The sequence below is a fragment of the Monodelphis domestica genome, chromosome 5 (assembly GCF_027887165.1).
Source record: "Monodelphis domestica isolate mMonDom1 chromosome 5, mMonDom1.pri, whole genome shotgun sequence".
NCBI classification, from domain to species: Eukaryota; Metazoa; Chordata; class Mammalia; order Didelphimorphia; family Didelphidae; genus Monodelphis; species Monodelphis domestica.
This window is the reverse complement of record NC_077231.1, coordinates 240801210-241361000: the sequence shown is the minus strand read 5'-3', so window position 1 is coordinate 241361000 and position 559791 is coordinate 240801210. Positions and strand designations below refer to the sequence as shown.

The 559791-nt window shown below is 36.4% G+C and overlaps 2 protein-coding genes and 1 long non-coding RNA gene across 12 annotated transcripts; 2 read left to right on the top strand and 1 right to left on the bottom strand.

The window, feature by feature from the left end:
• Positions 1–34429: 34429 nt before the first annotated feature.
• GTPBP4 (GTP binding protein 4) lies at positions 34430–66427 on the bottom strand. Its single transcript, XM_001365322.4, has 17 exons — positions 66221–66427; positions 60646–60816; positions 59321–59424; positions 59089–59225; positions 50139–50239; positions 48615–48707; positions 47975–48166; positions 47824–47889; positions 47409–47498; positions 45542–45652; positions 43945–44022; positions 43749–43800; positions 42348–42448; positions 41187–41384; positions 39476–39541; positions 37285–37428; positions 34430–35220 (listed from the first exon to the last, which is right to left on the bottom strand). Exons 1-17 carry the CDS (start codon positions 66266–66268, stop codon positions 35068–35070), a joined length of 1905 nt encoding a protein of 634 aa, XP_001365359.1. The 5' UTR covers positions 66269–66427; the 3' UTR covers positions 34430–35067.
• An 85215-nt stretch (positions 66428–151642) lies between these two features.
• LOC130454624 (uncharacterized) lies at positions 151643–174604 on the top strand. 3 transcript variants are annotated; one of them, XR_008912382.1, is made up of 5 exons: positions 151643–151878; positions 154525–154688; positions 166958–167094; positions 171206–171383; positions 173664–174604. It is a non-coding gene; the product is annotated as an uncharacterized LOC130454624 (long non-coding RNA). The 3 variants fall into 3 exon arrangements; XR_008912380.1 differs by having other exon boundaries at positions 151647–151878; positions 154536–154688; XR_008912381.1 differs by lacking the exon at positions 166958–167094 and having other exon boundaries at positions 151809–151878; positions 154536–154688.
• Positions 174605–195505: 20901 nt separating this feature from the next.
• LARP4B (La ribonucleoprotein 4B) lies at positions 195506–424750 on the top strand. 8 transcript variants are annotated; one of them, XM_007504702.3, is made up of 17 exons: positions 195506–195526; positions 327216–327350; positions 368843–368990; positions 369226–369378; positions 377518–377587; positions 378829–378965; positions 381755–381858; positions 383781–383891; positions 384667–384720; positions 384803–385012; positions 404374–404480; positions 405040–405291; positions 405985–406030; positions 410181–410345; positions 418665–418789; positions 419446–419557; positions 420698–424750. In XM_007504702.3, exons 2-17 carry the CDS (start codon positions 327270–327272, stop codon positions 421019–421021), a joined length of 2199 nt encoding a protein of 732 aa, XP_007504764.1. In that variant the 5' UTR covers positions 195506–195526; positions 327216–327269; the 3' UTR covers positions 421022–424750. The 8 variants fall into 8 exon arrangements, with proteins under 8 accessions (XP_007504764.1, XP_056655971.1, XP_007504763.1 ...); XM_056799993.1 differs by lacking the exon at positions 195506–195526 and adding an exon at positions 272468–272489; XM_007504701.3 differs by lacking the exon at positions 195506–195526 and adding an exon at positions 273935–274301.
• Positions 424751–559791: the final 135041 nt, after the last annotated feature.

Here is a 559791-nt window from a genome sequence, read left to right as displayed (position 1 = left end):
TGAAATGAGCAGAATCAAGAATTAAAATCAACAATGTAAAGAGAAATAATGCTGAAAGTAATGAAAAAAACTGGACAACCAAGTTTTGAGACAGAAGAGATGGAATCGAATGCATAAAGAAACCTATATTTTGACTACGGTGATTAATCCCAATATGAGGATTAATTTTGTTGGTGTTAGAAATCCTCTCAACACTGTTTTTGGAGGAGAAATGAGGTTGGGTTTAGCAATAATGATGTCTTAATGGCCATTGCAATATTGTAAATTCACACAAAGGAAGAGAAGTTCAAATAGCATGACAAATATTTTGAAATGAAAGTAAAGAATTTTATACTTAAAGAAAATGGTATGATGCTAGCATTCCTGGTTTCATATAAAGTCCACTTTTTTGTGTTTACATATTTTGTTTTAGGTTTGGAAGGGCTTTTTATGTTTATTAGTAATAAACAGTCCCCAACAAGTTGTAATTCACATTGTCTATTGAAGATGTTTTATGACTGACAACCTGCCTTCCAAACCATCATATTTTGTTATAATAGAAATTTGGAAATTTTCATTACAATAACTTGTCTGATCTCCAAAACTTGGCTCACTGATTCTAGTTCTTTTCTGTCCCTTCCAACCCACCTCTTTTAAGAAATAGAAGCCTGATTCTTACTCTTCCCCATGATCTTTCTTTACTGCTACTGTCAATCCTACTTCAATAGGTTTTGAGGTTTTCTCATTACCTTGAAGGATATAAAGTTCAACTTGTTTACCTTGACTTTCATCTCCCTACATTTTGACACTAACTCAGTCACTCCAGCTACTCTCATCCACTGAAGACCACCAGCATTCTAACCTTTATTCCTTTCTCTTGAGAAATTTGCTTCCCTCCCCTTCATTCATAGAAAAAAGTTCCTTGAGTGAGTTGAGGATCCTTAAGTATACCTTACTTTGTCTAAAAGCTTTTTTTATGCATATAATAAATATTTGTCAATATAAAAAAAAAAAGAAAAGTGATTGATGTGCCTGTGTGTTTGGCGTTCAATGGGTGTGGGGCATCTGAATGTGCCTCTGCTGAGAGAGAAAGGAGGGGGTAGTGGGTAATGATCTTTAGGTTTTAATTCTGTGAATATGATCTATGGGGAATTATTCCAGAGGGATAAAAGTGAGACATATGTATGTTAACCCTGTAAGTATTTGCTCTTATATTATTTTCCTGGAACTAGGAAGAGAATAATAATTCTAGCCAATAGTAAGGGAAGTTAGTGGGAGAAGTCACATAGAGGGGGTTCAATGGGTGTCTCATCTTTTCTGGGGACCGCCTTACAGTCCTCAGTTTCCAACTGTGGCCATGTCAGACAGCGTGGATTTGATGGCTTCCCACATCCACTGAGGGAGACATATTATCATCCTAAATGAATCTACCCACTGTAACCGCCAAAATGTGGTTGCCAAAACTGTAAATGTTTAAAATTGTAAAATACCAAACTGTCAAGGTTTTGGCCAAACTGTAAAGGATAATTTTAATGTTTTGTCTTAATAATCTAAATAAGTGTTTGCCATGGAAAATTCTCAAATATGAAAAATACCCACGTCAGTTGGGATTTATGGAGATTTAATTAATATAAATGAAGGAATTAAGGGAAGGAGAGAGAGAGAGAGAGAGAGAGAGAGAGAGAGAGAGAGAGAGAGAGAGAGAGAGAGAGAGAGAGAGAGAGAGAGAGAGAGAGAGAGAGAGAGAGAGAGAGAGAGAGAGAGAGAGAGAGAGAGAGAGAGAGAGAGAGAGAGAGAGAGAGAGAGAGAGAGAGAGAGAGAGAGAATAGTAGAAAGGGCCTAGGAAGAGCGAGTCAGTCTTTATCACTCACCACAAGATCGTCTTCAAGCAAGCTCCAAACCTCCGAACTCCAACTCCAACTAACTTCTAATCCAAAAACTACAAACTCTAACTCAATAAGTCCCTTCCTTTTAAAGAAATTTTCTCTTATGTCACCTCCTCTAAATTTTCAGGTCTACCAATCACAGTAGATGCTTTTTCCCAGGACTGCCCATTCTTAGGTCACATCTTCTTTTGTCCTCACCTTCTCTGGTTAGTTAAAATCTACTGAGTACTTCACATCTCTTTTGTAAGCTTGCCTTTTGTAAGTTGCTTGACCTTTTAGGTACTAATTGTAGCTGTAATACCACTTCAAATCTGTTTCCTGCCCCCACATATCCCTTTCAACATCTCACTGGAGTCATAATAATCCAAATGAGTCAGAACTTTGTTCACCCCTCTCCATTAGTAATAGAGGAGAGTTTCTTCTCCATTTTCCCTCCTCTTTTACAGTTCCCAGGTGACATGAGCAAATTTGGGGTTTCCAGATTTCAATTTGACACACACCCCTTGTGGGCAAAGGCTGAACATCACTGACCTCACAAAAATGACAAAAGGGTGTTGCCTAAGAGAGTTGGACCCTGTTACTAAGGATGGAAAACATGAGGCATACTAAGTGTAGACAAATGACATTTTGGGGGCACATCCCAAATGCAGGGACACATTGACATTGGGTCAGAAAGCAGGCACTTGACTTCTAGAAACATTTTAACAAACAAATACTACTCCATTTCCCAAAGTCTCTTTTTCAAATTCAGTGTGTCCTGATGTAGGCTTTAGTGTCCTCTCTTTGGCAGATCTCTCCTTTGTATAGTCAAGTCCTCTAAATGTTTCATTGCTGCAAGAGTAAACATGAGAAATCTATAAACATATTCCCCAATAGGAACTGATTGACTCCCAGTATGTTTACTCACTATTACATATAGTATTAAAATATGCTGCTAATTTTGATCTGATTTGAAATGTTATCAGGCTTTAAAAATACTTGACATTGACACTTAGGTGAATATTAAAAGTAATCTCATTAAATAGTTTTTAACCATCTCTTATTATTTCTAGTAAAAATATTTATGCCAATTACAAAAATATGTAAGCTATATACTTGATCAGGAAAGATTGATTTACCCTACCAAGGTAATCTTATAGAAAAAACAATATTAAAAATAGACAAAAACTAGACTGTGGAAATATGAAAGCAAAAATAAAATCCACATCACAGGTTTATCAAGGCTAATGCATCTGAAAATGGCCCTTCTCACTGTTTGTGGGGGAAAAAATTGCTTGTTAAACCTGTTAACTTGGAAATAACACAGAATTACCAAAGTAGTCAGAAAAAAACACTGTTTAATCGGGATAGGGATAAATCCAATATTTGGCCCTTTACTCAGAGTCTGGTGCCACAAATTTTACAGGGTTTATACCCTGGACTTTGGGGACATTATCTTTGGGAATGCCATCACATTAGATGATGACTCCAAGGAACAAAAGAATTTGGGGAATCTATGTATCATTTGGGGGATCCAGGGGCAGGGAAAGATAATTGATTGACATTACAATGGTTACAAGGACATGGGAGTGTTCAAACTATACTGACAGAATACAATCAAGCTTGGGAAAAGAATCATAGCTAGAGGCTAGGATGAAAGGGAAGATGCTGCTTACAATGGATACTAAAAGGGTGGTCCCTGCCCAGGTGTGGGTCTTCTTGGGAAAGGGTCTCTGATCCAATGGGAGAAGCTACTAGGATAAAAGCATATTTAGCATTTGTTTAAACCTGCCAGCTCCATCTAGACCAGTATTATCATTTACTTTAAGGTCTAATGTTCAGTCTGAGACTAGCTAAGTCTGAAACTTCCCTTGGAGCAAAATCTCACAGGAACTGGGACTAACTTGGGTCTCTAGTTTGCAAACTAACCCTTAAACTTGGGGTTCTCTTAGATTCCACATCAACAAGCTAATACTAGGCAAAATTCTAATTAAGTATCTTATTATAAAACCCCCAAATCATTTTTAAAATGCTTGCATAACAATTTCAGCTTCAAAACAATTTTTTAAAATTAAATTCAAAAATTCTCAAAATTAAAATACTTCTTACTTTCCATAAATTCAACTTTCTCACAACCCCCCCCATAGAGGTTGAGATCTTAGAATCTAAAAAACCTATTTTCATTCACTTTTAATTACTTATTTAGCAATTATAACCATGCTCAAGTGGCTTAGACATTATTCCTATTAACTATATTAAATCCCTTTAACTCTTGTATATTTCCAGGAAGCCTTAGGAATGAGATAGCATGAAAGAAATAATGTTGCAACTGAATCACAGCCAAAGCAAAAAGTCAGTAAATAGAAATTATTGTGGAATTTATTTTCTTTTTGTGGCAATATCATGGAATATGAGTTAACTAAGTTGTAGTCTTACTAATTAATTTTTTTGGACACAATTTTCAATTTCCCAAGCCTCTATTCCTTGACAAGAAGGGCTAAATTTACCATTGATGGGATAGCTTACCTAATGTGAATCACTTTGTTGACCATAAAACAATATGCCAACTATAAAGTCATGGGTTATTACAATATTAAAGCAAAGTACTATACCCAGCCAAAGTCTTTAAGCATTTTGTGTAATACATACAATAGATAATTCTGGTTCCCCAAAACATATATGTTAATAAGGGGAGTAGGGGGTGGGAATGAAAATGTAGGATGTGTTTTTATCCTTTTAATGGGTTATAGGCATATCTAGTGTCCCAATGCAGATCTCTCACTAAAGCTCCCACTTTCTGTTAGAGATAGACAGCATTTCTCAGGCTGGTACCTAATTTGCCCCACTTTTTCCTCTCTTTGACTTTCTGGTTTCTACTTTGCCTAGGCTTTACTGTGTACAGAGCCTTGTGCCAGCCACTAGATGAGATAGGAAGTTTTGATAAGACCCAGTTTCTGACCTCCCAGAGTTTAAGGGATATGAAAAGTACACAAGTTACTACAGGGCAACATAATAAAGGTTAAATGCAAAAGAAAGCTAGGAGAAAAGTTCTTGGAATCCCAAGTGGAACTGAGCTGTGAGTTCTAAGTGATAAGAAAAATCAAGAAGAACAATTGTTTAATATTCTAATTTTGCTCATTTAGCCTTCTCTAGTAATGATCTTTATTTATTTATTTATATATGTAGATATTTAAAACCCTTACCTTCTCTCTTAGAATCAATACTGTGTATTGGTTCCAAGGCAGAATAGTGGTAAGAGTAAAGTGACTTGCCCAGGGTCACACAGCTAGGAAGTGTCTGAGGTGTAAAGATTAAAATTTTGGGGAACCTGAGGCATGTAGAAATTAGTTTCTCTCTGCAAAGAGTATTATATTTTTATGAGGTTTATTAAAGGTTAAAGATTAAAGAAAATGCACAATAAGAAAGCACATGCCTAGGCCAGAGAGGCCTAGACAAGATAACCTCACATCATGAAAGAGTCGCCTCTGCTCCAAAACGGAAGTCGAAAAGAGACCGAGCCTATTCACAACCAGGTTTAAATACCGCATCTCGCTCTCGGCCCAGGTGAGAATTCAGTGAGATTAGAGGGCATTCTGGTGAAGTGGAGCAAGGATTTCTGGGGATTGAAGTCCTGGATTCGAGTCTATTTTTACAGAGGTCAGATTTGAACCCAGGACTTCCCAGCTCTAAGCCTGGCTCTCAATTCACTGAGCCATTCAGCTGCCCCCCTTTTAATGATTTTTATAAAAAGACAGTTTTAGAACAAGATTAAACAGAATCAATTAAGGATCTATTGTGGACATTTAAAGTAGTCGAATGTTGATTAAGGGTTTGGGCAGTAGAGTAAAGGAAAGTTTCTTTGGTTCTAACTCTAGATCCCTTAAGATATGGGGACTATCAAGTTCCAACTAAACAAGTTCCTAAAAATCTAAATTCTAACTGTGAACAGACTTTTCAGAAATTTGCCATTAGAATCACAGAATAGTTTCCCTAATGACAGATTAAAATATGCTTTCCAAAGGTTACCAAAATCACTTGTAGATTTAACTTTAGACATTTCTTCTTCTGGTTCTTCCTGTATAACTTTGATCCCACCATGCTCCTCTCACCCAGTCCTCCCAACCATGAAAGTGACTCCTTGTTCCTCAGTAGTCTCTTACCAAAAAGTGGGTGACAACCCCAGAGGTGACTGCCCTGCCCCAGGCAGTGCTAAGCAAATTGATGAACTGCAATTGGTCCCCATAAAGTGGAGGAAGGGAGAGGAAGTGATGTAGGAAAAGTATTATAAAAAGTCCTGAACTTCCTGTCCAAGGGGTTTTAGGCCTCAATCTTTGACTTGAAGCTTCGGCTGGGGACTTGGACATGGGACTTTGGCTCTTGAACTGCTTCTGGTAAGACTGCTTCTGGATCTTCTCCTTTGGAGTTCATCTTGGGTGAGTGAGTAGATGACCCTCTTTTCCTGACTTCTGGAGAGATTAGGTCCAGAGAGGCCTTACTCTCTTGGAGGAGGTCATGTGGGTGGAACTCCTGTTAATTTACCACTGGGTCCTCCAGCTGAGTGTTATCGAGCCCTCCCAGGGTTGCTCCAGACACCAGAGTAACATTAGTATAATAGACTAGACATTTTCTCTACCCTCTTTTTACATTTCTCTACTTTTACTCTTTCCACTTCTTTGTAAATAAACTACTGAAAGTCATTTTGACTTGAGCTATAATATTTTAAATCAGTGACCATCATATTATTTTAGAATTCTCACATATTTAATCAAACCCTAAATTTAATTCCTTATATATCAGAGCAGGTATTGTCTTTTGATTCTTTTTGTATCCCCAATATCTAACACAAATCTGTCACATAGTAAGTAGGCATCTAATAAATGTTTATAGATTGAAAACTCATGAAAGCCTTAGTTAATTTCTCTTCCTATAATTGGTTTATTTGATTGTCTTTCTTATATGCCCCACTGTGGATTTTGGGGGATATTTATTAATCTCATATGTCTTTTCAGTCTTCTTTACATATAAGTATACAGTCATGTTTCTGGTATTTTTGTGGCCCATTCTCTTTGCCTCAGTACTATAAGAGAACTTTGTTGACTCATAAAAGGGCTACAGTTTTTGGCCTCTGGATTGTGTTTTAGGTGAAGGGAGTGAATATGGGTGGCACAGTATATAGAACACTGGACTTTATGGCAGAAACACTCATCTTTCTTAGTTCAAATCCAGTCTCAGACATTGGCTATATGACCTTGGGTAAGTCACTTAACTTGGTTTGCTCAGTTTCCTCATCTGTAAAATGAGTGAAAAAAGAAATGGCAAACTACTCCAGCATGTTTGCAAAGAAAGCTACAAATGAAATTGCAGAGAGTCAGATGTGACTGAAAAATGGCTGAACAATAAATGGGATCCCTGGTGTTTTTGAGTTTAGAAAGTTCAAAGGATTCTTCAAGCTCATGCTTTAGAGTCTAGTTTGTAGCCAGCACATAATTGGTGCTAATGTTTTGATGTAAAAAGTGACAAAACACAGGCAAATAGAATGCCGGAGTATATCTACTACTATTATTTATTAAGTTTAAATATTTTTTATATGAAGAATGGAAGGATATCATAAAATAGTATGATAAATCACTTCAAAAAAAGCTATAAAATGATATGATTCAAAAGAGACAGAGGTCTATGACATATTTTATCACAAATTTTTGTTCTGGGAAAAAACCACTAAAATATATAGGAACAAAGTTATCCTTAACATAATAAGAAAGTACTTGTTTGAAACAAAGTAATAAGAATTAATGTCCTAGAGAAGCATTAGGAATTTTCCACTAAGAATAAGCCTGAAGCAAGTCCATCTACTTTCAATGTTACTACTAAATATAATAACCTAAAGAAAATTTAGGGAATAAAAAGAATAAAAAATTGGAGTGAAATATCTCTTTCCAGGTGATATAGTTTAGATTTCAATAACTGAAGAATTTCAACAAAAATCTAATTGAGAAAACAGCTTCAGTGGTAAAAGAATAGAAAACAAATTGAAATATTAGTAACAAGTCTATAGATCAATAACAAAATCTAGAACAAATTGCTAGAAAAATATAACTTATTACATATCTAATATTTAAGTACAAACCCTCTAAGACGCACATAAGACCTACATCAAGTATTATAAAATAATGGGAGCAGAAAGAGAGGTGAAATGGAATAAATGAGATAATATTCTTTGTGTGTGTAAATCAAATCAAAAAGATGACAACGCAATACAATATAAAGACAACAGGGAACCTGAAATGTGTCATCTAGCATCTTCTAGGTACTATTCATGGTCTCCGCCTCCAAATCCTTTCATCTTCCCTATCCTTGGTTCTTACTTTCTTATTGTTATAGATAAACTTTGTGTTCTGGCATATCAGGGTCAACTTAATAAGACTTGGTGGACATGAGATGAATATCCTAGAATATCCTTCCATATCAGGCAATTATGGCCTGACATTGATTCTGTCTCTAAATTGAGCCTAACTTCTTTTCCTGGCTCTTTGGTCTTATTAGTCCCCAATAAATAACTTAACAAACATAGCTCCAGCGTACATTGTACTTTGTAGTTTACAAAGAGGTTTTCTCACTCTGAACCTCACAAAGACCAACCATGAGTTGAGAATTCATGACCAAAGAGACGACTCACCTCCTGATAAAGAGGTGATATTCTCAGAGTTCAGATTGAGACATATTTTTTTGTTAGACATGGCCAATGACGAAATTTGTTTTGTCAGATAATACATATTTGTAATAGGGGGGGTTGTTTTTCTTCCTTTCCCAATTGGCAGGGGGTGGTGAAATAGAAAGATAATCTTGCATCTTGGCTTGTCCTGCAAAACCTCTCTCTCTTCAAGTCTCTACCACAGTGGGGAGGGGAGGGAGGAAAGATGGGTCTTTCAGAGTTTAGTGTGTCAATGAGTGTTTTTAAAGTGCCAAGTGAGAGTAGGTGGGACATCATGTGATTTAATTAGAACAGAGAGGAAGAGGACAGTTATGTGGCACAATGGAGAAAATCTTATACCTGAAGTTAGGAAACCTTGAGTTCAAATGCCGTCTTAAGCACTTACTAGCTATGTGATTCTAAACAAATCACTTAACCCATGTTTCAGTTTCCTCATCTGTAAATGGGAATAATACCATCCACTTCCCAAAGTTGGTGTGAAGATAAAATAATATCTGTAAAGCACTTTACAAACCTTAAAGCACTACAGAAGCACACTAATTAATATCCATCGTTCTCATCAACATCATCATTATTATTATACTCTCCTGGCACAGGAAATGGTGAAGGGACTAAGAATGATGATGAATTATCAGCTGGTTTGGGGGGAGGGGAAGGTAAGGGATGCCTCAGATACCAAAAAGAAACAAACAAAAGCCATTCTAATCCAGACTTTATTAGATGGTGCAATGGATAGAGTGCTAGACTTTCTAAAGTACAGGAAGACCTGAGTTCAAATCTGGTCTCAGCTATGTGACTCCAAGCAAGTCACTTAACCTCTGTCACCTCAGTTTCCTCATCTGTACACAATGCCCTGCACATTGTAGGCACTTAAATGCTAGTTTCCTTTCCTTCCTTTTAGTAATGAGTATTCTCTATGTTAACGATGGAGAATGGAAAGATCTCATGTCTTATTCTGTCCTACAATTAGGAAAGCTGAATGAAGGTAGGATTAAAGAGAGGAAGCATGGTGGCACAGTTACAGAAAGGAAGAAATTGTAGAGAACACTTAGGAAATTGTTGCAAAAAAAAAATTATATCTTGAAAATGAAGATTTATCTACTTACCTATCCTAGAGGCTGGAATTTACTTTATACTGGTTTTTAAATCTTAAAGTCAGTCCTACAAATGTTAATGAGTTAATATAGCATTAGTCTTGGGACATAATAGCCTTTTATAGCTTGGAGATGATCACAGAAGAGGTACACACTCATAAGATATTCTCATACTGTCCTTTTATTCTGAATCCCCAAATGTCCACATTCTTATCTATTTTGTGAGGTTGGGAAGACACTAAAACATCATCTTGTGTAAAATGCTTCTCTTTGTGCTTTTATCTAAAATGGTAAATGGGGCTACATTGCCTTGTTTAGAGAAATAGAGGGGCAAAAGTAACGGCAAATATGCAGAGCAGTCAATTAATTACAGACAAATTAAGAAATGTGGCTCATTATCCAAAGAGAATAATTGTATGATTTCACTATTTCTGTGAAATCTGGGTTTCTGGTCCTATCTGACACCATGCAAATGAGAAGAAATGAGGAACAGAAAGGAGGCATTGTGGTCTAGAGTGAGGTGGGAATGTAAGGATAATTTAGGGTTGTAACCTAATCTAAATTAATTTTGGTCACCAGGGAATATCCCAAATAAAATACCCAAGTCAGTTTGGAAATTTATGGTGGTTTAGTTAATATAGAAGGAAGGAATTAAGGAGAAGAGAGAGGGGAGGGTATAAGATTTCTCCCGCCTGGCCATGCCAGGGGGAGTTCAAAGTCCTCTGCCACAAGGTCTCTGAAGAAAATTAGAGGCTTTCTAGAGGATAGTGTTTGGAAGGTAAAGGAGAAAGAATCAGCCTAAACTCTGAGAGAGCTCAGTGAAGATGCCTCACCTGAACTAGGCTACTCAGCTTCCTCCTGTATGGTATCAAGGAAAACTCACTGCTAAACTCAGACAATAGTAGCCACCATGCCAGGATGCCAAAATGCTCAGCATGCTGCCACCCACCACCTCTCTGCCACCAAAGAAACCAGAGAGAAGAAGTGACGCGAAAGTTTTTACATCACTTTCCTGTGTCTCACATGTACCAATGGTAGCTTAAGCTTGACTTAGGACAGTCCAGGGATCTGTCAACTGTTTCTGATTTGCCATTTGCTAGCACATGTCTGTCATAGGCCATCTTCCTAAATACTTAACCCTTAAGTAAGGATGTAGAGATTCCTGTTTTTGTTAGAGTGGAGTAATCTAAAGTTCACAGGAAAGGACCTCAGATTTCATATGTTTAGGGATATGTTTATGGAATGAAGATTAAAATATGAGTTTAAATAAACTTTAATAAAATTAATTAATTAAATTATACTAAATAATTAAATTAAATAAGTTTAATAAAACACAGCAGATGTGGAAGGTATTGAGATTTGTTTGAATAGAATAGTTTGGCAGATTTAAGGTGGGAAAATTTAAAGGAGGAAATAAATTAGGCAAGGAGTAAGTAGTCCATGTTCTAGAATTTACTATACTATCTCTCTTCATGAGGTATTGATAAATTTGGGGATCTTCCTGATACAGTGCTAGCCTTACATAAAATTGTATGTTAAGCAAAATATGTCTTTCCCATTCTAAGGCATTCATTCTGTATCTCTTTTCTCCTTCTGTCCTATTTTCTCATCTTCCCCTTTAGACGTTCAATGCCATCTATATTTTCACCTATATTGAAACCTGCTCTCAGGGGGGTGGGGAATGATATTAGTTTGTGTGAATTTAAACATACCATTTCATAATTGAAGAACAATGAGATAATATATGTAAAGTACTTCACAGACCTTTAAGTGCTATATAAATTAGTTACATAATAACTATCATCTCTGATTATAATAACACTTGTATCTATTTAATTATCACTTCCATTTACATTATGTCATTTTATCCTTACAGTAGAAATTGTGTGACAAAAGTTGTGCCACAGGGCAGCTGGGTGGCTCAGTGGATGGAGAACCAGGTCTAGAGATGGGATGTCCTGGGTTCAAATCTGGTCTCAGATACTATCCAACTGTGTGACCCTAGGCAAGTCACTTAACCCCCATTGCCTAGCCCTCACTGCTCTTCTGCCTTAGAACCAATGCACAGCACTGATTCAAAGATGGAAGGTAAAAGTTTAAAAAAAAAAGTTGTGCAAGTATTAGGATCCCCATATCTAAAGTGGCAAAACAGAGCCCCAAAGGGATGAGACTGAAGCAAAACTTGGTTCATATCATGTTAGTCCCCAAAAGAAGAGTTGCAAGAATGCTGTCAGATAAAGCAAGATAAGAATTCACAATTAGAAAGTAAGGACAAGAACTAGATAAGAGGAAAGAATCTGAGGAGGGCATAATCAGGTCAAGAAGACACATTGCAGGTTCTTGATTATATTGCAGTAAACCTTTAACTGCTACCTTCTTATTTGTTCTCTTTCATCTCTTTGAATTCTGGGAACTTTGGACCCTGTCTCACATGATAGTGTTTCTTCTCTTACTTTAGAATAGTATGACAGTCAGATCAAAGACTTAGGATGGGAAAAAGGCATCCCTATATGTATGGCTTATAGAAAGTTTTATAGGGGGCAGTTAGGAGGCTCAGTGGATTAAGAGACAGGCATAGAGATGGGAGGTCCTGGGTTCAAATTTGACCTCAGATACTTCCTAGCTATGTAACCCTGGGCAAATCACATAATCCCATTGCCTAATGTAAAGATTAAAATTTAGGGGAAACTAAGACAGGTAGAAATTCGTTTCTCTCTGCAAGGAGTATTATATTTTTAGAGGTTTATTAAAGATTAAGGATTAAAGAAAATACAGGATAAGAAAAGCACGTGTCTAGGCCCAGAGAGCCTATTCACGACCACTCACATCTTGCCTGCTAGGTGGAGAGCTGTGTCTGCTCCCAAGCAGAAGTAGCAAAGAAGCCGAGCCTCTTCACAACCAGGTTTAAATACCCCATCTCGCTCTCGGCCCAGGTGAGAATTCAGTGAGATTAGAGGGCATTCTGGGGAAGTGGAGCAAGGATTTCTGGGGATTGAAGTCCTGGAATTGAGTCCATTTTTACATTCCTCCATTTGATCCTCTGGGAAGAAGGACTTCCCCAAAGGATTATAAAAACATAATCAATTTAAAGATTACAATAATTTGAGGATAAGAGAAAAAACAAAACAAAACAAAACCAATAATTGCTGGACGCATTGACAAAAAGCCAGTTAGGGGGCAGTCTCCTTTGGCATGAAAGTATACATACAAATAAATGTTCAATCAACTACACCCAAAGTTCAATTTGGATTTCTTGTGGTCTGGAGGTTTCTTCATGGTGTCTTCTCCAACAGTTCAGTTTCTGGATTCAGGGAAGTAGCATCTTTCTTTACCTAAAATTCTTCTCAAAAGGAATTTAAACTTTGCAATTTAAATAATGATATACACTAACCCTTATCATTCTTCTCCCTAGGAACCACTACATAGTGTCAATTCGAAGACAGAAGGTAAGGGTTTTTTTTAAAGTGAGGAAAAAAAAATTCTTCTAGAAAGGATCTCTATATGGAATTTCTAAATTCAACCTGACCTATCCTTTGGATATAATTCACAAGAAGTTTCCTTAAACTCTATCAGGTTTTCATAAGTAAGCTCAGGTTCAGCAAAAGTACTCCTATTTCACCTCTTTTGTGAGGGTAAATATTTTGTTGATTTTTCTAATTTTTAAAATGGCATATTCAATTCACTAACACTCATTATTATTGTTAAACTATAGTACTGAGTATTCCCTATGTTAACTGTGGATGAAGGAAAGAGCCTATCTTTGCACTTCCCTACAACCAGGAAAGCTGAATGAAGACAGGAGCTAGAAAGGCAAAACATGAGCTGTAGCAATGCAGAAAAGAATATTGCAGGAAGCACAAAGAAAATCAGTGTAAAGACAATGAATGACATTTTAATTTATATATTTACCCTTTTTCTGTTGTGCTAATTTATTTTCTCAGAGAAATAATTTGTCTTCATATTTCTTTGTCTTTATCCTAATCTATAGATTCATTATTTTCCTTGGCTCATACTTTGTATTTGATTCTAAGAATTTTTAGTTTAACCACTCATTATTTAGGATGTCATTAAATCACTTTAGCTCTGTAACATTTTTGTTCCCTATATTTATTATTTTATTGCCTTGTGGTTTGTTATATTGCATTATAAGGGGTGGCATGACATAGTAGATACAGCAGTGGCCTCTAGGCCACAATGATCTGGGCTCAGTTCCCCCTCTGACATATTGGAAGTGTGATCTTGGGCACTTCACTTTGTAAAAAATAGACTCGAATACAGGACTACAATCCCCATGAGCCTTTGCTCCACTTCCCCAGAATGCCTTGTAATCTCACCTGGGCCGAGATCGAGAAGGTATTTAAGCTGATTCAAAGGCTTTTGAGGCTCTCTCTTGTCTCTCTTGGCTCTTGGATTTCCGCTTTGGGGCAGGCCTGGCTTTTTTCATAATGTAGGTGAGGTTGTGTCTAGGCCACTCTATGGCCTGGACACGTGTTTCTTATCCTGTATTTTCTTTAATCCTTAATCTTCAATAAACCTCTAAAAAATATAATACTCCTTGCAGAGAGAAACTAATTTCTACCTGCCTCAGTCTTCCCATCTCCCCTAAATTTTAATCTTTACAACTTTAAGTACAACTGAAATTTGCTGTAAATTGCAAAGAATGTGCCAATCTGAACTGGTAGACGGAGTTTTCTCATCTAGGAGTTCCCTATATCAAGAAAATCACAAGTTGAATCCCTATGTTCTATAAAGAATATATTTAATATTTCTAGGTTTTATGTCTATTGTAATTTCTCTGTCAGCACATGGTCTATGGTAAAAGTGTTATATGGTACTGAGAAATATTTTTTTTATTTTTAATGTTCACATTTAGGAGATTCCATAAGTTATTCAGCTCCAAATAACTCTAAAAGGTTGTTCAGTTCTTTGTTTTAATTTTTGTTTCTTTTGTTAGATTTGTTCAGCTCTGCGAGAATCTAAAGTCTCCTACAATTATTGTGTTAGTTTCTATCTCTTTTTTCATGAATCTAGATGCTATGTCATTTGATGCATGTAAGTTTAGTACTGAAATTGATCCATTTTCTATGATTTTTTTCAGCATAAAACAAAATTAAAGGAAGTTGTTGACTCACTTCATACCTCTAACACATATTGGCTTTGTGACCCAAGGCAAGTCACTTAATTTCTCAATGTTGTAGGAAATTTTCTAAGTCTAAGTTGCATAATGGTTGCCATTATTCTACAATTAGCCAATCTGTTTCCCATACTGAAGAAATCATAGGTTATGACTCCCCCCACCAACTCTGGGAAAAAAGGTTAATTAAAACATCAAAAGGCAGCTGACATGAGTTAATTTCAAGGATCAATATTAACTACAGAGGACAGATAACAAGAAATGAGTCAAGGGTGACAAGGATGCCAGGTGTTGCATATACTGATAGATGATTGTCACTGTTATCAGTTGGTTTTGCGCAACTTTTATTTTGTAACACAGGAGGATTTGTTGGGAATTGCCTATGGTACAAAAACAAATGGCATAAACTTCAAAAAAACACAAGAACTGCTATGAAAACTGGATAGGATATAAATTTAAGGTAGAATCTTTAAAAATAAACTGAAATCAAATTTCAAATGAATTTGAAAAACTGACAATGAAAAAGTTAGATCTTTCACAGCTGTGGCTACAACAAAATAGGAATTAACATTTTTTAAGGGAAATCAATTATTTGTTCCAAGATGCTGGTAGCATCCTTTTTCCATAAATCTTGAGAAAGAATCCCTCAATATGTTCCCAAGCATTTACATTCCAGAACAATATTCTTTTATGTACTGTAAAAGAGGAAAATGGAGGGATACTCTTCTCTCTTACTAATGGAAAGGGGTGAAAGGTTTTACCCTACTGGATAGATGTGTTTCTCCAGTGAGAGGTTGAAGGGTGATGTGGGGGAAACTGAAGGAAGATCTGAGGAAAAGGCTATGTCTCTCCTTTCCTCAAGTTTAGCTGACAGTGCTGTGGCTTATTCAGAGAGAGACAGAAGAAATCTGTTTACCGTTTTGCCCAAAGATACACCACAAACTGTATCCTTGAACCTTGAAATGTGGGCTCAACTCCTGGGAGAGATGTTGAATCCCAGACAGTCCTTTCAAGGGAAAGAGTTTTGATTTTGATCCATTCCCCAAGAGCACAGTGACAACAAGCTGGATCTTTGCTTGTCACAGATGAAACAAGATTTCACCTTTGATCTTGTTCCTAACACCCTCAACCTCTAACTTCACAAGAAAATCCCAACCAACTTAACTTGACATGAACTGAAATTTGTTTTGAGAGATGGGAAAATAAAGGGAGGAAAGATCAGGGAGCAGGATGGAGGGATAGGAAGCCCTAGTAGGTATATCCTGCAGTGGTTGGCCTCAAGCCTTTTCCCCAACACCCTGCCTCTTATTTTTTTTATAGTACCCCAACAACCTAAAGTTACTGTGATTTCTCCAAGGGAGGGTAAAATGGGGAGAGCCCAAAGGAGAGGGCAGTTTGATTCTGACCAAAGAGTCCAACTGCCTCCTTGTCAGTCTTGAGTGGCAGGTGACCAGTAAAAGGAGGTTGTGGAGGATTTTCTAGCTGGAGACAGGTATATAACAAGGTGGAAATCAGGTTCTTTGTCCTCCTAGCTTCAGATATTTCTCTGACTCTCAGGAAACACTCCTCACAGCCTTCTAAGGCTGGAAGTGAATCTGTTGCCCAGAATTCTCTCAGCTGTCAGTTCTTTCTCAGAATTCTCAACTGACTCTTCCCTGCCCCCAGGCTAGTCTCTCCATCAGACTCCAGGATCCTATTAAGGTCTCTTCTCAAACCTTACAGTACCCATGGTCCAGTCAAGTTTCCCTTTCCATCTTTGTTTTCTCTGCTGCCATTTCTATTTTTTTATGCAGCACATTGGGATGTGCTATTTTCAAGTCCAAAATGTTATGGTTCCTTTAGCATTGACAGAAAAAAAAAGTTTGTTATAGAAATCTTGACACATATTTTCCATTTTTATATGTTTTTATCCTCCTTTCAGTTTCATCCTTCACCAGCCAGGTGACTTGGTTTAGTTGTATCTTTCACCAAATGTCCTATAAACATTTCTGCTTCACTGCTTCTTCCTATTTATGATGCAATATTGCTCAAGTTTACACCAACTTTCTCCATAAAATTTTGTCACTTTAAATTTCCCCCTTCTGCAATATCTCTGCATTTTGTAAATAGACTAAATGATTGCTGAATGAAGTATTTTCTAGCCTAGATGATCACATTATAGCTATCAATTTATATATAAAAATTTACATATTATATTAAGATAATCAGTGTTGATATCTGTTCTTTCATCCTCTAGCAACTAGTGTCATCCTCCCAATGTCAAGTTGTTGCCATTTACTCTATATTGTAATTGTTATAGTTTGGAACTGATTCAGCTTGGATCCCTGGCAGTTTAGGTCCAATACTATAATGAAACAAAACACTCATAAGTCATTCTATAGCTAACAAAAGTAAATTTACTTTGTCATAGCAAGGAAAGGATATTTAATAAAGATATAGAATTCAGCTCAGATAGACAGTACTCCTCACTTTAAAACAGACATCTTTATGAGTGGGACAGCATCTGGTGACTTACAAGTCCTTAGGATAACCACCAGTATTGAAGGGCCCCTGCTCCACTTGGGCGAGCCCTTTTTTGGTGGGTGGTGAAGAAATCATAGGGTAGGACTCTCCCAGTCACTCTGGGGAAAAAAAGAAGTTAATTAAAACACTAAAAGGCAGCTGGCATGAATTAAATTCAAAGACCAATATTAACTCCACTGGATGATAGTCCATACAGAAGAGAGTCAGGGTGACAAGGGTGCCTAACACCACATCAATATGTTCTGAGGCCACCAAGGAGCACCTGGTAGTTTTATCCTTAGGTACCAGTGCTAATTAAGTCCTGGGGTCAGCTTTCTTGCTTCTTAGAGAAATAACTAGCCTTACCTACCTGAAAGAAGAGGATTAAAAGAATTTTGTAGATTTTAATGTTATCATAATTTCTTGTATATTCTGTTTCATATAGTTTATCTTCTTCATTAGAGCATTAGCTTCTTAGGGGAAGCTATATGGCTCAGTGGATAAAAAGTCAAGCCTAGAGATGGGAAGTCTTGGGTTCAAATATGACTTCAGATACTTCTTAGCTGTGTGACCCTGGGCAAGTCACTTAATCCCAATTGCCTGGCCTACCCTGATCTTCTACTTTGGAAGTGAAACAGAAAAGAAGAAATAAAGAGACACAAAGAAACAAAGAAAGGAGAAATAAATGAAAGAAACAAAGACCTATTAGAACAAAAGCAAAGGGTTTCTTTAAAATAGAAGAATGATTCAATTATCAAACTACCGAAAATAACTGACCTAGAAATCAAGTCAAGGAAAAACAATTTAAGAATCATGATGATCATATAAAAAGCATGGATACCATATTTTGAGAAAACTTCCTAGATCTTTTAGAACCAGAAGACAAAATAAAAATGGAAAGCATCCATTGATCCCTTTTGTGAAGATTGGGTTTAGTTATCTTCTGATTGTAACAATGAAGATACTTAGTCTGACAAAATCAGGAATGTCTATACCCATACTTAAGTATTCAGGAGGATGGCCTTTGATAGACATGTGCAGAAAACAGCTGACAGACCCCTGGGCTGTCCTAAGTGAAGCTTAAGCTACCATTGGCACAGATGAGACACAGGAAAGTGATGTAAAACCATCCATATATTTCACATCACTTCCTCTCTTCAGCCTCTTTCCCCGGAGAGGTGGATCTGGCTGGTCACTTCCTGTGAGCAGATCTGGGTACCAGTTCGATCCTGGAACTCGAGCCTGGAGGAGCTCCCTCAGACAGCTTCCTTGAGATGGTCATGTGGTGAGTGATAAGACTGACTCCCTTTTCCCTTGGCTCTAAGGGCCTTGAACTCCTGCTTGGCTCAACCTGAGCTGGAGCAGTTTAAGTTAAATCTTTTCCTCTCTCTCTCTCTCTCTCTCTCTCTCTCTCTCTCTCTCTCTCTCTCTCTCTCTCTCTCTATCTCTCTCTGTGTGTGTGTGTGTGTGTGTCTCTGTGCCTCTCTGTGTCTCTCTCTTAAGATTTTTCCACTATATTAATTAAAAGTCACCATAAATTTCTAGCTGACTTAGGTATTTTATTATTGAATTTCCTTGGCGACCAAATTAATTTACATTTTTAAGTCACCACCCTAAAAGTATCTTTTACACTTTCCAAAATAATTCCTAAATTGAAAACACACAAAGATGTCACAACCCAAATCCAGACCATCTAATTAAAGGAGAAAAATTGCAAATAGCCAGAACAGATAAACATACAGGCATGATAGCTTTGTGCTAGGTCTTTGACTTCTCTTTTTTTATTTCTGAATCATATTTTCTATTTTTTTTTACATTCTTCTCTATGACTAACTTTTCAATGAAGCCATTCAATATAAAAATGTGTTGTTTTACTTAGAAAATATTAAGTTATTTATAGAATTTCTCTGCCTCCTCATTCCTTGCAGCTGATATACTATGAATGGTTTATCTTACCTAAGTTTCATATTCTCAGAAAAGTTAGCCATGCTCAGAAACTGTCACAGTTTCTAATGGAGTGGTTTACTAGACTCCCACTTTAATACAGAGTTATTATGGAAAAGAAAATACCTTTAACATAAATTTAATCATAGATAATTTCACCTCTCCTCAATTTATTTCCAACCACCTTCAGCCCCTCTTTTTCTACTTTCACTAATAATATCATCATTGTGGGTCACACATCATGTTCAATTCATCTTCACAAGCATCCATTGAAATAAATTAATAGATACAAATCATATCTCTCCCTTGACTAATAATAATGATGTGTTGATAATTTGGCAAATTATAATCCTTATTTAGATAAAATATCGATTCTTTGAATAATAACAGTATTGAACTCAGCATTTCAAATGTATTCTACTTTTGAAGACAGAACTAGCAAGATTAAACTTGGGTTTTAATGGAAGCATAACTGAAAAATGATAGGAACATAAAATTGACAAAAATGCAAGAATATTTCCTTGAATTCCCACTTCATGTCTGTTCATAAGATATTTTTTCTTATTTTTATTGATTTGTTTTTAACATATAGTTTTCAAAAATTTCAAGTTCCAAATTCTTTCCTTCCCACCCACCCGTACACTGTCCATTGAGAAGGCATGTCATATGATATTAATTATACATGTTTTCATAATATATTTAAATTACTTTTCATTCACCTTTGATGTTAGAAGATGCTCTTACAACTGCTCACTTGGACTTTGTGAACTGAAGATAGTTTTGCTACTATATATATAGTTACCATATTTTTTTCATTTTTCATTTTTTAATTTTTTTCCATGGTCACATATGATTCATGTTCTCTCCCTCTCCTCTCTCGAAGTTGACAAGCAATTCCTCTGGGTTATACATACATTATCTCTCAAAACTCATTTCCATATTATTCATCTTTTGAAACCAAAAACCCCAAATTATATACCCATATACCATATCTTTTAAGTATTGTACTGCGATCCCAGTTTTAGGAACTCTGGCAGGGTTTCTTCACAAGTCAGTGAATACCTCAGTATTCCAATGGATATGAGATTAACTGAAGGAAATTATTTTTAACTAGAAGAGAAGTCTTAGGAAATTTCAGCTCTCTTAATTATTTGAAGGGCTCTCATGTAAGAAAGATTAGACTTATTCTTTTTGGCCTTGGAGGACAACGGGTAGAAGAGATGTTGGTCTTACCCTCTTTGGCTTAACTTCAAGTAGAGGGTAGATAACCAGTTGTCAAATATGTAATAGTGGGTATTCTTTTCACATATGGGTTGGACTGGATGGCTGCTGAAGTCCCTTCAGACTCATAAATACTGTTATTCTGTTATTGATATAGGAATGTTTTCTAATGATACAAATCCCAACTCATCTTTATCATCTTTAACTATGTGATCCTTGTGCATGTTCTCCCATAATTTCTTCACAGAGATTACAGTCAACATGTTCATCCCTTTTGTAAACCTTAAAATTTCACAGACTTATGAATGTTAAAAATTTTACTCCACATTGAGGAATCCTCCAATTCCCTACTTGAAATAATTCCCTACCAGATAGTGAGAACTCTACTTGAATGTGAAAACTCCTTGCTATGGGAGGATCTCTACCCCATCCCTACTTGGGACTGCTTTAGGGGAGAAAACTCCTTGATATGGGAGGACCTCTGTTCCACCCATACTTAAGAATGCTTTAGGGCAGAAAACTCCTTGCTAAACAATGAAAGTACTTGAAAACCATACTTATAAAGGAAAGGAGTTCTTTGAGCCATGCCTATTTTTGGAATTGATACAATGGGATGCTAAGTGCCTATAAATGTGGTAACTTGTAAACTACTTAGACCTAAAAGGTGAAAACTTACTCAGAGGTTTTCTCTTAATGAAATTAGTCGACACAGCAGCATTTTTTTTCTGACTTACTAAAGAGATTAATCTACTCAGCTGTGAATTCAAAATGGGCTGTCTTTTGGAAAACATCTACAGTGATTGGTAGATGGAAGAACTTAGGGGAGGTAACATAGGAGATTTTGCCCTTAAAAATAATAGCTCAGAGAAGAGCTGGAGATCATTCTGAAACATTCAGATTGAGGAGGACTGATTCTGAAACATTCAGATGGAGGAGGGAGCTGGTAAAAGCAGCTGAGATGATGCTGGCCTGGTGTCACTAAAATCCTTGTTTAGACAGACCTTGTGGTGAGTGTTAAAAGACTGACTGACTGATCTCTCTCTCTTAAAACTCAGGTCTAGGCCATGTTGGCTTAAGGCCCTTCATACTTATTTCCTTTTCTCTCTTTCTCTCTTTTCTTTAATTCCACATTTGTATTAATTAAAATCTCTATAAAACCCAGTTGACTTGGGTATTTGAATAATTGGGAATATTTCCCTGGCGACCACCTTATATTTGATTTAAAACCAAGACACTGTAGTGAAACATATTTTCTGTGGTCAAATTTACTCACCCTCCCTTATATCTATCACAATTTATATCTTCCACCATTTTAATCACTACAGTTTAAGACCATTTTAAATCTAACACTTTCCTCTATATGTTTTTTCACATTTTATGATTATTAGTACAATGATGAGACTTGTCACATGACTAGCTCACCTCTTTTCCTCGTAATACATTTCCTTGTTAGTATTCATATCTTTTTTTTTGAGAACTATAAGGATGATATTAGAAATTAAGTCTTATTATAATAGTTTGGAAATAAGAAGTAGAGAAGCTGGCTTGAGAAAGAATTGGAGTTTGAAACAGCTAAGACAGAGTATCAATTTCAAATGTTAACTGTGTGGGAGGTCTAACGGTTTTTCTATAGCAGTTAGGCTTTCTGGGTGTGGCAGTTACTCTGAGGGAGTTGGGGTTACTCTCTGGGAGGTAATGGGAAGTTACGCTTTATCAGAGTGCTGGAAGCAGGTGACATCTTCTTTTCTCTTTCTGCTCACTATCTGAGGTAGAAGGAAAGGAGGGAAAAACCTGAAGGAGCCTAAGTGATTTTCCTTTTCCAACTTGGGAAACACTAGTGACCATCTATTGCTATTTCATAAATTGTTTTTTATATCTGAGAAGACCAAAGAAATACCTGGTCTTTGGTTTGGGCTCTGAATCTGCTAAAGCTCAGAGTCCTAACTTGGTTCTTACTGAGGTTCAGCCAACTAGATTTTGTTATTTTTATAACTTGGAGACAAAGTTGAGTCATATATTTTGTATAAGGATAATAGTGTTTAGTTTATTGAAGAATAGTGAAAAGTTGGTCAAATCAGGAAGGATCAGTATAGCCTGTGGAAATAGGAGAAGCAGTCCCTTGAAGAACCAGGGAGTTTTATTTGGGTGGAGTTAGATTCCCTTAGAGTTAGAAATCCTTTTTTTATCCTTATACTCTCAATAAATAGTTTATTTTTATATAACAAGAGTCTCCTTAGCATCCTTGTGCCTGGTCCTGAAGAGAAGTTCACTTATGAGCTTCACTTCAATTATATAAACTAAAGATACTTTGTAAACACAACAAGCTGAGTGTCTAATCAGCTTATAATCCATAATAAATTCATTCATTATTATTTTTACAGGCCATTTTCATTAGATCATTCTACTTGTAGTCACCATGAATTCTCCAATTACCTTTTATGTTAGCCATAACTTAGATTCCTTGGAGATGACATTATTCTAAGATTCTCAGCCAAAGAGCACTATTGGTATAAATTTTGTCTTTAAAAAAAATAGACCTTGGGGGAAGCTGGGTAGCTCAGTGGATTGAGAGCCAGGCCTAGAGATGGAAAGTCCTAGGTTTAAATCTGGCCTCAGAAACTTCTTAGCTATGTGTCTCTGGGTAAGTCACTTCACCTTTATTGCCTAGCCCTTACTGCTCTTCTGCCTTGGAACCAATACATAGTATTGATTCTAAGACAGAAGGTTAGGGTTGTTGTTTTTTTTTAAATAGGCCTTTGTTCTGGGAAGCATTTTGATATTGCTATATATTTAAACTGCTCAATTTCCCAAATGCAATCTATCCTTCCTTTCCTATTCAATTCTGAGTCTGACACCAAGCTCAATGGCTTAGTTCACTGCCATAAACCAATGCATTAACTTGATGGATTTGTAACACAATAGCAACTCTGTGTGTCTGTCTGTCTGTCTCTCTCCCCATCCCAAATCAAAGGAGTTAATAAAGCCTTGAATTACCTCAATGATGATTTCATCCTTTAAAAGGTAAAAAAAAATAAAGAGACAAAAATCCATAATGAATCTAATTCTCAGTAATAGATAGAAAGTGTTTCCTGGGACAGAAACAATGGAAACCTTAGGTTTAAATGACCACTTACAATTAGAATTGGTGATAAAGAGCAAAGCCAAGCATGTCCTCTAGATTTAGAGGTAGGTTGGGGGAATGAGTCAAAAGTGGAACATGGCTACTGTTCATGAGAAAAAAACAAACCCTAAAATATGAAACAGTTTTAGAAAGAAATGTATTCGGTTATTTGGTAGAGTAGAACATGCCAGAAAGGAGTTGTGACTCTGTCTTGTACAGAATTTGGAACGTTTACATTATGTAGGATTTTGACACACAATTATGTGGACAGAGTTAATCAATCCTACTGAGAGGGCACCTTGTAGATAAGGTTGATTGAGATGGATATCCGTAAAGATATACATTCAATAAAATTTGGGAAGAAGCTAAAACACAAGCTTAACTGGATCCAAAATAAATCCTAGCTGTGGAATCAGGACCTGAGGGAACCCAAAATTTCTCATAACCATCTCAAGTACTCCCCGAGAAATAGTGAGTTATGGTGACATTCTGGGTTCAATCTCTCATTACATAAAATTAGATTTAAACAGTATAATAAAAAATAAGTTTTCCAAACAACAAAATAAATGATAAATAATAAAAGCAAGGTAAGTACATTAGATATTGATACAGATGTGGGGAATAAGTCGAAAGGATATGTGTCATAAGAAAACAATTCCTAATAGAGCTCTCAAAAAATAAGCTTATCCCAGGTTCCCCTTCACTACAGATTTGCAAACAAAAACTGGATGGCTGTTAGACAAGTGTGCTGTTGTGGCTTTAAAGTTTCCTTCCAATTCTCAGATTTTGTTATTCTGAACTCTCGGCCATACTTGTTGTCTCCCTTTTAGAAATGTATCACCACCTCTACAAGGAGGCCCTCTTTTCACTATTAATGACAATTCATCTACAGTGCCATTGATAATCAATATCATCCTTCATCGAAGAATTGAGTACAAACACAATCACGTCAAAATTTAACATACCCAGATATTTAAACAAAATTGAGATTATAAAATATTCTATTTAAGTAAAAATATAACACACATAAAAATTGTAGAAAGCATGATGGCACTAGTCAAATAATCATCCCATTGGAAACCAGGTTTAATTTGCTTTTCTCTGAGAAGAGAAATTTTAAACACAAACACTTGTTGATACACACATTTACCAAATCCATACAATCTTTCACCATAATTAACTTAGGGGCTGAAACATCATCCATTGTTAACCAACTGTAAAAAGTTAAGTCAACTGAAACTTTATAATCCAAAAACCAATTTCAGAGGAACAATGAATTCCCAAGGTAAATTTCTTTTCTCACCTTTTCACTCTAGTCCACTATTATTATGGGAAAGTTTTCTCCTTTTCAAAGTATTAGCAATTAACTTTTTCTTTATAAATATAGTGATGAAAAGTTACATTCTCATATTTTCCCTGCTAAAGCATGACAAAATACTTTCCTTAAGGTAAATTAACCAATGCGATATTGTGTATATGTATTTCAATAGTAGACTCGATGGGCATGTGTCTGAGTCTACATTTACCAACAAACCACAAAAAGCTCTCAAACTCATCATTTTTCTAGGAGAGAATACCAGTTCCTTGCAAAAATATAAACCAAGGTAGTGACAAACTATATAATCAATTCATATGTCTCTACCAAATCTACACAAGTTTCTAAGCATCTCTTTAGGACACAAGGTCTTTCTACCTCCCCTAAGCAATTTGCAGCTGGATTCTTGTATATGTAGTGTTTCCTCCAATTAAAATGTAAACTATTTAAAAACAGGACTTCTTAGCACAAATACAGTGCTTAGCATGCAATAAATCCATCTCTGTTGTATTCCCTGTAAAATACAATTTACATAGCAGAATAGGATGGTACACATCTGTAGTCATTGCTTCTGGAAAGACTGAAAGCAGTGGATCCCTTGAGTTCGGGAGTTCTGAGCATCTGTAGGGCTTAAAAACCGAATGGACATCTGTTCTAAATCCAAAACTAATATACCAAGTTCTCAGGAGTGAAGGGCAATCAGGCTGCCTAAGGAGGGTCAGCTAGACCTGACAAAAGCTTCCCTAACTATTCAGTATTGAGATTAAACCATGAGACCCTACTCTACTTTCAGTATGGATGAGAAAGGGAGATCCAATAAGAGTGAAATGAATTCTATAAAGAGGGAGCATGTATTAAAGAAGGAAGGAAGGAAGGAAGGAAGGAAGGAAGGAAGGAAGGAAGGAAGGAAGGAAGGAAGGAAGGAAGGAAGGAAGGAAGGAAGGAAGGAAGGAAGGAAGGAAGGAAGGAAGGAAGGGAGGAAAGGAGGAAGGAAGGGAGGGAGGGAGGGAGGGAGGGAGGGAGGGAGGAGGAAGTTACAGGACAAACTCAATTAAATAGAACTTTGGCAATATTTTATACAAGTTGCTATTTGATTCTGGACAATCATCTAGACATCTGACATACTTACATAAGATACATTGTGACTATTTCCATTGTATTTCTTAAACAATTGCTTTGAATAAACTGATAATATGTCTCACATTCTTCACTAATTCGGTGTATCTATGTGAATATTTTCCTAAACCCTAACATTAATGATGTAATTTATAGAGCTGAAATGCTATGCCCTATGGCACTATAGCTCCTTCCTGTGGTAAAATATATATAGCAATGCCTTTTGATAGAAATAAGCATAATCATAATTAAAACTAGAAGGGTTATCAAGAGAGTATATTTTCTGATCTAGAAAAGTTTTACGTCTTCCTTTTTTTAATTGGAAATGAATTTTCTTATTTCAAGTACCTTAATTTGTCCATTTAACAAAATATCCCCGTAGTCTAGGAAAATCCTCATCCCTCTTACCTCAGTTTCCCATCCTGTTATCCCAATAAACCCCCTGACTGAGAAAGCAACTGGAGTATCTTTATAGTTTACTCAGGAGGGAGGGAAGAAGCAAAGACTTCAAGAAGATTTGGGAGGTGAGAGAAGCAAAAGGGAGAGGTTGGTTAAGAGAGGGAGTGAGGGAGGAAGGGGGTTAGGAAATAGATTGATCCATCATCAATCAGTAGGGATCAATAGGCAAAACCCTAGAGTAAACCCCAGAGCAGTGTCCGCTGTGTACCAGCATCTCTGTGTGTGGGGGGCATCCCCCAGCATTTCTCTGTTCTACCCTCCATTACAAATAAGCAGCCTCAGGTTCTTATAGCAGTCTCTCTAGTCACAGCCAGCCATAGAACAACAGTCATTGTAAAGAAACAGGTTCCCCTCAGTTTACCTCTTCCATTTCAACAAGTAATAGTTTCTCTCAGTTTACTTATTTTATTACAGGTGGTATGTCTTTTTTGAGGATCCTCAAGAAAAGATAATGCATATGCTGTTTGTTATCTCTCTATAAATAAAGAACAGAATGAAACAGAAGGCTAGTGGGAATATAAGGTACACCGCTGCATTGTTGGCGGATATGTGAATCAATACAGCTATTTTAGAAAGCAATTTAGAATTATGCAAGTAAAATGACTCAAATTTCCTTATACTCTGACCTAGAAATTTTACTACTAGATTTATATTCAAAATTTATAACAGCACTTTTTATTAAAGCAAAGAATTGGAAGCAAAATAGATGCTCACCAATAGGGAATGAGTAAACAAATCATGATATGGAAATGAAAGAGAATATCCATTGTGCTGTAAGAAATTATGAATCTAATGAATAGAGAGAATCATGGAAAGATTCACATGAAGTGACAAAGAATAAAGAAAACAGAGCCTAGAAATAAATGTACACAATGACTGCAAAAAATAAATGGAAAGAAAGCACAAAATAAAATGTAAATGTTGCTAAATAACAAAGAACAAGTAACCCTAACCCTACCAAGAAAAAGGTGCTTCATTTTGTTGTGATAACAGAGCGAATATGGATTCCCATGAGTACCAGGGACTAGGAGTTTCGTCAAAGATTATTGTCAATTGAGCCAAGGAGTTACTCCCTCAGCAGGCTAGAAAAGCTGTAAAAAGACAGTCTCTCTTCTGAATGTGTTGTTTTTGGCACTATGGGCTCTCTCAGTAATGGAAGGGAAGGGCTTCTCTCTCTCTCCCCCTACCCCCCAGTGGTCACAGTGCCTAGGAAACACATGGAAAACTGAACATAGGCTTCATAGACAAGTCTGGGACTGGATCTCATATTCCGACTACTTCTTCTGTTCTATACGTCTTACTCTAAGTCCAGAAAACTGCAAAGCAATTTTGAAAAATGGAGATTTTGAGCTTCAAGGGTCACTTGGTGAGTCAGAGATACTGGAAATTCCCAAGTTAGCACCATTGCCAGCCTCCCTTCCTGATGACACCCTTCTTATGGAAGGTGACTAAAATCCAGGATGCTGAAGGTAGTAGTAGATGTGTTTCCTGAGCTACTACCCAGGATCTTTTAAGTTGCCAACTAGAAAACTAGAAGTGATGTGCAATATTGCAAAAGGGGCGATGCTATCTTGGGGTTTTTCTCTAAGAGAAAAAGGCACATATTTCAAAGAATAGTCCAACAAGCTCAATTTTTGCTAATAAAAAATTTCTAGAATGTATTATTAAAGGTATAGGTTGGGAGGACTTGGAATGGAAAGTAGTGATTTTTAAGAGCCAGCATATTCAACCAAAAAAAGGCATGCCGGGCTAAACTAATTTCCTATTTTGACAGAGTTCCAGGAATGGCAGATTGGCAAAATACCATAGACAATGTACCTGGGTTTCAGCAAGCTATTTGGCTAACTAGTTGGTCTGCCTGCCAAAAGCTTATTCCCACTCTAGCCTATCCTCCCACTTAGCTGTCAAAATGATTTTATAAGCATAGATCTTACCATGTCACTTCTACTCAATAAACGACAGTGGCTCCCTATGTAAACCTTAAAATTTCTTAGACTTTTAGATTTTTTAGACTAAATATTGGAAATTTCACCATTGGGAAATTTCATACTTGAAAAATTTCCTATTGAGAGTGGGAACTCTATTGGAATGTGAACCCCATTGTCATGGGAGGTTCCTCCTCCTCCCTTCTTAAGATTACTTTAGGACAGAAACCTTTTGCTGAACAATGGAAAGGGCTTTGACCTATGCTTAAGCATAGAACAGGAATTTCTTTGAGTCATGATTGATTTTAGAATTGATACAATGGAGATACTTAGAATGACAGAACCAGGTCTTGGAAATTGCAATCTCCACCCTACTCAGTCCTAACAGGATTTAGGAAGGGCTGCAGCATAGATCAAAATTTAATTATTCCAATCTCTACCCTACTCAGGGTAACAGGATTTAGGAAGGGCTGTAGCAAAAGATCAAGATTTAATTATTTGAGAATATGACCTTCAACAGACATGTGCAAAGCCACAGACCTCTGGGCGGTCCTGGGTTAAGCTAGAGCCACCATTGGCACAGGGAAAATGATGGACAGTGATTGGTAGATGTGAGAACTGAGGGGAGGGAACTTGGATGGTTTCCTTAAAGATAGAGGGGTCTGAGGACTGGGGGGGGGGTGGTTGGAGAGTTTTGGCTCTGAGTGGTTGGAGAGGTGCTCTGAGAAGCTTGCTCTGAAGGAAGCTGGAGGTGGAGGCCCTTAAGACTGTTTCTCCATTTTGGTCACGTGAGTAATAGGGACTGATCTCCTTTATTTGCCCCAGCTATCTAAGGGCTTGGGCCTTTTGGCCCAGCCTAAACAGAAGGGGTATTTAAGCCCTATTCCCTTCTCTCCCCTTTCTCTCTCTCTCTCTCTCTCTCTCTCTCTCTCTCTCTCTCTCTCTCTCTCTCTCTCTAATTCCTTTCTTCCTCCTGTTTGTAATTAAACTCTATAAAAGGTTGACGGCTGACTTGAGTTTTCATTTAGGAATTACATAGCTGAATTCCTTGGCAACCTTAAATTAATATATATCAGTCTTTTAAAGTGATTTCCTTGTCACACCTATTACCTCCAGGATCATATATATATATATATACAATTTATATTTATTAATATTATTTATTTAATATATTAGTATTAATAAACTTTAGATGTTTTATGTATAGAGTTCAAAACATTTAATAAACTAGTTCTCTGCCCTCTGCCTTTCTTGTTTTCTTACACTTCATACCACACTTTTCAATTCAGTAATACTGACCTTGTTATTGGATGAAAAAGACATTCCTTCTTATTCAAGAGAATTTTCTCTGGTTGACTGTCATGCATGGAATGTTCTCCCTTCTCTCTGCCTCCTGGCTTCCCTAGCTTCCTTCAAATCCTAGCTAAAAACCCATCTTGTGCAGGAAACCTTTTTCAATCCCTGAGAACTCTCTTGTCCTCCTGTTATTTATTATTTTCCTATATATAGATCATTTATATAGAGATATTTGCATTTTATTGGGAATTCCTTGAGGGCAAAGATTGTCTTTTTTCTTTCTTTGTAACCCTGGCACTTAGTACTTAGTAAATGTTGACTGAGCAAATGGATGGGGGTGGTGGTGGGGGTGGTGGTGGTGAATAATTTGAAAAGGTTGCTTCAAAATGTGTTAAATTCCAGTTGAACTGCTAGGATGCAGGAGAGTCTTGGAAGGAGCCATGGAAAACAGCTGCTGACTGCTTAGAGCCATCTGCTAGCATCTCTATTTCTGAATAACCTTCAATAAATCCAGTTATTATCAGCATAACCCCTCTCCCAGCCCCCAGGGGGAGAAAAGCAAAACAAGAGTGCTTAAAGAATGACTGAACCCAAGGAGCAGTGATTAATGGATTGATGTCAGAATATATAAGTCTTTGAAAGAATGCCCAAGTGATGTGTCCTAGACTCTGTGCTAATCAACTTCTTTTATTTGGATGAAAGAATACATGTGATTCTTGTAAAATCTGTGGATTAAACAAAGCTGTTGCTGATAGCTAATACATTAAATGATGACAGAATCAGGATCCAAAAAAGATGGCAGCATGTTTGTACAATGAGCAGAATGGAATAAATGGGATAATTGCAAAGTTTCATACACTTGGAATCATAAAACCAACTGTGAATATAACCTTTAGGAGGCATGGCTGATTGACAAAGAGGGTTCAATATTAAATCCTAGATTCCCCTTATCTTTGTAGCCTCTGGAGCTGCAGAAAGTTAAAACAGAGAACTCTAGATTTATCTGAGTGCTTTCTTGAGATATTTAAAGTTCCAAGGAACTGGCCTAGTGTTGTGAAGATTGTATTTAGCTACTTCCTGATTGTAACAATGAAGATACTTAGTTTAACAAAATCAGGAATGTCTTGGGAACTCTAAATTACTCCACCCTACTTAGACAGTACTTTAGGGGAAGATAAAGTTATAATCTACTGATTGAACAATGAAGGTACTTAACTCTTAACTTATAGTGAAACTAGAACTTTAAGCTAAGTCTATTTTAAGATCTTAATACAAAAAGGTATTAAGTAGCTATAAAGGTTAAATTAATCACAAGAAGGTTAAGTAACTCACAAAAGGTGAACTTAACAAAGGAATGTTAAGTAACTCTAAAGATATAATCTAATCAAAAAAGATGAAAACTAAAAAGAATGGGCATTTAGAGGAGGAGACACAAGAGTGAAAGGTCTATATATTTGGCTCATTTCCTCTCTCTGGCACCTTTCTGGTGGTGGAGAGTTGGCTGGTGGCAGCATGCTGGGCCTTTCGGCATCTTAGCATGGCTACAAGCTATTGTTCAGTTCAGTGGTGAGTTTCTGGCTGAGTTTTCCTCCTTTACTTTCCAACTTTATCCTCTTAGAAGCCTCTAATCTCCTTCAGAGTCCTATAGAGGTGGGGATTTTAAATTCCCCCTGGCACAGGCCAGGCAGGAGAAATCCTATGTCCTCTTCCCTCCTTCGCCTTAAATTCCTTCCCTTTATATTAATTAAATTACCATAAATTTCAGGACTGACTTGGGTATTTATTTGAGATTTCCCTTGGTGACTAATTAAATCTAGATTTTAAGTCACAACCCTAAAATTATCTTTACAATATACATGTTTAAGCAGATCCAATTGAGTGTCCCATCACATCACACCCCTAAGTGCCTGGCCTCTCTCCCAGAGGACCACCATATTTCCACAATGCTTTGTCCTTCATTCACTGAAAAATCAGTTCCTGAATCTCCTGTGCTTGGGAATCATGAATGAGTATATCTGAAGATTTTGAAAAGAGCTCAGGAAGGAGATCATGGGAGGTGACCCTGGCACCACAACCCAACCCAACGAGGTTTGCCAACATGAATGTTTTCCCTTCACCTCCTTCAGTGTCAACTATATGAATAATTTTATATAAGTGAGATGTAAACAAGATAGAATAAAAGATGAAATATTTTATCCTAGAGTTAATAGAAAGCCCCTGGAGTTGAGTGACTAGAAAGCCAGAACTGCAGTGGAGGGAAATCACTTTGATAAAGGGTGAAAGACGGGAGGCAAGGAAGAACTATGGGGAGGGGATGACGGTGGTTCAGGCAGGAGGCCATGACTGCCAGGGTGGTCATGAGCCTGTGTAAAGGTGAAAATTGATGGTTGGGCAATAATTTTATAAAATTATGTGGTCGCCAATATTAATTATATCTTGAGTCAGAAATTTATTACAAATATTTACAAAATGGAGAAGAAATAATAAAGTAGAGAAATGTGAAGAGGTTAGAGAGGTTATGTATCCTATCAACTTAAATGTTTAATCTGGTTCTGCTTAATCCAGGCAGAGATTAATTAGCTCTCAACCAGGAAGGCTGGTGATAACACCACCATGGCCTCCTCTAAGATGGAAGCTAGTCTCTCCAGAAACTAGAAAGGAGTCAATCTTTCACTCACCCAAAGAAGTAGTCCAGGAATCAGAGTCCAAATTGAAGCTGAGCTCCAAGCCCTCAAAGATTCTCCCAGTCAGAAGACTATCTCCAGAAAACAATCTCTTCAGACTATCTTCTCCAAGACCATTTCCTCTGAGGGAGTTCGGGGCTTGCTTTTATGGTGACTTCTTGTCCCTGCCCCTCTTCACAGGGACCAATCAGTTTCCAAATTGTCTAGCACTACCCAATAGACAATACAGAATTGTTTCACACCTGAGATGCAGGCTTTGGCTTAAGTGGGATCCATCCACACCTGCCCCTCCTGGGGAACTTCAATCCCCCAAAAGAGAAAGAGCAAGAGGGGGAGAGGGGGCCATGCCAGGCCTTCCCCAGGGGCTCATCCCTTCTTCTAGCAGACAATCCTCAACCCTAGGGAGTGGTGCAGTGGTTCTATGGATGGAGAGCTAGGCCTGGAGGCGGGAGGTCCTGGATTCCAATGGGAACTCAAGACATTTCTAGCTGTGTGACCCAGGGAGAGTCCTTGAACCTATCTCTTGAAGCCAAAATGGGAACGATAGGAGCCCGTCCCTCCCAGGCTTGATGGCATTTATAAAGCACTGAGTATGGTGGACATGCTTGTTTCCTTTACTCCTTCTAAATGCTTGCCATAGTCTGGCCTTCATTAAGCAGAGGGCTCAGGACTGGGAATCTTGTTCCTCATTAAAGCAGGGCACCATCTGGTCAGCCGCCTCTAACTTGGCAGAGCACATTCCTTCCTTGTGTGTCCTAATAGAGAAGTGAAATAAATTCCTGAGCAGAAATCTCGTTCTCTCATCACCTCTCTCCGACATTTTGCCTCTCTCAGATAACTCCCCAAACTTCTCCAGCCACTGGGCTCTGAAGTAATAAAATGGGCGAACGAGAAAAATAGTGACGACTTCCCGTGTGCCAGTCTAAGAGAGAATTACTGAAGGAAAGATAGTTTAGATGTTTTTTGAAAGACAATTCTGGAGCGGTAATGGCATATTCTGGAGGTATGGGACTAGGTCTAACAAGCGATACCCAGAGAAGGGGCACTAGTGTAATGTCTTCCAACACTTCTTAAGTCTTCTGTAGATTAGAGGCTCGTCAAAAACAATCCCTTAAGGGGGCAGCTGGGTAGCTCGGTGGATTGAGTCAGGCCTAGAGACAGGAGGTCCTAGATTCAAATCTAGCCTCAGACACTTCCCAGCTGTGTGACCCTGGGCAAGTCACTTGACCCCCATTGCCTAGCCCTTACCACTCTTCAGCCTTGGAACCAATACACAGTATTGATTCCAATACGGAAGGTAAGGTTTTAAAAACAAAAAAACCCTTCAGGGACATGGAGGTAGCTCAATGGTTGGAAAGCCAAGACTACAGACGGGAGGTCCAGAGTTCAAATCTAACCCCAGACGTTTCCTAGCTGTGTGAGCCTGGGAAAGTCACTCAATCCCCAGGGTCTAGCCCTTACTGCTCTTCTGCCTTGGAACCAATAGTACCGATTCTTAGATAGATGGTAAGGGTTTTTTAAAAAGCAGCAGCATTTTATCTTAAAAGAACCAAATGCCAAAGAAAGAGTTCCTGGGAGTAGAAGCACAAACTAGACCCACTAGAGCCCTACGAGAAGGCAGCTATTCAGAGGGACAAAAGAACAGCAGGCTAGGGGGGAGATCCAGCTGACCCCAGCTCCAGCAAGGGAGTCTGTATCTCAAGGCTTTCTGAATGTGGAGGACTAAAGCCACGGATATCACAATGGGGGTAAACAATGGAGGCAAGGCTTCTTCAACTCTTTCTGGGTGACAAATGAGGGCTGATGTCAGGAAACATCATGAAGACTGAAGGAGGGACAAGGTTAGAAAATTCTACCTGGGTCTAACCTCTAGAGCTTTTCCCCAAGTTTGGGCTACCCTACTCCCTTCAGATTATATGTATATATATAATCTGAAGGGAGTAGGGTAGGGTAGAATATATATATATATATATATATTCTAACAAACTGAACATACTTTTCATTAATATGTGACAAAAGATTAAAAAGAGACCAAAAATTCCTAGGAAAAACTATAACCAACTTTAGATTTTTAAAAGTAATTTTAAGCTTTATTTAAGAGCAACCAATATTCTGTTAGATTTAAAAATGTCACCCATTCAAAATTCCCTTCCCATGGCAGAATGTATTTGATTATTTATAACAAAATGTTTTATAAAAACCACATTTTCATATGCAAAAAACTTTCTTTGCATTAATGTTATATTTAATAGACTCACTGTATAGAAAGATAATTGCACAAATGATATATAGTCCTTGCAACCACAGAGTTCTGACATTTTAATCCAATCCTCCCAAGTACTTTCCTTACAGATTATAAACCTTTCCATATATCTAAAATGACCATGGATTTACAGGAATCTTGTGGCAATATTTTTGAGGCAACCAGGCAGGCATATTGTATCTTGAAAAAGAAACATTAATATACAACTTTCAGGCCAAGTAGTTAAGTTTTTCTCTGTTGGGAATCAATAAAAGTCTACAGACACTACTCCAAAGAAACAGTAAGAGATCCATCATATTGACGCAGTTGTCTATTCAGTCCACCAGCAGAGCTCCTTGAGTTCCTCAATTTCCAAACCAATACTCCAGCTCTCGGAGGCCACGCTTAGTAAGAAAACAGACAAGACAGTACAGGAGTTTAAATCCCAAAGGGTATTTTTATCTTCTGTCTTTTGTACCAGATTTCCTCTTGCCAGACAATAAATGTTTTGGTTTCATATCAAACACATGTCTATCAGCTTCTCCCTTTCTCCCCAGGCGATTCATCTTCTTCTGAGCCTTCTTCATAATGGTTTTAGCTTTCTTCACCATCTACAAAGAAAATAAAAGATATTTTAGGTTATTCCAAAATCCGCTAGGCTCCCTTCTTCTAAAAGAACCCTTAAACCAATTAATTTTTTCATTCAAAAGATCTACTTGAATTAATGAGTTCCAAAAATTTACTGTGTACTCTTCAAGTTTTCAGGATGTCTCTAATCCTACTATTTAAGGAGTTGAGGAATATGCTCATGTTTAACTTAGCCATACACAATTCAGTCCCCCTTTCTCCTCTGTCTCTCCCTATAATATAATAATATAATAATCCTGATTCTTCTGGCCAATCCTCCTTGTTCAAGTAAAAACCACTCTTCTCTCTCCCCTTCTCCTCAGTCCAGAAGCGGTCTTGCTCTATGGTGCCTTTCATTCCAGCTTCTCAATCATAAGCAGTTTCTATCTGCTACTGGCTGATCTGTGTTCCTAAACAAGGTATTTCCTCTGAGTATGATCTGTAAAATAAATGGGGGACGACGGGGGAGCCTAAAAGATCCGAGTTTCCTATCAGCACGAACACGATCGCTCCTCTGGCACTACGGAGGTTTTCTTCCCCACCTCAAGACCAGCCATGCATGATTTAGCTGTTTCCTTTACATTTTCTCAATTCATGACGGTTCAGCTGAGATGCAGCTCCTTGAATTTCACACTGTATCCAAGGTACAACAGTGCTGGGTACAGAACTTAAATTATATTGTCTTCTTCCAATGACTAAACCCAAGAAGCCCTTTTAGCCTGGATCACAAGACTGCTCAGAACCCGTCTTATTACACACAAGACCTGCAGGTTTCCAGTAAGCGGCGTTTATGAAGCCACGTTTGGTCTGCCCCAAGACTCCCCTAGACTTACTCCATTGTCCGCTGGTGTTGCCTCACCTCATACCCCCAATGCGTGCGGGTCTTTGCCCCGGCTCTGCCTTCGCCTTCCCCTGGGTTCCTTCAAGACTCAGCGCAGATCTGACCCCCTCCAGAAGGACTTTCCCGAGGAGGGGGAAGAAGGGAAAATGTACTACCGCTTTTCCACTTTGGGACAAATCTAACCATTTAGGAAGTTCTTTCCAACAGGGAGTCCAAATTCACACCTTGTCTCCATTGCTTCCAGATAGGCCCCTCTGGGTCAAATGCAGTCCATCTGGCCCCTCTTCCACAGGAGCCCCCCAAGAGCTGCTTCCATGGCCCGGCCTGGCCCCCTCCCTAGTTTTTCTTCTGTGGATCAAACCCACCCGATTGCTTCAAACACGTCCTGAAGAGCCTTCCCTAGCTTGACTGCCCTAACGTGCACCCTGGACAGAAAGACCTGTTCCAGAAACAAAGCAAGTGACTTCTCTTTGCACTTCTTCAAGATGCTTCACCACTTTACGCTACCAAAACAGTGTCTTCCACAGAAGATGCTTTATTTTGTTGTTCAGTCATGTCCGACTCCTCATGACCCAGACCAGCACACCGAGGCATTCCAGGGGACTTTCTTGGCAAAGAGAATGGAGTCATTTGCCACTTTCTTCTCCAGAGGATTAAGGCAAACCACAGGTAAGTGACTTGCCCAGGGTCACACATCAAGTCTGTGCCTGAGATCTCTCCACCAGGCCGTCTAGTTGCCCTGCCATTATTAGTCATCTACTGAATCTAAGGCTTAATAAGGGTTAATGATCGATATATCCTACCTACAATTTAAAAAAGACAGACTAAAACTGAGGAGAAAGAATTCTAATTCCCAACCTCTAACCTGGAAAATAGATGATGAAACACACAGCTCTTACTTCAGTGGAAAGATGGGAGACAATTATGGCCTGAGACAAACCACATCAGCCACGGTAGTTATGATTTATTTAACTGGTTTTTTTTTTAAAAGAGAGGATTCAATGGAAGTAGATTTATGTCCGTAAAGAACAGCAATATATTCAAGCCTGGCCTCAGACACTTCCTTGTGTGACCCTGGGCTGACAAGTCACTTAGCCCCCTTTGGCAAGACTTGCCCTTTTGTCTTAAGAGCTGTTACCAAGACAGAAAAAAAGTTTTAACTATAGTATAAAACAAAAGGACTATGACTTAAGACAGCGGCACCCACCTTGGCATCTCTTAGACCAGAAACATCACGGGGTGTGCGTGAGCAACTGCGACTCCGGCTTTTAGAAGTGGGAGGAACAGACTCCTCGCGTTTGCGTTTCCTAGTAACACTCCGAGATCTTCTGGCCTGGGTGGCGTAGTGGCTCTGAAATGTATAAAAATCAAAACATAGTTTAGAATTTCATGCTCACAGACAAAAACCAACTACAATTCTTTCTCGGTCATCCTAAAGGAAAATATATTTCTACAATTACATGTTAAATTTGTTTAAAAGTTGAAAATAAAGGAAACAGCAAATAACCAGTGCTTGGTCAATTATTAGACAAAAGTTTTGAAGTTTTCCAAGCAACATGTAAATATATTATGTAACTAAATGCAGATATTTTTCTTGTAGTCTGGAGAGAAACTCATTCTTTTTTTTTTTAACCCTTACCTTCCACATTAGAATTAATACTGTGTATTGGTTCTAAGGCAGAAGAGTGGTTAGGGCTAGGCAATGGGGGTCAAGTGACTTGCCCAGGGTTACACAACTAGGAAATATCTGAGGTAAATCTCTGGGCCTGGCTCTCCATCCACTGAGCAACCCAGCTGCCCCTGGAATCCATTCTTAACTAAAATGTTTATGCATTATTTTCTTTTTTTTTCTGAGAATGTCTTTTACATGAGTTAAACCATAGGACGTAAGATCTGAAAAAGGATCTTAGAATTGTATTATTCTAACTTTTTATAGAAGATAAAGCTGACTAATCTAGGTCACAAAAGAACCAATAAATCCTCCTTCACTTGATTTCCAGTGCAAAATTTTAAAATTTGCAACAAGACCTTCCTTATCTGCTCAGAATGGGTCCCTGAGGCAGGTTCTCCCAATAGAGGACCGCAGAAAAAACATATTGAAGCCAATACAATAAATAATTAAGGATGATAATACCAACTCATATGAAGATTAACAAGTTTTGCCATAATAAAGGTATTTAAGTCTCAAGCACTATGATAGTCCTAATTTTGTTATAAAGTAAAAATATGCATTGTATTAAAGAAAACCTTAAAATTAATCCAAAAGTCAACAAAACACATGTAATAAAACTAAAATTGACTGTATATAATATCAAGGTTTACAGAATATCTTAAAAATGAAATGCTATTATGTTCTAGTTTATTTCCATATTAATTCCAACTTTAAAAAGGATTTTTTTGAGGAAAAAATCAATTAAATCAATTTAATAAGATAGTATTGTGATGCTTTAAAAGAATTTAAACTCCAGTCCAATAATTACAAAATGAACCTTAAAAGTGTATTTTAAGCATTTATTTCTTCAAATGAATGCTCTGCATAGCCCATTATATGATTCCACCTACACTTAGTTCTGCAGCAATAGGAATAACAAATGGTATTTATATTTCAATTTTCTTCATGGCTTCTTTACAACTTCAATGCCATCATAATGAAGTACATAGAGGACTTGAGTTCATCAATCAAGAAACATTTATTAAATATCTATTACATATGTGCTAAGCACTGAGCTGAGCACTAGGAACACAAAAAGAAGCAAAAAAACAAACAAACACACACACACACACACACACACACACACACACACAAATAGTACCTTCTCTCAAGACATAATTTATCTATCAGGCAGAAGATTTGCCCCTAAATTCTAATTGTGGCTTTCTCTCACACATTAAATAGCTGAACCATCTAAAATAGAAGGAGTCACTGTTCTGTTCAGTAAAATTCTGTGTAGCACAACCAACAAGTCCATATTAAGCACCCACTAGGTGCAGCTGGAAACCAATGACTACAGTGCTAGATTTAGAGTGAGGGTACTTAATCTGCATTCAAATTCTGCCTCAGAAAATTCCTTAGCCTTATGACTGTTTGGAAGTTATTTAACACACCTCAACTTCAATTCCCTCATCTATTGCACAAAGATAATATTACTGACCTCACAAGATTGTTGTGAGGATCGAGTGAGATAAGAAATAACTGCTAGCTATTATTGTTGTCATAATCATTATTCTGTATTTAAAACCAATTTTGTGGGTCTAATGGAAAACCATTCTCTCTTGTCTTTTTGTTCCCATTGAAAGAAAATACCTCTATCTCATTCACATTTCTTAAAACCATACTTGGCTTTTTATATAATGATACTATACCCACTCTGTAAACCAAACCACCTATTCACACTTACATCATCTTTATCATCCATGTCAAGGCCAAGGCTGCGCATCTCATTCTCCAAGGTTTTCCTCTGAACCTGAAATATAAAGTAATTAAGGATATTGCATTGCATCTTTAATTCAATTTAAACAGAACAGACAGAACAGAAGACAGTGCTAACCTATTTCTTAAAATCAGAGCATGTCTTCAAGGTCAAGAGGGAAAAAATGTGTGTCATTCTTTAAAAGTAATGTGTGCTGTAAATTCTTCCATATCATCTATTTCCCATGAATGGCTAACATTTCATAACAACTATGAACTTCTGAGGTTGCATATGGGGACAAGTGGCATGGCACAGAAGAAAATAAAGTGTTGGCTACTTAACAGGAAGTTCTGATCAGGAACCAGAGGGCTGTGGAGGCACACGTGAACATTTCTGTCATATTAATAAGCTGAAGGGGGGGGAGGATCAGATAAGAAACATATAGTAGAGGAAACTGAGCCCAAAGAAGTTAGCTGATTGACCGAGGACACACATAAGCAATAAATGACACTAGGCTTTCCAATTCCAACTCTAGGGCTCTACTACAACACACAGCAAGAGGTCCATTCAGCCTGATATATGAATTGGAGGTTTGGAAGCATGCGACTCACAACTGAAATACAGTACAGATACATGGGCTGAAGGAGCACTTCATATAAAGAAAATAAATTCAAAAGAGAAATCCATGGAACCAAGGTGCTCCTGACCACCCAACTATGAAGATACAGAGTGAGTTCAGGAAACATCACAAACCTGGTCCTGAAGCAATAGGGAACTTCGACTGCACTTACGGTAGTGTGTACTCAACACACTTTCTCTGCTAAAAGCACAACAGCTAACAAAAATCCTTAACTTGTCTGAACGACTTCATTTCTCAATAGGTAGAAGAAATAATTAAAAACTGCTATTGTGGAACTGGTTCTGGCCAATGAAGAACTGGTTGCTATAGGAGACATGATGCTAATCCTTGGGATTAAGTGACAACTCCATGTTAGAGTGTGTAATAAAGAAGAAAAGCAGTCTGACATGTTTGGCAGATTTGGGGAGAACAAACTTCTAAGCATCCTGACAGGACAGGTCTGATCCTAATAAAGACAAATACTAAAGAATGACATAGACCTGTAAGAAAAGCACTAGAGGCACTAATCGTTAGAATGAAATGAGTGGTAATGAAAGGAAAAGCCCACGCAAAGAGATTTTTCAAGTGTCCTAGGAGCCAAGGAAGATCAAAAAAGAAATAGGGCAGCTATCTGAAATTAATGGAATCCTTCTAAGAGATGATGAAAAGAAAGCAAATTTCAACTATTCTTATTTTTATTCTCTTTCCTCTCTTGAGGGAAATATTTCATATTGGAAAGGACAAAGCAAAAAAAAATTGCTTATCATAAGTTAAAACCCAAGATAGATGAGGTAATGGTGGGGAAAGAACACCAACCTGCTCTCAGTGAGTAAAATTTACCAGACCAAGATTAGCTACAGCAATCAACAAGCATTTTACTAAGCATCTACTATGTTCTAGATACTATTAGGTGCTAAGGATAAAATGAGAAAAATAAAACAGTCCACACTCTCAAGGAGCTTCCTTTGTATCAGAAGAGACAATGTATGCATGTAGAAGTATACTAAAAATTAACAGAAGGTAATTTTGGAGGAGAGAGGGGCACGAGTAGCTAAAGGAATCTAGGAAGCCCGTACTTGCCTTCTTAGCAGTGCGAGGCATTCTGGGTCCTGACGTATCCTTTTCTTTGGATTGAAGAATTTTCAGTTTCTTTTTCTCTCGAATTTGTTTGGCCAAACGGTGGATTTCCATCATTTCCTCATCTTCAGTTTCAGATTCACTGTCATATTCTCCTGCAGCTTGTCTTAGTTCTTCCTCCTTCTCTAACTCTTTCAATTTCTTTGACAAACAAAAATTTATTTTGCAAAAATTAAGATTTGATTCAAAATAATGCTGGCAAATTTTGCTTCAGAACCAGTTTCCCCAACATAAACATTTAAAGAAACACAAGAAATATGCATTATAGTCTAAGCTTATCACAGCAATCAAGCCAGGCTTTACCCTTTATTAAAAGAAAGGGGGGGGGGGGAGGAAAGGAGTATATGCACACATAGGTACATCCTTTTATATAAGCTACACCAGGTCCTATCAAAATATCATTTGACAATGTCACCAAACCTATTTTTTTTTTTAAGATTACTGGAAATAATTTACTTCAATAGGAATACGTTACGTTTGGAATCCTTTGGTTCTTGTTCATACTCTGCTTTATCTCAGACATTTCAAACCACTACAAACAGAACACTTCAGTGCCCTTCAATTCAACCTAAGTATTTTCTACTTCTTCCAAATTGATGATACAAGGATAATTAATTCACATTTCAAATGATACTTTAAAAAATTAAAAGGAAGATAACTAGATATTTTAGTCGATAGCAATATTAATAACATGGCATAATGAGACCAGATGTGGGTCACCAACAGCCAGTTCATATAGCTCTATGGGCAACAGAGGGTATAAAGACTAATTACAAATTGATTTCAATAAAGCTATGGTGATCAGGAAAAAAGGACCAATCACATCCACAACTGTTGCCCTCTTATGGACAGAACGTTGGAGGTAACTGCTTTAGGAAGAGGTATACAAAGGAGAATCTTTAACAAAAACCAGTGCAAAACACTAATATTATTATTATCTAAAACTCAGAGACATTATGTGATTTTCTTACAGTCAAAATGTTGGAGACAGTAATGCTTACTTTTTAGAAACCAATTTTAAAAGATTCAACAACCATATTTACTTTTAAATAAAGGAATACTAAGGGGAAAATAACATGCCCATTTAAAAAATGACAAACTCACCTCCATGATGTCTGGGTCAATATAATCAGCTATGTTATGGCCTTCCCAAATTTCTGGTATTTTATCGTGTTTTTCAGATGAATTCATTAGATCCCAGTATTCTAGAAAACATTTTGGATAAAAGAAAACCTTATGATACTTACCACTATATAAAAATATATGCTTAATATGCTAACCCATAGCTTTCCTAATGGAACCTAGATCATTTCAAATTGGGGCAAATTCCCTGGCATGTTTCACCTTTTCTACAAGCACTCTTTCTTACCTAACTGCCTAATGGAGAGTGACCATCTCTCTCACTATAATGAAAAGGTAGATGGGGTGGTACACTCAGTATTGCTTCCAGATCACATTTCCCATCATCTCAAGCTTTCTCTTCAATACTCTTTGCTCTTCCTGGAATCCTCTTATCATCTTCAATAATTTCAACATTCATGTTAAAGACTCTCAGATCCCTTGGCTCACTGCTGATGACCTCTACCTCCACTTCACAAGCATCGGTCACAGTATCACTTAAAACTACTAACTACTAAGATTAAGTCAGAAATTCCCCTCAATAACTACAATTTCCCATCTATCCACCTGATCACACTCCTACTGAACATGTATCTTTTCACAGTTCTGGACTGTTCCCTATTCACCCAACCCATAATCCCTGTTTATTATTCTTTTTGCCTGCCTCTACTTAGATACAAAGATTTTTGCAAGCATGAATTCAACTCTGTACTCTCATCTTTCCCACAATATCTACTTTGCTCATCCCCAACATGAAGTCCTATCACTGTATTTCTCTATTTTAGTTTCTAAACTGATAAGCACTTCTGGATAAAGTTATAAATCATCCAGTGTGTCCTAAATGATACTGGGAAAGAAAGATTTACTGAATGACTCTTCAACATGCTTCTAATTAAAAAAAAAAAACTAAACTAAAAAACCCTTACCTTCCATCTTAGAGTCAATACTATGTGTTGGTTCTAAGGCAGAAGAGTGGGTAGGGCTAGGCAAGTGCCTTGCCTAGGATCACACAGGTAGGAAGTGTCTGGGGGGTCAAATGTGAATCCAGGACCTCCCATTTCTAGGCCTGGCTTTCAATCCACTAAGCTGCTCAGCTACCCCCTTCAACATGCTTCTAAAAACAACTGTTCCAAACCTTTTTTGCTTGCCTTCCCAAATCCAAGCTACCTACTCCACAGACTAAAAGAACTCAACTATTCTCCTGGAATAGGGGGGCTTTCTGATGAGTTTCCTCACATGCTTGTCTCAAATTTTAGTATTGATCTTCTTGGGCAAGAAAATAAAGTTTCCTTCTACAAACCTCTATTTCCCGCTTTTACTTTGGCAGGCACAATTAAAATCTAACTTAACATTTACATATTTTATTACTATTTGTACTGTACTTACTCTGAAGATCCAAAATGTAATCATCTCCCATTTCCAGCTCAAGATCCCGTTCCTAAAATGAGAAAACGAAAAAGTTATATTCAAAGTTGGCAGCTTCTTATAATCCAAAATAATCAACCTTATTTTTTCTTTCAGGTCCAGAATGTTAGTTATGATACCAAAAAAGCTCTTTTATTTAAAATATAAAGTAACATACCCTTTTCTTTTTGGGTGCATCAGTTTCCATTCTCTTCTTGCGTGCTACTACACCCTCAGGAATGAATGGGGGCCTCTCCTGAAAACAAAATTTTGAAGGAATATACTTAGACATTCTGAAGAATTATAATTCATGAATCTGATGGCACACTGATGCACTGTAAGAATCAATAATCTGAAAAATTAAGCAGTATGGGAAAGAAATGACAAAAAGTTAAATAAGCAGAACCAGAAAAGTAATAAACAACATCCATAACAATGATCATTTTATAATACCTTTAAGATTCACAAATTCTTGCCTATCATTTTTGTGGTAGATTGATTTATTTTAAATTTATGATTTATTTTATGTTTTATCAAAGCAAATACTATGAACCAGGCATTGCCCTAAGCAACAGTGATACAAAAAGAAAGATAACACAGTCCCTTCCCTCAAGGAACTATATATGCTATCTCAATCGATCTTCACAACAATCCTGCCAGGTGGGTGATATTATTATTTCTATCTTATAGAAAGGGAAACTTGAGATGGAGTGAAGGGTTAAGTGACTTTACCAGAGTCCATAGCTAGTAAGAATCAGAGGCAGGATTTGAATTAGTCTTCTGGACTCCCAAACCAAAATTCCATCTACTATACTACCTTGTTGTTGTTGTTCTCCTTCAGCTACGTTAATCAGTTCATGAGCCCATGGACCATCCTGTCCATGGGATTTTCTTTGCAAAGATACTGGAGTACTTTGCCATTTCCTCCTCCAGGGGATTAAGGCAAACAGAGTGACTTGCCCAGGGTCACACAAATGGTACGTATCTGAGGCTGAATCTGAATTCAAGTCTTCCTAGCTCCAAGCCTTAACTTAGTACTCTACCCATTGAGGTACTACCTATGTAAATTAATAAAAATAAAAACTACAACCCAAATAAAATTAAAATGCTATGTAATTATAATGACCAAAGCTAATTCCAAAAAAAGACAAAACAAGTTCTGCTCCTTCCCTTCTATGCAGAGGTAGGGGAATATGATTGAGGAACCTTGCCCATACTTTCAGATTCAATATGTTCAGAGTTTTGTGGAACTTTTTTTTTTTTTTTAATAAAACCCTTACCTTCTGTCTTGGAACTGTGTATTGGTTCCAAGGCAGAAGAGTGGTAAAGGCTAGGCAATGGGGGTTAAGTGACTTGCCCAGGATCACATAGCTAGGAAGTGTCTGAGGCCAGATTTGAACACAGTACCTCCCACCTGTTGCCTGATTCTCAATCTACTGAGCTACCCAGTTACCCCTTTTGTGGAATTAAAAAAAAATTATTATAAAAGGTGGTATGCTACATACAGAAGTATACTGAGAAATTAAGGTGATTTAAAAACAAAAAATAGAAATATTTTTTCTAGAAATGCCTTGCTATATTTTCATAAATTTCTCCTGGATTGAATAAGTATCAATTACCTGTCTGAAGTCAATTTTCAAACCTCTTTTTCAGGCACTGGGGTCCAAAATTATAAAACTCACATGACTAAACAAAACAAACCACTGCACACATCCACAGTCAATGACTAACATGATAATCTTACTCCCGATGTCCTTTTCTTTAAACAAGCTTACCTTATCATCTCTTTTGCTAGGCATGGCTAAATGCAATCGGTTCAGCACATCATTCACTTTATTTCCTTTCATTTTGGTTTCAACTCGATGAGTCAAAAGTCTATCACAAGCCTAAAACATATTTAAAAAAGGGCAAAGTCCAAACAAGAGGCTAAGTTAAATACTGTGCTGACACATCAACAAAATACAATTCAATATGGAAATAGGCCTTAATCAATGATACATATAAAAGCTTGATGGCTACGGGAGGGGAAAAAGAGGGGAGGGAAAGAACACGAATTATGTAACCATGGAAAAATATTCTAAATTAATCAGTTAAATTCAAAAAAATAAAATTAAATTTGGTTTGGAAATGAAAAAAAAATACAATTCATACTTTCCACTACAATTAAATCAAAACACAAGCAGTCCCTAGCTTATAAATAAAGTGGTTTTCTTCAGAATTCAAGAATATGCTTCCCCTTAGAAATGTTATAAATAGTAGTTAGGTTATAGCAAAATACATAAAATCCTGTTTAAGAAATTTAGTTCCTGAACTAAATACAAATGATATGTTGTTAGTTAAGTGAGGAGAGAGGATACAATATAGAAAGGTAGTGGGGAACAGTTGCTTCTCCTTTTGAAGTCTCAAAAAAATGATAAATGGGTTTTTGACATCTTCACAGATCTCTTCTGGTACTCCTCTCACCAAGTAATTTATGTCCTCTTGCTGTACTAAGACCCCCCAGTACAAATACTCAACTAAGCCCTCTTTGTTCCCAAAATGTTCCCCTGCCCTGAAGTTTCCCTATTTTTCATTTAAACTCTCATTCTCTCCCTGAAGATATCAGAAAGGAAAAAAAATCTAACTGAATTCAAACAAGGAAATTAAATGACTGCCTTTTCATCTTCCCAGAGCTTTTTAAGGGTAGTTCCCCTAAAATGATGCTGTTATATTTTTCCTTTCCTCTACTTGTAAACACTAGTTTCTCTGAAAAACTTTGCTTTTTTTTCCCTCCTCTGCTACAAGAGCTGCCATGGCAGTCTTCAAGGAATAGGGCTAAGAGAACAGGAGAGGAAAGACAACACAGATGGGTCACTTGTACTTACTGAGACATTTGTAAAGTTGGAGTGTGCCTGCAAGTTGAAATCTGTTGATTTTTACTTACTAATCACTCAGCCAGAAAAAAAACCCAGATTTTGGGTTCCCTTCTTAGTTCTTTGATATTTCAATTATTTTTTTCCCCAGCATTTCTTTTTTTTTATTATTTAGAATATTTTTCCATGGTTACATGATTCATGATTTCTCCCCCTCCTGGAGCTGACAAGCAATTCCACTGGGTTATACATGTATCATTGTTCAAAACCTATTTCCATGTTATTCATATCTGCAGCAGTGATCTTTCAACATCAAAACCCCAATCGTATCCCTATAGAGCTATGTGATCAATCATATGTTTTTCTTTTGCATTTCTACTCCCACAGTTCTTCTCTGGATGTGGATCAATGATTTTTAAATTAAATTTTTAAAAAAAATTCCCACTGATGCCATTACTCTCTCTACATGATATAAATCCCAGCTCATTCCCTTCTTCTTATTTAGTTTATCAGTGGCCTAAGTATTTGACTATTACAGCAAATTAGAGCATAGAAGTTCTGAAAATAGGATGAAAAACTGTTGCTGCTCATTTATGCTAAAACTGGCTAAAATTATTTGTCTAAACAGTGAGGCTTCTCCTACCTAAGAAACAGCAGAGATGTGAAAGTGCTTTAAAAAGTTAAAAATACTTCACAAGTATTGTAGCCAACCATCTTTAAGAAGTCTAGAAACTGAGTTTATATGTTAAAAAAAAAGAAAAAAGTGATATTCCTTTAAGGAGACACTGACCTCTGTTTTAACTTTTATAACACCTTCTTCAGTTAAGGTGCTCGTCTCTATAACAGGAAATCCTTCAGCCTCCAAATCTGCAAAGATTTTCTGGGAATACACAGAAAAACAGATTACTAGTAAGATATTTCCAGTTTATTACCTAACATGGCAATTCTGATTTGTCTTCAAAAAGGTCATGTTATTTATTCTGGAGAGTATATAGTTGTAAAAATGCCACATTTTCAGAAGCAGCAATTCTCTAAGTACAAATATTCATTTTATTTTTTACAATTTTTAAAAAAACTAATCAAATCACTAATTATTAGGTAAGAATGAGGTTCTCAATTCCAAGGCATTTTCTAAGAAAGAGTAAACAGAAGTGAAAATGTTCTGAGAAATGAAAATGCCCCAAAATAAAGGAAAGTATTATTACCTGGTCATCTTCCGGAAGTTCAGATATTCTCTTGACATCACATTTGTTTGCTACAACTATAAGAGGCTAATAAGAAAAAAATAACAAGATCAGTATCCTGTTAGTGCATACTGTAAAATTAACCTTATCTAACCTTAATTATCAAACGTACCTTATTAGCAAAAAGTGGTTTAATATTTTTAAAGAGTTCCACTTGTTCTTCAAGATTATGCCCACACTGTTCAGACACATCCATGACATACAGCACAGCAGCGCGAAGGTGGGCCAATGCTGTTATAGCCTGCATTTCAATGGTGTTCCTATCTTCCAGAGGGTGATCCAGAATCCCTGGAGTGTCAACCACCTTAAAAACAAGATGTAAATGTTCCCAGATCACAACCTTCTGTGGTGCCTGTACTTTCATATTACATAATCTCAAACCTTAGAAGTCACTTAGTCCAGCTTCTCATCTCATGCAGAAATTCCCTTGACAATATTAGTAAGTGGTCATATGACTTCTGTTAAAACATATTTATTTAAAAGGATTTTACCTCAAAAGCCAGCCGATTCCCTTAACATGCTGATGATTTATATAGAGTATTTTAAAATCCCTAAGTTTCATCACATCTATGCACCTATTCTCTCTGTGGCAATGTTCTCCCCATCCCCAGTAAACTAGTAAATCTAAGTATCAGATTCTATATTCTATTCTATTTAGATCTAACCAAGATAAAATTTAGTAAGAAAGCCAAGAGCTTTGTACAGAGCACTAGCATGTAAATTAAGTCCTTGGTTGATAAGAGTTTTCTCACCTGCCAGCGCAAATATCTATAATCCATGTGTCCTACAAATAAAGATTTAGTAGTAAAAGCATACGGCTGCACATCCACATCTGCTCTTGTCACCTTAAAATAAAGCACAATTAACATTTAGTTTCACTCTCCCAAAAAGAAAAAATTATGTACTTTTTTCCAATAAGCAACATAAATGATACATGTAAATTACTCATTTCAATTCATAAAGTGACATAATTTGTATAATTACAATAACTTCCATTTCCCCCTACATTGAGATTTATACCAGATATAATGATCAAAGTAAAGTTATCATGGATTCATGTCAAGAGTATATAATCAAAGTTGAGATGGCCCTAGACAATATGCCAAAAACTTCAAATTCCCTTCCCATAACTTTGATGATAGCTCTTGATCTTACATGGGTCTAAGTTCTCTGAAATATATTTTCTTAACAGTAGGTCACAAGAAATTTCTAAGTTGGTATTTTCTTTTTGGAGTCTCAACTTATTGCCTAGATCATAAGCCATACACTTATTTAATTTACTCTTTTGAGACTCCTGGAACTTGCTTATTTAGTATATTGAAACAGAATAAATAATGCCCAGTTTGACTGTCCAATGGTTTAATTTACCACTTCAATATTCTTAAAGGGCAACTGAGTAACATGCCATTGAGGTAAGAAATTTAAGGCAAATTTAATTGAACAGCTGGTAGGATTTAGTGCAATAACTACAATATTTAAAGTAAAAGAACTGGGGCAGGTAGGTGGCTCAGTGGTTTGAAAGCCAGGCCTAGAAACAGGAGATCCTGGGTTCAGATCTGGTCTCAGACAATTCTCAACTGGTTGATCCTGGGCAAGTCACTTAACCCCCATTGCCTATCCTTTACTGTTCTTCTGCCTTGGAACCAATACCCAAGTTTTGTCAAGTATAAGTTTATGAAAGCAATTTTCTCATATTGATCTGATAACAGAGGTAATATATTCTTAATCCCATTTTTCTTTCTTTCTTTCTTTTTTAAATCCTTACCTTTCATCTCAGAATCAATAATGTGTATTGGTTCTAAGGCAGAAGAGCAGTAAGGGCTAGGAAATGGGGGTTAGGTAACTTGCCCAGGGTCACACAGCTAGGAAATGTCTAAGGACCGATTTGAACCCAGGACCTCCCGTCTCTGGACCTGACTCTCAATTCAATGAGCCTCCTACCTGCTCCCAATCCCATTTTTCAATATGGAAAAAAACAAACAAACAACCCCCCCCCCAAAACTGCAGGTTAGACCAAAGTCATACTTGTAAATTTTAGACCTAAATTTCAAACCTACATTCTCCAACTCTAAATCCAAAGCCCTTTCCTTTATATCACACTGCTTAATATCTATAATCACAACACTGAGAAATATAATATTAAGTTACATCGAAATTTTTCATACTGCTACTGCTATCAATGCTATTCTAGGACACTGGTAAGACTTCTTTAGCTGTTATAACTGGGACTTTAGTTTTATGTTAACAACAATAAAGATAAATGACAACATACCAACCTTATTGATGAAACTGGATTTTCCAACATTTGGATAACCACACAAAAGCAGAGTCCGGGTATTTGGGTCAATAGTGGGCAGACGAGATAAATGCTGGCGCACTATTAAAAGTTTAAATTGATTATGTTTAGTTATATTAATAAGTAAAACAAGCAATTTAATATCCTATAAAAAGTATCAAAAATGTAAAAACTTTGAAAAATAACTAAACTCCAAATTATATTAAAATACCCAAGAAAAAGCTGCTATATAATAAACAAAATTATAAATATGATAAATTAGGAAATATATTTACTAGAAAATTGCAAGTAGCCTTTTTTTGAACAGGTACAAGATTTGGAAAAACAAAAGAAACTTCATGTTTTAAATAAATTATTATAAAAGCTAAGAAGAAGGGATATGAAATTGTGAGTTAGAGGTGGTAGTTAAAAAAACCTGTTTCACTTAACAGTGTTTTCATTAATCCAAATAATAAAGACTTTACATTTACCAAAAGGTTTGCTATTAACTTCTAAAGATATTAGTGATACTGCTCTTCAGCATATTCCCTAAAATCAAAGCCAGACAAAACTATAGTAGCACTTTCTGCTTGAGGCAAAGAATTTTAGACAAAGCTGGTGCTCATCAAACAGGGATTAGTTGAACAAAGTATGGTATGTGAATGTAACAGATATTTATCATGGGATAAGAAATAACAGAAAGGATTGAATCAGACACTTCATATGGTTAAGACACAGATAAAAAGAGTAAAACAGTCAGGAGAATACTTTAACTAATGGCTACAACACTCAAAGGAAAACAAGTCTGAAAGACTGAGCAATGTAGTAACAAATCACTGACTGCAGAAGTCTGAAAAAGCATGCTTCCCATCTAGCTGAGATATCTTGACTACAAATGCAAAAGGAGGCATAAATTATAGACATTAACTTGTCTTATTCATACTATGCTTATCGGTTATGAAGGAAGAACTGAAGGATGACAGAGATGCTTAAAAAAAGAGGGAGGATCAATTATTAATTGAATACTTTTAAAACACACAGAAGAGAGTAGAATGAAGTTCTGAAAGGAACAAGGACAAGCAGGGCTGTGCTGATACAATCATTAAATTTTATTTTTTTTTTTAGAGAAAAAAATCTATGTGATAGAGGTTCAATATAAAAACCTCTTTTTCTTATGCTACTTGAACATGGAAATGTCCACATTTGTTGATAAATGTTAAAATTATGATTAAAAAGGAAAACAAAAAAAAGTTAAGATATTTACAAGGGTAGCCAACTTTATCAGAGTATTTGAACTCTTGAAACACTATTCTTATGTCTAACCTCTATTCTGAAATCTTCCTGCAGTGAAGTAGGAGTTCTACAAGAAGAACAAAGCTGGGTCACACATTGATATGTTACCTGTGATTTATCATCCTATAGAAAACACTGCTTAGAGCCACTAAGGCAATCTACATCCATTGTTTCCATCTTGTAAATCATTGCCAATGCTTGTTCCTGAAAAAAGCCTACCTAATCCTTTAGCCTATGTCAAATTCCCTATAAACTGTGCACCCCAAATCAATAAACTTTGTCACCGCCCAGCAAAAGGATGTCTGCATGTCTGATCTGTCAGTCTGGCGGCTGTTCCTCCTGTAATCCCAAACCATTTCTCATATCCCGACTTGAGGACCCATGAGCTCTTTGTGGAGTGGGCCTCAACAACCCCAAGTAGCTCTTCCCTAAACTTTCCCCCAGTTAGAGCCAAACATCTTATCTTCCCACAGGTTCCACGGCAGTGTCTCTCTTAACCAATCTAAAGACGTCACTCACCCCCCACCCCCACCCCCCTGCCCCTAGCCCCCATCCATATGGTTATTTTAATGACAAAATCATGCTTAAGCAAATGCAAAGCACAAGCTATGCTCAAACTATTCCTTAATATGTCAATTGCAATGGAACAAGTTCACTTATTCAAAACAAGTGTTCTAGCAGAACTGCCTATACCGTGATCTGTATTAGTAAAAGAAGCCACCAATGAAACATGAACTAGTAGATCCCATTCCTCTACACATAAGTGCAGATGGTTTGAAAGTCTGATGAGTGATTGCATCCGACCCTCTTGTGATGGGACTTCCAAACTTAGCTGCTAGCTCAGTCGGAAAATAAGATACAAGTCATCAAAAGTCTAAACTTTGCCAGCTTCGGGCCTACTAAATGAAATTCAGAGTAAGGTTCTAGCTGCAGAAATGACAATTAAAATAAATTAGGAATTAGCTTCCAGCACATTATTTATATTTCAACATGTCAAGCATCTATAATTTGTCACTGGGTATAACCTCCTACATCAATGCAAACTGCAACACTTCTTTGTTGTAGTAGAAGGTTTAGGGGAATTGTTGAGGCAAAAACAAAAAAATGGGGACTTCCGGTTAAGATGGCGACTTAGAGAAAGCTAAAGTTCAGATCTCCGGAAAATCCTTCCCGACCGACCGATCTCAAACTATAAGCTCCTGAGGCGCCAAAATTCAAAACGATCAACAGCACAGACCCTGGGAACCCTCCTCCTGGACCTGGACCCGGATCAAAAGGTACGGCTCCCCTTAAAAGCCAGAACCGGAGATCCCTCGGACCTCAGGGATAGGAGCGCAGAGTCCAAGGCTCCCGGAAGCCGCAGCCCGGCCTGGCTCAGAGAGCAGGGTCCTCGGAACAACAACCCTCAGGGCCTTCTATCCGAGTCCCAGTGAAAGTCACTGCCTGGAGCAAGACAGCCTCACGGGCTGGATCCTGCTATCCAAGTCTCAGTGAAAGTCCCTGCCCTCAGAGCTTGGGTTAGCTGCAGCCCATCCCCCCGGAAACAGCCTCACGGCCAGCGATTCTGAAGGCAACTTCCGGAAAGCAACGTGGTCCGACCCTTCCATTCCAGTTCCAGTGAGGCATATTCAGTTTAACCCAGGGAAAGCTCATAGAACCATCTGCCCAGGACTAAAGCCTCTGAACACCAGACAGAGATAAGAAAAGCTAATCCTCCACATTCAGAGATGGCAAACTCCACAGAAGCACAGAAGCCCCAAAATACCAAGAAAAATAAGAAGAAAGGGGCGACTTTGGACACATTCTATGGAGCCAAAATACAAAATACAGAGCAGATAGAAGATAATATACAAGAAAATGCTCCAAAACCTTCCAAAGGAAATGGAAACTCTCCACAAACCTATGAAGAATTTGAATCAGAAATGACCAAAAAGATGGAAGCCTTCTGGGAGGAAAAGTTGAAAATAATGCAAAAGAAATTCACGCATCTACAAAACCGGTATGATGAAACTGAAAAGGAAAACCAGGCTTTAAAGGCCAGAATCAGGCAGCTGGAAGACAACGATCGTGTAAAAGAGCAAGAATTAATAAAGCAAAGCCAAAATACCAAGAAATTAGAAGAGAACATAAAATATCTCACCGACAAGGTGATAGATCTGGAAAATAGAGGGAGAAGGGATAATTTAAGAATAATTGGACTCCCAGAAAAGCCAGAAATAAACACCAAACTGGACATGGTGATACAAGATATAATCAAAGAAAATTGCCCAGAGATTCTAGAACAAGGGGGCAATACAGCCACTGACAGAGCTCACAGAACACCTTCTACTCTAAACCCCCAAAAGACAACTCCCAGGAATGTAATTGCCAAATTCCAAAGCTATCAAACAAAAGAAAAAATCCTACAGGAAGCCAGAAAAAGACAATTTAGATATAAAGGAATGCCAATCAGGGTCACACAAGACCTTGCAAGTTCTACTCTGAATAATCGTAAGACATGGAACATGATCTTCAGAAAGGCAAGAGAGCTGGGTCTCCAACCAAGAATCAGCTACCCAGCAAAACTGACTATATACTTCCAAGGGAAAGTATGGGCATTCAACAAAATAGAAGACTTCCAACTTTTTGCAAAGAAAAGACCAGAGCTCTGTGGAAAGTTTGATACCGAAAATCAAAGAGCAAGGAATACCTGAAAAGGTAAATATTAAGGAAAGGGGAAAATGTTATCTTCTTCTTTTACTCAAACTCTCTTCTATAAGGACTACATTTATATCAATCTATGTATACTAATATGTGGTGAAAATGTAATGTATAAATAGGGGGTAAAGAAAGACCAAATAGAATAATCATTCTCACACAAAGATTCACATGGGAAGGGGAGGGGAAGAAAACTCCTATAAGAAGGAGAGGAAGAGAGGGGGGGGGGGGTGTTACTTAAACCTCAATCTCAGGGAAATCAACTCTAAGAGGGAAAAACATCCAGATCCATTGGGATCTTGAATTCTATCTTACCCAACAAGGGTAGGGAGAAGGGAAAACCCAGGGGGGGAGGGGGGGAGGGAGAACAAAAAGGGAGGGAAAGAGAGGGGGGAGGGGGGAGGGAAGAAAAAGGGAGGGACTAAAAAGGGAAACATCAAGGGAGGGGACAAGGGGGACTGATTCAAAGTAAATCACTGGACTAAAAGGTAGAGCCGAAGAAGAAAAGGTTAGAATTAGGGAAGGCAATCAAAATGCCAGGGAGTCCACAAATGACAATCATAACTTTGAACGTGAATGGGATGAACTCACCCATAAAACGTAGACGAATAGCTGAATGGATTAGAATCCAAAACCCTACCATATGTTGTCTTCAAGAAACACACATGAGGCGGGTTGACACCCACAAGGTCAGAATTAAAGGATGGAGTAAGACCTTCTGGGCCTCAACTGATAGAAAGAAGGCAGGAGTGGTAATCATGATATCTGATAAAGCCAATGCAAAAATAGACCTGATCAAAAGGGATAGGGAAGGTAATTATATTTTGTTAAAAGGGACTATAGACAATGAGGAAATATCATTAATCAATATGTATGCACCAAATAATATAGCACCCAAATTTCTAATGGAGAAACTAGGAGAATTGAAGGAAGAAATAGACAATAAAACCATACTAGTGGGAGACTTAAACCAACCATTATCAAATTTAGATAAATCAAATCAAAAAATAAATAAGAAAGAGGTAAAAGAAGTGAATGAAATCTTAGAAAAATTAGAATTAATACACATATGGAGAAAAATAAATAGGGATAAAAAGGAATACACCTTCTTCTCAGCACCACATGGCACATTCACAAAAATTGACCATACATTAGGTCACAGAAACATAGCACACAAATGCAGAAAAGCAGAAATAATGAATGCAGCCTTCTCAGATCACAAGGCAATAAAAATAATGATTAGTAATGGTACATGGAAAACCAAATCTAAAACCAATTGGAAATTAAACAATATGATACTCCAAAACCGTTTAGTTAAAGAAGAAATCATAGAAACAATTAATAATTTCATCGAGGAAAATGACAATGGCGAAACATCCTTTCAAACCTTTTGGGATGCAGCCAAAGCGGTAATCAGAGGTAAATTCATATCCCTGAATGCTTATATTAACAAACAAGGGAGAGCAGAGATCAATCAATTGGAAATGCAAATGAAAAAACTGGAAAGCGATCAAATTAAAAACCCCCAGCAGAAAACCAAATTAGAAATCCTAAAAATTAAGGGAGAAATTAATAAAATCGAAAGTGATAGAACTATTGATTTAATAAATGAGACAAGAAGCTGGTACTTTGAAAAAACAAAATAGACAAGGTACTGGTCAATCTAATTAAAAAAAGGAAGGAAGAAAAGCAAATTCACAGCATTAAAGATGAAAAGGGGGACAGCACATCCGATGAAGAGGAAATTAAGGCAATCATTAGAAATTACTTTGCCCAATTATATGGCAATAAATACACCAATTTAGGAGAAATGGATGAATATATACAAAAATACAAACTGCCTAGACTAACAGAAGAGGAAATAGAATTCCTAAATAATCCCATATCAGAAATTGAAATCCAACAAGCCATCAAAGAACTTCCTAAGAAAAAATCCCCAGGGCCTGATGGATTCACCTGTGAATTCTATCAAACATTCAGAGAACAGTTAATCCCAATACTATACAAACTATTTGACATAATAAGCAAAGAGGGAGTTCTACCAAACTCCTTTTACGACACAAACATGGTACTGATTCCAAAACCAGGCAGGTCAAAAACAGAGAAAGAAAACTATAGGCCAATCTCCCTAATGAATATAGATGCAAAAATCTTAAATAGGATACTAGCAAAAAGACTCCAGCAAGTGATCAGAAGGATCATTCACCATGATCAAGTAGGATTCATACCAGGGATGCAGGGCTGGTTCAACATTAGGAAAACCATCCACATAATTGACCACATCAACAAGCAAACTAGCAAGAACCACATGATTATTTCAATAGATGCAGAAAAAGCCTCTGATAAAATACAACACCCATTCCTATTAAAAACACTAGAAAGCATAGGAATAGAAGGGTCATTCCTAAAAATAATAAACAGTATATATCTAAAACCAAGAGCTAATATCATCTGCAATGGGGATAAACTAGATGCATTCCCAATAAGATCAGGAGTGAAACAAGGATGCCCATTATCACCTCTACTATTTGACATTGTACTAGAAACACTAGCAGTAGCAATTAGAGAAGATAAAGGAATTGAAGGCATCAAAAGAGGCAAGGAGGAGACCAAGTTATCACTCTTTGCGGATGACATGATGGTCTACTTAAAGAATCCTAGAGATTCAACCAAAAAGCTAATTGAAATAATCAACAACTTTAGCAAAGTTGCAGGATACAAAATAAACCCACATAAATCATCAGCTTTTCTATATATCTCCAACACAGCTCAGCAGCAAGAACTAGAAAGAGAAATCCCATTCAAAATCATCTTAGACAAAATAAAATACCTAGGAATCTACCTCCCAAGACAAACACAGGAACTATATGAACACAACTACAAAACACTCGCCACACAACTAAAACTAGACTTGAACAAATGGAAAAACATTAACTGCTCATGGATAGGACGAGCCAATATAATAAAAATGACCATCCTACCCAAACTTATTTATCTATTTAGTGCCATACCCATTGAACTACCAAAATACTTCTTCACTGATTTAGAAAAAACCATAACAAAGTTCATTTGGAAGAACAAAAGATCAAGGATATCCAGGGAAATAATGAAAAAAAACACATATGATGGGGGCCTTGCAGTCCCTGACCTAAAACTATATTACAAAGCAGCAGTCATCAAAACAATTTGGTACTGGCTAAGAAACAGAAAGGAAGATCAGTGGAATAGACTGGGGGAAAGCGACCTCAGCAAGACAGTATACGATAAACCCAAAGATCCCAGCTTTTGGGACAAAAATCCACTATTTGATAAAAACTGCTGGGAAAATTGGAAGACAGTGTGGGAGAGACTAGGAATAGATCAACACCTCACACCCTACACCAAGATAAATTCAAAATGGGTGAGTGACTTAAACATAAAGAAGGAAACCATAAGTAAATTGGGTAAACACAGAATAGTATACATGTCAGACCTTTGGGAGGGGAAAGGCTTTAAAACCAAGCAAGATATAGAAAGAATCACAAAATGTAAAATAAATAATTTTGACTACATAAAACTAAAAAGCTTTTGTACAAACAAAACCAACATAACTAAAATCAGAAGGGAAACAACAAATTGGGGAAAAATCTTCATAGAAACCTCTGACAAAGGTTTAATTACTCATATTTATAATGAGCTAAATCAATTGTACAAAAAATCAAGCCATTCTCCAATTGATAAATGGGCAAGGGAAATGGATAGGCAGTTCTCAGATAAAGAAATCAAAACTATTAACAAGCACATGAAGAAGTGTTCTACATCTCTTATAATCAGAGAGATGCAAATCAAAACAACTCTGAGGTATCACATGTTCTACATCTCTTATAATCAGAGAGATGCAAATCAAAACAACTCTGAGGTATCACCTCACACCTAGCAGATTGGCTAACATGACAGCTATGGAAAGTAATGAATGCTGGAGGGGATGTGGCAAAGTAGGGACATTAATTCATTGCTGGTGGAGCTGTGAACTGATCCAACCATTCTGGAGGGCAATTTGGAACTATGCCCAAAGGGCGACAAAAGAATATCTACCCTTTGACCCAGCCATAGCACTGCTGGGTCTGTACCCCAAAGAGATAATGGACACAAAGACTTGTACAAAAATATTCATAGCTGCGCTCTTTGTGGTGGCCCAAAACTGGAAAACGAGGGGATGCCCATCAATTGGGGAATGGCTGAACAAACTGTAGTATATGTTGGTGATGGAATACTATTGTGCTAAAAGGAATAATAAAGTGGAGAAGTTCCATGGAGACTGGAACAACCTCCAGGAAGTGATGCAGAGCGAGAGGAGCAGAACCAGGAGAACATTGTACACAGAGACTAATACACTGTGGTATAATCGAACGTAATGGACTTCTCCATTAGTGGTGGTGTAATGTCCCTGAACAACTTGCAGGGATCCAGGAGAAAAAAACACCATTCATAAGCAAAGGATAAACTATGGGAGTGGAAACACCAAGAAAAAGCAACTGCCTGAATACAGAGGTTGAGGGGACATGACAGAGGATAGACTTTAAATGAACACTCTAATGCAAATACTATCAACAAAGCAATGGGTTCAAATCAAGAAAACATCTAATGCCCAGTGGACTTGCGCGTCGGCTATGGGGGGTGGGGGGGGAGGAAAAGAAAATGATCCATGTCTTTAACGAATAATGCTTGGAAATGATCAAATAAAATATATTAAAAAAAAAAGAATAAAAAAAATGAAAATAAAAGATCATAGGCAACCAGGAAAAGAGCTTCTGAATTTAGGTAGGCTGGTCTTCAGATAATTAAAGGCTTATCAGTGCTTGTAGCTCACTGACAACCCCATGTAGGACTTTATTAAAGACAGTTCAAATTCAAGAAATTTAATTTAAACTTGGAAATTGAAAGTTTAAATAAAAATTGGTTTACCTATGTCTAACACATACCTTGTTCCAGATATTCCAGACTCTGTTTCTGTCTCTTGATAATTGTACACATACGCCCCAGGGCAGCACGTTTGAGCTGCTTGCAGCGGTATAAAGAATCCCCATATTTCATAAGCCGCACATAATCTTTGGCAACACTTAACAAAAGAAAAAGTTATTGTGAGATTTGTTCACTTTTGACAAAAATTTGCAGGAAACATTAAATACTAAAGAAATAAATGAAATGCCTTACTTGTCCACTAGATTTTTGGCAATATTAATTTGTCCCAAGGCCAACTTGTAATGGTCCTTGTCATAAAGAACATTCATCAAATCAGCATAAAATGGGTGGATATCCTATAACAACAACAAAAAATTAAATGCCATTTAAAAAATATTTTATCACCACTCTTTCCCCCTAACTAACCTAATAACTCCCTCTGTCAATTTAAAACTCCTCGTCTCTCCTCCTCATCCCTTATGTATCCCATTACTCTTATCATCCTTCACTCCAATCAAGGCAATCTGTATAAGATCCTAAATTAATCACTATAGAATCCTGGAAGACTGTACTGAGGTTGTTAAATTTTCAACCAAGTCTTAAAAAAGAAAAAGTTCATAGATAAAGGATAATCATGAAGTATGTACAGAAGCATGATGGCCAGAACTAGAGCATCTTTCACGATTATGGGTTCTCTCATCACCTGGTTACTCTCTTCTCCTTCTCCCCTCTCAATTCCAGTTCATGTATCTTAGCTTACAACTATCCACAACAGGATCTTTTTATTACATTTATTATTTTGTTATTATTTTATTATTTATTACATCCTCTCTTCCTACCATCATAATCATTCATATTCAAATATTTCCCCCATTTTAGAGATGAGGATATTTTGGTACAAAGAGATTAAGGGACTAGCCCAGGACGGCAGATTTAATAAGTGTCAATGGCACAGAACGCCTATCTCCTTACTTCCAAGTCCAAGGCTTTCTTTAATATATCATCCTATAGCCTTGTTTCCAATCAAGGCCAAAAAAGGATTTGTAAGCTAATATTTTTACTGGTCACATCCTTCAATGCCACCAGAAGATATTTAAACAAACAAAAGACAATTGTTTGATGTACTAAATCACCCTTGCAATATGACTGTCATAGTCATACCAATAGAATGCCTGATCATTAATGGTGAACCAATCCAGCTGTGTCTGAATCTACTTCATTGTCCATTCCAGCAAACATTTTGACTTTGGTTCATCAATTCACTTAACCTCTACCTCAATTATAAGAGAACAGTATCACATCTCAGAGTTACCCTGAGAATCAGATAAAAACATAAATTACTTTGCAAATTTTAAATGTATATTAATGTCAGCCATTAATAACACAGGCCAGTTAAACACATTTTTTAGAACTTTTAAGTCTATGGTACTTTTCCAAGTTGCTTCTTAACCATGTAATTAGCAAATTTTATTCTGCATTTCTTTCAGACTTTATAAATAAAACTATGTTCTGAAAAGTGAATATACTTTACTGTTAACCAAAAAACATAAAAGAAACTAAATCATAGAATTACTTACATCCAATTTGGGGAAGTCAGTTAAAATCTGAGTGAGTCTATCATGGTAATTCTGCTGAGTGTATTTTACTTTCCTCATGTAAAAATGTCTAATCCGGTGGATTTGATAATGTTTATGAATGACTGTTGGAGTCTTTCTCTGTGTCTTCGATAATGTCAGGTCTATGAAGTCCTGTAATCAAAGAATTTATAGGACAAATTCAGGAGAAAAATTCTTTATGTTATACATTTAGCTACTCCCCCTCCCCCCCAATTCTTACCTTCTGTCTTAGAATAAATGCTGTGTATTGGTTCTAAGCCAGAAGTGGGGTAAAGGCTAGGCAGTGAGGGTTAAATGACTTGCCCAGGGTCACACAGCAAGGAAGTGTCTGAAGCAACCTAGTTGCCTCCAGGGGGAAGGTAGGTGACTCAGTAGATGGAGAGCCAGACCCAGAGAATGGAAATTCTGGTTTCACATCCGACCTCAGACATTTCTAGCTGTGTGACCCTGGGCAAGTCACTTAACCCCAATTGCCTTGCTGTTATGACTGACTCTTCTCCCTTGGAACCAACACACAATATTGATTCTAAGATAAAAAGGTAAAGGTTTAAAAAAGAAAAGAAAAATACTTAAAAGGTAAATAGCTCAACATCACTTTTAAAAACTAAAAAATATTCATTTAAATATTTATAAAACACATTACATTACTGATTTATCTACAAGCCTTATAAAATTTGTTATGAATATTCTAGATCTAGAAAAAGAAAGTTGAAACAATACAGTATTTTAATTTCTCCTTTGACATATCATTTTTTGACAGTAGAATACAATGCAATATTTTCAAAAATATGGACTAGGATGCATCCTTTATGCCTATCTATGGCTTTTATTCTTAAGGATATGCTTTGTGATATAATTTTAATTACACCTTCTCAGCACATGACTCAGTGCAAGACCAAGACTTGAATTCAAAAGCAGGTTGTGTTTTTCTGGTTATATTAATTTACTCATTTGCCTGAATTTCCTTTTTTGTAAGATGAGAACGGCTTAGATGAGTCAGCCTCGCAGTCTCATTCAGCTTTGGGTCTAATGATGTTATGTTCAAGTCCAATATGGACAAATGTATAACAAAAAAATAAAACAAAACCACAAAGCAAGTTTTACCTGATTTAGTAAAAGTATTAAATTCAGAATAAGTTTCTCTCCTAGTTAGGCCACACTTTAAAAAGATCATTGAAGGAAAAAACCATGGCAAAGGTATCTCCCATGACATAAAAGAATTAGGGATATTTATTCTCTGATTACCGATTACGGCTTTGATTTCTTCATCTGAAAACTGCTTATTCACATTCTTTGACTATTTGTCAACTGGGGAATGACTTGTATTCTTAAGAAATTTGATGTAGTTCTTTATATGTTTGAGAAATGAGACCTTTATCAGAGAAATATCATAAAAATATTTTCCTAGTTTGTTGTTTCCCTTCTAATCTTGGTCGCATTGGTTGTTTGTATAAAACCTTTTTAATATATATTATTAATTATAACAGTAAATAATAAATTATTAATATATTAATATTGTATATTATAATCAAAACTATTCATTTTACATCTTGTAATATTCTCTATCTTCTTTGGGCATAAATTCTTCCCTGTTCCACAGATCTTACAGGTAAACTACCCTCTGATCCCCTAATTTACTTATATCATCCTTTATATATCTAAATCACATGTCCATTTTGATTTTATCTTGGAATAGGGTGTGAGATATTGATCTAAATCTAATTTTTTCCATACTGTTTTCCAATTTTCCCAGCAATTTTTGTCAAATAGTGATATCTTGTCCCAAAAGCTGGGATCTTTGGGTTTATTGAATACTATCTTGCTGAGGTAATTCATCCCTAGCCTATCTCATTGATCCACCCTTCTGTCTCTTAGCCAGTATCAGATTGTTTTGACCACCACTACCTTATAGTACAGTTTAAGATCTGGTACTGCTAGGCCACCATCCTTCACATTTTTTTTCATTAGTTCCCTTGATATTCTTGACCTTTTGTTTTTCCAGATGAATTTCGTTATTTTTTCTAGTTCTATAAAATATTTTGATAGTTTAATAGGTATGGTACTGAATAAGTAAATGAAATTTAGGTAGGATTGTCATTTTTATTATATTAGCTCAGCCTACTCCAATTGTTTGGATCTAACTTTATTTGTGTGAAGTGTAATTGTGTTCATTTAATTCCTGTGATTGTCCTAGCAAATACCTTCCCAGGTATTTTATACTGTTTAGAGTAATTTTTAATGGAATTTCTCTTTCTAACTCTTGCTGCTGGTCTTTGTTGGAAATAGAGAAATACTGATGATTTATGTGAGTTTATTTTGTATCCTGCAACCTTATTAAAGTTATTAATTATTTCAATTAGTATTTTAATTCATTTTATACTGTTATAACATCCTACTTAAGCTCCTTCAATTTCTTTTTCTTCTCTTTTTGCTAAGGAATGTTTATTCTGGAGAAAATTTTCATCTCACACTCAAATGGAAAGGAGGAAAAGAACAGCTGTAGTTTAGAATGTGGAAGAGAGGTTCTACTTAACAGAAAATATTTGGAAGTCACTTGTTTCATGTTTCATATGAATAAAATTTGTATCATTAAAACACTCATTTTTGTGTGACATACATTGAAAAATAGTGACAACTCTCTCCTAATTATGGACAGTAAAAAAAAAATCATAGATTTACAAGGTAAACATTATTTGTGCATCAAACCCCACCCCCAAATTTTAAAGGGGTTTCAGGGTGTCTTTATTAACAATAATTATACTTTTAGGAAATTGTTTTTAGTTTCCTATAGTTAAAAAGCCCCCAAAGATGGAGAATGGCTACAATTATTACTAAATAACAACTTCTATTTCAAAATCATTAAAAAGCTTCTAACTACTTATTAAAAATTCATTCAAAAGTGTTACATCTATCACAAAGAACTTGTACTACAATGTAGATATAAAAAAACTATGTTTCTTATTCCAATCACTTAAGCTAATGAGATAATGGTGCTTGAGCAGTAAATATACAATGTATCATATTCATTTAGATAGGAGGATTGAGAGGAAAGCACAAGGGCCAAAATCTGACCTAAATTCTAAATGTTATTAAACAGGTATGGCTCTAAAATGAGAAAAATGCCAATCCTACAAGAATCAAATGTGCATGTCCCTTGACAAGCACAAGAGCTTCAAAAACAAAGTCAACAATTTAGAGACAGGAGATGTTAGAAGCTACCTAATTCCAACCTATACTCCACTACTATTGACAGATGAAGATACTGCGGCCCAGAGTGGTGGGTGACATGGCCATTGTTTGAAACTAGGTACTGAAACCAATCTCAGTGCTTTTTCCACTGCCCCATATCACAAGTGTCTGGAACAGATATGTGCTTTATGTAGAGTAGATAGACACTCCATAGAATTCTTCACATGAGGAACTTATAAATCAGGAAACCTGACAGATGCTGGAGATACAAAATGAAAATAGCCTAGGGAGGATACATTACTTATACACATTCAATGCCCAGAAAAGAGGTTGCAAATCAATTATTTTTTTTTTAAATGTATATAACAGGCTGATTGAATCTTCTCTCACATTTAGCATATACACAGTTGGGGGGGGGAGACAGAAATCTCTCCAATTGGCTCCCCCCCCCCCCCCTTTAAACTCTTTCCTTCCTTCTATCGGTAAGGGCTAGGCAATTGGGGGTTAAGTGACTTGGCCAGGGTCGCACAGCTGGGAAGTGTCTCAGGCCATATTTGAACCCAGGATCTCCCATCTCTAGGTCTGGCTCTCAATCCACTGGGCCACCTAGCTGCCCCCTTCAATTGGCTCTTAAAAATTATTCTGTGCATAATGCATATATAACCAAGATCAAATTGCTTACCATATCCAGGAAGGGGCTGGGAAGGGAAGGAGACAGACAATTTGGATCTTATGACTTCAGAAAACATATAGGGAAAATGATTATTACATGTAATTAGGGAAAAAAATCTCACTCTGAACAAAAAAGAATTACTCTGAAGAAAGATTTTGACACTACACTGATGGGGTTTCTGCTATTTTGTGTCTTGTCTATAAATGTAGACATTGAGCTCCAGAAAGCAGGGATTTTTTTTTTTTTGCATTTTTGTCACTTTACGCTTAATGCCTAACATACAATGAATGTGGAATAAATGCTTGCAGACAGAAAATCATCTCTAAAATTTACTCAACAAGTAAACTGATGGAAACGACCAGACCCTGGACTGGCTGATCTCCAAGTGCAAACTATTGAACATTATCTTCTCCTTAATTTCCTATAAAACACAAAAGAACAGCTTTTCTATAGGGTGGTGTAAGGAAAGAGCTGCACCTGGATGAAGAAGGCTGGGTATGAATCCCAGTTATGCCACCTCTGTGAGCTTGGGCAGCTCACTTAAGCTCTACTGGACTCAGTTTCCTCCTCTCTATAATGAAGGAGAGGATTTGGATCAAAAGTTATTTCTTATCCCTCTATACTGTCATAAACCTCTCTGGCAGTCTGATGAAACCCATGTACCCTTTCCCTGAATTCATATCCCTCCATTCATAATTGGCACATGATAACTTTCAGTTAGTGATTAATGAAAATAAAAACTTGTTCTTCCCACCCAACGTCAGAGATCCCCTGAAGTCTATCCATAGACCTCATGTTAAAAATAACTCCTCGTCCTACACAATCAGAAACGTTCCTGCTGGTTCTAAAATTAAAATCCTAGAAATACAGCATTCACAACAACATTAGGCAAAATCTGTAAGGCCTACAACGCAAAAGTTTTGGAAGAATCACATTGCTTACCAGGAGCAATTACAATATTAGGATACCAGTTATAATAGCTGGCATTTCCAGAATGCTTTAAGATTTGGCAATCACTTTACAAATACTGCCCAAGTTTTTTTTTTTTTAAATATCCTCACAACAACCCTGGACAAGAGATACTATTATTATCCCCATTTTACAGGAGAGAAAATTGAGTTTAAGTGACTTGTCCAGGGTCAGGTGGTCAAATGAGGGCCTAAGTCACCCGCAAATCCAGCGCTTAATCCACGGCGACAAATTTACCGCTCATCAAAAAAAAAAAAAAACCCAAAATCAGTTAAAAACTGTGAGGAGGCGCTCAGCTGGCACGGTATCAAAACCTCCCAGTTCCCCCTCAAGACTGCAGCAGTGGGGCCAGCCGAGCAAAAGGGCATGCAGAGAACAGCGAGCCGCGCCTGACAAACGAGAATGAAGCCTTTCACGATTCGGCTCAGCCCGACGTAACTCCGCTTAAGCTCTGTCTGGCCCGGTCCGGGGGTAGGTTACGGCACTAGGCCACAGACGCCAGCCTCCTCTAGTCTCTCTCCTCCCCTCCGAGCCAAAGTTGGGAGCCGGGCCGCTGCGCACGTGTCATCCACCCGGAGCTGGCCACAGGCACGCGTGTGTCTGCGGCTCCTTCCCAATGGGATGCAGGGAGAGCGCTAAAGGACAAGCACTGAAGAGGACTTGAAGCAACTGGGCAAGGGTGAAGGAGAAGCAACTGGAAGTTACCTTGGCTGTCGGGACCACCATAATCTTCTTGAAGTTGTACAGCGCCATGTTGGCAGCCGGCTCGCAACTCAAGGAGCCGGAAACAGATCTCACAGGAACTTAACAGCGAAAAGAGCCGGAAAAAGGCGGGACTTCCGCTGACGTAAGGACGTGTCGGGAAATTGAGTTGAGCAGGAGACCTTTCTAGTGAAGGGCTGTTCCGAGTAAGACCCTCTTCCCTCAAGCTCCTTTGTTTCCCGGCTCCTCGGCGCCACCTCGTGCCCAGGGACTGTCCCGGCACGACCCTAAAAGCGCAGAAAGACCGAGGCAGTAATGAAAATACCCTTCCATTCGCAGAACTCGTCCCACTGAGGGCACAGAAATGAAGGTTCGGCCTTGGCTAGTGAAGACGGCCCCAAAGAGCCCCTCCTCCCTGCCCCAGAAGTGCCCCACTCCCCGGCGACCTACCCGAACCTGGAGCGAGCAAACGTGATCCCGCAGGCCTGGCTAACTCGAATTCAGATTAAACAAGCATTTACTGGGGACTCTGGTATGCGAGACTCCAAGAAAACCCTTTTGGGAGTGGAAGGAAAAGATATTCCAAGAAGATTACATCCAATTCTGGGGTAGACGGGACATCGCAATACAATGCTTTAAAATTAAAAAAAAAAAAAGTCATTTCAATCCTGTAGGAAGCTCTTCTGGAGAGAAACTTCCTAGATGGACACCATTATGGCTCAAGAATTTTAATGAGCTGTCCCCAGAGTTCTGGGAAATGAAATACTTTGCTTGATGTCCCTTGTTTAGCATTTGACTCTTCCCGACCCCATGGACCATAAGAAGTCAGGCCCTTTTATCTTCCATTCTCTCCCTAAGTCTCTCTGAGCTCATGGTTGCTTCCATGGTACTGTCTTTTTATTTTGCCTTCAATCTCTCCCAACATCAGGTTCTGTTCCAATGAGTCCTATCTTCTCATTATATGGCCAAAGTTTTTCAGCTTCAGCATTTGACCTTCCAGTGATTCATTTCTCCAAGTACTAATTGTACTTAGACTGGTTGTCTTGCTCTCTAAGAGACTCAAGTATCTTCATCACAATTGAAATACTTCTGTCAGTTTAGCTTGCCTTACAGTCCAATTCTTTGCTACTGGAAAAACCATAGTTTTCACTATACAGACAGTTGCACAAATGTAGTCAGTGCTAGGACAGTAAATTCTGGTTTTCTTGACTCAGGGTAGCCTGCTATATATTAGACCATTGCTGCCTCTCACATATGAAATACCCAGATAACTATAATTCAAGATAGGAACAGAGTCAAAAGAGATCCAAATTTGTTCTAGAATTTAGGGAAATTTGGGAGGGGAAAAAGTTCAATCCAGGAAGCAAATCAGAAAGGGCTCTGAGCTAAGGCTTGAAGTGCATAACTTTGGGAGAGGGACAAAAGATATATTTATGATTTTTTTAAATATATGAACTTGGGAAGAGAACATTAAGTTGCAAAAGTCAAGGAAAGCAAAACAGGAGTTTTTAAGCCTTAGAAAAAGATAAGGAGAAAGATAAATGAGACTTTTAATAGGTATTCAATACAGAATTAAACCAAGTAAATTCTATGTATAAAGGACAAACAGGTCCAAAAGTGTAGAATGATATTGGGGGAGGGAAGAAGTGGGGGGAGGAAGGGACTAGTCCAGTTTGGCTTGAATGGGTTCTTCAGGCCCTTGCAGCCCCAGATATATGATTCTAAGAAACTGAAGTGGAGAAAGATGTAATGATAGGTCATATTAATCCTCAGAGAAGACAATGGAATCAGGTGAAAAGCAATTCACTGAGTTTGAAGCAAATGAGTGGATGGAAAAAAAGACATGGAGATTTTGAGATATGGAAGAAGGAAGACAATAGAGCACATGATCTGTTTCTCGGTAGAATAGGAGACAAAGTCATGGGGAACAGAAAGGTAAGAATGGGACTTCTGAGATAAAGGTTTGGAACAACCACAACTGAAAGTGTGAACAGTTAAAATTAAATAAGAATGTAAATAAATTAAAATTAAATAAGAACCATGGGGGTTTGGGGAATGGAATATGTTAGGAAGGGAGATAGCAATTGAAGAGATCAAGAAAGTCTCCATGGAAAATGTGGTACTTGAGCTGTATCTTGAAGGGAAAGGATGCTATGAGGTGAAAGACAATTGCATTCTAGGCAAAAGCAATAGTCAGTGAGGGGCAGCTAAGTGGCTCAGTAGCTAGAATGCCAGGTGTAGAGACAGAAGGTCCTGGATTCAAATCTGACCTCAGATACCTCCTAGCTATGTGACCCTGGAAAAATCTCTTAACCTCCCTTGCCTAGTCCTTACCTCTCTCTTCTGCCTTGGAACCAATACACAGTATTGATTCTAAGATAGAAGGTAAGGATTTTAAAAAATAGTCAATGCAAGTGCTAGACTGTAGAGGGCAGGAAAGAAAATGTAATAAGGTTGGAAAGATAGGCTTGGGTCAAGTTGTAAAGGTTATTAAAAGGTATTGATATGCATGATGCAAAGATGTAGAGAAAACAGTTAGAACTTTTTAAGAAGCTTAGAGTCTAGTGGAAAATAAAATGTGTATCTGCTAAATAAAAATCTAGACTCCTAGATGGTAAATGACCTATGAGTAGTTCAGATAAATACTATGAGAGGTAGATAGAGGGAAAATCTGGTTCTTAGAGAGTTAAGACTTCTCTTGGCCCTGACACTTATTAGTTCTGGTGCCTATAAGTCATTTCACCTCTCTATGATACAAGGTAATTCTTTTATATCTTTCCTATTAGCTCTCATATTCACCACAGTGGTTCTTCCAAACCTTTTCATCCCTTTTATAACCTCCCCTGGATCCCTTTCCTTTATCCTATCAGCTGAGATGTCCATTTTACTGAAAAGACTTTATTGTCCAAATTTTATTGGCCATTTTGCTATAAGCTCTATAATAAATTTCTTTAATAATACCAAGTTCCTTCTTAGATAGAAACTATTGATTTACCATATGTGACAGTGTAATACATATCTTAAAGAATTTGGAACCTGAATTATTAGCCAACTCTTAAGTGAATAGCTACTATCACTTGAAAAGACACCTAACAAATTATTTTAGGGAACTGAAAATGGGTCATTTGAGAATAAGACCACTTTCCAGGCCACTTGCCTTTAAATTGTGCAGCCAGAAAAGTATGCCTGTGAATGTATGAGTCATGACTCATCTCTGGTCACTTAACTATAACCTTAGCAATGAGGCACTAAGCACTAGACACCAACTGCATGTTGATGAGAGTCGACATTCTTCTCCATTCTACTCATGCTTGTGCCATTCCTGTGTGAGGCTTTTCCAGTAGCAGGTGTTTACAGTGTACATCTCAAATCTGCAGGAAGTAATCTCCCTTCTGGACCTACTATTGGCACTGTCTATCTCTTGGGAAATCTAGGTTCTTGAATACCCTTTCCAAGAAGAACAGCTGGAAACGATCCATGCAGCTGAAGTTAGATTGCTAGTTTATAGCCTATCTTGGACCATTTCCTGGAAATATCCAGTTACCAGAAATCCTAACAGTGTTTCTTGAGACAGTCAAAGGTAAGACTGAGTTATATGGTATGTTCCTTTGCAACTTTTTCTAATAATTGCTGACTATGAAAGCTATCCAAACTCTTAGATATTCTTCTTTTTCTGGGTTCTTTAAGTTATACAATTAGGCTTCTTTCTGATCACTTCCACACACATGCGACCTTTTTATTCTGATTGATGAATATGATGATAGATTACATCTCCTGAATGACCTATGCCAGAGAACTGCATATGAATGTCATACCTAAAAGGAGGCTTTGTGTTAGGATTTAGTAAAATAATCAGAGGCTAGTTTTTCAGGTGTTAAAAGGGGTGAAGCCTTCATTGTCTGACTTCTCTAATCTACATTGTTATCTCCTTAAAAAAATTATTAGAATCTCTATCATTTACTTTGATGCTTATTATCTTGTCTTGTATTGTCGAATTATTTCACATATCTATGTTTTACATCCCAAAGAGAATTCTTCTACTAGAGAACAGGACAATGTCTTATATGCCTTCATAGGATTAATCACACCACACAGTAGGCATTTAAAATGGTTTATATCTGGTTTATGTAAATTGTTGCACAGACACTATCTTCATAGGAATAGAGTTAATATGTGTGATTTTATTAGTATAGAGAAACACTAAGGAAATGATGCCTTCTCTACAACGTGTGGTCTTAAAAAGTTGCCTAAAGCAACAAGATACAATATGGGTCAGAAATAGAGATCAGAAACCCAGGTCTCTGACTAGTTTTCAGTCTTTCTTGTTTTTATAATCATTTGGAATTTGAGAGAGTCTATGTCTCCCACTGTGGTGACTTTATTAGTCTAAAGGCTTCAAAATTCTCTGAATTCCAAGGGTACAAGATAGGGATTCCCTAAAGGGCCATATGAACTCAATTAAGCTTGTACTAAGCTTCAACTAGACCTTAACAAGCAGACACATTTCACTCACATTTATATGTCAGGTTGATGAACTTATAGACCTGGTTTGATAACATTTCATCAGCCTACAATGTTTATACACCTCACACAATTTTCCCCATCAGCACTATTAAGAACTGAAGTAGAACAAGTCTATTTTTGTCTTAAGACCTTTGACCCATTGTTAGCTTGGACATTGTCTACAATAATATTTCAACCACTGGCATCCAGCAGTGTAAGCAGTATGTGCAATTCCATTTATACACCTCCATGTAATTTATAGCTTTTTAAATGATAGGTTCAAAGAAAATTCACTGATAATCATGACTGTGTGGATAGCCAGGATGTTTTGATCAAGTAACTAATCACTATATTTTTCCTTAGTACACTATTTAGATGTCAAGTTCACAGCTAGTTCAAACTTAGAATACTCCTCAGGCATCATCTCAATTTTGTAAAGGAGCACATGGAAATAGAAAAGGCCAGGAATTTACTTCTTCTGAAACAAAGGCAAACTATAGCTAGAACCCAAGCATAGTAGTAGTGTCTCCTTATTGTATACATAATTTGCTTTGTTCTGTTCATTCCTCTGAGCAGCTAATTGACAGGTAGAGTACTGGTCCTGGTATCAGGAAGACTCATCTTTCTAAGTTCACATCTGGCTTTAGACACTAGCTGTGTAACCCTGGACAATTCACTCAACCCTTTTTGCCTCTGTTCACAAAAGGAGCTGAAGAAGGAAATGATAAACCACTCCAGTGTCTTTGCCAATAAAACCACAGATGGGGCCATAGAAAGACTAACATGGCTAAAGCAACTGATCAACAAAAATTTACTTTCCTAGGCTTCTCCATGTGATAAGGGAGTTAACTTGCTTCTTGTCCTCTGTTTTTGCTTTCAGACTATTTTGCACCAACCTCTTCTCTACTTTTATCACTCTATATCCATAATCACAATTATTTACCAACATTCAGCATACTCTCTTCCTCAGGATCACAGTGTTGCCTCTAAGATATTTCCTTTGATATCATCTGTAACATGTATGTTTATAACCTTTGAGTGTATGGGGTGCTCATGGAGGAGTAGTATCTCTGGTATGGAGGGCTTGTTGTGCCCTCCTAGGGCAGCTCTCCAGCCTCTGACCCCCACCTGACACCCAGCTCTCACTTGTGGCTCCCAATAGCATGCGGCAGCGGCCATACCTCGGGCAACGGCTTCGACAGGCCGGCTAAACCTTGTGAGGGTAGCTATCGGGTCATAGACCCCTGGTGAACCAAGGCTTTGCTCACCCAGCATGTGAAGACTGCTTCAGCTGAACAGACGGAAGAAACCAATAAGAAGGTTCAACGGCTGAGAGGGCGACGCAGCAAAGCACTGTGGAGTGCTTAGGGCGTGTTGGAGCACAAAAGACAACACGGCCATCCAATGCAGCTGAGGAAGTCTCCAGGTGTAATGATTTTTCGTGCCGCTGGACCCAGGCTTCCAATGCCAAGAGAGTGGGACTGTCTCTGTGCATCGACTTTTCCACTTAAATCTCCTTCACACACAAGTGTCTTTGTGCACACTCATCTACATCACAGATGAAAGCGCACAAAGACAATCATCATCCTCGGTTACCGAGAGACTACTACTAATAACTAAACTCTGACCTCATAGTTTTATAATCTCTTCTAACTCCATTGTGAATTTCAAAACGATTCCACCCTAATCAGACCATTCTTTAGAAGATCCGATTTAGCTGTTTCATGATCAATAACAATAGAGATTCTTGGAATAACAGAATCAGGTCTTTGAAACTACATTTCTCCTCCCTTCTTAGTTTAACAAGATTAGGAAGGTCTGCATTAAACTCAAGATTTAATTATCAGAGAAAATGGCCTTCAACAGACATGTGCAAAAAAAAGGACAGCCCTTAGGGCTGTCCTAAGTCAAGCTTGAGCCACCATTGGCACATGTGAGATGCAGGAAGTAAGATAGAGAACAGCCTCTGGAGTTCTGGTAACTTCCTGTGGAGAGGGCTAGAGTTCAGTTAGATCCTGGAGCTTGAACTTGGAAGAACCCCGAAGACAGCTTTCCTTCAGACTGATTTTTTCCAAGGCCTTTTTCCAAAGCCTTAATGCCCACTTTGTCTCAGCCTGAGCCAGAGTGGATCTGAGTTAAACTCCTTTCCTTCTCTCCCTCTTCCCTTCTCTCCCTCTCTCTCTCTCCTTCTAATATTTTCTTCCTCCTATTGTAATTAAATCACCATAAAAATTTGGCAGCTGACTTGGGTATTTTATTATTTGGGATTTCCTTTGGTGACCATTTAAATTTAGATTTTTTCAGTCTCAACCATAATATTTACCCTTTACACCATTGATGGGGAAAAAATCACAAAATTGCAGATTTTATCCATTATATGTTTATATTCAAATGGATTCTTATTGATGTTCTATATTCTTTTTTACCTATTCCAAATATTTCCTTGAGCTTTTATTGCCATTTTTTTGTTCTCTCAAAAGATGACCTCAGCAACTACCTTACTAAATTAAGGCATTATAAAGCGCACTTCCTCAGTTCCCCTCCTCCTCACCCTGTTCCTCTTATTTATATCTTCACTAATCTTGAATCCAAGGAAAATATGCCTTTCCTGAAAAAAGCTAGTCTCTTGATTTTGAATTACACTTCTAATATGTATATGACCTTGGGTAAGTAATTTAATCTCTCTGAATCTATTGCCTGATCAGTAAAATAGGGATAATATTCATACTACCTACAAGGTTGGTGTGAAGAAAGCGCTTTCTTGTTTGCCTAAAAGTACTGAACAAATATTAAAAAATTAATCATTATATTGTATCTCATTAAGATAGTAATAATCTCCACCAACCTCTCAAGGGTCCTCCCTCCATCAGTTTTCTCTCTACTTTCTTACATCTTCAATTTCTGACTTTTTTTCCCTTCTGCTGATATATAGGCTCAAGTCTCTCCTAATGTCCTAAAAGGCATTACTACTTCTTAGAGGTATATAGGATGATCAGGGAAGGCTAGCACCTCTGCTATGAAGGCTTGCCAAGCCCTTCTCAGTGGTATTAATCCATTTTGAGTGTCCACCTTTCACCCAACTGTCACTTGTGACTTTAAGAAGCCATAGTATGCACAGAAATCAATTCTCAATAAAACCATCTGGGCCAGGGGCTGAACCAGATTAAGGGTAACTGATAGGCTTCAAACCTGATGAGGAGAATGTCTACCCAAAGCATGTAAAAACTTCCCCTAGTGAAATGTTCCAATAACCTTGAAGGCAGCTAAATTGGGCACTGTGAAATGCCTAGAGTATGTTCAGACATTGAAAATGCCATGGTCATTCACAACATCCTGGGCCTTACCAGTCCTGACTTTTGTCTTGCCACTGGACTTTGATTACTCTGGGAGAGAGAAAGGCCTATGACTTTGAGTAACAATACCTCACTTAAATAAAATTCATGCACAAGTTAAGATATCTATAAACCTTAAAATTTCTTAGACTTATGAATGTTGGAAATTTCACCATTGGGAAATTTCATACTTGGAAAAAATTTCCTACTGATAGTAAGAACTCTATTGGAATGTGAAACCCCTTGGCATGGGAGGATCCTTCTCCTCCCTACTTAAGACTACTTTAGGACAGAAACCTTTTGCTAAACAATGGAAAGGGCTTTGACCTATGCTTAAGCATAGAACAGGAAGTTCTTTGAGTCATGATTGATTTTAGAATTGATACAATAGAGATACTTGGAATGACAGAACCAGGTCTTGGAAAATACAATCTCCACCCTACTTAGAATAACAGGATTTAGGAAGGGCTGCAGCATAGATCAAGATTTCATTATTTGAGAATATGACCTACAACAGACATGTGCAAAGGAAACAGACCTCTGGGAGGTCCTGGGTTAAGCTAGAGCCACCATTGGCACAGGGGAGACATCGACAGTGATTGGTAGATGTGAGAACTGAGGGGAGGGGACTTAGATGGTTTCCTTAAAGATAGCGAGGTCTGAGGAGAGAGAAGGGGAGGTTTTGCTCTGAGCAAGGTGGCTCTGAAGGAGGATTGAGGAGGTTGCTCTGTGGGAGGACCAGGAGAGAAGGCTGGCTGCGAAGGAGGAGAATTCTCTGGAAACATTTCTTGAAAGGAGGCTCTCTTGAAGGTGGAGCCTGAGGTTGGCATGAGAAGCCTTACCTAGAGAGATCTTGGGTGAGTGATAAAACCAACTGACTGATTTATATATTCTTATTCCTTTCTTACTTTCTCTCTTTTTCTATTGATTAATCAGTGTATTATAAATTAAATTTCTCTATAAAACCCAGTTGGCTTGGGCATATTCATAAATTGGGAATATATTCCCTGGTGACCATCTTATATTTATATAAAACCAAGACACAGTAGAAAATATATTTCAGCGGTCATAATTGATATATATATTTCCCTTGCTCCCAAACATTTTAATTATCACATATCATCCTGTGATTATATTGGTCCTCTTTAAAAAAAAAAAGGGCAAATAACTACCTCTTACCAAGCCTCTTCTCAAGCTATTGTCACAAATCTCTTCTTTAATTGCTAAACAATACTATCTAAAATATCAGCAATTGATCTCCTACTTTAAAATTCCAGTGAATAAACTTTTCTTAATCTTCGCCTTCCTTTTTTTCTTTGCAACCCTTGACACTGGACCATCACTATTCCTTGGTATTTTCTAATCCTTTATCTTCATTAACTTGTTGTCCCACCTAGTTAGCTTTATCCTTGGCCTTCTTCAATCTCTTTTTCTACCTACTACTTTGATGATGTCTTCTCTTACAACTTCAACTATTACCCTATATAGACAACTCCAACTGCCAAGGAAAGCTTTTAAGCAGTGTTGATGCAATTTTATCTGTGTACCAGGGAGACCAATCTAGAAGTTATATACAGGATGGATTGATAGGGAACAACAGTGATGGTACATTAAGCTCCATGTGTCTATAATTAAACTCTTTATTTTCCTCCAATCTCTACCAGAATTCTATCTTTTCTATTTCCTTCAATGACATCACTATTCTACTAATCAATCATGTTTATAAAGTCAGGGTCATCTGTGATTCTTCTCTGTGAATCATCTCACATATTCTATCATCTGTCAAATCCTATTGGTTCAAATATATCTATTTCTTATATCCGTCCCTTCATTGTGATTGCTATTACACTAGTTCAGTTATACTATTGAAAAGACCCCCTACCACGTTTCTCTTCAAACTATTCCTTTCATGTTACTGCCAGATCAACTATTCTGATAGGCAAATAAAATTGTATCATTCCATTGCGTAATAACTTTCTTTGGTTTTCAAATTGATAGCAAATGTTCAACTTGACTTTTAAGGTATACTAATCTAGTTCCAACCTATAACTTTCTAGCTTTATCTCATACTACTCACTTTCATTTATTCTGTGCTCTAGACAATTGGATATTATCCTTAACATATATAATGTTTTTTTTTACCTCTGTTTATTCCATTCACTATGCCTGAAATAGAATAGTGAGATAGTACTAAATAGAAATAGAATAGATAGATAGAACACTGCATCTGAACTCAGAGAGACCTGAGTTCATTTTCTAAATTCAAATCCATCCTCAGATATTTACTAGCTATGTACCCCTGTGCAAAATTACTTGACTTCTTTGTGCCTCTGTTTCCTCATCTGTAAAATATCTGTCTAATAACAGTACTTCCTTCACAGGGTTGTTATGAAACCCAAATGAAATACTTTTTGTAAAATGCTTTGCAAATCTTAAAGTACTATATAAATGCTAGTTTTTAAAACTAGCTCTTACAGGCTGGTAGGTGACTCAGTGGATAAAAGCCTAGAGATGAGAAGTCTTGGTTTCAAATGTGGCCTCAAGCACTTCCTAGCTGTGTGATCCTTAGCAAGTCACTTAAACCTAGTTGCCTAACCTTTATCTCTCTTCTGCCTTGGAACCAATACTTAGTACTGATTCTAAGACAAAAGGTAAGGGTTTAAAAAAAAAGTCTAGCTGTTAGAATGGTCTCTTTTCATCTCCATCTCTTGATATCTTAACCATTCTTCTATCGGGGTTCTGATACAGAGATATTCTAAGGATAAGGGTGTGGGTTTGAAGCCATTATCAAAGATTAGATTCTACCGAATTTTTGCTACAGATTCATCCTTTTGTTGTTTTTCCTCAAAGTCTTCAACAACATATACAAGTTCACAAGATTCACATACCAAAGGAAATACAATAGAAGATACATTTTAAAAGATACCGCAATGCACCTAACTCCTATAAATGCACTGGATCCATTTCAACCTGTCTTTGTGCCTTCATTTTATCTTCATATTGACTACTATACACAAGGCATGTTGAGAGCCCCAGCAGTGGAAATCCTGCTTCTCCCTACCTATATATATATTCTGCCTGTCTGAAGGCTGCTCCAAGGTAGGAAGAGTGGAGCACTTCTTAAGAATATTGAGTATAACTGCTCCCTACATTTTATTATCTCCTATGTTGTGCTAACACATTCAAGACACAGATCAAATTTCATCTCTCCCAAGAATCTTACCTGAGCATCTCAAGCAATTTCTCCCTGATCTGATCTCATAGTCTTTATATTCCTATTCTGCATTTACCATATTCTCCTTTGTATTCTATGGAGTTTTATAGACATATTAGTTCTTTTATACATGGTAAATTCCTTGGAGATACAGATAATCTTTTCTCTCTTTGACAGTTCCTGATATCTAATAAAGTGAGTGTCTCATGTAATAGCTATTTAATGTTTGTTGAGTGAATAAAGAAATGAATGAACGTATAAGTGAAATCATCAAAGCAACCAGGTATTTAAATCTTAATAAAGATTTTAAGGCTCTTGGTTTCATTTTCTTCAAGCTAATGGATTTACTTAATAAATCAAAAACATTGATTTATTGTTTTGCCCTGTTTGGGAGTTATTAGTTTCATAGTACTAGGAAAGTGATAAGGTAGATTCTGAATGAGGATCTGAATTGCAAATAATTGCATTGCCAGATTTATTACTGTAGTCATAGTAAGTACAATAGTATAAAAGACATCCATACATTAATATTATTCTTTCTCTAAATATGGATTTTTATTTTAAACTAGAACACGCTGATACAGGATGATTCTTTTCCATACTAAAAAAATTATTAACCATGGCCAGGTTAGTATGGATATGGGACATTTTCATGTGTTAATTCATATAATAGTGACATGAATCTTAGTATTCGTATTAGCAAAAAAAATCAGTATTTTAAGCATTGCAACTATTTTACAACTCCTTCATGATCTCAGGATATATTGTTCTAATAACTTTTTAATGAAAAGTATTGTGCTCTTTCCTTGGGGTCTTTTTGGAACAGTATGGGTGCTAAGGTCCATATATTTCTATTGTAGGACAGTTTCCAAATTGTCTCAAATATCTAGGGCAAGTAAACTTAGAATTTCCATTACATACTTTAATTAAGAAAGAATCAAATACTGTTCACTTAATTGGAGAAATAAGATATGTACACAGAAAAGCTAAGGATATACAGAATAAACAGCCTCCAATTAAGAAACACTCTTAATAAATGATTCATGGAATTAATCTAATGCTTCTCATGTCCCTCTTCTGCTCCAGCTTAAAATGTTACTACGTTGTACCCAGCTGAATCCTAGTTATAAAAGTCCACATTTATTCCCTCTTGGAAAGAAGATGTTTTTATTCTCAACTTAGGAGCCCTACTAGTAAACTTCTCTCTTATTGGGCTTTCACTTTCAAGGAAGCTTGGTAACATAAGTGTAAGGGTTTCTCACATTCTTATTACAGAAACTGCAGAAAAGATGAGAGCTATGTTCCTAGGATACTGAGTGATAACTCAATTATTTTTGCATGAAAAATGTTATTATGGATGATTAGATTCTGTGGTACTTAAAATCTAGATAAGCTACTTGATCTAGTGATTATAGAGTGGACAAGTAGTTATACAATTTTAATCCACCCTCAGATAACTTCTAGCCATTTAACCATAGACAATTCACCTCACAAAGTTGCTTTTTTCATCTATAAAATAAGGATAATAAATGAGTTGCAGTAACTTTCTCACAAGGTTGATATGATAGAAGGCCTTGATAGATCCTGAAGTACTTTTTTAAAAATTCAATTCAATTTTTTTCAGTTCTGAATTTTTTCTTTCCCTACCCTCTCGCCATGCAAAGGCAAAAAAGAGGGAGCAGCTAGCTGTCTTATTGAATTGAGAGCTAGGCCTAGAGACAGAAGGTCCTAGGTATGAATTTGGCCTCAGATACTTCCTAGCTCTGTGACCCTGGGCAAGTCACTTAATCTCCATTGCCTAGCCCTTACTGCTCTTCTGCCTTAGAACCAATATATAGTATTAATTCTAAGACAGAAGGTAAAGGTTTTTTTAAAAAGGCAAGAAAAACAAAATCTATTACACATATATTGTCAAGCAAAATAAATTTCCACATTAGCCATGTGAAAGAAAGAAAGAAAGAAAGAAAGAAAGAAAGAAAGAAAGAAAGAAAGAAAGAAAGAAAGAAAGAAAGAAAGAAAGAAAGAAAGAAGGAAAGAAAGAAAGAATATTTTTCAATCCAAGCTTTGAGTTCAATTATCTCTCTGGAGGTGGATAGCATGTTTTATCATAAGACCTTTGGAATTGTAATTAGTCATTGTGTTGAGCAGAGTGCCCAAGACTTTCAAAGTTGTTTATCTATACAATATTGTTGTTACTGTGCAAATTGTTCTCCTGGTTCAACCCACTTCACTGTACATTAGTTCATGCAAGTTTCCCTAGATTTCTTTTAAACTCTCCCCTCTTTAAGTATTATATACTATGTTCATGAGCAAATTCTGATTTTTATTTACCTCAACAGTGTGGGTATTTCCACCACCATTTACAGATTATAAGCCATCTACTCTTTATCCTATTTGATTCTTGTAGATATTTTTCTCCTCTATATCCTTCCTAACGGGTCTATTCAATTTTTTGAAAGACTTTCTCTAGTTATTTAATATTTTAATATTAACCTTCCCTAAGATTGCAAGTGAAAAACTTGAGTTGTCCAGTTTAATTACATATCCATCTCCTTTTCAGTCATACATGTCTTTGATGACATTTATATGCTACTTGATACATGTAATTGAGTGTTGGCATTTGGTAATATATTGTTGCCTACTTATGTACATATTTTTTCCTTCCTACAAGAAGAGAAGGATAGAAAGTATAGGGGAGAGGGGGAGATGATACAAAAGGACTATCTAGCACAGTTCTTTTGAAATAATGTCATCCAGTTCAAATACTTCTAGCTACAGTAAAATGCAGATTCCTCTGTTTCATCTTTTTCCCCCCTTGTAGGAAAGAGGGCAAAGTGATTATGGAGGAAAAGTTCAGTTAAGGGGAAACCCTACTCTTAAATAGTAGCACTATTGACTTATTAGAGAATATATTGATCAATATCAGTACTAAGTTAGAAGAAATGATAAATATGTTGAGCAATTATAACACTATTAAAGTGACCCATTCAAATGGGCAAACAACTGAGCCCAGCAGAACCCAACATCTGGGGGGACTTCAATGACAACTACATTAAAGGGAGAAAAGGACTTCCAATAATGAAGAACTTTGAGCTAAGCCTTGTCACGTGTTCTCTCTAAGCTTGATCCCTCTAGTCCAAAAGATTTTTTGTGTGCAAGGCAAAATTACTCCCACTTTGTAGTTTCTGTATTAACTGTAACAACTGTCTTTGCTCCATCTCCTTAGTAAATATCTCTTTCTACAAGTTAATTAACTCTGTCTGGCTAATGACTAATAAATAGAGAGCATACCATATAGAGCTTAAAAGCAACAGTACTATACCCCTTACCTATACCCCAGGAACTGTGAAGATTACCTCTAGTATTCTTAGACGAAGGGGAGGAGTTTGTCACCCTTTGGAAACCCAGCTCACCAATGTGAATGGGAATTAGGAGAAGTAGCCCAGGAAGAATGCTACATCAAGACTATATGAGCTTCTTTGGTAGATGCAAAAACAGAAATAATGTTTATATGTATAAATGTATACATGTATGCATATGTGTTTATATGTATAATCTTATATTATAACATCATAAACATATATATGTATATATATAAATCAACAAAAGTTGGAGAATGTCCATAACAAAGTACAAATGAAAAAGGGGTTTCCCATAAATGGAAAATTCTCCTAATATCCAGATTTGTGGGTGTTTTGGGAGCTGTCTAGCAGTCTCTCTGAAGGCCCAGACTTGCTTCATCTAGATGTGATGATCCAGTTGATTAATGGAGATGAGAGATACTGTGTGCTCAGGCGCATGTGCATAGATGTCACACAGTGTTCTGCCATAGCATGAAGGTTCATTTTTTATATAGGCTGGTGATTATATACTTCTTTGGCACACAATCAATTTTCAACACATGTGTTTACATGGAACTTAACAACAGATGCGAAGTCCAAGGAGATAGTCAATGAAACATTGTTGCTATAGATGAATAACATAAAGAGGGTGATCTAGAGGTTAGTTCTCCCTGACCTAGGAGAATCATTGTTATTTTTGGTCAGCTTTCACAATCAATCACAATTTCTTAGGAGATGGATAACAAAACATTTCGTAGCTAGGTACAAGGTTAGAAGGTAATTTGATAACAGACCAGATTTGGCATTTACCTCAATTTACAAATTCTAGTTTTCTTGTGTTACTTTAAAGCACCTGGCAATGTTACCTGGTTTCTGAACATAAACAGAATTCAGTGGAGTGTGACTTAAAGGTGATTGATGTTCTTGGCTTGCCTAGCTTGTAATGGGAGTGAATATAACTCTGTGGAGAGGGAAAGGAGGGGGGTAATGGGTAGTGATCTTTAGGTTTTAATTCTGTGAATGTAATGTTTTAGGGTAATAATCTGGGGGTATTAAGGTGGAATATATGTTTATTCTATAAGTCTTTGCTCATATTTCCTTTATATTGAAGAGAGAACAATAATCATCCATTATTAAAGGAAGTTAAAGAGAGAGAAGTCACAGAGGGGGATCAGTGGGGGCCTCATTTTCTGGGGGCTGCCTTGCAGTTCCCATCTCCCAAACTGTGACCTTGTCAGCCAATGGGGGTATGATGGCCTCCAGCATGGATGGCATTGGCTGACCCCAAATTACTAGACTCTTTTAAATGGATGTCATTTCATTAAAAAGATTTTAACCTGGCGATCCCCATAGGAAAAAGTAAATGGATAAAAAGCTGCTAAGGATGGGAAGGATGTGAATGAGTTGCAGTCTGTACCAGTAGAAGATATACTGATTTCAATAAAATCATGAATTGATTGAAACATTGAAGTGAGAACTACAGATTACACAGTAAAGTCAAGGAGCTAGGACTAAAATTTATATTTGCCACTTTGCAAGGAAAGTGCTAGGAAAAACTAAAATAAATAACAGCTCTAAGAATTTTAACATTTGGAGATACTTGGAAGTCAAATAGTTGAGGCAGACATTTTCCTGATTTTAATTTCTTAAAGAATTATGCGTCTTCTGGTTCACAGGCAAATACAATTTAACATAATGTATCCAAGTGTACCACTAGCCCATAATGCTTAACTTGTTAAGCTTCCATCTCAACATAGAGATGCCCAAATCTATAATTCCACCTTTAACATCTTTCCAAAAAAACTATGTTTTCTTTTTTCTTTCTTTCTTTTTTTATACCTTATCTTGCCTTAAATTTAGTACTGTGTATTGCAAGGCAAAAGAGCAGCAAGGGTGGCAATAGAAATTAGTAGACTTGCCCAGGGTCCACACATCTAGGAAGTGTCTATGGCCACATTTGAACCCAGGACTTCTCATCTCCAGGCCTGGCTTTCAATCCATTGAGCCACCTATCTGCCCCCTTGACTTATATTTTCAGTGAGCTACTTAATGTGAATCTTAAAACTGCTCAGACTCTACCTTAGAACATTTGGTTAAGCTATTCCCCATTTTAAATGATGAAGGTACTTGGTCAGGAATGTATTGGGAACTGTCACATTACTCCACCCATAATTAGGCATACTTTAGGGGAAGATAAAGTTATAAACTACTGATGGAACAATGAAAAAAGTCCCTAACTCATACTTATAGTGAGACCAAAACCTTAAGCTAGGTCTATTTTTAGATCTAATACAATAGGGTGCTAAGTACCTATAAAGGTTAAATTAATCACTAAAAGGTCAAGCAACTTACAAAGGGCAAGCTTAGCAAGAGGTGTGAAATTTTAGTCTACCCAGAGAAGGTGATAACAAAAAAAAAATGTGAATTAAGAATGGTCAGTCCTGTGGAAAGCATCTACTGTGATTGGTAGATGTGAAAATTTAGGGGAGGTGACATAAGAGAAATTTCTCTTTAAAAGGAGCTGGCTCTCTCAACTTGAGGTTCAGTTGGAGCTTGGACTAGTTGGAGTAGCTGGGCCTCTGTAATTAGTTGAGTTTGGAAGCTGAATTGGAGGGTATCTCTGAACACTAGAGTTTTGCTTGGAACTATTTCCTTTTTTTCCCTTACTATTTCCTCTTACTCTGTCTCTCTCCCTTCCCTTAATTCCTTCATTCGTATTAATTAAAATCTCCATAAAACCCAGCTGACTTGGATATTTCATATTTGGGAATTTCTCCCATGGCGACCACTTATTTTTGATATTAAAATCAAGACACTAAAATTATCTTTACAGTTTTGGCAATTCACAGTCTTGAACCCACATTTTCGTGGTCACATTAAGCTAAATGTTCAATGACATCTCAAAATCAACATGTTTTGAAACAGAATTTCCAACTTCCCCCCAAACCAAGTCTTCCTTCTGACTTCCCTATTTCTGGCAGTCATTCACCTATGCTTGAAAACTGAATATCACTTTTACTCCTCTCTTCCTTACTCCCTGTACCTTATTTACCAGTTTTCATCTCTAATATCTCTCAAATCTGTCCTCTCTTTCTCCTCAGTACACACTCTCATGTACTAGCAATCACCAGAATACAGGCTCTAATTACCACTAAATCTAATACTGCAATAGCCTCTTAACTGGTTTCCCTACTTCCAATCCACTCAAATTCCTCCTTCATACAGCTGCTGGATTAATTTCCTTATTCACAGATCTACTCATGTTACTCCCACTCAAATTTTTTCTGTGACACCCTATTGCTTAGCAAGTAAAGGTCATATTCTTTAGGCTGGAATTCAAGTCCCACAACAACATGATATCTCTACATTTGCAACTTTGACTCTTACCACACTTTTTAGGTATTGGGTTGCAGTTAAATTACAACAAAACCTTTGTACATGCCCAGGGTCACTTACTTCTATGTTTTTATCTATACTATTTCCCCTCTTTAAATGCACTTCCCTTCAACTCCTGCCTTTTGAAAAATCATCCATTGTTTTAGACCCCACTTATTTGCCACCTCTTTGGGAAAGTTTTCTCTGATTGGTCAGGAAGAAATTTTTTTTCTTCTGATTTCATGTGGTATTTTCTTTTCTGTCTAATGTTCTTATTATAGTCTAAACTGCTCTATAGTTATATAATAATAGTATATCATCTATCATAACATTTGTCCATATATGATAAACTGTTAGCTTGTAAACTCTATGAGAGAAAGGACCATGCCTTAATTAATATATTTCCCTCCAGCCTCTGGCTTAGTCCCTTGTACATAGCTGCTTAATCATTGGGCCTTGGATGGATTTGTGAATGAAAGAAAAGAATCCTATAATCATTCAACTGTTATTTGGACCATCTATCTTATTATGTAAAAGCATGGGAAACTATAGGATACAAGACAAAAGAAAGCAAAAATCTATTACAAAATTGAGTATTCTTATCTAGAGGATTTGCATTTCTTGGACCTAAAATACTCCACTTAAAATGGAATTGACATCTTAATACTAAGAGTATAAGTGATGGCAAATTTATTGTTGTGCTACATTACAAAAAAAAAAAACACAACAAAATCCATGATAATGCTTATTCTACAAAATATTCCTTAAAGGCACGGATTATGACTGTTTGCATTTAATTTATGTTGTACTGCTCCTGGGTATTTAACACACTAAAAGTGTCAAAAAAGAAAATCTTTAAAGTTGATAATGATTTTTAAAATGTGGTGCAATGAAGCATATTCATTTTGTCAGAAGGTCCTGAACAGGAAGACAATGGAATCCTAAAAGTATTCTTTATCTGTTTAAGAAACAGCAGGTGGTGCTTTTGAGTCAGAACACTTCACTTTCACTTTGCTAGTGCATCGGAGCCCTAGAAACTGTAACAAGTTTACGATTAAAATATAATAGGTTTTTTCCTACTGGAGGAGATTTTGAGATTCAGCTGGACAACCTTCCTCATGTTACAGTAGAAGAAATAGGCCCACAGTAGGAAGTTACTTGTACAAGGTCACAGCCATTAAGGCTTTGATGCCAAAACCAACAAGCTTTCTATCCCACTGCACTGGCCTTCTCTGAGAAAAGTGCAAAGCATTACATTCAATAACAATACAAGCAACAATGGAGTGGAATTGCGATTTTAATTTTTTAAAAATTTGACAGCTCCTTTCACAGGCTAGAAATGTAGTCTTTAAAAGGCACACAGTGTGGGGCAATTCAGTGGCTCAATGGCCTGAGAGCCAGGCTTAGAGATGGGAGGTCCTGGGGTCAAATTTGACCTCAGATGTTTCCTGAGCAAGTCACTTAACCCCCATTGCCTAGTCCTTACCCCTCAAAGCACAGTATTGATTTTTAAGGCAGAAGGTAAGGGTTGGATTTTTTTTTTAATGGATTCACTACCTTCCCCTCTAATGGAAGGCTGGAGTCATGAACTCTGAAAACTCCATGTATGGAGGAAACTCAGCACAAAATATTTCATTCCTAACCTGGCAGCACCACTCAGGGATAACTCTGACCTCTTCACCAGGACCCTTAATTAAGTGCCTTCCCCTTGCCCCACCCCATTTTTCGTCTACCTTTTGTTTGTTGTTTTCTCCCATTATATTGTAAGCTAATTGGAGTCAGGAATTGGTTTTCTTTTTCTTATTTGAATCTTCAGTGCTTAGCATAGTGTCTCTCACACTGGAGGTGCTTTAAAAAAGTGTATTGACTATGACTATGACTAACATGATTTATTTTAAGTTTGGCAATATATAAGAATTTGCCGTGTACATGTTTGCTCATCATGGTTTCTTTTGACAGTTGCTTTTCAATTATGGGCTAGTTAAATGTGAATTATTTAGAGTAAAGGGTGCTCAAGGAACGTGCAATAGTATAGTTTATTCATTATACAAATATTTTCATTCATTATTCAAATACTGATGGCACATCAAATGAAGCAAAGAGTTGTGGTTCCCCCCCCCACCACCAGTTAACAGGGATGCTAGTATCTGATGGCCATTCCTTCTTTTTTTCCTGATTGCATTTTCTAATAGGACCTTGCACACTGTGGGCATTTGGTTAATCTTTGCTGGATTGAAATAAATGTCAGATGCCAAATCATTGGTTGACTTTTGGTTCCTATTATATAGGCAAGTGCCACACTCATGGTACTAAACTATTGAGAATATTATAAAAAAGAAATGGGGGGGGGGCAGTTAGGTGCCTCAATGGATTGAGAGCCAGGCTCAGAGATGGGAGGTCTTGGGTTCAAATTTGACTTTAGATATTTACTAGCTGTGTGACCCTGAGCAAGTCATTTAACCCCCATTTCCTAGCTCTTACCACTCATCTGCCTTGAAGCCAATACACAGTATCCAATATGGAAGGTAAGGGTTTAAAAAAAATAAATGTAAAATGATTGAAGCACTCTGATATAACTACCTTAATTCACAAGTCTGGTGTTTTGCCAATGGTTAGATGTTAGGATAGCAAACCTGCGTGTCAAAAACCTGTTGTTCAAGAATGATAGCTAGAACTGGAAGAATCAGGGAATAATGTATGTAGAGCTGAAAAGGACCTTTGTGCTATCAATTCCAACCTCCTCATTTAACAAAAGAGGAAACCAAAGCATAGATTTTATAACTTGCCCAGAATCACATAGCTAGTCAATATCTGAAAAGGTGTTTTAATCTATGCCTTCCTGCTCTAGGACTAGTGTTCAATCCACTATGCCATGCTTAGGAACTATTTAATCCAGTCTTTTTGTTGTTAGCAATGAAAGTACAGAGGTTATAGAAGGGTAATGATATACAGAGGTTTACCCAACTAGTTATTCATAAACCAGGGATTAGAACCCATATTACATGACTCCACTATAGCATCCTTTCTAATACAGCATGTTGTTCTTGGTCCTCAGGGTCTGTTAACCATTTCTATAAATACATGACTTCTCTTGGATCTCTTGATAGCTTAATTTTTTAATTTTTATTTTCTACAAAAGAGAAGAAAGACTTCATTTCCTAATTGCTAAAAATTTTGTGCATAAAGTGGTGTTTTAATGAAAGATCTCATTCATCTTCTCAATACACATAAAATTAGCCCTTTTAGCACTCTAATATGCCTTTCTAAATTATGGCATACCACATAGCCTCAAAAGAATTCAGGTATAATTCAGCCAGAGGGTAATAGGTGAGCATATGGTGGACATAAATAAGTTGCACTGAGTAACCAATGAAGAACTGTACAGTAGAAGTGCCATCAAAGAGATGTATGTCCAGAAAAGGAGGTGGGTCAGTCATGCAGCAAGAGCAAGGGACAACAGATGGAAAGCCATGAGTTTTGCTGATAACATAAAGAGATCTAAAGCAAGCTTCCCAGCAGAGCAGGCAGACCCCTCTGTGGAGGATTTATGAGAGTACATGGATAAGAGTCACACAGGATGAAAATGAAGTTATAGAAAGGTTACCATCTGCTCCAGTGGAGGGAATACTCACTTTGGTGAAGTCCACTGATATCTTAAAGCATTCTATCATCTATGACAAATGAAAGGAAATTAGGCAATAGGCTAAATTTTCCAATTTCTTCCTAAAAACAAGACCATAGATGATTCCTCCAAACTAAAAAAGAAATGGATCCCTAACTCTTACATGAATATCCCTGCAAGCTAGATATTGACTTTGAAAATGATATATTAACATTATATGCATTCTATTATACTTTCAGTTTATTCTATTAAGTATTTCCCAATGAAAGTAATGAATGCTGGAGGGGATGTGGCAAACTCGGGACATTAATGCATTGCTGGTAAAGTTGTAAACTGATCCAACCATTCTGGAGGGCAATTTGGAACTATGCCCAAAGGGCGATAAAAGACTGTCTGCCCTTTGATCCAGCCATAGCACTGCTGGGTTTGTACCCCAAAGAGATAATGGACAAAAAGACTTGTACAAAAATATTCATAGCTGCGCTCTTTGTGGTGGCAAAAAATTGGAAAATGAGGGGATGCCCTTCAATTGGGGAATGGCTGAACAAAGTGTGGTATATGTTGGTGATGGAATACTATTGTGCTCAAAGGAATAATAAAATGGAGGAATTCCATGGGGACTGGAACAACCTCCAGGAATTGATGCAGAGTGAAAGGAGCAGAACCAGGAGAACATTGTACACAGAGACTGATACACTATGGTACAATCGAATGTAATGGATTTCTCCATTAGTGGCAATGCAGTGATTCTGAACAACTTAGAGGGATCTATGAGAAAAAACACTATCCACATTCAGAGGAAAAACTGTGGGAGCAGAAACACTGAAGAAAAACAACTACTTGATTATATGGGTCAATAGGGATATGATTGGGGATGTAGGCTCTAAATGATCATCCTAGTGCAAACATCAACAACATGGAAATAGGTTCTGATCAAGGACATATGTAATAGCCAGTGGAATTTCATGTTGGCTATGGGAAGGGTGGACAAAGGGGAGGGAGGGAAAGAATATGATTCTTGTAACCAAGGGATAATACTCTAAATTGACTAAATAAAATTTCTAAAATAAACAACCAACCAAATAAATAAATAAATTAATAAATAAATATTTCCCAATGATGTTTTAATCTGATTCCAGCTGGACTCCAGTGATGAGACTGTAATATCGCCTGCTGGCCTTGGGTTTGACACCTCTTTTCTACATATTTGGTCTAGAAAAAAGAACCCTACTGTCAGCCATTTTTAATATAAAGATGGGAACACTCCATATGTATTGTCTCTGCAGCACACTTAAATACCTCCTAAAATAGCCTGTATTTGTCTTTAAACCAGAACGTTAACCAAATTGCTAAATCAAAGAATTGCTTTTTTTTTTGAAGAGCAATAGTTTATTAGTTTAAATGAGGCCCTGTGCCTTATAAATATTAATGAGTAGAAAATATTGACCAGGCCCACTCTCAGGAAATGTGGTCAAGGGAAAGAGCTTAAAACCTAGAGACAGAAGTTTTGGGTTAATATTCTTCCTACGTTTGCTATTTGTGGGACTCCAGGCAAGTCATTTACCTTCCTTCCATTTCAGTTACCTACTCTGTAAAATGAAAAGGTTGGACTAGCTAGATCTTATGGTCCTTTCCTGTTGTTGATAAGGATTTTATTTAGTTTCATTAAGAGCAGGTCGTTAGGTCAGAGAAATGGTTTGTCCACTTTTATGCTGTGCCCTTTAAGAGGGAGAACCCACAGAACTTGCAGAGGCCTTTTAAGAGGTCTACATAAATGAAGCTGGGTTAAGAGTTCTGGGGCCTGTCTCAGACTTTCTTGGGAGCAGGTTGCTGGATCATTTTCTCTGAGATCTGTTTTTTATTTTGAGTGAGTTACTTTTGAGAAGTGTGATTAACATCTAAGAAGCTGAGGAAGAGTATGTTTGGTCTGAGAGCTCTTCCCTGAAGGGAGAAGCAGTTGGCACTCTCTCTCTCTGACTTGGATGCAGGGCCTGTGTCCAAGTTTCTCTTTCAAGAGAGTCTAACAGTCATATCTGACCGTTGACTTCAGACAGTTTTTGATTTTTCATGGCTTATTTTAAAGAGGCTAATATAAATTTAAGTTCATTGTTTGAACATAGTTTAGTAAGTTAGATCTTAATATTTTAGTCAAAGAGTATAGTTAAGTGCAGGTCCACCTTGGTGGACAAGAAGAAACTCCATGAGGAGTTAGGTTCTGGGAGGTTTATTTAGATATTATAGAATAAGGTAAATAGATATTATAACTAATATACCTATCCCTAAGTTCTAGTTTCTATCCTCCTTCTTTCTTTTTCCTACCTAAATCATAAGTAAATTAGTGTTGGATTAAACTGCATCTGGCCCTCCATTCACCACCTGTGGATCAGTTTAACCACTGACAGCTTTTTTATACATACAACAACTCAGCCCAACAAAATAACTATATTCAATATCAACAGGAAGATCAATATAACAGCTTATCAATAATAGTTTGGGGTTTCAATATCCAGCTATTATTTGCTTTTAACACTGTGCATTCTGAAAAAATGCAAAAAATCATCCATTCTTGTGAATTTAAGTACATCATCATTTAGACAAAGGCAAAGCTAACTAATAAAGAGAGTACTTTAATTTTTAATAGTGGAAAACACATAGTTTCCACTATCTTCCTACCTATATTTTTATAGTAATTGGTGTGGATGGTATTTTTGAAGTCAACATTCATCTGCAGAAGTTTGTAATATGGTTAAATAGATATTGACACATGGAGCCAGGAAAATGATTTTATTTTATTTTTTTAAACATTATTTTATTTGGTCATCTCCAAACATTATTCATTGGAAACAAAAATCATTTTCTTTTCCTCCCCCTCCTTCCCACCACCTCTCCCCTAGCCGATGCATGATTCCACTGGGTATCACATATGTTCTTGACTCGAACCCATTTCCATGTTTTGGGTATTTGCATTAGAGTGTTCATTTAGAGTCTCTCCTCAGTCATATCCCCTCCACCCCTGTAGTCAAGCAGTTGCTTTTCTTCGGTGTTTTTACTCTCACAGTTTATCCTCTGCTTGTGGATAGTGTTTTTTAGATCCCTGCAGATTGTTCAGGGACATTGCATTGTCCCTAATGGAGAAGTCCATTACCTTCGATTGTACCACAGTGTATCAGTCTCTGTGTATAATGATTTCCTGGTTCTGCTCCTTTCACTCTGCATCACTTCCTAGAGGTTGTTCCAGACTCCATGGAATTCCTCCACTTTATTATTCCTTTTAGCATAATAGTATTCCATCCCCAACATATACCACAATTTGTTCAGCCATTCCCCAATGTAAACCTTAAAATTTCTTAGACTTATGAATGTTGGAAATTTCCCCATTGGGAAATTTCATACTTGAAAAAATTTCCTACTGATAGTAAGAACTCTATTGGAATATGAAACTCCTTGGCATGGGAGGATCCTTCTCCTCCCTACTTAAGTCTACTTTAGGACAGAAACCTTTTGCTAAACAATGGAAAGGGCTTTGACCTATGCTTAAGCATAGAACAGGAATTTCTTTGAGTCATGATTGATTTTAGAATTGATACAATAGAGATACTTGGAATGACAGAACCAGTTCTTGGAAACTACAATCTCCACCCTACTCAGAATAACAGGATTTAGGAAGGCCTGCAGCATAGATCAAAATTTAATTATTTGAGAATATGACCTTCAACAGACATGTGCAAAGGGAACAGACCTCTGGGCGGTCCTGGGTTAAGCTAGAGGCACCATTGGCAGAGGGGAGAGATCGACAGTGATTGGTAGATGTGAGAACTGAGGGGAGGGAACTTAGATTGTTTGCTTAAAGAGAGGGAGGTTGATGTTCTGGAGGAGGTCTGAGAGGAGAGAGGTCCTGGAGGGAGAGCTCCTGGAGAGGTCTTGAAGGAGGCAGTGGAAGGTGAACTCAGGAGGAGTCAGGAGGAGAATTCTCTGGAAACATTTCTTGAAAAGAGGCTCTCTTGAAGGTGGAGCCTGAGGTTGGCATGAGAAGGCCTTACCTAGAGAGATCTTGGGTGAGTGATAGAACCAACTGACTGATTTATCTCTTAGGACTGAGGTCTAGGCCTTATTGGCTTGAGGCCCTTCGTTCTTATTCCTTTCTTACTTTCTCTCTTTTTCTATTGATTAATCAGTGTATTATAAATTAAATTTCTCTATAAAACCCAGTTGGCTTGGGCATATTCATAAATTGGGAATATATTCCCTGGCGACCGTCTTATATTTATATAAACCCAAGACACAGTAGAAAACATATTTCAGTGGTCATAATTGTTATATATTTCCCTTGCTCCCAAACATTTTAATTATCACATTTTATGGCTCCCACTCTCTTATCTACAACTATTTAATGCTCAAAAACTAATTTAAATCTAACACCAATTAAAGGGCAAACCCTCATTTTCTAATTTTTGGCCACCACAAAGAGTGCAGCTATGAATATTCTTGTACAAGTCTTTGTGTCCATTATCTCTTTGGGGTACAAACCCAGCAGTGCTATGGCAGACAGTCTTTTATCGCCCTTTGGGCATAGTTCCAAATTGCCCTCCAGAATGGTTGGATCAATTCACAACTCTACCAGCAATGAATTAGTGTCCCTACTTTGCCACATCCCCTCCAGCATTCATTACTTTCCATAGCTGTCATGTTAGCCAATCTGCTAGGTGTGAGGTAATACCTCAGTTGTTTTGATTTGCATCTCTCTGATTATAAGAGATGTAGGAAAATGATTTTAAACCACTCCCTCTTCTCTCTGTCTCTGTCTCTCACATGCACACATACCTCATAATGAATCCTTAAATATTATATATGCCTTCTATGTTGTTTCAATTAAAATTTGCGTTACTTTGATTAATAGATTATTAATTCTTGGGGATGAGGTTATTGTTTATTCAATAAATAATATTTAGAATGATCTAAGCCTTAATAGAGTAAGATTTCATTTCTATAATCTATCCTCTTAACAGTAGGGAAGAGATAATTTACAAGTACCAAACTGCTTCTGTCAAATATATCCAGATGTTCTTGACAATAAGTTTATAAGAAATGTGATAGAGGAATAATCCAGAGATTTTGAATGACAGAGCCTAGAAGAAATGCAAAGGTTTCCATCTACAGTGGGGGATGGTTGAGAAGGCTTGGAATCTTGAGAGAAGAGAGATTCCAGGTAGGAAGCAGTTGATCTCTCTATCTTGAGACAGCAAAGGTGACAGTCTGACCAGAGATTGTCTCCTGAGCTATTCAAAATCCTCATTGAACTTAATTCACCATTTCCCCCCAAAGATACCAAGAAGTGTGGCAGAAACCTGAGAAGAATAAGGAACAGCATAACAAGATCTCACACAGCTCCTGTGTCACCTTGGGTCTGGACATTGGCTCTGCTGTGACAAAGACCAGGGGTCACAAACCTGAACCTCTAAGAAGCCAAGCTGACAAGCCTGAGTCACAACTATGGGGGTGGGGGGGAAGGATATTTTAGACAGACAGGGATTTCCTTTCCCCTCTTTGCTATAGAGCCTAACCTTCAGACATCTTTCTTATTTTACCCCTAAATCACAATTGTTAGAATAAAGTTGTCAGTTATCCTAAATTGACTTCCTTGTCATAGTGGACGAGGGAGAGAGCTGATTTCGCTGTCTTTCCCCAAGGGAAGAGGTTGACCTATTAAAATTAGCTATTAGAGGGCAGTAAAGGCAGGGTTAGTGGAGAGACACACTTGAAGAAGACTGAAGGGGGAAATTCATCTCACCTTCCTTCTACCTTCTGGGCATTTATCATCAACTCTTTCTCCATTATACTCAAACTAACCCCTAATACAGAAACTAGTATAAATGAATTTAATGTAAGCTGATGTCCTGAACAAAAAATTTAAGAGCAAGTTACAAGATGAATCACTTTGACAATTTTTATGTAAGGTTTAGTATTTGCTCTCAGTTAGAAAAAGCAATACAAACAGGTTGGGATAGTCTAAGTGAAAAGAGCTGGTGATTTATTCTATATAGTCAATGACTAAACAGTTGTATGTTTGTCCTTTGTAGCCTTGACTTATCAAGATATTATATTACCTTGGTACTGTACTCTCTCCTTGACATATCAGTTAGCTCATTTTGGCTTTTAAATGTTTGAGCAATTCCTTTGTGCTCTTTCTTAGTTGAAGATCCCTGCTTTCAGATTTTATATGTATGCTTTTTTCTCTTTTTAAAATTAATTTTACCTTCTATTTTTATCATCCTACCATTCCTACCTTCCACTTCATCTTCCATTAACAGATGACAGTATCCAAATATATAACAGGAGTATAAGAAAAGGAAAAAAATTATGAAAAACAAAACAAGAAAAAATCCAGTAGTTAATTATAAATGATTCTACAAACTTATACTTTGGTCATTTGGTTGATTGTTAAACCCACCCCATAGATTAATTTTAATAAAAAAGTACCACATCATCTCAGCTTTCATTATCCTTTTGATCCTATGCGCTGTGTATTTAAAATTAGTTTGTTGCTATTATTATTTTGTTATGCATTGTTCTTTTGGTTTTTCTTTCTTCACTCTATCATTCCATAGTTATTCCTGTATGTTTCAGTTCTTTAGTCATTATTTCTTATGATACAATAATATTTCATTATCTTTTTGTACCATAATTTGTCATGTGATGCAGTAAAAGCATTATATATGGAATCAGGAAACATGAAGTAAAACTCAAGCTTTGCAACTTACTACCTTCTTCTGAAGGAGTTTGGCCATGAAAAAGAAGAGAGATAGCACATGATAACTACTATTGGAGATGGAAAGAGTAAGTGATGGTTTCTTGAAGCTGAGGATAACATAGATGTATTTCTAAGCAGAAGGAAGCAGAGGAAAATTAGTGAGGTAAGAATGATATTTTTTTGAAATTTTTATTTAATTAATTAATTTAGAATATTTTTCCATGGTTACAAGATTCATGTTCTTTCCCTGCCTTCCCCCAACCTCCCTCCTGTAGCTGACGTGCAATTCCTCTGGGTTTTACATGTGTCATTGTGAACAAGACCCATTTCCATACCATTAATATTTGCACGAGGGTGATCATTTAGAGTCTGTATCCCCAATCATATCCCCATTGACTCTTGTGACTGAGCAGTTGTTTTTCTTCTGTGTTTCTACTCCCACAGTTCTTTTTCTGGATGTGGATAGTGTTCTTTCTCATAAGTCCCTCAGAATTGTCCTTGATCATTGCATTGCTGCTAGTAGAGAAGTCTTCCATTCTATTGTGCCACAGTGTATCAGTCTCTGTGTACAATGTAAGAATTATATTTAGACATTTAAGTAGAATTTAAGTAAGAATGATATTTAGGGTGATCTGTTGTAAAAGCTGGGATGGAATGGGACATTCTTTGCATATAGTGAAGTTTGCCTTTACAAGGAGAAAAGACACCTCTTCATATAAGACAGGACCATTCACAATAGTGTCATTTAACTTTCATTTTTGAAAACCTCCCATCTGTCAACACATTCTTCCCCTTTTCAGTTTCAGGACAAGGGATTATACATCTTTTTATTCTGAACACTTTGAAGTCTACTGTTCTAAAGACGATAGTACGTATTAGGCCATCCAGAATTCCCTACCATGATCATCACAAACTATAAAATGGCATGTTCATTTTTTTCCATATTCCAATCATTTTCACTTTTCACATAAATGTTTGCTGATTGATTTGCATTCCACTTTACAAACCAGTTCCCTTGTATTGGTCAGAATTAGGTGCAAAGTGCTAGTTCTTCTTTTTTGTTTCCTCTATATTTATAGAAATGGATTTCTCAGTAAAACAAGCCAATTTTTCAGAAGTCATACTTCCCATCAAAATAAAAAAATTCTTCTAGATATAAAGGAAGGTGAAGTTCTCTGATCATTACTGTCTTGCCTTCAATTTTATTCTCTGTCTAAGGAACATATCCATTATTTCCCTCTGGCTGATTGGTCTGCAGCATATACTCAAAATAATATTCTTAATTTTCCTTCCTTTTGTTCATTATCCAAGTTATCTCCACCATATTTCATATACTAAGTTGCAACCTTCAACTAGACATTGAAATGCCTAGAAACTATGTCCTTTATATTGTAGATGTATATTGTTAGTCAGAAGTGGAAAAAGGCAAGAGAATATGGATAGATCATGTCCAAAAAATTTGATCAGTACTACTTGATAAGTAACCCAAATTTCATCCTCTGTTTAGGGTTAGTCAATGGTGTTATCTTTGTATTGGATAGAGAGATTATTGTGAGTTTTTAGGAGATCACATATCCCTTAACAAGATCACAGAGATCCCTTTGTTCATACTACTAGTCTTTCTCTGATTTGTATCTGCTATTACCATAAGAAATTTTTTCTTTATTAAACACTGAACTTCAAGTCAGAACTAACCCATAGTACATAAAGCATAATAAATAGTATATTGGGCAAAACTGGCCAGCTTGGAGTGCTTCTAGACTTATTGGGGAAGAAGTGGTTGGTGCATGATCATTCTGACCATCCAAAATTGTCAATTCTATTCTTTTTTTTTAAAACATTATTTTATTTGGTCGTTTTCATACATTATTCACTGGAAACAAAGATAATTTTCTTTTCCTCCCCTCCCCCCTTCCCCCCCCCCCCCCCCCCCGCCTTTCTCTCTCCCATAGCCGACGCATGACTCCACTGGTTATCACATGTGTTCTTGACTCGAACCCATTTCTGTCAATTCTATTCTTGATATCTTGTGGAAGTCTTTTATGTAAGTGCTGAATCACCAGAAATTTGGAGACATGCATATACTTCTGCTGTTAATTATCAGACTGATAGTAGATGGTTTGGGAAGTCCTATTGCCTTCCCCACTCCAAACTCATCCCAGCTGCTTATTAGAGAACAGCATTGACATAATTATGTGTTTATTTTCTTGTGATACTTATGGAGGGAGATTTTTGTTGAAAAGCAAATTAAAGTGTGATGTGGCATTATGTTTGAAAGGGAATATAGTGGATTCTGGATAGACTAAAATAGTTTATATGACTCAAGGGATAAGGACAAGAGAGCAACTAATTGGAAGGTTTGGAAATGAAACGTTCCAGTATTTTAGAAAAACACAAGGAAGCACTATCTGAGTATGGATTCCAACCTACTTTATATTTTGTATCACCACTGGAACCCCCAAATTAATTACCTGAAGTACTGAAATGTTGAGTGCCTATGAATTGCCTCATGGGTTAACTACAACAATCCTCAGAATCTAGCTTTTAGTATGTAGCTAACCCTGACTTACTCAGCCTGGTGGGCAGACCTCAGAGCATTTTCATTTCTCGGGAGGGGGGCGAGGGGGGGGGAGTATGTTTATGCCTCTGTAACAATGAAAACAGAAGGGAAATTTTTCTGCCACTCTTTATTGTAATAGCACTATGTTTTCAGAAAAATGAGACCCTGGCTACTTACAAAATAATAGTAAGTTACCAGAAACACCCTGAAAAGATTATGGCAGCCAGCCTAATAGGCCAAAAAAAAAAAAAAAGAATAGAACTTCAGACAAGTTTTTTTTTTCTTTTTTCCATTAAAAAATCACATCTTTGCTTTATTCTTATTACTTTGGTTCTTGCTATAAATTAGACAACCTTAACATTATTGAAGATGTGGAATTCTCTCCCCTACCTTTTCTGTCCTGAGCATTTTTGCTTTCTATTTCAAGATTCTGTTGTGACAAAATGAATTGATAAAATATTTCATACTAAACATATGAATGTAGTTCATTTATAATCTACCTTCAAAATAAGTTTTTTTTCACTGTCAAGTATAGATATAATTTTTTTGCAATAATATCACATACAGATAACCTTTTTTCTATATTCCTCCCTTAATAGTTACATGATATTTCTGCAACTAGTCCATCTACAAGTTTTTTCTTGTTACCCCCACAGCCTCCCCAAAATGACAGCATCATCCACAGGACACCATTCCAGGAAAGCTAGAGCCTTTGTTTACTCTAGCATTTCATAGCCCCCACCCCTAAAAAAGTATACAAATATTTTTATGTTTAATAGGCATTATTGGAGTAACTAGGTAGCCCAGTGGGTGGAGCACCAGACCTGGAGTGAGGAGGACCTGGGTTCGAATATGACCTCAGATACTTCTTAGTAGTGTGACCCTAGACAAGTCACTTAGCCACAATTGCCTAGCCCTTACCACTCTTCTGTCTTAGAATTGATACTAAGACAAAAGGAAAGGGTTTAAAAAAATAATAATAATATGCATTATTAACACTTTTTAAAGTTTTAACTCAAGTCTTGATTTGTGAATTGCCAACTTCTGAGGTGTAAATGTGCAAACTGAAAAAAAAATTTTTTTTTAAACCCTTACCTTCTGTCTTGGAGTCAATACTGTGTATTGGCTCCAAGGCAGAAGAGTGGTAAGGGCTAGGCAATGGGGGTCAAGTGACTTGCCCAGGGTCACACAGCTGGGAAGTGTCTGAGGCCAGATTTTTGAACCTAGGACCTCCCATCTCTAGGACTGGCTCTCAATCCACTGAGCTACCCAGCTGCCCCCTTGAAAATTTTTAAAGTGCCTTCACAAACCAGTTAAATCTAGCTCCAGCGCACATCCTACTCAGAACCCATTCCAAGGTGGCCTAAAACTAACAAGAGATATATTTAAATAATTATCCAATGTCCTTGAGATTTGTTTCAGGGTCACTGACAAGAAAACTGGAGACCCTCAAACCAATCCAAGTTTTCCAAAGGTTGAGTGAGCCATAATCAGACTGTGCCTCCATATTAATACAGAACTGCTTCAGGCATCCCAATCCAGACTCTTCTCTAGGATGACCCAAAGGATTTGTAGACCTGATTCAAGCTCCTGTAATGTGGGGCCAAGAAGGGGCTAGAGTAAAAAAGGTGGATACTCTCCCACTTCCAAAGCATATTAGATTTTTCCTATATGTTAGTTAAATAGAGGAGTCAGTTGACAAATACTCCTGGAGAGAGTCTAGGCTCCAATTAATAGGCAAGTGACAGGATCATAGTTCTAGAGCCACAAAAATTTTAGAGATCTTCTAGTCCAACCCCTTCATTTTACAGATAAGGAAACTGGGGGACAAGAGAAGTAATAGTATTTACCCAAGGCTACATAAATTACAAATTGCAAAATTAGGATTCCAACCCAAGTCCTTCATTCCAAATACACTTTCTATATTATGATATTTATAAATAACTTAAATGGACTTACTAAAAAAGATATAGATAGATAGATAGATAGATAGATAGATAGATAGATAGATAGATAATTTAAACAAGCCCTACAAGATGGTATTTGGACCATGAGGCAATGGCCCAAGTCAAGGGAATCTTTACTTTTCCCTGGAGGGCACCAAAGAAAAGAAATTCTTTTTAATTTTAAAGTATTTTATTTTGTGCAGGAGCAGCTCTGTTCCTAGAAAAGTAGAAAAAGGCAAAGAGCAGTCACTTTGTCACCCATTAAAGTGTACAAATCATAGTATCTTAGAACTCAGTCTTCATTTAAAGTTCAACAATCTCCAAGTAGTAATCATCTAGCCTCTCCTTTAACAAATTCTGACAGTGATAGGGCTCAGTAACATGGCAGCCTATTCCATTTTCAGATCTCTCTTCTGCCGTCAGTACTTTGAAAACCTGTGATTTTACAATTGTAGATCCTCCTTCTACCCACACAAATCATGATCCCATTACTCCTAGTGGAGGAACTTTATGTTTTGCTGTGGAAAAACAAAAATGAAAAGCTCTTACTGTTTGTTAGGCCTGCCTCCAGAAAATTAATTCATAGGATTGTAGATCTCAAACACAACTGGATACAAGAAACTGATGATGAGCGCAGGTAAGTGGCTTGCCAAGGTCAAGATGGAAGTAAATCTCAGAAGCAGGATCTGAAACAAGTCCTCTTACTCCAGAGCCAATGAATGCCCTTTCATTTGTAGCACATTAATTTCTTATAGGATAGAGGAATTGATCTTTGACCAATCCTCCAAAGCCCAGAAGATAATCACAAGGTGTAAACAAATTTCTCCACAAATTGGAAGAGGAGCTTGGAATTGGGCTGGGGGGATGAAAATTGGCCAGTACTCTAGAGGCCTGAAGTTAAAGCCTGGGAGAGGCACAATGATGTATGCTTTCCCTGGTATTGGAGAAGCTAAGGCTGGAAAATCATTTGAGCTAAGGATTTCTGAGCTACAGTAGGGCTAAAACAAATTGAGTGTCCACATTAAATCTGGCACCAATATGATGAGTCCCCAAGAATAGCTGTCAAACCTTCCTTGAAGATCAATAGTGAGATTCAGCCCTTGAATGGTCATTGTACCTCCAACCCCAGGTGAGATAGGGAAACCCAATCTCAAAAAACAAACAAAAGATAAATAGCTAAATTACTCACCATATAGTAAGGTAAGTTCTAGGGCCACAGGATTTAGAGAGAGAATAAGTCTTAGCAAAAAAAGCCCTATTTTATGAATGAAGAAACTGAAGGCCAGAGATATTTTTTGATTTTCCCAAGAACACAACTTGGCTGATCTGGTGCTCTGATGAAAAGAAACACCATTCTTCACTGGGTCTGTTTTCAAAGTCTGGTGCAAACTGCCAGAGATTACATTCTGTTGATATAACCTTTGAAAACCTGGAGTTGCCTTTATGCCATAAAGTGATGTAAGAATAAAGTTTTAAGGGAACAATTCTAATTGCTATAAATAAGAAGTCTCTTCCTTGAGTTAAAATATGCCTCCCTCTGGTTTCTACCCATTTGTTCGGGTTCTGTCCACAGAAGCTAGGGAGAATAAATCTAATCTCTCTTTTCCCTGATAACTCTTCAAATGTTTAAAAATGGTTATATCTTTTCTTCCCCAAGCTAAATAGTACTCCTAACTTCAATAATAATAATAGCTAATAGTTATAGAGACTTAAATTCCAGTACTCTATTTACTGTGCTGCCTACCTGCTTTTATCAACATATAAAGAACATATTTTTTCTTAAGCTTCTTACCATCTTGGTCAAAAGAACCAAAAGAGTATGTTATTATTGCTCAGGACCAACCCCCCAAAGTAGAATCTTTTCATGTTTCCTCTATTAAAAGTTGGGAAAAATCATGTTGTTGATTAAGGAGAAATGATCAAACCTGAGTTTCTATGTATAGAATTTACTGTTCTGAACAAATAAAACTTCTGGAAGTATGAATCTAATACACATTGAATAATGGAATGTATGGCATGATACACATGATCCACACATAGGCATATGGGCACTTATTAGTCACTGAGACTCCAACCTGCCCTCAAGCTCAAGTTCTCTTAGGTTTCTAGGAATAACTCTAATGAAGGGGAATACATACCCCTTATTCCTTCCTTTATCTCTCAAACCCCCATCAGTATTGTTCCATTTATACAAATCCAGCTATTTATAATGATGGTAATGTCTGATTTTTAAACACAGCTTTATTTAGCAATAAGGCAAAATAAATAATAATTACATCACATAAACTCATAAAAAAACAAATTTGGGACTAAAAAGTATATCACTAATAAATGTATCCAGGCAAACTTAGATTACACTATTCTACCAAAGTGCTCAGTATCTGTGAAGAGAGAGTGTCTCATGTTTAAAAAAAAGGGGAAACATGACAGAGAAATGTGTTTGGGGTAACTAACTACTCAAGACCATTGCCATTGCTAGGAACATCTATGCTCTACAGGAAGTTATTTTCTAATTGGTGCCCTTGCTCACCTCCCACCAACTGGGAAAATCCTCATCTCTTCTACTATTAAACCAACAACATATTTACATTCTCTTTCAACTTACAATCACCATCAAAAAGGTGTTAAGGAAGTATCTTCTTAATTCATTTAGCAGCTCACTGTCATCTAAAAAATTGCAAAGCTTATCAAGCTGGCTCTCTTTGAAGAATCCAAACAAACCAAGTTAGCTATTCCCCAACCAAGATGCTCTGTTGACCTATCAGTTGGTAGCCAACAGACCTTTCTGCAAAACAGTACAAAGTCTCATTCCCTTCTGCTTTTCCTTCTTAAACTAGAGGTGTCAGCAAACATTTCTGAGAAAACTCTCTAACTCTAGGTGGCACCCTTCACTAAAGATCTTGTCCAATGAGATGGAGTCTTTTTCCAACCAGTCAGGAATATCAACTGAAGCTTCTGACAGCTTCTGACTAGCTACCATCTTCACCCCTCCAATTTAGTGGACTTTTTTTTTAGCCCTAGTTACTTCTATAACGGTCAATTTTCATTGACCAGGTTCTTTTCTCTACTCCAATTCCAATGGCTTAAATAACTAAATCAACAAGGATTTGCTAAATAGTTACTATATTCCAGGAATTGTGCAAATTGCTAAAGATAAAAGTACAGTGAATGAAACAACCCCTACTTGCAAGGAGCTGGATGGTATTGTGGAAGAGTGAGAGACTGGAAAAGCATGCAACAAGACAGGAAACAGCTGAGTGAAGACCTGTCAGTCAAATGAGAAATATTCTGATTTGGAATGTTACCGGGAGAAACAGTTGGAAGGAAAGGAACAGACCAACTGAAGGGTTATGCCTTTTAACCTTGAAGACAGAAAGGAGGTGGTCTGGTAACTTTGAAGGCAGAAGAAAGAAGGACAAAAGTCCAGATATCTCTCTGACTTGCTCTGTTGATGATAGTGACTGAACTTCCAGACCTATCAGCCCATTTCTCCCAATTGAACAGAGACTCTTTGTAGTATTAGGGAAATCCCCAACCCTCTTACCTCCATTCCTTATCCCTTCCTGTCTTCCCCAAATAAACCCCCTATTTAAGATAAAGAAAAGGTATTCATTTGAAACATCATAAAACTTACCCCTGAGTTGATTTAGAAGAAGAAGAAGAGAGATGAAGAAGAAGGGGGGAAGGGAAGAAAAGGGAGATATATAGAGAGGGAGGAAAGCAGAAGAAAGAAGATAACTGCCTGATCTCTAGTTATCAATTACCAATCAATATAGTCCCTTATTTCTACTTATTACAGTATTTGGAGATACACTTTAGTTTTAGGAAGTAAAAAGTCAAAGAATTTCCTCTATGAAATAAACAATCTTTATTTAATCATCTCATGGTCTACAAAAAGCTAATTGTTCATTTTTTAGTTTTTCTTTCTTAAGAATTAAAAGTTACCCCCAAATGAGCTAAGCATCCACAAAGTCCTATACCTCTAGCCATTCCAGAGTATTCAAAGAAGTCCATATTAAAACTCTGTTACTGACAACTGCAAGGTTTTTTGTACTTAAATTATAATAGGATTTTTTTAATAAATAAAAGGTCTCTAAATGCCCCCTTTAAAAATATCAAATGGTTCACATTCAAAACAGGTATCATCTGGCATCCATTATAATATGATTCAGGTCTTTATATTTTTGCATAGTTCATCTTCTGTCCCTTTTGCAATCCAATTGTCAAACCTAACTGAAAACTGAGTCTCTTTACACGTGGAGTTTAGCAATTTTTAATCTAACAAAAATTCTTTTCCTACTCATTTCAGGTACCAAATTGTTCATATATGAAAGTGTCATTACAATATGTCCTTTACCAGTTGATTTAATTCTTTTGTCTTCATGCAAAAGTAATTTTCCTGCACCTGTTAGCACCAAACTATTCCATATAAAGGGACAGTCTCTTAAAGGGTCAGTACCTTGCAGTAATATACAATAATCATAAGACTTACAGCCAAAAAGAACCTTAGACAGCACCTAGTCCAACCCTTTCATTTTACAGATGAAGGTAAAGCCTCTAAAAGTTCAGTGCTTTCCTCAAAGTCACACAAGCAGGAAACTGAACCTGGGCTTTCTGAGTACAAATCAATACTTATTTCCATTATGTCACCAGTTATTTTGGTGTAGTGATTGGCCATAAAAAGAAAGCAGCAACACATTGGAATTAGCATTACTTTTATACAGCCAAACCATTGTTTTGTTTTGTTTTGTTTTTATCTTTTACTGAGAAGTATGGATGCCTACCATTTACTATCTTGGTAGTATTTCACTAGCATTGATAGCCAGGTTAAAAGACAATTTCTGCTTCTTCATCTCCATATCCTGAGACTCCTGGCTCCAAGTAAAATGTCAAACCTGCCCCTCCAATCCTTTCCTACAAATACAACCCAATGGGACTAAGAGGTCCTGGGAGATCAAGAGTTTTAAAGCAATGAAAATCTTGGCCATGAACCTAAAAGCGAGGCAACACCAGATGGTAGAAAGAGAACAAGATCAAAGGTTCTGGCATAAAGGGAAAGGACACAATTAAAATAGGTTTGCAGTTCCACTGTATTTAGAATCCTTAAAATGGTGAAAAGAAGGAAGACCAAATCAGGAATCCTTCTGTTTCTTCTAATTCAAATTCCTTAAATGCCCCCAGGTAGCACAGTGGATAGAACACCAGGCCTGGAGTCAGGAAGACTCACCTTCATGAGTTCACACCTGTTCTCAACACTTACTAGCTATGTGTCCCTGAGCAAGTTACTTAATCCTTAGTTGCCTTAGTTTCCTCAACTGTAAAATGAGCTAGAGAAAAAAAATGGCAAGCCATTCCAGTATCTTTGCCAAGAAAATCCCAAAATTAGGTCATGAAGAGTTGGACACAACTGAACAACAATAAATCCCCTAAAAATAACTGTACTGCAACATTGAGTGAGCAAAAGGTCTTTTGTCTCAACTTACCCCATTAAAAAAAAATCCCTCACTTGTCTGAATTTCTTTTTTTTTTCTTTCACAAGGAGTGAGTCAAAAAGTAAGGGAAAAGTAAATATTTTAGAGAAAGTTAGTAGAAAATTCAGCAGTGCTGGTATGAAGAGGGTGTCACTGTGCCAGAAAAGTAGTGGATTTCACAGTTATTCCTCTTTTCTCTGTTTATCTTCTGTGCCATCACAAAATCCTGATATAGTCCACTGTGCCTCAGCCAGACCAGGTACCAATTCTGCAGTGAATGAATTATCTAAGTCCTTTGTTTCTACTCTTCCTCTGATTTTTATTTCACTGATTACTGGTTAGCTGATGAGCAAAAGAAGAAAAAGGCAATAAACCTCTTACCAGTTAATTTGATTCTTCTTTAATATCTATGGTAAAAAAAAAAGATCCACACACAGTTAGAGCCCAATAAATAACAACAATAACTGACATTTATTTGAACCTCACAACAATCCCATGAGTTAAGCCCTGCAGACATCATCCTTGATATTATAGAAGAAGAAAGAACGGGTAAATGAGGCTAGGTGATTTGCCCAGGACCTCAACCTCAGTAAGTGTGGGAGGTGGATTTTGAACCCATTGCTTAATTCAATCTGCTCTAATGTACAGCACTCTATTTACTATATCACACTGCCTCTTGGTTAAAAATCTTAAAACAAATTCATTAATTAAACCATATACCCTGTGATAACAGTAAAAAAATTTTTTTTAAACCTCTGGAAACATCAGCTGCTCATTATGAAAAAAACTGATATGTCCCATCCATTTAGATAGGGGAGGGGGAAAGTTTCTGAATGTTTTCAAAGTTCTCTAGTAGAAAAAAAATTTTTTGCCTATAAATCTGTCCTGAGAAACTTGCTACAGGGACAATGACATCATCATTCAGGTGACTGAGTCTAATCTGCTGAATGAAAAACACAAAAGGAGATGATTTTAGCAGGCTTCCCAGAATAACAGGAACAGCATCATTGGTGACTTGAAAGAAGCACAAAATGATCCCTGATTGAGGTTTCCATTTTAGCACTTCTCTCAGTTAGCACACACTTACTTTATCATGTTACCTTTGGTTAAATGTTTGATCTGTAGTTATCTCAGGGTTGAGATAAGCAAAGCTATAAATATCCCCGGGAGTCATTGCTATGAGCACTCTTATCTGAAAGGTGGTAGAGAAGTGGGGCCAGATATGAGGGCAGGAAGACTGTGTTTTAAGAGTTAGTTGTTTGATAGTCATTTAATATGCATTAAACACCTAGGAGTGAATGGGAGCTGGACCAGGAACAGGAAGTGGGGAGAAACAGACCACAAGAAGGAGAATTTAGAGGGAAAGTTATTTTAGTCAATCCTCAGATATTTATTTGGTACCTACTCCTATATGCAAGATGCCATCAGAAAATTAAATAAAATGATTAACATGTGAAATATAATGATTATATGACATATGTAATTCTAATCTTAGTTTTTTTAAATAATATTTTCCACAAATACATGTAAAAACAATTTTAGCATTTGATTTTTGTTAAATTTGGGTTCCAAATTCTCCCTCTCACCCTCATTCTCTTATTCCCTTTCATCCCTTCTCTGACCTTGATAAATAATTTGATATAGATTTTACACATGCAATTATGTAAAACATTTTTCCATATTAGTCATGTTGTTGAAGAGATCTAAAAAAGGAGAGTGATGAGGAGAGAAAAAAGGAGAACAAAGTAACTCAGCTCAACCAAGAGAGAAAGAGATTCTTAGATTTCATCCAAGGTGGAATTCCCCAATAGCTCTAATATGGCAAGTTGGAGATAGGGACATGAGGGAGACTATCAATTCCTTTCATGTTAGCTTCTCAGTCTTTTCCTTTAGCATTCTGAAATAAGGTTGACAACTTCCATTTTTTTCTCTTGAATCTGGAAGTCAGAAGTGCCCAAACTTCTAAAGAAAATCAGCAAACTAAAGAAAAACTTGAAGCTTGAGTAGAAATAAAGAAGTCTCCTCTCTCCCCTCTCCCCAATTCTTCCCTTTATCTCTTGCAGTATAGGACACTGATCTTTATCAATGAAGAAAGAGTCCCAAATCAATGGGCTTTGGGACTAGGGTTACAAAAATAATATTCCTCTATATTCATATACCAATTTGTTCAGTGACTCCCCAATTGGTAGACACCAACTTTGTTTTCTGTCCTTTTCTACTATACAAAATGCTGCTATGAATTTTTTTGGAATACATGGAACTCTTTCTATCTTTCACCTACTTGGGATATTGATAATTCAAATTCTAGAATATCTAAAATCTTTGAAAGTAGGGACAACCACATTTTTGTATTTCTAACTCTACCACCTATACACTGCCCACCAGATGAAAGGCATTTAATAAATGCTTGTTGACTGATTGAGTCTCAGGAGATCTTGCTTTGACTCCATGAATTTTTCTTTAGTATAAAGCAAAGTATGTTATTTCACAACATGAAAAACATGGGAAAATGTATTTTGATAATATATGTACAACCTATGTCAATAGGAGGAAATAAAGTGAAGAATGGTATGTTTCAATCTGAATATAGACTCTGTTTCCTCTATGGTGGTAGATATCCTTTTTCATCATGAGTCCTTTGGAATTGTCCTCGATCCTTGGCTTCTTGATAATACTTAAATCATTCAAAGTTGATCATTGTTCATTATTGTTATCAGCATGTACTACATTCTCCTGGTTTTATTCGCTTCACTTTGTGTCACTTCATATGTCTTTCCAGATTTTTTTTTGTGATCATCTTGTCATTTCTTATATCAAAATAGTATTTCATTAGAAGCATATACAGAACTTGTTCATCCATTCCACAATTGACAGTATCCTACACTTTTTTTCTCTTTTAATTTCCCCTTGAGCATCAGGAAGTTTGTTTTCACTTGTGATCTTTCATTACTATCCGCTCCCTTTACTCCAACCTGTTTCCCCATTGAGTTTGCTGTGTTTCTAAATCAAACTGTATATGTGTGTGTTTTCAATGCTTCTTTTCTCATTTCAGATAAGAATGAGGTTTATCTAATGCCAAGTCTCCTTACTTCTTCCTCTTTGTTTGTACATTTTTCTCATGTCTCTCATTTATGAAAAGTAGAAAGTTCTCTCTTTTTTTCTTTCTATAAAACTGTATTTTTCCCTTTTCTCTTCCTTCTTCAAACTCTCAGAACAAAACCAAATTCTACTACCACCACCACCACCTCTATTTTTCTTATTTAACTACTTCAGCATCTTTTGAAAGCATTTAAGTTCTGAAGGAACACACTGCTTCTTCTCTTGATGGGCATATTAGTTCTACATCATCATACCAATTCTGCTAATTGCTCAAATAAATTTACCTTTCTAGGTTCCTCTGGACTCTGGTATTTACTTGGCTCTGTTTTTTTCATCAGGAATCTTTGAAAATCCTCTACTCTTTTAAATCTATAGAATCACACTCAGTTTTGTAAATTAAATTACCCATCATGGCAACCTTATATCTTTTGCCTTTTGGAATAATGCATTCTGAGAACTCTGGTTTTTAGTTGATGCTACCAAATCTTCTGTGATCTTGACTGTAGTTCTTGGAACTTGAACTCATATCTAGATGATTGAAAGATTTTTAAAAATTTTATTTGGGAGCTCTTTATTTTAGCTATGACATTACTTGGTAGATTTTTTCCCCCTGCCTTTTCTTTACCCTATGGTTTTCATATATATGGAAAGTTTAAATTTATGATTTCTAAAAATACAGTGTCCAAAATTTTTTTAATCTTGGTTTTTAGGGAGTTTAATGCTTCTTAAATTCTCTCTGTCTTGTCTTCCACAACAGTTGGTGTTTATATCTAGTCTTAGAATTTCATCAATTTTTCCATTTTTAATTTTTGTTCTATGTTTTTAAACTAGTTTTTATAGTGTTGATTTTTCTTTAGTCCACATTAGTTTTGAGGGATTCCATTTTGGGGAGTAAGGTTTACTACTTGGTCTTCCATGCTAGGCATTCTCCTATTTCTCCTTAAGAGATATAGATTTTTTTTTTATCTTTTGTCGTATTTCTTTTAGATATGTAGGTAGTTTTTATGGAAAATGCACCTTTTCCCTTTGAATCTTTGCTGGAAGTTGTTTAAAGTTAAATTTACAATAATTTTTGGTACTGGGTGGTATTTTCTTTAATTTATTCATCCCTCCAACTTTAGTTCTGGGATTGGGTCTTTGTGGCAGAGCCATGTTCTGCTCCCCACTATCTTCTTAGGGAGGAATGTGGGTTTTTTCTGGGTTTCATGGAACTAACTTTCTACCTTCCCAGGCTCAGTCCTATCCAATATCAAACTTAAAGGTGTAGAGTGCTAGACCTTTAGGATCCTCTCTGGTGTCTTGGGAAAGAGTGTTATGGACTTCTGAGCCTCTTAGCCTGGGCCAAGCAGGTTTGAGTATTGTGGCACTATACTGATCATTGCCCTAAGGCAGGGGTCCCCAAACTACAGCCGGTGGGTCACATGTGGTCCCCTGAGGCCATTTACCACACTTCTGGAAGGAGCACCTCTTTCATTGGTGGTCAGTGGAGTACTGTATGTGGCGGTGCTGCAAAGCATTGCTCACCTACAGTACTACTTCCGGTGACATAATCCTTTGCATGGCACCTTGTTCTGAGAGTAACTGAATGATAACAAAACACTGTGCAAAGGATTATGTGGCTGCACAATGGAAGATGTCAGCATGGTGAGCAGAGATCTGGGGGAGGGGATTCCACACTGTGTATACTGCTGCCCAGTATTCTGGTGGCAGTGATGGGCCTGTGCAAGGTGTGACAGGCCCATCATAGCCAGCGCTGCAGCCTCTGCTATCCCAGATAGTGGTATACCATTTTTTTTTATATAGTCCAGCCCTCCAACGGTCTGAAGGACAGTGAACTGGCCCCCTGTGTAAAAAGTTTGGGGTCCCCTGCCCTAAGGATTCCAACACCCCCCAACTTGGGAATTTCTGACCATCCAGTGGATTTCTCAGGAGAGCCCACTACTCTTGCTACCTCTGAACATAGAGAATTACAGGAGAAGATATGCAAGAGGTTGGTGGCCTGCCTTGTGTTTAGTTAGCCATCTTGGAAGGAAGTTATACGAGCTAGCTACTTTTAAGACCTACAAATGAATGTCCAATTTTTGCTCATCCATTTATCTTGTTCCTTTTCATTTCCTCAGAGAAAAGTGTTCCTAATGGGATCAATGAATATTAATACTCTGTTTACACATCAATGCCTTATGATAACTATTATCTATTCTTTGGCTTCTATGACTAAATCAATTTTATAGGGAACCAAATTCCTTTTCTCTTACATATATAAAGCATTTTTTAGCCTTTAAGATAAGATATAAATATCCATTATTATTGTCATCATTATTATTGCCATTCATATCAATTGTCTGTGAGTTTTAGATTTTTCCCATCTTGCTTAGTCTAGCACCCAGGAATGTACACACCCACACTACACTGGCATGTGCTAGCAAGTGACAAATCAGAAACAACTGACTGTCCCCTGAGCTGTCCTAAGCCAAGTTTGAGCCACCATTGGCACATGTGAGACACAGAAAGTGATGTAGAGAACTGCCTTTGGAGTTCTCGTGATTTCCTGTGGGGACTGCCTGGGTGTGAGTTGACCCTGGAACTGGAGCCTGGAGGAGCTCCCTCAGACAGCTTCCTTGAAGTGGTCATGTGGTGAGTGTTAAGACTGACTCCCTTTTCCCTGGGAGCCCCTTGGCCAAGGCCTTGAACTCCTGCCTGGCTCAGTCTGAGCCAGAGCAGTTTAAATTAACTTCTTTTCCTCTCTCTCTCTCTCTCTCTCTCTCCCTCTCTCTCTCTCTCTCTCCCTCTCTCTCTCTCTCTCTCTCTCTCTCTCTCTCTCTCTCTCTCTCTCTCTCTCTTTCATAATTTCTTCCTCCTATTGTAATTAAAACACCATAAATTTCCATTCTGACTTGAGTGTTTCATTTGGGATTTAAGGAATTAAATCCTTGGCAACCAATAATTCTTACATTCAGTCTCAACCCTAAATTTACCCCTTACATGTCTACTGACTTTTGGCTCTAAAAAAAAAAAAGATAAATTTACCAACACTGAAGACTTTCAAAAGAATGTCCTGAGAGGCTCTGAAAGATAGATAGAAGTTAAAATTCCTTGGTAATGTGTATGTTAACAAACAATGGTTCCATTTGCAAAGTATTGAATTTCTACTGTTGATAATAGTGCCAGTATTTGTTGTTGTGGAATTAGGAGTATAAACATTGTGTTCTATGAGATCTAGAAAGGTTTGGTTTGGTAGCTCCATCTTGATCCATTATTTGATATTTGGCTTAATATTCAATAAATACCAGCAAAAACTCTATGTGATGACCTAGCAAGGTATTAAAAAGCTATCTCTAGAGGCAGAAATCATTAAAAAGAAATTAGGAAGTGACTATAATTATATATTGGTATAACTTTACATCACTCAAAAATAATTTTCAACTCCAAATTTAACTGCCTAATTGAAAGCAGATTTAAATTTAGCTATATGTTCTATTGTATCTTATACAAAGAGATTTTTTTTTAACTCTGGTATTTGAATGGCCTATAATCTCATTAATGTGAGTACTCCCTCCAGTGAAGCAAATCACAACTCGACCATACTCTTTTGTCCTGTGTAACTTTTATTCATGTCTTCCTGAGAGAGAAAATCCTTGATGGAACTTCTTCCATCTCTCTTGGCATTGTGTAAATACTAGTGCAGTGCTCAGATTGTTCATCTCTCTTGTTCTTGTCACATGACTTGCCCCCTTTTTTCTGAATTCATATATCTCTTTGGCGATGTTCTTTAGGTGTTTCTTTTTGTAGGTCTTGGAGATCCTCATGCCCAATTCTCACCTTGTTATTGATAGAGAAACTTTCTTTCATGAACAAAGTTACCTTTGTTGGTAGTTTTCAAGGCAGCTGGCATGATTTTTTATTTATGAACAAGGAATATCCTATAGGAAGAAAGAATTTAAAGCAGTTTTTTTGGGCCACCACATCAAATCATTCTTTGTAGAGTTGAGAAAATAGGCATGTTATTAATTCATTTAGGCATTCATTTTTGCTGAGAATATGGTCAGAGATTTTCCCAAGTCTTTGGTTTATTTCTTTTCATTATTTTGAGAGTTAATTCTTTTGTTAACTTTGGAACTAGAAGAGTGGGGGTCAAAGTTTGGCAGAATCCATCCAGAGAAAGCATGTGAAAATGGAATTTCAAAGAATGACTCTAAGTGTACTAGAATTCCTAAACTTGTCAGTGGAATTGATATTTGACTGTTAGGAATTAATAAAGAGGATATATTAAATTTTATTCCAGAATGCTAAACAAATTAATTTCTTTCTTAGCTTAATTTACAAGACTATTATATAAGATTATAAATTGCAAGATAGTTGCATATTTGCATTGGTGGAACAAGTTAACTCATGCAGAAGATCACAAATCTGGATTCCCTCCACCCCCAAAAAGTTAATGCTGAGTGACTTGGATTGAATAAATGTAATATGAAGATTTAGGTAACCTTAGAATCACAGAATGTGGAAGATATCAAGAACTTTTACATAAGAAATGAAGAAATTGGACCAGTAATGGTAAGTTATTTTGCCAAAGATCAGTCAGTCAACAAATATTTATTAATTACATATGCCAGTCACTGTGCTAAGTGCTATTGATACAAAGAAAGGCAAAAAGTGCCCCCATCTTCAAAGAGTTTACATTCAAATGGCCAGAAAATGAATAATAAGTATAATATGACACATACAGAGGAGGTGGATGGTGATCTAAGACAGGAAATCTCTAAAAGGTGGGGAGACCAGGAAACATCTCTTCTACAAGGTGGCATTTGGTTGGTTGATTAGTTATTGCCCTTTGGACTCAGAGACCCAAAATGACATCACTGGTAATATCTTTTGACTTGGTCATAAACTGGATCCAAGTGAAGAAGTGTACAAAGTCAACAGCCTTACTATCTCTTCCAGTGTCATTCAAATCCAATGGCAAGACAAAAATCAAGATGACTGGTGATAGCTCCGTATGCAATGGATGAAATTACTTTCTTATGATGATTTTCCTATTGTCTTTTTTTCAACCATAAAACCACATAAAGGGAAGATGATATATTCATAAAGATGTCAAAAGAAAGGAATTCAAAAGAGCCATATATACTCTTTCAGACATGGGTAGGAGAGCCTGATTCTTGGCCAGAGAATCATTTCTCTTCCCTGTCAAGGTAATTCTCTTCCTCTCTTTTTTGCCTCACCCTTTAAAAAACCCCCTTTTTATAAAAAAAGTCAACTAAAACTATCTGGCACAAAACATACAGAATGTTTCAAAGCACTTTAAATTTCATATTTGTTTCTTCTTCCTAGAGTCAATGCTCTTGGGATAGCAAATTGGGACATGTTCCTTGAGTTTAGCCAATATAACTAGAGCCCAAGAAAATCAGTCAAATTAGACAAAATAGAGGCAGAAAATCCATGCTATAAACTGAACATTCCACTCGTTGATTCCAACGTTGATATGTGACACCAAATGCTAGATAAAGGAGGAAAAAAATAGTCTCTTCTACTGTTGTAAGACTGGAGGTCCAATCAGAAGTGCTTTGATTTTTTTTTAGGATATAAGTAAACACTTAGGAGATTAAATATTTATTATTTTGTGACAGCAACTCAGTATTATTCTAAGTATTATTGGGATTTAGATCTTTAAATCATCAGGTACATACTACAATATTCTTTTTGCCAGGAAACTATAAAAAAATCCTTACTGGTGATAAGAAGCTATTTTATAATATTATGTTATCTATACTAACTAAAGATCTCTAGTTTCTTCTTTCTTCTCCCCACATAGTCAGCCTCCAAGAAAGGCCTTGATCAAATGACTAGGGTTGCCTCTTTTAACAATGAGGTTTTCTTTCTGTAATTAATTTCCTTTTGTAGCAGGGTTATGCCATTTCAACCCATCCTATTTCAAAAGTGTTACTCCCATCGTTGAACAATAAATCTGTGATTTCTAAGCTGAATGTGGATCTCAACATATAATTATGCCTGTCATAAAGAGCATTGATCTGAGAGTCAGAAGACTTGGATTTGAGTTTTAACTCTGGCACTTGTTAGTAGACTGTTCTTCAAGCATTCACAGGGCATTGTAAGACATGGTGGTCCTCCATCTTATCTCAAGCACTGTAGTTGGGAACACTGATCTCATTCAAGCCAAGTGATGTAGGAGTAAAAATGAATAAATACTCCTCGTATTTAAAAATATATAGGGTTTTTAATGCTAAATCAAAAGAGAGGGAAAAGAAAAAAAGGTTCTTTTACTCAGGTGAGCAGAGCAAAGAGAGCCAGAGATTCACACCTGTAGCACTTTACCAAAAGCACAAGCTCTGAAAAAAAGAGCCTCACAGCATGGGTCTCAGCCAAATTTATCTCCTAAGCATCCTTATGTAAAATGAGGACATAATTTAAAAGGATGCTGGGAATGTAGCTCAGGTGTTACAAATTTTCCATCTGCATAGTGAGCAGCCATATTAATCTTCCCACTGAAATGCCCTGGTGGACTCAGGGTGGCCCTGGACTGAGGAAAAGAGGGAAAGAGAAGGTAAGAATAAAATATCATCCCTCTAACAGGGCTTCCAACCCAAACATCTCATGGAATCCAGGGAGTCAGAGGAGGGACAAAGAGAAGGCTGTGTGATTTAAAATCTGTTACCCTAAAAAAAATAACTACATATCCCAAGAGCCCACTGACTTCCTGTCATTATGTACTTCCTGTAGACAGAGGATAAAGGGCGTGGGCTTTGGAGGCTCCCTCTCTCTGATATAGAATCAGCCTTGATGGTGGTGAGTGGGGTTGACTAAAAAAGACTAACCAGCCATGGGCTCATGGTCTTTATTTAGTATCTTCTTTATTCCTTGATTTCTAATGATCATTAATAAATCTCTTAAAATATAATATTATTATTGAGATTTAATTTTAACTTTTACAAGGCAAGGGGGGAATATCTCATATTTGCCACACAATGAAAATATATAATCATTTGAATTATTTATGAATCTTCTTTTGTATCTAATATATATCTGAAATTTTACAGCATACACTTTGAGAAACACTACTCTGAGTTATAGAAAGATTGTTATATATATTGGTGGAGGGAGTTTCCACACCAAAAATGTCACAGACTTGGATTTATCCATGTAAATATAACTACAAGTCCTTTTCCCTTTGATTGTTACCAACCTCCATTTTTTGGAGGAATCTAATCCTTCTCAACAAACATTTGCCTACTAGTATAACAACCAGATGCTTCTCTACCTGACTACCTGAAAATAAGATGTTCTTGCCCACCTAGTCTGAACTGGGACAGTTCAGAGTCTCTTCAAGAGTCTGCCTAATTGAAGTCATGTAACTTCCAGACATACTGGCTTTACTCAATCTGTGTTGCAAGGAATCACTTAAGTGAAATGCTCTGGGCTGAAGATAGCTATTACACTGGGGCTTTTCTAGCCTGATTGAATTTCTCTTTTGTATGTCTGACTTTCATCTAATCATTAGCTAATTGGCTATTCCGTGTCCCTGAGACCATGGATTCTATTTCAGGATAAATATTATATCTCTTCTAAAGACAGCATTGTAGAGTGTAAAGAATACTTGATTTGGATTCTGAGAGCCTGGGTTCAAATCAGTACCTGTGTGACTTTGGAAAAACCATTTCACTTGTCTCTCGTGTGTAAAATGAGGAGTTTGATCTAAGCTAGATGGACTTGGTGATCCCTTCCAACTCTAATTCTATGAGCCCATAATCCTCCTGGTGCAATAGAGATCGCCCTGGGTTCTTGAAGGCTAAATCATTTAAACACCATTTCTGCCAGGTCCTCTACCAAAAGGTCTTCAAGTACAGGCCGAGGAACAAGCTTTGATCTGCTTGATTTCTGGCCTAGGTTAGCTCACCTCTCCCTGGGCAGTTTCTCCTAATTCCCCATTCTTGGCAGCTCCCTCCTACAGGTACCAGACTTCAAGTAAAAACAGGATTAGCTTTAACCTCCTCCAGCTCAGAATTCCAGAGCTCAAACATTCTACCAACCTCAGCCTCCCTAGTGGCAAGGATTTTGTGCATGCTGCCATACTCAACCTAAAGATTTTTTAAAAACTAACTTTGATTGTCTACTAAGGCCAAAAAGATCGTGACCTCTCTATAAGGAAGCAGTACTCAAATCAACAGAAATACAGATCCTGGAAGTTTGGGGGATTAAGATCCAGGTGAATAATCATAAAAATGAGAGACTGCATTATAATAATAATAAAATAACTAATTGTAAATCTGGGTACTAGTACTGTGCTAGGCTCCAGTTCATGGAAAATGCTGGCCAAAGATATTTGAAAGGAAAACAAATGGGAATGGATGTTTAAGCAAAGCATCAACATATTCTGAGTGCTTAGTTTCAGGGATGGGAGACTTTGCTGGATAATAGAACATTTTACATTGTGTTTTTGTCATATAGATCTTTCTGTACTTTATATGTCACCAAAGATAAAATGTAGGAGGTATTTGACTTGCTTTTAGTGGCATTGTAAAAGGTTGGTTTTGAGTTTTCTATCCATTTAGAGGTTCTATTTCTGTTGGTTTGGGTGTTCAAAATTCTGATTGTTAGCTTTGATTTATTTTTTATTTTTTGGCCTTTTCTTTACAGCCCACATCAACTCAATCCCATTTAATAAGCATTAGTTTTGTGTCCTCTGGGCAAGCTCCCCTGCTAAACTGGAGATATAAAGATATATGGAGATATAAAAAAATTTTTTGCATTTCCAAAAATGCAAAATTATCTCTGCTCTTGAGGAATTTACTTTCTTCTGGGGAACACAAACAAATAGGCAGATAGGTAAATACAATACACCTGGAATTAGGAGAGAGTTGATATCAAACAATATTTAGACCTCTTATTTTCTTTCTTGTAATCCTAAAATGCATGCCTTCCCTCTCAGTTCCCATTGTTATCATCCCAACCTCCCTCATTAGCAATATCAATAGTGTAAATCTTGAAATCTCTCAGACTTGTAAATGTTAAAAATTTCCCCATGGGGAATTCTTAATTGGAACAAATTCCCTACTGAGAAACATTCCCCATTTTGATGTGAGAGCTCACCAGGATCAGAAATGGGAGGACCTCTACTCCAACTGTACTTAAGACTGCTTTAGGAGAGAAAACTCCTTGCTATGGGAGGACCTCTACTCTACCCGTACTTAAGACTGCTTTAGGAGAGAAAACTCCTTGCTATGGGAGGACCTCTACTCTACCCGTACTTAAGATTGCTTTAGGAGAGAAAACTCCTTGCTATGGGAGGACCTCTACTCTACCTGTACTTAAGACTGCTTTAGGAGAGAAAACTCCTTGCTAAACAAATAAAGTACTTGGATCCATGCTTATGGTGAGGCAAGGAGTTCTTTGAACCAGGCCCGTTTTTAGAATTGATACAATGGGATGCTAGGTACCTAAAAGGGTCGGGCAAGTTTTCTCTTGATGAGATTAGTTGACTCAGCTGTGTTTTCTCTTGTTCAGACTTACTGAGGAGATTGGTCGACACAGCAGCATTTTTTCTGATTCAGACTTACTGAGGAGATTAGTCGACTTAGCAGGAATTTAGATGGGCAGTCCTTTGGAAAGCGTCTACAGTGATTGGTAGATGTAGGGACTTAGGGGAGGTGACATGGGAGAAAAACCCCTATATAAGAAAAAGCAGAATCTCTTGAGGAATTCCTTTTGGATATCCTTTTGGAGGATCTCTGATGAGGATCGCTTGGGAAGAATCTCTTGAGAGAGGCTCTGGAGAAGGGAAGCTCTTGGAGGACAATCTCTAAGGAGGTCTCGCTGGAGCTCCTCTAAGAGGCCTCTGTCCCTCTGAAGGCTCTGGAGAAAGGCCCTTTGGAACAGTATCTGGCTGGAAGGCTCTCTGGTGAAGTCAGCTGAGATGGAGCTGGCCTAGTGTCACTAGAATTCTTGCTTAGACAGATCAGTTAAAAAACTGACTGATTTCTCTCTTAAGACTCAGGTCTAGGCCATATTGGCTTGAGGCCCTTCATACTTATTCCTTTCTTACTCTCTCTCTCTTTCTTTGATTACTCATTGTATTATTAATTAAAAATCTCTATAAAACCCAGTTGACTTGGGTATTTGAATAATTGGGAATATTTCCCTGGCGACCACCTTATATTTGATTTAAAAACCAAGACACTGTAGTGAAACATATTTTCTGTGGTCAAATTTACTCACCCTCTCTTATATCTATCACAATTTATATCTTCCACCATTTTAACTCACTACCGTTTAAGACCTCAACCATTTAAAATCTAACAGTTTATGGCGACCTCACAAAGTTGGTGAGAAACCCTCAAAAGACTTCTGTGAAATCTCTTTCCTTTATCTCTTTGCTTTATTACTTGCCTATCAGTCAGTTTTGTTTTCTGTTTTAACTTGACTTCAAAATTACAGTCTTAAGTATGGGTAGAGTAGGGGTCCTCCCATAGCAAGGAGTTTTCTCCCCTAAAGCAGTCTTAAGTATGGGTAGAGTAGGGGTCCTCCCATAGCAAGGAGTTTTCTCCCCTAAAGCAGTCTTAAGTATGGTTGGAGTAGAGGTCCTCCCATTTCTGATCCTGACGAGTTCTCACATCAAAATGGGGAATGTTTCCCAGTAGGGAATTTGTTCCAATTAAGAATTCCCTGATGGGGAAATTTTTAACATTCAAAGTCTGAGAGATTTCAAGATTTACAATCCCCCCTGATGATCATTGGGAGACTAGTCTCCCCATTGATCATTTAACATAGTCAATTTGTAATCCTATATGCACTTCCAGCTATAGATATACACGATATTCAAATTTCTAAGAGGAATTAGAATAGTGAGAGGGGAATAGTAAAGAAAAGAAAGCAAAACCAATGTTTTGCTAGGTGCATTGACAGAAAGCCAAATTAGGGGCAGTCTCTTTTGGCATAAATGTGTACATTTACAATAAATGTTCAATCAAAGTTCAGTTCAATCAATCATATCCAAAGTTCATTCTTGATCTTCTTGATGAAGTGTAGGTTTTCCGGTATCTTTCTGCAACAGTTCATTCTCTGGATATAAAAGTTTCAAGCTTCTTTCTTGAAGATCTTTTCTCGAACAAAATCAAAATCTTGAATTTTTATAAAAGTACAATCTTAAACAAAAAATCAAAATTCTTGGATTTTTATAAAAATACAATCTCAAACAAAAAATTCAAAGTTGGAAAATTATTGTCCTTTACACCATACATGCCAACACCAAAATTCCCAAATGTGGCTAGAACCAAATTAAAATGTAATTGAGAAATATTTAGCAAAATAAAAATATGCTACAATGTGGAGAGTGTTCATTTGTGTTTTTTTAAAGCAATGTGTGCCTACAAGGATCCTAAGGGCAGCCAAATTAATCTTCATTATGCACAAATTTGTTCACCTTTACTTTTCCACTCAAAATCCTACAATCTCTCCTGAAAAAAATTTCAAGTATACAGCCTGATATTAAAGACTGGCTATAATCTGACACCACTCTATATCTCTTGCCATTCTTTACACAGTATCTCTCTTTGACCTGTATTGCATTAATTTTCAGCTTTTGACTAAAAAAGTCCATCTCCACTAGTTGAAATCCTATTTGTCTTTTAAAGCCCAACTTAGATGTTGTCTCCTATATGAAGCTTCCCTGGCTCCTAGACAACACTAATCTTTCCTTCCTTCATTAAACAGGAATTATTTTGCATCTCACTTGCCATGTAGGATTTTGTATTACTATAGTTATAAATCCATACCCTATCCCCACACTAGTCTAAACACTCCATTAAAATTAAAACCATCTCTCCTACTATCCATACTAAGTAACGGATGGATAAGTGCTCAAGTTTCTTTTTAAATAATCAGTAATGATGATTTTCCACAAAATCAGCCTGACCTCTCTCAGTTTTTCCTAGTTTTCCTTTATTTTCATTTTAAATGAAGCACTTTCAGAACTGACAAAGAATTTATAATAATCCTGTTGTCAATGTTCTCATCTCTAAAGTTACCCAGAGAAGGAAATAACCAACCACTCCAATATCTTTGCCAAGAAAACCTCAAATGAATTCACAAAGAAACTGACACAACTGAAATGCCTGAACAACAGCAAATTAGATGGTGGATCAGCAAGCACAGATCATGACAATAGTCCTTGTAGGACTTTGTAGAGTTTATGTTATAGATCCAAGTTGCCTCCTTGTGTTCAAACTTGATCTTTTCCCTTTGTTCTCTTAATTTGGTGTGTGTGTGTGTGTGTGTGTGTGTGTGTGTGTGTGTGTGTGTGTGTGTGTGTGTGTGTGTGTTTTGGTAACTCTTCTCTCAATGTTAACTGTTCTCAAAGGGATTGGAATGGGAAGTCAAAGAGCTCAGTGGAACCAGCTTAGGTCTACCATCTTATTCATGTTTTGTCCTGACTCAGCTGTATGACTGGGACCAGGTATTCACTTTCTCCATGATATCCTGCTGTATCATGGAGGAAAAAGAAACTTTTCTCATTACAGAGAAAGAATAAAAATGGATAGTAGTCCAAAAAAATATAATCTGCCTTGAGATTGGTATATCTAGCTCCTTCTAGCTTCCTTAAAATGTATTCAGTGTCAATCTCCTCTCCTGAATAATTACTTTGTGTGTGTTTTTAATCACATTTCAAAAATAGAATGAGAAGGATCCAATTATAAAAATACGATAATTTCAAAATCTGCCTTCTTAACAGATGAACACTCTTTAAAGTTGTAAGCTAATGGTCTCAAGCAATTACTCCATCTCCTAGTGACAGATTAACTGTGACCTTTCATCTGCAAGTAAATTATGTAAATTAGTGTTTTCATTAAACATTAAATAATTCTTCTGCAAAGGGAAGAGTGAGGGAAGTCCTTTGTTGCTTATTCTTACTATATTCTTAATATTCATCAAGTGCTTTGTCATCTCATCCTCTAGTATCATTAGAGGAGGAAAATTAGGAAAGAGTAAAGAAATTTGATTTGGAAAAGATATTGAGAATGATTAAGTTACCAAAGATCATTATGTTTATATTATTATAGTACTGTATATTATAGTACTGTCCCCAGTGAATAAACTAAGGGGTTAGAAGATACTTTAAGGATTACTTACCAAACTACTTTGGTGAAGTAAGAGAACTCAATGATCTTCAATCCTAATTCCCTGTTTCCACTTATCAACACCAATAAAAATTACCCACCAGACTTAGTGGCAAGATAAATATGTTTTTTGATGAGTTGATATTTGTTTCTTATTAGATTCATAAGTAAATCATTCAGACTTTTCAGGAACAAAAAGCAGGGTCACTATTATATTATAAACCTGATAATTCCTCAAGTGATTAGCCCCTGGAGAACCTATATAGACTTACCTTCTAGTCCAGGAACTACCATTTGAAAAACACTGATGTAGTCTAACTCCACACCAGCCCCTCTTTGTAGATCATGTCAAGACCTTTCCCAACACATAAGAATCTCTCTTAAGCAGTGGAGCCCAGTAACAAACCCCTTCAAACAACATCAGCAAAATGAGACATAGGGTAATTTAATACTACTAACAACATTCTTTTAGATTTATTCATTAACTGTTTATGATAATTTGTAATGATAACTTTTAGCATAAAAGGCTCAAAATCAAAATTATATTATTATGAAACTAAATTTTATTTTACCTATAAACATGAAAACTCTAAATGTAGAATTCTAAAACTTAAATTATAAAATGAGCTTGGTGGCAACTAAGTGGCTCAGTGGTTTGAGAGCTGGGTCTAGAAACAAGAGGTCCTGGTTTCAGATGTGACCTCAGAAACTTCCTAACCACATGATCCTGGGCAAATTACTTAATCCTCATTACCTAGCCCTTACTGCTTTTCTGCCTTGGATTCAATACACAGTATCAATTCTAAGAAAAAGTTTTAAAAAGTAATTTCATACAGTCTCAAAAGCTTATTAAAATATCAAGTTTAAGACTTGATATCAAAGTTCTTCATTTTACAAATTTTGTTGAAACATAACATTTTATTGAATTAAATTACAACTTAGAAGATATTTAGCATAATAAAATAATCATGTACAAACTTCATTTCAAATGTTTAGTTTTTATTAGGGAAAAAGTTTGTAATGTTTGGCTCAATATCAGAGAAATAAAATATCAAATCCTGTTCCATACTGAGTTGATTTAAAATAAGAATAAAGTGAAAATGCTTGCTCATACAAATATGTGGTAGAAATAGTAGGAAAATATGATAAACTCTCTTGCTGAGAGGTAGAAATTAATTTTTAAAAATTTAGAAATCTAACTAATCAATGAAAATGAATATCTAGTTAAAAGCGTAAATGTTTATTTTTCTACTGACTATTGGCAAGTGACAAATGTACTTTAAGTTCAGTTGTATATATTGCTTCATTTTAAACAATATGTACATATAAACTAACCTTTGCAAGGAAAGAATCTCTTCTAATATGATTTTCTTCTCTTCTGTCACTGGCACACCAACTACACTCTCAGAAATTCTTTTGAATCACTGATCAATGTTGTCAACCAGTCCAACAGAAAACCCATCAGATAGAAAAATAATAACAAATGTGGATAAGTTTAAATCAGGAAATAATCTAAAAGCTAAAATGATAGGCCAAACATTTTTGCAAAATGTTTCTACAGAACATTTGTGATGATTTGTGATGCTTTCAAGATGACTTGTAATGCAAATGACCAGCAATCATGGTTTTCAAATAGCTTGATGCTTGGGCCATAAAAACTTGAATAAAAACACAGCTGATGAGGTATGATTGCTGCATACCAGAAAGGAAGGAGGGAGTTACTCTGGTGTATTGTACACAATGGAAATGAGATTATGAACAAATAACTGACCATCCACTGGGAACTGTTTTGTGCTCAAATGTTGAATCCTTATTGTAATTTGAAAACAATTTGATGATAGATTAAGAAACTGCAAGAACATGTTGTGCTTAGTCAGAAGCAGTCAGGGTTTGATATAATTGCTGTGCAAATACCAAAAGTCATTGTGTATATGATCATGATTGTTTCAAGTCATTGCATATGCATGTTCATACTCCATATATTTTCCATAGAGGAAAATATAATTCTAACAATTGTACAATTATTTACTACTTAAGGCGGCTTGGACGATCTTCACCAACATCTTTTGGGGTTTGCAAGCTACTAAATGGGAACCACTGCTCTAGAGAACTCCCAAAGAAGAAGATTCATTTATATACTTATATATAAATATATAAGTGACAAATTCTTATTATCTCTTTCTCAATGTTCCTTATAAATCATTAGCTTCTGACATTGCAACATAAACATGTTGAAACTAAGTAGATTATAGATTATTATGCATATTTAATATTTTCACATAGAGTATAAAATTCCATTATGCTAATTGTTTGATGATTTTTAAAAGCATTTGGCTACATGAAATAAAATGCATATTGAGAGACTCAAGTTATTACCTATCCATATACAGAGATCATTCAAGATTTCTTAGAAGTTGTAAAAATGTTCAGATTTTTCTGATAATAAGTATCAGGTGAATCATGAAACAGAGAAATATATCCTTACCAAAAAAATGCTTCGCCACCATGATCAGCATGCATCTGAATGGACAAATGGACAATAGGTAATAGAAATGGACAATGAGCTGAGTCCAGAGTTGAAAGGAAAAAGAAAATAGTGTGGACTGCTTTTGAGAAATTGCAATGCCCTCTTATTGATGTTAAGCTTTCCATAACAGCGATAGCTCATCTTTTCATTACAAATATTTTACAGATATTGCTGTATGATAGTAAGACCTAATATACTACTGCCTCTGAAGTACTAAAGAAAAGCATCATAGAGAAGGTCATAGAAAGACGAAGGATATGAATGAACTGTAACATAAACTAATGAGCAACTGAAAAGAAGAACAAAAGTGAAAGGTATCATTAAAGAACTGAATGAAAGAAAAAGAAAATGAACTGGTCACACTATGAATGAAGGTAGACTACCAGAGTTCTTAAATGGTACCCCTGAAATGTCTAGAAAAAGCAAGGAATGCCTCCAGCAAATTGGAGAAATGGAACATTGGGGAAGATTTGGGTAACAAGTTGTCCAGAATGGACAGGCATGGAAGATGGATTATGGCCTGCATCATAATAGAAAAATTTGAAATGAGAGGATCAAAGATCCATTTAAGTGTAGTTTATTTTATATTAGTTATACTTTAGAATGGTGCCTTCCTAATGGTATTGTAAGGAGATATGTTGTGCTTCTTGTTGATATTCAGGAAATGATGCTAATCTCCATATATCAACCATATATTTATAAAATGTCTTTTAGGGTGGCTTCTGCAGATGTTGAATCTGAGCCATATTATACTAAATCTTGTGTGCTTCAGTTTCTGGAGGTGACATTTTCTGACCTTGTTTCCAGATTCTAGAATGCTTCCTAATTAGGGTTTGCGAAAAACCCTATGCTTTGGACTACCAAATCTGGCCCTGATAAAATTATTCAAATCCTCTTAGGTACTTGGCCTTCAATAAGCATAAGCTACCAAAAGGTGGTACCTTAATTATGGTTAGGGGGGTCAGACTAATTGGGTACTTGGGGGCAAAGGTGATTAGTTAGAAAAGTATCTGATTAATTAAGCTTGGAGATTTATCAGGACATAATGGATAAAATGCTGAACTTTTAATCAGGGAGATGGTTTAAAATCTTGCTTCAGAAACTCACTAGTCATGTGACCATGGGAGAATCATTTAACCTCTCTGAGTCATATTTTCCTCAATTGTGAAATGGGAGTTATAATGGCACCCACCTGTCAGGGTTTTTGTAAGTCAATAGTGATATTTGCAAATAATTTTGAAAATCTCAAAACACTATAGACATGTAAGCTACTGCTATTATTATTTTTTTAAATATAATTATGGGGGCAACTAGGTAGTTCAGTGGATAGAAATCCAGGCCTGAAGATGGAAGGTCCTGGGTTTAAATCCGACCTCAGACACTTCCTAGCTGTGTTACTCTGGGCAAATCACCTAGCCCCCATTGTCTAGCCCTTACAACTCTTCTGATTTAGAACCAATACATAATATTGATTCTAAGATGGAAGGTAAGGGTTTTAGAATTTTTAAAAACATAATTATTTCTTAAATAACTAATGATCTAGAATGTCAGTTCCAAAATAGAAATAGAAAATGTTTTCTCTAGAGTAGTAGTTTTACTGAAAATAAGAGAATTTTCAAGTTGATGAAATTATAGTAAAGTCAAAGCAAGTTGAGAAGCTAAAGATATTTCTTCATTATGTTTATTATTATATTTTCATTATCATCCTTAATTTTCTTATTACTTTGTGTTATTGGAGACATTCCTGCCTGTATTGAACCTAAGCAGGATAATTTAGAATGGTTTTATACAAATAGAATGTTGAGTTTTAGAAGCTGAATGGCAAAGCCAAAATTCAGGAAAGGAAATTAGAGTTTGGTTTGGCTCTTTTCACTGCTAGTAAACTTTCTTAAGGTGTGTTTTTTTTTTCTTCAGATTTTAGTCACTACTTACATTCATGAACCACCAGTCATAGGGGATTCATAAGGATTCCTCTAAATGGAAAAAGGAAATTAGACATGTAAAGGTCAAAGTCTCCCAACCCAAAATAGGAAACCTGAAATTCCACTTTTAAAAACTGGTACTTCCTTGCAAGGAAAAAAAAAAAAAAGCTTGAGGTTTTATGTGTGCAAAGCTAAGGGCTCAGATGAAGCTACCCTAGTTTTAAGGTCTTTTCAACTTGGAAATGATATTTTAAGCCAATTCATTCCATGAATTTATAATCAATAATGTATGAGTTATGAGAATCTTTTTTATATTTTTGTAAACATTATGCATTATAGCACACCAGTTAAAATTCCTTAACTAACTACTGTTCATCAGTGATTAGTTTATAAATGGATAGGGCTTTTATTGATGCTTCTATTTTCCAAGCTAGAGATTTGTGGATGTAACTGATGAGTACTGTCCTCATTAAGTCCTATGTCCACAACCAGTTAAGAGGCAGGAGTTTCCATGGAGAGTAATGCAGGTGGTAGCAGTGGGAGCTGTCCAGCTGCAGCCAATTAATATGGGTTGTGAGACCAGGCTCAAACAGGGCTGGGCATTGAATACACATCTGCCCAAAGAAAACCGAGTCATAGAATTTAAAGTTGGAAAAGATCTTAGAGACAATCTAGTTCAACTCCCTTATTTTAAAGATAAGGAAATGAAAACTCAGATTTAAGAGACTTATTCAAAATCACCCAGGCACCAGTCAGGATTCAGAGCCAAACCTAAGCTCCATCACATCTCTTTACTTCTTCCCCTGAAGCTGTAGTCTTGATTTTGTTGCTGCCTTTGCATTTTATCTGACCACTATTTTTCACCTTTGCCCCTTGTCTCAGCACTTGTTCACAACTCTAGCTTATCCCATGATGTTTCCTCTCTGAATGGGAAGCACACATAGGTGGCCGGTGATGTTATAGCTGTTTTTTTAACTTTTGATTATAGAATTCCTAGCTGGCAGTTTGGGGCCAGTGCCAATGCATAAGAATAGTTAAGCAGCTGACAGATACTGAGCATGCAAATTGGTCATCGTCAGAGATACCAGAGCCCACATTCTGAATACCACTGTATGTGACTGTCTTGTGTTTGGTATTTTGGCCTCAGTCCTAGCTTCCTCCTTTCTGAATCCCTTTGTTGTTTTTTACTTGGACTCCTCTGATTTATCCACTACAATTTTCTTCCCTGTTTTTAGATCTCCTTAGCACTAATCCCTGATTCACACTTCAGATAACTCCTTGTTAAAACTTAAACCTCTCACCTTTCCCCATCCCAATTCCCTTTCTACACTGGGACAGAACTTCAGGACAGAAGTCCCAGTATGATGACACCCAATATAAATTTATGTTTTTACTTGAATCATGCTTCAGGTAAAACATCCCAGACTTTATGTTTCTGCCTAGAAACTGATATTTAGTATCCATTCTAAGATAAAAGATCAGGGTTTAAAGTGGTAAGGTGGTAGTAGTGTATTAAGTAGAAAGGGGTGAATAAGAGTAAGGTCAATGTCCAGTAGTTGTCAGTGAAAACCAGGATTAACTTTGAGAATCTCTGCAAATTTTACAGCCCATTTCACCCCTATTATATGGTTCTTCTATATTGCTTTGTAGTCATTTCCTCTTTTTTTCTCATTTAATTTTTTTCTTTTTATCATAAACTTAATGATAAATAAGAAACATATGCATAAAGAAGACAAAGGGAGCCAATGTAAAACTGGACTGTTATATATAGTTTATTTTTTAAATTATATATATTAAATTGAACAAATTAGTAACAAAATTGCCAGTGTGTTCCTGTGGCCTCTTCCACGCTTTTTGAGTTTTTCTTTAATGTTCTTTTCTTTCTTTGTTTTGTATTTCTGTAGCTATTAACATTCCCCCTTTCTCCCCTCTCCTTTCTAACAATTAACTATTATCAGATAAAACAAATCATGACTGACAATCTATGTCTAATTCTATACCAAGTTCATTATTTGTCTATCGAGAGGCAGGTTTCATTAGAATGTAAGTATATTGTTTCATTCCTTATTTTCTGTTTCACATAATGAGGTAGTCTTCTCTTTGCCAAGGTAAATCCTTCTACATGCCAAAGTGATTGATCCCATTCCATCCCATCTTCTGCAGTAGATTGCCTGCCTTCTGGCTTAGCTTCAATTTCTCCCTATCTACTAGCTGCTTCCCTCCTACTTGCTAATGTGCCCATGTCTTCTCAATCCTCAAAAAATAAAAAATAAACTTCTCTTGATCCATTCATCCCAGATATCTATTGTCCCATATCTCCTCTACCTTTTGTGGCTAAACTCCTTGAGGTCATTTACAAAAAATGCCTCCTCTCACTCTCTTCTAAATTATCTATAATCTAGATTCTAACCTCATCATTCCCCTGAAATTGCTCTCTCCCAAATTACTTGGTTGTTGTCCTTCATACTCAAAGAGGACCAAAAATGTCATCACTATATTGGGATCAATGTGCAGTATGTCTTACTGGCTGATTAGACCAATACAAGCTTGGAAGGCTCCTTCCACAGGTCGGGCATGAATGAATAGTCTGTATGAACATTTAAGATGGAAATGTCTCTAAATTCACAAATATCTTGTTTCTTTTAAGTTACTAAAGTAACAAAGTTACTAACAATCTCCTAATTACCAAATCTAGTGGCATTTTTTTCCATCATCTTTTTTATCTCTCTACAACTTTTGACAATGTCCATCATTATCTTTTTTTAAAACCCTTACCTTCTGTCTTAGAATCTATACTAAATATCAGTTCCAGGCAGAAGAACTGTAAAAGGCTAGGCACTAGGAGTTGAGTGACTTTCCCAGGATCACACTTCTAGGATGTATCTGAGGCAAGATTTGAATCTAGGACCTCCTGTCTCCAGACCTGGCTCTCTATACACTGAATCGTGTTATGAATAAAAATTAATCTTGGGGATTTTATATTAAATTTATAAATATTTATTAGTAAATAGAAATAAAGGGAGAAGTAAGATTTCCAGCTATCTAGAAAAGTCCCCCCCCCAGATATTTAATTCACACAGCCACATAACTGCTCTCATCATTATCTTATTTTTCTTAAATTTAAGTTAATTTATTTAGTTAATTTAGAACATTATTCCTTGGTTACAAGAATTATATTATTTCCCTCCCTCCCCTCCTGATGGAGGTTCTCATCATCTAACAGTCGAACTATTGCAATAGCCTGATGATGGGTCTGCCTGCCTCAAGCCTCTCCCCTTTCCAGTTCATCCTACAATCAGCTGTCAAAGTGATCTTTCTAAAGTAAAAGATCGTCACCTGCCCCAGCCCCAATCAATTAACTGCTGACTTCTTAGCATTTTCAGAATAGAATAAAAATGCTGTTTGGTGTTCCAAGCCCTTCATAACCTGTGCCTCCTTTCCAGTTTTTTTATATCTTACACTCCACCACATACTCTACAATCCGGTGACATGAGCCTTCTGGCTATTCCTAGGACAAGACCCTCCATCACTCTACTCTGGGTATTTTCTCTGGCTATCTCTCATCCCTGGAATGTTCTCCTTCCCCTTCTCTACCTTCTGGTTTCCCTAACTTTCCTTTAAGTCCCAGCTAAAATCTTAACTTCTACAGGAAGCCTACCCTAAACTTCCATAATTCTAATGCCTTTGTTCTATTATTTCCAATTTATCCTCTATAATTTCTTTATTCATAGTCATTTATGCATTGCCTCCTCCTATAGATCATGAGCTCCATTGGTTCTAGAAAACAAATGCTGTTTTCTTTGTATTCCAAGGGCTTAGCACTTAGCTATTCCTGGCACATAGTAGGTGCTTAATAAATGTTTATTGAGTGGGGGCAGCTAGGTGGTTCAGTGGATAGAGAGCCAGGCCTGGAGACAGGAGGTCCTGGATTCAAATATGACCTCAAACACTTCCCAACTATGTGACCCTGAGCAAGTCACTTAATCCCAATTGCCTATCCCTTATCATTCTTCTGCCTTGGAACCAATACTTGGTATCAATTCTAATTGAATGGCTGACTGATCATCCCCAGTGCCTGGCACATAGTAGATACTTAATATATCATTTACATATTATTAATACTAAATAAATACTTGTTTGAGTCAAATCAGTCCTCTAAAGTCAATTATTCATATCACTGATTAGAATTCTGAATTCCTTCAAAATTGTTTTCACTTTCATCATCAGGATCATTGTATATAACATTCTCCATGTTCGCTATTCCATTCCACATTGGGTTATATATGTATAAGCCTTCTCAAGTTTTTCTGAATTCTTCAGATCCATCATGTCTTATTGCACAAAAATATTCCATTTCATTCAAATATCACAGTTTTCTTAGCAATTCCCCAAATGATGACAATTCACTTTGTTTCCAGATTTTTTTATACCAGTTATACTGTCAATAAAGTTTGTACAGATGACTCTTTCAGGCATTTGACCTCCTTGTGGTATATGCCAAGCAAAAGCATAGCAACTTCTCAGGTGTTTTAGAATTGGAGTTGATAGCTTGAATTTCTTCTCTTTCAGGCTAGCACCTGCCTTTAAAATACCTAAGGATGTACAATACTCTTAGGGATAAATGGAAAGAGAAAGAACCTTGTGACTTCCTATCTACCAGGGCCTGGTTAGTAGGGGCCCCAAGAAACTTAGGGGAAATGGAGGCTGCAGCAATACTCAAGAGGGGATCAGGAGGTTGGGTCAGAGTTGACTAACCTGAAGGTGAGGCAATGTTCCACAGCTGGGACTCTGAGGGAACTGGTAGTGAACTAGATGATGAAGTCATATTGATTTATGACACCCACATCTATTTTTTGTTCCATTTTTGCCCCACCTCCCTGAAAAAACCAAATCTGTAGGCATTGACTAGTATACTTTTCAGAGAAATGAGGATTCCTAAAACATCAAAGATTCCTGAAATGCTTTAACCTTATTGGATGACTGTGGGACCCAAAGGCGTAGAACTGTGGAGCATTATAAATGCTCAACTATTAAGCATTTCACAAAGAGATTCAGTAGGTCTGAAAATTCGTGATGCATTCCACCACTTGGTTGAGTATTTAAAACTAGATATTATGTCCAATACATGGCTTTGAAATTGTTGACATGTGGAATAGGCACTAATTCATTTCTATAAACATATAGAGGGGCAGCTAGTAGTAAAGGGAATAGAGTGCCAGCTTAGACCCAGGAAACCTTGAGTTCAAAACCAGCCTCAGACACTTACTAGCTATATGACCCTGGGCAATTCATTTAATTCTATTTTCCTCAGTTTCTTCATCCATAAAATGAGCTGGAAAGGAAATGGCAAACCATTCCAAGTATCTCTGCCAAGAAAATCCCAAATGAGGTCACAAAAAAGTCAGATAGGACTGAAACAGCTGAATGTCAACAAAACATATATTATTTGCCAATATAAATTATATTTATGGGCCATTTTCTTTTGTTTGTAGAGAAAAAAGCTAGTTGGCATCATAATAACTGATATTATTTATATAACTCTGTAAAGTATGCAAGGTAACTTTTCTGATTATTTCATTTGAATCTCATAACCATTCTCTAAGGTAGGTACAACATAATATCATTTCTCTCATTTTACTGATGAGGAAACTGAGGCCCAGGAAGGTCAAATGATTTACACAGCTGGTAGGCAACAGAAGTGGGATTCATTCCCATCTCTTCCTGATTCCAAGTCTAGCAATTTATTTACTAAACCATTCTATCTCCATAGTATAGTGTCCATAATATAGTGGGAAAAGCTCCAGATTTAGAGACAAAGGACCTCATTCCAAATGCTCATTCTGTTCTCAAGTGCCCTTGAGCATGTATCTTTAGTGTCAGTGCAATGTAGTGGAAAGAATGCAGAAATTAAAGTCAGGAGGACCTGGACTCCTATGCAGCCCTTGACATTCTTAAAGTATAAGATTTGCAAGACCATAAGCAAGTCACCTAACCTCTTTTGTAAAATAGAGATAAAATTAGTAGGGCTATTTTGAGGATCAAATGAGATAATATATGTAATGCATTTTGTAAATCAGGAAATGTTATGTAAATGTTTGTTGTGAAGTTACCTAGCCTCTCTGGACCTCAGTGTCTTTTTCTGTGAAATGAGAGGGTTGAACTAGATAATCTGTTCATTTCCTTCCAGCTTGAAATTTATGATCCTATGTTCTTTAGTTCCAGGATATTTTGAAGAACCAACTATTATAAGAAGTCCTTTGTTTAGTTTTTAATGCCCTTCACAACCTGGCCACTTCCTACCTTTCCAGTCTTCCTGCATTTTACAACCCTGCACACAGTTTCCAATCAAGCTCTATTTCGGTGACCCATTACTCCCATCTCCTGCCTTACCTTTGCCCTGGCTTGCTTCCATGCCTAGAATGGTTTCCCTCCTCCTCCCCTCTGCCTGTGAGTTTCCCTGACTTCCTTCACAACTCCACCTTCTGCTAGAGATTTGTCCTGCCCCACACCCTAGCTGCTAATGCCTTCTCCTTTGAGATTAACTTCCTTTTACTCTGTATATAACTAATTATTGGTATGTTGTTTCTTCCAGTAGAATATGAGTTCTTTGAGAATCAGGACCGCTTCTGCCATTCCCTATATCCTCTGAACTTTATGAGAGCCTAGTAATATAAATAACATAATAAAGACTTAACAAATGCTTGTCTTCTGACTACCCACCCCACACAGCAGCAGAAGTCAGTTCTTGGTTTTAAAGCATCCTTTTGATTTTCTAAGAGCCTCTAGTGAAGCTAGCCATTTTTAATTAAGTAGGTAAACCAGGTTGAAAACACAAGTGTCAATAATGGTCTAAGCTCTAATTTGCTGATTCATAGACTTTAGCCTTAGGGACTACACAACTGCCTTTCATGCATGAGGCAGCAGCTGTCCAATTTTTAAATAGGCTCACTGGTACATTTGCTAAATAAAAAGCAGTGTATGTGTGCATGGATTTACATCATAGCAGCAGTTCACAGAATCCAAAGCCACAATCAGAGGAGAGAAATAACCCACCCTACTCTCTACTTCCCAGGCCATAACTGCTCTGACCTTTTCACAAAAGGAACCCTTGACCACAACAACATTTAACCTCCTGGAATCCTGACCCAGGAAAACTAGACTTCTGGTTCCCAACAGCAAACAGAAAATTGCAACAAGGCCCAGCAGGTTTTGTTTTCATCTAGATTTTCATGAATAATTTGTCTTCCTGTTCCTTCTCCTTCCTGTTTCTCTCCCTCCCCCAAGAAAAAGAGAGGTATTACTCATCCAGATATCACAGTATACTAGACCAAGGTTCAATTCTTAGTCACCCAGAGCATTGCAAAATTTAGTGGATTATTTGCTGGCAATCGGTACAAGACAGACCATATTTTTTAATGGTTCTCAAATCAGCATCCTGGGACAAGTAAACACAGAATGTTTACAATGAAAATCTGCCATCCTCATAGAAAAACTCCCCCAAATCAAATCAAATTAAATAAAAATTGTGAGATATGAGTTTAGAAAATTTCTCTACTTTTGTAAAAATTGTGAGCTAAGTGTATTTATTGTTTGTTGTTCATGGATTAGCTTGAGGAAAACTCTGATGATCCAGTGTATTGGGAGCTGGAGCCATGGATGATTATATAATTTTGTTGCTTTCTGTATAGGATTATGGTTAGTGAGCTTGCTGCTGTTGGAAAGGAACCAACTTGGCTAGATAATAAATGAACTAAATTTTTTTTCCCTCCTTTCTTCATAGCACTTGGTAAAAACACTACACATAGTGTGCTCTCGATAAATCCTTTTGACAAACAGCTAACCCGTCCTCTTTGGCACTGATGTTATCCTGATGTTTTCCACCTTCCTCCCACTTAAACAGTTAAAACCACTCATAGGATTTGAAGGGCCCCAAAGCAGTGTTACACAACTGACTAAGAGTGACTTTGGGGCTTACAGGATGTTATATATCATTTGTAAATGGCCAGTGAGGGTGTTTCTTGGGTGACTCTACTGTGTACACATCCCAAAATGTGCAAACTTGTAGGACAGATTATTTTTATGATTAAACATGAATCAAATAAGTTGAAGCATTACAAATAAATTCATGCAAATTGGCATACCAGATTATTTGATATGTTGATCATGTCTAAATAATACTCTTTTTTTTAAACCCTTACCTTCCACCTTAGAATCAATATTGTGTATTGGTTCCAAGGCAGAAGAGCAGTAAATGTTGAATTATGGGGATTAAGTGACTTGCTCAGAGTCACACAGCTAGGAAATGTCTGAGGTCAGATTTGAACCTAAGACTTCCCATCTCTAGGTCTGGCTCACAATCCACTAAGCCACCCAGCTGCCCCTCAAAACAATGCTCTTAAATGAAAACTGAGAGTAAAACAAAATCACAAAGTCTCTTCATGGCATCTTATAGCTACTTCAGGCACTCAAAGCCTACAGATCTTTAAAGGTTAAAAAAAATTAGTATTATTAGGTGCCAATGCTTCTTTGAAATTTAAGTCCAGATCCAGGCTTCTGACCATAGGATTCTGTATTTGTTTCTTCTCTAAGATTGGAACTGAGAAGGAATCTTCCAGTTTGGTTACATTGAGACTACACCTTAGTTATTATTTTATATTTTATTATAATTAGTCATCCCTGAGAGATAAAACAACCCATCAAATTAAAGGATTACAGGTAGGGAGAATGGAATGGTTCTTGTCTCCATTGTTTCCTATATCTGGGGAAAATTGCTAGCTCACTGGCAAACTTTCCTATGGGTTAAGACTAGTTTGATGACTAGGGCAGGTGGGAAGAGGAATTGAGGGAGAAGATTGTGTTGTTTCCCAATCCTGCCTTCAGTTATCATTTTCTAGGTCAGGAGTAATGTAGAAGAAACCCAAGTATTATTGTATTAGATCTGTTTAACTCTCTAAAAACTCTGAAACCCAGTTGGCTGTGCATACCAACTTCAGTCCAGCTCCCCCTCTGGACACAATACTTCATGTTCAAGATGCCGCCTCCCTCCACCTCCATGCCCACGAGGCCAGTAGGCATGGCTTTTCCTGAACCCTTCACCCCATGTCACTCAAACATCTTTGTTTTAATATTGTTGACTTGCAGTAAGCACAGATCTACCCATATTCTGGCCAAGCTGCCATTGGAAGGGCTCCTCCATTTTCTTGGTAACAGTCCTATAACTTGCATGTTGGTCACTTGGTTTATCCGTGGCAATGGTGAGTTAGCCAACACTAATTTCTGCATTCCTGTGGGCTTCTTGTGGCCACCTTCTTCCTGCTGGTATTGGACAATGTCCACATTTCAGCCCCAAAGATGAAGAGCCCTCATTTCTCCTCTTTGTCTCATCTCAGTGTCTTTCACATAAGGAGCTGCTTAGCTGCTGTTTGACTTCAGTTGCCTTCCTCTGCACCCTTGGGGACATGCTTATAATAATACTTTCTTAAAATAAAATGTGGTGGGGATGCCTGATCAGTCTTGCTACAAAAGCTGGCAAGATGAATGTGAAAGTTGAGAGGATCACTCCTGTATATCCTGGGAGCCTGAACCAGCCTTTTTTTTTTAAGGCCTTTTTTATCCCAAGTCTAATCATTTGTATCATAATAGATTGCTTTAATACTTCTCAGAAATGATTATTGGTAATAATTCCTGTAAAACTTATTATTTGTAGATTATAAAGAGGCCAGTGTATATATATTAGAAAATATACTATATGTAGACTCAGGAGACCTACATTCTCACCCTGCTTTTTATATTTACTAACTATGTAAAGACTCACTTTCCTTATCTGTTAAATGGCAATCATGTTGATACTACTAACTTCCCAGGAAAAGACTTTGAAAACGTTAAAATGTCTTTGTGAGGGTACATTATTGGGAGTAGTATATCCATAATTATTGCACAAATTATTGCACAAAATTATTGTTTTTCCACAAAAGAGGCTTTAAATGAATTAAATGCTCTCAAGATTTCCCATTTGGATTTCATGTTTTCCTTTCCTTTTCATTTTATTTTGAATTAAAGATTAATACCTATGCTCCAGAGCATAAACTTCCATTGGGGCAAATGAACCCATCTGGAATGATGGTGAGATCTAATATCCCTAATTCAATACAGACCCTAACCATAAAGCAAATCTACCAATGAAAGGTGATGGAAGCTACATTCACAGGGGAGAAAAGATTTTGTTGTGCCCTGGAGTGAGTAGTGTTAGCATACTGACTGTCCACATGTGACAAGAACACATTTCCCTGTGGAGGGCTATTTATTTAGTATGTTAAGATGGTATGTTGGAAGTGATCCCTGGGAAGGAGATTAAGGGGCAGTAGTCTTATATTATAAGTATCTATCTATAATTCCCAGATAAATGCTGTTGTGTAGTGAATCTTTCTCACTTTAATATAGTGGGTCTATTAATAAGGTCTTCTAATGTAATATTTGTCTCTGAAAATCTGCTGATTATTCATTAAAATCTGTGTATCCTCTTCCTCTTCTGTATTCCATCTTCCCTCTACCATATATCTTGAGGGTGGGGAAATGAAGTCTATTTGGTCCATATGTGTTTGACTTTTTCCTCTAGGGAATATATAGGAGGACCTCCAGATTCCTGTTTTCACTGTGATCATCTGATCCAATGGTACAGTCAGCACTCCCCTTGACTTGATGGAAGATCTGAGCCATGAAATGAGGTTTGAGGAGCTAAATCTAAAATCCTTCCTACAATTACATTGTGGTGAGATTTTGACTGCAGAGTCATGGGGTTAGAACCAGGGGGTGTTGTAAGCTTCCAGGATCAGTTTCAGGGGTTAGGAAAGATTTCCTCCTACCCTACAGAAAGAAGTCTGAAAGGTCTCACTTCTGGGAATGAGGAAAAAACCCCAGTGGATAAAATCTTTAAATTTTGGTTTCTTTCTTAGAAAGAAATTCCTGAAAGAAAAGAGTGGAGAGAAAATAACTAGGATAGCCTTCAGCACTGCCCAATCAAAAAAAAAAAAAAGTCTGAATAGAAGACCTGTAGAAAGAAGATACAGAGACTGGAAAGAATAAAATGTGCATTAAGGAAATGCACTCCATCTTGCTCCTTGGGTTATGCAGAGATGTATTCCTCTCCGACAACAGAAGGGATAAGGATGAGCATTAGAAAAGGGACACTGTCAGGAAATCAAGAGTCAGAGAGATGCCCAATATTGCTGTCCACTCTCTGCGGATCTCTGTGCTTTAAGAACAATCAGTGTGCTAGAATTTCCATAGGGAATATGTAGACCTGCAATAAGCATTTTTGGAGAGAAAGCTTGGTTGAGACAGAGAACACATTGGTGAGGGATAAAGTGATAGGAATCAAGATGGTTTGTGGGAATGAAATAAAGAAATACTAGGTGACCTAGAGAAACAGACCCCTAGAGTGTTTGGCTTTGGGGTTCCTCCCTTCTGTCACCATGATTATGTGTAGAAAGCATCCTGGGTGCTGGTGTCAGGCCAAGTCATGCCCAGTATAGCTGCTGAGTACACAGAACAGTGATTACCAGCATGGGGCACAAATGATGACAAAGCTGAGATGAGATCAGAGGCAGTAGAGTCCTGCTGTCTGCTCCCTTTTCTGGTCCTTTGAGAAGGGTGCTAACCACCTCAGTGAGCATCCATGATGTAAGTTTAATCTTTTTTCATGGATCAATCCATCCAGGAAACACAATTCAGAAGGATATAGCAACAGGGAGATTTATCAAAGTTCAGTTTGCAAAACCATTACTTTGCTGCTTGTGATTACCAATATATTTTTCAGCCGGGTGAACAGAGCATCAACCATAATCCAACAGAGACACAATGTTCAAAAACTGCCTTTTGATTCAGGATTTGTTGTGATTGAATGCTAGTACATGCTAGAGACACATGCATTCTAAAAGAAAAAAGTTGTTATGCCAGACCTAGCAAAATATGCATCTGCTAAAAAAATAATGGTTAGTGTCAAGATGGGGTTCAGATTCATGATTTTAATAAACATTGAAGTTATCTCATTTATTCAGTTGAAAGGGACTTTACTGATAATTTTGGAAAGGCCTGTGGCAATCCGGTGATTAATATAGCATGGCATCATCACCTAGAAACTCAGGCTTCATGGTGACACTTAAGTTTTCAGACTTTGGGCATTTTTATTTATTCACTTTTATCCACTACTGATTTTCAACCTGGGATTTAAAAAAACAAAACCAAACAATTGTGGCATTGAGAATGAGAATACATTTTTACTACATGAATCAGGGGTGCAACTATTGCAAAAAGTCCCTTTGGCCATAAAGAAATAGAGTCTGTTTTCTGTCATTGTGTTTTGTCTATTCCAGTGTCAGACTTGTATGTTTTCTAAATGAGAGATCCAGTTTAGTGGTTTTAATGATATGCCACATAATCAGATTAGGCATCCAACTGGACACCTGTAAAAATCTAAGTGGGATCTTCTAAATGGAAATTTGTGAAAAGAGAAATTTTCCTGCTTTAGCATTCTTTTAGAAATACTGCCAGTTGTTGACAAAGGTTTATCACTTCACTTCATTTACATGGAATAATGAATATAATCATTATATTATACTGTTGAAGCTCTTAACCACCATCCTTTTTCATTAACATCATTCCATGGATTTGGGGGAAGGGAGGCCCCAAAGTTCTAGAGAATTTCATAACTTTTAATACCATGATAGATACCTGGAATATACTTTCATAGAGATCCATAGCTCTATTTGACTCTAAAATTAATTTACTCTTAAAAGAATATTTTCTAACAGCCCAAGACAGTGTCTGGTACTTTAAATAACTGGTTTCAAGTCCTCAAAACTTCCTTTTCAGAAGAATATCAGTTTTAGGGGCATCTAGGTCCCCTTTCTACTCTTCTGTCTTAGAAGACAAGGGTTTAAAAATAGAATATCAGATTTTAATTAAGTTTACCTTCTTTAAACATAAACTTTTAAATACAAATTTATATCATGTTAACAAACATATTACTTTTAAATAACTATAAAAAAAGAAACAATTTTACTGCAGAGAGGCTATGAGAGAGAGTAGAAAGGAATGTTTCAATATAAAAAAAAATGTAGTCAGGAGTAAAAATTTCCAAGATGCTGGAAATTAATGTTTAAAAATCTCAGAGTATTTTTAAAATATCTGTTAAGTACTATATTATACAGAGAATTGGGGAATATGGACTCCTGACTATATCAAAGTGATGAACTCACCCCACAAATATAGAATAACAATTCAGTTTTAAAATAATCAGAGAGAAATGTCTGGGGACCTTTAAAGGGTTATTAGCTTGTCCATGGTCAAACAGCTAGTAGAGTATATATCATAACATACATCAGGATTTGAACCCAGATCTTCTGTCTGCTATAGACTATAACATGCTGCCTCTAATTCATAGACATAGGTATACAGAGACATGTATAACATGAAATATGTGAAAGAGGAATTGGGAAAGTATGCAAAAGCCAGAGGGAAAGCATGCAACAAGACAAGAAAATTAAAACATTTTTAATTATGTGAATACATATGTCTGTTTTTGAAATAATAAGAAAGGTGTATTAGGTCATTGTGTACAATGAAGTCAATATTAAAGAAATCTTTGAAAATTAGAAAAGAATAACTTTTCCATAGGATTTTATAATTTTAAATGGGCCAATCATTAGATGAAATTTAAGAGGAATAAATATAAAGACTGAGGTTGAAATAATCAACTATATAAATTAAAAATGGAAAATATCTGTCTAGGCACTAGCCCTGTGGCCAGTGGGTGAGTGGGTCTTTATGGACAGCAAGCTCATGTTTGAGTCTTGCTGCCTGGAGAGGTTGATCCAGTAAGGAACTATTCCTTGGGAGTCCTAAAAGTTACATTAGTGAAAGTATATTTTTCATTGTATTTATCCCTGCTCAGATATGTGGAATATTATGCTCAGTTCTGGGTACCATATTTTAGAGGTATACACCTTAAAATTTCTTAGACTTATGAATGTTGGAAATTTCCCCATTGGGAAATTTCATACTTGAAAAATTTCCTACTGATAGTAAGAACCCTATTGGAATATGAAACTCCTTGGCATGGGAGGATCCTTCTCCTCCCTACTTAAGACTACTTTAGGACAGAAACTTTTTGCTAAACAATGGAAAGGGTTTTGACCTATACTTAAGCATAGAACAGGAAGTTCTTTGAGTCATGATTGATTTTAGAATTGATACAATAGAGATACTTGGAATGACAGAACCAGGTCTTGGAAAATACAATCTCCACCCTACTTAGAATAACAGGATTTAGGAAGAGCTGCAGCAAAGATCAAGATTTAATTATTTGAGAATATGACCTACAACAGGCATGTGCAAAGGAAACAGACCTCTGGGAGGTCCTGGGTTAAGCTAGAGCCACCATTGGCACAGGGGAGACATCAACAGTGATTGGTAGATGTGAGAACTGAGGGGAGGGGACTTAGATGGTGTCCTTAAAGATAGCGGGGTCTGAGGAGGAGAGGAGGTTTTGCTCTGGGAGGTTTTGCTCTGAGCAAGGTGGCTCTGAAGGAGGACTGAGGAGGTTGCTCTGTTGGAGGACCAGGAGAGAAGCCTGGCTCTGAAGGAGGAGAATTCTCTGGAAACATTTCTTGAAAGGAGGCTCTCTTGAAGGTGGAGCCTAAGGTTGGCATGAGAAGCCTTACCTAGAGAGATCTTGGGTGAGTGATAAAACCAACTGACTGATTTATTCATTCTTATTCCTTTCTTACTTTCTCTCTTTTTCTATTGATTAATCAGTGTATTATTAATTAAATTTCTCTATAAAACCCAGTTGGCTTGGGCATATTCATAAATTGGGAATATATTCCCTGGCGACCATCTTATTTTTATATAAAACCAAGACACAGTAGAAAACATATTTCAGCGGTCATAATTGATATATATATTTCCCTTGCGCCCAAAACATTTTAATTATCACAGTTTATGGCTCCCACTCTCTTATCTACAACTATTTAAAACTCAAAACTATTTTAAATCTAACAGTTTATGGTGACCACGAATTTGGTGAGAAAATCCTCAAAATATTTCTGTGAAATCTCTTTCCTTTATTTTTTTTTTGCTTTATTATTTGCATATCAGTCAGTATTGTTTTCTTTTTTAAAACTTGACTTCAAATTTACAGCTGCAAGAACGGGTGAGTAAAAAACTTTTTTTCTCCTTAAATTAAGCTGTTTTAAATCTCAGCAACAGGACCCTAAAGTCCTGGCTGGAAGAGCTGTTTCTAAATATCCTTTTAAGGAACAACTTCCTAGATTAGGAAAAAAAAACCCTGTGGAAAGTTTGTTGCTTTGCCCTGCTCCCCATGTGTTTTGTGAAGACTGTTAGAGAAATAATTACAAAATATATATATATATATATATATATAAATGAGTACTACATTCTTTGACATTTATATGGCAGCTGAAGAATTAAGGGCATTGAGGAATGCAGGATACCTCCAAATTTTTATATTAATAGGTACTGTCATTTTTGTACTCCTCAATACTATATTTAGAGATGCTAAAATAAAAAATATTGAGGATAAAATAGAAAATATTGAGGATAAAATAGAAAAAATTGAGGATAAAATGCAAGCCCAATTAGAAGATCTAAAATGTTTCTTATAGGATCAATTGGCAAACACCCACTCTACCAGAAAGAGACCTGTTTCTGAACCTTTGAATGAGGAAATTTCCTTCCCTGAAATAAAGATGGAAAACACCTTCCCTATAGCCCAGTTAACAGACTTCTTCTCTCATGTACTGCAAATCTTGACTGAATTTAATCCCCAAAACCCTTCCCCTGCAGTCCCAGTTTCTCATGTTCCCTCTCCTACAGAAAACCAAATTCCAACGCAAAGGAGATCTTGTCCTCCTAGAGAAACCTGTCCTTGTCAAACTGACCCACAGGTACAAAATTCAACTAGAGACCTGTTTCCTCTAAGAGAAGTATCTGAAATGGGACAGAATGGGAATGTGGTGACTTTAAGACATAGGGTACCGTTTACTCCCCAAGAAATAAATGAATTTACACGAAATATCCCCACATATGAACAAGATCCTTTTCTAGTAGCAAAAAAGATGGGAGACATATTTTTTCAGTATAATCCGTCTTACAAGGATGTTGAGAACTTGCTACAGGCTTTTTTAACTGAACGTGAAAAAAATAAAATAATTGCTCATGTCAACAAAACCCGGGGGTGTAATGCAGCACATTGGCGGTCATAATTGATATATATGTTTCCCTTGCTCCCAAACATTTTAATTATCACAGTTTATGGCTCCCACTCTCTTATCTACAACTATTTAAAACTCAAAACTTTTTTAAATCTAACAGAGTGAACCTTGACAAATTAGATCACATCGACAGGAGGGTGAGCAAGATTGTCATATGTAAGAAATTTTAGACATTTAGCTTGGCCTCAAAGAGCAGATGTCAGGTCAATTGATAACCAGAGGCAAAATTACTTACTATCTAAGTTATTATACCCCAAAGCTACCTCCACTTGTAGAAGAAAATTAATACTACAAATGAGGATTTGACTAGATGACCTCTAATACTCTTTTCTTTTCTTTTTATATAATAATGATAATATATAATTAATAAACCCTTGCTTTCCATTCCAAGGTAGAAGAGATAGAAGAGAAATAAGAGCAAGATAATTGGGATTAAGTGACTTTTCCAGGGTCACATAGCTAGGAAGTGTCTCAGTAAATATTTGAACTAGAACTTCCCATCTTCAGGCCAAGTGCTGTAACCACTGTAACAAATAAAACAGTATTTGGCTAAACTGTTACAGATAAAAGAGTAGTTGGCTAAATTGTGACCGCAGAAATATGGGTTCAAGACAGTGTCTTGTTTTAAATCAAAATATAAAGTGGTCACCAGGGAAAAATTCCCAAATATGAAATATACCCAAGTCAGCTGGGTTTTTATGGAGATTTTAATTAATACAAATAAGGAATTAATGAAAGAGAGAGAGTAAGAGGAAACAATGAGAAAAGAGATAGGCCGGCCTAAGTTTTTAAGCCTTTAAGAGAGAGATCAGTCAGTCTTTTATCCACTCACCACAAGATTTGTCCCAATCAAGATTCTAGTGTTCAGAGAGACACCATTTCAGCTTTGGCCAGCTCACTGGAGATTATCTCCATAAAAACCCAGCTGACTTGGGTATATTTCATATTTGGGAATATTTCCCTGGCGACCACTTTATATTTTGATTTAAAACAAGACACTGTCTTGAACCCATATTTCTGCGGTCACAATTTAGCCAACCACTCTTTTATCTGTAACAGTTTAGCCAAAAACTATTTTATTTGTTACAGTTTATGGCAACCACAAAGGGACAGAGATTCTGATAATGTTCTTAACTCTCTTTTAATGCTTCTCATAAAAGTTATGATCTCCCCATGACTTCCCTCTATAAGTTCCTCTATAACCTCCCACTGAGTATTTAGTTCTTCATTTTGTTGAATATTAGAGGGAGCAATTGGTCGGTTTGATTGAGAAATGAGTTCTTCAAGGCGATCCAATATTACAATTACAACAATCAAAAACTCAAGGGAAAGTAGTATGTCGATTAGATTTTGCCATAAGTTCCATGGGCTGAGCCCTTTCAGAGAGACAAGGAATTCTGTATTGACAAGTTTGGTCATGGAGCTGATGAGCCAGCTGTTAAGTAAGTTGCAGACTAATGCTTGTACTAAAAAAAGAACAAAGTATTTACTGAAAAGCCAGTTGTTAACTAAGTTCTGAACTGGCTGTAACTCCATATTTCTAAAGTAACACGTGGGAAGCAGGACAAGGCCAAAAGCTTTTTCCAGGTTTTTCTTAATCCTAATTTAGGCAGTTGTTCCCTAAAGGAAGGAGAATAATTTTTTTTTTTTACTCACCCACTCTTGCAGCTGTATTTTGAAGCCAAGTTAGCATGTTTTAAAAGACTGACTGATAGATCAAGTAATAAAGAGAGAAAGGAAATAGATTTCACAGAAACTTTTGAGGGTTTTTTTTTCACCAACTTCGTGGTCAGCCATAAACTGTAACAAATAAAATAATGTTTGGCTAAACTGTTACAGATTAAAGAGTAGTTGGCTAAATTGTGACCGCAGAAATATGGGTTCAAGACAGTGTCATGTTTTAAATCAAAATATAAAGTGGTCACCAGGGAAAAATTCCCAAATATGAAATATACCCAAGTCAGCTGGGTTTTTATGGAGATTTTAATTAATACAAATAGGGAATTAATGAAAGAGAGAGAGTAAGAGGAAACAATGAGAAAAGAGATAGGCCGGCCTAAGTTTTTAAGCCTTTAAGAGAGAGATCAGTCAGTCTTTTATCCACTCACCACAAGATTTGTCCCAAGCAAGATTCTAGTGTTCAGAGACCCACCAGTTAAGCTATGGCCAGCTCCATCTCCAGAGAGAGTTCTCTGAGAGAGAGAGACCCTTGCTCTCAGCTTCTCATCTCCTTTTAAAGAGAATTTTCTCCTATGTCACCTCTCCTAAGTTCTCACATCTACCAATCACAGTAGACATTTTCCAAAGGACAGACCATTCTTAATTCACACCTGAGCAGACTAAACTTTTGAGTAACTCACACCTGAAAAAACCTCTGAGTAAGTTCTCACCTCTTTGCCCTTTGTAAGTTTACAAGTTGCCTGACCTTTATAGGTACTTAGCACCCTTTTGTATTAGATCTAAAAAATAGGCACAACTTAAGAGCTTTTGCCTTACTATAAGTATGGGTTAAGTATTTTTCATTGTTCAGTAAAGAGTTTACAACTTTATCTTTCCCTAAAGTATGCTTAAGTATGGGTGGAGTAGAGTTTTCACATTCCTGACTAAGTCCCTTCATTGTTTAAAGTGGGGAATGGTCTTAACCAAATCTTATGAAGTAGGGTCTGAGAATTTTTGAGATTCACACCACTAAGCCACCAATCTGTTCCTCCACATACCATTTTCAACTATAAGATTCTATGATTATAGAGCTAAAAGGGACTTAGAACATCTTAGTCTAAGTCTTCTTTTTATAGATGAAGAAACAGATTCATAGAAGTTGTGTCCTATCAAAGATCACCTAGATAGTTTTGGCAGAACCAGGGCTGTCTCAGGTCCTCAAGCTCCAGCCTCTTTCTAGTGTATTTTTCTGCCTCTGACCTAATAAAATAATTTTGGTTTCCTGGAAAACCCTTGTAATGAAGAACAAGCAGCTCTAATTCATTTGAGATACTCAAAACAAGTGAAAAACAAAAAGGTCAGAATTCTCTCTTTCTCCTTCTCTTATCTCTCACTTCCCCCACCCCAGCTTTTGCTGCAACAGCTCATCCAGCTGATACCATTCGAATGCCATAACTGATCTTGAAGAGCTGCCAGTGGAACTGGGCATGAAACACCACCCAGTCAGTTCTGTGTTTGTATTTTTTAATACTGTTTCAATTAGTTCTTGCAAATACCAAAAATGTAACTCTGACCCACAGCAGAGAAGGGAGAGGAAGGCCATCAAGCCAAAGGCAACACTTGGAGCAATAACATATATCCTGTAATAAAACTAGTGGCTTGATCTAGAAATGGTATGACTTTGTTTCCTCCCTTACTTTTCACCTCCTCTTGTCATGCTCTTTGGCTCTAATTCTTTTGAACTGTAGCCCTCCCTCTCTCTTGACATGTGGCCTAATCTGATGGCTCCAACTAAAAAAAAAAATGAACAGAAGAATAACTGGAACTAAAGAAAAAAAGAACCCATTTAAGATCTTTTAAGTTATAAAACAGAATTGCCAATGAGAACAACTGAAGCAAACACAGTGATTTTCTTCTACTCCCCTTTTCTAGAACTTGAAAGTAAATAAACACTTTAGTTGTTTTCCAGGGCAAAATACCTACCAGGGTGCATAAGGGTTGGTGATGGCTTTAAAAGGATACTTGGAGAAAGACATTTACAAACTACTTAGATCATCAGTTTTAAGCAATCAATTCTAATGTTTCATAGAAATTATGGAATCCTAGAACCAGAAAGAACTCTAGAGATCATCTGTTTGAACATCTTCAGGCGTGAGCTCTACATGCCCAACACTACTCCAGTTGCCTTCTTCTGCAAGCAATTTAATTTGTCAGTGTCTGGCCTAAAATGTGCCCAGCATGCTTTGCACGATTGTACATTTATAACCTATATCAAATTGCTTATATTCTCAGGGGCAGAGAAGGGAGAGAATGATGGAAAGAATTTAGAACTCAAAAATTTTTCAATATGAATATTTAAATTTTTTTACATTCAGTTTGGAAAAAATTAAATATTATTTTTTAAAGTAAAATTTTCCTAGTACTGAATACAATGCTTTAGATATGCTCCTAATAATACACAATTCAGGGAGAACACTCATACTGGACCCTATACTTTCTATTACTTGAGGCCATAGCACATTGCCAATTCAAATTGTGCTTGCTCTTTACCTTTAGATTTCTTATCCTATATTTCAAGATTTATCATCCTATATTTATGCAATGAATTTTTGTGACTGGAGGCAGGGTTTTAAATTTATCCATATTAAGTTTCATTTTGTTGTTATGAGTTCATTATAGCCAATGAAGATGCTTTTTAATGCTGAATATCTCATCCAATATATTCATCACAGGTTTCAATAATCTGCAAATTTATCAGAATACTTTTAGTGCCATGTGGTTATTAAAAATATTCCAAATAACAGGGCTAAATACAGAGCACTGAGGTAGAGTTATATAGTTTCCATCATCTACCATTCCCCCATTTTGAAAAATTAGATCAACATTTTGACCATCTTGTCTTTGAGCACCTCTCTTTGTCCCTGAGTATACAATTATTAATATCAATATTATTGCTGTTTACATTTGTAAATTCTTTCAGTACCTTGGAATATAATTCAAGTGTGGGGACTTAAGTTTAGTTAAAGTAGCTAAGTGTTCTCTTACTATTGCCTCACTTTTTCCTAAAATATAATATTAATGATTTAAAATAGTGATTATAAAAAGAGGAAGTGATAAATTATGATTTAACTGCAACCAATGAATTCAAGTGACATCGACTGAACATTAAGCTAAGTTACTGAATGGACTAATTACTTGCCAAGGTGTTGTCAATAATCTCTGGAAGATTTTTAGATCATGGAAGAACTGTTTCAGCATTGGATAAAGCAAATGTCAAGAGTTATATTTTTAAGAGAAGAAAGTAAAACCTGACAAACCAAGGCCAACAAGGTCGGCTTTTTTTCCCCCCTGGCAATGTTCTGCAAAACACTGTTTTTTTGCCTCATTTTACATTTCTTTTGTTTTTCTAATAATCTTTATTTTTCATCTAATTATATGTAAAAACAATTAAAAATTTTTTTTGAATTCCAAATTCTCTGCCTTCTTTCCACCTTCTCTTCCTTTTCCCCTCCATAAGACAATAAATAATCTGATATAAATTTTACATGGGCAATCATGTAAAACATTTTTCCATCTTAGTCATTTTGTGGAAAAGGTCTCAAATTTTAAAAAAAAAGAAGAAAGTGAAATATAGTATGTTTTGGTCTGCATTCAGACTCCATCAGTTCCTTCTCTGGAGGTGGATGGCATTTTTCATTGAGTCTGGGATTTTTTTAGATCTTCATATTGCTGAGAATAGCTAGGTCATTCACACTTGTTCATCAAACAATATTACTGTCACTGTATTGTAAAGATTAAAATTTAGGGGGAAGTTGGGGCAGTTAGAAATTAGTTTCTCTCTACAAGGAGTATTATATTTTTAGAGGTTTATTAAAGGTTAAGGATTAAAGAAAATTACAGAATAAGAAAGCACGTGTCTAGGCTCAAAGAGGCCAAGACACAACCTCACCTACATTATGAAAAGAGAGGCATCTGCTTGGAAATGGCAACAGGAAAGAGAAGAGAGCCAAAAGCCTTTCCAATCAGGTTAAATACCCCATCTCAATCTCGGTCCAGGTAAGAATTCAGTGATATTACAAAGCATTCTGGGGAAGTGGAGCAAGGACTTCTGGGGATTGAAGTCCTGGATTGATGTCTCCATTTTTTACATGTAATGTTCTTCTGGTTCTGCTCACTTTATTTTACATCAGCTCATGTAAGCCTTCCAGGTTCTACAAAACATTATTTTAAAAAAAAAACATTATTAAAGAAATGACCTTGAGTATTTAAATAGGGAAGTAGTGGTCATTAAAAACCAGCATGGCAATTTTGAACTATGCCCAAAGGGGACTAAAAGACTGCCTGCCCTTTGATACAGCCATACCACCACCAGATTTGTACCCAAAGATATAATAAGGAAAAAGACTTGTACAAAAATATTTATAACTATGCTCTTTGTGGTGGCAAAAAAAAAATTGGAAAATGAGGGGGTGTCCATCGATTGGGGAACGGCTGAACAAATTGTGGTATCTGATGGTGATGGAATACTATTGTGCTAAAAGGAATAATGAAGTGGAAGAATTCCATGTGAACTGGAAAGACCTCCAGGAATTGATTCAGAGTGAGAGGGGCAGAACCAGGAGAACATTGTACACAAAAATGGATACATTATGTCACAATCGAATGTAATGGACTTCTCTACTAGCAGCAATGCAATGATCCAGGACAATTCTGAGGGACTTAGGAGAAAGAATGCTATCCACATCCAGAGAAAGAACTGTGGGAGTAGAAATGCAGAAGAAAATATTTCCTTGATCACATGGTTCAATGGGGATATATGATTGGTGATGTAGACTCTAAATGATCACCCTAGTACAAATATTAATAATATGGAAATAGGTTTTGAACAATGATACATGTAAAACCCAGTGGAATTGCTCATTGACTATGGGAGGTGGGAGGGAAGAGGAGAGGGAAAGAACATGAATCATGTAACCATGGAAAAATATTCAAATTTAATTAATTAAATCATTCTTTTTAAAAAACCAGTATGGCTTCATCAAGAAGAGATCATAAAAAAAAGCTAACCTTATTTCCTCTTTTGATAGGGTAAAACCAGTTTAGAGACAACATAACCATTTGTGACTGAATGAAATCATAGATCTGTCCCAAAAATTTAAGCTAGTAGATCCAGGAACAAGGTAGCTATAAGTATTTTTAAATTTCAGTAAACATTTTATGTCTTTCATACTAACCTTGTACAAAGTTGGAAAGGTGAGGACCATATAATATAATTATGTGGTTTGAGAAATCGATTGACCAAAAAGTAGTCAGTAATGAGTTGATGTCAACCTGGAGAGAGTTCTCTAATGGAAGAACATTGGGATCTGCCCCTGGGCCTATGCCAGGCAACATTTCTTTTTTTTTTTTTTAAACCCTTACCTTCCATCTTGGAGTCAATACTGTTTATTGGCTCCAAGGCAGAAGAGTGGAAAGGGCTAGGCAATGGGGGTCAAGTGATTTGCCCAGGGTCACACAGCTAGGAAGTGGCTGAGGCCAGATTTGAACCTAGGACCTCCCGTCTCTAGGCCTGGCTCTCAATCCACTGAGCTACCCAGCTGCTCCCCCAGGGAAAATTTCTATTAATGATTTATACAACTATGTAATGAAGGCTTACTTGTCAAATCTGGAGATGACATGAAATTGGGAGAGAAAACTAGCACATTGGATGACAGTCAGGAAACAAAAAAACAAACAAAAACTCTAAAAGGGTTTGAATAGTGACCTGAATCAAATAAGATGAAATTTAGTATGAATAAATACAAAGTGATCCACTCAATTTCAAAAACTCCATTTCAGAAGAATAAGATGGGAATATATATGGTTAGATGATAATTCCTGTGAAAACTATAGTAGACTTCTAACTCAATGTGAGTCAATAATATGATATAATAGAAAAAGAAAGTTAATGCTATCCTTGCCTGCATTCATAGAAATTTAACATCCTGATGGGGGGAGGACAAATAATTCTTCTATACCCTGCCCTTATAAAACCACATCTAGAGTACAGTGTTCTGTCTAGGATACCAAATGTTAGAAAGACATAGATTACCAGAAGATTAGAACTAGGTTGGTAAAATAGCTCAAGAATACATGAAAAGATTGGTTGAATGCATTATTTAGCCTGAAGAAAAAACAATTTCATAGGGACATGGTAGCGGTCTTTTAAGTATTTGAAGGACTATCATATGGAAAAGGGACTCTGTGACTCAAAAATACTATCACCGAGTATATACTCTCAGAGGTAAAAAGCAGAATAGAACATCGGATACAAACATATTTACAGCAATAGTAGCAAAGAGCTAGAAACAAAATGGGTCTCCATAAGATGGGCCAAATATGATGGATTTAGAGAAATTTGAGAATATTTGTTTGAACTGATGAAGAATAAAATGACAAGAACTAGGGAAATGATGTGCATGTGACCACAATAAGTAAAGGAAAACAATTCTGATAGGCTTCTGGATTTGTGGTCTCCTCTTTGATCAACATTCTGATTATGAAGCATATGCCTCCTTTTTTCTTGTGAGAAAAGATGAATTGGAAGTATGGCATGAGACAGATGTTTTCAGATATAAACAATATGTTGATTCATTTTGCTTGACTGTACATATTTGTTATAAGGAAAAGCATCTATGGAGGGGGAGTAGGACTAGTGTTAGTGGGCAGTGTGTAAAGGGAATCCCTTCCTCCCAGGATCATGAACTTTCTGTTCATCTAAGCCAGACCATTAGTGACCCAGAAATAGAGGTGATGGGTCCAGGACAGAGAGACTTTGATTGGTTCCTGAGATGTGGTAGACCAATGCAGAGGGAAAGGATGTGACATGGAGAAGGAGGTCTATAAAAATGAGACCATAGAGGAAGCTGGGCTTTTTTCTCTGGAGATTTTTGGCTGGGAGCTTATCTGCCATTTAGTGTTGGTGGCTGGGGTGGAAGACACTCTTGTGAAGTGATAAGATTAGGGTGACAGACTAGGAAATATTTTTTCCATTTCCTTCCCTCCTTATTTCTTTCTTATATATTAAAATTAAATTGTTACAAGCTACTATCATCCTTGTGACTTAAGGTTAATTATTTTTATAAATGGTGACCACAATAATCCTTTTTTAAATTAATATTATATTTCCAAACAAATGTCTAAATATTACATTTAGCATATTACATTGTGTATAATATTAATTTTCAATATTACAGCAGTGATGGAAAGACAAAAAAGAAAAATGAAGAAAACAATGTCAATAAGGCATATTTTATAATACACAGGAGAAACCAAAAATAAATTCAGTAGAGGACACAAATAAATAGGGCAATTTTGCTCATTTTTCATAAATACTTTCTGTTAGTAACAACTCTAATACAGAGAGCAAGGGCTAGGCAAACAGGATCACACCGTCATATAGCTTGAAAGTGTCTGGAGTCATATTTGAACCCAGGTCCTTCTAACTCCAGGCCTGGCACTCTATCCATTATGTCACTTAACTTTCCCTTTATTTAATGTATTTTTAATTTTTATATTTTTCCATATTACATGTAGATAGAATTTTAATAGTTTTCTAACTATTTTCCCATGTCAACATGGAATCTAGAAACCTCAAACTTGTAGCCTTGTAGGATCTGATGAACCCCAAGTTTTAGGACTAGCTTGTAGGTGGAGACCCCAAATTGTGTCCTTGTTCCCTGTTCCCATGAGAATTCATCCTGAAGGGAGTCTCAGATTAACAGTTTCAAATTGAATAATAGACCTAAGGTAAATGACAATCCCAGTCAGGTAGGGATAAGCAAAACTGAGTGCCTTCTTAGTGTAGTAGGAAGTGCATTAGTCTCATAAGGTGAAGGTTGTGAGTTCCATCCTCGAAGGGGACTGTGGTAAGATGGGAAAAGCTCCTGAAGGCAAAAAGAGGCACTCAAAAAAAAAAAAAAAGCTTAGCTTTACTTAGCTCTACCTCACTGGGATTGTCCTTTACCTAAGGTCTATTATTCAGTCTGAAACTGTTCATCTGAGATTCCCTTTAGGGTGGATTCTTATGGGAAGAGGGAACAAGTACAAACTTTAGGGTCTCCACCTATAAGCTAGTCCTAAGACCTGGGGTTCATCAGATCCTTCGGGGCTACAAAAGTTTGGGGTTTCTAGATTCCATGTTGACACCCAATTACATGTAGAAACAATTTTTTACAATTATTTTCTGACATTTTGCCATTCCGTTTTTCTCTCTTCCCTTCTATCCCCACAGGCAGGAAATGGTCTGTTATAGGTTATACTAGTGCTTTCATGCAATATATATTTCCATATTCCCCATGCTGTGACAGATGCCACATATCACACATTTAATATTTACTTTTAACAAAAATTGTGTGGAATAGAAGTTCCAAGTTTTTTTTCAATTCAAGCTTCCTTCTTGTTTTCTTGTATATTGGAGTCCTATGTGAAATTATTATTTAATTATTAGGCAATAAAACTGTCTAACATTAGAATGAAATCTCTTAGGAGAAAGTTTATTTCCCCTTCATGGGAGGTCTTTTTTTCCCTTAAATTTTTCAAAATTCTGAACTTAACAAACACCAAATAAAATGAACTTACTATATACACTATGGAATTCAAAGAATGCTTGCATATGAAACTGTAGATCTCTTATTTTCAGTATGCTTTTCCTTTTAAGCATATTATATCAAACTAAAACATAACTTTCAAAATCAGTTTGGCAGAAATTAGTCACAGGCCAACATCTCCCACCACATGCCAAGTTAGGTTCAAAATGGGTGTATGATTTCAACATAAAGGGTGATGTCATAAGCAAATTAGAGAAGCATGGAAAAATTACCTATTGCTCTGTGGGGACAGGAAGAGATCATAACCACACGAGAGACAAAGAGGATCACATAAGGTAAAATGGATAATTTTTATTACATTAAATTTCAGTTTTTACACAAGGCCAATGCAGTCAAAAATAGAAGGAAATCAGGAAACTGGGGGTGGGGTGGGGATTTACAGCAAGTTTTTCTGATTAAGGTCTCATTTTTAAAATATATGTGGAACTGAGCCAAATTTATAAAATAAGAACCATTCTCCAATTGATAAATGGTCAGAGGTTATGAATAGGAAGTTTTCAGATGAAGAAATCAAAGCTATATGAAAATATGCTCTAAATCCCTAATAGTTAGAGAAATGCAAATTAAAACAACTCTGAGATACCACTTCACAGCCATCAGATTGGCTACCCTGACAGAACAGGAAAACAAACAAATGCCATAGAGAATGTGGGGGTGGGGGTGGGGAAGGCACACTTATGCATTGTTTGTAGAGCTATGAACTGGTCTAACCTTTCTGGAGAAAAAATTGGAGCTACACCCAAATGGGCTATAAAACTGTGCATACCTTTGATCCAGCATTATCAGAACTGGTCTGTATCCCAAAAAGATCAAAGAAAAGGTAAAGAATACATATGGACAAAAATATTGATAGCAGCTCTTTTTTGTGATGACAAAGAATTAGAAACTGAGGGGACACCTGTCAATTGGGGAATGACTAAACAATTCATGGTATATTATTGTGTTAGAATATCATTGGGCTTTAAGAAATGACAAAGGGAATGGTTACAGAAAAACCTGGGAAAATTTACATAAGCTGATACAAAGGGAAGTGAGCAGAACTAAGAAAACATTGTATACAGTAACAGCAAATTGTAACAATGACCAAATGTGAAAGACTTGGCTATTCTGCCCCATACAATAATCAACAATTCTAAAAAAAAAAAATGATAGAAAATGCTATCTACCTCCAGAGAGAGAATTGATGAAATGAGTACAAATTAAAACTTGTTTTACTTTCTTTTTTTCCTTTTATCTCCCTTTTTCCTTTATTTTCCTACAGCATAGTTAATGGAGAAATATGTTTTACATATTTTTCATATGGAAAATAGGTATCATATGTCTTGCCTTTTTAACTGGTGGCAGGGAGAGAAGAAAAAGAGAAGGAATTTAGAACTGAAAATTTTGTTTAAATGCAGAGATAAATGTTGCTTGTAAATTTTTAGCAACCAGCTCTCTGAAACACATGGCACGCTTTTAAGTTTAATCTGTTATTAACACCATCATTTTCATAAGCCTAACCAATAAATAAATTAGGCTTTGATTTATAGTGTATTGGTTCTAGAGAGTCAGTATGAGCTGGCTCCAATACATCTTTGCTTGTATGCCTTTTGAGCCTCTTCTAACTCTTAGATTTGGTCATTTTTAATTCATATTCTATCACTTCAACACTACAAAGTGCTTTATAGACCTCATATTATTTGAGCTTCACCACAACACAAGGAAGGAAGATAATGTTATCCCTACACTATGGTTGTACACTATGGAGGTTGACGAATATCTAGTATTACTTTTTATATTTTAATACTTCATGAATTACTGATGAGCTAGGTTAGTCTCCTCGGACTACAGATAGACAGTTTTTATTGGGTCAATACTTAAAGCATAAAGCATTTCTGGCTTGGTAAAATCTACCAGTGAAGAACTTTTATTCCGTTAGCATAACCTTCAGAAATCCAGAATCACCTCCATTCTACAGCAAGGTATTAGGGTAGCACTTTTATGCATTTATAGTATTTACCCTACCATCCCCAAACTCCAATGGATAGGTCATCTCATTGATGCAAAGATTCTCTTTGACAAGGCAAAATCATAACCCATCTTTGCCTGCTTTGTGATTCTCACGTGTTCTCCCTTATTTACCCATCATGCAGGAAGCCTTCCTTATGTGTGCCTAGCATCATGAGGATCCCAATGTAGCAGCTATCCCTCACCATTGCTATGTGACCAGCCTCTCTTTTTGGATATGACATTTCTTTGATGCATTCTGTACACAACTTCTCCTACATAATTCCCCATTTGTAATGTGTTTCAGCCAGCTCCCACTCACCACTTGCTTATCCATTGTTTGGGGGATAACCTTTAACTTCAGTTCTTCTGAGACTGTATGTCGTATTTTAAACTCCTAGCTATACAACAAAACTGGAAGAATACTGTTATTTAAGGGGGAAAATGGGTCTTTGTTTAAAGAAGAAGTTTAGGGTCATTAAAAGGACTTTGCAGTTTCCCATAGTCAATATAACTCCTCTCCTCCTATTTATTTCAGGTCCCAGTTCATATTTTCTGCTGTCTAAAATATATATGCAATACTAACAAATGAGCTGTACAGGCTCTCCATCCAACAGCTGTGTCCATACAATAAGTATTATTCATGCATTTACATGCAGCTAGGTGACTCCATAGTGCACAGAACTCCTCTTCCCAAGGTCAAATCTGGCCTCAGGCCCTGAGCAAGTCACTTAACCCTTTTGCCTCCATTTCTTCATCTGTGAAATAAGTTAGAAAAGTTAATGGCACATCACTCCAGGATCTTTGCCAAGAAAACCCTAATGGGATCCCAAAGAGTCAGACATGACTGAAAAACAACTGAACAACAATATATTTTTCCATTTGTGGGTAGTTAGGTCAAACTTCTTTTTTAATTATTATGCATCTCACCAAAGATTCCTTACAGGGTTTCAGAGCCTCATGTAATCAACACAATGTCATTGGCAAATAAAGAGCACTCAGAAGACGTCAGTACCCATGATGCTCTGATTTATAAGGAAACTCTTCAACTTGGATGGTCTGCTCTCTCATCCTTGATCCTGGCAAACACTTAGGCTGGGTGAGTGCCCTGACTGCCTATTTTATTTGTTTTGCTTGACTATATATATATTTATTAGAAGATATTTATTTTTCTCTTCCTTTTTTTCAGTGAGGTAAGGAATAACAAGAAGAGAAAAGAGTTTCTGTTCTTTTTTATTTTTTAAATAGAGAGATAGGGAATACTACAGATATAAAATCCTACATGCACTTTCACAAGCACACTGTAGCATTAATTTTACTTAACTGTTTTACTTTTTCATAAGATATCTTTTAAGGATAATCTGTAAATATAATATGAAAACAAAACACTAAATGCATCATTTGATGTTAATAATCAGAAAGATTTAGAAAAAATTTTTTTCTGCTGTTATAGTTTTTAAGCAATCTCATGTAATGCTGATATGTTTTGGGGTAATAACTGGTTGCAGGGAAGCTGTTAAGACAGTATTTTGCTTTTCTAAATAAAATTATTTTTTGTGTTCAATAATCAATAAGGCCAGAGATCCTATTTTGTCTATGTCTCTCATTCAGAAGTGAGTGGTGATAAAAATGTGATGTGCTGTGGAATATCTTTGCAGTAGGCTGCCTGTTCCCTTTTCATACCCTTCCCAAAGATGCCCTGAATGCATAGTATTTATTTACTCTACTGAAATAGAGTCCATGGTCACAGTGATATTTGATAGTCAATTAGCTAATGATTAGATGAAAGTCAAACATAAAAGAAGAGAAACTTAATCGGGCTAGAAAAGCCTGGGAGTAATGCCTACCTCTAGTTCTGGAACACTCTAACTGTCATGATTCTTGACTACACAGATTGAATCAGACCAGTATATCTGATAGTTACAAGACTTCAGCCCAGTGGAATCCTAAAAAGGCTTTGAACTATTGCTATTTTCAGCATGGGGAGGGAGACATGCTATAGTTAGATAGGAACACGGGGAACTGACTGGTAGGCGAAGAAGAGGCCTGCTGAAAGAAGCCCAATACTTCTAGAAATGGGGGTCACAAAGGAAGTCAATTACAGGATCAGGAGTTGAAGCCAGGTCATCTGATTTGAAGTCTTTTGTCTTTTCTGTTAGAAATTTTGTTGTTGTTGTTGTGTGGGGAAGGTGAAAGAATCTAAATCTCTGATTTCACTGGTATAGAGAATGCCTTCTACCAATCAATTACTCGATCAATCATTTAGAAAGCACCTACTATGTGTCCAACACTGTTATAGCTGGAATTACCAAAATGTCCTCAAGGAACTTACATTTTCTTGAGGTTTGCATTATGTACACATATAAGCATATATTGGGTGGGGGGGGAAGGATAATGTTTTTAACCAATGATTTCATCAGTATAGAGAGCCCAGGAGAGTAATTCCTTCAACCAATGGAAATCAGGACTTGATCTGCAATTTATAGTCTTATAGAATTTTCTAGGGGTACTGAAAGTTTATAAATTTGCTCAAAGTCACACAACCAATATGTGGCAGAGGAGGGACTGGAACCCAAGCTTCCTGATTCTGAGCCCAGCTCTCTATTATGTCTTTCTGCCTTTATATTTTGTACATGTACAAAATAATCTCAAGGTCATGGACAGCTGCTGTACAACTTATGTCACTAGTGACACCGAAATCCATTAGATAATACAGAAATCAAATCGAGTTCAGTTCTTTTCTCTCTGCCATCAATTAACATTCTACCATCAGTAATTCAAAGGACCCCTCTGCTTCTAATCATCTTTAGGATCCAGCTTTTTTTATTCTTAACATTTTTCACTAGGCTCAGCTCTTCCTAGATTGTGGTATTTAACTTCTTCTCTTTCCTTGGTTAGTTATTCCTGTTTTCATCCTTTACCTATATACTTTTAAAATCTGCACTCACAGAAAGAGTGCCCTGTGAAAACACTGAATTTCTTAGATGCCTCCCTCTTTTTATCTTAGTGGATTATATTGCTAGAATGTTTTTTTCTTAGAACATTTCATGTTTCTTGAACGTAGGTGACATAATCATATCTAGCTTTCATTTGAACCTTTCAAAATCTGCTTTCTGAAAAGTTATAGTGGGGTAGATAGTGGATAGAAAGACAAGCCTTGAATTGGGAAGACCTGGGTTTAAATGTGGCCTCACACACTTCCTAGCTGTGTGACCCAGGGCAAATCACAACCTCATTTGCCTAGTCCTTGCCTTTCTGCCTTAAAATTGTTTCTCTAATATTTCGGTGCGGGGGGAATCTATAGTGTGTGTGAATAGTAACTGACTATGCCCGACATTCTCTTCCTTAGCTACCACAAATTCTCAGATGATAGTGACTTCTTCCCAAGGTTTTCATAACTTCTATTTCAGCAACAAGTTATTTCTTGTAGGTTAGAATTCAGCACAAAGCAGCAGTTTCCTCTATTGCCACATCAGCCTTCTGAGAAATTAACTAGCTCACAAGACAAGATGTGTTCAGATGTTCTGCTTTTAGCAAGGAACTTTCCAGCAAATTTATATGAAGACTTGAAACCCCCATCAGTACACAACTTGCCTCTATGCTGGTTTTATGATCTCTGTCAGGGTTGTATAACTCATACCTTCTCTCATAAGGGCAGGATGCTCAAAGGCAATTAATCACACATGAATGTGTGAAGGATCTGTGAATGTGTGATTTGTCAGAACTCCTTCAAACATATCTATATAGATTGGTTCTAGGGAGATGTCTAAGGCACAGAGAGATTAAGTGACTAGTCCAACATCACATATTTGAACATGAATCTTCCTTATTCCAAGTATAACACTTTATGCTATCTCTATAAATAAACTTCATTAAATTATCCTAATTGAAAAAAGAAAAGCCAGTTTGAATAAATGAAATCTAAATATAGAATATTTCCTTTCATTCATTTTTTAAAACTCTTACTTTTTGTCCCAGTAACAACTCTAAGACAGACAAAGGGAAGGAAGTGACTTGCCCAGGATCACACAGCTAGGAATTGATTGATGACACATTTGAACCCAGTTCCTACCAACTCCAGGCCTGGCTTTCTATCCACTGTGCCACTAAGTTGCCTCAATTATAGAATATTTTCACAGAAATGCATATGCACTTCTTTCTGGTATACAGTGCAATCAGAATGATAGATTGTCATTTAGAGATGTTACCAACTTGCTTTATCAGTTAGATTAACCTGGCCCAGAATGAGGGATATGATGTATCATTGTATTCTGCTCTGGTCATGCCAAGACCTTCAGAAGGATTAAAGTAATAAAGGAAGAAATAGGAAAGGGAAGAGACTTATCCTGCTTCATTCTGACTAGGACTTAAAGTCCCTTTCAACACACAATTCTGCCAAATGCTTTACCAATGACCCCCATGGCCCCTGTACCAATCCTTCACAAGGATGGTGATTGAAAAGCAAAATCATTAGTCTGCAATATGCTTCCTAAGATGGGTTTCTTACTTCATCATCTGACTTTCCCATCTCCAGAACCTGTCTCTGATCAGTAGGCATTGGCACTGTTCTATGATTAAAACCTCTTATTCCTCTGATTGCTGCAATACAGAATGCACTTCTGCCATGGCAAAAACCCAGTTCCCTAGAACTTCTCGTGCTCTTAATTCTATTTAGCTTAGCCTTACCCGTTTTCAGTGGGTATCCTCTATTCTCCTTTGTCTCCCCCTTCCTCTATACACTATGCAAATCCTATTGTGTTATAAACAGACTTCCTTTCCTACTAGATCTTTTTTTATCGTACTGTTTCTATATTAAGTGTTCGGGGAAATCTGGATGCTTTTGGAAGATACTTCATTTCTTGCCACCCACCCCAGGGCAGACTGTTCATTGTCTCCTCCCCTCTACTCCTACCAACACATTAGGCTAGCAGGAAGAGTAGGCACACTCTACCACCCACTTATAGAACTTCCATCAGTCACCATCACTCAGCAACCTTTCCTCCCCTGCAGTTCATTCCATCCAGTTATACTACCCCATTCTGATCCTTTTTACTATCTTCTCCTGGCCTCCAGAAGTCTGTAGTTTCCTTAGGCTTCCTCTTCCCTTCAGTCCCTATACTCAATCCTGAGGATTTTAGTATCCATCTTAATGTCCCTAAAAACATCCTGTCTCCCAGTCCATCAAACATCTCAGATCCTATGGCCTAGAATTCCACTTTGCCTCATTCACCCATAGGAGTGGCCACCGCATAAACCTCCCCATCATTCAAAACTGTTTTACCTCCATGATTTTGAAATTTGGAATTATCCTTTCTGACCATAACCTCCTGCACTTCATCTTGTCTAATGTTTTACTTCTCCTAAACCCATTCTTTTTCCTTAAAGAGAGAAATTATGTCATTCTATCCTTAACTGGCCTTCCTGTCAATCACTCCTGTTCTGGACCCTTTCTTTTCTCCCTTCATGGTCTTTTTTCTTCTTTTTTTCTCTTTTAAAATTTTCATTGATATTTTAAATTTTTGTTACATTTTTGGAATTGGCAAATATACTGAGGAAATTTATTATTTCACCTATTTAGTGGGACAAATATCTACTCAAGTATAGGTTGAACAGTTTTTAACTAACATAATTCTTCTGAGAGATCTATGCCTATACATTTGGATGGTATCCCCTATTTATTTTTATTTTTAATTTTTATATTACTTTCATTTCTGAATGTATTTTTACTTCATTTCTATTGAATGAATCATATTTTATAACCCCAAATGAAAAAAAAATTTAGAAAAGTTAACTGACACATTATCCAAGTCTGACCAACCACACATGTAGCATTTCACACCCATCTTTACCTCTACAAAAAAAATTTCCTTTTTTTTTTGTAATGACTTATGATTTGATGGGTATAGGTAACTCCCCATGAAAAAACACCTTCTTTCAGGCATACCAATAACTCTTGTCCAAATTATAACCTTACAAAGTTGCTTCCCAGCACTGGGAGGTGAAGTGAATTACCATAATCTTATAGCCTTTGTTATGTCAGAGGCAAGACCAGAACATAGATCTTCTTGGCTCTGAGGTTAGCTTTAATGTTGCTTCTTCCTTCATAGCCACGTTTAACTATATACTACCCTCTCTTTTTGGATCCCTTGGACTCTTTTCCTTCTACTGTTCACATTATCTGCCTTTTCTACTCCTACCTCTTAAAATAATAGATGTTGCAAAGAAACCATCTGAGTACACTCCAACTTGCGCCATCTTATCTCAACTGGTTCTTCCCTGCTGCAAGGCAATTCTTTTAATTCTTCCTTGATTGGATTTCTTCCATTGTCTCCCCAACTGCTTTGAGTCCAGTATGAGTGAGATATGATCAGTCTCTTCATTCTTCTATTCCATCCCTCACCTTTGCTATCCTATAAAGGTATGGTGTGACCAGAACAGAGTCCAATTACACTAATATATCCCAACCCTATCTCAAGTCCCTAGTATTACTTTCTTCCTTCCTCAACTTAGTATGACTCTTCCTCTCACTCATCTAAAAGAATTGGTCATCCTTTGTGAATTCTTGCCCTCCTCACCTCAAAACCTCCTTATAACAGCATCTGCTGTCTTCTCCTTTGCTCTGTCCCTCCATCTTGCTAAGATTAACATTCCTACTCATGCCAGATTCTACCCTTTTTCATCTTCTAGGTGAGATTGGCATAGTAATTATTCCCAGTCTCTTTTATTTAACATCTACCTATGAAACATCTACCTATTATTACCCATTTCCCCATTTCCAGTAGATAGACTCAGATCTCTCCATCCTTAAAAAGAAAATACCTTTACTTAATCATGCTATTCTCCTAAGCTAATGTTATGGATCTCACATCTCTTTTCCTCTTAAACCCCCTAGAGTTATCTATATATATCTATATATAGATATATATAGATCTATATATATCTATATATAGAGTGCTTGAGGCTTCTACTTCCTCAGCACCCAGTGCCTTCTCAACCCTTTGCTTCCAATACCTCATCCACAACTACTCCCTGAAAAGTTACCAGTGATCTCATAATCATGAAATCTATGGACTTTTTCTCACATCATCATCTTTTTGCAGCTTTTTATCTTGCTCAACATCCCTTACTTCTATATCCTCTCTCTATTTGGCTGCCATAATACTGCTTTGTTCTGTTTCTCCTATTTGTTTGACCTCTTCTCAGTTCTGTTTCATACTAGATAAATCATTCATCTCCTGCCCTGCTAAGTACGAGTGTGTTCTGTCCTGGGCCCTCTTCTTTTTTTTTTTTACACAGTCTCTTGATGAACTTAGCTGAACTTAGCTTAGATTCAATGATCAACTCTAAGTACAGGTGACTCAAAAATCTATATACCAGCCCTAAACCCTCTCCAGAATTTCAGTCCTAGATCATCATGCCTGCCAGATATTTCCATCTGGAAGCCCCTGTGGCACCCCAGACTCACCATATCCAAAAGTGAACTTCATTATCTTTCCCTTAAATACTCTCTCCCAAACTTTATTCTCTCTCTTGAGGATACTCCCAAATTGCCAATCACAATCAGCTATGAATCTTCCCTTCCTCTCATTCAAATAGATCTAGTTTTTAGGAAGTTTTCCTTTAAAAAAATCTAAATTTGCTGCTTTTCAAAGCTTCATTTATTGCCCTTTGGGGAAGGTACCATCATTGCAGCCCCATAGAACCAGCAGTCCCAGTCTCTCCTCTTCCTGACTCACCACTGTTCACTCTCACCAAAAAATAAGTCAGTTAGACAGCCCCACCACTGCCATGGCATTCAAAGACATGGGCAAGGCCTCCATGGAGCCCAAAGTGACCATTCACTGGATTGGAATCACTCTCACCAAAGCAAAATTAAATCTCTTTAGAAGGTGTGTGCTGACCTAATTAGAAGAGCCAAAGTAAAGAACTTGAAAGTGAAGAGATTTGTTCAAATATCCATTAAGACACTTTGAATCACAACCTGAAAAACTCCTTATGATGAAGGTTCAAAAACTTGGGATGCATTCCAGATGAGTCTCCTCATTGATTTGCACAGTCCTGGAATTGTTAAACAGATTATTTCTATAAGCATTGAACCAGGTGTAGAGGTTCAAGTCACCATTGCAGTTGATTAATCAATCATCTCTTTTAATAAATTGATTAAATTTTGTTTTATATCTTTGGAATATAATCAAACAGATCTACAATTCAACTTAGTCTTAGGAAGTGGTTGTGACTTGTCTGGATTTTACAAAGATGGTGTGTCAGATGCTGGATTTTGGGTTCCTGTGACCAGATTTTTGTTTTGTTTTAAACTTTGGTTTCCCATAGATGAGCTTTTAAATTAATTCAACAAAAATTTAACCTAGGGCAGTCTGACTTAAATATTTCATCATAGGAGAGTATGAGTAAACTATTATGATTATGATTTGTATTAAATAGATATATTTCTCTTTCCTGCCCCAACTTAATTGATCAAATCAGTTTCTATTACCATCATTTCAATACATTCTGAGTATATTTTCCATTATTCTTCAAATAAAAACTTCACCTATTGTTTCAACTCTTGCTCTTTGGAGACAAGCAAAATAAGTTTAATTCCTCTTGCTCATGATAGTCTTTGAAATATGTGAGGATAGTCCTCATGTCCTACACTTCCCCAAATTCTTCTCTTCTCCTGAGAAAACAGTCCCAGCTCCTTCATCTGATCCTCAAGTAGCATGACCTCAAAATCAGTGGAGGTAGATTAAGTGGGTTCAAATCCTACCTCTGCCACATACCATTCCCTGTTACCCTGGGCAAATTATTAATTTTACTAGGCCTCATCTATATAGTAAGAGCCTGGCTAGATGGATTCTAAAAGCCCTCCTACCTTTAAATTTATTATCCTACCTATGATCTTGCCATTTGCCAACTTTCCAATGTCCTTCTTAAAAAGCAGGCACCAGAACTGAACTGAACAATATAGGATGTGAAAAAATAAAAGCAAACAAATAAACAAAATAATACCAGATAAACTCTGATCACAATAGAGTGGAATTGTCATCTACTACATTGTGGTACATGATAGGGCAGTTAGATGCAGGTGGTAGATAGAATACAGGATCTGAAATCAGGAAAATTCATCTTTCTGAGTAAAATCCAACTGTAGACATTTACTAGATACATGACCCTGGGTAACCACAACTCTGTTTGCCTCAGTTTCCTCATCTTTAAAATGATGAAATTGTAAACCATTCAGTATCTTTGCCAAGAAAACTCAAATGGTGTCAGAAATAATTAGACGCTACTGAAAAATAGCTCAGTCACAACAACATAGTGGTACATCAGAAAATGTGACATCTGGGGAATTCGACAATATGGGCTTAAATCCTATCTCTATTATGTACTAACTGCATGACCCAGTCCTTAATTTTCTCATCTGAAAAATAAGACTAAGTTAGATGACTTCAGTAGTCCCACCTACATAGAAATCTTTGATCCTATTCTTGGTTGTTCTGCTTCTCTTAATTCAACCTAACATTACTTTTCTTGACTATCTCATCAACTGTTGACAGTTGGCTCTTGTTGAGTTTTCAATCCACTAAAATCCAGAGATATTTTTCAAACCACTCTCAAAGTATAAAACTACCATTTGTACTTATGAAGCTGATCTTATGGACCTCCTAATTATGATTCTCGTCTGTCCTTAAAATTCAGCTTATTCAATTTGGCCAAGGTTCTAACCTGTCATGGTCTTTGATTCCTAATACTGTCATCCATTATATGTGCAAATTTGATGAGCATGCCATCTCTGCCTTTTTCAAAGACCTTGATAAAAATGTAAATAAAACCAAACCTACAAAAACAGCACAGTGCCAAGCACAGATGCTTAGGGCATATCATTAGAGAACTCCTACCAAGTTAAACATATTACAGACTATTCTTTGGTTTTGCTCATTCCAACAGCTTTAAATTCATTTAATTGCACAATTCTACTTTTCTCTATATTTTCCACAAGAATAACTTGGAATTCTTTCTTAATCTCTGCCTTTAGAATCTTTCTGTTCCTAAAAGGTTCAGCCTCAAGGAGTCACTTCTTTCCATAAATATTTTCCTTGTGGCCTTAAATACTCTCCATTTTGTATGTTATTTCCTCAACCCTCTTTATTGCCTGCCATGTTATTTATATTTGTGTTGTGTCCCCCAGTATAAGTAAAGTCCTTGAAAAGCAGATGCTACTTTGGTTTGTTCTTAGATCTGTTCTCTTTTATGCCCACAAAATAAATTTTTGTTGCATTGAAATTTATTCAATTATTTATTCACCATTACAGTGATAGCTGATGATCCTGGGCAAGTCATTTAACCTTGGTTGCCTTAGTTTCTTCATCTTTAAAATGAGATGGAGAAGAAAATGGCACCACTCCAATTTCTTTGCCAAGAAAACCTCCAAAGAAGTCATGAAGGGATGGACTTGACTGAAAAATGACTAAACAACAAATCTATATGTAATAAGGAATCACAGTTTTGTAAATGAGCCTCTGTTCTACTGCTTACATGGAAGTGCCCTTTTGAGTTAATGTTTGTAAAGTTCGGGATTTTTTAAATGGAGAAAAATAAATCTAACAAAAATAGAAAAAAGCCTAACTCCCTGGCCTATAGTTTGGAGATTCCACTGTCTTTCCTTTTTCTGAAAACTAAGACATTTGCTCTCCTCTGAACTTCTCCCAATCAAATTTTTTGAGAATAATTTAGCAAATACCTCAGCTAGTTTTTTCATCACCTGAAGATTTAGTTTGTCTGGGCCAGATGACTTGTATATATCAAGGGCAATTATATATTTTCCTACTATCTCATTACTTTCTTTAGGTATCAATTCCCTATTAGCCTTTTTTGTTCCATCCTTTCCAGTCCAAAGATCATTCTCCTTGGCAGAGATGACCACCATTTGTTCAAAAGCAGCCAAGAGAGTGGGTTGTGTGTGTTTCCCTTTAAAGCATCTCATATGTCACTGGTTGAAGAGAGGTGGCATGATATACCAAGGATTGGGCACATTTAACACTGTTTGCGAGTGCCCTGCGATGACTTTGTGCCTTCAGGTTCAGGGGCACCTGAGGACTTGTTAGTACCATCTGAGGTAATGTGTCAGGAAGCCATCAATGAAATAGTAGTATTAATCTGCTTAACAAACTTTTTCCACATCCAAAACAAAAGTCAATTGCCAATCAATATCTTTTCAAATTATCTCAAATTCTATACCAGTCGGTACATATTAAGGTGGTTTTGCTGCTACAAATCACAGAATCACAGTCTCTGATTTGGAAATAAACTTAAAAATAGTTTGATTCCCACCTTCCCTTTTTAAATTATCTCAGATTCTATACTAGTCAAATCCAAACGAACAAGATTTTGCTGCTGTACAAATCATACCATCACATAAACAGAAAAAGACAATCCCTGTCTCCAAGGAGCTCACAATCTAATAGGGGAAATGCCATGCAAATAAATATATACAATCTATGTTGTAGATTCTAGTTTCGAAATGAACTTAAAAATACATTGATTCCCACCTTCCCTTTTCACTGGCCAACAGTAATCCCAGAATCTATCCTAGATAAGAAAGACCTAATCCCACACCAAGGTCTCCTTTGATACTTGACTACTTACATAACTTGGATGAAATGATAGTCAACAACTCTATTCCTTTTGGTGACTTTGAAAATAATTAGGGCTTATGTTCTTCTCTTCAACTGCCTCATAAAAACCTCCACTAGGCTTACCATTTGTCCCATAGCTAGATCCTGCAGTCCTCTCCCCCTTCCCATACCCCCCCCCAAAGTCATCTAACCTACTTATATAATCTAAGCATCCTTGGTTTTGTTGTTTGCCCCTCTACTACAAGTTTGGGGGATCTTTTCATCTGCCCTAAATTTGCTTTATGTGTCTTTTACCTTAATTAGAATTTTAATTCTTAGAGATCAGAGACTCTCTCAATCAGTCACCATTTATTAAGCTCCTACTATATGCCAGGCACTGTGCTAAGTCAGGAGAATACAAAAAGAGGCAAAAGACAGTCCCTGTCCTCAAGGAGCTCACAATCTAATTAATGGGGAAATAGCATGCAAACAAATATATACAATCTATATGTGGCATAAATTGGAATAATTTAAGAAGGAAGGTACTAGAATTAATTGGAAAAGGCTTCAACTAAGATAGGATTTTGACTGGGACTTAAAGAAACCAGGGAGATCAGTAGGAGATGGTGGGAAGGGAAAATGTTCCAGCCATAGGGGACAGGCAGAGAAAATGCCCAGAGCCAAGAGATGAAGTGTCTTTTTCATGGCACAGCCAGGACATAGCATCATTGCATCAAAAAATACATGGCTTGGGCTAAAGTGTAAGAATACTAGAAAGTTCAGGGGGGCTAGGTTAGAAAAAGCTTTGAAAGCCAAACAGAGCAATTTGCATTTGATGATGTAGGAGATAGTGATTCATTGGAGTTTATTGGGGTGGGGTGTGACTTTAGAGAAATGACTTTAGTAACTGAATGGAGGATATGTTGGAATAGGAAGGGACTTGAGAGGAGCTGACCCACCAATAGGTTAATGCAATATTACAGGCATGAGGTGATGAGGACCTGTACCAAAGTGGTAGCTATGTCAGAGGAGAAAAGGGGGTGTACTTGAGAATTGTACAAAGGTGAAATCTACAGGTCTTGGCAACATATTGAATATGGGGGGTGAGGAATTGAGAATGACTCCTAGATTTTGAGCCTGGGGGACTGGAAGGATGGTGTTGCCCTTGTCAATCTTGAAAAACACAGAACCACCAAAGTAGTTAAACATTGATAACTTTTGAGAGAGCAGTTTTAGTGGAATGATAATGTTAGATGTTGGATTATAAGGTGTTAAAGAGAGCCTGAAGAGAGAGAAAGTAGAAACTTCTGCTCTAGACAGCCTTTTCAAGTTTAGCTACAAAGGGCAGAAGAGAATATAAGATGATAGCAAGGATGGAAGGATCAAATGAGGATTTTTTCAAGATGAAACATAGACATAGACATGGACATATTTGTAGGCAGTAGGGATTGAGACAGACAGGGATGACAGGAGAAAATCTGTCAAAGGTGACGGGTTGGAATAGGATAGCTGAGTGAATATAAATGTTAGCCTTAATAAGGAATAAAGCCACTTAATCATACTATTTGTTTTTTTTATTTTCCAAAAAGAACATCATGATGTGATTGTGAGTGAATTAGATTTAAGTAAGGCAAAGTAGTTAGCCTCACTCTCTTCTAGAGTCATTGAAATCCAGTGGCATGATAAAAGTAAAGACAACTGTGCTGGCCCAGAATGCAGTAGATGACCTTTTTTATCTTTGATGTCTGACCAGGCTCTAAGCCCATCATGGCACCTGCTTCAACCACCTTCATGGCCATTGGAACAAATTGTTCTCATCTGCCCATTCCATCAGAAGAAGTCTTCACATGCTTAGGGTAGACATCTCCCAAACTCATCAATGAGTTTAAGGTATGTCCCTCAACCTGGTGTGTAGTTCACCTGCTGAGAAGGTTTTACTGAAGTTGGCTAATGCACATGCTATAGCTTCTTGGAGCCATAGAGGTAGATACCAAGAGTAGCTCTGGAAAAGCACTCAGCAAGCCATCATACCAGAGACGATAGTCTTCCAGGATGAAGAAAAGAAAATGGCAGAAAGCTTCTCTGTGATAGAAGACAGGAGACAGAAGAAGAGAGAAGAGGGAGTTCACAGTGAATATCCTTAGTTTTTTCTATTTGAGTGAATATGCAGTGATTGGTACAATGCTTGGCAGATAATGCAGCCTTAATAATTAATATTTCTTCATTCATTCATTCTGCGCTTCTTAAAGCAGGACCAGTTCTTGTCTGAACTGGTATGTGACAATAGTTAGATAAATTCCTTAGGAAAATTCTTGGGAAAAACCAGGCAAGGGGAAAGATTGGGCAAATCTTCCCAGTAGGAAAGAGAGGCTGAGGACCAGAGGGAAAAAGCTGACCGAAAGACTAGTCTAGGCATTTGCCAGAATGGTTGCAGGGTATTGAGATCTACTGTAAATGCCAGAGAGAAGAGGTGCAGCAGCTGTCCCTCTAATTTGAAATTGGCCTGAGTGGCTAAAAATTAGAAAGCTAAACTACAGACTTAACATTTTACCTGAACTCAAACTGCTTTCAATCCCACTGCTTCCTGTCCACAAACATTTCTGTTACTGGATGTTTTCATTCCTGTTGACCTAGCCACTCCCAATGAATCATAGGCCCATATAGGTCTAACCTCTCATCCAGTGTAGAAAATTCTTCTTGACCAGCAATCATCTAGTCCCAGATGCTTATTTCCAGGGACAAGGAGATCAATACTTCCTGGAACAGCATAAGTAAACTGTTAGACAGTTCTTTCCCAGGTTGAGTAAAAACTAGTCTCCTATAACCCCCAGCTATTGGTCTGTGTTTTTTCTGCTGGAACGAGATGGAACAAGTCTTTAAATAAATGAAGTCACTCCTTTTAGCTTTGTCTTTTCTAGGCCAAAGAATTTCACTTCTTTCAAACTATTCTTTCCTTGTAGCCCTGACTTTCTTCTGGTGGAATTCACTCTACTTTGTTAACAGGAATGAGAAAGAATGAAAGGGAATAAGCATTTATAAAGTACCTACTATGTGTCAAACACTGTGCTAAGTGCTTTGCAGATGTTTCATTTGATCCTCATAACAATCCCAGGAGGTAGTGTCCTCATGATTCCTGTTTTGCAGATGAGGAAACTGAGACTAAGGCTAACAGACTTGTCTAGGCCTCCATAACTAGTGATTGTCTTAGGCAGGATTTGAACTCAGATTTTTCTAATTCTGACTCTAGCACTATCCATCTCATAAAGGGAGAGGGAAAATGAAATGTGCAGGGGAGATCACATAGTGTAGATATGGATAGGGAGTGTTGGGAAATCCTGGTTCTGGGCAAGATAAGATAAAAAGCTTACCTTTTAGAGCCTGATATCCTAGGGGCAAAGTCCAGTGCTCTGGTGCCAGGAGACAGAAATGATGGCTAGAAAAAGGTCAGTATAATGTGATTGGGTCTGGATTTGGAAATTACCAGATTAAGAAACCAAATTGGCACCTCCTCTGCAATTTCTTGTCTCAGGGAGTTGCCTAGAGCACTGAGAAGCTAAGTAATTTGAGCAACACAGCCAGTATATGTCAGAACTTCCTATTTCAGAGTCAGTTCTTTATCCCTACATTCCCCTCCTAGTTTGTTAATAGATCACCTAAATTACTATGCCCTAATCCAAAGAGAATAACCTAGGTAGGGCCTGATTGGTGCAGAGTTAAGACAAAATCATTACTTCTCATGATCTCAATATTACCCATCTCTTAGTGTAGCCTGAAAGAAAGGTAATATTATGGCACATTCCTAAATGAGAAGTGAAAGTCAAGGTGAAGTTCTTTAACATCTCAAGATATCTCGGGTCCATCTGGGGTTTTTGATTTGTCATGAGTGATGTGCTTCATTTTTAACTGCTGAATCATAAACCAAATGACATGTGTCAAGAATATACAATGAAAAAGGAAGATTATAGTTATACTTTGTTAAATTTATATTGTGGTTGAGACTGAAATATATTAATTAGGTGGTCACCAGGGATTTAATTTCTAAATCCCAAAATGAATTACTAAGTAAATGGAATTTATGGTAGTTTATTTACAATAGAGGGAAGATATTCGGGAAGAGAGAAAAGGGGAGAGAGAGAGAGATCTCTGGCTTCTTCTGATATCAGTTAGAATTTCTAAGCCCCAGCAAGGGGGAAAAAGTGTCAAGACATGGACCTTTTCTCTGAGGTGTAAACCTCCGAGAAAGGCAGGGTCACTAAGTCAGCCTTTCACTCACCAATGTGACAGTCTAAATGAAAAGAAGTCTGGGTGTCTCTCTTCCGGTCACTCCTCAAGTGTCTGTCTTCCAGTCTCTCCTCTTTCATCTCCTCAAATAGAATATATCGAATTGAATATCTCTTCTTCTGGCCTCTGGTCCTCTTTTTAAAGATCTTTTTCTCTTGTATCACCTCCCCTAAATTTCACATCTACCAATCACAGCAGATGCTCCTCTCCAGGACTGTCCACTCTTTAGTTCACACCTTCTTTGGTTAGATTATACTTTTTGGGTTACTTAACACCTTTTTTGGTTAGTTCACCTTTTGTAGTTACTTAACACCTCTTTGTAGTTAAAATGGGTAGATCTACTTAAAATACTGAGTTATCACCTTTTTGTAAATTAAAATCTAAAAATAGATTGTGGATTACAATTCAATCTCCCCAATAAAGGAAGAGCTAAGTGCCTTCATTGTTACAATCAGGCGATAGCTAAATCCAATCTTCACAACTTCCATCTTTTTCAAAAATGGAAGTAACCATTTCAACAATATTATCCTTCTATAACTATAAGGAGAATAATACAGCCATTACTTTGTGGTGACAGTGTAGCATAAGGGAAAGCAAACTGGCCTGTGAAGCAGAAAAACTGCCACCATCTTACTCTATGACTTTGCACAAGTCACTTTACTACTCTGTGTCTTGATATCCTCCTATCTAAGGTCCCTCCCTTCTAGTTCTGACATCCTTTGATTCAAATAAGGAAAATAAAATGTGGTATTGAATATTGTTGTTGTCAGAGACAAGAGAATATTCACATCATTGACTTTCCATTTTATAGTGAAAGAAATTTCCTCTACATCACTGTGCACATAGGAGATAATTTGACCTGGAGTGTAATTGAATGCAGATAAAGTGTGACTTCTCTAGTAAGACTTTAACACCCCCCTTGTCTCATTGAACCTCTCAGGGACATTAGAGGTTTCAAAGTGCTTTGATCACTATATAATGAAGACATAATATTACTACTATCCTTATTATTCCAGTGGTAGCATAGGATCTAGTCTACTGTTTCCCTGATGGATACTAGTCAATGAATGATGGATTTGAGTTTTTTCATCATTGGGGGGAAAATGTGGAAAGGGTGCTGCCTGAGTCATTGCATTATGCCAAGATAATGCCTTGGAAAAAATGCAGATGAGTCAACTAGGAGAAATAATAGGAGATTCAACAGTAGCTTCCTACCTCTCATCTCCTCCAGAAGTGGCTAATCCTGCTTTTCTGACATGTGTCAGCAGCCAGTTTCTCTTACCCCATGAAGGAAAGTAGTTTCAGTTACCTTCCAGAAAAGACACATGCACTAGATCTCCCAGAGTGCCACTGACAGAGTTAAACCCTGCCCATAGGTGTTTAGTTAAGTATTAGCAGTTAAAGATTTTTTAAAAATGGGAAGGAAGAAAGGAAGGAAGGAAGGAAGGAAGGAAGGAAGGAAGGAAGGAAGGAAGGAAGGAAGGAAGGAAGGAAGGAAGGAAGGAAGGAAGGAAGGAAGGAAGGAAGGAAGGAAGGAAGGAAGGAAGGAAGGAAGGAAGGAAGGAAGGAAGGAAGGAAGGAAGGAAGGAAGACCTAGGCAGAAATAGAAGAGAAATAGATTCATATGATGAAAACTGGAAGAGTCTTAAGAAGCCACATCCAATCTTTGTGTTCCACCCTTCCAGATCTCTTTTACTCTCTACTCTTTCTCTTCTCCCAGAGCCCCTTTCGGCCCAGGAAGTGTGGAACTACTTAATAGAAAATGCCAGTGGCAAAACTTGCTATTTCAGTTTTCCAAAGGACAGCAGCTGGCAGACTTCACCAAATGGGTTTCCCTCCTCCCCAACTGCTCAACTGTCTTCTATACTATCGCCTAAGGTCATACAGCAAACCAAAGGGTAAGCTACACAGTGAACAAAAGTAAACCAAGTCTTGGGAGGCCCCTCCCTGGGGCACCACTGCTGGTGGTGGATAGAGTGTAGTTCTCTCCAGACTAACCAATGTGACAAAGGATTTTATGCCCTCTTGATTTTTCAAAGATGGTGTTTTTTGATAATTCAGTAACTTGGCTGGTAATTCTAAAAGATTAAACTCAAGCAAGTCTTCTGGAGTCATATTCAGCAGGCATTTGATTGTTTCAACAATTGGTCAGTATAGCTGTGACTCCATATAGCTTTTATCCTCTTATTTCATTCTGTAATTTTTCTGATGCTTGGTGACTTGGTGGATTGGAATCCAGGCCTAGGGACTGGGGGTTCTGAATTTAGACAGGAGGTCCTGGGTTCAAATCTGACCCCTGACATTTCCTATGTATGTGACCCTGACCAAGTCACTTAACCCCCATTTCCTAGCCCATGCCTCTTTTCTGACTTGGAACTAATACTTTATTTTGAAAATGGAAGATAAAGGTTTAAAGAAAAAAATGATAACTAAAACAAAAAGTAAAGATTAAAAAAAAAAACTGCACAAGACCTCAAAGAATCCAGAGTCAACACGATTCTGATTTGCATCCCAGCTTCATTGTGGCATTAAAAGAACTTTCTTCCAAAAGAAACAGGGAAAAAAGACACTACCTGGCTAACTCAAGTGGTCAATGCATAGGAATCAAACACCCTATGAAATGCCTTGGAAAGGTGTTGTTGATAGATGAGGATGCATCCTGAATGTCAGTGAGGGACATGCTTTTAAAATATATTTAAGGGGGGAGGGTGTAGCTGAGTACCTCAATAGATTGAGAGCCAGGCCTAGAGATGGGAGGTTCTAGGTTCAAATCTGGCCTCAGACACTTCCTAGCTATGTGACCCTGGGCAAGTCACTTGACTCCCATTGCCTAGACCTTACTGCTCTTCTGCCTTAGAACCAATACACAATATTGATTCTAAGACAGAAGGTAAGGGTTTTAAAAAAAATAAATCTAAGGTTAAATAAACCATAATCTTCTGGTTTCTAACATTTTTCATAAAGTTTTTGGTGACCAACATGGAAAAGTGAAGAAAGAAGATGGATAAATAGTAAGGCTTATCCCTCCAGCATTATTCAAGACAGAAAATACTCTAGATTCTAGTATGGTTCTTTAGATAGAAATAATTTTAGAGTGGAAGACAAATCATCAAGCTACCTCAACTTGATAAAATATCTCTTAAGGTCTTGTTTTGATATTTTACTTTTCAAGAAGCAAGTAAATAAGAGAGAGGAAAAATAAAAGCTAATTACTTGAAAAAATATAATTTAAAAGAGGAAATATCACTCAAGAATATCCACCCCCTTTTCTTTTTATCCAGCACTCACCAAGAGGCCTTCTACATTTGTTGTAATTTGCTCTACTGGGCAAACCTACCCATCAGGAAAAAATCCCCTGTGCAGATGACGTTCTCATACTGAGTAAATCTCCATTTGTAAATTAATAAATTGGCATTCCAGATTATCAGTCGGTTCATGTAAATGATTCCTCAAAGCCGGATAACCTCTAATATAGATTGAGAATCTCAAATTCCTAAACTTGCAATGATGAGGACCTATAGTAAACTCTAGTCCCACCACTAACTCCAATGAACTGCCACCCCAAGTGGTCCAGCTGAGCAGCCACCTGGTTTCCCTTGAAGGCCAGTTCTTGGCTCCTCCAATTTGTATTGTGGACCTTGGCTCTGAGTTCAGTGCCTCTGGCTTTGGTTTCTGACTCCTGTTTTGTATCTTGGACTTTGGGTCTGGTGACAGCACAACTCCTGGCTTTAACGACTGCCTCTGCCACCAAACTGATTTCTTGCTGTGACCTCATTGAACCTCCCTGTTTGAGGCCATAGTCCTGAGTCCACCTTTCATACATCTGTCCCACATTATATCCTACTCCCTTAAAGGGACTCCTGTGATAGTGGTTACCTAGGCCTATTAAAGTATAAATGGATAAAACTTTATTTTTTTAAAGTTTTTTTTTAATTCTCAATTTAATAAAAACTAAGAAAAATAGGCATTTTCACATAAAAAGTAAAATATAAAAAGAGAATTTAATATGTAAAGTTGTGAATCTGTTACATATAGTTCACTTTTTTAGAAGCCTATAATAAATACAACATATTACTTTCATAGCTGGTCTGCTCATATGTGTTTCCTTATGAGTTTTCTTCTGTTTGCTTGTTACTTTTAAAAAATGTTTTAATGCCCCTCTTTTTTTTCTTTTTCAGGAGAGGGCAACTCTATTCGTAGCTCCCCTCCAGATTTCCCCCCAAATGGAAAAAGAAAATCATAGTCCTTATGACAAATAACCAGTCAGCAAATCAAATCTCCACATTGATCATGTTCAAAAATGTGTCTCCTCTAAACCTTGAATCCATCTTCTTTCTAACAGGAAGTGGCTAGCATACTTCCTTATCAGTGTTCTGAAGTGGAAGTTGGTCATTGACCTGATTAGAGTTCTCAAAAAAAAATTATGTTCTAAAGTCCAGGTATCACTGACCTCAAAATGCCAAAGCGTGCTCCTGCTTTCCCCAACAGTACATTTAGAAAATGTGATACTATAGGGAGTGAAGAAATAGGGCAACGTAGCCTATACTGGATAACTGTTTTCCTCCAGGATTTCACCAGACAGCATTTGGAGCTTCCATCAATTCGCCCCTTCACTCCCTCCTACTCCTAATCCATCTAAGAAAGCCTGGAGTTGCTTCAGTAGCAATGCTAATTTCACTGTGCCTTCTCCTGGTGGTCCTAGAATATCTCTCAGGACAAACGCTCTATGTCCCCTTGGCCACCCAGTGACACTTTCTTCTGCAGAATCTATTGTGTGCTCAGAAACTTGCCATTATAATGCAGCGCCTGACCTGGATTTCTAATCACAGAGAGCTCCACTGCTATTCCTGCAGCAGAGGAAGAACACAGTCCTTTCTGCTATACTTTCTACAAGTCCCAGCCATCCCCTGGAGCTGCAAATGTCATCCTTAACTGACATTAAAAAATCAGGTTCCTCTTCTTCCATCTCAGACTTAATTTGAAATTGAAAAAGATTTTATATACTTAGAATACTTTGTATGCACCATATGTATTTAACAAAAATCAAAGCCAGTCCTTGGAACACATGCTACCACTACACAAGCTGCCGTTTGTTGGGGACACCAAAATAAAATATTTCCACCCAAGTTCTGCTTCTACAAACTTTATATGCAGCTATTCCCAGTCAGGGGTGTGCTGGAGGCAGCTCTAAGGGGATCTCAAAAGAAAATTGTTAAATTTTCAGTGTGAGCATTTACAACTCAGAAATTAACTAATGCCACAAATCAGGGCTTGATTTATTATTTTATTGATTTTCTAGACTTAAGAAAATGAAGGAGAAAATGTTAATAATGCAGTTCTTTTTTAATCTTGCCTTCTGTCTTAGAATAGACAGTATCAATTCCAAGGCAGAAGAGTGGTAAGGGTGAGGCAACTGGAGTTAAGTGACTTGCCCAGGGTCACATAGCTAGGAAGTGTTTGAGGTCAAATTTGAATCCAAGACCTCCTGTCTCCAAGCCTGGCTCTCTATCCACTGCCTTCAGTAATGCCATTTAAACTTAAAAGTTTGTTGTGTGTACATTGTCCCACCCTGGCCCCTCTCCCTGCTACAGAGAGTCAATTATTAAATATTTATCTTTAAGCATTTATCATCACACCACTGTTCCCAACATCTCTTAAGGAGTTCCACTTCTAAACTCAACTCTAGATATGAGCAGGAGGTGGAGTGGGATCCTCATTAATAGAGCCAAATGGTCAGAAGTATAACTCTAGTTGGCTGTCAAAATACACTCATGTCCAAATCTTCAGAGAAGTTTCTCATTGACTCTTGATAGAGTAGTCTGAATTTGTATGTGTGCAAAACAAATTAACTCATGTACAGGAAGAGTTTTATGAGCCTTTTCAAAGAATTAAACCAAAGGCCATAAACCAGGTAAAAATAGAATCTCGTAGTTGGACTTTTCACCAGTTTCAATTACTAGAGTCATTATCATCTAAGAAATTTATGATCAGAAAAAGAAATGGGCAAGTCACATACCAAGAATCAAAGATGACAACTACTCTTAGGAGAATAGAGAGGTGGATAAGAACAGTCAGTAGCACATTAAAAATGAGATCTTACACAAAAATGGATGCCAGGGCTAGAAAAAAGATGGGCCTGCCATAGAGCAAGGAAGAAACAAGATGGCTTGGATTTCCCTTCCAATTCCTGATAAATCAGAAGAATGTGAGGTTGGCCCCCAGCAGGTTGAATGGATGCATTACTTATAACAATTTTATGGAAGGACACGGATGAGACACCTAAAATGGGCAAGGATGATTGGGTTGTGATCTACGTGTTGAAGAGATCATGAAGTTTCTGGAGAAGTAGAATGTTGAAGCTGTCAAAAAAGTAACTGTCACTAATGTACATCTAGGTTCCCATTAGCGAGAATAATGAATGCCCCAAGTAGTCACATATATTAAAATTCACACTGCAAAATATGGCAACTGTTTGCAGCCCATTGGAAATATACAGTTCAAATTTGTCAAGGGAGATTCATTATTCACACTAAAGAGAACATGGTTGTCCTGCTTAACTCTTTTCATCCTCTAAACTCCCAGAGCTATGATTTGGGGGGGGGGGGGGTCTGGTAGGGATATTTTTTGAGGGGGAAGGAAGGAAAGGTGGAGATTAGGGAAAAGAGTGGCAGATCTGAACCTGTCACTTCATGTAAGATCCTTATGGGCAAGGACAGATTTTGCTTTTTCTTTGTACCTTTGGGGCTTAGTAAGCACATAGTAAGCATTTAAATGCTTTTTGACTGTGTAATGAAAGTCAATAGGGAAACGCCCTCCCTTAATGCAGATTGACAGTTTATCATCTAAGCCTGGTTCCCTGAGAGGTTAATAATTTGGCCACAGTCACAGTCAATACTGTATTGTGTCAGAAGCAGAGCCTGAACTCAGGTTTTCCAGATGCCAAGGCTGGCTCTATCTGCTCTGCTTTGCTGCTTCTTTGTAGGTCTCTTAAGGCACTTATTCCACTTAGCCTTGCATTATAGCTATTTGTGTTCATACTCATTTTTTCTCCAGGATTATAAACTCCTTGAGAGCAAAGACTGCTTCTGATTTAACTATTAGTGTCCCCATTGCCTGGCTCAGTACTTTGTACACAGTAGATGTTCAATAAATGTCTGGTGGTTGAAAGAGAGAAGAGAATGAGTCTAAACAATATAGTCACTGATGAAGGCTGAGCCTCTCACAGCATGAAATATAAAGAAATCAAATCATATAAATGGAAATTACATCTTTTTTCTACTATTTTTAAAAAAATGATATAAACGTGACTTCAGCAGGTGAACATGACACCACAATGATATGTAACCCACCGTCTTATCTTACTTTCTTCCCTCTTAGATAAAAGAAAAGCTAGGCAAGGGGCAGCTAGATGACCCAGTGGGGAGTCAGGAGGAACTGAGTTCAAATGTGACCTCAGATATTTCCTAGCCACAAGTCACTTAACCCCACTTGCTTATTAACCCTTACTGCTCCTCTGTTTTAAAGGTGTTACTAGATCAGAATTTAAGGTGTGTGTGTATGTGAGAGAGATACAGAGAGAGACACAGAGAGAGACACACACACAGAGACAGACAGACAGACAGACAGAGATAGAGAGACAGAGACAGAGACAGAGAATGAAACAGAGACAGAAACAGAGACAGAAACAGACAGAGAGAGAAGCTGGGCAATCAATCACTGAACAACCTCAAATTGTTCATAGCTGATTAGTAGCTAAAATATGCACTATCTGATAACTATTCAAGGAATGGGTTAGGTTACCTTAGCCTATTTCATATTGTCCCTGGCAGACATTGTTATTTACTTACAGCTACTTGGTTAAACACCACATTGAATGGAACAAATTTGCTTTTAAACTAAGGAGCTATATGTCAGCATTGACATCATAACTAATCTTCCTGTTGGCAGTCAGGAAGAAAGCTAAGGGAAGACTAGAATATGAAGACAAATGTTGTGTTTCCTTAGGGGAAAAGAATTAATTGCTAATATGAACACAGATATTCAATTAGGTTCAATAAGTAGGCATTGCATGCATACCAAGTTACTCTACTATGGAAACCTTTGCCCTTGAGAAAGATACAGTTTTGTAAGGATGTAGCATCCCAGATATATTCTCATGTTGAAAGTATTATTGATGTATTGATATTGTAACCTAAGTACTCATATACCAGACACATGGTCTTGTTACTTATTGATCATTATATTTCCAAATCTTCAGTCCAAAGGTCAAAAGAATTCCTGGGCAGGGTGTTAGCTGCCACAAGTATTAGCTACTTCATTGTTAGACCACATTCCTTACCAAGTCACATGTTTGATTAACCTCATCCTCTATGATTACGTGATTGTCGATTGAGCCAGTGTTAAAACCTATGCCATGTCACATGTTCATTAGCTACCTCCCACCATTTTTCAGTAAAAGTTTGGAAACATGTGCAGCATCCTCTCTCTCAATGCCATCAGAGGAGCACACATGATGGAGTCCATGCTTTTTCTCCCTGTCTCTGAGGCTTTCTTCCTTTGTCTGTCTGTCTGTCTGTCTCTCTTCTTTACCCACTTTCCCTCAGTTTCCAATCCCCTTCTCAGGTGTCCACCCACAAAAATATTAATTTGTAGCCACAGGCAGTTATAATGAGAATATACCTGGGATGCTACAAAGGATGAGATAAAAATATAAATGTCACACTAGGAGGCAACTAGATGACTCGGTGTATAGCTCTCTGGACCTGGAGTCAGGAAGACCTGATTTCCAATCCAGCCTCAGACACTGCCTAAGTCTGTGACCCTGAGCAAGTCACTTAGCTTCTTTCTTAGTCCACTAGAAAAGGAAATGACAAACCACTCCAGGGTCTCTGCTGGGAGCCATCAGGCCATCGGGTCTCTGCCAAGAAAACTCCATGGATAGTATTGGTCCAAGGGGTCATGAAGAATCAGATCCAGCTGAATGACTGGACAACAACAATGACAACAACATATCGTACTAGGCAGAATATGAGAAATGCTATTGAAAAACAAGGGAAATATCTCTGATTTCAGAGGAAGGAAAAATTGATTATATCTGGAGAGAGATGTACAACAATTAATGAATTTGCATGCTATTTCTTAACATAGGAACTGATTTTGCCCTACAAAATGCTAAATATTTATTTTGAAAGGGGCTATTTGCCATCTGGAAAGGAATTTCCAGTCCAAAGCCTTCTGGTTGACTGTCAACTGAGTCAGTTTTCTCAACCTGTTTTATTTTTAATACCTTTCTCTCTTCTGCCATTCTTACTAGCCATATGGAAGCATAGAAAAATGTTTTCAGCCAAATAACACCCTAGCCTTAAATACTTAAATCAGGTAAATAAATACCTAAATCAGGCTCATAAAACTCTCCCTCTATGTAAAATACTAAAATTCTTCTAACTGTTTAAAAGGTGGAATATAAGTTTACTTTTAACCTTGAAAAAAGAAAAGCCTAGTCAGGATGAGGAAGTCTATTTCATGCTAGAATAGACCTTAAAGGTCATCTAGATCAATCTTTGCATTTTACATACAAGGAAACTGTTAGTCTTGGCTGATGGGGGCCTGCTGACACAACAGGCAATATGAGACCAGAGTGGGGCAATTCAGCGAGGATTAATAGGTCCTGCAAAGACAAAAATGGGAGACCCAAAGCTGAGAGAGCTAGCAAAGTGCCACATCTGGGCAGAGGGGACATAGGTTTTTATGGGTTTAGGAGAGTTAGGGGCACAGGAGGGAAGGCAGTTGGTTCCCATGATTGTATAGCCCTTAGCGATGGTCCAGACAGTATAAATCCAGAACATCAATCTATCAACCGTGTCCTATCAGGTGGAATCACTGCCTTTGTTTTACAGCTTCAACAACTTACAGGGGAAGTTGGGGCTGCTAGAGGAAGGGTTGGGGCCTATCAAGACCTATCATAAACTAAGGCCAGGAAAGGTTGAGTTGCAGTAGGATCATAGATCTAGAGATCTTTAGGGCCATCTAATGCAGTCTTTTTATTTTACAATTAAGAGATATAGAGACCCACAGAAGTTAAGAGACTTGTCAAAGGTCATATAGCTAAAGACAGAAATGAAATTGGAACACAAGCCTTCCTGACTCTACTCCCAACACTCCATTCCCTCTTCCAAATGGTTTTTAAAACCCATTTCACTCAAAGCTATTTGACTCTGGGGATAAATTCACAATGTCTAGTAGCCAAAAGAACATTAAAACTGGTAGTTAGCCTGGGGAACCTCAAAAACCAACTATTAGAGAAATCAGAAGTCTTGAAGAGATTCAAAGTGAATGGGAAAGAGTCCCATATGGCATAAGAATTCCTCTCTGAGTTATTACTAGACTAAATAATACCTGTTCTGTGGTGAAACATGGGCTCAAGTTCCAGGACTATACAATTGTTTTTTCCATCAACTGGAGCTTCCCCCTTTTCACCTACTTGGAAGGTGGCACTTAAGATTGGAAATAGAATAAGTACCTTAGAAGAGCATATTGAAGAACAAAGAATTAAGTCCAACGAGTCTGCAGGCTATGCTGCCTCATGACAAACTGGAAATTACTTTGGTTAATCGCATTAAAGTAGTAGTTTCCAAATGAAAGGGGTCTATGAAACAGCCCCAGCATTATCCTTCACTCTTTTTCAGATCTATTGGGTTCTCCCTCTTCTCTTGCCCTGACCATTTAGGGAAAAAAATGACAAAAAATTAATCATCTGGATGGTCATTCAATATGTAATGAGCTATAGGGTAAGCTCTTCACCCCCTCCCCTTAAATAGCCATAGAGAGGAGAAAGGATTAAATATTATTTCTTATCTATAAAGCAGTCAGAGCAATGCCTAGCAAATAGTAGGCACTTAATGAATGCTCATGTCCTTCTACCATCACCATCACCACCACATTCCCCCAGCCACTGGCCCAGTCCTTCTGCTCTCATTTGGAGTCACCCACGTGGTTTGATTGTGGGATTGACTCCCAGAGAGTAGCTCATTGAAGCCAACATTTCCCCTGGGGGTGAGGCATAAAGCCCTTCCAGACCCTCCCCCCACCCCCCACTGGGGACACACTCAGAAGAAGAAAGGATAAAACAAAGCATCTGGATTCTTGCTATGGAAAGCCCATACTAACACATTCAGAAAAGATTGAGAACACAAAAGAAAGAGGAGAATTCAGCTAGTCAGACAGCATTATTTAAGCCCTAGAAATAAAGAAATTAACTGCAGATGAGAAGGAAATGCCTTTCTAATCCTCTTATTGCCACCTCCTTTAGTTTAGTACTTGGCTGCTTATACTTTGATCTTCAAATTGTTTTTTATCCTTTGATCCTTTTAAGTCTCCTTAGCGGGTCATCTGACCTTTCCCCCTTCCCCCATTCTCCATCTTCCCTTCATCATCTTTCAATTCTACCTCCTGATAGAAGGACTCTTTCTTTCCTTCTTTTTTCCACTTAGTAAACCTGCAACCTGATTGAGCCATATTGGAACACCTTTAGCCTTCTTAAGCAGGATTTTTCGGTCAGGTGTTACCAAGTACGAATCTCAGAATTCAACCTTAGCCACCTATAGATGCAAAGAATTGGCTGACATTCCTACTAGAAGGGTGCATATTCTGTGCTTTGTAGAGGAAATTTTGAAAAGCCAATCACCATAATATAATGGACTTGGAGTCATAAAGACCGAAAGGGTAAAGATTGTGCTGACATTCTTCCTCTAGTCCCAATATAGAACAATAATAATTAATGTGTATCATACTTGCCCTGAGTCAAAGAAAGGCTTAAGCATATTCTGTTTAAGAGGTTGGAGGAAAAATGTGATACAGTTATAGAAAGACTTCTATCTAAATGATTATATATATATATATTTTTAATTAGGACTTTACATGGTGAGCTTCAATTATCCAGAAATTTATATGTGTGAAATGTTTCATTCTCTGAGACTGCATAAATGAAGTGTTAATAGCATAATTCTTTCTAAATTTGAAGTCCTAAATGTCATTTGACAATTGAACAAGGATAGTCCCTTTAATAAGATTTATATATATATGCATGTATATATATATATATATAGTATTTGTATTTGAATAGCTGTTAAATTGAATACCAATAAAAATTGATTTCTTTAAAAAAAAAACCACCAACCCACTAATCAGCTATGTAACCCTGGGAAAGCCTTATGTCAGCCTCTTTTCCTCATCTCCAAAATGGAAGACATTATGGCACCTACTTTGAATCATCACAAGAATCAAATAAAATAATATACGTAAAATGATTCATAAATGATAGCTGAAATCAGGATGGTGATTCTGTTCTAAACAATCAATCAACAATTATTAAGTAGCTACCACATGCCAGGCACTGGGCTAAGTTCTGAGAGTACCAAAAAAAAAAAAAGGATCTTACAATCCAGTGGCATAGCCAACGTGCAAACAAATATGTACAAGGCGAGCTTTCTACAGATAGGTTGGAAATAATTTAAAGGAGGAGAGTCCTAGAGAAGGATTAGAGAAGACTTCCTGTAGAAGGTGAGGTTTTAGTTAGGGCTTAAGAGAAGCCAGGGAAGTCAATAGTAGGAGTTGAGGAAGGAGAACATTCCAGGCATGGGGCACAGCCAGAGAAAATGCTCCAACCAGAAAGACTGAGTTTCTCATTCATGGCAAAAACAGGAGGAACCTGTTGGGCTTTGGGCTTTGGTTTGTTGTTACTCTTTTTTAAAGTTCTATGTATGGACACTCAATTATGCCTTTGGTCATTGAAATGATTTTTTATGTGCTGCATGAGGAGGCACAAAGGGTGACATTTTATTTTAAGATCTATGGGGGCAGCAAGCTGGAGCAATAGATAGGACTCCAGTCCTGGAGTGGGGAGGACCTGGATTCAAATTTAAGCTGACGCTTCCTAGCTTCTTGACCCTAGGAAAGATACTTAACCCCAATTGCTTAACCCTTTCCCTTCTAGCTTAGAGTTGTTACTAAGACAGAAAATAGGGGGAGAAAAAAAAGAAAAAAATATAGCATAGTAGTTAGGTGGTACAACAGATAGAGCAATGGGCCTGGAACCAGGAAGACCTCCATTAAAATCTAAACTTAGATATTTACTAGCTGTGTGACCTTGGGCAAGTCACTTACCCTCTGTTTGCCTCAGTTTCTTCATCTGTAAAATAAGGATAACAATAATACCTACCTCCCAGGGTTGTTGTATGGATCAAATGGGAATAATTGTAAAGTGCTTAGCATAGTACCTGGCATATAGTAAGTGCAATTTAAATACTAGCTATTATGATAATATCAAAGGTTTCATATCTACTATCTTTATTCATTCAAATCACTGGCATAGAATAGGCCTGGAGACAATAGTATGCTGGAGCAATCTGATTGTTTAATATTCATCATGAACACATACCTTAGAAATCAGCAAATGCTACAAATCAAGCTTTGATTTATTGTTTTATTGATTGTTTAGAATCCAGGCTTGGGAAGAGAATAAGGAAAATGTTAATACTGAAGATTAAACTAAAAGTATGTCCTAACACAAACCAGCCTGGAGAGCTCTCAGCTCACCAACCAAACTACAACTGAACTCCCCCAGACCAGTCATCCAATCTATGTCTAAGAGTTTTCATAGAAGGAAAACCTGTTGCCAAAATGCCATTTGGTGATTTATATGCAGAAGATTCTTTCTGCCCCTTGAATCAGTTTTTGCTGCACTTTAAGCCTATTCTCTCTTGTCCTGGCATAAGAAGATAAAAAAAGAAAATAGCCACTTATCCCTACTTGTCCCATAGTGGCAGAATTCGGAGGGATGTGACTAATTCTCCTACTTCAGCTTTCAGATTCTTGGTGTATAGGATAAGTAACCCCAGATTGTTCAGAGAGGTGCCCCATGATGAAAATCAATTTTTAACTCTTTCTTTAACTTGAGCCTTCTCTAGAAATCCATTGAATAAAATTGATTGTCTTTTGCAATAGGGACAAGATACATGTGAAATAGAAACTTAAAAATAATGCACATTTATGGAACAGTTTAAAAAGCATTTGAAACTAATAGGTGGTTTAGTATATAAAATACTGGTCCTGGAATCGAGAAGACTCATCTTCCTGAGTTCAAATCTGGCCTCAGACACTTACAAACTGTATGACCATGGGCAAGTCCCTTAACCCTATTTGCCTCAGTTTTTTTTCCTCTGTAAAATGAGTTGGAGAAGAAAATGGCAAACCACTCCTGTATCTTTAGCAAGGAAACCCCAAATGGGGTCACGAAGAGTCAGAAACGACTGAAATAACCAAACAACAAAAACAAAAAAGTGTTTTACAAGGCTCTTTCCTCAAACTATACTCAGTTTATTTCCAAGTCTTATCAATATTGTCTCTACCATACATCTCATGAATGTCCCTTTCTTTCCACTAATCTAGTCTGGGCCCTCATGGCCTCTAGCCTGGATCCTTATGATAATCTTTTATTGCCTGCTCTCTCCTCCCTTTCTGATCCATCTTCTGCTTGGCTACCAAATGATATTCCTAAAGTACAGACCTGGTTGAGTTGTCCCCTCTTCAAGGAGCCCTGTGGCTCCCTCTTCCCCCTAGGAGAAAATAGAAATTTCTCAGTTTGGCTTTTAAAGTCCTTCAAAATGTATTTCTAGTGGCAGCAAAGTAGCTTAGCAGATAAAAGGCTAGGCATGGAGACAGGAGGTCCTGGGTTCAAAACTGACCTTAGATACTTCCTAGCTGTATGACCCTGGACAAGTACCTTAACACCAATTACCTTGCCCTTACCACTCTTCTGTCTTGGAACAGATACTGGGTATCAATTCTAAGATAGAAGGTAAGGATTTTAAAACAAAACAAAACCAGCTTCCAGCCTACCTTTCCAGGCTAGGGAAATTCTTAATCTCCTTAATCCCCTCGGGCTCTAGCCAAAATGGCACATTTTCCATTCCCCATGTTATACATTCCATCTCCTGTTCTTGCCTTTGCATGCCTGTCTAGAAATGTACTCTCTCCTGACTTCTAAAGGCTTTCTAAAAGTTCAGCCCATCCAAATCCAATGCCCTTTCCACTACAGAATTCTGTGCTAAATTTTAGCATCAGATATAAATTCTGTAGAAATCAAAGACAAGTTTATCCTAGAGGAGTTTCAGAATGCTTAAGGGAAGAGAAGGCATTAAAGAAAGATTTTAAAGGCTGGAAAGGAGTCTAATGGACAGTGAACACCAAGGAGGACCAACAACATTTTCTTTGTTATTTTAGGTCTACACTCTTAAATTTTTGTTTTGAACTCTGATTGGTAACTTGGACCCCTTAGGTAGCTATGTGGGCCAATAGACAGAGAACTAGACTTCTTGTGAGGAAGACTAGTTCAAATGCTGCCCAGGGACACTTGCTAGTTGCATGATTCTGGCAATTCACTTAACTTTTTTCTGATTCAGTTTTGTCATCTATAAAAAAGGGAATGATAATAGCACATACCTCATCGAGTTGTGAGAAATAAATGAGATCGTAAATCAAGCAAATGAGCATTTATTAAACATCTAAGCTTTACCAGGATCTATGTAAAATCCTTTTCAGACCTGAAAACTAGTGATTTTGTCAGCCCCTTAGATATCACTTCCCCCAGATTCTCTGGTAATAGCTTGGCCTGGTCTTTGGATTAAGCCTCATTTCCTCCCAACTCTAACTTCCCTTCTCTCAATCATTGAGGAAGATTATTCTTCCCCTGGGCCAGAATTTCTCATAAGTACCAGCACATGCTCATCATGTGGGCAGCAGAAGACCCAGAGAGTACACTGGTGAGAGCAGCAATCTCCCTCTTTTTTTTTTTAAACCCTTACTTTTTGTCTTAGAATTAATACTGGGTATTGGTTCTAAGGCAGAAGAATGGTATGGGCTAGGCAATGGGGGTTAAGTGACTTGCCCAGGGTCACATGGCTAGGAAGTATCTGAAGCCAGATTTGAACCCAGGACCTCCCATCTGTGACATTTAAAGTAGTGTTTGGCTAAACTGTTACAGATAAAAGAGGGGTTGCCTTAAATTGTGACCACGAAAATATGGTTTCAAGATATTGTCGTGAGTTAAATCAAATATAAAGTGGTCACCAGGGAAAAATTCCTAAATATGAAATATACCCAAGTCAGCTGGGTTTTTATGGAGATTTTTAATTAATACAAATTAAGGAATTAATGAAAGGGAGAGAGAGAGTTAGAGGAAATAATGAGAAAAGAGATAGGCCAGCCCAGGCCAGCCTAGGCCAGCCTTGGCCCAAGCCCTAAGAGAGATCAGTCAGTCTTTAATGCACTCACCACAAGATTTGTCCCAAGCAAGATTCTAGTGTTCAGAGAGACCCACCAGTTCAGCTTCGGCAAGCTGAACTAAGTTCAGCCACCAAGCCCTTCAAGGCAGCTCTGGCAAGCTGCCTCTCTCCAATTCAGCTTTGGCAAGCTGAATCTCCTAGAGACCTCTTTTGAGCTCCTTTTAAAGAGAATTTTCTCCTATGTCACCTCCCCTAAGTTCTCACATCTACCAATCACAGTAGACATTTTCACAGGACTGACCATTCTTCATCCACATCTTCTTTAGTTCTCAACTTCTCTGGGTAGACTAAAACTTCTGAGTGAGTTCACACCTTTTTGCCCCTTGCAAGTTTGCAGGTTGCCTGACCTTCATAGGTACTTAGCACCTTTTTGTATTAGATCTAAAAATAGACTTAGCTTAAGGGATTTTGCCTCACTATGAGTTAAGTACTTTTCATTGTTCCATAAGGAGTTTATAACTTTATCTTCCCCTAAAGTATGCTTAAGTATGGGTGAAGTAAAGTTCTCACATTCCTGATCTAAGTCCCTTCATTGTTTAAAATGGGGAATGGTATTAACCAAATCTTATGAAGTAGGGTCTGAGAATTTTTAAGATTCACACATCTCTGGGCCTGACTCTCAATCTACTGAGCCACCCAGCTGCCCCCCAATCTCTCTCTCTTGTAGGTCAACACAAACTGGCAAAGACCAAGGGTTCAAGATTTTCTAATTATATAGTTACTAGCTATGTGACCTTGGGCAAGTCACTTAGCTTCTGTTTGCCTTAATCTACTAGAAAAAGAAATAGCAAATCATTACAATATCTTTACCAAGAAAAATCCATGACTCTATGGGGTCACAGAGAAGAAGATACAACTAAAATGGCTGAATAATAAAAACAATGATATGCAGTATGTTTATTCATTTCATTAAGATTAAAATCCTCTGTAGACTGTATCTTAATTTATAATTATTTATTAAATAAATTAAGAGTAGGTCAGGAAAAGAAAAGGCACCAGCCACATGGGCTAGCTATCCCTTTGTAAGCCTCCTCCCCAGTCAAGGCTTTCCTGAGCTCATCCAGTGACCATCACAGGGGTGTTGAAGAACCAAGGCAGAGAGTACCAGGTGTGAATCAATCATCTTCCTTGAACTCATATCCAATCCCACTCAGTCACTAAATCCTGTTGATTTTAGCTCTACAGTGTTCCTCAAAATTCCCCTATTTTTTCTATTCCATGGCCATTATTTTAGTTCAAAGTCCTCATTACCTCTTAACTGAACTACTGAAATAGCCAAATGCCTAGTTGTCTTGCCTCTTACTCCCTCTCCTTCCAATTCATCTTATATAATATAAGATTAATTTTTCTTTAAAATTTTTTTAAATTTATTTTTTACCAATTACTTGTAATAAATTTCCATACATTTTCTTAGGTTGTACTGTTGAAATCATCTCCCTCCTTTCATCCTCCTAGTTATCTTTCAAGTCTTAGTTTCAATATTCAGTCATCCATTAAGTCTTACCTGACTTCTTCAAAGAAAAGTAACATCTCCTTCCCCTAAATTCCTATAGATGCACATTTAATTAACCATAGCAAAGGAGGCAGCACAAGCATAGTAAGAAAAGCATTGACTCATGAGTCATAGGAGCTGAGTTCAAATCCTGCCTCTGATGTTTATGAGCTATGTGACCTTGGGTGAGTCACCTGATCTCTTTAGGTCTCAATTTTATCATTTCAAAAGTGAGGAATTTGTACAAAATAACCACTGAGGTCTAGATCTCTGATTCTATTTTGTACTTTTCTATTATTCTGTCTTGTATTACATATTACATAGATATATGTCTATATATGCTGCATCCCCAGTCTTATATCATAAGCTCTTTAAGATAGAATCTAATTAATTCATCCTCTTATGTCCTATGCTACCTAAGATAGAGGCTCAGTTAATATTCATGGGGAAAAGGGAAGGGAGGGAAATGAAAGGAACAAAGAAACAAGGAGAGAATGATGAGAGAGAGAAAGAGAGAGAGAGAGAGAGAGAGAGAGAGAGAGAGAGAGAGAGAGAGCAAGGTGAATTAATCTGGTTCAAAATAAGATTCGCATGAGTCAGAGAAGGAGAAATTTGTGGTAAATTAGAATATAGGTCTGATATTGTTAGGGAGTATAGATCCTAGCATTATCTATAACATGGCTCAACTAATAGAGGAAATAAAGTTTGGCAAATTGGTCCTTTTTCACCCCACTTATTTTCAGAATCATAGATTCTGAGATCAGGCTTGTTTATTAGAGTTTGTTTCATTTCATTCCTCTTTCCCCCCACTGGCCCAATACTTCTCTTCATTATGCTGTCATTTCATGCCAATCAAGGGTTCCGGTGATTGCCTGATATAAAGAAGAGTATCACTGTTCCCTCCCCTTGCTTCTTGGATGAAGGCCAGACTTGTGAATGACTATCTTTCCTAGCCAAGAAATTGCCTGGTCATCTCTGTTGTTTCCTCACAAAGCAGGTTTTTCTTCTGATTTTTAAAATGAACTAAAACTAGATCTCTGCCTCTGTCTAAAGTTTAATAGCAGCAATATCAAATGATTCTCTGAAGCGCCTGCAGTCCAAGTGAGACAGCTTCACTGCTGTCTGGACTTCTTATTAGAGCCAGATTTGACTTCACTAAATTAATTGCTCTAGACCTATTTGCCTGCTTCTTCCTTCAGGCATTGCCAAGTGGTGCCAAACTTTGCTGTCAGAATTCTATGAATAGACAACACTTCTCCTGTCCAAAAAGACTTCTGGTAAAATGTCAATCTTCCTTTAATATTTGTCTTCACTCTCAAAGGCTTCATTCTGTTCCTTCTCTGCTTCCTCCTCTTCTCTTTCCAAACCCTTTTTCTTCACTTCCCCAATCCACCTTTCAGGTATTCTAATCCCTTTCATTCTTTCACTCTCAAATGTCTTCTTAGAAGGAAAAATCCCAAGAATTATTCCCCGGCACATAGAAAGCACCTAATTTTCCCCCCATTCATTTATTTGTTCACCACTAGAGGAACTGAAAATCACTCATATTGATATACGAGTTATGTATGATACACCAGAAATGCTATACTGTCCCATATGTATATGATCCTGTAGACTTCACTCATCCACCTTTTGTACTGATCAGCTTTGTCCATTAAACTGCTGCCTCTCATTCCTTGTGGAAGAAAATCTGCCTTCTCCAGAGAGAAGGACAGACAAGTAGGCCTGTTTTGGAAATTACAAGTTGCCCTGACTATATATTTTTTTTACTTTTATTTTTTAAAACCCTTGTCTTCTGTCTTAGAATCTATAAAAGCATTGGTTCCAAAGAAGAGGAGCAGTAAGGACTAGCCAATTGGGATTAAGTGACTTGCCCAGGGTGTGCCTAGGAAGTGTATGGGGTCACATTTGAACCCAGGTCCTCTTAACTCCCCTGGAACTCTATCCATTATGCTACCTACCTGCCCCACTTATGATATACTTATTTATTTTTATGATACACTTAAAGGCAAGTACAATGCCTGACACACAGTAAACACTTGCTAAATGTTTACTGACTTGACTTGGAAAAAAAGGCAAGCTGTAAATAACAGAGACTTACAGTTTCGTATTTCATCCTAGTTTTCCATTCTATGTATATTCAAATGTCCTTTCTATTTGATGTTTATTAAGTTCAAAATAAACAATTTTAAAAGTTGCCACCTAAGCAGCTATTCCACATTCCATTTTCCCCCTTTCTGGCACCCTTCATTCCATCTAACTTTTTAATAGATCGAAGAGTTTTCTATTAAATATATAGTCACGTTGCCATTTAAATGTTTATAAGGCTTAACGTCCCAGCAACCAACTGTATCTGTAGTGTAAGAAACACTGTAGCTAAATAAACAGTTGCTAATCACCAACAGAGACAGCTAGGTGGTGTGGCAGATAGAGCGCTAGGCCTGGAATTAGGAAAACTCATCTTCCCGAGTTCAAATCTGACCTCAGACACCTATTAACTATGTGATTCTGGACAAGTCACTTAACTCTACCTTAGTTTCCTCATCTGTAAAATGAGCTACAAAAGGAAATGGCAAACCACTTTAGTATCTTTGGCAAAAACAAAACAAAAAACAAACACTTAAAATCCAAAAATGGGATCAGGAAGAATAGGACGTTCCTCAAAAATGACTGAACAGCAATTACCAACAGAAGGACCATTAGGCCATAAATTCTTTGGCCATATCTGTAAAACACTTAGGATGGGTTGTAAGATGCTGGATATGGTATGAACTAAACAATGTAACATAAAAAATTAAATTGACTACACATTAACTAGCAGGTAAAAATTAATTACCAATGTTTGAATCATTTCAGAATCATTTATCTATGTTTTTTCAGCTCAATCAACTGATTAGAGCAAAAGTCAAAATCAACACATGAGAAAAAAGGATAAAGATTCCAATGTAAATTCCTTAAGGAGGGAGATCATGTGGCTTTTTTTTTTTTTGGTATTTACAGTATGTTTGCATGTAAGAGCATAATAATTTCTTATTGATCCATGAGAAATAGCTTGCAATTATAATTGCTCTAGCCCAAACTATTAAATAGGTTGTTGACTCTGAAAAATGGGAAAGGGATGAAAGCAAGGATATCACCTCTAATAATCATCATTTACTAACTTTAAAGATGTAAGTCAATACAACAAGGAAGCCAGAAGACCCCAGAATACAAGATAGCCAAGAAACATTGCTTTCCTTGCCAAGTGGAGAGATATGGGTAACCAAAGGCAAAATATATTTAAACTACAATTTCATCTGCAAAGTATTATGATAGAAACTTTTAAGCATAATGGCTTTACAAAACATGAAAAACAGAAGAGAGGAGAAAATAAGTATTGAGAAATCTTGGCATGAGACCCAAAGAAAGCAAATAATCCCTAAAGCATTTATAGATTAAACTGGAAGGTGGACAATAAGTAGACATGCCATAGAACTCATTTGTTGGCGGTTTTGTTTTGTTTTTTTACCAATTACATGTAATAACAAATTTCTACATAAATTTTCTGAAGTTATATGATCCAAATTGTTCCCCTTTCTCCTTCTCTTCCCTCTCTCAGAGCTAGCAAGCAAATCAATTTGAGTTATATATGTATTATGACACAAAACATATTTCCATGTTGTTTGTTTTTGTGAGTCATCTTATAAAACCAAAACCCAAAATATATATCCAAATAAACAAGTGAAAAATTGCATGCCTTCAACTGCATTCCTTCTCCTTTGTTGGCATTTCTATAGTAATATGTTCTCATTATCAAGGCCACAAGAGTCACTATTTGGAGATTAACCAAATTGGAACACCTCAATATCTGAAGTATACTGTATAATGAAATGGAAATTATACTTCAGGAAATGAAGGGAGGGAAAGTAACTGGATCTAATCAAATACATTCAGAAAAGATTTGTGTTAAAGTGACACATTTTAAAAAGTATTTGTAATTGATTTTCAAAATATCTCAAAGGGGAAAAGATGCTAAAAGAATTCTGAATGTAAATATCCTTAGATGGTATTATCAACCACACAAAAAGTAACCAGAAAGACATAAGTAGCCTCCTTTCTTCTCATCTCAATAAAATCTTTATTACCAAAAGTATCCTCCATTGTCATGAAAGATGTTCTGTGCAAAGTTCACATGAAAGATTTCCTTTTGATGGTCAAACTCATTTTATTCAATGAAACCTTGCCTCACTATGAAAGTGCCACCCCAATGAGTTCCATAGCCACTCAAAAAACAATGATATTGTACAAAAGAAAAATCAAATGGAAAAAGAATGAATATTGCCAAAATTATGACATCCATTTGGATGAGCCACCCAGTGACTTTGTCCATCTACACGTATATACCTTGACCAGGAAGCACAGATAGAAAATGAGAGGAGCCCAGAACTGAAGAGGACAATGAGCTATGTTCTATTTGGGAAATTAATCCTTTCCATCTGCTCCCTAACATAAAAGTCCAACTTGTTAACATTAATATTATACCAGTGATACTATATGCTGCAAATCATAGACCATGATTGTTGTAGGCCAGGCCTAAATCAGGGATATCTGTTGACTCAAATTCAAGATTAAAATAAAATGTGGCAAATAGATATAGATGATCTAGCAGTCAACAAAAGGAGGTTTACTTAACCATGGGGGGAGAGGACAATCAGTAAAAATACAGCATTAATTCAGCTGAGTGAATTTCCCTGTCTCTGTGTTGTCCATGAGGAAAGAGCTCCAAACTCATCATGGACTGATCACTCAGCAGTAATTTTCATACATAAAAGATTCAAGCCTTAGATCCCTTAGACCAATTAAGTGCCAAGGACAGTTTTGATACTGTTTTTTAATGGTCTATTTTTTTCAATACCTTTCAAGAAAAATATAGACTAGCCTGAATGGTATAGGAAAAACTGGCCCAAACTGTATGGCAAAGAATCTGACAGAATCTAACTTTTGCCAGTTATTTCAGAATGAAAGCTCCAGATTAATCAAATCCCAATGGAAGGATACAGGATGGAAGCAAGTAATCTTCAATACGGAAACAATTATTCTGCATAAGGAAAGATATAAAAGCCATCATTCAGAAACACATATTCCTGGAAATGAGGTAGACTGTTCATTTAGAGAGAACAAGAAATAACAGATGAACAGTCAGCATAGTACTGGTCTCCATAAAACCCCTAAAGGAAAGCCCTTATGCCTTTAGTTGGAACCTCTGTGGAGGATTTGTAGCAGACTTGGGATAAGAATCAAACAGGATAAGAAGGCATAGACATTTTGTGAACTGCACCAATGTAGGAAGTACCTACAACAAAAGATGGTGGAATCACTGCCAAGTAAAGTTTATATGTATAGCACTGTCATTCATTCAAATGGACCTCATCGAGTTAGAGGTTCCTTCCCATGACGCTAAGCACAGCCCATTCACGCCTTTGCAACTCTTGTCCATCTTCTCAGTCACTCAGACAACAAACATTTATTAAGCACTTAGAGTATGCCAAGTATTCTGTTTAGCACTAGAGATACAAGGAAAGATGCAAAACAATCCATGCCTTCCAGGAGCATGTATTTTAATGAAGGAGATTACATGTAAATAACTAGATGTGTATATGTAGAGGATATAGAGAGAGTAGAAGAAGGTTATCTCAAAGGGAAAGGCATTAGCAACCGAGGGACCTTCTCATAAATTCATCCAAGTGTGTGTGTTTTAAAAATGTGTACCCAGGCGACTTCATCCCCCAGCATTCTCTGCTCTTCCTGGGGTTCCTTTTTCTTATGTCCCTGTGTTATGTCCTGGCATGGGTTTATCTATAAATTGGCTGATCCCATGGCAGGAAGGGTCTTTTGCTGGGGTTTGAGCATGGTAGGTGCTGGGGCTCTGGCTCTTGCCTCTGTTCACTAAGAGAAAGAACCACTTTCTCTCTTACCTAGTAATAAATAAACCCTACAAAGTTAAATGATTTTCAGTGTTTATTTTTTTAATAATACTAGCAATCTAACTAAAATATTGGAGGTCCTTCCTCACTTTTTCCTCTCTGGCTGTGCCTGTCCCTACCTTCACCACCTCTTCCCTTTGCCAGTTAACAATTCCATCTTCTCTTCCTAGCACACAATTCCTTGATGAAGTCTTTCCCCCTATTCTCCTCCAAAGTTCCTTTTTGGATTGAGCACTTTAGAGTTTATAAAGGGCTTTTTGCATAATAACCCTGTAAAAAAAAAAAGGTAGTGTAATTATTTTTCCACATCTTATAGAGGAGGAAATTAAGGTTAAAAACGGCTAGCGTGACTTGCCTATGGTCACAACAGTTAGGAAGTTCTATAAGCTGCAGATGACTAGATTTATTGTTGCTGTTCAGTCTTTTCAGATATTTCCTGCTTCAGAAGCACCAACAAACTAACATGGTAAGCAGACACTAAACAAATGAAGGTTGGTTGATTGGTGAAGAAGCATGTGTGATTATACACTTAGTCCTGAGGTTATGTTGTGAGAAAAATGCTTTGTAAATGTTAAAGGATTGCATAATGCTTCAGACCTAATAACACTATAGCAATTCGAGTTCCTATCCTCATGATGATAAAAACTGAAGCCATAAGTCATGAATCAAAGACCACTCTTCATGTGTACACAACATAGAAAAAGAGGTCAAACAGCACACCTTTGGCTCCTTCCAGTGACATGGCTAACAACAGTGAACAAACCTTTGTGGGGGAGGAGAGAAAGATCTCATGAATTATATGCAATTTTCCAGTTGACTAATGATTCTAGGTCCTCCAAGTTAGCTCTACAGAACAGAAGATTCTGGAGCTAGATAAGTGTTACTACATTTCAGATTTTATTGCGCCTGGCCTTAGCCAGAATTTCCATATATAACCTTTTGTGGAAATGAGAAATTGAGAATGATTTTGCAGCAAGAGTTTGGAGTAGCTGAGACTGATGACCTGTTATTCAACCGAGAGTATTCTTTTTGGAATCTGACCAGGAGAAGCAGTTGGAGGCAGACCAACTGAAGCTGAACCTTTTTGGCTTGAAAGAGGGAAAACAGTTTTTCTCTTGACTTGGAGACTGAAGCCTGAGGGTTGTCTTTGTCTTTGAAGACAGAAGAAAGAAGGACAAAGTACAGCTCTCTCTGACTTGCTCTGTTATGACAGTGACTGAACTTCCAGACCTATCGGCCATTTCTCCCAATTGAACAATATTCCACCATCCTCCAAAATGAGACTCATTGTAGTATTAGGGAAATCCCCAACCCTCTTACCTCCATTTCTTATCCTTTCCTGTCTTCCCCAAATAAACCCCTTACTTAAGATAAAGAAGAGAAAGAGTGTTTCATTTGAGACATCATAAACTCATCCTGAGTTGATTTAGAAGAAGAAGAAGAAGAGAGAAGAAGGAAGGGAGAAGGAAGGAAAAGGGAGGCTGAAGGGAGGGAAGAAAAGGGAGGAAGGGAGGAAGAAGTAGTTAACATCCTGATCTGTTAGTTATCAATTACCATTCAATATAGTCCCTTATTACAATTTGGTACCCCAGATGGGACTTGAACCCACAATCCCTGATTTAGGATTATTATACTTTCTTTATTCTCCCAAATTCATTTAAGGAGGGAAACAACCTCCAATAACAAAGGCTGGACATGAGTGTTCTAGGGTTAAGAGAATTTAAGATTACTTTGATGACCTCTACATATGGCCAAAAAGAGAACATATGGGAAATTACCTCTAATTCTGTGGACCACCCAGAGGAAAAAAAGCAAACAAATAACAATATGCAAATCTCAGGGTTAAAAATCCATTTAGGTACCTTTCCTACATATTAAACATAGGCTTTCTTCACTCTAAATGTCCAATGTCATGACACCTTATCTCCCAATACACCTTGCTCTTATATGTCTTTCCCAATGGCTGCCTTTGGTGAAATAAGTGATTAGGTACAATATCTCTGCACAAACACATACTGGGACTCTCCTATCACCAACCACCAGAAGGTACAACCCACCCAAGATGGAGGGGACTTGTTTTGGGACCAATAAAATTGTTGCTTTTTAAAAAGTTATGTAAAGTCTTTCTCCATCAGACAGTACCGATTAGATTACTTCTCTTGGATACTTGTATGATGCACTCATCTGGAACAAAGGTGTGACTTTTGAAGTCCAGCACTTGGATGTGGAGATTCGTGACTAAACAGGTAATATATTTGTATATTCTGGGGTTCAAATACTGTAATTTGCTCAACCTAATTGGTCTTTAAGCTGCTTAAAGGCTAGATCCAATGCAGTAGAGTAATAGGTAAATGGAATCATGTGAGGGGAAGGTGTAAATAGGTATAATTCTCTCTACTGGTCAGTCTTCACCAGTTCAGCCACCACCAGTTCAGGAAAGTTAATTTGAATTAATTTGGGGCTGTTGAGGAAGGGGAAATGTGCTCTTGGAATGGAAATGTTGAGTGGGTTCCTCTTTGCTCTGTGTGTGTGTGTGAGAGAGAGATAGAGACAGACAGACAGACAGACAGACAGACAGACAGACAGATAGACAGAGATAGACAGACTGAGAGAGAAGGCACTGGACTTAGGTTTTTCTTTATGTGCTGGTTTCATTGCAGAGGAATTCAGCCTGACTCTGAAAGCATTTCACAGGGGAAAATGCCCAAGTAGCCAACAGAGGTAGAGTAAGATACAAATCAGAAAGAGAAATGAAAGCATGGTGTGCCAGTCACTTTCCTCTTTGCTTCAGTTTTTCAAAGAATCATTTTAAACCAGTGGAGTTTCAAGTTATTCCTGTTAGCAGGGTGTTTTCTTTATATCTTTGTTTCTTCCAATAGCTTACATCAGTAAGTGTTAAGCCCTTTAGGTTTTGCAGGGAGGTTGGCAAAGCTTTGTATGCATGGGGTAAGTAAATAAAAGTAACTAGTCCTGGCCAACAACAAAAACATGAGGTTGAAGTTACTGTTCCCTGACTTATAAAGTATTTTACTGAAAAGGCAGACTGATTCAGGTAAAAACTTTCAGTTGCTTATGACAGTGAGTGATAACATATTTAGGTACACAGAGTTTTTAAAAGTTAATTGTTTTGTGTTTTTAAAAGCATCAACACAGAAGGTATCTTGCTCAGATCCTGGGTTTTTCTTTTAATAAATTCCAAATAAGTGCTAGGAAACATAGTTTATATGTCCTAAGTACAAGGGTCCAAGATGGGAGAAAAAACTGGGATTACTAAAATACCAGACCAAAGCTGGCAGTCAGGTAGCCATACCAGTTCCTGTGATAAGAGTATTGAGTATTTTTCTGGGTGCCACATTTTCAACAAGACATGGAGAAGTTGGAGAATGTCCAGAGAAGGGTGCCCAGAATAGTGAAAGACCACAAGTTCATTCATTTCAGAATCAAGGAAATAAGGATATTTATCCCAGAAAAGACTTAGCAAGGACATGATAATTATCTTTATGTATTTGAAGGGCTGTCCAATGGAAAATGGTTTTGCTTGGCCACAGAAAGTAGAACCAGGAGCAATGGGTAAAATTTTCAAAGAAACAGATTCCAAAATAATGTGGGAAATCATTCTAATGATTAGAACTACCCAAGTGTCGAAGAGCCTGCCTCAGGAAGTAGAGGGCTTTTTCTCATTGGAGATCTTTGAGTAGAAGGTGAAGGGCCACTTGTCAGGTATGTTGTAGAGAGGATTTTTCCCAGTAAAATGAAGCAATCTTACATCCTCGTTACCTTGGTTGGCTAATGTCTAGCATTTGTAAAAATTGGGCTAGGGGGTCTTTCTGAGTACCTTTCTAATTTGGAAATTCTGTCACCTGGTAATGCTGAATCCAGATTAGAGTAAATAATCCAGTACTGGAGGCAAGTGGAGGTTCAGAGACCAAGGGCTAAGGGTGCAGACCACAAACTGGTAGTGGGATTGGGAGTTTCCTACCCTCAACCCTTCCCCAGAGTCAGTGACTTGTAGCCTTCAGATCCAGACTAGGTTCTTCTTAGTCAGCAGGGTGAAGAATTAAATCCTTAGGAGAGCTTCTAGCCATATGGCTAATGAATGCACTCTTTTCAAATTCAAAGGCTGCTTACTATAAATAGGTACCTCCTATACTGCCAGTACCCATGCAGGGACCCTCCACTACTTGGGGCCTTGAGTTGGGTACAAAAAAAGAGCTCTGCAAATGACAACAAAGATTTTCAGAACTCTTGCCTACCTGGAATAGAACTACTTTGAGAAATAAAGGGAAAAAAAAAACAAACCTCCCTTTTCTACTTCTAACTAGAGAAGTAAATAACTCATATTGATTTTATTGCTAGAGAATTGATCATTGGAAAGTTTTCCTCATATTGAGTTGAAATCTCTAAATTCCATCTATTTGTCATTTAATAACAATAATAACAAGTACTCACATTTACATGGCACTTTGCATTTGTATGTTCCTCACAATACCTGTGAGATGGATGGTGAAATAAAATATGTCTGTTTTACCAAGGTGTTAACTAAGTTCAAAAGTGTTAAATGACTTGCCCAAGATCACTCAGCTACTAAGAGTTTGAGAACTGTTCCTGGAATCATACCTCTTTAAAGCCCTGCAAAATAAACATAACTCCTTTCCCATGTGATAAACCTTTTAAATAATTAAAAGTCAGATACTTAATATTCCCTACAGTGTTCCCTGGCCCCTCCCTACTTGTGCACATCAACTGCTAATGTTACCCACTTGCTATTTCATTTTCAGTTATGTTTTATACCATCTTTTATGCCTAAAGACTTGGGTTTTTAGGATTTCCTTTGAAATGACTTTTATTTTCCCCTTTAGATCATATTTTCTCATATCTATGCTACTCTTCCTTTCTGTATTCCTATTTCTTATAGATCATTTTGGGAATCTCTTATATTAAACTTGTGGAATTGTTCATCTTTGAACTTTCCTAAGTTTCCCTCATATTCCAGAGTTTCATCAAATTCCTTATTCCCAGGAATTTAAAATAATAAAAAATGACATTTAGGCAGCACTTTAAAGTTTCACAAAAATCTGTGAGGATATAGCTACTGCATACATTATGCTTCACAGCCTATTTGGGCTAAGATCAATTATGGGATCTCCAATGGATAAATGGGAAAATGAAGGGTCAGAGAGTAAGTGATTTGCTCATGGTCTCATGCCTAGAAAGTATTAGAGGTGAGATCGGAACTTGGGTCTTGCTGAATGCAAGTCCTGGCATTCCATCCACTAGTCAAGCTAAATGACAGTAAGTGATATGTTTATAAACATTGAACTGATAACTGGAACTCTTGCCTACATACAGAATCTTTTGCTGGGCAGCTGTTCTCATTCCTTGTGTATTGTATTTCCCCCCCAAATCTTCCTGCAAATGAATCCTCCTGTCATCCGCTTTCTATCAGAGAAGATGCTTAAATCATCTTTTCATGTCCTTCTTTATTCTTTTCCTCCTGTCACCCTTACAGAATATAAAGTGCACATGTCAGCAATATTTTTTCTTTTCACTCATTTTTTAATCATCTCATGATAATTCTTCCACTTTCTGTCATCACTCTCTTCCAAAGTTCCCATTTGTTCCATTCCTGGCTGAAGTCAAAACAAATTGGAGCAAACAGATTAGGGCTCTGTGTATCCCAGCTTCCAGTATTATCCGATCCTTGCATGATCATGGACCTGGAGCCTCCCTTTTTGCTCTTCAGGTTCCAAATTCCTCGTACCCATAACATATTCTCAATATTCTCTGCCTCTTCCAGAATTTCTGCTCTCTTTCCTATATGAGTTGGCAGATTACAGTCAACATTTCCCCTCCACTTCTTACTGTACCTCCCCATTTTTATTCCTCATTTTGGTTTTAGTCCCAATGTTTCCTCCATCCCAATGTGTATGTATGTATATTCAAACCCTTACCTTCCATCTTAGAATCAGTACTGTGTATTAGTTCCAAGGCTGACAGGCAGTAAGGGCTAGGTAATTGGGACTTTCCCAAGATCACACAACGAGGAAGAGTCTGAGGCCTGATATGAACTTAGGGCCTCCCCCATTTCTAGGCCTGCCTCTCCATCCATGAAGCCACCTAACTGCCCCCCATCCAATATATATATATTAATCTAATTTAATTCAACCCAACAAGCATTCATTCAGTCACCATGGGTGGAGCCAGTAGTACAAAGACAAAACGAAAAATTGCTCTGCCTTTTGTGGTACTACTTAGATCCCATGCTACTCATTCACCCAAATTAAATTCATTTTATCCTTAAAATCCTTGTTGACAGATGACAAAACTGAGGCACAGAGAGACTTGATGAATAACCAAAGTAAATTGCCTAGTTAATTGTTGGAGTTGAACCAGAATCTAGAACACTCTTCAAATGTGTTCATATTGCCTTGCTAGAGAAGCCAACCTTTGCTTACTAGGAATTTGCCAGTGGGCCCAGTAGGACCTCTTCTTCATGAAAGTGGGTAATATTTAATTATATTTATTAATCCCTTTCATATATATGCAAATGTTGTTCAGGAATTTTTTCTTCATGACCTCATTTAGGGTTTCCTTGGCAAAGACACTGAAGTGGCTTGTCATTTCCTTCCCCAGCTTATTTTACAGATAGAGAAAATGAGGCCAACAAAGTTAAGTGACTTGCCTAGGTTTACACAACTAGTAAGTATCTAAGGCAAGATTTGAACTCAGGAAGATGAGCCTTCTTGATTATAGGCCTGGTGCTTATGTGAAACATATTATAAACACATATAATAATATATGTAATTCTGTATGTCACTTAATTTTTTGTTTGAGTTTTCTTCTACAAAATAACTAAGATGGAAAAATGTTTTGCATTATTGCACATGCAATCAATTTGCTTGACATCTTGGGGAAGTGAGAATAGTGGGGAGGGAGAAGGAGAATTTGGCTCCAAAAATTTTTAAAGGTTAAAAATTGTTTTGCATATATTTTGCTTGTATTAAAAATATTTGTAATTATTAGATATGTTATATACATATATTTATCACACAGAATATCACAGTAGAAAAAAATTTCTGAAGTCATCCATGCTCCATCCAATGCCCTTGACAACATTTTGGTCTCTTGCTGAATATTTCCATTGATGAAGAACTTCCCAACTCATTACCCATTGTACTTTTGGGAAACTTTGGCTATTAAGAAGTTTCTTTTAATATCAAATTGAAATCTACTTTTTTTTTTTACATTTCTAACTCAGTTAATCCTCTAGGGTTTATCAAAACAAATTTAATCCCTCTTCTACCTGTCTTCAAGTTTTTGATAATGGTTATCATTTCCTTCCTAAATGTTTACTTCTCCATGATAAGCATTTCCAGCTCTTTTAATGATTCTTCATGTGGTATTATGGGCCAGGATACTGGGAAAACTGGGGAAGTATAAATTAAAACCCCTCCATGCACAGATACACATCCTCCTATATCATTAGCTGAGACTGTTGTAAGCAAGAAAGGTGGGGTGAAGATCTGGAGCAATTCAATTAACTTTGTCCTCAAGCAGATCAATGTAGGATGTGAACAGTTTAGGCAAGAAGAATACAAAAGTAGCTTCTATGACTTTAGTAGAGATCTCTTGAGTCCCCCAAAGAGCCTCTTTTCTTGCTATTCTTAAACTTCTTGCAGTTGATTTTTATCTGGGTTTTTTTTCCCTTCCTTAACTGCTTTTTAACCACCAAGAAATTTCTTCTACCTGGTGGTATTGGCAGATGTTTTTTGGAAAGAACTATGTTTGCTCTTGTGTAATCCAGGACTTCCCCTAGCTAATTGGTGGTGAGGGAAGAATCTGGTGCTTTGGCTTGTCTTTGAAAGATCTGTGAAGAGTAAGAGAGTGGGGGTCCCCTGGTCCTCAGGTAACAGCCCAGGTAGTCATGAGTGAATTGACAATTAGCACCAGAAGAAATAAGATAATGGGGAAAGCAGTGATGCCCTGACCTGTGAAATAATACCTCTGTTAGCAATGGTAGTGCCAGCAGCAAAAGAATAATGGGGAAACTGTGGTCCCCTGGAAACAATAGCATGCTAACAAGGAAACAGTGACCTTGGTAGTGACACCCAGTTTGTATGTAGTAGTTCTAATTGTACCTAGAGAGGCACAGTAGAAAGGACAGCTGTAACTTAATTTCCTAGTCTTAATTAGACTGGGGACAATGGTGTGAGACCCAGCCAGATGTTAGTAGCAGCAGTTGAGGGGTGTTTGGGTCAAATGGTCCCCAGTTATGAGGGGCAGATGAACCAGAGGTAGCCCTAGGTGAGCCTCAGCCAGCTATGGCAAGCTGGAAGCAATTAGAGTCAGAGTTAACAACAGGAATATTCCTAATGCGGATCCTATCTATAATTTGAATGGGGTCCTTTCAACTTCACTGCAAGGATGAGGGCGTGGGCTGCTGTGCCCAAAACGATGTTTTGTGACCCTGGCTGCCTATGTTATTAGTGGACACAGGTCAGGGGGAAGAATGTTGTGGGCCAGGATCCTGGCAGGTCTGGGCAGGTATAAATTTACTCCTCATACTCCCACAATACCAAGTGAGACTCTTGTGAATAAAGAAATTATGGTATAGATCAGGGACAGTTTGGGTTAGCTTTATCCCAGAGTGAATTAATTTGGTACCTAGCTGAAGACTTTTGAGGCAAGACGAGTATAGAAACAATTTTTAGGACCTTGGCAGAAAGTTCTTGAGACTCTGGGAACCTCCTTGAAGAACCCGTTTAATTGAGTAGTTGGCTTTCATCTACCTTTATCTTAGCCTTGGAAACTGCTTTCATCTAAAAACATGCATAGAATATGTTTTTAGTTAAAAAAAAAAACTGTTTGAACCTTTGGACATGCAGTGATTCATTCAACTGATACAGAATAAACACAACCTGGACACGTGCATGATCTCCAGTTTCAACACCATTTTGGTCACTGTTCTCTGAAGGAGCTCTAGCTGGTCAACATCCTTCCTAAAATATGACACCAGAAATGAACACAACACTCCAGAGGAAGGTATTTTCACCCCTATCATTATGGAGAGTGTAACTATTAATATAGTCCACAACAATGTTAACTTTTTTTTTTTTGGCTGACAAAAACAGAGGCCTTTTTCACATACATAAATTGTCATCTAGCCTTGCCTACTTGTAAAAATTATAATAATTTCAAATATTACATTTTATAAGATTTATTAATGATCATTAGAAGTAACAAAATAAAACCATGTGTCCATGGCAAATCTATCTGTTCAAACAGCCCCCTCCACCATAGTTGCCGACAGGAAGCAAAAAAAAGCGAGACCAGGAACCTCAGCAAATTTGTCCCCTTGTCTATGTCAGCAACAATAGGAAGTCAGTGGGCTCCTGGGAAATGTAGTTCAAAGGCACAAGATTTCCAATTACACACTATCTCCCTGGTATGCTATCCACGGTGTGGTATCCAGTGTTAAACTACTATTCTTTTTTTTTCACATTTTTCTTCAAAGCTGCCTTCAGTTCCAAGTTCTAAAATGCTGTGATTTTGTTTTTCCTATTGAAATATTTGTGGGGACAGATTCTTTTGTCTGAGAAGTTAGCTATCCTTCCCAACTATGTTATCTGAATATCTGATAAGTATGATTTTCATGCCATCTTCTAAGTCACTGATAAACATGTTGAGTTATAAAACCTAGGACAGACCCCTGAACACTCTCCTAGAGATATTTAAGTTGATGTTAGTCCATCAAACATTCTTTAACTCTAGCAATTTAATGAGCTCTAAACCTACCTGTCTAGCCCACATCTTTCCATCTTATCCTCAAGAAAACCATCAGAGACTTGCTCAAGACGCCAATATCATTTCCCTGATCTACCAATCTAGTAACCCTATTCAAAAAAAAAAAGGAAATTAAGTTATTCTGGCATGACTTGATTTCACTTAACATAACATGGCTCACAGGGATGATTGCTTCCCTTTATAAATGCTCATAAACATTCAAGAAACATTAAGCACTAAAATTCCAGGACTTTGACTTTGTCAGTAATCAAAGTCAAACCACAAGCTTAGTCTGAACAAACTATCCATTTCCCTTTTTGGAAAATCAGGAGAATATTATTCCATTTTATGTCTTGTGGCACCTTTCTTGTCCTCAGTTTTTCAGAGATGGCTCACATCTCCAGTTGATAGAGCACCTTGCAACATGGTTGGTCTTGGCCTCCTGATTTGTATCTACTGAGGTCAGCTATGTGCTTTCTTTTTTTTTTTTAACCCTTACCTTCCGTCTTGGAGTCAATACTGTGTATTGGCTCCAAGGCAGAAGAGTGGTAAGGGCTAGGCAATGGGGGTCAAGTGACTTGCCTATGGGTCACACAGCTAGGAAGTGGCCGAGGCCAGATTTGAACCTAGGACCTCCCGTCTCTAGGCCTGGTTCTCAATCCACTGAGCTACCCAGCTGCCCAGCTGCCCCTTATGTGCTTTCTTAATTACTCCTCCTGTAGCTTAATTTTCATCTACTTTTAACTTTATTTTTTTTTTATCCTTTAGGATCATGTGTTAATTATGGTTCAGAAATAGCTTTAGTTTGGATTTACTCTTCCCCTGTATACTCAGATACTAATGAATAAAGGTGGTAGTGTGATTTTTTTATTGCTATAGCTGGTTAAGAATTATTTTTCATGTTTTTCTTTTTTTACTAAAATATCTTAGCCTCTGAAAGCAAACCCCAATTAAGGACACAGTTATTTTCATATAAAATTAGTAGTTGTGTTTTTTATAAAGGGAGGCTTGGGGTGGTAGTGGTAGGGACGGCAAATGTATCAGGAAATGACAAATATAATGAAAAGTCATAATGCATTGGTGAAAATGGTTTAACAAAATTAGCTGTTGTAATTTGCCTAAGTGAAAAAGTCTTCAGGGCATGGACCTTCATGGAGGCATACAAAAGATATGATTTAAAAAAAATACCTTCTGTCTTAGAATCAATAGTGTGTATTGGTTCCAAGACTGAATGGTGGTAAGGCCTAGGCAATGGGAGGGGGAGGGGGGGCTTAAGTGACTTGGCCAGATAGGAAGTGTCTGAGTCAGATTTGAACCTAGGACATCTGTAGACCTGGCTCTCAATCCACTGAGTCACCTAGCTGCCCCCAAAAGAAGGATTTTAACTTTGAAATCCTAATTTCCAGGGAGAGCATTGGTCCATTTGCTTTTTCCACCATGAGATACTTCCAAGTGGGGAGTGCTCTTTACCACAATATCTTCCCAGACCAACATTTCTTCTGGAATTAAGTCTTTGTATCTATTATAAATCTAGAATAATATAATAAATATTTTAAATATTTAGGAGTTTGCAAAGCATTCATGTATCTTATCACATTTGATCTTTACAAATGCCTTAGTAGGTAGACAGGACTGACATTATTTAATTCCTTTTCAGATGATTAACCTGAGTCCTAGAGAGATTTAAGTAATTTGCCTAAAGTCTCCTGGGTAGTAACTGGAAAAACCAGAGCCCAGGTCTCTGACTCCTAGTCCACTATTCTTTGATTAGATTTTATATAGCTCCATTCTTTTCTATGTTGTTTATTATTTAGTCATGTCTAACTCTTTGTTACCCTATTTGGGGGTTCCTTTTTTTTTGTTTAGAAGTATTTTATTTTCCCCTCCCATCACATGTAGAAACAATTTTTAACATTCATTTTCTCACATTTGGAGCTACAAATTGTTTCCCTCCCTCCTCCCTGAGATGGTAAGAATTTGATATAGGTTATACAGGTGCAGTCATATAATACATGTTTTCATATTTTCATGTTTTAGAAAAAAAGAAAAGAAAAAATCTTGTATGCTTCTATTTGCATTGAGACACCATCGGTTCTTTCTCTGTGGGTGGATAGTATTTTTTCATCATGGGTCTGTTGGAGTTAACTTGGATTGTAATACTACTGATAATAGCTCAGTCATTCATAGTTGAGCAATAAAAAATATTACTGTTACTGTGTAGAATGTTCTGCTTCTACTCATCTCACTTTGAATCACTTCATGTGTAAGTCTTTCCAGGGTTTTCTGAACTCTTCCTGTTCATCATTTCTTAGAGCACAATAATATTCCATTATAATCATATAATACAACTTGGTCAGCCATTCCCCAGATGATGGACATACTCTCAAATTCCAATTCTTTGTCACTACAATAAGACTTACACATATTTTTTTGTACAAATAAGTCCTTTTTTCTTAAAAAAGTTTTTTTTTTAATTTCTTTGGGATATAAATCTAGTAGTGGTTTTGCTGGATGAAAGCATATGCAGTTCTGTAGATCTTTGGGAATAGCTCCAAATTGGTCTCCAGAATTGTGAATCAATTTACAACTCTACCAACAGTATATTAGTGTCCTAATTTTGGGTTTGCCATTTTCTTCTCCAACTCATTTTATAGATGAGGAACTGAGGCAAATAGAGTTAAATTACTTGCTCAGCTAGTAAGTGTTTGAAGCTAGATTTGAGCTCAGAAAGATGAGTATTCTTGATTCCAAGTCCAGTGCCTAGATACCTATTCTTTATTCTATGCAGTTTCCTTAAGTAAGCCTGAAAACCTGTTAGGTTTCCAAGGGATGTCTTCACTAACAGCTACAGGGAAATAGATGGAGGATAAACAGATGAGAATTGCAGGATTTTTTGCATAGACTCATTTCCCCTAGATTTTTAGCTACCCCTTAACTTTATCATTTTTCTCCTGTCTAGTTGGAATTACCCCCCATTCACCCAAAAAAAACAAACAATTCACAGTAAGCAGGTCGATATGAATTGGCAAGAGACTTACTCAATTTTCCCCATTTGCCTTTATCTTATATTATACACAGTACAAAGTCCTTCTTGGACACTTAGCTGTGGACAGATGGGAGAACAGAGTAGCAGAAAAAGTGAGTTGAGAAGATTCACAATGAAACCATATCCATCACCTTTGGGTAGCAACTTTGTTAGAATATAGCTTGCAAGCAAGCTTCCTCTGTGTGCCCATAACTTCTTTGGGCAATTACCCAGGAGCAACAAAACTTTTAAAACACCTGCACAGTGTGAAAACACTCCAGTTTATTATCGTACCATGGTTAAATTAAAACGGCACTGCAGGAAGATAAATCTAGACCTATAGTACCTGTCGCTGGAGTACAAAGGAATAGTAATAACTTCAGGGATTGGTGAGTTTATTCAACAAGAATAAAAATGTTTCAGGACAAATTTTTACACTAAGGTCTTCTGTTCAGTTTGGTTACATTCTTGACTTCAATCTTAAGAAAGATTTTGAAATCAAGTCTGAAAACAAGAAGAAACACCCACTGGGCTTGAGCGCTGTATTATTCCTCCACAAAGGATTCAATCAGCTCTGTACCCATCCATGATATCTGGACCAGATTGAAGAGTGGGGGTAGGGAGGGAATTACTAGCCTCTAATGAGAATGCTCAGGTTCTTCACTCCCACACTCTTTGGCTCTTCCAATGCTTGACAATTTATTTACAATTGAGGTTTTGTGTCATGTTAGGGTTTCCCCAAAAGTTGGGGATAATAATAATATTAGGTAGCATTTTTACAACCTATTATGTGCTATGGATTGTGCTAAATACTCCACAAATATTATCTCACTTCATCTTCATAACACTGGGAGGTAAGTGTTATTAATACTCATTTTACAGTTGAGGAAATGGAGACAAATAGAAGTTAAGTGACTTGCCCAATATACTTAATGTACATTCTCGGTCACCGAGAGACTACCACTACAATAGTATACAGTTCTCAATATGTACATTGAATCAGGTATAGAATGAGTATTTCATATATGAGAATTGTTAAAAAAATACAAAAGATTCAAACAATGCATTGACAAAACTTAAGCAGTCAGACATTTATAATCACTGTTACTGGGAGAGTGAGAGACAAACAGTTCATCATAAAGCAGTTGGTGAGATTATAGGTTTTCTACATGTCACCTCAGTTCTGCACTGTCCCACTATAGCAGACATCTCTTGGCTAGCTAAGCCAGGGATTGGGTTCCTTCTACTACCTCATGGTCACATTTTTTCAGAGGAGCTCAAATAACTGGCTGGTACTCTTTCCAAAGTGGAACCAACACCCACCAAGGAGACAGGATCTCTATAAATATTTGCAACTCACAAAATAGCCTCCAAGCTTGGATGCCTCCATCTTGGGTCAATACCCATTAACCTAAGATCAGGGAAGAACAAATTCAGAGGGTGAAGCCCAAAAACCAGGACCAAGCTCACTGAGGCAGTTGCTACTTAGTTGTTTCAGTCATGCCTGATTCTTTGTGACCCTTTGGGGGTTTTATTGGCAAAGATACTGCAGAGGTTTGCCATTTCCTTCTCCAGCTCATTTTACAACCAAGGAAAGTTGGGCAAACAGGGTTAAATGACTTGCTCAGGGTTAATCTGAGGCCAGATTTGAACTCAGAAAGATGACTGTAGGCCCAATCCTCTCTATCTACTGCACCACCTAATTGCCCACTTTAAAGAGTACATAGCCACTTCTACCAGGTTAATGGCTTCTTGGCAGCTAAAGATCTGTCCTTCCCAACATGTGAAATAGCTAGAAATAGTCCTGAAGTAATCCTCTAATAGAAGAGAAAGCCAGAGGAGACCTTCCCTTTATAAAGGTTGAGTGACTCATCAGGTTCTTGCTCAACAGCAGATAAGACAGTTGCTTTGTCATCTGCATGTGCAAGTCCTTCAAGACTAAGTCACAAAAGGCTAGAACAAGCCTGAGGCCGATCATCCCCAGAGAACCCAAGCACTGAGTCATACCTGGCTGTTGTGTGTGTTCTCTATGCAACCTTTAGTTACTCTAGAATTAAATAAGGCTCCAAGAACTGGTTTGAGCTTTGAATTCCAACTTAGAAGGAAAAAAAAAGAAATATAGGTTTGCAGAATACAATAGAGAGTACAAAATACTATAGTTGCTTATATTATCAAGTGTCAGAGGCTCAGATAAAATTTCCTGAAATACTATAATATATAATGCTATTCAATAATATTCAATTTATGAATATTCTCCCCAGCCCACCATGCTGAAAACTTTGTAAATCCATTGTTCAGACCTTGAAAGACTTTTCCCCGTAGGAACAATTATAAATAGTGGTTAGGTTCCAATCTTTTTTAGACCGTGATGCTGAACTATATCCTAAGAGTACTACTCAAAGGTCTTAGCAGCAACAGGATGTCTGTGGCCCCAAAGTGGAAGAAAAAGAGGGAAAAGTTACCTGTCCTTTTCCTAGATGAAACCTAAGCAAAATGTTGAAAATGATTATTACTTTTTGCTACCCTTTTGTTATGCTCCTCTTCTACCCTGCAAAGGACATGGGTTTCTGTGAAGATGGAGATTAAGAACTATGCAATGCCATAGCCAATTCATTGCCTCTGAAAGTATTGAATGACCAAGGACAAGACTTTGGGCATTCCAGTTCTCTAGACTCATCACCTCTAGTAGTTGGACTGAAGTACAATTTTCATATGTCAGGTCCCCAGAGCTCTAACAATTCCCTGATTCTTCTATTTGGAAGTAATCTCTCTCTCTCTCTCTTCTGAGTTTACATAGCAGACTCTACTTTTTAGGGAACTCATTCTATCCTACTTTGTGATGTAGTTTCATATGTTTTATTTGCCTTGCTAAACTATAAACCATTTTGGTGTTAGAGCTTTTGTCTTAATCAGCTTGTCACAGTACCCTGCACATATTATCTACTTCTATTAATTAAATGAATAGAGAAGAATAAATGTGGACCTCTGCTCCCCCCCCCCCAAGCATTCTGTTCTGAAATTGCTAATTTCCCCTTCTGCTCAATCACAATGTCTTTTTCTTTAATGTGTTTTCAGCTAAGTGTAAGGTGGAAGCAATCTTATTAGATTAATTCACACTGGTATGTGAATGAATTGGGGAAATAGCCCCTTAACCATCCCAAACATAATTTGTTATTTAGTGCTTCCCCACCTCCCCAAACTTGTTGACCCAATCAACTCGATAATTGGTAGGATTTCAGCTATTAAAGCACAATGAAGATTTCCTGTTTAACTTCATTAAAAATGCAGGAGGAAAATATTTGAGGAAAGTCTGCTCCTCTAAGTTGTTTCTGCTTTCAAAGCTTCTTCTCTTCTTATAGTTCTGAATCCAGGAACTCTCTACACTTTATAGGATTAGGATTGTTCATACAGGCTCGCATGGCAGCAGCAATGGGGACTCTTGACTTGGAGGAGAAGGGTGGGGCAGATACAGGCTGGAAATGTTAAGTGGGCTTTTGTAAGCATGAGTCATTTATAAATCAGGTGTTTGTTCATTGCCAAGGACTGCCCATAGACTGCTTGTAAAAATAACTCTAGTTTCATTACATTTAGCGTCCATGCTATAGGATCTCCTCAGGGTTGAAACTTGTGGAAATACACACAGCTGAGCACCCAGTGCTCTGTCTCCCTAAAGGGTGGGGCCACAGAGTTTGAACTTCTGTCTTTACCTTTACTTCCCCTCACAGGAAGGATTCCTGAGGCCATTGTTGCAGCTTTCTAGGTCATGCTTATCAAGGTTGGAGAGTTGAACTGAGCCAGATTCAGTAGAGAATGGAAGGTTTTAGGGTTGAATAGCCACACTCAAAGATAGCTTTATGAGTAGGTATTAGTTGGGGTCCCTGTGTCCCCAACAAAGTTAGGGAGCACGTTGATGAACTATTTGGTTTCCTGATCTAGATATAATCATTCTCAGGATTCCTACCCATGGATTTTCTCAACAACCAAGCATTGATGTCATTTGCAAGCTATTTGAGCCAAGGTATTTACTATGTCCTTGATTTTTTTGTTCAAGACTTTGATTTCACAAGTGGGTTTGGGCAACTGCTGGAACCATCCTGACAAAGTGATTTGTTAAATTTTCAGTGTGAGAATTTTTCACCCTAAGAGTTGAGGTGGGTGTTGGGGAGGAAATCATCTGGGATTGATTTATTGTTTTGTTGACTGTCTAAACTTAAAAAGTGTGAATGCAGATTAAACTTAAAAATATGCTTTTATACATTCTCAACCCTGCCCCCCAAGAGCCCAGTTGTTAAACGTTTACCAACACATCCCTGTTTTGCTCTATATTGTTTGAGCTCAGCAAGAGAGCATGTAGCAGGCTTATGGAGTGAAGAAGTCCTTGCCAAACTGGAGACCAGATTAGAAGCTAATAATGATGATCATGATGATAAGTGTGTATATACATGTCATATATACATGCACATATGTATACATAACACATGACTTATATATATATATATATATATATATATATATATATATATATATATATATATGCTTTACATCCATTCTGTCACTTGAGCTTCACAACACCTCTGAGTATGGGCATTTCCCAGAGTAGAAATTCCTTGCAATAGAAATTCATATCTTAGAGTCTTGGAGGGTGGCTTGGGCTACTGAGAGGTTAGTGGACTTGCCCATTGTCTCTTAGCCTTTAGGTAAGAATCAGGACTTGAACTTTGGTCTTCCTACCACTGTATCTGCCCTCTATCATCCATGTCTATATCTGATTCCATAGTTCTTTTACCAAAAACAATCTGTTGCTGAATGATGACTTAATTTAATAAGTTCAGATAGCCACTTAACAACCACTTAAACTCCAGGCTAATGGTACAAACTGGGAAATTAGAGGACTTTACCAGAAACAGAAGCTGATTTTCAACTATACTAACTTTTTCTGGACCCTCAACCTAGATCTTATGAATAAAGCAGCTCCCATGGAACCAGGAGGTGTGTGGATAGAGAGCGCTCTGGAATTGAGGTCAGAAAGACCAGAATTCAAATCCAGATCAGTCACTTAATAACTTATAAGCAAGTCACTTAATCACCTTGTGTCTCAGTTTCTTCATCTGTAAAATGTCAATAATAAAAGCAACTACCTCCCAATGTTGTTGTGTGGTTTAACTAAGATAATATTTGTAAAGCACTTTGCAAAACCTTAAAGCTCTCTATAAATGCTACCTACTGTTATTAATTTGCAGAGGGGTCATTTGATCTATTCACAAATAAACTAACTCAGATGGAAACTGCCATTATCCTCTGACTCTCATCCATTGCTCTGTCATTTAACACGTAAATAATTCCAAATAGATACTTCCTTATATCACCTTATATACTCATAATTCATCATTTAATTTCTGCCTATAGATAATACTTCTTGAAATACTATACAGGACATTCCCAATTTATGAATGGATTGTGTTCCAGAAGTGTCTCTCATAAAAAATCTATAGTTCAACCGTGGAGGAAAGCTACTTGTTTATTTTACCTATCTTCATCAGAACAGAATCCCAATAAAATTTGCTGAGAAACAAATAAGTAGAAGATACCTGACCATATCTGGTCCCTGATCCCTTCAGAGAACTTCTGCTATTTGGCTGAGGTTCTCTACCCATGCTTTGGTCATTCTGGAACATTTCATTTATTTCATTGAAAGTTACCTGGACAAGGTGGCTTAGTGGGTAGAGAGTCACCCTTTCCTGAAAGGATAGAGCAATTACTGTCTAAGACCCCTATCATACTCAAACTACACCCATTGTATCCCAGATACATGTTTGTGGAAGAATAGGAAATGAATTCATATCTCACTCTCACTTACTAAAGGGATATCTTCAGTATCTTATTGATAGGGAGAGTTATGGGCTAGAAAAAAGATTCTGGAAACTGGTTGGCAATTTTTATGCTCTACAGATGCTCAAAGTGTTCTCTCAACCATATTTTCATAAGTGGAGGACAATAGGCACCAAGAGAACATGAGGTTCCACATTATATACACTGTGCACTTATGCTTTTTCAAAAGGAGTGGGGTTAATGGACCCACAAATTATATCAGTCATGGCTAGTTAGATGAGCAACTCAATTTGGTCATTTATATATACCAGTATTAATCCCTTATATGAATTGCTTAACCTCAGCTCTCTGTGCCCTGTTCTTTATTTCTTCTACATTTCTTCCTGGGATCATCTAAGCTTATTTAGGTTACAACTATTTACTCTGATTCTAATCTCTTTTGTTCTGATATCCTTCATTGGCATCAAAATCTTGATTGTTTTTATTTTCATTTTTTTCATTTCTCTCAGATGCCTTTGTAAAAAGATACTTCCAACCATCTTGCCCCAGGGTTCGGGAATGCATATATGAATGGATGAATGAAAGAAGTATTTATTAAGCACTTACTATATACCAAACATTGGAGAAACAGATAAAAAAGCAAAGCAATCCCAGCTTCTAAGTACTTCTATTGTAATAAGGGACAATAACATATAGGGAATCCAGAATTGGAAAGGGGAGAAGAGGGATGCATCTTAGTGTGTACACTAAGATGGTATGGTTCCAGGTAGTTGGAAAGTATCATGGTGGCCTCATTCTGGGGAAAAGATAAAATCTCACATATCAAATTCCTGAAGCAGGATTCCAAATTTCAGGGGGAAGTAGAGAGCCAGAGCACAGAGGGTATAGCCCAAAGATGGATGAAAAGTAGGGATTTTATTAGGGTGCCTGATAAACCTGATGAGGTCATAGGGAAATAAGCCTTTGTTGGAATTTTGGTTCCAATTAATGCCTTGTCATGAAGACTGAGTGTATCTCCCGAACATAGATACTTATCCACTCCAATGGGGTTTCAGTAATTGTTCATAATTTGATTCATTCAAACCATTTTGGATCAGAATTACCCTCTTCATATTGAACCTATTAAAAGGAGTCTTTGGAACACAGTCAGTTCAAAAATGGGGATCTATAACAAAATTAAAAGTGAGTCTTAATTCCTGGAGTATGGGGGGGGGGGGTTGCTGCCTTCCTCCTCCCTAGAAACAGCTATTGGCAGTATTAGAGGTGTCTGGGCAGAAATGTTACAATTAAAATTATCTCAAGGGACTTATTTTGGGTAAGAATATAAGTTTTTTGATTATATCAGATTTATTGGTTAGGCTAGCATCATAATCAATAAAGTGATATATAGGTCTCCATGACTCTTTACAAAGCAGGAATGACCTGAGCTGCCTGAGACAATCTAATAAATAGATTTTTAGGAGCTCATTGCTCACTCAGCCTCTCCCTTTGACAGCCCAAGACATCTTTAATTGGAGATAGCTAATTAAAAGTTGGTCCATCAGAACCTCAGTCCTTAACTGACAGGTACAATTTTACTGGTACCCAGAAAAGCCCTTCTCCTCTTCATTTATTAACCAAATTCTGTTAAAAAGGAAAACATTCCTTGAGATTTCCAAGGACAAAGAAAATTCACAAAGCAGCAGACTAGATGGTATCTCTGACCCAAATCCCAGACACACAGGAATATATGATAATTCTCCCTAATATAAAGAAATTAATATAGTATATGCAAAATAAATTCTCACAGAAGCATATTGTAATCACATGTGACTCTCAACAATATGACCTTGCAGATATGCTGGAGCCACATGACTCAGTCTATTGGATAGTGGAGGGGGAGGAGGGGATTTCTTGGACAATGAACATTTTATGGAGAGTTCTGGAGCCCTGTCTCCTAACAGGAGATGTGAGTACCTTTTTTGGAGAGAAGAGTATCACAAATGTGGCCACAGAATTGGAGAAACAGCTAGGGGATAAATCGTGATACAGAGGAACAAAAGCCTGGATTTTTCCTCCATTACTTCCACAAATAATATTTACACAGTACAGATCTGATGGAAAATAAGGTTATCTCTTTAAAAACTCAAGATTGTATATCCAAAGAGCTATAAAACTGGGCATACCCTTTGATCTTGTAATACACTAGTGGGTCTCTATACCAAAAAGATTATAAATAAGGGGAAAGGACCCACTTGTACAAAAATATTTATAGCAGTTCATTTTGTGGATGCAAAGAATTAGAAATTGAGGGGATGTTCATCAATTGGAGAATGACTAAACAAATTGTGGTATACATTAGTGACAGAATACTATTATGCTATAAGAAACAATAAGAAGGGTGGTTTCAGAAAAAGTTGGATAGACATACAAGAACTGAGGCAGAGTGAAATAAGCAGAACCAGGAGAACATTGTACATAGTAACAGCAATATTGTATGATGATCAACTGTGAAAGACTTAACTACTCTCAGCAATACAATGATCTAGGACAATTCTGAAGAACTTATGACAGAGTGCTACCCACCTCCAGAGAAAGAACTGTTGGAGTTGGATGCAGATGAAAGCATACTATCTTCCTTATTAGTTTATGGTTTTATTTTAGGGTTTTGGTTTTATATGAGTATTCTCTTACAACAATGACCAATATAGAAGTAAGTTTTGCATAATAACATATGTATAACCCAAATCAAATTGCTTTAAAAAAATATATTAGTTATCCCATGGGAAATTCAAGCCTTTAGAGTAGTACTTATATTGCCAGAGACCTATATAGGTTCCTGAGATGAAAGTGCGGCTCACTGGAACATAAGGATTTGCCTCTGGTATCTCCAAGTATGTTTCTTTTCTAAAAGGACTCCAAAACTTCTCCATTAGTGGTGGTGTAATGTCCCTGAACAACTTGCAGGGACCCAGGAGAAAAAAACACCATTCATAAGCAAAGGATAAACTATGGGAGTGGAAACACCGAGAAAAAGCAACTGCCTGAATACAAAGATTGAGGGGACATGACAGAGGATAGACTCTAAATGAACACTCTAATGCAAATACTATCAACAAAGCAATGGGTTCAAATCAAGAAAACATCTAATGCCCAGTGGACTTACGCGTCGCCTATGGGGGGTTGCGGGGGGGAGGAAAAGAAAATGATCTATGTCTTTAACGAATAATGCTTGGAAATGACCAAATAAAATATATTAAAAAAAAAAAATAAAATAAAAGGACTCCAAACCCTTAGGGTAGAATTACAAAACTGGGTGTCTTTATAGTTCCCTAGGGTGAAGGTGGGGTTCTCAAGCCTGTGTATTTACTTCTCTAACAACTATAAGTTTCTTTTCCATCTTGAGAGAGGCCAAGTCCTTAGGGTAAAGTGGGAGAAATACCTAAGTTCCCTGGGATAGAAAATAAGACAAAATAGAGAGAAGGGAGTTTCCTGATTGTTGTGGGTTCCTGAAAGACATTTGTGTCGTTTTACATTTTCTGTGAGGTGAAATAAGAGTGAAATGAGGGTTCTGATATGCATTGTTATCATGAGTACTTATATGGAAGATGGGACCTTTTTGTTCACATCAAAGAGACCATGAATGACCTATTCCCTATTTTGGATTTTCCACTGAAAACTACAGAGGGAGTAGGTAGGTGGCTCAGTGGATTAAAGGCCAGATTTAGAGATGAGAGATTGTGGGTTCAAGTCTGGACTACAAAACTTCCCTCCTGTGTGACCCTGCGCAAATCACTTAACTCCCATTGCCTAGCCCTTTCTGCTCCTCTGCCTTAGAATCAATACACAGTACTGATTCTAAAATGGAAGGTAAGGGAAAGGAAGGAAGGAAGGAAGGAAGGAAGGAAGGAAGGAAGGAAGGAAGGAAGGAAGGAAGGAAGGAAGGAAGGAAGGAAGGAAGGAAGGAAGGAAGGAAGGGAGGAAGGGAGGAAGGGAGGAAGGGAGGAAGGGAGGAAGGGAGGAAGGGAGGAAGGGAGGAAGGGAGGAAGGGAGGAAGAGAGAAAGAGAGAAAGAGAGAAAGAGAGAAAGAGAGAAAGAGAGAAAGAGAGAAAGAGAGAAAGAGAGAAAGAAAGAAAGAAAGAAAGAAAGAAAGAAAGAAAGAAAGAAAGAAAGAAAGAAAGAAAGAAAGAAAGAAAGAAAGAAAGAAAGAAAGAAAGAAAGAAAGAAAGAAAGAAAGAAAGAAAGAAGGAAGGAAGGAAGGAAGGAAGGAAGGAAGGAAGGAAGGAAGGAAGGAAGAGCTAGGGATATGATTTGGGGAACAGCTTCTGAGGATTGATCCCAGTAGGTATAAACCCAGAACTTGGAATTCTGGGCCATAGACTACAGTAACAAAGATGTTAGAATTTCCCCAAAGCTCCTTGGATAACATCCAAGATAGACATTTTGTGTACTCAAACCTATGCTAAAATAAAAGACTGTTCATAATTCTCCCAGGTACTGGTACTGCTCACAAATTATTTGTATTTACCTAGCTTTGTTCTTGCTATTTCTCTCTAGTAGAATGTAATCTCCTTGGAGACAAAACGTTTTGTGGGGAGGGGTTATCTTAGCCTTAATAATTGCTTTTTGAATTGAATAGTGTTATAGAAAAGTTCCAGTGAATTCTTGTTGGATAAAGATAATATCTAATGTTTAAATAGCATTTTAAAGATAGAAAAGAACTTTGCTTACAGAATTTAATTTGATTTTCACAACTCTACAAGAAAAATTCTACAAGCAAAATTTTGCCACTCTGCAAATAGAGAAACTGAGACTTGAAAAAGTAATATGATTTGTCCAAGATCCCGCAGCCAGTAAATGTCAAAGGCAAGATTCAAAACCAAGGATCTCTTGACTCTAAGTCCTTCACTCCTACTGTACCATGATGCCACCTATATTACTGAAGTCTTTAGTGAAGTTGCCTAGAACTATGTCTATACAATAATCAATCTATTATCTTTTCTATTTTGATTGTCTCTCCCTCCATCCCTAATCCTATTAGAGAATCTAAATAATGCACTAAAGACCTTTCTCTTTTTACATTCAGATGAGAGCAATGGACAAGCTGTCCATCTGTTGTTATTCCTTGCTTTCTCTGACTGACCAACTCTTATATGGCTGAGACATTTCCTGTAGTATATATTATATGTGATTACAAACAGGTTCAGTTGAAATAAACAGTTTTAAGTATCTACTATTCATAAGTACTTTTCCTACTTTCAATTAATATTGATTAAGCATCTTTTATGTACTAAATTTTGGGAATCCAAGGGGAAAAAAAATCAAAATAGTCCCTGCCATGAAGGAGGTAAATTTTTATTGGAAGCAAGAAGTAAATTTTTAAAAAGTAAAATACAAAGTAATTTCTAGGAGTTGGGGAAAATACTCAAAATTGAAGGGATAGGGAAAGGGCTTCCTGGAGGAGGTGCCAGGCTGTCCTTGGCATCTATAGAACCTGTGTTCCATAGTGGTTTCATAAAAAAAACCTAAAAAAAAATATCAGGGATATTGCTCTTTTAATACACTAAACATGAAGCTATATAGCTATCAGAAATACTTATTACGTAAAGCAATTTTTCTGAATCAAAATAGGTTCCTTTTATTTTGCTCCCAGATTCCCAGATCAGCCAACCCTTTATTCCCTGGGAATAGTCCAAACTCTTATTAGAGGCTCCAGACCAACTTTTATGAGTTCTGCCAATATATTTCAAGCCCAAAAGTGTTCTGTGGCCAAAATAGTTTGGAAAATGCTGCTCTTGGTCCTTTTTTGTCTTTCAGATGATTTATGTTTCTTTTCTTCAGTTGCTGGATCCCATGTATCTTTTAATAGGTGTGTCATGCTAGTGTAGAACCATTTTGCTTTTATTTCAGTGAAAACCATTAGCAACCTTTGCGGAGAGTAGTACAAGTTATTCTTCAAGGTCTTGGAGAAATAAAAGGAACAGGGGAAATGATTTATGTTGACAATAATATAGATATACATATATATATATATATACAAAGCATGTGCTAATACTCATCAATTGCAGCAAATTATGTATTAGGGCAACTCACATGCAAAATTCTACAAATAATGGGCATTAAATTCTTTAAGATAATGAAGTTTTCAAGAGTCTATAGTCACTACATGATAACTGCATTTTGGGCCCTACTAACTCTGTCAGTAATCTTGGACAATTTACTTAACTTCTCGAAGCTCCAGTTTCTTCATGGGTAAAACAAGGTGTTCACACTAGATAATTTCTTTCATAATTTTTCCTTTTTAAATTAAATTTTATTTTAAAAATGAAAATCCATCCTCTCTCTCTCTGTCTCTGTGTGTGTGTCTCTCTGTCTCTCTCTCTGTCTCTGTCTCTCTGTCTCTCTCTGTCTCTCTCTCTCTCTCTCTCTCTCTCTCTGACTCTCTCTCCCTCCTCCATTGAAAAAGAAAACGAAACAAAACTGTTAGAAACATATATCAAGTAAGACATCATTACATTGGCCAAGTTAAAAAAATGCATTTTGCAACTCTGTCCCCATCACCTCTTTACCAGGAAGTACATAACATATTTCATCATGAACCCTCTGGAATTATGGCCAATTGTGGTGCTGATCAAAGTTATTTAAAAGTTGTTTTTCAGATATTGTCACCATATAAAGTATACTCCTGGTGTCCTCCACTCTGCATCAGTTCATACAAATCAAATCTTCCATGATTTCTCTGAAACCCTCCCCTTCATCATTTTTCATAGCCCAATTATCACATTTATATGTCATAAGTTGTTTAGCCATTCCCAATTGATGGGCACTCTTCCAATTTTTGGTTCATTGCCACCTCAAAAAGGACTGCTAATTTATTTTACTTAGGACTACTCCCCCACTCCCTCTCTTTACTTCTCCCTTTGCCCTTCTCCAGTTTCTCTCATGTTTTCATAATGAAATATAACTTAATATCACCAGTCCCAAACTCCTTTCTTTTGCATAGAATTCTACTTGTGCACCAGTTGTACAAAATTTCCCCATCTTTCCTCTCTCTTTTCCCTTCATAGTGTAATCTTCTGCTCCTCCCTTTCCATTCTTCTTTTAAGATAATCAAAATACAAATTAACCAGTCCCAGAACCTTTCTCTAATTAGTCTCCCTCTGTTAAGCCTGGTGATAAAAAAAAAAAAGATTCTGAGGGGATACATATGTAATCTCCTCATATTAGACTTAAAAATCTATATTTAGTTCCTTATTATTGTTTTTTCATATTTATATTTCTCTTGACTCCTGTGTTTATACTTAAAAATTTCTACTTTGCTCCAGACTTTTCATTAGGAATGTTCAGAAGTCCTCTGTTTCATTAAAGTTCTATTTTCCTAATGTATATGTATAGCATAGTGGTAGAGTGCCAGGCCTGAAGTCAGGGGGACTTTAGTTAAAATTTGACTGCATTTACTTCTTACTAACTGTGTAACCCTGGGCAAGTCACATAACCCCAGTTGCTTAGTCCTTGCCACTTTTCTGTCTCAGAATTGATACTAAGACAAAAGGTAAAAGGGTTTTTTTTAGTTTTTTTCCCTACCTTATTGAATTACACTTAGTTGGGGGGGGGGGGCAATTATTCTTGGTGATATACCTGTGTCCTTTGGAATACATATATCCTTCCAGAATATATATTCAAAGATCCCTATTCTTTTTTTAGTGGGAGATGCTCAAACATATGAAATCCTGACTGGCTCTTTGCCATTTGAATTATTTCTCTCTGGCTGCTTTCAATATTTTTTCTTTGACTTGTAAGCTCTGGATTTTGGCTAGAATATTCCTGGGAGTTTTCGTTTTGAGATATTGATTCCAATTCTAGGTATTGATTCCAGTACTAGGTATTGATTCCAAGGCAGAAGAATGGTAAGGGCTAAGCAATAGGGGTCAAGTGACTTGCCCAGGGTCACACAGCTAGGAAATGCCTGAGGTCATATTTGAACCCAGGACCTCCCATTTCTGGGCCTTGCTCTCAATCCACTGAGTCACCCAGCTGCCTCCTAATCCAATGATTCTTAAATTATATCTCCTAAATTTGTTTTCCAGAGAAATTGTTTTTGCTTCAAGATACTTAACATTTTCTTCTACCTTTTTTAATGCTTTGATTGTTTTAATATTTTTCATTGTCTTGTGAACCCATTCTCTTCTATTTCATCTTTCTTAATTTTCATGGAGTTTGTTGTTTGGGTGAGGTTTTCTTCCCCCCATGCCAATCTATTATTTCCTTTTCCATTTATTTCTTCCATTCCTTTCATTTATTTTCTTTTTAAAAATATACTATTTTATTTTCCCAATTACATGTAATAATGATCTTTGATATATATTTTCTGAAAGTATAATATCCAAATTGTCTCCCTTCCTTCCCCACTCCCTGAGATAGCAAGCAATTTCTGTATTGGCCATGTTGTGAGAGAATGCTCATATAAAACCAATATCTAAAAATAAAACCTCAAACAAATAAAGTGAAAAAGAGCATGCTTCAATCTGTATTCAGACTCCCATAAGTTCTTTCTCTGAAGGTGACTAGCATTCATTGTCATAAGCCCTTCAGAATTGTCTTGGATCATTGTATTGCTGAGGGTAGCTAAGCCTTTCATAGTTGATCATCGTACAATATTGCTATTATGTGCATAATGTTCTCCTGGTTCTGCTCACTTTACTCTGCATTATTTATAGGTCATTCCAGTTTTTTTAATCATCCTGCTAATCATTTCTTATAGCACAATAGTATTCCATCACAATCATATACCACAATTTGTTACATCCCTCAATTGATGGATATTCCTTTAATTACTAATTCTTTGCCACCACAAAAAGAGCTGTTATAAATATTTTTGTTGATCCTTTCCCTGTTTAAAAAAATCTCTTTGGTATACAGACCTAGTAATGTTATTACTGGATCTAAAGGTATGCACAGTTTTATAGCCCTTTGGCCATAATTCCAAATTGTCCTCTAGAATTGTCAGATCAATTGACAATTCCACCAATAATGAATTAGTGTGCCAACTTTACACCACCCCATCCCCCTTTAGAAAACCAAACAAACAAACAAACAAACAAAACTTTACCTTCTGTCTTTGAATCAATATCAGTTCCAAGGCAGAAGAACAGTAAGAGGTAGGCAATCAGGGTAAAGTGACTTGCTCAGGGTCCCACAGTTAAAAAAGTATATGAAGCCAAATTTGAACCCAGGACTTCACATCTCAAGGCCTGGCACTCTATCCACTGAGGCACTTAGCGTCCTCTTTAACTCTTTTTTTTAAAGAAAAAACTTTTGCTTTATCTCTTCCAGGAATCCTAGTTGAACTTGTGCCTTTAAGCTATACTCTTCTGATTCAAGGGTTTGCTCTGGAGTTGTCTTTTTTTCCTATTTGTTTCTTTTGAACATACCTATCATCATAGCATTTTATGGGGTATTTTTTTTTTATTGTAACCCAACTTCCTGACGTTGGTATTATGGAAGATTTTTGTGTGAGATTTGCAAGTTTTCAGCATTTCCAGAGTAATTTGTTTCAGGGCAAAGTCTGCTCATTGTTCTACTGATATAAGCTATGCTAAATTCCTGAAATGGATTTTGGTCCGAGCAACAAATACGCGGGAGTCCTTGCCCTAATTAAAGTTCCAGGAAATTGCTGCTGAACTCAGCCACTATCAATCAAGTAGAAAGAAGATTCAAAGTAGCAAAAAACTGCAAGTCCCCTTTTGGTCTGTGATTCCTGCCTGGATTATTTATTCCCCTACGGGCTTCAGAACTCCGGGTCCTGCTGAAAGCTGGAAATGAGCCCCCTGCTCCATGACTGGGGCCAGAAACACATGGCTGCTGCTTAATTCTAAGTTTGTTCTTTGCTTAATATACAGCCTAAAGCCCACCAGTATTCTTCTCCCCAAAATGCTACCCTTGGGTGCAAATCCTCTCCTCGGTCAGCCCTGGATCTGTGGAACTGGGTGGTGACTGACAGAGTTGCCAGTTGTCATCTGTTCCTTCCTTGCTGGATGTGAGACCTCTTTTTGCCTTGGTATGCTACCTTTCCCTAAATTGGAATGCCCCGGGAGGCTGTTGCTGGTTAGACTCTGTCCCTAGTGTCTGCAAACGTCTCGGTCTCCCTTTGCTGAGCTGGGCTGGACAAATGACTTGTGGTTTTTCTTTTTTAATTTCCCCATCAGAATTCAGCCTGGCGAGTTTTGTAGATCTGTGTGGAGGCATGGGATAGAATTTTGTTGTACTTCTTCCTGCTACTCGATCATCTTGGCTCCCCTCCCCCACTAGACAATTTCTCAGAACTCTTTTAGCCCTAGAATTCTATGTTAAGATATTCAGAACTAGATGAGTCACACTGGAGAATGGACAATAGAGCCTTATGCAATAAAAACTGAAAATTGCCTATCATTCCTCATCAATCGGTGCAACTCATCTTTATTGTGTAAACTAGATGAGTAAATGTGTTGCTAGAATGCATTTCACCAATCTGAAAGTGCCATTAGCACTAAAAAATAAGAATTGCCTACCAGCTGTTTTATTTTTCTCTCTTTTAAAAATTCCTTTTGTAGAAATAAAAGCAAAAGGTGTATTAAAGGGGGAAACGGCATATTGGTGGGAATGGATTCTTAGTAAATAAGCAAAGGAACTTTGTTTAAAAATGAAACAGGTTTTGCTTTCAGTGTCTGTTAAAATTCTGGGAAGTTTCTCTGCTCTTGAAAGCTATTGAAGTGGTATCACCCCTGAACTCTTTTTGGTAATAATTAGGTATCAGGGCCACAAAAATTGTAAAAGATTAGTGAAGTTTGTTGTTTTTTTTTAAAGAAAGTTTAGTGAGGGCTTGATAGTAATGGAGCATGAAAGAAAGGTAAGGCATGGAAAGGAAATAAAAGAACTTAGATATTGTCAAATAAAAATATAGGATTGTTATTTTTTAAAACAGTAAACATCAATCTTTCCAATCTGTAGGAATCTTGGAGCTTGAAAAACTTCTTTTTCTGACCATTATTATTTCAGCACTCAACTTTAGCACTACTATTGGAACCAGAATGCTTTTCAAATAGATATTGGTAGGTATTCTATCTACCAATGCATTTGCAACTCCTTTATGTAGATGGTCTCCATGAATTGCTTTTTTAAACAATCATCACCTAGTGGTACATCATTTAGTGTTATACTTCACTCTATCTAACAAAGCAGGTCTCCAGAGAACAGACACATAGTCTACTACTTCCTTTCCATCATGGTAAGACTTCCCAGAGTTTGTGTTCTGCCAGAATACAAACTGGCATGTAGTACCATGATGGATAATCTCCATACCATGACAAGGCATTGGTTCATATAATATGAGACAATACTGGTATTCTGTTTTGTGCCCCAAATAGTATTAATAAAATGTTAAAATTAACATTACTTAAACACCACCAATGTACTACCTCTCTAAAATACCAAATCTTGGACTCCACTTATAAAGGGACTTCTTGTAGGCTGTATGTGATCAACTACCATGTCTCATGTAACCTTTGGCATCTGCTTATAAATGGTAGTCATTCAATCAATGCTCATTCAAGGGTCTAGCCCCTTGGCTTTAAGTAACTGAAGGTCTGTCCCATCTGGGAGCAGATGATTTCTCATGTTCTCTTCTTTAATACCCCCAGACATGGAGATTGTTAGGTGACCCATCCCAGTATTTTGTCACATGCTTGGTTAACAAATTCTTCCTTAGCTCCATTTCCTCTTGTGAAATGCTTTGGGAACTTAGACCAGTGATCATTAGCTCCCTCATAACATTCTTCCTGTACTCTTAAGAAAGTAATAATCACCTTTTATGCTAAACAGTATCTTGATCTAACATACCTACTTCCCATTTCTTAAATCATTTTTGTTATTCTCTAAATTTTTCATTTTATCCTTATTTCTACTTTTTAAAGATCTTAAACTTTTTAAAAGAGCTAATGAAATACATATACCAGAACAAAAATTACTGGATGAGTCCTTAGTATGAAATGCATGGCATTTGAAATTCAAACATGCCAATGAAATTTCAAATGTGTGTTCATTTACTAATCACCTTTCTTTAAAAAAGGTGTGACCTCTTAAACAAATAATTACACCAATAAAATGTGAATATGTAATTTCTTCAGTGTGGAATCTCCCTCTACCAGTTAAACTTCTCTATAATTTAGTTGATAAGTTTTAGAGAGATGACTGTGACTGAGAGAAGTCCCCTTGCCCATGGTCACACAGTTAACAAGTGGCAGAGGTGTGATTTGAACTCATATCTTCTTTTTAGAAAACAATATTTATTTGTTTTTTGCTGCATTTAAATGTCCATTTAACTTTTTCCCTTCTTCATCTCCCACCATTAAAGAAAGCATTATTTCACATACAAAAAAATGCATATATAAAAGTTTTTCTTATTTATTTCTGTTCACCAACTATTTCTCTAGAGGTAGACACATACAAATCATTCTTCAATCAGTATTTCTGTAGCTGTTTATAATGTTCTCTTGGTTCTGCTTGTTTCGTCATTTTCATGTAGATCTTTCCATATTATTCTTAAATTAACCTTTTTATCAATTCTTATCATACTACTATTCCATCACAATCATATGTCATAACTTGTTTAATCATTCCCCAATTGATGAACATTCTCTCAATCTACCACAAAAAGACTTGCTATAAATATTTAAGAACAAACAGTTTCTTTTCCTTTTCCCGTGATCTCCTTAGGAAATAAGCCTACTTGTGGTATTGCTAGAATGAAGAAAAGAAGAAATAGAAAAAAAAATAGATCAGTGGAACTCAATATCTTCTTTATTCTAAGTCTAATATTCTGTTCACTCTACCACAATGCCTGTCATAAACAAATGATTGGCATTTGATGTTAAAGGAAAACAATAATTCCTTATTTTTAGCTAGTCTTTGAACATTATAGACATATCAGAATTCATAGGACAATAGACTTAGAACTGGAAAGGTTCACCTCCCTCACTTTACAGATGAGGAACCTAAAGCTCAAAGAGAATGCATTATGCCTAGTCATATGACCAATAAGTATCTGAGGCAGGATTTTATCTTAATTTCAAGTCCAACACCCTATCCATTTTGGTTCCTAGAATCTACAGTATTGTATAGATTGTATAGATTGTATAGAAGTATATGTCTAGATTGAGGCTAAATACATATATGTACATTTTTGCATATGAACTTAGCAAGCATCAGTGTACTGATGAGTATAAATTAATTGAGCCATAAAAGTCTCTACTACCTTCACCTGTTTTTCCTAGTCATAAATAACTGAAGACTCTAGTCTTCTATTTATCCTGTAGAACAGACATTCCGTATGAAAGTGGATATGATGAATACCTAAAAGGAAGAAACAAAATGAAAACATGGGGCCTATATTTAAGCAAAATGTTAGACTATATTAAATTGAACTTGTTTGGAGAAGCCCAGTCCTTGAATTATTTCCCATTTTAGAGGAACCCTAAAAAGCCAAGTGATTTGCAGGCTAGGAACTAAGGTGGTGGAAAAAAGGGTGCTCCACTCCCCCAAACCCTTTTCACACACACAAAGAAAATAGATTGCCTCAAAACAAAGGAAAATTGGAGGAACACATCTCCCTGGGGTAAGAAGAAAGAGCACAACATCTTTAAGAACTAGCAGAACTTGGAGCAGCCCAACATGCCATGACTCCTCTAGAGGCAATAAAGCTGCAAAATGAGTAGGAACCCAGCTTGATTGATCCTATGTAGGTACAGAAGGCAAAGAAGAAAGAGAATGCTACATTCTGACATGGTATTGGATCCTCAAGGCCACAAGGGATCAAAGAGGGGGATTGGTTAAAATCCTTATTCCCATTTGACAGATATGCTATGAAAAACAAAAGCAGCCAGGCCCACCCCAAGAACCTGAGAAGAATATTCTGCAAGTTTGGAATAGTGTGTTCTCTACCAGGAACAGAGAAGTACCTCAAGAGATAGGTAAGGTAACAAGGGGGAAAAAGAGAAAAATGATCAAAAGACACAAAAATCCCTGACCTTAGGAAGTTACTTTAGTGACAGGGAAGACCAAAATACAAAATCAGAAGAGGACAATACCAAAAAGGAAACATGTGAAACCTCAAAAGGAAAGTGTGAAAGGATATCAGGCCCCAAAAGAATCCCTGAAAGAACTTGAAAAGAAGTTTAATGAGAACTGACAGAAAAAATCAACAGCTTGGGGGTGGAGGGGAGATTCACTAAAGAAATCAAGTCCCTAAAAACTAGAATAGGCCAAAAGGAAATGGAGGCACAAAAATACATTTAAGAAAATGACTCCCTCAGGAATAGACTGGATCAAATGGAAACTGAAGCAAAAGAAAACAACTCTTTAAAGAATAGCATTGACCAAATGGGAAGAAGGAACACAAAAACTCAAGAAAGAAAACATCTTCTAAAAATTACAATTGGACAATAGAAGCTAATGAAACCATAAGACATCAGGAAACAATAAGACAAACTTTTTAAACAATGAAAAATGGAAGAAAACCCATTATGTCACACTGGAAAAATGACTGACCTGGAAAATGGGTTCAGGAGAGATTATCTAAGAATCATCAGAATGCCTGAAAACCATGATGATCAAAAAGAAAACCTGGACACCATATTACAAGAAATCATCAGGAAAAACTTCCCTGGTATCCTTGAAGAAGAGGGAAAACTAGAAACTGCAAGAATCCCCAGATCACCTCCTGGAAAAGACACCAAAATAAAATACCCCAGGACTATTATAACCATATTATAGCACCCTCAGGCTAAGGATAAAGTCCTACAAATAGTCAGAAAGAAACAATTCAAATATCATAGAGCCACAGTCAGGATGACCCAAGACCTAGCAGCCTCTACACTAGAGGACCAGAAGTCATGGGATATGATGTTCTGAAAGGCAAAGGATCTAGAATTACAACCAAGAATTACTTACCTAACAAAACTGAGCATAATCCTCCTAGGGGAAAATTGACATTTAACCAAATAGAAGAATTTCAGACTTTCCTGACTAAAAAACCAGAGCTGAAAAGAAAATTCAATGAGTAAATTCAAAACTCAGGGAAACATAAAAAGGCAAAGTGAAAACTTAAGATTTCAATAAGGCTGAATGTAGTACTTTCATACCTGGGAATGTACTAATTGAAATACTTAAGATATCTATGAAGCTTGAGATTATATAAGGTACTTAAAGTATGTGGGATAGACAAAGTACTTAAGATACTTAAGAACTTTATCATTATTAGAACAATGAAAAGGAGTCTACATGAAAAAAAGAAAGGAAACTGAATAGGATGAGCTTATATAAAAAATGGGATAGGAAAGAGAAACACATGGGGAGAAGAGAAAAGGAGAGAGAGAAGGGGTAAACTACTTCTCATAAACACACATTCTCATAAGAGACAAAGACAATGGAGAAGGGTGAGGCATGTTTGAACCTTACTTTCATCAGAACAAGCTCAAATTGGGAATAACTCCCACACTTAACTGGCTATAGAAACCCAATTTACCCTATAGAGAAAAAAGAAAGTAGGAGAATAAGGAACGAGAGGATTGACAAAAAGGATGAGCAGGAGGAGGTAGTTGTTTAAAACAAAACATTTGTGAGCAAGCAAAGACTAAAAAGAGAGAGAGAAGAGTAAAAAAAATAATATGAAGGGAAAAGACAATTAGTAATCATAACTATAGATGTGAATGGGATGAACTTACCCAAAAAATGGAAAATGAAAGTAGAGTAGATTAAAAACCACAATCCCATGATATATTGTCTATAAGAAACACATTTAAACAAGGAGACACACATAGTAAAAGTAAGAGGCTGGAGCAGAATCTACTGTGCCTCAGCTAAAATAAAAAAAAAAAGCAGGAGTAGCAATCATAATCTCAGACAAAGCAAAAGTAAAAGTTGATCTAATCAAAAGGGATAAGGAAGGAAATTACATCATTATAAAAGGCACCATAGACAATGAAACAATATGAATAGTAAATATAAATGCACCAAATGAAACAGCATCCAGATTCTTAATGGAAAATATCTATGTGAGTTACAGGAGGAAATACATAATGAACATTACTAAAGGGGAAGCTCAAATTTCCCCTTTCAGAAGTAGATAAATCCAACCAAAAAATAAAAAATAAAGAAGGTAAGGAGATAAATAAAAGTTTAGAAAAGTTGAATATGATATACCTCTGGAGAAAACTGAGTGAGAATATAAAGGAATATACCTTTTTCTCAGTAATATATGGAACCTTCACAAAAATCAACCACCTAAAAAAGGGGGGCATAAAAACCTCATATCCAGTAGAAATGCAGAAATATTTTAAATGTATACTTTTCAGACTATAATGCAATAAAATTTATACTCAACAATGGGCACCAGAAAGATTAAAAATCAATTGGAAAATAAACAGTCTTATTCTAAAGAATGAATGAGTCAAATAACAAATCATAGAAACAATTATCAAATTCATTAAAGAAAAAATGAGGAGACATATTGAAATTTATGGAAAGTAAAGAAAGTACTTAGGGGAAAATTCACCTCTCTAAATACTCACATCAATAATAGAAAGAGCAAATAAATGAATTAGGCATCCAACTAAAACAATTAGAAAAGGGACAAGTTAAAAATTCCCAATTAAATACCAAATTAGAAATCCTGAAAAGCAAGGGAGAGAGTAATAAAATGAAAGTAAGAAAATCATTGAACTAATAGATAAGACAAGAAGGTGGTTTCATGGGGGGAGGGAGGGAGGAATCCATTGGCTAATTTGATTTGAAAAAGAAGGAAGAAAACAAAATTTCTAGTTATCAAAAATGAAAAGGTGAAATCACAACTAATGAAGAAGAAATTAAATTATTTAAAGTTATTATGCTCAACTATATGCCAATAAATCTGACAATCTAAGTGAAATAGATGATTACTTACAAAAACATAAACCACATAGATAAACAAAAGAGGGTAATGAGTACTTAAACAATCCCATCACAGAAAAAGGAATTGAACAAACCATCAAAGAGCTACCTAAGAAAAAGGTCTCAGTGCCAGATGGATTCACAAATGAATTCTACCAAACATTCAAAGAACAACTAATTACAATACTACATAAACTACTCAGAAAAATAGTGGAAAAGGAAATCCTTCCAAAATCTTTTTATGTAATAAATTTGGTATTAATACCTAAACCAGGAAGAGACAAAACAGAAAGAAAACTATAGAACAATTTCCCTACTGAACATTGTTCCCAAAGTTTTAAGTAAAATATTAATAAGGAGATTACAACATTACACCAGAAGAATTATACACCATGATCAGGTGGGTTTTATACCATGAACACGGGAATGGTTCAATATTAGGAAAACCTTAACCTTAATTGATCATATCAACAACAAAACCAACAGAAACAACATGATTATTTCAATAGATGCAGAAAAAGCACTTGACAAAATACAACCCCATTCCTTATAAAAACATTAGAAAATATTGGAATGAAGGAAAGCCTTCCCTAAAGTGACAAATTGCATTTTTCTAAACCATTAGCAAGCATTATCTATAATGGGGATAAATTAAAATACTTCCCAATAAAATCAAGGATAAAGCAAAGATGCCCATTATCACTACTATTATTTAATATTGTACTAGAAATGCTTACTTTAGCAATAAGGGCAAAAAAAGGAACTTAAAGAATTAGAATATGCAATGAAGGAACAAAGTTATCACTTTTTTCAGATGACATACTTAAAGAACCTTAGAGAAGCAATAAAAAAAAAATAGAAAAGTCACAAGATATAAAATGAACCCCCATAAGTCATTAATATTTCTATTTACCACCAACAAAATCAAACAGCAAGAGATAGAAAAGGAAATTCCATTCAAAATAACTTTAGACAATATAAAATAACTGGGGGTATACTTATCAAAAAAAAAAAACAACAAAAACAAATATGTGGACACAATTATAAGACACTCTTTACAGAAATAAAATCAGACCCACATAATTGGAAAAACATTAATTCCTCATGGATAGGTTGAGCCAATGTAGTAAAAATGACAATCCTACCTAAATTACTATTTAGTGCCATATCAATCAAACTACCCAAAAACTATTTCATAGAACTAGAAAAAAAAAACAGCAAAGTTCATCTGGAAGACCAAGAATATCAAGGGAGTTAATGAAAAAAAAAATGGAAGAAGGAGACCTGATTGTACCTGATCTCAAACTATTCTATAAAGCAGTAATCATCAAAACAATCTGGTACTGACCAATAAATAGAGTGATGGATCAATGGAATAGATTAGACAATCAACACAGGACAGTTAATGTTCATAGCAACTTAGTGTTTTGTTTTTTTAAATCTAGAGATACAAGCTTTTGGAAAAAGAACTCAGCATTTGACAAAAACTACTGGGGAAACTGGAAAGCAGAATGGCATAGACTAGGCATGGACCAACATCTCACCCCATACAATAAGGAACAGTCAAAATGGTTTCTTGATCTAGAAATAAAGGATAACACCATAAACAAATTAAGATAACATGGAAAAGTTTACCTATCAGACTTACTGTGTATGGAAATTTATGACCAAACAAGACATATAGAACATTATGAAAAAATAAGTATTTAATTTTGATTACATTACATTAAAAAGGGTCGGGGGGGAAGAGGGAGAAAACCCAAGTTATAAAAGGTTTGTGTTTTTGTTTTATAAAATGTCAAAAAACAATTGTCAAAAATTGTTTCTACATGCAAAAATAATTTTTTTCTACCTGCAATTGAGAAAAAAAGAAATACTTTTTTTTTTTTAAGGTCAGGTGAGTTTTAGGTACACCATGGAAAAACACTTGCGATAAACCTGAGATCTCACATAATAACCTGGATAAGTCCTTGAGTTGACATAAGCCCAAAGGATATTACCAAAACTAACTACACTTCTCAGAGGTTTCTAAATATTGTTTTTTCTGTCAAAAATAGTCATGGATCATGCTTTTTTTTGGTGTTAACATAAAACATGAAAATCTACTACCTTTGAATTCAAGTTCTAAATTTGACTGATTGGAAATAAACTGAACAGATTTGGAAAATATTATAATTTTGATTACAAGATTAAAAATAATATTATTTCCCATGATACTTAGTATAATAATGAATATATATGGTGGTTTGCATAGTATAGGCCCTTAAGAAATAAATAACTAAACAGACTAAATAAACAGACATTTTTCAAAGAATAGGACAAAACAAAGGCACATTTTCAATGCTCTCTATTTATAGTATAATGTAATTTGTTTTGGTAGTGAAGATGTGATTCATTGTTTGCATTAGCATCTATACCCTTCAGATATACTTTCAGTGGTGGACCTACATGTGGCAACCAAATTAGAATGACTAACAGATGTAATTTCAATCAGTGTCAGAAATCTTCCTGGTCCTATGATTAACACCTGGAAGTACCTATCTCTGTTAAGATAAGAAACCTACTGGACAAAGCTTCTTCCATTCAGAGCCATCTGGAATAAACATATCTTTGGTCGGAACTTTTGTAGTCCATGTCACTTTGTTGATAGATGCGTAATGTGAAATGAGAGATTGTTCCATCTATTTGGAAGAGAAAAGCTATCTTATAATGATGATCAGGAGTTTGTTTCAGTGTAAGCAGAACCAGAGGGCATTAAACACTTCCTGAAATCACACCAGTGATCTGTCCATAGCAACAAAGAATCAACACTGTGTTTGATGATGCCAACACCTCTACCTCCTGTGGAGGAAAGGGTCGTTACAGTATTTTCCTTAATATTTAATGAGCATTCATATTTATTCCTCTCTGTTCATAGGGAAATGCATATAGCAGACAGTTAACAAATAATGGTTGAATGAATTGTACTAGACTATTTGTAGGATAGTAGGAAGAAATAAAGTCATATGGTCACTACTGTGAAGAATTAATTATTGTCCAGTTGCTAAAATCACAAGGATTATGAGCAAAGAGTTAACCATTTGGAAGATTAATGGAGCCAATAACCTTCAAAAGATAGTACAGTCAGGTCTCCTGCTTACTTTGCTCCTTTCTGACTTCCAGATGAAGTCCATTTTAGATCCTATTGCTCTACCAAGAAAAAAAAAACTCCTTGTGACTTTGGAAATGGGATCGGTCCAGCCTCTTCGTTTTTGTAGTTGAGAAGACTGAAGCTAAGTGAGATGAAATCATTTGTAGGAAGCAAGAAGCAGAGCCAGGACTGAAACCTGGGTCCTCTGGGTGCAGATTCAGGGCTTTGTCCACCACATAATGCTTTGTTCATCTTCTTATATGCAGCACCCTTCCAGGTTCAGGGGATGTGGATGCTGTTGTGTTCAGGCTTTCTGAGATTTCTTATGCTCTTTTGGTTGGTAGCAAGCCTGCTTTCTGTGTGTGTGTGTGTGTGTGTGTGTGTTCATGTACACATGTGTGCAGTAATCTTTATCTTTTCTCTATTGAGAAAACAGGCTTTCCTTATAATAGACTAATTGTATTGCTTTCTTCAGAAATGAGGACTGGAAACATCAAAAAATTCAGTTAATATCTTAAAGGGGAGTGGGCAGTTAGGTGCGCTCAATGGATTGAAAACTAATCCTGGAGATGAGAAGTCCTGGGTTCAAATGTGACCTCAGATGCTTCCTAGGTGTGTGACTAGGCAAATTACTTACCAATCCTTACTGCTCTTCTGCTTTCGAACATAATATTGATTCTAAGATGAAAGGTAAGAGTTTAAAATATTACATATATGCATATTTTAAATACTTAAAATATTATATATATTAAATTTATCTTTACATATATTTAAGATACATATATCTTAAAGGGGAGAACCTGTGCTCCAACTTACACACATGATAAATTATGTATTACCTCAGATATGCATGCTTTACAGGTCTGAATCCCCCATTTTTGTCTGTACCACTTAATATTAAAAAGTAAAAACAATAAAGTGGGGTTTTTTCCCTCCTAAGATTATAGCAAAAAAAGAAGGTAATGTTTAATGTCTCCTTTTCTGACTTTATGCAAGTATAAGAGTGAGATCAAACTATTTCCACTTTACTTAGTCCCGATGCATTTATCAAGTGAGAACACATCTCAATTTTGACTAGATGTAAACAAGGTCTGGGCACTCCCTTAAGTGTGAGAAGTCTTTTAAGATTGTCCCAGTGAAACAGCCTGTCTGTTTTGTTTTCAAAGGTCAATAATTATTTTTTAAATAAAGGTTTATTTTTCCTTAAAAAAAAAAAGATTTGCCCAGGGATTTTTGGGGCCAATATAAAACCATGGAGCTAGGCAGAATTAGGGATTCAAGTCAGAAGAGAGTTCCAGTTCTCAGTTCCCTGAGAAAAAAATCACATGGGGGGGGGTCACTTCAGTTTTGACCTTAACCTCCTCCCCACACTGGTCAAAAGAGGACCTTGGGAGCTTTGACAGGTTTAGATGATTTTGAACCTTTTATCTTCTCATCAGCATCTTGCCCACATTGCCAGACAGCTAAAGGCAATATCTGCTTCAGGACTCAAGGCCAGATTAGACAAGATGAGGAATGAAGATTGCAGATCCCGCAGAGAGTATAGCGATTCCATACCTACAGGGAACATTTGGCTAACTCCAACGAAGATGTAACCATTTCTTTGAGTTAGCCCTTTAGCTTCACTCTGCTTTCTAGTTTGATGCCACTTTCCCCTGTATTTGTTGTATACTGGTGGAAGAGTGTGTTAGACTGTTTGTAGCAATTGTTTTTACTTCAGCCCTTTAGTAAATACCTCTGTTTAAAAATGAATCATTTCAGACTGACATCTACAAATAATCATGGGGACCACACCAATGGGGGCTTATGAACTATGGTACTAAAGGAGATATCCTTCCCCTCCTCAAAGAAAATATTAAGGATTTTCTTTAGAATTTTGAGGAGAAATATAAGCAGCTGAGCCTCAAGGCTCAGCTTTATTTTTATTTATTTATATATATATCAGATTTATAAGTGAGAGTGGGAGTTGAGGAGTAAACTCACAAAAGTCTGTAAATTTTCTTATGCTATTATGCTGGCAAGGGGTAAATAAAGATGTCTCTATAATTGAACTAAAGAAGGAAATGACAAATTATTCCAGTATCTTTGCCAAAAAAAAAACCCAATGGGGTCAAAAAGACTTAGATACAACTGAGCAGCACTACCTGAGAGGAATGCCTTTTTAAAAATCCCTTAAGTTTCCCCACAATGTATTCTGTAGAAAATTGCTATTCTGTTCAATGTGAATAGGAGTACTATTAGAAAATTTTGAAGAAAGCAATATTTTTCCTTTAAAATATTAAATAATATGTGCTTATGACATATAATGTATTAGACTCATTTTCCCTTACTTTCCTAAAAAAATATCTCTAATCTCCCCTTTATCCTAAGGACATTACACATTCTTGGGGCCTTCATGGATGTGAATTGATGGATTCTATCAATATATTTCAAGCCCCCAAATATTCCATCATTAAAATAACTTGAAAAGTATCTCTTTAAGTAGTTGCTATTAAGTATCTGAACTTTAGGAGGTCTTGAAAAAAAATCTCAAAATTGCACGAACCTGGAAAGAATGTTAATTGCTTAAGTTCTTTGGCTAATAGACTCAGAAAGAACAGGGTGACTGGTAATAATCTTGTTTTAGGACTCTTCTCATCTGATTTTGCAGAAGAGGAACTGAGTGATGGGTTACAATTAGTAACTGAGGTCACATCTGAATTCAGGTCTTCCTGATTCCAGGACCAGTATGCTCTCCATAAGTATATGAAGTCAATTTAATTTCATTTCAAAACCTGGACAATTAGCATTCTTTATCCCCTTGGTTTTACCTGTGTGGATAATCAGACAAAATTCTTTTAAGTGATTAAGGCTCTTATCCAGAAGGTAATGTTCCTCAGCTTGATTCAATCATCATGGTGTCATCTGCTTATGAAAGCATATGGCAAAACTCACCATATGTAGAAAATTTCTTTAACTTGGACTCTGTGCTGTTTCTTCTCCATGACAGTGATGAACATTAGCAAGCAACACATCTTCCTGTTTTATTCTCTGTCTAATATTAATGATAAGAGACTTTTGGAATAAGGTTTTACATGTCTTTTAAGAAATTTCATCTAAACGTAATGGACTTCTCCATTAGTGGCGGTGTAATGTCCCTGAACAATTTGCAGGGATCTAAGAGAAAAAAACACCATTCATAAGCAGAGGATAAACTGTGGGAATAGAAACACTGAGGAAAAGCAACTGCCTGAATACAGCAGTTGAGGGGACATGACAGAGGAGAGACTCTAAATGAACACTCTAATGCAAATATTATCAACATAGCAATGGGTTCAAATCAAGAAAACATGTAATGTCCAGTGGATTTACACGTCGGCTATGGGGGGTGGGGGGAGGAAAAGAAAATTATCTATGTCTTTAATGATTAATGCTTGGAAACGATCAAATAAAATATTAAAAAAAAAGAAAAAAGAAATTAAAAAAAAAGAAATTTCATCTAATCCAGCCATAGCACAGCTGGGTTTATACTCCAAAGAGAAAATAAGGAAAAAGATGTGTACAAAAATATTTATAGCCACACTTTGTGGTGGTAAAAAATTGGAAAATGAGGGGATGACCTTCAATTGGGGAATGGTGAACAAATTGTGGTATCTGTTGGTGATGGAATACTATTGTGCAAAAAGGAATAATAAAGTGGAGGAATTCCATGGAGACTGGAACAACCTCCAGGAATTGATGCAGAGTGAAAGGAGCAGAACCAGGAAAACATTGTACACAGAGACTGATACACTGTGGTATAATTGAAGAAAATAGACTTCTCTACTAGCAGCAATGCAATGATCCAGGGATATGATTAGGGATGTAGACTCTAAACAATAACCCTGGTGCAATTGTTAATAATATGGAAATAGGTCTTGATCAATGACACATATAAAACCCAGTGGAATTGCTCGTTGGCTATGGGAGGGGGTTGGGAGGAGGGGAAACAAAGACCATAATTCATGTATCTATGGAAAAATATTCTAAAATAATTAATTAAATAAATAAACTTAATAAAAGAACCAAATCAGATTTACAGTAAAGAAAAAGAAAAAGAAATTTCATCTAACTCTGATCCATGCATATGAGACACTATTTAGAAGACAGCTTTTACTCTATTTTTTTCCACTCTGGGTCAATTGCTTTATTATCTATTTCAGAGAATCCGGGCCTCAGGACCACTGCCAGGATGGCCTAAATTTCCTACTATATCTTGGCCTCGATTTTGGACATTTTATATTTTCTTATCAAGTCACATTCTAGCCAAGGATGGCTCCACTTCTGGGCTTGCTCCATCTGTTTCTCAGGCAGGGACAGCTTGAAACTGATTCCCTTGATGTTGAACTTGGGACAGATCCATCATCTGGACCATAGGCTTAGGCTTCATTTTGACCTTGTGCTCATTCACAAGGACTTCCTGGCTGGGGGAGGGGACCATTGACTTCTATGCCAAGTCGAAAGTGCTGTACTCAGGCAGGGCAATTTGCAGGTACATCAGGTTGTCATCTAGGGGCTTCTCAAGCTTGACCGCTCAAATTTCTTGAATCTGCAGACTGTACAGGTCAAAACAAATTTCAGCCCTTTGGCCCTTGATAGTATTGGGCTGCTGCATAAAGGTGGCTACAAGGCATTTTGTTCTGAGTCAAATACTTATTTTTAATCAACAAATAATAATTGTAGAATTGGGTATTCTCTACAACTTTTAGTCATTTATGATCTCCTGTGGAGGAAATCTGACCTGTGATATCTTCATCAAGGATGCTTTTAATATAAATGGGGATTATGCTCATAAAATTGTTTCTATACAGGAAAATAGGTACATAGACTGGCACAACAAACTCACAGAATCATGACAGTTGATATTCATGAAATGCTTTAAAATTTACAAAATACTTAATTTGCATTATCTCACTTGATTTTTGTAACTATCCTATGAAATAGATACCACAAGTATAATTATCTCTACTTTATATATGAGGAAAAATAAGTTCAGAAAGGTTAAGTGGCTTACCCATGGTCAAAAAGCTAACAAGTACCAGATGTATTCAAGTTTTCTTGAATGTTTTCCTCTCCAGAATGGTCAGACTCACTTTTTAAAATTCAAAAATATTTTATTTTCCCAATTACATGTAATAATAATATTCAACATACATTTTCCAAAATTATAAGATCCAAACTGTTTTCCTCCCTTCATTTCCTCCCCCCCCCTCCCACTCCAAGGTGGTAAGCAATTTGATCTAGGCCATATATGTATTATCATACAAAACATACTTCTATTTTGGTCATTGTAAGGGCACACTCATACCAAAATCCCAAAATAAAATTATAAATAAACTGATGTGAAAGATAGTATGCTTTCCTCTGCATCTGACTCCAGCAGTTCTTTCTCTGGAGGTGGATAGCATTCTTTGTTATCAATCCTTCAAAATTGTCCAGATCATTGCATTGCTGAGAGTAGCTAAGCCTTTCACAGTTGATCATCATAAAATATTGCTGTTACTGTGTATAGTGTTCTCCTGGTTCTGCTTATTTCACTCTGTATCAGTGCATGTGGATCTTCCCAGCTTTTTCTGAAATCATTCTACTTATCATTTCTTATAGCACAATAGTATTCCATCACCAACATAAAATACAATTTATTCAACCATCCCCTCAATTTCCAATTCTTTGCCACAACAACAACAACAAAAAAACTGCTATAAATATTTTTGTACAAGTAGTGCCTTTCCCCTTTTTTCATGATCTCTTTGGTATACAGACCCAGTAGTGGCATTATTGAAGCAAAGGGTATTCTCAATTTTATGGCTCCAGGCTCACTTCTGAATAAAGTTGTGGGTCAACTTGGTTCCATGCAATTTAAGAAGAATTTATTATCAGGTCACTAATAAGATTTCAAGAAGGGAGAGAAAGTCAAATACAAAATGGTGGAAGTTTATCTGAAATAAGTTTTGTCTTGTTTTGTCTTCATGCTTGTGGTAGATAGATACTCTTTTGCTTCTTTTATATAAAAAATAAATATAACAAATATATTTCTTTAGAATGTAAATATATCATGTTATATAATAATAGATATAAATAATATCATAGATTAACCAAATTATGAGAACTTTTGATATAGGCTAATGTCTGGACCAGCCTCCACTAATAATCTTAGACCTTTTAAGCTATGGCTTAGTGGGGATATGAAAGTTGGAATTAAAAATATGTTTAGCCCTTTTCTACAGTGTTTGTTTTTTTGTCACAAAGAAAAATGAATAAGCAACACCAAATGACACAGTGATTGCTTTTAACAAAATATGGAACTGTTAGGCATTTATAGTCTTCCACTTTTCTCTTGAAGGGAAGATCTTTTTCATCATCTGTCCTCTTGACTTTGCCTTTATCTTCAATTCAGCTGAATTCATTAACAATTTAATGTGGTACTGTAAATAATAATCTCTGTATGTAGAAACATGTCCCTAAAAGGTCTATATGCCCATCTGCAAACAGTGAGATAAGCTCTACCCAAGGACACAGAAAACAAAGTTTTCTATGAACTTAGACACCTGGTTGTGATAATCAGACTTATTTTATTCAAGGCTAAACTTTTTGCAATAATACAATGCAATTTTAATAGCCAACAGAGAAGGATAGTTGAAAGAGCACTGGATCTGGGGTTAGAGGTCCCAGGTTCTTATTTGCTACTTACAATCTGTATGATCTTGAACAAGTGAAATAACCTCTGTTGCCTATTTCTTCATCTAATAAATGCAGGAGTTGGGCTAAAGCTTTGATAGTGAACCTTTTAGAGAGGTGGATGATGTGAGAAATGTTCTTCAGGAACACGTGGTGGGGGAGCAGCCCAGCCCTGCATTCCTCTAACTTTCCAGGAATGAACTCTGGGGAACTCTGTACCAGAGCAACAGTACCCGCCCCCACAGAGAGTCTCTGAGTGCCCCCTCAGGCACATGTGCCATGGGTTCACCACCATGCTAAGGTTTAGAGACCCTTAAATTCCATTATAAGAGAAATATCTCTTTGAGTTCACATGGTAAGAAATTACTGCCAAACATAATTGACTACAATGCAGAAATTATGGAGGTAAAAACCTAGGTTTTATTAATATGCTCAAGTGTAGGTCTCAGAGAAAATCTGAACAATCATTAGGTTTCCAAGCAGGTTTCTAATAGGCAAAATTACATCAGACTGATAGAAAGAATTCATTTACATATTATAATATTGAACATTCCTCTTAAAGCCATAGAAGATAGATCCATAATCCCATAATGTCATAAAAGTTGAACAAACTTATTTAAACAGTTATAATCTCAAACATCCCTTAAGGAAATAAACTTCATCAAACTCTTTAGGCAAACTAAGTCAGGTTACAGATTCAAGATGTATTGAAAGGATTCTCACATCAGCTAATTGAGGAAGGGGATTTACATGTAGCTAATGAGTAAGGGATGGTTGAGATTCTTCTTCTAGCTTTTAAGTAAAAATCTAACATCCCATGGGACAGGTTTTTGTTTAGATAATGCTAATATTAACCAAAAGTTGCAGGAGGAATAAAAGAAATTTAAAATTCCCATAACAATTCTCTTCTAGCTGTTAATCTATAATTTTAAGCCTTTACTAACCTCCTGTCTCACCACTAGTTACTTAAGTTTCTGTTTTTGTTTCCATTTATGATTTCAAAAATTAAACACATAAGTGTAGTATATTACCCTTTATCATTCAGAGGAGATTTTATGCCAAGGAAATCAAGCAATAAAACTATCTAACCCAATAAACATTTAATAAGCACCTACTGTGTGCTTAGCACTGGGGATACAATTTAAAAAAAAGATGATCTCTGCTCTCAAGGAGCTTATAATCTAAAGAATGAGGAAATAAGAAAGAGAGGTGGGGGGAATGGATACCAGAGGGTACCTCAACACCAGGCATCTTCTTCTGTGGAATTAAGAGCAACAGATGCAAAGCAGAGTGAGCTGTGTTCAGTTTCTGTCCTCTATAAAGAGGGAAAATGAGGGGAGTTTGATTCTGTATCCACCAGTCAGAGGAGAGGAGAGGTTGAAGGAGATGGAGTCAATCAAGGCAACAGAAGTGATGAGCTTATCCTGGGAGGGACATCTTTATGGAGTTGAAACCAGGTAACTACATATTAGGACTCATTGAATAGCTTAATAAAGCACAAATCACCATTCAGTCTCTGATACTTAAGACCTTCCAGAGTGACAAAACCTATATTGTTTAATGAAGCAGTATTGTGGTTTTTCATTTCTGAATGAAGCTGGAGGAAACCATGGGAAGTGGAAAGGCAAGTGAGTTTTCAGCTAAAAAAAAAAGTATGCCTTGGTTCACCTCAATCACTTGGAAATCAATTTACTTCTAGAACTGAGCACATCAAAGGATTTCAGAACTCAAGGTTGTGTCATTCCATTTTTAAAAGTTAGTTATCTAGGTCTAAACAAGTTTTGAGGGTTCTTATCTAATGTATCCACCCTGTTTGCCCATAATTTAGAATAAAATGTAACAATTTGGTTCATATCTGGCAATAAAGTATTTTGTAACAAAACAAGAACTTGCCTTAAACTTCCACTTTCATTAAGACAAGATATGACTGTAGTTTCAATGTAGCGTTTTTTGTCTTTTCTAGAGTAGATTACAAGTGGGCTGTTTGATTACTATAGTATGTTAAACTTGGTATCTGAAGCCCTGTGTTAGAATCCCATGCTTGTCATTTACTGTTTCTTTGACCTTGAACAAACTATTTCTGTGTCTTCATCTGTAAAATAGGGATAATAATAATTAGCATTTTTATAGCACTTGTTTCTGGAAAAGATTTGCAAAGCACTTCACAATAATCCTATGAGATAGATACTCTTAATAGCTCTTTTTTACAGATGTGGAAACTGAGGCAGACTAAGGTTAACTGGCTTTGCCCACAGTCACATAGCTGGTAAGTGTCTGAGCCAGGTTTGAACTTATGTCTTCCTGAATTCAAGTCCTACACTTTATTCACTATACCAATTCCATTGCCTTTTCTTTTTTTTTTTAAATCCTTGACCTTTTGTCTCAGAATCAATACTATGTATTAAGTGACTTGCCCAAGGTCACACAGCTAGAAAGTATCTGGGGCCAGATTTGAACCTAGGACCTCCCATGTCCTATCCTGGCACTCTATCCCCTGAGCCACCTAGTGCAAGGGGATATGCTACACAGGGGCAACATGGAGATGGAAAGGGTGAGAGAGCATTTGTTAGAATATTTAAAGAGAAGGAAGTTTTCATATGCTTTGCCAGCTTATCAACTTGGGAACTTTTATGTGATTTGGATTATTGTTAGAAGTAGGACTTACAAAGGATGCTGCTATATTATCTGGGTTTCCTAAGGAGAAATTTTCCTGATGCACTGCCCAATAGGGAGGCTGCCAGGACAATGTGTGTTTTTCATATATCTTCTTTTCCATAGCTATCTGGTATATATTCTGCCAGCATTTGGTACTCTTATCAGCTTTTTGGTTGATCCCAACTTGCCTCTTAGGTCCTATGCAGACCACATGGCTCACTGTATCAGAAAAGAGACTGATTCTCTTATGATTGCTTCTAAATAACATGGCTAGATACTAGATAGATCTTTCTACTACATGAGAGTTTCTCCCCATTAAATAATGGTTCTTTCTCCATCCTTCAGTAGTTTCTGGTGTACTCTTCCTTAAGAGAACCTCTCTTCTATCTGCTTCTTCTGTGTTTCCAATCAGCAAAGGTTTTTCCATGCGTGTACTTTCCAAAGAGGTCACATGCTTCTCTGTTGAGGCCTCATATATGGGCAGTGCTCTCTTTAGGATGGAATGAATATCTGAGTATATCTTCTTTCCCTAGATTTATTTACTTTACCTCATATTAAGGATGTCATTCAGGTATGTGAGTTAGCAGTGTAATTGAGTTAGAGCCAGTATTTCCCTCTTTTTCAAATCCTTCTCTTCATTCACATGACCTAGTATGGACCTTCATCACCACTATTCTATTAAATTTGACTAGATTACTCAAAAAGTTTTGTGTTTATTGTGTACAGGGCACTTTCTTGGGCATTGGTGGTAAAAAAACAACAAACAAAATAGTCCCAGTTCTCAAGATTATGTTGCACTAGGAAGATATGACATGCATATACATATAAAAATAGAGTGGATACAAAGTACTAAAAACACAGAGAGAAAAGAAGGAAGGAGGAGGAGGAAGAAGAGAAAGAAGAAGAAGAAGAAGAAGAAGAAGAAGAAGAAGAAGAAGAAGAAGAAGAAGAAGAAGAAGAAGAAGAAGAAGAAGAAGAAGAAGAAGAAGAAGAAGAAGAAGAAGAAGAAGAAGAAGAAGAAGAAGAAGAAGAAGAAGAAGAAGAAGAAGAAGAAGAAGAAGAAGAAGAAGAAGAAGAAGAAGAAGAAGAAGAAGAAGAAGAAGAAGAAGAAGAAGAAGAAGAAGAAGAAGAGGAGGAGGAGGAGGAGGAGGAGGAGGAGGAGGAGGAGGAGGAGGAGGAGGAGGAGGAGGAGGAGGAGGAGGAGGAGGAGGAGGAGGAGGAGGAGGAGGAGGAAGAGGAAGAGGAAGAACAACAACAACAACAACAACAAAACAACAACAACAACAAAGAACAAAGAAGACAGACCAAAAGAGAGCACTAGAGGGAAATCAGGGAAGGCTTTATGGAAGAGGATGTACCTCAGCTCTCACCTGCATGTTGAAGGAAAATAGAAGTGAATGGAAAGTGCCTTTCAAACTTGTGCTAAAGCATATAGATATGCTATTTTAGGGGAAGAGTTAATCAGCTCATTTGACTGGGAATAGAAACCACATGAAAGGGAGTAATAGGGAGTATGAATGGAAAGCTAGATGGAAGCCAGATTGTGGAGGGATTTGAATTTTACTCTAAAGGCAATAGCAAGCCATGGAAGATTAAAATAATAATAATACCACTTATGTAGTGCTTTATATATGCTAATGTATTTGATTGTCATAACAATCCTTTGAGATAGGTCCTATTGTTATTTCCATTTTACAGATGAGAAATAGAAGACCTGAAAGGTTAAGTGACTGACCCAGGGTCATATATCTAGTAATGTCTAAGATAGGATTTGAATTCAGGTCTTCCTGACACTTAAATCCTATACTCTATTTTCTTCATCTTGGGCAGACCTTTGCTTTAGGAATATCAATTTAGCAGTGATATTGAAGACTGAGACTAAAAAGGGAAGTTTCTAGAGGCTGGAAAGCCAAATAAGTGCCTATAAGAATAGACAGGAATGCAGAATGATTAAATGACTTAGCAAGATTCATGAAATTGTTAGCAGTCAGAGCTCAAATATCGGTCTTCTGACTGTTAAGTAGACTAGTCTCTTCAGGGTACTGTGCTATTTCTCTGTCAGTCTTCCTTTGAAATAGTTCTAATTTCATATGTCCTCTGCATTCTTATTGCTACCATCCTACTTCAGCCTTTCCCTGTCTAAGGTCTAGATGTTGTAATGGCCTGCTAAATGGTGTTCTTGCTTTGAGTCTCTCTGCATCTTCTATCCATACTCTGTACAGAATGAATAAGATGGATCCTGTATACCTATCCCAAGGAATGTTTTGATATCTCAAGAGTTGATTTTTTTTTAAAACCCTTACCTTCCATCTTGCAGTCAATACTGTGTATTGGCTCCAAGGCAGAAAAGTGATAAGGGGTCAAGTGACTTGCCCAGGGTCACACAGCTGGGAAGTGTCTGAGGCCAGATTTGAACCTAGGACCTCCCATCTCTAGGCCTGGCTCTCAATCCACTGAGCTACCCAGCTGCCCCCTCAAGAGTTTTAAGGAATCTCAAAACACAGATTATGTCATGATATGCCTCTGTTTAGAAATTACAGTGGTTCCCTAGTACAGAAAGAATAAAACCTGAACTCTTTAGTTTATCTTTCAAAGGACTCCCAACATATCTGATGAATATTAACTCCAATTTTTAAAAATTATAATAGTGAATATTTAGAAGTAACTTCATTTGATCCTCACAGTAAAACTGTGATATAGATGCTATTATTATCCCCATTTTACATATGAGGAAACTGAAGCAGACAGAGGTGCAGTGACTTGCCTAGCATCAACTGGCTAAGTAGTATCTGCTTCAGTTTCTTACCTCCAAATCTAGTGCTGTACCTATTACACTACCTACCTGCCTCTTGACTCTAGCCAAACTGGTAATTTCATTGTCTCCCACAAATGTCATGCTCAATTCCATCTTTGTTCAATATTCTAAAAACATGTATAAACCATTTACTGCATCCAGAACAATATTCTAGTTGCTAGGTATAATATATACTTCAGATACTTCCCAATGTGGAGCTTGTGATAAGGCTCAAAGACCAGGTAGTTTTAATGCCCAACATAAGGGCAGCTAGGTGGCTCAGGGGATAGAGTGTCCGACCTGGAGTCAAGACGAGGTGGGTTCAGATATGACCTCAGACACTTCCTAGCTGTGGTACCCTGGACAAGTCACTTAACCCCAAATGCCTAGCCCATACTACTTTTCTTCCTTAGAATAAATACTTGGGTTTAAAATTTAATGAAATAGTACCAATAAATATCCATTTATTTATTGCATAGTAGGTGCAATGGAGAGTTGTGGGAAAATGTAAGGTACATGGAGAATTCCAACAAGAAACAAGAGAAAGGTAAGAAATTTCAGACACAGGAAATTGTGTAAATAAGGGCTTGGAAAAAGGGAAACAGGTGCGTTTGGCAGACAGGAAATAGGCTGATTTTGTAGGAGTAGAAAACTAGCAAAAGGGAATATACAAGGAAAGGTCCAGATTAGAGAGTGGTTTCATATTGTGAGGAGCCTTGAATAGAAAGCACAGGAATTTGTATTTTACTCAGGAGGAAATAGGGAGATCCCTCTAAAACTACATTGTATTGAATACATAAAGCTCCAAAGGGATTATAGGGCAGCATTAGTGAAGGTTTTCAAGTTTAGATGTCCGAACTGCAACTTCAAGCTGCTTGTGAGCCCCCCCCCACCCCTACCCCCATTACCCCAGATAGAGAAGGGAAGAAGTGCTTGCTTAGGGCAACTGGACAGAGGGACAGGGCATGTAAAAACTGTCCTCGGGCACTGGGAAGAGGGGGAGTAGGGCAGCTCCCTGAATGCCAGTTCTACCCACGTGCCACCAATACTGCTATAGAGGCTCCTCAATGAGATTGATATCATCTTCAACCCTGAAGTCAAAAATTTTCAGTGGTTCTCTATTACCTACTGAGTAAAACCTACCAGGCTCTTTATCCTGATGTTCAGGGCCATCCACAATCTCTAGCCTACCTTTGCACCCTTATCATTTACTATTCCTCTACAATCTAGGAAAATTGGAACCTTTTGCTATCTATACCTAATTATTTTACTGGATCTATGAACTCAATAATATGCATGTACCCTTCCAATAGGGCAATTCACAACCGAATCATGAATTCTGACACTGTGATTCTTGTTCTTGACCTCCCACAAACTCTCCAGTTTTTAGATCTTTGACAGTGGGTAGATACAATGGAGTATGCAGACAATCCATGGCCCATCCCTCATTCTCACTATATTGATCTGCTTTCTTGATTTACACCTCTGTGATAATATCCTTTCCATTATTTCTTCTTGGTTGTTCTCCCTTGTTAATATGGTGCAGCCTAATCATACTCACCATGTATTTTTCCATCACCCTTGGGGTGGCTCCTAACTTTAATTTTTCAGAGAATGAAGTGCACCTTGATTTGCAGTCATGGAACATCACTGGAACCAGTTGCCAGGCTCCATCAATTCTACAGTTCATGAGGGAATGGAAAGAACCTGAGCAAGGACTCTGGTGCTTATATCTATGTGAGAGGAGAAAACTAATTTTTCCTCTCTAGGTTTCAGATTCTGATTATGTAAATTGATAGTCTGGGCCTTAGCATGGCACTGTGGATAGAGGGATAGATTTAGAGTCAGAGAACATGGGGTCAAATCCTAGTTTTGGTATGTAGTAGGTGTCCCTGCAGCCAAGTCTTTAACCTGCTTGGGCCTCAGTTCCCTCATCTGTACAATTAAAGTGCTGGACTATTAACCTTTAAGGTACCTCAGAGGTCTAAACCTATAATTCTATGAAATACATTCTCCACAAACATAGCCACACACCAAAAAATGTGGGTGATGATATCAGTGAAGTTTGTGGCCAATCAGACATAGGATCATAGATCCAGAATACCAACAGACCTTTTAGGTCCAACTCTATATTTTAAAGGTGAGGAAACGGATTCCTGTGGAGAGTAAATGACTTTCCCAAGAAGCAGAACGGGGATGAAAGCCTGGGTAAAGTTCCTTCCATCTTTTGTGTTCTGTTGTCCTTTATGATTTTTACTGGAGCACATACATTGGAAAGTGATTTGCAGGAGGACATGGAGGGCTATAAAGTATGGAAGGAATGGTCATCCTACCTAGGAGAAAGGCAGTAACAGAAATAGCCCATGACTATCCCTGCAGCAATGTTTGAGATTTCTCTTCCCTTCTTCTTAGCCCACTGCTGCCTAAGCTTGCTCACCTCTTTCCCCATTCTATTCCAAGCTCTCACCTTCTCAAGGGCTGGGATCTCACAAATTCAGTTTCTCTAAAGAAGGGAGCCAGTTCCTTTTTACCTTGTCTCAGGATGTCATTCCATTAGGTTAGCTCCCCCCTCCTCTGCCTTAAAATGTATTCCTCCGTACTAGGCTCCTCCAATTGTGTATTCAGCCATCATCTTATATTTGCCTCACTATTTTTGTGGATAGTAGCACCATTCATGCAGAAATTTTTATGTTAGCATTGTCTTTTCCTTCTTTCTCTCTCTCCCCTCCCACATTTACTCAGTTGCCAAGTCAGTTCACATAAGAACTTTCACATCATTCTCCTTTCAATTCACACCCAACAGCTCTTTTATGAACACCCACAAATACTCAGTTTGATTCAACAAACATTTATTAAGTGACTCCTAAAAGTCTTGCACTGTGCTAGCTTCTGGGGATAAAAAGACAAAGACTAAAATAATCCCTGCCCTCAAAGAGCTTAGCACCATGATGGCGAACCTGCCAAAGGGGGCACTCAGAGTGCTATATATGGGCATGCATGCATGTCATCTGCCAAAGTTTATTACTAGAAAGGCAGAGGGACTCTGGTGGAGCTGCTCCCCTCCCCCTCTCCACTGTGCCTGACAACATTTTTTCATATCACCTCTGCCCAGCAGACCAATGGAAGCACATGGGAATAAGGTGGGAGGCTCACAGGTGACAGAGAGGAGTGGAGGGCTTGGGCCATCCCTCTCCCCTTCTCTATACTCTCTGAAGACATTCCTTACTTCTGCCTCTATGCCCAGGAACCCAATGGGAGCACTTTCTCCCTCCCCTTTGTGGGATAATGGTGGGGAGGAGTGCATGGCATGTGATCTCTGGGGGCAGGGCACAACACACAGTCTCTAAAAAGTTCGCCATCACTGGAAACATCTACTTGGCAGAAAGTAAGTCCAGCAGATAACAGGTCCATAGATAGATACTATTAGATCTCATTTTACTAGACCAATATGTTCCAAGACCCTTCATGTTGAAAATTATGCATAATAGTGAACCCTATAATTTAATATACAATATTAAATATACAATACAATATACAAACATACCTAGCACATTGGGACTTTTCTTTGAGCTACCAGCTCATTACTCTTGTACTTTGGGCCATTATTAATAACTAACGACATTAATGAAGCAAAGAGAAGCACTGCTCTGAAGGACACAATGTGTTACAAGTGAATATCTGGACAAAGACAAATGTAGGAGCTAATGCTTCGTGCAAAACAATGTAATGACTCATACTTAGGCTTCTCATGAACATAATTGAGTAAACTGCTAGGAGACTTTATGTTGCTTTGGGAAAATGGTACAAATTTAGTGTGCAATTAAAAATGTTTATTTTACGTACTTTTCTGCCTCTATTTTTTCTATTGCCAATTCGAGTAAAATGAAGTTCTACTTTAAATACTAAAGTATGTCTAAAGAAATAATCCAAAAGTAATGAGGAGTAGGGGTAGGGATGCTATAACCTGGGAAGTTCAGGAAAAGCTACAGGTAGGAAACCTTACTTGAGCTGATTCTTGAATGAATCTGGGGATTTAAGGAGGAAGAGGTGAGGACACAGAGCAGTCAAGCAGGAGAACAACTAGTCTAAGCAAAGACATGGTAGTGGGGGATGGAATGTAGGCCAGCAAGTAGGCTAGTTTGATTGGAATGTAGATTGTGTAGGAGATTAATGTGAAATAAGTTTGGAAAGATTAGTTAAAGCTAGATTAGTAAGAGCTTTAAATGCCAATTGGAGGAGTGGGTATTTTATCCTACAGGCAATGGGGAACCACTGAAGCTTTTTAAGGGAATTATCACATGGATAAATCACTTCCCTTCTCCAAGTCTGTTTCCTTGTGTGCAAAATACTACTTGTACTATTTACCTCAGAGTGATTTTAAAGACAGCATATTATACACTTAAAAGCTCCGTCTGTATATAGGAGCTATTATTATGTAAGGAGAGATTGAAAATGTTCATATGCACAGGTATGATTATATTACTCTTTTGTTGAAGAACTTTAGTAGCTTCCTACTGCCTACTAAAAAAATCTAAACTTGGTCTTTATAGCCTGTCATCCTTTTTCTAGCTTTATCTCACTCTTCTATACTTTTAAGAACTCTATATTCCAGTCAAACTGAACTATCTGTCCTTTTCCATAGATAGCTCTCCCACCTCCATTCTTTGTTCATGGCTTCTTCTCTATCTCTGTTTATGGAAATGCTACTCATTCTATAGAACAGCACTATTGGTTCAGGTCAACTCCAAAGATGCTGACCATTCCATCATGGGGAGGTGTTACACTTGAGTCATACAAAAGGAGATCAGCTAGGAGAACAGAGTTTAGTAGAGAGTTTCCACGAATTAGTAACCAGTTAATGGAGCTAAGGAGTCAAATATATATAGGGTGTGTGTGTGTGTGTGTGTGTGTGTGTGTGTGTGTGTGTGTGTGTGTGTGTGTGTGTTTCCCATGGCAGCTAGTAGCAAGAACCGTATGGTCTAAGGATCTCAAAGAAGTTACTTATATACTATGTGTAAAATTTGTATTTCTGACATGGCCAAGGGACTCTTATCTAGATTCAAAGAACAGGCTGGTCCAAGCTTGGGGTGGGGATGGAGGGCAGGGAGGAAGAAGAAATTTCTTTTAACAGGCTTTTCTTGAAGGAGTCTATTCCTGGACTCTCTGATGAAGAAGCATCTTCATTTTTCTCCAAAGCTTTATGACATATAACTGTAGGTCAAGTTAGAGGTCATCAATGAAGGGCAAGCACAAGAAAAGATGAGCAATAGCTGCCAGCAATTCCTAGCTAAAGAGTACTATTTGTTGATCTGATAGTTGTGTCGAGATCTATCTTCCTGGGGCACATAGCCAAAACCTGACAAAGAACTGCCCAAGGTAGGATAATTACTAATCATTTCTAGTGATCCCTATGGGGACAACTGATATTGCAAGAAGGAATTTAGAAGATACTGCTAAAGACTATGTACTCTTGGGAAAGAAGAGGAAGACCTTAGGGGCATAGGTAGTATTTTCATCACTGTTGCTGGAGAAAAAAAAAGGCAAGGACTCGAACAGATAGATTGAGAAAATAAGAACCTAATTAAGATGGCATCTGAGATAAGCTAATCTGATTAAAAAGAAAAATGATAAATGTTTAAGGAGAAGTGGGAAAATTAGGATACTAATAGTGTTAGTGGAGCTTTGAATCTGATATACCCATTCTGGAGAGCAATTTGGAACCACATCTGAAGGGTTATAAAATTATATACTCTTGACCTAGAAATACCACTACCAGGTCTATATCCCAAAGAAATCAAAGATAGGAAAAAGAGACCTGTCTGTATTTATAATATGTATTTATAATATTCATATTTATAAAATGTATAATGTATTTATAAAAAATATTTATAATAGCTTTTTTGTGGTGGCAAAAATTTGGAATTCATCAATCGGGGAATGGCTAAACAAACTGTAGTGTATGATTATAATGGAATATTATTGTAACATATGAAATAAAGAACAAGACATTTTCAGAAAAATCTGGAAAGACTTATATGAATTGATTCAAACTTAAATAAGCAAAGCTAGGAGAACAATGTACACAGTAACAGCAATATTTTAAAATGATCAGATGTGAATTAATATTGTCAGCAATGCAAGGACAATCTAAGACAACTCCAAGGAACTCATGATGAAAAATGCTCTCTGCTGCCATAGAAGGAACTGATAAGAATCTGAATATAAATCAAAGCATACCATTTTCCCACTTTATTTCCTTTATGAGTTTTTTCTTAAATATTTTCTTAAAATGGCATCTGAGAATAGACTTTGGATTTCTGAGAGACATTTTCAAGTATAAAAATGATGGACTCCTGGACAGATGTGGAATGTAACTAACAAGAGTCTTGTATATCTAATTCAAAAGGCATAAAACTGAAAAAGAAACAGTCATAAAATTGCTTTCATACATTCGAACCAAAAAAACAAAAATAGCATCTCTAACACATTAAAGAATGGCAATAAGGACTCAAAACTTTACAGAAGAAAAAAATGCAAGAAAGGACCCTTTTTTAAAACAAAACAAAACAAATATACATATTCATACACACACACACACACACTAATGTACAAGGTATAGCAACAAACAAATTGTGTTAGGTATCCTAACTCAAAAAAGAAATTTTATTTAACCTCAGAGTTATCACTGAGGCCTGGTGGTATGAGATCGATAATTGGAATATGGCTCTGGGATAGTGTACTTTCTTTACTTCAGAAGAAATAGGATCAGTATACAGAGAAGTCAGGGTGTGGGGAGAAGCAGAATTACATTGTATATTAATAAGATATACCCATATGAATAAATCCAGGAATTATAAGGAGAGAAACATAGTAAAAAGCATTTGTGTGAAGTCAATAGAAGTAGCAATGGAAGCAATGTAGTTACTGAAGTATATTTTAAACCATCTTCATGGAAAAAAAATAGATGAGGACTTTGAGATGATATAGTGATCAAAGATTACCATTAACTAGCTATCTGCTGAAGCATATAACTACCTCTTCATGTATCTTAAGATAATTTCATCCTTCAAAGGGGAGAACAAACAAGAAGGAATGTCTATTTATTCATCTAATCCTTGCCCAAAATGAGAAAGTAGTTGCTGGAGATGAACTGATGGGAATTTGGAGGGATGTAATCACTCCATCTTGGAAGTTGTAATAGAAAAGAAAAGGAAGTAGACTAAGTCTGACATGCACTCTTGATTTTACAATGGTAGATTTCCAAGGGTTCAAAAGAAAAGGTAGCTAGACCACATGGCTAAAGATTCTACAGGGAGAGTCAGGATGGATAAGACTTTTCAGCAATGAAACTTTTTAACACAAGATGAAGAATTCTAATGAGTTAGAAAATGGGTAGTTGTCTGAAGAGACAGCTGTCTAAAGAGACAAATGAATGAGTTCAGAGAATTCATTAGCCAGCTAAGACTTTCAAGTGGTGGTGTAGAGAAAAAAGAAGAAAGCAAGGGGAAACAATGAAGGATGAATATAAAAGCATGCTAGAGTTAAGAATAATATTAGGATTGTTAAAGCTCAGAATGAGCTGGTGCTGGTAAGCTAGGTAGGAAAAAAAAAAAGGTTTTCTGTAGCGCCATTAAAAAAAATTTTCCCTGCTTGGGTTGGATAGGATAATTATAATGAACTACAGAGAGAATGGAAACTTGTCTCTCATTTTGCTTCTGCTTTCTTTGCCAAGGAGGCTGAACTTTGTAATGGAGGAACAAAACATAAATGGTTACTAATAAAGGAGCTGATTCTCCGGTTAAGTAGGGAGATTAGTATAACAGCATCTGACTGCTCTTAATGAGCTTAAATGACCAGGCCCAGATGAACTGCATCCCAGAGCACTGAAAGAACTAACACATGTATGTGATTGTAGACACAGTGTTAGAGAAGGACAGAGGTGTTGCAGGATAAGAGAATTTTCAAAAAGGAAAAAAAGGAAGAAAGAATAGAATCATTGGACTATAGGCAGAGTTGAACTAGTTGAACTATGAGTTCCCTAATAACCCTTGAGATGCTGTGAGTCAGTAGCAAGTAGGAATAGGATCTGAAGTGGAAATTGTATCCCAGGAATCTGTGATGTGGACAATTTTTAATTCTTTCTTTTTTCAATTTTTAAACATTTTTTCAGATCCATGTAGAAACAATTGTTGACACTAGTTTTTTGACATTTTAGATTTCACATTTTCTATCTCCTTAACCTTCCCCACCTCCCGAGGTGATAAATAGTCTGATATATATATATATATATATATATATATATAGTTCATATCCATACTTTCATGTAATACATATTGCTCGTGTCATGATATATATACATATACATATCACACATACAATAGACATTTTCATGTGGACCAGCCTTATTCACAAGCAATACTTCCATTTCTCCCTCTATTAAGGCTTTACACCTGGGTTGGCAATAGGGCCCAGGCACCCAACCAAACCCCAGGATGGCCACCTTCATATAGTTATCTCTTATTCCTCTTACCTGGAAATGATGTTTTCTTCCTGGACTAGAGGAGGTCTTTTCTTTGATTTTATATATTTGTTCTAGTACATTATAAAGTGCCTTACTTAGAACCAGGATTTTGCTTTGCTACTGGAATTAGCCAATGAGCTCTTTATTCCTGGTTCTTCATCTATAAAATGGGAATGATACTGTTTTTACCATGTATTCCATTGGGCTGTTATGAATAAAGTGCAATGTAAAATGTAATGTGCTCCATAGATGCAAGCTATTATTTTATGTTGCAGTTATCTGTGTATAAAGTGTATCTGTTTGACTAGAGTGCAAGGACAGTCTTATTTATCTTGACCATCCCCCTGCCACTAGTGCTTAGTATTTGTTGAACTGAAATTGAATTTCCTGTGGGAAAAAGATAGATTTCACTTTAGTCTTTAGGGTATCCAATGATGTTTACCATTTATGGGCAATTTCATTTTTCTAATATGCCTTAAAGGAAAAAAAAAGAAAAAGAATTCTAATTTTTAAAAAATCTTTAAAAATTTCAAGTAGATTATCTACTTTCTTTAGGGAGAGAACAATAGAAGAAAAATGAGACAGTGTTTTGGTCCAACTGGGCCAGGAGGAGGGACATGGTGATTGGGAGCAAAAGGAGACAGCCCATTCCTAGATACTTACTAGATTCTAGATACTACTTTCCTAGATTCTCAGAGTCAGGAGGAAAAAGAAAAGAGAGTGACAACCTGAAACAAGACCAAGAAATAATTGCCCTTCTCCATCTCTTTTCTCTGCCTCTCTCACCCAGCCTAGTACTTGTTGCTGCCAGTCCCCTGCCCTAGACTGGGGGAGCTATCACAATTGGCTTGAGGTGAAGGCTTATTCTTCCTACAATGGCCATGGGAAAGGGCCCCTTCCCACCTCCTAAATAGCCACCTTCCACTTTTATGTGTCTTTTTAGAATGTAAGCTCTTTAAAGGCAGAAATTATTTCTTTTAAAAATGTGTGTGTGTGCATGTGTGTGTGTATGTGTGTGCATGTGTGTGTGTGTGTGTGTTTCCATCTTTTAGTGAAGAGCTGGGCACATAGATAACATTTAATAAGTACCTTTTCATTATTTCATTCATACATATATTCTTGGTAAACCAATTTGGAAATCTGAATGCATTTTCCCATGAATACATTGTTACACCTAACGGTGCACTTAAAACTTTTCACAGTGGTACTATTTAAAGTATTTAAGGATGTTTAGTTTGAAATAGATTGTATGGGCTGGCCTAAGGACTTAACTACTATTTTCATACTGTTTCTGTGGAAAAAAATGCTTCTGGGTTCCAGAAAAGCAACTTACAAGCAAACTTTGGTGATATAACCTATTTGTAGTTTTGGGGATCCCTGGTGTTTTTTCCCCCAACCCATTCAGACCCCTTACAGTAATGTTACAGTACAGTAAGACAGATTTATTGTCTATTGTGTGTGAAGCATTCAAAGGGACCTACAAAGCTTAGATAAGATGCCTTCAAGGAGTTTATAGGAGAATCTTACAAAAAAAAAAAAGACAGCTACAATATAAAAAATTTTCTATATAGCATCCCCTCTGGGGTTATTTCTCCAACTTGCATTTTCACTGTTAGGCTAAGTTCTCAGAAGATAGTTATTTCTCCCCTATAGCCAGGTGACCCTGAAAAGAATGGGCTTTTCTAACATTATTGCCATAAAATCCTCCATCTAGTCGGCTCTCCATTGATTATCAGCCAGTAGCACCACTTAGCTTTTCAGAAAATGCATTTACTGAGTTGGTATAGTAAGAACCATTGGGACAAAAACCAATTCCCCCAAAACTTTGGGTCTTTCAGAAATATACACAAGGTCCATGGGAAGAATGGGGCCAGACTTAATGCATAGTGTTGGTGAGGTTAGATTATGGAATATCGACCTGAAAAAACAGAGAACCACCAAAGCAGTTACAAAAGAACATGTCTTTAATCAGGACAAGGGAGGGCAGTGCTCTTATGGCCACCACACAGTCATACACATACCCACACAGAACCCCACATAGAGTCACCCAGCTCTGAGATTCTGGGAACAATGTCTATAGGAGAAAAAAACACCAAGAATGGGAATTTCTGTCCAATTAAAGAACGTGGGGTTCTATTTATACTAAAAGAGTGAATATAACTAAAGAGAAACAACCGACTGGTTAGGAAAAGTTGTAGGCTTAGGAAAAAAGTTGTAGGCTGAGAAACTAGGGTATCTAGGACAGTAAGAGAAACTAAGAAACACACACACACACACACACACACACACACACACAAAAGGACCTTAAGGCTTGACTACCTTTACCACTCCTATCCAGGGTACTCATTGTCTGAGACAAGGATCAGTTGGGGAGTTTCTTGAAGGCAAGTTCCCATGGGAACATAAAACAAAGTTGCAGGGAACATATGACAAAGTGTCTAGTTGCTAGGGGTTCTTTCCTTCACAGCTTCCTCATGAAATTCCCTCATGGTATAGCTCTCTTCTGAATAGGTTCCCTTATGTCATCCTGAACCTGTGTCCCTCAGTGTGTCCAGTTTGTCCTCAGTGGGCCTTTCAGCTCCCAATGCAAATGTTAAAATTAGTCCCCTTTGCTCCAGGGACACTGAGACACTGATATAGGATCTGATTGCTGTAAGGTCTTTCTCAAATAGTTTTTGTCAGGCTCTTTCCTAAAATTTCTAGGTCCCTCTTCATCCCTCTATTAAATCCCTCTTTAGAGTTTAACTAGAGCTGTTAAACTACTAGATTGGTCTATTGTTTTATCCAAACCCTCACAAGGTGTGAATCATTATTCACAGAATAATTCCCATGTGATATCATCTCCTGATGAGCAAGAAACTTCCCTTCAATTCAAGTTGATAAAAGAACTTATTCCCACCTAATTTACACCTTTGAATGAATCAGTAAGAAATCAGAGACCTCTATATTTACATTAACTGAAGTTAAAAAATATGGGGCCATCTTATTTGGAGACCAAAAATGTGAGTCTCCAAGAAGAATAGATTGCTGACCTATGGCGCTAGGAAATGTTTCATGGAAGAGATGGCATTTAATGTGAATCTTAAAGAATAAATAAATAGGTCTGGGGAAGCTAGGTGGCTCAGTGGATAGAGTTCCAGGCCTGGAGTTGGGAGCACCTGGGTTCAAATCTGGCCTCAGCTACTTCCTAGCTGTGTGACTGTGGGCAAGTCAGTTGGCCCCAATTGCCTATTCCTTACTGCTCTTTTGTCTTGGAATTGATACTGAGTGAGAAAGTAAAGGTTTAAAAAAAAAAGAATGCTTATATTGATGAGATCATAAACACACACATATGTATAAGGGTTAAAAAAATAAGTAGGCCAGTAAGAGGTGAAGGGAAGGTGTTTCAATTACAGATAAAGTGTAAACCAAAACTTAGAATCAAGAAAGCATAGGATATTTGCAGGAGACAGAATGATCTAATTTGGCTAAAGTACAGAGTAGATGGAGAGATGTAATATGTTAGAGGCTAGAAAAGGAAGGAAGTGACAGATGGTGAAGGTCCCTAAGGGTACAATAGAAGGGTATGAATTTTGTACTGAATAGATAATAGAAAACTAGCATGATATCACCAGATCTATGAGGAGAATATCGTATTTGATAGAAACATGAGGGATGGTTTAGAATGGGGAGAAAGCAGAGGTAGGAACATAGTAGAGGCAAAAGAGGTTAGCATTGAAGGGGAGGAACTAGATAGGATGGTAGCTGTATAAGGGAAACTCTAGTGTACAGAGACCAAAATTAGGTGAATGTAGAGAAATGGGAATTGAATGTAGGAGGAGTTGAGGGTGAAGAGAAGGAAGTCACACCATAAGAGACTGAGTGAACAGTAGTACCAAAAACAGAAACCAAGAAACTGTAAACTCAAAAATAAGAAGAGTTTAAGGGAAAAGATAGTAAGCTTGGGTTGGGACATATTGAACTTAAGGTACAAGTGAAAAAGCCAGTTAGAGATTTCCCATAGGTGATCCTGGGTAACTCACTTAACTTGTTACCTCAGTTTCCTCATCTATAAAATGAACTGGAGAAGCAAATGGCAAACCACTCTAATATCTTTACCAAGAGAATTCCATAGAGGGTCATAAAGAGTTGGATATACTGAAGAGCAAAAATTAGGGTCTGGAACCTCAGCAAAAAGATACAGATCAGGAATTCATTTGAATAAAGTTGTTGAATAATCCCAGGGAGGAAGAAATTGCCTAGAGAGAAGAGAGTAGGACAGACTCTTTTGGAACAGTTAAAGGATCACTTAGAGATCAAGAAATTAGTGAAGGATCAGTTAAATAGGTAAGGAGAGAATTCAGATAATGAGGTATGTCTTTATAGCCCAAGGAGAAGGGAATAGCTAAAAGGATTATGTAGTCAATAATATCAAATGCTTCAAGATCTAAAGGAGAATAAAAATTGGGGGGGGAGGGGAAAGTTGCTAAATTTAGTGTGTGGCAGTAGTAGGATTGAAGGGATTGAAGGGGATACAGGAGATAAGGAAGGTTTTGTAACAGGGAATAGAGGAGTTGAAGGGAGAGAGGGAATATGACTGCTGGTGAGTTAAAAGGAGATACCCCCTGCTGAGAGGCTATCTTTGAAATTGGGGTTCCCCAGAAATGGGCCACCTATGATAGCCTGAGGGGATGTCTTCTCTCTTGATGTTGAAGATACCCCAGGGCAGGTAAGCACGGACCCCCCTGAGAGACAAGCCTGCCCCCAGATCAAGGTCACCCAGCAGGGGTCCGATAAGGACCATTTATGGTTGAATGGTTGTCCTTAGCTTCTGCTCCCTCTATGTTCCCCTGAAATGATAGTCCTCTTATCTGACTGTGGTTATTTAAATAAAGTTAATTTTTAATAAGAAGCTTGGATTAGGGAGGTATCAGGGAAGAGGGAATCGGGATTTCCCTAGATTGGGTTTGAGTCTCTCTCAGCTTTTGAGCTGAGGTCAGGCCTCAGCAGGCTGGTGGAGGGTTTCTTTTATTCCTGTCTATGCTAATCTGTGCTAGCTTTCTTAAGTTCAAAGTCTTAGCAGTAGACAGCAAGAGGAAGAAAAGGTTCTGACTTTCAAAGCTGGTTGGGCCTGTCTCTTTAGGTTGACACCCCTAAAGATGGGCCTTACTGTTCAAACTGCTCCCCTTAAATCCTTTTGTTCGATGACATGATCACAGGAATCCACGTAGAGGTTATAGTTGGGGAAATCCAGGAATAGAGGAACTTCTATCCCGAGACAGGGAAAGAGGCTCCTTCCAGTCTGAGGGCCAGGAAGAGAGCGAGTCACGAGACTGTCACTCCCAGAAGCCCCCTCCCCCACCAACTGTCATTCTTATCAATATCTTCTAACATTCCAACTGCTATTTGTACCACCTGAGTGGCAGAAAATCTAAAATTTGCTTTAGTTTTCCTTTCCACAAGCATTTAGGAAGTAATTTTATTTTGTAATTTAATTTAAATTTTTTTTTTACCAATTACAGATAATAAATTTCCACGTAAGTTATATGATCCAAATTGTCTCCCTCCCTCCTTTCCTTCCCCCTCCTAGAGCTAGCAAATAATTTGATCTTAGTTAGTAATGAAGGGATAAAGTATAGAAAACTTCTTAAGAAGTTTGGAAATGGAACAGTCACTGAGTGCAATAGAAGGTCAAAGCAAGGTCCTTTTTAGGAGTGGGAAGATTTGAGCATGTCTGTAAACAGATGGGATAGAGCCACTAGAGAGGAAAAAGTAAGAAGCATGAGTATGAGAAGATGACTACTGAGGCAAGATTCAACAGTGAGAAGGAATGGGATCAAGACTTAGTGAGCACTGGAGTATTATGGGACCAGAGCGAAAAGGATGTGTGGATGGTACTATGAGGAGTACAGAAATATTTAAAATAAGCCTTTCAAAGGGCCTTCACTCTTGTGGGGGAAACAAAGCTATTAAATTTTTTTCCTGCATTTCCCTTTTTTTGTTTTTGTTGTTTCTAAGTGCCAAAATTAGTCAGTACAAATGTTATATTATCAATTGTTATATTTATTCTGATAAAGTATAGACAAGAAAGAGTATCAGAAGTTTCATGGAGATGAGATTTTAAACTAGTCTTAAAGAAATCATAGAATTTGGTTAGGAGAGAGATTCCTGGTGGAAAGAATAAGTGAAGCTTTTTTTTTTCTTTGTAAAAGTAAATATATCTATGAAAACCAATTTGAAGGCTGAATTGAATCCAGTAAACAGCTGATGGTGGTAAATTGATGTTAAGATGGAATGGAATACTGATTGAAGATAGCTACCAAAACGTATGAAACATTTCCAAGTGTGCAAAAAAGAGATCTTTCACCTGGAATACAGAATAGGAACACCTTCTCTGAAGAGAAATATATGATGGTAAATTATAGGTGCAATGTTATTTTAAGATAAACGTATGATAGCTCAATTCTTGGAGGGATTGTGGTGGAGAAAGCCACAGTACAGTGGATTATGCATTGAATGAGTGGTGAAAAAAAGGCAATTCTGCTCATTAGTTGTACAGACAGCAAACTATAGTGGAAAATGCTGGCTCAGAAGTCTTGGGGACTGGTTTTAAATCCTAGTTTTGCCACTAAGTTGTGTCACCTTGGATAGGTCACTTTATTTTATTTAAAAACTTCTTCCTGAGTCTCATTTTTATCACTTGTAGAATGAGGCAGTTGAAAATTTTAAAGCCCCCTCTATTGCTAGATGTTATTATCTTTTAAGTTTGAAGAAAGGAGGAGGGGAGCTCACAGCCAGAAGCTTGTAAATTAGATGGGAAGGGAGGGGGCGAGAAAGGGTTTGGAACATTCAGAATTGACTTGTTGAGAAGTGAAATGGAATCCATAAGGCTAGAGTAAAATTGTCAAATTATAGCAATAGTCCTGCTAAGGTCGTTTATCATAAATTAGTAAGATTGGCTAGATTTTTAAATTTTTTCTTCAGTCATACAGCAGCTATGGAACAAGAGTTGAAGAATCAAGTGTTGGAATCAATAAGGAGGATTTGATACCCTGGGGAGAACATGGTGGTGCAGTGGATTAGGAAGACATGAGTTCAAATAGAGCTGTGACCTTGCCAATTAAGCTCATTACCCCAATTTCCTTATCTGAAAAATGGAGATAACACCTACCTCCCAGAGTGGTTGTGAGGATCAAAATTAAATGAGATAAAAAATTTAAAGCATTTAGCACACTTCCTGGCACATAGTAAGTGCTATATAAATGTTAGCTATTTTTATTATTGTAGTTAGTATAATATTAAAGTAGTAAACCATATGGTAAAGGAGGCAGATAAAAATAAAGCATATAAAATGCACACACTAAGGAGATCAAGGATAGGTCAAGATGTTTTATTTTCTTTTGAAAAATGATGTTTTACCATTTTACATTAAACATACAAGGAAAAACACATTTCATTTTAAAATTGCTAGAATATTTATCAAACATATCATGATATTCATAGAGAACCTTACAGTTGGCAAAGGACTTTACAGAAACTATCTCATTTAATTCTCCCCAACAGTCCTTTAGCATAAATATTATTCTCCTTACTTTATAGATTGTGATTGTTAAGAGCCAGGGTGCTAATTTGAACCTGTGTCTCAAATTCCATTCAGGCATAGTTGCTTGTAAAATATGTAGCAATTGCATATATATATTTTTTTTAATTTTTAATGATAGAGAATTCATGATATAGTTGAAAGATGCCCTAAAACATATATATGCTTATAAAGTTCTTTAACTGGTTTACATTAAAATCTGCCAATTATATTCCATGAAAATGCCCTAGGACCATAATTTATAATGTTTTAACTACACTGCCCAAATAATGTTACAAGTGTAATAGTTGTGGTAGGAGGGTGGAAGTGCAGGGTGAGTTTCTTAGCTGCTCCTACCTCCTCTTCTCCCAACTAGTGATTTCTGAGGTTTGAGGAAACCTTTTTTACCAATGCAGGTTTCAACAGCAATTACTGGACAACTTACACTATAAGACTGTGAAACTGATTTTCCTAAAGCTCAGGTCTAAGTCAATCCTTAAGTCTATGACCTTATATAAACTCCAGTTTGGGAATTAAACCTCTTCATACCACTGCCCCCATTAACTTTTTTAGACATAATCCTAGTTTCAGCCTTACCATCCTCATGTTTTTCAATTCTTCATACTCTCCCTCTCTCCTTTGGTTTTTGCCATGACTGGAAACTTCTCCCATCTCCCCTCTGCTTTTTGGAATCATTGGTTTCCTTCCAGATTCAAGTATTTGTAGGGTAGATGTGAGACTTAGTGAGCCTGTAATTTTCAAATTACATGTGATAACAATTTTTCACATTTTCTGAAATTATAAGATCCAAATTATCTCCCTCTCATCCTTCCCTTCCTGCTCTGAGATGGCAAACAATTTGGTCTGTCTTGTATGTGTATTATCATGCGAAACATACTTCCATATTGGTCACAACAGTAAGAAAATACTCATATAAAACTAAAACTCCCAAATTAAAACAAACTGATGTGAAAGATGGTATACTTTGATCTGCATCTGACTCCCAACAGTTCTTTCTCTGGTATCATACAGACCCAGTAGTGCTATTATAGGATTAAAGGGTATGCACAATTTTATAGCTCCTAGGGTATAGTTCCAAATGCCCTCTAGAATTGTTGGATCAGTTTACAATTCCGACAATGCATTTGTGTCTAAATTTTGCTATATCCCCTCCAATATTTATCACTTTCCTTTATTGTTATATTGGCCAATCTGATAGATGCAAGGTGATATCTCAAGAGTTGTTTTAATTGGCAAAAAAATGTTTTTTTCAAAGATCTTTTCAGTTCTATAGAGGAGACAAGCATGTTAAATAAATGGTTTTAGTTAAACAAATGGCTTAAGAGCCACTTTCTTCTTTTTTTAGTTCATTTTGCTGGGTTATCCATTTAATGGTACCCCATATCTTCTTTGGGTATCTGCATATGTGCTCCTATTATCTTTCCCTATTAGAATGAATGCAAATTCTCTGTGCAAAACCCTGTGGGGAGGGTTTTGGTTTTCCCTTAGTCTTTTACTCATAGGGTTTAATTTAGACCAGCACTTAATAGATGTTTAATGATTAATTGGTTAATTAGAGAGTTGCCAAGGATACTGAAGTTCAGTGACTTCAGTGCAACCTGGAAGGGCTGGAGGTAAGACCTTATTTCCAGGCCTAATGGGATTCTAAGAGTAGCTCTCTATCCACAATACCACCCTAACTTTCTAACTAGCATAGTGCCTGGTAGATAGTAGATTATTCCCTTCTTCCCCTTATCCCTCTGATTATTTACTTATCCCATCTAATTAAAATTTAAAATTATATAAAGTCATAGTTTTCTCTTCTAGCTTTAGACAAATTATTAAACTTCTCTTTCCTCACTTTTTATCACACTTTTTCCCCGTGTTTAAAAAAGAAAAAACAAGGATAATTAACTTACTAAGAGTTGATCATGAGAACTGACAAGTTGTTAAAATCTCTAAAGGTAAGGACTCAGTATTTTTTTAAAATAAGAGACTCTAGAGGTTAAGTTGGACTTAAAGTGATAAAAATGTGAACTTGGGTTATTCTTTAATTGTGCTGAGTATTCAGTTCAAAAATTACACATCAGTAAATAAATGAATATATACTTTATGCAGCCATTAAATATATTTCTCACATTATATAATAAATACATTTGCATTACGTGTATATAATTATATCATGGAAAAGGTTTTCAGCAAGATGGGATTTTTTGTGGGGGGGGTCTAAGACCTGATTTCATCCACTCCGTTTGAGAATTGCTTCCAGGCACTGAAAAGTTAATGACTTGATCAAAGTCATCACAACAGCTGTTACAAACCTCTCCTCTAGACACCTACACTTTTCCCAACTTCTCAAAAGAGAACTTTAAATCTTACTGAGTTAACAGACTATTAACAATAAAGCTCCCTTACCACCCTTTCCAGCATTTCAAAGCCCCTAGATATTCTCATTTCTATTCCCTACTCCTATACTCTGTTCTCTGATTAAGAGATCTGCTCCAAGGCTAATTCCTCTATTTTTAACCCTGGATATTATCCTCTAATTTCATCTGGCAGATTGTCCCTATGGTCATCTCACTAACTTCAATCTTTTCCTATAAACTGGTTCCTTCCCTTCTGCCTACAAACAAGCCAAAAGATTTACCTGTCCTTTAAAAAATGCCCCATGGGTACAGATAGGTGGCTCAATAGATAAGAGGCCTGGAGATGGGAGGTCCAGATTTCAAATTTGACCTCAAACACTCTGTGTGACTCTGGGCAAGTCACTTAACCCTAATTGCCTAGCTTCTCTTTTGCCATGGAACTGATAGTATTAATTCTAAGGCAGAAGGTAAGGGCTTTAAAAAAGAAAACTAGGCCCACCAAAAAAATACAACCCTCACTTGAATCTAGCTTTCCTTTAAGTCTTATATCTCTTGCCTCATTCATAGCTTGATTCCTAGAAAAAGGTGATCAGTCACATTGCTTCCAATTCCTCTTCAATCTCTTCCTCAATCTTTTGTAATTAGGCTTCCAACTTCAACACTTAAATGAAGCTGCTCCTCCAGGTCACCAGTAATCTAATTGCTAAATCCAATGTCTCTGGGGCAGCTTAGTGACTGAGTGGATAGGACACCTGAAATCTGGAGGACTTGGGTTCAGATATGACCACAGATAAGTATCTAGCTGTGTGATCCTGTCCAAGTCCTTTAACCCCAATTGCCTAGTCCTTGACCTTCTATCTTAAGTTGCTACTAACACAGAAATTAAGAAATTTTTTAAAAATTTAGTGTCCTAATCATGATCCTTTAAGGGTTAAAAAAAATTAAGGTTGGACTAAATATAAGAGAACTGTGGTCACCAAAATTATTACTCAAGTCAGAATGACTTGACAGCAATGAATTTATAAAATAGAGAGGGAAAGAGTGAGATAGAGAGGAGAGAGTAGAAAAGATCACACTAGATAATTACTCTGACCTGGTTTGAACCAGGCAGGGCTCCTTAACCCTCTACCAGAGAACCATAAGTCAGAATGATGAGTAAAGCAAGGGTTCCAGCTATAAGGCCTCCTCCAAGACAAGGGGGCCTCTACAGAAGCTAGTCCCTTCAGGAGTCAGCCTTTACACTCACACACATGGTAGTCCTAAAGGAAGATTCATGAGCAGTCTGAGGTCCCAAGCCAGAGCTCCTCCAAGGTCAAGTTGAAGGCAAAAGAGCTGGTCACAGGAAGTTGCAACTACTTTTAAAGACCCTTCTTTGTGTCACTTGCTGTGCCTTCCTTCCACTTTACATGGACCAAGTGCAGTTTTAGAACTTTTTTAGGACTTCGCCCATGGGGCAATCAGTCATTTCTGAGTTGTCACCCAGTTTAGCATGTGGGTAACAGATCTACCCTCACTTAAGGAAATGTGGGGGTATATAAGCTTCTGGTAATTAAATCTAAAAGTGGTAGCCTCAGACACTTCCCAGCTGTGTAACCTGGGAAAGTCACTTAATCCCCACTGTGTAGCCCTTACCACTCTTCTGCCTTGGAATCAATACACAGGGTTTAATAAAATAAATATATCTCAAAGTGGGCAGGGGGAATTAATCCCATCTTTCATAATCCTCCCTGTGATCCTTTGGAAGACTAGTCTACCCAATGGATCATTTGACATAATCATCTTGTACCCCTAAAAATTTTCTAACTACAGATACATACAATATTGCACCTTCTAAGAGGAAACTACAATAGTTAGAGATAAGAGGGAAATAGAAGAGAGAGAGAAAAAAAACAATGTTTGCTAGTGTATTGACAAAAAGCCAATTAGGGCATAGTCCCCTTTGGCATAAGAGTTAACATTCAAAATAAATGTATTCAAACCCCTTCAGTTCAATCAACTGCACCCCAAAGTTTATTCTGGATCTTCTTGATGCAGTGTAGATTTCTGCAGGCATCTTTCTCTAAGCAGTTCATTTTCTGGATTCAAGGAGTTAGCAAGCTTCTTTTCCTGAAAATTTTTTCAAATACATTTAAAATTGTGGATTTTATGAAAAATACAATTCTCCCTGAGGAGGGTATTGACCAACCCTGGATCAACTCAGGATACATGATTGAGTTAGGGGGTGTATTAGTCAATTATCAAAGAAAAACCAAAAAACATAAAAAGAAAAACAAATAGAAGAAAAAATTAAATTTTTGGAGAAAGAAAAAATTCAAAATCAGAATAAAAATATTAAAAATCCATGTATATAAAAATTTGAGTAAACAATAATAAATTAATAATAGGCCCTTATATTCAGGTCCAATTAAAGTAATTTCTGTTCCACAAGTCTGTAGGACAAAATGCAGTAATGTTGCACTTACTTGTTATTAGCCAGGACTCCAGGAAGTTGCCATACTATAAGAGAGAAAAAAGGCCTAGATTTGTTTAAAAGAGAAGTATGCTTCCTTGGTCTGATTTTACCTTGATTCTAAGGGACAGGGGAACGAACATTGTAGCTAGACTGCGATACTTTGTTTGGATCCGGCACAGGGAAGTCCTGAGTCTGACTTTGTCAATTCCTCTGTCTTGGTGCACATTCACATCAATCCCACCAGGATTGGTTTGGTCTCTTTGACCTTGTGCTCACAGGCACTGTGCAGATTACTCTTTGTGCTCTCCTTGGCACTTCAGTGGCTCTTTTATGACCCCTTCTTCTGGAATCAGACACAATTATTAATCACAGTTCCATAACATTTATTAATCAAAGCTTGTGGGTATGCATTATTATTAGAGCAAATATATATTTGAAACTTATATTACTGCAAAATAAAAAAAGATGAATATTGATTATATGTACTTTAAGTATAAGAAATGAGAGAAAAAAGAAAACTCAAATACTCTATTGCATATACAAGGAAAAAATATTTAAAAATCAATATATAGTTCACAATCAGTGATACACTGTGTTTGCCCAAGGAGAGGCAGAATGCAAAGGTTCTCACTCAAAAATGAGATTTAATTTAATTTAACTTGGCTATGATACACAGTGTACATAATTTTCACTAAGAAGATAGCTTTAAAAAATAGTATAGTAGCTAATGCACATTTGTTCTCTTTCTCTTTTATTTCTGGCTATGTTTAAATGATCCCTTGGGGAGACTAGTCTCCTAAAAGATCATAGGGCAGATTATGTAATTAATATCTGTACCCCTCTCTCCTCCTCACATTACATGCTGATGTAAGCAGGATATAAATTCTGGGTAGTTCTGCCTCTCGATTTCTTCTCTTCTTGATGTGGCTTTGGTGGAGTGGTTCTTTTAAACAGGCAAGGAGAGCTTGGGCACTTGGTTTTATTTTCCTAGATAATTACCTTTTTATTCCTTTACTTCTAGTGATTATTAATAAACAATTGGGAGTGTTGGACATTAATCTAAATCTTAAAATCCTCATATTTTTTGGACTTCTATGACTGCCTTTGACTCTCTCCTAAATATTCTTTTCCTTGTTGGTTTTCCTATCTTGATTCTCCTTTTATCTGGCTGGATATGGGTATTTTTAAAGTTCAATTATCATCTTTATATAGATTGACTCATATATATATATATATATATATGTCCAGCCACAGTTTTTCTACTAAACTCTAGTCCTGCATCACTGTCTTTTGGACATTTTGAAATAGATGTCCCATTAATATATCAAGCTTAATATTTCCAGACACACAACTCACTATTTCCTTCCTCCCTACTATAACCCTGCCTGTCCCTCCCCATTCACTCTTTGCAATGTCTCATGTTATGCCTTCTTTCCAATCTACTCATATGGTCCACTACTCTAGTTGAGATAAAATTTACCTCTTGACCTCTATACTTGATTATTAAAATAGCCTAATTGGATTCTGCCTCAAAGTTTCTTCCCTCCCCAATCCACCTTTCCCAGAGCTGCCAAAATGAAATGCCTGTTTTATCATTTCTTTGCTCAATAAATTCCAGGAGCTCCCTATTACCTCTGAAAATCAAATGCAAACCACTCCATGTGATAAAATCCTTTACAACATGATTCCCAGATTTCCAAGCTTATTAGTATATTACTATCCTTCACATATTCTGGAATCTAGACAAAACAACATTCTTATGTTTCTTGATTCTCTTTTCCTCCTTTATACCCCATGCATGGAATTTGCTTCCTGCCTTGATATATCTCCTAAAATCCTTTAAGGCAACTTTAAGGTTGCTTTAAGGCAACAACTATTTTGTTATTGTCTTTGTATCCTAAATGCTTAGAATAGTGCAGATCATAGGTGCTTAATGCTTATTGACAATATGTGCCAGAGACAGAACTTGAATCTAGGTTTTTTCACTCCAAGGCTAGTTAGTTCTCTCTTCACTACCCTATGTTGCTTCTCCTGGAGATATTAGTGTGGGCAAACGGAAGCAAGAGGAATAAGTATTTACATAGTGCTACTCTTATTCAGGCAGTGTGCTAAGCACCAATATTATCTCACTTGATCTTCACTACAACTCTGGGAGGTGGGCACTAGAGGTAAAGCAGTTAAGTGACTTGCCCAGGGTCACAAAGCTAGTAAATGTTTAAAGTCATAATTGAAGTTAGGTCTTCCTAACTCCAGTCCCAGAGCTCTATCTCTGGTGACACTAGTAACAGTCCCATATACTATGTTAAGACCTCTTTTCTCTATTCAAAATCAAAATCTGTTTTCAGGCCTAGATCATTAAATCCTAAAAGTCTTAGTTTATTAATATTGTGCATTTCTAGACCCTCAGGTTATTCTGAAAAGTCTTCATACATGTAACATAGAATCAATATGTTCCCATTTCTACAGAATGACATGGATTCAAAACTATAAAAAACAAGCCTATTTCTGCCAATATGTTACATTTTAGAGATTCAATTTGTTCTTTTTAAAAACCATAAAAAATCACAAAGATTTGGTACAAAGTATCATACTCTCATGGATATGCTCTATCAACAGTTGATTGGTAACCTTGAAATAGGATTTTTGCTAAGTAATGGTTATTGAAAATAATATGGATAGTGAAAATACTCTATGGATAAACTATGAATAGAACATTTCTAACACTTGCTACAATTATTATTCGAAGATATTACAAGTGCTGCCAGTCTCCATAAACATTAGAGTTGCTGAAAAGATCATTATGACCCACAATACTTTTTTCCTGTCATGCATAAGTAGCCAGTTCTTTGATTGTGACTATAGCTAATATGTACAATAAGGGCCCATTGTTATTTGTGTCTCCCTTGCTGGACCTAATAGGCTCCCTGTTATTTGCTTAAAATGAGCTATTTTATCTTTGATTACTACATCAGGTTAGTCTATTTGGTGCTGTGGTTGGTTTTTTGTTCTGTTTTGAGTTATCAGAGGTTATATTATATTGTTTAATAAAAGATTTCTGTGCCTGCAAAATAAAATACTCAGTAAAAAGTATATGTTTCAGCTGACTTTGGTGCTTTCACCATAATTTTGAGAGAAGAAACCAAAGGAGAAAGCAGCAGCTGAGAAACAAAAGGGAAGAGAATCTATTCTGTACTTTAAAAAACAAAGCCTCCTTGTGGAAGGCTGTCAATGGTTTCACTTCTAAATTATCCCATTTCTATGGTTCTGATAATATGTAACAGAAAATAGAATCATCTCATTTGCCACAGTCTGTTGCTAACCAGGAGTTAGCAGCTTCCCTGGGTGGGGCTAACGGTGGATTTATTCTGTCGTGTTCCTCTAGTTTTTCAGAGGCCTCTCTTTTACTGCCTTTTCACCCCCAGGTAAATTGCACTGTCTATTATTTCTTAAATAACTTTAACTCTGAACTTATCGTCCTTTTTTAAAGGGAAAAAACATGGCAATTTTTAAAACAAGATTGTGTAGTGGGAGCAACAGCAACCGTATATTGGAATTTGTATCCTTATACTTGGAGTGGCAACAGTACTGTATGCTGAGGGCTACAATCTGGTGTTATCACAAGCAAATACACTTTTCATCTCTAGACTTGTTTTCTTCACATAAAGGAGTTGGACTAAACAATATCTTCAAGGATATGATTTACAACCTAAACCCTTTCCTTTTGTTAGCCATGTGTTATCCTGCTAATCACAGAATTAACATACTGTTTATATATATGTATATATACACCTCCCCTAACCCCCCCCCCCACTTTGTTTCTTAAACTAAAGGAACCTACCAGAATGGGAATTTCACCAAATATGGGACCACACAGTGTATTGTTTGTTTTTTTAATCCTTGTTTTCCGTCTTAGTATCAATTCTAGGCAATAGAGGTTAACTCATTTGCCCCAAGGTCACACAGCTAGGAAGTGTCAGAGGCCAAATTTGAACCCAGGTCCTCCTGACTCCAGGCTTGGCACTCTATTCACTGTTATACTAATCATAACATATACAACATAATACAAAAATAGTCACTATTAGAATAATTCCTACTCTTTAAGATTATATTATAGAAAATGAAGTGGGGCAAATAGGAACACAAAGTCACAACTACAGAAGTGATACTTTGTAATAATAAAAGCACAGGTTGAAATATTTGCATAAGTTTCTGTTATGAATTGACATGAAATGTTGGTATCTCCTCTCATTTTTTCTAACAAGACATATTTTTCTATTGCATTTCACTAGATCCAAAATCACCTTCCTATTTTCATACTATACTTTCTTATATTTTATCTTCAATTCTTCAAGGTGAAATTTGTAATTTCACAGGTCTGGGTATTCTTCTACCATGGCACATTCCAATCTCATTATGCCTTATTAGATTGTCCTAAGAAAATGGTATAGTGAAAATTTCATGAATTATTTGTAATAGTAAATTGTAATAGTAATTGGCCATAGGGTAAATCTGATGATGAGCCTCGAATTTTTAGCTAGGCTGGTTCTTCAACCACAGACATCATTAGATTTATTAAACTTTTCCAGTTTTGAAGTCTTGCTAAAGTCTATGGTCTGCTAGTTTAGCTTTGGAGAATCCAGGGTCACCCCCACACTTTGAAATATCATAATTGTTCAGCCATTTTTCAGTTATGTCTGACTCTTCCTGATCCCATTTGGGGTTTTCTTGGCAAAGATACTGGAGGTGTTTGCCCTTTCCTTCTCTGGCTCATTTGACATATAAGGAAACTGAGACAAACAGGCTTAAGTGATCTGCCCAGGTTTACACAGCTAATGTATGAAACCACATTTGAACTCAGGAAGATGAGTCTTCTTGACTCTTAAGTCTGTTGTTCTCTCCACCTAGCTGCCCCTATAAGACAATAGGTCCTTAATGGAGTCTTACCAGTGTTGCTTGGCCTTTAGGGGTTAAGATAAAATGATATATACTATTCTCTCAAAATAGCTGCTTGCCTCCTATTTTCAGGGACTGCCTGGCTGCTATGCCATTATGTCCTTGTGAAACATATATTAACTAAAATAACAGCTATAAAAGCACTGAAAAGTATAAAGTGATACATAAATTAAGTAATTTTGTTTGAATCTTGAATTGTGATGAAACTGTCATGATAGCTAGTTTATCTCTACTTAAGTTTTAACAGTTTCTCATAATTCCAAATTTAAGACTTTGCTGCAATTGGCATAGCTGCCTCTGACTGGAGGGGTGTGGCCATGAACTCAAAATTCCATTTAAGGAGACACTTCAGCCTCTTTGACTAGAGGGGTGGGGCTGTGAACACCAAAATTCCATTTAAGGAGAAACATATTCCTAATTCTCACCTGGCTGGATTAGTTTTGGACTTGACTTCTCCATGCCCTATGTTGGTTGCCTACTCATCCTCCCTTCCATTCTTCCTTTTTCAGCTTCCTTTTGTGTGTCATCTTCTCCCATTAGATTATAGACTTCTTGTGGGCAAGGATAGTCTTTTTTTTTTTTAAACATACCTTCTTAGAACTGATACTAAGTATAGGTTCTAAGGCAGAAGAGTGGTAAGGGCTAACTAGGCAATTGAGGCTAAGTCCCAAAGTCACATGGCTAATTAGTTTTTGAGGCCAAATTTGAACCTAGGTCCACTCCTATCTCTTGACCTGGCTCTCTCTCCAATAAGCCATCTAGCTGTGGCCCATCTGTTTTTGCATCTGTAGTTCCAGTCTTTAGCACAATGCCTAGCATATGGTAGGATCTTAATAAATGCATTTAAACTATTTAATTCTGTAAGAAAATAATTTCTGAACAATGGGGACAAGGCTCTGCCAATGACTTTCCTAAATGTGGATAAGGTAAGAGAGAGAAGGCAACATATATGGGAAATAGTTGGGGGGGAAGGGGGAAGAAAATAATGTACCTACTTTTAGAGCAAATTCTGGGAGGTAGAAAAAAACCTCTAGTATTAAAAAAAAAAACCAAACACTTATCATTTGAAAAACTCATGTTAAAAATATAACAATGACCTCATCTTTCTGTGAATTAGTGATGTATTCCAGGGAAACAAAAATTTCATTTAATACTTTAATCTTGATTTGTTTTAAAATTTTTGAATGATATTTATCTGAAAAACTAAGTGTTAGATGATTAGACTTGCCTTACACATTGGCTGTGTGACTCACAGCATAACACTTAAACCCTACTTGCCTCAATTTATCTGTAAAATGTTTTGGAGAAGGAAAGAACAAATCACTCTAGTATCTTTGCCAAGAAAATTCAAATGGGATCTAGAGTTGGACACGACTAAACAAGATTTACCTCTTGACCACATATATGCCCATTAACTCCTTTATAATAGTGCCTTGAAGAAGATTAGAAAGGTAAAAAAATCTACCTGTTTAGGAGTAGAAGCTGTAATTTTAGAATACCAAGAGATCTGTGCATTACTTAGAACAAAGTTATCAAGTAATTACATTAACCATAGATTATCATTTCTCTGGCTAAAAGTAGAGGCAATCAAAGTGAAGACACTTGGGTGGGACAAGTAAGAAAGATGGTCTGGCAGAAGCTTTTCGGAAGTTTCAAACATCCACCATTGCTGTCTAGTAATATTATTTTTGTGAATATGCTATCTAGCTTCCAAAAGTCACTAAAATTAGAATTATTCTTGAAAGTCGAGAGATAGCAAAACTTAAAAATGACAAAAAAAATTTTTTTTGGGTAAAGCTTGTTTCTACAATAATCCTTTACACAGTTCCATTCAACAAGCACCCCAAGTACCTGAAACATGCAAACTTAAGGACAAGGTCTATAGCCATTTCTCCCAAGGAATAGGTCTATCAAAATGTGAAATAAATGTTTCAGAATTATAGATATTCATATGGAAGTGAGTGAAAAGGAATCTTCTAAATTGATCTGAAAAACTTTTTATGAGGGAACAAACCTTTCTCTGAAATGGCTTGGAGTCACAAAAAGATTGGGGGAGGAGAGATTTAGCTGACTCAGAGGCTTCACCTCTACAGACTTAAATTTCCTTAAAGGTAAATTAAGGTTGAATCAGATGGTCCCTAAAATCCTTTCCACTCTCACCGTCTAAGGCTGTTTGATTCAAGTTCTTAAGACTGCTCCATAAAAATAACTGGAATGAACATACAGGAAACCTGGTGGAAAAATCTAAACTAGGAAATTGAACATACTTGGCTTTTAAAGAAATTTCGTTTCCATGGAAAACCATTGAATTTGTTGTGTTTGGGAGCAAGGGAACTCCACTGAAGTTATGTGTCTATCCTACAGTGAGTATAACTTTTTCATCTCTGGCAAGTTCAGAGTGCTCCACCCCTTGTACCACATTACTGCTCCAAAACGGAAGAAATTGTGGCAGACTCTACAGTCTCTTGGGAAGGGGAGAGCCCTATGACAACTTTCTTTTGGGTAACAGGTAATTGGGGGCTATAGAGGGGGCAAAGCAATGAGGGGATTAAGTCCAGGAGAGGGATAAGAGGGAACTGAAAATTCTGTATAAAAGGGTTTTCTACAGAGATTAAATTTAGTTTTATAGGAATGCTTATAGTCAATATCAAACAGCTGTTCTGAGCCCAACAACAGGTCTGTGTTATTTCCTTCCAATTTCTGTCTCCTTCAATTAATTCACAACTAGGTTGAGAAATATTGGATTAACGAGACAGAGATATAAAGGGAATTATTTTATAAGTAGATTGGCCAGCAGATTTCTCAAGCTTTAAGAGAACGAGGGCCTAATTGTTTCTTGGACTATTTGAATCCCAAAACTGAAAGGAAGGAAAAAGAACAAGTTGAAGTTTGGTGGCTTGAGAAAGGCATGCAAATCCTCTCTTACTTGCAAAGAAATCATTGGTAACCGAGAGGTCAGGTCTCCAAGCAGACAATTCTTTGCCCTGCGTGCAAAGTAAGCACGCTTAGGACCCAGGAACAAATTTGCGGGGCTGTGCAAATCGCAACGGGGCCAAGTCAGGGCAGAGCGCTCGGGCCATAGAAAACACTTTTCCCCCCAAGTTCGCCCAAAGTCGGCTCCTTGGTCAGGACCTTTCCCCGCCAGCCGACCCCGTTCCCCTTCCTTCTCTCCCTTGTCTTGGTTCATGCGCTTCGCGGCTAGTTCACCGTGAAGGAATGACGGCCGGGGGACGGAGAGCAGTCGTTTTCTTCGATTGCCTGTCTTCGGGGAGACGCGGGGTGGACTCAGAGCACCTAGCCCGCGATGCTCACTCCGCTCTGGCATTCCAGAGTTTTTAAATGTTTCGAGACTGCCGGGGAAACCACGGAGACCGGCGCTCTGAGTTCCTGATCTGCCACTCCGGGGTCTCGACCTAGGGTTGCCCAGGATGCCAGCTTCTCTTTTTCTAAGAAATGGGGGCCAGCCGTCACCTGTTAAAGTTTCCCTTTCAGCTACAGCAGCCTTCTCCGCAACGGTCGATACTAGAGCCGAGAGGGGCTACAAGCCGCCACGTGCGCGAGGCGCCCGGAGACGCGCGGAGGAGGGGCTGAGGGTGCGGGGGAGGGGAGGCGCGGCTGGAGGAAGACCGACCCGCCGGGGAGGGGAAAACGGGGTGGGACCCAGCAATGAATTCACCGCTAGCCTTAGGGGCCGCTCGGCCGCGGCATGCAGCCCTGCTCCAATCAGAAGCGCCGGCCTGGAGGTGCGCGCGGAGTATCAGAATGGACTAAGCTGGGGGGAGGGAGGCGGGGAAGGGAGGGAGAGTAAGTCCTCCAATGGGCGCTCTGTCTCGTACTTGACGTGAGGCTCTCCAGGCCGCTGAGACCGTCAGTCTCTGAGTTTGGGTGGGTGAGTTCGAAAGGGAGGAATGGGGAGGGGAAAATGGGAGGGACTTCCGCCGGGGTCCCGGAAGTGGGGGCCTGTGGGTTCTCATGCGAACGGGAAGGAGCGTTGGGGATTTGGAGTCTCGAGGTTGAGACATTTTCGGGCCTGAAAGGGGAAGCGTCCGCTGTCGCCGCCGCCGCCGCCGCAGCCTCCCAGCCCGCGCCGCTCCCCACCCCACCCTCCCCCTCCTTCCCGGCGCCCGCCCGCTCCTCCGCCTCTTCCTTCCCCTTCCCTTCCCCTCTCCTCCCCCCACCTGGGTCCCCGCGTGTGGTGCGGTCACTGGGAGCAGCCGGGGCTGCGGCGGAGGCGCCAGTGGCCGGGATCGGGCGGCGGCGGCGGCATCTGTAGGAGCAGCAGCAGCAGCAGCTGGAGCTGGAGCGGCGGCGGCTGTGACAGGTGAGAGCAGAGCCCAGTGCTCCTTGAGGCTCCCTCGCAAGCTTGCGCTCGTCTTTTCCTCCTCGTCCCGGGCTGCCCCGGGGCCGGGCCGGGCGGGGGAGGGGAGGGCTAGGGCCCCCCGGGCCAGGGCGGAGACTTGCTCTTCTCTGTTTCGGACCGGCCGGCCGCCCGTCTCGCTCCTGTCACCGGAGCCGCCATCTTCCCGCCGGAGGCTGTTCCCTGGGCCCGGGCCATACCGGCTGCTTAGCTTTGCGGGCGGTTCCCTTGGGCTACCGGGTCCCCTGGGGCTGGGCCCAAGAAGGTGCAGGCTCTGGGGCCCGGGAGCGTGCGGCGACCCCAACCTCTGTCCCGCGCTCTCCTGACTACTTAGATGTGACTCTCACCTGGGTCCTTGTCTTCTCCAGCATCCCCAGTAGGACCGCGACACGGGAAGCTGGAGCCCCCGGGGGTGCGTCAGCGTTTGGGCCTGGGCGATGCTCCTGCCCTCTGGGAGCTGCTAGGGTCCCGGGGCTGGGAAGCCATGTGCCAGCCACCCGGGTTCCGGGGCTCCCTTCCTCCGGGCTCCCGGGGGGCGGCGGCCGGCAGAGTCCGCGCTGTGTCAGCTTCTCCCGGACCTGCAGTGCGGCGGGCTGTGCCCTCCCCTCCCCTGGGCTGCTTCCCTTTTGCTCCTCGGAGAAGTTGGGCTCTCGGCTCCCCGATCTTGGCCCCAGCTCGTAGAGCGCACCGCTTCAGCAGCTCCTTTAATTCTCTAGTTCCCAGGAAAGCTTGGGCGGGGGGCGGGGAGGTGGTCAGCCAGCCGTGGATGCCTGGGGGCGAGAAAGGGAGGGGTCCTTAGGGACCTGAGGTTCTGCTTTGCCCCTGGAGACTTAGGGAAGGAACCCCATTATTTTGCCTAGACTCGAAATGGTATCGCGCATCCAGGGACCGAGGGATCGGGATTTTTCTACCGGACTGTTGTTTTTTTTTTTTGGCGGAAGTGGAACCAAATAACTTTATTCGTTATCCTGGCAGCTTTATAATCGTGTCATATCACTGCTTTTGTGGAGTTTGCCTTAAGTGTTCTTCATCTCTTCAAACTGAATGAAAATGAGATGATCCGACTAGCTTGCCGCGTCGGGTTGAAATGCGTGTGGGAAGATCTTTTCTTCCCAAGAATGTGTTTTTGCTTTGTAATTCCTAAATCCTTTAGAGTTGCACGATAATCCTAAAGTGAAAAGTGGAAAATTGAATTGTGCCCCAGTACAGTATTCTACTGAATTAAGAATGGGATAAACTTCAAAAGTTGAAAGATAAAGTGACCCTATTCTTCCGTTGTACGAGATATTTGTCCCTTGTTTCATCCTTTTTGAAATTCTTATTGGGATATTACTTTATAATGCTATACTGTTAAGTTTTCTTAAACCTTTAAAAGCAGCATGGTTGAGTTGCACTTTGCAAAGGTAGTTTTAAGTGGCAGTAACGAACCAAGGAGAACTTTATTTTTCTTTGAGAATTCACTGTGTGATCAGTTTCAGTATTGTTGCCATCCCCTTCCTCCTTTTTTTTAAGTCAAGTTAATTTCAAAATGCGATACAAACAGGAGCTTTTCGATTATTCTGTGTATATTTTCAGCAGTGTTCTTCCTTCCTCTTTCCAATATCCACATAAGTTGAATTTCTTAGTCCTTGTTTTCATGATGTGTAGCTTTCTGGAAGGCATATCCCTATCAAAACAGATCTGTACTGAAGACATGAAATTTTTGTTTGATTAAGATGTCACTGTGGCTTTCTTTTGAATAGTTGATATTATTCTCTTATTTTTGTTTGTTTGTTTTAATTTGCTTGTAAAATATGCCATGCTTTCATAATTACTATTAACTTTATTTGAAATTTGTCTTAAAAATCAAGCTGAAGTGACTACTTTTTTGTTGAGCATTATCTGTTCCTTGCTAACTTATACCAAGTTTATTTTGGCCTTAATTTAGAGTTAGAAGTAACCCTTTCTAGGTTATTTGCATAATGAAACCATATATTATCATATCATTAGAGCTGTAAAGGACTTTTAACATGGTCTAATCCAACTTCATTTTGCTGATGAAGAAACTAGTTTTTTCTTCTGGTAAGTGATACAGCCAAAACTTGAATTTAGGACTGCTGACTCAAAATCTTTGTTTTTTTACTATGACCAAAGTAAAAATTCCCCCATCCTAAAATATTTAAGTACTTCCCTCCCCATTATTGCTTTTTGAATGATTTTTGCTGTTAATTGCTGTAAATGGAAATTATATACTGTATTCTTTCTAAGGTATACTCCAAATTTTTCAATTTATTCCTCCAAAAACTTTCCTAGAGAGATCTATTAATATTCCATTTTAAGAAAGCAACTCAACTGGTATTTTGTTCAGGGACATAAGTACATTAGAATGATGAAAAACCCAGCAGTTTAGGTACAAATCTAATGGCTTTCATTCAGTGACTGACCATTTTTCTATCATACCATGCTATATTCTGACATCATCTTGAAGTTTTGAAAAGCATACATTGCAAAATAATTTTAAAACCATTTATTATTCTTTGAATGTAAGTACATATTAAATTACTTGAGGAGCAAATATGTGATAAAATAGATGTTTTAAATATGCCTCTGTGGTTCACTTTGTTACTGTTTTTTGTTGGTTGTTTCTAAAAATTATTTGATTTCTAACTGCAAGACAATTTCAAGGGGATTTTGTCAGTAAATAATCAGTAAATATTTACTAAGCATTTCTTACATTGCACTCAGCATGCCAGGTGCTGGGGCTACCAAGTGACAAAAAACTCCCTACCCTCAAAGAGCACCTAATCTAATGGGGGAAATATACTTATGAAGAAGCTACATGCAAGAAAAAGATTAAAAGAAGGAAGGTGCTAGAATTAATAGGGGTTGAGTAGAGCCCTCTGGGATTTAGTTGGAACTTTTAATTGGACTTGGAAGGTCCTGGTAGGCTCAGATGAGAGTAGGAAGAGCACTCTATAGGCATTGGAGGGGATTGAGGGAATGGGGCAACCAGAGAAAATGCTGGGAGAGTATGGGGGTGTGGAATGTCTTGTTCAAGGTAGATTGTCTACCTCATAGGATGGTAAAGTGCATGGCAAGCTGAGAGATTAACACTGGGATTTGAACGCCAAAATGAGATTTTGTATCATGGACAAATCAATACCCAGCTCCTGGAGTTTTTTGGGAGGTGGGTTGGTGGAAGCCTGACATGGTCAAACCCATGCTTTAGGAGAATTATTTTGGTGACTGAATGGAAGAGTGGGTAGAGATTTGAGGTAGGCAGACCCACCAGCAGGCTGTTGTAATACTTTAAACATGAGTTTATGATTTAGTTAACTTAAATCCTTTCATCCTATCATAATATCAAAACAACCTTTTACTTCTTTCCACTTCTTGAAGATAAATATTTTTGAGGTTTCCTATTAAAGATAAGGATGCTTGGATGAAATGCAGCATATTTTGCTTACTCTGAATTTTGTTTAAAACAACTATCCTATTAAACATTCCCACCTATGAATTAGAAAAATAATAGTGCTTGAGACAAACGTGTGCTGCTCAAACTTATTAAAATGACAATATTACTACTACCATTTAACATTTTGGAGACTTAGTTACTGTTAGTGTTGGGTTTTGTCAGAACTTTTGGCCTGGTGAATTTCCCTAGTAGAAGGCAGATTCCTTAAGAGGAAAAGACCTTTCTTTTGGAGAGGGAGGAGAACTGGGCTATGAGGTCTTTGAATCCATGTTACTCTGCACAATGTGCTGTAATCCTTTTACTAAGGTTTAATAAATATTTGTTAATTTAGATTAAATTAATCTGCTGGGGCCTTTAGATTTTGTTGGCTAAAGGAAATATATTCTAGAACTTTGAGAACCTATTTAGAAGATTGGGGAGGAAACAAGTTTAAATTGTGTGGTGGGATGGTGCTTAATATACTTTTTAAATTAAAAATTCAAGTAATAATTTTGTTATTTATTTGTTTTTGTTTAAAACAGAAATTTTTTCATAGTTTTATTACTCATGTCCTTTAACTGTCTTTTTATAAATGTCTCTTAAAATATCTTAAGGCCCATTCCAGATAGAAATCTTAAGTCTTTTCCCTCTTCTGGGTGGCACATTCTGTTACTGCTGTTTTAAACTTGCCTACAGTATTTGCAGTTGTGATGCAACACAATTTCACTTCTTCCTCTTATGCATAGTGTTCTTTCTGCACTGCTAACATCTACTGCCTCTAGAACTGTAAGACCCAGACCAACAATTTAAAGTAAGCCTGGTTTTAAAAAATGGAACCTTTTGATGATGTTTTGTTGCTGTTCTTTTAAAATTTATTCAGTTATTTTCCTTTATAACAAAACAAAAATGGATGCTTTGTGTTTTGTTTTCAGAATGGCAACATTACTAGGTCCTTTTAGGTTAATTTTAGAAATGTTTTTTATTCTTACAGCTGTCGATTGATTTTAAGAAAACTGATTTTGACTGGTGATGGGGAAAAGTCCTATGCACTCACTACTCCCATACCCTCTTTGTGCAAAGAATTTATTTCTGTATAGTGATTTATGATTGATTTCATCGGCTCAATTTGCAAAACATTTTTTTATCAACAAAAGTATTCTTCTGGGGTGCTTCTATGGGAGGGGAGGAAAGGTTGATAGAATTTTTCACAAATTGATAAATGAAAGGATAAAATAAATTTTTATTATTAAGGGATTGACTTGCACATAGCATAGGATGCCTTTAGCATTTTCATTTACAACAGTCTAGGAAGATATAAAGGAGTTATAGAGGTACAAATTATAGGAGATGAAAATTGAGAGACAATTATTATTTCTTGATCCTTAGTTTTATAATGGCTACATTGCAACCATCTCCTATGTCAACAGTAGAACAGTAGTTTGTAAGTTAAATTCTATGTGTCCCTCATTTGTAAACTAAAAAATCATTGTTGACTCTTAAGGGATTTGGAATCATTTGCATTCCAAAAGGATTTGCTGTAAGAATGTCTACATCTTCTAGTTCATGTAAAATGATTTGGTTAAGGCACACCTTTTCAGGAACATATTAATTGCAACATATGCCTGCATTCAAATGTTACTTCAGGAACAGTAGGTGGATTTGAGAGTCAGTTAAAAACAATAGGGTGTGTTGGGTAGGAAGAACTCTTTAGGGGGAGGAAAAGATTAGAAGGATGAAAGGAGAATGCTTCTTGGAATTGCAGACTTTGGAACTTTATACTTGAACCTTCCTAGTTCCTTGCATATTTAAAGTTCCATGGTTTAAAGTTCTGAGATAATAGTTCTGAGGCCTGGCCCAGGGATGCTACTATAAAATCCTGGGTTTGGGCAATATGAATTCTGTGTTCTCTTTTAGATCTTTCTTTGTTATCCTTTGGGAAAGCTAGAGATCACACTATATGGGAAGCCCACAGAGTTTTCAAATGCTGGGTTCAAATGGAGTAAGATAGATGAATGATAACTGGCAATTTCCTAGCACTTATACAATATGCCTAAACTTTAGTTAAATATGTTTATATTGCATTTACCATGACAAAGGTCCTGTATAAGTAAGTAAAGACATAATTGTTATTTTCATAGAACTTATAATTGGTAGGGGAGGAGGATAGACTTTAGCATTGTTATTTGTTTGCTTAAATGCCATTTTATAGACAGAAAGTATTATGGGTTCCAGAACAGGAGGAATAGCTAAATCTAGTTGGAGCAATAAGAAGACTTACTTGAGAAAGTGATATTTGAACTGATATTTATTTGAAGTATGGGTAAGAATTTAACAGAGATGTAGGCGAGATCATTTCAGGCAGATGGGACAACATAAGCAAAGGCCTGAAAAATCATAAGACATGTGTAGAAAGTACATTGTTTTCTACAAAAAAAAAATCATCTGAAAGATTTTTCAATGTATGGGGAATCACTTATGTTTGAAATATGCTGAAAATCCTCCATCACAGTGGTAAACCTTTGGCTAGTATTTCTCTCTTTGTTTTATGTCTTATTTACTAATAAGAGGATAATCAAATAATATCTCTGTAATATCTTGCTTGTATTTTCCTAACATACAGAAGATACTTCGGGGGAAGGAACCTTTAAGGTAGCCTTTTGCCCTACTGGATCAATTACTTTAAAAAAAAGTAGTCTATAAGTAGGTATATCAGAATAGTCACTACTTTTCAGTCAGTTCTGTGGCAATACAGATATGGTCTATTGTGAAATCTTTTTTAAAAGCTTGTCTTCCATTTTCATACCTTCATCAAGGATGCTGTCAATATATGTGTATAGATTCTTTATGTAAAGATTTTATAGCAACAAGAAAAGCATGGATAGTTATGGATTTTGGTCACCGTTTTATCCTCTTGCTGATAAAAGGTTTTTGATATTTTTTCAAGCTTTTAGCATTTTCTCTTTTCTCAAGTCTCCAAAACATTGAAGAGCCTTTTAAGTGAGATCCATAAACACACAGCATATAAGAAAAACAAGTAGGTGGGGAACGCATTGGAATGGACAAAAGCTGATGGATAACAAACTGCATTTTGAACTGAATAGAAAAAAGGGAATGGGTTGGATTGCTTTTGGGAAACTGTGTAGTGCTTTTAAATAACCCATGCTGCTTGAAACAAAAATCTGCCATTTTGATGCTATGTGCCTGTTAGTCATGGAATCCTATAGTCATGAAAGAATGAAATATACAGGACACCTGGAGAACAATACAGTGGCATGTGGTAGTTGTAAGATAGAGGAGATATAAGGGATTCATCAGTTGTATAATTGGAAAAAATGTGAGTCAATCATAAGGCAATGGATAGATTATTGATAATCTGAAAGTTTAATTGTGTGATTTCAAGAGATATAAAAGAAGGACTTAGTTGATCTGGTGGATACTCTTGTGGATGATTTTTACAAGGTAATGCGAAAAAGTTCATACAGGATTAGAAGGTAAAGTTTGTGATCTATAATGCTGGAAGTGACTCCTTAACATTCAGAATCTAACTTTATTGGAGTGTAGGAAGGAAAGTGTTCCAGTTCGTTTGGATGGTGGATTAGTAGTAAGTAATAAGACTGGAAAGTTAAATTGAAGCCACATTTGGAGGAATTTGAATGCCAGATTAACAAGTTAGGATTTTTGCTGATAGGCATTGGGAAATTGTTATGTTTATTAGTTGTAAGGTAGGGTAAAGGAAACCTCATGGAAGAGCTCCTGTAGCCCATTGGGCTTTAATGTATTCAGGGCAATGTCAACTGCAGACTGGAACTAAGTGCTCAGAAACCTTAAACTTAATTTTGCTAAATGCAAACCTACTATAAGATGATAATATTTCTGGTCCTTCAATAGTTAAATTTTACCCTTTTCAACATTCTTGTGGTAATTTATTTCTTCTTAATAGTTTTTTATTTCTTCTTGATAGTTTCTGGAGATTCTTATTCTGTATTTTGGGGGTTTTTTTCCTACTTTTTTTCTTAAGGTGTAATAGAAATCGAATATACATTTTCTTAAATGTTTGATGTTTTAAGGAAATGTCCAGAATTTGACTTGGTTAAAAGAAAATATACTTTAAAAAAAATTATAACCCTTACCTTCTGTCTTAGAATCCATACTGTGTAATGGTTCCAAGGCAGAAGAGTGATGGCTAGGCAATGGGGAGTAAGTGACTTGCCCTGGGTCACACGGCTAGAAAGTGTCTGAGACCAGATTTGACCTTAGGGCCTTCTGTCTCTAGGCCTGGCTCTTAATCCACTGAGTCACCCAGCTGCACCCAAGAAAATATATTTGTAATATCTATAATATAGAACTTTGAACTTTTCAAAGAAAGTTAGAAGTCTCCAGTCATTTGGAAAGCAAACAGTATTTTCTGTTATGACATTATACACAAAATGAACAGCCTTTAAAGAAACAAAGACCAAATTTTCAGTATTTTAGTAGCCATCTAGTTTGGTGCTACATAAGCATCTGCCATGGGGAAGTCTATTTGGAAAAATCTGTTAGGGACAATCACTGGAATTAATTTGTCTTAAATCCTTCTTTGACTAATGTTGATATTTGTTCGAATACTATGTTTTCTTAGGTTTATGCACTATATCATTATACAAACAAGTAATAGATTCAATAGAATAACGTCCCAAACCAGTTTTGCTCGCTTACACTTTATACTAGAAGTTCTTATATTCACTATCTCACAAATATTTAATTATCACTTATAAAATAGCAGATATTATTAAACATAAAAAGACAATGAAGACTAAATTGGTTGTCTTGTGCTACTAAAACAGATTGTGTGGGAAAAGATTTATAAATTAATTTTAATAGTTTAGAAAAATTTGTTCCATTTCTATTTAGCTTTTTGTGTGCTGAAATTAATCTTCTTGGGTACAATTTTATAGACAAAATGGCACAAATATACATATAAGAGAACAGGAAATAGAAAAATGTAATTGTCAAGTAAGAGTATTCAGATAGATGAACTTAGCCTCAAAGGTATAGCCACATTCCAATTTTAATAAAATTAATAAAATTCACTCCCCTGGGAAAAATGCTTTATGTTCTTAAAAAAAAAACAACCCACAGGTGGATAGCCTCTTAGTTTTAGTAACTTTAAATCTTATCCAGAGAGAGACTTCCTTTTCCCAAGCAAGCTGTCCATTTGGATTCAGCTGTAGGAAAAATTTTTTCAAATTTAACACAAAGAAATTATGCTTAAAGCATTGTAGTGGCTCTCTCACTCATCTAAGTAGTACTGAGTCTAGGGTGCCCAGCTCAGCATTAAGTTAGATGGTACTTAGTTTATTATGGCACCATGTTGCCATAAACTCTTGACTTTGATAGTGAGACAATAAGAACTGGATGACTAGGTTAAACATGTTTTTCTGGAAGGTTTTTGATAAAATCTTGATGTTTTTAAAAGTATTAATATTATTTAGCCATGATTAACTTAAATTCAGTTAGTTGTGTAATTTTCTTTTTTTGTTAATAATGGTTTCATGCATCTTGATTGTAAACTTTGAAAAGTATAAATTTATATATAACTTGCCTAATGTGGAATTTAAAGTTTTGTTGCTATTTTACATTGACTTTTTAAAGTAAAAACTTTAATGAGACGAGTTTTGGTGCACCAGACATATTTGTTAACTGATATTTCTGTTCTATTTCAGAGTAAGTGGCTTTTTTAGACTACTGATGATGTAGTTGGATTAATACTTAAAGAAAATCCAAAGATAATATTACTTTTTTTGTAATAAATGATGTGACAATGAGTGAAATGACAAAACAAAAAAAACAAACAAAAACAATGAGTGAAATGACACTGTTAGTGGTCTCAATCTGCCAGAGTGTTACAGTAGATTATGAAATTCATTTAGGATATATTTTTTCCTCTTTCTTCCTTTATATTATTATTGATATTTTTTTAAAAAAAAACTGGTTACTTCCTAACACCCCACTTTCTCCAATAAACCATTTCTTTGTAACAAAGAAATATTAAGTAACACCATTTGACATTAGCCAGAATGGTTTGGCCAGTTTGTAGCTCACTTTTTGTCAGTATGCCAGGCTTATTGTAGTCCCTCTGGCATTTATTATTTTTGGTATTTGTCATTTTTGCCCATCCGATGAATGTGAGCTTAAGATATTGCTGTTGTTTCATTTGCATTTCTCTTATTAGTCATATAAAGCATTCTTTTCAATGATTGTTGATTGCATTTGTTCTTTTGCCAAATGCCATTTTCTTTCATTTGACAATTTAATTGATGCTAGCTTTGCTAGTATATATTTGTACCACTTTTTCAAGTGTCTTGTAGTTTCTTTTTTTCCCCCTAGACTAGTGGTTTCATTATCCTTTGTAACTCCTAGTAGGAGGTTGACTCCTGCTCTGCATATTCCTAGAGTTGCCTGGGACAAAATGACTTTTTCAGTGTTTTTTATTACTTCAGTTAGTGAAAATCTACTTTCAACCTTTCCCACCTCCACCTGTTCCCCAATTGCAAAAGAAAAACACAAAGCCTTTGAAACAAATATACATAGTGTAAAAATGGAGATTTTGAACTCTAGACTTCAATCCCCAGAAGTCCTTGGTATTTCCCAGAATTCCCTATAATCTTTCCTGAGTCTCCCTGTTGTCAAGATCACAATTGGTATGTAACTGGCAGTAAGGCCTCCCACGCTCTCTTCCTTTGCAGTGATATAGCAAGTATAGAGGTAAGCTAGGTGTGGGGATTTTAAATGGGCTAATCACATACCAATTGTGATCTTGACAACAGGGAGACTCAGGAAAGATTATAGGGAATTCTGGGAAATACCAAGGACTTCTGGGGATTGAAGTCTAGAGTTCAAAATCTCCATTTTTACACTATGTATATTTGTTTCAAAGGCTTTGTGTTTTTATTTTGTATCTTCTTTTATTCCTTGATTTCTAATAAACCTAATAAAATATAATATTTTTATTATTAGAGATATATAATTTAATTTTTACAATAGTCAAGTAAAACAGTTTCTTACATTGGCCATGTCAAAAAGTTTTATTTTTTTACATACTGGGCCCCTTACTTGTCTGTTGGGACAGAGATTGCATGTTTCATTAAGTCCTCAGGAATTGTGGTGAGTCATTGTGTTGGTCAAAGTTCTTAAGTCTTGCCAAGTTGACTTTACAGTATTGTATAAATTGTTCTCTTAGTTCTACCCCTTCCATCTGTATCATTCCATAAAACTTTACATATTTCTCTGAAAACTGTTCCATTCATCATTTCTTACAGTATAATAGAATTCCATCATATACTAGAATTTGTTCAGGGATTCCCCAATTGATGGGTATCCTGGGACAACTGGTGGCACAGTGAATAGTGTTGTTGGGCTTAAGAATAAGGAAATCTTAGAGTAAGTTTAAATCTGGCCTCATAGATTTATTAGCTGTGTGCTCCTGGCTAAGTAACCACTGTTTGCTTGATGATAAAAGCAATGTACCTCTCAGGGTTGCAAAGAGATCAAATGAAATGAATACCTGTAAAAAGAATTTAGCACAGGCCCAGGCTATATAAATGTATATTTTGTGCCTTTCCCTTTCCTCTCCCCCCCCCCCCCCCATTTTTAGTTCTGTTGCTATCTTTGGAAGTATTAGAGACTAGTGATATCACTAGGTCAGGGAATATTCACAGATTAGTAACTTTTGGTCATAGCTCCATTTTTTTACCCTTCAGAATGGCTGAACCACTTCATAAATCCATCTATTGTGCAATTTTGCTTATGTTTTCTATTTTTTCCTTGTCTTATTGCTATAGCTAACATTTCCAAAATTTTGTCAGTAGCTACAATGGACACTTTTAGTTATTCTTGACCTTATTAGAAAAGCTTTCAGTATTTTTCTGTGAAAATTGTGATAACTTTTAGACTTGGGTAGGATTCATCAAAGTCAGTAAATATGCATTTATTACTTTGATTTTTTAAAATTTGAGTGCTATATCTTATTGAAGACAGGATGAATCCATCGATACATTGTAATGTTAATATTTTTATTAGGTTGATAGGATTTTGAATGAACAGGACTTTAAAAGACATCGAATCCAACTCACAAATTTTCTAGATGAGAAAAAAGGGATGCACAAGTTTGTGACTTGTAGCTGGGTTGCACAGCTGATGTCTGAGGCAGGATTTAAACCTACATCTTTTCCATTGTGTCATTTCCTTTCATCAGAATGAATTGGTCCACTATATTTATAGCTTTTTTAATATTGAGCCGTCTCATCATTCTTCGAAAAATCATAGAACATATAGATTGAATGTTAAGAATCTTTTTTTTTTTGTAATTTAGTAATAGGATCTTATCTCTTCCCTTAATTTTGCAGAAGAAATTGAAGCTCAGGTCACATAAGTAAAAGCCACTAAATAAAATCCACTCTGGTCACAGTGTATTATGTTTTTAATATATTGCTTTTTATCTGTTTGCTAGTATTCAACAGTTTTGGTTACACACACAAAAACACATACACACATATAGTGATATTGATCACTAGTTAACTTTTCTCATTTTCCTTGTTTAGGAATCAGAACTTTGTTTATCTAATGGAACCTGGCCAAGACACCTTCTATCTCTATTTTTCATAAATATTTCATGTAATATAAGTTAATTTGCTTAATTGTAAAAATTAACTTTTTCATTTGGGCCCGACATTGACCTGTGCCTTATAAAGATTATTTTTTAGCTGTGTGAAGGATGACATAACATTGAAGCAGGATGGCATTTTGAATTTATGTCAATCTGAAATGGAAAGGGGATCCACATATTGACTTAACTTTAAAATGCAATATTATTTATGTTTTCATTTATTTTGTTAAATATTTCCCAGTTGCATTTTGATATTTTGGGGGGGAACATGTGTGAGTGTATTTATGTATTGCATGTTCCACACCTCTGATCCCAGTGATATGATATGATAGGTCCTCAATTAGCGTTCTTGGGGCTGGTGATAGGATATATCTTTATCAGTGGTTCTCTTTGCACTCTAAAAATTATTGAGGACCTCAAAGAGTTTTTGTATGGTTTATATGTTCATTTCTACCACATTAAAAATGAAAACAGATAAAATTGTAAAATAACTATTTTTATATTATTAAAATAAATTGCATGTTAACAAATTTATTTTTATATGAAAAATATATTTTCCAAAATTTAGTGAGAAGAATGGCATTGTTTACATATTTTTGCAGTTCTTTTTTAATATCTGGTTTTATAGAAGACAGCTGGATTTTCATCTGCTTCTGTACTCAGCATATTGTGATATGTTGTTTTTTCTGAAATATTTGAACCAAATATAGCTTCACACAGCTATATAGTTGGAAAAGGAAGATTAATTTAATATGTAAATAATGTTAGTTTTAGTATGAAAACAGTTTTGACCTCTGAAGAAGTTTTGGAAACCTCCATGAGTCCCCAGACAATACTGAGAGCCACTGATATAAAATGATACTGTACCTCAAAGGAGGTGATGTTGCTGAATGATATTCACCAGGGGTGGGGACTTGTGTGGCAGTGAAAAAAATAAGGGATATTTTTCCTCTGCGCCCACTGAATTGAATATGTGAAGAATGCATGTTCAGTGTTCAAAAAGGGTATCTATGTATGCAGGATCTTCTATTGGTATACAGGTGAAACCTTTCACATCTATCTCTTTTTTTTTTCTCTACAGTAAAGCCAATATCCTAGTTCAGGTCTTTATTATATTTAGCTTGGGCTATTTTAGTAGTCTCCTATTATGTCCAGTTGGAGAAGGATTTTACTCCATCTTCTACCCAGCTGTTAAATTAACTTTCCTAACGCAGAGGACTAATGATGTTCATTATCCTGCTTGAAGATAAAATAAACATAATGGCTAACCTTTATGTAGCATTTAAAATTTTGTGGTGCACCTTACATGTATCATTTGACAAAACTTCAGTGGATTCCAAAGATAAATTAAAAACTGCTGTTAGGCCTTTAAGGCCTTCACAATGTGGCTTCAATGTGTCTTTTCAAGCCAATTTCTCATTTTTTTCCCCTTTCTCATATACTAAAATTCCATACACACTGACCAGCTGGCTTTTCTTTGTAGTTGACATTCCTTCTCATGCCTCCATATGTTTAGCAGTGTTTTGTCTACATTTTCACTTTTTGAATACCTTCAAGACTCCACTCAATAATAGCTCTTTTAAGAGAACCTTTGTTTTCTGAATAAATTAAAGATGACATCATCTGCTGGGAGGTATGTACTCAAGACAGCAATATAAACTTAAATTAAAAAAAAAATTATTCATGGGGGCAGCTGGGTAGCTCAGTGGATTGATAGCCAGGCCTAGAGACTGGAAGTCCTGTGTTCAAATATAGCCTGACAATTCCTAGCTGTGTGACCCTGGGCAAGTCACTTAGCCCTTATCACTCTTCTTCCTTGGAACCAATACATAGTATTGATTGTGAGGCAGAAGGTAAGGGTTAAAAAAAATTATTCATTTGTTACATTAAAGTTTCTAGGTTTTCCTTCTCTCCCTGTATTAGAGAAAAGGATTATTTGATCCCTCTCCCCTGCATATTTAAAACTGCCTTGTTTGTTTATTTCTGGTATCAATTCTTTATTTGGAGGTGGACATACACAAGTTTTAAAACAATATTTCTGTTGCTGTATTTGTCATTCTCTTAGTCCTACTCATTTTACTCTTCATAATTTCATGTAGGTATTTACATGTTTTAGAAGAAATCTTAACCTGCCTTCTTAGCACGGAATATTTCATCACAATCATATGCCTCACTTGTTTAGCCATTCCCCAATTGATGGACATCCCTTCAATTTTCAGTTCTTTGAAATCTTGTAGAATATATAAGTTCTTTTCCTTTTTCCCTGATTACCTTAGGAAACAAATCTAATACTATTGCAGGGTCAAAGGGTATACGGTTTTATAACTTTTTGGATGTAAGTCCAGTTTGCTCTCTCATTTTAGAGTTTACAATTCCACCACCCATATATTAGTGGGGAAGTTATTGTCCAAGACTGGAGTTGGGAGGATCTTGGTTCAAATTTCACCTCAGATATGTCCTACCTGCATGATCTTAGTGCCTTTGGTATCTGACCAAGCTTTTAGTGCTCCTCAGTGGTTTTGCACATAAATGAAGCCTATTATGTTGTACTCCAAAAAAACTGGCATAGTTGAGGTCAACATTGGTTCCAAATCCCCTTTAATGACAATTGATATTTTGTCCCATTCTCCAAATGATCTTGAAGATTTAAAGAAATAAGAGTATAACACCCAAAACGGTTTGAGAATGCCTAAGTTTAGTTATTTTCTGGATGTTTTTTGTTTCTTGCCACCATGGTATCATGTGTCCTTTCCCCTCCTTGAGAGTCATCAGAACACTGAGGAAGTCTGAAAACTCTTGAGCAAGGTATGACATTTGTGGATCTCTCACCTCTACCAATAGGCGTCATTCTTTCAATTTGCGTTTTTGTAGTTATTGTGTATATTGTTTTCTATGTTATTTGTGTATATTGTTTTCTATGTTCTGCTGCTCCTTCACTTTGCATCACTTCATATAGATCAGTGGTTCTCAACCTTTCTAATGCCGTGACCCCACAATACAGTTCCTCATGTTGCAGTGACCCCAAACCAAAAAATTATTTTGGTGGCTACTTCAAAACTGTAATTTTGCTACAGTTATGATTTGGAATGTAAATACCTGATATGCATTATGTATTCTCATTGCTACAAATTGAGACATTGATAACCGCTGATATAGATCTTTCCAAAATTCTTGATACTCACCATAGATATACCTTTAAAAATTTTTTTTAGTTATATGTAGAAGCAATTTTTGACAATTGTTTTCTGACCTTTTAGAATTCAGTTTCTCCCTTTCTAGCCTCCCCCCTTAGTGAGTAGTCTGATATAGGCCATAACGTGTACTTTTCATGCAATACATATTTCCATATTGCTCGTGCTGTGATTAACCAGTGATGGTGAACCTTTTAGAGATGGAGTGCTAGGCCCTGCCCCCTCCCCACTTCCCAAACTGAGTGCCATGCCATCTTCCCCCCCCCCCCCCAAGTGCCATTTACCCCTTTCCTTCCCATAACCCACACAGGGGAGGGAGGAAGTGCTCCCATTGGGCTGCTGGGCAGAGAGGTGTGTTTTGTAAGAAATGTCCTCACTGCAGGGGGAGGGGAGGGGCCCAAGCTCTCCCCTCCTCTCCAACTCTACTGCCTGTGAGCTATCCACCTTACCCTCTGTGATCTCCCACTGGGTTGCTGGCAGAGGGGCAGATGATATTAAAAAATGTCATCCGGTATGGTGGAGAGAGGGGAGGGGAATTGCTCCTCCTGGGTTTGGGGGGAGGAGGGGTGCAGCCAAGTGCTTACAGAGAAGACTCTGCATTCCATCTGTGGCACCTGTGCCATAAATTTGCCATCACTGTGATAGACACATATTACACATAAAATGAAAAAAGATTTAAAAAATAAGATTTTTCTGAACTTATCTGTTCTCCAAGCAGTCCCTTAGTATCCAATTTTTTGCCACTTCAAAAAGCTGCCAAAGATATTTTGGAAGAGGTAGGTCCTTTTAATTTCTGATTTCTAGGATACAGACCCAGTAGTGGTAACAAAGGGTATGCGTAATTTTATGGCTCTTTGGACTTGGTTCCATATTGTTCACATTTCCACCAACAGTTAGGTGTGAGGTGATATCTTGGACAAATGTATCTTGAAGCACAGTAGTAATCCATTGTATTTATATATTACAATTTTTGTGGAGCCATTTCCCTAGTTGATGGGCATTTACTTTGTTTTTGATTCTTTGTCTTTTTTTTAATGGAAAGACCTACTTTAAATTATGGAAAGTGAAACAAGCAAAACCAAGAAAATATTACATATAGAAACAGAAATATTGTTTGAAGAATGACTTGCGCATATCCACCTCCAGAGAAAGAATCAACAACGAGAAATGTTATTTTATATATGTGTACCTTTTTGTCAAATGGTGCTTTCTTTTATAGGGAAGGGAGAGAGAAGGTAGTTAATTGGGCATTTTAATGTAATAAACTAATTTAAATTATAAAAATACCAAGTGCTGCTATAGATATTTTTGAGTATGTAAGGACTATTAATTTTTATGTTTGGGACTTAATATATTTAATTGGTGGTTGCCAGTAATTTAATTTCTACATCCCAAAATGAATTACTAAAGTGAAATGTAATTTATGGTAGTTTGTTTTTACAATAGAGGGAAGATATGAGGGGTTGGGGGGAGAGGGGAGAGAGGAGAGAGAGACTGATCTCCCATGTGCCTCTGTTTCCTCTATTTAAAGATATTTTTCTCTTCTGTCACCTCCCCTAAATTTTACATCTACCAATCACAGCAGATAATCCTCTCCAGGACTGCCCATTCAATGTATGAAATGGGTGTTCACACCTTTTTTAGTTAGTTATTCCTTTTGTGGTTCCTTAACACTTTTTTTGGTTAGTTTGCCTTTTGTAGTTAGTTAACAACTTTTCCTATTTCAAATGGGTAGATCTACTTTAAATACTGAGTTTACCCTTTAGGGATTAAAATCTAAAAATAGATATGGGGATTACAATTTTATCTTCACTGTTGCAATCAGAGGAGAGCCAAATCCAATCTTCACAGGACTTTTTCCCTTGAAGTATAAATAAATTCATCAGTAGTGGGTAAGAGGGTTTTAGTCACTTATTTTCACAATTCCAAATTGCTTTGCAAAATGGTTGTAAGAGAATCCACTAAAAAACTAGTTGAAATGCATAAACAACTACTGCGAAGTTATAGAATGTAAAATAAATCCATATAAAAGTCATCAATATTTCTATGTTACCAACAAAATCCTTCAGGAAGAGACAGAGAAATTACATTTAAAATAATTGTTAAATAAAATACTTGGACATCTACCTGTCAAGACAAACCCAGGAACTATATGAACACAATTACAAGTCAGATTTAAACAACTGGAAAAACATTAATTGCTCATGAGCTAATATAATAAAAATGACAATTTTGTTTTCTTAATTCTCATTTTTAAACCACTCAGGAAGAGTGTGTTGTGGTTATCTCATTCCATAGTGTCTTCTGTCTTGTCAATTGTTAGGTCATTTTCCTTTGCTTTACAATATTTCTTTATAAATCTCTAAACTCATTTACTATATCTGAAGGTCATATTTCCTCCTTTGTTAGTTTTCCCTTTTTTTCCCCAAGGTCTTTGAAATTTTTTCTTCCTGGAATCTGATACTTCTTTTTTTTTTTCCTAGCCATCTAATTTTCCATATTGCTCACTTCTGACACTCTCCCCTCTGGTTTCTTCTTGAGGCTGTCTCTTAAAAGTGTCTCAGCCTCCTCTATTCAATTTCTAAGTCATATTGTTTATACTTTCACACTTCTTAAATATATTCCTTTCTCTTTACTCTATATTTGAGGCCCTTTTTACTTCCTCTTTGGTTGTACTAATTGGTCTGCCTGTGGCACATCTCTCTTCACTCCATTCTGCCTTCTACAGAACTGAAAAAGAAAGCACTTTCTTCCGCTTTCTGTGCCTCTCTTCTAGCTCTCATAATCAAGTGTCAAATATGAGGCCTTCTATGGATACCCCTCAGCCCCTAGTTATTTGTCTCTCTTCCTCCATCAAGTTTACCTTGTATCAGTTTTGTATATAAATATATATTTATATGCATGTGTCTTCTGTTAAAATGTAAAAGCTCCTCAAAGGCAGGGACTGTTGCACTTTTGTTTTCATGTCCTTGATGCTTGGCATAGTGGGTGATACAGAGTAAGTACTATTTAAATGCTAGTTTGAAAAGGACAGACACACAAGTTCGGACACCCTGAAGGTAATCTAGTGTATGCTTTTAATTTTGTAGATAAGGAAAATGAATTCTGAAGAAATTAGGTGACTTGCCCATGATCACAAGCTTTTTTGTGATTCCTAGTTTTAACAAGGTATGGATTTGCTTTTACTGAGTAGTACTACTGAGTAGTACTACAAAATAAGTTTTATTTAATAAATACCATAATGGCAAAATAGCTAATTTTCATATACAATTTATATTTAAAGTTTGTGACATGCTTAACATGTTTTTGGAAATATACTAAGTATATGAGGTAGGGGTATTGTCATCTTGATTTTACAGATGAGGACACTGAGACTCAAATAATTTACCCAGGTTTTCTAAAATGTATGAGGCAGGATTAGCAATAATAGCTAGAGATAGTACCTCCTCTTGGCCCGATATACTAACTACTTTATGAATATTACCTCATTGAACTCACAAAAACCTCTTAGAGGTAGGTGTATGATCCCCATTTTATAGTGGAGAACCACCAAGACAGATTTCAATGATCTAACCAGGTCAAATATCTGGGGTCACATTTTTACCCCTCTTTCTGACTCTACACCTATTGCTCTAACCAGCATGCCAATGGCACTGCCTCTCTTTTCAAATTAAGGTCTTGCTGACCCAAAGTCCAGAGCTTTATATTCTCTCACACTTGTTTAAAATAATCATTATCATTTCAGTAATAGTAGGAGCTGTGATTTTATTGATACAGTGAATTTCTAGTTGAGGCAACTCCTACCAATGCATGTCATCACTTTTTCTGCAATTTATAATCTTATCTAAATGTATAGTATCTAATAATCTAAGTATCTAAATGACTTCCTCAAGACCATACAAACAAATATAGTATCTAATATAGCAGAGAAAGGACTTTATACCAGTGTGTGAATTTAATATAAATTGTACCTTTTATTCCTTTTGAAAATCCATTTTGGTCAGTATCCCCATACATACAATGGAAGGACACCAGAGCCTTATCCTAGGAGAGCCTGGCTTCTAGACCTTTGGGACTCCTGATTTTGGGAAATGGCTGTGACTTGGACTGAGGTCAAGTCTGTCCAATGAGAGAGAGTGGCAACACCTCTCTTTGGGGCGGGGGAGTCTTCTTGGCTTGGCTGCTTTTGGCTAGCAAACTTGGCAAACTCAGATTAGTTAGGCATGGCTAGGTGAGTATGTGATACTCTATCTCTAACGTTTACTAATAAAAAATTACAAATTAATATATAGTCTCCAGAGAATTTTAATCACAATACCAGGTTTTCCTGGTTTCAAAGCTGGTTCTGTGTTCTAAGACAGTGTGATGGTTTGCTTGCAATCTCTTTGCAGTGATGACCGAAGAGGTTCATGGCTAAAAATTCATTAATGGCTTTTTTTTCTGTAGTATTTTGAAACCATTATGATTATAAATACAATAACTTTGGTGTTTGTTCAGTGGTTACATTAAACCAACCACTTCTAAGTGCATTGTGTTCTTATAGTTTCTCAACTTGTTTTCAGGTCACCACAAGAATTTGACTTTAGAGCTCATACCAGTTCCCAGTGAATGGTTAGATAGATGCAAGTGCACACTTTTTCTGGAATAGCTCCCTTGTTACTCTGTAATATTACCATATTAACCATGTTGTTGTTCATCCTTTATTTTTGTAAAAGACCAGTGACATCTTGAGATGACATCTTGATTTGTGCATGAATTTGATTTAAGTAAGGCAGAGTTGCAGTCATTCATGTCCAGTGAGAATACGAAAGTCAGGATGATTAGTTATGGCTTTGAATGACCTTTGCATCTTTAATGTCTGACTAACCTCATAGCTCCACTGTGCCCCACTTCATGGCTATTGGAACAAATAGTTCTCATCCACTCATTCTGCTGGGGGTTACCCACGTGCTTGGGGTAGAAGTCCCCCAACTCAGAGATGGGTTTGAAACCTGTCAGTTAACCTCAACCTGTATTAGCCCATCTTCTTAAAGTACTCAGAAGACACCCACATTTCCAATACTATTTTATTAGTTCCCTGTCTTCAGATTGGTAGTAGTGGCTATATTTTAGATGTTGAGTACTTGATTCTAATTGATCCACTTAGTCTCTCCTTCTAGTTCCTGTTAATAGTCTTAAACCAATAAACAGCTTAATACTTGTTTTCATACACCTAAAGTAATTTCTTTCTGAGAAGCAAAGCAAAATAAAAGTGGCAGAGATAATGCCATTTTTATTCTGTTTCTTTTCTAGTAGCAGTATAATTGCACTTATGGGCTAGGAATTTGCATTTTTAAGCAAATGGCTTTACCTGTATGAGAATACCATTATGCAACATGAGCCAATTTAGAGGAATAATTATACATCTATCAATTTCTTTGTTATATAGTTTTCTTTGCATTTTTCTTTGCATTTCTGTTTCTGGGGGGCTGACTTGACTGAGAAAAGGTTTTGCCTTTTTTCCCCCCTTCTAATTCTGGTTCAGTGCTTAACAGATTTTCTAGAGACAGCAATTTATCCCCCAGTTAATTAGTCAGCAATAGAGCCTTTTATGCTATATATGGTGACTACAAAGACAAATAAGTCATAGTGTTTCTCAGAGAACTTCAGATTTAGTCCTTGGATTTGAATGTGCACTTAAATTCTTAAAAGGAGATTTCTTTGAAACAAATATGGCTATACAGTACACATGAACATAATTGTATGAAATGACTTTAAAATGACTTGTAGAAAAACCTGTAGTGATTTTTAATAAATCATAAATAAACTTCTATATAAAAAAGGTAGGGCTTTTTTTGTTGTTTTAGTTTTGAACTGTTTCTTAATCCTATTGAAGTCCCAATGAAGAGCCTCCCCTTCACTAAAGAGGGAAGGACTTTTTTCCCTCAGGGTCACATAGGTAGTATGTGTCAGAGGCAGAAATGACCAGCATTTAGTTATCTCTTTTTACACATGCTTTATGCCAACAACTGTTCTAGAGACTAGGGATATAAAACTAAAAGTAAAACTGCCTCTGACTTAAAGAAGCTTATATTTTAATGATGGAAACAAACATAAATATAATGGGTGTGTCTTGAATGAAAATTCAGCAAAGGTAAGGGAAGGAGTGGTTGACTAGATAGAATACCTAGGAGAGAGCAATGTCATGAAAACTTTGGGAGAAGAGAATATCCAGAAGAGCATAATAAACAATGTCAAAAGCTACAGAGAGATGAAGAAATGAGAATTAAGAAAAGACCATTAGATTTAGCAGGCAAGAGATCACTGATGAATATAGAGAGAGCAGTTTTAGTTCATTGAGATCAGTTTCAGTTAATTGAGATTAGAAGTCAGATTTCAGTCATCAAGAAGAGTGAAGAGAGATGTGGAGGTACTTATTGTAGATGCCTCTCTCAAGAAATTTAGCCAAGAAAGGTAGGAGAAGCATAGAAATAAAGCTAGTGAGGATGCTCTGATTTGAGTTAATTTTTTTAAGACTGGAGAAGATATGCATACTTTTTATTTTTTAGTATTTATAGAAATATTTAAGTCTATGCCATTTAAATATTAATATTGATCTATTTTTGTTTTTTTTTAAATCCTTACCTTCTGTCTTAACATCAATTCAAGGCAAAAGAGGAGGAATGGGCTATATAAATGGGGTGAAGTGACTTGCCCAAAGTCACCTAGCTAGTGTCTGAGGTCAAATTTGAACCCAGGACCTTCTGGCTCTCTATCTACTGAGCTGCCCTGTGTTTTTAATACAGAACTGGGGGTGGGGGTGGGGTGGGGATAATCTGCTAGAGAAGATAGGATCAAGGGTACATATAGAGGAAGGACTTGATGTTGGCAAGGAAAGGGGCACACTTTTCATGCAAGACAAGGAAGAAGGAAAATGTCTTCATTGGTGTGAAACAATGGAAAAGAGGGAGCAAGGACTTGAGCTACAGGGACTGGAAGGAGGTGCTCCAGTAGGCTTTAGAGAGAGATTAAAGATTTAGAAAAGCAATTATGGAGAGTGGAATAGCAAATCCACAAGAGAGATATAAAGAGATTGTCTCTTTGCAATCAGGGCCCTATTGAGATTAGATAGTGTGGTAAGCAGAGATAAATGTATAGTGGCCCAATTGTCCCAGTTGTGTATAAGAATAATATTTAAATTCACCCCTTTCTATCTGAATAGGGCTATAAGTTTGTTTCAGATTTTGTATGGAAACACAAACCCCAAAAGTCTGAAGATTTGGGATTCGCCAACTATAAGCTCTTATGCAGGCTAAAATATCATGAATCCATTGAGGTATTTGTAGAACTGAATATGGATGAAAACATATTAAAATGAAATATCTATAGATTATATACAGGTGCTAGAGACTATCTAGATCTCAGGGAAAAGCCTTAAAACTATTACCTTGTATCATGGCTCTGTTGTGGGGAAAGATTCTTGCCTCCTTGGATTTGATTTGATAAATAGCTTGAATAGCTTGATGAAGCTAGAGATTGTTTATTCTGTAGAGTTTAGTGGATTAGGCATTCTAGAGCAGTGGCTATTGGGGTCTCTGGTATCTGTAAAAAACAAACAAACCAAACACTGATGAATTTCTACAAAATGAAAAAAACTACAGAATGTATTACCACTAAAGACATTACAACCTGAAAGAAGAGAAGTACTTTCAGAAGGCAGTGTCTAATGAAACTTTACCTCAAATCTTTTTCTTTTAACCCTTACCTTCCATTTTAGAATCAATACTATGTATTTGTTCCAGGGCAGAAGAGTGCTAAGGGCTAGACAAAGGGGGGTTAAGTGACTTGCTCAGGGTCATACAGCTAGGAAGTGTCTGAGATTTGAACCTGGGATCTTTTTTCTGTGGGCCTGGCTTTCCTTTAAAACATCTTTTATGTGCTTGTAGAAGGGCTTTTCTCATTCTAAATAAAAGGACTGTATGGGGACTTTGAGTTGTTAAAAATGCTAATTGCTGATAAAGTAACACTAAGAAATGATTCTTCATGATTAACATTATCCATGCAGAGGACTGTGATTTGAATTTGAGTGATAATCATTGAGATGACTATGATTTGGATGATTATGTGGAGAGAAGCTTAATGGTGGTGGCTTTAATTGGTTACTAAGTCTTTGTTGTTTTCACAAATTCAGGTCATTAAACTTTTTAATGGGAGAAGGAATGGTATGGAATAACCTGAAGATTGGGTTTTGGGAAGGCATTATCAGTGATAGTACAATAGTGCAAGGAATGCAAGCTTAGAAGTTAATGTAGAATGCCAGTGGAGTTGGGAATTGGTCCAACCATTCTGGTGGGCAGTTTGGAATTATGCCCAAAGGGCTTTAAAAAGGCCTGCCCTTTTACCCAGCCATATCACTGCTGGGTTTGAACCCCAAAGAGATAATAAGGAAAAAGACTTGTACAAAAATATTTATAGTTGTGCTCTCCCTGGTGGCAAAAAGTTGGAAAATGAGGGGGTGTTCATTGATTGGGGAATGGCTGAACAAATTATGGTATTTGATGGTGATGGAATACTACTGTACTAAAAGGAATAAAAGTGTAGAATTGCTTTTGTTGGGGGCAGCTGGGTGGCTCAGTGGATTGAGAGCCAGGCCTAGAGATGGGAGGTCCTAGGTTCAAATCTGGCCTCAGACACTTCCCAGCTGTGTGACCCTGGGCAAGTCACTTGACCCCCATTGCCTAGCCCTTACCACTCTTCTGCCTTGAAGCCAATACACAGTATTGACTCCAAGACAGAAGGTAAGGGTTATTTTAAAAAAAAAATAAAGAATTGCTTTTGTTCACTTAGGAGTTGAGATAGTAAAGGGAAAAGAGTATAGTCCGGATGGAGTGATCAGAGGTCAAAGTGAAGACTGAGAACTGGATTAGATACTGAGAAAGGTTTTGATCAGATACAGAGATTGAGTTTATGAAGACGGAAGTAAAATACTATGGATCATATTATGATGCCTCTGTGTGAAGCTGAGGTAAAATTGAATACTTAAGTTATGGGAAATGAAAGAACGGAGAGAGTAAGATACTTGAAGTCCTGTCTGTATTTTCAATCCTTTTAGTGCGTGGGCAAGAGTTGGGAGAGAGAAGTTGAACACTGGAAGCAGAGCATTTTAGGGGGTTAGTAGATAACAGTTTCTTGATTGACTGATAAAGATTGAATGAATCTCAGAGGAGGAGAATTTACCAAGTGTTATTGAAAGAGGAAGAGTCTAGAAATGGCATTAGGGAGCAAGAAATAGTCTAACTCTTCTACCATGACTATTGAGCTTAAGTTTTGAATAAAAGTGCAACTGGTACTTGACTGGGTGGCTAGTTATGCATGTCATCAAGGGAATGCCAGATATGAATGAAAAGGAAAAGGTTTACCATATAAAGAATTTCTAGAGAATACAGTAGGAGTGGTCAGATTTCAAATCAGATATTGGGGGAGGGTATTGAAGTTGAAAAGAGTAAAGGAACATTAGGGTAAAGCAGGAGGACTTTTTTGTTAGCCAATTTCAAATCATGAGGATAGGAAAAGGGAGTGTGGTAGTATGCTTGTTTTTGAAAGAATGAGTCCTGGTGGAATCTCACTGGTTGGACAGAGGTCCATTGAAGGAGGAATAGGATAAGTATTTTAAGGTGGTACTTTTGACTGGTAGAAATGTTGTAGAGTTCCACAAATGGGGCCCCCACCCCCTCTACCCCTGCAGAGAAGAGGATGTATTTTCTCATCTTTTTGATCAACTTTGGGTATAATTTTACAGCATTCATAGTTTCTATTCTTTTGGGGGTTTTTTCCACTAACATTATTGTTGTATCATTTCCCTGTTGTATTTACTACCTTGTGTATCATCAGTTCATTTAATATTATTATGCTTCTCTGTTTTTATCACATTTTGTCACTTTTGTTACAGTACAGTAATAGTCTGTTATATCCCAAAATTGAGGATCAATGTGGGTGTAGTGCCTTTCTTCCCAAAACTCCTTCAATGTTAATTATCTCACTCTTTGAATGGTTTTCTGACTTAAATGAATTTTCATATTTTCATTTGCATTTCTTTTGTTTATGTATTATAAAATCCCTTACCTTTCATATTACAATCAACACTGTATGGGTTAAATGACTTGTCCAAGGTCATTCAGCTAGGAAATGTCTGAGGCCAGATTTGAACTTGAGCACAGGATCTCCTATTCCTATGCCTGATTCCCAATCCACTGTGATAGCTGCACACTGCATTTCTTTTTAGACTCACAGGACAGGTCCATTCCTCACCTTTGCTTCTCTTGCCTATGGTCTCCCATCAGTTTGCCATGAGTGGGTGTGCTAGAGAAGTTCACCCAGTATACTTTCTTTGCTTTCAGCTGACATTTAAAAGCTATTAGTGGAGTGGAGCACTCTTGTCTACCTTGCCATATGGCTAAGTTCATCTTTTCCTCTTGTACAATTCCATGGTGACATTTTTACTCTTGTTTTCCATTTCTTCACTAGTAATATATGGTAGGTAGCCTGCTCTCATACCTGCCATGTGCTTATAAACTCCCCTCTGTGTTTGATACTTGTTTTTAGATCCTCAAAGGTAGTTTTATTTCATATCTTAAGTGTCATGTAGCACCAATGATCAGATCCATATTTATTGACTTCTGCTTTCATGGGAAACTTAGGGTTAATAATTTGTTAAAATCAGCCTACTTTGTTTTCCTGTGCCCTATTGTAGCTGTGATCTTAACTTGTCCATTTGTACTGTCTTTCCTGGATACATATACTAATGGAGGAAATCTATAGGATGTCTATTGAAATATATATCAAAATTTTGATAGTAGACTTTCTTCATCCTTTAGGTCTGTGCCATCCATGTAAATGGGAGGTTTAACTCCTTGAAGTGATTGTACATCTCATCCAGAAAACTACCCAGTGTTAATGAGACTTGATGTGATTAGCCTGACATTAAATGAAAACTGGAGTATTTGAGCTCCTTAACACACTAAAATGTAAAATAAAGGATTTGGAAATTAGATCCAAAATTAAAAAGCCGAGCTGTTCAAGTGAAACATTTTTCCAGGTATCTCCTGTATGCAGAACACTAATAAATCAGGGAGCTACAAAGAATTAAATGATTCTTTTTGTAATCACACTTCCCTAGTTGAGGGATGTGACACATATATAAATAACTAAAATATCAAAGGAAACATGAAGTACTTAAGAAATGCAAAGTAAGAACCAGTTAGGAGCTGGGGAGAATGGTACTGTGGTGGGTTGTTTTGTTTGTTTTTTGTTTTGTTTTTGGTTGGTGGGATCTTAGTGATAGAAGCAGGGAATTTCTGACAGACACAGGAATAAAATTAAAATTTTAACTTTAATAGATTAATATTCCCTTTCCATTTGATTTATGGATTGTTAAAGGGCAAAAAAAAATCCTATAATATAATTTCCCATGCCTCTTTGTCTTTATAGTTGTTAAGCAAAAACTCTTAGAATTTTGAAAATTTTCTTCAAATATAGATATAAGTTGACAGTTAAAGACATTTATTGTTGGTTTGTTTGTTTTTGTTTTTTTTTAGAAACCCCTTACCTTCCGTCTTGGAATCAATACTGTGTATTGGTTCCAAGGCAGAAGAATGGTAAGTGCTAGGCAATGGGGGTTAAGTGACTTGTCCAGGGTCACACAGCTGGGAAGAGTCATGAGTCCAGATTTGAACCTAAGCCCTCCTGTTTCTAGGCCTGGCTCTCATTCCATTGAGCTACCCAGCTGCCCCCCAGCTAAAAACACTTATAAGCAGTTGTAAATATATATTTTTTTAAACTTTGACTTTCAAACTGATGTCTGTCACTGGCATTCATGGAACACATTTCTAGGGCCTAGACTTGATAGAGGAGGAAGATTATATACATATATATTTATATACATATATATATATATACATAATACATATATAATATATACATATATACATATACATTATACATACATAATTATATACATATAAGGTTATATGTATATAATCTTCCTCTTCTAAGTCCTTTTTTTTTTTTAATTTAACATTACCCAGCTGTGGTAATGAAAGACTCATGTAGGCCAGGAATGATAGCTCAGAATTGAATGGCTCAAAATTGTTCATTTCATTTTACCCTTGTCAAATAGGGTGACTGGCTACAAAGCTGGAAATTCACTATACTACCTGCAGTAAAGCCACAGTGAGCTATAATCACTTGAGTTCCCCTTTACCTGCTTAATTTGAATACCAAAAAAGGGCACATGACTAGAAAATGAGTGGCTGTTTTTTCTTTAAAAATTTTTTTTAGCACTCTGTTATACTTTTTCTCATTATACTGTCAGTTTTGCTTTAACACTTTCTATGAGATTGATTCGTGTTTGCTTATATCCACTGTCTTTCTGCAAGAAACAGCCAAAGAATACATTCACTTTGTAATAACTCAAAAGCCTCAATCCTTTGCAAAAAAAAAACCCTTCTTGTTTTTTTTCATGGTAAAGTGCCATATTGGTTGTATATCTTCTGCTGTAGCAGAAGCTGTTGGCTGAGGAAGGCTGCTCTTCCTCTCCTCCCAGAATGGCAATGGGCCCCCAGGCCTACAGTTTTGGCAGACCCACTGTTCTCCCTTTCACATTTACTTTGCCAGCCCAGGGACCACATAGAAACCATGGATGCCAACCAAGCAGCAGAGTCACTGAGCTAGTAATTGAACCCCACACCGCCACTATTTATTGTATATATGTTTTATATGTTTATGTATGTGTGTGTGTGTGTGTATATATATGTATATATATATATATAATGGTGTTTTTGTTAAATTTCTATTTTTGTGTGTCCTTGAAGTTTTTGTTGTGCTCCAATTCATTTCCCCCTAAAATGTAGGTTTTATTGCATCATTTTGTTTGGCTAGGCCAACTGTAAGAACATATAGGTCAAATTGTAGCAGGACCAACTGCCTCAGAACTGAGACATTGCTTGGTATGGTAGAAAGAGTATTTAAAAGTCATAGGTCCTGTGTTAGAATCTCTAAAGGATTAATGTGTAATGTGTGAGTTAATCTGAGAACCAAGAGTCAATGGAGGAATTTTAAGTAAGATGAATACTTGTGAAAAAGTCAAAGATAAATTCATAAAACCCAGTTTTATCTTTGACTTTCTCACAAGTATTCAAGGAGAAAGTTTGGTAATTTTGGTTAATCTTTTCTCCTCCCCCATTCCTAACAGTCAGAATAATCTTAAATATTTGCGAATCCATTTATTATTTTTCATATTTCAAAAAGATAGTGGCATATCCTATTGTCAGAAACATTCATGTATTAGTACCTGCACATTTTCTTTTCGAGTTAATTTAGATAATTCTTGAACCAGGGAGCTTCTTTAATTTAAAGGGATGGGGGCTCTTTCATGGAATTGATAATCTTTGGCAAGGATGCCCACTCTCTCCTTAATTATTTGATATAATTCCATAAATTCTATAAGGCAAGGGAATGGAATGTGTGGTAAATATAGGCAAAGAGAAGTTAAACCATTATCCTTCTGAAAATATGATTTTCTTACAAAAGCCTAACAAATAGCCAAAGATTCTAATTGAGGCAACTAATGGTTTCAGTAACGTTAGAGGCTACAAAATAACTCCCCAGCTGTATAATAATAATATCCAAGAAGCAATAATTGAGAAAACCTATTAAAATAATTCCAAAATGCCCAAACTATTTGGAGGTCAGTCTACAAAAGCATATGAAATAATGTATCTAAAAGAAATTTTAAAAAGCTAGAGCAATATTTAGTGCTCATGCCTAGACCATGCCTATATATTAAAATGAATAGCACTACCAAAGTTAATTCACAATTCTAATGTATCAGACCTCTTTATAATTCTCTTTTCCTCCCATTTTCTCAACACCACTCCCATTTACAAACATATGAAAGAATGCTCTGAGAGAAATGAAAATCAAAACAACCTGAGTTTTCACCTCATACTTATTAACAAATTGACATAGGAAAAAGATGACATGAGAACAATGAGTCAGTGATTGAGGGGTTAGGAGACAGGCACACTAGTGTATTATTGGTAGAACAGTGAGTCAGTATAAACATTTTGGAATGCAATTTGAAATAATGCAATAAAAAGCAACAAAAAAGAAAGTCTTCATATGCACCAAAAATAAATGTTATAAACAGTACTTTTGGTGGTAGCAAAGAATGTATTAGATAATTGAAATATATACCTATCTACTGGGAAATGGTCAAACAAATTGTGACATTTCAATGCAATAGACTATTACTATGTTGTATTAAACCCATAATTAAGCCAGATAGAGAGAAGCATGACTTTTAGATGTTAGATGCTAACTTTTTATAACTAATAATGTGATTTTTGTTTTTGCAAATTATAGAGTACTTTGGAAATTATTGATGCAAACTGAACTCAGATATATCCCTCAAAACTGTGTTTTTTCTGCTTTTGTTTTTATTTTATCTCCAGTACCACTACCCTAGTGAAATTACTTCCACCTTCCAATAATCCTCTATTCCCTTATTCTTGAAGGTTTGTGCTTCTAGAAACAAGTTAAAAAGATTTAATGTGAACATGTAAATCTTATAATTCATAGTTTGTTTCCTCTAAAAGCAGCAGATAGAAATGTAATAACTATGCAGTAGGGCCCCATATCCACAGGGATGCATTCAAGGACCTACTGAGAATGGCTGAAACCTCAGATCCAAGCAAACACTTGCTGACCTCATATTGATTTTCTGTTACATATATTTGTATAATAAACACAATATGACATAACAATATTGGAGTAATAATAAAATACATTATTATACTGTATTGTACTCTTGGTTGTATGAATATTCAAGAAAGACTAGCACCTTGATGAGGGCTTGCTCAGCCCTTTCTAGGGCTATTCCTTCACCTTTGCTCTCCATCTTTGGTGTCTACCTTTAACCCATGATGCCAAACCTTTTAGAGATTACATGCCCTGCTCCAAGACTGACAACCCTCCCTACCCCCAATGGATCCTGTATGGGGGAGGGTCTACTTTTTAGGATGTTGTTGACCTCCTTAGGCAGCTCTCTTCAGAAAAAGCCAGGTGGGAGAGATTCCTGCGCCAGTGAGTCCTGCCACCTTTTGATTTGGATGGGAGGAGAAAATGGCAGCTTAAACAGGGTTCTAGAATAGGACAAGCTTCCCTTAAAAAAAAAAATTGATGGTTCCTCTCCAAGAGGGGTGAGTCTTAACACTGCAGGTGGGCCCTCCCTGGGACTTGGGCTCCTCCTGGGGAGGTCCTTTGCATGCTCTGAAGTTGGATGAGGGGGATAGGGACAGGGCATTCAGGGCAAGGCTCCCTTGCTATTTCCTTCCTGCCTGCCACTGGGGGGTGGGGGTGGGGACTGGGGGACTATACAGGTTCACAGCAGTGGTGCATTCTCCTCCTCCATCAAGTTCCTAGCACGGAGTCTCACCCTCAACCCCTCAGTCACAGGAGTCCAGGGCCAGAGAGAAAGAAAAGGGAGTGGCCTGAGGGCTCTACCTAGGGGAAGGACTAAGTAAGAAGAGGGTTGGGGAGGCTCAGTGGAGAGGGGGAAGGGAGGAGCTCCTCTGAAGTCCCTCTGGCTTTCTAGTAACTAAATCTGCTGGGGACTCTGTATTCCCACAGAGAAGTCTCTGCATGCTGTCTTTGGCACCTGTGCTATAGGTTCACCACCACATAGCTAGAGTATATGCAGAAGCCACACCTGTTTAAAACTTGGCAAAAAGGGGGGGTAAACAAGGTTGAGGGTAACTGATAGGAAGATATTTACCCCCCAAGCATGTGAAGACTTTTCCAGATAAATGGGCAGATGAGAGCAATTTGTGGACATGGAAGTAGCTAAGCAGGAGCTCGGGAATGCTCAAAGCTTGGTCAGACAAGATGTCAAGGCCATCCATTGGTTCCTAGGCCATTACCAGTTTTTCTGATTTATGTCTTACCACTGGACTTTGACCCTAGAAGAAAGCAATGCAGATGAATTTGTCCAACCCTGCCTCTCTAATCTAGTTCATGCATAAGACATCACTCTCATGATGTCATTTACTGGTGCACTTTGAAAGTGAAGGACAAACAACCAACACCCCTGGGCACACACCTCCACCCTCCCCCCCCCCCCCACCTACTCGGTGGGTGATTTGAAACCTAGGAACTTAAAAAAATTATGGAATTTTCCAAAACAAAGTTTATTTTTTCCCCACTCCTCTTCCCCCTCCCATGGTTAACCAAGGGTAACTGAATCATTGATACTGAGTCTATACATTGTTACAGTTAAAAGAGTGGTTGCCATAAACTGTTACACTTAAAAGAGTGGTTGCCATAAACTGTGACCGTGGAAATGTGGGTTCAAGACTGTGAATTGCCAAACTGTAAAGATAATTTTTAGTGTCTTGATTTAAATCAAAAATGAGTAGTCGCCATGGGAAAAACTCCCAAATATGAAATACCCAAGTCAGCTGGGTTTTATGGAGATTTTAGTTAATACAAATGAAGGAATTAAAGAAAGGGAAAGAGACAGAGTAAGAGGAAATAATAGGAAAAGGCTAGGGCCCTAGGCCTTTCTCTTTAAGAGAGAAAACTAAATCAGTCTTTAATCACTCACCACAAGATTTTGTCCCAGGCAAAACTCTAGTGTTCAGAGAGACCCTCCAGTTCAGCTCCTGAGCTCAACTAAGTTCAGCCACATAGAGACCTCCAATTCAACTTCCTAAGCTGAACTAGTCCAGAGGCCTCTGACCTCCTTTTAAAGAGAATTTTCTCCTATGTCACCTCCCTTAAATTTTCACATCTACCAATCACAGTAGACATTTTCCAAAGGACTGACCATTCTTAATTCACATCTTGTTATCACCTTCTCTGGGTATACTAAAACTTCTGAGTATTTCACACCTCTTTGCTAAGGTTGTCCCTTGCAAGTTGCCTGACCTTTTAGTGATTAATTTGACCTTCATAGGTACTTAGCACCCTTTTGTATTAGATCTAAAAGTAGACCTAGCTTAAGGGCTTTTGGCCTCACTATAAGTATTAGTTAAGTACCTTCATTGTTCACTAAGGAGTTTTACAACTTTATCTTCCCCTAAAGTATGCCTAACTATGGGTGGAGTAATTTTAAAGTTCCCAATACATTCCTGACTTCATTGTTTAAAATGGAGAATAACTTTAAGATAATGTTCCAAGGTAGAGTCTGAGAAATTTTAAGATTCACAACATATAGGGACCCTACTGGACTTATAAAGACATAACTATAATCTGAAGAAAAAAAGAACTCTTTGCTTAATAGGGCGTTTTGCTTAAAAGTATATTCTGAATAACCAGTCAATAGGAATTGAATGGTTTTCTTTAAACTTTTCTAAATGCAAGTGTTAAAAAAAGAATCTTTTTTTTGGGGGGGAGGGGTTTGGTCCTATAATATATACCATGCTTATTTAAATAAAGTCTTGTTTATAATAAATGAGAAATTTTACCAAGTGTACTTTTTCTATATGATGATACTAGTAGTCCATCATCAAGGCATTCTCTTCAGTTTATTTTCCCCAGTAGGTATCATACTGTTTGACCTGTATTTTATCATTATTAGTTACCAAAAAGGAATACAGTATATGTTTGCGAGGTAGCTTAGCTAACCAAGTTTATAGGCAAACTTATGGACATAAAACAAAGTTAAATAAAACATCCTGGAGTGTACATTGTCCTTATTAACATGATTTATTAACTCAACTAATCAATCACAAACATTACAATTTCTAATTATGTCTTATTAGAGCCAGTCTTTATTCCATGATGTTTTAAAACTTTGATACGACTTGTAACTACCTAATCTAGTTAATATCTGAGTATAAATGTCAATTCCCAAGACTTAAAATGGATTGTTAGACTTTGAACAGTGATGGTGAACTTTTTAGAGACTGTGTGCGTGTTGTGCTCCACCCCTATCCCACACAGGAGAGGGAGGAAGTGCTCCCATTGGGCTGCTGGGTAGAGAGGCAGGTGAAGCGAGGAATGTCCTTAGCAGGTATAGAGAAGGAGAGGGGAATGGCTCAAGCCCTTTGCTGCCTGAGAGCTACCCACCTTCCCCCCCTCTGTGTTCCCAATGGGCTGCTGGTAAGAGGAGCAGGGAATGTGAAAAATGTCATCAGGTACAGTGAAGGGGAGGAGGGGAGTAGCTCCCCCAGAGTCTCTCTGCCTTTCTAGTAATGAATTCAGAATGGGGGTTGGGCGGAGCGGAGAGCTGAACCTCTTACCCATGTGCCATCTTTGGCATGCATGCCATAGATTCACCATCACTGTCCTAGAAGCTACTAAGGTGCTTGGGATATAAAAGAAAAAGCTGACTGCTCATTGAAGTGAGGGAGAAATAACATGGACACATAAATATAAACAAAATAATGTCTTGGAGAAGGACTACTGACAACTGGAAAAATCAAGAAAGTCTTGTAGATTGTGGGAAATGATCAGAGCCATTGAGTGGAAGTGAAGAGGGAGAGGAGGGCATATGGGCAGTGAGGCAAAAGTTTGAATGTCATGTATTGGCCTCAGTGTAGTTTTTTCCATGCAGTAGATATCTTATAAATATATGACTGTATATTGGGGAAAATACAAGTTAGAATATATTTTCTCAGGATAATAGGATTAAGACTACAAATTATCCAATTGTTTTCCTAAGAGTACAGTTCAGTCTTGGCCTCTGACCACTTAAAACAAGCCCCACCTCCTTTCCCCAATCCGTACTTTTTGTTTAGCCTCTTTTCTCTTGTGCCAGGAAAAGTTAAAGATCTGGGTTAAAGCTGTAAAATGAATATAAGAATACATTTTTGTAAATATAGGTTTCTTTTATATCAGCTGATTATACAAAGTACAGTTAATATAATGTCTTGTGTATGAAGGCGGCAGTGCTTACCCACCATCATCAGGACAGTTGAATTTGTTTGTGATACCCATACAATAGAATATAGGTATTCCTTGCTAGAAGGAGCCTTATTATTTGTACTATTAACTTTACTAATGTAACAGGATGTTTTTCTTTAGGCATCAAGTTGGTGCAATAGATAGAGGAAAACTTGAGCTGATTCATAGTTCAGATTTACTTGTTTGCCTCAGTTTCCTAAACTGTAAAATGGCCATAATAATAGCATTTACATCAATATCACAGGGTGGTTGTAAGGTTAAAATTAAGATAATTGTAAATAGCACTCTGAGCTCAATGTCTGACACAATAGGTTTCCCTTCCTTCTACTGAGTTTTTACAAGACCACTGTGTAGTTAGTACTTAATAGTAAAAATATTCTGTTGTTCTTTAAGAACATCAGTCTAAGTTACCTGTTTGTCTTGATAATTGCCTCTTTTTTAGCCCAGAATTTGAAAATAGCCAGATGAGGCTTATAAAGTGATTTTCAGACAATGATGGAAAAAAAGGGGTTTTCCCCCCTCCTTTTTCTCTCATTTTAAAAATATGAGGCATTGGTGATCAAATTGAGGAAATATTCAACAAGCAGGCAGGGAAAATAGTATGCCTTAATTCAGTAAAATCACCATATAAAAGTGCTTATAGTTTAAAGAGTCATCAGATAGGAACTTTTGATACACTTCAAGCCTCTTTTTAGGGTGCTAAGGAACTTGTAAAAATAAGGATATAATTTTTCTTTCTCCCTCATATATACATATACACACTCACAATGTTTCATTATCTTAAATTCTTTTTAAGTGGATTCCTAATGGTTTTCAAATTCACAAAAACAGATTAAATGACATTTAGTTTACTGTTAATGTGTTTTTTTTTTTTTAAGAAAAATTACTTTGTTTTCATGTTGTACTAATCCTGCCAGCCATTCAGATTGAAGGAAGAATAATTTGTACTGTTATGATTGGTGCTGAAAGTGGATTGGTAGAACACTTAGATAAATTTTAAATAACATTTAATGTCATTTGACATGCCAGTTAATAATTACCATTTCAACCAATGTTTAAATACTATATTTAACTATATTTAAGCCATACAGGCTAAATTTTTTACCCTTTCTGGTCCTGTAGGTGACTATATGTTCTCTCAAAGGTCAGGCCAATGCTCTATAAGTTCTGGTGCTGGAAAGATTTTGAATAAGGTAATTTCTTTGACTATAGAAACCCATGGAATGGTCTTCCAGTTCTTTCGAACACTCATTTCATAGTACTTGTGATATATCCCATCTTCACAGTATGGGTAGAATGGGATCATTGCCTAAGCATGATGGCAAAATGCATAGAATCAAAGCCAAGAGGAAGGGAGTTTTGTGTGATCTTTTCTTCAGTGACAGTAGTGGTGGGGAAAATATAATGGGTGTGAGGACCAGTTTTTAGACCATTGACAGTGTGACATCTTTATCTTGGGATCAGTGACTAGGCATAATATTTAAGGAATTCTGAGTGATTTTAATCTGCTTTCATGATAAAGAAATTAGAAGTCAAAAAGGAAGTTGGAATTAAATTAAGACTAAAATTCTATTTAAATAATGGAGCTAATAGATTTAATTTTAATGTGTATTCAAAAGTAGCAAGAAATATAATTTAAGGGGACATTTGACCATGATACATTGCAGTGATCATAATAAGCATTTGTCAAAAGGTTGCCTATATAATGATTGGGACTTATCTGTCAACATTTGTTGCAAAAGCGAAAGAAATATGTTAAGAAAAAAATCATTATATACTTAAATACTTGAAGCCAAAATTGAAGATAGTGGAACATTGTAAAAAACAATTTTTTTTTTGAGAGTAAAAAAACCGAGGCTTACATGGAACCTCAAATCTATCTGTAATGAATACTTTTTTGTAGAGGGAGAGGAGAATGGTGGCAAGTACCAAATAATAATAGATGAAATTTATTATAATTTAACAAGCAAGAAAGAACTATATACTGATATGGGTGGTGTTGCTTAATTATTTATGTCTAGTTAGACGACAACTTCTTAAAGCAATGATCAAAATCAGTATTAAATTAGAAAGCTAAAAATGTAAAGATTATAATACACAATTGTCAATACATAGTGGAAGTAGTTTAATGCTATCAGCCAGAAGAAAAAGTTAAGCAGTTTGACTGTAGGTGTTCTTATTTATTTAGTCATTTTTCATATAAGGAAACTGAGGCTCAGAGAAGTCGTTGTTGTTCAGTTGTCTGGCTCTTCATGACCCCATTCAAAGTTTTCTTGGCAAAGGTACTGGTGTGGTTTACCATTTCTTTCCCCAGGCAAACAGGGTTAAATGACTTGCCCAGGATCATTTAACAATATGTATTTGAAGCTGGATTTGAACTCCAATCTTTCTGACTCCAGACCTCCCAACTAGTACTTAGCTATCATTTATTGTATGTATCAGTTAAGTTAATTTCCCATTTCATGCTATATTTTTTCTTTTATTCCTTTATTTCCCTTCTGTTGATATGTTGTTTTTAGTAGCTACATTTATTGTTTACAGATGTAAACTAGCCAGAAATGTTGATAAGTCTTCTTTTATTTTAAACATAGTCTCACTCTAAAGTCATTTAATTAGGAATATTAAAATATATGGGGGGCAGATAGGTTGCTTAATTGATAGAGTGCCATGCCTGGAGTTTGGAGAATTTGGGTTCAAAACTGACCTTAGACATTTCTTAACTGTGACCCTGGGCAAGTTATTTATCCTCATTTACCAAGTCTTTGCCCTTCTATCTAAGAATTCTCAAGACAGAAGGTGAGGTTTTTTTTTTTTTTAAGTGACATGATGAGATTTGCTTGTGAAAGGAACAACTTTGTTATATTATATCACTTTGTTATATCAGACCGAAAATAAGAATTTATTTTTTTAAAAGTGACATGGCAAGATTTGCTTATGAAAGGACCAACTTTGTTATGGGCAGCTAGGTAGCTCATTGGATAGAATGCCAGACAGTAGTTCCTGTATTCAAATCTGGTGTACTTTCTAGCTGTGTGACCCTCGAAAACTCAGTTAACCTGAGTCTCCTAGCCGTTACTGATCTCCTGTCTTGGGACCAATACACAGTAGTTTTATTTTTTCTTTTTCTTTCTAAAAAAAATAATTAATTAATTTAGAATATTTTCCCATGGTTACATGATTCATGTTCTTTTCTTCCCCTCCTCCCTCCCAACTTCCAGAGCCAATGAGCAATTCCATTGGGTTTTACATGTACCATTGTTCAAAACCTATTTCCATATTATTACTATTTGCAATAGAGTGGTCATTTAGAGTGAAAACACCCAATCATATGCCCATAGAATCATGTGATCAATCATATGTTTTTCTTCTGCATTTCTAGTTCTGCAGTTCTTTCTTTGGATGTGGATAGCATTCTCTCATAAGTCCCTCTGGATTGTCCTGAATCATTACATTTCTTTTAGTAGAAAAGTGTATTACATTCAATTGTCTCTACACAGTAATTTATTCAGACAATTATAATTTTTACTAATTAAACACTATTTTTTTCTTTAAGCATATAAATTAAATATTTTGTAGCTATCTATCATTTTAGCTTTGACAATAGGTCAGAAGTTGTTCAAAACAATTAGCTTTATAGTCACACAAAGGAAATTCTTGTTCTCTGAATTCAGTGTGACCAGTACTATGAGAGCACTGATTTTTTTTTAAGAGAATTTACATTTCTTATGTTTTCAGAGATATTGTGTAGAGGAACACACATCTTGAATTTAACTTATGGAATATTGTTTAATCAGTTTTGTTTTCTGAGCTGTTGTTGCAGCAATTTCCTTATTAGTCCCTAGTTGTCACTCTCCTCCTTGTCTAAAAATTGAAGATTTTTTCCAGGTTGAAATAAACATCTTTGACATTTTTATTTCTTGATTTTGTTTCCTTCTAGTTTAAGCCTGTAATGAGATATTTGGTCAACCAAAGAGAATAATTTTATTTTTTTTCCTCAGCTTTAAAATTTAAACTATAATCTAGTAATTCTCTCCCCTCTTCCAGATATTCATCTGCAAATAATGTACAATTCATATTTTTGAAATTCTTTAAAAATACAAGGTTATTTTATTAACTTCTAATTGTAGAAATACTTTCTTTTTGCTTCTTTTGAGCTTTGAATATATTTTAAGAAATTTGGAGAGAAAATAAGCCCTTATAGCAGCACTTGCTATGTGTCAGGCACTGTACTAAGATCTTTTACAAATATTATCTCATTTAAACCTTATTGCCACCCTATGAGGTAGGGGTTTTTCTTATCCCCCTCATATAGTTGAGGAAACTGAAGCAGACAGGTTAAGTGACTTACCCAGCACACTTTGATAACAGGTCTTCAGCACTCTTTATCTACTAATACCATCAGCTGTCTCCAGAGAGGCAACCAAAAATATAGGTGCCTAGGCAGATCACTAAATAGTTTTTCTTGTCAAAATAATTTTTAAAAATTCTTTGGGGCAAAGAGATAATAAAGGAAAAAGACTTGTACAAGAATATTCATAGCTGCATTCTTTGTGGTGGCAAAAAATTAAAAAATGAAGGGATGCACTTCAATTGGGGAATGGCTGAACAAATTGTGGTGTCTGTTAGTGATGGAATACTATTGTGCTCAAAGGAATAATAAAGTGGAGGAATTCCATGGGGACTGGAACAATCTCCAGGAAGTGATGCAGAGCAAAAGGAGCAGAACCAGGAGAACATTGTACATAGAGACTGATAACACTGTGGTACAATCGAATGTAATGGACTTCTCCATTAGTGGCAATGCAGTGATCCTGAACAACCCAGAGGGATCTATGAGAAAGAACACTATCCTCAAGCAGAGGACAAACTGTGGGAGTAAAAACACAGAAGAAAAACAACTCTTGATTCCATGGGTCGAGGAGATATTGGGGATATAGACCCTAAATTAATATCCTAGTGCAACCATCAACAACATGGAAATAGGTTCTGATCAAGGTCACATGTAATACCCAGTGGAATTGCGGTTGGCTACAGGAAGGGAAGGGGAAGGGGAGGGAGGAATAGAAAATGATTTTTGTAACCAAGGAATAATGTTTGAAATTGACCAAATAAAAAACCTAAAATAAATAAATAAATAAATTCTTTGGGGCAGCTGGGTGGCTCAGTGGATTGAGAGCCAGCCCTAGAAATGGGAGTTCTTAGGTTCAAGTCTGACATCAGACACTTCCCCTAGCTGTGTGACCTTGGGCAAGGCACTCGACCCAGACCCCATTGCTTGGCTCTTACTATTCTTCTGCCTTGGAACCTATATACAGTATTAATTCTAAGGTGGAAGGTAAGGGTTTAAAAATATATATATTCTTAGCACATGACACTTAAGGATTGCCTTTGATGTAATTATCCCTGTTTGTTTTTTCTTCTCCTTACCCCCTATTGTGGCTGTTCCACTTTTGTTCTGCCATTGAGAATGTTACATAAACATTAAAAATTTTTGTAATATTGCTTAAGCATGTAGTTCATAGCTATAAAAATGTCCTCTAAAATGAAATTGACCAATGAGATTCCTTTAGTATTTACCGAATCTTACAAGGTTATACTGTAGAAGTATGATTTAATTGCTTTGGGGAAGTTGAGTTTGAAAATCTTTCTCCAGAATCTGTTGACACTTCTCTATAACTCAGACCTCATAAACATTTTATGCCAGGGAGGGGACTTGAACCTAGATCTTTCTGGTCTAGAGTTCACCTCTCTACTAAGCTACAGTATATCTCTCTCTTTAAAAAGTACATTTTAAATTTAAAATCTCCTTAAAATTTTTTTTTGTACTTCATCAGCATTCTTAGGTGTATCTATAATCACATTAGAATGTTTATAATACTTGGTGGGTATGGCTTGGAGGCTTTCCAAAACTGGATAAGGCAAAGATCACTTATGGCATGGTCTGAGAGACCCAGAGAGTGTCCAGGTTATCAAATGCTTAGGATGTAGAAGAAATGGTAGCCAAAGCATGGCATTAGAGTATTAGAAGTGGAGAGAAACCGCAGAGCTACAGTTTTATATAGGTAGTAAATGAAAGAGTCCAGGATTTGAATCCAAGTCCTTTGTGACCAAATCCAGTATTCTCTGATGATTGCTTTCACAGAAGCCTTTCACATTGTCAGCATTTTTTGGGGGGGTTAGTTGGGGTATGTTTTCTATCCAAAACTGCTACTTTATATTCTTTATAGTAATTTCTTTTTTACTCAGAAGTCTTTCAGCTACTGAACATAGAATCATAGAACTTAGATCTAAAAGGGATCTCAAAGATTTCTATCCCTTATTTTACATATGAAGAAACTTAGGAATTCCTCAGAACTTGCTTAAGTGATAATATAGCTAAAGATCAAGCAGGCTAGTAAGCAGAAAACTGGGATTTGATTCCAGACTGTTTCCAAATCCACTGTCCTACTGTTCTACTACTCCAGACTTTTTTCCTCAAGGGAAAGGCCAGATTTGCCATTTTTTTCTATTCTAGGATACAATATTAATTTTTATTTTTCCATGTTTCTATTTTCTGCTTGTAATTTTATAGAACTGCCGTCCTGGTTCAATATAAAGTGAGTGGTATTACATTTTCTTATCTACATTTTTAACATGATAACATATTCACTCAGAAACTAAATCTTTTTTTGGGAAAATTTTACTTAGTCAATTTAGAACATTATTCCTTGGTTACAAGAATCATATTCTTTCCCTCCCTTCCTCCCACCTCTTCCTATAACCGACACTCAATTCCACTGGGTTTTACATGTGTCCTTGGTCAAAACCTATTTTCATGTTCTTGATGTTTACACTAGGATGATCATTTGGAGTCTACATCCCCCAATCATATTCCCCTTGACCCATGTAATCAAGCAGTTGTTTTTCTTCTGTGTTTCTGCTCCCACAGTTTTTCCTCTAAATGTGGATAGTGTTCTGTCTTGTAGATCCCTCTGAGTTGTTCAGGATCACTGCATTGCCACTTATGGAGAAGTCCATTACATTCGATTATCAGTCTCTGTGTACAGTGTTCTCCTGGTTCTGCTCCTCTCACTCTGCATCTTTTCCTGGAGGTTGTTCTAGTACATATGGAATTCTTCCAGTTCATTAAGAAACTAAATCCTTTAAAAGGGGTTTATTTACAAAAATCCTTTATGGCATGTAGCGCAATCATCGTTTTGCAGATAAGTAAGCTGAGGGTGATGTTAAAAACCATGTCCAAAATCACTCCCCTACTCAAAAAGTTTCTGTAGGTTCCTATTTATTGCCCCAGGAACAAATTCCTCAATCTAGAATTCAAAATCTTGAGCTACTTATATCTTACCAAATTTAATTCACATTCCTTCCCCTTAAATACATTTCAGTTAGACTGGCTTACTTGCTATTTCCTCAATATGATAATATATCTCTTGCCTCTATGTCTTTTGACAAGCTATCTCTAGGTCCCTTCAAGGCTTTGCTCAAATTCCTCCTATACCTAATAGCCTCCCACCAAGTGTTTACTTTATATGAATTTTCTATTTGCTTTTATAAAATATTTAAGTAGCATTATTTGTCACAGTTCTTATATACTTTTGGTATTGAATATGGATAGAAGGGGAAGATACATTTGTTTTCTTAGATGCTTGACATAGGTAGTCTGTATGATGTCTGTATGTCCTATGTTTAACAAGGATGTATTGCATGCCATTGCTTTAAAAATCTTAGTGCCAAAAGCAGTCTTCAGTTTTCTTCAATAGTTAAGTGGTTTGATCACCACTTAACTATTGAAGTCATTTGGACATTTTCCTATATGTAGGAACTACAACAGCCCTTTCAATATGAAGTGAATGCAGAATTGAAAGCCTGGCATTCTAATCATAAATCTATATCTGATATTCAGATATTCTAGGAAAATTAATATAGCCATCCTTTTTCTTTTTTTTCTTGTGATTCAAGTGTACCACGCAGTGTTTTTATGAGGAATACCATTTGAAAGAACCCTAGAGATGATTTAATTCTGATTTTTATAGTAAAAATCAAAACCCATGAAATTAATGGCAGAGCTAGAATAAGACTTCTAGTTTTATTCTTTCTCATAGACCAGCTTGACTCACCAAAGCAGATGCTATTTATCTCCTCAAAGGTTAATACAGTCAAAGAGAATTCACGTTCTAAATACTGAAGCTGTTTCAAGAATTTTATATTTTAGTTATTTTAGTTACTTTGCTGATAAAATTGTGATATACACCTATCCCTCAGAATGATAAAAGTCTTATCTTTAATAGGACATGAGAAAAAGTTAAAATGTTTATTATCTTGTGTTGAGTTCAGTTTCTTTCTCTCTGGCTTGTAACAAAGAATCTTCTTTCAAATTTCAAAGTTTACATTTTGACAGTTTGTTTCCAGAACTATTAAAAATCCTACTTTCTTTTTCTACATTACTTTTTTCTACCTGAATTTCTTATGTAGTATTTCCTCCTGGTTTGTCTAAATCAATCTTCTTCATCTACATAATGAAATCATTTAGATCAAGCTATGCTGTCTTGTCTTTTATATGTTTTTTTCATATTAATACTTATTGCCTTTGTGTTAGGAGAATTTGTTTTGTTATAGTTGCCAAATTTCCCATTTAAATGTAAACCCAAGAAATTTACATCTAGAAATATCAATTCTTGTTAAACTAACATAATTGATAAACTTCCTATTTAATTTCTAACTGATGGAAATATTCTTAATACTGATCATACAAGATTTATCATTTACTTAAAATTTTTTTTAAACTACATTAATGTGCCAAATTGTGACTAGACAGTGACCTTGTGTTCTCAAAGGCTATATAAGACTAGAATATAAGCAATGGAGGTTGGTTAAAAGCGCCTATGGTTTTGAGTATACAACCTGCCTGTAACCGACTATCTTCATATTTCAAGGACCAGCCTAGTTAAATTTAGTGCCAATATATCAGCAGATTAACTACAAAAACATGACTTTGTTCCAGTTTTCAATCATTTGAAGCAAGACATCCTTGTTTTGTTTTCTTAGTTGAATATAAAAAGCAGGAGCTTGAAGAATACTTTTTGTTCTAATCTAATTCATCCTTTTTTTGCTTTTACTGATCTTGGGCAAACTTTGATTTACTTTTTGTATTTGTAAAACCTAGAAAAATAAAAAGGAATAGCTATGCTATTTTCATGCCTAGAGAAGTTAAGCCAGGGAACTATTACCTCTGTCAAACAATCCAGAAGGGAAAAAGAGTTCAAGAGCTCTTTAGAGAATTTATTGCCTTTCAAGGACATTTTAAGTTTTCAGGACTCTGTACTAGATTTTGCTTGGGTTGGTGGATCCAGTCATTTCAATGTATATCCCCCCCTTTCAAGTTTATTTTTGTTTTGTTATTTTGTGGTAGAAGAGTTTGTGGACTTCAGTCATAAAACTACTTGCTGTATGGGTAATGTTATTTCTATGCAAAAAAAAGATATCACTAGTTAGTCATTCCCTCAAAATGCCCACAAGAATTCTTTCTCCATTTATTTTCATTTACTTTTCCTTATGATACTAGTAAATACATTCTACTTCTCTCCTTTTTAAATTTTGCCTTATAGAAATGTTTTTACATCTCTCTTTGTAGTCTTCATACCTGTCAGTATTAATAGCATGTTCTTTAATTTGCCCCATTAACCATTCCCTCGTGGGCATTTGATTGTTTTCATTGTTTTGCAATTATACTTTCTATATCCGAAATGGGATTACTGGGTCAGAAAAGATGACTAATTTGGGCAACTTTTATCATTAAGATTCTACAATTATTTTGCTTCCATCAGCAGTATAAGTACATATTTTTGTACAATAAACATTTTTTCAAATGACTGCATAATTTGAACTTTCATTTAAAAAAAAAACTTCATTCCTTTTGAATATTTGTTGGGATTTACTACTACAATTTAGCATGTCCTTATTTACATGTTTTAGATGAAAGTTTCTATTTGTTTTAGATCTCCCAAAACTGTTGTCTTAAATTATATTTGTTGTTGTTTTAAAAAACTTTTAATTTGGTCAAGTACATCCATTTTGTCCACAATTATTGTTTCCTTTTTTTTAAATTTAGGGGAAGAATCATTCCTTCATGGTCTCTCTACAATTGAGATAAATATTTTTACCCACCCAGAGTTCATTTACATGTTTATTATGTTCATCTCATTCTTAACTGTGATAGAAATTAGTCAGGTAATACAGAAGCAAGGTGATACAAAAGATAATTAATGCATTAGAATTGGAGTCAGGAGGACTTTCAAGTTTCAATCTGCTTTTAGTCTCCAACTAATGTGATTCAAGCAAAAGGTTGAATTCATTAGTGTAATACAAAATGATAATGAAGAGTATAATAAAAAAATTTTCTCAACAAAATGATACAAAATTTTCTAAGTATATCTGTTTAATAATTGTCCAGTTTTTAAAAGTTTGGCAAACAAAGCTTTTTGACTTATTTGCATTTTCTTTGTAATATTTATCTTATTCCACTCACCTTTTTCTTTTTTTTTACTCAATACCAGATAATTTTGAGGATAATAACTTGCAATATTTATTTTTAAAGTCTTAGAATATTAGGACTATTTATACCACTCTGATTCCATCAGTTTTTCTCTTCCATGTAAGCCTTAATATTCTTGTCTCCTAATTAGCCTCTGCTACAAGTAATTTCCTCCTTGAGTCTATCCTATACAACGTCAAAGGTAGTTAGTTTTCTCTGATTATAGTTCTAATTTCATGACTCTCCAACTTAAACAACTCCTGTGGTTTCTTATTCTAGAATGAAATAAAAAAGCTTTAAAGATCTACACAACTAAGTTCTGAATTTTCTAGTCACCCTCAATGAACAATATTCTGCCATCCAAACTCTTTCATCTAGACAAATTTTCATTTTCTATTCCTCACAAAGGACACATGATATCCAGTTACTGTGCCTATGACCTGACCTCTCCTATTCTGGGAATATATGTTCCTCCTTATTGTTTTAGCCTTTCTGTATCTTCAAATTAATACAGAGTAGATGCTTAATAAAACTAAATTTTTCCCATATACATTTTACCATAATTGACTAGTTCTATAAAGAAACCCCTTGCATTTGATTAGTGTTGCATTAAATATGTAAATATATTTGGAGAGTATTTTATGGTTATTAATCTGATCCATATACTAATACTAATAATTCTCTTTAAGTTGTATAGGTTTTCTTTTATTTTTACTATACTTTTGTAACCTAATTCATAATTTTTAACATTTACATTGTGCTTCTATATATTTATGCAACATTAATATGTAATATTTGCAAAGGGTTCTAAATGTATTTTATCACTGAACATCATGAAATATGTACCATTATTCCCATTTTACAGACAATGAAACTAAGACTGTGAGTATAGATTCATGATATGTGACAGTTAACTAAGTTACAAAGGCAGGATTCAAACTTAGGTCATTGATTCAAGTCAAATGCATTTCCATTATTCCCTTAATATTTGATAGGTTTTGTAACTTCAAATGGATGTTTCTTTTTTAATCTTTTTTTATTTTATTTTTAAAACTTTTATGTGGAAATTTTCATACATTATTCATTGGAAACAGATCATTTTCTCCCCACCCCCTCCCCCCTCAGCTGATGCGTGATTCCACGGGGTATCACATGTGTTCTCCATCTGAACTCATTTCCATGTTATTGGTTTTTGCATTAGGGTGTTCATTTAGAGTCTCTCCTCAATCATATCCCCTCCACCCCTGTAGTCAAGCAGTTGCCTTTCCTCGGTGTTTTTACTCCCATAGTTTGTCCTTTGCTTGAGGATAGTGTTTTTTCTCATAGATCCCTGCAGATTGTTCAGGGACATTGCATTGCCACTAATGGAGAAGTCCATTACTTTCGATTGTACCACAGTGTCTCAGTCTCTGTGTACAATGTTCTCTCCTGGTTCTGCTCCTTTCACTCTGCATCACTTCCTGGAGGTTGTTCCAGTTCCCATGGAATTCTTCCACTTTATTATTCCTTTGAGCACAATAGTATTCCATCAGCAACAGATACCACAATTTGTTCAGCCATTCCCCAATTGAAGGTCATCCCCTCATTTTCCAATTTTTGGCCACCACAAAGAGTGCAGCTATGAATATTCTTGTACAAGTATTTTTCCTTATTATCTCTTTGGGGTACAAACTCAGCAGTGCTATGGCTGGATGAAAGAGCAGACAATTTTTTATCGCCCTTTGGGCATAGTTCCAAATTGCCCTCCAAAATGGTTGGATCAATTCACAACTCCACCAGCAATGAATTAGTGTCCCCACTTTGCTACATCCCCTCCAGCATTCCTTACTTTCCTTTGCTGTCATGTTGGCCAATTTGCTAGGTGTGAGGTGATACCTCAGAGTTGTTTTGATTTGCATCTCTCTGATTATAAGAGATGTAGAACACTTTTTCATGTGCTCATTAATAGTTTTGATTTCTTTATGCCTATTCATGTACGGTGCCCATTTTTCAATTGGAGAATGGCTTGATTTTTTGTACAACTGGTTTAACTCTATAAATTTGAGTAATTAGTCCTTTGTCAGAGGTTTTTGTTATGAAGATTGTTTCCCAATTTGTTTGCTTCCCTTCTAATTTTAGTTACATTGGTTTTGTTTGTACAAAAACTTTTTAATTTGATGTAGTCAAAATTATTTATTTTACATTTTGTGACTCTTTCTAAGTCTTGCTTGGTTTAAAAATTTTTCCCTTCCCAAAGGTCTGACATGTATACTATTCTGTGTTCACCTAATTTGCTTATAGTTTCCTTCTTTATATTCAAGTCATTCACCCATTCTGAGTTTATCTTGGTGTAGGATGTGAGTTGTTGATCCTAACCAAATCTCTCCCACACTCTTTTTCAATTTTCCCAGCAGTTTTTATTAAATAGTGGATTTTTGTCCCAAAAGCTGGGGCCTTTGGGTTTGTCATAGACTGTCTTGCTGAGGTCATTTACCCCAAGTCTGTTCCACTGATCCTCCTTTCTGTCTCTTAGCCAGTACCAAATTGTTTTGATGACCACTGCTTTGTAATATAGTTTGAGATCTGGGACTGCAAGGCCACTTTCCTTTGTATTTTTTTCATTATTTCCCCAGATATCTTTGATCCTTTGTTCTTCCAATTGAGCTTTGTTATGGTTTTCTCTAATTCAGTAAAAAAGTTTTTTGGAAGTTCAATGGGTATGTCACTAAATAGATAGATAAGTTTGGGTAGGATGGTAATTTTTATTATGTTAGCTCATCCCACCCATGAGCAATCAATGTTTTTCCAATTGTTTAGATCTAGTTTTAATTATGTGGAGAGTGTTTTGTAGTTGTGTTCATATAGTTCCTGTGTTTGTCTTGGGAGATAGATTCCTATTTTTGTATTTTATTTTGTCTAAGGTGATTTTGAATGGGATTTCTCTTTCTAGTTTTTGCTGCTGAACTATGTTGGAGATGTATAGAAATGCTGATGACTTATGTGGGTTTATTTTGTATCCTGAAACTTTGCTAAAGTTGTTGATTATTAGTTCCTGTGTTTGTCTCGGCAGATAGATTCCTAAGTATTTTATGTTGTCTCCAGTGACTTTAAATGGAATTTCTCTTTCTAATTCTTGCTGCTGAACTGGGTTGGAGATATATATAAATGCTGATGACTTATGTGGGTTTATTTTGTATCCTGAAACTTTGCTAAAGTTGTTGATTATTTCGACTAGCTTTTTGGTTGATTCTCTGGGATTCTTTGAGTAAATCATCATATCATCCGCAAAGAGTGACAGCTTGGTCTCCTCATTGCCAATTTTAATACCTTCAGTTTCTCTTTCTTCTCTAACTGTTACTGCTAGTGTTTTAGTACAATATCAAATAATAAAGGTGATATTGGGCCATCCTTGTTTTACTCCTGATCTTATTGGGAAGGCTTTGAGTTTATCCCCATTGCAGATGATGCTTGCTGATGGTTTTAGATTTATACTGTTTATTATTTTTAGGAAAGGCCCTTCTATTCCTATACTTCTTAGTGTTTTCAATAGGCATGGGTGTTGTATTTTATCAAAGGATTTTTCTGCATCTATTGAGATAATCATATGATTTTGGTCAGTTTGCTTGTTAATATGGACAATTATGTGGATGGTTTTCCTAATATTGAATCATCCTTGCATTCCTGGTATGAATCCTACCTGATCATAGTGGCAAACCCTTGTGATGACTTACTGGAGTCTTTTTGCTAGTATCCTATTTAAGAGTTTTGCATCTATATTCATTAGGGAGATTGGCCTATAGTTTTCTTTCTCTGTTGTTAACCTGCCTGGCTTTGGGATCAGTACCATGTTTGTGTCATAAAAAGAATTTGGTAGAATCCCTTCTTGGCTTATTCTGTCAAATAGTTTGTATAATATTGGCATTAGTTGTTCTTTGAATGTTTGCTAGAATTCATTTGTGAATCAATCTGGACCTGGGGGTTTTTTCTTAGGGAGTTCTTTGATGGCTTGTTCAACTTCTTTTTCTGATATCGGGTTGTTTAGTTAATTTATTTCTTCCTCTTTTAGTCTAGGTAATTTATATTTTTGTAAGTATTCATCCATATCACTTCGATTGTTATATTTGTTGCCATATAATTGGGCATAGTAGTTTTTAATGATTGCCTTAATTTCCTCTTCATTAGAGATGAGGTCTCCCTTTTCATCTTGGATACTGTCAGTTTGGTTTTTTTCTTTTCTTTTTTTAATTAGACTGACTAGTACTTTGTCTATTTTATTTATTCTTTCAAAGTACCAGCTTCTAGTCTTATTTATTAAATCAATGGTTCTTTGACTTTCAATTTTATTGATTTCTCCTTTGATTTTTAGGATCTCTAATTTAGTCTTCATCTGAGGGTTTTTAATTTGTTCCCTTTCTAATTTTTTAATTTGCATGCCCAATTCATTGACCTCTGCCCTTCTTAATTCGTTTATATATGAACTCACGGATATAAATTTCTCCCTGAGTACTGCTTTGGCTGCATCCCATAGGTTTTGAAAGGATGTCTCACCATTGTCTTTTTCTTCAGTGAAGTTATTAATTGTTTGTACTATTTGTTCTTTAACAGGTTTTGGAGAATCATTGTTTAATTTCCAATTAATTTTTGATTTAGCTCTCCATCTACTCTTACTAGTTATTCTTTTCATTGCATTGTGGTCTGAGAAGGTTGCATTTATTATTTCTGCCCTTTTGTACTTGTTAGCAATGTTTTTGTGCTCTAATACATGGTCAATTTTTGTGAATGTACCATGTGCTGCTGAAAAGGTGTATTCCTTTTTGTCCCTATTTATTTTTCTCCACATGTCTACTAACTCTAATTTTTCTAAGATTTCATTCACTTCTCTCACCTCATTTATTTTTTGGTTTGATTTATCTAGTTCGGATAGAGGAAGGGTCAGATCTCCCACTCGTATAGTTTTTCTATCTATTTCATCCTTGAGCTCCTCTAGTTTCTCCTTTAGAAATTTGGATGCTATGCCATTTGGTACATACATATTGAGTACAGATATTTCCTCATTGTCTATGCTTCCTTTTATCAGGATGTAATTACCTTCCCTATATCTTTTAACTAGATTTATTTTTACTTTGGCTTTGTCAGATATCATGATTGCGACTCCTGCCTTCTTTTTTATCAGTTGGTGCCCAATAGATTTGGCTCCATCCTCTTATTTTCACCCTATGCGTATCTACCTTCCTCATGTGTGTTTCTTGCAGACAGCATATGGTAGGGTTTTGGATTCTAATCCACTCTGCTATTCGCTTGGTTTTATGGGTGAGTTAATTCCATTCATATTCAGAGTTATGATTACTAGCTGTGTATTTTCCAGCATTTTGATTTCTACTCCTCGTCCTGCCGTTTCTTCTTTCACTATTTCCTTCTATACCAATGTTTGTTTATAATTAGTCCTCCTAGTTCCCACCCTCATTTTACTTCCCTTACTACCCTCTCCCTTCTTAACCCCCCCCATTATTTTCCCCTGTAGTTTTTTAAAAAATTCCCCCCACCCACCCTCTCCCTCCCTTGTACTGCTTCCCTCCCCACCAGTCCATTTTTTACCCTTCTACTCCCCTATAGGGTGCAAATCTATTCTCTGCCCCAATGGATTGGATTGTTCTTCCTTCTTTGGGTCAGTTTCAAAGCACGTAAGAGTTGAGTATTTCCTATCTCCTATCTCCAACCTCTTTACCCTTCCAGTGTATCAATGTTCTCCTCCCTCCCGCCATGAGCTTCTTTTTGAAATATAAATTTAGTCACAATTGTTTCTTTTCCCATTTCTTTTAGTATTAACTGTTTTTTTTTTTAGCTCTGGTTGTATATATGTGTGTACACATGTATATGTATTTATGCATGCATATATCTATATACCTATTTATGTCTTGTCCTTGCATCCTATACAGTTTGTCACTGTTCCTTCTAAGTGTAATTCTTCTAGCTGCCCAGGTGATAGCAACAGTTTTTAAGAGTTACCAATGACCTCTTTTCTTATAGGGATACTTATCATTTTAACTTATTGAGTCTCAAAAAATTTTTTGTTGTTTTTGTTGTTGTTTTTTTCTTTTCCCCCTCTTTTTTAATTACCTTTTGGTTATTCTCTTGAATTTTGTGTTTGGACATCAGATCTTCTGTTTAGGTCTGGTCTTTTCCTAACGAATGCTTGGAACTCTTCTGTTGTGTTGAATGACCATACTTTCCCCTGTAAGAATATAGTCAGTTTTGATGGGTATTTTATTCTTGGTTGTAGAACTAGTTCCCTTGCTTTCTGGAATATCGAATTCCATGCCTTTCGGTCCTTCAGTGTGGATGCAGCCAGATCCTGTGTTATCCTCACTGTGTTTCTGTGGCATCTGAATGGCTTCTTCTTGGCAGCTTGTAATATCTTTTCTTTGGTCTGATAGTTTTTGAATTTGGCTAGAACATTCCTGGGTGTTGTCAGTTGGGGATTAAATACAGGAGGTAATCTATGGATTCTTTCAATTTCTACTTTCTCCTCTTGTTCTAGGATATCGGGGCAGTTTTCCTGAATAATTTCCTGTAGCATTATGTCCAGGCTTTTTCTTTTGTCATGGTCTTTTGGTAGACCAATGATTCTTAAATTGTCTCTTCTTGAACGATTTTCTAAATCGTCTATTTTGTGAATGAAATGCTTCATATTTTCCTCAAATTTTTCATTCTTTTCATTTTGTTTCAGGACATTTCATAATGTCCTGCTGCCTTCTGAGGTCACTTAATTCCAGTTGTTTATTCTGGTTTTTAAAGACTGGATTTCATCCCTGGCTTTTTGGTCATCCTTTTCATTCTGGTCTGATTTTCTTTGAAGTTCGTCTTTCATCCTCTTTACCTCATCTTTCATCTCCTTTGCCTCATTTTCCAGCTGGTTGATTTTGGCTTTCAAGACACTGTTTTTTCCATTTAGTTGAAGTGCCTCTGTTTCCAGATGACTTATCTTAATTTTTAAGTTCTTTTCCCAATTGTCTTCAGCCTCTCTTAATTGTGTTTTGAGTTCTTCCATAGCCCGTATTCAATTCGCTGGGATTTCTATTGTTTGCTGATCTCTCCCCCTCTGTTCCATTTGCTGAGTAGAAGTTGTCTATTGTAGTTTCTTCTTTTCCTGTTGTTTGCTCAAATTCACCCCTTCTTTACTCCCCGTATTTGTCTGTGCTCTTGCTCCTCTTATTTTTTTGGTTTTGGGGGCTTTTGTCAGTCTCCGGTCTTGGAGCTTTAACAGATCTCTCAGTGTGGTCTCTGGTGGAGGTTTGTTGGGGTTTGACCTTCCCTGTCCTCTGGAGTCTTTTGATTGGATTAAAGCCCAGCAGTCAATGAGGTTGGGTGTGGAGCCTGGGCTTCCCTGAGTTCTGGAGACTTTTGATGGGATTAAGTTCAGCTTAGTTAGGCTGGGTGTGCTCTGAGTCCAAAACTTCCTGGAAGGCTGGAGCAAATATGGAGGATCTCCACAGCTCTGGCCAGGCTGCCAATTCTATGCTCCCTCTCTAGCTTCTTCCCTGTGGTCTGTGCTGGATGCCTTGAACTTGGCACTGCTCTGTTTGCAAGGTACACCCTCCATACCAGCACCTTTGCCAGCCCAGAAGTTCCTGCTGCCGCTGGAGTCTCAGTGCTCTGGGTTGGAGGGGGGATGGGTCCTGGGAATTAGTGAATCATTTCTGAAGACTGGGTAGGCTTAAGTTGTACGAATTTTTAATTTAGAGCATTTATAAGAAAATATGGAGGAATAGGGGACAGTTAGGTGGCACTGGATAGAGTGCTATACCTAAAATGAGAAAGTCTTGTCTTCCTGAGTTCAGATTTGGCCTCAAACACTTACTCAACTCACTTAACACTTTTTGTCTCAGTTTCCCCATCTGTCAAATGAGCTAAAGAAGGAAATGGCAAACCACTCCAGGATCTTTTGCCAAGAAAACCCCAAATAGGGTCACAAAGAGTCATACATGACTGAAACATCTGAAAAAAATAAAGAACCTAAACTCAAAACCTGGCAGTTTCAAGTATATATTATGTATAGTATTAGTTAATCTCTAGTGCATTACCAAAGTACATTAAGAATTTTTATGATATTGAATTCTTTTGACAAGTTTTTACACTGTTTTCATTTTTTGTTACTTCATAGCACAAGAAGATTACCAGCAAAGTTCTCTCTGAAGAGTAATAAAGTAGACAGCTCATGACTTCTGATCAGGACACTAAAGTTGTGGCTGAACCGCAGGTGCAGCAAGTACAAGAAGTAAAAGACAGTTCTCATCTAGTAAGTATATTAAACCTATGTATTTAGATTAAAAGTTTAATTTTTTGAATTTTGTTTTTCTGAGAGGTAGTTTTAAATGTATGTTAAAACTACACTGGTTTGGCAATAAAGATGAATATCAAACAATTATTCTTTTGTTATCAGCAGATTTTAATATCTCATCATATCGTGAAGTTTGTATTTTGGGTTAAATTAGAATAAAATGTGGAGAAAAGGTTGAAATCACTAGTCCCAAGTGTTGGAAAGATTAGTGATAACTTAAATAGTTCATAGTACCCCATTAACTTCATGAAAAAAAAAGGTTTTAGCATTAATATCAGTCATTTTTGCAAATGTTTAATGGACATTTAAAGCATTTGTTGTTTATTTTTGTGCAAAGCAATTAACTTTTTCTTTAGATGAATTGTCATTTATGTAAAGTTTTAAGTGATACAGTATTTTGAATCTCTATACATTTTCTCTTAAAAACTAATTTCTTAACATTAAACCTTTTTATCTTGTTTCCTTTACAAAGTTAGGGAATTTAGCTTGAGATTTAAGATGTGTTAAAAATACACATAATATCTAGTGTTTATCTAATTCATCTTATTTCTTTACATGTTTTAAAGAGCCATTTCATTAATGTCTTTTTAAAAATGATCACCTCAGGCCATGGAGTGAGGAAGACTTGGTCTCAAGTTCTACTTCTCAATAAATACAGGCTGTGAGACCATGTGGGCAAGCCCAGTAATTTTCTCAGTGCCCCAGAGCAACTCTTTTAAGACTATAAACTATAGGTGACCTAACATCGTTACTTGTGGAAGAAATTTCATCACTGGGAGATTTTCCATTTTATTGAAATATGGATTCCAGCTCCTTACCCTGAAAAAAGAGGTTTTTTAATTTTTTAATTTTAATTTTTAATTTTTCCCCATGGTTACATGATTCATGTTTTCTCCTTCCCCTCATCCTTTCCCACTTTCAGAGTTGACAAGCAATTCCACTGGTGTGTGTGTGTGTGTGTGTGTGTGTGTGTGTGTGTGTGTGTGTGTGTGTATAATCACTTGAACCCATTTCCACATTATTCATTTTTGTAAAAGAGCAATCCTTTAAATCCCAAATCCTTAAACCACATACCCATATAAACAAGTAAATTGCATTTTCTTCTGGATTTATATGGTTCTTTCTCTAGATTTAGATTCCTAGATCATTGCATTGCTTTTAATAGCAAAGTCAGTCACATTTGATTGTCCCACAATGTTTCAGTTACTGTGTATAATGTTCTTCTGTGTGATAGAGACATGAAGAGAGAGAGGTTTTGCAGGACTTGTGGACCAAGATGCAAGAACCAGGATTCTAATGGAATGTTTCTAGGAGTGGCAGTTGGGATCTTTTGCTGGCCACACTGAGAGGAAAAACTGGGCTTTTGGTCTCTGTGTCTCTGACTGGAAGTCACTCTCTCGCTCCCTGGAAGTTTGAGGCTGGCTGAAAGATGTTTTGTGAGGTTGACTTGGTTTTTTGCGGTTTCTCTGGCTCTGAGCAGTTGAAGTTGACACTGAGAAGAGAATCTTAGCTTTTGGGAACTGGGTCTCTCTGTCTCTCTGGTTCTGAGCAGTGGAAGCTGACCAGGGGAGAAGCTTTTGAGTAGGTGGTCTATTTGAGAGTTGAGCTGGCTAGGCTCAAAGCCAGCTAGACTGGCTTTGAATTTTGTTTCTTTCTGGGGTTAAGCTGAGAGACTTTACTGATTTCTTGTGAAGAAGAAGAAAGAAGATTTTGAAAGGGCTGCTGTCCTCCATCTTCCTAATTGTCTAAGAGTCACACTTTAGATTGGGAAATCCTTATCCCTCTTACCTCAATTTCCCATCCTATTATCCCAATAAACCCCTTGACTGAGAAAGCAACTAGAGTATCTTTATACTTCACTCAGGAGGGAGGGAAGAAGCCCAAGGCTAAAAGAAGAACTGGTTGGAGGGGGTTGGTTAAGGGTGGGAGTGAGGGAGGAAGGTTAGGAAATAGATTGATCCATCAGCAATCAGTAGGAATCAATAGACAAACCCCAGAGTATCCTCCAGTATCTATCTAGAGCAGTATTCCCTGTGTACCAGCATCCCTGTGTGGTAGCATCCCTCAGCATTTCTCATTTCTATATCGATTACCTCCAAGCAGTTTCAAGTCCCTGTAGCAGCTCTCTCTAGTCACAGCCAGCCAGAGAACAGCAGTCATTGTAAAGAAACAGGTTCCCCTCAGTTTATCCTCTCTAGTTCAACAAGTAAAAGTTTCAGTCAGTTTACTTCTGGTTCTGCTTATTTCACTGTGTATCAGTTCATGTAGGTATTTTTAGTTCTTATAGAAATCCATCGATTAGTCATTCCTTGTAGCACAATAGTATTCCATCACCATCATATACCACAGTTTGTTCAGCCATTCCCCAATCAAGTGACATTGCCTCATTTTCTAATTTTTTTGCTACCACGAAGAGTAAGGCTATAAATATTTTTGTACAATTTTTTTTTTATCTTGGGATATAAACCCAGCGGTGGTATTGCTGGATCAAAGGGCATGCATTCAAAAAGACAGCTTTAAAGTTAAACTGTGTATATTATTTTTGGTAGTTTGTTGACAGTATGTGCAAATTATAGTGATGTTGGTATTGATACTTCTCCAAGTGAATGGGCCCATGTCATCCCAGCTCTTAACTCTTACATGTAAACATTCACAGAAAGTTTACTGTACATGCTCAAAATTATATTTTGATAGTATAGTTTTCAGTCATAGAAAACTCTAGAATTAACTTTCCCTATAGGATCAAGGACTTCATAAAATATAGCTTGTAAGTACTAAAATACTAGCATTAAAAATTACAAATTCAGCATTCCCATTTCTTTTATTTTAGCAATATAACCATATACCTGACAGATTTGAATGTTGAGAATACAAAGTACTTCGTATTATTACAAATGTCATTTGCATCACTCTTCTCTATCTTCCCCCAATTTAATATAAATGACACCAGGCGATTTATATTAAGTTTGACAGATTTTTTTTTTTAAACTCATACCTTCTGTCTTGGAATCAATACTGCATATTAGTTCTAAAGAAGAACAAGCTAATTGCCTGTGATGGATTGTTTTTAAAGTAACATTTTGAGTTTAAAACTTTACCCCAACCCCCCAAATATACATAAAATACTTTTAAAGAATTGGAACATGACCAAAAAAGTATAAGGAATACATATATTTTATCAATTGGAAAAATACTTTGAAAAATCTGAAAAGCTAGAGTAATTTGAACCTTTTTTTTTTGCATTAGGTTACTTTCTTTTGAGGAAATTTTTAAAGGAAATTTCAGTGTCCTGAGATCTTATGATTTGTTAATTATTTTTATTTTACACATTTTAGTATAGTCTTTTATATCTTAATCAAGAACCATTTGACATTTTACATTATTCTTATTTAGCATTAGTTATTATTTTCAAAATAAATTTGTTGACCTTATTGTATACTGTTCAAGATTATATTTCTGTTATTTGAAATATATAATACTCTGATCATACCAAGTATAAGTTTTTTATTAATACATTTTAAAAAAGCAAACATTACTTTGTGTTAGATTTTTTATGGTTGGGACTGAATTGGTGGTTTCCACGGATTTAATTTTTAAATCCCAAACGAATTACTAAAGTAGAATGGAATTTATGATAGTTTATTTACAATAGAGGGAAGATACTAAGGAAGAGACAAAAGGGGGGAGAGAGAGAGATCTTCGACTTTCTCTGAACCAGTTAGAAATTATAAGGTACCAGTCAGGGGAAAGGAGTTTCAAGATGATGGGCCATTCTCAGAGGTTCACATCTCCAGAAAGACAAGGAAACTAAATCAGCCTTTCACTCACTCACCACAGTGACCGTCTAAGAGAAAAGCAATCTGAGGTTTCCTGCACGAGCTCCTCCAGGGGTCCAGTTCCACAGCCAAGTGGCTTCACTTGTGACAAGGAAATCACTTTAAAAGACTGATATATATTAATTTAAGGTCGCCAAGAAATTCAGCTATATAATTCCTAAATGAAAACTCAAGTCAGCAGTCAACCTTTTATGGAGTTTAATTACAAACAGGAGGAAGAAAGGTATTAGAGATAAAGAGAGAGAGGGAGAGAGAAAGGGGAGAGAAGAGAATAGGGCTTAAATACCCCCTCTGTTTAGGCTGGGCCAAAATGCCCAAGCCCTTAGATAGCTGAGGCAAAGGAAAGAGATCAGTCCCTATCACTCACGTGACCAAAATGGAGAAACAGTCTCAGGGGCCTCCACTTCCAGCTTCCTTCAGAGCAAGTTTCTCAGAGTTAACCTCTCAGAGTTAAAACCTCTCCAACCATCCACCCCTAGTCCTCAGACCCCGCTATCTTTAAGGAAACCATCCAAGTTCCCTCCCCTCAGTTCTCACATCTACCAATCCCTGTCCATGTCTTCCCTGTGCCAATGGTGGCTCTAGCTTAACCCAGGACCGCCCAGAGGTCTGTGGCTTTGCACATGTCTGTTGAAGGTCATATTCTCAAATAATTAAATCTTGATCTATGCTGCAGCCCTTCCTAAATCCTGTTAGGACTGAGTAGGGTGGAAATTGTATTTTCTAAGACCTGGTTCTGTCATTCCAAGTATCTCTATTGTATCAATTCTAAAATCAATCATGACTCAAAGAACTTCCTGTTCTATGCTTAAGCATAGGTCCAAGCCCTTTCCATTGTTCAGCAAAAGGTTTCTGTCCTAAAGTAATCTCGGGTAGGGAGGAGAAGGACCCTCCCTACCTAATGTTGGAAATGGGGAAATTTCCAACATTCATAAGTCTAAGAAATTTTAAGGTTTACACACTCCAGGTCCGAGTGTCTGTCTTCTAGTCTCTCCTCAAGTGTCTGTCTTCCAGTCCAACTCCGAGTGACTGATCTTTCAGTCTCTCCTAAAAGAGACTGAATCCTTCATTCTTGAATTTTTGTGTGCCTCTGTTTCCTCTATTTTCTCTTGTGTCACCTCCCCTTAATTTTACATCTACCAATCACAGCAGAGGCTCCTCTCCAGGACTACCCACTCAATGTATGAAATGGATGTTCACACCCTTTTTAGTTAGTTATACCTTTTGTGGTTCATTAACACCTTTTTGTAGTTCAAATGGGTAGATCTACTTTAAATACTGAGTTAACACTTTGGGGATTAAAATCTAAAAATAGAGAATTACAATTTTATCTTCACTGTAAAGGAAGAGCTAAGTACCTTCATTATTACAATCAGGGGAGAGATAATTCCAATCTTCACATTTGGGTTAATTTTTTAGAGGTGTAGAAGTATTACTCTTAATCATAAGTGTGGTATTTTCTACACAATTATTACTTTGCCTAGTAGGTTTGTAGTAATTGCCAAATGTGTATTGAAAAGGATTTTAGAAATAATTGAGTAAAGCTGTGTCTTGAAAGTTTGTTCCTGGGTGTCTTTTACTGGTTTGGGTTTTGAGTGGAGAAAATAAATAGATTATATATGCAAGAAAGTAAACCATAACTGCTGCTTGTTTTATTGTATGTATATTTTATAATCGTATGGGATTTTCGAGCTGCAGCGATGTCTTGAGTTCTCATAATTCAGGATTCAACCTAATAGATCTTATAATCCCAGATTTCTTTTTTGTAATTGGGATTCCACCTAAGTTTGCATTGATCCCTTTTAGGGAAAAGGAAAAATAATATCCTTTTAGGGAAATGAAAAATAACTTGTTCCAAGTTTGTGGAAAACTTCATCTAGTTAGATCATATCATAATTGAAAAGGAATCTCAGAAACTAGGTAACTCATGAAACGAGCAGCCTTTGCTGGACAACCTAAGGTAGGGTTCCCCAAACTTTTTACACAGGGGGCCAGTTCACTGTCCCTCAGCCCATTGGAGGGCCAATGACAATTTTGAAGTCACAGAAGAGCTTGCCGCACTGCAAAGCATCAAAGGAACAACTACAGGAGATGATATCTATGAAAAGATTTCCCAAACTGAAGGATTTGGAGTTGGATTAGGCTAAACTAGGCAGTGTGACAACTGATGGTGGTGCTCCTCTAGTATGGTGGGGTCTAAGAAAGGAATAATTGCTCTCATTAACCAAGAGATGGACAAACATAACCATTCTCATCCAATAGACATACACTGCCTCATCCACCAACAAGCACAGCTATGTAGTAAATCACTGAAATGGGACTCTTGTGAACTTTGTGGTATATTGTGTTAACTTCATTAGAGCTAATGCACTAAACCACAGACAGTTTCAGGAATTTCTGTCTGAGCTAAATGTTGTCTATGACGATGCTTTGTACCACACACAAGTCCATTGGCTGAGTTGAGGGAGAGTTTTGAGACATTTCTATGACTTACTTCCACAGATTACAGCTTTTATGCTTTCAAAAAACAAAGAAGTACCAGAGCTCAATGATGCAGAATGGAACTGGCACTTCACCTTTCTGACAGATGTAACAGAGCTATTCAACAGTTTCAATGGGCAACTTCAAGGAAAAGGGAAGCTCATCTATGATATGCAGTCATATGTGAAAGCATTTGAAGTAAAATTAGGCCTCCTTATCAAACAAGCGAAGGAGGAAAATTTCTGCCATCTCCCCTTAACTCAAAATCTAGTTAGTGGAAAAACCCTTGATTGCATTCCCAAAAGAAACATGTGTGGATTCACTGGAAAAGTTGCAAAAGAATTCCAATTCCAAAATCCAGTTCAGATTTAAAGAGCTTCATCTCCATGAACAGGATATACAGCTTTTCCTTAACCCATTTTCTATTGACATTGAAAATGTGTACACAATTTACCAAATAAAACTGGCAAAACTGCAGAATTGTGACTCTCTGAAGGACACATTCAAGTCTAGCAGCTCACCTAATTTCTATGCATCTCTCCCCTCTGAGACCATGATCTGTGAACTCACACAGTAATCTTACAATAAGATTCCGTGGCAGGAAAAAAGAAGCCACGACACTAGTGTGTGTCCTCTTGCAGTCTATTTATGGATCTGTAATTATAGACAGTAATACAAAAAATGCATGCCTCACTTCCCCCACTTAGTACAGTGGCAACCATACTTCCCCAGATGCACAACATAATGGCCCCTATAACTTCCCTTTGCCCTAAAATCTCTCCCCACAGTACTATACTGTACAATGGCCTCCATAATCCCCCAGATGCACAACATAATGGCCCCTATAATAGGGGCTTTTGCTGTTTTGCAGCACCGCCACATACAGTGCTCCTCCCACTGACCACCAATGAGAGAGGTGCCCCTTCTGGAAGTGTAGTGGGGGCTACATAAATGGCCTCAGGGGGCCACAGTTTGGAGACCCCTGTCCTAAGGCAATCCATTCCACCTCTGATGAGGCCCAGTGTTTATGGAGTTGTTGTTGTTGTTTTTTAATTTTTTAAATTTTTATTTAGTCAATTTAGAACATTTTCCCTTGGTTACAAGATTTATATTCTTTCCCTCCCCTTACCCCACCCCTTCCCATAGCCAATGCACAATTCCACTGGGTTTTACATGTATTTGTCCTTGATAAAAACCTATTTCTATGTTTTTGATGTGTGATCAGTTAGAGTCTACATCCCCAATCATATCCCCATCGACCCATGTAATCAAGCAGTTGTTTTTCTTCTGTGTTTCTACTTTTAGGGAGTTTTTAAAATCTCATTTTCTGGCTAATTAGAGTAGCCCTGATTCTCCTCTTCCACATAATATAGCCCTTCTCATACCTGAAGACAGATTTTATTTCTCTTGTCCCAAGTCTTTTCTTTTGTCTGGACATACTTGATATTTTTAACTGATGTTTATCAGAACTGAACCATCCTGGTTGTCCATGCAGTGGACGTTCTCCAACTTAATAATTTCCTGTAACAAGGGAATCACTTTAAAAGACTGATATATATTAATTTAAGGTCGCCAAGGAATCAGCTATGTAATTCCTAAATGAAAAACTCAAGTCAGCCGTCAGCCTTTTTTGGAGTTTAATTACAATAGGAGTAAGAAAGGAATTAGAGAGAGAGAGAGAGAGAGAAAGGGGAGAGAAGGGAATAGGGCTTAAATACCCCTTCTGTTTAGGCTGGGCCAAAAGGCCCAAGCCCTTAGATAGCTGGAGCAAAGAAAAGAGACCAGTCCCTATTACTCACGTGTCCAAAATGGAGAAACAGTCTCAGGGGCCCCCACCTTCAGCTTCCTTCAGAGCAAGCCTTCTCAGAGCCCAGGAACCACACTGACCAAAACCTCAACCCCCTCTCTCCTCCAGACCCTCCTATCTTTAAGGAAACCATCCAAGTTGCCTCCCCTCAGTCCTCACATCTACCAATCACTCTTCATCAATTTCCCTGTCAATGGAGGCTCTCCCTTAACCCAGGACCGCCCAGAGGTTTCTGGCTTTTGCACATGTCTGTTGAAGGTCATATTTTTCAAATGATTAAATCTTTACTCCTTTGCTACAGCCCTTTCTAAATCCTGTTAACTTGAGTATGGTAGAGATTTAGAAATAATTAAATTTTGATCTAGGCTGCAGCCCTTACTCAATCCTATTAGGACTGAATAGGGTGGAGTATCTCCATTGTATCAATTCTAAAATCAATCAAGACTCAAAGAAATTCCTGTTCTATGCTTAAGCATAGGTCAAAGTCCTTTCCATTGTTCAGCAAAAGGTTTCTGTCCTAAAGTAATCTTAAGAAGGGAAGAGAAGGAACCTCCCATGCCAATGGGGTTCCCATTCCAATAGACTATCAGTAAGAAATTTTCCAAGTATGAAATATCCCAATGGTGAAATTTCCAACATTTATAAGTCTAAGGAAATTTGAGGTTTACATTCCTCAATAAGATAAGGAGCCTAAAACAGAAAATAATACTCTAAACAGGATTAGACCAGAGCAAAGCACAGAATTATCATCTTATTTATTTTCCTTTTAAAATATTTTGATTTAAGATGTTTTATTAAAAACAATACAGTATGATCAACTAAACTTACTTGGGTAGCTTTTAACATTTAAATTAACTTCATTTCATAAAACAGTTGATTAAGATTTTTCATTTATACTATCTACATCCTCATTAGGATTCTGGTTTTAATCTTTCTCACCCATTTTTTCTATTTAAATGATAATGGTTAGTTTATATACTCCATCCTTCTTGTTATGCTGAATTTGTTTTGCATTATTTTCCAATGGCATTTTTGTTCACTTATTTCTTGACCATAAATGCCAACAAATGTAGGAATTGTTTTTGAGTATAAGTATTTGTTAGAAGGGTTTTGTAACATACAGTGGGAAAAATACTGACTTTGGAGTCGAGGACCCTGAAATCAGATCCTGTCTTTTGCCTGTATCTGTGTAGCCTTAGGCAAGAACCAAATAGTTTTGCTCATTTATTAAAAGAGAAAGTTGGCTTCCGAGTTCCCTTTCATCTATAAGTCTTTTTTCCTGTATTGACTCTAATATTGTTAATATCCCATTTTCAGGATCTTTAGTATGATTCCCTTTTTCCTAGTAGCATATTTCCTAGTAGCATTCCTAGTAAGAAAGCCCTATGGTGGTAGGTGATAAAAATGTTCTTTTCTGCTTCTCTTTGGTGTGCTTCCATTTTCATTTAGAAATGTCCTTAGGATGACTTTACTTACTTGGGCATATCAGTGAGTTTATTGTTGGTTGTTGTGTTTTTTTTTTAATTGATTTTAACCTTCAACTTTTCCATGTTTATGAGCTAGCACTGCTTATAATATACTGCCATCTTTGTCTGACTTTCTAACAACTTCATATTCTAAATCATTGCTGCTTTTGACTCCCTACTTTCTTGGAGTAAAAAGTATGCAACATCTTTGGTAAGATGATCTTGATTGTTTTCTTTTCCTGATTATGGTAACTGATTTATATCAGTTAAACTATTTAAAATTATAATTAATTTTTTTTGGCCCTCTTTGTGTGTGTGTGTGCATATGTGTGCGTGTGTGTGTGTGTGTGTGTATGTGTGTGTAGAATAATAGGCATTTAAATAAATAACTTATAACTAATTAACTATTTATTAAGCTAAGGGAAGGAAAAGAAGGGAATTGGAAGATCTAATCTTAAACCCAAAGTTAGTGTACTAGACCCACTAACAACTTTCTATACTATTCTAATTAATTCCTTAATTACTATTTAAGATTAGGGAAGGACTTGTATGAACAGGAATAAGACTAAAGGAAGTCTCACAACTGATGTCCTCCTGGAGCTGTCAGAAGTCCCAGTAGAGATCAGCAGCATACAGGACCACACAGGATCAGAAGGGAAGTGATGGTTTAACATACACATTGTCCACTGATGTAATGTTAATCACTCTCTCTACCACTTCCTTCAGATGAATTGATTGAAGAAAGATCTCATTCTCTAAAGATCAACTCAACCAACTGCCTTTCTCCAGGGAAGAAGAACTACCTCTCTTTTCAGAGTTCTGGAATGTTGGCCTGTAGGATCTGCTTTGCAGCAAAAGGCTAATTCTATATTTCCTACAACTATCTATCTGTCCGTCCGTCCGTCCGTCCGTCTGTCTATCCTTTTAGCACAATAGTATGCCATCACCATCATATATCTCAATTTGTTCAGCCATTGCCCAATTGAGGTACACCGCCTTATTTTTCAATTTTTTGCTACCATGAAGAGCGTGGCTATAAATATTTTTGTATAAACAGGTCCATTCCCCCCCCCCCACCACCACTTTTTTTTTTTGCTTCTTTGGGCTACAGACATAGCAGTGGTATTGTTGGATCAAAGAGTATGCATTCTTTTAAGCCCTTTGGGCATAATTCCAAATTGCCTTCCAGAATGGTTGAATCAATTCACTACTCCATGAGCAATGCATTAGTGGCCCAATTTTGCCACATCCATTCCAACATCTTCCTTTACTGTCATATTGGCCAATCTGGTAGGTATGAGGTGATATCTCAGAATTGTTTTGATTTGCATTTCTCTCATCAGGAGGGATTTAGAATGCCTTTTCTTATAATTGATACTTTTGATTTCTTCATCTGAAAACTTCCTATTCATATCCCTCGACCATTTGTCAACTGGGGAATAGCTTGATTTCTTGTAAATTTGACTTAGCTTTATATATATATTAGAGAAATGAGACCTTTGTCAAAGAATGTTGTTATAAATTTTTTTCCTTTTGTTGCTTCCCTTCTAATCTTGGTGTCATTGGTTTTGTTTGTACAAAACCTTTTTATTTTAATGTAATCAGAATTCTTCATTTTATACCTTGTAAAGCTCTCTACCTCTTGCTTGGTCTTAAATTCTTCCCTTACCCATAGATCTGAAAGGTATACTATTCTACGTTGACCTAATTTACTTATATCACTCTTTACAGTTGTCATATATCCATTTTGAATTTATATTTGATCTAAACCTAATTTTTCTGAGACTGTTTGCCAGTTTTCCAAGCAATTTCTATCAAATAGTGAGTTTATGTCCCAGAAGTTAGGGTCTTTGGGTTTATCGTACACTATCTTGCTGAGGTCATTTACCCCTAGTCTTATTTCACTGAGCCACCCTTCTATACTCTTAGGCAGTATCATATTGTTTTGATGATCACTGCTTTATAGTACATTTTAAGATCTGGTACTGTTAGGCCACCAACCTTCACTTTTTTTTTCATTAGTTCTCTTGATATTCTTGATCTTTTGTTCTTCCAATTGAACTTTGTTGTAATTTTTTCTAATGTTAGCTCGTCCTATCCACAAGCAATTAATGTTTTCCTAATTGTTTAGATCTAGTTTTAATTGTGTGAAAAGTGTTTTTTAGTTTTTCATATAATTCCTGTGTTTGTCTTGGCAGATAGATTCTGAAATATTTTATGTTTTCTATAGGAATTTTGAAGTGGAATTTATCTTTCTCATTCTTGCTGCTGAGTTTTGTTGGAAATATATAGAAATGCTGATGATGTATCTGGGTTCATTTTGAATACTGTAACTTTGATAAAGTTATTAATTATTTCCACTAGCTTTTTAGTTGATTTTCTCAGGTTCTCTAAGTATACCATCATATTATCTGCAAGGAGTGATAATTTAGTTTCTTCATTGCCTATTTTAATCCTTTCAGTTTCTTTTTTCTTAAATTGCTACTCCTAGCATTGTTAGTACACTATTAAATAATAATGATGATAATTGGGCATCATTGATTCACTCTTGAACTTATTGGCAAGGCTTCTAACTTGTCCCCATTGCAGATGATACTTGCTGATGGTTTTAAATAAATACTAGTTGTTATTTTGAGGGAAAGGCCCTTTTATTCCTATACTTTCTAGTGTTTTGTTTTCTTTTTTTTAAACCCTTCTGTCTTAGAACCAAAGGCAGAAGGGTGGTTGAGGGTTAAGTGCCTTGCCCAGGGTCACACAGCTAGGAAGTGTCTGAGACCAGATTTGAACGTAGGGCCTCCCAAGTCTAGCCCTGGCTCCCCATTCATTGAGCCACCCAGCTCCCCAGCCCCCTTTTAGTGTTTTCAATGGGAATGGGTTTTGTATTTTGTCAGACTTTTTCTGTGATTTCTGCTAATTTAGTTATTGACATGGTCAGTAGTGCAGATGGTTTTCCCAATATTAAACCAGCCTTTCATTCCTAGTATAAATCCCATTTGATCAAAGTGAATAATCCATGTGATAACTTGCTGTAGTCTCTTTCATAGTATTTTATTTAAGAATTTTGCATCTATGTTCATTAAGGAGATTATTCTGTAGATTTTTCCCTCAGTTTTTGGTCTTCCTGGCTTGGGTATCTGTACCATATTTGTGTCTTAAAAATAATTTGATGAGATTCCTTTGCTTTTGTGTGTGTGTGTCTGTGTGTGTCTGTGTGTCTGTGTCTGTGTCTGTGTGTCTGTGTGAAATAGTTTGTATAGTATTGGAATTAGTTAACTTGTGAATCCATTTGGTTCTGGGCGTTTCCCTGAAGGCTTGTTCAATTTCTTATTCTGATACGGGATTATTTAAGTATTCTGTTTCCTCTTTTGTTAACATAGGCAATTTATATTTTTGTAAATATTCATCCATTTCACCCATATTATCATATTGTCATATGACTAGGCAAAATAGCTCCTAATAATTGCCTTAATTTCCTCTTAATTAGGGGTGAGATTGTTCTTTTCATTTTTTATACCATTATTTTGATTCTCTTCATTCTTTTTAAGATTATATTTACCAAAACTTTATTTTTTTTTTTTTTACAAAGATCTCCAGCTCCTAGTTTTATTTTCTAATTCAGTAGTTCTTTTACTCTCAATTTGAGTTTTAGGATTTCCAATTTGGTTTTTATCTGGGGATTTTTAATTTGTTATTTTTCATAGTTTTTTAATTACATTCCCAATTCATTGATCTTCCTTTTCTCTAATTTGTATCATTTTTTTGATAAAATTTTTTCCCTGCGTACTACTTTGGCTGTAACTCCTAGTTTTGATATGTTCTTTCTCCATTGTCATTCTCTTCGATGAAATGAGTAATTGGTTCTATGACTTGTTCTCTGACCCATCAGTTTTGAAGAGTTAGATTATTTAGTTTCTAATTTATTTTTGATTTGCCTTTCCATGAATCCTTATTAATCATAATTTTTATCACATTATGATCTAAAAAAGTTGCATTTATTATTTCTGCCTTTGTTTGGAATGCATTTATGCCATAGTACATGGTCAGTCTTTGTATACGTACCATGTGCTGCTGAAAAGAAGGTATATTCCTTTTTATTCCTATTCAATTTTCTCCAGATATCTGACTCTAATTTTTCTAACATTTTGTTCACTTCTGTTACTTCTTTCTTACCTATATTTTTGGTTTGATTTATCTCATTCTAATAGGGAACGGTCAAGGTCCCCTACTAGTATAATTGTATTTTAATAAAATCTATTTTCACTTTAGTTTTGCCTGAGATCATGAGTGCTACTCCTGTCTTAATTGTCTCAATTGAAGCCCAATAGATTTTCCACCAGTCTTTTACCTTTACCCTGTGTGTGTCTACCTGCATCAAGTGTGTTTCTTGTAAACAACATATGGTAGGATTCAGGATTTTAATTCATTCTGCTATCCGTTTCCATTTTATGGGTGAGTTCATCCCATTTATATTTTCAGTTATGATTATCGTCTGTGTATTCACTGCCATTTTGACTTCCTGCTTTAATCCTGACCTTTCTCCTTTCACTCTTTCCCTCCCCTCCAGTGTTTTGCTTTTAGTTAGCCCCCACCCTTTCCCTTCTTACAATAGAGTCTTTTGGTCACACACACCCCAACCTCTCCCTCCCTTGTATTTCTCCTCTCCCCACTACTCCATTTCTTATTCCCCTTCCACTTCTCTATAAAGTAAGATATAATTCTATACCTCAATGAATCTAGCTTTTCTCCCCTCTCTGAGCCAAATCCAATGAGAGTAATGTTTAAGCATTATTGTGTAAATGGAATTATCCTCCTTTTAACTTAATCAATCAAGAACTTGGATCAGTCAGACACTTGAAGATCCTTTTAGAAGAAAGCTCACACCCTCAGAGAAAGGAAGTTCACATCCTCAAGAGACAGGAAGTGGAAGTGTTTTTAAACATTTAAAAGCAAACATCAAGCAAACTACTGCAAAGAATGATCTAATGTTAAAAGTAAACTATGTAGAGACTAAACTAGATAGAATGGAAACTCAATATAATGAATTACTCAACACTAAAGGGACAATGAAAGAAAGTAAACATGAAGCAACTAAATTAGAGAGTGCAACTAAATTAGAAATGGAAACTGAAGTATTAGAAAGCACACCAGCTCATATGTTTCCGTTAAGGGGGGTAATTGTAGTGTCCCCAGAGTGTGGTGTACTGAATATCATATGCCACAAAATGTTTACACAATCAGATATAGACAGTTTAAAAAAAAATACTCCTATATATGAAGAAGAACCAATGGGAGTTGTAAAGTAGTTCAAGTGCCTAATTAAGTTTTACAATCCTTATTTGGACTTTGACATTCTAATAGATGAATTGTTGGCAAAGAGGGAGAAACAGTAAATTATAGAGGACACTATCCCCAAATTGCTGATTGGCCAACTGAGGATCCTGGGTGGGAAGCTAACTCCCAATTAAGTCAATTAATTTACCTATTATTTTTACATTAGCTAGGTAATATTTTCTACCTCCTTCCTCCATTTCCCTCTCTTTACTATCTACTTTGCTGTAATAAAGCTACTATCATACTCATAGTTAAATTTTTAATTTTAATGTTTATTATAAACAACAACCACAACTTTTTAAACTATTACTATTTGACAACACCCTTTTTCTTTTTGCATTGCCCATCACCAACCTCTTCCTCCCTTCCATTGTATTAGGCATTCCTTAGTGAAATTAAAGTTGGACTAAATATAAGAGAATGTGGTTGCTGAAATTAATATTCTTCAAGTCAAAATGACTTTATTGCAGTTTTATTTTTTTAAAAGTATAAAGAGTGAAAGTAGAGAAATGAAAAAAGAGGATAGAGACATTATCAAGTCACCCCTTATAGGATTTACATATTTCAGTTGGCAGAGCCAGAAAGGGAAGAACCTAAAAGATCTGGGGATTCTCAGAGTCAAATTGCCATTTTGGGACCTAGTTGATAGTTTCATCCTGTCACACTAGATAATTACTCTGGCCCGGTTCAAAACAGGCAAGGCTTGTTAACCCTCAGCCAGAGGGCTGTTTAGCCAGAGGATCCAGTGGCGAATAACCACACAGCCTCCTCCAGCAATTAATCTTTCCAGAAGCCAGGAAAAGAGTCAGCCTTTTCACTCACCCATGCCTTAGTCCAAAGGGAAAAATCCAAGAGCTGGCTTACCAAATTCAGTTCAAGTGCCAGTGTCTCAGCTTCTCCATGATCTAGATTCAGGATGAAGAAAAGACCCTTCTTTGTGTCACTTCCTGTGCCCCCACTTTTACAGGGACCAGATGCAGTCTATAACTTTGCTTAGGACTGCCCAGAGGGCAGTCATTTGTTTGAGTTGTCACCTACTTTAGCACATGGGTTTCAAACCTCCCCTGCTTGAATGTAAAGTAGGGTGTATACTATAATAAGTGAAGAGAGAATTCTAAGCGTCCCCTACCAACTGCCTGCTCATAGAATCTACTACCACAGTGGCCTGTCAACTAGGACCCAAAATGGCAGTTTGACTCTGAGAATCCCCAGATCTTTTAGGTTCTTCCCTTTCTGGCTCTGCCAACTGAAATATGTAAATCCTATAAGGGATGATTTGATAATGTCAAGATACTAAGGTTGAGTTGGTTCCTTAATACTTCTCAGTTAAGGAGGCCTGTGAACCTGCTTCACAGTGGTCAGTGTACTGTTCAAAGCTCCCAAACAGGTTTGAAAAAACAGGACAGGGATTTATTTTAGAAACAAGGTAATATGAAGGGGAAGATTAAGGAATTGGGATTCCCTAGCTCTAAGGGTTCTAGCTAATCACTTGCCTTCCTAAAATCTCCTCATGGAGTTTGCTTCTTTTGCTTCCACATTCCCTAAACTCTAACCTATCTGTCTAAATTCCCCAAACTGACTGGCTAACCTGGCATTACTAAATCCTCCCAGAATACATTGTAGGATAAATAGGTCTTCTGAGTAACCTCAGGGTGAGCCCTTTATGGCAGGGTTCAACCCTAGTAGGGTTAGGCCTAAGTTGGCTTCTGGCCTTCCCAGGACAGACAGTTTGTACAGGTCAACAATCTACTAAGTAGACAGGTACATGCAGGAACACATGACTTCAAGGCAAGGAAGAGTTTTCTCCAGACAGGAACAGGATTGGAAACCAAATCTCCTTAGCTTCTTCCAGACAGCCTAAGAGACATGAAGTTAGAACCCCCCAGTAACTGTCGGTGTTTACTTTTATCCCTTCCTTGTGTTCCAGAACATAGCATTATCAGTTCCACAGCATGTGGCCAGTTCCAACAAACTTCTTTCTTTGCAAAATCCCTCTCTTTCACCTGTTGCAAACCCATTTCCCCTCTTCCCTTATTACAATACACTTCTGGTGATAAAATTTTGAAGTAGGTGAGGAGAGAGTTAATCCCATCTTCACAGGTCTTTATTTGATATTGTTTACTCTATTTTACTTTTCCCCCATTTATCTTAGTATTGTATTCTTTTTCATCCCAATTTTATTATTTTTTGACATATCCTAAGCAGCTTACTGTCACATCCTTTATGTATGCTTCTAATTACTATGATAATGATAACAATTCTTAAGAGTTACAGAATCATCTTTCCATATAGGAATATAAACCATTTCACCTTATTGAAACCCTTAACTTTTTTCTCTTTCTCATGTACCTTTTTATTGTTGTCTTGAATTTTGTATTTGGGCATCTCATTTTCTGTTTGTCTGGTCTTCAAGTAGTAGGATTGAGGCGCTCCATGTGGCCTGCAGCCCCCTCCCTGAGATCCCAAAGTCAGCTTACATCTATTCACAGGTCTCAGTGTGGTAGGGGGTGTTGGTCAGCCCAGTCTCCCCTTTATGTACTGTGGGAATCGACTCTGCCTACCTTTCAAGTTGTGAGAAAAAAGAAGTTCGTCATCCATTTCTTAGATCATATTTTCCAGATAAATTTGTTTTTTGTATTCACATTTCTATAAATTAATAATGGCAAATCTTTTAGAGACTGTCCTATAGCAGTATATCTCCCCCCCCCCCCCCCCCCCACACACACACACACACAAGGGATGTGAAAGCTGCTGGGCAGAGGGGCAGGAGAAGTAAGGATTGTCCTCAGTAAAGGTAAAGATGGGGAGAGGAAGTGTCCAAGTACTCTGCTTCCCTCCAGCTCTGTTGCCAGTGAGCCTCCCACCTTACCACCATGTGTTCCCATTGGACTACTGGGAAGAGGGACAAAGGATGTGAAAAAATATCCTCAAGCAAATTGGAGAGGGGGAGGGGAACAGCTCCACCCATATCCCTCTACCTTTCAATTAAGGAAGTCTGGTGAGGTTGGGGTGAAGGGTAGCTGGGTGCCTACAGAGAGAACTCTGTGTACCATTTTTGGAATGGATGCCATTGGTTTGCCATCACTGCTAAATATCATGGTTGTTTAGTTAGAGTGTATTTTTTTTCTTTGTTAGGACTGTGGTCACTTTTTATTCTTAACATATCTTTAAAAATTTTTTTATTATAGGGGGCAGCTGAGTGGCTCAGTGGATTGAGAGCTAGGCCTAGAGATAGGAAGTCCTGGCTTCAAATCTGGCCTTAGCCACCTCCTAGCTGTGTGACCCTGGGCAAGTCACTTGACCTCTATTGCCTAGTCCTTACCACTCACTCTTCTGCTTTGGAACTAATACACAGTATTGATTCTAAAACAGAAGGTAAGAGTTTTTTTTTTAAATTTTATTTTTGCTTTATCATTAATCAGACAGGGATTTTGGTCCCAATTTTGCCACTGATTTAATTTTAAGAGTCCAAGTGTGTTTCTCACTTGTTCAATTTTTTTATAAAAGGTGTTTTGATGTAGTGGTAGTGTAAGGATTATAGTGACTATGTAAGTAGATAAATGTGGTTTATGACAATTTTCATCTTTATTTGGATCTTAGAGCCAAAAATTACCTATTATCCATATCTGCTTATCATTATTTCCATATACCTATTTCAAGACATTTGACAGATTGCTAGTTCTCTTTACTGAGGGCATCATTTAGGTTCTTAACAAAATAATAAAAACATTGGGGTTTTTTGATCAACACTACTATATAGTCCTAATGCACTTTTGAAATCCTGACAAGTCAAGAAGAATTTGGTGAGAACTTGCTCACTTATGCAAATAGAAAGAGCTTTATTAATAATTTTAAAGTTTGATTTGTTATCACTATGGCCTTCTTTATCCCCTTGGCTTATTGTTGCAATTTCTTGATCAGCAACATTCTCTCCTCGACATTCTCTTTTGTCATCTCTCATTTGTATCCTCGTTTAATTTAAGACATTTTGTTTTTAATAAGTTATTTTATATTAAAGGTCCTCTAGTGCACACAAATGGTGACTGAAAAGTTTTGTTTACCAAAGAGACATGATGGATTTTGATTCAAGAGATTGTATTTAGCTGATCAATTTACTTTGCTTCTTTATCTATAAAATTGGAGTAATACTAACACCATGGAGTTTTGGTGAGAACAAAGATTAACACATACAGTAAGAAGTTAAGAAATTGATTAGGGAGGGAAGTAGAAGATTTTCTTCAACTTTCTGGTAAGGACTTGATCATGTGTTTATGTGTATGAATTACACACACACACACACACACACACACACACACACACACACACACATATAGTCAAAAGCCATTTCACAGTTGATAAGTGTTTAAAAGATGTAAATAAACCATTTTCAAAAGGGAATTGTAATAAATTGGCAACCAAATGGAGAATGCTTTAGAGCAATAAGTAAAAAACAAAATAACTTAGATTTGACCTCACAATCCTGCAAACTGGCAAATAGTCCAACCATTCTGAAAAGCAACTGGAATTATATGATAAGAATGTCTGAAATGCCCATATATTTTGAATATTTAATTGTCAGAAAGGATGGTGCCATATACATCAAAACATTTTACTTTTTTTCATAGCAAATAATTGGAAAGAAAGATAGGTCAGCTTATTGATTGGAAAATGACTAAACAAAAAATTATCATAATACTGTGGTATAAAAAACTAATTATGACAAAAACAACAAAATGTGGGAAGACATATGAACTGATGTAAAATGAAACAAGTAGAACCAAGAAAACAAGATAAACCATGAATATAATACTGAGCAAGAAAAAGTTGAACTGAAATATATAATGAAAGTATAATGACCAAGCTTGATCTCAAAGAAGAGATACAAGAAAGTGCTTCTACCCTTTTCTTTGCAGAGATATGTCAATTGGGTATTGTAAAAATAATAATGATGAGTTACATAAAAATAAATGTGAAAACTAAGCCAGTACAGACTCAAAACTGTGAAGATACTTTCTATAGATGTAATCAAAAGTATCTTCAGTGATGAAGTGAAACTCAAATGTGAACTTCCCTTTAGGGCCAGACGCAAGGACACTAAAAAGACTCTTATTATAAAAAATAAAATATTTATTGAAATATATAAGGATAACAAGAATTTCTAATTCTAAGGGATTCTAAATCCACCCAAATAAACTCCCTGGTTTCACAAGGAATCACTTCTCCTGTGTTTCACAGTCTACACTAATCCTCCCTGATGTGACTAACCCAAATTTATACTATTCTAAATAAAACACCACTGTCATCCTTATAATTCTTAACTTTGCTTTATATTTATAAAATAACAAAGGCTAGCTGGTTGAGTCTCAACAAGAACCACGTTAGAACTCTTTGAGTCTTAACAGACTAAGAGTCCAAACAAAAGACTGGATCTTTCTCTGGTCTTCTCAGATATAAACCAATTTATGAAGACAGATATAGTCAGTAGTGTTTCCCAAGTTGGAAAAAGAAAACACTAAGCTCCTTTAGGTCTTTTCCTCAGACAGAGAGGCAAAGACGTTACCTCCTCCAGCCCTGGGAGAGAGTCCCTGTGAGTGTCTCTGCCAATGCCAACTGCCAGAGAGAGTAACTGACACAGAAAAATAGTTCTGTCAGCATTTGAAATTAACACACTCTCAGCTCTACTTCAAACTTCAATTCTATCCACTCTACTTCTGTAAACTAATAACACTGTAAATGATGTCATGTTTAAGAAAAGTTTTTATTAACTTGAAAATCTCATTTCTACTCTTATGTTATAAGGGATGGCTTCTGGGAAGAGTAAATGGAGGAATTTTTTTGGAACTGTAGATGATATAAAAACAAAGTACCAAGAAAAACATTTACTTCAGTAAAATATTTTGATGCCTACTCTGTAAAGGCGTGTGCTAAGAGTCACAAGGGACATAAAAGTACAAATGAGCGAGAAAGAAAATATTTATTGCTATTTGCAAAAGGATGATGCTAAGTACTAGAGAGAAAAATGGGAACCCACCTTGAAGACAACACTAGAAAGTTCCAAAAAAAGTCAAATGGGAAAATTCATTTGATACCGGGGGGGGGGGGGGGGGGGGGTACAGCAACAAAGCAGATATTAATGTAGCTTTTTTTGATGTCATTTTCTTTGACAAAGCATTTTATTTCATTTATTTTCATTTTATTTTTAAACTATTGAATGTTGCCTAGAACTCTGTTAGCAAGACATTTTCTGTCTTACTCATAAGAGATTATGATTATAGTGCCTGCAGAAGCAATCACCAGGCTGCAGATCTGTGGATACTGCTTCCTTGTTGCAGTTTGAGGGCATTGGGCTGGAAGTAATGCTTCTTCCAAGACATCTTGGATTAGGAAGTAATGCTTCACCCAAGACTTTATCACTTTTCAGATTTGAATGGGAAGATGGTTTAAAATTTGATGATGGTGATATGAATACAATTTTATAGGAGGAAATAAGATATTACACAATTTAGTTTGAAAAATGATGTTTCATTAGAGATACAAAATGAGGGTCAAGAGAAGGGAAAGAGAACATTTCTTGGTGTGGGTCAAGGTATGTCATGGCATGAAGTAGGCTTTGAGGGATAAGTTCATTTCAATTGCTGGCAATATATGGAAGGGTGTTTGAAGCAGGATGAGGAAAAACATGGAAGAATTGTGGAACGTGTTATACAGTTTTACATTTATATGACAGCAATTTTTAAAAATTGCTGGGCAAATCTGTTACTTGGTCATTCACTAGTCATTAGGAAAGACTTTCTCATGAAGGAGTGCTGATTTTTTTCTGCTTTATTAAATGTTTTAATTCTAAAATAAAAATTTAAAAAGAGGGGGCAGCTGGGTGGCTCAGTGGATTGAGAACCAAGCCTAGAGATGGGAGGTCCTAGGTTCAAATCTGGCCTCAGACACTTCCCAGCTGTGTGACCCTGGGCAAGTCACTTGACCCCCATTGCCTAGCCCTTACCACTCTTCTGGTAAGGGCTCTAAAAAAAAATTTTTTTTTAAAGATAAAAAGTTGGCACTCTTTACAGTGGAGTAGCTTCAATCTATTTGTAATTAATAGAGAAATTCCATACTTACATATATCCTTTGATCTTAATGTTGCTCTAATGTAATAAAATGTTCTTGTTTGCCAATACAACTTTAGAGATCATTGTTTCTAAAGACATTTGGATTGTTACATGGTATTGAACTTTTGTTAGGATAGTGTTCTTTCTCTCTTCGTGTGTGTGTGGTATTTTAATGCCGCATACTTCATGAGAACGAAGAAATTTCCTACTATTACTGTTGAATAATTTTTATGTTTCAGAAGAGATTGTATTTATGGCATAACTTGAAAAACTGAATACTATGATCTGTTGTAATTGGGATTTGGGGTTTGAGTGGCAGTGACATGTGAGTGTCTTGCACAGTACTATTTTTGGCTTCTGGGTGTTGGCTTCTCTTCAGTAGCTATAGAAAGCTAGTTGAGGTACATTTGGAGGTTCTGAAATGAACAGAAACTTTTGATATGATTTTTTAAACTTTAAACATGGGTTGCTGCTTCAGCAAAGAATTAAGCAACAGCAACGACGATGAAAAAACGGGCCTTTTAGAAAAATCTGAGGAGGAAGAAGTACCAGAAAACAGGATAAGTAAAACTTTATCTTCATTATTTGATACTGTGGAAGTTAAGGAGCTGCACAAAATAGAAAATACGGCCAGTGATACAACTACTAGAATTGATAGATGGGAGAAGGAACCAAATGATAAACAGTTGTTTTGGTCTAAAAAAGTGAAGTTTCCTGCTTTTCATATTTTGGATACTGAATATGAAGTGCCTTGTAGAACTAGCAGTTCCTTTAATTTTATTCCTTCATTAAGTTTGGTACAAAAGGTCTTAAATAGACATGAAAATTTAGAGAAAAATGAATGTAAAAAAGATTTAGTTGCTTATGAACATCCTTCTGAAAAACCTAATACTAATGCATTCTTTGTTCATAATGGAAATAAACTTAACATGTCTGAAGGTAGGAGTTCTCAAGACTGTATTTCTTTTTCTTATGCACCAGTGCTTTCAGACCAAAGCTTACAGGAAGAGGTTTTTTTTAATAAAAGCTATCTGGAATATTACCCAGTAACTTGTAAAAACTCATTAGCAGAAAGGGAAATAGTGGCAGATGGCCAAATCAGCAGCAGTAATAATGAGAGCACTAAAATATTAGATGTTCCTGAAAAACAAACAGCAAATGAAAAACCAATTTATGTCGATCACAAACAAAATAGTAACTCAAGAGAGAATGAATTTTATAGTATATGTGTTGTCGATTCTGATTGTCTACAAATGGATGAAGAAGTGTCTACTAATATTCATGGAGAAACTTCAACAGATGAAAACCATTCAGCTGTTACCAGTGAGGGAATGTGTACCATGGCACAGCCTCTAGATACTGGAAAAGAAATTTTAGTCTGGCATGCTGTACAAGGGGCAGCTAAGTTAAGTATAGAACAGGAAGAATTGTCCCAGCACAAAATATCACTTCCTAGTCAAGCGAAAAAACTTTCTAATGTGGAAATTAAATGTACGACTGGCTTATTAACTGAAAATAACCCAACTTATACATTGAAAGATACTTATAGCATGTCAGATGATAATTTAAAGGGAAAAGCTTGTGTTGAATTTCCTAAAGATCATATACAGAGCAGTCTGTTACATAGTGATACCATTCTATCTGAATTAAACTTTAACATAGACTGTGATTCATTAAAAGAGAGGTGTGTTGACCAAGAAGAAAGAGATTTTCCTATTGCAGACAAATTAAATCATTTGGACAATTCATCTATTAATTTACTCAAAGACATTGGAGATAGTAAAATGAATGGTGAATGTGATGCTACAGCTATTATTGTTGGTCAGAACTTAAGTTCCAGAAGTGAAGTGGAAAATATTTATCTGGAGGAAACTTTAAATGACAATAAAAGTAAAGTTGAATTAGAATTCAACAAAACAGAGGGCTTTTTTCCTGACAATCTAGTTGAACTCCATTCAAGTACAAATCAGTTGACCAATTTTAAGAATTCTCATTATAAATTCCTTCACATGCACTGTGATACAAAAGATGCAGGGTCTAATTCTAATGACCATCACAATGAATTTTCTTGCATCTTAGATACCAAAGAGAAGGACAAATTACAACTTGTAAACACTGACTTACTTCTGAGATCTGTGAATTATTCCCAGTTTCAAAATAAGATAAATATTTTAGATAATGAAAATCATGCTGACAGTACCATTAAATCTAAAATCTTCAGTCATAAAGATTTTCCTACTGATTTAAATGTAAGCAAACTGTTAACACAAACCAGAGAGAACTTAATATGTGAATTACATGATAAAAACACATATAAAGTAATCCAAGGACCAAATAACTCACCACCTGTTCTCTCACAAGTACTTGAAAATAAAGATAAAAATTACCTCCAATCTTCCAGTTCCATAACCAAAAACTATGTTTTCCCCACATCTCTGTTAGCTTGCTCTGATAATCAAGTAGACTTGAAGTCATTTCATAGAACTGAAGGTGAAACAGATCCATTAAGCAATGTATCTAAAACAGTCTATGGTGAGGATAATAACTGTGAGACAGATAGTTTTAGGTCAGATTCTGAAATTACCATTGATCAAAAAGCAGATATACTAACTTGTAAAGAAAATTTATTGCACAGACAGAAGATTCTTTTGTTTTCTTGTGATAATACTAAAAATTTGAAAGACTCTGAACTGAAAAATAAACAAAGGAAAAACAAATCTGGAACCCAGAAAATGTTTAACAAATGTAAAACTGAATTATCTAGCTTATTGCCACATTCACTTCAGTGTTCTAATTCAAATGTACCTCAGTCAGAAACTGAAGAGTATAATCTCAAGAATAGTAAAAATTCACAACCAAAGCAAATTTATTGTAGATCAGTGAAAGAAGTTAGTGATACTTCTGGAAACTATAATTCACATTTAAGTAAACCAGAATTTCATAATGAAGAAGACCAAAATAGACGGCAATGCACAGAGAAAGAGAATGTTGGTCTTATTCATAATGATTCATTAGATACTTATCAAACAAATGACCAAGTATGCCATTTAAAAGATATAAGTCCTGAACCAGAAATTAGGAAATATGTTTTAAATTCCCAAGAGATTGAGGTGGAAAATTACAAGTTGACACACGAAAAACTAAAATGTGTTGATACAAAAACTCTGGGTGAAGTTGACCCAACTCAAATGGATAAGTATGCATCTACTCCCTCTTACGACATACTTCAAGTAATTCCTGTTATCTCAGTTGATGGCAAAGAAGTGGTACCACTTGATGAGAATTGTACCCCTCATCTTATGGAGGATAAAATGAATATGTCAGAAAATCCCCTCAAAGTGGATTTCCAGGATGGATTGAGTTTCCATTTCTTAAATGAACTTTCTTACTACCAATCTGGAGGGATAACAAATCAAATATTTTCTAATAGACTTATTAATGGTTGTGGTGCTTACCAAATGGGCTATCTGTGGACTAATTCAATGCCTGAAGACGTAATGGAAGATATAAGTGAGAAGTTACAAAATAGGCCAGAAGACTTGAAGAACACCTCACTTTTAGTGGAAAGCTACCCATATCAACAGCCAGTACTCCAGGATGGTGGTATTTGGGGATGGCAGGAGAGAAGTGAAGAATTAGTAAGTATTTTTAAATGGTTTGTTGTAATTTTTAAGAACCATTAACCTAATAAATTCCAGAATCTTTTTTTAATTATTGCCTAGCTAATTGACATTGCTTTTCTCTTTTTCTTAGAAAATCACATATTTTATATTAACTATTACAAAGTTGTTTTATGGACTGTATGATTCTAGTGCTACTAGCTTCTCCCAACTAATGTCTAAATTTTGATTTTTAAAGTAACCTAAAATTTGAGTCAAACAGAAGATAAACTCTCAGTTGTGATTGTCATTGTTATACCAGTCTATTTTATTATAGTTCTAAATTGGAAATATATTCTTCAATTTAACACACTCAACCTAAAAAATGTGTGTTAGTACTGTAACATCATTAATTTACATAGGATTTTTAAAAAATCTAGAAGTCTGTCATATTAGTGAATTGTAAATTTTTATGCATCTCTAAGTTCAATAACTGAGACATATCTGTTGGAAATGTTTTTTAATTTAAGACAGTCCATTTTTAGACTCACTTTTATTAAGAAAATTCTAAAATGTTTCAAAATTGATTTAAACTTTACATAAAAGCTAACCTCACTTATTCTCATTCTCCATTCACCAGTCTGTGTAATTTAATATGAGAATTCTACTCTATTTGCTATAAATACTATAAATTTTACTACAAATTTGAAGTTCATTCATGCTGTCATAGGCAATGTGTTTTACTTAAAAATTTTCCATAAATATAAAATGTAGCACCTTTTGTAGAATAAAATTCTTTACTTGAAATCATACTATTTTATAACTTATAATAAAATACTGACATGTGGCTGACTGCTGGCCCTACTATTGCAATTAAATATACAGTTTTATAGACTTAAAAGATTGAAAGGACCTTAAAAATCACTGAGTTCAACTTCCTCATTTTACAGATGAGTAAAGTGAAATCTGAAAGACAGAAAGTGACTTGCTTTCTGTAGTCCAGCCCCTGACTACACATCCTGTGACCTTTCCTCTGTACCATACTGCCTTCTCCACTTTTCATTACCAAGTCGCTATTGGAGCATGAAAGTATTTTTATTACTTGTTACATTTACAGACTTTTCCAAAGCAATAGTATTAATTAATGAATACCAAATATTAGCCAGGAATGTCTACATTACATTAAACTTTGAAGCACCTGGGTAGCACTGTGAATAGAATCAGACTTGGATTCAGACCTGAGTTTTAATCCTAAAGTCACTATGTGTATGACTTTGAGCAAGTCACTTAATCTTCTGCCTTAGTTTTCTCCAGTGCAAAATGGCAGTAATAACACCTTTCTCTCAGGATTGTTAATGAGATATTTGTTAGGTTTTTTGCATTACATTTAATAAATGTTCCTTTATACCACCTCACTTAACCTAGAGATTTTTATTACACTTCAACAAAAATACTAGTGGACATCCACATACATATTGCTTCTCCTTCAAATTCCCTTAACCACTCAGTTCTTTAATTTACACAACTCCTATCATCTCACTGATGCTACTTTAGCTATACTGAGAGATGACCAAATACTTGTCTTGCTATCACTGACAAGTATGCCACCTCCTTGTTCAAGAAGTTAGAATCCTCTTATCTGACCATAATCTACTGACTTTTTATCTTGCCCTCTGCTATTCTTTATAAAACTCTGATCCCCTGACCCCTCAGTTCTCACCCAGACCTCCTCCTCTGCACTAGCCACTCTTCGTTTTGTCCCATCTGAACTCTTTTTATGAACCAATTTAACCTCTACACCTTTCAATTTTTATCCCTTTTATCATATCATTGATTTAGCCCAGCCAGACCACAGTGTTGGATCACTACTACCATCATTCATTGCCTTTTCTCCTACACACTGCCACTGAATGAAGATGGAGAAAATCACACAAACATTCTGACTGGGTCTGCTACAGATTTGTTACATACAACCTCATCTGGTCCTTCTCTACTGCTGGGCAGTCCTACCATGCTCTCACTACTCTTCAAAACCTTTTCATCCTTCCTCAAACCCACCATAGTTCTCCTTTCCACTGTTTTACTTGATAACCTTGCTTATATTTTATGGAAAAATTTGAGGCCATTAACTATGAACAAACATCCCCTCTTCCTCATCTCCTGATGCCTTCTGTCTCTATCTTTTCTTCACCACAGTCTCAAATGATGAAGTGGCCTTACTCCCTACCAAAGCTAACCCTTGTACTCCTTTAGGTGTCCTTCATCCAGCCCATTTCCTTCAACAGATTGCCCACTTTCTCATCCCAACTTTCACACATTTTTAGTCTCTCTCTATCTATTGGCTCTTTTTCTACTGCCTACACACCTCCCTATATGTCTCCTCTCCTGAAGAACCCCAATCACTGCTATAATATATCTCTTATGTATCCTTTAAAGCTAAACTGTCTAAAGTAGCTACCTCCACCTTCCTTTTCTTAATTCCCTTAGCTCCTATAGATTTAGTTATCATCTCAGTGCTGATAGCTCTCACATCTACCTAACTTTCCACAATCTCTCTGGACTTCCAGTCTCAGATCTCCAACTATATTTCACATATCTCGAACTTAATAGACTGAATGCACTTGAAACAACACTTACTGTGTACTATCATCCTATTCAACCTCTCTCTCTGTCTCTCCTCACTGCCTCCCCCCACCCCCCCATCCCAAACCCCAAACTCTATTACTATAGAGGGCAATGTTGTCTTCCCAGGCCCTCAGGCTTATACTTATATTCTATATCCAAGCTGCTTACATTTACCTCCTAACTGTTCCACAGACAAAACACTTCATCTCTGGAGCTTTTTCTCTGGCTGTCCTGCATGCCTAGAAGTCTCTCCGTCCACTGCTCTAACTACTGACCTCCTTGGGTCTCTTTTAAGTCCCAACTAAAATCCTGCTTTCTACAGGAAGGTCCCCCAGCCCCATTAATTCCAATACCTTTTCTTTGTTATAATTTTTTTTAAAGAAACTCTTCTGTCTTAGAATCAATACTGTGCATTTGTTCTAAAGCAGAAGAGTGGTATGGACTAGGCAATGGGGATTAAGTGACTTGCCCCAGGGTCAGTCACACAGCTAGGATGTGTCTGAGGCCAAATTTCAACCAAGGATCTCCTGTCTCTAGGTCTGGCTCTCAATCTACTGACCCCCCAGCTGCCCCCTACAATAGATATTCTTAACCATTTTGTTTTCATGGACTCCTTTGTCAGGCTAGTAAAACATCTGGACCCCTTCTCAGAATGATTTTAAATATATAAGAAAATTCATATAATTACCAAGTAATTATATTGAAATATAATTATCAAAAAATCAAAAATACAAATTCATGGCATTCTGTTTTAAGAATTGTGGCAGGGAAGAAGTACAGATTGGAGATAGATTGTGAAGGTCTGGGCAGAGGAGTTTGTATTTTGTTTAAGAGACCTGGAGGTTTTTGAGTTAGAAAGTGAAATAGTCACACTTGTGCTTTGGGAATACCATTTTGACAGCTTTCGTGGAGGATTGATAAGAGAGGGATAAAGGTGCAAGAATCCAAAAAAAGGGAGAGAACCTGGTGGGCTCACTGGTATGCCACAGAATCCAGCAACATAATCCCTTCTATTCCCCACATGTATCCCTTTTGAGCAATTTATGGAAGATAACCAAAGTACAGTAGTAGAAAAAGCATTCTTGCTTCGTAATCAGGAAAGTCAGGTTCACTTTGTGACATTTGACCTCTACAGAACCTTAGTTTCCTTAATTGTAAAATGTTGTAAAAACCAAGCCATTTTTAAAGTCCTTTCTGCTTCTAAGTACATTACTTCTTTAGCAAAGGAATTTCTCAGACATGAGTATTGAATTGAGTCAAATTGAGGAATTTTTTTTTTTATATTTGTGAGCCAATCTACAACCATTATTCACTGTTCTCCAACTTCCATAGTTGGTGGAAGCCAAATTATAGTAAATTTTAGCACTACCTGTTTTTAAATACTCAAGCTATTAACTTTTAAAATGTGAAAGGTAAATTCTCTAGATTTGGACCATCAGAAAAATGGCAAAATTGAATGAATCACTTTCTCATCCATAGATAATTTTGCTATACAAATTTTTTGTGCACAGTGAGAGGGCATTCTAATTAGAGAGCTAATTCTGTTTTCCTTTGAAGTGCTATGATTGCTGATTGAAATTAGGGAGGGTGCTCATTGCACCACATGCCAGTGTTACAAGATAAAATTCTTTCAGTGTTTGTCCTTGACCTTGAGATGGTACTGTTTACTATATTCTCATTCCCTCGGAGACTTGCTAGAGATATATGATAGTGGCAACTTCCAAACTCCATGTAAACCAGAGTTCTTAATTTGAGTTTTTATTCACCCTCAGGGGAATGTGGATACATTTTTTAAAAAATCCCTTACCTTCTTAAGTATACTAAGTGATACTAAATATCACTTCCAATACAGAAGAGCCTAGGCAGTTGGGGTTAAGTGCCTTGCCCAGGATCAAACAGGTAGGAAGTGTCTGAGGCCTTATTTGAACATGGGTTTTCCCAACTCCAGAACTGGCACTCTATCTACTGGACCACCTTAGCTACCCCTTTTTGTGGATAGATTTTCAAGGATTCCTTGAACTTTAGTGGGAAAATTTTTCATCTTTATTTCAGTATGATTGGTTTTATGATCTTTTATGTAAATTATTATGCAGTTAACTGTTTTTAAACCTTTCTTAGTACCAACTTAAAAAATCTTTTTATTAAAAAGAATTTATCCACAAGTATCCCAATCCCTAGTCCCACCTCCACTCCCCAAAAAAACAGTAGGCATCATCCAGTTATGTTCATACTAATTGTCTTTTCTTTTTACCTTTTTGTTCACTTTCTGGAGGTAAAAATTAATAATTTATTCTTCAATAATTAACTGTGTAGCTGTGTATATTTTCTTGATTCTACTTATTTTTCTGTTCATTATTCTGTGATGTTGTTTCCCAATTTTATTATTATTATTAGCCTACTCTCATCGCTTTATCACTTCTTATGGTGGTGTAGTATTCCATCACACTGGTATATATACCACAATTTGTTTATCCATTTCCCAGTTTATGGACATCTGTTTCCTCAGTTTTCAGGTGTTTTCCCCCACAAATGATTCTGTAATTTGGAATATATAGATTCTTTTCTTTTTTTCTCTGATTTCCTCAGGCACCAAACCCAACAATGGCGCTGCTAAGTCCAAGGGTATACACAGTTTTATAACTTTTTCACTGTGTAATTCCAAGTTGTTCTCCAAAAAAAAAATTCAACCAGTTAACAGTCCCACTAACTATGTATTAGTGTCTCCATTTTCACACAATACCTCCAACATTTGTCAATTTGCCATTTATCATTTTAGCCAATCTGATGGCTATGAGATGGTACTTCAGAAATGTTTGATTTGCATTTCTCTAATCAGTTGTGATTTAGAAATTTTTTTTCATATACTTATATGTGACTGATTTATTCATCCTAAAATTGTATGTTCATGTCTTTGGCACATTTATTAATTTCAGATAAGACCTCTATCCAAGAGGCTTTCTACAAATTTTCTCCAATTTTCTGTTTTTCTTCCAATTTTGGCAACACGTGTTTTATTTGGACAAAACCGTTTCAGTTTAAAATACTCAATTATCTATTTTACTATGCTTTAAATCAACTTTTGTTAATTTAAAAATTCTTTTCCTCTCCATAAATAAGGTAATTTGTTCCTTGTTCTAATTTACTTATATCACCTTTTATGCCTAGATCATCTATCTGTTTTGATCTTATCTTACTAAATGGTGCAAGATATTGGTCTTGTGGTTTTTAAAGTGTTGTTGCTGGGGGAACTGCATCCCCCAGGGGCCCAGGGATCCCTCCCCCTTCCTTCCTAATGTGGGATTGATCTTGTATGGACCAATTCTGTGCTGGGGGAGGGACAATGCCCCCTACTTCCAGGTTTGAGATTGGCCTTGAATTGGACCAGTCCTGTGCTAGGTTACTTCCGGGCATGGGATTGGTCTATGTAAGGACCAATCCTGCACCTATGACCTTTGAATCTGATAGGTGGTGGTGGGGTGGTTAATTGTAGCTAGGGAACTCCCCGTGGGTTTTTTCTTTTAATAGTTTTTAAAAGATCAAATTCACATAGTTTTCTTTCACCTCTTCAATCTATATCTAATTTCTTCCAAACTGCTTTCTAGTTCCCCCAGTAATTTTTACCAATTAGTGATTTCTTATCCCCAAAACCTGGATCTATGCTTTTCTTAAATACAAGGTTACTTAGGCTTTTATTGCTGTTCATCGTATGTCTGTTCTCTTCTACCTTTCATTTTCTTAGCCAGTACCAGATAATTTTGATAATTACTCCTTTATAATACAATTTAAAATCTGGTACTGCTAGACTGTACTTTGCTTTTTTGTTTGTTAATGCTTTTGCTATTCTTGATTTATTTTGTTCTTCCAAATGAATTGTTATTTTTTTCTAACTCAGTAAAATAATTTCTTGGTTATTTATTAGTAATATTATTGAATAAGTAGATTTGGTAGGATTTTCATTTTAATTATGTAAGCTCTGCCTATCCATAAACAATTGATATTTCTCCAGATATTTAGATCTGACTTTATTTGTATAAAAGCAATTTATAATTATGTTTGTGTAGTTCCTGGGTTTGTTTTGGCAGGTATACTCCCAGGTATTTTATTTTGTTTATGGCTATTTTAAATGCAGCATCTCTTTCTATCTATACTTGTAGGACTTATGTAATTTGTAAATGTACTGATGATTTATATGGGTTTATTTCATGTCCTGCTATTTTATTTTAAATTATTGATAGTTTCAACTAACTTTTTAATTGAATCCCTAAGATTTTCCACATGTGTCATCATGTCATCTGCAAATAGTGTTTTATTACTTATTTGTCCCTTCTGTGTCCTTAAATTTCTTTTTTCTTATACCTATTCCTAGAATTTCTAATACTATGTTAAATAATATAGATGATAGTAGGCATATTTGTTTCACCCCTCATCTTATTGGGAAGGCTTCTAGCATTTTCTTGTTACAAATTGTACTTGCTGTGATACCCAGGTATCCCTGTAGTTTATTTTATGCATTTAGAAACATAATTATGAGGTGACCATAGTGTTCCCTGATACCAAATGAGTTAGGATACTTGACTGAAATATATAAGCTAATCTGATACCCAGAATGAGTAGAGGATTAAGTATTTAGTGCATTAAAATACCCCAAAACTTTCATTTTATAGATGTTAAAAAATAGAGGCCTGCAGAAGTGAAATTGACTTGCCCATGAAGAACCTGATATAGAAGAACCCATCAAACTGTAAACTGGAAGTCAAGGACTATCTTTTTTTTCCCCTTTTTGTTTTCCTAGCACTTTGCACAGAATCTGGTACATAGAAGACACTTAAAAATATTTATTACCTATAGATGAGTAATAAAGGAGTTGAAAATATACTCTTTGCTTTTTTATATATGACTTTATATTATACAGGGAATTAGATGTTCAAGACTTTAGTTTTTTTTTTTAAGTTCTCTTGTATTTTTTTTTAAACTAAATTTAATTCCTTTTGATGGCAGAGTGGTTAGTCAGCTAGCATTTATTAAATGCTTAATTTGTACCAGGCTTTGTGCTAAGCACTGGGGTAAATAGAAAGGCAAAAAGTAATAGTAACTGCTCTCAAGTTGTCAGTCAAATAGAGATATGCAAACAACTAGGTGCAAACAAGGTGTATCGAGTTATTTTGAAAATATGAACTGGTTGTATCATAATTTGATATTACTATGTGGGCATAACTAAAATTGTTGAATTTCAAATTTGCTTATATATCATTTCACAATTTCCTATGTCAGAAACAAGGCGGATGATGAGTAATACCCATTGATGTCTGATGTTATTTGATTTCTCTCTACCATTTCACAATTACTCAAGCTATAATCCCTTTGACACCATTTCCACAAGCAAACATAAGGACTTCTATAAGGAAAAGTTTATTCTATATCTTCTGGTGCAGTAGGAGTTTAGGGTTTAAGAAAGATAATCTGTACTCTCTTCCTCCATGGCCACAACCCAGTGCCTTTTTCTGCCTCATAGAGGAGCATAGGCTGAATAAGGCTGCCATATATATAATTTTTATGTACCTTGATGAAATTTCTAAACGTTGGGTCCCCAGGCCCCCATTTTTCTCATTAGCTTTCCGATTTTATTACACATATTTTTATAGCGATATGATTTTTTTTTAGGAATATACATCTCTATAGCAAAACTGTGACTCTGTAGGAGAAATTGGAGATAATTTCAGAAGAAAGGCAATACACTTTAAGGAGAACTGAGAATGATTCCTTCAAGAAGGTGATGCTTGAGGGTAAGCAAGGAGTTTAAGAGCTAGTAAAAATGCCCAGAATAAGACTACTTGAGCATTGTAGGTAAGGAATAGAGCAAAGTGACCATTCTTACAGTCACTTAATTTCTTTTTGTCTCAATTTCCATCCTCTAGAAAATGAGCATAATGACAGCACCTATCTTCCAGGATTTTTGCGAAGATCAAATTAGATAAAGTTTGTTAAGCATTTGACCTGGTGCCTGGCACATAAATGCTTGTTTCCTTACTTTTCTTTAAAAGAAAACTGGAAAGATAGTAATTGGGGGGTAGGGAGGACAACAGGTTAGATAGGATTTTAAAAGCCAAATTGAAGATTTTTTATTTCATCATGAAGACAAGGAGCCATTTTGTTGCATAGGGGAGGATATGGTCAGATTTCGTTGGAGTGAATCTTGAAGCAGGGATATCAACCAGAGACTGGTACAAAGTCCATTGATGAAGTAGTTAGGGCCTGCATTAGGGTAGTTGTCAATTCAGAGGTGAGAAGGAGCATTTGCCAAAGATGTTAAGGAGGCTATGGCGAATGAGAAAGGGGGGAGTTAAGTATCACAGGTTTGTGAAGGTGGGTAATTGGAAAGTTAGGAAGAGGAGAGAATTTGGAGGACAATGATAAGGACTTCAGTTTTGAGCACTGAGTTTAAGATGTCTCTAGGACATCTAGTAGCTAGTAATCTGAGAACTACTAGCATAAGTAATCTGAGAGCTACTAGCATAGAAGTCATGATTGAAACCATGGAAGTTAGTAACATTAGTAAGGACCTACTGAGATTTTATAGAGGGAGAAGAGGATCCAGGACTGAACCTTGAAGGACCCTGTATACTTAGTGGGCCTGACTTAAATGAAGAGTGGTTAGGCAGATAGAAGAACCAAGACATAGCATTATCATGGGAACCTTAAGAGAAGAGGGTGATTGATAATATCAAAGGCCTCTGAAGGACAAGAAGAATTAGTGGCAATAAATAACATAATCCAGTATATCATTAACTTTTTATCTTTTTCTTTATATGCATACAAAAAGAAATTTATCTAAGTAAGTGATATGTAACAATGAGAATTATGTATCCATTTATCATACTCATTCTGTTACTAGTTACTTCAGTGTTACGTGGACCCTAGGGAAAGCAAAAGTGTGGGTTACACTAGACAATCTCTTAAATCTTGTGATCTTTAGACTTTCCAGATTTTTTATTTACATTTAAGTTTTAGGTGAGAAAAGGATTAGATTAAGTAGTCTCTTGTTTTTTTAAGCTGTGAGATATTAGGAGTTGAAAAGAGAGAAAAAACAATGTGGTATACCTACTCAGATTCAAAATGAGAAAATCAATGGTGTTGGAAGTAATGATATGATGGTATAGGATTGTGGAATAAAAAACACTCCCTTATTCCAGAAAAAGATGATTTGTAAATTGGACAGCCCGGCTGTCCAAGTCCTTTCTAACTTGTGGCTGAATTTAGGCAGTAGTATTAGAAGGAAAGTATAAAAAAAGAAGATTGGAGAATTAGATATTTTATGAATTTACTTCAAAGGATCTTTGATCTCAGTGATTCGGATTGCATAAATGGAATTTATTAATGTATGTCTACTTTATGTGCCTCTTTTCCATGCACTTCAGAAGATTTCCAGAGGGGGCCTTCACAACATACTAGTGATCTTCCTTTAGGCCTATATTATATAAGCCTATATTACGCTTTTCTTTGTGATGTGCTTTAGACATGTACTTCATTATCTTTAGAGTGAAACCAATTTCATTTCTATACTGACTTGTAGCATTTCATGATTCAGTCTTACCATATTTACTTGAATATTTGTCTTTTAGATGGTGTAACTTTGGTTTTAGGGTGTTGTTTGTGATAGTTAAAAGTTTTAGTTTCTCAGAGAGGTAGTCTAATCCATCCCATTCTACTTCTGTTCAATTCTTATTCAAATTCATTATGTATATTCAGTGTCTTACCTAAAGGAAATATTGGAGGGAGGTGTTTTTGTGAGAAACAGTCACAGAAAACAGAGTTTGGTAGGTCTATAATAAATCAAATATTTCATTGCAATTAGATGGATAGACTTTAGACCTTGAGCATTTATGTATTTGGAATAGCAGGAGCTTTACTGGAAAACTAATGGTTTCCCAATTTTTTCAGTCATATCTCTTTAAATTGTAAATTTTTAGTGAGTGACATATCACTAGATGTAATTGATTATTTGAATTTTTGAAAATATTTTTAATTCTCCTACCTAATGAACTCTAGGGTCATATAAACTTCTTTGCTTGACTATTAGAGTCCATTACAGCTTTTACCTAACATATCCTCCCACGTATTAGGTAATATTACTCTTTTCCTAATCTGTGGTCTAACCAACTAAGATAAAACTCCAGCTCTACCTTCTGTAGAAAATTTTTCCTAATCTCACCAACTGCTAATGCTTTACTTCCCAAACAACCTCATGCATATTTGTATGCTTCATATGTATGTATACTTATTGCCTCTCCTAGTAGAATGTGTGCTCTTTGAAATAAAAGATTGTTTCATTCTTTGTCTGAATTCCTGCTGCCTTGAATATCATGGTTTTCATTTAAAAAATTGTCATCTTTGGATTATTCACCATTTAAATCTGGTCTTAATTCATTTTATTCATATATTTGGTTCTATTAGTTATCTGAAAAAAGAACTAATTGGAAATGTATATTAGTCAAGATTTTTGTTTAGCTAAATTTCATTTCTATATTCCCTGATTTAAACAGTTGTTCTTATAAACTAATAGAAGTATGTTACATTTTAATTTTTATATTTATACATATATATTTATGTTCCTAGTTACATGTGATATCAATTTCCAGCATACGTTTTCCAAAATTATACGACCTAAATTTTCTCCATCCCTCCCTACCCTCTCCTAGAGACGGTAAGCAATTTGATCTGGGTTATACATTATTATCTTGCAAAACATACTTCCATATTGGTCATTGTTGTAAAAGAATACTCATAAAACCAGAACTCCAAAATAAAACCATAAGCAATGTGAAAAGTTGTATGCTTTAACCTACATCCAGCTCCAACAGTTCTTTCTCTGGAGGTCAATAGCATTCTTTGTCCCAAGTCCTTCAAAATTATCCTGGATCCTTGTATTGCTGAGAATATCTAAGTCTTTCACAGTTGACCATTCCACAATATTGCTGTTGCTGTGTACCGTGTTTTCCTGGTTCTGCTTATTTCATTCTGCATCAGTTCATGTAGGTCTTTCCAGCTTTTTCTAAAATCATCCTGTTCATTTTTTCTTATAGCACAGTGGTATTCCATCATCATCACATGCCATAATTTGTTCAGTTATTCCCCAGTTGTTAAGGTGAAAATCACCTTTAAAGGTTGTTATAATATTAATTTATGGTCGCCAAGGAATTTAATTATGAAATTCCTAAAATGAAACACTCAAGTCAGAACAGAGTTTATGGTGGTTTAATCACAGTGGGAATAAGAAAAAGGGAGAGGAAGAGAAGGAGAGAGGAGAAAAGGGGAAAAGGTTAACTCAACCTTCTGGCTGAGCCAGAGGTCGTTTAGGCCCAAAGGGCCAAGGTAGAGAAGAAAATCAGTCCTTGACTCAGGTGACTGATCTGAAGGGAAGCTGTCTGCCGGCCTCCTCCCTCCTCAAGCTCTTAGCTCGAACTGGCGAACTGCTCCCTAGCTCTGTCTCCAGGAAGTGAGCGAATTCCAGAGGCTGTTCCCTACCTCACTTCCTGTGCCTCACAAGTGCCAATGGTGGCTCAAGCTTGGCCTAGGACAGCCCAAGTGAGCAGTCCTTTTTTGCACATGTCTGTTGAGGTCCATATTCTCAAATAATTAAATCTTGAGTTTTGCTGTAGCCCTTCCTAATCTCTACCTGAGTAGGATGGAGATTGCAGTTTCCAAGACCGGACTCTGTTACTCCAAGTATCTCCATTGTCATTGATCAGGAAATAGCTAAATCCCATCCTCCAAAGAATGGTCTGAACAGGGTGGAGTAGTTTTGAAATTCACAACACCCCCCCCCTACCCCCCCCCCCCCCCCCAGGAAGACTAGTCTCTCTGATGGTTCTTGTAAACATACCAGCTATGAAATTATAATAGTTAGAGATAAGGGAAAAATGGGAGAGATCCAGAGAGACAGCAAAACCAGTGTTTGCTGGGGACATTTACAAAAGCCAATTAGGGGGCAGTCCCCTTTGGCAGAAGATTGTACATTCAAAATAAATTCAATCAACTGCACCCCAAGGTTCATTCTGGATCTTCCTGTAGTGAAGGGGTTTAGATATCTTTCTGCAAACAGTTCATTCTCTGGATTCAGTTAGTTAGCAAGCTTCTTCTCTGAAGATCTATCTCGAACAAAATTTAAATCTTGGATTTTATGAAATACACAGTTGAAGGCCATCCCCTCAATTTCCAATTCTTTGCTGCCACAAAAAGAACAGCTATAAATATTTTTGTACAAGTAGGTCCTTTCTCCTTTGTTATGATCTTTTTGGTATAGAGACCCACTAATGATATTACAGAATCAAAAGGTATGCATCACGGAGGTCAGCCAGAATGGTAAACTGCCTTGAATCCATGTCTTAAGGGAATTATTTGGGCATGTTTAGGCTAGAGAAGACAAGAGTCAGGGGAAATAGAGACATAGTTGTTGTTGTTCACTTGTGTGTGAAATTTAACATAAAATATAACTCATGGTTGGCACATGCCCATTAAGTTAGGGCACAGAGAGACTTTGCAGTTTCTAACTTTAGGAATGGGCTAATGGAAGCCCCTTGCTTGGCCTCTGACCTGCTAGTGTGACAAAATTATGTGCTTAGATTTAAGAACACATAAGCCAAACCATGCAATCAAAAGCTGAGAAGGTATATGGCCATGGGCAGGATGAGAGCCAGGGCAAGCGGGCACTCCAGTTTCCTTTTTGCTCCAGGCCCTTCCTGAACACAAGCCCATTCCTTGGCTAGTCTTAATTTATCTGACCCTATCCTGTGTTTAGCTGGGCGCCCTTGCCAGTTTGGAATCTAGGACTTTGGGTGGCTGGGCTGGTAAACTTCTCTTTTCTCTCTTTTTTTCCCTAACTAATAAATAGTTAAAAATCTAATATAAAGTCTCCAGGATTAATTTTTAATTATAACACTTGTAGCTCCATTTCAGGTTTTCTTAGTGAAGAAATTTTTCAGCTTTTTCAGCTGATTTTACAGATTTGGAAACGGAGGCAAACAGGGTTAAGTGACTTGCCTAGGTTTACACAGCTAGCAAATATCTGAGGCTAGATTTGAACTTGGCTCTCATTGACTCTAGTACCAGCATTCTGTCTACATACAGTGTCACCTAGCCTCACCTAGAAGACAAAACAGCCATCTTCAAGAAAGTTAAACATTGTCATGTGGAAGAGAAGTGAGACTTGGTGTTTTTTCACAGCAGAAGGCAGAACCAGAAGCAATAGGAAGTGACACAAATTTAAGCTCATTGTCAAGAAAACTTTTCCTAAAAAGCATAATCCCTATTCTTATTCCCAAATGATAGAAATGTTAAGCTGAGGATCAATTTTAAAAAATCCTCAGTTCTTCTCTAAGGTCCTTTGAGTCCAGAAGGTCTGTGAATTTAGATGGGGAAAAAATTTTTTTTTAATATTTTTAACACCTCATGCCTCCAATTGAAAATTAGCATTTTCTTCTGTTTTGAAGGAAACAATCCTTATAGCAATACTTAAAAGTTTGTCATTATAAGACATATAATGTTCATATAATGTTGCAGTTGTTGCAGATACCTTGAAATATTGTTTACATTCAGTACTACTTCTGAAATTATTATAGTTCTTAAACCTATTGTTAGATAAAATATGATCATGGAAAGACCCTATAGAATCCTGAAAAACCTTTGATTCTTCAGCAAATCTCACTCAGCATAATTTTTAGTACTTAATACATTTTATTTTAGTCCTTTAAAATTTTCTTATATCTAAAGAACATATTTGAAAAACTCTTTTAGATTTTGAAAATGATATATAAATGCCAGGTAGTAATAGCAGCAGCAGCAGCAACAGAAATAATAAAAATATAAAGTAAACAAGAATAATAATGAATCTGATTGTTTAACCTAGAGCATTCTATTCCTTGCTCATGTTGGATGCACATATGGAGAGACCTAAGTTCATAGTTAAATTCTAAGTTATTGAGCAGTCTTGGGAAACTCACATTGTCCTGTGCCTCAGTTTCCTAATCTATCAAATGAGTAAATTACATTGCCTAGATTCATCATAGAGTTGACAACAAAGGAATAAATAAAAACACTATGAAAACAATAAAGCCTGCATAGAAATGAGAGGTCCTACAATCACAATTCTACACTGTGATAAGTACTAGATTTTGGAAGGGTTGCAGTGTATATCTTTAGAGACTTTTTCTCCCCAGTATAAAAATTGTAAATGCATGTGATTAAGATTTAGTTTTTGTTTGAATGTGTTTAACTATTTATTTCCAAGTTAATCCTTATATGGGTAATGTTCAAAGCAGACCTCTTTCTTTAAATGTATCTCCTTCAAAAAATTAACCTTATATTCAGAAGTTTGACTCAGAGTTTTGTAAAACATTTTGTGGAAATTAATTTGTAGATGGTAAAGGCTCTTAGATACTGGACACACCATTTTACTTTATGAATGTATCTGTTTTTGTTTTGCTACCGTATCTTATTAAGGAAAAAAACCATTTTTGTCATTTTAAAATTTAGCTTCTATGAGATAATACAATACCAAATTAATATTTCATGCCAGGAGGCCTTTGTTAATAATGTATATCTGGCCTATGAAGTGAGATAATGATGAGACATGACATCTCTACAGACCCAACTTCTTTTTGTCTCCAAAACTCAGTTATTGATTGATTTATTTTATATATATATATATATATATATATATATATGCTTGTTAATGAGATGAGTGAATACTGAATGGTTTTATATGTTTGTTGTGACTAAAAGTAGTCAGATATTTTTTAATTTTTGTTTATTTATTTTTGAAGCCCTTACCTTCCGTCTTGGAATCACTACTGTGTATTGGTTCCAAGGCAGAAGAGTGGTAAGGGCTAGGCAATGGGGGTCAAGTGACTTGCCCAGGGTCACACAACTGGGAAGTGTCTGAGGCCAGATTTGAACCTAGGACCTTCCATCTCTAGGCTTGGCTCTCAATCCACTGTGCTACCCAGCTGCCCCCCAGATATGTATCTAGAAGATCCTACAAGGAAGACTTAGTTTGTATACTTGATCACAGAAATGACCCTCTGCTCAGGTTGTAAGGAACAAATTATCTTGATTCTTTAATACAATCTTCCCCATTACCCCTTTTAATTTCTTACTGCAGGCATACTGTTTCACTATATGAAATATTTCATTAAATCCCTTTTCAGGAACCAGCCAAGGTTTCAGAGTTAAACCCTAATGCAAAAGTATGGGGGAATCATCTGTTACACTTGGAAGCAAGTGGTACCACTGATGGAAATGTGAGCAAAACCTGGGAAGAAATAGCAGATCACCCTCCAGATGCCTGCAAAGAAGGTATGCTTTAAATTTGTAAAATCTTTTAGCTAAGGTAAATCTGTTTTATTTTTTGATATTCCATTTAGCCCCAAAGAGAGGCTATTAATTTATCAAACATGAAATCTATATTATCATCAGTTCTCACACTGAGGACCTATATTAAAATCTATTTAACCAAAATAATAAGCCTATAGAAACATTTTTTGAGAATTATTTTCTTTCCTATTCCTTGGGATAAAATTTTCATTTGCAGGATTGGATGCCAACAGTAATGTCGACACATCATATCCAAATGCAGTGTTAGGAGACCTGCAAGAACCAGTTTCATTGTCAGACCAAACAGATATGAGCACTTTGGTCCTGGACCATTCAGAATATGAGCCTATGCCTGAAAACTCCCAGACAGGTAAGGGGGTGGGTTTGGGGGGGGGTCAGGCAAAGAGGGAGACAGACAGACAATCTATATGTGTAAAAAATGTTTTTATAAAAGAATTTTCAGATTCTTGAGCAAAAGATAGAGGGATCTTTACCTTACACTGAGGCAGATAGACTGTTATCAGTAGACTGATAATCATTAGGCTTTGTGTCTAGCATTTGTCTTGACCATTAATTTTCTGTGAGAAATTGGTCACTTCCCCCAATTATTATGTAGATATGTGGAGTAATTGATGTAAGGCCCTTTCAACTCTTAAAATTATATAATTTACTTCATAATATTAGATTATACTTTGGCATAATTCCTCCATTAATATATTCTCCAGCTTTAGCAGGTCTAGTGAAAAACCACTTTGTTAAAATTTAGTATTTGAGTATTTCCTCCATATACTAGAAGGTTTTGGTGAATATAAAAAAAAAATTTCCACACAAACATATAAAAAGTTAAGTAGTAATTTCTAAACATTCAATTTAAGATATTCATGTTTTCCTCAGTAAGGTTTTTTCTGCTAATGGGGCAGACTAAAATTCATCTTTGCTTTTCATTCTGTCCCCTTGTCTATCCCCTCATAAAGGTTCTATCCAGTTCTTTGGAGGTTATATATTAGGTCTCTCAAACTCCATGAATAACACTGTAGACCTTACCATTGATAGTATGTTACAGCATAGCTACCCACCATACATTTTCATTGATTTTTCTGTTATATTCAATGTTATTTTGAAGTTATTGTTTTTCTATGATTTTCAACATACCTTCACAAGAAAAATAATCTTAAAAGTATCTATCATCAAAAAGATCTCTCAAATGGGAATCTTCTTCACAAACACAGATCATAAGCTGCATGCAACCTGTGACTTAGAGTATTTCCTTAGTCACTTAGTGACTATTTACAATTACAGAGCTGGAATGTGTAAGACACAAAACTCCATCTTCCCTGACAGTGAGCCTCACAATTTTTGTTTTTAGGTGGCAGCAAACCATAACATTTTTATTAACATACTCTAAAACAGCACAAACCTATGTTAAGTTTTTTCAAAGACTGATGTTCTTTTGATAAGTCATTTACAACCAATTATGTGAACTAGGTAGAAAAATGACAGCATCTTTCATTGACAGATTTGATAGACTTGAATCAGCAAATGGGTATATATATATATATATATATATATATATATATATATATATATATATACACACACACAGAGGTATAAAACAGATTTTAATTTGACTGTATTAATTCAGTATGCAACAATTTAAGTAAAATGGTACCAACCCTTGGTTAACCTACTTTTTATAGATGCTCTTTATAGGCCATAGTAGGGCAGACACTTTTCCAAACCATTGTTTGAAATCCAAAATGCTGCTTCCTTGGTTTTCACAGTAAAGCACCAATGAGCATTTCTCTTTTTGTGAACGGAGTCATTACCAAAGCTTGGCAGAGGGTCAGCAATGACCAGTCTCACTTGGAGCTATCAGGCAGACTGCTGGGTCCCTGTTGGCTGTAATGGCTCTTTTGGAGTTTTTTTTTTTTAAAGAGAGGTAAGAGACTAGAAAGTTCAATTTTTAGCAATGTGGGGAGAAGAAAGAAATATTCAATGTGTGATTTTGTTTGGCATGAAGAAATAAAAAATAAATGAGGCTGAGAAGTAAATTTTGCCCAGATTATGAAAGAACAAGGTTCCAGGCAGTGGCACTTGTGTTTATCCCTTAGCTAAGAAAGCACCATGAGAATTGTTTAAAGAGAAAAAAAATAGTAAGACAATAAAATTTGTATTTCATCCTGATTTAGCAATAGCCTGGGAATCAGAAGATTTAAATTTCAAGCCTGATTTTGCCATTTGCTAACTTTATAACTTTTGACAAACTGTTTAATTTCTTGGTTAAATTTGGAAAATAGAAATGATGATGCTCGTTTCCCTACTTCATAGGGTTGATACAAAGAAAAAAAATTTTGTAAAGCTTTAAGTGCTACATAAAGAGGAACTATTAATTTTAATAAGTTAAAGCTGATAGTATTTAAAATTGTTCGGAGTAGCATAGAGAGGCACCTCCTGGGCAAGGAGTTGTACAAATTATGAGACTGTTAACACTACTACAAATAAAATAAAGTAATGGCAGCAAGGAAGGGAAATGAAGTGATTCATGAATCAGTGACTAGTGCACAATACCCAGTAATAAATGACCCTAGTAATTTAGTGTTTGATAAATCAGAAGATCCAAGCTTTAGGGGCAAGAATTCACTTGTTTTGACAATGGGATATAGATCCAATTTCAGACCTTATATACAGATAAACATAAAGGTTGATATCACCGTTAGGAGACTATGGAATAGTCTACTGTTTGATATGTGGTTGAGGGAAGAATTTAGAACCAAACAAGACTTAAAAGCATTAGAGGATGTAGAATGGATAATTTTAATCATGTTAAAAAATTTTGTACAAACAAACCAATACCTTCTAGATTAGAAAGAAAGCAGAAAGCTGACAAAAAAAATTTTCACCTGAAATATCTTTGATAAAGATCTCATTTCTCAAATATATAGAGAACTGAGTAAAATCACACGCTTGATTAAAGAATTGCAAAATAAAATAACTCTTAGGTACCACCTCACATCTCTCAGATTGGCCAATATGACAGAAAAAGAAAATGATAAATTTGGTGGGGGGGAATGTGAGAAAATTTTGACAAATAATCCAGTGTTTGAGATATAATCTGATCCAACCTTTCTGGAGGTCAATTTGAGACTTTGTTCTATCTAAATCTGTGCATACCCTTCAATCTAGAAATACCACTATTAGGTCTATATACCCAAGAGATTTTTAAAAGGGAGGGGGGCTATATATACAAAAATATTTATTGCAACTCATTTTGTGGTAGCAAAGAATTGGAAATTGAGAGGACATCCAACAATTAGAGAATGAGTGAACAAGATGGTATATACTATTTGATTGTGATGGAATACTATTGTATTAGAAGAAATAATAAGCAGGTTGATTTGAGAAAAAACTGGAAAGACTTAACATGAATTGGTACAAAGAGTGAAGTTAGCAAAACCAGAAAGAACATTGTACACAGTAACAGCAATATTGTTTGATGAACCATTGTGAATGGCCAGCTGTTATTAGGAATACATTGGTCAAGGACATCACAAAGGCTCATGAGGAAAAATTCCACCCATTTTTAGAGAAAGAACTGATAGTCTGAATACAGACCAAAACATAATATATTTCTATCCCTCCCCTCTTCCTGTTATTGGCCTTCTGCATGTAATTAACTAATACAGAAATTTTTTTTACACATTTGAAAATGTAAAATTTATATCAGATTGCTTATCAACTTGGGGGGGGATTTGGAATTCATTTTTTAATGTTAAAAATTATTTTTACATGCAACAGGGGAAAATATAAAATATTACCCAAAAATAATTTTAAAAGTTAGTGAAAATGATCAGAATGTGGTGATTCATTTATAATTTTTATGTTAGAACTTTAGGTCAATAGTTATAATTATTGTTGTAAGTTCAAGTTCAACATTCTTGAGAGAAATTACTTATATATTTTTAATTTATTTTTTTTAAAGCTGGGAGACTTCAATTATCTAGTCATTGGAGATCCAAAAGAATGAAGTAACTTGTTCAAAAAAGCTTTAGGCTTGCTTCAGCTGGATTTATTTAATAAATACATTGAAATTAGAATTTGATATAACCAGTTAGATAATTTTTGCAAAATTAAATTGGGAAATAAAATCAGAACTCCAATGTTTTCCTAGTAGTGAACCTGATTCCATTTAATCAACTTCTTATTAAGCACTATTTGTAAAGTTATATCCTAGTCTTCAGAGACACAAACAGAAATGAAAGAAACCCTGACCTGGCTCTCAGTCTTGCTGCTTATTGGCAGCTAAAAACATTGTTGACTCACATTATTGACCTTATTCTCTGCAGCAATCAATTCAACCTTCTTTCTGCTCCTCATACAGAATATTCTGTCCTTTACATCCTTTTCTCTCTTAAGTACCATGGGTGTGGATGTTGTACATACTTTATTATATCATGTGGTCTCCACCCTAAAGGACTGGGGACTGTTCCTCTTTCTTTCATTCCTGGGACAAAATAGATATTTCACAAATATCGTTTATTAAGTCATATTTTAAACTTTCCTTTTGTTCTTTTATGATCTGTGATAGAAATTGTATTACCTCTTATTGACCCCTCTGTGGTGTTTGACACTATTTACCATTACTTTTTCCTTGATATTTTGTGTAGGCTTTTGGGGTACTTTGACCTATCTAACCATCCATTCTCAGTTTCTTTTTCAGGATATTCACCTATATACCAATTGTAGGCATGTACTCCAAGGTTCTGTTCTGGGCCTTGTGTCTTTTTTTTTTCTTTTAATATCCCAACAGTTACCACATGTTTAGTTAGCTCTCTGGGCCTGATTGCCATATTTAATGTCTAGTTCTCTTGTATATTGAGCTCTCTGTACTCCCTTGTCAGCAACTGCTGGCTGGATATTTATGACTCTTTTAGTCAACAGGTCCAAAATAGAACAAATAAAAAACTACCTCTCTACCTAACTGCTATTTCTGTTGAATTACTCTCCTTCTTAATACTTTTTCATAACTTGGTTCATTCTCACATCTCTCTTTGCACTTTCAATCATTTGTACAGTTCTTATTTGATTATTCCTCCACAGCAGCTCTCTGATCCATTCCTTTTTCTTTATTTACATCCTCTAGCCTAATTCAGGCTCAATTGGACTTTTATAATAGCTTCCTCATTAATATTTTTTCCTTAGTCTTTCTTATCTCTTTTCATAGAACCATATTAGTTGTTTTTTTAAAAATAAATCCTTACCTTCCATCTTAGAATCAATACTATGCATTGGTTCCAAGGTAGAAGAGCGTAAAGTGCTAGGCAATGGGGGTTAAGTGACTTGTCCAAGGTCAGATTTGAACCGAGGACCTCCCATCTCTAGGCCTGGCTGTCCACTGAGCTACCTAGCTTCCCCTCCTCCCCCACTCTTCCCTTAATATTTCTAAAGCAAAGTATGCTCAGGAATCTTCAGTTGTACTCTGTTGTCTCAGATACAAAATACAAAAACTTTTTTGGTATTTAAGGACCATCATATTTATAGTGCTACTTCTATAGAAAAATGAGTTCTAAATTCTGGATAGTATAAAAGGTCATCTAATTAAGCAACTTCAGTTTTTATTCACTGTTTTATGCCCCTATATAGTTGCATGTTCTCTACTTATAATCTTATTTGATAATCAAATTTTTAGTGATAAGTTATAAGGAATAATCACAATTATTAAAATGATTTAATAATTATATATGGGAATCAGCAATCAATAAACATGTTAAGAGAAGAAAAATCTTTGACATGCCTTTGCAAAATAACCTTTGCCAAAGAGGTTTGGAATATGTCCTGACTTCTTAAGAAAGTTTAAGTTGATTTTCAAAAAATTCTATTATGACTCTAATGCAATAGTCTTAATTACTATAAGGACTTTGTTGCAATACAATTTGGCTTTTGATAGTTTCCAGTGAGTTCCCAAGTGTACATATTATTGCAGAAATATTACCTAAGGAATTCACACTTATCCTATTCTTAGCCCTATAGTCATAGTTGTCCCTAAAATAGCTAGAGGAGACCTCTAAAGTTCTTTTGGAGGGCAAGCTTTTCTTTCTCTTTAGTTGGAAATTTTTGGATTTGTGACTTCTCAATTTTTGCCTTGTTGGATCTTTTTTTTAATTAAGCAAATGGCTAAAATGTTATTTATAGTGGGAATAGAAGAAATGTATTTCACTTAACCATTTTCATCTGTTTATTTTTACCTCTATTATTCCTGTCATCCTCGACATGTTTTATAGAAATCCCATGAAACTCATCAATTTTTGATGTTTAGTTTAAACTTGATGATGTAATAATGTATTTAGCCATACAAACTATCCACAGATAATGCTCTTTTGTTAACTCCTCCAAGTTGTAGAAGTCCTTTTTACTCAGTTGCACACATCACCATTTTATATGGTCTGAGTGAGAGTACTACAGTCATTCCTTATGTAAAATAGTAGTAGAGCTTAATGGTTTGTTTTTTTAGATTGAAATGTAAATACAATTTCTAAAACTACTTTTTCATGTAGTCAAAAATATTATCTTCCTGCATACCCAGTTTTTGAGAATCAGTAAAGAAAATTGAGGGTTATTTCAGTAAAATAGCAGAATAAAAAATAAATGCAGATGAATCTCAGCTTTTTTCATTGTACTAATGAAACATAGAAAAAAGAAATTCCTTCTAACAAAATACTTTATACAACTAGGTATACAAATATTTATATACATATATGTACAGAATAATTATTAGAAATCCAAAAATATCTAAGTTATGACAGGTTGTTTGAAGTTTGAACTTTGCTAATACTATAAAAATGATAGGGGGCAGCTGGGTGGCTCAGTGGCTTGAGAGCCAGGCCCAGAGATGAAAGGTCCTTTGGTTCAGATCTGGCCTCAGATACTTCCTCTCTTTGTGACCCTGGGCAAGTCACTTAACCCCCATTGCCTAGCCCTTAGCATTCAATACATAGTAAGGGTGTTTGTTTCTTTTTAGTGATACCACTACCCAAATTATTCTGTAAATTTTCCATTAGTGTGATAAAATTAGCAATGGATTGGTTCATAGAATTAGCAAAATAAGTTTATTTGGAGCAATAAAAGGATAAGAACATCAAGACATAACATTTTTGAAAATTAAGAATGAGGGAGAGTTTATTGCCCTTGGCTCCTGAAATATATTATTAAGCAGTAATTCAGAACTCTGATAATTGGTATAAAAATAGAAAAGTGAATAGGGTAGATGAGCAAAACTTAAATAAAAGCATGTAGAAATTTATTGTTTGTGTTACCTAAGAATATAAATAGCTGAGAAATGAAAAAATTAGAAAACTGTTTAACAACAACAACAAAAAGATTTATATCAGCATCTCATACTTTATACCATAATTAAGTCCAAATAGATAAATACAGAGAAAAGGTATACAAGAAAGTATAGGTGAATGGAAAATTATTTGTCATACCCTGTGAATTAAAGGAAATTTTGTGCTCAGAGAAAGAAGATATCACAAATGACAAAATAAACAATCTTTATTACATAAAATAAGAAAATTCTGCACAAATAAAAAACCTGCAGCTAGAATTGTAAGAAAAAAGGAAAATAGTAGGGGCATTGGGGGACTTTTCATAAAATATCTAATAAGGCAAGCATTCAAAATCTATAGAGAACTGATACAAATATATAATGTTAAAATCTATTTCCCAATAGGTAAGTGATCAGAGGCCATAAGCAAATAATTTTCAGAAGTAAGATTTCAAACTATATCAAAATAATATTAAAAACCATCACTAGAAAAATTCAAATTCAAACAACTATACTATCATTTTAGACTCATTGAAACAGAAAAGATGAGAAAATTTTGTTTAATTGCTATTGGGAAGATGGGCAATCCAGTTCATTTTTGATGTGCCTGTGATATAGTTCACTAGTTAATTTAATCTAAGTTAATTCAGGGATGTACTTGTCAAGATGTTTATGATAGTTTGGAGAAATTTCTGTTAGAGCAAAGCAAAAATGCATGTTAGCTAAATGATAATATAGATACCACTCTTTCATTAGAAAATTCATTATAATATTCTCCCATGGAATTTGACCAAGTATACCATTTTGAAACTAATGTAGACCTCAAACATTATCTAGTCCAATTCTACTTGAAGCATGAATTCTTTCTCTTACAACTTTAACAAATGGCCTCACAAAATCTCAGGAAACATTTAATAACTGCCTCCTTTTCCCCTCATGTTTACATATTGGATATGTATTTCAATTACTTTTATTCTCGATGTGTATTTTGCTATATCGGAATAATTGTAATGATTTTAAATTAAGAGATTAGTTCAAGCATTTTCAAAGTGTAGTTGTTGTAGTAGTAGTAGTAGTAGTAGTAGTAGTAGTAGTAGTAGTAGTAGTAGTAGTAGTAGTAGTAGTAGTAAGGTAAGTTGTTGGTTTTTTTTTCTCTTAATTTTTGAATTATTTTTTATTTTTGTGCAGAAGAAAGTGAAGAAATCCCAGAGGACCCCCGAGAAGTGCTTAAAAAAACACTGGAATTCTGCTTATCTCGGTAAAGCTACCAGTAATGATTTATAGAGATTTATAGTGTAAATTTTAAAATATTGGTAGGTTTCTATAGCAGTTTGCTGGAATGAAGGTGGGGTGCATATATCAAAAATTTTAATCAGAAATCTTAAGTAGCTGTTCACCTTTCATAAAACATGGGAGAATTAACAACCTATTCTGCATTGTTGCTCAAAAAAAAATAACCTCATATTACTTGGAATACCCAATTATTCAATTTTTATAGCTTCAGATTTTGTGGCATTTTTTATTCTCAAAAGCAAAGGATTCTTTCAGAAACAGAAGAGAAAGGTAAGTAGACAGGCAACTCTGAATTTCTGTGATTATCTAACCCCTCTGTAAAATAGATTGTGCCCCTTAACGTTTTATAATAAATGATATATTTATACTAAACCAAGTTATGAGTCTTGTTTCAAAAGTATATTAGAGATCACTGTCCAGAAATGGTAGAATAGTCATTTCCCACAGTGTAGAGTGTATGCAGAAATTAATTGATGTTATTGTTGTGATGCTGATACAGTTTTCCTTATTATGAATACCTCAACTCTAAAATGAGATTGAATTAGAAAATGTCTGCAGTCCCTATCAGCTCTCAAGATTCTCTTCAACTTATTGGATAACAATTTGCTGAAGTGAAAAATTGCTTGTATACACAAGATGCTTTATAATTCTTTAAATTTTGTGTTTAAATATATCCCCGGGAGGATATTATTAAATAAATGTTTCTCACTTTAAAAATTTCTTGAAAATTCATACTTAAATAAGACTGGACTTTTTTTTTTCATGTAAGTTGATATAAGACTGCAACTCTTCTGATCTTAATCGATAATTTTTTGAGTTACTGTGGGCAAAAGTATTACCATTTGATTAACTTTTGGTAAAGAACTTGGAGTTTATCCAAGCTAGACCTTTTATACCATACTCTTATCTATCTACTTTTTGTCTAGTATAGGTATATAGGTTTTCAGAATTCAGAGTCTACTTGAGAAAACCCATTCCTACCTCAATTCAAAGATGAATCATTGAATTTTAGGACTTGAATTATAGAATTATGTTTTAGTTTATTCAATACATAACATTTTATATGAAATTGATAAGGAATATGTCAAATAAAGTGAGAAATCGGTGTGGATGTGTCCCTGCCTATATCTGAAATAATATTCATTGATTTAATTGTTTAGTACTGATTCATAAAATAACCTCACTCCCCGCCTTTTTTTTAAACAGAGAGAATCTTGCAAGTGACATGTATCTTATATCACAGATGGATAGTGATCAGTATGTGCCAATAACAACAGTAGCTAACCTCGACCATATCAAGAAACTCAGTACTGATTTGGATTTAATTGTTGAAGTTCTGCGGTGTAAGTGAATGGACCTTTTTAAATAAATAAAATGTGAAATTCCTGTCTTTTATGCACCAGTAAAATATTTGCATTTAAAAAAAATTCTGATTATTTCAAGATAGTCCTAGTTGTTAATATCTTCATATGAATATTTGTTCTGTGAGATATTATTTTAATTTTTAATTAAAATTTAAAATATCAATATTAAAAATAAAGTTAAAGGCAGATATCTAAATCTTTTATTCTATCATATGTCAGTGCCATATATCTTATATATGCTAATATTGTTAATTTAATTCATAATCAAAAGCTGAATTTAAGGCAGCTTAATTTAAGACCCATCATATAGATTGTGAGAAAAGAATTTTTATTTTCTTAAATGGTGTGTATTTGCAAGTTTTATATAGAAACAAAACTTCTTGGGAAATTATTATGTTCCAATTAAAAACATCCATAATTTGAAATTTATTTCTTTCATGCCTGAATTAACTTTTATGTGGTTTTATAGACTTGTTTTATTTATTGGAAGGAATTATCAAATACTATGACTGCTAATAAATTTTACAAGTCAAACAAATGAGCATATCCAAGTAAATTTAGATTGCCATAGTTTCTATTTCTATAGTACATGCTATAGATGTCAAGTAAATATGGAAAATCCTTAAAGATTAATCTCTAGTCCCTTTCAGATATTCAGAGAAAGCTAAAGAATGAAATATTTGTGTTCTATGAACAAAATCTTGAACTTCTTTGTTTCAGCGAACAAATATTTATTAAATGCTTATTATGTGTCTGGTGTTATGTCAAGCACTGGGACAGAAAGATAAGTGAACTTGATATGTTAACAACCAAGTCTTCTGGTCTAAAATTTGAATCCCAGCTCAATCTCTTTTCTAATAGTACAACTTTGTAGAAGTGATGTGTCCCCTTAGCCCCAGTTTCCTAAAATGAGGAGATTACAATCAATGACCTCTACTGTCCTTTTGAGCATAACAAAATCCCTGCCATTTGGGAATTACAGTCTGTTGAAGGTGACAGCACATTCATTGATAAGAATAAGTAAAACAAATACAAAGTAATTTGGGCAAGGGAGAGAGTAGCTAGTGTGGTCTCATGTAGGAGTTAATATTAAAGTTGAATTTTTAAAAGCCCTGTAGATACTAAGAGCAGAGACAAAGAAGAAGGAATATGTTCTAGGCATAAATAGTCTTACAAAGGCATAAAAAAAATAGGGAATATTAAGGCAAGTTTGATTAGACCAAATTATGGGAGTAATGGTTTATCATTAGCTTAGAACAGCAGTCCAGAGTCAGTTTTGAGTAAGTATAAAGATAAAAGGTTCATTGAGGTGACTTTGAAGTTTCGAATTTAGGTCACTGAAAAGGTGGCGGCACCCTCTATTGAAATTGTCAAGTTCAGAAGAAGAGAGCATTTTAAGTGACAAGATTAATAATGAGTTTCCTTTTGGAGATATTGTTTCATATGTCTATAGGATATCTGTGTTGAAATATCTAGTAGGTAGTTTATGATACTAGTTTAAAACCTTGTTAATACATATGTATCTTGGAGATAATATGCATTAAGATGAAATTTTAGTCTATGAAATCTGATGAGGGTTATGAGAGAGAATAGTCTAATGTGCCTTGAGGTACATCTGTATTAATATTAATAAGTCAGGTATGGATGAAGATCCAGAAAAGGAGGCTGAGATAAAGTGGTCAGACAGAAGAGAACCAAGAGAAAATAAATAGTATTATGAAAATCTAGAGAACAAAGATATCATAAGGCAGAAATATAGTTAGTGGAGCTAAAGATGGATGAGAAACGCCATTCAGCTTAGAAATGGATAGATCATTAGTAATGCAATTTTATTTGAGTAATGGAGTTTAAAGCCTTATTTCAAGAAGTTGAAATATAAGAAGGCTGGGGGCCAGGAGTGTTGATAGCTTTTTTTCTAGGAGTTTGGCTATGAAAGGGAAGGGAGGTATAAAATATAAGATAATTTGAGAAGATAGCAGGGAATGAGGCAATAGATCCTGAGAGACAGAAATTTCAATGAAAGGCATTATGATAAGTGTAGTCTGCCAAATGAGTCGGGGAAGAGAAGGAATAAAGGGTCTAGGTTAGCTTATGTAAGAAGAGACTAATCCCCTACCGTCCCTAACAAAGTTTTTATTTGGTCATAACCATGGAACCATGAAGATTAATATGTTTCAGTTATCAAAATATATATTTTCTGGCCCAAGATGATATACTTTGTCACCATAAGTACATGAAAGTGCATCTTGTAGTTAGGGTGCTTAATCTGACGAGTTAATTTGTCTAATGCACTTTCTGACAGGGGTGTTTATTCAATTATAAGTTGTATAGTTTGCTTGAATATTGTGTATTATGACTAAGATAATTTATTTTTAAGTTCAGAATTAGCAGTTTTTTTTAAACCCTTCCATCTTGGAATCAATTCTGATTCTAAGTCAGCAGAGTAAGGGTTAGGCAATGAGGTTTAAGTGACTTGCTCAAGTTTACATAGCTAGGAAGTATTCAAGGCCAGATTTGAACCTAGGATCTCCTGTCTCCAGGCCTTACTGTATCCACTGAATCACCTAGTTGCCCCCCCAAATTAGCACTTTCTAAATATTTAAACATCATCTTGCTTAGGCCTGGATGAGGGAATACTACTATATTATTTTTTGCCTATTTAGTAACAAAAATGCTATGCAAGCACTGTCATTCTTTTGTGAATTATAAAGGTTTTAATATTTAATGATTTGAAAGTTGAATCACTGTATTTTTTTTCTTTTCTGTAGCTTTGCCTTTAGTTCAAGTGGATGAAAATGGAGAAAAAGTCAGGCCGAATCAGAATCGCTGCATTGTTATATTGCGAGAAGTACCTGAATCAACTCCTGTTGAAGTAAGGAATTTATATTCTAGGTGGGACTGTCACGTATAAAAATTATGTTTTGAAGTTAGATTGGGTGTGGGTGGGAGTGACTTGAGGAAATATCAGATATCAATAAAATCTAAGACTCAGTTTCCTTTAATCCTCACAAGTTGTTGGCCAAATTACTTATCTCTTCCCCAGATTTCTATTTTCTCATCTATAAAAAGAGGGGTTGGATGTAAAACAAAACAAAACAAACAAAAAAAGCCACCACTTCCTGTTTTAAATAATGTGAGGCCAAGAATTATTTAAGCTTTTTTTTTTTTTTAGAGGAGTATCAGAATGGGGGGAAAGTGTTTAGACCTATAGTCTTTTGCTTTTACACTACTACAGTGTTTTTCTTATTGACCAAGGAATCTACTTATATTTTTTTTAGCATTGTAGAAATAGAATTAGTAGTCATTTAAGTGCTCTTTGTTGACTAACAGAGTTTCAGAGTTTTTTTTAATGCCTTAATAAAATAACTTCTCTTCCCTTAAAAATAATTACACACCCTTCTCTCATTTTCTCAGGAAGTCAGTTTCTCAATCAGTGTCCTTAGATAGATTAAGCCTTAAGGTTACCTCCTTTGCAGCTGAAATCTACATTTTTGGCTTTGCTTCCAAAGTTTCTGGAAGCTACATATTTTCCACAAGGACTTAGTTTGGAATTTGCTGTCAAAATTAGTCCAACAAAATCTCATTTTATTGACTTTGAGGCCATATTTCAGAATTCATCTTCACATGGATATATTATATAGGATGTTGTTTTAAATATTTTTATTGAATTCTTTCAACACTACAAAATCCTTGTAAATCTAGAGTGAAAAGAAGAATTGGGATAGGAAAAGGATCTGGTATGCTTTTCAGAATATTATGGTCTTTACCTGAAGAAAATATGTTATCAATTGAGCATTGGTGACTTAAAAATTAGTGCTTTTTGTATGGTAAAATAACATGAAATAAATGAATAAAATTAAAATTTCAATGTTTTAGTTGTGTAAGCAATGGTCCCTGTTGGGGGTCAGGATGGATTTCCATTTCATTCAAGAGTAAGAATAGAAATTTCTATGTTATAATTAATTCTTCATGTTTTTCATGTGCTATGTTTAATAGTTTAAAAATACCTTATATATATATATATATATATATATATATATATATATAACCAGATCATTTTGGCACTTCATCAACCATTCACATCCATGGGTGACATCCAAATAAAACCATTTTTATGCTAAAACTATTTTGTAATGAAATTTGTAATACTTCTGGATTTTCGAAAAACCTTAAGCTTTAAAGCTCTTACGAGCTTAAAACTACCCTAAAACTTTTAGAACTCCTTGTATTATATAATTCCAAACAGAATAATCTATAGAAAGTTACTATTATTTCAGTCAGCTCAATGACCAGTACAGATATAACCTGTTGTCTTGACTTCATCAGCACCATATTTTTTCAAACTAAATCTTTAATTGTTCTAAATGACTGCTAAATGAAATTTAAAAGACCAAAGACCATCAATTGTCTTCTACCAGTGTGATGTTAGAATCAGAAATAACTATTTTTAGTATGTGGGCTTATTTCATTAACAATTTAAAACATGTATTGAGGATAAACTTTTGTTGCTTTTCAGTTTTGTTACCTTTTGAAGATCAGAGATTTTCTCACCAGAGGGGTAGAATGCCTTAAAATTAGATACTTAATCCCCACAGTGTTGATAGTAAATTCTCATTAAAAGATAGTATGACTTCATTATTTAAGCCCAGGTCTTTTTAGTATTTGAACAATTTAAGTTTTCTTAAAATATGCTTTAATAGGTAAAGTTTTGTGGGGAAATTTCTAAAAAATATTATACATCCTTTTAATTCAAGATTTGGTTAAGTTAAAACTTCTTTTTACACCATTGTATAGGAAGTAGAAGCACTCTTCACAGGAGATAACTTGCCTAAGTTTGTCAATTGTGAATTTGCCTATAATGACAATTGGTTTATAACATTTGAGTCAGAAGCTGATGCACAGCAGGTGAGTGCTTTTTTTTTTTTTGGTCTCTTACAAATGAAACATACTATAAATTTACTAGCAATTTGTGGGTCAATAGAAGAGTTAAAGTTAAACACTGCTATATAAAGTGTCATTATGTAGATAAATCTAGAACAGATGAAATTGAGGGAGTTTCTTTTTTAAATAAAAAGTTTTAGTAACTTATTGATTACAGTAATATTATAAACAAAAAATCCAAGGTTTATCATTTCATATATAAATTACACTAAATCCATACTTAGATTGTACCAGAGATATCTGTCCTATTGCTAATAATTTTGTTACCTAAACTATATTATAGATATAAAATTCTTAATTTTCAAACATGAATAAGCAATGTCTTAATTGCTTACTCTATGCTTTGTAATTCGATGTATTATGTGCTGTATAAAAAATGATCTTTATAGAAAAACAAGATAACATATCAAGTTATAGGAACTAATGTTATAAGGCATTGTAATTACATGAACTGTGGTGGAGGTTATAAATGCTGTACAGATTTACAACAAACATGCAAAGGTTATGAAGAATTAAAATTGAACAAGATTTTAAAAAAGAATTATTTTTAGACCATTTCCAGATTATATAATCTCAGCCTTGATGTAGATAATATAATCATTAATGGTTTTCACTATTTATCTTTAGGTACTTTACAAGTGCACCTCATCTTAAACTAAGCAATTTCTTATTTATACTAAGAAATTTATGGTAGTTTAAAAAAATGGAAAAATGATGTTTTGAATATTTTTCCTTTTAGGCTTATAAATACCTGAGAGAAGAACTGAAAATTTTTCAAGGAAAACCAATAAAGGTAATCAAGAATATTCATATCCTTTTGCTTAGTATCAAATTATTATTAACTATCCTAATAGGAATTTAATATTTTTGTAAAGGCACGGATAAAAGCAAAGGCTATTGCTATAAACACATTTTTGCCAAAGAATGGATATAGACCTCTGGACATGAACCTTTATACACAACAGCGTTATACAACATCGTTTTACTTACCTCCAGTTTACAATCCACATCAACAATTCCCATTGTACAGCTTAATTACACCACAGACCTGGTCAGCTACACAGAGTTATCTTGATCCGTCTTTGGTAAGTTCCTTTATTTTTACTTTTTAGTAAAATTACAGTGTTTCTACAGTTGTTCTTTTTTCTTTTTTAAGATTTCTTGGGCTTGGGGAATTAATTTTGGAAATTATCTTTTTTGTGCTTTTCATATACATGCTGTGAAAGCAGTTGTGTTGACTTTGTATTTGGTGATATCAAGTTGTAGGCATTGTAGAAACAAGTAGGGTAGACCTTTAATTTTTTCCTTTGAAATAAAATTGCCTTTCAAAATTAATTAAGTATTAATTAAGTATCCACAATGGTGATAAAGGAAAATAAAATTCCTCTTTAAGTATCTTAGTGACAGTCTTACTCTTTTGCGTGGTGATACATTACTTTTATTGAGTCATGGCCAGGGTTATATAATTGAGGAGGTAGAAAGTATAAAGGAGAAGAAGATCATTAAAATAATTTAAATTCCTGGATCTAGGTGGGCTTTTTCTAGAAGAATTTCATGAAGAAAAAAAATTGAATGAAATTGTTTAAATAAATCAGAATATTGCATGTTATTATTTATAAGCACCATGCCAGGGAGTACAAAAGAATAACAAATCTTGCCTTATAGCATCTTTTTACATATATATATATATATATATATATATATATATATATATATAAACTTATTATATTATATAGCTAAGTTTTTCAATTATATTATTGCAAGTGATATTAAAATGCAAAAAAGGGGAACATGTATGGCCTATAATTTAGGGATTTCCAAAAATTGTAGTAAATTGTAGTACCCATGTTTGAAATCAGTTGTTTGGAATTTGAAATTCATTTTCCTATAGAAACAAAAAGATGATTAATAAAACCTAAGTTGTCTCATTATTTAATTGAATTGTAATGAACATGTATGTAGTCTGTGTTCTTGGAGTAGTGTCATATGAAATGGCTCAGAGGAGATCGTATCCTCTATTTCTTTGTGCATTATTGGAAAAAATTTAGCATCCTTCTGTATCCTTTACTGTACTTCTATACCTCTTCTCCGGGTACCTACTAGGTTCATTCTAATATCAGCTCTAACCTATAGCGTTTCACTTAGACCTGTTTTACATGCCATATACTTAATAATTCTTATCACCATTATGCATTTGTATTCCGCTACCTCTTAGGATGTTGGACAAATTTACATTATACTGACACCAGTTACCAGCTCCTTTAGCAAACTTTGAAACCAGGATATTTTTCACCCAAATGAATTTGATTTTGATACAGTTTCAGAGAATGAAGTAAATCTTAAAAGAATCAATTATTACTTATTAAGAACTTACATTGAATTAAACACTGGAGGTACAAAAAGAAGCAAAAGACTGCCTCTACCCTCATAAAAGGGGGGAGAAAACATCTAAACAAATATATATAGACAGGCTATATACAGTATCAGTAGGAAAATAATTAATAGAAGGAAAGCACTGTAATTAAGAAAAGCTGGGAAAGGTTTCCTATAGAAGATGAGGTTTTTTCTGAAAATTAAAAGAAACCAGAGAAGTCAATAGAGTGAGAGAATTTCAGGCATGGAGGATATCCAGAGTCAAGAGATTCCGTTGTTCATTCAGAGGGGAGAATGGGTATAAAACAAGAGAAATATAACAACACATTGGAAATAAGGAATAAGACAGAAAGATGTACAAAATAACTCTGAGGCACTCAAGGTGGGATTAGAAAAGATACTTTGGCACTTGGGCAAGAACCTTTGGTAGATAAACCCTCCCCAAGGATTACCTCTCTAAAACCATTTTTTCATAGTTTTTCTTTCAATTCTTAACTCCAATTTCCTGATTGCATCAAACTATTTATTATACAAAGTAAGAGAACACCTACTTTTAACCCTATTAATCTATAAATGAAGAAGCAAGAGTCCCAAAGAGGGAAGGAAGGTAAGACAATATGCATTTATATAGCACCTTCTGATGTGCTAGGTACTACTCAAGCTGCAATCTTCTGACTGTTTCCACTATATCACACTTTTTCTCATGACTTTAGCAATGAGATCACTAACAGCAGAAAGATAATAAAAGGATAGTCATGCAAAGTTTTGTTGTTGTTGTTGTTGTTTTTAATATGAACTTTTTGTAAGCTCTGGTCATAATTTGACTTACTTGGAGACTGAGTAATATTTGAAAGTTTAATATAAGGTAAGTGTTCTGAGAGTTCGGAAAGAATAAAGAAACCAAAGGTATGAATGTGGTAAATAACCAGATGAGGCTGACCATAACAACAGGAAGGTATTGGATGTGAGAATTGAATTAAGTTGAATTCATTAGGTGAAGTCAGCTGGAGAGCTTGGAAAGCTTGGCATAAGTTAATGTTTGAAGAGACTAGAGTAAAAAAGATCTACTTGAGCTCTTAATTATCTCAGGTTAAGGTGATATGTAGCCTAACCTTATATAATAGCAATGAGAATAGTAGAGACTGATTAATGAAATATGCTGAAGGAACACACACACACAGATAAATATATGTGGATTTATATTAAAGTTTCATAGACTATCAAAACTACCTAGTCTAAACCCTTCTCTTAGAATTTTGGAAACTGAGGCCAAGGAAGGTGAAGCATTTTGTTAAAAGTTCCTCTATAATTAGTGGTAGAAGGAGATCTAGGAACCTATCTCCCCTCATTCCTTCAGGTATATTTCCCCTTTGTCATTATACTTCTTGTAACATTAAGGTATAGGAAAATTCAGGTGCTGTTAGTACAAGGTATTTTCCCTCTAGAAGACTTTTGGGGCAGGTTTTAAAAATTGAAGCCAGATTATGAGGGTAGTTGAGTTTCGAGATATGAACAAAATGCATAAGGTATTTACATATTATTGTCCAACCTTAAGTAACCAGTTTAAAAATTGTAGTATAGAAGTTTGATTTAAAATTAGGCATTTTCATGTACATTGAGAATAATTTCCAATATAAGCAAAAATTGCATTTTGACCTCTAGGAGCACAACCATTTTCACAAAAGACAGAAAGGGAGATTGAGTCAGTGCCTTGGCTTGCTTGTGTGCTTCCTCTTGTTGACTTTTGATATAGAGGTTGGTGGCCATGTTCCTGTTCCTCCTGGATGGGCCTCTAAGAATTGGGAGTGGAGTGAACCCAGGCAGTCACCTCCTTTCATTCCTATAGAAGTTAGAAATAGAGAACTTCATTGTCCTGCTTGCTCAAAAGACTCATGAAAAAGACAACGGTGTGCAAATCTAAAGGTTTTGGCATCAGAAGAAAATTGGAACCTAGTTTTCTTGCCTTTTTAACCTGGAGATCTACAAAGGAACTGAGAGAAAATGCTATATTAGAAGGTAAGAATTTAATCTAAGTTTAGAATAATCAGTTTTATTTTAGCTACATTACCCTATTTTCTTTAAATCACAATTGGGTTTTTGTCGGTCAGATGTTTTGGAGCAAGATCACCAGTTCGATTTTAACACTGAGGTGATGCTTCTATGTCTGGGAAGTTAACAGCTAACAAGGAAAATAAAAATCAAATTTGTGTATGCTAAAGGTTAATATTTGTATGAAAGCTAGCCACTAAAAACATTTTTTCTATTTTTATCCCTTCAGCAAATTAATGAGACCCTCTCTGAAGATATTTCCATGTTGAAGAATTGGTGAACCAACATGATTTGAAAACACTATCAATTTTATATGGATTTCAAATGTATTTAAGATGAGCAGATACATCTTTATATCTAAGGAGTGTCCCACAGATGTTTTAAAAATTTTTTATGGACAGTGATCACCAGGATAAAGAAAGTACCAAAAACTCTAGGATTTTAGATCCAGATGTCTTCATGCATTTTCTGCTTCTGTAAGAGCAGCAGCAACATAAAGAGAGAGGTGCAATTTCATTAAGTAACTGAAATATTGTAAGCACCTACCAACTAAAGTGACTGAATTTATAGATGAGATGACAATTGAAGCCAAGAAAAAACTTGGAACAAGCTTCATACTCTTCAGAACCACTACTTCTGTTTAATGAAAATGTATACCAGCGAGGAAAGTTTTTGCTTTTCTAAACTCATACATTAACCCTTCAAAGATTCTTTTTGAATAACTGTGCCTCTTTGTCTGAGAATATGATGGGTTAATAGAAGAATAATTACTGAAATATTTATTTATTCAGTTTATTTTGGACCCCCTTCCACAAATAAGGAACTGTGCTATATAATGTGGGAAATACCATGTGTATTCCTTGAATACTGCAGTACATGACAATATGCATAAATTACCAAAACCTGGTACCAGGTATTAGAAGGAATCACTTCCAACCAAGGTGCTTAGGGAAAGTCACTTTTTGTCTTGATCTGGTAGGAGAAGGGGAGTTTCTACAGGAAGAGATGATGTAGGAAGGCAATACCAAATGCTTGTAGGTAGAAAAGCATAGAGTTTATCTGAGGAACCATGGCAGGTAAGACAATTTGGCTATGGTATGCATGTATGGAAGGGAAATGAAGATGGTTGTAGAACATGGTTTGAATTGCAGATTAGAAGTTTAAACTTTACCAACCAAGGTATGACTGGCCATGGTAAGTTTTGAGGAAGGAATTAATGAAAGCAATATGCAGAGACTAGGATAAAGAGCATAAGATTTGGAGTCAAATACCTGTGTTTGAATTTTAGCTCTTTTAATTACTATATATGTGACCTTGAACAAGTCTCTGAGCCCTTCCAATCCTTGAGTGCTTCATTTACAAATTGATGGAATTGTAGTAATTAATCTCCATTATCCTTATTTACTTTAAAATCTGTGGTTCTTTAGGAATACACCAACAGCATTTAAATTAGATCAGATGGGAAAGGAAAATGCCAGTTAAACTATTGTAATAATTTGAGGATGAAATGATAAGAGGATATAAACTAGGATTGTATTGGTTAATTTTGAAGAATTAGGAACTGATATGACACCAGAGGGAGGAACCAAGGATAATTCCAAAATGCAAAACTTAAAGGGGCTCATGAATCAAAATGTACAACACACATTTGTGAGAAGGGAGATCAAAGAAGTAGGCTGAAAACAGGTGTAGATAATGTTCACATTGCTAAAGGGATAGAAGCTCAAGGATGAAACAGTGTCACAAGGCAAGGAAGTTCCCATTTTCAAGAAGAAAGGGTGGCATATGTTTAAAGATGTTCATAGAAATATTATTTGTGATACAAAAGAAGCTGGAAACAAAATGTCCCCAACTTTAATGGAGCATTACTGCACTATAAGAAATACGAAGAATTCAGAGAGAGAAACATGAAAAGAATTATATGGAGTAATGCAAAGTGAAGAAAACTAGAGCCAAAAATATCAGGATACATTATGTCTAAAGCAATATAAAGTCAACATGGAAAAGTGACCAACTATGTTTAGTTCAATGGTTTTGTTAATAACTTATTGTAGAGGTTAAAGGACAAATCCTTTCAATAAAATATCTGATGGCATCAGGGTGGAGGGTGAATTACATTTGGAAAGTGTGTGTGTGTGGTCAGCAGTTTCAGATATCTTAGATCCTAACATAAGGAATGAGGATAATATCCAATGCATTTAGTGATTTAGAAAGCATTGGTGATCTTTTGAAAGAATAGATTCAGTAGGTAGGAGTAATGGGGAGAAATCAGATTTCAGTTTGAACAGAATTTATGACAAAATGTAGTTTGTTTGGTGCAGACTTTCAGAAGTTCTTTTAGAGTTCAAGTATGTAGAGGAAAAGTAAGGTATAGTAAAGGAACCTAGGAAATAACAATTTTCCCCCCTCCAAAATAAGAGGTGTTTATTTCTGTTGGAAAGGTCCTAAGAGAGACCAGATAGATCATTCATGTGAAAGTATATATTACTTCAAGGGCCTATGGCATGGTGTAAAGAATCTTGAATTTGGGTCCAAAGTACCTTGATATAAATCCCAGCTTGCTGAGAGATATGCTATTTTCTATGAACATAGAAACATCTACAAAAGAAGGACTTGGACTGGAAAGTTTTCTGAAGCTAACAATTGCCTGAAAAGTATTTTTGCTTTGCTAATGCTGCAAATAATGTGAAAGCTGGCATTGAACTTTGTTATCTGACATTACAGGATCATAAATTTAAAACTAGAAGGAATGCTTAAAGCCATGTAATCCAATCCTGCTTCATCCTACTCCCTACCCTCATTTTATAAACAAGATAATAGGACCAAAGAAATGAGCTTTTCAATAAGTCTGCTTAAGGTAGTATCACAGGCACCATGTAGCAGAAATAGTATTTTAACCCAGTTCTTTCATGCCAGATAGCACTTTTTCCTTGGTACCATAAGAAACATTATGGATAAATGTCTACATATGACTATAATAGGATGTAAATGCCATGTTTTTAACTTCCCCAAAATACCTGTAAAAGATGAAAAATAATTTAAAATACACAAATTATTATTTTGTCTACAAGAATAAAAGCAAGAAAAAAGAATAAAATTAATAAAACAGTGGTGTTTAAACTACAGCAAACTCAAAGGGGCACATAAATGATGCCCATTTGGAAGATTTCTTCAAACAATAGTAATAGTTAGGAATTGTAGAGCCCTCCTGTGATTTTCAAGGGTTTTGTTGTTGTTGTTGTTTTGTTTTTCTCCAAAAGAGTTACTACATCCAATTTTGGTTCCTCTAAATGTTCTCATCCACTGGCCCAGATAAAGTCCTTTGGGAAAATCTATAGGTATCTTTGCTTTTATAAGAACATGAAAGGTTTTGTTAAGAAAAAAAGGACTTCATTGTCAGGCTGTACATTCTCTACTAATCTGTTAGATTCAAGAGTCATGGAAATAATGCCACTTGTGCAGTGCTTTTACCTCATTACAAATCAGTAAGCACACATAGGTTTTGATATTTGGGAATAGGGATCATTAATCTTATAGTAATGCCTCAACCACTTTTTTGTAGTCAGTAACTAACAAGCACTGATTAAATACTTACTGAGCACTGGGTAGTATTCTAAACAATGAGGTTAGGGAAGTACAGATATACTCCCTTCCTCAAGGAGCTCATGTTCTAATAGAATGAACAGACTTCAGGAATAGATCTGCTATCCACTATAGAATATCAGTGTTCCCTAATTCCACTTTCACTCATCCATAGCTCCAGTAGCCTCTCCTGTTATTTCTACCCTTCACAACCGCCCTTATTCTCCTACTTCTCTCCACTTATTTCAATTTCACCAATCACCTCTCACCTGGAAGTGGCAGTAGCTGACATTTTCATTTGTCCCCTCTGCCTCAGGTCTCTCCCAACCCTTTTTCTCCTCAGGCTGCTAGTTATTTTCTTAAAGTATAGATCTGAATTCCCTCACAACATTCTTATCTCCCCTCTCTGCCTCTTCACTACTTCTTCATCTCTGCCTTTTGGGTTTTACTGACTTCTCTTAAGACACTGCTCTGCTTTAGCACCCAATACAAAAGGTCTTTCCAACCCACTGACAGCTGCTGGAGTCATCCAGCTAGTCTGTGTATCTTGTATGTATCTATTTATTATCTCATTCATTATAATATGTCCTCTGATAGCTAAGTCTTTTTCCTCTTTCCAACAGGGTGCACAGTGTCTGATACAAAATGAGCCTTAATAAATGCCTGTTGATCTATTTGATTGATCAGTTGAAGTGAATCCTGCCCAAGCACAGTCCTTCTGCAACATGAAGGCCAACTGTTTCTTTTCATCTATCTTATGTAAATTAAGTTAGTCTTTGTTTAGAAATGTACAAATCAAGAAGTAAATTTATGTGAAAGGATAAGGCTAAGAAATTTGTCATTTTTTGAATGTTACTAAATGATGCCACTGACAGTACTATTTAGACTTCAAAAAATACTAATAATCTGACTTCTTTGCACAGAGGATATTGGTTCATAATTTAGCTTATTTGTCTAATAAACTCTCCAGATTATGATTCTAGATTCTTAAGTTTTGAATGCATGGTTTCATTTATAACATGACAGTTGTAAGTCATTTTAATGAGTAAAAAATTTATAATTGTTCTAAATAAAATATTCTTTTAAATTTAATATACCAGGCATGATAATTTTTCAATTAAACTTCTACAATATACATATATTTTATGTCCCTAGATTAATATATTTTTGGTGTTATATATACTTTTATAAAAATATTACATGTTTCTTTTCCCCCCCTAGGAAACACTGTACCCCCAAGATTTCATGACAAACTTTTATTGCTTATGATTTTAAAGTAATGAAATAGAATATTGGGAAATGAGTTTGGGTTCAGGATTGTGTCACAAAGAAAATGGTGGCATGAACAGTGAGGGGAATTGGAAAGGGAATTAGTTTTGGTACTACAGACTTGGTTAGAAAATTAAAATTTATTTAATTTTAATTGGTAAAAGTAATTAAAAGAAGAAAGTTTCTGTTGGTACTAGATTTATTTACTGAAAATTTAGTAAGTCGCATTTTTTGTCTTTCATCAGTTTATAAGTTATAGGGTATTTGCTACTTAAATCAAATGCCACTGAAATAAAACACACCCAATTTAGTTAATAGTTGCCCAGTAATCATTAGTTGGTAAATTTATCTTCCATTTAAAGTAGTTGTAATAAAGCTCTGTCTGTTGAGTCAGTACATTTCTAATCATACATTTTCTACTTGGTATCAAAGGGTTTCAACACATTTTCTTCATTATTCTTTGTATAATCTGTTCATGTAGGTTGGCTCTTTCCTTTTCAGTATTTTGTTTTGTTTTTAATAGAATTAGTATAGCTGATGACTTAGACTACAGGAATACTATATTAAGAGTTCTTGCATTTAACTTTTCTAAGTAGAAAAGTAATAAATAGAGGTAATTTTTTCTGATATTAAAGTGTATAGTTCAGTCTTGTAAAAATTACAAAATCTGTTTGTAAAATAGTCAAAGATAACTTTTCCGTTATTCTTAATATAATTTGTTTAAACTTGATTTATTTGGGACCGGTCAAAATCCTTTGGGATTAATAACTTAATGAACCTGTTTTCATACAAGAGAATGATTACTTTCTAGATAATGTATTCATTATTAAGCTGTTATTCAGCAAATATTTACTTTTAAGAGTTTGCCATTTGCCTGCAGTGTGCTAAGTGCTGGTAGAGAAAAAAAAAGAAAGACAAAAACACTATTCTGCCCCCAAAGAAATACGTACATTGAATATATAAATACAGGCTTGTACATGGGCAGCTCTCACGTGCGCATACACACACACACACACACACACACACATACATACATACACATACACATACACACACACATACACAGGGCAGATAGAATGTTGATCAGGGAGAACAAGAGTTGGAGAGAGGAGTAAATTAGCATAGAACACCCCCTGAATTTAGTACGTAATGTTAAGTCATGAAAGAAGCCAAGATAACTAAGCATTTGAGGTCAAGAGAATATTTTAGTCATGGTAAACAGCCATTGCTAAGCCTCAAAGTTGGGAAAAGGAATGTCATGGAAAGAAAAGCAAGCCAAACTTTCCAATTTTTGTTAACAAAGGCTTAATTTTAAGATTTTCTTCTTTTGAATGTTTCACTTTTATATACTGTAATATATGATTCCCTTTTTGTGCATTTCTTTGTGGGGGGTTTTGGTGGAAAATAGAGACCTCTTCAAGGAATAGGATTTATAATCATTCTTTTACCTCTGGCAGGTAATACCATAAAGTACGCTTTTATCCACCTCTATCTCTTAATTGTCATCAACAGTAATTTGTACACAATACAGTGACAAGTAATTAAGGAAATGATCAAAATAATTGTAAATGGCACTTAAAGTTTTTCACAAATCATTTCATGATAATACTAATCATTTTGAAACTCTAATATTTATCATAACAAGGGGCAATTTCAATCCTATCTAAATCATTTGCTTTCAAGACAATACCTTATTTATATTTATTTTTATGTGGATCCCAAAAGTAGTACGTATATTTGAAAAAGGGATTTTATTTTTAAATGCTTAATTTTGTCTGGGTAAGGGAAGAGTTCACAAACTAATTTTTATGCAATCATAAATGTTCATTTGATTGTGAACATTTATGATTGCATAAAAATTAAAAGCTTTTGTTATAACCAAAGCTGTATAAACAATATAAACATATAAACTTTATAAACATAAACAAAAGAACTTTTGTAAAAATGTGCCCATTCCTTTGTGAAGTTTCATACCCAGATTACCTACCTCCCACATATTCACAGAGACCACAAAATTTTTGCCGTAAGAGTATTGTTACTTGAGTGATTGTATGGCCACTAGTCTAGATCTTATCTAGATGTTATTAGTTTGCTCATTTGACTGTTTGCTCATGTTGCATCTTACAACAAACCTGTATAGATGATCCAATAAGTGGTTGTCCCTTTTTTCCCCTAATCTACCTTGTAGAAAATTCAAAAATAAGTGGTTCCCAGGTTTGAAGTTCTTTGAATAATTTTTCCAGAAAACCAGTGAAACTAAATTTCTTTTAATTTTTTTAATTACTTTTTTCATAAGTGCATGCCTTCCTACTAGCCTCCCCTCCCAACCCCCATTGAGAATTCAAGAAAACAAAATCTCTGTCTCCTCAAGCAAAATGTGAATGAATTGACTCTTATCTAAAAAAAATATTCTTCATATGTGTCCTTAAATCCTTCACTTCTGTCATGAGGTGGGTAAGCATATTGCATTAACTAGTCCTATCGTCATTTTGTTGTTTGAAGTTTTTGGAATTTCTTGTCTTTGCAGTAGAAGTGTATTTGTATAAATTGTTCTCCTAGTCCTGCTTGTTAAAATCAGCTGATATAGATCCTCCCAGGTCTCTCTGAAGTCATCATACTCTTGTAGTATAACTTATTCCCAATTAATGGGTACATTCTCTGTTTCTCATTCTTTGCCTCCTGTAAAAAAACTTAAAAAAAAAATTTTTTTTGTGCGAATGAGCCCTTTCCCTCTTTATTTTGCTGTGTTCTAAAGCTCCTAATGAAATTCCTAGGTCAGAGGGTACAGTAGCTTTTGAAGCATAGTTCTTAATTGCTTTTTGAATGGCTAGACCAGTTCACAGCTCTATTAATAATATATTGATGTTCCTGTATATCTACTACATTCCCTCCAACATTTGTTTGCTTTTTTTGGTTAATTCTGCCAATGTGATGGGTGTGAGGTGGAAACTCAAGTGAATTTTAATTTGCATTTCTCTGATATTTAAGACTTTAGGGCATTTTTAAATAAGGAAATTCCATTTATGTTTGACCATTTTTCAATTAGGGAGTGATTCTTTTTCTTAAAAATTTGAATTGGTTAAATGAGACCTTTTATCAAAGAAACTTGCTAAAAGGAAACTTGATTGCATTCCCTCCACACCACCCAAATCCCCTGCCTTTACCTGCTTCTCATACCTTCCCCTTCCCCCCCCCCCCCCCCCCCCCCTGCATGGTTTTGGTTATACCGAAGCTTTTTATTATTAATCAATCATAAATGTTCATTTTTCTATCTTATTTCTTTGTGGTCTTCCCTTAACTAGAGATCTGACAGATATTATCTTCCTTGATCCTCTCATTTGTGCATGGTGTCACCCTTTATGTATGAGTCTTATACCCATTTGGAAATTGTCTTGGTAAATGGCATAGGTTACTGTGCCCTTTTTTTCTGCATTTAGAATACCTAATGTTTCCTTTTTTTTTTAATCAACCTATTTCTTAGGTACCAAATTATTTTGAGGATTATTGTTTTGTAGTTAAGAGTGAGATCTGGTTATTGGTAGATCCCCTTCCATCGAACTTTTTTTTTTCTTCCAATTTTTCTACTCCATTAATTCTCTTCAGATTTTTTTTTGCCTTTTATTCCTCCCAATTTCTTTTCTTTTTTTTTTCTATCTCTGCAAAATTATTCTTTGGTAGCTTAATTGTTATGGCATAGAATAAGTAACTTAATTTCGGTAGTATTGTTATGTTAAATGACATTGGCAATGAGTAATTTATTGAGCAATTAATATTTCTTAATATGCCTTTTTTGCATGGAATATTGTATAATTGCATTTATATAATTTTTATTTGTCTTGGCAAGTAGACTCCCAAGTGTTTTATACTGTCTGGTTATTTTAAATACAATTTTTCTTTCTATCTCTTCCTACTGGGTTTTTTTGGGTAACACAGAAATGCTAATAATTATGTGGATTTATTTTTGTATCCTGAAACTTGGCTGAGCTTGTTTCAACTAGTTTTTTAGTTGTCTTTTTAGGATCTTTCTGTAAACTATCCTATCATCTCCAAAAAAAAGCAACAATTATATTTCTCATTTCCTATATTTTTTGTCTCGTTCTTTTTCTTTTTCTTACATTTGGAATTTCTACTGCTAATTTGAAAATGAATCTTTTCTCATCTTATAGGAAAGACCTATTCTCATTAGAGATAATGTTGGCTCTTGCTTTTAAAGAGACTACTTAAATTAAGATATTTCTGTGTTTCTTAATATTTTTAAAGGAATGGATGTTATCTGCATCTGTATATAACCATAGGAGTTTTGTTTTTCTTATTAATACACTCAATTATATTTAACAATTTTCTAGTGTTAAATTAGGCCTGCATTCTTGCTCTAACTCTTGGCTAGTATAATCTTTATGATATGTTGCTATAATTTCCTTGCTAATATTTTATTATAGAATTTTGTACCTATATTCATTAGGGACATTGTTTTGTGGTTTTTCTGTTTTGAGTTCCTCATTTATGTATGAAGATTGTATTTTTTTGTCTGAGAAAATTGGCAGGCCCTCATCTTTCCCTGTTTTTACTCCCCCCCCCCTTCCTAATAGTGTATGTAATATTAGAATTAATTGTTTTGTTGGGGAGGGGGGTTGGGAATTCATTTATGACTTCAATTTATTTTTAATTTTTTTCTTTTTTTTTTAAACCCTTAATCTTCCATCTTAGAATCAATGCTATGTTTTGGTTCCAAGGCAGAAGAGTGGTAAGGGCTAGGCAATGGAGATTAAGTGACTTGCCTGAGGTCACATAACTAGGAAGTATCCTAGGCCAGATTAGAACCCAGGACCTCTGTCTCTAGGCCTGGTTCTCAATCCAGAGAGCCACCTGCCTGCCATCCAATTTCTTTTTCCTTTTCCTTTTGAAAAATATTTTTATTTTCCCTCTATAATATTTAATAACAATTTTCAGTATATCTTTTTCCAAATTATAAAGATTCCTTCCTTTTCTCTCTGCTTCCATATTGGTAAGCAATTTGATCTGTATTATAGTTGTTTCCCTTTATTCTGTTTTATTTAAATATTCATTCATTTTAGGTAAATTTAATTTTGTTCTCCTATTTTAGGACAGAATGGTTCTTAGTAATTTATTTCATTGGTTATGAATTGAGCTTTAAAATGTATTTATTCTGGTAATTTGGCTAATTCTTTAATAGTTTAAATTTAATAATATTTGTTTCATTGGGGTTTTTTCCTTAACACATCCTATGCTTATTAATTCAGTGGTCTTTTAATTGAATCTATTCATTTTCAGGATTTCTATCTTAGTATTTATTGATTTTTGATTTGTTGTTTTTTATATGTCCTCTTAGTTGCAGGTCCAATTCTTTGATTTTTTTTTTTTTTGCTTCTTTTGTTCCTAGTGTTTATAGGTATATATTTCCTCTGGATTCTATGGCAGTGTCCCCAAAATTTTGGTCTCCCACAAAATTTGTCTCATTGCCTTGTCTTTAAAATTGATTATTTCTATGTTTGACTTTATTTCTTCTTTAGTACTAGCATATCTAATTCATTTTTAATGATTCAGTAGCATATTGTTAAATATAATTTTACTGCATTGATGTTTATGTGTTTAATTTTTCTACTTTTCTGTATTTGTAAGGTTTTAATGCTCTAACATGTTCAGTTTCTGTAAAAGTGTGACACATCACTGAGAAATATATATCCCATCTCCTTTCTCTTTTCATTCAATAGTTTCCAGTGGTCTGTCATATCTAACTTCTTAAATTTTGTTCTGGTCATTTAGGAGCGGAAGAGGAGATACCTTTTTGTGTTCTGCTTCTGATTTTTTTAAAAAATAGCTCAGAGGGATAGATTATTAACATCCCTCATTATTATAGCTTAACTGTCTATTTCTTCCTCACTCAAATTATTTTAAAAAATATTTTGGTAGAGTATGCCATTTTGGTGCATATATATTTCTTTTTGGGTAAGAAATTTATTGATTTGGCTACCCTATAACTTATAGATTGATAGGTCAGTGGCCCCTTCAATAACCAGAGTCCCTGAAGTTCTCTCAGCCAGAAAGTTTTAAGAGCTCATTTTTTAGCTTCTCCCTTAAACATCCTAAGACAGCTCTCTAGCTTGAAAAGACCTATTAGGGAGTTGTCCATCAAACTCTCACTCCTTTCCCAACTTATGGGTAATAGGAGTAACAGTTATCTCCTTTACTTATTAATTGGGTTTTGTTAAAAGGAAAATATTCCTTGGAGTTGCAAAATGCAAAAGCCCACAAATTAGTTGGAACCTGTGATCCAAGACCATAATGCAGGATTTATCTCGTACGTTCAAGAATTCTCTCTGATGTAAGACCCTGATGGCAGTATATAAAAAATATATTGTTGTAATATTTAATATTTATATTAATTCAGAGTTTATAATACCTTTCAGCAAAATGTAGTTCCCTTGTTTATCTCTATTAATTGTCTGTGTGCTTTTGCTTTGCCTAAGACCCTGATTGCTTCCCCTACCTCTTTTCTTTCAGCTGAAGCATAATAGATGTTTTTCCCCTTATTTTAACTCAGGTGCGTTTTTCTGGTTCAAATGTTTTTCTTATAAAGAACATATTTTTTAATGCATTTTGTTTTCCACATACATTTTATGGGTCAGTTCATCCCATTCACATTCATAGTTAAGATTACTAATGGTATATTTCCCAAATTTTTTCTTCTCGTTTTCCCTTTCTTTTTTAAAAAAAGAATAGTTAAGAAAAAAAGGAATATGTTCACCACCAATCCTTTAGGTTTGGTGTAATATGCTTTTGTTTCCTCATTGCTCTTCTCTTTCCCTGCACTCAAAGTGGAATAAAAGATAATCATTCTGTCTCTTCCTTTGAGCCTTTTTTTTTAATCCATCCCCTATTGCTTTAAACTAATCTATCTCTTTATCTCCTATTATTGTCCCTATTCCTTATTTTTATCCCTTACTTGGATATATGTATTTTTGAATTCTACGTGTATTCTCTCCTTTGATTCATTCAGATGAAAATGAATTTTAAGTGTTACTTGTTCCTCACTCCTTGCCTTGCTCATTAATCTGAGATAATTTTTCCAATCCTTCCTCTCCTCTCCCTCCTGCCCCCTTCTTCCACTTCCTCTCCATTTTTCTTTTAAGATGATCAGAACATAACAGAAGAATTTTGGGACTCTGTTTATTAAACCTACTCTATTCGTGATGTTAGAATTTTAAGAGACATGTATTATTTTCTCATATTAGAATATGAACAGTTGAACTTTCTTTAGTCACTCTTTTATGATTATTCACTTATAATAAGTTCTTGACTCCAGTGTTTGTATTTCAGAGTTTCTCCTCAACCCTAGTCTTTATCAAGAATGCTTGGAAGTCCTCTTATTTTTTTTAAATATTCACTTATTCTAGGATTATACTCAGTTTTAATCAAAGAGTAATAGTTGTAAGTTGATAAAATTTGTTTTCTAGAATATCATATTCCAAGCTCTCTGTTCCTCCACAGTGGTAGTATTCACTTTGCCTTGTTAAAAGAGATTTGAATATTTTTTATCATTTCTTGTATTTTTTTTAAAATTAAGGTAAATTTAGAGGAAAATGGTCTGGTATGATCAATTTATTAGACTAACAGTTACTAATAAATTCTGTCTGTGACCTCTCTCAATGACCAATAATCCTGAAGTGAAACTTACCAGCTTTAAAATAGTTTTGGAGAGAACAGAGTTGGGTAGATGGAGAAGATAGTGCAGCTATTTACGGGATAGACAGCTTCATAATTGGTTATTTTAAAGAAAATAAACTAAAGGGGGGTAATGAAACTCCTGGCAATGAAGGAAATTTAATTATTTTATGGGGTCCATCTGCATCAATTGTAGAACCTTTAAGTAAGCTTGAATTAACAAACTACTTGGTGCCTAGAAGGGTTTGTTAGGGAGGTAAGTCTTAATTTTATAAGGACAAGCAAGGAAGAATGTATCTTTGGGGGATGATATCAAGTTAACTTTAACTTTAAGTCAGAGGAAAAGATGACTCATTTATACAATTAAAGCAGTATATATTTAGTTAATCTCATACATTAAAAATTTCAAGTAATGATTTTTATATTTTCAATGGAAATATGACATGTAGGTTTTTTTGAGGGATAATGGCATTCATTCAGGTATTCAATGATTCTTATGTTTATCTCTCCTCAATTTGTTTTCCATATTTTTACTCTGAGATACCTTAGATTTTCTTTTTAGTCTTTTGTCTAACATTTTTTGGTTCCTTATGAAGTCCTTGGCTTCTCCTTAGACCACCTTAGTTTTCAAGGAACTTCTTGCTTGAATAAGAATTTTTCAAATTTTTCTTAAATAATTCACATCTTTCCTATTTTTCCTTCCAGGGCTTTCATTTAATTTTTAAGATCATTTTTATCTTTTTTTCTTTAATAAATTCTTATTTCATCTCTACTGTGAATTCTTATCTCTTTTGTGTCTAAGTTATCTTTTTCTCTGAAGCTTTAATTGTAAATATTTGGAGTCATTTTCTTCTGAGCTTGCTTCTTGAGCATCCCTGTCACCAGGCATTTGTGATAGTATTCTTTTGTTTATTTTTATAATTACTATCTTACTTTGGTTTTTATAAGATTCTTCTCCTACTTTTACCTCCCTCCCCCTCCTTTCTTCTTGGAAATCTTTTTTATTGACAGATTTTACATGAGGAAGAGGAGGGATAGTAGAGGTTGTAGAAATGCCTATTTGCCCTAGACATGCTCAGGTCCCTGAGACCTGGGTTGAGTTTTTGTCTCAAGCCTTTCTATAATTGTCTTGGTATATTAGCTAAGAACCTACAGGTTTTTAGATCTCATGTAATGTAAGCTGATCCAGTGTAAAGTCTGATTACTTCTCTTCTAGTCTGAGCCTTACATGTTCTAGACCTGGGATTGGGTTTGAGCAACATTCTCATGGGTTTACTTCTGTTTGGAAGTAACTGCTGCTGGATTCAGCAATTATCTGCCAAATTTAAAGCTATGTGATATAACTGCAGCCTTCTCTTTGATCCAGGATTTCTGCTGTGTCTTTTCTGCTCTGTGCTTACAACTGGTCCAGAAACAGTAGTCAAACCAAACCCCTACTAAACTCCTGGGGTTAGAATCATAGAAATACTATTAACTTTTTAACTTTTTCCTAATAGGATCTCATATCTGACACTGAAATTCCATGCCTTTGTACAGGGTCTCTCCTCTGTCACCCCAGGATCTGTGAACCAGAACTGGGGTTTAAGAGACTGAGTTGCCAGTTGGCACTTGTTCCTGCATGATTCACAAAGTCAGAGTCATTGTCTTTGCACACCTTCCCCCATGGGTGTCTGGGATTTCTTTTTGACCTGCACTGGAATGTTCTACAGAATTCTCTATATGCTCACCCCCCATGCCCCCTTGGCTGATTTGGGCTAGAAATGTGATTCACTGGGATTTTTTCCTTGGATTTCCAGATAAGGCCCGGTGCCCGGTGCATTAAGCTCTTTGTGGAGGAGTAGTGTTAGGGACACAGCTGTACTTCTTCATGATAATCTGCCACCTTGGCTTTGCCTGAGAAATTTGTTCTTTTCTTCTCCCTCTCCCACTTCTTTGCCTCAAACCATTATGTCATGATTTAAAAGGGCTTTTAATTAAAATCAAGTTAGTTTAGATTAATAGTGAATGTTAATTTATTTCATCCTTAAATTATCTTCAACAAATTATTCTTTGAAATCTAAATCCTCCCCCTTTATCACCCTGATAATGACTATGTGAAATGTCCTGTTAGGATCTCATTATGAAGAAAATACTTATTCCATTAGAATTATGTCTTTTAACAAAAAGCATTATAGAGTTTAGTTATTTAAGGAAAACTTATGCTAATTCTCATTGCAGACTTGTTTATAGCAACTCTTATTGATAGAGAAATCCATGTGCTAGTTATCATATTAGAGAATGGGAAGAATGGGAATATACCTCAGCTATGTCTGGCATTTTTTTTACAAAAACTGAACGTGTTGGGGTATTAAAACCTTGCAAATAAATGCTAAAAAGCAGAAATATTAAACATTTTTATAAGTCTCTTGCATAATCTTCATTTTGATCAAAATAATTCATTTTCATTGCTTTGTTGGTTCTTTTTATTATATCATTGGAAAAAGTCAGTTTGTTATAGATCTTATTTTCATTCTTTATTCTTTAGTGTTTAATATGACGTATATTTTATTTAACATATTCTGATTTTCCTCAGTTGAGTACAGCTTTTTGTCTCTTCAGTAAAGATATTTGTACAACTTAAAACAAAACACAAGGTAGCTGCCCGTCTGGTAAACACGGGAAACAAGAATCAGTTTAATCCACAGCTACCATCCAATGCTTTTCATGTTTGTAATTTTTCCAAATATTTGAACATTACATTTATTTTTTGCCACACAACTGCTCAAATTTTAAGAGTACCTTAGAAATCTTAGATAGAAGTTAGCTTCAAAAGTATAATATTGTATAAGAAGTGTAGGGTTCAGATAGCTGTGATCTAATGGGAAGAACCCTAGACTGAATAAGATCATGTAATAATACTATTTTTACCAATTATAGGCCCTGATTCTCGGGCAAATCATTTTTCTTCTCTAGGCTGTTCCACATCTGTAAACTGAGGATATTGGACTCTGTCATTTTACAAATGAGGAAACTGAGGTCCAGGGAAGTTAAATGACTTGGCTAGGTCTTAGAGGTAGTAAACTTCACAAGCAGGATTTGAACCCTGGTCCTTTGAATACAGAGCCAGTGTTCTTTTTACCTGTATCCTTTTTTAACTCTGAAGTTAATCCTATAATTCTTTGTTGTTTCTACCTGTAAGAACTGTGTATGGGAACATATGAATCATATGATTTGCAAAGGTATTAGAGATACAGAAGTGTTGTTCAGTGTTCTAAAATATATAGAATTGAAGATAAAACAATTATTTAGAGTTTTTTAACATAGTATGGATAGTATAAATATTGAAATATATTATCTTTTGACTAGGTTAAGGTATAATACTGGAATATGGAATAATATATTGTCTCTAATTTCTTTGTCACAAAACAAAGCAAAATCAACAAATTGCTTAGGTTGCTGCTTTCTACCTCTTCCTCTCCATCATTCACCTCCCTCTCCCTCCAATATTTAGGTAACACCATTTCCAAATACTGGATTTATAAATGGGTTTACATCTCCCACTTTCAAACCCGCAGCATCTCCTCTAACATCACTCAGACAATATCCTCCTAGAAACAGGTAAGTTAAAAGACTAAAGTGTTTTCTATCCCTTTTCTTACCACCTCTTCTCCCTCCAATAGAATATAAGCTCCTTAAGCAAAAGAACTATTGCATTATTTTCTCCCTAGCATCTGACATATGGTAGGTGTTTAACAAAAATTTGAATTAAAATTAAAAATTATTATTTTGTTTATATACTTAAAGGAGAAATAGATCTGCCATATAGTTTTCTTAAAGGTTTTGAAAATCATCTTAAGTACATTTTCTCCATTAGAAATCATTATTACAAATAGTGAAAAAATGGTGGTTATTCTCCAGCAGTAGCCTCTGTAAATGAATGCCTTGAGAATAAAACTGAAAAGAAATTATAAAATTATTTCATATTGACTAGAGGGGAAAATGAGCTTTTTTTGTGGTAGGTTGACATTTTCAAATAAAAGTGCATTTGCCTTGAGAAATATAATTATTAGCTACATTTAAGTGGTGGGTTCTTGTTGAGATGTATTTGAAATAAATCTGAACAAGCTTTCTTAGGTAGGTTTTTGATGATAATCAAAGAATACAAATTAATTTGCAGGAATCCTAGTAAGTCACATCTGCGACATACGCTACCCACTACAGATAGAGGACCTGGACTATTAGAAAGCCCAACAATATTTAATTTCTCCACTGACCGCTTAATTAATGGTGTCCGGAGTCCACAAACAAGGCAACCAGGACAGAACAGAACACGGATGCAAACCACTTCAACTTATGCCAAGAGGGATATTGGAATCGGACGAATGGAACAGAATAATCTTGAAACTTCTTCACTGTTAGGTAGAGGAAGGTAAGTTATAGAATTAAGTGCCCTTTACATCATAGATTTTTTTTAATCCCAAAATATCTTTCAATTCTAACTTTCTGCCATATTTCAAAACAAAGGATATGGTGTGTACTATAGTAGTACAACATTATTAACATAAATTTGATGTTGTTTTGGCCATTCATTATATCTTGGGAGCTATTGTTTTAGTGATTTCAACTTTTTTTTTCCCCTGTTGAGCTACCCAATTGCCATGATGGAAGGACTTAATCAATTTTGAAGTACAGTTGTTTACAATCACTGTTTCTGGAGAATTTAGTGACTTCCAGGAACACACCTATTCTTTACTACATTCCTTGTTTCTTACTTTGTACCCACTTGGCAAAATCTCATTTGTGATAAACTTCCGTAACTTTATATACATATATATTATACTTGACTCTCACACATCTCTCAATCAACCCTCCCTCCTTCCAGCTCCTCTCTTTGTTATACATAATTCTTCATTTCTACTCTGAGAGGTTCAATAGAGAAGTGGATTTTTTTGACAGGTAGCCCAATACAAGTTTTTCAAAAACAGTTTAGAATCTAAAGTAGTAGTCTTTGAGGAAAATTTGGACAAACAAATAAGGATGAAAAATGGCTTATATGTGTGAGAGAGACAAGTATTTTTCCAAGGCTGTAGTTTAACATTTAATTATTTTTCTTCTCTCCAAGGAAAAATTCTTATGGTTTGAGGAAAAAGAGAGAGGACAAGTTTACAGTGAGTAAATATTTGTAATTACTCTTTTTAGTGTTATTTTAATATGTTTGGTCTTGAAAGCATAAATAACCTAATCCTAAAGTGTGCACAGACAAAACTTTCTAAGGAAGTGTGTTTACCTTAGATTTCCAATTGGTGAGAATTGAGTGAGCATCAATAAAAACTTTTGAAAATTTGTAAATATGGTGTAAATCAAAAACTTCTCTTTAGTCAATCAAGAGAAGTAGGAGATAGTTTGAAGTAAACAAAAATGCAGTTGCTTAAGTTGTTTTTTTCTTAAACATGATGCAAATACTTTAGCCCATATGTAGAATCTTCTTCACCTTTGGGTAGGTATGTCAGTCTAAAGGATAAGAGCATTTTTTATAATATGACAGTAGAAAAATGAAAAGAAGTTAGTTATAAGGAATAGTTCTAATAGTTCAATTTGAATTATAGAATTACAGACTCAACTCCGGAAAAGACACGGGGAACTCGTCTGATTCTCCCCACTATTTTCATGTGTGTGAATGATAATACAATCCCTGATATCTAGAGTGACATTATTTTCTTAGATATCTATAAAATTTCAAATAACAACTTTCTTTAATTAAATAATATCATTGTTTAATAAATAAAATGTTCCATATAGTTTATAACTCTCCTTCAAGATTATCATTGTTAAAACCACTCTTGCTTAGTTTAGTGCTTTGCTTTTTGCAACACTGTATTTGCCATTTTTTAAAAAACTTAAAAAGATAGTTTGCTGCTCTAGGTCTGAAATTGATTCTAGTTACAGAAAGTTGGACAAAGTGAAATATAACTTTTCTACCGAGTAACATATCAACAAGTGTAAATATGTTCAATTGACACTTTTTTGAGTATCTACTGTGCTAGACTGAAAGACACATAAAAAGGTAACCAATATATATTGCTCCCAACATTGAAGCATTTATTGTCAAGTAGAAAGAAATAAGAAATACACCAAGAAATATAATCCTAGGTCCATGGGAGGTGACTACCTCTTTGAGGAGAAGTTATTAATTTAAAGCTATGAGATTTTTAAAATAAAATATTAAGAATAGAAAATTTTACTTGCTATTAATTTCAGAATCAGAGAAATATTTTCACAAGTAAAAACACATTTAATGCAATTTGAATACGAATTATAAATTATATTGTTTGTTTTGTGCAAAGAACTAACTTGTTAGAACTTAAGTAAAGTTAATTTGTTCCCCAAAATATCATTTCAAAAAACATTAAGCATTCCTTATATATACTGTAAACCAGAATCCATGGAAATAATAGTAGTGGTGATTTAGAAGGTAAATTTTGTCTTTATGCTTGATCTTGTGTTTAGAGTGCAAATATTTTCCAATTCTATTTGTTAGTATATATTTTGCAGGATTAACTCAACCATTAATAATCTTCTTGGAGAAGAAAGAGAACATGGTTGAACTTATGGTTTAATAAGTTCAATTTGACAGCTAGGTGGAAATTGAATAGAATTGAGAAAGCATTGAGTCAGAAAGATTATCCAGACAAATGTTGCAATAATATTCAAAAAAGTATAGACATGAAGTGATACGGACCTTCCACCTGGGTGGTGGCTGTGTCAGATGGAACTTCAAAATTTGCTATAGTTAAAAATTCCATCACCTGCTAATTAAGATGCCTTAGTGAGCTAAGTCTTTTTTAGCCATCCCTGTGCTTATATTTTTCCAGCTAGATAGAACTCATGAGATTTCATATTCCATTGCCAGAGCCCATCAAAGTGTCCAGGGTCATTGCCATGCCTCAGTAAAGCTTTCAAGTAAGAACAGTGAAAGCCCTGAAAATATAAGATTTAGACAAAATGACCTCTGAGGTCTATTTTAATTCTGAATTTATGATCCTTTAAAAGTCTCACATGATTTTGTATGTACTAGACTACTGTATTATAAATCAGATTCTAAAACAGTATAACTTTGAAGTCACTAGGTTATGAATGAATAAATAATATGGTACAAAATTGATACTTAAGCTTGCTCTACTTAAAAACTTTAAGACTTTCACTAGTCACATAAATGATACTATTTAGTTCCAGTTATCTGACTAAAAATTCATTGCTAATTCTACTATACCACATTGCCCTCTTTTGGCTAATAGTGTTCGAAATATAGTCTCTATCATGTGACTAAATAAAATAATTATGTAAGTACAGACTATTATTAATAAATCTAAACTCTGCTTTTTCCACACCACACCCCCCAATTTGGTTTTCCTGTTCTTTAGCTTGATTTTATTCATTAATCTTAGACTTCTTTTCTTTGATATCTCATTAGAAAAATCTTATTTATTATTATTATTTTCTGATTATTGCTGGCTTTTTCACATTCCTGCTCAGTAAAATCTTTTAGTTTAACTAACCAATCACCTCTGGTATTTCTAATGTACTTGAATTTTTCCTTTTCTGCTCTGTTTGTCTAACTGAAGATTAAATCACTTCAAAATAGTCTTTGGCCTATTAGTTACCCAATAAATATCTAGTAAACTTGTGACAAAAAGTAATATTGATTTTTTTTTTCAAGAAAATAAATATCCTGGTTTTAGCTGATATTTTTAACTTACATAAAAATTATAAATTTTATGGTGGCTAAAATGTATACTTCTGATCTTCTTGCATTTAAAAAGGCATACACATACATGTACTTTATTCTGATTTTTTGCCATTTAAATATACTAAATGTAAATACATAACTATGTGTTTATACACTTAAATACACTAATAGGCTATTTATCTATGTTCACTGTCACATAAGTGAATTTTCCAGATTATTGAAGCCCCTCTTTTTTTTTTTAAACTAACCCTTCCATCTTAGAATCAATACTGTGAATTGGTTCCAAAGGCAGAAGAGTGGTAAGGGTTAGGCAATGGGGGTTCAGTGACTTGCCCAGGGTCACACAAATAGGAAGTGTCTATGGCTAGATTTGAACCCAGGACCCCCTGGCTCTGGCTCTCAATCCACTGAGACACACAGCTACCCCAAGCCTCTCCTTTTTAATTAAGATATAATGAACACAGTTTAACCGTTTAAGGATTTAGAGCCCCTAAAATGTATATCAGTTATTATACAGTAATTCTTTCAGATGCTGTTGAGGTATATGTACTTATTCACTAATAGCCCCAGGTTACTTTCCTTTTTCAGTTCTTTCGAATTTTAAAAAGACTTTTCAGTTGTCTTCTCTCTCCCTATCTCTCCTCACCCCCAGCCCCGACCCCTCTCCTCTCTCTCTCTCTCTCTCTCTCTCTCTCTCTCTCTCTCTCTCTCTCTCTCTCTCTCTCTCTCTCATCATTTATTAACCAGCTCTGTCTCATATTCTTCTACCCTGGTCTCTACCCCTCCACCCCCCCTAGCCATCCCTGTGACAAAGAGAAAACTACTAAGCAAAATCCTGACCTTATTTGAATGTCCATGCAACATTCTACACCTATAGCACTCTACCCTTGCCCTACTTCTCCAGTGAAAAAACAGATATCTTTCTTCTTCCTCCCTGAGGCAAAGATCAGTCATTATAATTATATGGTCATTATACCTTCTTATTGATATCAAGGGGCTGCTGCATCTAAACAGTCTTATCTACCACACTTAGTATTTCTTTCTGAGCTGCTACCAGCTAGGATGATGCTAGATAATTCATTTTTTCAAAATGATCCTGTAAAATAAATTTTAATTTGATCCAAGAAAACGTTTTGGATAAAAATGCTTAATCCTGTTATACATAAATTCTCTGGTATATATTTAGCCCCTTACAGGTTTTTTTGTTTGTTTGTTTTTTGAATATTTATTTCCTGGTTTTTCTACTGTGTTCAAGGTTTCACCAATAAGCATTTATTAAGCACTTATTGCCTGGCCCTGTGCTATGAATATATATTTTTTTCAACTCAGCCACTCCCACCCCCACCCCCACCCTCAGTCCTTATTCTTACAGTGTTCATAATAGAAGTTATTTTAGCGTTATGTTTAAGGATTAGATTGTAGATATGGTTTGGATGTAAAGCTTAATATTAAACTGAGACTTTTTTAGACTCTTCAGTTCATATCTTTTGCCATAGCACACTACTCATTTGTCTATATTGTATTCCCCCACCCCACCCCCATTATTTATTAACTTTCTTTGTCTGTTTCAGAGAAGTCAAACTCAGTCTCCCACACCACCAAAGCCTCCATCTCCTAGCTTTGAATTAGGCTTGTCTAGTTTTCCACCTTTACCTGGAGCTGCAGGCAATTTGAAGACAGAGGATTTGTTTGAGAACAGGTTCTCTAACATGGTAATAGGAACATCAAAAGAAAGAGTAAGTAATGTGTTAAAAATGGCAAAAAATATTATATATTCTTTAGATATACTCATATCCTTGAAAATGTGTTTGTATGATAATGAGAGAATCTTCTTAGAATTATATGTCACAAAATTAAATTGGGGAAAGCATTTGAACTATTTCAGACTCAGTCCTGTGACTTATAACTAACTCTGGTAGCTATAGCCAGGTAGGTGGAAAGTTGGCCTTAGGTAAAGAACATCTGGGTTCAGGTGTCAGTTGACCTTTCCTGGCCTCAGCTGCTTCATCTATGAATTTAATAGGCTACCTTTTAGCTCTAAATTTTATATCCCAAAATAAGTCTCATTTACAATATTGGGTAGGCTGTTTTTATGCATACTTCCACTATAAATTGCACCTTTCAGGAGTGAATGGATGCTGCGTTGTCCCCTGGTAGACATTAAAGTGCCCAGGGTAACAACTCTGAATTAGATTGAGATTTAGTCCTGCATACGTACACAAACTTTCAGCTTATGAATCACTCCAAATTCCCAGTTCCTGTCTCCTGTCTGGATTTCCCTAGGTTGTACCTCTCCTTACTTCACCTTATGTGAGTTAACTTTGGGACTTTGAGGGATGCAATATCCCCACCTACCTTTGATAGTCATATGCAAAAGCTTTATTGAGACATGGCAATGACTTTGGATTTTCAAAGGCTACAGCAGTGGAGTACAGACTATGGCACCTCATTTCTTTCCTAAGTCAGTGTACTGGTGGCTTGATCTCTAGCTTTCCCTATCTCAAAATCTTACTGATCTGGTTCAGCTGTTATCCTCTGAACTGGAATACTGTGCCTTCTGATCCTGTTGCTAATCATGCCTTGCCAAGCCCTATTCATCAGATATTATTCACACCAACTGCCTCTACTCCTGTTCTTATTAAATAAAGCTGCAGAATTTTGTGAAATCATAGTTGTTTGAGTCCACTACTGATTGACTTTACATAATCTTAATTGGGTCCTCATTGAACATGTTACCTCATTTACCATAATGGTTACTTGAAACCTTTTCTTTCCACAGGACCTCTCCTAAGCCCTTTTGGGACTTAACCTCCTACGTCTAAACAAATTTTTGAGAAAATTTACTGAGAGGTCTTTCTCTCCTTCCTCATGTCACATCAACTAGATAGATGTCTCCTTCATCCCACTTACATGAAGAAGTGGCCCTTATCCTTGACAGTCCAAACTCATCTGTTCTGTTTTCTGTAATAGATTGTCCTTTGATCATCCCAACTCTTTATCACTAATCTTCATTCTCTATTTGTTGTTTCCCTTAATGCTTATAAACATGCTCATATGTCTCCCTTATCCTTAAAAAAAATCTTCACTTCCCAGTGGAATTGCACATCGACTATGGGAGGGGTGAGGGGAGGGGAGGGGAGGGAGGAATAAAATATGATTTTTGTAACCAAGGAATAATGTTTGAAATTGACCAAATAAAAAAATTTTTTAAAAAGTCTTCACTTATTCAACCATCCCCACTAGCTTTTGTCTTTTCTCCCTTTATCAGCTAAGCTCTTCAATAAAGCCATCTCCAGTCAGTGCCTTTACTTCCTCACTTCTGTCTTCTAAACCTTTTGCAATTGAATTCCAACCTCATAATTCTACTGAAACCCTTCTTCAAAGTTACCAATGATACTTAATTACCAAATTTAATGGCAAGCCTCATCCTTCTTGGCACTGTAGCTTTTGATGTTAATGACCTACTGACTGCCCTCTAGGTTTTCATGACACTACACTTACCCAGTTCTTCTCCTTACTTGTTTGATTACTCTCTATTCTCTTTTGCAGAATCTTTATCCAAAATATACCCATTAACTGGGGATCTTCCTGAAGGGTCCACCCTAGCCCTTTTCCCTCTATGCTAACTTACTTCATGACCTCATCAGTTTCCAAAGATTGTTATGCTTATGTAGATAATTCTTAGATCTCTTTATCTAGTCCTAACCTCTCTGTTGATCTTCAGCTTTACTTTACCATCTGCCTATTGAACACCACAAACTGGATGGTCCATACACATCTCAACCTCAACTTGTTCAAGTAAGATGCATTATCTTTTTCCCAAAAACCCTCCTGTTTTCCTAACTTCCCTATTTCTTTTCGTTCATAGTTTTCTTGTGATTCTTGACTCCTCACTCTCACTTACTTCTACTTTCAAATATCTCATGTGTCCTCTTCTCTGCACTTCTATGGTTGTCATGTTGGTGGTATCCCTCATTATTTCAACCAGGACTATAGTAGTACCTCTCTACTTGGTACTTTTTTCCTCAAATCTCTCCCTGCCCATAACCATTCCCTGCTCAGCTACCAGAGTGATCTTTTTAAAGCATACATCAGAGCATGCCACTCCTTTACTCAAAAAACTCCAGTGGCTCCTTGTTTCATCTAGAATGAAATATAAAATTCTGTCTTTAAATCTCTTTACATAATGACCCCCTCCTACTTTCATACTCTTTTTTTTTTTTAAGTTTACCTTCTCCATACTCTTATCATCCAAATGGGCCTCCATTTTCATTAACTGTCTCCTATTTCAAAAATATTCTCCCTCTCCTTTACCTCTTGAGTTCTCCAGCTTCCTTCCAAATTCAATTCAAATCTCACCTCAATAAGCCTTGCTCATAACCCATCCTTCTAACTTTCATTTAAACTGTATATAGACTATGTTCTTTATACTTTGCTTATTGTCTGTACTGTTAGATGTGAGGTCTCTGAGAGTTAGGGTCTGTGTTTTCTCTTTGTTTCCCTGCTGCTTAGCACAGTGCCTCACTTAACAGTAAGTGCTTAATAAATGTATGTTGATACTGCTGATGACTTCCTTGGAAGAATTTTGTCCAGAAAGGCTTTATTTATATGTATAATAACTAAAATTATGAGGCTGGTAGTAGCTTAATAACTTTATTAAATCAAAGTAGTAGATACTTAGCTTTTTGATCTGCAGACGATATTTCTGCTTCTAACTAAACTCTAATGCAGATCTCTCAGCTACTCTACACACACTTCCCAAAAGCCCCCTACTGCCTGCTAGGTCTCCCCTTATAGGCTGTTTTTTTCACCCACTAGCTCTCACACATCATATCTCATAAACCAACTATAGTTTCTTAATTTGCCTGGGCCACCCAGGGAGGCAGTACTTGTGGAATCAGTTTCCTTTCTCATTGGTTCCTTGGTTCTTTAACTTCTTTCTCTGAGGGATTATCTATACCTGAATTTACTCAATGGTTTTTAACCTCCATGTCACTGAGAAATGTAATTAAAAAGGTGACATTGGAGAGAGAGAGAAATTTGCTTGTGACATTTAAATAGGTGATTTTCTGCCTCCTGGCTCTTAACCTTTCATTTTAGTCATCAAAAGTTGCAATCAAGCCTTAACTATTAAATACATGTATTCAGGAAAACCAGCCAAACTTTTCATTTGATTATTAGGTCCAGATATTGAACCCAATATATGTTGTAAATCCTAAGGCACCAAATCTTAGAAGCATGAAATGTTATATCAACTATACAGTGTGTGAAATCATGCAAACATTTCCACATAAAACTTTGTTTTTAAGAAGAAAAAAGTGGAAAAGTTATATTTTGATTTACATTTAAAGTCCATCAGTTCTCTCTCTGGAGGTAGATAACATTTTTTCATCCTGAATCCTTTAGAATTGGATCATTGTATTTATCAGAGAAGCTTAAGTCTTTCACAGTTGATCATCATTACTACATTGCTATTCCTGTGCACAATGATCTCTAGGTTCTTTTCACTTCACTTTGCATCAGTTTATATAGGCCTCAATAAGTTTTTCTGATATTGCCCTTCTTGTCATTTCCTGCAACACAGAACTTAATGAAAATCATATGCCAACAACTTGTTCGGCCATTCCCCAATTGATAAGCAACCCCATAATTTCTAATTCTTTGTCACAAAAAGAGCTGCTATAAATATTTTTGAACATAAAGATCTGTTTCCTCTTTCTTTGATCTCTTCAGGATACAGACTTAATAGAAGTATTGCTTGGTCAGAGAGTATTCATAATTTAAAAACCCTTTGGCACAGTTCCCAATTGTTCTATTTTTGCTTTTGTTTTGTCTATGATTGCTATCCTTGCCTTTTTTACTTCATCTGAAGCATAATAGATTCCCTTTGAGCCCTTTATTTTAACGCTGAATGTTTCTGTTTATAGTGTGTCTCATGTGAACAAGATACTGTTGGATTCTGGTTCTAATTCATTCTGTTATCTGCTTTTATTTTATTGGGTGAGCTCATACCATTCATATTCAGAGTTATAATTACTAACCGCATTTTCTTCCATCCTAGGATCTTCTGTTTATTCTTCCCTCTCTTTTTATCTTGTTCCTTTCTTAATTTTCCTTATCCTTTATCATCCCTTCTCTGTTTTCTCTTTTTCTATTTCTCTTCTGGGTAAGCTACATTTCTATATACAACATATTCTTCCCTCTTTGAACCAATTCTTATGAGAGTGCGGTTCAGATATTGCCTGCCACCCCTCTCCCATTTCCTTCTCCTTGTGTCCCTCTTATGTGAGAAAATTTTCCACATTCTAGTTCTTCTTCCTCTCACTGCATCCCTCTTTCTTACTGCTGCTTTTTAGGGAGTGGGGTGGGCAGGATCATTCCAACATAATCAGCTGACATGCATGTTCTCTGTCTAGGTAAATTTTTAACTGCTCCAATAAAGTTCTTTGGAGATACATGTATCATCTTCCCACATAGGAATGTAAACAGCTGAACTTTATTGAGCCCTTTATAACTACTCTTTCACATTTTATGCATCTGTTATTTTCTGTTTGAATATCAGATTTTGCATTTTCTCTTGATTTTTTTCATCAGCAATTCCTATGAGTACCCTATTCCATTAAATGTTGATTTCACCCCCACCCAAACCCTCAACCCTTTTAATTTGGAAGCTACTAAATCTTACATGATCCTGACAATGGTTCCTCAGGATTTGAATTGTTTCTTTCTGGCAACTTGAAGTATTTTTTCTTTCACCTGGAAGCTATCAAATTTGGCTATAACATTTCTTGGAGTTTTCATTTTGGGATCTCTTTCCAGAGGTAAATGGTAGATTCTTTACATTGCTGTTTTACTCTCTTGGTCTAAGATATTGGGACAGTTTTCTTGCTAATATCTTGAAATATTCAGGAGAATATCCTGAAACAGTCCAGGCTGTTTCTTTGACCAAGCCTTTCCGGTTGTCCAGTAATTATTAAATTAACCTTTCCTTGATCTATTTTCCAGGTTACTTGTTTCTCCAGTAAGATAGTTTACATTTTCTCATTCTGTTGACTGTTATTTCTTGATATTACGTGGAGTCAGTAGCTTCCACTTACCCAGTTTTAATTTTTAAAGAATTATTATTTTTTTAAATTGAAGAATGGTGTGTTTTAATCTGTATTCAGACTCCATCAGTTCTTTCTGTGGTGGTGGATAGCTTTTTTGTCATGAGTCCCTTGGGGTTGTCCTGAATCCTTACATTGCTGATAATAAAGTCCTTCACAGATGATCATTGCACTTCATTGCTCTTACTCTGTACAAGAATTATTTTCTTTAGTGAACTTTTGCACTCCTTTTTTTCATTTAGTCAATTCTGCTTCCCCGGGAGTTCTTTTCTTCAGTATGTTTGTTCTTTTGCCCAGTTGTTCATTCTCTTTTCATAATTTTCTTTTATTGCTATCGTTTTTCCCCCAATTTTCCTTCTACCACTCTTATACTCATCTCTTTCTTTAATACCTCCAGGCATTCTTGTTGGACTTGAGTCCAAATAGTATTTTTCTTTGAGGCTTTTTGGGGGGTGGGTAGCTATTTTCTTATTGTTGTCTTGAGAGTTTATATCTTGGTTTCCTCTTCTAGTATAAGTGCCTTTTAATGGCCAACTTCTTTTTTTATTGTTGTTTGCTCATTTTCCAAGCCTATTTCTTGACTTTGAGCTTTATGCTAAGGGTGAGCTCTGTTAACCTAGGTGTTTTAGGGAACTGTTTCCAAACTTCAGACTTTTTCATGCTGCTATTTTCCCAAGCTAGTTTTGGGGGTTTCCAAGTTTGGATACTCCCAAGATGATGTGATCCTGAGAGGAGTATGGACACTGTTCTCCTTGTCTATGCTCTGGTCTTTACCAGGAAGGGCCTTCTTCCCTTGCAGCTTGAAGCACAAGCATTCTCCACCCTGGACCTGTGACCTAGAACTACCTATGGGAAATAATAGAGTTGCCAGTCTGCCAGCTGTACACAGTGCCAGCAAAGGTGTCCCCTGTGATTTCTTTTTGATTAGTTTTCTGACTTCCTTACCATCGCTGTGCTGGAGCTCCCACAACTGCTATGTTTATTGCAGCTGCCCTGTTGCTTATGCTTCCTGCCTTTGCATTTGCTCTGAGCTGACCCTCACCTTAGTGTCATAAACTTCCTCCTGCCAACCTCCTAAGTTATCTTAACCTGGGAAAACATCTCACACCTTGTCTTGGGGCTACCATTCCAAAATTTGACTTGAGGTATTATTTTAAAGATTTTTGCAGGTGAATGTGTGACTGATCAGCTGAGTTGCTGCCTGTATGCCACCATTTTAACTCTGCCCAACCCATGGTCATTTTGATATGATTGTAACTGTTGAAAATTACAACTTATTCTTGTTTTCTTATCCAGTGCCATTCTTGCCTATGTTCTTCCATTTAACTCTTTATACAGTAACTATTACCTCTAATAACCCTTCCTCTGTGTCTTTTCAATACTTTGTATATATTTACCAATCCCCTTTTTCATTCATCATTGTAATAGTATTTTGCTGCTCTTTCTAATGCACAAGTCATCTATTGGTAATGTACTTTCACAGTCATTGTTTTAATAAAGAGATAGATTGCAGATTTCTCCCTTCTCATTTAATGAAACTTTCTATTATATGGATGTTCCACTGTGTTCAGTTAATCCTTAACCATCACACCTTTTTCTGATTTTTCGTAATTACAAGTAAATTTACAAATGCTTTCATTTGGATATTTTTTACATATCACTCGTTCATTGCCAAATTAAAATATTGCACCAATTTTCAATATCATCAACAATGTATGCCTATTTCCCAAAATTCTTAATATTTTAGTTTTTATGAATTTTTTACTTTATTATTATTGGTTAGTTTATTATTATAATTTATCTTTTCTCTGAGAGAAAATACTTTTCAGACATGGCAAATTAACTGCAAAGTTGGGATGTGGGAGTTCAAATGCTTTAGAGAACTAATGGCAAATAAGCCAATTAATCTGAAATAGAGAATTCCTAAAGGAGAATAACACGTAGTGAGTCTCAGAAATTTAGTTTTTAGTATCTCATTTATACTTTAAAAAAATTCCTAATCTATTTGGGTTTTTACATACTTTATTTTCCAGTTATATAATATAATCTATTGCAATTTTTATTAGTACTATTAATGTGATTTATTGTCTGGAATGTCTGCTTTTTTATGGGAAATTAGACTCTCACCCAGAGTATGCTATTACATAAAATGTGGTTTTAAAAACATAATTATTTGATGAGAAATTTAACAATAAATGCATTTCAAACAAGAAATATTATTGCCTATAGTTTGGGAACAACTGAACACTTTTAGATAAATGTAGTTTAAAAGACATTTCTTATATGAATAAGATTCTAAACTTTATACACAGTAATTATAATCTTCTCAAAAATAGAATGGTTCATTTGATTCTTAATCTTATATTTGTGATCCATTTGTATCATCCCATTCTGTGCCCTTTTTACCTGTATCTTTACTTAACACTTCCATAGGAGCTCTTTACCTAGTGTTGCTAGAGTCCTTCATCTGGTTATTGAAAAAATCTGCACTGCTTAAACTGCTGTACTTCATTTCCTCATTACTGTTGTCCATAATGGTGTCTGTTTGTAGGAAGGTAATTATAATATGGACTTTATCTACCACATTCATTAATTTCTGATTCCTCTTAAATTTAGGGAAACCATAAAGATGAGTTCTCTTTGGTATTTTCTATTGTTTAGTTTTATTAGATCAGAAGTTGGCAAACTTTGAAAGATGAGGAACCAAAATTTAGTATTCCATTCCTTGCTCTTTCATTGTGTTCTTTGTCCCCTTGTCCTAATATGTGATAGCAGTTGTTTGTCATTACCATTACCATCCCAGTTTCAGTTAGTGGATGACCCTTTTTTGTAGCTATAAACTGCTTTTTATATAAAAATCACCCATTTCTTGTATTTCTTTAGAATAAACTGAATTCAGTTTCCTTTTTTCCTTTTTTTCCTTTTTTCCTTTTTTTTCCTTTTTTTTAGCCCCTGAATGTGGATGCAAGTACAAACATTATTCCTGCAATAATGCCTAGAGAGCCTTCAATGTCAGGTTCTTCTGTTCTGTCAGCAGGATATGAACAGTCTCCTTCCCCAGTCCAGTTACCTGAGTAAGAATTCAAATTTTCACAATTGTGTCTTGGTTTTTGTTCATTTTCAATTCAAAATCATAGAAGACATTAAAGATCTGTAAATTCACTTTTAAAAAGAATATTTTTCTTGGTTTCTTGGTAAACTGTTAGCAAATGAAATCTAATCTTTTTCAAATTATCTGATAATATATTTTTAAAAATCATTAGAATTAAACCTACCCTTTATTTTGGGTATGTGTGCCCTAATGAAAAACCTATATTACCAATTCAGAAGATCTTATATATAGCTGTATTTGTTATATAGTTTTACTAAATATTATTATTAGCGCGTTACTAATATTTATCAAAACAAAATTCTCTACAAATTTCCAGCTTACGCTTTTGTTTTATATACTTGACATTGTAGAGTCCTTGAAAGCAAATAATTAATTATTCATGTTGTTCCTGATTATCTTATTAATGAAGTTTTGCTATATGTGGAAATACTTTAATTTTTTCATTATTCAATTGGTTATGAGTTATTTTATATTCAGAGTCTATGTTCTGGTAGAATTTTGCATGCATAGATTAACATTAATTTTTTTTAATACTTGGTACTAATAATTGGGCATCAAATGTAAAAGTACAGGAATCTGTCCTCATTTTCCAGATTCACATGTAACATTGTTTTACAGAGAATCCAAGGTTGTGGAAAACAAGCAGAGGGAAACTCACAGCGTGGAAAGGCTTCCTTGTACCCTCGTTCCCACTGCGTGTAGATCGGTGCAAGTCAATGGAGTTCCCACAGTATGTCTATAATATTAGTCTCTTCCTTCTAAATAACCTAAGCTGTTTATAGAATAACTGTCCTAGGTAGCTTTATTTTCACTGATCTCTAGGTTTGTTTTTTTGCTTCTTTTTACCTTTATGTATTAATTTGGGTACTGTGGATCTTCTTTCAGATCACTGATACTTCTTTTAATAGTTTCAGTGATATATATCTTTATGGTTAGAAATGCAAGTCAGCAACTTATCAGTAGTGGGCTTCCAAAGCTCTTCTATATCCTCCTGTTATGTTTCCCTTTCCTTGAGACTTCTTCCCTTTGAGAGTATCATTTTCTTTGCACAAACTCAGACTCATCTTTTATTATAGTCATTCACTTCTGAATTCTTATCACTTCTACCTTTACCACACATCTTTCTTCCATCTCCTCTTCTCTCACCTGGTTAGCATCCTCAATTCAGACCTTTATCATTTATCACCTAAGTGGACTATTGTTATAGTATCCTCATTGGATTCCTAGCATCTGGTCTTTCTCTCCTCTCTATCTTCCCCATACCTTCCAAAGTCATTCTAAGCTACAAGTTTATCTTTTCTCCATTAAACCCCCATTCCTAGCCCTCTATAATTTTGAGGTAACATAATTTTTAACTAGTGATCCATAATGTCATCATTAATCAGTCACTATTTAGTAAAGACATAATTTGGCTACATGGTACAAAGGACTCAGAAGCTTTCTGGAGGGTAAAGGAAAGGGCGATTTTGACTTGGAGACTATTATTTTCAACCTCTCTGTAGAAAAGTTAATGGTAGGAAAGGTTAAATTTATATTATCTTTTCTCAGTGCTTTCTCTTTTTCTGTATCTTCATCCTTAGAATCTTTTATTTGAACCTCAAAATTCTGGAGATCATGTATATAAGGTTTAGGGTAAAAAACAGTCAATTAATAACCAAATTTCATTAAAGTTTCCTAAGTATTGACTAAAAAACATTAGGCTTAACCTAAATTTAGGCTTTTAAAAATATAGAATCCAATTGAAATTGTGTTCTTTGTTATTTATATTTTGCTTTTGCATTCTGAGCTCCCTTTAAACTTATCACTAAAGATTAATTATTTTTTTGTTTGTGATTTAAGTATTTTTTTGTTGTTGTTGCCAATTTCTCAGGAATCAAGAAAACCCAGTTATGCAGAAATTTGCCAGAGAACAACTAAAGAGCTGCCGCCACCTCCTCCTCCTCTTCCTCCTCCTCCTCCTCCTCCTCCTTTACAAACCCAGAAAGAACAGAAGTCAAACTCAGCTGGCTGTGGGAAAGAAGAGAAAAAACCCACTGAACCACCAGTGGAGAGATGCCGAGAACCCCCTCCTTCAAAATCAAATCCAGGACACCCCAAAGACCAGAGGAGACAGTCAGGCCGCAGATCCCCACCACCAGCCCCTGGGAAGCGTTTGAATAAAGAACAGAGCACACCTCCCAGATCTCCCCAGTGAACCCTGTGTGTGTTGGAGGGGGCTGTGGAAGAGTTCTGTTTACCAAGGTTCCCACTCGGAGTACGGAGCATGAGTTGCTGGTTAGGAGCTTGCAGTGGTACATGAGGCGTGTGAAATGCCTTCAAGTTAATTTTCTTCTATGAAAAATTATTTTCCCCTCTTGAAAAACAGTCTATTTTTTCAGGATTTAATTGATCTAAACCTTACGTTTAGGTTGGTGCTTAACTGGAGGTGATGCATAAAGTCTGATTTTTTTTCAGGATAGAAAATGCATTTATCTTAACAAATTGATATTTTTTATGAAGCCTCCATGTGGCTATGAATGCAAGCTATATATATAGTGAGTTTTTCTAAATTAAGCAGAAGTCTACTGCTTTCTTTTCTTTTCTTTTTTTTTTTAAAATAACCAGTCTAGAAGTACATACCTTAAAATATCTAAATAGACTAATGATCTCTGGTGACAGCTAGTAAAGCTAGTATTGAGAGTGCAGGAAGAACAGATAAATTTTGTAAAATGCTGACACATGTAACTGGGAGGAAATTTTTTTTAATTATTATTATTATATTACTGTGACTCACTTGGGCATAGGAACTTTCACTTTTGGGTTACCTAAATGGTTGGTTCTAGCATTTTAACATTTTAATTACTATTTGATCTTCAATGCAAATGAACAATAAAATCCTGTGGAGAGCACCATAGAGAATATGTTTGAGTTTTGATTTACTGCAAGCGAGTAACCAGCTTCTCACTCCATATTAAAATAGATTTGACTACATTTAACAAATTCAAAGCACATTGTTAACAAACTTTCATTGTGGAGAGGTGCCCGTAGATATATGTTACTACAAGGTAGCACTGTAATTTTTGTTTGTTTGTTTGTTTGTTTGGTTGGTTGGTTGGTTGGTTGGTTGGTTTGGTTTGGTTTTGATGACCCAAAAGTTAGCATTCTTGGTTTGGCAAGGAAGCTGATACAAGTCACCACAGTACCTTCTGATTCCCCCTCATCCTATGCTCATGCTTTGTGTAGATTTCTTTCAACTCTGTCCCAAGTGCTCTTTGAAAGAGTCCATGTATCTTGTCAACTGAGGATTGATGTCTTCCTGTACCTCCTAACATTGGCATATAGATGTAAAAATTTTTTTAAGTGTGAGAGAATGGTGTTTGTTGGGGATTTTTTTATGTGCTGGAGAAAAATCCCTGCTTTTCCTCTGAAATGAGGTCTCTCTTATTGATTTACTTCTAGAAGTGCTACACTTCTGAAGAACAAGGATGCACTAAATTAGCAAGTTTCTAATAAAGTTAAATATAAATTATTTTTGTTTTAAAATGCCTAAGGTTTTTCTTTAAGTATTCTAAGCAGCAGGCAGTTAAAATGATACTATTTCCTGCTAAATGTAACCATACAACTTATTCCATAAATGTTTATTTAAAAGAACTGATTTTTTTTAAGAAATTATTTCCATCCAATATTTAAAGACTTGAATTTTATTTAAACTTGAAAATGACTTTGCCTTAACTTTTGTATAAGACAGCTTAGCGTTAATGAAGACTGACCCACTGGGTTGGCATGAGTGGAATACAGAATTACTCAGTTACCATATATATCTAGTGTCACTGGTTATACTGAGTAAATTTACTGTAGAACAGATAATAGCAGTTTTTGTAATATACCTTAAAGATCTTAAACAGTTGAACTTTTTCAGATTGTTGAAAAATCCTGTAAATGCAAATAGTCAATACTGTATTAAATATGTGCACTTGAAAGTATGTGCTTAGCTTGTACAGTTGTAAATAATCAGAACATATAAAAAGGTACCCTAAAGAAAAATCTGATAAAAATTATTGATATATTATAAATGTTGCTGTTGAGCTGGATGTAGATAAACTAAATGTTGTGGTTTGAATATTACTTTAATTTGTCACTTTTTTTTTCATTTTCTTTTATTCTGGTGTGCTGAACTGACTTTGCCTGTTCACTGCAAAAGGGAAATTGGGGAAAAAATCTTATTTAAAAACCTTCAGTTGTTTTCATACTCATCTTTAAAAGTGTGGATTTTTTTTTTTCAGTATAAGTGTCTTGTCACATAATATAAATAAGCAATTGGCAGTCTAGTGAAGTGTAAAATAAATATAAATTTTAAAAGATGGTCCATCAAAATAAAATTTGTTAAAGTGGGAATTAAGACTGCCTTCTCTCTCCCTGTCAAAAAAAAGTCATACCCTGATATTTTTTTGATCGCTTTAGCATCAGTACTCATAAAGATTCAAAATAACTTTCTGATGCTTAAATAAGGGATTTATGGTTTGTTTCATTTGTCATGTAGTTGAGTAGAGAATAAAAAATAACGTGATTTCTTAAATCTAAACTAAATTGAACTACAAAAAAAAAAAGATTGTAAGGGCAACCTAAGACCTGATTACTTTTTAATATTGCACACTTTGTTGTGGGAGGAGATGGAACATGAGCAACCACAGTCATCACCAAGATTACAAACTCTTATTTAGTCACTGGATTTTTATATTTATGTTTTCCCCCTTCTGGACAGTGAACATGGCAGTTAGATTTGTATATGGTTAAAGCCAGCTATAATGATTTGCTTTGTTTGCCTGCTGAACATGAAAGGCTCAACAGCTGGAAACAATTTATTAAAAAGGTCACTTAACAGCAACAGTATACAGCTAATCATTATAGTGAACTGGTACATTATAAGGTAATATATTGAGATCAGCAGGATATGTTGTGCTGTTTTAATGTATTCTGCTGCCATTTGTACTAGGTCAATACACTGTAATTACTGCTTACCCAGCAATAGTCTGTTGCATCCAGAGTTTAAACCTTGCTGTGATGTGGTTTTTATAGCTTTCTTTTTAATTAAGCAAAGGTGACATGCCAAATAGCTATATGACGATGATTCAAGAAAAAAGTCATACTGCAATTATTTTAAGATTTTCCACTCACTGACAGATTTGAGACTATCAGAATAGAAAGTTGTGATGCTACACGCAGACTGTTGTGATGGGACACATAGCTAATAACTGTGGCTTTCATAAATTCATTTTTTAAACCCTTCTAGCAAGCAGTATCTCTAGAATCAGAGATACAGCGATTAAAATTGGAATTTTTAACTTGTGAAATTGTGTGATAATACTTTTCAAAATATAAAAGTAGTACAGAATCTGGCCCAGTTTTCCTATAAATTAATTTATGATAGTGTAGTTGTTTTTGAAGTTAGTGCCATGACACTTTAGATCACCCCTCCCTTCCCTCCAATTCCATCAATTGGTCACTAGAAGTCACCTGATAAAGTGACAACAAACTTATTTTGTTGTTTTCTCCGAATATTTCAGCAGTTGTCATGAAAAAGGTCCCGTTTGATATGATTCATTGTTTCCCTAGAGCACCAGATGACTAATGGTGCATACCTCTTTGTATCTCCTTTTGCTTGCTATGGTTAAGGGTTTTATGTGCTTTGTAACCTATTACACAAATAGCAGCAGACAATCGAAGATTTAAGGAGAGAGTTGACAGCTGCCAATTTGGAAACTAGAAGTGGAAATAAGGAAACTTCACTGAGGGTTTTTGTTTTTGTTCTACTTTCTCCATTAAGACTGGAATCAAGCTTATATGTAAACTATTGGTAATTTAAGTTTCTTTTTGTGTCAACAATGTAAAACTGTCTAATTTGAAAAATGTAGGTTATGAAAAATAAAGATTTAGGCACTGTTCAGTTTTTCTTTTGATTTTATTAAATTAAAATTTTCTTACAAGAATTTTTTTAAAAACTTTTTTGTCTATTCATGCTGATGTCTACATTAATGGAAAATAAGTTGCCTCCAAATTGTTTGAATTATGGAAGTTTCTCTGACTTGTACATAATTCTAATTATTTATATGAACTGCCACATAACATTTTTTTCAGTATGGTTAAAGTTGTTTAATGAAAAATAAAAATAAGCACTAAAATCAGAAACATTCATTATGAAATAGTGAATTAAACCCAAGCCATACAGTAAATGTAAAAATATCTCAGTACTGTTTTTTTTTTTATTTTCTTTTGTTTTTTTAAGAAATGAATTACATTCTCTTCCAAAGCATTATCATCTTAGCCAGTTTGGATTTCTGTCCAGTGTACACATTGGTTTTCAGTTTCATAAAGGCATTGTATGAAAATAAAATCTGAAAACAAACTCACTCATCATTAGTTCTCTATAAAGAGATGGATAAAAAATTATTTCACTTGTTTATTTCCCCTCATTTGTGAAAGAGTGAGTTCTTTTTTTAAAGCTCAGCAGATGAATGGTAGGTTTTGATGCTTAACAATTTGAAATAAATACTATGAAAAATAGCTGCTGTGTGTTCTTTAAATAGCAAACATACTTTTTAGTATACTGGAAGTTTAGCTGGCAAAATTCACCTTTGTCTTCAATGTTTTCATTTGCATTAATCATCACTGGAAATAAATGAGTAAATTTTGCTTGACATTTAGGTAAAAGTATCAGATATTAAGTGGGAATTTTTTATAGGGAAGAGTTTTTACGAGTTTTTTTTTTTTTTAACAAGGTGGCTAATTCTATTACACAGGTTCAGGTGATTGGGGAAATTATATTGATTTTCTGGATTTATGTGCTGTTAAATTGTTGCCAAGTTCATAAAGATGGCTGCATTTTAAAGGTTGATTTAACAGCATACTTTGGTGGTCTTTAAACTCTTCAAAGTGGTGCAACTATAATCTCCACTACCATTTTATTCCATAGCACCTTGGAAATGAAGCAGTGTTTTAAAATTATAACCAGCCTATGGTGTTTTACTTTGTTTGCAATTCTGTGGAAGTTGAATTTAGCTCTTGTTATTGATAGAGTGAGTCTGATTTTCCCGGGTTGTAGCTGTGCTTCTAGTAATTGTGAAAGGATGTATCAGGAATAGATATAAATCTTATCCCTTGTTCCCAAGGGCCAGCTAATTGCTGAACTGACTTCACACCTAACTACTTCTCTTTTCCATTCCAGCTCTTCCTATCATCTATTGCCAATGGTGGTAAAATTTTGACCTTTTAGGAGAAGCAGGTTGTAGGTTTATTTGCTGGGATGGAGAAAAGACGAATGGCTCATCTAGACTGCCCTGAAAAGGGCAGATGGCCATGATTGCTTGAGGTGGGTGGATTTTCCATTCTTGACAACAGCTTAAGCCTAACACCTCCCCCTGATTTAAAAGAGACAACACCCCCTCCTTTCCTCTCCCCTCCTGTCACTGCTGCTTGGGGTGGAGATGGGTGTCTTTTGCTGATGACCCTGCTGTCAACATTCTCATGATTCCGAGCAATAACAGTGAGTATTTTTCCCGTTTTTCTATTTTCATTTATTACCCACTTTTAGAGAGTTTGGGGATGGGGAGACCTCCTAGGGATGGACCAGCAAGGGGCTCTTGCGTCATACTTATTTCATATCCTCTGAAAGGATATTGAAGCTCTTAGTTGGTTCAGTGGATAGATAGACCACTGAGCCTGGACTCAGTGGGGGAGGGAGTCAGAGACAGGGAGAGAGAGAGTCATGACACCTATATAGCTTTTCTCACCATGGGCAAGTCAAAACCTCTGCCTCAGTTTACTCAACTATAAAATAGCACCTACTTCCCAGGGTTGTTGTCAGATATAAATGAGATCCTTATAAAGCATTTAATTCAGTGCCTGAAACATAGGTATTATATAAATAATGCTTCCCTTTGTCTCCTCTTCCAACCCCCAGAATTTAAGAGTGTCAGGAATGCAATTAAAGCAGTGTCTTAGGTTTGCTACTGGCAAGGAGAAATTAAATGGCTTGAAAATAATTAGCCAAAACCTAGATTCATATCTAAAAAATGTGAGGCTATGTGGAAGGGTTATGGAAAATACAAGGAAAGTTGTTAATATTTAAACTACCATCCAGGTTCCCATTAGGAAAGTCCTCTATTGATCTTTAGTTACAAACCCCTTCTAATCCAAATCTTATTTGGCTACCCAAGGTTCTTGTCCTGGGCTTCTCACATTACTGTGATCTCAGGAACTCTTTGGAGTTAGATGGGGAAAAAATTTCTACTTTCTGTTATCTTAACTGAATTTTAGCATTGTGCTTGTGGGGAAATCAAGAAGGAACCAAAGTATTGACTTTGGGAAAGTGAGAATAGATATAAGTGAGAAGTATTGACTACTTGGGAAAGTGAGAATAGATATAAGGTAGTATCACTTCTTCCCCCCCACCCCCTTCCCCCAGGCAGAGCTGTTTGACTATAGAGTCAGGTCTGACTAGAGCAGAAGGGTAAGTGAAAATCCCCTTCAGTCTCTTCTTAGTTGATGTATTTTGTAATTCCCCTCTAGCACATTGAAGATGATTAAGTCTTCAGTAGAACCAAAAATATCTACTTATTGGGTAAAAGGGTTGAGGTATAAGGAGGGTAAAGGAAACAAGAAGTCCCTGACATTTTCCCTCTACAGATGGGTTTAGGGGTTTGAATCATCCCAGACTCTATTTAACGTCTTGGTGAGCTCAAGATGTTGATATTTCTTGTCTCAGAGATATGATTGGTATAAATCTTTAGGATAGGCTCTTGCCTTCCCCTAAGAGAAAAGTCTCTATCCTAATAATATTACCAATGAGTGGACTGGATCTTTTATTTCTCAGCAAAGGATTAATGGATCTGTTGTCTTCTCAGTAAGGGTTTTTATTCCTTCTCCAAGCCAAGGAGAGAGAAAAGAACTCAGCAGATCTCAACTGCTCCAGCTTTAACTTGGCTGGAATGTTTCATCCCATACCCTAATGGCAGCAGGATTCCATCTCATCTTTTTCTGAGACAGCTTTTCAAATCCAGGCTTTTCCATTCATTTTTGACATTTTCCCTCTTTCACAGAATATCCTTCTATTATGAAGTTGTTTTTTTTTTAACCCTTATCTTCCGTCTTGGAGTCATTACTGTGTATTGGCTCCAAGGCAGAAAAGTGGTAAGGCCTAGGCATTGGGGGTCAAGTGACTTGCCCAGGGTTAGACAGCTGGGAAGGGTCTGAGGCCAGATTTGAACCTAGGACCTCCCGTCTTTAGGCCTGGCTCTCAATCCACTGGGCTACCCAGCTGACCCCTCTATTGTGAAGTTTTAAAGAAACATTCTGAGAAGGGAACCTTAAAACTGACTGCTAAAGGGTTCCATGTCACAAAATAGGTTAAGAACCCCAGGTCTACATTGATTTACCAATGATGATAACTGGATATACCATGGTTTTTACCCAAGGATTCTCTTTTTATTTTGATTTATCCTAAATATACCCTGATTAGGTAAAATGAGATTATATAAGGAAAGTTAAGGGTTTTGTGGTTTTAGAAGTCAAATAACTACTTAAAAAATTTTTTTTGGTGTTTTTCAAATGGGTCAAATAGGTTATATTTGATATATTATGTGAAAAAATATATATGGTCCCAAATCAGTGTCTTATGCATTTGGAATGCTTGATGAATGTTTTACAAAAGTGAAACAATCACACCAGTATTCCAGTTTGTAAATGAAGTTGGGTGATTCCAATAGAACTGCCCAGTCATTTGGTATTCTCTAGCAATCTGTAAATGCAAGTCTTTGACCCATTAATCCATGTCATTAACTTATTAGAGGCAATTGGGTTGGGTTATTTTTTAGAAACATGGTTTCTGGGAAAATGAGGCAAGGAATCCTCAGATACTTCTGTGCCTAGATCTGAGGTTTCAAAAGCAGGGGTGATGTGGCTAAGAAAATAATGTTCATTATCACTTAATCCAACAATCCAACAAATTAAACACAATTTAGTTTTATCCTTCGACATTCATTGCCAAATAACTACCATCAATGGGCTAGGAATTATGAATTATGAAAATCTAAAAAGCTCCAAATATTTGATCTAATATGCCAGATCAAATGTAGCAAGACTTTCCATAAAGTGATAGAAAGCTAAAGTGCTTGTTCCATATCTGAGGACAATACTCTGGGATTCAAGTTCAGTGTAAATTCTTGTCTAAGTTGGAAACACCAAATAACAATTATTTACGTAACTAAGACCATGAACCAAACTTATGCCTCCTCTAACCATGTCTACCCCTTCCCCATATCCACTGTGTTTGGAGTAATTAGCCCTGGAACTTCATTTTTCTTACAGACCTGTACTTTTTCCATCCTATGATATATGCAAACTACTTGTTCTTGCTCCATTTATCCCTACTATATCTTGTGCAAAAATCACTTCCAACTATTGTTCTTATCCCTATCCACTTTAGCTCAACCTTTCCATAGTTATCCTCTGCCCTCCTAATCCATTTTACCCTATGGAAACCCAACTCCTTGTCAAGCTACCCTTCATGGAAATCATTACCACATTCCATTCTCTCTCATGAACAAAAACTTGGCTTCCTTAGAAGATATGGCATCCCTGAGCATTGTCCTATACTAGACACTCATTCCTTTGGGCACAAAGAAGGAACCACATATTGTTCCTCACTGAGCCTTGGTGATCATCCCATGACACTATCTTATCCCTCTTTGAGGAATACAAACTTCCATCCATATCCTTGTTCTGCAGTATTGATCTCCAGGTCACCCTTCACCCTTTATCAATTTAGTAGCTTACTCAAAATCTGAAGGCAACATTTTATAGTGGAAAGAGCACTTGCCTTTGGAGTCAGAAAATAGGTTCATATACCACTTCGGGTGATATCTGTAGTATTAGGCAAGTAACTTACATCCTGTATGGGCATCAATTTCCTCTTCTATAAAATGAAGGCGTTTAATTGATGGTCTAATAAGCTTATGGTCTTCTACTCTGTTCCTATATAGTTGGTGACATTCCATCAAGTATTCTTGTCTCCCAGGAAATCACCAGTTTTCATGTCCTACATCTTCCCTTCCCCTCAGTCAACCATAACTTAAATTTCACCATTATACATTTAAAGGAAGGGTCCTGCAAAAGACTTCATTTTCCCCCCAAAACATGGGCATTGCTCACTTGAGGGGAAAGTTTTGGGATAGATTACCACAAAGAATGTGTGAATCCATTAAGTAATATCTTCCAGCATAGGAGGTTTAAGGAAAGCTGGAGACATTTTGAAAGTGGTAAGGTGTATAAAAATTAAACAGTAGACAGTGGTACATAAAGTAATGCCAACACTTAAAAGCTGTACACTCCCTAAAGCTAAACTTAGATAAACTATGATATAACAGCAAAAAGACCACTATCAATGCTGATCCATAAGAAACTGCATGGGAGTCTTGTTCTTGCTAGTTTGGGGGAAGGGAAGGAATAAAGAGGGCATTCTTTAGTGAGTGGGAGACAGTGCAGGAGCCAAGAAAGTTGCATTTCATTCAGTGCCATTTATTCACTTTGTACCTAAATTTTACATATTTCCATTCACACACCCTTAAACTTTCCTCAGTTCCACTTCAGCATACTACCTATTGCTAGACATTTCCACTTCAATATTCTATGGGCTTTTCATACTCCTAATATCTAAAACAACTCATCTTCTCCACCATTCTTCCCCTGCCCCCCTGTTTCTGTTGAGAATACCACCAACTCTTCTTAGTTATAACCAGATTCCCAGACTGTTAAGATAGAACCCTCTTAATGTCTTCTTTCTCCCTCACTCCCCAAATCTAATGTCATTGACTTCCCACAATATCTCGGTGGCATATGTCCTTTTCTATCTATTCCCAGGGCCACCACCTTAATCTTCAACCTGAACTATTACCATAGCCTTTTAACCTTCTAATTGACCTGGTTGTTTTCATTCCCCTCCATCTCCAATCCATTTTTCAAACTTGTTAATAAGTTAAGATTCCTGAGACACAAGTAACCATGCACTCCTTTGCTACAAGATGGTCAGTGGTTCCCTATTGTCTGTGAGATTAAATATAAACTTCTCAGCCAGGCATTTAAAGCCACAATCTAGTTCCACCTAACCTTGCCCCAAAATGCCAACTCCCAACACTCTACTGTGGAGGAATTCCATGGAGACTGGAACAACCTCCAGGAAGTGATGCAGAGTGAAAGGAGCAGAACCAGGAGAGAACATTGTACACAGAGACTGAGACACTGTGGTACAATCGAACGTAATGGACTTCTCCATTAGTGGCAATGCAATGTCCCTGAACAATCTGCAGGGATCTATGAGAAAAAACACTATCCTCAAGCAAAGGACAAACTATGGGAGTAAAAACACCGAGGAAAAGCAACTGCTTGACTACAGGGGTGGAGGGGATATGATTGAGGAGAGACTCTAAATGAACACCCTAATGCAAATACCAAACACTCTACTGTATGTTCCAGGAAAACTGACTTACTAGTTGTTTTCCAGAATCAGATTTCATAGCCCATCTATCTATGCCTTTCCACAAGCTATACCTCATACTTGGTATATAGTCCCTATTCACTTCTCTCAAGCTTCCTCCAGAGCTAACTCAGTGCCATCTGATCTGACAGTTTTCCAGACTATGGAGCATGCAGAGAGTAGTGGGATTGGAGAAGAATTAATGGCTAAAATTATTTAATGTTTTCTAGCACAACTCCAGCCAAAATACCTTTACTTTTTCAATGATAAGAAAGTTAAGGTCCACAAAAGCCATTTAATCAGATAATTTTTTGCTTTGGCAACAGTGAATAGTGTGACTATTATTTAATATGATATGCAAAACCAAACTCAATTTGAAATGGTATGTCTTGAATTTTCACATGGGCTGTCATTTGCCATTGTGTAAGTTCATGATACAGATAAATTGTGTCACTTAGCTGTTATGTATTATTATTAAATTGTAGTCTTTGTACACAAACTTTGAAAGTCCATTTTAAAAAATCTTTAGAAGTAACAAAGAAAGGGTGTTCTAAATATTCAGTTTTATGCTTTCACAAGTTCAGAAGTATAAATGCTACAAACTCATTTAAAACCTTTTGAGAGTTTAATGATTTAAATTTCTTTTACCTATATAGTTTTGTGAATCTTGAATAATTTTTATTTTTAAGATGTGGGAACTGTCATGCATTATGTATGCATGACATAAGTTTCTGGATGACAATTTCTCAAACTAGAGGATTGGTAGAACACTTTTATCATCTGACCTATCTCCTTTACATTTTTATGATGCTCACATTTGTATGCATCAAAAACCTCATTCTTTGGTGATTTTAAGACTAGGATTATACATGGAATCCTTACAGTCACTGAGTAGCAATTGATGAAAAATTTTACAAAGTTAAAAAAATCAAGTGGCATAATGTATAGCACTTAGCTTTTCAAGTACTTTTGTAAGGTTACCTATATAATACTTTTATAATTATTAGATTAAAACTGTATTAAGACTTCTAGAACACCTGTTTTACAGTGTCATTCATTTTGATACGTAAAAAATAAAAAACTTTTTCAAAAACAAGTTGAAGTAGCTCAGACAATGGTTATAGGAAATCATTTGAAGTCTTCAATAATTAAATTTTGTTGTCAAATTCTTTGTTTTTTTAATTCTTTAAAATGAAACAATATGCTTTTGTGATAAACAAATAAATAATAGCTTAAAGAGAAGCTCCATTGGAGCACTAACACAAGTATTAGCTAAGACAGTAGAAATTGCTTAAATAGCAGAATAACAACTTGCATACAGAAACAAAAAGTAAATGGCCTGAAGTAGAAAATAAATAACAAATTAGTAAGTGTGATTTACTTTATCATTTTTATCATTGGGATTAATAAGTTTTTATTATCAGTGGAAAAAGAAGACATATTTGTTTTGAACAAGCGTTTTCTTTGAAGAAGGTATGAAACCTTTTAACTTGAAGTGACATCTTCATAGGAGTATGTATGTAGGATACATAGACAAGAGCAAATAATTTCCCCAGAGATAATTAGATGATTTTAATAAGCAAAACCAATTTTTTTTCAAAAAATTAACTATATGACATCAAAAGTAGTACTACCTAAATCATTTAAGGTTCTATTCAGAATTGCTAAGTACAAAAAGCCTCATTGGATAAGAAAAATATTGATTATGTTTTCAGATACTGATGAAATCAAGACAATGTCTGACAAAGACAAAGGCAAGACCTTTGTCTTCAGTTAATTGAGAAACTGAAATCTTCCTATTTTGCTTTCCAAGTAATTAGAGATATTTGTTAACTTATGTATATATAATGTTTTCTTGAAACATGTTATGGAAGATTTGTTATTTTGCAAAGCTACTGATACTTTAGCAAGAGAAAATTTTAATATAACAGACAAATAATGAACATGTGAAAATAAGAGACATATCAGATTCATTGATGGAACATAGTCATTCTTCTGGATGAAATGCAGGTCCACAAAATCTAGTTCAAAATTAGCCTTTATGAGCAATCTGAACCTATGGCATGTTTCATAGATAGTTGTATGTACCAAGAAACATGAGAAACCACTTAGGAATTTTCATGTTCAATTTAATAGCAAATAGTCTACTCAAAGGAAAACTCTTTGCAAAAATTGTGGATGATTTTAGTGCAAAGTATAGAGCATTTCCATATTACTATGAAACATGGGCTTTATTAAGCCAGAACTCTAGGAAGCATGTTTGAACTAAAATAAGAAATGCCTGTTTGTTATAATAATAATAAAGATGAAACAAATTCATTTATTAATATTAATTTATTATTTGATGTTATAAAATGAGAATTGTAAATTATTTAATCAAACATCTGTTATATATTTAATATTTGTATGTTATAAAATTTGCAATAAAATAAAAACTATAAATACCTGGTATAATACATAATACAATAAATAATATATGAATACTAAATGAATATATTTTTAAAATAAAGTATGAGCTAAAATTAATAACCCAGATTATTTTATGAAAGCCAGGGTGGGTGGGGAAGCATCACTACATAAAGTTTGGAAATCTCTTGCCTAGGAATAACCTGTACTTACCCACCTGTTCATATTATCATAGCCTCCCTCAGAATGTAAGATCCTTGAGGGTAAAAGATGAGAGATTGCTAACCTTGAAATAGCACAAGAGTGCTGAAAGAAGCAGCCAAGGAGGATGGGCCCAGGCAGTGTGCCTTCTATTTCACACACAGAAAAAGATCCAAAGGCCAGGTGGCTTTACTCATTTTTTAATTTCATTCTTTATTTTAAATATTCTTTTCTTTTTAAATTTTGAGTTCCAAATTCTCTCCCTTACTCACTGAGAAAACAAGCATGCATCAGTTTTACAGGTGAAATTATGTAAATAATTTCCATATTAGCCATTTTTTTTTAAAGCAAGGAAAAGAAAGTGAGTAAATTGTGCCTATTTGCACTCAGAGTTCATTAGTTCTCTGGATGTAGATAGCTTTTTTTCATCATGAACTCTTTGGAATTGTCTTAGATCACTGTATTGATCAGAATAGTCACATCTTTCACAATTAGTCATTGTTAAAACATTGTTATTACAGTGAACAATGATTTGGTGGTTCTCACTTTGCTTTGGTGCACATATGTCATGTTTTTCTGAAACCACTCCTCTTATCATTTCACATAACACAATTATGTGCCACAACTTGATCAACTATTCTCTAACTGATGAGAAACCCCTCAATTTCTAATTCTTTGCCACGACAAGAGCTGCTATAAATATTTTTGTACATAAAGGTCCTTTTCCTTTTTCTTTGATCTCTTTGGAAAACAGACCTAGTAGTGATCTTGCTGGGTCAAGGGGTAAGCACAATTTTATAGCCCTTTGTAGTAGTTCCAAACTGTTTCCCAGAATTTATTAGTGTACCTGTTTTTCCCCCAATGCCTTCCAGCATTTGTCGTTTCTGATTTAAAAAAATGTGAAGTGATACCTCAGAATTGTTTTAAAATACATTTCTCTAATCAATATTAATTTATAGTATTTTTCATATGAATACAGTTAGCTTTTGTTTCTTCTGAAAACTGCCTTTTTGTAGTCTTTGACCATTTTTTAATTGAGGAATGGCTCTTATTTTCTTAAATTTGACTTGATTCTATACTCAGCTGATAATTGAGAAATGAGATCTTAGAGAAACTTGCCATGAAAATTTTTTTATATATTTCTTCATTGTCTATGGGACCTCTTAACAAAATGTAGTTTTTATGATTATCTCTTTTAATTAGGTCTATTTTTGCTTTTGTCTGAGATCATGATTGCTACCCTTGCCTTTTTTATACTTCAGCTGAATCATAATAGATTCTATTCTCACCTTTTATTTTAGTTCTTATAAACAACATATTGTTGGATTCTGGTTCTAATCCATTCTGCTATCTGCTTCTGTTTTATGGATGAACTCATCCCATTCATATTCATAGTTATAATTATTAATGCATTTCTCTCCATCCAAAGATCTTCTGTTTCTTCTTCCCTCTTGCTTTTTATCCTGTCCCTTCTGAAAATTTTATTTTTCTTCTGACCACTACATTTCATAATCTGCCTTACCCTTTATCATCTTTACCCATTTTCTCTTATGCCCTTTCCTTTCGATTTCCCTACTAGGTAACTTACATTTCTTTGTACAACTGTAAACCAATTCTGATGAGAGTGAGGGTCAAGCATTGCCTGCCACCCCTCTCCCATTTCTTCCTCCATTATAAAAGCCTTTCCTTGTGTACCTCTTTTATGTGAGAAAATTTTCTCCATTCTGCTTCTCTTCTCTTTCTACCCTCTGCTTCTTTAAAAAAAATATTTCAACATAATCAACTTATACTCATGCCTTCTGTCTAGGTAAACTCCTAACTGCTCTAATTAAAGTTCTTAGGAGCTAACATGTATCCATATAGGACTGTAAACAATTTAGCTTTATTGAATTCCTTATAACTCCTCTTTCATGTTTTATGCTTTTAATGCTCGGTATTTTCTGTTTGAAAGTCAAATTTTTCTATTCTGCTCTGATGTTTTTATCAGTAACACCTAGTACTTCCTTATTTCATAAATGTTGGGAGGGGGTTCTCATGAAGGATTATACTCAGTGTTGCTGGGTAGGTTATTCTTGGTTGTAATCATAGCTCCTTTGCCCTCCAGAAATCATATTCTAAGCCCTCTACTCCTTTAATGTAAAAACTTCTAAATCTTCTGTGATCTGACAGTGGTTCCACAAGACTTCAATTATTTCTTTCTGACTACTTAAAAGTATTTTTTCTTTGACTTGGGAACTCTGGAATTTGGTTATACTATATATCTATATCTATATCTCTTTATATCTATCTATCTATCTGTCTGTCTGTCTGTCTGTCTATCTATATGAGTTTTCATTTAAGAATCTTTTTTCCAAAGGTGAATGTTAAATTCTTTCCATTTCTATTTTACCTTCTAGATATAAGATATTGGAGCAATTTTCTTGATAACTTCCTGAAATGTAATCCTACTGTTGTTCATAGCTTGCAAGTAGTACAATAATTCTTTTATTTTCTTTACTCTTTAATATTCTTTAATTTTTTATTTTATGTTATTTTTCATTTTCACATAGAAATATTTTTTTATAATTGATTTCTTACATTTTGAGATTCAGATTCCCTTTCTCCCTACCCCCCCCTTCTGAGATAAATGATGTTATAGGTTATACCAGTGCTTTCATGCAATACATATTTCCATATTCCTCCAATAATTCTTAAATGATTCTCCTTGATTTTCCAGGTCAGGTGTTTTCTGAGTGAGACATTTCACATTTCACATTTGTTTTATTGCTTCTTGATGTCTCATGGGGTCAATACTCAATAGCTTTCACTTGCCCAATTTTTATTTTTTAGGAATTATTTGCTTCAGTGAGCTTTTGTATCTCTCTTTAATTTGGACAATTCCTTTTTTTGAAAAAATAACCTTTACCTTCTATCTTTTTAATCTATACTGAGTATTGGTTACAAAGCAGAAGAGCAGAAGGGCTAGGTCCAGATTTGAACTTGGGACCTCTTGTCTCTAGGCCTGACTCTATCCACTTAGCCACCTAGTTTTCCCAAAATTTAATTTTTTTTTCAGTTACATGTAGAAACAATTTTTGATAATTGTGGTTTTTTTGACATTTTAGAATTCAAATTTTCTTCCTCCTTACTCCCCCACACCCCGAGGTGGTGAGTTGTCTGATATAGGTAATATCCAAACTTTCATGTAATGCATATTTCCATATTGCTTGTGTCATGATAGAAGATACATAGTACATGTACAATATACATCTCATAAAAGAAATAAAGTGGAAGATGACATGCTTTTTATCTGCATTCAGATTCTAACAGTTCCTTCTTTGACTCTGGATAGCATTTTCATCACAAGTCCTTTGTGGTTTCTTGGAAATTTGCTTTACTGATAATGGTTTAATCTTTTGTAATCGATCATTGTATAATATTTCTGTTACTGTATATAGTCTCCTGATTCTGCTCACTTCACTTTGTATCAGTTCATGTAAGTTTCCAGGTTTTTCCGAACTCATCCTCTTCATCATTTCTTATAGTGTAATAGTATTCCATTACAACTGTATACCACATCCCCACAGGATGGACAATTCCTCAGTTTCTAATTCTTTGCCACTATTTATATTCACATTATGTATAGAGAAAATATTTTTTACATAAAATATTTACATAAAAATTTTAAAAATAGAGGTAGGTCCTTTTCCCTTATTGCTGATCTCTTTGGGATACAGACCCAGTGATGGTGTTGCTGTGTCAAAAGGTATGCTTAGTTTTGTGAACTTTTGAGCCTGGTTCCATATTGCCAAGAGTGAATTAGTGTCCCAATTTTTCCACATTCCCTTTCAATATTTATCATTTTCTTTTTTGGTTGTGGTAGCCAATATGGTAGGTCTGAGGTGGCGTCTCAAATTTGTTTTAATTTGCATATCTCTAATCAGTAGTTATTTGGAACATTTTTCATGATTGGATATTTTTAATTTCTTCCCCTGAGAACTTCCTGTTCATATCCTTTGACCATTTTTTTTAAATTGGGGAATTGCTTTATATTATAAATTTGACTCAGTTCTCTATATATTTGAGAAATGAGGCTTTTGTCAAAGACACTTGCCATAAAACATTTTTCTCAATTTGTTGTTTTTTTCCTAGGTTACATTGGTTTTATTTGTACAAACCCTTTTTAATTTAATGTAATCAAAATTATCTACTTCATTTTTCATAATGTTCTCTAATGTCTTGTTTGGTCATAAATTCTTCCTTAACCATAAGTCTGGCAAGTAAACTTTTCTACATTCCCCAAATTCATTTAAGCTGTCGCTCTTTATTCCTAGACCAAATATCCATTTTAACTTTATTCTGGTATATTGGAGAAGATTTCAGTCCATGCCTAATCTTTGCCATACTGCTTTCCAGTTTTCCCAGCAGTTTTTGTCAAGTAGCAAGTTATTTCCCCAAAAGCTTGGATCCTTGGACTTATCAAACACTAAGTTGCTATGGATAATAACTGCCAAATGTTGATTATCTAATCTCTTCCACTGATCTACCATTCCATTTCTTAGATTGTTTTGATGTTGATGTTTTGATGATTATCATTTTATGTATCATTTGTATATCTGGTATAGTCAGGCCTCCTTCCTTCACATTTTTTCCCCATTAATTCCCTAGGCTAATTGCTTTTAAAGTTCTTTGGGAACTTTTTGTGCCTTTTACCATTAAACCAATTCTGTTTTTCAATTTCAGTATTTCTTTGTGACTCTTTTACCAAGCTATTTTATATCACTCTCATTCATCTTCCCAATTTTTCCTCTACCACTTTTATCTCTTTCATTAATTCTTCCCCAAATTATTATTGAATTTGGGTCCAATTAACATTTTTATTTGAGAATTTTTTGGTAGCTGTTTTCACATTATCTTCTTCTGAGTTTATGTTTTTAACTTTCTTGCTACTGTAAGTAGCTTTTTTATGGTCAAGTTATTTTGTTGTTGTTTGCTCATTTTAAAAACTTATTTCTTGATGTTGAACTGTGCTTTAAAGTTGGCCTCTGCTCATTTGGGGGTGGGGAGGTACTGTCCCAAGCATCAGACTTTTTCATGCTTCTCTTTTCAGAAGTAGTCTGGGGTCTGTAAGTTTTTGGTGCTTCCAAGGTGGTCCTTTGAGTCCTTCCCGGGAGAGGTTTTGTCACTGCTCTCCTCATCTGCACTCTTGTCTTTACCAAGGAAAGGTCCCTAGTGCCCTGTAGCTGCATGCCTAACACCTCTCCCCCCGCCCTGGAACTGTGACCCAGAACTACATATGGGTAGTAGAGTTGCCAGTCTCTGCCAGATGAACCTAGTGCCAGCAAAGGATCCCCTATAACTCTGATCAGTTATCTAATTCCTCACTCTATCTGGGCTGAGACCCCCAAAGCAGCTGCTTCTATTGTTGCTGAACCCTGGACAAACTACCAACTTTATGCCCATAGAATTCTTCCAACTTTCTTATCTTTCTAAGACAGAAAAAAAAAGTCACCCTATTTTTGTTGTTGTTTATGCTATTCCAAAATTTGATTTGAGGCATTATTTTAAAGTTCTTTAGAGGGGACTATTAGGAGAATTCAGCTGGGAGGCTAATTCACCATCTTGGATCCCTGGTGTTACACTTTCTGGAAGCTTGGCTATAATAGGGGGTATTTTATTTTGGGGACTTTTACAGGAGGTGATTGGTGAATTATCTCAATGTCTATTTTCCCCTTATATTTGAGGATTATCACCTGATAGTTTTGTTCATGGCTTTCAAGTGTTAACTTGAAAATAACACAGAACTACTTAAGTAGTAAGCAAAAAACAAGTCTTTAATCAGGAAATAGATAGGTCCAAAATATCGGTCGCTACACAGAGCCAAGAACCAAGATACTACACAGATTCAAAAGGCTCTGGGAACAATATTCCTGTGATAATGTCCCATGCACGATGATTCTCCAAAGAGTAACAGAACTTGGGGGGTCTTCTATGCCCTCTGCAGAACTTGGTACAGCAAGCATGTACCAAGACAGGTTGCAAGCAAGCTGTAAAGAGGCTGCAGCCAGCAGCTGGGATATCAGGGAGAGGTCAATTACTATGTATACTAAAGGAAAAAGTCAAACCAAAAACTAGGCTTCCTGCCAGGATTTTAATACAATGTGAGAAGCTACTAAAACAAATAAGGGTACTCAACCTTTTACTCTGCCTACCAGTCCCACCCAAGCTTGGGTCACCAAAAACTTCAAGGTCTATAGTTCAGTCCAAAACAGGCGTACCTTTTACTTGAGTTCTCAAGGGATAGAGGCAAATTTAAAACTTGCAGAAAACCCAGTTGACATAGGTATTCCAAAGATTCTTAGATTATGTCTCCTGTATCTGTTTCCCAGATTGGTCATTTTTCAAATGAGGTATTTTAGACTTTCTTTTTTTTTTTATTAAAATTTTTTGTTGTATAGTTTCCTAATTCTTATAGATTCATTAGCTTCTCTTTGTCCAATTTTCATTTTTAGGGAGTTATTTTCATCCTTTAGTTTTGTGTTTCCTTTTCTTTTTGGCCAATACTACTCTTTAAAGATTTCTTTTATTCCATGAGGTTTTCTTTTGCCTCTATTTCCGTTTGGTTCATTCTATTCCATAGGAAGCTGTTTTCTTCAATGTATTTTGGGTCTCCATTTCCTGTTGTCCCATTCTACTTCTTAGGGAGTTTGTTTCTTCAGTGACTTTCCCCCCAGATATTGAATTTTTCTGTCAATTATCCTATTATTTGGTTTTTAAACTTCTTTTCAAATTCTTCCAGGAATTCTTTGGGGCTTGACATCCTTTCATACTTTCCTTTGAGGCTTCATATTTTTCCATTTTGTTATTGTTGTCCTCTTCTGAGTTTGCATTTTGGAATTTTCTGTCACTAAAGTAACTTTCTATGGTCAGAGTTTTTTTATGTTTTGTCTTTTGCTCATTTTTCTAGTTATTTTCCCCTCATTACTTTATCTATTGAGGTTCTTCTCTATTCCAAGAGTAAAAGGAGCACTGCTCTAAGCTTGCAAAGAGTTTTCTAGTACTTGGGGTAGACTCAACTACATGGAAGTGAGTAGGTTCCTGCAGTTTGCATGTCCCCTATTCTGTTCTCTTGATGCCCCAGGTGCTCTGCTGCCATATGAGAGTTTTGTTGAATGGCTTGGATTGGGCTCATTCCCATTCTGCAGCTTTTGTTGCATCTAGCAGAGTCACCAAATGTTGGGCTGGACTGAGTTTTTCCTGTTTTTTTTTGTAGATGCCATTATACCTGGGCTACTCTCCCTTTTTACCCCAGTGAGACATGTTCTTCCTGCTTTCCTTTGTTTTATGTGTGTAAGGTGTAGAGCTGCAGAGAGTGCTTGCTTACTCTGCCATTTTACCTCTTGGCATCTCCCTGGCTTTACTCTTAAGAAACCAAAGGCTCTTGCAGGTTTTTTTCTCCAGGAAGGCTATTTCTCAGAAAAATAATTAATAATTTAAGGTAGGTTCTAAATTCATATGGAGAATTTCCCAAGGCAGTTTGGTCCTGAACTCCACTCCTGTTTTTAGGGAATCTCGACCCAATCATCCCCATTACAATGATTAAATCTGTCAAAAGCTAGTTCCCTTCTCCGAATTCATGAAATAATTAAATCTTCCAAAATTGATTTTGAGGGGAAATTTGGTTAAAAAAAGAGGAATTTTCAGTTGAAGGGAAAATTACAGAAACCTACACGTTCCCTTTTACTCATCCAGCTTCTATTTACTGAGATTTGTGGAAGATACGCCCTTACCTATTTATTAATGATTCTGATCACTTGCTTGAGGATCTTTTTATAACTTCATTTTGGTATTTGGGATTTTTTTTTCTCTGCAGAGCTTAAGTTTCTCTTTACTCTTGAAATAAAAGTAGCTACTCTAGAAGACAAAGAGGAGTTACACAAAACAATGCTACAATAGACTAAAATTATAGTAATTCTTTTCTTTAAAAAAAAAATCTCCTGGGGACATTATATTTTTCATTAATGCTTTCCTCTCTGGGAAAAAATAACCATTGTCTGCACATTGCTAATAACCGGCTGTAAGCTGGGTCCTTCTCAACTGGTGCCAGTCAGTGTCCCTGAGGCCCCTGAGTTAAGTATTTGTGCTTTCTGAAAGGCTTTGTTTGGCAACATAATGATTTTATATTTTGCAAATATAAAGCTCAGTGAACTACTTGCCATATAGCAGCAGGGGGCGATCTTCTACTGGTTTTTCTGACTTCAAGGCTGTTTCCTTTGTTCTATGGATGGAAGTGGTTACTTAGTTGGGTTTTAGGGTGTGGTGTTTTTGTTTGTTTGGGGAGATGAGGAGAATGTCACATAGCCTTATAAAGCATGATATTTTATAAGGAATCCTTCATTTATGCCAATAATAAGCAGGTTTTATACTTCTCAAATTTTAAAAATCAGAACCCTTAGAATAAAGATTTTTAGATGCCTGTGGCTAGTTATGTGGTTAAAAAAAATAATTCCCTTTGGCCCTTTACAGGGAACATAAACATATCCTAAAAATATTTTGAAAAACAAGATCTTGAATAAGAGTTGATATTAATATAGGCTTTAAAGGTTACAATACCACCATAACGTGTCTGAGAATAATTCTCATTTTACAGAAAAGGAAATGAGGCTTAAAGAGGTAATTTTCCAAAATAACATGCCTAGCATATGTCTGACTGGTTTTTTGACACTAGGACTAGTATTCTTTTCCATAATTCCATATGACCTCTGGCTATCTAGCCAGACTTGTAGCAATGGCATTGTAAATTTGAAAATTTTAAGATAATCTTAATATCCAACTTTGAAAACCGAACTGATATATCAGTGTAATTCAGAATAATAACTATGAAGAATGTTGTATAAGGAAATAGGTAAAGATGTATAGGAAATAACAGGATTATAGAACTAGCATTGGAAACATCCTCAGAAGTCATCTAATTCAACAATCTTATTTTTCAGACTGAGAAACTGAAGTCCCAGGAGGGTTAAGTCAAGAAATAATGGAAGTAGAATTTTTTTAAATTCAGTGTACATATCATTTAAAAATCAAAAGTGAAATATACATAAATATAGGTATGAATAAAATCAAATCAAGATATTTTAGAAAAAAGTATAGATAGCTTTGTTAATAATTATAGATACCTGTCAAATGACATTATAGCTAGAACAAATAAGATAATATGTATCCAGCACTTTACAAGCCTTCGGGTACTATGTAAATGTTAGCTATTTTGAGTGTAGTGTCAAAGGAATATGGAATATGGAATGTTATGGCTTTACTTCTATGATGCTTCAGAACATCCTTATTTTTTTCTTTTACTTAATAACAATTGTTTGGGGGTGCATGTATAGATCAGGACCCTTTGATTTTTAAAATTCAAGAGTCTTGCTTTTAAATGTTTTGTTTTGCTGGCATATGCCTTACTGATTTTGCCAGCACCATGTGACTATTATGGATATAGTAACATAACATGGCTTATGTATCTGAATTACTAAAAGTAAATAGCATTTGAAGGTAGTGATCAGGAACTTACTACTTAGATCTAGATTGGAGATATTTGTTTCAGTCTTGACTTATATTTAGGATTTCTTGTTTTGGCAGATTTTGCATCTCTCTCCCCCAACAAAATATAACAAAACCTTCATTAACCAAGCCTAATATTTAAACAGTTATTTCACTTATGACCTGTTGACACAGATGAACAATCAAAGATTGTATCATAGATTATGAATGAAAATGAATAAAAAAGCATTTCCACATACCAATCACTCACTATGAGGTAGGTACAGTAGATATAAACAGTAAGGTATTTGCAGCCCATGAGCAGCCTATATTCTAAAAAGAGAATACTCATATACGTTCATTTTTCAATTTTCTGGCATGGAAAACTGCCCAGGGTTCACAAGCATAGAACAGCAAAGTCAGCACAATGGCTCTGTAGACCTTCAGTTCGATCAATAGATCAATAAGCATCCTAATACCTCTTCTATTTTTTTTAGGAAAATTCTGGAGATTACCTGGCAAGATAAGGTACCAGACTCTGAGGTCCTGTCTCTAGCCGAATTGCCAAACTTAAAAGCTCTGCTGCAGAGAAACTCTTATGGGGCTGTCCCTGCTGCCTGAATGCCAAATATACATTTACCTAAAAGACTGTTTTATAGAGGACTAGAACAAGGTAAGTGCTTGTACTGAAGTGTGAAGCAACAGTACAAAGACACTCTCAAGGTCTCTCTGGAGAACTTTAGGATGGATTGTGAGTTATGGGTGTCAACATGGAGTCTAGAAACCCCAAACTTGTAGCCTAGTAAGATCTGATAAACCTCAAATTTTAGGACTAACTTGTAAGTTGGAGACCCCAAAGCTTGTCCTTGTTCCCTGTTTCCATAAGAATCCACCCTGAGGGGAATCCCAGGCTAGCAGTTTCAGACTGAATAATGGACCCTAGGGTAAATGACAATCTGGTCAGGTGGGGCCAAGGTCAAGTCAAGTGCCCACTTCTAAACTGAAGGTCCTCAAAAGGAGGGTGCGTTACAGTGGGAGAGACTTCTGGAGACAATGAGTCCCGTGGCTTGCCTTGGCCACCCGATGGGGATTGTCATTTTCCTTGGGGTCCATTATTCTGTCTGAAACTGCTAGCCTGAGATTCCCTTCAGGGTGGATTCTCATGGGAACAGGGAACAAGGACAAGTTTTGGGGTCTCCAACTTATAAGCTAGTCCTAAAACTTGGAGTTCATCAGATCTTACTAGGCTACAAGTTTGGGGTTTCTAGATTCCATGTTGACATGGAAGTTTGTACTGGACTGATCAGCCACAGTCAAACAGCGTGCCCTGACCACAACACCAGGGTCACTGGTCCTCTCTGAGTACAAAGGACAAACAACAATAACCGCAAATATGGAAGAGTGGTGAACAGGGAGTGATGTGTAAGTCTGAGTCACAGGGAGGGTGTGTAGAATCATAGAATAATTAATTCGTATTCCCAGAGCAAGATAGAAATTCTAGGAGAGAGGAGGGAACACAGTATGGCCAGAAGGCAATATAGTAAACCTTGTCAAGCAAATATAGTGAACCCTCACCAACCAGTATGGAATGCCCCAAGGCAGGAGGGAAGGGACCTAGTTCTAGCCTGATATGAAAGTGGTGGGTCAGTAAATCAATTAAAATTTATTAATCACCTACAATGTGCCAGGCACTGTGGTAAGTGCTTTACAAATTATTTCATTTAATCTTCAAAACAACCCTGTGAGGTAGGTGTTATTCATCATTATCATTTTACAGTTGAGGAAACTGAGGTTAAAGAGAAATTAAATGGCTTGTCCAAGATCACACAACTAATAAGCACCTGATTCACATCTGAACTCAGATCTTTCTGCCTCCAGGCCCAGCCTTCTATCTGTTGCACCACTTGGTTGCCCCTAGCATGGTTTATGTTAAAACAAGTCAGATAGCAACCAGGTTTGAGGGAATGGGAACTTAGCAAAGGTTTGGAAATGAAAGAATATGGAAGGCCATTCCTAACATTTGAATTTCTATCCAGTGGGCAATGGAGAATAATTGGAAGTCTTTTAGCTTGTAGTGATATAATAAATTTCACATTTAAGGAAGTTAATTTTGTATTACTATGCATGGTTTTTAAAAAGAGGGATGTGGTGTGACAGAGGCTAGCACTAGAGAAAAAGTGTCAGGCTGAAGAGTTTGTGAAATTGATCACCTCGACAGTAGAGGGGCCCCAGGAGTTAGGAACCCTGAGGAGAGAAGACTCTGCTGGTAGAGGAGTTGGTCCTCGCTTTGGTCTTGGGAAACCGAAGAAGTTGGGAAAAAGACTTTCTCCTGAGGCTTTCCCATTTTTCCTGCTGGTGAATGGAAATCTTTCCCCCCAACACTCCCCAATTGAAGGGACTTTCTGAAGAGAAACCTGAGCAGACTTTATCTCAGCTCCTGTTGCCCAGGGGTGAGTCAACCTGACTTTCTCTTAGGGGCTCAGGCTGCCAAGGCCAGAGTTCCCCCCAAACTCAAGGAGGGAAGGGAAAGGGTTTTAGATGGAGACAGGGAACATTGTAGAGGGAATGGTTTCTATGTCAATAGATTCACAAGAGGGAGCAAATAAACAAGAACCTGATCCAAAAGATATGGTAGAACCTGTGCATTCCAGTAACATAAGAGTAGATCCACAGGAAGCAGTAAACCCCCAAGAATCAAATTTGTCACCATAGAACATAGAATTAGAGCATATTACTGGGTAACAGCTAGAAAAAGAATTGGGAAATATAGAGATCACTGAAATAGGGTCAGACCAAGACACAAAACATGAGTTAACAACACCTGACACAGAATTACAACACGTCACTGAACGAAATCTAGTGAAAGACCTGGAAAGTACAGAAATCAGTGGCTAGAGTCAGACTCGGACCCAGATGATACAGTACCAAATGGTACAATAATAGTTGATCAAAACAGTGATGAAGAACAAGAACCCTATGAATACGTCAAGCTCTATAGTAAAGTTCACAAAGATTTAGATGAGTGGGACACAAATTGGCATAGTGAACACTTGAATTCAGAACAATTTTTTTCTGATTCTGATGAAGCAATTAAAAACATAGGAAACTTTTTATCAGTAGAGGAAATGCTGTATATTACAGGAGTCAATAGTTATGAAGAATTTTGTAAGAAATATGACTTGGGGGGGGCAGTGACACTGAATTGGAAGTAATATGATAGAGAACTTGGTAACAGGACTAGTTTGAGTTCTATAGGGTAGCAAACAACATGAAACTTTATAAGAACCCAGACTGGTACTAGGCATAAGATATGACACATGATCCATAATGAAACTTTAATCAAATCAGGAAAACCCATAAGCCCATAATGAAAATCCCTAGCTGGGAAAAAAAAAAAACAACTGAGATAAGTCCAATAACCTGACTTTGAGAAGGGGGGGGTCTCCTCTCTTTCCCCCTCTCAGTAATGAAAGTCTTGATCTTTTTTAATACAGTTGGCACCCCGGATTTAAAAGAACCCTATTTATTAAATTAAAAAAAAAGCTTTAGTGACTAACTGTCACCAACTGTCATCAACTGTCAGTTGTGACGTTGTTGTCAATTACAACTCCTGAGGCTAGCAGCCTTTGTCACTGACTCTGCCTAGCAATTTCCAGACAGGATCAAAAACATCTTGATTCCTGGTGGGGGGAGTACAAGTCAGTTACCAACTGGCACTCTGGTCAGTTACAAAACTGAGGGAGAGAAGCTGTTGTAAAAGGGAGGCTGTACTAGGGCTGTCAGCAATAGGATCTAGCCATCTTAGATACTGTCTAGAAGCAAAGCTTGTAGGGATAACAACCATTTTCTAACTGTTAACTCCTGACAGTTAGAGCCTAGAAAAGATATAATGGCAAACATGTTACAACTAATACTGTGGTCTGCTATGCTAGTAATAATTGCCATTTATTGGGACTACTGTATCATTTAAAATACAGTGGCAAGGATGATAGATAATGTTCTGGGGACATTAACCAATATTACTATGGGATGGACACAGTTGCCAATGAATTATCTAGATGTGAATTACCTCTGGCAAATCATACCCCAAATCTATGTTGTGTTCATGGCAGTGACTAACATCTTAAAGAATATCAAAGCTGGTGCCAACATGATCTTCCAAAAGAAAACTGCACATGCTCTAGTCATTGATAAAAGATTAGAGACATTGTTTGGTCAGATCCCTATTATAACTGAGATGTGCCAGGATTACATGCAGAGAAAACAAGGCATGGAGAAGGGAACTGACAAGGAGACAAGGGATGGGATGGGACAGACTAATAAGGACAATGTAGTTACTAATACTGGGATACCATTAGGTGCAATAGGGAGAAATAACCTTGCCAATAACATACGGGAACAAAACAACAAGGCACCAACTAATGCATCTGCTAACAATCTTGCAAATGCATCAAAGGCTCAAAAGATTATGCCTTTGCGTGTTATATCTAAGGTCATTGATAACTCTGGCATTTTACATGCAAAGATTCATAAATCATTCACCACCCATGACTTAGAGTCTTTACATAAATGAATGCCTAAATTTTTATTAGAGTGTCATCTCACAATTAAAGAACTAAAGAGAGCATTTCACCTATATGAACCAGATTTTGGGGATGTAGAAATTCTTTTATCTAAACTTTTTACATCCCAGGAACATAAAAACTTTATTGAGCAAACTAGAAAAGATTCCTCACTCATGAGCTGGCCAGTTTTTGAAGATCTGGATTTTTCTAATCCAAGCTCAATGGCTTATCTAAGAAAATGCTGTGAGGATCTATTGCAGGGAATGAAGCAATTGTCAGAAAGAACCAATGCATGGAGAAAATTTGACAGATTATCCCAAGAAAAAAATGAACACCCAAGCACATTTATTGGTCACCTTATTAAAAAAAACTGAGGGACAGGTTTTAACCCTAATTCAAAAGAATCAGAAGCACATGTGAAGAGACAATTTCTGAAGGGCTGTGATAAGCACTTGAGGGATTTCTTCAGGAACTATTGCCCTAAGTTTGACACCATCTCACTTAATGAACTTAGAGACACTGCAACCTATCTTCATGATAACAAAGTAGATCAAGAAAAAGAAAAGGACAATCTAAAGAAAAAGCTCCAAGAGATCTCTGAAATGTTAAGGCAGAAAGAATTAGAGGAGGTTAATAACATAGCTACAATTAAGACATTTAACAGACAAACAACACAGTATAGACAGACACCCCAAAGTCAACAGAGGGTGCAAAGAGATACCTGGACTTGCTTTGGGTGTTCTCGTCAAGGACACATAATAAGAAACTGCCCGATGAAACATCGCTATGAACAGGGCCAAAATAAGAGAGATGGGAAAGGTCAAAATGCATATTATCAGGGAAAGGGGTTTACTAACAAAAACTATGGGAGACAGGACTCTAATAGCAAGCAGTGTTGCTCTCACTGCAAACTGAGAGAATAGGAGACCCCAGACCTGAAATCCATGGAAGTAGCGATAGCTTTTGGCACAAAACTCTGTTATTCAGAAGTGGTAGCAAGGAATAATCATTATACCACATGATGCCAGGCTCTAGCATTTTCTAGTAAAAAAGAGATGAATTTGGAAGGTACCCCAAGGAGGACACATGAGGGCATAAGCATAAAGGGCAAAAAGGGAGATGGTAGAAAGGAAAAAGAAAACTTTAAAATTTTAGTGGAGAAACAGCTGGGCAAGCTGCTGAGGGAAGCAACTTAAGTACAAAACAGGAAATCTATAATTGAGATGGAAAGAGAAATTGCACAGAGAATAGCAGACATGAAACATGACATGGTTCACAATACATGGACACAAAACTGCGTGGAGAAAAACAAGGAACAGATTAAATCCTTTTTGAAAAAAATTTTAGCTTGTAGAATGGATCTAGGCAGTGGAAAATCAAAGGGGGCTAGCAAATATTTCAAACAGCAAATTAAGTATCCAGACCATTCTGACAAGATAGCCAAATAAGACATTGTTGCAAGATGCTTTGAAGCTGATACATTTATACGCCTAAGAAGGGAAAGAAAGACAAAGGAGGGGAGAACTAACTTAAATCTAAAAGCCAAAGACTTTTACTCATGAATCCTATAGCACTCAAAGACACCAGTTCTGGGGATGGGTTTACCACAGATCAATACCAAACTTCCAATGACTTTCTATTCCCTGAACCAGAGACTGCAAAACAACTTAAGGGAGTGGAAACAGAAGAGTCTTTGACAGTGAAACCTCATCCAAGCAGTTTTCAAACTGAAATTAACACAAATACAATCCTTTCCTCTGAGCAAGCCATTAGCTCACAGACAGCAGTGGTCTAAAGTGATATAGAGCTAGTTAATAATAGTGCATTGAATGAGAATGGAATAACTAAAGAGGGGATGATAGATTACACTCTAACATCTACAAAGCCTGAAACATCTACTAGTTATACATGTGCATTACAAATACTGGGGCAAGAAAGTAAAGATGATAATAGGAAACCTGTGCATGCAGACAACACAATAGCTAGTTTGAAATATGAGGCAGAGATACAGGAACCATATGTATAAATCAAAGTAGGAGATAAAAATTACAAGACTCTCATTGCTACAGGGGCAGTCAGATCTATATTAAAGTCATTCCCAGGGGACACCACGATAGAAGGTATGGTTTCAGTGGCAGGTGCTACAGCACAGATAGAACGAATCCCACAATTGACATCTAAGATGGTAAAGTTAGGTCCACTGTCCACTGACCATACATTCCTTCTCATACCAAGGTGTCCAGACAACCTTTTGGGACGTGATTTTCTTTGTAAAATTGGGGCAACTTTACAATGTGAACAATCAGGGAACATATATCTCCATTTACCAAAACAATCCCTGAAACATTATCCTCTATTATTTTGGGGACAGCTTGATGAGACCACTGATCAGCAGCAGGCTATTACATCTCTTTATGACATTCCTGCAGGCATTCCGCAGGGTGTAAGGACAGCACATAAGAATGATGTGGGGATGATTAAATCAATACAACCAGTAAAGATAGAGTTCAAAGATTGTATACCTCCCAAGATCCCTCAGTATAAGCTCAGCAAAGAAGCTGAAGAAGGCATAACACCTATTTTCAACAGTCTTGCTGGAGCAGGGCATATTGAGACACACAGTGTCAGAATATAATAGCCCAATACTAGCTATTAAAAAGAGCAAGCCAATTTCTGATGGTACAGTAAATTGGTGACTTGTGCAGGATCTCAGAGCAATCAATAATATAATCAAGAAAACCCACACCATCACACCATCTTCCAATGACATTATTTCTGAGATTCCTAGCAACGCATTATGATATACTGTAATTGACTTAAGCAATGCATATTTTAAGATTCCTCTCCATCCCGATAGCCAAAGTATATTTGCGTTCTCGTGGAAGAAAATAAGCTCTGCTGGACTCGTTTAGTGCAGGGATGTTGTGAGAGTGCATTAATTTCTTCCAGCTGCTGAAAAGAGACCTAGAAAATATAAAATTCAAACACAGCAAGCTAGTTCATTATGTGGATGATCTGCTTCTGGCATCCCCTAATGCAAAAACATGCCTAGAAGACTCAAAGAGGCTGCTAATCGAATTGTACAAAAGAGGACATACGGTCTCAAAAACAAAGTTGCAATGGGTTCTTCCAAAAGTCAAGTACCTAGGTTTTATCCTGGAAAAGGGCACCAGGAAAATATCTAGTAAGAGAATAGCAGATATACAGAAACTAGGTATTCCACGTACAAAAAATCAACTTAGGGCATTCCTGGGCACTACTGGGTTCTCATGTCATTATAATCTCAGGATATTCACTTATTTCCAAGTGTCTCACAGGTCTGACAAAAGATGAAGTTGAGGAGCCATTGAAGCTCACAAAAGAACTGCTCTATCCACTTTAAAACAAGCTATCCTAACCACTCCTGCCCTTGGCATTCCAAATTATAACAAAGATTTTCATCTTTATGTCCATGAGGCTAAGGGTATTTTCTAAAAACTTTCCAAAAAAAAAAAAAGAGGCATCTAGGTTCATCCCCATGTTATGATAAAGCATTGTTTTATGATTGCAATATACTTAATGAATCTAAAAACAACATATTGGTATATGCTGTTATCATCAATATCCAAGTAACATTTGTTGGTGGAAATGAATGACTCTAAATGAGGTGATTTCAGGTATTTTGGAAGGAAAGAGACTTTTAAAGCCATTGATCTTTTGGTATCAATTGGATTAGATTACACAAACCTACTTGGATCAAGATCATCAGCTTTTAAGCCATTCTTCTATTAGATTCGACCTTAGATAAAGGATTTGAAATCTGACTAATGTATCCCATCTTGGACCCAAACGAAAAGGGAGAATGATATGGAAGTTAAATGATACTATGTATGTGTCAAACTCATGAAAGAGTCTTCTTAAAAATTGTAACAGGTTCAAGCAAAGCCATCTTTACTCAAAGACAGGGCAACTGCTCTGCTAATATTCTGAAGGCCTAACTCTTCTAGTACTCCATTTCTTCTGCTTGAAATTCAGTTCATTCATTCATGCTTCATTGTTTTGGCTGAAGGCATTGTCCTTAGTTAAAATGCCATATTTTGTGGAAATTGGGTTACATTAGGTTGGCAAGACAGGAGAATACTAAAGACAAGCTATAGTAGGCTCTGCAAACAAAGGCAGATTTAGAACTCGGAAATGAGAAGAATTTTAAAATTTTTGTAAAAGGATGTTTAATGTACATAAGAATTTCAAACAAATCAAAGTAAATGGCCTCGAAGAAAGGATGTATAGACATAACTTAAGGATCACTGGTCTCCCAGAAAAACCTGATAAATTAAAGAACCTGGATCCCATACCAGAGGAAATGATAAGAAAACTTTTCAGAAGTTTTAAATACACATGGCAAAGTACTGATTGTGTTCCCAGATCACCACCAAAGAAAAACCCCACACTTGAACTCCACAGTATGTTAAATTTCAGAGTTTCAGTGTTAAAACCACCACCATTGTAAATTTTGCAAACACCCATGAAAATGTCTCCAGCAGTGAAAGAATGCTAACTGAAATCCAAGACGAATCATAGAAGGGATTGGAACAAGATATTTCAAAAAGCAAATGATCTCAAAATACATTCTAAATTTTCATATCCTAGTTAAGCTAATTATCACTGAAAAACATGGACCTTCAACCAAAAAGAGGCTTTTGAGTCATTTATAGCCGTAAGTGGGAGGAAGAATTAAACAGGTTTGAACAAGAGAAACACATATAAAAGGTAAATAAATATAATTATCAATAAAACTAAGCAGTAAAATCAAAGTTCTGCTCTTTCACTTTTTTTAAAAAAACCTAAATGCTTAAACACCTAAGGGGATCTTAGAGAATGAGACCAGAAAAGGAATTAAATAATATTCTTTGGTCAAAATCTCACATTCCCTTGAAAGTGAATCACTATCTTTTGTAGGGTATATAATATAGTGATAATTCACTCAAGGAGGTGGGAAGCAAGTGACATTTTGGCAGATAAAGATTCAATCTCATTTACCTCAGATGTAAGCAGAAAAGGGATATTAATCACCAAGTGAAATAATGTAAAAAAAGAAGAGAAAACCCAACTCAGAATCTTGGGGGAACCACCACTGTTAATGACCATTACATGCATGAAGATCCAGTAAGAGAGAGAGAAGGAATTAGCAGACATGTAGGAAGAGAATTTCATGAAAACCTAGAAAGAGGCTATCAAAGAGAAGGCTGCAGAGATGCTATGAAGGATGAGAATTTTTTAAAAGCCTTTAGTTGGATAGGACAGTTTCAGTGGAATAATGACATCAGAAACCAGACAATGTAGGATTAAAATTAATGTCCAATACTCTAAGAATTATATTTTATAAAGTTTATTAATAATTACTTGAAGTAAAGGAATAAAAAGGTAATTATCTAACAAAATATAAGCCCACTTGAGTAGATTCTCCTGCCACTCACCTCACGCCACCTCCACCAAACCTGACCACAGAAAGAGAGATCGAGAGGCAGAGCTACACCAAATTTGTATCTTTTCTATATCAGCATGTAACATGAGAAGGAACATGGGATGCTGGGAATTGGAGTTCTAGGGTACAGAAATTAATTACACAATCCCAACTGTGATTCCCATAGAAAATGAGCATGTAGAAATCTCCCAGATTTACATGCCTAGTTTTCCCATGGAATCAGTACACGTAACCAACTTATATCTTTAAAGATCTTTAACTAGAGGTATATACAATATTGCACTTTCTAAGGGGAAATCACAATAATTTGAGGACAAAAGGGAAATAAAAAAGAGAACAAAACCAATGTTTACTAGGCGCATTGACAAAAAAAAAAAAAGCCAATTGGGGGCAGTCCCCTTTGGCATAAGAGTTTACATTCAGAATAAATGTGTTCAACCCCCTTCAGTTTAATCAATTACATCCCAGAGTTCATTCTGGATCTTCTGATGCAGTATAAGTTTCTTTAGGGAACTTTCTCCAAACAGTTTATTTTCTAGATTCAAGGAGTTAGCAAGCTTCTTTTCCTGAATTTTTTCTCAAATTTTAAATCTTAGATTTTATGAAAATTATACAATCCCCCCCTGAGGAGGGCATTGACCAACACCCTTATCAACTTAAGATACATGGTTGAGTTATGGGGCATATGAATCAAGTGTCAAAAGAAAAAAAAACATAAAAAATTAAATGTTTTTGGAGAGAAAAGAAAATAAAAACCAAAATATCCAAATCTCTATGTATATATAAAAAAAATGCCTGGGCAGACAAAAATAAATCCATTTACAGGCTCTTAAATCAGGGTGCAATTAAAGTGATTCCTGTCCCACAAATCTATAGGACAAAAGCAAATTTAATTGAGAGAGTAAAGATAAAAAAGTAGAGGTACCTTTTTAGGAACTTTTAGGAACTTAGCCACAAAAAGGTGATATGGGATAGTAAATAGAGGGGATGGAAGGCTCAAGTAAGGATTTTTTAAATGATGTATATGTTTTTAGGTAACAGGGAAGCAGCAAGTATACATGGAGTGACTAACATTAGTGAGAGATTAGGGATGATAGGGCAGACTACTACAGATGAGATGGAATGGTACATGCAGAAGGGTTTGCCTTAGCAAGAAGGACCACCTCTTCATGTAAATAGAGGTGAAGGGTTTAATCAGAATAACCACTTATCTAAGAGGGGATTCCTGTAGAAGGTAAGAGATTGGACTAAATCACATCTAAGTCCCCCAATAATTCTATGATTCTATGAATTTGTCAGAACCTTAGTGAAAGCTAGCTAAGAGCAGATCAACTTATAGAAAGAAGAATGAGGAAAGGCAGCAGATTTGGGATGGACTACTTGGTTATGGTAATCCATAGCTGAGAATTAGAGGGTAGCAACAGGAGAGTACAGCACTCTCCCAAACCCAGAGGAAGGATTAAACCTTTCAGGTCTGCCTAAGATCCACTAGGTATGCAGGTCTTTCTAATCACAGCAGGGATAGTTCTTACTTCAGAACTTCAAGATAACCATTTTTCCTTATTATACTTAGTAATCAATATTTGTTCATGTGCTATCCTGAATAATGGATGACACTTTAAAAAAGCTAGTGATGCTATTACTTCACAGGTCCCTCGTTGTTTGTAGAATTAAGCTTCCCAACCTCTTCGCTAAGCAGCATCACTTTTCCTCAGCATCAGTCTTCTTATCTGAAAGCAACTGATGGATTTTTAAAATGACAGCAGCAGGGTAGTGGGCATCTTAAAACAAAATGATGTATGGGAGCCTTTCAACATACACAATGAGTCAGAAAATGTGGGCTTCATAGTAATGTATACTAATAGGCTCTTATGTAGTCTATTGTAAGCAAGTAATGTTCTCTGTCTCTAAAAGGTCTATTAATTTTCATTCTCCTACCTTTTCTATCCTATCCTAGAAGTTAGGAAGGTACCACTAAAAATTCCAATTATAGAGCTATTCTGGATTGTTCACCTACAATTGTAGAATGGAGACAGAAATTACAAATTTTAGAAAGCTCTTCCATTAAGTGAAAAAAGGTAAGATACTATTTCAGAGAATACCATTACAAAGGATTCTGTATAACAACCATTTGTGTCATGGTTGTGCAATTTAAGCATTTCCTTGCACAGATTGCAAACTGGTTACCTACAGGGAATAATACAGTAAACAAATGTTTGGGGAATTTTTTCCCTGCCCATGGAGCAGCCACTATGTAAAATAAAAGGACTTTGTCACTTGCTTTTACCACTATTTGCTTGGAGGGAATATACAGCTATTTATAATTCTTTTGCCCTGCCATCAAATAGCAATTACTCTTCACTATCCCATCCCTATAGCTTCAAAACCACAATATCCTCTGGCTTCTCCCAGAAAAAAAAAAAAAAAGAAATCACTTAGCATACACCCTCACAAAAAAATCAATATTAAAAAAGGTAACAAGCCAAAAAGATCAAGAGCTTGAAGAGAGAAAAGAATGCCTTTTATATATGACACCATCTCAGACCACTTCTACTTTCCTAATTCCCTAGTGAGAAACTATCCATTTTATTACATTTCCAGTTTCTGAAAATTGGGAAGTGGTTTCTAGCACTGGATTTGTCACAATAACCAAATACCACCGCAACAAAGTAATTCTGATGTGCGGTGACCTTTGTTATTGTGGCATTTTTACCGGTAATCCTTATTGGTGAGCCAAATGACCCTAAAGAAGAGAGCACTTGAGAACTGTGGCAGAAAGCAGCAAATCCCTTTTCCTGATTGATATTTATCAGTCTTTCTCTCATTATTGTCGTAATCGTAACTTTCACCGATATTATAGAAGCCTTTCTCCACCACAGTCCTAGGAGGTGCACAGAAAACTTGGTATCCTTGTTGTTTGCGTCTCTGAGGAAAAGAGGCAGCGGCAGGTTAAGTGCTTTGGCCAAAGTCGGACCATTTTAAGTGATCACAGAGGATTTAACTCAGATCTCCAGATGGGGAGAACAGGACCCTGAAGATGCGAGATAGAGACGCCTCCTGGTCACACTCTTTTAGTCTCCTTTCCCGCAAGCTGCTCCTCAGTCCTGGGATATTAACAAAGCCCAGTCCAGGACCCCATGAAATGGGAGCGTCCCTGCGGGCTATTTCTCACAGTTTCCTAAAGGGCAGGCTGGCGGGCAGAGAGGTGTATTTGCCCTCTCTCGCCGCCAGAGGGCAGCCGTAAGAAGGAAGCTGAGAGCCGGCCGCCGCACGCAGTTCTTCCCAACCCCCACCTCCACCCCCGCCCACCTTCGGTTGCTCCCAAAACACAGAGGATCCTTTAGAAGCACCTCCCCTGGAGAAAGGCCTTAGATCGGGACCGCCCTGCTCTGGCAGCGCCTGCCCATTCTGGAGCAGGGCCTTAGGTTCTGCTTAGCAGTCGGGCGAGGGAACCTAGGCTACGGCTCCCCAACCCCCACCCATGCCAATCCACGCCATCCCACTGCACGCCCCGCCCAAGAGCGTGAAGCTGTGGGGCGTGGTAAGAAGGGAAGACTGCTGGGTGGTCGCCTGACTTTAAGAAAAGGTCTCCCTTTAAAATTTAAAAATAAATTTGTATCGGTATGTTTTGTTTTTACATAGCCTAATTTCTCCCGTATCCCTCCTCTTTCCTCCATCCATTCCTTATAACAAATTATTTTTTAAAGAGAAAGAAAAAGAAAAAAACAAAACTGATAACTACAGTTAAAAAAAAAAAAGCTGACGCAATACTCCACCCCTGTGGCTGCCTAAGCCTACCACAGCAGAGTATTGGGGGAGGGGGCAGAGTTGGCGTCTCCTCATAATTCTTCTTTGGGGACAGGTTGTCCTTTTTAATTTTGCAACGTTCGTTTTTGGTTGTGACTGGCATCTTTCCACATACATGGTTGTGGTCATCGTGTCCGCGATAATGGCTTTTTCGTCATGAAACCGCCCAAAGAAACCGGCGGCCTGGGACCCCTTTAAATTACTCCCGGGCTGTCCAAAACCGGGCTCTCTGTTCGGGACTGGTTAGACTCCTTCTTGGGGTAAATCAGTCCAGCCCTTAGATGATGGGTCTTCCAAAGATGGGTCATTTGAAAATAACTGGGAAGCTCCATTTATTGGGGGGAATGCCCCCGCAGCAGCCTCCCAGTCTTCTTTGCCTCTTTCAATGTCATCAAATGAGGTCACATCGTGTCTGTCCCTGAAGAGGTTGCCCCGGATCCCCATCAAGCTCTAAACCTTTCCAGTTATCCACTGGAAAATTAATTCTTTCTCAGGACCTTCTTGTGACCAATAGAGAAAGGATTGGCTATCCTCCCAATTCTTTCAACAGGATCCCCCACCTTCGAGTTGCGTTCTTCCACCACCTTAACTACAACACACCTACAAAATGAAAATGTCACCTGAAACAACCTGCAGTAAAGTAATGTGGAGACAAATCATCAGCAAAGGTTAGCTGGGATTTGTTCTTTTATTTTATCTTTTACTCTTCACAGACCCACGGCCTATCTCTGGAGTTTACTGTTTTTGTTCAAAGCTTAGAGGAGCAGGAACTGAGCTATACTTGCCTTTGCTGCCTCCCTGGAAATGAAAGGAGAGGTCCAGTAAAACAATTGCTTTCATTTTTATCGGGTCATCACTTTTTTTTTCAGGTTTTGTTTGTTTGTTTGTTTGTTGATTTTTTATTTTTTTGCTCGCCTGAGTCATTGTGGTCAAAGGCAGGCTCTGAGCAAACCAGGAAAAGGTCAAAAGAGAAAAGAATTATAACTCTAGATTCATAGAATCCCAGAGTTGGAAGAGGCATCTCTACAATAGCCATTGTGCTTCTATCTGATGGGAAGCTTATAACCTGTTAAGGCAGCCTGTTCTACTTTAGGGCAAACAACACTTGCTTAATAAGTACTTGTTGACAGTGCCAATTTTAGGTGTTGTTTATTATTAGTATTCTACATTATTTTCTATATTAATTACATTTCTATATTCATTTTAGTGCTAATTATTATTAATTTTTTTCCAATATCAGACTAAAATCTAACTGTAATTATTGTATACCAATTGCTTTCCCTTGGGGGAATGGGCAAATAAAATGTCATATCCTTTTCCCATTTGACAGCTCTTCAACTGTAATAAAGACATTATATGTATTCTAAAAGTTTACTGTTGCCCAATACTGGCATGGCATATTTTAGATTTCCCTCACTTCTTCCTGCTTTTCAATGTCCATCCTAAAATGTTGTACCCATAAATTGAATATGGTATAGTGGTGTAACAGTTAAAATTTAGGGGAGACTGAGGCAGGTAGAAATTAGTTTCTCTCTGCAAGGAGTATTATATTTTTTTAAAGGTTTAATAAGGATTAAGGATTAAAGAAAATACAGGATAAGGAAAACGTGCCCAGGCCAGAGGCCTAGACAAGAGCTCATCTACATTATGGAAAGAGCCACGTCTGCTCCAAAATGGAAGTCCAAAAAGAGAGAAAGAGACCCAAAAACCTTTGCCACCAGCTTAAATCCTTCCTTGATCTCGGCCCACCTCAGAATTGCGTGAGATTACAAAGCATTCTGGGGAAGTGGAGCAAGGGCTTGTGGGGATTGAAGTCCAGAGTTTAAATCTCAATTTTACAATGGTACCTTGGTACTTATCATTAAGTATCATTCCAGAAAATAGCTAACGTACCAAAAAAGGTCTAGTACCAAATGAATTTTTCCTATAAGGAATAAATTGAATTAATCTGTTCCAGACACCTATGAAACCCAGATTTTATAAGAAACTATATGCATTGAGTTATATTTTACTAAATAAAAATAATATATAGACATAAAGACAATAATTAGATTAAATAACTTTAACTTAAATTTACCTGTATTGAGAGAGTTCATGGCCCAAGAGGGTGGTGGAGAGGAGAAATGTTACTGTCTGGAAGAGGAGTCCCCTTCCATAAAATCTGAGGGCAACTGCCCTTCTTGAGTTCTCTCTCTATTTGTTACCCTTATTGCCCTTATTACCACTGAACCCCACTTGAGATTCACCAGGTGTAAGCTTCAAAAGAAACCCATTCAGTGATGTTTGTTTATGTCTGTGTTTCAGAATTCTTCTAAAGTGAGAAATGATCTGGTCCTTTGACAGATTTACAATTCTGCTTGCTAAAACTTTATCAGGGCCATATTTTTCAACAAAGTTTTGTTCTTCCTTCCATTTTGCACAGGGTTCCTTGATTAATGTAGTGGGAACATCCGCCTTTGCCTCCTCCTTACCTGAACCTGGCTCCTTTGAAGCTCCTCAGTGTTGAGCTCTTCTTTCTGCTCCTGAATTAACATATAATCCTTGGTTTCTACTGGAGTGGGTATACTCTTCCCAAAATCACGATGCCAGCAAGTTCTAGCAAGCGCATAGAGTGCCAAGCAGATGTTGAATACTGTGATAATTTTTTCCTGTCAAAATACATTGAATTCCAAATTTGTGGAGTTGTGAAACCTTTGAGCACCAGGGTTTGACTGTACTGACCTGAGTTTAGGGAGACTTAATTTCTCTTGTTCTGGACAGCAACAGCAATGCTGCCTGGCTTTGCTTTAGCTGGCAGCTCACACTGTTGACTTTTGTAGTCGAAAATGGGGCCATGAGGTCATGAGAGCCAAAATATCCCCCTGGAAGGAAATTCAAATGTTTGTCTAACTCCCACCCCTTCCTTTTCATCTCCCCTTTTCTCTGTGCCCCAGTTCATGCCAATGAGTTCCATCAGGGCACCTATCTCTCTTCCTAATGGATCCATCTTTGCAGGGTTTGAGTGAGCTGTGTTTGTATATGCTAACTTCACCTGTAGGTTGAGCAGGTGCTACCTATGTGGCATTATCTGAGGAACACTGGGGGAGAGGGGGAAAAATCTTCCTCCAAAGAAAATATTCTTCCTAGCCCAACCTAAAATGCTCGAGTTATGGACCCACTTAAATTCATCTTCTTCCTCCTCCTGCAGCTGTTGTTATTACAGCTGCTATTACTATTACTAGGTAGTGGGGCAGCTAAATGACCCAGTGGATAGAGAGCCAGGCCTAGAGACAGGAGGACTTGGGTTCAAGTTTGACCTCAGAAACTTCTAGCTGTGTGACTCTGGGCAAGTCACTTGACCTCAATTGCCCTGGCCCTTACCACTCTTCTGCCTTGGAACCAACACTTAGTTTAAAAAATAAACTTTAAAAAGATTTTTTAAAAAATTAAAAATAATAGTAATAAAAGGTAGTGTTTTATACCATTTGAATGTTTGCAACATGCATTACTGTTATCTCATTTAATGCATATGGGGCTAATCAACACATTAAGTCATTATCGTACATTCATATCTTAACCCAAATGAATTTATTACATTGACTTTAGCATAGAAGATGAGCACAGGTTTATTAAGTTTTGATGGAAGAGAAGAGATGGAACGTTCCAGAATCTAGAGCATGGTTGTGGAGAGACTGAGGGTAATGTACATAGATTGATATAAATGTAGTCCTTATAGAAGAGAGTTTGAGTAAAAGAAGAAGATAACATTTTTCCCCTTTTCTTAATATTTACCTTTTCAGGTATTCCTTGCTCTTTGATTTTCGGTATCAAACTTTCCACAGAGCTCTGGTCTTTTCTTTGCAAAAAATTGGAAGTCTTCTATTTTGTTGAATGCCCATACTTTCCCTTGGAAGTATATAGTCAGTTTTGCTGGGTAGCTGATTCTTGGTTGGAGACCCAGCTCTCTTGCCTTTCTGAAGATCATGTTCCATGCCTTACGATCATTCAGAGTAGAACTTGCAAGGTCTTGTGTGACCCTGATTGGTATTCCTTTATATCTAAATTGTCTTTTTCTGGCTTCCTGTAGGATTTTTTCTTTTGTTTGATAGCTTTGGAATTTGGCAATTACATTCCTGGGAGTTGTCTTTTGGGGGTTTAGTGTAGAAGGTGTTCTGTGAGCTCTGTCAGTGGCTGTATTGCCCCCTTGTTCTAGAATCTCTGGGCAATTTTCTTTGATTATATCTTGTATCACCATGTCCAGTTTGGTGTTTATTTCTGGCTTTTCTGGGAGTCCAATTATTCTTAAATTTTCTCTTCTCCCTCTATTTTCCAGATCTATCACCTTGTCGGTGAGATATTTTATGTTCTCTTCTAATTTCTTGGTGTTTTGGCTTTGCTTTATTAGTTCTTGCTTTAAAGCCTGGTTTTCTTTTACAGTTTGGTCAAACTGGTTTTGTAGATGCGTGAATTTCTTTTGCATTATTTCCCACTTTTCCTCCCAGAGGGCTTCCATCTTTTTGGTCATTTCTGATTCAAATTCTTCATGGGTTTGTGGAGAGTTTCTATTTCCTTTGGAAGATTTTGGAGAATTTTCTTGTATATCTTCTTCTATCTGCTCTGTATTTTGTTTTTTGGCTCCATAGAATGTGTCCAAAGTCGCCCCTTTCTTCTTATTTTTCTTGGTATTTTGGGGCTTCTGTGCTTCTGTGGAGTTTGTCATCTCTGAATGTGGAGGATTAGCTTTTCTTATCTCTGTCTGGTGATCAGAGGCTTTAGTCCTGGGCAGATGTTGGTTCTATGAGCTTTCCCTGGGTTAAACTGAATATGCCTCACTGGAACTGGAATGGAAGGGTCGGACCACGAGGCCACACTCTCCCCCCAGCTCGCTTTCCGGAAGTTGCCTTCAGAATCGCTGGCCGTGAGGCTGTTTCGTCGGCCTGCGGGGGGATGGGCTGCAGCTTCCCCAAGCTCCGAGGGCAAGGACTTTCACTGAGACTTGGATAGCAGGATCTAGCCCATGAGGCTGTCTTGCCCGCCCTGAGGGTTGCTGTTGTTTCGACCAGCTCTCTGCAGCGGAAGCCCCAGGCAGTAACTTTCACCCGGACTCGGGTAGAAGGCCCTGAGGGTTGTTGTTCCGAGGACCCTGCTCTCTGAGGGGGCTGCGGCTTCCCGGAGCCTTGGACTCTGCGCTTCTACCCCTGAGGTCCGAGTGATCTCGGGTTCTGGCTTTTGAGGGGAGCTGTACCTTTTGAACCGGGTCCAGGTCCAGGAGGAGGGTTCCCAGGGTCTGTGCTGTTGATCGTTTTGAATTTCGGCGCCTTAGGAGCTTATAGTTTGAGATCGGTCGGGAAGGGTTTTCCGGAGATCTGAACTTTAGCTTTCTCTAAGCCGCCATCTTAACTGGAAGTCCGACTGAGGGTAATGTAAAGGCAGTGATGGAAAGGCTCAGTATAAAGCAGGATGAAGAAGAGTTACTGAAGCAAAACTTGGCAAATATCAAAGTTGACCCAAAGCTGGCCCATGCTATGACTGTAGAGTGTGCTAAAGGCTTTCAGTGACAAGGAGTAAGGAATTGCCATGCCTTCACCTTCACCTGTTAATCTAAAAGATCCCTTCTCATTAGGAAAGCATCATGGAGCAGGAAGGCTTGATGGGACCAGAACCATCCAGAATAACTAACTGCATTGCCACTAAAGTTTAGGAAATGCATTTAGGAATTTTCTCTGCTTCAGAATCTTGGTTTATTTCCAAGAAGAGCTCTTCTAAAAGTCATGTAAGGAAGAGAAAAATCTAGTGAGCACATTATATGAATAAGATTACATAGAGAAACCAAGGGGCACAGAACCAAGTGATGGGGATACAAAAAAAAAAAAGCCCCTGCTGTCAGGGAGGTTATATTCTAACAATGTGAGCAATACACAACTGACATAGGTATAACTCTGCCAAGGGGTTGACTGACCCCTTGGTCAGTCAAAACCCCCTGGGATTTGTACTTCTTCCATTTGGGAAGAGAGGAGACTGGTGAGATAAGCCCTGGTGTGTGGAGGTTTTCCTATAAGGGATACAGTGGGAGCTTTGGAAGTCTTGAAGGAAGAGGTGGTCCCCATGACAGCAGCAAGTCTATGGTATCAGCAGATGTCTGCTGCATCTATAGTTCCCTTTGTTAGGATTAGAGAGACAAATCCTAAATTGATAAAGCTTCAAGGAGGGGTGTGTGTGTGTGTGTGTGTGTGTGACTGTGTTTGCCACTCTCTTCAGTAGCAGGAGGGCTCATACTAGCCTTCCTTAACTGTTTTAGCCTCACCACCACTTAATTATGTGGTGGTGGTGTTTTTTCATTCCAAGTAGAGTCTTGTAAAAATTAAAATTAATGTACACATATTTTAAGAGATTTATTAATGATCATTAGAAATAAAGGAATAAAAGGGATACAAAATAAAAACTACATGCCCAAGGATAATCAACCAGTTCAAACCCTTGCTTACCACCACCATGCTCACTGACATCAGGCAGGATCACCCACTCAATTTATTCCCTATCTACAGGAAGTATGTAATGACAGGAAGTCAGTGGGCTCCTAGGAAATGTAGTTCTTTTTTAGGGTAACAGATTTTCAGTTATACACTCCACCTTGAGATCTGATGGAAGACTGGTCTCTCCAATGGATCTTGTAAACATAACCAACTTTTAAATTACAATAACTTGGGGACAAAAGGGAAAAGAACAAACTCACGATTGCTAGGCACACTGACAAAAAGCCAGTTAGGGGTCAGTCCCCTTTGGCATAAGAGTTGTAACAGTTAAAATTTAGGAATATGGGGAGACTGAGGCAGGTAGGAATTAGTTTCTCTCTGCAAGGAGTATTATATTTTTTAGAGGTTTATTAAGGATTAAGGATTAAAGAATATACAAGTAAGAAACATGTGCCTAGGCCAGAGGCCTAGACAAAATAACCTCACATCATGGAAGAGACGCCTCTGCTTCAAAACAGAAGTCCAAAAAGAGCCCAAAAACCTTTGCCACCAGCTTAAATCCTTCCTTGATCTCGGCCCACCTCAGAATTGCGTGAGATTACAAAGCATTTTGGGGAAGTGGAGCAAAGGCTTGTGGGGATCGTAGTCCTGTATTTGAGTCTATTTTTTACATACCCCCATTTGATCCTCTGGGAAGAAGTCCTTCCCCAAAGGATCATAAAAAACATAATCAATTTAAAGATTACAATAATTTGAGGATAAGAGAAAAAAAAACAATAATTACTGGACGCATTGACAAAAAGCCAGTTAGGGGGCAGTCCCCTTTGGCATGAAATTATACATACAAATAAATGTTCAATCAACCACACCCAAAGTTCAATTTTGTGCAACTTGTGGTCTGGAGGCTTCTTCATGGTGGCTTCTCCAACAGTTCAGTTCTGGATTCAGAGAGATAGCATCTTCTTTACCTAAAATTCTTCTTAAAAGGAATTTAAACTTTGCAACTTAAATAATAATTTTTTTACATTCCCCCCATTAAGAGGGTGATTGACAAATACAGAATCACTTAAGGATGCATGGCTGAGGTATGAGGTATATGAATCAATTGGCAAGAGAAATTAAAAAGATATCAGCAAAATCAAAAATAAAGAAAAATTTCTGGATGAAAATATAGACTATCAAAGTCTTATGTGTAAAATTCCAAGTAAAAAGAAAAATAAATCTATAACAGGTCCTTGAATCAGGGCCCAATCAAAATGGTCTAGGCAATGATGCATTTTCCCAGTCAGTAGCCAGGACTATAGAAAGGTACCACACTATGAGAGGCAGAAAAGGGGACCAGATTATAGGAGCCAAGGTTTTGGGGATACTCGTATGTGAGTCTTTTCAGAGTGAGTGTGGACACAAGGAAAGCCTATGTCATAACACATGTTAAACACAGTAACCTCGAGTCTTCACACTAGGTTCAAGACCTTTGTATTGGCCTAGAAGTGCATCAATCCATCCTGGATTTGCTTTTCTTTGGCTTTGTGCAATGGCTCTTGTGTGTATATATTGTCCTGGAATCAGACAGAATCATTAAGCAAAGTCCCATAATTTATTAAAGAATTAGTGGCATCATTTTTATAGTCACAAGCCTTTTTGGGCATGCTCTAGCAAATGTATCTTACAGTTGTAGTACTGAAAAATCAAAAGGTTAAAGAAAATCTTAATACTGGTGACATGTGCTTCAAATATAAAAAGGAGAGAAAAAAATAATAAAAAACTGAAAAAGTATATTGCACATGCAAGAAAAATATAATAATAAAAGAGCTTTAAAAATTCAAAAATATAGCTTATAATCATTGACACTTTGTGTCAGATAAGAAAATATAAAAGGCAAGGCTTTCTTACCAAAAATGAGATCCATTTCCTCTTAATATCTGGCCATGATCACTGAATTGAACAAGGCTAACAATTTTTTCATTTTTAAAAATACAGTAGTACAAATATGTAGTTACCAAAATCCCCAAAATTCTCAATAGCCCAATTAATTACAATAGCAAACAAACACATTTTCATATTTCACATAAGTTGCTGTATGACATTTTTAAAAACTATGAATTAATGGACATTTGTCACAATTTTTACAAACATAGCAATCTTTCAACCTTGGTATTGAAACATATTTTTTTAACAAAGTAAAACTCATCTTGGGTTAAGAACATAATCAAGAAATCTATATATCATTCTGGTGCAAGTAAAGTAGTGAGCTGAAGAGTATAAATAAAGGGGTGCTCCTTTTTTTTGGAGGCTTATAGGGATACCAATGCCCTGAGATTAACTGCCCAACTTCCATTCAAAAATTTAGAAATGCGGGAAGGTTGGGGGTTATAAAATGTATTTCACTTCAGCTAATGGGCCTTAGGGCAGGCAAAAATAACCAGATTGTTAAAAACAATTCCAAAAATCATATTTAAAAAACCCTTAAAATCATTTGAGGTATTTATCACATTAAATTTTCCAAGGTTGTTATACAATTATAACCAGTTCTGAAGAAGTCCATCTATCTCTATGACAGTTTTACAAAGGCAAAATAGAAAAACTGTTTTTTTCATATATGGGCTTATTCACAATATTTGTTCAATAGTTATAGGGGAAAACCAACAGAATTTTTAAAATTATTTTTTTAAAATTTTAAAAAAATTTTAAAAATGATTTTAAAATCAGTACATTCAAAATAAATTCAATCAACCTTCAGTTCAAGCAGAATAATATTGAATCCAGTAATATATGAACTTAAAATCACAAAGTTAAACCTTAAACAAAAAATGCAATAGAATACAGAGATTTTTTATAAACCATTGGAGTCTGAAATGCCTTAGAATATAGCCTTTAGTCTTTAAAGTTCCTTGGGTAGGTTTTTTTTTTGTTGTTTTTAATTATCCATTTAAATGTCTATTGTCCGAAGGTAGAGTAGTAAAGGCTAGGCTATGGGGTTCAAGGGACCCGTTCAGGGCCCCATAGCTGGGAAGCATCTGAGGCCAGATTTTAACTAGAGACCTCCCGTCTCTGGGCCTGGTTCCCAAGTTCGCTGGGCCACCCATTTTCCCCTTCAAAGTTAGTTGAATCTTCTCCCTGACAGGCAGGTGAAGTTAATGCTATTACCAGAACAGTCAAAAGGTATCCTTTTAAACCCATTGCTTTTTAGGTTTCTGTTTGAAAAGATCTGTTTCTTCTCTCTAGTCTCTCTTTCCCCTCTCCCCTGATATGATCCTTCCTCCTGCCCCAGTCCACGTGGAGGCTTAGCCTAAGGGAAAATTACCCTTCTCCTTTCCCTCTCCTCTCTCCCCTCCGCCCATGTGGCCAATACTGTTACCAGCTGGTCACAATGAGTCCTGAGCGATCTGCTCCAAGGGTCTGGGTGATGAGCCAACTGGGGTCGTGCTCGTTGGTCTGGGGCACAGAAATAGACAGGCAGCAGCCCGTGAGAGGCCAGGAGCAAGAGCTGGAGCGGCTGCGGGGGTGGGCAAGGCTGGGACCAGGTACCAGGTGAGGACAATCGGGGCTGCAGGCGGGAAGCGACTGGGCCGAGCCAGGTGGGGTGGGCAGCAGGTCTGGAGCCTGTAGCAGCTTTTCGAGGGTAGAAAACCTTGGCCAGAGAGATATGGCTCAAAAAAAATTTTTTTTTTCTAGGTACTAGATATTAAAAGTTGAACTAAAGATCAGAAAAGAAATCAGAAGATTGAGTTTTTTTTTTCCCATTAGGTCGCCAAACCTCTCTTGACTCTTGGATTTCCGTTTTGGGGCAGGCCTAGTTTTTTTCATAATGTAGGTGAGGTTGTGTCTAGGCCACTCTATGGCCTGGACACGTGTTTCTTATCCTGTATTTTCTTTAATCCTTAATCTTCAATAAACCTCTAAAAATTTATAATACTCCTTGCAGAGAGAAACTAATTTCTACTTGCCTCAGTCTCCCCGTCTCCCCTAAATTTTAATCTTTACAGAATATACATACAAAATAAATGCATTCAACCCCACACAGTTCAAATCACCACATCTCAAAGTTCACTCTGGATCTCCTGGTGTAGCGTGTTGTCTGTGCAAGCATTTTCATGGTACCTTCTCTAAACAGTTCACTTTCTGGATTCGGAGAGGTAGCATGTTTCTTATCCTAAAATTACTCTCAAAAGGAATTTAAACTTTGCATTTTAGAATAATAATACAGTCTGGAGACTCCTTTTGGGATCAAGAAGTCAAAACTATTCCTAGTAATATATGTTTTAATTTCTAATATGGTAAATAATGATATTTATAACCACCTGCTGAACAAAACTATTGGGAGAGTTCTCAATGATGTTTAAGTGGGTAAAGTTTGAGAACTGCCAGGTTAAAAAAGATATTTACCACAAATCTGGCCTCAGATATAACTTCCCAGTGATGTGACTTTGGACAAATCATTTAATCCCAAGAGCCTAACTCTTACTGCATTGCAATCCATACTTAGACAAAATGAGACAGAAGGTAAGGGTTTTTTAAAAAGAGTATATTTACCATATTTAATATTATTTCTCATAAACACCGGTATGGCCAACCCTGACCTTATCACCTGATTTCTTTTTATTGGAAACCATGTAGGAGAAAAAAGACTTTTTTAAGGCAGGATTAGGAGCTCAACCACAGCCTATTAATTATTACAGAGTTGGGGTCTTTATTTAATACCCTTATTTTCCATCTTGGAGTCAATACTGTATCTTGGCAGCAGTAAGGGCTGGGCAATGGGGGTTAAGTGACTTGCCCAGGGTCACACAACTGGGAAGTACCTGAGGTCAGATTTGAACCTAGGACCTCCTGTCTCTAGGCCTGACTCTCAATCCACTGAGCCACCCAGCTGCCCCCTAGCTGCCCCCTAGCTGCCCCCTAGAGTTGGGGTCTTTAAACTGGGATCATAAGCTTCAACCATTTTATAGCTAACTTTCTAAGTTTGCTGATGAATATATGCCATATATTTTTTTAACTCTTAACTTATATCTTAGAATTGATACTAAATATCAATTCCAAGGCAGAAGAGTGGGACCGGCCAGGCAACTGGGGTTAAGTGACTTCCCTAGGGTCATACAGCCAGGAAATATCTGAGATCATATTAGAATCCAGGATCTCCCATCTCCAAGTCAGACTCTCTGTCCACTGAGCCACCTCATTGCTCCTATATATGCTATCTTTTATAAATCTGCTCTATAGATACAAGTTGATGCTACCTAGGTGTAGTATTGACAAGATAAACATGAAGCAGGCACAAAATCTTGACTGGGAAGGTACTGGCATCTGGGGAGTGATCTGAAACATAAGATGGGGTTTGAGATCATTCATGAAGGAAACCAGGGTTTCCTAGAGGTAGATGGGGGTGTGGAGGGAGAGGTTCTAGCACAGGCAATGCGTTTAAGGAAAAGGCTAAGATTATAGCTTAAATCAGACCCTACTCTCAATTTTGTGCAATCATTGCACAAATGTTTGCTCTTAGTTATGTAGGAAATTTGGCCAAAGTATTAATACAGATATCACTATTGGCAAATGAGGAGATTTTTAAAAATCATGACTATCAGTCCCATCTTTTTTATATGAAGATTGTATTTTCAGGGAATATATAGGAGAAGTCAAGAAGAGCTGGGTTCAAATCCAACCTCAGAAACTTAAGCCATTTGACCCTAATAAGATAATTTTATTTCTCTGAACTGCCATTTCCTTGTTTATAAAATGAGAATTAAAAAATACATACCTATTTGATATGCGTAGAGAATATTTGTAAAGTGTTCCAAACTTTAAAATACTGTATAAATGTGAGCTATCATGACTTTAATTATTAGAGCTGCAATTGGTACAGAGCCTTGTTTTGACAAGTAGAAAGCACCCCCTCCCCACTCCTACCCCCACAGTGTCCATGCTACTGTTATTTTCATCATTTTGAGGGAAGGAAATTTTTAAAAAACAGCCAGAGGAGTGCATATGTGTATGCACATACATGTATACACACATACCCATATCTGTGTGCCCATTGCTTCTGTCAACATTAGGAAAATCCTAGATGTGGCTAGAGTAATCTGGCTGGCCAATCAGAGAAAAGACAATGACTCTTTCAGTCCCTAGTTAAACCTTTTCCAAGAGAAGAGTGCCCTACAAGGGAGAGAATGTATAAAGAGTCTGGCAAATGTTCCCCAGCAGTGAAGAAAGAGTATTTAAATCAAGAAGAATTCCAAGATGAACTTTGAATTTAAATACACTTTAAATATCGCCTTCTGTTGGCTGATGAAAGTGTCTCCTTCAGTCTGCCATCTCAGTCCCTGGCTTCCTGCTCATTGCAGAATTGTGCTCATACTTGTAGGATTAGGAAAAAGTGGTGGGTACTGGTACAGAATTTCCATTTTGCCTCCTTCCTTTGACCTTCTCACCAGATCCAGTGTACAGCTCCCCTCACACTCATTAGCTTTCTTCACTGGCATTTGGGAGATCAGGCTACCCAAGAGGACGCAGCCCAGGACCCTTTCCTCCCAGACACAAGGTCAAGACATTACTGAGATGTTTTTGTTATTCATACCTGAGAATATTTTTCTTAATGGATTTTTTTCCTTTTTACTTCAAATGTTATCATTTGTTTAATTTTGATTTAGTCTTTAAAGATCATTCCCTTTAAGTGCTTCACTCAGGTCATTCACTTTGAATCCTTAAATTTTCATTCTATCTTTTCTTAGATTGACTATTTCTTTGTGTGATAATATATTTATATTTAATGTAAATATTAACAAATAAGCATTTATATAACTTTATAAAGCACTTTACAAATATCTTCTAGATGAAGAAATTGAGGTTCAGCAACTTGCCCTGATTCATAAAGCTAATAGGTGTCTGAGGCAGGATTTGAAATCAGGGTATTTTGCCCTTAATCTGGGTCCAGCATGGTCCCCACAGCACTATTCACCTGCTATTTTCCAGTTTGACTTTCTTTCCCAGCTCTTGTTTACTTCATTCATTCAGTAACCTACTGAATACCACATGAAAAGGACTTTAGGCTCCTAGTCCTCCCCCAGGTGAATACTGAGAACCATTAATTGCTTATGTTATGCTTTTCCTGAATATTTTTTAGGGATGGAGAATGCCCAACCTCTCAAGGCTTACCCATTTCCTGGTCATGTTGAGTGCTTTCTCTGGACACATTGCTCTTCTCCTGGTTTTCTCAAACATCTAATACACATTTAAGCGTCTACGTACATGCAAAGAAAGATAAAAGATGGTCCCCTCTCACAGGTAACTCACAGCCTATGTGGGGAGAGAACCCACAATCAGCTCTCTACAATCTATGAACAGAGGAGTTAGAATTTCTAGAGGGTTGTTTCCACTTCTCTTGCCTCCTTGCTAAGGAGTGAGCTTCTGTGCGGGAGGCCCCATGGAGAGGTTGAGAGGCAGAGGACAGGGAGCAGACAACCATCATTTAACCACAGCAGAGAGCTCCATGGGGTTTTTTGGAAACTTCACTTTGGCGGTGGGAAGGAGATTCCTGAAATGTCCACATGGGAGAAATCCTTTTCTTACACCTCCCTGTGAGGCGAAGGCAGACCCTGACTTTCTCAAGCAGATGACAAACTCGAACAGAGCCCACCCAGCAAGCCACAAAAGTTTCTTGAATGGGCTCAATACCATACTTTTGTTCCAGCATGATTAGAGAGGCTTGTTCCTGGGGCTTGATCACTTACTGATTAATTTTCTTCTCCACACCAATCCAGGACAACATCTAGGAAGGTGCAGGGTGGCTGAGCTTCACCTTGGTGGAGGAACTAGGCAAATGAATGAAAACCTCTATCTTTTGAAGCAAAGTTTGGACATGTTCACCCAACGTTGCCTAACTTCCAACACAGCTCTGACAACGTGGACCAAGGTTGTCCCAGGATGTGCCATTGTACAAACCTATCTTTTCAGTTTTTCAGGGCCATTTAGAGCTTGAAGTCTGCCTCTGGGGTTCTATAATTGGAAGAAACCAGAAACTGGTAGGATAAAAAAAAAAAGACTTTCTCCTGCTGTGTGAGATCTAAGAAGGGTGGTACAAATATGTCTCCCTCAGGAAGCCTCATTTAGATGACTCTACTCAGAATCTGTCAGGTGTGTTTCCTGGAGGTAGGCCACCTGAAAGCAATCTTTTTCAAGTGGTTGCAATATCTTTGGTGTTTTTTTTTGGTTGTTTTTTTTTTTGCTATTTATTGGACTATGAATTCTTCTAATGTTTTGCTGAATTACTCTCCAGGTGCTCATTAAAGCTAATCAGCTGAGTAAATAATATAGAATGAAGAGAAAAAAAGGATCAGCAATAAAATACTAAAAAATAAAGCTGCTTTGGTTCATCATGATAATCAAGTTGCCTCACCATTCGGATCTCAGAACACATATGCATTAACTCAGAAAAAAGTAATCTTTGTTCAACAAGTCAGACATAAATTGCAAACTTTAAATGATTCAAGGTTGATTTCCAAAGGATTAAAAAGAAACACAATGTATTAAAGCATCCTATAGAGAGCAAAGACTTTGAAGCAACAGTAATGGATACAAAATCAAGTCAATTTCACTCCCACCACACAGCTGCAATTGACAAAATGAAACCTTCCCCTTTCCATGCTCAGAAATGTATCTCTGATATAGAGGAAGGGTAGAGGAACAGCATCTTTTCAGTAGATTGATAAATGCCATATCAATGAGCCAACTACAGAAAATAGCCTACGATAAGTTAATATCAGGCTGCAAAAAATCCTACAGGTCCTGAAGAGAAGAAAAAGAAATGGAGTTATGGGTCAGTAAACCTTTCCAAGACTCAGCTTGGGAGTGGGGGTGGGGAGGGAATCCAGGTGCGTAGCCAAGGTAATATTGAGACATGGAATCTGCAGGCAAGCTGCCTTTGCAGAGACAAAACATGATATAGAAGAACCATATCCATACCCAAGGGTTTGCTGGAATCAGCTTTAACCAGCCATTCAGAGCAATTATAAATTTTCAGTGTGAGCATTTATACCTCAGAAAAAAGAAAATACTACACATCAAGGGTTGGTTTATTGTTTTGTTGATTGTCTAGACTTAAGAAAGTGATGAAAAACATTAATATTATAGATAGAACTTTAAAATGCATATTCCCCCCTCCCCTTGGAGATCTGGCAGTTACTGGCCCTCTCTTTCATGACTGACAGACAACACATAAAGCAAGTCAGTTGAGGAGTTCTGAGTTCTCAGTTCCAACTCATTGGCTCATGCTTCCTTCATGAACCTCTGTTTCTCTAGTCTGTGATGGAGTAACAGTAGATGTGTCCCAGGCAATTCATGCAAGTTAATGGGGAGTATCCTATTGGGTAAAAAAACTGCAACCTGTTTTCTGCCTGTATTCTGCCTTTAAAAAAAAAAAAGGTCCTGGGTAACCCCCTACAATCCTGCTTTCCCTGATCCATTATAGCTTATCCATAAGCAATGTGTGGTCTAATGTTTGTAAAGTGATAAGACCCGGGTAAACAAAGTGACATGAAGTGACTTTTCGTGATGTGGTAATATGGATTGTGGAGCAGAACAGGGGTTAGGTTAGGTTACTAGGGGAGTTCTAAACAATTGAATTTCTAAGATGAGGAGGTGGGTTTAGAGGAATATTTCTCTAGTTTGTCCTTGAATGCTCTCCTTGTTGCTGTTTAGATTGAGTTGATAGGGTAGAAGCCCTGTTTGTATACAGGCAATATCAGCAAATCCTTCTCTCCCAATCCTTTACCCACCCGTGCCCCTGCCATGAATATTATAGAATCTGGCTCAATTCTTCATTCTCATCTTCTTTCCCACTCAAAGAAAGGAGTTACAAAATAATCCAGTTTAAAAGTGTCTTAGATAGTATGTAGCGCAAAATGATCATTTTTCTATGTAGTACATATTCTGGAGTGACTATCCTAAATCCCACATGCATTTATGGGATGGCTCCCCAGAGTACAGGGATATCTCCCCTCAGGATTTTAGGGGGGTTAAATTTCAGGAGTTAGGATTTTAAAAAAAATACATTGCTCATGAATCCCCACTGGTGGGCTTCCCACAATGATTGTTAATAGATGATCATTTAATGGGCCATTAATTCTTATATGATTTATTAATTATTTTGATTAATAATTAATTTTATTTTATTTTTAGATTGTATATTTATTTTTAACTTTTTATTTAATCAATTAATTAAGAATATTTTCCCATGGTTACATGATTCATATTCTTTCCTTCCCCTCCACACTCCCCCCTCCAGTAGCCAACGAGCAATTCAACTGGATTTTACATGTATCATTGATCAAGACCTATTTCCATATTATTAATATTTGTAATAGAGTGATCATTCAGAGACTACATCCCCAGTCATATCCCCATCGAACCATGTGATCAAGGAAATGTTTTTCTTCTGTGTTTCTGCTCCTACAGTCCTTTCTCTGGATGTGGATAGTGTTCTTTCTCATAAGTCCCTCAGAATTGTCCTGGATGATTGCACTGCTGCTAGTAGAGAAGTCCATTATGTTCGATTGTGCCACAGTATATCCTTCTCTATGTATAATGTTCTCCCAATTCTGCTCCTTTCACCCTTTTAAAAAAAATTTTATTTGGTCAATTTCAAACATTATTCCTTGGTTACAAAAATCATATTCTATTCCTCCCTCCCTTCACCCCACCCCTCCTATAGCTGATGGGCAATTCCACTGGGTATTACATGTGTCCTTGATCAGAACCCATTTCCATGTTGTTGGTGTTTGCATTAGGATGTTCATTTAGAGTCTACATCCTTAGTCATATCCCCCTCAACCCATGTATTCAAAGCAGTTGTTTTTCTTCTGTGTTTTTACTTCCACAGTTTTTCCTCTGAATGTGGATAGTGTTCTTTCTCATAGATCCCTCTGGGTTGTTCAGGATCACTGTATTGCCACTAATGGAGAAGTCCATTACGTTTGATTGTGCCACAGTGAATCAGTCTCTGTATACATTGTTCTCCTGGTTCTGCTCCTTTCAGTCTGCATCAGTTCCTGGAGGTCATTCCAGTTCACATGGAATTCCTCCAGTTCATTATTCCTTTCAGCACAATAGTATTCCATCACCAACAGATACCACAATTTGTTCAGTCATTTCCCCAATTGAAGGGAATCCCCTCATTTTCCAATTTTTTTTTTGCCACCAGAAAGAGTGCAGCTATAAATATTCTTATACAAGTCTTTTTCCTTATGATTTCTTTGGGGTACAAACCCAGAAGTGGTATGGCTGGACCAAAGGGCAGACAGTCTTTTAGTGCCCTTTGGACATAATTCCAAATTCCCTTCCAGAATGGTTACTCAATTCACAACTCCACCAGCAATGCATTAGTGTCCCAATTTTGCCACATCTCCTCTAACATTTATTACTTTTCTTTGCTGTCATATTAGTCAATCTGGTACCTCAGAGTTGTTTTGATTTGCATTTCTCTAATTATAAGAAATTTAGAACACTTTTCCCTGTGCTTATTGATAGATTTGATTTCTTTATCTGAAAATTGCTTATTTATGTCCCTTGCCCATTTATCAATTGGGGTAGATGGTGTATTTACTAAAGAGGCATAATTGGTACAATTGATACAAACATTCCCCTTCCCCCAGAAAACAAAAAACAGTATGGGAAAAGTAGGCTAAAGCATTTCCAATTGATTGATCTCTGCTCTCCCTTGTTTGTTAATATAAGCTTTCAGGGATATGAATTTGCCTCTGATTACTGCTTTGGCTGCATCCCAAAAGGTTTGAAAGGATGTTTCGCCATTGTCATTTTCCTTGATGAAATTATTAATTGTTTCTATGATTTCTTCTTTAACTAAACGGTTTTGGAGTATCATATTGTTTAATTTCCAATTGGTTTTAGATTTGGTTTTCCATGTACCATTACTAATCATTATTTTTATTGCCTTGTGATCTGAGAAGGCTGCATTCATTATTTCTGCTTTTTTGCATTTGTGTGCTATGTTTCTGTGACCTAATGTATGGTCAATTTTTGTGAATGTGCCATGTGGTGCTGAGAAGAAGGGGTATTCCTTTTTATCCCTATTTATTTTTCTCCATATGTCTATTAATTCTAATTTTTCTAAGATTTCATTCACTTCTTTTACCTCTTTCTTATTTATTTTTTGATTTGATTTATCTAAATTTGATAATGGTTGGTTTAAGTCTCCCACTAGTATGGTTTTATTGTCTATTTCTTCCTTCAATTCGCCTAGTTTCTCCATTAGAAATTTGGGTGCTATATTATTTGGTGCATACATGTTGATTAATGATATTTCCTCGTTGTCTAGAGTCCCTTTTAACAAAATATAATTACCTTCCCTATCCCTTTTGATCAGGTCTATTTTTGCATTGGCTTTATCAGATATCATGATTACCACTCCTGCCTTCTTTCTATCAGTTGAGGCCCAGAAGGTCTTACTCCATCCTTTAATTCTGACCTTGTGGGTGTCAACCCGCCTCATGTGTGTTTCTTGAAGACAACATATGGTAGGGTTTTGGATTCTAATCCATTCTGCTATTCATCTACGTTTTATGGGTGAGTTCATCCCATTCACGTTCAAAGTTATGATTGTCATTTGTGGACTCCCTGGCATTTTGATAGCCTTCCCTAATTCTAACCTTTTCTTCTTTGGCTCTACCTTTTAGTCCAGTGATTTACTTTGAATCAGTGCCCCTTGTCCCCTCCCTTGATGTTTCCCTTTTTAGTCCCTCCCTTTTTGTTCCCTCCCCCTCCCCCCTCTCTTTCCCTCCCTTTTTGTTCTCCCTCTCCCCCTCCCCCATTGGTTTTCCCTTCTCCTTACCCTTGTTGGGTAAGATAGAATTCAAGATCCCAATGGATCTGGATGTTTTTCCCTCTCAGAGTTGATTTCCCTGAGATTGAGGTTTAAGTAAGCCCCCCCCCCCTCTTCCTCTCCTTCTTATAGGAGTTTTCTTCCCCTCCCCTTCCCATGTGAATCTTTGTGTGAGAACCACTATTCTATTTGGTCTTTCTTTACCCCCTATTTATACATTACATTTTCCCCACATGTTAGTATACATAGATTGATATAAATGTAGTTCTTATAGAAGAGAGTTTGAGTAAAAGAAGAAGATAACATTTTTCCCCTTTCCTTAATATTTACCTTTTCAGGTATTCCTTGCTCTTTGATTTTCGGTATCAAACTTTCCACAGAGCTCTGGTCTTTTCTTTGCAAAAAGTTGGAAGTCTTCTATTTTGTTGAATGCCCATACTTTCCCTTGGAAGTATATAGTCAGTTTTGCTGGGTAGCTGATTCTTGGTTGGAGACCCAGCTCTCTTGCCTTTCTGAAGATCATGTTCCATGCCTTACGATCATTCAGAGTAGAACTTGCAAGGTCTTGTGTGACCCTGATTGGTATTCCTTTATATCTAAATTGTCTTTTTCTGGCTTCCTGTAGGATTTTTTCTTTTGTTTGATAGCTTTGGAATTTGGCAATTACATTCCTGGGAGTTGTCTTTTGGGGGTTTAGTGTAGAAGGTGTTCTGTGAGCTCTGTCAGTGGCTGTATTGCCCCCTTGTTCTAGAATCTCTGGGCAATTTTCTTTGATTATATCTTGTATCACCATGTCCAGTTTGGTGTTTATTTCTGGCTTTTCTGGGAGTCCAATTATTCTTAAATTTTCTCTTCTCCCTCTATTTTCCAGATCTATCACCTTGTCGGTGAGATATTTTATGTTCTCTTCTAATTTCTTGGTGTTTTGGCTTTGCTTTATTAGTTCTTGCTTTAAAGCCTGGTTTTCTTTTACAGTTTGGTCAAACTGGTTTTGTAGATGCGTGAATTTCTTTTGCATTATTTCCCACTTTTCTTCCCAGAGGGCTTCCCTCTTTTTGGTCATTTCTGATTCAAATTCTTCATGGGTTTGTGGAGAGTTTCTATTTCCTTTGGAAGATTTTGGAGAATTTTCTTGTATATCTTCTTCTATCTGCTCTGTATTTTGTATTTTGGCTCCATAGAATGTGTCCAAAGTCGCCCCTTTCTTCTTATTTTTCTTGGTATTTTGGGGCTTCTGTGCTTCTGAGGAGTTTGTCATCTCTGAATGTGGAGGATTAGCTTTCCTTATCTCTGTCTGGTGATCAGAGGCTTTAGTCCTGGGCAGATGTTGGTTCTATGAGCTTTCCCTGGATTAAACTGAATATGCCTCACTGGAACTGGAATGGAAGGGTCGGACCACGAGGCCACACTCTCCCCCCGGCTCGCTTTCCGGAAGTTGTCTTCAGAATCGCTGGCCGTGAGGCTGTTTCGTTGGCCTGCGGGGGGGATGGGCTGCAGCTTCCCCAGCTCCGAGGGCAAGGACTTTCACTGAGACTTGGATAGCAGGATCCAGCCCATGAGGCTGTCTTGCCCGCCCTGAGGGTTGCTGTTGTTTCGACCAGCTCTCTGCAGCGGAAGCCCCAGGCAGTAACTTTCACCCGGACTCGGGTAGAAGGCCCTGAGGGTTGTTGTTCCGAGGACCCTGCTCTCTGAGGGGGCTGCGGCTTCCAGGAGCCTTGGACTCTGCGCTCCTACCCCTGAGGTCTGAGTGATCTCGGGTTCTGGCTTTTGAGGGGAGCTGTACCTTTTGAACCGGGTCCAGGTCCAGGAGGAGGGTTCCCAGGGTCTGTGCTATTGATCGTTTTGAATTTCGGCGCCTTAGGAGCTTATATTTTGAGATCGGTCGGGAAGGGTTTTCCGGAGATCTGAACTTTAGCTTTCTCTAAGCCGCCATCTTAACCGGAAGTCAAAAGTAGGCTAAAGCATAGAGAACAGCTGTGGTAAAAGTACAACACCCAGCTCATGGAAGTCCTTTTGCTGGAGTCCTTAAGATGTTCTCCTTCAGTATTATGTAGCCTTTCTTTGCTGAGCCTTGAATATGAGTCCACCCTGTCCTTGGCTGCTGATACCGAAGCTGTTATCACTTAATTCCCCAATTACTCTTGAGATGCTAATGGAATATATGAAGCACAAAATTCTCCCATCCTTTTGAAGCTCTAAAGGTTCCTTTGGTCAGTGGAGTAGAGTAGGGTCCAGGATTGTGCTTCTTCTCTGTCCTCATTTATTCCTTCTTAGAGGGTATAGCTGGAATTCTTGCTTAGATTTCTGATTCCAACTAACTCCCTAATTTTATACAGGACCAAGTGACCACAACAAAGGCCCTCAGACAATTGGAATAGACTTCCTGTAGTACCTGGAGAACAATTCAGGCCATGTTTTTTTTTTTTAAACCCTTACCTTCCCTCTTAGAATCAATAATATGTATTGGTTCTAGGACAGAATAGGTCAAAGCTAGACAATGGGAGTTAAATAACTTGCCTAAGGTCACACAACTAGGAAGTGTTTGAGACTAGATTTGGACTCAGGTCTTCCTGACTCCAGGCCCAGTGCTGTAACCACTGAACCACAGCTGCCTCTGCATCTATAAATATATGCAAACATAAAAAGTAATGGAGAGAGGAGAGACTAGCAGGTAAGGCCTCAGGTAGAAGATGTTCCTTGAGCTAAACTTTGAGGGAAATAGGACTCCAAAGAGGCAGGAAGGTGAGAAAGGAGGGCATTTAGGTGTGTCAAGAGCAACATAATCTGTTTCATGCATGTGGGCAGACTTCTTTTTAATGGGCCAGGTAAAATGTTCTTAAGATTTGATTAGTCAAGGTTTCCTGGTCACCTGGAGTGTCAAGGATCATCCAGTGAAGATCAAGAATTCCTTAAGCTTGACAGTATTAGGAGATCTTAGCCTGAGGGTTGGAAGAGATCTTAGATGTTCATGAATCCACCCCTCATTTTACAGATGAGGCACAGAAAAATAAAGTCATTGGCCAGGAGTCATCTGAGTGGGAAGAATCAGGATCTGAACCTCAGATTTCTTGAGCCCTGTACTATGCTACCTGACCTCCCAAAGCAGTAGCATATCTTAATTGAATTGTTTATTGTTGAGTTAACTTCTTTTTATTGGGTCTTCTGTGATCCACAAGGGTTTCATTGTGTTCCAATTCCAAACCTGAACCACTGTTTTGGCCTAATTAGTTCTGGTCATTAATTTATGAAGCAGCCAGAATTGTATAGAAACAATGTGGAGGAAGGGGAACCTTGGGTGATAAGAAGGACCAGTATGGAAATTTGGCATTCTTTATCATTGTTTCTTTGGTGATAATCAATTTGCCTCTGAATCTGAATTACTAGGACAATCACAGATTCAGTTACTTTCTTTCATTTGCAATTCAAGTAGAGAAAGAAAGACCCAGGGCTTGGTGCTCCCACAACACTGATCTAGCTTCTTTAGATTTGAATTGGGTGGCTCTGAGATTCATTCATTCAACACATGTTGATTGGTACCTACTCTGCCTCATGGAAGTCCAGTTCATCACAAGTCATCACACTGGCCATGATGCCATTGGGCCACTTCACTGAAAAAGAAATGTGAAGTACCATAATGCACATCAGAGTGCATTATGCTTGGCATTTGGACTCTATAGCTACATGTGTAAATTTTGACAGTTCTCTTAACCTCTCTAGGTCTCAGTTTCTTCATCTGTAAAATAAGGAGGTTGGATTGGATGACATCTAAAGTCTTTTGCTGATCTAAATCTATAAGTTTTTTCTTTTTCTTTCCCCCCAGTTAGGGGAATAGGATCTGATAAATTAATTCATCTTGACTTCATTTGAGTCTCATCTCAGATGCCATCTCCTAGGGGAGTCTCTACTGACCCTCCCAATTTTAGTGCTTTCTCCTCCCTACTCTCAGATTTTCTTGTATTTACTTCTAGATGTGTAATCCTCCAAAATAATGTAAATTCATTAAAAGAAAGAACTGTTTTTATGTTGTCTTTATTGCTCCAGTCAAGCACAGAACTTTGCACATAATGAGTCCTTAATTATTGGTTGTTGAATAAAATAGATTTGAATTTAATAAGAGAAAGTCCCTGCCCCCACAGAGCTAACAATCTATTCAATGACAAATTAGGACATAAATTCATATAGGACATTAGGGAGAAATAATTGCCAGGATTTTTTTGAGGGTGGTTGGTTCAAGGAAGGCTTCCTGGCAATTTAGCAATACAACCTGAAACCCATTTCCATGTAACCTTTAAAAAAAAAAACCAAACAAACCTTACTTTGATGTATTGTTCCAAGGCAGAGGAGTGGTGAGGGCTAGGCTATGTGGGTTAAGTGATTTGCCCAGGATCATATGGCTAGGGAGTGTTTGAGGTCAAATTAGAATCCAAGACCACTTATCTCCAGACCTGGTTCTCTATCCACTCAGCCAACTAGTTGCCCTCAGAATAATTTTTAAAAAGAAAATACACATAATATAAAAGCAAAAAGATTATTTTTTAAAGTAAAAAAAATTTTTTTCAAAAAAAAGTGGATTGCAGTAACAGATGAGAAATTGAGCCAAACTGAGACATTTGTTCAGCTGCAGAATGCCCTTCCACTGTCCTGGAATGGTCCAAAAGGCACATCAGCTAGGGTCCAGATATTGTCAGGCAAACTTATGAAAGTTTAATCAGTCAGCATTGGTATCAAACATTTAGTGAATGCTAGCAGCATGCAAAACACTGTGCAACGGAAAGTAAGAATGTCTAGAGAATGAGTCCCCAGGAAGAAGAGCAAAAAAAAAAATGGGGGTAACTTAGCCTGGAGAAGAAGAAACAGGAAATCACTTCCATCCAACAATGGAACCAGAGAGAAGATGAAAATAAAATGGGAGCACTGAGGTCAAGCCTCCTGAATCTAAATTTACAGGATCCTGGAATGTGTTTTTACCAAGCAAAGCTTCAGAATCATCTGCTCTGGACTCTTACTAGAAGGGATAAACAATTATATATCTGACAAAATATGGCCTTTCAGGGCATTTTGCCTGCCTAGGATTGCAAGCTGGCAAAATCAGTGTTCTCTGCACCAGCCACTTGGTGAGCTCTGGGCTCTGGTGTCATTATGCCCATGCCATCTGATGACATCTGGGTAGAGTCAATGACCATAACTGGATGGCATTTATGCCAGTGAGTAGGTCACATCAATTTAGTTATCTCCATCCAAGGAAGAAATCATTGCCCATTCTTGTGAAAGGTTGGTCAGATGTAGGTAGGGCAGGGAGATCACACACAGTGCCTAGCACATTTAGGATGATGTTCAACAAGACTAAATGTGAATAGTAAATGACTAATATGCACCAGCTCCCATCTGTGGAATCATGGGCCACTAATATTAATGAGTAAGAGTATAACAATCACTTAATTAGCACCTAATATAATAATAAAAAGAATCAAAAAACTGTACATCATAGAATCACATTTTCACATATCATCCTTATTTCTGTTCTACTTTGCATACCTGTGTTCAAGTTCATTGGAGTTTGTCAACTTTAGAATATATATTTTTTAAACCCTTGCCGTATGTCTTAGAATCCATACTAGGCTTTGGCTGCACAACAGAAGAATGGTAAAAGGCTAGGCAATGAGGGTTAAGTGACTTGCTCAGGGTCACATAGCTGGCATTTGCCAGACACTGTGCTTAGTCCCTTATAAGTATTATCTCATTTGATATAAAACCCCTGGGAGGTAGGGGCTATTCATTATCCCCATTTTACAGTAGAGGAAACTGAGGCAGAAGTTAGACTTGCCCAGGATTACACAGCTAGAAAATGTCTAAGGCTAAATTTAAACTTGCCTTCCTGATTCCAGGTCCAGCACTCTGTCCACCAAACTACCTAGGAGCACGAATTCATAATAATAACTTGCTTTAGTAGTATTTTTTTCAAAGCATTTCCACAAAACAGTATCTCATCCTTAAAATATCCTTTTGTGGTTTACAAGGCAAATGTGATCAGTGGATAAATACTAAAGGTGACCTAAGACATGTGCCTAATTGATGACAGACTCTATTTTTCTTTCTTTCTTTCTTTTTTGTTATAAGAATATAATAAATTATAATAAATATGCTTATTCAAGAGGAACAAATTCTCACATTAGCTATGTCAAAAAGTCTATTTCATTCTTCTTTCCTCCTTTCCTGTCACCTTTCCCTCCTCCACAAAAAGGCAGGTAATATAATATAGGTCATACATATATTATCATATAATACATATTTCCCTTTTCCTATTTATTTTTCTCCACATGCCTACTAACTCTAATTTTTCTAAGATTTCATTCACTTCTCTTACCTCTTTCTTATTTATTTATTTATTTGATTTATCTAGTTCAGATAGGGGAAGGTTCAGATCTCCCACTAGTATAGTTTTTCTATCTATTTCATCCTTGAGCTCCTCTAGTTTCTCCTTTAAAAATTTGGATGCTCTGCCATTTGGTGCATACATATTGAGTACAGATATTTCCTCATTGTCTATACTGCCTTTTATCAGGATGTAATTACCTTCCCTATCTCTTTTAACTAGATTTATTTTTACTTTGGCTTTGTCAGATATCATGATTTCGACTCCTGCCTACTTTTGGTCAGTTGATGCCCAATAGATTTGGCTCCACCCTCTTACTTTCACCCTATGTGTGTCTACCTTTCTCATATGTGTTTCTTGTAGACAGCATATGGTAGAATTTTGGACTCTAATCCACTCTGTTATTCGCTTGCGTTTTATGGGTGAGTTCATTCCATTCACATTCAGAGTTATGATTACTAGCTGTGTATTTCCCAGCATTTTGATTTCTGCTCCTTTTCCTGCCTTTTCTTCTTTCCCTATTTCCTTCTACACCAATGTTTGCTTTTGAACAGTCCCCCTTGTTCCCACCCTTATTTTACTTCCCTTTCTACCCCCCTCCCTATTTATCCCCCCCTTATTTTCCCTATAGTCTTTCTAAAATTAACCCCCCACTCACTCCCTCTCTTGTACTGCTTCCCTCCCCACCAGACCGTTTGTTACCCTTCTACTCCCCTATAGGGTGCAAATCTATTCTCTGCCCCCAATGGATTGGATTGTTTTTCCCTCTTTGAGTCACTTTCAAATCACATAAAAGTTGAGTATTTCCTGTCTCTGACCTCTTTACCCTTCCAGTGTATTGATGTTCTCCCCCCTCCCACCATGAGCTTCTTTATGACATATAAATTTACCCCCATTTGTTTCTTTTCCCATTTCTTTTAATATTAACCTATTTTAAGCTCTAGTTATATATATGCATACTTATGCATATGTATTTTTGCATGCATATATCTATATATCTATTTATGTCTTGTCCTTTCATCCTATATAGTTTGTTGCTGTTCCCTCTAAGTATACTTCTTTTTGCTGTCCAGGTAATAACAGTTTTTAAGAGTTACCAATGACCTCTTTTCTTATAGGGATACATATCATTTTAACTTATTGAGTCTCTTACAAATTTTTTTTTTGTTTTTCTTTTTTCCCCTCTTTTGTAATTACCTTTTGATGATTCTCTTGAGTTCTGTGCTTGGACATCAAATTTTCTGTTCAGGTCTGGTCTTTTCTTTACGAGTTCTTGCAATTCTTCTATTTTGTTGAATGACCATACTTCCCCCTGTAAGAATATAGTCAGTTTTGCTGGGTAGTTGATTCTTGGTTGTAGACCTAGTTCCCTTGCTTTCCGGAATATCGTATTCCATGCCTTTCTTTTTTTTCAATGTAGATGCAGCCAGATTCTGAGTTATCCTCACTGTGGTTCCTTGGTATCTGAATGACTTCTTCTTGGCAGCTTGTAATATCTTTTCTTTGGTCTGATAGTTCTTGAATTTGGCTATAACATTCCTGGGTGTTGTCAGTTGGGGATTAAGTACAGGAGGTGATCTGTGGATTCTATCAATCTCCACTTTTCCCTCTTGTTCAAGGATTTCGGGGCAGTTTTCTTTAATAATTTCCTGTAATATAATGTCCAGGCTTTTTCTTTTATAATGGTCTTCTGGTAGGCCAATAATTCTTAAATTGTCTCTCCTTGAACGATTTTCTAAATCCTCTGTTTTGTGAATGAGATGCTTCATATTTTCCTCAATATTTTCATTCTTTTGGTTTTGTTTTATAGAGTCCTGCTGCCTTGTGAAGTCGCTCGATTCTAATTGTTGTATTCTGGTTCTTAAAGACTGGATTTCATCCTTAGTTTTTTGGTCGTCTTTTTCCTTTTGGTTGGATTTTCTTTGGAGGTCATCTTTCATCTTCTTCACCTCATCTTTCATCTGCTTTGCTTCATCTTTCATCTCCTTTGCCTCATTTTCCAGCTGGTTGATTTTGGCTTTCAAGACACTATTTTCTGTTTCTAGATGACTTATCTTAGTTTTTAAGGTCTTTTCCCAATTGTCTTCAGCCTCTCTTAATTGTGTTTTGAATTGCATTTTGAGTTCTTCCAAAGCCTGTATCCAATTCGCTGGGATTTCTGATTTTTCCTTTGCTGATCCCTCCCCCTCTATTTCATTCTCTCTTTGCTCATTACCTGTGCAGAAGCTGTCTATTGTAATTTCTTTCTTCTTTTTCTGTTGTTTGCTCGAGTTTACCCCTTCTTTGCTCCCCGTATTTGACTGTGCTCTTGCTCCTCTCATTTTGTTTTGGTTTTGGGGCTGTCAGTCTCCCCTCTTGGAGCTTTGTCAGATCTCTTGGTACAGTCTCTAGGGGAGGAATGTTAGCTTCCCTGTCCTCTGGAGGCTTTTGATTGGATTGAGTTCAGGTGGGTTGGGCTGTATGTGGTATGAAGCTCGGAGGCTCTGAAGACTACTGGAAGGCTGGGCCACCCAGGCTCTCTCCAGTTCTCTCCAGCTGCTTCTCCGCTGTTTGCAAGTGGCTTTGCCGGCCTCCCTGAACTCTGAGGAGTTCTGATTGAATTGGGTTCAGCTGGATTGATCTGGCTGTGCCCCGAGGCAAAGGTGAGGCTGGAGGGATGCAGCCACGGAGTCTCTCCCTGGCTTCTTCCCTGCTGTCCAAGCTGGATGCTCCGAGCCCGGCACCCCGCTGCTCACAAGGTAGACCCTCCAAACCAGCACCTTTGCCCTCTCAGAGGTTCCCACTGCTGCTGCTGCTGCCGTGGGCTCAGTGCTCTGGGTTGTGGGGGAGGGGTCCTGGGACCTACTCACTGCCTTCCCCTTAGACCCAAGTATTCTCGGGTTCTGGCTTTTGGGGGGTGTACCTTTTGATTTGAGTCCAGAAGAAGGGTTCCCTGCTTCTGTCCTGTTGTTCAGCTTGGATTTCAGTGCCCTAGGAGCCTTCAGTCTATATCGGTAAGGGAGGGTCTTCCACAAGGCCTGAACTTTTGCTGCTTGCTAAGCCACCATCTTGACTCCGCCCCCATATTTCCCTTTTCATTGTGCTGTGAAACAAGGCACATATTGTTTACACTAGAGAAAATTTCATGGAGGAAATAAAGTGAAGGATAGAATGTTTCAATCTTCATTCAGAATCCATCTGTTCTTTCTATGATGGGAGATATCCTTTTTTCTTCTCTTGGAATTGACCTAGATCCTTGCCTTGTTGATAATAGTTAAGTCATTCACAGTTGATCACCATATATTATTGTTGTTACTATGTACAGGTTTCTCCTGGTTCTGCTTGCTTCACTTTGCATCACTTCATAAAAGTCTTTCCAAGTTTTTTTTTTTGTGATCATCTTGTTTTTCATTTCTTATAGTCCAGTAGTATTCTATTACAATCGTATACCACAAATTGTTCAGCCATTCCCCAATTGAGGGCCATCTCTTCAGTTTCCATCTCTTTGCCACCACAAAAAGAGCTGCTATAAATATTTTAGAACGTATAAGTTTCTTTTGCTTGATCACATTAAGAAATAAACCTACTAGTGGTCTTACTGGGCCAAAACGTATACACAGTTTTATAACTCTTTGAGTATAATTCCAAATTCTAAAATGGTTAGATCAGTTCACAGTTCCACCAATGATGTATCATTTAAATTAACTGTTTCAGAGACACACAAAGGAAATATTTCACATGTAGGCAGATTAATGGACTTCATACTTGTTGTCTGTAGATTAGCTTAATTAAATTCAGAGTTGTACCACTCCTTGATAATTTTCTGGCCACAACAAATATCAAAGAACTACTTCTAAGTTGAAGAGAGTTTGGGATACTTACATAGAAAAAATTAAAGATCTTTGATTATTTGAATATAAAAATGAAGATCATTTATGAGAGTTTAGACTTTGCTATCTTTCATATCTGATTCTTCATGGCCAATTTAGGGGTTTTCTTGGCAAAGATACTAGAATGGTTTGCCATTTCTTTCTCCAGATCATTTTATAGATGAGGAAATTGAGGCAGAAGGTTTAAGTGACTTGCCTAAGGTCACACAATCAGTGTCTGAGATCAGTTTCAAACTCAGAAAGATGTGTCTTCTTGACTTCAGGCCTAGCATTTTATCACTACACTATTTTCTGGTATCTGCAGCACACTCCTAATCTAACTCGGAGCTTCTTTCTTTATCTAACTCCTACTTTGCCTCTCTAATCTGCAAAACTCTTACTCCACAGAGACCACCATTAAATTCTCCATCTTCTGCCTCACTTCCCCAATATAATCAGTCTATACATGGATACAGATTGCCTCATAGGAACTGGAATCTTTATTCTCTCTCCCAAAGAGATTTATGCTCTGATCTGAGACAACGTGGGAAGTACCGTTCTTTTTCTACTTTGACCATACCTATTAAATCCTGGCCCATGCCTCCTGGGAAATGTAGTCCTCCCTCTTCTCCTCCCCTCCACTCTCCATACTGCTTACACGTTTTTTCTGGTACTCTATAATTTTGAGGTTTCCTCTTCTGCTTCTCTCCTGGATATCTCTAACTTTCACCCGCATTGCTTCCAAATATTTCTCCATTTGACATTTTCTGAGCTTGCTTTTCAACTTTCTGTCCTCTATTACTCCTGTGCTTTTGCTTTCTTCCACTGCAATTTTAAAATTCCCTGTACTATTTTACATTTTGATGACTTTTTCCACTTGAGATTTATTAGCTATATTCAGTTCTGCCCTTAATTTTTCTCTATTTTTGATACTTTGAATTAAAATCTTTCATTTCTTGAGTGTGTATATTATCCAGTTGAGCTTAGTTCTCAGGATTTCTCACATTGTTTTTAATGTAAGCACTAAGAGTAAAATATATATATATATAAATTGATGCTACTTTTTTCCTAGTGACTTTTTCTCTGGCTTCTTTTACTCCATTTTTAAATTAAATTTTATCCAAACTCTAGTTAACTGGGAGACTTTTGTTGAATCTTCATTTTCTTATAAAAATTTATATGAATTTTATTTCTCTTTTGTGTTTCTATATTTTGAAGACTGTCAAGAATTCTGTTCCTTTGCCATCATTTCCCCAAAATCCTTTCTTGAAAAAAATAAAGTTGCATATTAACTCATATAATTTCCCCTCTGCCTTCCTTCTCAGATTTTTCATTTTAAAAGAGTAGAAGGAAGGGGAAATTTGAAAACCTCTGCATCTCTGCCCTTGATCAGGCTCAGGAACTTTAAATCTCATCTCCATGGACTGATTCATTGAGAAATACACAGCAGAGTTAAGTAACAGCTTAGTTGGAATCTTTTCTCTCTGTTTGGCATTTAAAGGTCTTTCCAGCCTAGTTCCAAGCTACCTTTCTAGCCTTATTATAGATTACTCCCCATTCATTCACTGTGTAGTTCAGCCAAAATAGCCTTCTTGCTGTTCCTCACACAAAGTATTCTGTCTCACATCTCTGTGCCTTTGAATAGGCTGTCTTCTTTACCTGCTGCAACGCATTCCCTTCTCAACTCTCTTACCATCTTTAGTTTCTGACAAGTTTCATTGTATTATAACATCCTAGATGAAGCCCTTTCTGATCCTACAGCTGTGAATTCCATCCCATCCCTTCCAAAGAATATTTTGCATTTTGTGTGTACATATTTCATACAAACTTATACATTTGTCCCCCTCAAATCTGAGTTCTTTGAGTGAAGAGTCTGTTACTTTTTGTGCCTAGCTGTTAGGATTAAAATTTTAGTTACTCTGCTAAAAGTATTATATTTTTAGAGGTTTATTAAAGATTAAGAAATAAAGAAAATATAAAATAAGAAAGCACGTGCAACCTACATTTTGCCGGATAGGTAGAGAGCCACCTGTCCCTAGAAGCAAAAGCTGAGAGAGAGACCCGAAGTAGGCGGAGAGTCAGCTTAAATACAATTTCTGTTCTCAGCCCAGGTGAGGACTTCACCTGGGATTGTAGGGAACTCTGGGAGCTACCAAGGACTTCTGGGAATTGAAGTCTGGTGTTCAAATCTCCATTTTTACATTTTCTTGTTTGATCCTATTGGGAAACACTTCCCCGAAAAGGATCATGAAAACAATCAACTTAAAGATTACAATAATTTGAGGATAAGAGGAAAAAAGAACAAAACCAATAATTGCTAGGCACATTGACAAAAAGCCAGTTAGGGGGCAGTCCCCTTTGGCATGAAAGTATACATACAAATAAATGTTCAATCAACCACACCCAAAGTTCATTCTTGGTCTTCTTGTGCAGCTTGTGGTCTGAAGGCATCTTCATGGTGTCTTCTCCAAACAGTTCAGTTTCTGGATTCAGAGAGTTAACATCTTTCTTTTTTTTTTTTAAATTTTATAGTATTTTATTTGATCATTTCCATGCATTTTTCATTAAAGACAAAGATCATTTTCTTTTCCTCCCTCCCACCCCCCCACCCCCCGTGGCCGACGCGTGATTCCACTGGTATCATATGTGTTCTTGACTTGAACCCATTGCCATGTTGTTAGTATTTGCATCAGAGTGTTCGCTCAGAGTCTTTCCTCTGTCATGTCCCCTCAGCCATTGTAGTCAGGCAGTTGCTTTTCCTTGGTGTTTCTACTCCCTCAGTTTGTCCTCTGCTTTTGGATAGTGTTTTTTTCTCCTTGATCCCTGCAGATTGTGCAGGGACATTACACTGCCACTAATGGAGAAGTCCATTATATTCGATTATACCACAGTGTGTTTGTCTCTGTGTACAGTGTTCTCCTGGTTCTGCTCCTCTCGCTCTGCATCACTTCCTGGAGGTTGTTCCAGTTCACATGGAATTCCTCCACTTTATTATTCCTTTTAGCACAATAGTATTCCATCACCAACATATACCACAATTTGTTCAGCCATTCCCCAATTGATGGGCATCCCCTCATTTTCCAATTTTTGGCCACCACAAAGAGCGCAGCTATGAATATTTTTGTACAAGTCTTTTTGTCCATTATCTCTTTGGGGTACAAACCCAGCAGTGCTATGGCTGGATCAAAGGGTAGACATTCTTTTATCGCCCTTTGTGCATAGTTCCAAATTGCCCTCCAGAATGGCTGGATCAGTTCACAACTCCACCAGCAATGAATTAATGTCCCTACTTTGCCACATCCCCTCCAGCATTCATTACTTTCCATAACTGTCATGTTAGCCAATCTGCTAGGTGTGAGGTGATACCTCAGAGTTGTTTTGATTTGCATCTCTCTGATTATAAGAGATGTGGAGCACTTCTTCATGTGTTTATTAATAGTTTTGATTTCTTTATCTGAAAACTGTCTATCCATGTCCCTTGCCCATTTATCAATTGGGGAATGGCTTGATTTTTTGTACAATTGATTTAGCTCTTTATAAATTTGAGTAATTAAACCTTTGTCAGAGGTTTTTATGAAGATTTTTTCCCAATTTGTTGTTTTCCTTCTGATTTTAGTTACATTGCTTTTGTTTGTACAAAAGCCTTTTAATTTGATGTAGTCGAAATTATTTATTTTACATTTTGTGATTCTCTCTATGTCTTGCTTGGTTTTAAAGTCTTTCCCTTCCCAAAGGTCTGACATGTATTCTATTCTGTGTTTACCCAATTTACTTATGGTTTCCTTCTTTATGTTTAAGTCTTTCACCCATTTTGAATTTATCTTGGTGTAGGGTGTGAGGTGTTGATCAATTCCTAATCTCTCCCACACTGTCTTCCAATTTTCCCAGCAGTTTTTATCAAATAGTGGATTTTTGTCCCAAAAGCTGGGATCTTTGGGTTTATCGTATACTATCTGGCTGAGGTCGCTTTCCCCCAGTCTATTCCACTGATCCTCCTTTCTGTCTCTTAGCCAGTACCAATTTGTTTTGATGACTGCTGCTTTGTAATATAGTTTGAGGTCTGGGACTGCTAGGCCCCCCTCATTAGTGTTTTTTTTCATTATTTCCCTGGATATCCTCGATCTTTTGTTATTCCAAATGAACTTTGTTATGGTTTTTTCCAAATCAGTAAAGAAATTTTTTGGGAGTTCCATGGGTATGGCACTAAATAGATAAATAAGTTTGGGCAGGATAGTCATTTTTATTATGTTGGCTCGTCCTACCCATGAGCAGTTAATGTTTTTCCAATTGCTCAAGTCTAGTTTTAGTTGTGTGGTGAGTGTTTTGTAGTTGTGTTCATATAGTTCCTGTGTTTGTCTTGGGAGGTAGATTCCTAGGTATTTTATTTTGTCTAAGGTGATTTTGAATGGGATTTTTCTTTCTAGTTTTTGCTGCTGAGCTGTGTTGGAGATATATAGAAAAGCTGATGACTTATGTGGGTTTATTTTGTATCCTGCAACTTTGCTAAAGTTGTTGATTATTTCAATTAGCTTTTTGGTTGAATCTCTGGGATTCTTTAAGTAGACCATCATGTCATCTGCAAAGAGTGATAACTTGGTCTCCTCCTTGCCTATTTTGATGCCTTCAATTTCTTTTTCTTCTCTAATTGCTACTGCTAGTGTTTCTAGTACGATGTCAAATAATAGAGGTGATAATGGGCATCCTTGTTTCACTCCTGATCTTATTGGGAATGCATCTAGTTTATCCCCATTGCAAATGATATTAGCTGATGGTTTTAGATATATACTGTTTATTATTTTTAGGAATGACCCTTCTATTCCTATGCTTTCTAGTGTTTTTAATAGGAATGGGTGTTGTATTTTATCAAATGCTTTTTCTGCATCTATTGAGATAATCATGTGGTTCTTGTTGGTTTGCTTGTTAATGTGGTCAGTTATGTGGATGGTTTTCCTAATGTTGAACCAGCCCTGCATCCCTGGTATGAATCCTACTTGATCATGGTGAATGATCCTTCTGATCACTTGCTGAAGTCTTTTTGCTAGTATCCTATTTAAGATTTTTGCATCTATATTCATTAGGGAGATTAACATCTTTCTTAACCTAAAATTCTTCTTAAAAGGAATTTAAACTTTGCAATTTAAAATAATAATATTTTTACATTTTCCCATGTAGAGGGTGATTGAAAAACACAGGATCACTTAGGGATGCATGGCTGAGTTATGAGGTATATGAATCAATTGGCAAGAGATATTAAGAAGACATCAGAAAAATCCAAATAAAAAAAGATAATTTCTGGATGAAAATATAGACTATCATAGTCTTATGTGTAAAAATTCCAAGTAAAGGAAAAGTAAATCTATAACAGGTCTTTGAATCAGGGCCCAATTAAAATGATCTAAGCAATGATGCATTTCCCCAGTCAGTAGCCAGGACTACAGAAAGTTTGCCACACTATGAAAGACAGAAAAGGGACTAGATTATAGAAACTAAGTAGGAGCCAAGTTTGGGATACTTGTCTGTAAGTATTTTCAGAGTGAGTGTGGATACAAGGAAGGCCTACATCTTAACGTATGTTAATCATTGCATCCTTGAGTCTTCACACTAGGTTCAAGTCCTTTGTATTGGCTTGGAAGTGCATCAATCTGTTCTGTATTGGTTTATCTTTGGCCCTGTGTAATGGCTCTTTTGTATATCTTGTCCTGGAATCACACAGAATCATTAAGCAAAGTCCCATAATTGTTTTAAAAAATTGGTGGCATCATTTTTATAGTCTCAAGCTTTGGGGGCATGCATTGACATTATAGCAAATGTATGTTAAACTTATATTACTGTAAAACCAAAAAGTTAAAGAAAATTTTAATACTGGTGACATGTGCTTCAAATATAAAAAGGGGAGAAAAAATAAAAAAACTGAAATAGTATTTTGCACATGCAAGAAAAATATAATAAAAGAGTTTTAAAAATTCAAAAATGTAGCTTATAATTATTGATACACTGTGTCAGCTAAGAAAATATAGGATAGAAAGGTTTCTCACCAAAAATGAGATCCATTTCCTCTTCATATCTGGCCATCATCCACTGTGAGTACAAGCGAATGAATTTCACAAGGTAACATTTTTTTAATAAAGAACAGTAGTATAAATATGTAGTTATCAATATCCCCAAAATTGTCAACAGTCCAGTTAATTACAATAGCAAACAAACACACTATCATTTTTTACACATGAGTAGCTGTATGGCATTTTTAAAAGCCTATGAACTGATGGATATTTGTCACAATTTTTTACAAACGTAGCAAACCTTTCAACTTTGGTAAACATATTTTTAAACAAAGTAAAACTTAATTTTGGGTTTTGAACAACATCAAGAAATCTAGATATCATTGCAAAAAAATGTGGCAGAGGAGTCTAAGAAAAAACCCAAACCTCTATAAAGTGAGCTGAAGAGTATAAATGAGAGATGCTCCCTTTTTTTGTTTTGGAGGCTTTTTAGGGGTACTATATGCCCTAGGAGCAAATTCCCAACTTCCATTCACATTCTTATAAATGCGGGAGTTGGGGTTTATAATCGTATTTCACTTCAGCTACTAAAATGGGCTTTACCGCCTGTTAGGGGCAGGCAAAATGACTAGAGATTGTTAAGAAAAATTCTAAAAATCATGTCTAAAGAACCCTTACAATCAATTTGAGATATTTAGCTCATTAACTTTTCCAAAGGTTGTTATAGCAATTTTCTGATGGAGTCCATCTATTCTCTATGTGACAATTTACAAAGTCAAAAATAGAAAAGCTGTTTTTATATGGGCTTACTCACTAATGTTTGTTCAGTATGGTTTTAGGGGAAAAGCAACAGAATTTGCTTAACAGTAGTTAAAACCCAGTACATTAAATGGATTCAGTTTAACAGAATAGTATTGAATGCAGTAATATATGAACTTAAAATCACAAAGTTAAACCTTAAACAAAACAATCAGCAAATGCAATAGAATACAGAGATTTTTATAAAACATTGGAGTCTGAAATGCCTTAAAAATATAACCTCCAGTCTCTTTAGAGTTCCTTGGGTTTTCTATCCATTTAGATGCCTTTTGTCAGAAGGCAGGAGATTGGTAATGGTTAGGCAATGGGGGCTAAATGACCTGTCCAGGGTCACACCGCCAGGAAGTGTCTGAGGCCAGATTTCAACTAAGGACCTCCTATCTCTAGGCCTGGCTCTCAAGCCACTTAGCCATTGAGTTTCCTCCCCATAGTGAGGAATCTCAAATTTGGCTAAAGAGTTGCAGGGAGCTGAATTTTTCCCCTGGCACTCAGGTGAGATAAATCAGTACAGTCAAAAGATATCCTCGTAAATCAGTCATGGTTATAAACTCCTGTTTGGAAAAGGCTCTACCTTGTCCTCTTTTTCCACCCCCCCCCCCCCCGTGATTCCCTGCCCCCAGTCCACATGGAGGCTAACCATAGCCTAAGGAGAATCACGCCCATTTTTTACCAGCTGGTGGAAGTGAGTCCTGGGCTTGGGGCGATGAGTCATCTGGGTGGGAGGCCAGAGGCGCAGGAATCAGCTGGGCCAGGTGAGTGAGAGAAAGACCAGGAGCAGGAGCCACAGCCGGAATGGGCAGCCGAGGTGGGCAGGGCTGGGACCAGGTGAGCGATCTGAATCAAACAGGTCCAGATTACAGGCAACAGTAGCCAGGCTGGAAGGGCTGGGACCAGGTTAGTGATATTGAATCAAGAAATTCTGAAGTGGATGGCTGCCAGCAGGAGCTGATCAAGATGGTTTTCTAAAAAAGCATTTTGGAGAAACATGGCTTAGAAATCATTATCTAGGCTATCTTTTAAAAAAAAAAAATTGAGAGTTTTTTGTCCCATTAGATGGCCAAATTGTTAGGATTAAAAATTTAGTTGCTCTGCTAAAAGTATTATATTTTTTGGAGGTTTATTAAAGATTAAGAAATAAAGAAAATATAAAATAAGAAAGCACGTGCAACCTACATTTTGCTGGATAGATAGAGAGCCACCTGTCCCTAGAAGCAAAAGCTGAGAGAGAGACCCGAAGTAGGCGGAGAGTCAGCTTAAATACAATTTCTGTTCTTGGCCCAGGTGAGAACCTCACCTGGGATTATGGGGAACTCTGGGAGCTACCAAGAACTTCTGGGAATTGAAGTTTGGGGTTCAAATCTCCATTTTTACATAGCATATAGCAGATGCTTAATAATTGCTTTATTAATCAATTAGTAAAAATGTCTCTTTTCTCTTAATAATTCTTCACTGCTAAAAATGAAAGTTTTAAGACTCTCACAGAAAAATATTTCAAGTGATCAAGACTTGTCACTCATTAAAAAAACAAATAAACAACAACCCTTACTTTCTGTCTTAGAATTGATATTAAGTATCAGTTCCAAAATAGAAGAGCAATAAGGGCTAGGCCAGTGATGGCGAACCTTTTAGAGGCTGAGTGCCCAAACTATACCTTCTCACCACATGTGAGCTGCCCCCTTACCTCAGACAGGAGCGGGAGGAAGTACTCCCATTGAAACATCCTGTTCATCATTTCATATGATACAATAATATCCCATTACAATCATACACCACAACTTGTTGGGCTGTTTCCCAATTGATAGGCATCAGATTTAAAATTTGGCTCCGAAACATCTTTTGGCAAAGGGAGAAATGACCAGGCAGCTGCTGCAATCCTAGAGCTGACCTGATGTATCCACACACAAAATTTCTCTCCTAATTGAATGCAAATATCAAAATAGTTTAATTTCTCTATTAGCCCTTTCCTGACACAGAGGAGGTCCTAAAGATACTTGTTGAATGATTTAGGGACTGACACTCCAACATCTTTGATCTAAGAGAGGTAGGAGAAAAATTTAGTTTTGGAGGAGTGAGTTAGCTAGTTTGGGAGAGAGAAATAAGTGCCAGCCTTTCCCTTATCCCAGATAGAGTCAAACATTATGTTGCTTTTTTCATTTTCCCCTCATTGGTCTGATCAAATATCAAATCCATTTTGTCTGGAGATGTCCCTACAAAAACACCCTTGCAATTTCAAAGTTGTTTGTTATTGTTTCTACTTCTTAAATTATTTTTCAGTTATATGTAGAAACACTTTTTGATAATTGTTTTCTGACACTTTGTGAATCAGATGTTCTCCCTTCTTCCTTCTCTCTCCCCCTCCCTGAGGTGGTAAGTAGTCTAATATTGGTTATACCACTGCTTTCATGTAGCACATATTTCCATATTCTTCATTCCATGACAGAAGTCATATATCACACATATAGTAAAAAACTCATGAAGGAAATAAAGTGAAAGATGACATGCTTTTATCTGCAATCAGATCTCAACAGTTCCTTCACTGGCTGTGGATAGCATTTTTTATCTTGAGTTCCTTGGGCTTATCTCAGAACATCGTTTTGCTGATGATAGTTTCAGTCCTTCACAGTGGATCATTGTATTACAATATTTCTGTTACTGGATATACACTTCTGCTCACTTTATTTTGTATCATTTCATATAAGTCTCTCTGGGTTTTTCTGAATTCATCCTGTTCATCATTTTTTTTATGGTGCAATAGTATTCCATTACAACCATATACCACAACTCAAAGTTATTGTTTTAAAGCAAGACCATGAGAGAATGGCTAGGGAAAGGGAAGAACCAGGGAATAAAGTATATTATCATAGCAAAAAGTGCCATTCCTATGGAACCTTAAGATTTGCAAAATGTATGAAAACACATCCTCATTAAGTTCTAGTCAGAGGGGAACTAGGTGGATCAGTGGATACAATGCCAGACCTGGAGACAGAAGTCCTAGGTTCAAATTTAGCCTACCTTTTTGACCCTGGGCAAGTCACTTAATCCCAGTTGCCTAACCCTTACCTCCATCTGCAGGAACCAGTACTTAGTAACATTTCTAAGACAGAAAGCAAGAGTTAAAAAAAAGGTCTAACCATAGTCCTGAGGGTAAGTTACTTAATATGTCAGTTTATCTACAATCTCTTTGATACAGATACTTTTACGAATGATATAGATAATTTTGCATCTACCCATTTTCCCTTCCCTTTTACTTTTCCTCCACTCTCCACTTCATCCCTGACCCTTTTCCCACTATCTCCTGCCACTTTTCCAAAGAGGAGCCACCTTGTATGCTGGAGGACTTCCTCTAGGTTTTTTTTACAATTAAGTGACTATAAGAGGAAGCACTTGGATTGTTTTTCTCTGTTAGCATTTATTCTACTTGACTCACTCATCTCCCTTCTTGATTATGTTTTCCTGGGTAATATCTTTTATGCTATTTCATGCATATGAGTGATCATTGGTAATATGCTACCATCTATTTCCACCAGCAATATATCTCTCCATTGCCCTTCCAATCAGTAATAATTTTTGACATTTCAGATTGTTGTGCTTCATGATTTATAGCCATGAAGCATTTGTGGAGAAGAATTAATGTTTCCATAAATTTTTTCTTTTTTTGAATATTTGTTCATTTTGTTCAGGAAGAAGCTTGAAGCTTTGTCAAGTCAAGTCAACAAATATTTATTTATTTGAACCCAGTCCTTTTTAAAAGTTTGGTTTTTTTTTTCTAGATTGTGTTGATACATTTTTTAATAATAATTTCTGACATTTTTTGATTCCTGTTTATTTCCTTTCTCCTATCCCTTACTCCTCCCCAAGATGACAGGTAATGTGATATAGGTGGTACATGTGTTATCATACAGTACATATTTTCATGTTTGTCATGTTGTGAAACAAGACATATTGCTTACACTAGAGGAGAATTCATGGAGAAAATAAATTGAGGAATGGTATTTCAGTACACATTCAGTCTCCATCATTATTTCCATTCCTTCTATGGCAGAGATAGCCCTTTTTGTCATGAATCCATTGAAATTGTCCTGAATTCTTGCATTGCTGATAATAGCCAAGCCATTCAAAGATTATCATCATACGTTATTGCTCTTATTATACACAACATTCTCCTGGTTCTACTCAATTAACTTTGAATGACTTCATGTAAGACTTTCCAGGTTTTTTTTTGTGATCATCTTGTTTAACATTTCTTATGATACAAAAGTGTACCACATACCATTGCAATCATATGCCACAGTTTGTTTAGCCATTCTTCAATAGATGGACAATCCTTTAATTTCTGGTTCTTTGCCACCACAAAAAGAGCTGCTATAAATACTTTTGTTCAAATAGGCCCTTTCCCCCTATCTTTGATCTCTTTGGGATATAGTCTTAGTCACAGTATTCCTGGGTCAAAGTGTAACAGTTTTATTGGGCATGGTTTGAAATTGTTCTTCAGAATGGTTGTATCAATTCACAGCTCCACCAACAGTGTATCAGCTATAAACATTTATTAAGGAAGCTAGTTCTGATTCTTCCTTAATTCTAGTGCCCTCCTTCTGGAATGATTTCCAGTTTATCCTGTATATAGCTTATTTATTCATAGTTGTGTGTTGTTTCCCCCATTAGACTGTAAACTCATTGAGAACAGGATCTTTCTTTTGTCTTTTTTTTTGTGGCCTTAGGGCTTAATATGGTGCTGACACATAAGGACACTTAATAAATATTTATTGAGTGATTGACTGACTCCTACTTTGTGCTAAGCCCTGAGAATACAAAGAGAATAAGGGATAAGGAGAAAGTAACAGAAAGGAGGCTAGTGTCCTGGATTGTAGCATAGATGGAGGAAAGCAAGATATAAAAAGACTAGGAAGGTAGAAATAGAGAGCCACTGGAGTTTGTTGAATAGGAGGAAACACATGGCTATACTTCCACATTGGGAAGGTCCCTTTGACACCTGAGCAAATTGTTGTGGGGAGAGACTTGAGGCAGAAAGACAAACCAGCAAACTACTTTAGTTGTCCAGGCATGAGGTGATTAAGGGGCTTCACTGGGGCAGTGCCAGTGTCAAAGGAGAAAAGAGAACATATATGAGTGGAGTTACAAAGATAGAATTGGTAGCAATTGGCAACAGAAAAATGTTATACAGTTTTTCTTTCTATTAAATTCTATTCCTGGCTCACCATCCAACTAGTATATTTGTGTTCCGAAGAATTGGCTCAATGGGGTGTCCATCTAACTACAAATTAGTCTGAAAAATAGGCATTCTTTACCAAATGGATTTTTTTCTTTGTGGATTGTTAAACTGAACTCTTCTGAGTTGTTGCGGATCTCTTTGGGAAGACTCAATTGTCCTCAGAGATTTGACATAATCAGCACAATACCATCTGCAAATAAGAGCTTATGGATGACCTCATCAATTACATGGAATCCCTCTATAATTTGGAACCTAGACAAACTCTTTGGCTGAGCAAATGTTTCCTTATTTTATGCTTTCCTTGATATTAATAATTGGAGGATCACTGAACAATCTTTTGTCTTTTAGAACAATAGTCAGTTTCATTTTTTGTGTGATAGTTCATGCTTGTCCTACCCGATATCTTCCATCTTCTTGAAGAATGTGTTCTTTGTGTTTTGGGGAAAGTTTCTGAGCAGTGTATAAGTCTTTTTGCCCTTTCTTGTTTCTTACTCCCATTTCCCACTATGTTATATAATTTGGTATCCTCTCATATGTCCACCTTCTCAATAAAATTGCCAAAAATTAAAGGATATGATTTGGAGAAACTTCTTGAATTCTTTATAGAACGTTTCTACTTTTTTAACCCCTGAGCTGGAGACTGACCCACAAACTGCAATTTTCTTCAAGGTAGCCTTTTCCCCTGTGATGCTCATCATGAGTCCCACAAGGCAAGATGGCCAAATATCCCATGAAATGATGATTCTTGTTGCCTTTGAGTGAATGAGGTAATCAATTCTAATAATTTCTTTGTTCAAACATCAGAGAAAATGTGCCATCTTCCCATTTAGATGTATCTGCCTTATATCTTTTGACTTAATTTACAATAAGAATGTCAATATTGATATAACTAATTTCCTCTAGTAACATGTTAACTTGATCATTGAACAAAGATATCATAATAAGAATACCAACAGTTAAATTAAGACTTAGAGATAGTTTAAACACTGTTATTCTAAGTTCCCTGAACCCTCTCTGCCTGTCTGCTTCTCTCATTACAGAAGGAGAATAGGGACACATAGGTAGGCACTTTCAGGGTAAAAAAAAAAGACCCCCTCCCCCAAGTTTCGGTACAAGTCAGTAAAAACACTGAGCTGTCATGACAAATCATGGTAGCTAGATGCCAGTTGGCTTACATAGAAAGATATCTGTGGGTCAAGAGGGCTCTAACTACAATCCATTTTCTCAGTAGTATACATAGAAGCAAGTGAAAATGAGGCAAAAGCATTATGTGGGACCACAAATTGTTATGAAGTAAGAGATGAAAATATTCTATAGAAACACAGATTGCACAATTCTCAGATAGGGTCTTGCAATATCTTGCAGCTTTGTTTGTCACAGTGATAAGAGGAATCCTGGTGAGAACAAGAACAAGGTATTTAAAGACTTTACAAAAGAATTAAAAAGAAAGGAGAAACTCAAACACAAAAGACAGTTGATGTGTCTTGCTCAGTTTACAACGATATGAAGGCAAATCCTCATATGGAAATACCCATTTCAAGACTTGGGTCATACAGAGTTTTTCTCTTATTGTCACCACAATACTACTGGTCTTACCACCCTCATTTTATACAGTTAGGAAACTAAGGTACAGAGAGATTGTGATTTTCCAATGGTCACAGAGAAAGTAAATATCAAAAATAAGGTGGTTGTTGTTTTTTTTAACCCTTACTTTCTGTCTTAGTAATAGCTCCAAGACAGAAGGGCTAGGGCAAGGGTTAGACAAACAGGGTTAAATGATTTGCTCAGGGTCGCATAGATAGGAAGTGTTTGAGGCCAGATTTAATCCCAGGTCAGAGGTAGGATTTTAATGCAAGTTTGTGCTATCATTAAGCCCAGTGATCTTTCCATTTTGCTATATTGCATTAGAAGCTTTTGCAGGTCAGGTACAAAGTCATATCTAAACTTTCTATACTCCACATTATCTAGCACAGTACTCTGCACTGAAGGAATATTTAATTAAGGTTTGTTGAATGAATGAATGAATTGGTACAGGAAACTATTATTATATGTGAAAAACAGTTTTCTTTATTCTCATATTGAAAATATAAGATTGAGAAAAATATATCTGAGGGGAATTCATGAGTAAAAGTGCTATTTTATTTATTTCTATCTTGATATTTATTCAGGAATTATGCCCAACCTCTTTTCAAAAACAATTTGAAATGACTTTTTGCTTCTATAATAAAATATCATCATGAAAACAAAAGAGAAAAGAGTTATACTCAGTAGAAGCTAATACAATTTCCATCCAGTTTATGGAAAAAACAAACTATATTTGCTTTTTATTGTCTTAAGGGAGATTCTTATAAATTTCACATTGCAATAAGCAACTTTGTGTTTTACTGAAGGAAAATGAGAAAAGATAGTTTCTGCTTTTGTTTGCTTTCTACCTGATACTTCCTCTCACATGCTGTAGATTTTCTGCAAAATGCACAGCTCAGCTCATCCATAGAGAGAGGAAAAATTCAGTCACCCGAAGGAGGAAGCAACCTTAGTTCAGAAATAGACTGGGAGCTCAGAAGATGGAGAGTGCCAATTTCAGCTCCCCCACAAATTGGTCAATGAAGGTGATAGAAAAGTCATGTTTTAGGCTGTGCCTATACAACTCCAACACAACTCTTTAAGAAGTTTTTTTGAGTCTAATAATTGGACTTTTCCTTTGGACAGAAGCTTATATGACTAATATCTTTAGCTCAGTCCATAGCGTGTATGCACTAGGGCCTTCATAGAATGCCCGAATCTTAGAAGAGAACTTAGAGAAGTATACCCAAATAAGAATCCTGCCTTCAACATCTCATATGCAACAAATGATCATTCAGTCCTTCTTGAAGACTTCCCAAGAGAGAACACCCATTCCTTTACCAGATAGACCATTTACAATAAGTCCAAATATGCCTCTGTGTCATTTCCAATCATTGTTCCTTGTTATGCCTGATAGGACCAAGTAGCACAAGTCCAAGTCTTCTTAAATATGACATCTCTTCATATACTGAATAAAGCTATCAAGTTAATAAAGTCTGCTTTTCCCTAGGCAAAACATCTCCAAGTTCTCTTACTCTATCCCAGTATGATATGGTCTTGAGGTTCTTCTCAAAGCTAGTCGCCTTCCTCCAAACACCCTTTAGCTTGTCAAATACTTCTAAAATATGGTGCCCAGAATTGAATACAATACCACAGATGTGGCCTGACCAAGAGAGGACTATATTGTGATTGTTGTTAACTTTCTTTAGGAACTATGACTTATGTTATGTTATGACTTGGGCTTTTTTTGACTGTCATATTATACTGTTATCATTTATAATGAATGGAAGGGGCTTGCAGTCAGTTAAAATCCCCTTTCTTTTCCACCTGAACTGTCTTGCTGTGTTTGATCTACCTGAACTTATAAAGTTGATTCTTTTAACTTTAATGGGATCTTAAAAACTCTTACCTTTTGTCCTGAAATTGATACTAAGTATTGGTTCCATGACAGAAGAGTGATAAGGGCTAGGCAATTGGGACTAAGCCCAGGATGATGCAGCTAGGAAGAGTCTGAGGTCAGATTTGAACTCAGGATCCCCCATCTCTAAGTCTGGCTTTATCCACTGAACTACCTAGATGCCCCAACTCTCATAGAATTTAACATTTTTCTTTATTAATTTCTTTTTATTAGATTCAGATCATCAGTTCAGACAATTAAAATCTTTTTGGATCTTTCTCCAGACTTTCTCTACCACATCACACAAACTTTTCCCCCATTCTTCACCCCATTTCACCACTGGATTACTTCTCACATGAGAAGTACATTCCTGCCCTTGGTGCCTCACTTTCAGATTAATGGGTTCTACTCCGAACTCAAGGCTGCATTATTGACTCATCTCCACAGGATTTTCTTTACCATTCCTCTGAGTTGGACATATTTTACCTTCACTCCTGACTTTTCAGATCCCTTTTATATATCTGTCTTCTCTCATTAGAATGTAAGCTCCTTGAAGACAAGGGATACATTTTTTCTGTTTCAATTTGTATTCTCCTATAATGCTAGCACTTAGTAAATAACTAATAAATGCTTCTTGACCGATTGACATCTAACATGTTATCTTCCAAATTTTCTGTCATGAAGGTATTATAAGCATGTCCCTTATGTCTTCCTTCAAGACATGTTGATAAGATGTCAAATAGCACAGGACCAAGAGCAAATCCTTGGGTCACTGCACTAGAGATCTCCCTTCAAGGTAACATTGAACTATTTAATGGCTTCTCTTGTGGGACATGACACCATAGACTCACTCAGTCCCATCATCCCAGGATGGCTTCTAATTTTAATACCATATAAAAAGTTAATAACAACAATAATAATAATGAAAAAAATCACATTCACAGAGAACTTTCAACCATACAAAGTTCTTTTTTCCAAGAACCCTATTTTTTAAAAATTATTTATTTATTTATTTATTCATTTGTTGGGAAAACTGGAAAGCAGCTGGCAGAAAATAAATGTAGACCAATATCTTACACCATTTACCAAGATAAGATCAAAATGGATACATGACATAGGCATAAAGGTAGGTATCATAAAGCAAGTTAGAAGAAGGTGGAATATATTACCTATTAGATTTATGAATAGGATAAGAATTTATGAATAAACAATAGAAAGCATTGTGAAATATAACAGTCATAATTTTGAAGATATTAAATTGAAAAGGTTTTGTACAACTAAAACTAAATTAGCCAAGATTAAAAGGAAAATTAAGTTGGGAAAAATGCATAATATTTCTCAAATAGGGATCCCAGACTATCACTTAATAGATAAAGAAACTGAAGTAGAAAGAAGTCAAGTTACTTTCTTTGTGATCACTCATAATAAGGAAGGATGGACAGACATAATAGGGCTTACAAGTCGAATGTTTCTCTCAACTGAGTAAAACAGACTAGATAGCTGGAACACTTCCTTGATGGCTCTTCTACAGATCTGATGATAACAAGATAGAATCCAAGATATATTTCAACTGAACTCAGCCTTAACAAGATTAAGGGTTGGTTGCATGAGTTAGAAAGAAAAGATGACCAGCAGAGATTCCTACGTGAACAAAATTCAGCCATTCAGAACATTCAGTGTTAGGTAGTAGCAAGAGAGCTGGACCTTGTTTTCAGTGACACAAATTCAAGTTCCTAATCTGCCAATTGATAGTTGTCTAACTTTGGACAAATATTTTAGCTTGTGGCACTCCAGTTTCCTCACTGGCAAAGCAAGTGGGTTGAACAAATAATCTTCATAGGTTCCTTTCAAGTTTAACAGTGTAGGTCAGAGACTATTTTCCTAGATCAATGTGGTATGTAAGTGTTTCCCTATTCAGCAGCAAATACTACCCTGAAACCACGACTTTGTCACCATTAAAAATAATAATAATGATAACTCATTCATATGCATTGTCCCCACATGTCTATGAAGCAAGTGTGGTGTTCATGGAGTATTAGTACCTCTGGTGTGAGGGCTTGTTGAGCTCTTTCCAGGGTTGCTTTCCTTCTTTTTTGTCCATTTGCCATCCAGCTCTCATCTAAGGCTCCAAGAAGCTGTAGCAGTTGCAGTGGCCACACACCGGTAAACTGTGTGGACAGGTGGGCTAAACCATATTGAAGGTAACAGAATGGGTCAGGTCCTGTATTGAGTTACGGAGGTCTCTACCCTAATCATATGAAGACTTCTCCAAGGTGGAAGGGGTGGATGAGAACAGTTTGTTCCAGTGACCAGGAAAGTGACTGAAGCAGGAACTGTGGAGCACGTAAGCTAGGCCAGTCACTGAAGACTCCAAGGTCATCCACTGCATCCTGAGCCACCATCAGTCATCCTGGCTTTTGTCTTACTACTGGACTTGGATGACTCTGGAAAAGAGAGTGAGATTGATGACTTGGTGCAATTCTGTCTCACTTAAATCCAATTTATGCACAAGTCAAAAGACATCAACTAGTCATTTAATTTTGGTCCTCTTTGAGTACAGAGGACAGCAGTCAATGAAACAGGTGTCTGAGGAAACTGAGGCTTAAAGAAGATGTCATACAGTCATACAGCCAGTAAGTGTCAGAGCTGAGTTCCCATACTTTTCTGCCTGCTACCATGCTTGAAACTAGAACCCAGCTCTTTTGAGTCTACATCAATTTCTACTCCACCACATTGCTCTGCCTCACTAAGCTATTTTTAAAAAACATCTCAATAATGCATATTAGGAACTTAATTCACATGCGGTATGAAGCAATATCTTTTCTTCTGAGCACAGAGGCAGGGGATCTGCTAGATCAGTGTCTAAAATATCTAGTCTAATGCCAAGCTCCTCAAGGACACTCAGGAAAAATGATTGGATGATAAGTAGAGTCATCCTTAGCAGGGCATCGGAACTGAGTGATCACTTTGGGTTTTCCCACCCTCAATGCCAAAATTATATTAAATTGATTATCCTCTTAGGACAGCCTTAGATGAGAAAAGAAACCACTAAAGTAGAGAAAATGCATATTCTCATATTCCCTTAGCTTTCCATTCACTTTGGCATATCGTAGTCTTGGCTCTTATGATCAATGACTTAAAGGCCAGTCCTTTTCATGGACAGCATAGATGGCTGCCAAAACTGTGATTTACAGTTTTACACAGGGCCATTTTGGGGAATCTGTTTTGCTTGACTATGCATATTTGTTACAAGGTTTTTTGTTTTTCTTTTCTTTTTCCAGTGAGGAGGTGGGAAGAAGAAAAGAAAATAAATGCCTGTTCATTGAGATAAAATAAAAATAAAACACTGATTGGAGGAACACCACAAAGCCTGCCTGCCAAAAATAATTTCTCCACACTGGCCTACTATATACCTGAAATTCTCACCATAAAAGATATTTCTCTCATTTAATGAATGGCAAGAAAAAATCTCACACTTACATGATGCTTGTATATTTATAAAGCAAGTTTGCACAGTACTTCTGTGAGGCAGGAAGGCTTTATTAAATATATGTGCATAAAATCAATTTAATTCAAAATATTTAAGCACAACCCAGGAGCTAAAAACTGTGCTGTGGGCTAGGAGCAAAAGATAAAAGCCAAATGGGCCTTGTTTTTGTGTAGCTCACATTCTACTACAAGGAAACAACCTTTACAGGTTGTAATCACAGAAATATAAAAAAATAAGTATGAAGTAATTTGTCAGGGGCAAGTCCTAACAATTGAAGTATCAGGATATGCTTCTTGACAGAGGCTGTGAATGGAACTGGGGGTTCCAAGAAGCAGAGATGTGCAGGGAGAGCATCCCAGGTCTAGTAGTACCTAAAAGGTATATTGCATTAACCCATTATTGCCCATAAGTGTGATTTCTGGTGAATAAAAAGCAGGACTGAGACAGAGACTACCAGATCAGGAACTAAAAGACAGACCAAGTAAATTTATTTATTTATGTATTTATTATTATTTTTAAACCCTTATTTTCTGTCTTTGTAACCACACTAAGGCAGAGGTGCAAGGGCTAGGCAAACAGGGTTAAATGACTTGCCCAGGATCACACAGCCAAGAAGTGTCTGAGGTCATATTTGAACCCAGGGCCTCTCAACTCCAGGCCTGGTGCTCTATCCACTGAACTACCTGGCTGCCCCAGACTAGGTAAATTTTGATTTGACATGGGCCAGGGAAGAACCCAAGCCTGGAGAGCCACTGGAAAAAGCAAAGCCTGCTAAAGCTGTGTGCTATTCCACTAGGTGCATAAATAGAGAATCAGAGGCCCAAGAGGTGGTACAGAAAGGGGAGGAAGATGCTGAAAGGACAAGATGCCAAAAAGACATTTTACTTACTCCATGATTTTGCCTATGGCTGGCCCTGGTCCTTTTCAGCCCTTTGAACAGGACTATGTTTCTCCATCTTCTTGTCCCTTGAGGATGTTCCATGTGTTACCCTCAGAAGTGGTTTGGATCAGTTGGAAAAGCCTGAGTTTGAAGGTTGTGATCCTCATTAGTGTGATCTCCCTTCTCCCCATTCTGTTGTCTGCTGGGAAATGGTATTTCTGCAAAGTCAATTTCAATAATGGAAATTCTGATTCACTTGCAGTGAACCCTTCAGTGATGCATCTAAAAATGGCATTTCAGAACACTGAGTCAGTGGTTAATGGGGAGCATCTCGTTACACATACATCTTTTGATGTGGAGGGAGGAATGAGCAATCATCCCCACTCCCCACTCCCCCGCTTTGCCCTGGGATTGGAGCAATTTCTTTGACAGGAGGCCAGAGTTCTGATGAAGAACAAGGCTCTGGTACCAGCCCTATTTGGTTCCAGAGGAAGGGAATCTACTATAAGACCCAATTGCAAGGGAAGTTTATACCCTTTAGAAATTGCCCTAGAGTTCTTTTTTCCCCCCCAAGGTTGAAATTGATTGATTTGCTTCATCTTTTTCCAAAGAGTAAGAACTATAACACTCCCACAGCAACCAAGGGCACAGGAAGTGAAGACAGCAATTGTTGGAGAATCTAAGTGTGCCCAGGCAATCAGCAGGAAAGGATTGGAGCATTTAGACAGAAAACCTAACCTTCACTCCCCCTCCCTGGCCATAAGCTGACCAAGGCAGCTTCTTGGAGAATCAATACAGCTTAGAATGTACTGCTTCCCCTCCAAATTATTCCCAGTCTGTCAAAGGGTCAAAGCCAAGGGGAGTTCTTGTGCCCATCATAAAATAGGCTTAGAGCTTTATAAATGACTCAAACCTACCTCACTCTAATTTACCTCTCCTGTCATTTTCTCCTGAATAATATCCAAACTACAAACCCATTAGCTCTCCTGAGGAAAACTGCATTGAGATGAAGACCCCTGGGTGATTCAGCTGCTGTACTGATCACTAATAATATCTTGGACTTCTTATCACACCTTCCTTTGAGGGTCTATAAGTGCTTCGTAGTTCTCTTTTCCTTAACCCTATAGACATCAATGTTGGGGAAACTGTGAGCAGTTTCCAATTTGACAGTTGGGTTATTGGACAAAAAAGGTACAAACAACTGAATACTGAGTCCAAAAGAGCTAAAATCTCACAGCATACATTCAGATCACCTCCACTCTTTCAGTTCAGACCTTGAGCTTCTTTCTATCTGTCCATTTTATTGGTAGTATTGAGACCAGAAGGATAACATCTATAACCTGTTGCTAGGGTTGAGGAATGAGGGGTATTATTATTATCAATCTTTCTGCCTTCTTAATCAGCAAAGTCCTCATGTTTGCAAAGAAGAGAAAGTATGGTGCTGAGGGTAGATTAGCAAAGGGAAGTTAAAAGCAGCTTACTCATCCTGACCCTGTCGATGAGAGTTGAACTTAAGGAAGACAGTAGAAGAGTCAGGGAAGAAAATAGAAGAGAAAGAGCATTGTCATGAGATAGGCTGGCTATTGGGAGATAGGTCATAGCGATTGGTGGAAATCACTATAGCTCTTATAGCATCTCCAGTGTATAATAGTCAGCACTAGGTGGCCCATAAAATAGCTGGATGGTGGAAGGTCAGTTGAAGCAGAGAGATGGTGCCTAGCAGGCAGAAGAGTAATAACCTTTGGGGAAAAGACCCATCAGGAAGCAATTTTCTCTGATATCACCTGAAGAAACCATTAACTTTTTAGTATTAGAAGAGAGAGTTCTCTCCTACTGTGGCTTAGCCCCATGTTTTCCTGATATGTGATCCCTGTGCATGTTCACTCTTCCCCTGGGTTGTGTAAATTTATGAGAAAGTAAGGTGCAGGTTTAAGGGGGAAAGGAGCCAGCTGATAAAAGTAAACACTGCTGTGGGAGCTAATAAGCTACAAGCTAGAGAGGATCCTAATCCATAAAGTAGCTTTCTGGGTACTCCAAAGAGAGGGGAGCCTTGAATGCTATAGCCGAAAGGAGTGGTTAGATATATATATATATATAGGTCTGGATCCATCTTTACCCAGTGTTGCTTAGACAAAGCCTGTACATGATCATTATGAGATTTAAGCAAAGAACAAATTATTGTGTAGATGAATGAATGAAAGACTGTATAATTGAGGGTTTTCTATTGAAACATTGACATGACACATTTACACACAGAGAGTGTACACATGCACAGATATTTTCCAAGAGCACATGATGGAGGCTGACCTGAGAACTGCCCTTTTGGAAAGAGAAAAATTTTATGGCCTTCTAGCCTCTAAAGCAGTAGATGGATGAATGGATAGAATGTAGCTCTGAGTGCATCACTGGCAGCTTGCCATCCCTTGAATGACAACTAATAATAATATCATTTGAAAGAGATGCTGAACATTTAGATCGGTTGTACTGGACCTAATTTATAAATAATCCAATATATATGGGCTGACTCTCCCAGGGGCTAGAATTGTGGTGAGCTTTTTTCAAGAAGCAATATGATATACAACTAAGCTTGTGTGTTAGTTGGTTTTTCCAAGTAGAAGAATATGATTAACCTTTCTGAGTATCAGAGTTAGGTGGTAAAATCAGGTGTATTTGGAACTATCTTGGTGTCATCCTGTTCACTGGAATTTATTATAAGAGAAAGTGTTCAAAATGTTTACTTTAAAATTAATTGAGAGGCATGCCCACAATGGGAACTGCTCTGTAGAAATAAGGTTAGGCAGGGCAGCTAAGGTGGCTCAGTGAATTGAGAGCCAGGACTGGGGATGGGAGGTCCTGGGTTCAAATGTAACCTCAGATACTTCCTAGCTATGTGACCCTGGGCAAGTCACTTAACCCCCATGGCCTAGTCTTTGCCATTCTTCTGCCTTGGAACCGATACATAGTACTGATTCGAAAAGAGAAGATGAGGTTTAAAAAATGTTGATTGTATTAAAAGGGGGAATTTAGAGCCATATGCATGGCACATGTTTAGAAATCATTCATTTATTTATTCATGGCTCTTGGAGGAATTTGCAAAGGGAGGGAGACTTCATTCTAGGTAAGGGCAAATCTAGTTATGCTCCTCCTGTCTCTTCTAAGACCATGTTACATTGATCATTCTCTCAATTTAAAGTATCTTCAATTTCTCTTTCATTTTTTCCTCTCCTTTGCCTACGAATATGATGAGGTCTATTCAATCCTGAAGAAAAGCCTCCACTTAAATTTGATTTTCCCTGTAGGTATTGTCTGAGTGCTCTATTCCCCTTTGCTGCCAAAACTCTTAGAAAGAATAATCTATACTCACTTCCTCCTTTTTGTCATCATCATCTCCTTGCAATCTGACTTCTCTCAGGGCCAATCTATGAAGCTGCTCTTTTCAAGGTCATCAGTAACCTTTGAATTTGCCATATTTCCCTTTTTTCTTAATCATCATTCTTCTTAAGCTTTCTGTAGCATTTGACAGTGTGGTTATTCTTTCTTAATTCTCTCTCCATCCTTAACTTCCATGACACTTCTCTAAGATTCTCAATCCATCTTTCTTCTCAGGCTCTTCCACTGGTTTCTTTTTCTTCTTGCCCCCAGATGTGGGTGATCCTCATGTTCTTGTTCTTGGTAATGTTCCCTTTTCACTTTATACTCTCTCCCTTAATGATTTCACCTACCCATATGACTTCTGTATTCCCTTCTATTTGAATATATACTAACCCCAATCTTGCCTCTGGACTCTTGTCCCATATTTCCAATGGCTTTATGGCTATCACCTCTGTCTGGCTGATAACTTGGTCAAATGTTCAAAATTAAACTTACCCTAGTTCCTTCACTACTGAACAGTTTCCTATTTCTTTCTGTAGTGGGGCAGTCCCTGAGGCTTAAAACCTTCATGCTAGTTTTGATTCTATCCAATCATTCGCCAAGCGCCATGTATTTTAACTGTGAAATGTCTCCTTTTCTTTCCATTCCCACTGCTATTTCTCCAAATAAGGCCTTTGTTACCTCTGTCTTAAATGGCTGGTCTTCTTGCCTCCAGCAATGATATTAATTAATTAATTATGCCACTTTAATATTTATAAAGCACTTTCCCCAGAAGAACCCTGTAAGGTAAATAGTACCAATATTATTATCACCATTTTACAGATGAAGAAACTCCTGAAGTTCTTCGAGGTTAAATGACTTGACCATTATCTCACAACTCATAGGCTTTCTAGGCAGGGTTCAAATTCATTTCTCCTAACTCCAAGTCCACCACTCTCTTCACTGTACCACACCTTCACACTATTATCCACACCCACATATCACACATACACTAGAAAGTCTGAAGATAGTAAGGTGGAAGATGGCAGGCTTTGATCTGCATTTAGACTCCACCCTGTTCCTTTTTTGGCTCTGGATAGTGTTTTCAGCTTGAATTCTTTGTGCTTATGCTGGATATTTGCTTTGCTGATAATGGTTTGGTCTTTCACAGGTGATCATCATGTAATATTTCTGCTACTATATTCATTATTCTCCTGGTTCTGCTCACTTCACTTTCCATCAGTTCATATGTCTTTTGTATTAGAAATGATACTGAGGAGATATTTCTGGTAGTAATAAATGAGATACTCTGGCTACTAGAGAGATACTAGGGGAAACTTCAGGGTGCCTGGTTGTAATGGAGAAAAATCTGGGGAAATTTATTTGCATCTACCCAAGAATTCACTGAAGCACTATCCATTGTTATACTTAGAACAACTTGAGGAAGAACCTGAAAAGATTCAAGTTGTGACTTCTATGTATGACATACCCACAGATATACCACAGGGGGTGTTTGCTAAACATCAGAATGATGTGGGTTGGATCAAATCGATTACTCCTGTCAGGATTGAGGTCAGGGAAGGAATACCACCTAAGATACTGCAATACAAATTGAGTAGAGAAGCAAGAGAAGGAATAACACCTATCATAAATAGTTTGCTTGAGCAAGGCATATTGAGACCTACGACATCTGAATACAATAGCCCAATTTTAGCTATTAAAAAGAATAAGCTGAATGAAGATGGCACTCCTGCCTGGAGATTTGTGATGGATTTGAGGGCTGTGAATAATTTCATAAGGAAAAGACACACTGTAACACCATCTCCAAATGATATTATAACTCAGATACCTGCAGAGGTTAGGTGGTACATAGCGTTGGACCTGAGCAACGCTTACTTTACTATTCTGTTGCACCCTGATTCTCAAAATGTTTTTGCTTTCCAATGAGGACAAACCCAGCTGTGCTATACTAGATTAGTGCAAAGTTGTTGTGAGTCTGCTTCAATATTTTGTCAATTGTTGCAAAGGGATCTAGCCACCATAACTTTCAAACGTAGCAGATTAATACACTCGGTGGATGATTTGTTGCTAGCATCTCCTGACCCAAAAATGTGTTTGGAAGATTCAAAGAAATTATTGATAGAACTTTACAAGAGAGGTCATAAAGTTTCTAAAAAGAAGATTCAACGGGTCCTTCCAACAGTGGAATATTTAGGATTTGTCCTGGAGGGGGGCACCAGAAAAATCTCTAATAAAAGGATAACAGACATACGGAAGCTAGGCGTCCCTAGAACTAAGAAAGAACTTAGAGCTTTTCTGGGGGTTGCTGGTTTCTCTAGGCAGTACATAGTGGGATATTCTCATATTTCCAAGTGCTTAACTGATTTGACAAAGAAAGACATTAAAGAACCATTGCAATTGAATAAGGAACATTCACATGCTTTGTCACAGTTGAAAGGAGCTATTCTATCAGCTTCAGCTTTGGGAATACATGATTATAAGAAGGAATTCCACATGAAACTAAAGGCATTGCTTCTGGAATATTAGCACAATATTTTGGGTTAAATCTAAGGGCTATTGTGTTTTATAGTTCTATCCTTGACACGGTTGCACAGGGCATGGTGCATTGTCTCAGGAGCGTAGTAGCTATAGCTCTAATCATCAAGAAGTCCTATGATATAGTACTGGGATGTAAATGGCATGTGTATTCTGCACACCAAATTGAAAGTTACAGTCGCAGAATATACATTCATTCACTGATGCAAGAATATCCCAGTTTGAAGTCATTCTGTTAGGCAATGATAACATCACAATTCATAGATGTGCACTATTGAACCCAGCGACTCTGAATCCTGATTTGCCAATGGGTGGAGAAGTATTGCATGATTGTGATTAAATAGTGGAACTTATTCATAGGCCAAATGAATGCCTTAAAGATACATCTCTTATTGATCCAGAAATAGGGTTATACACAGATGGATCCTCCTATGCTTGCAATGGGAGAAAATTCACAGGGGCAGCTGTAGTTGACAATGACAGAACACTTTGGCATGCATCATTGCCAAGTCATGTCAGCGCCCAAGGAGCCAAGTTCAAGGCTCTGCTCATGGCTTTAGAATTAGCTAGAAGAAAAGATCTAATATTTTTCTGGATTCACAATACGCTTTCTCCACTGTACATTGGTTATCATACATATGGAAAAAGAGGGTATAAAAGTTCAGCTGGGAAACCAATTGCATATGGCAATCTGATAGATCATATTATAAGTGCTGTAGACTTTCCTAAAGAGGTGGCCATAATCCATTGTAAGGCACACACTCATGGAAAGGACAGAATATCCATAGGGAATGACAGAGTAGACATAACATCAAAATATGCCATGAGGTTTGGTCCCCACCATGTGGTAAATTTCTCTCTGATTGAAAGGCATAATCTCACTGATGCCTACAATGGAGAAAAAATACAGTCATGGAAAGAGCAGCTAGGCACTAAACTAATCAAAGGTGTCTGGATTGCTCAAGGGGGTGAACCTATTGTCCCTAAAAAGTTATATCAACATCTATGCACCATAATTCATGCAAAGGGACATTACAGAGTACAAGGGATTCAGGATACCTTTCAGAGGTATTGGACAGCACCAGGAATTACAACAAATGCAATTAGAACTTGTCAGGCATGTGAAACATGCAGAAGATATAATCAAGGAAATTTTAAGAGTGTTGCATTGGGAAACAGACCACTCAGCTAAATGCCTTTCCAGTGTATTCAAATTGATTATATCAACATGCCTAAAGAAAAGGGATACAAATATGCATTGGTGATTGTGGATAGACTGACTAGATGGGTTGAAGCATGTCCATCCAGGAAAAATGATACTGCAATGGTAGTGAGATTTCTGTTAAAGGAGATTATACCAAGACATGGCATTCCTGATACCATAGATTTGGACAAGGGGTCCCACTTCACTTCCCAGGTTCTACAAGAAATCTATAAGAACTTGGGGATTAAGTGCAACTACCATTCAGCTTATTGGTCCCAAAGTTCTGGGCAGGTTGAATGTATGAACAAAGAATTGAAAACAGAAATAGGTAAATTCTATTCAGAAACACACTTAAAATGGATAGATGTTTTGCCTCTTGCTTTGTTCAACATTAGAACCAGGCCTAGGACTTACTTGCATTTATCACTGTTTGAAATGCTATATGGTCAGCCTCTTTGGCATGGTAGGACAGTAAAGCCACTTTACTTGTCCATGTTAAGAGGGGAATGTGTTCTTCATGAATACTTAAAAACAGATACAATGTAGGATTTAAGAACTAAGGAAACTGGGTTTGCTTGTGCAAAGAATACCGTTAGATTTTTCATTTCATAAGATAAAACCAGGTGATAAGGTACATGTCAAGAACTTTAATAGAGAATCTCTTACAGAACCAAGATGGATCGGACCAACTACGGTCGTAATGACAACCCCAACGTCTATAAAGGTTGATCAAAGAAATCCATGGTTCCATGCTTCACATGTGAAATTACATCACACCCGTAATATTGAATATCCCTAGGAAAATAATTGATAAGTAATAACAGTCCCTACTGAAAACACAGGAAAGCACATGAGAGTACTTGCCACCAGAATACAGACAATAGAGCACTGCACATATGAAAATGATAAAATGAAAGCACCCCTAAAGCAAATGATACAGTTTCACAAAGAAATGCAGCCAGTAACACAGACAAAAGGAAAACATGCATTTGAAAGTTTAGCAGCCATATAGTAGCCTATATATATATATTTTTTAAATGAAGTCTCTGCCAGCCAAACATAGTACCAGAACATAAAGAAACAATGTTATTTCAAATGAATACATAATTCTTTAAATGTTATCTCTAAGAAATAAGTACAGTAACTATATAAGAAATAATTACAGTAACCATATAATAAATCTCCTTGTAAAAAGTCACAAAGCAAGAGATTAGAAACAACTTGAAATAATATTAACAAAATCTTGATAACTTATGCATAATGCTCACACCCACCCATGAAGTACACATGTACAGCTTACTTACATTCATGAAGATGTACATATGCAGATCTTACTCTCATGCATGAAGATGTACACATGTAATGCTTACTTTCACACATGAGGTTGATAAATTCTGACAAACATTCATGAAGATTTCAACTTATTTCCATGCACATGTAAATTTCAATCTTACATGCATACACATGTAAAAACCTTACACACATACATGTTCCTGTGTGTTCCTTGTTCCTGATTATTCTAGTGGATCCTGATTTGAAGAACACAAGTCTTCAATCAAAAGTAAAAGAAGACAGAAGAGTGATATGCTGACCAGAGAGGAAGAAAGAGTTTCTACAAGCAACATAAAAGGACATGAAAGGACTTGGAAATTTTGGAACTTTTGATCATGAAGATATGAAAGAATGCATCATACATGTTAACATCACATATATGCATGCACATGCTACATAGGATTACACTTTAGGAAGATATCTCATGGAATGGATAAGTATATAACATGCATAATTGCATAACAAAGACACGCTGATAAAAATTTCTGTGGAAAATTCAAGCAGACTATGAAATTTCTTTTCTGCATGAGTTTGCACAGAAATTTAGAAAGATGTACATATGTAAATCTGTAATAAGTACAATCTATGTACACATGTAAATACTAATTGACTAACAAGCTAACTATATTGGAATAGTTTATTAATATTTTAACTACTAACAATAGTGACAGCCTAGTGAATTTGTTCAAGTCTTAAGGAAGTAGAGAGAGACATAGAAGTTCTTAAGTAGAGAAGCTAGATTACATCGTTATTGGAAGTTAGTATTTGTTAGTGGTAGGAATTTTCTTGTTTAAATTTATAGATATTAGGAAATAGGACAATTGCATATTCTGGATGTTAGTGAAATTGTTGGTATGGTTTGGAAATTGTTTCATGATTTGTTAGGTAAACACTATGTCCATGTAAATTCCTTACCTAAACCATTTCCCTATACCCACTCTTAGCTTAGCATTTAGGTAGACAGAATAGCTAAGTTTAGTTAGGATTTTTGTTATTTTGGGAAGGTAAAGGTATATTTAAGATGGTACAGAGTTAAGAATAGATAGATAGAGTTATATTAAAGGTAAATATCATTGAAATTCCCAGATGCGAATTTCTTCAAAAAGAAAAAAAGGGGGGAATGTGGAAGAGGCATGAAGGAAGAGAGAATTTAATGCATGCAAGATAGAGAGTAGACTTCAGCTGTCAATCAAGAAAGAACATTCCAAATAGAATGTTCCCAGGAAAGTCAGTTGGAGAGTCAAGCCAGGCTGAAGGGGGAAGAAGCTCGGAATTGATCCCCTATTAGCTTCTGTCCTAGGCTGAAGGACCCTTGGGGGGGCTTCTGGAACCAGGTTGAAAAGAAATTAACTTTTGTTGGTGGCTTAGAATGTGAAGAACTAATTGTATATTTGAGATTTGAGTTTGTAGGAAGAAGAAAGAAGATTAAACAGTTGTCCTCCCATCTCCCTGACAGATTTTGGTGTCAAAGCTGTGACAGGACTGACATTTCTCAAAATCCTCCTAACCCTCCTTATAGACTAGGGACAACCCTATCCATCTCACCTCATTTCCATCCTTGACCTGTTTTTCCCAATAAACCTCCTTACTTGAGAAAGGAAAAGAGTTTTTCTTCTCTAAACCTCACAGTTCACCTTTGAGTTACATAGAAAGGTGACTGACTAACAGCGGGGAGGGGAAGGGAGGCAAGAGGGCGTGGGTGGAAAACTGGGAGGTGAAGGATGGATGGTAGGAAATATCTTGATCTATTAACCATCAGTAGTGATCAATAGGCAACCCCAAAGTATCCCCTCTAGAAGTCTCTCTCTATCAGAATTATCTCTATCTCCATTACAACTAGGCACCCTCAGGTTTCCCCTAGTACCTCTCTAGTCAAGCCAGAGTATTCCATTTATTACACTAGAAATACCTCCCACAGTATCTATTTCTAATACACTTTCCAGGTTTTTCTGAACTCCACCTGTTCATCATTCCTCATGGCTCAATAGTATTCCATTACAATGATACACTGCAAATTGTTCATCCATTCCATAATGATGGACAACCTCTGAGTTCCTAAATTTTTGCCACTACAGAAACTGCTGCTAAAAATATTTTGGCACAGGCAGGCACTTTTCTGTTGTCTCTAATCTCTTTGGGATATAGACCCAGTAGTGGTATTGCTGGGCCACGGGGTATGCAAAGCTGTGTGGACCTTCCAGTCTGGTTCCACATTGCTGACCACAATGCTTGTATCAGTTCATAGGTCCACCAACAGGGTATTAGTGTCCCAATATTTTCCCACATGCCTTCCAACATTTATCATTTTCCTTTTGGTCACGTTAGCCAATCTTATATCTGCCTGCTTTAGTTCACATAAGTATTCCCAGATTTCTCTGAAACCATCCCCTTCATCACTTCTAGCCTTATTTCACACTACTCTACTTTTGGTGCTGGACTTAGAAGTCCAGGAATCAGTAAGATCTGGGCTTAAATTCTGCCTCAGACATTTACGTGTGTGACCCTGGGCAAGTCATCTAACCTCTCTTGATCTTAATTCTATAAAATGGTGATCATAATAAAAATCACTTCTTAGGATTGTGGTCAGAATCAAATGATGTATGCGTAAAGGATTTCATAAACCTTAAAATGCTATGTAAATGTTAATTATTATCATTTAGACAGTCTGTATGCTAGCCCTGTCTGATTTAGCAACTCTTTCTGAATCTCATCCTGTTTCTGGATCCTCACCCAATTTGTTTCCATGAATTTGTACAGACTCTTCCATACATGGAAGGCACTCTTTCCAAATCTTTGCTTGTTGAAATCTGTCCCTTCAGTGCCTACTTCAAGGACCACCTGCTTCATGAAGCCCACCCTGATTTCCCTAATGGAGAGTAATTTCTCTTTACTCAAAATTTTCATGGCACTTTTTACCTCTCCTTTATATTTCTCACATTCCACCTACTGTATTTATTTGCAAATGTTGTATTCCCCTTTAGACAAAAAGGTCCAGAAAGCAGAGACTGAATCATACCTTTATCTGAGATCTCACAGGCTTAGAGGAGGGCCTTTCACATAATTGGTACTTTAAAAATGTTTGTTGAGTTGAATATAGCATCAAACTTTTAAAATATATTGTTTTGTGTTTTTTTCTCTTTTTTCATTCTTTACTTTTATTATATTATATCCTATAGGATTGAGAGACAGCATGATATAGGGTAGACTTGTCTAACACATAGACCATGGACCACAAACAACCGACATCACTCCTGAAGGTATTAGAACAGATTAAAATGTAATTGGGAAATATTTAACAAAGAAAAATACAATAAAATATCGAAAAATTACTCTATAAAACTGTCAATATGTGCTCTGTAGGGATTAATAGTCTCCATTTCTGTCTGAATTTAATAAAACTGGGATAGAGGATGTGGAGTCAGCCTCAAAGGAGGGAGTATCTGCATGCCATCAATTAACAAACTTTTATTATGCATTTGCTATGTGCCAGGCACTATACTAAGTGCTGGAGATTCAAAGATAGGAAAAACCAGTCCCTTCCCTCAATGAACTGGCACTGAAAAAGGGGAGACAAGATCCATGCAGTGTAAATGAAAGGTAACCTCAGAGGGGAAGTAGCTGGAACTACTTCCATGGGCCTTTTACCTAAAGTGGGATTTGATCCCACTGTTTAGGGAGGATATTTAAGACCTTCCTCTGACCTTCCCTGTTCATAAGTGGGGGCCTGGGAAAAAACTAGAACCTCTTGATGTTTTAGGCAATTTTCTAAGACCAGAAGTTGTAGGAAAGGCGATGGACCTGCATTGGTAGGAGGAGTTTCCTCATCTGGGAATCCCCTATAAACAAGGATGATTTATTTATTATTCTTCCTTTTTTATCACAGGAAGTGGCTCCCTGGGACAGGGAAGGAGAAAGGGAAGAGAGGTATGTTGGGAAATGGTGGCGACATAGAACAAAAGATCAGTTAAAATTTATTTTGAAAAATGTAATTTGGACTACCTCATGGCTGCCTCTTCCTAGCCACACACCTGAATTGTTTGATGAAAGAATTCTCAAATCACCCACTTAGAGCTATCATTTCCATAGGTGGCTCCCATACTTTGGATCCATCCTCACTTAAAAAATTTCTAAAGCTTATTCAGCTCTGCCTTACTGGAAAGCACCCAATTTGCAATGAGGTTTTAATGCCTTAATGGTTAGCTCTCCTTTTGAAGGCTCATAGTAAAAAGAAGAGGAATGAAAGTCAACTCGCAGGGATTTCACCTGCCCTTGGCGGCTCAGCAGAGAGATATTCCTGGCCAGGGGGACCTTTCTGGAGAGCCCTTCCTGTTACACTTTGAAGGCAGTTAATGGCCTGAGAACTAAGTGATAGTGGATGGAAGTGTAACCCTTTGCGTGCAAAGACCTGAGTTTGAGTTCTGCCTCAGGCATTTAGTAGCTCTTTGACTCTTGGTCTCAGTTTTCTCATCTGTTAAAGGGAGATAATAATAGTACCTACTTCATAGGGTTATTTGTGAAAATCAAATAAGATAAAGTGCAGCTATCTATGGCACCTAGGCTTTGTAGTGGATGGAGTATTGAACCTGGAGTCAGGCAGATGATGTTCCTGAGTTCAAATCCAGAATTAGACACTTAATAGCTGGATGAGTGAGCAAGTCACTTAATCTCTATCTGCCTCAGATTCCTCACCTGTAAAATGGGGATGATTGTGGTGGGGGTTAAATGAGACAGTATTTGTAAAGCACTGTGCAAACCTTAAAGTGCTATTATAAATGTGAGGATTACTATTATCATAAAATAATGATAGCTCAAGTTTATATGGACTTTAAATTTTATAAATGCTTTATCCCATTACCTAAGTTGATCCTTGGGACAACCTTCTGAGTAGGTACAAAAGAAAGATACTATTTTTACATCTTACAGAAAATTAAACAGGCTTACAAAGGTGATGTATCTATGCCAGGATTGTTCAATGAATACATTTAAGGTAGGATTTGAATTCAGGACTTGCTTTTTCCCAGTCTAGTCTGTCTTTCAAATAGGGGAATAGACTAGATGATTGGTAAAGGCTTGACAATGTGGGTTAAGTGACTTGCTCAGGATCATATAGCTAGGAAGTATCTGAGTTCATATTTGAATCCAGGGGCCTGGTTCTTAATCCATTGAGCCACCCAGCTACTATTCTGATTTTACTTTTAATGTCATCATGTTTCTAAGGACTCCGGGTTTGCTTGGATTTTACCTTATCCTAGGGAATAGTCCAAGGGAGGTCAATTTCTCTCTTCATCTCATTGCCCTGGGACTGAAGTTTTACTATTGAGAAGTCTTATAACTTATTTTCCCCAAATGTAGGTAAAGGGCCCCCATTTCCTACAAAAGCTCTCAGATTATAATATGGATATTGAGTATACAACTGCCTTTATTTAACCTACCACAGAAAATACAAAAGATGCAAAACACTTAGAGGAGCCAATGAAAAGGTACAGAAACATGAAGAACTAAAGTATAGATAAGTAAAAATGCCTGAAGAACCAAAATTATGCTCCCCATAGAAGGTAAACACACTTTGGGGACCTGCCAAACAAGAACTCCTTTATACCTTAAACCTATACTGTCTGAGAACCTCATTGGCTTTATTCTCCAAGCAGGTCTCTACATAAAAATTACAAGGACCACGTTTTTGTCTCTGTTGAGTCACATCAGGAAATCTTTCTCTCATAGTCTCTGGTGCCCAAATGCTTGAACCTGGCAGTTCTCAAATTGAGATTAGCTATGAGATGATGCTAAGTTTATTCTCAGGGTCTCTTCTCTCTGGCCTCATGCTAAAGCATATTTACTACTCTAGGCTTCCTCTGCACTACTCAATTAGTGCCTGGATGATACCATACCTTCTGCAGGGAGAGTCAGAACCCTATTTTATGACCTTTGCTCAGAAAAGAAACAGAAAGGGAGAAGAAAATGGTTAGGAGCTAGAGGTCTAGAGTTTCTCCTTTGAGATATTCCAAGCGCTTCACTTGATCAACTTCCATCATTGCTCCTGGCTTAGTGGTAAAGGAAGGGACAAATCTTTTCCCATCTCAGTCATGGTCATTTTCTGGACTCTAGTCTTCAAGTCCAAGTGTAGAAAGTATGCATTCAAAGAACCTTTGTCAACCACACCCAAATATCTTCTAGTCCAAGATGACTATGTCTCAATATTACAGAGCTGGATCCCAGCTCCATTGAGCCCTTTATTTTTTTATTTAATTTTTTAAATTGAAGTTAATTTATTTAGTCAATATAGAACATTATTCCTTGGTTACAATACTCACATTATTTCCCTCCCTCCCCTTACCCCACCTTTCCCACAGCCGACTCGCAATTTCATTGGGTATTACATGTGTCCTTGATCAAAACCTATTTCCATGTTGTTGGTGTTTGCATTAGGATGTTCATTTAGAGTCTACATCCCAAGTCATACCCCCTCAACCCATGTATTGAAGCAGTTGTTTTTCTTCTGTGTTTCTACTCCCACAGTTTTTCCTCTGAATGTGAATAGTGTTTTTTCCTCATAGATTGCTCCAAGTTGTTTGGATCACTGCATTTCCACTAATGGAGAAATCCATTACATTCGATTGTACCATAGTATATCAGTCTCTGTGTACAATGTTTTCCTGGTTCTGCTCCTCTCACTCTGCATCACTTCCTGGAGGTTGTTCCAGTCTCCATGGAATTCCTCCACTTTATTATTCCTTTTAGCACAATAGTATTCCATCACCAACATATACCACAATTTGTTCAGCCATTCCCCAATTGATGGGCATCCCCTCGTTTTCCAATTTTTGGCCACCACAAAGAATGCAGCTATGAATATTCTTGTACAAGTCTTTTTCCTTATTATGTCTTTGGGGTACAAACCCAGCAGTGCTATAGCTGGATCAAAGGGCAGACAGTCTTTTAGAGCCCTTTGGGCATACTTCCAAATTGCCCTAGAGAATGGTTGGATTAATTCACAACTCCACCAGCAATGCATTAATGTCCCAACTTTGCCACATCCCCTTCAACATTCATTACTTTACTCTGCTTTCATGTTAGCCAATCTGCTAGGTGTGAGGTGGTACCTCAGAGTTGTTTTTATTTACATCTCTCTGATTTAGAACACTTTTTCATGTGCTTTTTAATAGTTTTGATTTCTTTAACTGAAAATTGCCTATTCATGTCCCTTGCCCATTTATCAATTGGAAAATGTTTTTTTTTTGTACAATTGGTTTAGCTCTTTATAAATTTGAGTAATTAGACCTTTGTCAAAGGTTTTTATTATGAAGATTTTTTCCCAATTAGTTGCTTCCCTTCCAATTTTGGTTGCATTGGTTTTGTTTGTACAAAACCTTTTTAATTTGATGTAATCAAAATTATTGATTTTACATTTTGTGATTTTTTTTCTAGCTCTTGCTTGGTTTTAAAATCTTTCCTTTCCCAAAGATCTGACATGCATACTATTCTGTGTTAACTTAATTTGCTTATAATTTCCTTCTTTATATTCAGGTCATTCACCCATTCTGAGTTTATCTTGGTGTAGGGTGTGAGTTGTTGATCCAAACCTAATCTCTCTGATATTGTCTTCCAATTTTCCCAGCAGTTTTTATCAAATAGTGTATTTTGGTCCTAAAAGCTGGGATTGTGGGGCTTATCATAGACTGTCTTGCTGAGGTCACTTACCCCGAATCTACTCCACTGGTTCTCCTCTCTGTCTATTAGCCAGTACCAAATTGTTTTGATGACCACTGCTTTATGGTATAGTTTGAGATCTGGGACTGCAAGGCCACCTTCCTTTGCATTTTTTTCATGATTTCCCTGGATGTCCTTGATCTTTTGTTCTTCCAAATGAACTTATTTATGGATTTTCTAATTCAGTAAAGAAGTTTTTTTGGTAGTTCAATGGGTATGGCACTAAATAAGCAAATTAATTTGGGTAGGATTGTCATTTATATTATGTTAGCTCGTCCCACCCATGAGCAATCAATGTTTTTCCAATTGTTTAGATCTAGTTTTAACTGTGTGGAAAGTGTTTTGTAATTGTGTTCATATAGTTCCTGTGTTTGTCTTGGCAGATAGATTCCCAAGTATTTTATATTGTCTAGGGTGATTTTAAATGGCATTTCTCTTTCTAATTCTTGCTGCTGAAATGGGTTAGAGATATATAGAAATGCTGATGACTTGCGGGTTTATTTTGTATCCTGCAACTTTGCTAAAGTTGTTGATTATTTTGACTAGCTTTTTGGTTGATTCTCTAGGACTCTTTAAGTAGACCATCATATCATCTGCAAAGAGTGATAGCTTGGTCTCCTCATTGCCTATTTTAATACCTTCAATTTCTTTTTCTTCTCTAATTGTTACAACTAGTGTCTCTAGTACAATGTTAAATAATACAGGTGATAATGGACATCCTTGTTTCTCTCCTGATCTTATTGAGAAGTCTCCTAGTTTATCCCCATTGCAGATGATGTTTGCTGATGGTTTTAGATATATGCTGTTTATTATTTTTAGGAAAAGCCCTTCTATTCCTATACTTTCTAGTGTTATCATTAGGAATGGGTGTTGTATTTTATCAAAGGCTTTTTCTGCATCTATTGAGATAATCATGCAATTTTTATCAGTTTGCTTGTTAATATGGTCAATTATGTGGATGGTTTTCCTAATACTGAACCATCCTTGCATTCCTGGTATGAATCCTACCTGGTCATAGTGGATAATCCTTGTGATGACTTGCTGGAGTCTTTTTGCTAGTATCCTATTTAATATTTTTGCATCCATATTCATTAGGGAGATTGGTCTATAGTTTTCTTTCTCTGTTTTGTCCTGCCTGGCTTTGGAATCAGTACCATATTTGTGTCATAAAAGGAATTTGGTAGAACTCCTTCTTTGCTTATTCTGTCAAAGAGATTGTATAATATTGGGAGTAGTTATTCTTCGAATGTTTGATAGAATTTATTTGTGAATTCATCTGGACCTGGGGATTTTTTCTTAGGGAGTTCTTTGATGGCTTATTCAATTTCTTTTTCTGAAATGGGGTTGTTAAGGTAATTTATTTCTTCCTCTTTTCGTCTAGGCAACTTATATTTTTGTAAGTATTCATCCATATCACCTAGATTGCCATATTTGTTGCCATATAATTGGGCATAGTAGTTTTTAATGATTGCCTTAATTTCCTCTTCATTAGAGGTGAGGTCTCCCTTTTCATCTTAGATACTGTCAATTTGGTTTTCTTCTTTCCTTTTTTAAAATAGATTAACCAGTACTTTGTCTATTTTATTTGTTTTTTCAAAGTACCAGCTTCTAGTCTTATTTATTAAATCAATAGTTCATTGACTTTCAATTTTATTAATTTCTCCTTTGATTTTTAGGATCTCTAATTTAGTCTTCATCTAAGGATTTTTAATTTTTTCACTTTCTAATTTTTTAATTTGCATGCCCAATTCATTGACGTCTGCTCTCTAGTTTGTTAATGAATGAACTCAAGGATATAAATTTCCCCCAACTACTGCTCTGGCTCCATTCCATAGGTTTTGAAAGGATGTCTCATCATTGTCATTTTCTTCAATGAAATTATTAATTGCTTCTATGATTTGTTCTTTAACTAATCGATTTTGGGGAATTGTAATTTTTAATTTCCAATTAATTGTTGATTTGCCTTTCCATGTACACTTAACTAATTAATATTTTCATTGTATTGTGATCTGAGAAGGTTGCATTTATTATTTCTACTCTTTTGCACTTGTTTGCAATGTATTTATGACCTAATACATGATCAATCTTTGTAAATGTAGCATGTGCTGCTGAGAAAAACATATATTCCTTTTTGTCCCTATTTATTTTTCTCCACATATCTACTAACTCTAATTTTTCTAAGATTTCATTCACTTTTCTTACCTCTTATTTATTTTTTGGTTTCATTTATCTAGTTAGGATAGAGGAATATTCAGGTCTCCCACTAGTATAGTTTTTCTATTTATTTCATCCTTGAGCTCCACTAGTTTCTCCTTTAGAAATTTGGATGCTATGCCATTTGGTGCATACATGTTGAGTACAGATATTTCCTCACTGTCTATATTGCCTTACATCAGGATGTAATTATCTTCCCTATCTCTTTTAACTAGATCTATTTTTACTTTGGCTTTGTCAGATATCATGATTGCAACTCCTGCCTCCTTTTTTATCAGTTGATGCCCAATAGATTTGGCTCCATCTTCTTACTTTGACCATATGCATATCTACCTTCATCATGTTTGTTTCTTGTAGACAGCATATGGTAGAATTTTGGGTTCTAATCCACTCTGCTATTCGCTTGTGTTTTATGGGTGAGTTCATTCCATTCACATTCAGAATTATGATTACCAGCTGTATAGTTCCCAGCATTTTGATTTCTCATCCTTTTCCTGCCTTTTCTTCTTTCACTTTTTCCTTCTACACCAATGTTTTGTTTTTAAGCAGTCCCCCTAATTCCCTCCCTTATTTTACTTTCCTTTCTACTCCCCTCCCTTCTTATTCCCCCCCTTATTTTCTTTATAGTCTTTTTAACCTACCCCCTCACCCTCTCCCTCCCTAGTACTGCTTCCTCCCCACCAGTCCGTTTGTTACCCTTCTACTTCCCTATAGGGAGCAAATCAATTCTCTGCCCCCAGTAGATTGGATTATTCTTCCCTCTTTGGGTCAATTTCAACACAAATAAGATTTGAGTATTTCCTATCTCCAACATCTTTACCCTTCCAGTGCATCGATGTTCTCCCCTTCCCACCATGGGCTTCTTTATGACATATAAATTTACCCCCTTCAGTTTCTTTTCCCATTTCTTTTAGTATTAACCTCTTTTTTTTAGCTCTAGTTGTATACATATGTATATGTATATATACACACATGCATATGTATTTATGCATACACATATCATTTATGTCTTGTAATTTCATCCTAAACAGTTTGTCATTGTTCCCTCTAAGTGTACTTCTTCTAGCTGCCTGGGTAATAATAACAGTTTTTAAGAGTTACCAATGACCTCTTTTCATATAAGGATACATAACATTTTAACTTATTGGGTCTCTTAAAAAAAAAGGGTTTTTAGGGGGCAGCTGGGTAGCTCAGTGGATTGAGAACCAGGCCTAGAGATGGGAGGTCCTAGGTTCAAATCCAGCCTCAGCCACTTCCTAGCTATGTGACCCTGGGCAAGTCACTTGACCCCCACTGCCTAGCCCTTACCACTCTTCTGCCTTGGAGCCAATACACAGTATTGGTAAGGGTTTTTAAAAAATACACAGGAAAATAAGGGTTTTTTAAAAATTTAAAAAATAAAAAAAATTCAAAAAAGGGTTTTTTTTGCTTTGTTTTGTTTTTTTTTCCCCTCTTTTTCAATTACCTTTTGATGATTCTCTTGAGTTCTGTGCTTGGGCATCAAATTTTCTGTTCAGGTCTTGTCTTTTCTTTACAAATACTTGGAATTCTTCTATTTTGTTAAATTACCATACTTTCCCCTGTAATAATATAGTCAGTTTTGCTGGGTAGTTGATTCTTGGTTGTAGACCTAGTTCCCTTGCTTTCTGAAATATCATATTCCATGCCTTTTGGTCCTTCAGTGTAGATGCAGCCAGATCCTGTGTTATCCTCACTGTGGTTCCATCGTATCTGAATGACTTCTTCTTAGCAGCTTATAATATCTTTTCTTTGGTCTGATAATACTTGAATCTGGCTATAACATTCCTGGGTGTTGTCAGTTGGGGATTAAGTACAGGAGGCAATCTGTGGATTCTTTCAATTTCTAATTTTCCCTCTTCTTCTAGAATATTGGGGCAGTTTTCTTGGATGATTTCCTGTTGTATGATGTCCAGGCTTTTTCTTTTGCAATGTTCTTCTGGTAGACCAATGATTCTTAAGTTGTCTCTCCTGGAACGATTTTCTAAATCTTCTGTTTTGTAAATGAGGTGTTTCATATTTTCCTCAATTTTTTTATTCTTTTGATTTTGTTTTATAGTTTCCTGCTGCCTTGTGAAATTGCTTACTTGTAATTGTTGTATTCTGGTTTTTAAAGACTGGATTTCATCCCTGGCTTTTTGGTCATCCTTTTCCTTCTGGTCTGATTTTCTTTGGAGGTCATCTTTCATCATCTTTACCTCATCTTTCATCTCCTTTGCCTCATCTTTCATCTTCTTTGCCTCATCTTTCATCTCCTTTGCCTCATTTTCCAGCTAGTTGATTTTGACTTTCAAGACACTATTTTCTCATTTTAGTTCCAGATGACTTATCTTAGTTTTTAAGTTCTTTTCTCAATTGTCTTCAGGCTCTCTTAATTGTGTTTTGAATTATATTTTGAGTTCTTCCAAAGCCTGTATCCAGTTTACTGTGTTTTCTATTTTATTGCTTGGTGTTTCCCCCTCCTTCTCTGTTCCATTTGCTCTTTGTTCATTGCCTGTATAGAAGCTGTCAATTGTAATTTCTTTTTTCTTTTTCTGTTTTTGCTCATATTTACCCCTTCTTTACTCCCTGCAGTTGTCTGTGCTCTTGCTCCTCTCATTTTTTTTTTGTTTTGGGCTTTTCTTTCAGTCTTCCCCCTTGGAGTTTTGTTAGGAAATCTTTCAGTGTGGTCTGTGGGCGAGGGGTATTGGAGCTTTTGCTTCCCTGCCCTCTGAAGATTTTGGATAGGATTAAGTCCAGCTGGGTTGGGCTGGATGTGCCCTGAGGCTAAAACCTCCTGGAAGGGGGGAACAATAAGAAGGGTCTCTGCTGCTGCAACTAGGCTGCCTGCTCTGCCTTCCTTCTCTAACTCCTTCCACTCTGCCTGTGTTTGATGCTCTGAGCCTGGCACAGCTTTGCCCACAAGGTACTTCCTCCAGACCAGTGCCTTTGTCCACCCAGAGGTTCCAGCTACTGCTGGAGGCTTAGTTCTTTAGGTAGGGGAGGGGTCCTAGGACCTTCTTTCTTTCTTCCCCAAGTGTTCTCTAATTCCAGCTTTTGGGGGTGTACCTTTTAAATTGGGTCCAGCAGGAGGGTTCCTTGCCTCTGTCTTGTTGTTAGGTTTGATTTTCCGTCCCCTAGAAGAACTTAGTTTGTAATTGGTAAGGAAGGGTTTTCAGAGGTCTGAACTTTCGCTGCCTCTATGCCACCATCTTGACTCTATCTCCCCTTTATTTTTTAAAAGGGGTGTAGGATTTCATTTTATTATCTATTTTAGTAAATACTACCATCACAACAATGATATAATACAATATATTATATATATCATATTAATAATATAATATAACTATATCCCCAGTCATAGTTCCTAGTTTTCAGTTTTGAAGGAGGTAGATTTTCTTATCAAAAATCCAGAACCAACCGAATTATTTACTCAGTCATTTAGCTCAATTTCTTTTTATTCTCATTATTTTTTGCTCATCTCTCAATAGCCAGGGATTTCAAACACTTTGAGGGTGTTCAACAATCCCCATTCTACTTTCAAGAATGAATTATGTGGGAAATGTAGAAGAGAAGAGGCAAGGGAGTGAGAAGGGGAAGCAACTCTTCTGACATTAAGGGATAATAGATGAGTTTTGAGCCAGTGAAGGAAAAAAAGCTTCCCAAATCACAGCCACACATACACAAATCTTCCAGCCATTCTTAGATCTAACAAATCCTCCCTTGTATTTGTAGACAATAAGAATGGGATGGTATTAATCTGGGATGGGATCTCTAATCACAGCCCATTGGTTAACACTGAAACTAGATTTCTTTAAAATACAGACTCAAAACATTTTGGCTACAAGAATTTATTCCTGTTCTTAGAAGGACTAAAAATCAACCTTATTCTTCATTACTTCCTTTGGTTACTAAAATACTGCTTCTTTGATTTCTATCATTTTTTTGATGCCCTGTCAATACTTTCCTTTGGAAAATGATATGGGATGTAAGTGTGCTATATAGTCACCCATTTGGAGAAGGAACATCTTAGGTCAGCAATGCTCCCGACTACTCCCTATTTTGACCTTAGAGAAACCTCTACAAGGATGCCCATTATCACCAATATTATTTAACATTGTACTAGAAATGCTAGCAATAAGAATGAGAAGAAAAAAATTAAAGTTATCAGAATGGGCAAAGAGGTAATAAAACTCTCTCTTTTCACAGATGATATAATTATATATATATATATATATCCTAGAATTCAACTAAAATTAATTGAAACTATTGATAATTTTAGCAAAGTAGCAGCATATAAAATAAATCTACGTCATCAGCACTTCTACTTATCACTGACAATGTCCTGCAAAAAGAGACAGTATGAGATAACCCACTTAAATGAACCATACATAAAATAAATACCTAGGAGTATATTTTCCAAAATAAATCCAGAAACCATATGAACATGATTATAATATACTTAATACACGTATAGTCAGATTTAAATAATTGTAGAAATATTAATTTCATGGCTGGGTAGAACCAATATAATTAAAATGATATTCTTACCTAAACTAATCTACTTATTCAATGGCATCCCAATTAAGTGTCCAAAAGATTATTTTATTGAGCTAAAAAAATAACAAAATCAATTTGGAAAAACAAAAGGATTTTATAGAATAGAAAAACAATAGCAACATTCATCTGGAAGAACAAAAGGCCAAGAATACCAAAGGAATTTAAAAAAGTAAAGGATGCTAGCCTAGCAGGACCACATCTTAAACTGTTCTTTAAAGAAGTATTCATCAAAACAATCTGGTACTGGCTAAGAAATAGAATGGTGGATCAATGGAATAGATTAGGGATAAATGACCTTAGCAATCTAGTGTTTCATAAACCCCCAAATCCTACCTTTTGGGATAAGAACTCATTATTTGACAAAAATTTCTGGGAAAATTGGAAAACACTATGGCAAAAATTAGGTATAGACCAATATCTCATACCCTATATCAAGATAAGATCAAAATGGGTATATGATTTAGACATAAAGAGTAATATTATGAGTAAATTAGGGGAATATAGAATAGTTTGCATGTCAGATCTGTGGAGAAGGGAAAAATTTGTGACCAAACAAGATATAGAGAGCATTGTAATATGTAAAATGAATAATTTTGACTATATAAATTAAAAAGGTTTTGTACCAAAAACAACAATAACAACAACAGCAACAGCATAACCAAGACTAGAAGGGAAATAATGAACTGGGGGGAAATTTTTATAACAAATCTCTAATAAAGGTCTCGTTTCTCAAATATATAGAGAACTAAGTCAAATTTATAAGAATACAAATTGGACAAATGGTCAAAGGATATGAATAAATGATTTTCAGACAAAGATCAAAGCTATCAATAATCATATAAAAATTATAAATTCCTCTTGATTAGATAAATGCAAATTAAAACAACTCCAAGGTACCATCTAATACTTATCAGAGTGGCCAATATGATGGTCAAGAAAAGTGATATATGTTGGAGAGAATATGGCAAAATTGGGACACTACTGCAGTGCTGACAGAGTTATGAACAATTTTGGAGGGCAATTTGGCACTTTGCCTAAAGGACGATAAAACCATGCATATACCTTTTATCCAGTAAGACTACTGCTAAGTCTGTATCTCAAAAAAAATTATAGAAAGGGGGAAAGGATTTACTTGTACAAAAATATTTATAGCTACTCTTTGTGGTGGCAAAGAATTGGAAATTGAAGGGAAGTCCATCATTTGAGGAATAGTGAACAAATGATGATAGAATACTATTTTGCTATAAGAAATTATGAACAGAATGATTTCAGGAAAAAAGTTAGAAAGTCATACATCAACGAATGCAGAGTGAAATAAGTAGAACCTGGAGAACATTGTACATAGTAAAAGCAATATTGTGGAATGATCAACTGTGATAGACTTGGCCACTCTCTTATACAGGACAGTTCTGAGGAAGTTATGGCAATGAATGCTATCCACCTCCAGAAAAAGAACTGTTAGAGTTGGATGCAGATGATAGCATATGATTTTTCACTTGTTTTTTTTGGGGGGGTTTGTTTGGGGGTTTTGGTTTTATATTACTACCCACTTACAAAAATGAAAAATATGGAAACATGTTTTGCATGGTAATATATGTAGAAACCAGATCAAATTGCTTGCAAGCTCTGGGACTAAGGAGGGAAGTGAGGGAGACAATTTGGATCATATAACTTTGGAAAACTTATGTCAAAATTTGTTATTTCATGTAACTGGTAAAAATAAAAAATTTATTTCAAATTTTCAAAATTTCAAACTATATTATAAAGCTATAATTATCCAAACTATCTGGTACTGTCTAAGAAATAGAAAAGTAGATCAGTGCAACAGAATAGACATACATCAAAAAGCTGTAAAAGATTATAGTAACCTTGGGTTTGACAAAGGTAAATTTCCAAATTTTTGGAATAAGAACTCACTATTTAGGAAAAACATTTTGGGGAGAAACTGGAAGGCAGTTTGGCAGAAATTGGTATAGACAAATATCTCACACCATTTACTAAGTAAGATAGTACCAAAATGGATAAATGACTTAAAGAGAGATATTAGCAGATGAGAAGAACAGGGAACATATTACCTACCAGATTTATGGATAAAAAAATTTTTTATGAATATACAAGAGATATAAAGTATTGTGAAATATAAAATTGATAATTTTGAATATATTAAATAAAAGATTTTTGTACAAATAAGACTAATATAACCAAGATTAGAAGAAAAGCAGTAAGTTGGGAAACAAAATTTATAGACAGGTTTTCAGTAGAGGTCTAATATCTAAATATATAGGGTCAAATATAAGAGAGTATGAACCATTTCCCCAGTGAAATGTGTTAAAAAGACATGAACCGTTTTTAGATGAAGAAATCAAGGCTACGTATAATTATATGAAAAATTGCCCTAAATCATTATCGATTAGAGAATTGAATACCCAAAACTATGAGATATCATCTCATACCTATCAGATTGGCTAAAATGATAAAAGAGTAAAATGACAATTGTTGGAGAGAATGTGGAAAAATAGGGATGCTAATACATTGTTGGTGGAACTGTGAACTTATCCTACCATTTTGGAGAGCAATCTGGAATTATACTCTAAGAGCTATTAAACTATGTATACCTTTTGAACCAGTAGTATTACTATTAGGTTTATTTCCTAAGTTGATCAAGGAAAAGGGAAAAGATATTATATATTCTAAAATATTTGTAGCAGCTTTTTTTGTGGTGACAAAGAACTGGAAACTGAAGAATCAATTGAGGAATGGCTGAACAAGTTGTGCTATATGGTTATAAATGTACTTTTGTGCCATAAAAATGGACAAACAAGATGATCACAAAAAAAAACCCTGGAAAGACTTATATGAAGTGATACAAAGTAAAGCGAGCAGAACCAGGAGAATGTTTTACACAGTAACTACAATAATGTATGATGATCAACTGTGAATGAGTTACATGTTTTCAGCAAAGCAAGAATCCAGGAAAACTCCAAGGGACTCATGACAAAAAAGGATATCTACTGCCATTGAAAGGACAGATAGAGTCTGAATGCAGATTGAAATATACCATTCTTTACTTTATTTCCTCCCTAAGTTTTTCTCTAGTGTAAGCAGTATTTATCTTGTTTCACCACATGGAGAACAGGGAAATTTTTATTATATAACAATATATATGCATCTCTACATAATATTACCTACCTTCTTGAGGATGAGATAGATTTTTGGATAAAGCTAATATGAGAATTTGACTCAGAAAAGAATATTTGTGATAATTTATTACATAGTTATAATAGTTCATATATATTATATTATTGTTATATCATATATTATGTTATATATTTTTTAAATCTCTACTTTAAAAAAAAAGACAGCAGTGTAAATGTTTTTTCTCCACTTGATAGAGGAGGCCCACAACTTATGGAAGTATGGAGACAGGCTTCTGACTTTGTACAGTGCCAGGCACATAGGAGGCACTTAATAAATATTTGCTGATTGAAAAAAAAAACCAAAACCTTTTATATCAGAGACCTGGGAAGTAACTGAGAAGGACCACACTGAAAAGCAGTCTTGTCTATCTTTCTGCAACTTTCATTCATCATTTCTAGTGGTCCAAATCAATGCCTGTTGTTATACCTGCCTCAAATTATCAAGAGAGTCAGTTCATTGCCACTAAAAATTGAGAAGAAAAATCTCCGAGTAATTTGCCTTTTATTGTGCTTTATAGATTGTAAAATATTTTCATGCATATTATTTTAGTTTATTCTCTTTAAAGCCCTCTGAAGCAGGTATTAGTACTCTTGCTTTATAGTTTCAAAAACTAGTGTACAGGTAGATTGACTTCTCCCAGGTTTTGAAACAGAAAGCAACAGAACAAGGATGAAAACTTGTCTTCTAACTGCCATTCAGCATACATTATGCATTCATTGAACCACTTGAAATCAACAAAATAAATACAGTGCTCTTTCTATATAAAAAGTAAGCATGGTAGCATGGAGGATAGAGAGTAAGAATCAGAGTCAGGAAGACCTGGGCTCATGTCCCACCCCAGCCTGACTGACCACAGGCAAGTCATTTACCTCTCCATTTCCAGATCTCTGGGCAACACAGGCCTATAAATTGAAGGGGGAAATGTAGAAGAGTTTCTGATCTGCATTGGTAGAAAGGGATTCTTCGCTGAAGTCAAATATGGTGGCTAGTGCAGTGGAACTAGAAGAAAATATAATCAGGAAATATTTAACAAAAAACAGAATAACATCAGAAGGCACAAATAACATCATATTTTTAAACTCAGCAAATCTGTGACCTGAAGGGATCTTTATGTATGCATCAATAGCCCTTGTTTCTATTTGAGTTTGACACTACTGCCCTATAATAATGAAACTACAATTCTAGTTAATATATTAATATATGTGTACATATACACATATAAGCATACAGATATAGAATATGTATATAATTAACATGTTAAAATTGTAGTTTTATATACAATATAAATGAAAGCAAATATACATTCACTCAGACATAAAATCTATCTCTGTCTCTGTCTCTGACTCTTTCTCAAAGTAATTATTTGAGATACCCAGATAGACATAACACAGTCCCTCCTCTAAGGAGTTTACAATCTAAAAGTGGAGGAAGCTATTTATACAAACATAGATCACTGTGACATAGAGACTGTGATAAAAGCAAAGGAGAGGTCTTCTGGGTGGTGCCTACGTGAAAAGATGGGGGTCATAAAAAAAGAATATGGGGAAGGAAATCTCCCTAGGGAGAACCTCATTCAGTTTAACATACATTTACCAAGTATTCAACATATGTTTACCAAGTGTCTGTTATGTGCAAAGCCCTGTGCTAGATGTTGGGGTCACAAAGATTCAAACAAGACAGTCATTGTCCTATACATTTGATCTGATATTCTGCTGGTTCATCCAGTGTTTCCTTCATGAGACTACTATGGAACTGAGACTTCAGATGCAAGGGGATGTCATCTGTAGACTCACTGCTGGCCTCCACTCCATTGGCTTGGTTCAGAGTTCCATGCAGTGATTTTAAAAGTTGCCTCATAGAATGGGACCAATTTTCTCACATAGAGGTGATGTGTAAGGAGAGCTTTTATAGTGGAGGACAGAATGGGGAGGGGGCAATGCTTGAATTTCACTCCCATTAGAATTGCTTCAAAGAGAAAAGAACACACACACACTCAGGTGAGTATAGAACTCTATCTTGCCTAATAGAGAGATAAGGGAGAAAAGATATGAAATATGAGGGTGGGGGAGGGAATGATAAAGAGGACTGTGGATTTGTTGAGGCTGTGTGGGCAGAAGCAAGACTTACTCTGGAGGAGAGATTGGATAAAAAGAAAGGAAAGGTAAACAGAGGAAAATAGGATGGAGGGAAATGTACAGTTATGAATGTAAATATGATGAGCTAATCCACAGAATGAAAGCAGATAGCAAAATGGATTTGAAATAAAAATCCAACAATATGTTGTGTACAAGAGACACACTTGGGACAGAAAGACACATACAGAGTTGAAATGAAGGGCTGGCATAGAATATTATACTTCAGTGGAAGTGAAGATGGCAGGGGTAAGTAATCGTGATCTCAGACAAAGCAAAAGCAAAAATAAACCTAATTGAAATAGATAATTAGGTAAATTACATTTTGATAAAAGATACCATAGACAATGAAATAATAGCAAAAAAATTTTATAGCAAGTTTCTCTGATAAATGCATCATTTCTCATATATGAGGAACTGAGTCAAATTTATAAAAATAAGAGCCATTTCCTAATTGATAACTGGTCAAAGGATATGAACAGTTTTTCAGAAGAACAAATCTATAGTCATATAAAAATGCTCTAAATCTCTATTGGTTAAAGAAATGCAAAAGAAAATGACTCTAATGTACCACTTCATATCTATCAGAAATGACAAATGCTAGCAGGGATGAAGGGATAAAACTAGGTACACTAGTAAACCACTGGTGGAGTAGTGAAGTGATCCAGCCAGTGTAAAATTGAGATTTGAACTCTGGACTTCAATCCCCACAAGCCCTTGCTCCACTTCCCCAGAATGCTTTGTAATCTCACGCAATTCTGAGGTGGGCTAAGATCGAGGAAGGATTTAAGCTGATGGCAAAGGCTTTTGGTCTCTTTTTGGACTTCCGTTTTGGAGCAGACGCATCTCTTCCGTGATGTGAGGTTATCTTGCCTAGGCCTCTGGCCTAGGCACATGTTTTTTCTTATTCTGTATTTTCTTTAATCTTTAACCTTTAATAAACCTCTAAAAAATATAATACTCCTTGCAGAGAGAAACTAATTTCTACCTGCCTCAGTCTCCCCATATTCCTAAATTTTAATCTTTACACCAGTATGTCCAAAGGAATATAAAGCTATGTATATACCCTTTGACCCAATCATAGCTCTTCTATGTCTGTATCACAAAGAGATTAAAGGAAAGGGGTCTGTTTGTACAAAACTATTTATAGTAACTTTTATGGTGGCAAAGAATTTGAAATTGAGGGGATAGCCATCAATTGGGGAATATGATTATATGGAATAATATTGTGCCTAAAGAAATAATGAACAGGATGATTTCAGAAAAACTGGAAAAACTCAAATAAATCATTAGAAAGTGAAATGGACAGAACCAAGAGAACATTGTACTCAGTAACAGCAATAATATACAATGATAAGCTGTGAAAAGTTTTTTTTCAGCAACACAATAGTCTTAGACAAAAAAGTATCTGTCTCAAGACAGAACTGATGAAGTCTGAGTGCAAACTGAAATATAATTTCTCTGTCTCTGTTACTATCTGACTTTTTCACTTTTCTTCTGATATAGCTAATATGGAAATATTTTACCTATTTCATACGTATAATTGATGTCATATTATTATTATACTCAGTGGGCAGCAGAAGGGTGAGAGAAAATCTGGAACTCACAATATAAAGAGAACATGATGTTAAAAACAAATAAATAATAATTTATTTAAAAGGTGCCTCTTGGTTTTCTCTTTTAGTCTTTACAGTGCATTTGTACACACACCCAAACTTCTAACTCCTATTTCCTGAACATTTTAATCAGAGATATAAACTAGTTCCTAATAGTTATGCAAATAACTAGGGGAGATATACAATCTACTTTTTCTTTGTTCTATCCTTTTTAAAAACTCCTTTGCAAAGCAATCAATAAAAGCAGTGACCATGTGAAAATTCCTAGGTAGTGATGTAATTTGCTCTTCAAATGGAGCTGTGTTTTATGATCTTTCACTGGAGAATATTTCAACAATAGGATGCTGCCTTTATCCTGACCAACATTCAGCAACTCACTTGACTTCTCTGAGCATAAGTTCCAGGTGAATGATTCTGTTCTTACTAACCCTCTACTTCTCTCGTTGGGATGGTGGAAGGAACTATGAAGCCTCTCAATCAGAGATGATCTTGTGATTAGAATGGATTCTTGACTATGTACATTAAGAGAGTCATAAACATTAGATTTGCAAGGGATATATTGGAGTTCATCTAAGCCCACTTCCATATTTTTCAGATAAACAAATTTAGAACTGGCAGTGAAATGACTCGCCTTAAGGTCACCCAACTAGCTAGTGGCAGGACCAGAACTAGAGTCTAGATGTACCATACTATATCTTGGTATATTTAAATTATTTTAGTGAACTGCATATTTGCAGTCATTATTATGTTTTTCTTAGACTGCCATGAAATGAGTTCGCATTCTCTGAACTTTTCCAGTTTAAGGGATGTGAGGGAAGACAGTTGGTAATGGACTTTGTCAAAGCAATCTGGAATGATCTAACTCAAAACTGATTCCTTTTGACACATAATAAATGCTTAATAAATGCTTTTTCATTCACTTATCCATTGCAAGATTTATAAAGCTGAATTGTGCAACATTATCTTTAAGATGAGAAAGAAGATGAAAATGGGGAGGGGGAAGCACATTTCTAAGTGTAAAACAAATAAAATTTCAGTTAGTTAAGTAAAAGGAATGATCACATCAAGACAGTACCTCATCATTTTAACTTCAGTGTCTAAAATAATTTTGATCCTGATTTTTGCAAGTGGTCAGTGCAAAAAGAAATCCTGAAATTTACCTACTATTTCCATGTGGCTATTTGCTAGTTTTCTCTTTCTTCTTTCCCTTTCTCTCCATATATATTGAGTTTACAACATAATTATTAACCATTAGTGTTAAAAAGTCTTCCAAAGTATGTTCTCTTTTTCTCCCTCTTCTGCCCCCTCCACATTTATATGGAAACTTGCTTTTTTACCTTAATCAATTGCCTCATCATTATTGTGAAAATGATATTTACAGCTTGAAATATATGCCCTAATGCCTCAAGTTGCTCCTGTTTACAAGCATAGACATCCATCTGAGTATCTAAACTCATGAACAAAGATGTAAAAGGATGCAAGTTAGGATCCCTAAACACAGACCAAATTTAAAATTGATTCAGGAGACCTCCTAAATGATTAGAATGATATTTGAGTGTGTTCATTGCCTGGCACCTATGGTGAAATTTCCTTGCATTCTATCATATTTCGGCAAATTTCCTTCTGTAGGCAGGAGAAACACTTTGAGAGCCAGCCTAGATTTCAAGTAACATATAATTTTAGAGCTAGAATGGAACTTAAGGATTTACACAATCAATCAAAATGGAATTTGCTGGACAAGGAGTCAGCCCTGAGGGCCTGTGTCCAACTGTAACTTCAGGTCAGTCGAGGACAGACTTCACTGAATCTGCCAATTTGGTACTTTAAAGGCTACATAGCTCTGTGGACAGAGAACTATTTAGGCAACTGAGAACTTTTGTTCTAGTCCTGGAGCTACCACTGACAAATTGCATGATCTTGGGCAAATCATTCTCAGTGCCTCAGTTATTTCATGTTTTAAATGTGTGAGTTGGTCTCGAACAAAGGTTCTCAACCTTTTCTGCATCATGGACCCCTTTGGCAGTCTGGTGAAGCCTAGGGACCTCTTTCCAGAGTAATGTTTTTAAATACATAAAATAATATCAAAAGATTATAAATGAGGCCAATGATGCTGAAGTATTGTTATCAAAGTATTTTTCAAAAAAGGTGAATGGCCCCCAAGTTAAGACTGTCTAGAGTCAAAGATCTTTAAGTTCTCTTTCATCCAGGACTCTTTGGTATGTTTTTCATTCTAAACAAAGCACATTTCACGAGTGAAGTTTTGGCCCCTCACTTTTTCAGTTTAATTAAATGACCAATTGTGTTTCTCTGTCAGTTTGAGAAGGCAAAAAGAGAACAATCCACATGTTTGTTTAGTTCATCTTAACGGGTTGCTTTCCCAAGTCATTGAGATTTGCATGATTTATTACATGAGACTTACATGATTTATATAACTCTGGATGCACCTATGGGTCAAAATTTTGATTTGTGGTATGATTAGAGTTGCAAAGTTATACACAGTTGTACTGCAAATTGACTGTTGACTAACCTAGAGGAAAGAGTTCAAGTGCTATTAAAGGTGAATAAAATCATTTTAGGTGGAAGAGAGACAAAGGGAGAGAAAGAACTTGGAGCAAGCTCTTGGAGTCTAGAAATCTGCTAAAAAGAACACTTGACAGAATTACTTGTCTTCTATAGCATACAGGCCTGTAGATCACTGTAGGAAGCAAAACAAATAAAAGAAAAAGCCTCTGTTTCCCCTTAAATAAGATTCCTTTACCTTTTTCTCCTACTGATCACTTTGTGCCCTGTTCTACTGTTTTTTTACAGAAGAAATCTCAAGGTGTCATCTAGTTCAACTCTCATTTTATAGATGAGGAGTCTGAGGTCAGTTATTAGGTCAACAAGCATTTATTAAGAGCTTACTAAGTGCCAAGCATTGTATAAAGCCCTGGCGGCACAAAGAAAGGGAATAAACAGAGAAACCCTCTAGTCCCTGTCCTCGAGGAGGTTATTCTAGTGAGGGATACAACTTTGTACAAACAAGATGTATGCATGATGAAGAGGAAATAAGAAACAGAGGGAAGATATTAGAATTACAAAAAAGTGCTTATTTTAAATGGAATTACTCTTTCTGATTTTGGTATAAAGGTATAGAAATGTGGATGATTTTTGTGGGTTTATTTCATATCCTGCAACTTTGCTAAAGTTAACTTTATTAATTGTTTCAATTAGTTTTTTAGTTGACTCTAGGTTTCTCTAAATAACCATTATGTCATCTACAAAAAATAATCAATCATTTTTTCCCTTTATATTTACCTTATTCCACAATGATCCAGAACTATTTGGAGGGACATATAAGAAAGAACACTATCCACATCCAGAGGAATAACTGTGGGAAAAGAAACATAGAAGAAAAACAACTGCTTGATCACATGGGTTGATGGTGATATGATTGGGGATATAGATTCTAAATGATCACTCTAGTGCAAATATTAATAATATGGAAATGGGTCTTGATCAATGACACATGTTAAACCCAATGGAATTGTGCATCAGATACAAGAGGGAGGTTGGGGGAAGGGAGGAAAAGAACATGAGTCTTGTAACCATGGAAAAATATTCCGAATCATCTAATTTGTTAAATAAAAAAATTTTTTAAAGGTAACAATCAAAAATCTATTTACCTTATTCCTGCAGTTTCTTGCTCTTGTATTATTGCTATAGTTAGCATTTATAATGAAATATTATCTAGTAATGGTGATTATGGATCTCCTTGTTTCACTCCTGATCTTATTGGAAAGACTTCTAGCTTGTCCCCTTTATAGACAGTACTGGTTCTTGGATTTAGATACATATAATTTCCCAGTTTAGGGAAAGCTGGGTTTGTTCTAATGTTTCTACTGCTTTTATTTCTTTATTTTTAAATTTTTTATTTAATTAATTAATTTAGAATATTTTTCCATGGTTACAGGATTCATACTCTTTTCCTTCCCCTCTTTCCTCCCCCTTCCTATTGCCGAGGAACAATTCCACCGGCTTTTACATATATAATTGTTCAAAACCTATTTCCATATTATTAATATTTGCAATAGAGTGATCATTGAAAGTCAACATCCCCAGTCATATCCCCATCAAACCATGTAATCAAGCAGTTGTTTTTCTTCTGTGTTTCTATTTCCACAATTCTTTCTCTGGATGTGGATAGTTTTCTTTCTCATAAGTCCCTCAGAATTGTCCTGGATCATCACATTGCTGCTAATAGAGAAGATTGTGCCACAGTGTATGTGTCTCTGTATACAATGTTCTCATGGTTTTGTTCCTTTCACTCTGCATCAATTCCTGGAGGTTGTTCCAGTTCACATGGAATTCCTCCAATTCATTATTCCTTTGAGTACAATAGTATTCCATAACCAAGAGAGATCACAATTTGTTTAGCCATTCCCCAATTGAAGAGCATCCCCTCATTTTTTCAGGCAGTCTTTTAAAGCCCTTTGGGCAGAGTTCCAAATTACCTTCCAGAATGGTTGGATCAATTCACAACTCCACCAGCAATGCATTAGTGTCCCAATTTTGCCACATCCCCTCCAACATTTATTACTTTCCTTTGCTGTCATATTGGCCAATCTGCTAGGTCTAAGGTGGTACCTCAGAGTTGTTTTGATTTGCATTTGTCTAATTATGAGATATTTAGAACACTTTTTCATGTGCTTATTGATAGTTTTGATTTCTTCATGTGAAAACTACCTATTAATGTCCCTTGCTCATTTATCAATTGAGGAATAGCTTGATTTTTTGTACGATTGATTTAGCTCCTTATAAATTCAAGAAATTAGACATTTGTCAGAGGTTTTTGCTATAATGATTTTCCCCAATTTGTTGCTTCTCTTCTAATTTTGGTTGCATTGGATTTGTTTGTACAAAAACATTAATGTAATCAAAATGATTCATTTTACATTTTGTAATATTCTCTATCTCTTGTTTGGTCTTAAATTTTGTTCTTTCTCATAGATCTGACAATCTCTTCTATGTTTACCTAATTTACTTATAGTTTCCTTCTTTATATTTAAGTTGTTTACCCATTCTGAATTTATCTTGGTGTAGGGTGTGAGGTGTTGATCCAAACCTAGTCTCTCCCACACTGTCTTCCAATTTTCCCAGCAGTTTTTATGAAATAGTGGATTTTTGTCCCAAAAGCTGGGGTCTTTGGGTTTATTGTACATATCTTGATGAGGTAATTTGTCCCTAGTCTATTTCATTTATCCTTCCTTCTGTCTCTTAGCCAGTACCATATTATTTTGATGACCACTGATTTATAGTACAGTTTGAGATCTGGTACTGCTAGACCCCCATCCTTCACATTTTTTCATTATTTCCCTTGATATTCTTGATATTTTGTTCTTCCAAATGAACTTTGTTGTCATTTTTCTAATTCAGTAAAAAAGTTTTTTGGTAGTTTGATAGGTATGGCACTGAATAAGTAAATTAATTTGGGTAGGATTGTCATTTTAATTATATTAGCTCATCCTACCCATGAGCAATTAATGTTTTTCTGATTATTTAGATCTATTTTTAATTGTGTGGAAAGTATTTTGTAATTGTATTCATGTAATTCCTGTGTTTGTCTTGGCAAATAGATTCCTAAATATTTTATATTGTCTAGGGTGATTTTAAATGGATTTTTTCTTTCTAACTCTTGCTGCTGAGTTGTGTTGGAACTATATAGAAATGTTGATGATTTATGTGGGTTTATTTTGTATCCTGCATTATTTTGTATTTTTGTATTGGGGGGTATTTTTTTGTATTATTTTTTTATCCTGTACTAAAGTTGTTGGTTATTTCCACCAGCTTTTTAGTTGATTCTATAGGATTCTTTAAATAGACCATCATATTGTCTTCAAAGAGTGATAGCTTAGTCTTCTCATTAACTATTTTGATACCTTCAATTTCTTTTTCTTCTCTAATTGCTACTGCTAGAGCTTCTAGTACAATGTTAAATAATAGAGGTGATAGCGGGCATCCTTGTTTCACTCCTTATCTTATTGGGAATGCTTCTAATTTAACTCCATTGCAGATGACACTTGCTGATAATTTAAGATATTTACTGTTTATTATTCTTAGGAAAGGCCCTTCTATTCCTATACTTTCTAGTGTTTTCAATAGGACTGAGTGTTGTATTTTGTCAAAGATTTTTTCTGCATCTATTGAGATAATCATGTGATTTTTGTTGGTTTGCTTGTTGATATGGTCAATTATGTGGATGGTTTTCCTAATATTGTACCAACCTTGCATTCCTGGTATAAATCCCATCTGATCATAATGAATAACTCTCGTGATCACTTGCTGGAGTCTTTTTGCATTTATGTTCATTAAGGAGATTTGTCTGTAGTTTTCTGTTTATGGTCTTCCTGGCTTTGGAATTAGTACCATATTTGTGTCATGAAAGGAATTTGGAATAACTCCTTCTTTGATTATTTTGTCAAATAGTTTGTATAGCATTGGGATTAGCTGTTCTTTGAATGTTTGATAGAATTCACTTGTAAATCTATCTAGCCCTGGGGATTTTTTCTTAGGAAATTCCTTGATGGTTCATTCAATTTATTTTTCTGAGATGGAATTGTTTAAGTATTCTATTTCCTCTTTTCTTAATCTAGGCAATTTATATTTTTGTAAGTATTTACCCATTCGACTTAGATTGTCATATTTATTGCCATATAATTGGGCTAATTTGTTCTTAATAATTACCTTAATTTCCTCTTCATCAGAGATGTGGCTGCCCTTTTCATTTTTTATATTGTTAATTTTATTTTCTTACTTATTTTTTATTATATTAACCAATACTTTTTAAATTTGTTTTTTCAAAGTACCAGCTCCTGGTATTTTTGTTAGTTCAATAGTTCTTTTATTTTCAATTAAAAAAAATTTTTTTAAACTCTTACCTTCCATCTTGGAGTCAATAATGTGTATTGGCTCCAAGGCAAAAGAATGGTAAGGGCTAGGCGATGGGGGTCAAGTGACTTGCCCAGGGTCACGCAGCTGGGAAGTGTCTGAGGCCAGATTTGAACCTAGGATCTCCCATCTCTAGGCCTGGCTGTCAATCCATTGAGCTACCCAGCTTCCCCCTTTACTTTTGATTTTATTAATTTCTCCTTTGATTTTTAGGATTTCCAATTTAGTTTTTATCTGGGGATTTTTAATTTGTTCTCTTTCTAGTTTTTAAAGTTGTATGCCCAATTCATTGATGTCTTCCTTCTCTGATTTATTGATATATGCACTCAGGGATATACATTTTCCCCTGAGTACACTTTGGCTGCTGTAAAAGAGAGGATTTGCAACACAAAGCAAAGGACATCATCTGTCAATCAAAAGTAACATTCCAACTTGGACTGTTCCCAGGAGAAACAGTTGGGAGCCAAGTCAGCAGCTGAACTGAGAGACTTGCTTTTGGAGCCAGGCTGAGAGGTTTCTGACCAGACTCTTCTTAGCTTCTGACAGAGACTGAGAGGCTCTCTTGGCTTTGGAGAAGGGAGGGAAGAAGTTTTGTGTGGCTGAGGATGGTGGCTGAACCTGAAGAGCTAATTGTGTCTTTGGACTTGGATTAATCAAGCTGAAATTATCTGGCTGTTTGGTTAAAAGAAGGAAGAAGAAAAATATTTGTCCTCTTATCTCTCTCTGACTATCTCTGATAGTGACTGATTGCCAATACTCCCAATATCCTCCTAACTCCTGGTATAAATTAGGGAATACCCCATCCCACTTACCTCATCATCCTTCCTTGTCCTATCTTCCCCAATAAACCTCCTTACTTGAGAAAGAGAGAAAGAGTATCTTCTCTAAATCTCACAGTTTCACCTTGAGTTACATAAAAGGTGGCTGATTATAAGGGGGGAGGAGAAGGGAGGTAGGAGGGAGTGGGTGCATTTGAGGGAGGAGAATAGGCAAATATCTTGATCAATTAGCCATCAGTATAGATCAATAGGCAACTCCCCAGTATCCTTTTTATTACAACTATCTCCACTAGTATCTATTTTTTATTTATTACACTGCATTCCATAGATTTTGATATATTGTTTCCTCATTGTCATTCTCTTCAATGACACTAGTAATTATTTCTTTGATTTGTTCTTTGACCCACCAGTTTTGAAGACTTAGATTATTTAATTTTGAATTAATTTTTATTTGATTATGATTTTTATTGCATTATGGTCTGAAAAAATTACATTTATTATTTCTGTTTTCCTACATTTGTTTGTAATGTTTTTATGCCTTAGTACATGATTAATCTTTGTATATGTGCCATGTACTGCTGAAAAAAAGGTACATTCCTTTTTAACCCTATTTATTTTTCTCCAGGTATCTATTATCTCTAATTTTTCTAACATTTCATTCACTTCCCTTACTTCTTTCTTATTTATTTGTTGGTTTAATTTATCTTTTTCTGATAGGGGAAGGCTGAGGTCCCCCACTAGTATGGTTTTACAACCCATTTAATCCTCAACCTCCTTTAGTTTCTCCTTTAGAAATCTGAATGCTGTACCATTTGGTGCATATATATTGAGTACTGATATTATTTATACTACCTTCCATCAAGATGTAGTTACCTTCCTTATCTCTCCTACTGTTTTTAAAGAGAATATTGTATTTTGTCAAAAGATTTTTCTACCTCCAAATAATTATATGATCTTTTTGTTTTATTAATATGTTCAGTTATGTTTATAATTTTTCTAATACTGAATTACCTTGCATTCTGGGTATAAATCCTACCTGGTGTTAGTGTATGCTTTTTGTGTTATATTACTGTAATCTGTTTGCTAGTATTTAATTTAATTTTTTTTTTGCATCAATAGTCATTAAATAAATTTGCCTGGGGGCTTTCTTTCTCCATTTTGATTTTCCTGGTTTAGATATCAAGACCATACTCTTGTCAAAGAAGGAGTTTGGTAGGACCCCTTCTTTACCTTTCTTAAAAAACAGTTTATATAGTATTGGAATTAATTACTCTTTATATTCTTGGTAGAATTAGCTTTTAAATCTATCTGGTCCTTTTATTTATTTTTTATTAGTTGAATTTGGGGAGATGGAGTCCTTTGGGCCTTAATGATTGATTCCCAAACCCACTTATCCACCTTGAAACAAAAGTGACTGACCTCCTTTGTATTCCACCACCCTACTCCCATTAGAGAAAGACATACACACATACACCAGACACCTATCACACACATGTGCACCTGAAGTTGAAATTTGATTAAATAGAGGGCACCTTTGAAGACCTGAACCTCTAGTTGGGGTATGTATCCAGGAGCAACCAGACTCCAGAAAGTCTAGACAGCCATTTATACTTCCCCACCTTAAACACTGACTTCCCCTTTTTTTTCTCAATAAGTGTTTTGATTTGGTTAAAATTCATATATGTCCTGTTCAATTTCTTTTCTTTGTAAGGATTAATTAGGTGTTCTATATTTTGTTCTAATCTGGCCAATTTATATTTTTATCCATATTGATACATTTCATTTATATCATCAATCTTATTGGCATATAGTTGGTGTAAATATCTAATAATTTCTTTTATTTCTTTATTTGCTGTGAATTCAGCTTTATAAATTTTGGTACTATCAGTTTTTGTTTTCCTCTTTTTTTCTTTTCTTTTTAAACCAATTAGCTATTGGCATTTTAATATATATATATTTTAAAATAAGTCCCATTTTAAAAATTATTTCAATTTTTAAACTTTCAAATTTCTTAGTTTCTCCTTTGATTTTTAGTATTTCTGACTGTATTTTTAATTTATTCCTTTCCTAATTTTTATAGTTATATGCCAGGTTAATTAATTTAGTCTTTCTCTCTTTTATTTATGTAAGCATTTAGAGGTATCAGTTTCCCCCTACTTATAGCTTTGGTCTCATCTCAAAAATTTTGCTATGTTGGTACTAGGGGCGGAGTCAAGATGGCTGCTTAGCAAGCTGCAAAAGTTCAGACCTCGTGGAAGATCCTTCCTAACCAATTACAGACTGAATGCTCCTAGGGCACTGACAGAGGTGGGGAACCCTCTTTCTGGACTCAAATCAAAAGGTACGCCCCCCAAAAGCCATAACCCGAGAATACTTGGGTCTAAGGGGAAGGCAGAGGGAAGGTCCCAGGACCTTCCCCCCCCCCCCCAACCCAGAGGGCTGAGTCCCCAGCGGCAGCGGGAACCTCTGAGCGAGCAAAGGTGCTGGTTTGGAGGGTCTACCTTGTGAGTAGCGGGGTGCCGGGCTCAGAGTGTCCAGCTTGGACAGCAGGAAGGAAGTCAGGGAGAGACCAGGCCATGGCTGAATCCCTCCATCAGGCTCCAGTCTCACCATTGCCTCGGGGCACATCCAGACCAATCCAGTTGAACATAATCCCATCAGGACTCCTCAGAGCTCAGGGAGGCAGGCAAAGGCACTGGGGAAACTTGTGGACAGCGGAGAAGCAGCTGGAGAGAACTGGAGAGAGCCTGGGCAGCCCAGCCTTCCAGAAGTCTTCTGCCTCAGAGCACATACAGCCCAACCCAGTGGAACTTAATCTGATCAAAAGCCTCCAGAGGACAGGGAAGCTAACATTCCTCCCCTAGAGACTGTACCAAGAGATCTGACAAAGCTCCAAGAGAGGAGACTGACAAACCCAAAACCAAAACCAAAAAAAAAATGAGAGGAGCAAGAGCACAGACAAATACGGGGAGCAAAGATGGGGTAAACCCGAGCAAACAACAGAGAAAGAAGAAAGAAATTACAATAGACAGCTTTTGCACAGGTAATGAGCAAAGAGCAAATGTTACAAGGGAATCACTTTAAAAGACTGATATATATTAATTTAAGGTCGCCAAGGAATCAGCTATGTAATTCCTAAATGAAAAACTCAAGTCAGCCGTCAGCCTTTTTTGGAGTTTAATTACAATAGGAGCAAGAAAGGAATTAGAGATATATATAGAGAGAGAAAGGGGAGAGAAGGGAATAGGGCTTAAATACCCCTTCTGTTTAGGCTGGGCCAAAAGGCCCAAGCCCTTAGATAGCTGGGGCAAAGAAAAGAGATCAGTCCCTTTCACTCACGTGTCCAAAATGGAGAAACAGTCTCAGAGGCCCCCACCTTCAGCTTCCTTCAGAGCAAGCTTCCTCAGAGCCCAGGAACCACACCGACCAAAAACTCAACCACCTCTCCAGTCTCCAGACCCTCCTATCTTTAAGGACACCATCCAAGTTGCCTCCCCTCATTCCTCACATCTACCAATCACTCTTCATCAATTTCCCTGTCAATGGAGGCTCTCGCTTAACCCAGGACCGCCCAGAGGTTTCTGGCTTTTGCACATGTCTTTTGAAGGTCATATTTTTCAAATGATTAAATCTATACTCCTTTGCTACAGCCCTTTCTAAATCCTGTTAACTTGAGTATGGTAGAGATTGGAATAATTAAATTTTGATCTAGGCTGCAGCCCTTACTCAATCCTATTAGGACTGAATAGGGTGGAGATTGATTCCAAGTATCTCCATTGTATCAATTCTAAATCAATTAAGACTCAAAGAAATTCCTGTTCTATGCTTAAGCATAGGTCAAAGTCCTTTCCATTGTTCAGCAAAGGGTTTCTGTCCTAAAGTAATCTTAAGAAGGGAAGAGAAGGAACCTCTCATGCCAATGGAGTTCCCATTCCAATAGACTATCAGTAAGAAATTTTCCAAGTATGAAATATCCCAATGGTGAAATTTTCAACAATTATAAGTCTAAGGAAATTTGAGGTTTACAATCCCCCCTGATGATCATTGGGAGACTAGTCTCCCCATTGATCATTTAACATAATCATTTTGTAGTTCTAAATTCACTTCTAACTAAAGATATACACAATATTCAATTTTCTAAGAGAAATTAGAATAGTGAGAGAGGAAATAGAAAAGAAAAGAAAGCAAAACCAATGTTTGCTAGGCGCATTGACAGAAAGCCAAATTAGGGGCAGTCCCTTTTGGCATAAATGTTACAATAAATGTTCAATCAAAAGTTCAGTCCAATCAATCACATCCAAAGTTCATTCTTGATCTTCTTGATGAAGTGTAGGTTTTTGGCATCTTTCTGCAACAGTTCATTCTCTGGATATAAAAGTTTCAAGCTTCTTTCTTGAAGATCTTTTCTCGAACAAAATCAAAATCTTTGAATTTTTTTATAACAGTAAAATCTTAAACAAAAGTCTTGGATTTTTATAAAAATACAATCTCAAACAAAAAAAATTCAAAAATTCTTAGATTTTAAATTAAAATACAATCCCCCCTGAAGTAAGTATTTAAAAAAATATATATCAAGTTTAGCTCAGAATGCAATGTTCAGTTATGGGGGTGTATGTGTCAATTATCAAAAGAATAGAAAAATAATCAAAAACATAAGAAAAATTCAAAATAGACCTTGTATAGGTCCAATTTAAAGTAATTTCTATCCCACAAGTATGTAGGACAGAATGCAGTAATATTTCACTTAGCCATTTGTAGCCAAGACTACAGGAAGTTGCCATAATATAAGAAGAAAAGAATTAGAATTTTATTTTGATGGGGAAATGTCATTCCCTTGTCTGATTTTTTTCCTCAGGGATATAGGGAGCCAGCATGATAGTCAAGCTTTGTACTTGTTTGAGTACTTCGAAAAGAGTGTAGATACAAGGAAGTCCTACGACTTAAACATAAGTTAAGCGTCGCAACCTCGAGTCTCACTTTAATATTTCTAGTGTGCTCTATTGGCACTATTCAGGTTTAGTCTGTGCTCCTTGTTTTTATCCCTTTTCCTGGAATCAGACACAAACATTAATCACAGTCCTATAATATTTTATCAATAAATGACAGGTTCCCATAGTTTAAAGCCTTTAGGCATATATTGATATTATAGCAAGAGTATATATATTAACTTGTATTACTGCAGGGAAAAAAATATTAATATTAATTATGTGTACCTCCAGTACAAAAATGAAAAAAAAATCAAATATTCTGATAAAAAATAAAAGAAAAGAAATAAGAAAAAATAAGAAAAAAAATCAGTAATTCAATATATTCTTGAAAGAAAAAAAAAACATCCATTTGTCTATGGATTATTATCTCCAATTCTTATGATAAGATAGAGTCACAATTCATATGATAAGATAGAGTTAATCAGTCTCAGCAGAAGATGCTTTCTTCACATGTGAACAGTGAATCCAAGAGTCTCTTTCTCCAATCTTTATAGATGTTGGAGTAGTTAATAATATTTGGAATGGTCCTTCCCATGAAGGTTCAGTTGCTCCAGTTCGCTTGAAATTCTTGATATAAACTTTATCTCCTGGGTTCAGGTCATGCAGAGAAAAGTCTAATGGTCCAGCTTGTACTGCAGCTCCAGATTCATGAAGTTCACGTAATTTGTGCTGTAACTCCTGTATATAGGAAGCAATAGTAATATCTCCCCCTAATAGCGATGTATAAGCCGGGGAGAAAGGCTTAGCCTGTATAGGCGGATGTCCAAAAAGCATCTCAAATGGTGAAATATGTAAGTCTCCTCTAGGCCTGCTTCTAAGATAAAATAGGGCCAGAGGGAGAATTTCAGGCCATTTTAAATGGGTCTCAGTGCATAATTTGCCAATCATAGTCTTAAGTTCTTTATTCATCTTTCCTACTATTTGTGGAGAGGAGAAAAAAAACTGAAAAAGGTTAATTAATATCAACAAAATCAATACAATCTAAGAAGAATCATCTTTATTATACTGGGAAGTTCCCTGGGCACCCTCCTGAAGGGCACCTCTCTGAGGGTCATTAGTACCTCGAGTAATTTTTGGACGAGCGCCATTTCTCATATATTGTTGAGTATTATCATTAAAATTTTCTTCAATTTGAGCATTGTCATTAAATTCCCAATTCCTATTTCTATAATTCTGGTTTCTAAAGTTCTTATTTCTATATTCATTATAGTTATTTCCATAGTCATTATTATAATTTCTAGAATTCTGGTTTCTATAACCATTATCATAATTTCTATAGTTATTATTTCTAAAACCATTATTAAACTGTGTATTCCTTCCAAACATCTTAAGAAAGGTTCTACATTCCATCATTTTGTGGCCCTTCTTCTCACAGAAGTGGCAAGTAATGGATTGATAATTGGATTTCTGGAGAGGGGCAATTGTCGTTGGTTCATTATCATGCCCACTTTCTAATTTAGTTATCCTATCTATTACACATCTCATTTTTTTCTTCATTTCCTCCATGTCATCATTATTCTCTTTCTCCTTTTCTTCGTTTCCCTTAAAAACATATATAGCTGTTTTTCGCAATTCTTCAAGGTCCATATCTGACCATCTTGGGCATTGTGTTTTAAAATAATTTTTAATTACTTTGCAACAATTGTTTACAAAGATTCTTCTAACTTGTCTTAAACTATTCTCTTTATTTAAGTCCCAATCTAAGTATCTGTCCCCAAACTCGATAATTCTGTCCATAAATCTGGAGGGTGTTTCGTTTTCCTTTTGCTTAATTTTTTCCAGTTCCATCCACTTATCTGTACTGTCCGCACATTCCTTCATGGCCGTGAGGATGGCCTCTCTACAACGGTATAGTTGTAGATAGTCCTCAGGATTATTATAGTCCCATTCGGGATCCTGAGATGGCCAATGTGCTGCATTACGCCCCCGGGTTTTGTTGACATGAGCAATTATTTTATTTTTTTCACGTTCACTTAAAAAAGCCTGTAGTAAGCTCTCAACGTCCTTGTAAGACGGGTTATACTGAAAAAATATGTCTCCCATCTTTTTTGTTACTAGAAAAGGATCTTGTTCATATGTGGGGATATTTCGTGTAAATTCATTTATTTCTTGGGGAGTAAACGGTATCCTATGTCTTAAAGTCACCACATCCCCATTTCGTCCTATTTCAGGTACTTCTCTTAGAGGAAACAGGCCTCTAGTTGGATTTTGCACCTGTGGGTCAGTTTGACAAGGACAGGTTTCTCTAGGAGGACAAGATCTCCCTTGCATTGGAATTTGGTTTTCTGTAGGAGAAGGAACATGAGAAGCTGGGATTGCAGGGGAAGGGTTTTGGGGATTAAATTCAGACAAGATTTGCACTACACGAGAGAAGCAGTCTGTTAACTGGGCTATAGGGAAGGTGTTTTCCATCTCTATTTCAGGGAAGGAAATTTCCTCATTCAAAGGTTCAGAAACAGGTCTGTTTCTGGTAGAGTGGTTGTTTGTCAATTGATCCTGTAAGAAACTTTTTAGATCTTCTAATTGGGCTTGCATTTTATCCTCAATTTTTCCTATTTTATCTTCCATATTTCCCATTTTATCCTCAATATTTCCTATTTTATTCTCAATATTTCCTATTTTATCCTCAAGTTTTTCTATTTTATTCTCAATATTTCCTATTTTATCCTCAAGTTTTTCTATTGTATCCTCAATTTTTTCTATTTTATCCTCAATATTTTCTATTTTATCCTCAATATTTTCTATTTTATCCTCATTTTTTTCTATTTTATCCTCAACATTTTCTATTTTATCCTCAATATTTTCTATTTTATCCTCATTTTGTTTTATTTTATCCTCATTTTGTTTTATTTTATCCTCATTTTGTTTTATTTTATCCTCATTTTGTTTTATTTTATCCTCAATATTTTTTATTTTTTCATCTCTAAATATAGTATTGAGGAGTACAAAAATGACAGTACCTATTAATATAAAAATTTGGAGGTATCCTTCATTCCTCAATGCCCCTACTTCTTCAGCTGCCATATAATTGTCAAAGAATGTAGTACTCATTTTTATATGTATATTTTGTAATTTCACAAAACACGTGGGGAGCAGGGCAAAGCAACAAACTTTCCACAGGGTTTTTTTTTTTTTTAATCCAGGAAGTTGTTCCTTAAGGGAAAGGATATTTAGAAACAGTTCTTCCAGCCAGGACTTTAGAGTCCTGTTGCTGAGATTTAAAAACAGCTGTTTTCTGTCTATCAGAGTCACACAGCTGGGAAGTATCTGAGGTCCGATTTGAACCCAGGACCTTCTGCCTCTAGGGCTGGCTCTCAATCCGCTGAGCTACCCAGCTGTCCCTTAAGATTAAAGGGAAGAAAAAGAAAAAACTGCTGATTCCAATTTAACTTAAGGAGAAAAGAGAAAAAGTTTTTTATACTCACGTGTTCTAGCAGCTGTGTCTTTAAGCCAAGTTTTTTTTTTTTTTTTTAAAAAAAAGGACTAAGTGGTAAAACAGTATAGTAAAAAGGCAAGGAAAAAGTTTTATTGAGAGGATTCTTTAGACTCCCGTGTGGTCAGCCACAATGTTACAAGGGAATCACTTTAAAAGACTGATATATATTAATTTAAGGTCGCCAAGGAATCAGCTATGTAATTCCTAAATGAAAAACTCAAGTCAGCCGTCAGCCTTTTTTGGAGTTTAATTACAATAGGAGCAAGAAAGGAATTAGAGATATATATATAGAGAGAAAGGGGAGAGAAGGGAATAGGGCTTAAATACCCCTTCTGTTTAGGCTGGGCCAAAAGGCCCAAGCCCTTAGATAGCTGGGGCAAAGAAAAGAGATCAGTCCCTTTCACTCACGTGTCCAAAATGGAGAAACAGTCTCAGAGGCCCCCACCTTCAGCTTCCTTCAGAGCAAGCTTCCTCAGAGCCCAGGAACCACACCGACCAAAAACTCAACCACCTCTCCAGTCTCCAGACCCTCCTATCTTTAAGGACACCATCCAAGTTGCCTCCCCTCATTCCTCACATCTACCAATCACTCTTCATCAATTTCCCTGTCAATGGAGGCTCTCGCTTAACCCAGGACCGCCCAGAGGTTTCTGGCTTTTGCACATGTCTTTTGAAGGTCATATTTTTCAAATGATTAAATCTATACTCCTTTGCTACAGCCCTTTCTAAATCCTGTTAACTTGAGTATGGTAGAGATTGGAATAATTAAATTTTGATCTAGGCTGCAGCCCTTACTCAATCCTATTAGGACTGAATAGGGTGGAGATTGATTCCAAGTATCTCCATTGTATCAATTCTAAATCAATTAAGACTCAAAGAAATTCCTGTTCTATGCTTAAGCATAGGTCAAAGTCCTTTCCATTGTTCAGCAAAGGGTTTCTGTCCTAAAGTAATCTTAAGAAGGGAAGAGAAGGAACCTCCCATGCCAATGGAGTTCCCATTCCAATAGACTATCAGTAAGAAATTTTCCAAGTATGAAATATCCCAATGGTGAAATTTTCAACAATTATAAGTCTAAGGAAATTTGAGGTTTACACAAATGAAACAGAGGGGGAGGTATCAACAAAGGAAAAATCAGAAATCCCAGCGGATTGGATACAGGCTTTGGAAGAACTCAAAATGCAATTCAAAACACAATTAAGAGAGGCTGAAGACAATTGGGGAAAGAACTTAAAAACTAAGATAAGTCATCTGGAAACAGAGGCACTTGAACTAAAACAAGAAAATAGTGTCTTGAAAGCCAAAATCAACCAGCTGGAAAATGAGGCAAAGGAGATGAAAGACGAGGTGAAGAAGATGAAAGGTGAGAAAAAGGAGATGAAAGACGAGGTAAAGAGGATGAAAGATGACCTCCAAAGAAAATCAGACCAAAAGGAAAAGGACGACCAAAAAACTAAGGATGAAATCCAGTCTTTAAGAACCAGAATACAACAACTAGAATCAAGTGACTTCACAAGACAGCAGGACACTATAAAACAAAACCAAAAGAATGAAAAAATTGAGGAAGATATGAAGCATCTCATTCACAAAACAGAGGACTTAGAAAATCGTTCAAGGAGAGACAATTTAAGAATCATTGGCCTAACAGAAGACCATGACAAAAGAAAAAGGCTGGACATTATTTTACAGGAAATTTAAGAAAACTGCCCCGATATCCTAGAAAAAGAGGGAAAAGTGGAGATTGATAGAATCCACAGATCACCTTCTGTACTTAATCCCCAACTGACAACACCCAGGAATGTTATAGCCAAATTCAGGAACTATCAGACCAAAGAAAAGATATTATAAGCTGCCATGAAGAAGTCATTCAGATACCAAGGAACCACAGTAAGGATAACTGAGGATCTGGCTGTATCCACACTGAAAAAAAGAAAGGCATGGAATATGATATTCTGGAAAGCAAGGGAACTAGGTCTACAACCAAGAATCAACCACCCAGAAAAACTGACTATATTCTTACAGGGGAAAGTATAGTCATTCAACAAAATAGAGGAATTGCAAGAATTCGTAAAGAAAAGACCAGACCTGAACAGAAAATTTGATGTCCAAGCACAGAACTCAAGAGAATCATCAAAAGGTAATTAAAAAAGAGGGGAAAAAAGAAAAACAAAACAAAAAAAATTTTAAGAGACTCAATAAGTTAAAATGATATGTATCCCAATAAGAAAGGAGGTCATTGGTAACTCTTAAAAACTGTTGTTATTACCTGGACAGCAAAAAGAAGTACACTTAGAGGGAATAGTGACAAACTGTATAGGATGCAAGGACATAAATAGGTATATAGATATATGCATGCAAAAATACATACACATGAGTATGCATATATATATATATACATATGTATATATAACTAGAGCTTTAAAATAGGTTAATATTAAAAGAAATGGGAAAAGAAACAAATGGGGGTAAATTTATACATCATAAAGAAGCTCATGGTGGGAGGGGGGAGAACATCAATATACTGGAAGGGTAAAGAGGTTGGAGACAGGAAATTCTCAACTTTTATGTGCTTTGAAATTGACTCAAAGAGGGGAAAACAATCCAATTCATTGGGGGTAGAGAATAGATTCGCACCCAATAGGGGAGTAGAAGGGTAACAAATGGTTTGGTGGGGAGGGAAGCAGTACAAGAGAGGGAGGGGGCGAGGGGTTAATTTTAGAAAGACTACAGGGAAAATAAGGGGTGAGGGAGTAAGAAGGGAGGGGGTAGAAAGGGAAGTAAAATAAGGGTGGGAATAAGGGGGACTGTTTAAAAGCAAACATTGGTGTAGAAGGAAATAGGGAAAGAAGAAAAGGCAGGAAAAGGAGCAGAAATCAAAATGCTGGGAAATACACAGCTAGTAATCATAACTCTGAATGTGAATGGAATGAACTCACCCATAAAACACAAGTGAATAGCAGAGTGGATTAGTGTCCAAAACCCTACCATATGCTGTCTACAAGAAACACACATGAGGAAGGTAGATACACATAGGGTGAAAGTAAGAGGGTGGAGCCAAATCTATTGGGCATCAACTGACAAAAAGAAGGCAGGAGTCGCAATCATGATATCTGACAAAGCCAAAGTAAAAATAAATCTAGTTAAAAGAGATAGGGAAGGTAATTACATCCTGATATAAGGAAATATAGACAGTGAGGAAATATCAGTACTCAACATGTATGCACCAAATGGCATAGCATCCAAATTTCTAAAGGAGAAACTAGAGGAACTCAAGGACAAAATAGATAGGAAAACTATACTAGTGGGAGACCTGAACCTTCCTCTATCTGAACTAGATAAATCAAACCAAAATATAAATAAGAAAGAGGTGAGAGAAGCAAATGAAATTTTAGAAAAATTAGAGTTAATAGACATGTGGAGAAAAATAAATAGGGACAAAAAGGAATATACCTTCTTTTCTACAGCACATGGTACATTCACAAAAATTGACTATGTATTAGGGCATAAAAACATTGCAAACAAGTGCAAAAGAGCAGAAATAATAAATGCAACTTTCTCAGATCACAATGCAATGAAAATAATAATTAGTAAGGGAACATGGAGAGGTAAATCGAAAATTAATTGGAAATTAAACAATATGATTCTCCAAAACCAGTTAGTTAAAGAACAAATCATAGAAACAATTAATAACTTCATTGAAGAAAATGACAATGATGAGACATCCTTTCAAAACCTATGGGATGCAGCCAAAGCAGTACTCAGGGGAAAATTTGTATCCTTGAGTTCATATATTAACAAATTAAGAAGGGTAGAGGTCAATGAATTGGGCGTGCAAATTAAAAAATTAGAAAGCGAACAAATTAAAAATCCTCAGATGAAGACTAAATTAGAGATCCTAAAACTCAAAGGAGAAATTAATAAAATTGAAAGTCAAAGAACTATTAATTTAATAAATAAGACTAGAAGCTGGTACTTTGAAAAAACAAATAAAATAGACAAAGTACTAGTCAATCTAATTTAAAAAAGAAAAGAAATAAACCAAATTGACAGTATCCAAGATGAAAAAGGAGACCTCACCTCTAATGAAGAAGAAATTAAAAGGCAATCATTAAAAACTACTATGCCCAATTATATGGCAACAAATATGGCAATCTAGGTGATATGGATGAATACTTACAAAAATATAAGTTGCTTAGACTAAAAGAGGAAGAAATAAATTACCTTAACAACCCCATTTCAGAAAAAGAAATTGAATAAGCCATCAAAGAACTCCCTAAGAAAAAATTCCCAGGTCCAGATGGATTCACAAATGAATTTTATCAAACATTCAAAGAACAACTAATCCCAATATTAAACAAACTATTTGACAGAATAAACCAAGGAGGGGGCAGCTGGGTAGCTCAGTGGATTAAGAGCCAGGCCTAGAGACGGGAGGTCCTAGGTTCAAATCTGGCCTCAGCCACTTCCTAGCTGTGTGACCCTGGGCAAGTCACTTGACCCCCATTGCCTAGCCCTTACCACTCTTCTGCCTTGGAGCCAATACACAGTATTGACTCCAAGACGGAAGGTAAGGGTTTAAAAAAAAAAGAATAAGCCAAGGAATTGTACCAAATTCATTTTACGACACAAACATGGTACTGATCCCAAAGCCAGGCAGGTCAAAAACAGAGAAAGAAAACTATAGACCAATCTCCCTAATGAATATAGATACAAAAATATTAAATAGGATACTAGCAAAAAGACTCCAGCAAGTCATCACAAGGATCATCCACTATGACCAGGCAGGATTCATACCAGGAATGCAAGGATGGTTCAATATTAGGAAAACCATCCACATAATTGACCATATTAATAAGTAAACTAACAAAAATTGCATGATTATCTCAATAGATGCAGAAAAAGCCTTTGATAAAATACAACACCCATTCCTATTGAAAACACTAGAAAGCATAGGAATAGAAGGGGCTTTCCTAAAAATAATAAACAGCATATATCTAATACCATCAGCAAACATCATCTGCAATGGGGATAAACTAGAAGATTTCTCAATAAGATCAGGAGAGAAACAAGGATGCCCATTATCACCTGTATTATTTAACATTGTACTAGAGACACTAGTTGTAACAATTAGAGAAGAAAAAGAAATGAAGGTATTAAAATAGGCAATGAGGAGACCAAGCTATCACTCTTTGCAGATAATATGATGGTCTACTTAAAGAGTCCTAGAGAATCAACCCCAAAGCTAGTCAAAATAATCAATAACTTTAGCAAAGTTGCATGATACAAAATAAACCCGCAAAAGTCATCAAAATTTCTATATATCTCTAACCCATTTCAGCAGCAAGAATTAGAAAGAGAAATGCCATTTAAAATCACCCTAGACAATATAAAATACTTGGGAATCTATCTGCCGAGACAAACACAGGAACACCATTACAAAACACTTTCCACACAGTTAAAACTAGATCTAAACAATTGGAAAAACATTGATTGCTCATGGGTGGGACGAGCTAACATAATAAAAATTACCATCCTACCCAAATTAATTTACTTATTTAGTGCCGTACCTATTTAACTACCAAAAAACTTCTTTACTGAATTAGAAAATCCATAAATAAGTTCATTTGGAAGAACAAAAGATCAAGGACATCCAGGGAAATCATGAAAAAAATGCAAAGGAAGGAGGACTTGCAGTCCCAGATCTCAAACTATACTATAAAGCAGTGGTTATCAAAACAATTTGGTACTGGCTAAGAGACAGAAGGGAGGATTAGTGGAATAGACTTGGCGTAAATGATCTCAGCAAGACAGTTTATGACAAACCCAAAGACCCAACTTTTGGGACAAAAATCCAGTATTTCATAAAAACTGCTGGGAAAATTGGAGGACAGTGTGGGAAAGATTAGGTTTAGATCAACACCTCACACTCTACACCAAGATAAATTCAGAATGGGTGAATGACTTGAACATAAAGAAGGAAACTATAAGTAAATTAGGTGAACACAGAATAGTATACATGTCAGACCTTTGGGAAGGGAAAGACTTTAAAACCAAGCGAAACTTAGAAAGAGACACAAAATGTAAAATAAATAATTTTGACTACATCAAATTAAAAAGTTTTTGTACAAACAAAACCAACGTAACTAAAATCAGAAGGGAAGCAACATTTTGGAAACGATCGTCATAAAAACCTCTGACAAAGGTTTAATTACTCAGATTTACAAAGAGCTAAATCAATTGTACAAAAAATCATGCCATTTTCCAATTGACAAATGGGCAAGGGACATGAATAGGCAGTTCTCAGCCAAAGAAATCAAAACTATTATTAAGCACATGAAAAAGTGTTCTACATCTCTTGTAATCAGAGAGATGCAAATCAAAACAACTCTGAGGTATCACCTCACACCTAGCAGATTGGCTAACATGACAGCTATGGAAAGTAATGAATGCTGGAGGGGATGTGGCAAAGTAGGGACATTAATTCATTGCTGGTGGAATTGATCCAACCATTCTGGAGTGCAATTTGGAAGTATGCCCAAAGGGCTCTAAGACTGTCTGCCCTTTGATCCAGCCATAGCACTGCTAGGTTTATATCCCAAAGATATAATAAGGAAAAAGCAATTAATATTCTTTTAATATCTTTTTCATAGCTCTCATTTGATTTTTAAAATAAATTTTAGCTTAAAAAAACCACTCTTGCTTTGACTCATCTAAGAATTCTTGTTGAACTGTTCCTAACCTGTATTTTTCTTTGAACATTTGCTTGTAGATATTTTCAAGTTATTCTCTTCTTCTGTGTTTTTGTCTTGAACTTCCCTGTAACCAAAGTTGCTTTTTATGGTGAAGTTCTTTTTTATTTTGTTTGTTCACTCATTCTTCTAATCTACTCCTTTTTTCCCCTATTAAAACCCTTACCTTCCATCTTAGAATAAACATTAAGTATCAGTTCCGAGACAAAAGAATAGTAAGGGCTTTGGAATTGTGTCTTGCCTAGGGTCACATAACTAAGAAGTGTGGAGAACAGATATTATAACCTAGGATCTTCCATCTCTAGGGTTGTCTCTCTATTCACAGAGCCACTACCTGTCCCTAGACTACTTCTTGACTTCAAACTTTTAATGTG

Coding starts and splice junctions, on each gene's coding strand:
- GTPBP4 (XM_001365322.4), bottom strand. CDS start 66,268: ATGGCGCTGTACAACTTCAAGAAGATTATGGTGGTCCCGACAGCCAAG. Junction 59,425..60,645: donor CTGACTTCCCCAAATTGGAT/GTAAGTAATTCT, acceptor TTGTTGTTATAG/GATATCCACCCATTTTATGC. Junction 48,708..50,138: donor AATCCAGTTTCATCAATAAG/GTTGGTATGTTG, acceptor CTTTATTTTAAG/GTGACAAGAGCAGATGTGGA.
- LARP4B (XM_016426283.2), top strand. CDS start 349,878: ATGGGTTGCTGCTTCAGCAAAGAATTAAGCAACAGCAACGACGATGAA. Junction 404,481..405,039: donor CAATATCCTCCTAGAAACAG/GTAAGTTAAAAG, acceptor ATTAATTTGCAG/GAATCCTAGTAAGTCACATC. Junction 419,558..420,697: donor AAGTCAATGGAGTTCCCACA/GTATGTCTATAA, acceptor CCAATTTCTCAG/GAATCAAGAAAACCCAGTTA.